General features: G+C 48.6%; 153 protein-coding genes and 1 non-coding gene across 154 annotated transcripts in view; 78 read left to right on the forward strand and 76 right to left on the reverse strand.

The window, feature by feature from the left end:
* Positions 1-563, reverse strand: part of GIQ15_02069 (leucyl aminopeptidase) — a gene marked incomplete at both ends in the record, with an annotated part of 1,191 nt that extends 628 nt beyond the window's left edge. Inside the window, 2 exons of the mRNA XM_033549486.1 lie at positions 1-368; positions 423-563. The exon at positions 1-368 is cut by the window's left edge and continues 331 nt beyond it. Of these exons, the coding sequence (XP_033406647.1) occupies positions 1-368; positions 423-563 (509 nt within the window). The remainder of the gene's footprint in view (positions 369-422) is intronic.
* Positions 564-2,032: 1,469 nt separating this feature from the next.
* Positions 2,033-2,648, reverse strand: GIQ15_02070 (histone h4; the record flags this gene model as incomplete). Its single annotated transcript, XM_033549487.1, has 3 exons — positions 2,033-2,196; positions 2,308-2,445; positions 2,639-2,648. The coding sequence occupies 3 exons, from the start codon at positions 2,646-2,648 to the stop codon at positions 2,033-2,035; spliced, it is 312 nt and encodes a 103-aa protein (XP_033406648.1).
* Positions 2,649-3,888: 1,240 nt separating this feature from the next.
* Positions 3,889-6,065, reverse strand: GIQ15_02071 (uncharacterized protein; the record flags this gene model as incomplete). Its single annotated transcript, XM_033549488.1, has 2 exons — positions 3,889-4,230; positions 4,287-6,065. The coding sequence occupies 2 exons, from the start codon at positions 6,063-6,065 to the stop codon at positions 3,889-3,891; spliced, it is 2,121 nt and encodes a 706-aa protein (XP_033406649.1).
* A 5,084-nt stretch (positions 6,066-11,149) lies between these two features.
* GIQ15_02072 (CMGC/SRPK protein kinase) lies at positions 11,150-12,315 on the forward strand (the record flags this gene model as incomplete). The annotated part of the gene is made up of 4 exons (XM_033549489.1): positions 11,150-11,411; positions 11,473-11,795; positions 11,867-12,032; positions 12,074-12,315. 4 exons carry the CDS (start codon positions 11,150-11,152, stop codon positions 12,313-12,315), a joined length of 993 nt encoding a protein of 330 aa, XP_033406650.1.
* A 2,175-nt stretch (positions 12,316-14,490) lies between these two features.
* GIQ15_02073 (uncharacterized protein) lies at positions 14,491-18,190 on the reverse strand (the record flags this gene model as incomplete). Its single annotated transcript, XM_033549490.1, has 3 exons — positions 14,491-17,403; positions 17,464-17,592; positions 18,158-18,190. The coding sequence occupies 3 exons, from the start codon at positions 18,188-18,190 to the stop codon at positions 14,491-14,493; spliced, it is 3,075 nt and encodes a 1,024-aa protein (XP_033406651.1).
* A 353-nt stretch (positions 18,191-18,543) lies between these two features.
* On the forward strand, positions 18,544-20,181 carry GIQ15_02074 (uncharacterized protein; the record flags this gene model as incomplete). Its single annotated transcript, XM_033549491.1, has 1 exon — positions 18,544-20,181. The coding sequence occupies one exon, from the start codon at positions 18,544-18,546 to the stop codon at positions 20,179-20,181; it is 1,638 nt and encodes a 545-aa protein (XP_033406652.1).
* Positions 20,182-20,775: 594 nt separating this feature from the next.
* GIQ15_02075 (uncharacterized protein) lies at positions 20,776-21,546 on the forward strand (the record flags this gene model as incomplete). The annotated part of the gene is made up of 1 exon (XM_033549492.1): positions 20,776-21,546. The coding sequence occupies one exon, from the start codon at positions 20,776-20,778 to the stop codon at positions 21,544-21,546; it is 771 nt and encodes a 256-aa protein (XP_033406653.1).
* An 809-nt stretch (positions 21,547-22,355) lies between these two features.
* GIQ15_02076 (annexin) lies at positions 22,356-23,895 on the forward strand (the record flags this gene model as incomplete). The annotated part of the gene is made up of 2 exons (XM_033549493.1): positions 22,356-22,380; positions 22,442-23,895. 2 exons carry the CDS (start codon positions 22,356-22,358, stop codon positions 23,893-23,895), a joined length of 1,479 nt encoding a protein of 492 aa, XP_033406654.1.
* Positions 23,896-24,445: 550 nt separating this feature from the next.
* On the reverse strand, positions 24,446-25,027 carry GIQ15_02077 (uncharacterized protein; the record flags this gene model as incomplete). The annotated part of the gene is made up of 1 exon (XM_033549494.1): positions 24,446-25,027. The coding sequence occupies one exon, from the start codon at positions 25,025-25,027 to the stop codon at positions 24,446-24,448; it is 582 nt and encodes a 193-aa protein (XP_033406655.1).
* Positions 25,028-26,604: 1,577 nt separating this feature from the next.
* Positions 26,605-26,943, reverse strand: GIQ15_02078 (uncharacterized protein; the record flags this gene model as incomplete). The annotated part of the gene is made up of 2 exons (XM_033549495.1): positions 26,605-26,720; positions 26,784-26,943. The coding sequence occupies 2 exons, from the start codon at positions 26,941-26,943 to the stop codon at positions 26,605-26,607; spliced, it is 276 nt and encodes a 91-aa protein (XP_033406656.1).
* A 5,298-nt stretch (positions 26,944-32,241) lies between these two features.
* GIQ15_02079 (mitochondrial 54S ribosomal protein YmL31) lies at positions 32,242-32,770 on the reverse strand (the record flags this gene model as incomplete). The annotated part of the gene is made up of 3 exons (XM_033549496.1): positions 32,242-32,294; positions 32,431-32,663; positions 32,730-32,770. 3 exons carry the CDS (start codon positions 32,768-32,770, stop codon positions 32,242-32,244), a joined length of 327 nt encoding a protein of 108 aa, XP_033406657.1.
* Positions 32,771-34,008: 1,238 nt separating this feature from the next.
* On the forward strand, positions 34,009-34,485 carry GIQ15_02080 (uncharacterized protein; the record flags this gene model as incomplete). The annotated part of the gene is made up of 1 exon (XM_033549497.1): positions 34,009-34,485. One exon carries the CDS (start codon positions 34,009-34,011, stop codon positions 34,483-34,485), a length of 477 nt encoding a protein of 158 aa, XP_033406658.1.
* Positions 34,486-34,671: 186 nt separating this feature from the next.
* Positions 34,672-36,189, forward strand: GIQ15_02081 (tafazzin; the record flags this gene model as incomplete). Its single annotated transcript, XM_033549498.1, has 1 exon — positions 34,672-36,189. One exon carries the CDS (start codon positions 34,672-34,674, stop codon positions 36,187-36,189), a length of 1,518 nt encoding a protein of 505 aa, XP_033406659.1.
* Positions 36,190-36,317: 128 nt separating this feature from the next.
* GIQ15_02082 (ATP-dependent RNA helicase DBP9) lies at positions 36,318-38,373 on the reverse strand (the record flags this gene model as incomplete). The annotated part of the gene is made up of 4 exons (XM_033549499.1): positions 36,318-37,437; positions 37,500-37,978; positions 38,036-38,112; positions 38,178-38,373. 4 exons carry the CDS (start codon positions 38,371-38,373, stop codon positions 36,318-36,320), a joined length of 1,872 nt encoding a protein of 623 aa, XP_033406660.1.
* Positions 38,374-42,958: 4,585 nt separating this feature from the next.
* On the forward strand, positions 42,959-44,422 carry GIQ15_02083 (uncharacterized protein; the record flags this gene model as incomplete). The annotated part of the gene is made up of 1 exon (XM_033549500.1): positions 42,959-44,422. One exon carries the CDS (start codon positions 42,959-42,961, stop codon positions 44,420-44,422), a length of 1,464 nt encoding a protein of 487 aa, XP_033406661.1.
* A 1,717-nt stretch (positions 44,423-46,139) lies between these two features.
* Positions 46,140-47,552, reverse strand: GIQ15_02084 (uncharacterized protein; the record flags this gene model as incomplete). Its single annotated transcript, XM_033549501.1, has 1 exon — positions 46,140-47,552. One exon carries the CDS (start codon positions 47,550-47,552, stop codon positions 46,140-46,142), a length of 1,413 nt encoding a protein of 470 aa, XP_033406662.1.
* A 1,912-nt stretch (positions 47,553-49,464) lies between these two features.
* GIQ15_02085 (uncharacterized protein) lies at positions 49,465-51,852 on the reverse strand (the record flags this gene model as incomplete). Its single annotated transcript, XM_033549502.1, has 1 exon — positions 49,465-51,852. The coding sequence occupies one exon, from the start codon at positions 51,850-51,852 to the stop codon at positions 49,465-49,467; it is 2,388 nt and encodes a 795-aa protein (XP_033406663.1).
* Positions 51,853-54,788: 2,936 nt separating this feature from the next.
* On the reverse strand, positions 54,789-57,038 carry GIQ15_02086 (arginyl-tRNA synthetase; the record flags this gene model as incomplete). The annotated part of the gene is made up of 4 exons (XM_033549503.1): positions 54,789-54,795; positions 54,853-55,266; positions 55,442-56,739; positions 56,817-57,038. 4 exons carry the CDS (start codon positions 57,036-57,038, stop codon positions 54,789-54,791), a joined length of 1,941 nt encoding a protein of 646 aa, XP_033406664.1.
* A 730-nt stretch (positions 57,039-57,768) lies between these two features.
* GIQ15_02087 (WD repeat protein) lies at positions 57,769-61,002 on the reverse strand (the record flags this gene model as incomplete). Its single annotated transcript, XM_033549504.1, has 1 exon — positions 57,769-61,002. The coding sequence occupies one exon, from the start codon at positions 61,000-61,002 to the stop codon at positions 57,769-57,771; it is 3,234 nt and encodes a 1,077-aa protein (XP_033406665.1).
* Positions 61,003-61,753: 751 nt separating this feature from the next.
* GIQ15_02088 (NADH-cytochrome b5 reductase 1) lies at positions 61,754-62,932 on the reverse strand (the record flags this gene model as incomplete). Its single annotated transcript, XM_033549505.1, has 4 exons — positions 61,754-61,903; positions 61,977-62,602; positions 62,696-62,841; positions 62,928-62,932. 4 exons carry the CDS (start codon positions 62,930-62,932, stop codon positions 61,754-61,756), a joined length of 927 nt encoding a protein of 308 aa, XP_033406666.1.
* A 306-nt stretch (positions 62,933-63,238) lies between these two features.
* Positions 63,239-64,012, forward strand: GIQ15_02089 (uncharacterized protein; the record flags this gene model as incomplete). The annotated part of the gene is made up of 2 exons (XM_033549506.1): positions 63,239-63,350; positions 63,477-64,012. 2 exons carry the CDS (start codon positions 63,239-63,241, stop codon positions 64,010-64,012), a joined length of 648 nt encoding a protein of 215 aa, XP_033406667.1.
* Positions 64,013-64,248: 236 nt separating this feature from the next.
* Positions 64,249-68,097, reverse strand: GIQ15_02090 (chromosome segregation protein sudA; the record flags this gene model as incomplete). The annotated part of the gene is made up of 5 exons (XM_033549507.1): positions 64,249-64,541; positions 64,612-66,509; positions 66,564-67,774; positions 67,831-67,990; positions 68,060-68,097. 5 exons carry the CDS (start codon positions 68,095-68,097, stop codon positions 64,249-64,251), a joined length of 3,600 nt encoding a protein of 1,199 aa, XP_033406668.1.
* Positions 68,098-68,488: 391 nt separating this feature from the next.
* On the forward strand, positions 68,489-70,192 carry GIQ15_02091 (serine/threonine-protein kinase RIO1; the record flags this gene model as incomplete). Its single annotated transcript, XM_033549508.1, has 1 exon — positions 68,489-70,192. The coding sequence occupies one exon, from the start codon at positions 68,489-68,491 to the stop codon at positions 70,190-70,192; it is 1,704 nt and encodes a 567-aa protein (XP_033406669.1).
* A 468-nt stretch (positions 70,193-70,660) lies between these two features.
* On the reverse strand, positions 70,661-71,443 carry GIQ15_02092 (uncharacterized protein; the record flags this gene model as incomplete). The annotated part of the gene is made up of 1 exon (XM_033549509.1): positions 70,661-71,443. One exon carries the CDS (start codon positions 71,441-71,443, stop codon positions 70,661-70,663), a length of 783 nt encoding a protein of 260 aa, XP_033406670.1.
* Positions 71,444-72,767: 1,324 nt separating this feature from the next.
* On the reverse strand, positions 72,768-73,058 carry GIQ15_02093 (uncharacterized protein; the record flags this gene model as incomplete). Its single annotated transcript, XM_033549510.1, has 1 exon — positions 72,768-73,058. One exon carries the CDS (start codon positions 73,056-73,058, stop codon positions 72,768-72,770), a length of 291 nt encoding a protein of 96 aa, XP_033406671.1.
* A 7,489-nt stretch (positions 73,059-80,547) lies between these two features.
* Positions 80,548-82,572, reverse strand: GIQ15_02094 (sulfur metabolite repression control protein; the record flags this gene model as incomplete). Its single annotated transcript, XM_033549511.1, has 2 exons — positions 80,548-82,101; positions 82,153-82,572. The coding sequence occupies 2 exons, from the start codon at positions 82,570-82,572 to the stop codon at positions 80,548-80,550; spliced, it is 1,974 nt and encodes a 657-aa protein (XP_033406672.1).
* A 718-nt stretch (positions 82,573-83,290) lies between these two features.
* On the forward strand, positions 83,291-84,988 carry GIQ15_02095 (uncharacterized protein; the record flags this gene model as incomplete). Its single annotated transcript, XM_033549512.1, has 1 exon — positions 83,291-84,988. One exon carries the CDS (start codon positions 83,291-83,293, stop codon positions 84,986-84,988), a length of 1,698 nt encoding a protein of 565 aa, XP_033406673.1.
* Positions 84,989-87,872: 2,884 nt separating this feature from the next.
* GIQ15_02096 (uncharacterized protein) lies at positions 87,873-89,162 on the forward strand (the record flags this gene model as incomplete). Its single annotated transcript, XM_033549513.1, has 5 exons — positions 87,873-87,959; positions 88,027-88,384; positions 88,455-88,546; positions 88,604-88,717; positions 88,773-89,162. The coding sequence occupies 5 exons, from the start codon at positions 87,873-87,875 to the stop codon at positions 89,160-89,162; spliced, it is 1,041 nt and encodes a 346-aa protein (XP_033406674.1).
* Positions 89,163-90,277: 1,115 nt separating this feature from the next.
* On the reverse strand, positions 90,278-91,087 carry GIQ15_02097 (uncharacterized protein; the record flags this gene model as incomplete). Its single annotated transcript, XM_033549514.1, has 1 exon — positions 90,278-91,087. The coding sequence occupies one exon, from the start codon at positions 91,085-91,087 to the stop codon at positions 90,278-90,280; it is 810 nt and encodes a 269-aa protein (XP_033406675.1).
* A 914-nt stretch (positions 91,088-92,001) lies between these two features.
* Positions 92,002-93,629, reverse strand: GIQ15_02098 (peptidase M28; the record flags this gene model as incomplete). The annotated part of the gene is made up of 2 exons (XM_033549515.1): positions 92,002-92,920; positions 93,046-93,629. The coding sequence occupies 2 exons, from the start codon at positions 93,627-93,629 to the stop codon at positions 92,002-92,004; spliced, it is 1,503 nt and encodes a 500-aa protein (XP_033406676.1).
* Positions 93,630-94,680: 1,051 nt separating this feature from the next.
* Positions 94,681-98,050, reverse strand: GIQ15_02099 (GPI inositol-deacylase; the record flags this gene model as incomplete). The annotated part of the gene is made up of 8 exons (XM_033549516.1): positions 94,681-94,912; positions 95,006-95,183; positions 95,288-95,310; positions 95,355-95,453; positions 95,523-95,883; positions 95,942-96,946; positions 96,999-97,848; positions 97,928-98,050. The coding sequence occupies 8 exons, from the start codon at positions 98,048-98,050 to the stop codon at positions 94,681-94,683; spliced, it is 2,871 nt and encodes a 956-aa protein (XP_033406677.1).
* Positions 98,051-101,156: 3,106 nt separating this feature from the next.
* On the forward strand, positions 101,157-102,092 carry GIQ15_02100 (uncharacterized protein; the record flags this gene model as incomplete). Its single annotated transcript, XM_033549517.1, has 1 exon — positions 101,157-102,092. One exon carries the CDS (start codon positions 101,157-101,159, stop codon positions 102,090-102,092), a length of 936 nt encoding a protein of 311 aa, XP_033406678.1.
* Positions 102,093-103,121: 1,029 nt separating this feature from the next.
* Positions 103,122-104,714, reverse strand: GIQ15_02101 (DEAD box family helicase; the record flags this gene model as incomplete). Its single annotated transcript, XM_033549518.1, has 1 exon — positions 103,122-104,714. The coding sequence occupies one exon, from the start codon at positions 104,712-104,714 to the stop codon at positions 103,122-103,124; it is 1,593 nt and encodes a 530-aa protein (XP_033406679.1).
* A 743-nt stretch (positions 104,715-105,457) lies between these two features.
* On the forward strand, positions 105,458-107,167 carry GIQ15_02102 (uncharacterized protein; the record flags this gene model as incomplete). The annotated part of the gene is made up of 1 exon (XM_033549519.1): positions 105,458-107,167. One exon carries the CDS (start codon positions 105,458-105,460, stop codon positions 107,165-107,167), a length of 1,710 nt encoding a protein of 569 aa, XP_033406680.1.
* Positions 107,168-107,702: 535 nt separating this feature from the next.
* GIQ15_02103 (RSC complex subunit RSC8) lies at positions 107,703-110,048 on the reverse strand (the record flags this gene model as incomplete). The annotated part of the gene is made up of 3 exons (XM_033549520.1): positions 107,703-109,217; positions 109,280-109,836; positions 109,940-110,048. 3 exons carry the CDS (start codon positions 110,046-110,048, stop codon positions 107,703-107,705), a joined length of 2,181 nt encoding a protein of 726 aa, XP_033406681.1.
* A 448-nt stretch (positions 110,049-110,496) lies between these two features.
* Positions 110,497-113,353, forward strand: GIQ15_02104 (chromosome transmission fidelity protein 18; the record flags this gene model as incomplete). The annotated part of the gene is made up of 2 exons (XM_033549521.1): positions 110,497-112,832; positions 112,891-113,353. The coding sequence occupies 2 exons, from the start codon at positions 110,497-110,499 to the stop codon at positions 113,351-113,353; spliced, it is 2,799 nt and encodes a 932-aa protein (XP_033406682.1).
* Positions 113,354-118,153: 4,800 nt separating this feature from the next.
* Positions 118,154-119,326, reverse strand: GIQ15_02105 (electron transfer flavoprotein alpha-subunit; the record flags this gene model as incomplete). Its single annotated transcript, XM_033549522.1, has 3 exons — positions 118,154-118,728; positions 118,790-118,958; positions 119,027-119,326. The coding sequence occupies 3 exons, from the start codon at positions 119,324-119,326 to the stop codon at positions 118,154-118,156; spliced, it is 1,044 nt and encodes a 347-aa protein (XP_033406683.1).
* Positions 119,327-119,727: 401 nt separating this feature from the next.
* On the reverse strand, positions 119,728-121,046 carry GIQ15_02106 (uncharacterized protein; the record flags this gene model as incomplete). The annotated part of the gene is made up of 2 exons (XM_033549523.1): positions 119,728-120,918; positions 120,975-121,046. 2 exons carry the CDS (start codon positions 121,044-121,046, stop codon positions 119,728-119,730), a joined length of 1,263 nt encoding a protein of 420 aa, XP_033406684.1.
* A 1,432-nt stretch (positions 121,047-122,478) lies between these two features.
* On the forward strand, positions 122,479-123,849 carry GIQ15_02107 (UTH1; the record flags this gene model as incomplete). The annotated part of the gene is made up of 2 exons (XM_033549524.1): positions 122,479-123,711; positions 123,805-123,849. The coding sequence occupies 2 exons, from the start codon at positions 122,479-122,481 to the stop codon at positions 123,847-123,849; spliced, it is 1,278 nt and encodes a 425-aa protein (XP_033406685.1).
* A 936-nt stretch (positions 123,850-124,785) lies between these two features.
* Positions 124,786-125,301, forward strand: GIQ15_02108 (uncharacterized protein; the record flags this gene model as incomplete). Its single annotated transcript, XM_033549525.1, has 4 exons — positions 124,786-124,860; positions 124,925-125,010; positions 125,084-125,125; positions 125,175-125,301. 4 exons carry the CDS (start codon positions 124,786-124,788, stop codon positions 125,299-125,301), a joined length of 330 nt encoding a protein of 109 aa, XP_033406686.1.
* Positions 125,302-125,934: 633 nt separating this feature from the next.
* Positions 125,935-126,466, forward strand: GIQ15_02109 (uncharacterized protein; the record flags this gene model as incomplete). The annotated part of the gene is made up of 4 exons (XM_033549526.1): positions 125,935-126,003; positions 126,061-126,146; positions 126,225-126,269; positions 126,346-126,466. 4 exons carry the CDS (start codon positions 125,935-125,937, stop codon positions 126,464-126,466), a joined length of 321 nt encoding a protein of 106 aa, XP_033406687.1.
* Positions 126,467-131,322: 4,856 nt separating this feature from the next.
* GIQ15_02110 (uncharacterized protein) lies at positions 131,323-132,863 on the forward strand (the record flags this gene model as incomplete). The annotated part of the gene is made up of 2 exons (XM_033549527.1): positions 131,323-132,777; positions 132,831-132,863. 2 exons carry the CDS (start codon positions 131,323-131,325, stop codon positions 132,861-132,863), a joined length of 1,488 nt encoding a protein of 495 aa, XP_033406688.1.
* Positions 132,864-133,524: 661 nt separating this feature from the next.
* On the reverse strand, positions 133,525-135,198 carry GIQ15_02111 (endochitinase; the record flags this gene model as incomplete). The annotated part of the gene is made up of 4 exons (XM_033549528.1): positions 133,525-134,581; positions 134,638-134,674; positions 134,730-134,793; positions 134,857-135,198. The coding sequence occupies 4 exons, from the start codon at positions 135,196-135,198 to the stop codon at positions 133,525-133,527; spliced, it is 1,500 nt and encodes a 499-aa protein (XP_033406689.1).
* A 568-nt stretch (positions 135,199-135,766) lies between these two features.
* On the forward strand, positions 135,767-137,723 carry GIQ15_02112 (putative Flavin-binding monooxygenase; the record flags this gene model as incomplete). Its single annotated transcript, XM_033549529.1, has 5 exons — positions 135,767-135,854; positions 135,909-136,028; positions 136,088-136,167; positions 136,235-136,553; positions 136,612-137,723. 5 exons carry the CDS (start codon positions 135,767-135,769, stop codon positions 137,721-137,723), a joined length of 1,719 nt encoding a protein of 572 aa, XP_033406690.1.
* A 3,491-nt stretch (positions 137,724-141,214) lies between these two features.
* Positions 141,215-145,249, forward strand: GIQ15_02113 (nonsense-mediated mRNA decay protein 2; the record flags this gene model as incomplete). Its single annotated transcript, XM_033549530.1, has 8 exons — positions 141,215-141,233; positions 141,309-141,353; positions 141,458-143,598; positions 143,655-143,946; positions 144,005-144,075; positions 144,244-144,495; positions 144,546-144,854; positions 144,920-145,249. 8 exons carry the CDS (start codon positions 141,215-141,217, stop codon positions 145,247-145,249), a joined length of 3,459 nt encoding a protein of 1,152 aa, XP_033406691.1.
* A 2,705-nt stretch (positions 145,250-147,954) lies between these two features.
* On the forward strand, positions 147,955-148,988 carry GIQ15_02114 (uncharacterized protein; the record flags this gene model as incomplete). The annotated part of the gene is made up of 3 exons (XM_033549531.1): positions 147,955-148,162; positions 148,235-148,688; positions 148,736-148,988. 3 exons carry the CDS (start codon positions 147,955-147,957, stop codon positions 148,986-148,988), a joined length of 915 nt encoding a protein of 304 aa, XP_033406692.1.
* A 1,127-nt stretch (positions 148,989-150,115) lies between these two features.
* On the reverse strand, positions 150,116-151,334 carry GIQ15_02115 (uncharacterized protein; the record flags this gene model as incomplete). The annotated part of the gene is made up of 3 exons (XM_033549532.1): positions 150,116-150,875; positions 150,946-151,185; positions 151,255-151,334. The coding sequence occupies 3 exons, from the start codon at positions 151,332-151,334 to the stop codon at positions 150,116-150,118; spliced, it is 1,080 nt and encodes a 359-aa protein (XP_033406693.1).
* A 486-nt stretch (positions 151,335-151,820) lies between these two features.
* Positions 151,821-153,272, reverse strand: GIQ15_02116 (solute carrier family 25 member 38; the record flags this gene model as incomplete). The annotated part of the gene is made up of 3 exons (XM_033549533.1): positions 151,821-152,608; positions 152,729-152,969; positions 153,066-153,272. The coding sequence occupies 3 exons, from the start codon at positions 153,270-153,272 to the stop codon at positions 151,821-151,823; spliced, it is 1,236 nt and encodes a 411-aa protein (XP_033406694.1).
* A 1,130-nt stretch (positions 153,273-154,402) lies between these two features.
* GIQ15_02117 (endoplasmic reticulum protein) lies at positions 154,403-155,565 on the reverse strand (the record flags this gene model as incomplete). Its single annotated transcript, XM_033549534.1, has 4 exons — positions 154,403-154,965; positions 155,026-155,249; positions 155,406-155,423; positions 155,498-155,565. The coding sequence occupies 4 exons, from the start codon at positions 155,563-155,565 to the stop codon at positions 154,403-154,405; spliced, it is 873 nt and encodes a 290-aa protein (XP_033406695.1).
* Positions 155,566-155,874: 309 nt separating this feature from the next.
* On the reverse strand, positions 155,875-156,648 carry GIQ15_02118 (uncharacterized protein; the record flags this gene model as incomplete). The annotated part of the gene is made up of 1 exon (XM_033549535.1): positions 155,875-156,648. One exon carries the CDS (start codon positions 156,646-156,648, stop codon positions 155,875-155,877), a length of 774 nt encoding a protein of 257 aa, XP_033406696.1.
* Positions 156,649-157,757: 1,109 nt separating this feature from the next.
* Positions 157,758-159,434, reverse strand: GIQ15_02119 (uncharacterized protein; the record flags this gene model as incomplete). Its single annotated transcript, XM_033549536.1, has 3 exons — positions 157,758-158,393; positions 158,454-158,920; positions 158,972-159,434. The coding sequence occupies 3 exons, from the start codon at positions 159,432-159,434 to the stop codon at positions 157,758-157,760; spliced, it is 1,566 nt and encodes a 521-aa protein (XP_033406697.1).
* A 2,144-nt stretch (positions 159,435-161,578) lies between these two features.
* On the forward strand, positions 161,579-163,411 carry GIQ15_02120 (uncharacterized protein; the record flags this gene model as incomplete). Its single annotated transcript, XM_033549537.1, has 2 exons — positions 161,579-161,749; positions 162,035-163,411. 2 exons carry the CDS (start codon positions 161,579-161,581, stop codon positions 163,409-163,411), a joined length of 1,548 nt encoding a protein of 515 aa, XP_033406698.1.
* Positions 163,412-163,855: 444 nt separating this feature from the next.
* On the reverse strand, positions 163,856-167,286 carry GIQ15_02121 (replication factor C subunit 1; the record flags this gene model as incomplete). The annotated part of the gene is made up of 5 exons (XM_033549538.1): positions 163,856-164,499; positions 164,561-166,896; positions 166,962-167,046; positions 167,101-167,125; positions 167,197-167,286. The coding sequence occupies 5 exons, from the start codon at positions 167,284-167,286 to the stop codon at positions 163,856-163,858; spliced, it is 3,180 nt and encodes a 1,059-aa protein (XP_033406699.1).
* Positions 167,287-167,792: 506 nt separating this feature from the next.
* GIQ15_02122 (ribosomal protein L16) lies at positions 167,793-168,361 on the forward strand (the record flags this gene model as incomplete). The annotated part of the gene is made up of 2 exons (XM_033549539.1): positions 167,793-168,135; positions 168,204-168,361. 2 exons carry the CDS (start codon positions 167,793-167,795, stop codon positions 168,359-168,361), a joined length of 501 nt encoding a protein of 166 aa, XP_033406700.1.
* Positions 168,362-168,652: 291 nt separating this feature from the next.
* On the reverse strand, positions 168,653-170,050 carry GIQ15_02123 (replication factor C subunit 5; the record flags this gene model as incomplete). Its single annotated transcript, XM_033549540.1, has 6 exons — positions 168,653-168,677; positions 168,737-168,792; positions 168,869-168,967; positions 169,103-169,211; positions 169,283-169,905; positions 169,964-170,050. 6 exons carry the CDS (start codon positions 170,048-170,050, stop codon positions 168,653-168,655), a joined length of 999 nt encoding a protein of 332 aa, XP_033406701.1.
* A 3,657-nt stretch (positions 170,051-173,707) lies between these two features.
* Positions 173,708-174,636, reverse strand: GIQ15_02124 (uncharacterized protein; the record flags this gene model as incomplete). The annotated part of the gene is made up of 3 exons (XM_033549541.1): positions 173,708-173,763; positions 173,838-174,205; positions 174,263-174,636. 3 exons carry the CDS (start codon positions 174,634-174,636, stop codon positions 173,708-173,710), a joined length of 798 nt encoding a protein of 265 aa, XP_033406702.1.
* A 6,495-nt stretch (positions 174,637-181,131) lies between these two features.
* GIQ15_02125 (metalloproteinase) lies at positions 181,132-182,336 on the forward strand (the record flags this gene model as incomplete). The annotated part of the gene is made up of 3 exons (XM_033549542.1): positions 181,132-181,279; positions 181,426-182,262; positions 182,317-182,336. 3 exons carry the CDS (start codon positions 181,132-181,134, stop codon positions 182,334-182,336), a joined length of 1,005 nt encoding a protein of 334 aa, XP_033406703.1.
* Positions 182,337-183,278: 942 nt separating this feature from the next.
* Positions 183,279-183,394, reverse strand: GIQ15_r0013. Its single transcript, XR_004500582.1, has one exon. It is a non-coding gene; the product is annotated as a 5S ribosomal RNA (ribosomal RNA).
* Positions 183,395-189,186: 5,792 nt separating this feature from the next.
* On the reverse strand, positions 189,187-190,447 carry GIQ15_02126 (uncharacterized protein; the record flags this gene model as incomplete). Its single annotated transcript, XM_033549543.1, has 4 exons — positions 189,187-189,238; positions 189,288-190,114; positions 190,197-190,308; positions 190,392-190,447. The coding sequence occupies 4 exons, from the start codon at positions 190,445-190,447 to the stop codon at positions 189,187-189,189; spliced, it is 1,047 nt and encodes a 348-aa protein (XP_033406704.1).
* A 1,844-nt stretch (positions 190,448-192,291) lies between these two features.
* On the reverse strand, positions 192,292-193,745 carry GIQ15_02127 (uncharacterized protein; the record flags this gene model as incomplete). The annotated part of the gene is made up of 2 exons (XM_033549544.1): positions 192,292-193,649; positions 193,706-193,745. 2 exons carry the CDS (start codon positions 193,743-193,745, stop codon positions 192,292-192,294), a joined length of 1,398 nt encoding a protein of 465 aa, XP_033406705.1.
* A 6,205-nt stretch (positions 193,746-199,950) lies between these two features.
* On the reverse strand, positions 199,951-200,790 carry GIQ15_02128 (uncharacterized protein; the record flags this gene model as incomplete). The annotated part of the gene is made up of 1 exon (XM_033549545.1): positions 199,951-200,790. One exon carries the CDS (start codon positions 200,788-200,790, stop codon positions 199,951-199,953), a length of 840 nt encoding a protein of 279 aa, XP_033406706.1.
* Positions 200,791-202,977: 2,187 nt separating this feature from the next.
* GIQ15_02129 (ABC multidrug transporter Mdr1) lies at positions 202,978-207,124 on the forward strand (the record flags this gene model as incomplete). Its single annotated transcript, XM_033549546.1, has 4 exons — positions 202,978-203,262; positions 203,316-206,527; positions 206,588-206,865; positions 206,985-207,124. 4 exons carry the CDS (start codon positions 202,978-202,980, stop codon positions 207,122-207,124), a joined length of 3,915 nt encoding a protein of 1,304 aa, XP_033406707.1.
* Positions 207,125-207,884: 760 nt separating this feature from the next.
* On the forward strand, positions 207,885-208,319 carry GIQ15_02130 (uncharacterized protein; the record flags this gene model as incomplete). The annotated part of the gene is made up of 1 exon (XM_033549547.1): positions 207,885-208,319. The coding sequence occupies one exon, from the start codon at positions 207,885-207,887 to the stop codon at positions 208,317-208,319; it is 435 nt and encodes a 144-aa protein (XP_033406708.1).
* A 636-nt stretch (positions 208,320-208,955) lies between these two features.
* On the reverse strand, positions 208,956-211,248 carry GIQ15_02131 (uncharacterized protein; the record flags this gene model as incomplete). The annotated part of the gene is made up of 5 exons (XM_033549548.1): positions 208,956-209,156; positions 209,215-210,002; positions 210,064-210,304; positions 210,710-210,732; positions 211,020-211,248. The coding sequence occupies 5 exons, from the start codon at positions 211,246-211,248 to the stop codon at positions 208,956-208,958; spliced, it is 1,482 nt and encodes a 493-aa protein (XP_033406709.1).
* A 1,157-nt stretch (positions 211,249-212,405) lies between these two features.
* Positions 212,406-213,376, reverse strand: GIQ15_02132 (uncharacterized protein; the record flags this gene model as incomplete). The annotated part of the gene is made up of 4 exons (XM_033549549.1): positions 212,406-212,552; positions 212,623-212,724; positions 212,783-212,947; positions 212,996-213,376. The coding sequence occupies 4 exons, from the start codon at positions 213,374-213,376 to the stop codon at positions 212,406-212,408; spliced, it is 795 nt and encodes a 264-aa protein (XP_033406710.1).
* A 3,438-nt stretch (positions 213,377-216,814) lies between these two features.
* Positions 216,815-220,912, forward strand: GIQ15_02133 (uncharacterized protein; the record flags this gene model as incomplete). Its single annotated transcript, XM_033549550.1, has 12 exons — positions 216,815-216,914; positions 216,968-217,102; positions 217,353-217,458; positions 217,508-218,297; positions 218,348-218,467; positions 218,688-218,874; positions 218,928-219,039; positions 219,088-219,159; positions 219,213-219,263; positions 219,325-219,389; positions 219,939-220,636; positions 220,775-220,912. 12 exons carry the CDS (start codon positions 216,815-216,817, stop codon positions 220,910-220,912), a joined length of 2,574 nt encoding a protein of 857 aa, XP_033406711.1.
* Positions 220,913-227,174: 6,262 nt separating this feature from the next.
* On the reverse strand, positions 227,175-229,290 carry GIQ15_02134 (WD repeat protein; the record flags this gene model as incomplete). The annotated part of the gene is made up of 2 exons (XM_033549551.1): positions 227,175-228,669; positions 228,854-229,290. The coding sequence occupies 2 exons, from the start codon at positions 229,288-229,290 to the stop codon at positions 227,175-227,177; spliced, it is 1,932 nt and encodes a 643-aa protein (XP_033406712.1).
* A 709-nt stretch (positions 229,291-229,999) lies between these two features.
* Positions 230,000-230,689, reverse strand: GIQ15_02135 (WD repeat protein; the record flags this gene model as incomplete). The annotated part of the gene is made up of 1 exon (XM_033549552.1): positions 230,000-230,689. One exon carries the CDS (start codon positions 230,687-230,689, stop codon positions 230,000-230,002), a length of 690 nt encoding a protein of 229 aa, XP_033406713.1.
* Positions 230,690-232,221: 1,532 nt separating this feature from the next.
* Positions 232,222-233,722, forward strand: GIQ15_02136 (uncharacterized protein; the record flags this gene model as incomplete). Its single annotated transcript, XM_033549553.1, has 2 exons — positions 232,222-232,314; positions 232,370-233,722. 2 exons carry the CDS (start codon positions 232,222-232,224, stop codon positions 233,720-233,722), a joined length of 1,446 nt encoding a protein of 481 aa, XP_033406714.1.
* A 1,295-nt stretch (positions 233,723-235,017) lies between these two features.
* Positions 235,018-235,404, forward strand: GIQ15_02137 (uncharacterized protein; the record flags this gene model as incomplete). The annotated part of the gene is made up of 1 exon (XM_033549554.1): positions 235,018-235,404. One exon carries the CDS (start codon positions 235,018-235,020, stop codon positions 235,402-235,404), a length of 387 nt encoding a protein of 128 aa, XP_033406715.1.
* Positions 235,405-235,738: 334 nt separating this feature from the next.
* GIQ15_02138 (uncharacterized protein) lies at positions 235,739-239,113 on the reverse strand (the record flags this gene model as incomplete). Its single annotated transcript, XM_033549555.1, has 4 exons — positions 235,739-238,713; positions 238,768-238,854; positions 238,926-239,022; positions 239,081-239,113. The coding sequence occupies 4 exons, from the start codon at positions 239,111-239,113 to the stop codon at positions 235,739-235,741; spliced, it is 3,192 nt and encodes a 1,063-aa protein (XP_033406716.1).
* Positions 239,114-239,467: 354 nt separating this feature from the next.
* Positions 239,468-241,100, reverse strand: GIQ15_02139 (uncharacterized protein; the record flags this gene model as incomplete). The annotated part of the gene is made up of 4 exons (XM_033549556.1): positions 239,468-240,190; positions 240,249-240,837; positions 240,907-240,986; positions 241,050-241,100. 4 exons carry the CDS (start codon positions 241,098-241,100, stop codon positions 239,468-239,470), a joined length of 1,443 nt encoding a protein of 480 aa, XP_033406717.1.
* A 711-nt stretch (positions 241,101-241,811) lies between these two features.
* GIQ15_02140 (uncharacterized protein) lies at positions 241,812-243,879 on the forward strand (the record flags this gene model as incomplete). Its single annotated transcript, XM_033549557.1, has 7 exons — positions 241,812-241,892; positions 241,981-242,052; positions 242,120-242,252; positions 242,312-242,416; positions 242,475-243,069; positions 243,126-243,141; positions 243,202-243,879. The coding sequence occupies 7 exons, from the start codon at positions 241,812-241,814 to the stop codon at positions 243,877-243,879; spliced, it is 1,680 nt and encodes a 559-aa protein (XP_033406718.1).
* A 1,082-nt stretch (positions 243,880-244,961) lies between these two features.
* Positions 244,962-247,075, reverse strand: GIQ15_02141 (GATA transcription factor; the record flags this gene model as incomplete). The annotated part of the gene is made up of 5 exons (XM_033549558.1): positions 244,962-245,555; positions 245,613-245,864; positions 246,167-246,275; positions 246,405-246,684; positions 247,006-247,075. The coding sequence occupies 5 exons, from the start codon at positions 247,073-247,075 to the stop codon at positions 244,962-244,964; spliced, it is 1,305 nt and encodes a 434-aa protein (XP_033406719.1).
* Positions 247,076-247,257: 182 nt separating this feature from the next.
* Positions 247,258-249,665, forward strand: GIQ15_02142 (phosphatidylinositol 4-kinase LSB6; the record flags this gene model as incomplete). Its single annotated transcript, XM_033549559.1, has 2 exons — positions 247,258-248,733; positions 248,790-249,665. The coding sequence occupies 2 exons, from the start codon at positions 247,258-247,260 to the stop codon at positions 249,663-249,665; spliced, it is 2,352 nt and encodes a 783-aa protein (XP_033406720.1).
* Positions 249,666-250,631: 966 nt separating this feature from the next.
* Positions 250,632-254,204, forward strand: GIQ15_02143 (transcription termination factor 2; the record flags this gene model as incomplete). Its single annotated transcript, XM_033549560.1, has 4 exons — positions 250,632-251,394; positions 251,452-251,519; positions 251,566-251,581; positions 251,698-254,204. The coding sequence occupies 4 exons, from the start codon at positions 250,632-250,634 to the stop codon at positions 254,202-254,204; spliced, it is 3,354 nt and encodes a 1,117-aa protein (XP_033406721.1).
* A 736-nt stretch (positions 254,205-254,940) lies between these two features.
* Positions 254,941-255,572, reverse strand: GIQ15_02144 (uncharacterized protein; the record flags this gene model as incomplete). The annotated part of the gene is made up of 2 exons (XM_033549561.1): positions 254,941-255,456; positions 255,531-255,572. 2 exons carry the CDS (start codon positions 255,570-255,572, stop codon positions 254,941-254,943), a joined length of 558 nt encoding a protein of 185 aa, XP_033406722.1.
* A 259-nt stretch (positions 255,573-255,831) lies between these two features.
* GIQ15_02145 (uncharacterized protein) lies at positions 255,832-256,527 on the forward strand (the record flags this gene model as incomplete). Its single annotated transcript, XM_033549562.1, has 1 exon — positions 255,832-256,527. The coding sequence occupies one exon, from the start codon at positions 255,832-255,834 to the stop codon at positions 256,525-256,527; it is 696 nt and encodes a 231-aa protein (XP_033406723.1).
* A 488-nt stretch (positions 256,528-257,015) lies between these two features.
* Positions 257,016-259,358, reverse strand: GIQ15_02146 (uncharacterized protein; the record flags this gene model as incomplete). The annotated part of the gene is made up of 7 exons (XM_033549563.1): positions 257,016-257,215; positions 257,279-257,638; positions 257,937-258,136; positions 258,569-258,601; positions 258,653-258,820; positions 258,882-259,279; positions 259,332-259,358. The coding sequence occupies 7 exons, from the start codon at positions 259,356-259,358 to the stop codon at positions 257,016-257,018; spliced, it is 1,386 nt and encodes a 461-aa protein (XP_033406724.1).
* A 433-nt stretch (positions 259,359-259,791) lies between these two features.
* GIQ15_02147 (mitochondria fission 1 protein) lies at positions 259,792-260,282 on the forward strand (the record flags this gene model as incomplete). Its single annotated transcript, XM_033549564.1, has 2 exons — positions 259,792-259,893; positions 259,953-260,282. 2 exons carry the CDS (start codon positions 259,792-259,794, stop codon positions 260,280-260,282), a joined length of 432 nt encoding a protein of 143 aa, XP_033406725.1.
* An 849-nt stretch (positions 260,283-261,131) lies between these two features.
* GIQ15_02148 (ring finger protein 126) lies at positions 261,132-262,315 on the forward strand (the record flags this gene model as incomplete). The annotated part of the gene is made up of 4 exons (XM_033549565.1): positions 261,132-261,245; positions 261,309-261,847; positions 261,906-262,189; positions 262,257-262,315. 4 exons carry the CDS (start codon positions 261,132-261,134, stop codon positions 262,313-262,315), a joined length of 996 nt encoding a protein of 331 aa, XP_033406726.1.
* Positions 262,316-263,173: 858 nt separating this feature from the next.
* Positions 263,174-264,731, reverse strand: GIQ15_02149 (uncharacterized protein; the record flags this gene model as incomplete). The annotated part of the gene is made up of 3 exons (XM_033549566.1): positions 263,174-263,927; positions 263,987-264,578; positions 264,644-264,731. The coding sequence occupies 3 exons, from the start codon at positions 264,729-264,731 to the stop codon at positions 263,174-263,176; spliced, it is 1,434 nt and encodes a 477-aa protein (XP_033406727.1).
* Positions 264,732-265,516: 785 nt separating this feature from the next.
* Positions 265,517-270,417, reverse strand: GIQ15_02150 (GYF domain-containing protein; the record flags this gene model as incomplete). Its single annotated transcript, XM_033549567.1, has 5 exons — positions 265,517-265,836; positions 265,897-268,173; positions 268,229-269,705; positions 269,768-270,197; positions 270,317-270,417. 5 exons carry the CDS (start codon positions 270,415-270,417, stop codon positions 265,517-265,519), a joined length of 4,605 nt encoding a protein of 1,534 aa, XP_033406728.1.
* A 2,413-nt stretch (positions 270,418-272,830) lies between these two features.
* GIQ15_02151 (uncharacterized protein) lies at positions 272,831-276,775 on the reverse strand (the record flags this gene model as incomplete). Its single annotated transcript, XM_033549568.1, has 10 exons — positions 272,831-273,738; positions 273,797-274,184; positions 274,245-274,396; positions 274,459-274,562; positions 275,275-275,353; positions 275,416-275,614; positions 275,681-275,840; positions 275,902-275,938; positions 275,995-276,439; positions 276,503-276,775. 10 exons carry the CDS (start codon positions 276,773-276,775, stop codon positions 272,831-272,833), a joined length of 2,745 nt encoding a protein of 914 aa, XP_033406729.1.
* Positions 276,776-277,753: 978 nt separating this feature from the next.
* Positions 277,754-278,991, forward strand: GIQ15_02152 (uncharacterized protein; the record flags this gene model as incomplete). Its single annotated transcript, XM_033549569.1, has 7 exons — positions 277,754-277,930; positions 278,001-278,069; positions 278,126-278,198; positions 278,264-278,550; positions 278,605-278,668; positions 278,728-278,865; positions 278,924-278,991. 7 exons carry the CDS (start codon positions 277,754-277,756, stop codon positions 278,989-278,991), a joined length of 876 nt encoding a protein of 291 aa, XP_033406730.1.
* Positions 278,992-281,456: 2,465 nt separating this feature from the next.
* Positions 281,457-284,124, forward strand: GIQ15_02153 (uncharacterized protein; the record flags this gene model as incomplete). The annotated part of the gene is made up of 5 exons (XM_033549570.1): positions 281,457-281,576; positions 281,628-282,597; positions 282,668-283,447; positions 283,516-283,547; positions 283,615-284,124. The coding sequence occupies 5 exons, from the start codon at positions 281,457-281,459 to the stop codon at positions 284,122-284,124; spliced, it is 2,412 nt and encodes an 803-aa protein (XP_033406731.1).
* A 1,246-nt stretch (positions 284,125-285,370) lies between these two features.
* GIQ15_02154 (uncharacterized protein) lies at positions 285,371-286,876 on the forward strand (the record flags this gene model as incomplete). The annotated part of the gene is made up of 6 exons (XM_033549571.1): positions 285,371-285,652; positions 285,705-286,149; positions 286,207-286,246; positions 286,303-286,465; positions 286,525-286,726; positions 286,788-286,876. The coding sequence occupies 6 exons, from the start codon at positions 285,371-285,373 to the stop codon at positions 286,874-286,876; spliced, it is 1,221 nt and encodes a 406-aa protein (XP_033406732.1).
* A 3,045-nt stretch (positions 286,877-289,921) lies between these two features.
* Positions 289,922-293,585, forward strand: GIQ15_02155 (phosphotransferase family protein; the record flags this gene model as incomplete). The annotated part of the gene is made up of 5 exons (XM_033549572.1): positions 289,922-290,424; positions 290,475-290,990; positions 291,947-292,536; positions 292,587-292,820; positions 292,879-293,585. 5 exons carry the CDS (start codon positions 289,922-289,924, stop codon positions 293,583-293,585), a joined length of 2,550 nt encoding a protein of 849 aa, XP_033406733.1.
* Positions 293,586-295,251: 1,666 nt separating this feature from the next.
* On the forward strand, positions 295,252-296,634 carry GIQ15_02156 (oxidoreductase; the record flags this gene model as incomplete). Its single annotated transcript, XM_033549573.1, has 2 exons — positions 295,252-296,058; positions 296,341-296,634. The coding sequence occupies 2 exons, from the start codon at positions 295,252-295,254 to the stop codon at positions 296,632-296,634; spliced, it is 1,101 nt and encodes a 366-aa protein (XP_033406734.1).
* A 5,073-nt stretch (positions 296,635-301,707) lies between these two features.
* On the forward strand, positions 301,708-303,905 carry GIQ15_02157 (transcriptional regulator Medusa; the record flags this gene model as incomplete). Its single annotated transcript, XM_033549574.1, has 3 exons — positions 301,708-301,731; positions 301,870-302,029; positions 302,083-303,905. The coding sequence occupies 3 exons, from the start codon at positions 301,708-301,710 to the stop codon at positions 303,903-303,905; spliced, it is 2,007 nt and encodes a 668-aa protein (XP_033406735.1).
* Positions 303,906-305,487: 1,582 nt separating this feature from the next.
* GIQ15_02158 (tryptophan synthase) lies at positions 305,488-307,705 on the forward strand (the record flags this gene model as incomplete). Its single annotated transcript, XM_033549575.1, has 3 exons — positions 305,488-305,623; positions 305,685-305,988; positions 306,061-307,705. 3 exons carry the CDS (start codon positions 305,488-305,490, stop codon positions 307,703-307,705), a joined length of 2,085 nt encoding a protein of 694 aa, XP_033406736.1.
* A 296-nt stretch (positions 307,706-308,001) lies between these two features.
* Positions 308,002-308,436, reverse strand: GIQ15_02159 (uncharacterized protein; the record flags this gene model as incomplete). Its single annotated transcript, XM_033549576.1, has 1 exon — positions 308,002-308,436. One exon carries the CDS (start codon positions 308,434-308,436, stop codon positions 308,002-308,004), a length of 435 nt encoding a protein of 144 aa, XP_033406737.1.
* Positions 308,437-309,804: 1,368 nt separating this feature from the next.
* On the forward strand, positions 309,805-311,849 carry GIQ15_02160 (vacuolar ATP synthase subunit B; the record flags this gene model as incomplete). Its single annotated transcript, XM_033549577.1, has 6 exons — positions 309,805-309,906; positions 310,311-310,472; positions 310,533-310,849; positions 310,912-311,186; positions 311,249-311,467; positions 311,539-311,849. 6 exons carry the CDS (start codon positions 309,805-309,807, stop codon positions 311,847-311,849), a joined length of 1,386 nt encoding a protein of 461 aa, XP_033406738.1.
* Positions 311,850-312,232: 383 nt separating this feature from the next.
* On the reverse strand, positions 312,233-314,421 carry GIQ15_02161 (carboxypeptidase S1; the record flags this gene model as incomplete). Its single annotated transcript, XM_033549578.1, has 2 exons — positions 312,233-314,362; positions 314,419-314,421. 2 exons carry the CDS (start codon positions 314,419-314,421, stop codon positions 312,233-312,235), a joined length of 2,133 nt encoding a protein of 710 aa, XP_033406739.1.
* Positions 314,422-315,717: 1,296 nt separating this feature from the next.
* On the forward strand, positions 315,718-318,789 carry GIQ15_02162 (uncharacterized protein; the record flags this gene model as incomplete). The annotated part of the gene is made up of 4 exons (XM_033549579.1): positions 315,718-316,336; positions 316,552-316,676; positions 316,718-316,900; positions 316,969-318,789. The coding sequence occupies 4 exons, from the start codon at positions 315,718-315,720 to the stop codon at positions 318,787-318,789; spliced, it is 2,748 nt and encodes a 915-aa protein (XP_033406740.1).
* A 293-nt stretch (positions 318,790-319,082) lies between these two features.
* Positions 319,083-320,377, forward strand: GIQ15_02163 (uncharacterized protein; the record flags this gene model as incomplete). Its single annotated transcript, XM_033549580.1, has 3 exons — positions 319,083-319,271; positions 319,327-319,380; positions 319,442-320,377. 3 exons carry the CDS (start codon positions 319,083-319,085, stop codon positions 320,375-320,377), a joined length of 1,179 nt encoding a protein of 392 aa, XP_033406741.1.
* Positions 320,378-322,183: 1,806 nt separating this feature from the next.
* On the reverse strand, positions 322,184-322,622 carry GIQ15_02164 (stress responsive A/B barrel domain-containing protein; the record flags this gene model as incomplete). Its single annotated transcript, XM_033549581.1, has 2 exons — positions 322,184-322,405; positions 322,524-322,622. 2 exons carry the CDS (start codon positions 322,620-322,622, stop codon positions 322,184-322,186), a joined length of 321 nt encoding a protein of 106 aa, XP_033406742.1.
* Positions 322,623-323,248: 626 nt separating this feature from the next.
* Positions 323,249-324,310, forward strand: GIQ15_02165 (uncharacterized protein; the record flags this gene model as incomplete). Its single annotated transcript, XM_033549582.1, has 1 exon — positions 323,249-324,310. The coding sequence occupies one exon, from the start codon at positions 323,249-323,251 to the stop codon at positions 324,308-324,310; it is 1,062 nt and encodes a 353-aa protein (XP_033406743.1).
* Positions 324,311-324,499: 189 nt separating this feature from the next.
* Positions 324,500-325,889, reverse strand: GIQ15_02166 (aminotransferase, class III; the record flags this gene model as incomplete). Its single annotated transcript, XM_033549583.1, has 3 exons — positions 324,500-324,706; positions 324,767-325,348; positions 325,407-325,889. The coding sequence occupies 3 exons, from the start codon at positions 325,887-325,889 to the stop codon at positions 324,500-324,502; spliced, it is 1,272 nt and encodes a 423-aa protein (XP_033406744.1).
* Positions 325,890-326,852: 963 nt separating this feature from the next.
* Positions 326,853-328,222, reverse strand: GIQ15_02167 (uncharacterized protein; the record flags this gene model as incomplete). The annotated part of the gene is made up of 6 exons (XM_033549584.1): positions 326,853-326,885; positions 326,946-327,077; positions 327,135-327,696; positions 327,787-327,930; positions 327,993-328,028; positions 328,188-328,222. 6 exons carry the CDS (start codon positions 328,220-328,222, stop codon positions 326,853-326,855), a joined length of 942 nt encoding a protein of 313 aa, XP_033406745.1.
* Positions 328,223-328,785: 563 nt separating this feature from the next.
* On the reverse strand, positions 328,786-330,179 carry GIQ15_02168 (uncharacterized protein; the record flags this gene model as incomplete). The annotated part of the gene is made up of 4 exons (XM_033549585.1): positions 328,786-328,832; positions 328,888-329,253; positions 329,307-329,391; positions 329,445-330,179. 4 exons carry the CDS (start codon positions 330,177-330,179, stop codon positions 328,786-328,788), a joined length of 1,233 nt encoding a protein of 410 aa, XP_033406746.1.
* A 1,503-nt stretch (positions 330,180-331,682) lies between these two features.
* Positions 331,683-333,471, reverse strand: GIQ15_02169 (1,3-beta-glucanosyltransferase; the record flags this gene model as incomplete). The annotated part of the gene is made up of 5 exons (XM_033549586.1): positions 331,683-332,326; positions 332,392-333,135; positions 333,207-333,232; positions 333,288-333,325; positions 333,379-333,471. The coding sequence occupies 5 exons, from the start codon at positions 333,469-333,471 to the stop codon at positions 331,683-331,685; spliced, it is 1,545 nt and encodes a 514-aa protein (XP_033406747.1).
* A 2,460-nt stretch (positions 333,472-335,931) lies between these two features.
* GIQ15_02170 (6-phosphogluconate dehydrogenase family protein) lies at positions 335,932-336,810 on the forward strand (the record flags this gene model as incomplete). Its single annotated transcript, XM_033549587.1, has 1 exon — positions 335,932-336,810. The coding sequence occupies one exon, from the start codon at positions 335,932-335,934 to the stop codon at positions 336,808-336,810; it is 879 nt and encodes a 292-aa protein (XP_033406748.1).
* Positions 336,811-336,904: 94 nt separating this feature from the next.
* Positions 336,905-338,158, reverse strand: GIQ15_02171 (F-box domain protein; the record flags this gene model as incomplete). Its single annotated transcript, XM_033549588.1, has 3 exons — positions 336,905-337,014; positions 337,092-338,004; positions 338,099-338,158. The coding sequence occupies 3 exons, from the start codon at positions 338,156-338,158 to the stop codon at positions 336,905-336,907; spliced, it is 1,083 nt and encodes a 360-aa protein (XP_033406749.1).
* A 682-nt stretch (positions 338,159-338,840) lies between these two features.
* Positions 338,841-339,743, forward strand: GIQ15_02172 (alpha/beta hydrolase fold protein; the record flags this gene model as incomplete). Its single annotated transcript, XM_033549589.1, has 1 exon — positions 338,841-339,743. One exon carries the CDS (start codon positions 338,841-338,843, stop codon positions 339,741-339,743), a length of 903 nt encoding a protein of 300 aa, XP_033406750.1.
* Positions 339,744-340,101: 358 nt separating this feature from the next.
* Positions 340,102-341,598, forward strand: GIQ15_02173 (rRNA processing protein RRP8; the record flags this gene model as incomplete). The annotated part of the gene is made up of 1 exon (XM_033549590.1): positions 340,102-341,598. The coding sequence occupies one exon, from the start codon at positions 340,102-340,104 to the stop codon at positions 341,596-341,598; it is 1,497 nt and encodes a 498-aa protein (XP_033406751.1).
* Positions 341,599-343,293: 1,695 nt separating this feature from the next.
* On the forward strand, positions 343,294-345,973 carry GIQ15_02174 (spindle pole body component; the record flags this gene model as incomplete). Its single annotated transcript, XM_033549591.1, has 6 exons — positions 343,294-343,525; positions 343,580-343,760; positions 343,914-345,253; positions 345,380-345,567; positions 345,624-345,832; positions 345,892-345,973. The coding sequence occupies 6 exons, from the start codon at positions 343,294-343,296 to the stop codon at positions 345,971-345,973; spliced, it is 2,232 nt and encodes a 743-aa protein (XP_033406752.1).
* Positions 345,974-346,490: 517 nt separating this feature from the next.
* On the reverse strand, positions 346,491-347,664 carry GIQ15_02175 (uncharacterized protein; the record flags this gene model as incomplete). The annotated part of the gene is made up of 3 exons (XM_033549592.1): positions 346,491-347,207; positions 347,263-347,535; positions 347,605-347,664. 3 exons carry the CDS (start codon positions 347,662-347,664, stop codon positions 346,491-346,493), a joined length of 1,050 nt encoding a protein of 349 aa, XP_033406753.1.
* A 6,426-nt stretch (positions 347,665-354,090) lies between these two features.
* Positions 354,091-355,222, reverse strand: GIQ15_02176 (estradiol 17-beta-dehydrogenase 12; the record flags this gene model as incomplete). Its single annotated transcript, XM_033549593.1, has 2 exons — positions 354,091-354,954; positions 355,055-355,222. 2 exons carry the CDS (start codon positions 355,220-355,222, stop codon positions 354,091-354,093), a joined length of 1,032 nt encoding a protein of 343 aa, XP_033406754.1.
* Positions 355,223-355,447: 225 nt separating this feature from the next.
* Positions 355,448-355,928, forward strand: GIQ15_02177 (ergosterol biosynthesis protein; the record flags this gene model as incomplete). Its single annotated transcript, XM_033549594.1, has 2 exons — positions 355,448-355,510; positions 355,584-355,928. 2 exons carry the CDS (start codon positions 355,448-355,450, stop codon positions 355,926-355,928), a joined length of 408 nt encoding a protein of 135 aa, XP_033406755.1.
* A 226-nt stretch (positions 355,929-356,154) lies between these two features.
* On the reverse strand, positions 356,155-357,363 carry GIQ15_02178 (galactose-1-phosphate uridylyltransferase; the record flags this gene model as incomplete). The annotated part of the gene is made up of 3 exons (XM_033549595.1): positions 356,155-356,254; positions 356,314-357,082; positions 357,162-357,363. The coding sequence occupies 3 exons, from the start codon at positions 357,361-357,363 to the stop codon at positions 356,155-356,157; spliced, it is 1,071 nt and encodes a 356-aa protein (XP_033406756.1).
* A 5,578-nt stretch (positions 357,364-362,941) lies between these two features.
* On the forward strand, positions 362,942-366,229 carry GIQ15_02179 (uncharacterized protein; the record flags this gene model as incomplete). The annotated part of the gene is made up of 5 exons (XM_033549596.1): positions 362,942-363,068; positions 363,120-363,724; positions 363,807-363,849; positions 363,906-365,010; positions 365,074-366,229. The coding sequence occupies 5 exons, from the start codon at positions 362,942-362,944 to the stop codon at positions 366,227-366,229; spliced, it is 3,036 nt and encodes a 1,011-aa protein (XP_033406757.1).
* A 449-nt stretch (positions 366,230-366,678) lies between these two features.
* Positions 366,679-368,715, reverse strand: GIQ15_02180 (DNA damage-inducible protein 1; the record flags this gene model as incomplete). The annotated part of the gene is made up of 4 exons (XM_033549597.1): positions 366,679-367,415; positions 367,473-368,143; positions 368,207-368,246; positions 368,658-368,715. 4 exons carry the CDS (start codon positions 368,713-368,715, stop codon positions 366,679-366,681), a joined length of 1,506 nt encoding a protein of 501 aa, XP_033406758.1.
* A 1,467-nt stretch (positions 368,716-370,182) lies between these two features.
* On the forward strand, positions 370,183-371,265 carry GIQ15_02181 (uncharacterized protein; the record flags this gene model as incomplete). Its single annotated transcript, XM_033549598.1, has 3 exons — positions 370,183-370,662; positions 370,718-371,179; positions 371,239-371,265. 3 exons carry the CDS (start codon positions 370,183-370,185, stop codon positions 371,263-371,265), a joined length of 969 nt encoding a protein of 322 aa, XP_033406759.1.
* A 686-nt stretch (positions 371,266-371,951) lies between these two features.
* Positions 371,952-374,244, forward strand: GIQ15_02182 (nucleolar GTP-binding protein 1; the record flags this gene model as incomplete). The annotated part of the gene is made up of 5 exons (XM_033549599.1): positions 371,952-371,972; positions 372,072-372,180; positions 372,262-372,363; positions 372,457-374,144; positions 374,203-374,244. The coding sequence occupies 5 exons, from the start codon at positions 371,952-371,954 to the stop codon at positions 374,242-374,244; spliced, it is 1,962 nt and encodes a 653-aa protein (XP_033406760.1).
* A 545-nt stretch (positions 374,245-374,789) lies between these two features.
* On the forward strand, positions 374,790-375,475 carry GIQ15_02183 (phosphatidylglycerol/phosphatidylinositol transfer protein; the record flags this gene model as incomplete). Its single annotated transcript, XM_033549600.1, has 3 exons — positions 374,790-375,007; positions 375,104-375,320; positions 375,383-375,475. The coding sequence occupies 3 exons, from the start codon at positions 374,790-374,792 to the stop codon at positions 375,473-375,475; spliced, it is 528 nt and encodes a 175-aa protein (XP_033406761.1).
* A 676-nt stretch (positions 375,476-376,151) lies between these two features.
* Positions 376,152-376,871, reverse strand: GIQ15_02184 (vacuolar ATP synthase subunit F; the record flags this gene model as incomplete). Its single annotated transcript, XM_033549601.1, has 5 exons — positions 376,152-376,292; positions 376,373-376,510; positions 376,608-376,641; positions 376,729-376,763; positions 376,854-376,871. The coding sequence occupies 5 exons, from the start codon at positions 376,869-376,871 to the stop codon at positions 376,152-376,154; spliced, it is 366 nt and encodes a 121-aa protein (XP_033406762.1).
* A 5,602-nt stretch (positions 376,872-382,473) lies between these two features.
* Positions 382,474-384,472, reverse strand: GIQ15_02185 (methylenetetrahydrofolate reductase 1; the record flags this gene model as incomplete). The annotated part of the gene is made up of 3 exons (XM_033549602.1): positions 382,474-382,649; positions 382,718-383,589; positions 383,649-384,472. The coding sequence occupies 3 exons, from the start codon at positions 384,470-384,472 to the stop codon at positions 382,474-382,476; spliced, it is 1,872 nt and encodes a 623-aa protein (XP_033406763.1).
* Positions 384,473-386,089: 1,617 nt separating this feature from the next.
* On the forward strand, positions 386,090-386,827 carry GIQ15_02186 (uncharacterized protein; the record flags this gene model as incomplete). Its single annotated transcript, XM_033549603.1, has 1 exon — positions 386,090-386,827. The coding sequence occupies one exon, from the start codon at positions 386,090-386,092 to the stop codon at positions 386,825-386,827; it is 738 nt and encodes a 245-aa protein (XP_033406764.1).
* A 281-nt stretch (positions 386,828-387,108) lies between these two features.
* GIQ15_02187 (3-isopropylmalate dehydratase) lies at positions 387,109-389,608 on the reverse strand (the record flags this gene model as incomplete). Its single annotated transcript, XM_033549604.1, has 4 exons — positions 387,109-389,214; positions 389,273-389,347; positions 389,410-389,441; positions 389,509-389,608. The coding sequence occupies 4 exons, from the start codon at positions 389,606-389,608 to the stop codon at positions 387,109-387,111; spliced, it is 2,313 nt and encodes a 770-aa protein (XP_033406765.1).
* Positions 389,609-389,975: 367 nt separating this feature from the next.
* Positions 389,976-391,487, reverse strand: GIQ15_02188 (UDP-N-acetylglucosamine-1-P transferase; the record flags this gene model as incomplete). Its single annotated transcript, XM_033549605.1, has 3 exons — positions 389,976-390,956; positions 391,018-391,198; positions 391,252-391,487. 3 exons carry the CDS (start codon positions 391,485-391,487, stop codon positions 389,976-389,978), a joined length of 1,398 nt encoding a protein of 465 aa, XP_033406766.1.
* A 313-nt stretch (positions 391,488-391,800) lies between these two features.
* Positions 391,801-393,053, forward strand: GIQ15_02189 (nucleoporin seh1; the record flags this gene model as incomplete). The annotated part of the gene is made up of 3 exons (XM_033549606.1): positions 391,801-391,983; positions 392,054-392,876; positions 392,947-393,053. 3 exons carry the CDS (start codon positions 391,801-391,803, stop codon positions 393,051-393,053), a joined length of 1,113 nt encoding a protein of 370 aa, XP_033406767.1.
* Positions 393,054-398,746: 5,693 nt separating this feature from the next.
* Positions 398,747-400,378, reverse strand: GIQ15_02190 (uncharacterized protein; the record flags this gene model as incomplete). Its single annotated transcript, XM_033549607.1, has 2 exons — positions 398,747-400,219; positions 400,286-400,378. 2 exons carry the CDS (start codon positions 400,376-400,378, stop codon positions 398,747-398,749), a joined length of 1,566 nt encoding a protein of 521 aa, XP_033406768.1.
* Positions 400,379-401,229: 851 nt separating this feature from the next.
* GIQ15_02191 (serine/threonine-protein kinase gad8) lies at positions 401,230-403,476 on the forward strand (the record flags this gene model as incomplete). The annotated part of the gene is made up of 6 exons (XM_033549608.1): positions 401,230-401,251; positions 401,325-401,474; positions 401,534-402,296; positions 402,372-402,787; positions 402,864-403,210; positions 403,279-403,476. The coding sequence occupies 6 exons, from the start codon at positions 401,230-401,232 to the stop codon at positions 403,474-403,476; spliced, it is 1,896 nt and encodes a 631-aa protein (XP_033406769.1).
* Positions 403,477-404,463: 987 nt separating this feature from the next.
* GIQ15_02192 (uncharacterized protein) lies at positions 404,464-407,341 on the reverse strand (the record flags this gene model as incomplete). The annotated part of the gene is made up of 6 exons (XM_033549609.1): positions 404,464-405,624; positions 405,683-406,951; positions 407,013-407,044; positions 407,111-407,132; positions 407,193-407,255; positions 407,324-407,341. The coding sequence occupies 6 exons, from the start codon at positions 407,339-407,341 to the stop codon at positions 404,464-404,466; spliced, it is 2,565 nt and encodes an 854-aa protein (XP_033406770.1).
* A 693-nt stretch (positions 407,342-408,034) lies between these two features.
* On the reverse strand, positions 408,035-408,861 carry GIQ15_02193 (NADH-ubiquinone oxidoreductase kDa subunit; the record flags this gene model as incomplete). The annotated part of the gene is made up of 3 exons (XM_033549610.1): positions 408,035-408,110; positions 408,172-408,276; positions 408,335-408,861. The coding sequence occupies 3 exons, from the start codon at positions 408,859-408,861 to the stop codon at positions 408,035-408,037; spliced, it is 708 nt and encodes a 235-aa protein (XP_033406771.1).
* Positions 408,862-409,365: 504 nt separating this feature from the next.
* GIQ15_02194 (disulfide-isomerase) lies at positions 409,366-411,845 on the forward strand (the record flags this gene model as incomplete). Its single annotated transcript, XM_033549611.1, has 3 exons — positions 409,366-409,580; positions 410,064-411,402; positions 411,468-411,845. The coding sequence occupies 3 exons, from the start codon at positions 409,366-409,368 to the stop codon at positions 411,843-411,845; spliced, it is 1,932 nt and encodes a 643-aa protein (XP_033406772.1).
* Positions 411,846-412,269: 424 nt separating this feature from the next.
* GIQ15_02195 (fructosyl amine:oxygen oxidoreductase) lies at positions 412,270-413,656 on the reverse strand (the record flags this gene model as incomplete). Its single annotated transcript, XM_033549612.1, has 2 exons — positions 412,270-412,586; positions 412,654-413,656. The coding sequence occupies 2 exons, from the start codon at positions 413,654-413,656 to the stop codon at positions 412,270-412,272; spliced, it is 1,320 nt and encodes a 439-aa protein (XP_033406773.1).
* A 1,439-nt stretch (positions 413,657-415,095) lies between these two features.
* Positions 415,096-416,522, forward strand: GIQ15_02196 (calcium/proton exchanger; the record flags this gene model as incomplete). The annotated part of the gene is made up of 3 exons (XM_033549613.1): positions 415,096-415,476; positions 415,545-416,371; positions 416,426-416,522. 3 exons carry the CDS (start codon positions 415,096-415,098, stop codon positions 416,520-416,522), a joined length of 1,305 nt encoding a protein of 434 aa, XP_033406774.1.
* A 1,148-nt stretch (positions 416,523-417,670) lies between these two features.
* Positions 417,671-418,817, forward strand: GIQ15_02197 (uncharacterized protein; the record flags this gene model as incomplete). The annotated part of the gene is made up of 3 exons (XM_033549614.1): positions 417,671-417,865; positions 417,941-418,309; positions 418,377-418,817. 3 exons carry the CDS (start codon positions 417,671-417,673, stop codon positions 418,815-418,817), a joined length of 1,005 nt encoding a protein of 334 aa, XP_033406775.1.
* Positions 418,818-420,580: 1,763 nt separating this feature from the next.
* Positions 420,581-422,672, forward strand: GIQ15_02198 (uncharacterized protein; the record flags this gene model as incomplete). The annotated part of the gene is made up of 7 exons (XM_033549615.1): positions 420,581-420,670; positions 420,744-420,960; positions 421,049-421,323; positions 421,398-422,011; positions 422,087-422,385; positions 422,442-422,549; positions 422,638-422,672. The coding sequence occupies 7 exons, from the start codon at positions 420,581-420,583 to the stop codon at positions 422,670-422,672; spliced, it is 1,638 nt and encodes a 545-aa protein (XP_033406776.1).
* An 864-nt stretch (positions 422,673-423,536) lies between these two features.
* Positions 423,537-424,431, forward strand: GIQ15_02199 (uncharacterized protein; the record flags this gene model as incomplete). The annotated part of the gene is made up of 4 exons (XM_033549616.1): positions 423,537-423,720; positions 423,775-423,870; positions 423,925-423,977; positions 424,093-424,431. 4 exons carry the CDS (start codon positions 423,537-423,539, stop codon positions 424,429-424,431), a joined length of 672 nt encoding a protein of 223 aa, XP_033406777.1.
* Positions 424,432-424,922: 491 nt separating this feature from the next.
* Positions 424,923-426,674, forward strand: GIQ15_02200 (uncharacterized protein; the record flags this gene model as incomplete). Its single annotated transcript, XM_033549617.1, has 1 exon — positions 424,923-426,674. One exon carries the CDS (start codon positions 424,923-424,925, stop codon positions 426,672-426,674), a length of 1,752 nt encoding a protein of 583 aa, XP_033406778.1.
* Positions 426,675-427,209: 535 nt separating this feature from the next.
* GIQ15_02201 (extracellular serine carboxypeptidase) lies at positions 427,210-431,072 on the forward strand (the record flags this gene model as incomplete). Its single annotated transcript, XM_033549618.1, has 7 exons — positions 427,210-427,245; positions 427,328-427,467; positions 427,660-427,688; positions 427,793-428,372; positions 428,438-430,007; positions 430,074-430,851; positions 430,927-431,072. 7 exons carry the CDS (start codon positions 427,210-427,212, stop codon positions 431,070-431,072), a joined length of 3,279 nt encoding a protein of 1,092 aa, XP_033406779.1.
* A 615-nt stretch (positions 431,073-431,687) lies between these two features.
* On the forward strand, positions 431,688-433,115 carry GIQ15_02202 (ribonuclease T2-like protein; the record flags this gene model as incomplete). Its single annotated transcript, XM_033549619.1, has 5 exons — positions 431,688-431,923; positions 431,988-432,282; positions 432,345-432,537; positions 432,602-432,927; positions 432,981-433,115. 5 exons carry the CDS (start codon positions 431,688-431,690, stop codon positions 433,113-433,115), a joined length of 1,185 nt encoding a protein of 394 aa, XP_033406780.1.
* A 721-nt stretch (positions 433,116-433,836) lies between these two features.
* Positions 433,837-434,536, forward strand: GIQ15_02203 (40S ribosomal protein S8; the record flags this gene model as incomplete). Its single annotated transcript, XM_033549620.1, has 2 exons — positions 433,837-433,910; positions 434,005-434,536. 2 exons carry the CDS (start codon positions 433,837-433,839, stop codon positions 434,534-434,536), a joined length of 606 nt encoding a protein of 201 aa, XP_033406781.1.
* Positions 434,537-435,043: 507 nt separating this feature from the next.
* GIQ15_02204 (uncharacterized protein) lies at positions 435,044-436,219 on the reverse strand (the record flags this gene model as incomplete). The annotated part of the gene is made up of 4 exons (XM_033549621.1): positions 435,044-435,186; positions 435,243-435,359; positions 435,418-435,604; positions 435,665-436,219. The coding sequence occupies 4 exons, from the start codon at positions 436,217-436,219 to the stop codon at positions 435,044-435,046; spliced, it is 1,002 nt and encodes a 333-aa protein (XP_033406782.1).
* A 1,286-nt stretch (positions 436,220-437,505) lies between these two features.
* GIQ15_02205 (uncharacterized protein) lies at positions 437,506-438,465 on the forward strand (the record flags this gene model as incomplete). The annotated part of the gene is made up of 1 exon (XM_033549622.1): positions 437,506-438,465. One exon carries the CDS (start codon positions 437,506-437,508, stop codon positions 438,463-438,465), a length of 960 nt encoding a protein of 319 aa, XP_033406783.1.
* Positions 438,466-439,544: 1,079 nt separating this feature from the next.
* GIQ15_02206 (isoflavone reductase family protein) lies at positions 439,545-440,558 on the forward strand (the record flags this gene model as incomplete). Its single annotated transcript, XM_033549623.1, has 1 exon — positions 439,545-440,558. One exon carries the CDS (start codon positions 439,545-439,547, stop codon positions 440,556-440,558), a length of 1,014 nt encoding a protein of 337 aa, XP_033406784.1.
* Positions 440,559-441,669: 1,111 nt separating this feature from the next.
* Positions 441,670-443,466, forward strand: GIQ15_02207 (beta-hexosaminidase; the record flags this gene model as incomplete). The annotated part of the gene is made up of 1 exon (XM_033549624.1): positions 441,670-443,466. The coding sequence occupies one exon, from the start codon at positions 441,670-441,672 to the stop codon at positions 443,464-443,466; it is 1,797 nt and encodes a 598-aa protein (XP_033406785.1).
* Positions 443,467-444,299: 833 nt separating this feature from the next.
* Positions 444,300-450,716, reverse strand: GIQ15_02208 (uncharacterized protein; the record flags this gene model as incomplete). Its single annotated transcript, XM_033549625.1, has 1 exon — positions 444,300-450,716. The coding sequence occupies one exon, from the start codon at positions 450,714-450,716 to the stop codon at positions 444,300-444,302; it is 6,417 nt and encodes a 2,138-aa protein (XP_033406786.1).
* A 1,291-nt stretch (positions 450,717-452,007) lies between these two features.
* GIQ15_02209 (vegetative cell wall protein gp1) lies at positions 452,008-454,769 on the reverse strand (the record flags this gene model as incomplete). The annotated part of the gene is made up of 3 exons (XM_033549626.1): positions 452,008-452,133; positions 452,214-454,399; positions 454,577-454,769. 3 exons carry the CDS (start codon positions 454,767-454,769, stop codon positions 452,008-452,010), a joined length of 2,505 nt encoding a protein of 834 aa, XP_033406787.1.
* A 618-nt stretch (positions 454,770-455,387) lies between these two features.
* Positions 455,388-456,753, forward strand: GIQ15_02210 (SRP40; the record flags this gene model as incomplete). The annotated part of the gene is made up of 2 exons (XM_033549627.1): positions 455,388-455,465; positions 455,536-456,753. The coding sequence occupies 2 exons, from the start codon at positions 455,388-455,390 to the stop codon at positions 456,751-456,753; spliced, it is 1,296 nt and encodes a 431-aa protein (XP_033406788.1).
* A 1,238-nt stretch (positions 456,754-457,991) lies between these two features.
* On the reverse strand, positions 457,992-459,149 carry GIQ15_02211 (F-box domain-containing protein; the record flags this gene model as incomplete). The annotated part of the gene is made up of 1 exon (XM_033549628.1): positions 457,992-459,149. One exon carries the CDS (start codon positions 459,147-459,149, stop codon positions 457,992-457,994), a length of 1,158 nt encoding a protein of 385 aa, XP_033406789.1.
* An 806-nt stretch (positions 459,150-459,955) lies between these two features.
* GIQ15_02212 (cytochrome P450 3A6) lies at positions 459,956-461,477 on the forward strand (the record flags this gene model as incomplete). The annotated part of the gene is made up of 3 exons (XM_033549629.1): positions 459,956-460,089; positions 460,148-461,253; positions 461,341-461,477. The coding sequence occupies 3 exons, from the start codon at positions 459,956-459,958 to the stop codon at positions 461,475-461,477; spliced, it is 1,377 nt and encodes a 458-aa protein (XP_033406790.1).
* Positions 461,478-462,948: 1,471 nt separating this feature from the next.
* GIQ15_02213 (uncharacterized protein) lies at positions 462,949-464,345 on the forward strand (the record flags this gene model as incomplete). Its single annotated transcript, XM_033549630.1, has 2 exons — positions 462,949-463,107; positions 463,173-464,345. The coding sequence occupies 2 exons, from the start codon at positions 462,949-462,951 to the stop codon at positions 464,343-464,345; spliced, it is 1,332 nt and encodes a 443-aa protein (XP_033406791.1).
* A 115-nt stretch (positions 464,346-464,460) lies between these two features.
* GIQ15_02214 (uncharacterized protein) lies at positions 464,461-465,279 on the reverse strand (the record flags this gene model as incomplete). Its single annotated transcript, XM_033549631.1, has 1 exon — positions 464,461-465,279. The coding sequence occupies one exon, from the start codon at positions 465,277-465,279 to the stop codon at positions 464,461-464,463; it is 819 nt and encodes a 272-aa protein (XP_033406792.1).
* Positions 465,280-466,339: 1,060 nt separating this feature from the next.
* On the forward strand, positions 466,340-467,860 carry GIQ15_02215 (uncharacterized protein; the record flags this gene model as incomplete). Its single annotated transcript, XM_033549632.1, has 1 exon — positions 466,340-467,860. The coding sequence occupies one exon, from the start codon at positions 466,340-466,342 to the stop codon at positions 467,858-467,860; it is 1,521 nt and encodes a 506-aa protein (XP_033406793.1).
* A 504-nt stretch (positions 467,861-468,364) lies between these two features.
* On the forward strand, positions 468,365-469,663 carry GIQ15_02216 (PP-loop ATPase superfamily protein; the record flags this gene model as incomplete). Its single annotated transcript, XM_033549633.1, has 1 exon — positions 468,365-469,663. The coding sequence occupies one exon, from the start codon at positions 468,365-468,367 to the stop codon at positions 469,661-469,663; it is 1,299 nt and encodes a 432-aa protein (XP_033406794.1).
* A 643-nt stretch (positions 469,664-470,306) lies between these two features.
* On the reverse strand, positions 470,307-471,050 carry GIQ15_02217 (uncharacterized protein; the record flags this gene model as incomplete). Its single annotated transcript, XM_033549634.1, has 1 exon — positions 470,307-471,050. One exon carries the CDS (start codon positions 471,048-471,050, stop codon positions 470,307-470,309), a length of 744 nt encoding a protein of 247 aa, XP_033406795.1.
* Positions 471,051-471,662: 612 nt separating this feature from the next.
* Positions 471,663-472,958, forward strand: GIQ15_02218 (uncharacterized protein; the record flags this gene model as incomplete). The annotated part of the gene is made up of 1 exon (XM_033549635.1): positions 471,663-472,958. One exon carries the CDS (start codon positions 471,663-471,665, stop codon positions 472,956-472,958), a length of 1,296 nt encoding a protein of 431 aa, XP_033406796.1.
* Positions 472,959-473,978: 1,020 nt separating this feature from the next.
* GIQ15_02219 (uncharacterized protein) lies at positions 473,979-474,911 on the forward strand (the record flags this gene model as incomplete). Its single annotated transcript, XM_033549636.1, has 1 exon — positions 473,979-474,911. One exon carries the CDS (start codon positions 473,979-473,981, stop codon positions 474,909-474,911), a length of 933 nt encoding a protein of 310 aa, XP_033406797.1.
* A 1,279-nt stretch (positions 474,912-476,190) lies between these two features.
* Positions 476,191-477,390, reverse strand: GIQ15_02220 (PHO85 cyclin-1; the record flags this gene model as incomplete). The annotated part of the gene is made up of 1 exon (XM_033549637.1): positions 476,191-477,390. One exon carries the CDS (start codon positions 477,388-477,390, stop codon positions 476,191-476,193), a length of 1,200 nt encoding a protein of 399 aa, XP_033406798.1.
* A 6,775-nt stretch (positions 477,391-484,165) lies between these two features.
* GIQ15_02221 (uncharacterized protein) lies at positions 484,166-485,479 on the forward strand (the record flags this gene model as incomplete). Its single annotated transcript, XM_033549638.1, has 3 exons — positions 484,166-484,575; positions 484,682-485,000; positions 485,069-485,479. 3 exons carry the CDS (start codon positions 484,166-484,168, stop codon positions 485,477-485,479), a joined length of 1,140 nt encoding a protein of 379 aa, XP_033406799.1.
* Positions 485,480-487,587: the final 2,108 nt, after the last annotated feature.

The raw sequence follows: 487,587 nt of genomic DNA on the forward strand, positions 1-487,587 counted from the left end.
CTGTCCTGGTGAGCACCGACGACGACAATCTTCTCGGATTTACCGGGGATGATGGCACGGATGGAAGGCTGCTTCCACTTGTGCTCGACCTTCTCGGCAGTGGCGCCCTTCACGTTGCCGATGACCTCCTGGACACGAGAGAGGATCCATTCGGCAGACTCGACACCAGAGTCAGCCTGGTAGTAGCGGTTGGGGAACTTGGAGAATTCCTCGAGGTTGGCCTTCATGTGGTCTCCGGAGAGCTTCTCAAGAAGTGGTTTGACCTCGGCCTGGTGGCTGACGTTTCCGGGGAAAGCGTAGGACTTTGGCTTGGAGGCAACACGGGCGGAGGTTGGGTTGTCGGTGATATCGAAGAAACCAATGTCGGCCTAAACATGTTAGATCAGGTCCGTCGAAAGTCGTGACGTAGATAATGGACATACCATGGTCAATTCGAGCTTCTCAGCGTCGGTGACCCAGCGCGTCTCCTGGGGACCGGTCTGAATGAGGGACATGCCTGGCATGGGAGGAGTGGGTTTGGCCATGGCCAGGGCGCTCAGCGCGAGGGCAGCAAGGACCTTCATCTTGAATGATAGTAGTACTGACGGAATAGAGGATGGAAAAAAAGGATGTAGAGGGTATAGGAATAATGGCTGGTACGGGGGAGGATGGTTTCAGAAATCCTTCACGAGGAGAGAAAGGTCAGCGTCAAGAAGGGCGGACGGCGCCAGCTATATATACACCTCCCTATCTCCGTCCTGGCCTTACCATAGGGTAGCAACGGGTGATGGACATCGTGCCCGTCCTCACCCGCCCGGGCCCTGATTTCCAGAACATGTCACTCAGGACCGGTAGAGCATTCCCCGCGAAATGTCAGACAGAATCCGCTCCCCATCTGCAGGGCCCCGCAGATAGGGTTGTGTATAGTGGATTCACTCAGGCGCGCACGACCGGAAAGGAAGCTAGGCGCATACGGAGTAGATATTACATATTTCTATAGTATGTAATACCCATCAGTACCCGTATAGCTACCATACAGAGTAACTGTAGGAGCAGTGTAATATGTACGGCCACATAACTGCATGGGGACACGAGTCAAGCGTCCAGGATTCCCCAAATCTCCCCCTGGAGCAGGTCGAATGAAGAAGGCGTTTCAGGCAGGGCAAATGTAAAGCAAACAAGGCGGCTCGTAGACCCTCAACGGCTCTATCACCTCTTGGCCCAGCTTCAGACTTGTCAACTTGGGGTATATAATCAGCATTGCCCCCTGGTAGTAGCAGATATGGAACTCCGTGCGTCCGGTGTCTTTTGGGCTGCCATTCGTCGCTCCTCGCTCGCTCTATCAGACTTCGGTTCCGGCCGGGATGAAGTTGCAGAGAGCAGCACGACGATCACTCCTACACGGACGACGATCAGTATCCCAGTGGCCGAAGAGAACTGCTTGATCCGTATATTATGCTCCGTAGTGGGTGGACATCGCGAAATTGCTGCGGACAGCGTTCCCCCCCACAAACGACAAAGAGTCCCATCTTTGACGTCGTTTGTAGTGGAATGTTTGCTAGGGATGGCGTCTCTCGCATAGGAGGCTTGTTTGTTCTTGGTCAGGCTCCAAGGCCGGAGGTATTGACCCATGGTGCGCGTTATTGGCCGGGTTTTCTCCGTCCGGTGCCTTGTCCATGTCGCTTTTCTTTCTCTGACTTCTTCGTGTTTTAGGGTTGGTGGTTGCTTTTTCTTTTCCTTCCTTGTTTGGGATCGTGTTTTGGGATGGCTTGGCGGTTTCCACATCGGGTTAGGGTCCGGGGTAACATGACGTTAGCCAAGACTTCGGCCCTTCTTTTGTACGACTTACTAATAACCTCGGCACATTTACAGGAAGATAAAGGTAGAAGATAGAAGAGAGAGAAAGACAACCAGACTCCATTGCCTAAACCTCAAGTAATTCATTGTAACCAGCCAGACCAGGCCCTATTTCCGTCCATCCAACCGCAAAGAAAGCCCACTGATAAAAGAAATGGAAAGAAAAAAAAGCAAAGAGAAAAGAACACGCCATTGTCTATCCACCGAAACCGTACAGGGTGCGGCCCTGTCGCTTGAGGGCATACACAACGTCCAGCGAAGTCACGGTCTTGCGCTTAGCATGCTCGGTATAGGTAACGGCATCGCGAATGACGGACTCGAGGAAAGACTTGAGCACGTTGCGGGTTTCGCCGTAGATCACTGACATGCAAGTTAGTACATCAGTGGGTATATAAATGGGGTGATGGATATGATGGATGTATATGGGCGATGTATAGATGGAGCGATGGATATGGGTGATGGAGAACATACTGGCAGAGATACGCTTGACACCGCCACGACGAGCGAGACGACGGATGGCAGGCTTGGTGATGCCGTGGATGTTGTCGCGAAGAATCTTACGATGACGCTTGGCACCGCCCTTGCCGAGTCCCTTGCCTCCTTTGCCGCCTATAAGAGAGTCGAGTTAGCCATGAGGAACGACGACGTGCTGGAGACGGTGCATCGGTGGTGAGCGATACTCGACGCATCCACCATACAACCGCGAAGTATATGTAGACCGCCAAGCATCACCATCGCCAAACCCAGAAACCATCACCAAAACCACCAGACGACGACCAAGAGCAGAGAAAGGCCAACTTACGTCCAGTCATGATTGCAGAGAACTAGTAAACCGTGTGTACAAGTAGAAGAGTACGTGTATAAACACTGAAAGTAGCGAGGAAGATGGAAAAAGACGCGTGGTGGATGAAATTTGATGATCGCGATAACACTGCGTTGTGTGCTGGGAGAGAGAAAAGGAGGGAAAAAAAATCGTTGCTGGTTTTGGGGGGGGGAAGGCTTAATATAAGGGAAAAAGGAGCAAGGCCAGATCAACAGGCAGAAAAGTTGATCTGGTTGATTTCACTTGCGCTAGGCTGATTAGTCAGGGGGGTTGGTTGATGAGGCGCGAGATCAGGTGAGAAGGAGAGTGTTGATTTGATCTGGGCAAAGAAAAACGCAGGCGAAAGTCAGGCTTAAGTCGCGCTGGAAAGGAGCGTCTTTTGCGGCTGCTTCTTAGGCGCTTTTTTCTTAGGGCCAGAGCAAAGGGAAGGTCTTACAGTTATGCTTATGTAAGGGCTTATGTAAGAGTCACGTTTTACCCCATCACTTTTCTACCACCACATAAAGATAAAGACATGACACGATAGATAGATGTAGAGACACGATAGATATAAAGATAGAGAGATAGAGGCAGTTTCATTATCATGATGCGTAGTTTAGCCCTCACATTAGAGGAGGGAAACTACAGAGCAGAAAAACAGCCATAGTAAAGTAACACAGGAAGAAAAGAAAAGATAGAACACTTTTCCAGCCTCCGAACCATATCAACTCCGGAACCGATGAGGATGGAAGAAACTCCCTAAAGACGACAAGAAAGAAACGCTGAGAAAGATGAACGCGAGAAGAACAGACAGAAGAACGAAGCCGCGCCGAACCCATGCGCCAGACAAACGTACATACATACATAACGCGTCACAACGACGACGAAGAGATTTTTTTGTGTCTCGGCCATAGAAGGCGGACGGAAGGCAGAGAGGGAGAAAGCAGTCTGGTCTGCAGATGGGAAAGAAGAAGAACAGAAAAAAAAGTGAAACGAGAAAAGAGAAAACCGCCTGCTTGCTAGGTGCAAGAAAGAACACGAATTAAAATAATACCAATCAATCGAGTGGAGAGTCCATGTCTAGGAGACGATGGAAAGGAAAGAAAGGAAAAAATTGATAAAAACAAGCCCCCCTGGCATTCGTCGCTGTTTCAACGATGCTCAAACTCAAAGGTCGATGGGGGTGTGGATGATGTTCAAGGGTGACCAGCTGCTCTCCCCTTTAATATTTCAGTGTATGGTTGAGTGATTCATCCCAATATCGCTGTTGGGGCAGGAGAGGCGGGCATCCCTCTCTCTCGCGGGAACGGGAAGGGAAGAATCCCCGTCGATGGCGATGGGGTGGTCACACCCTCCGTGTCGGATGTGGAGGCAGAGGTAGATGTAGATGTGTTCTGTGGGGGAGGAGATAAGCGTCGGGGTAGATGCATATGCATGGACTGCATTGTGGGTGTGGATGACTGGTCTGGTGATGAAGATGATGATGTGTCGATATCTCCCTCTGCATCGAGTTCTAGCTCAAGCTCTGTGCCGTCGTTGGAAGAGACACGCGAGTTGCCTTTCTGCTGGGTATTTCCCTTCGTTGAACCGAACTAGTTTTATCGTTAGAGTTGATTCTATAGAGTATGAAGATAAAGAGTTAACTTACGAAACAATACCTATCCACCAACTCCTTGTAGACCTGGGACTGGTGGTTGGGTCTATCGGACAGAAAATCCGATAGTCTCTTCGCATTCACGCCCCTGGTCGAGTCGTCCGAGTCGCTGTTCCCTTCACTCTGGATACGGGCTTGGACCTGACTCTCAACCTGGGCCTGCTGGCTATGAGGGATGTTGTCCAAAGCCTGCATTCGGGTGCTGGACAAGGAAGTCGAAAAATCATATCGGTCGCCAAACACGTTGGTGCGTATCTTGTTTCGTCTCGTCGGGGAGTCCGGGTCCGGGAACCAGCTTTCCTTCTCAGAGTCGACGTCAACATCAACGACTTCGTGGTGCTCAGACTTGATTTCGAACTGCGTCTCTTTCACAGTCATGCTCATTCCCATTCCCGAGTTCGTGCTCGTGCTCGTGCTCATGGCAACCATGGACAGCGGTCGAGGTCGAGACTTGGATCCCGGCCCCTTTCCAGCCCGCGCCATACGCAGCCGGTAAAGCGGATCTCTGGCACATCCTCCGGCCGCGGCAGGTGTCATGGCCTGTGTACCAAAGACGATCTGGTAGTTCATATCGTCGTTATTATCCCAGAACTCGTTTCCGCCGACGTTATACCGCAAGCACAGGAAGAGAGTCTTATTCTCCATCCCGTGTCTCAGCTGGTCTGCTAACTCGATGGAGAACGAAAAGGTATCGAATCCTACTCGTTCCTCACGGTCGACATCGGTTTTGTTGTATGGTACAAACTCACCGGTGACTTCCGAGACGGTCTTCCAGTTATCCAGCGTGAAGCGGGCGGTAACATGTTTCGAGTATGCGAGGTTCGCCACCGCCACGGTTCCGAGGAGGGCGTGTGTGGTCGGGCAGAGATGGACACGGCGTAGACGGACGGGCATATTGAGCCTTGCGTCGTCAAGAATGGACGGGAAGTTCGTCACTCTTGCCTCCCAGTGGTTTCTGTCCCTGTCTCTGTCTCTTGTTGTCGAGGTGCTGCCGAAGGGGAACTCGGTGTCTCCATCGTATTCCTCCACGGGCGAGGAGCCAGCACTGACAGCCAGCGGCCTGTCAAGCTGCATGAAGTGACGGACCTCTTCCAGCTGGGCTCCAAAATGCACAGCCTTTGAGAACGTAGGAGTACCCGGCATGCTCAGCGGCCGGCCCCGTCGTAGTCTGATAGCCGGCCTGACCAGCTCGCCGGACTTTTTCCGTAGCATGGGTGGCTTTTTGGCCATCTCGTCTTCGTCCTGGTCACTCTGGTCTGGGGTCTGGGTTGCCTGTTCGGGGACGGCGTAGACTATTATACCTCCCCCCGTCGAAGCAGACTCTTCTGTGTTGTGTTGTTGCTGATGGTGGTGCTTGTCAATGGATATCATGGCCTCCTTTAGGCCGTCAAGCATCTCTCTCGTCTTCTGCTGCTGTTTCCCTTCCTCCTCGTCTCCGGAGTTATTCCTCGACTCTGGCGGAGACAAGACTAAGGTTCCCCTCCCGCCCGTCCAGACATCCTGCGCCTGTGCCTGCGTCTGCCCCTGGTGGTGATGGTGCTGCTGTCCCTCCAACTGTTGCAACCTGGAAACCGGCGCACAGATGGTAGGACTCCGCCTGTGTCTATGCAAGTAGGACGAGCTGGACAGTCTCTGGAAGCTCACGGCTGGCTCGAAGCTGTGGCGTCCATGGCGACGGGTGGCAGGACCGGCTGCCACGTTCAAGGTCGTAGATGGTGCAGGCGTAGTCGCAGTTGGGGAGGAGGGCGCTGATGAGGGTGGAATGTAGGGCATCCGGCCTGTTCTCGTCTATATAGCTTCTGAGCTAAGTGTCTATATCTGTTAGTATACGGAAGTGGACATCAAGATGGACGAACCCACCTCGTCAAGCCGCAATCAAGACGACCTTAAGACGACCTCAAGACGACCTTAACAAGATCGCTTATATCAAGACCGATCACTGCATCTGGTGAATAATAGCGAAGACAAGCAAAGGTCTGGTGTAGGTGATGGACCGGAGCGAGCGTGACAGATCCACCAGACAGAGGAGACGAAGCAAAGAAGCACAGCAAAACAAAGACAGCACAATGCAGCAGAGAAAGGACTCGACAATTAATGGAGCAAAGGAGAGATGGAGAAGAGCCAGGGAGAGACGTTGATAAAGGGCCAAAGCAGGGGAGAAGCTGGCGAGGGTGCAGATTTCTTGCCGTCAACCTGGTCGCCACTGGTAGCGCAAGGCAGGGATAGGACAAGGCCAGGGCGATAAGGGAGGGGAGGGGGAAGCTAGTAAAAAGCATCTAGACTTGCGAGGCGAAGTAGTGATACTTCTCTCTCTCTCTTTCTTGATGCTCTCTTCTTTATCATATCCCGATGCCGGACGCTGCCTCGCCATCGACGTAACAGTGCATCCAACGTCACCATCTCTCCCTTTCTCCGTCTATCCGTCTCTCCGTCTATCTATCCTAATGCCATTTATCCTTCTCCTCTACCTTCTCCCGCAGAGTGTGGATCGGTCCACTCGCCGCTGCCGAAAATCTCTGCTCCAGAAAAACTTACCAGCCGAGATATTAGTGGTATATTAGTGGTATATTAGTGGCATGGTTAGTGGGATATTAGTTATAGAGTTGACCAAGTACCAGGTACCTCGAGAGCTCCTTATCTGCCCCGCCGCTTGGGGAGGAAGATGGGCAGGTTCCGGGGACGCGATTGGCGTAGATATCAAGTACCATGTACAGCCTTATCCAGACAAAGACTACTCTTTGCTCGTTGCTCTTCTTAAAAGGTGCTCGTATTCGAGACAGATGGACTCCTGTCGCACCATGGACGAACTCTGGTCCAGGGATCCTCGATGGCGGAGGGTTCGGAGATGGACTCCTGACTCGCTACCTCCTGGCTACCATCTCGTTACTCCTCTAGCAGTTCTCTCTCCGTTCTTATTGTTTCTGTGCGACCATTGGCGCCGGTTATAGACAGATAAACAAAACACTCTGCCAGATGCGTCGTGCTTTACCTATACATACATGCAAGCCACGCCCGATGCCTTGGTTTCTTCTCTCTGCTTTGGCCAGTGGGCTATGTCATATCACGCCATGCGACGCCAATCAAGGAGTGCTGCGATCAGCCACGGCTCCCTAGGCGCGGAGTAGGTTTGTTCTTCTGTATAGGACAGTGTAGCTCCGACTGCCGGACCGGTCTCTATCGAGTGGTAGAGGGGAGTGCGATAGCCGACCTCTACCTGTGTATGTACATCTTGCTCAGGTAGCGGTGAGCGGTGAGAGAGGTCGAAGGTTTGATGCCTGCATAAGATAAAGCAACGCCTGACCAGCTGCATCGTCGTATAGATATGACGGATGGTAACCTGTATAAGGCTGTCTCTTCCGTTTGTGCGGTCTATAAACGACCAATGTTTAGCGCATCGTCCCATCGTCCCATCGGTCCATCGTCTCATCGTCGTCATCGTCGTCATCGTCGTCGTGTCTTATCTTCCCGTGCGACGGCGGATTTCTACCAATCTTCGCCTATGTCGCTTGTCGGCGCTCGTCGGTACTCGCCAGTGCTCGCTTGGCTCCGATCATCGCCAATTACCATGTCCATGATCACCACGGAGTACGGAGAACAGGGAGAAAGTACCCCGTACTCCATACGTATCATGATAGAGTTGCCAGTTGCTTTGCTGTTGGCTGATATCCAATCGCCCTCTCACGCACGTATATCTAGTACCACCAACAAGGATGAAACATGCAAGTCATCGGCAGCTTCCTGGTAATTGCAATCAAGGCTAAACGTCCGTGAGTGTTCATGTACGCGGCAGCAAATTAGTTAGTTAACTGCAGCTGGGGGGTGGTTGCAAAAGCCATCAACAGAAAAAAAGAATGGAAAAAGCAATTATGGGGCTCGACTTCACTTGTGTCTCGGCCATGCAGAGAGATTGTCCCGTCCACTCTCCCTCCCCATCGCTAAGAGAGAAGTTGGAGGTGGAAAGGGTTAACATGGTGGCAAAGGGCATGGAAGGTTGTTCCATTTACATTTCCTTCTTCCCGTCCTCGACGAGGGGCCCTGGCGGGTAGGGATAGCTTCAATCCAGTGCGACGGACAGAGACGAACAGAGACGAAACAGACACGGAACCAAATTCGATAGACGAGTAGTTTATCGTATGATTCGGTGCGACGTCAATGTAGCGAGGGTTTTCGTACCACCAGCTCTAATATCCTTGATCCTTATCGTAGGCTGATATTAAACTGCTCGACTGTATCCCGAAAAATGTCCGCCCGGTCCGAAGATTCCTCTCATCTTCTCTTCCTCTCTTCCTGCCAGCGCCGAGAAGCTTCTACCTCATACCATATCCTGCAAACCCTCCTGCCAACCCAGCTCCAAGACGGCCTAGCACTCAATCCTTCGTCTTAGTCTTCTTCTCATTCTCCTCGCTCGCTGCCGACTGAGGCGCGGGAAGTCGAGGTGGCTAGAATTCTAGCACGGCCTGATAAGCAAGAAGTTTATTTTTATCCCAGCCGCTGCTGGGTCAGTAACAGGCCAGGGATGAGGTGCATTGCATTGCATCTGCATATCTGTGCTGCGTATCAAGGCCGACCGGAGCGAACGGCAGGTCTGCATTGGCCGCTACCTCCACCCTGCCCACGCCTCCAGTACTGGTTATTGGCATGGCGGCGCCTATCCAAGACTGCTGCGGAGTATATGTTCTTGTCGTAAGGTGCTATATATAACTGTACATGTACTGCGATGCACGGCCGCGTTATCAACTTCTTCTCGTCGCCATAGCGCTGAACATCGAACCTTGTGGTGAACGTTCTGGCCTTGGACGCTAGAAGTCGCCATATAAAAAAAAAATCCTTTTGCGGAGGGCTCCGGGCTCCGTACGCGGGGATATCGCCGATATTCGAGTTGTATGTTCGGACTGTGGGTGCAGTCTTGCCTTCATATTTTAACGAGTACAAGAGTTTCTCCCTTTCCTCGGTTACCACTTTACCGCCATTTAATTCTTTGCTTTGGCTCTGTAATTTCTCGCGTTCCATGGTAGATCTCGCGTGTTTGACCTCGCCATCTTCTAGGATTCGTTGTGTCGACTACTTCGATAGTTCCATCGTTAAGGTGTGCCACACGACACGATGTCTGGGAGTGCTAGTGACTTTGAGTGTAACAAAGTTGCGAACTTCCTCCTTATCGGTGTTTGGTGGTAGCGCTGTATGCAAGGGATGTAACTACCAGCCATTGACCCGCAAATAGAACAGTTTGTCTGCCTTACCTGGGGAGCTTGATCGCCCTGAAAAGAAACTTGACCCGTAGATAGTTGATGGATGCTTCATGAGCTTGGGTAAACCTACATATTAGGGTTCTGCCCCTCGGCGACGGCCATAATATGGTTCCTGAACACTCCATCGGTAACCTGCAGCAACTCCCGCGTGGCACCGGAAAATTTATTGATAGTTGACATCGTAGATATGATTAAGAACTTGTATGCTGTGGCAACGTCAGGAAGGACAGATGAGGTAATATCGGAACATGTCAAGGTCTGGATGTGATAAATATATAGTGAATGTAATTGTTTAAAGAATATCAAGCGAGAGTATACACACCTTCAAACTATCCCACCTTAAGCCTGGGTACTTTCGGAGAATTTCATACTCTCTGGGGCGCCTCCACATCCTGCTCTGCCATATTCTGCGGTCAACGCGGCTAGCATTAATAAGTATGACGCCATATATTAGTACTTGGGGTGGAACTTGCAGGCCACCAATAGCCCCGTGGGTGGAATTATGAAGCAGAGCAGGGTCAAAGAATGGATCCCGGTTCATTTCCTGGAAATGCGAAGCCAACAGAGAGTACATAAAAACGATATTCCTCGTAACCATGGAGATCGAGGAAGGGTAGAGGGAAATGCGTATGGCCGGACTCAACTTGTTGGAAAGAGTTGGGCTGGCCTAAATGGAGTTCGTGGGAGACGCCGCCGCTAGTTGAAGTCGCAATGACGATGCAGCCAATACCTTGCTCAGCATCAAGAACATTGCCGTATAGCCTGCATATACCCGGTCGCCCGGTTCTCTGGCCGAGCAATCGGAAAAATCACTGCATTACTTGTCTCTCCCAATGCTAGGGAATATATGCAGGGCTAATCGCCGTTCCCATAGAACGCTCATATCCTTGTCTGTTTCTGCGGCTGTTGACAACAGATTATCCCCTGTCTGGTGTGCTCTATAGCCGACCATACCAGCTTGGGTCTTTCCTAGCAAGTATAATCACTGGAATGCTGAACATCGCTATTTGCTCTCTACATGGTAAAAAAGATGAGATGGATGAAAATAAAAAAGATAAACATGGCGGCAACTTAAACCTTAACTAGCGGCGGCTAACTAGATATCACGTGACTGAGATCGTGTTTGACGCGACTTGACAACCAGCTTGATATTTATCCTACTAATTGCGAAGAAGAGTAGCATAGGGCGGAAGATGGCTGTTTTAAAAACACGTCTTATAACACCATCTTTCCTATTATCATCTATTATCCGACAATGTTATCGTCCTCCACTTTCCTTTCAACGCCGATGGGCTCACGATATGGCACAGCACGTACCGATTGAAGAACAGACTCTGCCATTTTATCGTAAAAAGAAATATTACCCAGTTCAAATTAGCCAAATATTCAACGATCGATATCGGATAATCTCCAAACTTGGATATGGCGCGTACTCGACTGTGTGGCTCGCGAGCGATGAGAGGTGTTTGTCTTTCCTCCGAACCCCTATACATATATATCTTCTTTGCTGACTTCGAATGTAGAACGAAAGAATATACAACACTAAAAATCACTGTACAGACCGACAACTCCTTGTCCTCGATACCTCCTGTCATCAATGAGGTGAACATGCTCCGACGCCTAAAGTCGTTTGCTAGCGAGGACCATCCGGGGCTAGACTTTACACGCCTGGCAGATGACATCTTTGAGACCAAAGGCCCAACCGGCCAGCACTATTGTATTGTATCTAAGCCCCAAGGCACCAGTGTCCGCACATTGCAGGAGCTATGTCCAGACGCCAAGTTTCCAAAGCTTCTGGTTAAGTCATTAGTATACCACTTGTTGTTTTCATTGAATTGGCTACATACAACCTGCGGTGTTGTACATACAGGTAGGTTATCTGCTGGAAATATTTCCTTTAGTTGTCTGCTATACTCACACTGAGTCGATAGATATTTCACCTCAGAACATTTTGATGAGCCTTCTTGGTGACACCACCAGCCTTAAGGATCTTGAGGAGCAGGAGTCCAGGGACCCTAGCGTGCCTGTAATCACAAAGGACAGTAATGGGGCTGTTTCAAGCGTTGTCTACGAGACTCGGCCTCCCAAGCTGGGTTACTCCGGTCACCCCATTCTTACGGATTTTGGCCAAATGCGACAATTTGATGAATGCGTGCATAAGGACTGGTGGATGTCCGATCTATATCGTGCCCCAGAGGTACTCATGAAACTCCCCTGGAGTTTCCCCATTGATATATGGTCGATCGGTGTCCTGGTGAGTCCAGTGCATGTCTAAGCGCGATAACACACAATATTGGGGATACTTACTGAATATGTTGGATCCAGACACTCGAACTCATGGAAGGCAGAAACCTTTTTGACCCCGTAGATCGTGTCAACAACCAATACGTTATTCCATTGGCTCTGGCACAGTACATAGGATATCTTGGTGAACCTCCAAGAGCGATGCTTGCACAGAGTCCACGTCTCTATGCCTACTTTGATGAAGATGGTACGCCGGCTACTTCTCCCTACTCCCTACCTAATTACCAGTTTATACTCACACAAGCGAAACGACAACAGGGGAGTATATAGGCGGGGCTCCGATACCACAAACGAGTCTGGAAGAATTTGTCACGGTCATACCGCCTGGAGATGAGAAGGATAAATTCCTTCAGTTCATACGCAAGATGTTGACATGGGACCCAGAAGAGAGGAAACCATCTATCGAACTCTTGACGGATGAATGGCTTACAACGCCGGGTACGGAGGCTGACTTGGATGAACTGAGATAATGTAGATGGCTAGGAAAGCATTCACAAACCCAAATCAACCTTATGTATTTGTACAAACAATTCACTCAATTTTCAGAATAAGATTTGGGTATGTAGATCTAAGGGCGTATCTACATTGGTCCTACCAAAGTCAAAGATTACCCTTAACTTACCTTTAGATTACCCTTATAACTTGCCTTAAACTTGCCGCTGAAAAAAGGAATAAATATAGGGACTCCGTAAGCCAGCAAGCCTGGACAATCGCCAGGGCAGGCATTGGAGGTTAACTGTTGCTTCTAAAGGAGGTTGCAGAGTCGATCTCTCCGATCCAGGGAAGATTCTACCATGCGGCCAGATTCAGGCTATTGCTACATAAAAAACCAGGGAGGGGGTCAAAGTCCTGGAACTTCCTACATTAACTTCTCTTTTTCCTTTTTCCAGCATCCCAGTCGCAGCGGGCAGATGGAGAGCTTACATGGATCAAGACGCTGTGCTCGCACCGATCGACCATCCAACTGTCAATCAGCGTACTTACTTTTGATCGTGCTTGGACGGCTTTTCCCCCTGTTATCATGCATGAGCAAGGAGAAATGCCGCCCCCAGGGCAGACTCCCCCCCTATCCAGAAGTCTCGTCCTATATAAAAAGATTAGCAGGCGGGGGTGGCTGCATAAGTTCATGGAAGAGAGAGACTTCGTCTTCATACTTCAAAAGGACATTGATGATATTATTATTAATGGGACAAATAGTGTGTACCTCTCGTGTACGACGTGATGGTTGACTTCTGATATACATACGATCTACTTTCCAGTCTATTGCCGACAGTTGTCCTCCTCAAAGGCCGATGAGTAGACAAGCTCGCTACTTTCCAGGGACTTTACACGACGTATGCTGCAATGTTCCACCTCCTCCGTCCCTCGTTCACCCCTGAACGCCTGCTTTGCACGGCTAGCTCCCGTCCATGGTTGCAGTGAAGCTGGACTCATCTCGACCGACTTTTCAGACCTCGAGTTAGTTTTTAACTCTACACGATATCAGGTTATGGTGCATAGCCTGGTTGCTTCGTTGGCTTCGAGACGTGGACGGGAAGGCAGATCTCTCGCTAGGTCGAGGTATGATTTACTATTTCCCCCTCTTGTGCCACTGTCTCTGGCCGCATACACGACGATTAGACGTACGATGGCACGGATGAATATGCAGCGTCAGTGAGCCCGAGCGACCAACGCAGCCAGCGTAGCCAGCAGTAAGCGTTTAGCGACAGATGAAACAATATCGAATAGACCGCCTTACAGAGACACAGACACAGATCATCGATGCCGTATAACTCGAATCTGGGGTAAATAGCCTCCCGCAGAAGCATCAAGGCATCATCAAGGCATCATCTGCCATGTCTGGCCCCCTCCTCGACCAAGCTGGCAATCCGACCTACCCCCCCGATATAGACATCCCAGGACGCCCGATTCGCTTTGGTGAACTATATCGTTCCCGTTATCTCTGGACCTAATCTGGGGGTAAAGGCTATCTGTATATGTGCGGTAAGTATAGGAATACGGACCCCTCAAACTTAACAGTCGATGGTATACCTGCTTCGTCGGCGTTTGATAGAGGAAATACGAGACTATCATATGGCGGTGCAGTGTCGGATGTCCGCGCAACCGTTTCGTCCGTCCATATCCTTCTTCGTCACACAGTGGGCTAAGTGACTAGCTAGCCAGCTAACCAGCTGCTGAGGCTAAGCTATTGGCTTCCCTTATCTATAATTTTTCGGCTTTGCTAGACCCGGAGGTAGGATCCTTGCATGGAAAGTCGGGACTACGCGGGTGCGCTGTTTGATGATCGTTGTAGATATACATTCTACAAGTTGCCTCTGATAGAAGACTAGCTCAGCTTGAGAAAAGAACGACAGGATGCCATAAGGCGGTCGGCATTGGGCAAGCTCTTAAGTTCTACGCCGATGTCGGGGGGCTTTTGTTATGCTGAAATGGTGGGTAAAGCTGCCTCAGGCGAAATGCTTGTTTCACACGTAGGATCATAGATAAAGGATCATCTATCTCCAAATCAATATTCTCGTTATAAGTCATTTCTAGCCAGTATATAAGCCGTGTATATAATGTCGTATCGTAAGTATATGCATCCATAAATAGTGCATCAAGTAAAAAGGAATGCAAAGGAATGCGTATGTATATAAAACGGTTTTTCATCGAGGCCCATCTGCCCCAATATCCTCAATGACAAGAACATACCCGCCAGGCAAAAACCCTTTCTGTCCAGCATAGCACCCCCAAAGCCAGTCATCATTGATATTTTCTGCCTCTGTGATCTCTGCTCCGCGGGGAAACAATATTTCATCGTTTTCTCCAGGTTCAGGATAATGTGACCATTTGGCGATGAGACGTAGCCCTATACCGCCAGATGGCGGGAAGCGGGTAGTGGGGAACGGGGACGACGAAGCGCTATCCGACGGGCTATCTTGCCCGGATGTCAAGTGTTGTCTGGCTCGATTAAGCCTGCGTCTATGACGGAAGCTACCGTCGCTGGATTCGGCCGGTTCGGTCCATGTCCATCGGCCGGAATCCTGTCGCTTGAGCTGTAGAGTACCTCCGTTGATTTCGGAGGCGGGGCTAGATGGACTTGTGGCCGCAGCAGCGGTGGCGGCGGTGTCTTTCTTAGAAGTTGATGCAGAGGCCGGAATGTGTTCGTCCTTCCAGGCGTGGCCGCCCACAAGGCCCTGAACAATCACCCTCATCTGTCCGACTCGATGGTCCTGGAAGCCGACGATTATCATCCGATGCCCCTGTAGACATCTCCGCCAGCCATTTCGGCCATTCTCTTTACTAATTTTCCCCGATGCACCTAGTTTCAGGTAACAGTTGGTACACATGTCATAGTCCCCATCGTTGCACTGACTGCAGTGGAATCGCGTCGTTGACGGGGGAATGGGATAGGTGCAGACGTTGCATTGCGTAGAGAAAGTGAGAGGTCGATATTCAGCTTCTATCGATGGAGAAGGAGGTGTTGTTGTAGTTGTTGTAACTGCTGCTGGTGTTGGTGTAGTTTGCTGGGAGTTTTGTGCTTCGGTCCTGGGCTTACTCTTTACGCGAGTAATAGGTAATAGAGGATGAGTGCAACATTTGTCCTGGTTAACGCATTTGTTACAAAATCCCCATTCCCCATCATTGCACTCTCTGCATTTCCAGAAACACTCGTCCGAAAACCGCTCGCACATATCGCAGAACATGCCTGTCTGCACTCGTTTGGAAGGCAGCGTGTAGCCTGGTCGCGAGCTTTGGGATGACCGTTCTTCCGATGGCCGTAAATATTTTCGCCAGTACAGCTTGTGGGGAGGTTCTCGCTCTTCTGGCGGTTTACTTGAAGATGACATCTTCTTTTCGAAAAAGTATTGTGCCGCTTGCCCGAATCCAAACCAGTGTTGACAACCACGGCCTAGACGATAGCAACGCACACAGAGGGAGTAATTGCCAGATTTGCAATGCTTGCAGTATTTATGTAGTTCATATTGTATATTGTTCTTTTTGCATCGTTCGCATGATATGGACGGCTCAGGAGGTGTCTGCACTGGAGGTTGAGAAGACGGTAGAGAAACAGGATTTGATACCCGTCTGGTTGGCCCTGTTGGAGGGCTGGCTGTACTGGGCGTATTGGTAGCAGCTGTAGCAGTGGCAGGAGTAGTTGGTTGTGACTGTGAAATCTGGGGCCTGTTTGATGGGCGGGAGGCAGTGATTGCGCTTGCAATGGAGGCCGGGGGAGGCTGCTGAGGCTCAGATGTGGCATTTCTTAGACTTGGTGAAGCAGGACTCGGCCTCCGCTGCCTCTCTCCAGGTGATGAAGGGCGTCTTGGAGGGTTGATATGAAACGGCGGGGTGACCTGATGGCGAAGTGAAGGGGATGGAAGAGAGCTATTTGAGGCTCGTCTGCGAGACGGTCCTGACCCAGTGCCAGTAACAGTGCCAGCAGCTACATTGGTTGTATGGGCGGCAGGCTGTGCCAGTGCATCGGACGAGAGTGAAGAGCCAGTAGGCGGAGTTGGCGATGTGCGTCGTCGTCGTGTCCCTGTGCCCTGCTCCGAGGTGCTTCGACGATGATTTGAAGCGCGGTTTGCAGTGCTGGGGTCTAGGAGACGTGGGCGTGAAGCTGGAGGAGCTCTTCGAGCAGGCTCTCGAGTAGGCTCTCGAGTCCGAGGAGGCGTGGAGGCTGAAGCACTGGGTGATCTCTCCTGTTGTCTATCCTGTGATACCTGGCGTTGAAGCGTCGGTTCACTGTCACTTTGCCGGGCACTGTCACTCTGTCTGGAACTGTCGCTTTGCCGGGAATCGCGAGTAGGGGAGGGAACCCTGTGCCGTCGTCTAAAGGCTTGCGCGATACGCTCTGTCAACTCGTCCTCCTGCGTGGGTGTCAGGCTATGAAGGTCGATCCCATCTAGCAATCCCTCCTCGGCAATCTGGCGAAGAATCTCATCTTCAATGGCAGATTCGCCCGTTGATCCGATGAGGGATCGTAAACTGGACTGGTGTTCAACCCTTCTTGAATCCGGACTCGTATCTCTCGAGTCGCGCATGGCCGGTGATGCATTCATTCGTCTCTCCGTGCGTCTTCTCCGCCGGGCATCTTCCAGTCGCTGTTCCCTCGCCTGCGCTACCGGGCTGCGATCCGATCTTCCTCGCGAACGAGACACCGCCAGCGGACTACGATGTCGACGCCCACTTGTGCCCTGAACATCCCGCAAGCTCATATCTCTGACCTCAGCCAGGATCCTGTCATCCTCATCGTCACTGGCAGACCGCACCGCTTGCTCAACCTCAGGCAGCACCGAATCCCCAGGCTTGTAGTCCGCCGCAATCTCCTCCTTCTCCTCGGCCGACTTGGCCTGGCCCGGGTTCGATTGCAAGAAGAGGTCGAGTAAGGTGGTGACCTTTGCATCGTGTCGAGTGTCTCGGACAGCAGCCCGACATGAGGGACAGGTAAACCGCGGTCGACTGACGTCTGCCGGATTCGACGCCTGCCACGAGAACCAGCTTTTCAGACACGATCCGCAGAACGTATGTAGACAGTCGAGCAACGTCAAGGGCTGGTAGAGGATCTCCGTACATATCTATCTCAAAAGTCCGAGTTAGTGCTGGCCAGACGAGAGGAACGGGTACGTCATATTCACCGAACAGGTCAACTCTTTGCCCAAGTCTACCAACGTAGAGCTGCCGTCCTTGGAGTTTCCCATCTCCCGGCCAGTTGGAGGGGAGGGGAGGAGGATATAAAGATAAATAGACGGACCGAAGGTGTGTGCCTATCGCGGGTCAGCGTCGAGCATGGCGTCGAGATGCCAGCTCGCTACGCACTGTCGAGGATGGTCTGAAGTCCTCGCTAGCACTGGCAAATCATCGTGCTGGTCCTTTCGTTCGCTGGGCTGGAGGATGTGCAGACTCGTTATTCTTGTTTTCTCTTCGCTTGAGACATGAGAAAATGTCATCCTGTACACCCCACGCTAAACGCCGACGTGACCTTCTTGCCTGACATCGACATCTACGCATCCTTGTCTTATGTTCATCGTTATTGCAGGCCATCATAACCCTGATATCTGATCATGATACCTCCTGATGATGCATTAAGTCTCTGATACCCGCCTGTGATGGCATAAGGTCTTACCTGGCCTGCCTCTACAGCATCAGGTTACTTCTATGGCCTAGGTCAGGTATCGCCTTAAGCACAAGGTTAGCTCTCCTTAAGCTACGGCTGTTAGGCTATGTTATACCTTACTTTAGGGCTGATAGTTATATCCTTTGCTAAGGGATGCCGGAGATACGATCTTAAGTCTAAGGATAGGCTTAGGAGATACAAGGCCAGCATGTTACCAGTTGCACGTCTGCCTTGCTCTCCTTTATCATCTTGTCTTGGTTGTCTGTGGAAGATGTCGACTGCAGAGATAGCAGACAGTTCTCACCTCTCTTGCTTTGCTTTCACCTTGATATCAATTCCCTTCTTTGTATGGGATCTCAGCTCAGTTTCTACCTGCACAGTGAGAAGTTTCACTACTTATCTACTATTAATCTACAATTAATCTACTGCATGCTACTCATCTAGTATTAATCTACAATTATCTACTGCTCACCAACTGCATGCTCATCTACGCTTTGGCTGATCTAGTGTTTGAACAAGAACTCTATGATTGATCTCTCTTCTACATTAGCCAGGCTTCCTCTTTCATCTACTTCACCAGCTTCGAGCTCCAGATCTAATCATGCATCTCTTCAATATTACGCCTAGAAACCGGGTTCGGAAGCCATGGCAGCACCAACCTCGCCCTTCTACCTCAATTGCTGGTCGTCAAATTGGTCGTTTATCAATCAGTCAATATACGGCAAGATCTAGCTACACGCAGAGACCCCCTGAAGCTCCCTCTCACCAACGAAATAACGGCGGACAGCCGCTTTTTCGACCCCCTGCCGCATTAAATCATATATTTGAACCAGAGGTTGATGAGAATGAATCAAAAGAATACGATGACAGTTCTGAAAACGGTGGCATCGAAGAAGGTAATAGCGGCGAGAGTAACTACCAAGATCCAGTCAATTTGACCGGCGGGAGTCTCCCAGCTGCAGATATTATAGGCGTCACCACCCTTCCCAAGGATGGCGCTCGAGGATTCGGCACCAGAATAAACCCACCAAGCGGAAATACAGGCAAAGCGAGCCAATCCTCCCAATCATCGCAATCTTCTACTATTTCTAGCCAAAAGTCTATGAGTGACATTGAGGCCGAATCATGGCTACAGCTGCGTCTTGCCCAAGAAGAAGCAAAGAAGAAACGCACTGTATATGCGCCGTTTCCGCCGACTTCCGCTCAACCACGCCAACCTCCATCACCGGCGTCACCCACGCCAATTAGGCCACCAAACCCTTGGTGTGTCTATAAACCGATCGACCGTAAACAATCGGCAAGTCTCCAGCGACTGGAGACATTAGAACAAGCCTTCAACAGGCTGGAACAACGGGGCCAAATGACCGAACGTTCCGAGGTGGAGAAGATGGAGTTTGAGAATTTCAAAGCCAAGGCCGACAGAGATATTACTCTATCAGCAACAGAGAGGAAGAGGATTAGTGACATTCTACGGAACATCGAGCGCAGAGAGTATAACTGGTCTGTTGGGCAGTTATATCAGCGGAAAAACGGTGCCAAAAGGAAAGGTGAGCAGGCTACTCGTGGAGATGGAACTAACCAAGCCGCTGAGGGGGTTAATGCTGTGAAGCCGAAGGCGAAGGCCAAATCCTCCCTTAATATCCCTTCTTCTCGTGTGGATGAAGCTGAGCCGGCCTCTTTCAACATAAACCCTGCTACTAGTAACGGGCCCGTACAACCAGAAATCGCGGAGGAAGATGAACTACCAGACGCAGAAGTCGAATTGAGCAGTGATGAAGATGAGCATGAGGACGACGATGTTCAAGGGGATGCTGCACCCGAGCTTGTCTGGGTCTACAACGTATACAGGACTGATATCGACCCAACTGATCCAGATCCTACGACCGTCCACATATCCTCGCACATGAATAAACTCCGCGCTGAAGACGTTATGCGTGATCAGATACGATCCTGCTACGGCAGCCTGAAAGATCGTACTCGTCTAGAATTCCACGCTACGATTCAAGAGGACTCTACCGAACAATCAGTTGAGTTTGCAACTGGTCGTACAGTGGTTGTCAAAGTTGAACGAGAGCTTTTTCAGGAGCCTGTTAAACGCAAGAAGCGGACAAGACTTGAACATATACCCACCAAGATCTACACCATTGTTGAGCAGATCACTACTACCGTTGCTGCTAATGATGAACCTGAGAATGGTCTTTCCACTACAGCTGACAAAGACAGTATTTACATGAACTAGACGAGGGAGAGCGACTTTATGACAAGAAAGAAGTCATGCCAGCTACATCAGACGGGATGAGAAAGGAAGTATACATTCGTGTCTTGGAGCATCTTGTCAGGGGGCCGAGGAATTAGGCAATTGAACAATGCAACTTGATATACCATAGTATGTCCTAGCTAATCTATGCTCATCATGGACTTTCACTTTCTACTTCTCATCATCATCATAATAATAATAATATCTCTTCTCTTCTCTTCTTCTTCTTCTCTTCTTCTTTTACTTCGTTTAAAGTTAAGGTTGTACCTGCTTAATAAGCCGTTCCTGGGGCTGAATATCACGTGATATTATAATTACATCAGGAAGACAAAGCGAAGGAAGACAAACAGAGACGAAGAGACGAATGGAAGGGGAGAAGAAGACAGATATACGAGACAAAGACGCAATTGGAAGGGAAGAAGAGATCCAGAGCAGGAGAAGGCGGAACTGCTGCCTCGACGACGGATCAGTGAAAACCGCTATTTGGAAAGGCATCCAACCATCGCAAGGCTGATAGCCTGATATTGCTCTTCGACCGAACCAGGAGAGAATAAGATATACACGACGACCGTCAAAATGTCGACGTCTACTTCCGCCGTTCCAGCATTTACAGCTGATCTCCCGACCCTCCTCTCCCTTGCAGCCGCCCTCTCGCTGATGCCCCTTGCCTTCGTCCTCGGCACCAGTCTCATCCCCTCCAGCCAACTACGCAACCGCCTCCTTTTCTTCTGGCACGCCTACGATGCATGCACTCACCTCTTCATCGAAGGTACCTTCTTATACCACTGCTTCTTCAGCTACAAGCAGCTCCAACCAGGTGAAACGGCACCACTAGTCCATGGCCCACCATACTTCCTCAACCGGCCCGATAGAGCTTACGGACCCGCGTACGGCGTTGGAGCTTCTGCACGCATGTGGCAGGAATACGGCAAGGCAGACGCACGCTGGCTGGGAGCCGATCTGGGTGTGGTGTGTCTTGAGATATTGACCGTGTTTATCGGAGGTCCGTTGGCGGTGTATATTTGCTACTTGTTGACCAAGGCTTCGTCGACGAGTACCCCGGCCGTGTCCAAGGCAAAGTATTCTGGTCGGTTGTGGTTTTTGTGTATCAGCTTGGCCGTGGCAGAGTTGTATGGAGGGTTCATGACGTTTGGACCTGAGTGGTTTTCTGGAAACTCTGCCCTGGAGACCAATGATCCGGTATACCTGTGGCTGTATCTGGTCTATTTCAATATTCTGTGGGTTTTCGTGCCGCTCTGGGTGCTCTATGTTGCCTGGGGGGAGATGAGGACGGCGTTTACGGTTGCTGCTGCTGCTGGTGAGCGCAGTACCAAGAAGCTCAACTGATTGACCAAACCAACTTCATTTCGTGACTCTGGTATATATCTTGCCTGTTTTAGGCCGAGGTCATCTTTCCTTGTCATTCAAGGCCTATTCTATACGATACATTCGGGTGAATTTCTACCAATATCATGTTCATAAAACATTTTAATATCCGCATTGTCAGACATCATATAACTAATCCTTAAAAGCGCATTACTATCTCTCATCCATAGACAGGGTATTGCTCTTCCTATCTTTATTCCAGTTCTATCTCGGTGATAGGGGTAGGTTCATAGAATATCGACTTTAGAGCAGTTGAATAGCGAAACATCGTCATTATCACTTCTGTCAACAAGGCAGACCGTATCATGAGCAGCAACACTTCTCATCCTATACTACATCGTCGCCCCTTCATATATCATAGCCTATATCTGTTATCCCTGTCTGTCAGCTATCGAGGCTCAAGACATCCCCACAGCCACAACAGGCGCAAACTTATGCTTAACCATAACAATCCTGTGCCACAGCGAATAGTCGGCAAAAGACAAGGAAACGGCACTGCCACAGCTCGTATTGCTGGGTAAGTAGAAACACGAGAAAAAGCGGGCTTGATGGTTCTACTCTTGGTGAAAGCGCGGCGCGGGGGCTGAAGGATGCTGCTATTTAACCATGGTCAACCCCTCCGCCAGCTCCCGTTGAACGACTTTCTTGCTCTGAATACAAACCTGAATACAATATATATACGAACGGTCTAATAGTCTACTCGACATCAATTCGACAGGTTATAGCGGATTATCAATTCTACGGCGGGGGTTGCTCATTAATACTCCATCATGGCTGGATATCCACCACCAGGGCGTATGTTGCGATTTCCATCTGATCCGGTATATAGGACTCATACTGACTTGCTATCTCACAGAGTACGCCTATCCACCGCAAGGCGGCGCGCCTCCTCAGGGCTATCCTCCTCAAAGCTACCCTCCTCAGGGCCAACCTCCCCAGGGCCAACCGCCGCATGGCCAGTATCCCCCACAGGGCCAGTACCCGCCGCAACATGGACAGTATCCTCCTCAGGGGCAGCATGGAGCGCCGCCACCACAGGGACAGTATCCGCCGCATGGCCAGTATCCTCCACCGGGCGGTGCGCAAGCACAATACTACGCACCCCAGGGACAGCCGCCGCAGGGCCAGTATCCTCCTCAGGGCGGCCATCCGCCTCCTCAGGGACAGTACGGCGCACCTCCACCAGGAGGAGCTCCGGGTTACGGATACCAGCAAGGCCCTCCGCAGGGACAGTACCCTCCCGCCCAAGGCTATCCTCCTCCTCAGCAGGGCTATCCACCACAGGGCTACCCTCCACAGGGATATGCTCCCCAGCCAGGATACGGTGCACCTCCTGCCGGACCTCCCGCTCAGCCGTCTCCTGGATATGTGCCCGGTCAGATGGCCCATGGTGACGCAGGCAGAGAAGCTGATGCCCTCCGCAAGGCCATGAAGGGCTTCGGAACCGACGAGCTCACTCTGATCGAAGTTCTCGCGAAACCTGACGCCCTTCAAATGGCGCTGATCTCGCATACCTTCAACACCCGCCACAAGCGTGACCTGGAGAAGGACATCGAAAAGGAGTGTGGCGGTAAATTCGAATATGTCATGCTGGCTCTTGTCCGCGGGCCCCTGATGCAAGACGTACGCGCAGTGAACAAGGCTATCAAGGGCGCCGGAACGAACGAAAAGCTCCTCAACGATGTCCTTGTATCCCGATCCAACGCTGACATGAACGCCATAAAAGCCGCGTATAAGAAGACCTTTGGCAAAACCATGGAGTCTGATGTGCGTGACGATTTATCTATGCAAACGGAACAGCTCTTCAACCTCATAATGGCTGCCACCCGTGCTGAAGAGTCCGCTCCCCCAAACCAATACCAGCTCGACCAGGATATCGCATCTCTCTACGGTGCGATGGGCGGAAACACAGGCATTCCAAAGAATACCGTCTGGCAGATAATCACACAGAGATCAGACAACCAAATACGCGCATTGAGCGATGCATTTAATAAGAAACATAGCCCATCGCTGAGCGTCCAGGTAACGAGTCACTTCTCAGGCCATGTCAGAGATGTATTGATACACATGATAAGCAAGGCCGTGAGGCCGGCTTTACATGATGCTCTCGCGCTCGAAGATACCATGGCCGGTTTGGGTACGAACGAATGCCTGTTGATCGAGAGAATTGTACGTATGCACTGGAACAAGCCCCATATGGAGCAGGTTAAGGATGCATATATGAAGAAGTATGGCAAGCCATTGCGGACGCGCGTCGCCGGCGAGACGAGTGGGGATCTGGAGAAGGCTCTTCTTGCCATTCTACAGTGATTTAATACGGCCTACACATATCATTTACGTTTTAATTTGTTACGAACCAACTGTTATGAATATGATGGATGGATACCACTTTCTTTAAAACTTTCTCCTTGACGTTGTAGTGATTTCTGTCTCGTAATAGAGATTTAAAAATAGCTGAATAGTGTAGATAGAAAATGTGCAAGTTAGACATGGTGCTAAGACGTGATAAAGGAAGAGTAGTGTAAATAGAATGGTATTATCTCGATTTATGGCTATGTTTCCAAGTCTTGGATCTTGGTGTCATTTAAGATGAAATGGGAAATTGGGAGTAAATATGTACGCAAGCATAATATTCCACCCAGAGCAAAAAATTTGTGCGCGACAAGCAATCATTGGAATTAAACAAAATGCCACACACAAAAAGCAGAAACAGGGATAATCCCGATTCCATAAAACAAGCTGCTTCATTTCGGGCATGAGGTCATCACTTCGTAGCTAGTAGCCAAAAAGAAAGTAAAACGGAAAGAAAGAGAGAAACATATGAGGAAAACCCTCGCTGAGGGCTTCGGCTACCTGTGCCTTAGCGATCTTCTTTCTCATTGTCCAACAACTTGCCAACATGGTCCCTCACACTAAATCCATTGAACAGCCAATCATTTCCGTGTCTACCAACCTGCGTCATCGTGCTGCTGCGTCGCTTATGGTTTGAGCTGCTGCTCTTGCGAGAATGGCGTTTCTTCTTCTGGCATTCCTCAGCGGCAGAATCAGGCGAGGTGATTTCCGGGCTCATGAGAGTTGGCGAAGTGGTTCGCTGACCGGAGTGAGCAAGCTGCGACGCATTGGTATCAATTGGAGCTGGGGCGGGAGACTTTGCGCGGGACCGAGAGTTGGACCGAGAGTGGGAGAATGAACCGAAGAAATAGCCCCGGGAAGGCGATGTGGGCGGTTCCAAGCTCGAGGTTGGATGCGGAGAAGCCGTTCCACCAATGCTAGACCCTCTGCTATGGCGGTGGAAGAACTGTGGGAAAGAAGAGGCGTGAGGCGTCTTTACTGTATCGCTGGCCCCGGATTGGGTGGTTGCAGATGTAGATAAGCTTGGAACAGACGAGGACGTCGAAGCTTGAGTCGTCGTTTGAGCCATGTACGGTGCGCGGTCAGGCATTGTGGCGATTCCTGCTCTGGTTTGGAGAATATTATGCCTGTAATTTGCTCGAGAGGATATGTCCAGAGCGTGAAGCTGTTGCAAATCAATTGCAGAAATTCGGTCGGTGTAGTAAATGTTAGAATATATATCTGTCGCCCGGTGAGAATAAGTCAAGCTAAGCTGCAGTGTAGTCAGACGCTTGCGTCATCGACTAAGACAGAAAATAAATGATCGTGTATATATCGGTGAAAGAGTGCCAACGCCCCGCGTCGTTAGGTAGGCAGTTATTTAGGGCGGCAAGTGTAAGAGCTCTTGTCAATACGCGATGTCAAAAAGTAAGGCGAAAAAAGCGAGGGAATCTAGACGTATTTATATGCCCCCCAGCGCCGAAGCGAGGATGATTACCGCGTGCGATAAGAGTCGTTCGATGACTCCCTGTGTATGGCCTGCTAGACGAGGCTTGAGACATCCACACAACCGGTCATTGGCTGTGACGTAGAGTTCCGGAAACTCCCAACCTCTTCACACAGCCGATCACCGCTGCGGAGATGTAGTTGCAGCAAGTAGTCCACGGCCTCGTCTGATGGCCTCAGGGAGTTCCATAGCAATGTTGTCGTCATCTGTGTCTGGGATCGGGCGCGCCCGTAGATACACAAGTTAATGCCTCAGTCCGTTTTTTGAGCCGCAAGTCCGCTGTATCACCTGGCCCCTACCGTCGAAGTAACTCCACGGTGCATGTAATATATGCGGGTTTGAGTTCATCCAACAATTGCTGGCCAAGCTGGAACGAATGCGAGAATGCCACCTAACCATCGCGCGTGACGTTTGGACTTCCGGCATTCACTGGCATCGGCTATCTCGAATGTTGGCAGAGAGGCTCTGGCAATCTCGGCACTTCAGCCCTACAGCTAGGCACGACAGGATCCGTTCTTCCCCGGCAATCGACATGACGCACTGGGAGGATCCTCAGGCATTGACATAAAACGGGTTTGACTGGCCGGAAGGAGAGCCGATTCTTCCTCGGAGATCGCACTTCGTTTTTCTAGCTGCCTTCTCGAAGACAGTTCTCGTCCTCGCCGTGATAGCCGTGGTCGGGCAGTAGAAGGATGCGGAGTGGACCGATAACTGTGATCTTCATCAGCCGGTGGCTCGTATCCAGGGATAGTTATCTTGGGCGCTCCATGTCCGAGGAGCCGCATCCGAGGCCTGATGGTCGACCCGGCCTCAGGCATATTGAACGCTGTCTGCGTGTTAACTATGAGTAATCTGCTGACGCTTTATGTCTCTGTATCAACGTGTAGTCGGTAGATGTGCCTGTAGATGTAGATGGTGTATGTTTTGTATGTTTAGAGGGCTGAGATAGGCCCCGATGACTAAGCCGTATACCTGTCTCTCCTTTGGACTCAGCTTCAGTTTACTACAAGTCAGGAAGAAGTTGTAAGGCCTATATTAATTGTATTGAGTGTACGTGATGCGTGTTGAACCCACCACAGTATACTGCTAATTAATTACTGACATCATGATATCACACATTCAATCTGGTTGACCTCCATCACAAGAAGAAACAGGGTGTCCTAACATCCATGAATGATTCCCTATCCACAACGGGCACAGGGTCCCTTGCAGCCACTGTTGCAATGTTCCAGGCGTCTGGCGCTGGTTGGTGATATGCAGTCGTAAAGGCCCTGGCGATCAGGGACATTCTCCCAGCCTATACACCGAGTTAGAGGCTTCTTTGTAAACATAGCTAGGCGTCATTCTAGATGTGATTTACCTAAGCCGTCGGCAAGATACCAGCCACAGTAGTTATAGCCAATATTGCAGTTTCGGGCTGCAACTAATCCATTGCCGTTGCCCGCCGTGGCCTCCTCTTGGAGTGTCGCGCCGTTCGCAATGGCGCCGAGGGCAAAGGTGATGAGGGAGCTGAGACGCATGTTGGCTGGTTGGTTTATATCTAGTTGCTAGTGAGGCTTTGGGACTTTAGGGTTGTAGATCGGCTTTTGGAGTGTATGGAGATCTTGAGGGCCTTGGGGTTGATGGAGATAGTCTCCCTAGGCTGGCGGACGACCCTCTATTTATACCCCGTGGAAGCTGTCAAGCCGCCGAAAATGGTGGGCGAAAGGCTAGCAGGTTATGGCATACCTCTGAAGCACTGCTTATGGCTGCACCCTGCACATTTTGAGCAATATAGACCGAAGTCACTCGTACCCGTCGTGATCAGGATGCATATACGAGTCGCTGGAATCTGGACTTTAGCAGCTGCATCGTCTGTATTTTCATAAGAAGTCACCCACTGGCCCAATATGGCAGATATTGGGTATATATTTAGGCCACAACTATGGTTGCTACCTACTATTCCCGTAACCACATGGCCTGGACGTTAGAAGATATCATGAAAGGGGACAAATAGCTGGTACAACGGGGAAGGTGAGATGATAGTGCAAGGTTGGTGTCAAGTAAAACACGAAGAATAGATGACAAGACAAGCCTGGCCGGAAATATGTGATACTGTGACCTCGGATTGTCTAGCTATAGCTATAGCTGCGAGGCTATGTAATCCCATCTCATGGATTTTTCTGGGTGGTCTTTCAATATATATAGCACCCGTACTCCGTAATTGTGAAGGAAGAAAGTCAATAGGCGAGCTCATCTATGCCCTATTGGATAATTATATAGATCTGTATGGTATATGTAGCATTGCTCGCCTGAATGATAACCTTTGCAGGTTTGATGTAGCGAAGCTAACATGCAGTGATGACATCCCGCAGAGGGGCCGTATAAGTAAAGAAGTATACTTAATTTAGCCCCGCTGCTTGTTGAATTATAAGGCTTATTGGACGAACTAATACCGGTGTCTAGATGTTATGTCAATTTTTATATTGGCCCATCTTGTTCGTTCTGTCGCCCAATATGCGCCCTAGAATAGGGAAGGATGCATACTAGCATTTCGATCAGCCATTGTACCGCCACAGCCTTCATATTGGTATCGTAAACCTCATTGCTGCCGCTTCTGTGATGGCTAGGGAGAAGGCTGGATCGCTTGAAGCGGATGGCTCGGGAATATTCTTATGTAGCAGGGTTCAATTTAATTTTCTCCGGCAGCTATATTATCCTTGTCCGTCAATGCCTGCCAGTCGCCCTTCGAGGCCCGTCGACTGCACCTAGGCGGCTGGATGTAAGTTGAGAGTGAAGGCAAGGATGCTAGCAGGGGAATTATTTCCGGTCACAACATTTCCATGAAAAAAGAAAACAAACGCGAAGGTGGAAAATAACCTCACGTGATATCCCCGGAATTGTCTATGGGGGGGACCTCAGCGTAATATCGTCCGTCAATAATAGTCCAAAGCAGATATAACCCAAGGATGTATTTCCAACTCCTCGGAGACCTGGACATCGGGGAGAAATATGGCCGTTTATTCGTGCAGGAGACGGGTGTCTAGGCTGATTGACAGTCAACGTCGCCTTAATTTTGCAAGGATGGCTGTTTCACTTCCAGCTCGAGCAGCCCAACTTGTCCAGCCATGACGAAAGGTACGGATTTACCAGCAAGATGACCGGCCATGAAGTCGGGATAACATATGACGAGAATCAAGCTGTAGAGAAGGTAGGTGGGCTAGAAAGCTATTCTTAGCACCATTCTATTGAAATTATGGCTCACTTGGCTCCCATGGTATGGAAGACATACCGGGAAATGTGGCGTCCAGCCTGAATTGATGAAATGTTTCCAGAATACGAAGAGACGACATGATAGTCAGTGTGTTGTAGTGCATTTAGATGCTGATGCCTGGTGACCACCGACCTGAGGAACAAGATACACAAAAAGAAATCTACCACAACCAACGTCAGGAGTGCAAGATTGCGGTTATTTTGATATCACGGCCCGGAGATATGACAATCTGCTGGCTAATCACTAGAAAAAGCTGAGAGTAGGTACCTTGAGAACAAGACAAGAGAGTGTTAGTTGAGAGCACCACTTTGAGGTTATGGATGGACCTCACCTTATCCGACCCTATGTCCAAGACAAGCTCGAGCAAGCCTAGAAGAAACCCAAAGAGATAGCCAAAGAGATACCCAAAGAGAAGCACAAGGAGAAGCCCAAAGAGAAGGGATGCCTCAGGGAAGTACGAATAGTGGTCATTGGAAAGCGCCACTATGAGACAACTGCGACTGCCGCCACGGACACTACGAGGTCAGATATCCAATATCACGATGAATGAATCGGATGAAGATATACCTTATCATATACCACTGTTCGACGTGTCTTCTCGCTATCATTTAACTTATATCGTCTTATTGCCATTCGGTTATACCGGTGACGTTTCACTCATTTTCCTTCGACTCCCGCACCTCCACCACTGGTATGCATGGATAAGAATGATTTTACCATCCTCGCGGGAGCGTGTCTTGCTGCATGGATCTTGATCGTTGGTTTTGTTTTAGCTACCTGGAAGGCGGCGGACAGGTTTACTAGGAATATTACCGACGTTGAATATCCGCAGGTCGAACCTGATACAACAACGTCCGCTCACAGAGCCAAACACGTTCGTTTTGCTCCCACTGTCGAATTCATCTAACTGAGGCTGGATATACGGATACTACCTCTTTCGTTGCTTTTGGTACCACTGTGGCTGATTTTCGCATCAAAAAGCGATCCGACTTCTACACCATAATTCATGGCTCCTGTTTATATGGTGTTGCTTCAACGTAGGGAGGTCATCCAACCCCCCAGGCACCCAAATGGCCCAGGCGACGCCATACCAGTCGATGAACGTATAAGCCTGAAAACATTCATTTTGCTATTCGTCGGAACCGTGTGCATATTTATAGTGGGTGTCTTTTACTGGAAGCTTGGGACGTTTCTGCGGTCGTTCACACGCTCAAGGGTAACTGGGGGAGGGAGGAGTGCTGCTTCACATCACGTTAGAGCCTGGTATGGATGGGTACCTGTCATGGATTATAATGAGCAGAAAGAGCGGTGGAAAAAGGAATTTAACTGGGCTCGGAGGCTGATGGTTTGGAAATCTTCGCATGCAGATTATAGCAGGGTCTGGTGGGATCCAGGGGGCGAAAGATCCAAGCAGCGTGCCGAAGATGAGGGACAGTTACGGCGCATTCCCCTGAGACTGATGAGATATGCAACCAACGGGTTAAGACCTGGATCGCAGCTACCTGTCAACTCAGAGAAAAGTGCCGTGAGAGCTGACAAACCTATACCTCAACCCAACCCGTTATATCGCCCTCGAAGATCACGATACTTCAACACCGAATTTGAAGATGTCCGCTTACCGCGCATTCCGATGCATGACCCTTCATTCATAATTCCCCCAAAGACACGATCTAAATCCTTTGATGACAGCCACACTCGGGTAGCTTTCACCTCGCGACAGGCCCCTACCGCACGAAGAGCTGTCTCTGACGGCAATCAGAATGAAGCCCTCCATATATGGTTCCAGTGTCCCACCGACCAACGACTGCCTGCTAGGAGGAGGGTCGGTCAAAGTAGCCTCTTTAGTTACGAAAACTCCTTGGACGACATTCCAGCTGTGAAATCTCTTTCTTGGAAATATCGAGCGTGGGGAGCAAGGATGCAGTGTCAAACTTTTGGCAACACTCCCCGAGTTCTCAGAGGTCATGCTGGCCGACCAGGAACAGCAATGTCGTTCGCCATAAGAAGCATGATGTCATCAGGCTCTGGCGGCAGTGCTGAAATATATCAATCGCTCTCGGGGAATAACAGACAGTACCAGACCACTTCGTCTACTAATCCATGTGCTCCTACGAATTTATACAGCTGTGACCCACCGCCCGGAGGCCCTCCTTATAGGGTTAAGGAAATGAGCCCGTACCATATACCTCATGTAAACTCCCCAAGCTCACAGCATTTCACCATTGCATCGGATGCTAGCTTTTCCTCCCGATTGCGATACCCTCCATTAACGAAGAGGAGCAGACCTGGTCCACGTTGCAAACCTGGAGAAGACGCGCTTAGAGTCAGAAAACATCGGGGCTTCCGTGGTCGGCCGCCTCTTCCAAATTGTCTAAGTGGCCCTGAAGTCCGACTGGTTGATAACTTGGATAGGAAGCTGGAGTGGCTGTCAAGTGAGACAGACCCAGGCAGAAAATCTTTTGCATTCCTGCTTCTTCATAATCACTGGCTCAACAGGGCTACCTGGGTTGTAATGGACCCTTCGTCAAGAATCAGCGTCCAAAAAAAACGAGCCCAAGGTGACCCCAGAGTCAATACCGTAGCGTTCGGCGGGACGGGGAAAGCCGCCATGTCAAGCGACTCTCCAAGGCTACGGCACAGGGTGAATACTCCACGACTAGATTCTTGGAGACTAGCAGTCAATCAGGCAAGGGTATCGTCTGGGGCTAAAGAAATACAGAAGGTCGCAGAGTTATTTGAAGGCTCCGCTGATGAGGCTGCTGATAACAATGTTGATCCAGCAAGTTGGATCCTCAAAAAGCCGCCACAGGGAAACGGAATGTCCAACAAGCAGAAAGAGACCTATTTCGAAGGCCCCGGAGGCTGGAGTGAGAAGCTCGACTATTGGCAGCATGTTCCTCGGTTTTACAGAGTGCGCAGGGTGGTTTTTCAAGGGAAAGCCAATCGCCGATGTGTTGTTAGAGCTGGCAAAGATATACGCGGTGGTGTCGGAAAGGCTGCTCGGAAAGCAAAGCAGGTTGGGGTCAAGCAATATTCCAAGATCAAGCACCATGCTCCAGGTCCAGGGCATCCTCCCAGGCCGTCAAGGCGTGCGATAAACTCGCAAGTGGCTGTAGAAGAATCAACCCATGCCCTACAAAACGCACTCTTGACCACCGACCAGTTGACTCGGGCCCAGGAGCGAGACGACGGTTAGCCAAGCAGTAGGTGGTAAGAACACTATTATTACCTTTGAGAACTAATTTAATTAGTTGATCTTTCATTTTGCATACGGGGAGAAGAGGCGGTTATAATGTCAGCGTTATGCTTATATGCCAAAGAGGAAAAACAGGTCACTCTCTGCATTCAGGATAGCCATATGATCATACAATCACGAATAAAATCGAAAAGATTCCCAGTAATGTATACACATAGATTCAGTGTAGGTCTAACCGCAGAGAACCAGCCAAAAGACTCCGTACATGCCCACAGATTTCAAGAGAAGGAAAAGGTATTTATACAAAGCGAGGAACGATATTCCGTATAGAGCGCAGGGACGAGAGATATAACGATAGACTCCATAGGTTTAGAAACCGGGCGGGTTAACTCTCTGGCTGATACGGGTCCATTTTGGGAGTTCTGTTCGGAAAGAGACATCTTGTTAGCAGATATCCATACATCATTTCGTCCTGTCGTGCTTCATCCGTCCATATGGTACAGGGGATAGCTCAAATGGCAAGGAAGAACGTGAACAAGTCACAGGGATAGGACATACTATGTATTCCCTTGCGATATTTCTTCTCCTTGCGGTCGAAAATCGTATATTTATCCTTCGGCAGCATTTCCTCCTCTCTGGGCATCTCGCGGTACCATCGTTCAACGGGCTTCGTTGCTCCAACGCCGTTTCTTTCGAGGGCAGCATACACGGTATCGACGACGGTATCGACTGCTCGTAAACGTTTACGTTGTCTGGCCTTCTGCGGGCTTGAGAGCCGCCAGGGAATCTTCCTGCACAGAGCAACAGGTTAGCGATGGTCGTTGGAACCGGTAGCCTCAATGGCACGGATTGCGCACCATAATAAACCACTCAGCAGTGGGGAGGTCGGCTTGAACATCGTGCGTCGTTGTTGGAGAGGATTGGAGGCGGGAAATGGCTGCTCTCGTCGTTCGTCGTGCAAGTTCAGACTCGAAGCTGCGACTTTTCCCTTTGGTTGGAAAGAAAAAAATGAGGCGCTGGATGTTGGTCCGTGCGCATAACTTCAAGATGCGATGATGAAGCTCGACGTTTGTTACTTCGGATTCCACCGGCCGGCTTTCTGTTTTATTATATTCTATTTCTTTTTGTGTACATTATAGAGAATGGCAACCGGATTCCCGTCGTTCTTTAGGGCCCGATGAATTGATCTAGCGGCGTTACTTCCACCTCGTCCCGTTTGAGCTCGCTCTCTCTTCCCCCCGATATCCCGATGCAGCTTCACGACGGGACGCTGGAGCAGCCGTCCTCCGTCTGGAGGTTTTGGTCCTCTACAACTACGCTGGGCATCGCGGCACTATGTCGTGCGTTTCTATATTCGGTTAATACCACCGAAGTCAATGGGCTCGAGAGGTTCTTGCAGCTGCTTGAGTCGCGACAGGATGACGGCTCGAGGACACGCGGGTTAATAACAGGTGAGCTAGTCCCTAGAATTATGCTCAGCCAGTTACTTGAATGATGGTAGCTAATTTTCCTTGACTCTATTCACAGTTTCAAACCATATAAGTGTGTATGTAGACTCACAGCGTCCCCTTCTCGACATATGCGTATCCGATAGGAACACTGGACTGAGACTCTTCGGATTCGTACTGTAGCATGGACGACCCGTTGATGTGGGGGGTAATACCGTTGCGCAACCATTGGGGGTTTCAACCATGCAACCGTAGATGGGCTCTTGGAAGCCATGATATTTGTTTTAAGAATAGGTGCGACCCCATCTTTAGACCCCAACAAGGGTATCTGTGGGACTTTCTAACCCATTTATATAGATTTATGTCGGCATTTTTTACATTTGGGCAGGTTCTCCCAGCACATAGGCTCTTCCATTCTCCCCGCGGAGGTCTCTTCCAACCAAGCATCACCCAAGCAGTCCGGTTGCTATCCAAGGGGCCATTCTCTTCAGCGCCTCATAGTGCTCCCATGGGCAAGCAACGATGGAGCACAAGCAATACCTGTGTCGACCCCTTTTCTGAGGTACCGACAGCATTCACTACGACCGGAGAGGATGCATATCTCGCTCCGTCAGCTTATGCGTGCAATTCATACTCCTGGATCCATATTTTCCCTGAAGGAATGATACATCAATCATCGCATAAAACAATGCGATACTTCAAATGGGGCGTATCGCGCTTGATATTAGAGCCTGCATCGTGTCCCGATATCGTCCCTATGTGGATTGAAGGTACGGACGGCGTCATGCACGAGGATCGCTTATTCCCACGTTTCCTGCCACGCATAAATCAGAGAATCAACGTTACTTTTGGTGAAAAGGTGGATACTGAGGCTATATTCGGGGAGCTGAGGAGCAAGTGGCAGAAGCTCAAGCAAGAATCAGAGCGAGAAGCCACCAAGCCTCTAGCAGTCGGGATCTTGAACGACAAACTCATGTACGGAGAAGAAGCTACGGAGCTACGTTTGGAATGTACGAGGAAAGTTCGCGACCTGGTCCTTGAAGTCCGGCGTTCAAGGGGCTTGCCGGACGAAGACCCGAAGGCCAGCATGGCAGACACATGGCTGAGAGAAGGCCCGAAGAGAGAAGGGAAGATGGACGACGGCTCCTTGGTCAAAGACATTTAAAACCTAGATACGTGGCCATATTCAATACTATGGTGAATGTAAATATTATTTGTTAAATATAGCTGAGGCTGAAAGCTGCCAAGAACCGTATTTCAGCCGCCACTTTGGATATAAAAAGAGTCAGAGAGCTACAACAACCCCTCCAGAGCTCTTTGACCAGACTAGAAATACTCTCGCCCGTTCTCTATGCCCAAAAAACACAAGGCTCCATCCATAAAACCGAAACCTGCCGCCCATCCTTCGCTCGAGTCGTCCAGGTCTTCCGGCCATGGCAAGGCTACAGATCAACAGTCCGTCAACGACATCCTACAGCAGATGCGAAATGCATCGTCGCTGTCCAAGGGCGCAGGCTGGCAAACGAGACTGGCTCCTCGGTCGGTCCATCCTTCGCTGAGGAATATCCTTGAGCTCCCCGAGACACCACCTCCTCGCCCTCGACCTACGGCCGCTCGCCAGGCGATAGGACAGCGAAGACTGCGCAGAACCCCGGGTCCGCCACCTCCTCTTAGTTGGGTAACACCTAACCCGGGATCGAGTAGGGGATCGGACAGCGGGGATAGGAATATATTGAGGAATCGCAGTGTCAAGTTTGCCCGTCGGCTAAATCGTCTTCCTGGAGCAACAGTCCCGTCGCAAGGTAGCTTGCTACATACCACTCTACGAACTATGGCCACTCACTGGGATTGGCATCTACTTTATGACGGGACCTTCCTATCGACATTACCAATGCATATACGACAGCTCCTGCTGACATATATCTCTGTCTATACGGATCACCCATCCATGGGTGTAAGTATGAAGGGTTTGGAGCCCTTATTCACGACTCATGATCAGGAATCTAGCTCTAACGACCGCGCGGAGGTGACCCGATTAGATCTTGGGTTTTCCCTCGGCTACTGGCTTAATATAAAGCAGCTCTCAAGGGAGCTCAAAGGTAATATTCCAATGGATAAGGAGAAAGCCCCAGTTCCGGCCTCGTGGGAGGAGGAGGCAGACCTGGAGACAACAACTCCCGCGCCAGGTCAGCTTGATTTCGCTGCCATGAATAATCTAAGATACCTCTCTCTGGCATCCCCAGCCCCGGATGCAGCGAGCTGGGTCTCTCTTCTTAAATTGCTTCCCCATCTGCCAACCTTAACTCATCTCTCCCTTGCCTATTGGCCGGTCCCAACACTAAAACCCAACTCACTCACGGCAAGCGTGAGCCATGCGAAGCATAAACAACTTACTTTTCAGTATGGAGGCTCGGATACCTACTCATCTTATGAGAATAACTGGGTCGAGGCATCGATTGTCCTTGCGAAACTGTCAAGAACAACTTATAGTCTCAGATGGCTTGACCTGGAAGGCTGCCTTGAGTGGATCCCCGCGTTATGCTGGGATGGAGTTGATATTTATGGAAAGACTCACGAAGTCACAGGCCCGGAGTGGAACGGGTCGTGGAGAGGGGTAGAATGGATAGAACTCGGTCCCGGCTGGGGGCCTGAGAGCTCAGCGCAGGACAATATCACTGTCAAAAGTGGTGGCGAGGATACTGAACCTCAACAACATGATCCACAAAAAGAGCTGGAGTTACTTGAGGACGCTTCCGAGAGAATAAAAGCTGTCGGAAAGCGTATACAAATGATAAGGAGGGAAGGGCGTGGGAAATGGATACATTATTCTGACGGATCAGAGAGACGGGACACGGCCCAATACACATAAAGCGGTTAAGCGCTTCCTTGTAGGCAAGAAGCTTCCTTTCAGTTTGTATATAGGTGTGTTACCATAATGATATAAAGCGTGATGGCTATATTATATTCTCTGCATTGGGTATTCTCATACAGCTCCGTCTATTTTGATTTGAACGACTTCAACGGGTCAACCTTTCTCCCCGAACTACCCTTCCTTGCAACTCTTCCCTTAGTCCGGTTCTTCTGTCTGGCTTGTCGAATCCTGTTCTCCTTCGGCTTGCGTAGCCCAACGAAACCAATATCCTCACTCGTTAATGAACTCTTCCCCTTTGTTGGCATTAGATAATCCGGGACATTCTTCAAATGGCCCTGTACTCTCACAGATCCTAGTTCACCATCGTGCCTTAACTGGCGTAGCTCTTGGGGGTTCTCTTCGAAATGTCTTTTCAATTTCTCACTCTTGACAAGCTCCTGCCTAATCTCCTTTGACCTGGCTTCCTGAACCGCTACCCTAGTGACCGCACGGAGGGCATCTGTCATTCGGTACCTGAATACCTCAATTTGTTTCTTGTCGAAATGGTATGGCTTGACTTCCCGTCCTAACTTGGCCTGACGTTTTTCTATTTTGGCAAGGACTGATTCGTCGTTCTTCGCTGATGGGAGAATGGTAGGTTTATGTTTCCCATATAGTTCGGATGGAACAACAAATGAAAGGGCCATACCAGTTTTACCGGCTCGACCCGTTCGACCAATACGGTGGGTATATGATTTGGCGGTTGTTGGAAGGTCAAAGTTGATCACACAAGCGACATCTTGGAAATCTATTCCACGAGAAATACCGTAATCCTTTTCCTTGCCCGATTTTTTCCGCTTCTTATTTTTATTAGATGGTGCCGGTTTTTCTTCCTCTTCAGGCTCGCTAAGCTCCTGGTCTTCTTCAGTGCCCGTTTTCGCGATGGGTACATCTGCTGTTTTGCTTGATTCCTGGTTCTCGCTCTCAATCGTCTCCTTCTTGGATGCAGCTTTGCCTAGGACTTCTTGGTCATCGGCGGCAATGATGATGTCGTATACGCCCTTGTTGAATTCCTGGACGGCATGTATTCGGGAATTCGCTGGCAACTCGGAGTTAAGAATGCAGCTCTTGATACCAAACTGTTCCAGGAACAGTTTGAGGCGATAGCATCGATCAACATCTCCAACAAATACTATGCATTTGCCCTTCACAAGCTGTAGTTTAAATATGACGTATGTAAGCAAGAACTTTTCATCTTCCGCGCATCTATGGAGTAATGTGTTAGCAGGTCAAGATAAAGTGATGGAATGATTTCGGCAACAACATACTTGACAGCAAATTGACTTATTCCCGCGCCTTCATCCTCTGCTTCCTCGAGCTTCAAGATGACCGGGCTTCTACAGAATAATCCCTTCAAGGTGTCGACCTCAGATGTGAGTGTAGCACTCATTAAGAAAGTCTGGACACCACGCGGAATTGCTTTCGCCAAGCTCTGCATATCTTGCTCATATCCGTATGAGAGGACCAGATCTGCCTCATCGATAACCACTTGGCAAATATCGTCAAGTGCAAGCGCGGAATTATTCACATTGACAATCGCGCGAGCGGGAGTAGAAATAACGATATCAGGCAGATCGGCGAGGAGCGCACGTTGAACGGCATCAGAGACCTTTTGAGTGAGATTCCCCGATCGTATATCCTTGGAGCAAAATTCCGAAAAGGCAGTGACTGTTTTATGTACTTGTTGGGCGAGTTCTCTCGTCGGGACTAGAATCAACGCCGATATCGATTTGTGTGCGGGGTCAGCCTAATAATTGCGATTAGTATAAGATCGGCCTCAAGCAATACGCGCCAGAGCACTTACAGCTTTCTTCTGTAAAATCTTCTGCAGTATTGGAAGTAGATATGCTGCCGTCTTTCCGGATCCAGTTTTTGCCCTTGCTAGAGTCGACGTAACGTTAGCCGGCCGAACATCATTGCAACATATAAACGGATATATAACGTACCCAGGATATCCTTCCCACTGAGTGCTAGAGGAATTGCCTCCGCCTGGACTAACGTGGGCTTCGAAAATTTTTGCAGTGTTAAGGCCTGAAGTAATCGAGGATCGAGGCCAAAATCCTCGAAACATTTGGCGGGTTTTTTGCTTTCCGCCGGGTCCGCCGACGTAGGGACATCGTTCTCGTCTAGCTTTCGCTTCATGATTAAGAGAATAGCACTCAAACGGCCGGCAAAGCAGTATACTAGAATGTTTCTTCTATCTACAGACAAGCAAGTTCGCAGGCCTTTTAGAAAATCTAAGATAAATTATGCTTACCTAAGATTTTTTTTTTACTCCGCGCGGTTAAATATTTCTCCGGAAGTTTCTTTTTTCTCCCGAAACTTCGCAGCAAATGTTCAACTTAGTACTTCGAGTATCGAAGCAGGGAAGATATGCCCCTCAAAGGCCTTCGAAGAGACCTCTATAGCCTTGTTAATTTATTTACTGTTAAATTGCTATTGGCGTGGTTATGCAATTAGCTAGTTAACTAGTTATCCATTGGCGGGCGGAAATTACGAGATATCACCATTAACCCAGACTATTTTTCACCAACCATATAGCCTCACACACAGTCAACGTAAGATTGTTTAGAATCCAGAACCTCAGTTGGTTACTGCTATGCTCTCAAAGGGACAAAGGATAAGCTTGTTTATCGCTTTTATATCCCTTTGCACTATTTCATTACTTCTCAATCGCTTCATCCCTTCCCCGTCATCCAATATATCCGTCAATATGCCAGTCACCCATGTTGTCCTATTCCAGTTCAAAGCGGGAGTCCAGGCTGAGGCTGTACGTGATGTAAGTCTACGGGTGTCTTATGAAAACTTCACTTTGCGCAACGTTCCGATAGTAATTTTCCTATTCCTAGGTTTGCACCCGCATGCTAGGCTTGAAAGATAAATGTCTCCATCCACTTTCTCGGAAGCCGTATATACTTTCGTCATCTGGCGGGATAGACAACTCGATAGAAGGAATCCAGGTAAGCGAATTCATTGCTTCTCCTACCTTGTATGGGGAGGGCGCAAGACCATGTTTGTAAGATATATGCTGATTCTTTTACTTTCTCCGGTATGAAGGGTGGGATGACACATGCATTTGTTGTCAACTTTGCGAGCAAGGAAGATCGAGACTACTATGTTCAGAAGGATCAGATGCATCAGGAGTTTGTACGAAGCGCTGGCGAAGTCCTTGAAAAGGCGCAAGTTGTAGATTTTAGCAATGGGGAACTATAGGAGAGTGAGTGGGATCGAGTACTATACCGCAATCATCCTTTTATTAGTAACTTATTCTGAATACAATGCCATATACTGAAACTCAAATGGTCGCAATATTTCAATTTGGTGATACTAAGATATAAAACGTATATTGGGATGTAGTAACCCATCACTCTCAATCCACTTGCTTTTCGCCGAGAGAAACCATGATTCCGCTGTAGAGCGGGAAGCCGTAGAATGAAAGGGGAACGGGTACACGTAAAAGTAAATGGAGTATAAAAAATATAACAAATCGTTGTGCTGTTGAAGGACGTTGTTAGATAATGGTAGGAAAATGGTAGCATTGAAAATGAGGCAATAGATTCGCTCCACGAATCCAATGTCAGCTTTGGTATTCCAAATAAATGGAATAAAACCAAGGGGTCAAGAATGAAGAATGCGTGGAGGACTATGCGTTTAACTGTGCCTCAAAATGTTGAATTATTATTAACTGGGAGATCAGAAAATGTTGGAAAAGATTGGATACTGCACAAATAGCAGCAGGATGGGGAGAGAAAGAACGTATTTGCAAGGACATCAAGATATCCAAAGGACCAAGTAGTCCACTGTGTAGATCGTGTGCTTTAGTGATGTAAGGCAGTATTGTGTGTATCGTATGGCTCATCTCTCTCGACAAACCACGTCCAGGAGCGGCGGAACTCCCTTATAGACTCGTTGCTAACCTGTCCAATAGGCTTTACCTTGATGTTATGATCAACGGTATATACTTTCCCAAAATTTAGGAAAGATTGCCTATGGAGATGCTCTTCTGGGCTGTAGGGGTTTACCATGATAGGAGCTACCCGTGTTCCCCCTGATGAGTCGTTGGGAGGTAAAGTACCCCTCATATATATGGCCGCATGAGTGGTAGGGTCAATTCCCGGCTTTGATAATCCCCTTCCCTGGTAAGTATTGATGGCCCTTAAAAGCAGTGAGCTATTAATCCACCACAATTTTGACGTATTGGACAAGAGTTTCATACAAACACCAAGAGCACCCACGTTGCTTCTTCACAACAACCATTCTACGAATATTTGCATGAACCTCTTGGTCGAATCTTGCAGGGTAGTTGAACCGATTACCAGCACCGTGTGGGGCCGACGTAGTACCAGCGGGCTGTGACCAGTAGACTGAAAGTACCTATTGTCATTTATCAGCAATCTAATAATGTACGCAAGCTAATGCACGGGGAAAGACATCATACTCTGCCAATGGAGAAAAACTCCCTTGTTTGAAGTCTGTAATCTTTTTAGGAGGTTTAGCTTTCCATATTGACTATATGGTTGACTTGGGTTGAGATCTGCCCACCTCTGTTAAACACAAAATTTTCATTGTTCCGGTGATGATTCCACGGCCCTAGAAGCTTAGTTAGACATTATCTTTATTCTCTAATTTGCTAGGCGTATACATCGGCAGAGTAAACTGACTTACCATCATGGGGATCCCCGAGGCTGCCGAAATTAATTCCTTCCGTTTGGTAACTAACATGCGAGGGTATCGGCGCGGAGTTGCTGTTGGCCATGGGAGAAAGCCAGCAAAAAAGTCAGCATTTAGATTAGTGAAACAAAACAGAAATTGTACAAGCCAAGTAAATGCAATGTTGTAGGGACATAGCGGTGCGGGTTTTAGGTAGTCTCGTGTTAGAGACGCCATAAATTCCCTACCTTGAGCTCAGCTCATAGTTATGGTCTTGGTATCCGTGGCTTGAAGACCTTCTGTTCATATCCGCATAGTTTTGCGGGGCATCATAACCGTCAGGGGTTAAGGATGATGGTGTGTATTGATTCCTTGAACGTGGTGGTTGACCCCAGCCTGAGGGTTGAACTGGATCTCCGGTGGGATGGTTAGCGAAGCCTACCGTGGCACTATTATAATCGGGGCTGTCAGTCAGGGTGCGTCAGTCATGGGCTATGAACTGTCCATCCTTCTCTCTCCTACTGATTATGCTGAAAAGCATTAAAATCGAGGCAAAGAAGAATGAAAGCAATCAAAGTCAGCCCAAGTGTCACGGTAGCCCATGATACTTGTGCAAAAGGCCCGACAGACCATATGAGTAGCAGGCAGACCTACTCATGGTGGCTGGCGGGAGGATAGTTCAAAATATCCCTTCCCTGTGGCACTCCGTGTCCGTATGGCGTCTGTGCTGCCCAAGAAGTCAGTAATATGTCGTGTCTTGTCAATTTGCATCCATACAGTAATAATCCTCCTGGTCGTCTGGAGGAGGGTATTCAGCGCGGCGCTGTCGTGGCGTACTATTTGAGGGGCGTTGAGGCATGCTGGCTGGCGACAATATTTGGATCAAAGCAGATGAACCTAACAAGATTGATGCATCACCAGACAGAGCTGAGGGGGTGTCACCCTTTTGGTCTATCTTCTTGGACTCTAAACCTCAGGACACTGCTCTGGCATTTTATATGCCTGATGATGCCCCTTGAGGGATGCGGCTGTTCGGCCTCTCCACACCGCCAACCTTTTAGAGCCGCATTTGGCAAGCATATACACTTTCTCTAGGATAATACTATCCATTGCGAGTCGTCTCATGGTTGGTAAGTCGTGGCATGCTCAGGTGTCAGAGAGCATGGAGGGCATGCAGCAGACGGCTTTCCCGACAGTTCCATTGTCACCAAGAGGCTGGAACGGTCTTGGCCGAACCGATGTGGAAAATGTTCTGCATGGAGAGATTGGCCGGCATCGGGTATCTTTCTGAGAAATTGTGCATGGGGGAGAAAACAATGGGCTACCAGAGATGCAAGTCCGACGTGCTCTACGTCTGAATGGTAGACTGGTCCGATAGCTATCTCAGGTGATTCGGCCAGCCCTGATGCTGGATCCCTGCTGCCGATGGGACGACATATATATATTTCATGCAAGTGGCTCTTGAGTCAATGACCTATCTCCGTGGCCTGTCGTTTAATCGTGTCGAGGTTGTCGCGTTTTGAAGCCAGGGATGCCAACTTGTAGCTAGTTAGTCAATAGTTTACGCCTTGTATCGTGGATGTTTTTACCAATACATCGACGTCTCAATACGGGCAAATACGAAGGCCAGCTATCCAAGGAGATCCAACTCTGCCCGTCTACGCCTCATTTTCGTCCGCTTCCTTGTTCAACATTGCTGCGTTTGCTTGCAAGCCCCGGAATATGCCATTAACCGCCTCGCTCGAAGTAATAGGTATATCAAGGACAATCTCGGAGAAGGTCGACAATGGTGTTGGCATGCTCTGGCAGCCATGACATCAAATTATTCCTCCGTTTTTGCGGATACAGCTGGAGAAGAGACTGAGGTGAGAGCGCTCTGCTACGATTAATATATTCTAAACTGTTCTGTCTTGACCCCTAACGAGAGTGTTTGAAGCTGGTAGCTCATCTTATCAGCGAATTTGTGCCTGACAGCTTAGACTCCCGTTACGATTTTACCTCCCTATCAAGCTTAAATACCAAGTATACCGACATTGCCGAACAATTGGACAAGCCGCATAGACGTGATGGTTCGAAAATGGAAAATAATATCCCTATGATGCGCTCATTCCCCTTGAGCTCTCCGCCGACTTCGGTGTCTTTTCCAGATATCACACCGAACCTTACCCCGAATGGCTCTCGAGTTCCGGACCAGTCTTCAATAAGCGGTTCAGACTGGGAAATACTGAAGTCACAGCTGTTACGGCTAGTGAGGGATCACGGAAACGTCGCTTCAGACCGGTTTTCTATTCAAAAAAGGCGTGCAAATTTACGGCAGAAAAGAGCTACATCAACAGGCCTGGGGATCACTTTGATGAGTGAATTAAACGCACATTTTTCAAAGGAGGAACCGCATCCAACGTCTCCTTCGCCTCTCTTCACCCTGTTTGAACAATACCAAAAATCATGGACGGAGTACCTGGTCCTAGAGAACGAATATAACGACCAAGAGGATAGGCTGGATGACAGAGAGTTTCAACTCGAAGAGGTCCAAGAGAAACTGAAAAAGGCTGTTGAACGATGTGATACCGACAAAGATGCCATCGCCGATCTCGTGTCTATAGAGGACCAGGAGAACTTGGTACCCAGTTTACCTTTCGAGTCAGGAGAATATCACCCCCTGATGGCTGAATATCTTTCACGCCGTGGCACTCTTAAGCTTGTCGAAGAAAGGCTGTGGGACCTTCAGATGGAACACAAAGAAGCATACGAAGTCTATAAGATGGGAAGAGGGCCAAGGTCATCACAACCGAACGGAGACGATATTGATCTGCTCAACAACTTTAAAAAATACGAAGACGAAATACTCCGTGAGCGTGAGGTGTTGGAAACGGAAGTTGAGCAGCTCAAGGCACAATGCGACAAACAAGGTCTCTCCGAAGATCTATCTATTCCTCAAATATCAGATAGCGACTCAGAAGCTCCGATATCAAATCCCCTACAGTCACTACCGGCGTATAAACACGTACTCTGGGGGAGAGACAGTCCCCGGTTTTTTGAAAGTGCTATGCCACAAGACTCTGTCGACACCGGATCATATATCAACAAGTGGATTTTCCATCAGCTATGCCAGTCTTCATTGGAGGTCCTCCAGCTAAAGCAGAGCCTTGGTTCGCAAAATCTGGAGGTTGGTAGTGACGAAGAGCTTCGCGATCTAGCTATGAGGTATTGGAAGTTTGATGCTGCTGCGAAGCCAGTTTTTCGACCTATTTCAGATGCGTGCTCTAACGATTCTGGCGATTCTCATGTACCGCCCGCCAATGCAAAGGCTACTGGTGATGTTGAGACAAAGATAATCGACAATATTGAGACAATGGCTATCGACAGGATCGAGAGGAAGGCTGTCGACAATAACGAGATTCTTCCACGTACCAGGCCCAATCTTCCCAAACGTCGTTATTCCAGCTTGATCGACTACAATAAACAGCGGCCGAGTCCTAGTCGACGCCAAGCCTTTTCAGCAATTTTTTATTACGATAAGCCTTTTCTTGGTATCACATGAAGGACAGTTGGATACTGGCTTCGTTCGTTGTTTTCTCATTTCTCTTTCCTCTTTTCTCTTCCTACCTTTCTTTTTCGACTGAAGCAAGGGTAGTGAAACTCTATTTACGGGCTTTTGCAGCACAGCGTCTTTTGCTATCAGCCAATACGTGGACTACGTCCACGTATCTCCTTCACATTATACTATAAATTTCGATATATGGAGTACCCACTTGATAATTCCTGAGTTTGAGCATGTGGCGATGTAATATTAGTAGCTAGGCTTTCAATTTTGTGTCCTGAGTTATCACCTTGGTTAATGCGAATACTACTCTTCTACCCTCGGACTAGTCAAGCTGGGCTGAAAAAAAGGGGTAGTATGCTATTGCTAAAATAACATCAACGGAGGGTGACTTCCAAATCTTCCCCTAACCGGATAGAAATTTTGGAGGTTTCTAACAAGGTACCTATTCATGTTCAAGTCAAACAGGAAAAGGACTCTCTCTGGACACCTATGATCAAGCGATTGGTCACTACTTATCAAGTTCAAGCTGGAAAAGACGCCTGTATTCCTCCCTTAGCCGTCCACACTATGCCACAACAACCTTCTAGTGGCCCATCAATAATACAGCAATAACGAGGCCCCAATCATAGTTTGCGTTACACTCGTTAACTAGATCCATCTCGGCATGCAGGCTGCCGAGGGTTGGGATTCCTAGGGCCCTGCAGGGAGGCTACTCAGGTGACAAGCTCAGCATGGCGACGTCCAATGTAGTATTAAATGCGTGGAAGGAGAAATACCGGAACGATGGAAAGAAATACCAAGACAAGACGAGGTATCCGGTTTACCTGGTTTTATAACGTACTACGACTCCTTAATTTCTCTCGACGAGTCAGCTCCCATTGCCTTCTTTTCCGAATGCTTCCGGCGGCTGTCACATATTGCGATGATCCCCTAGAAACCATCAACCTGTTCGAATAGGTTTTTCGCTCTACTTCTTGTATATTTCGGGCATGAAGCAATAAGTCCTCATGTTCCCCAACATTGTAATATATACCATTTACTTTTGGTGGCTGTTTATCCATGCTAGCAGGCCCACCTTGGCCCTGATGGAGATGCATTTATGTGCGTGATTGTGGAGAGTGCATTCTACGTTAACTAGTACCCGGCTTGGCATATGGTTCCTTTGTGTCGGAGAGAATCACTCTGACTCTGGTTTTGACCGATTGTTCAACAAGATCGGGATGATATCTTCTACCACCCCCTTAAGAAACGTCCTAGTAACCCACCCTCGGATCTGGTGATAAGTTATTCAAAGCCGGCTTAAATATTCCAGTACCAGGAATCCTCTTTACGTGTTTCCTGACAGAGTTATATCGCCTATACCTCAGGCATCCCATTGAGGCCGCCGAATATTCCTCTAGTTAATTTAAGCTCGCGCTCCATTATAAGCTTAATCCAGGTATTGTGGGGCGGCCCCATCCAGTTCCTGGTGGATTGGACCAGGAAAAGTAAAAGAAGATGGTTTTGCAAAGATTGATAAGATTCTTAGGCTAGCTACTACATAGAGGGGGCATGTCTTCGTCCACACAATTTGTACATGACAACAAGGGATATACAACATTAATAAACATGCAAATTGTCCAAACTCCACATCCATGAAAGGCAAACGACTAATAAAACGCGAGAGGCCAAAAAAAATATATACCCACTGCCTTACGCCACCCAGCGTCTTAACTCATGACCGACGACTCTCATAATCCTCTCCATCACTATCGCTCAAACTATCTCTGCGCCTTCCACGACCAGTACGGCGGTACCCTTTGCTTAGTGCGGGGATAGGCTGGTGGTAACTCATGTTGCCAGTTCCAATGTCGGAGCCATCAATATGTTGATATGAGTACTCAGACATATTGAGTGGCTCAGTATATCCACCAGGCATTGAAGGGCGTTTACGAGGACTAGATTGTCGAGAATTGTTGGCGCTTGATCGGGGACCGCGGGGACGTTGGGACTTTCGAGCTCGGTGGGAGCGACGCTCAGTATCAGATTGAGTGGCCTCAGACCGGCTAACCTCAGACCGGCGTTCCTCGTCGCGGTGCCGACGCGGTGGCGACGGTTCACGAAGAGGCTTCTGTTCCTCCGTTATCTGAGTGGCCGCATCATCAGCTCCTGCAACGAAGGAGAAGCCTGATACATTTCTGCCTCGCGAGATATCCATTTCCTCGTATTGATTCGTCTGCCCAGCCTGGCTCTGAGTCCACTCGGTCTTCTCATCGTATGTATTTGTCTGTGTATACCCCGCTTCGCTCTGAGTCCACTCGGTTTTTTCATCGTAAGCATTTGTCTGTGTATACCCGGCTTCACTCTGAGTCCATTCACTTCGGTCTTCGTGTGTGTTTGTGTGTGTGTTCGTGTTTGTAACGGTGAAGTCGGAGCCATGATATGTTCCGTCTGCTTCGCGGTTCATCCCACCAACTTCCGCTGGCTTCTCGTGACGGTATGCTCGCATATCATTATCATGTCCGCCTTCCCATGTTTCCTCTCTCTGTCGACGCAACAGTTTTTCCTTTGCCATGGCTCTAAGCCCCTTTCTTCTTGGTTTCTCGCTCGTTGCCACTGTTTCCGTATCCATATTGGTGGTTGCATCGTCGTAGTCGCGATATTCCCTTGCAACAATACTTCCACCGCCTAGGGCGGTACTCCTTGTAGCATTCGATAGAGTACGGCCGTCAGGGCCCTTCCGTCGCAATACCGTGGATTTGTAGTCATCCCAGTCAGTCTCTCGCCATACGAACCCTCCGTTCTTCGCCCAGAAGAAGAACCAGATTGATGCAATAACGAAGGCTGCCCCGAGAAGTGCAAATAGGGCCATTAAACCCTGCATGTTGATACTGTGCGGATCGACGGCTCCCTGGCCGTAGACAGGTAATGGTGTTGTAGGTTCTTTCTCGCGAGCTGCAAGGACTTTCGTAGCTTCCATGGACACTTCCAATGATCTTGTCGGATGAGCGTGAGGGAGGGAGAGTTTCCTCATATTTGCAGGTGTTGTGTTGCGTTTCAGCGACTCAAGGAACCCGGCGACGATAGAGGACGATTCTTCAGAGAGGACTGATCCCTCGGTCGTCGAAAAAGCGTAGGTTGGAGCCATGATGGTGTATGCTGGCTTGACACCCGCTGGCTACGCAAGGAATGCGCCCAACCCCGAGATGGGGACTCAACGAGCTGCTCTAGGTTTTATATCCAGGGTGTCACCGGTATTGCACTAGAAAGGTGGAAGTAAGATGAACGCCTGCAAGCAGGTAGCAATGACAAAACGGTTCAACGGTTAGATAACTGTGACAAAAGAGCTGACTCTAAAAAGTTGACACTCCACGAAGGAGTCAAGAAAGAGAGAGACGAGGTGAAGATGTCGGTGAAATCGCCGTGGCGGGAGTGGAAAATGATGAGGCTGGGCCTTTGTTTACGTGGTTGGTCGCCACGGGCAACCACAGCTTATGTCATCAACGTTGATACCACGTGATTATAAATGCCAAGGCTGAAGCGGGAGCTAAACTTTATTCCATTTTAAGCCATGGCCAAAAGAGGACGCGGCGAAGGGAACGTTATTTGCATACGGACATATTAACCACGGGGCTATATATCTCTGTCTGTCCAACCAGGTAAGCAAATTAGCATCGTCCACGTGTTTTAAGAAACTATAAACACTAACAATTGTCGGGGAGTCATAAAATCACTAACTATGTAGAAGTTTGAACCAAGTTCTTCACGCGAAGTAAAGTGGAAGTAACGTATATGAAGAGAAGGCCACCGTCGGTGTACATGGTTACGTACGATTGGAAGAGCAAAGGCTATATCAAAGAAGAAAAGGCTGGCAAAGAAGAAGCGCTGGCTGAAAGGAGGAGGCTCGCTATAACGGGAAAAACGTATCGTTGGGTCAGAAAGAAGGTATCGTCGAGTTAAGCATCAAGTCGATTGAAGCCAGGGCAGCAGAAGAGGTAGGGCGTTGCAGTATTCAGATTGTACATTTTACAGGTCGATTCCGGCAAGAACGAATAATAAAGGTGAAGTTTCGCATCAAACTGCGAGAAGAAGGAAGACGAAGGATGCTCATAGTATCAGGCAAAACGAGCCCACATAGTGATGAGTCGAACATCGGCAAATTAAGTAGCGGAGTGCAATATTAAAGAAGAAGTTGGAGGCGGACAAGGGATTAGTCAAGTCAAGTCAACGTCGGGTGTGGTTAATGCAGAATAAGTTGGGTATGAAAATGGGAATAATTAACTGTATAGAAAGGAGTAAAGTATAAAAAGAAAAAAAATAAGATAAAAAAGCGATGCATACGTTTGTTGAGTGACACGCATGCAAAAGAAAGGTGGAATGAACAAATGGTAGATACATATTGAATCCAAGGTGAAATGTAAAATGCAGGAAGAAGGGGGGAGGGTAAGGGGAAGGGGAATCGCGAATAAATGCCTCAGAATTATCATAACCACATCAGATCGTCGACAATCGTACAAATCATAACCAGGAGCGCGTGTATAGTAGCGTGAAACAAGAGGACAGGTAGGCAGGCGAAATTACTAGGCAATTGAAGGCGAATGCGAAAGGGCTAAGGCAAAGGGGGAAATAACAGTTGAGGTATCTTGAACACGTCCATGCAAGCAAAATGAATCATCGATAGAAGGCATAAAACTAGGGAAGAGGGGAAATGTGAGAGAGGACAATGAAATAAACCAGCAAATCAAGGAAGAAGAAAAAAAGGAATAAGGGTGAAGAAGAAAAAGGTAATGCCCCATCCAAAAAACCAAAACTAACTCTTTTGTAGAACTTTTGTTGTATCCCGTCGATTTTTTTCTCTTTCCCTATCCGTGCATTCTTTTATTGTTCCTGTCAGAAAAAAATCAAAAAATCAAACGGCCTCCCAAAAGTAGTAGATTAGAACAAAGTCATGCGGTCGGGACAGGTGGCTCCCGAGATTTTGGATATATATTCTCTTTTAAGTGTTCTCCATACCCCTTTGCAGCAAAAGTGGGCCTCAGATTTGAAGAGGAACGGGCACACTATTCTAGTAGACCTCGCCCACTGTATCCTGACCGACTGGAGCGTCTGCTATCGCGTTCGGCCCTGTGGTCTTCACGCAGGCGTCTGATGTCGTCAGCCTCCCTACGGCTGCTCGTGCTGGCGGTGTCAGACCGAGGCAAGAAATACCGATCCCGTCTTGGTCCGCCAATGTTTAACTCGACACCTCCCTCCTCGCCGGAACGTAGGTTGATTGTTTTCCCATCGATAGCGTCGCTAGACAGGCCGATTTTAACTCCTCGGATGATCATGGTGATGCTATCATCGTCCACGCGGGAGCCAGTAGCACTTCCGTTTTTGGTGTTGACATCACTTGTATCATCTTCCGAGTCGCTGCTTTCAGATGAAGAATCGTCATCTTCGATTGCGTCTTCATCGTCGTCGTCCTCATCGCTTTCGGTTTCGCTGCGAGGTATTGGGGGCGGCCTGCGGGAAGCCGCTTTACGAAGCATCTCGCTTGTGAGTGATGGCGCGGGTGGTGGCTGCTGTTGTTGCTGGTGGTGCTGCTGTTGTTGTCGAGGTTGCTGTCGAGGCTGCTGTCGAGAGACCCGGGACACCGGGTAGACTTGTATCACCTGCTCTTCCTCCTCCTCCTCTTCCTCCTCTTCCTCTTCCTCTTCCTCTTCGCTTTCAGTGTCAGTGTCAGTCTCACTTGGGCTTTCGATTTCCGGTTCACGTTGTGGGTCAGGCTGACGTTGGTGTACGGTTCGAGCCTTTGGAGGCGCACGACGGGAAGCCTTTCGGACCATGTCGGTGGTGAGCGTTTGCTGCTTAGGGACACGAGCGGCTTGGTATTCTTCCACTTCACGTTGCTTCTGCTCCAAGAGGTTCTCCTGCTCGATGCCGTAGGTGGACACGCGGCGTGGGCGGCGGGGAGCTTCAACGGTTACTCGGGCGGGTCTGGCTGCATCGTAGTACGTTGCTGTTCGGCGTGACCTAGAGTTGGCGGGTGCCTGAGTAGGTCTTCGCTCTGGCGATTGCTCGCGAGCAATACTTCGGCTCATCCGCCGTTGGGATTGCTGTGGCTGGTGCTGATACTGATGCACTCTCGGTGGGGGCAGTGCATCGCGCATTTCGCTCATGTCGAATGACGGAGGTCGGTGGACTACAGTTGGAGCTGTAGGGGTAGTACTAGACTTTCTAGGAGTAGGGCGCTTCGTAATTGGGATTACCTGGACCGGGGGCTGTGCTTGGATAGGTTTTGGTGCTGGAAGTCGAGGCGGAGGCATGCGGTAGGAATCCTCGTCATAGTAGGTGCGTGACTGGCGACGTGCACGTCGTTCTCGGGACGGCGGACGTTCCAAGTTTGGCATATGACTGGGCGTAGGAGGGGTATTTTCGACTACTGGAGGGCCATATATCGAGCCTCTCCTGGGTCGCTCAGACGAGGGCCTGGATATAGATGCTGTGCGGGGTCGCTCGTATTGCAGCAGCTGAGAAGAGTTTTCGTAAGACGAGCCCATGATTGGAGAGGGCTGGGTGTAAGATGGTTCATTGTTGATGAAAGGGGATCCCATGTATGAGTTTGTAAAGGCCGAGGCAGAGAGGGGTGGTCCGCCGTGGCTGCCGTATGGCGCCGAAGGGCCGCCGCCCATGTACATCATGTTCATATCAGGCACTATTCCCCGGGGGAAGCTGACTGGGCGACTTTGTTGGTGGTAGGAGGAAGAGTTGGATCGACGGGGGTGCGATATGGCCGGGGTTATCGACATCCCCATATCCATTGGTTGGTAGCGAGGAGTTTGAGGCGACGGTGGCACGTCGTACCCGGGCATTGGATTAAAGTACGACGATGCGTCCATACTTCGCGGGTCCATCATGTTCGGCATCATTGCCTGATGGTGGTATCCGAGGCGATCACACTCCGCGCACATTCCTGGAGGGTGTCTGCCGGCCGACATCGACTCGCGTCGCCGGGCCTTCGCCGGTGCGTGCTGCAGGGAAGTCGGGCGATTCGAGCCTCGAGATGACGGCGGTTTCATGCCCTCATGCTGCATCACTTCCATTTCTTTCTGCTCCTTCTCCTTCACTTTCCGAGTATGTTGCTTTTCTCTATCCATAGCATCTCCTCGCGACCTCATTCGAGGTATATCTCGTCCGGCCATGGCGCCGTTCAGCGAAACGACGTATGAGCCGCTGGCACCGCTGGCAAGCGATTCTCCGCTGCTCCCAATCGTCGCTGCAGTGCGGCTCGAATAGCCAGAATCGCTGGCTCCGTCTGTGTTGATTATCACAGGGTGAAGGTCCGGTTTGGAACGTTTGGCGGAAACGTTGGCAACCCGTCTCGTCTCGGGGATGGCTACATTAGCATCTTCATCAAATTCTTCGCAGAAGGCGGCGTACGATTGTTGTGAGCTGATGAAAGACATGACGCGATTCAAAGAATACGCGGTGGGGTTGGATCGCCTATTTAGGTTCGGAAGGGAGCCGTGGATTCGACAACTTCAGACCAAAACAAACTCGCGGGTACCTTGTTTTTGATATCGCCTTCGTGTCGTCGTTGTTCGTTGGTCGGCCAAATTCTCGATTCGATGGCCGGGTTAATTCTCGTTGTCCACCCCCTTTTTAGTCTCCACGGTAGTTTTGCTCCCAGAAAGCGTGGTCTGGCAGCCGAGGTCTGCGTTTCACCTGTATACAGTTGCTCTGAGTTCTAATTCCAGTATAGATTCCAAAGAACAAAGCAAGTGCTCCATCGAAGAGTGCAGGAGTGAAGTTGAAAGATGGAACGTAGTGGCTGCTGTCGTAGCGTGTGGGGAAACCGAGAACTATTATTTTAGTTATCTCGTTCAGCGCGGAAGGGGTAATGTTCCGGTTATATAGATAGCGAGTGGAGCGAAGTATATCGATAGGGGTAAATAAACAAAAAAATAAAAAATAAAAATAAAAAATGGGCAGTGATATGCGACGGAAGTATATATTCGTCGATTCTCGTAGTCGCGAGGGCTAGGAACTGGGATTGTAGCCCCGGAAACCGTAGTAACGGAGAGATATCTGGGTGCTGCTCTGTAAGCCGGGAGTTTCTCGCTACTCCGCGAGCCAGATGATTATCGTGGCGTTGGCGGGGGTGATGAATCTTCGACGAGGTCTGAAACCGGGGGCTGTTTCTAAGCCAGGGTGTGAAGTTCGAGAATGTCGAGTGGAAGGACAGAGCAGGACGAGCAGGTCGACAATAACAAGCGAGATGAGAGGGGATCTGGGAGCTGGTTGACCGGAAAATATGGGATGGGAGAGTGATGGGATGGGAGGGCGCAAGACCGGTACGGCTGGCTCAGCTGAGAGAGGGTCAACGACGGCGAGGAAAACTGGGATACGAGACACGGAAGGTTTTGGTTTCTGGTCTAAAGGCTGGTAGGGTTGTATACTGTATCCTCGGTAGTATCTGGAGTTGGATGACGGTTGCACACAGGTAGCCGTCTCGTTGTCGGGGGAGGAGGAGGTGGAGGTTTGGGCAGAGAGAGCGATGTGACCCGACGATCAGTTATATGGCCGAAGATAACGGAGCCCTATGCCGTATAGTAACGCTGTCGAGGTGAGGTTGTTGTTGTTGTTGTTGTTGTTGTAGTAGTTGTGAGGTTGTAGTTGTTGTGTGAGGATGTCGAGGTTAAGAGAAGGGTTTGAGTGCGAAGTTTTCAGTCGAGCTGTGCTGTTTTCACCCGCAGAGAGTCATCCTGCGCCTGGCGACTTTCTTTCTTTTCTTCTTCTGCGGTGGATCCGGATGCTTTCTTCGCTGGATACAGGCCCGATTGCATTACAGCCTTCATCACGGCCGCTCGCTTCGATACAACAGCGTTCGCCTCTGGAGCAGACAGTCCGGACAGCTGGGAGAGAGTGAGAGGAAGCGAGAGAGTGGGAAAGACGCAGACAGATTTTTTACTCTGCTTCATCCCCCTACGATCGGTATGCGGAAAAAAAAGTTTCTACTGCATATCCGTATACATATGGTACTAATATGTAAGTAATTAATACGGCTAGGATGAGCAGGAGAAGCATGCAAAAAAGAAAAACGCCTCTGCTGCTTGTTTTTTCTCTCTGTTCTTTTTATTTTCTTTTAAATAAGACGCCTATCGAGCCGGGTTGTGGGTTGTTCCTCGTTGTTACATCTGACGTTGAGCTGGCTCTTGGATTGAGATACAGACTGAGAATCAGGGAGAAGAAGATGAAAAGCCACCGCCTAACACGCTGGATACAGACAAGTCTGCTACAGACGTCTGACACGAAGAGACCCTTCCCCTGTCCTGCGTCTCTTCCCTATCTCTATCCCTGCAACAGGCCGAGAGACGAGCAGACAGAGACAGACGATGGAGGGGCAGGACGACGACTTCGGCCATGATGACATCGAAAGGAAGAGAGAGGCGGCAGTGGGTCTAGTTAAGTGATTAGCCGTCGTCTGGAAAACTTCTCTTGATCCACCGATACTGATATCGTACAGGGCACAGCTGGACAGACGGGGCCACCAATATCTACACGCTGTCAACGTCGACGAGACAGCCAGCAGGAGAGACAAAAATAGGCCTCAACGCTCTCAACAAGCTTATCGACATGTCAGCCCATCCTGCTGTCCCCCCACGAATGGACGCGGACCGGGAGAAGCCTGAATATGGAGGCCTAGAGTTACTAATATCAGTATGTAACGAATACGCAGATACGTTTTCAAGGCCCCAAAGAAAAAAACCCTTCGCGGTCACTTGGCTGAGAGGAAGGGAAAAGAAAAGAAGAGCACTACGCCATGATCCGACTTCTGCCACGATTGGGCTGCAAGATTTAGGCTTTCACTCTCGCACCCAAGGAGCCATTGGGCAGCAAAAAGACACGATCAGTGCCCCCAAGGCTGCCCCCCTGAACGTTTCCCGAGGCGACAGTGCCAGTTTCTGCTTCCCTGGGCTTCTACTCCTGTCCGTGAGTCATCATACATACACATACCAGTACAGTCGACGGACAAAAGGCCGCAGTCATATACACGAAGCCTGAAACTTGTCGAAAGTCGGTGGTAGGGTTGCTGAGATAAGCATCCGCCGCATCCTGGTGCATAGCCGGGTAAGTATATAAAACGACATGCGCTAGGCAAGGGATGCTCAGCGTCGACGTCATAGGCTGGTTGGGGCATTTCGTTTACATATTTACGTGTGGCTTTGGTATATTTAGTATATGAGCAGAGTAGGTTGTTTGTTTGGCCAAGATGAGTTTTATGCTTTTTATCTACCACGGCTTATTTTCTGGTCACCTGAACTTGAGGCACAGAGACGCCGAAGTAAGGAAACAAAGAGGTAGCAAGGGTTGAAGGATAGAAGTGAGCGATAAGAGGGGATCACATCCTGGAGTCAAGAATTAGCTTCAAGTTAATGGGTGTATGGTGTAAGAAGGAAACGCACCGTTGGACCGGGTTCAGACCCAGCAATCTCATGCCGTTATGCAGAACCTGTCGAGCAGACTCATAAAGCGCCATTCTCGCCATCTTCAGCTCTGGCTCGCTGCCCACGACCTTCAACACATCATAGCCCGAGCTCAGCGTGTGCGTCATTCGGAACAGATATGTCAATATCGTACACGGCTCCAGCGTCTTTGAAGCGTTGAACACCACGTCCGGCCACTGGGCAAGCAGCCGGATGAGGTCGATGGCATGCGACTCAGTAAGTAAGCTCAGGTCGGCACCACCCAGCTCTTCGGGTTTAATCTCAGCCTTCCTGGTCACAGAGCAGACACGCGCGTGTGCGTATTGCAGGTATGGGCCTGTGTCACCCTCGAACGAGGTCATGTTGTCCAGGTTGAACTCGTAACCGTTGATCCTATCCGGTTCAAGTCAGTTAGGCGAGTTTGCTTAATTGATCCGGCGGGAAAGAAAAAGAGAAAGCAGGAAAGAAAAAGAAACGAAAAGATAGGGATAGAATCATCCACAATGGTTAATTGTCCGATGCGCCCATACAAATCCACGTGTGGGGAGAGAGTCCGGGTCATACATACCGTTTACCACTCATATCTTGGACCATCACGGATGTGATACCGAGCACATCGGCAGTTGCCACTGGGTCTTGGATCTGCTCATATTTGGCAGGGTTCTTCTGCATAACTTCGTGCATCTTTTCTCCAACGTCCTTCAGGATATCGTTCAAGAACTTGACGGTGCCCTTTCGCGTGCTCATCCCTCTGACCATGCCGAAGCTGACGTGCTCGCATCGGCTTGCTAGGTCCTTCTTTCCCACTAGCTCCGTGGCCTTGAACAGCTGAGCAAGATGGAGTTCCTGCTGCGCCGCAACAACATATATCATCTTATCAAAGTGATATTTGTCATCTCGTTCGACGATCGCGGCGATGTCACGAGTGAGGTAAAGCGGTGTTCCGTCTTTTCGGATCACGATGGCTTTACCAAGTTTCTTTGCGCCGTGTTTCGTAAAGTCGATGATGACAGCGCCCTCTGAGCTTTCCGATACACCTGCGCTTTCCATGGCCTTGTAAGACGCCTTCAAGCTTTCTTCCTTGACCTGAGATTCTCCAGAGTAGACGTCAAATTCGATATTCAGCCGAGCGTACGTTTGCTTGTACTTCTCTATACTGAGGTCGCGGAATCGTTTCCAGAGCGCGAGCGCCTTTTCATCTCCGTCTTCCATGCTCTTGAAGTAACGACGGGCCTTTTCATCATAGCTTACATCGACCAGTGGCGCAAGTTCCTTCTCTAGCTCTTCCACATCTTCGTTCTTCTCTTTCTTCGCCTTGATCTGCTCCTTGAGCGCCTTTATAGGTCCTTCCTGCGCCGCCACGTCCTGGTTGATCTTCACATATACCTCGAAGAGATGGTTGATCGGATCCTTGAGAAGCTCCTCCTCGCTGCCATATTTCTCATATCCGTTGGCAAGCAGTCCGTACTGCTTTCCCCAGTCTCCAAGATAGTTGGCCTTGAGCACATCCCACCCTAGAACAGTATATAGATTCGAGATGAAACCACCGATGATGGTACTTCGGAGATGGCCGGCGTGGAAGGGCTTCGCAATGTTGGGAGACGAGAACTCGACAACTACTTTCTTCCGCCCCTTGCTAGGGTCTTTTTGATCTCGCAGGCCGACGTTTGCGTTCGATCCGTAGGCGTCTTTGTTCTCCAAAATGGACCGGATGACATATTGAGTCAACGGCTTATGGCTGTAAAAGAACTGTAAATGCGCGCCTACCACGACCGGTGGCTCGATTAAGTCCGACTTGGGGAATTTTGAGGCAATCTCCGCCGCAAGTTCCTGTGGTTTCTTGCCCTTTATCTGAAGCGCTGGTACCTATTTTGCGTACAAACATCCAACATGATTTAGTGAACCTGTAAACCATCTCAAGCTCTAACCCCAACCATACGTACAGGTAAAATCAAATCACCCTTCTCCAGCATATTCGTCCATTGGATTCTAGGATAGACAAACGCGGCTTCCAGGCCTGTGGCTTCCGCGACCAACTCCGCGACATGCGCGCGGTACTTGTCGATTGGGTTGAAGGCGGGATAGCAATTGGGGTAATTCGATACCTCCGTGCTAACAGACTGAATAGACAGCCCCGCGACGGTGGGCATAGCGTCCGAAGCCATGGTTAATCTTGGACGAGGGACGGTTGGCAATAGATTTGCCCTTCTCCGAGTGTATGGCGGGGTCAGGCCCAGAGTCTGGCGTGACGACGGTCTGCAGTAGCTGGAGAAATTCGCACTGATCCGAGGTTTGAATATACCGGGCGAGAAATATAGCGAGTTTCTAAGGAGTTGCTGGTGCATCCAGAAGGGAGTTATCCTGGAGTGAGATGTAAGAAAAAAAAGGTTTGTGAGTCAAAAATTTGGTGGATAGAAAAAGGATGGACTTTTTGGCGTTGCCCCACGTGAGAGTTTTGGTATAGAGTCAGCTCGACAAAACAGATGTACAAGATAGATATTTCGATGAAGCAGATGTAGATGATAGAACGAAGAGACGGAGGTGATGGTTGTGATGCGATGGCTACAGCTATCGGGTTTATCTATTCCCCTTTGAGCATGGTCTTATCGATATCGAGCCGATACAAGAAACATTTCATATCTATGAGTTCATTTCATCTCGACGTGGAAGACATAATCATATACATGCGAGTTGACCTTCATAACCCCAGAACATAGAACCCCCATAAGTGTCGCCGGATGCAGCCCTGTAAATGCCAAACATGAGAACACCACGCCCGAACGCTCGCCTAGAAAACTACAAATAACAGGAGTCAAGGGCTCCAGAGAGATCGGATATTCTTAATACCCTTGTCTAAGCAATCCGTGCTAGACCTCGTCATCCTCGACAAGCTTGCTAGTATGTTTGGGAAGACGGTGGAGTATCGCGGAACGATCTTTTGTTTCGAAATTTAGCAAGCCAAATCTGAGCCCTAACATGATCGCGGGTAGCATCGTCGAGGCCAGGACGCTTGTTGACTGGAGGCCCATACAGCTGCCGAGTTTGCACCCGCAGTGATAATCGCGTATTGGATAACTGGTCGGCTGGGGTGTCTGGTGGACGAGCCCAGGCAGCATAAGGCCCGCTGTAGTTAGGACCCTTTCCAGGGCCGTATTTGGAATGGAGGACCACTTGACCCGTCTCAATCAATTCGTTTGCAGCTCTGATACCACTGTCCGGGTCGTCTATTTTCTGCTCTTCGGCATGCTGGAAGCTCATGCTCTTATCGTCGTTGGACGGGCTAGAAGTCGAAAGCACATGGATTCCGCCACTGGTGTCACCAACAAGCATGTTCGTCTTATCAGGGGACAAGGCTCCAGACATGATGTTGCGGCCAAGATCCGCAATGTCTTTGGTGAATACGTCTTCTGTGGCAGCCATGATGTTCCAGCTCTTTACGCATCCATCTGAAGATCCGGTGTAAAACTGGGTTGGTTCATTACCCCAGAGCGCAAGACGTACGCCTGTGTCTGCCTGGGATCGCGTGAGCTGGGGATCAAGTTCACCGATCGGCGGGCCATGTGGAAGTTTATGAAGAATCTTGTCAGGATTCCTAAAATCCCAGACGAAGGTTGTGCCATCTGTACAACTTGCAGAAACATAGTTCTCATTAAAAGGACAGAACGTCACATCGTTTATGTCGAGGCCAGGGCAGTCATAACTGACAATATCCCTCCTGCTTCTTAGTGGTTCGTATATCATGACCATTGATCGAATATCAGAGCCTAGACCACGGGAACGCCCGCAGGCCGCAATTCCAGCAGCGAAAAGTGGCGAAGATGGGTGCCAGGCAATATCAAAAACATTCTGAGCGTTGGGTAGAATGTTTAGCTCAGTGGCACCGGCCTCCTCCAGTTGCCAAAGTGCAAGACGGCCGCCGCTTGGAGGGTCGCCACGCGTAGTGGTATTATCGGAGAAAGATAAACCAGCGGCAAGCAGATTTTTCGTATAAGAAGTTGGCCCCCAAGCTAGAGATGTTGGTGTCATGGTCTTAGTGTGGCGCAAAGCCATCTCCAGTGGTGAGGAAAGCACAAAGCCGTTCTCTTGGACCTGCCATAGCCGAAAACTAGAATCAGAATCGCATCCCGTAGCCAGCCGATGGTTATCAAGGCTCGAGAGAGCCATAACATGGACTTTCCCAGGGTGTCGAAGAGTGCCAATGCATTTCGTATCGCAGTGGCTCCTAGTATCCCAAATCTTCACAGTGTGGTCATAACTCGAGCTATACATGCGGTCCCCGTCGTTTGACCACGCTACCGCGCTTATACTCGTGTAGAGATGCGGTTCGCTTGCTGTATTTCTACCGCTCAACTGACTAGTATCAATTAAGGCTCGTGGCACCCGGTGATCAGGCAGCTCCTTCAGGCCGTTAATTGACAGATCTCCTATTATCAGGTTGTTCCCTCGGTTATACATCATATTTCGCGGGTCGCAGCAGGTCGCAGCTCCAGCCGCAAAGCGTGTGCCATCAGGAGACCAACCAAGCACCACGACATCATGAGAAGCACCCTTCCAGGACTTCCAGTGTTGCCAGTTTCCGTTCACTGATTTGGTCAGCGTTCGGTTTATGGATGACCGTGCTCGGTATAGCTGGTATCCAAGTTCGCGTGACCTGAGGTGAGCTGAGGCACTCTGAAGGTCATATCGTATATGCTCCTGGTCGAATTGAGGCGGATAGGCACGTAAAGAGATGGGCGATGTGGACAATGTACCACTCTTTGCATCCATTAGAAATGCTTGTAGCTCTTGAGAAGATCGGTGTTTTAAGGTACTAGCTTGACTGATATCCTTTGCTAGCATCTTCAGCTTCACCTCGTCTGCTCTTCGAAGCAAAGCTTCGAGGTGTGCCTGAAGATTGCTGTCATGTACCGGAGCCCAGACGTTAAGCTCGTGTTTCAAAAGGGTACATATGGTGACCATATGAATATCACTTTCGATGTCCACGATTACCCCTCCGCTTCTATAGCCAAGAAAGAAACCTGTCAAGTTGGAAGTGTAATTTGACATCAGCCTGTTAAAGTCGTTGAGGTGTTCCAGTCTGGACGCAAGGGATGCGATTCCTTCCTTGGTAAGGTGAGTTTGCTGAACACACTTGACAATTAGATCCTGGACGATAATCTCGCTTTCTGGCTTCCTCCTATCTGATAGAAAGTAGTATATTGCATCCATCTCACTAATATCAAGATCAGTGTGGATCAACACCCCCTCCGGCTTCATGCTGGCTTGTCCCTGTTTGATCCAAAGGGTATCACAGTCTATCCTATCCTCCCAAGGATGATATAGTGCACGTTTATCCTCAGTTGCCGAGCCTACGGGCTCCTTCACTACCGTAAGAGTAGCTGAATGATAGTACACATGGTGATACCTGACAGGGGCCTGGCACCTTGGGGGCGAAGGAGAGGGCAGCGGTGGCGCTTTGCAGACTGTGGTACTTCTCTTAGTTACCTTCCTACCACTTTTGAATCCAGGTGGAGTTGAATAATAGTTCGTGGAGCGCTTATTTCGTTTTGAGGAGCGTGCTTGAGTGTGTCTAAGGGGCTCGGTGTGCTTCGGGATAGGGGTCGATGACCTTCGGGGTATATCCTCTCTCTCTGTCATTTTCCTTTTAACGCGCATTAACTTCGTGGCCGGCTGGGTATCTGGCTTCTCCATAGCCTGTGATTTTGCTATCTCCAACTGACTACCACTCACAACCGATGGCTTGTTTTGAGAAAGTAGCAAAGGCGGCATGCTAGACAACATCGATTTCATTGAATACCAATCCACCGGGTGTCGTAGGCTAGTTGTATCCCCATTCGATTCACTCCCATTGCTTGTAAAAGATGTGGTTGGCGTCACAACGTCATCGGTCGTTCGTTTTGCGGGGACCACAGACGAGCTTCGAGAGTCACTTGCGGTGGAATTTTTCTCATTTCGATCGCTGAAAGCGAGGAAATGTCCTAGAAGATCGCTCGCTTTCTCGTTTATGCGATCAATATCCGAGTCGCTATCTGAGAACACGCAAGGTGAATCGGCATTTGTTGAACTCGGAGCGCACGACTTCTTGTATTTTCGAGTAGCGGTACTCCGAAGCCTCCTTTGGCGCTCCATTATTCCATCGCAGGTGAATATCTCTTGCGCGCCCCAGCGTTGCCATGTAGTTCCCTTTCAGAGCGGGCTCAAGTAACCACTAGATATAGACATGGGTTAGCAATTCTTGAGCGCGTGTTCTCGGATGAAGGGTGGCTAACAATACACTCTTCTGCTTCACTAGTAAACTAGCTTCGTTAACGGCGCGACGGGGAGGCAGGTTCTGTAACTTGGGCCCATTATTCGTAGTGTTCTGTGTCCTGGTAGTGAAGGTGAGCTTGATATCAATATGTCATCGGCCTCGAGATTCGAGGTCTTGGCGCGCTGTTGCAAGATAAACTACTTACTAGCGTGGCCAGGCTTTATTTATAGTCGGGATTATGGAGAATGTAATAGACAGTCGAATAAGACCAATAGGTCAGACTTGGAAGAATCCCTGTCGTCTTTATGAAGTGAAAGAAACCAAAGGCAAGCAAGTGATGATAATAAAATTATGTAGACAGTGGTGTTTCCTTTTACTATATTTTCAATTAATATTCGCGACAATCAAGCAACGAATAACCAAAGTCATGACGACGTGAACCAAATAATGATTAAGATTAGACCGAATTCGATATAGATACCCATGCTAAGCCGCCATACCGCTCTATACGTATCCATGATGCACCGCTATCCATGAAGTACTGGTTTCGAATACATACTTTCCACCGGGGGCTTTTCACCTATATTTTAATTCGACCCATCACGACAAGTAGAGGCGACACGCAAGTATCTAGAAGCAGAAAACTTGATCCTCTAGCTTGCTGACGAGGTTGGCCTTCTTGTAGCCCAAGGACTCCGTGGCTTTCTTCATGGCGCTGACCATGGGCGGGGGTCCGCAGATCATGATCTTGATATCATCTGCAGGGGCAGGGAGGTGGGCCTGAGAAGAGAAATTGGAATTTAATAAAGGACTCAATACACAATGAGAAAAATGGAACAATGGAACAACTGACCTTGATCATGTTTGGAGTAACAAAGCCAACGCCACCTTGCCACGTCTCTGGCGGGTTGTTCAAAACGTAGTGAACACGGAAGCCCTTGTCGGTTTCGGCTAGCTCATCAAGCTCTTCCTTCAAGAGGATGTCTTCCACATTGACGTTGGCGAAGATGAGGTCGACTTGAGTAGTGTCGTTTCCTCCGTTGCTTGGTCTACCCTTGATGATTGCCTTGATAACTTGAAGCATCGGCGTGATACCCGTACCACCGGCAATCATACCAATATGTCGGGCCATGTTTGGAGTGTAGACCATAGCACCCTTTGGACCGCGGACTTTCATAGAGTCGCCGATTTTCAGAGTCGTCAGGTGCTTGGAGATGTTACCCTGGGGGTACGACTTGATAAGTAGATCAAAATATCCAGGATTGTCGTCCGAAGAAATTGGAGTGTACGATCGAACGATCTCCTTTGCCTGGCCTTCGACAAGAGCGGCAAGGGAGATGTGCTGGCCAATTGGCAAGCCGAGGATGTCGGTAGGGCGTGGGAGGGCAAAGCGATAAATGGCGACATTGTGTGAGACAATCGTCTTCTCCTTGAGCACGAACTTTTGGAATTCGCCGGCCTTGAGAACCTTTCGTTGTCCTATGAGCGTTTATGTCAGTATTGTAGCTCGACGGAATAAACCGATGGGAGAATAGGAGAATGGTAAGGGGCGCGGGGGGGGGGTATTATTACTGTTGCTGAAGATCTTATATGCGCCGAGGATGACAGCCAACGCCGTCGCGTAGATAATCCAGTCGAACTTCATGATCGCAGTGCCAACAACTAGCAGGCCAGCAGGAATATAAACACCGTCAAAGTACTGGCGAGAAGCCCATGAACTATCCCACACAGTCAACAATAACCCAAGGGCGTCACGCTAGGGGGCCGTCTGGAGCTTCACTCCATGCGATTGCTGGGGACTAACCTCATTCTTAAGCACCCAAAGCTGAACAGGCAGACGCTCGACCAGAGGGGCGAAGTGGTTTCGACTGAGGGATCTGTTTCGGCGTGAATTGGCGGAATCCGGGGAGTCGAGGACCGATCTACTCCATCCAGGGAAAACAGTTGGGATCTTTCGCTGGTGGAAAAATCACTGTGGCGTCACTATTGCTTATATAATCCCGCCTCTTTACGTGCGCCTTGTTGACATCTGGCTCAAACACGCATAACTACGACCTTAGGACACAGGCAAGACATACGGAGTACTACATAAAAGGACAGGAAAAAGGCAGTGACATGGCTTCTTTGTCGGCTGCTTTTAACCTGAGCGAGAGTGACCGCCGGGTGCTGGCTCAGACAGACGAAGAGTTTATCTACCACGACTGGGAAGACCTCAAAGACATCATAGGTTCAACAGCCCACCAACTCGACTCGTTTACTCTCTTTTTCTCACTCTAAACGAACCTGTCTTAAAGATACATGTATAGCCATTAACATAAGGGGAGGGTTTGAGACTAATCTTGCATTTGAATAGCAAATAATAAGCTAGAGCTACTCAAACGCAAACCCTCCGACTTGCGCCGATATGCAGAATGGAGCACCAGCATCAAAGACCACTACGGATCTGTAACAAATTTTATATGCCGAGAGCGTCTTCACTGGCCTGCGGGCACGGATCCGCAGACGCAATGTGAAAATTCGACACCGTTCGCGGATCCGAGGGATTACAAGATCCTTCGGAACGACTGGCCTTATGGTCTAACCCCTGATATCACTCATCTTTGTGTTTGGATCAAGAACAAGATAGATGCAAAGCCCGAGAATGGGGATGTAACCGAGGAGTCACGGGCTTTGATCGAAGGTTTTGTGAATAGAACCTTTACAGCTCGATTGAAGGAATTCCCTGATGCAGACGATAAGGTTCAGTGGTTTAAGAATTGGACAGCCCTGCAAAGTGTGCGATCGTTGGAACATATTCATGTCCTTGTGAGGGATGTTCCGGATGATATTATCGTGGAATGGACCGGAGAGGAGGCCAGGGACCTCTCTCAGGCGAGTTGGACCGTTTGAAATAGATTTAGATAGAAGAACGGTGCATATCAACTGACGAATATCATGAATTTGAATGGTAAATTTCAGGAAAATACACTAACATTCACGTAAATGCACGTGTCCACGAACTCCGGCGCAAGTATAACTCCATCCCACCGGCATAGAATAGTGTATTGAGGCGACAGCAAAGGAGGAGGGAATTAATGGATAAATGTGACGAGGATATAGAGCAAGAGGCAAAGATAGTTGATTGTTCAAGCCTTCTGCTCGTCAACAAACTTCAACGCCTCCTCGCGCGAAACGACGTCAATGGTACTGGCCTTGCTACGGAAGCTCACACCATAGCACTTCTCAGCAACGTGGAGCATCTCAGGTCGGAATGTTGTACAGATGAATTGGCCGTTGGTCTCTTCCGAGATAGACTGGAGCATCTGGGCCACAGCCGTTCGGTATTGTGCGTCGAGGTTGGCATCAATCTCATCAAACAGGTAAAACGGAGCAGGGTCACAAGCTTGGATAGCAAAAACAAGAGCAAGAGCACACAAACCTAGAAAAATGTTAGCACGCGTTATTTGACATGGTATGCCATCATAAGTATGAGGATGGGCGGTACATACTCTTTTGCCCACCACTGAGCTGTTGGATCCTTTGCTGGTCATCGTGCTTGCTGTTGAAACTGACACTAATACCGACACCGATATAGTTCTCTACACTGCGGCGAGCTTCCTCTTCGTCTGAATCTATATCATCCTGTTGCCGGTTGGCCGCATCAGTTTTCCTCTGGATTATCAGTCGCCCTCGGCCAGCAGGAGCAAGTTTCTCGAATACTCTGGCAAACTCCCTAGACACCTGCTTGAAAGTTCGTTCAATTGCCTCATCCTTTCTCTGATCTAAGATCATAATCAGTTCATCAATTGATTTATGTGATGCATCAAGTTCTTCACGTCGTTTTGTCAGCGTCTCCCTCTGTTTGGTGAAGCTGTTGTATTGCTCGAATGCTTTCTTGTTCACGTGGGAATATTTCTTGAGGGCTTCGTTGGCTTTGTGTAACTTCTTGACGATGGTGTTTGAATCGGTGTTTTTGAATTTCGTAAACGCCTCGTCAGGGAGCACGCCCAAGTCACGAATGTTCGCACTGCATTCCAAAGCTTGTGCCGTCAAAGCTGCCTTTTTCTGCATGCTCTTCTCCATACGGCGCTGGTGCCTTTCAATGGATTTCGAAAATTCCTCTAGCTCACGTTTTATATCCGCCCGACGTTGTTCAAGCTGGGTCGCTTCGTTATTCTGCTGTTCTATAGTGTTCTCCAATTTCTCCAACTTTTGGCTGAGCTTTTCGAGTGCCTTGCTTTGTTTCTTTACTTCCCTTTCACTTTCCTTCAGGTTCCCCTGAGCAGTGTCTTCGCCAGCATCAAGGCCCTGGCCAGATAAATGATCCAGTTGCGGGTAAAGGTTTTCTCGTAATTCAACCTCCAGGACAGATTTCCTCGTTTCTAGCTCACTACGGCTGCTGGATAACGCAGCGTGTTCTCGCCGAAGGTCCTGAACCGCAGAATTAAGGCTTTCCAGGCGTGCTTCCTCGCTGCTGGAAAGGGCCTTTTCAAATGGTGTGGCAAGTTCTTCTTCGTGAGCAGTTATTTGGTCGGTGAGCGAGGCGATGTTGGCTTCAATGTTCTTAAAGGCACGTCGTTTTGCCTCAAGAGCGTCTGTCTTGTTATGCAGCAGATCCCGCTTGCTTTTAATCTCCTGGCGTAGTGGGCCGTTGCTGGATTGAAGTTGTTGTCTCTTTTGCTCTGCTTTCTGGAGATATCCTACTGCCTGCGTGATCAGCTGGTCCATCCTTTCCAATTCTCTACGAATCTCTCCCCCACGAGCTTTCTTTGCGTCGAATTCATCTCTCCATTTGGCAACATTCTTCGTTGCATCAAGGCGTGACTTCCGAGAATCATGAAAACCTCCTGTCAAAGCACCACGCTTGTCGGATCTGTCACCTTCGGGGGTGATGGCGTTAACTCCATGACTGCGGGCATATTGAGACGCAATCTGGAGGTTGGGGCAAATAATCGTTCGGCCAAATATTTGCTGGAAGGCCGGCTCATACTTTGCGTCATATTGTAGCTTTTCAATCATCGGGATTGTATCGCTGGCCCGTGGAATATTGCCAGCTCTAGGTTTAAGTCTGTTCAATGGCATGAACGTAACTCGTCCAGACTTCTCCTTTTGCAAAATCTCGAGTACCTTAGTGGCTGTCTCATCGGTGTCGACAATGTAATGGAAGAGACTCTGGCCGGCAGTGACTTCAACAGCAGTACGATATCGGTCGCTGACTTCGAATAGTTCTGCAAGTGTTCCATAAACGCCGTCAAGATTATGTTGTCGTTTTATGCGGCGAACAGCGGCAAGACCTCTGCTAGTGTTGTGGTCCATCATATGCGAAAGTGCCCGTTCAGCTCGTTCCACTTCATGGGTCGCATTAGTGAGAATTGAGTCCAGTTTAGCCTCTTCTCTCCAGAGTTCTCTATGATTGAACATTAGATACTGTCCCGACGGTAATATTTATAGGGGCCCTTACTTTCGTTGATCAATTAACATATCTCGCTCATCCTTAGCCGTTTGGACCTCCTGATCAATGGATTGAAGATTATCTCCCCAGCCATCAGCATGCTTTCGAAGCCTTTCAACCTCTGGCTCAAGTAATGCGATGTCATTCTCGAGCCCCGCAATCTCCTCAGTGGTCTGCATCCGAACGGCCTTGACGGTTGACACTTGCGTATAGGTATTCTGTATTTCACCTTGCAGCCAGCTATCACGCTCTCCTTTATTTCTGAACCTAGAGATTCGCCCTTGCTTTGCGTATAACCTTTGTCTGCCCGTTTCCGCTTCGTTCAGTTTAGACTTGGCCTCATCTTCCTTTGCCTTCATTTCATTGAATTGTGGGACTAGCATGCTCAGCTCTTCCTCACGCTCCTTAATCGCAGAATTCACTCGTTCAAGGTTTGCGTCATGGTTAGCTTTTGACTGTTGAGCAGCACTTTGCCCTTCTAACAAAGATTTACGTTGTAGCTCTGCTTGAGCGAGGGCGCGGGACGCATCACGCCTATCGTCTTCTAGCTGACTTTTCTCCAACTTTAGGAGTTCCATTTGCTGCCGAAGCTCCGCCGTTTGTGTCTCAATTTGAGCAATGTCATTTTCACCTTGAATAAGTCGATTCCGGTTAGCATCCGTGTCCTCCACACCTGCTTGTCGCTGGTCGTCTATGCTTTCAAGAGCGCCTGAAATTTCTGCTTGTTCTCGAGAATAAATCGTGTATTCAAGGCAGCGTCTCTCTCTCTCCTTCTCCTGAAAGTTTCTAAGTTCATCTTTTTCTTCCTCAAGCTCGCCAAGTCTCTCGTTGATATAATCAAGCAGCTCGTCGATTTTCGCACGTTTATTGTTTGTCTCATTCATTATCTTTAATGATTCCGTGCGACGCGCTTCGTAAACCTGTGTTCCCGCTACTTCCTTCAGGAGGACCAGCCGCTCAGAATCTTTCATGTTCGTCAAGGTTGTGACACGGCCTTGCGGCACAATATAGTATGGATTGGATCTTGAGAAGCCAGCAGATTCAAGCAAATTCATTACATCGGCTTTTGTGGCATTTTTGCGGTCCAGGGTGTATTCGTCCTTTTTCAAGCCAATTGTGCGGCGTAGGATAAGCTCGTCTTTGCCAGTCGGAAATCGCTCGTCGGAGTTATCGAATATAATTTCAACGTAGGCAGACATCACAGCGGAGCCCGAGCCCTCCTATTTAATATTAGCTTTATTCTATCGAAATGCGCAATTTGGCCTTTAATCCATACGTGTAACAGCGCCTGGCGCTCTTCCCTCCCCATATGCGTGTAGGCATCGCTAAGGACGAACCGAATGGCTGCGAAGAAGTTACTTTTGCCAGAGCCATTGCGACCAACTATCACATTGTGTTTTGGAGAAAACGGCTCGATAACGGTTTGATCCTTATAGCTATAATAAAAACGAAAAGATCATTAGATGAATTCAGTAGCTCGAAATGCTCCCGTTCCCCTCACTAACCTCTTGAAGCCTTGGATGATGATTTGCTTAATGAACATTTTTGCGGCGATAGACAGATATTGCGGTATTACAGTCAGAAAACCATTATCCGAGTGCGCAACTGACAGGTGAAATGCCGCGTCTCCAGCTAGGCGTAAAGAGCAGTCAACCCCTGGTGATGAAGCAACAAAAGATCGAAGCTACGCGTTGTAAATTGACCGACGAGCGCGTTCTGCCTTAAAGCGGCGTTAGGGCAGCCGGCCTCGGGGAAATAATTAAGCGACGATAAGAAATATTATATAATCTCTTATCGCGGCCCCCACCAAAAAGAGTAAAAAAAAGAGTCAAAAAAAATATCAAAAGCATTGTCGTGTGAAGTTTCATAAACGACGAGCGAAGAACCTCAAAATAATAGATTATTCTCACTGGAGTTACTTGCAGACCTTGATAATGACGGGCGGTATAAAATTGGAGGAAGCTCCTGAAAGAAAATTAGACGAGAATACCAACCAACCAAGTGGTGACCCCACCAGCCAAACAGCCGAGGATTATGAAGGAGTTGAGGAGGAAGAAGAAGATGATGAATACTACGATGATATTTTCGACGATGAGCTGGATGAGGTAGATTTTGGCGCCTCTAACCCAGCGGACTTCACAAAGACCTATAATAGGCAGCGGAAACTGAACGAAGTCGCTGCCGACTCGAACGCACCCCTTTCATCCTATCCGAAAAGCAACCCCCAAAAGCCTACCGTCAATACATATGCAAAGGTTGATGATCAGATCTCGACCTTAGCACGACATGCTGGTAGGATTCGGCTAGACGATGCTCAATCTGGGCTCAAATCGAAGGGCGGAAGAGGAGCAGATAAGAGTGACAGGGCTACATCTGAACAGGTCTTGGATCCACGAACGCGCATGATATTACTTCAGATGATCAACAGGAATGTTATCTCAGAGGTAAATGGCTGTTTGTCTACGGGTAAGGAAGCAAATGTCTACCACGCAATTTCCCAACCAGATGAAGACTCCGATGGTCTACACCGTGCGATAAAGGTTTACAAGACTAGCATTTTGGTATTCAAGGACAGAGACAAGTATGTCACAGGCGAATACAGGTTTAAGCAGGGATACAACAAATCAAATAACCGCTCAATGGTCAAAGTGTGGGCAGAAAAGGAGATGCGAAACCTCAAACGCTTGCACTCTGCTGGCATTCCTTGCCCCGAGCTATTATATCTCCGCCTACACGTTCTAGTCATGGGTTTCCTCGGGAACTCAAAGGGAATTCCAGCTCCACGATTGAAGGATGTACAGCTTCAAGACGAGGACCTGGAAGCAAGATGGGGAAGCTTGTACATGGAGCTAGCGGCGCATATGAGAACCATGTACCATGACTGTCGCTTGGTCCACGCCGATCTTAGCGAGTACAATATCTTATATCACAACCATAAGCTCTATATCATTGATGTAAGTCAGAGTGTCGAGCAAGATCACCCTAGGAGTTTAGAATTCCTACGCATGGACATCAAGAATGTTAGCGACTTCTTCCGTCGAAAGGGCGTCGATACACTCCCTGAGCGAACATTATTTGAATTCATCACTTCAGTCAGCGGGCCGCGTGCTGTTTCAGGCGACCTTGGGGAAATGACGGCAGCTCTAGAAAAGCTTTTTGCCTCAAGAGCCGACCGCCAGGCTGAAGAAGGTGAACAGCCGGAAGGTTCGAGGAATGACGAGCTCGATGCTGCTGTTTTTCGACAACAGTATATTCCTCAGACACTCGAACAAGTTTACGATATAGAGCGGGATGTTGAGAAGCTCCGAATAGGCAAGGGGGATGAGCTAGTTTACCGCGAGCTATTGGCCTCAGCCCCTGACGCGAACAAACCAAAAGAAAAAGACGAGGATAACGACAATGAAGAGGGCTCGGATGCTTCAGGAGGGGTATCTCTATCAGATAATGGCTCTCAGTCAGGCGACGCTGATGAGACCGACCCATTTGCAAAGAAACCACCACGAGGCAAGCGATTTGAGGACAAAGATGCCAAACGTGATCATAAGAAACTCGTTAAGGAAGAAAAGCGAGAACAGCGTTCCAAGAAGATACCAAAACATATCAAGAAGAAGCTCATCAGTGCATCAAAGCGCAAGTGACCCTTAGACTTATTTCTGCTTCATTTGAGATCCAATCGCACAATAATCTATATAACCCCTTCAAGGTACTTATAGACGCGAAATTACTTGTTTCCCTTGCGTTAGCAAAATTAGCATGAGATGAATGAATTCTTTTAACTAACGTCTACAAATTTCCAATCCTCTTCCTCCCGGGCTTAGAAGGATACACGACTATTCTTCCATGCATGTTAACCGAATAAGTCAAAAGCGCGATGTAATCCAATAATGGATGACCATTGATGGTTTTATGCTATTAATCTCCCCAGCAGCTATAATAACTAACTAGTTAATTAACTAGTTATACCTAAGGAGTGACTCCATCCCTTCCACAATGGGAGCAAAATACAGCAACGGATAATATATACAGACGATACAACGAGTTCTTTGCGCAAAAATCAAACTCAAACGAAATGTACCTTTCCCCATCTTCTGGTCTTACTCACTTCCTCATTGAATGCAGTCCCAATAAAAGCTCACGTCAAGGGGCAGCTGGATATCCCACCTCCGCGAGTATTGGTTAATTTGCTGTTCAACATCCTCGAGATCTGCCCAAGTTTGCAGTAACCATCTTTGAAATTGACGACGGATGCAATCGTCTTCTGCCTGGCTTGTGGAATTTTCCGCGGCTTGTTGAGTAGCTGCGATGGAAGCAGAAACCCATTCCGCTATAATTTCAAGGTCGGTTATTAGCAGCCGAACGCCATCTCTGTCATCCCTGGACGGCATGCAGTTGCGAATTTGTGCTATGAAAACTAGAATCGCCATAAAACATCTCAATGTCAAAGCGTCCTGCTGCAGAAGAGTAGTTGGGAACCCCACGGTATATTCAGGCCTCTCTCTTGAGAATTGATGGATTTCTGCCTTTGCTTCCACCAATTTGTCCAGCACTCGACACATTCGATCCATCGCATCCTCGTACTTCCAGTTGATCTCTAATGAGCGAGGCGGTGGCTTAATCTGGACAGTGAATACCACATGGCTGCCATCATCACGTTCAGCAATTTCTCCTTCTGGGACAGCTATCTTCGAGGCCAGGACCCGCATTTTGGTGGAAGTTGATTGGATTAATGTGCTGCATTCATCGGCTTCAGAACTATCCGTCCTAGAATGCTTGCCTAGGCTTTGGTTCAAGGCTAGACCCGTGGATGAGCCTGGGTATGAAGCCTCCTCCTTGTCCGAGGGCTTTTCTTCGCTTTGCTCTCTAAATATTGCTTGCATGGCCTCCATCATTATGTCGGAGTAATCAATGCTAGGGCCGGTACACTTGTGTTGGCACCCTGGCCGTGAAATTCCTGGCGGAATTTTAGGTCTCAAAGCGAGAGTATATGATCCTGTCGCAATGGCCATTGATGGGCCTCCTGGAGCTCCTACGGTACCTGGATCTCTGCCAGCCGAACCGTTACCGATGCAATAGTTGTCAATAGCTGCACGGTATGAGTCATCTGCAAATATAGTTGGATTAGAGAATATATCATAGATTAGGCCAGGGGTAGGAGGATGTTCGCCTGGTAGATGACGGGGGGTTTACCAGCTAATTTATGATTTCGGCAGCAGTTTTCAACGCACTCTAGGCAACCCTTAGCCATATCTTTTAGTGAGTGAACGACCCGTATCCTAGCAATACTCGAAACGGAAGCCTCAGCCCTGCCTGACCCTCTTTTGCGTACGATGATGCTTGGCTAGATCGTATAATAGTGGAAGCGAGAAAGGATATAGTTCTCAGGAGATCAGAAAGGCCTTGGTTTCGCGATGGTGGGCTTGGAAGACAAAGGAGCTCGAAAGAAACAAACAAGTGCGATATATTGTTAAAGAGCGAGTGAAGAATGGAATACGCATGTAGAAGGATATATATGCAAGAAGCGAGTGACTAAAGGGGTTCGAAATGTGGTATTTGATATAAACGACCAGCTAGAACGAATGTGGTGAGGAGAGAAAAGAGAGAACAGGAGGCGGAAGGAAAAGGAGAAAGTGTTTCTTTTAAATGGCCGCCAGCATCCTACTTTGGGTCATGACTCTCATAGAAGGGACGACTGTTATGTTTATTTGTTTACTTGTCTATATAAATCCCCCGGGGAAGTCATGGTCAAGATACCTTTTTTTGGTCTATCTTTCCAGTAAGTAAATCATAGGAAGGAGGTACACTTTAAAAGGGATTTTTATATGTTCTGGCAAATCCAACTATTTCTCTCTACATCTCATTTATACAAACTACTAGCAAGGTCAGGAGGATGCATGAGCACCCAGCAGTTCAACTACTTGATAGAAGCAAGCCTGCAGCAACGAGAAGTTGGGAAGGAGGGTACGGAAGGGTAATGGACAAGTCTAATTTTGAACTGTTCTTCAGATGACCAAATGACATAATATTATCGACATGCGAATAGGTAACTAAGTACAGGAACTAACGTAATATGCCAACCACTTCCTCTTGGTAATGCCAGATATAAACCAGCCATACAAAAACCCTTTACAGCCTATGACGTACAGACAGGGCGAGACGCGTATAATCAACACATCGCCATAGAAGGAGGCGGATGTGGGAAGAACCCCGAAAACATTATTGTCTGCAGGCCTCCTTTTTTGTCTTCTGTGTTCCCTTGGTGGTGGTTGGTTGCTTCAAGAGGGGGAATATGTCGAAGAACATGGAAGCCTTAGTCCTTTTCTGGACTTTGGGCCGAGAGACAGCTGTTGACCTCGCTGTCTTTGCTGGCGCGAGCTTTGCTGGCTTTGCCATCTTCTTTGCAAGATTGACGGCTTCGTATCTGCCGGTCTTGTGGTTGTAGATGGCAATCGCCTTTTTGAAAGGAAGGCGGTAGTCCCTTTCCTTAGGCCTGCTGGCGGCACCCATTTTGACTTGACTGTAAGTTTTGGTGTACAACCTTAAGCACGTACTTGCATATCAGCGAACTGAACTGTAATGAGATGCTTAGGGGTAGTTATATAATGCCAACGTACCTTAATAGTCTAGAGGGAGAGTGTATATATAGGTTGTGTATATGTGGAGGGTATGCACAATATATGATATAGCGGTAGCAGTATATCGAGACTGTGTGTGAAGGATGAGGATGAGGAAGAAATGAAGGTGGAGGAAAGGGCTGTGTCTGGCAAAATATATAGGGGTAGTCATGCCAAAATCCTGACATCATGATGATATCTGAAGGAAACCACGGTTTGGTTTCCTTGGGTCGACCCAAGGAAAAAAAATGGTCGATTCCATAAACACACGAGTATGGTTGACTCAACCATGACGCCCGATATTGAGATTGACATGCCAACCAAGGGCCTCAGAAAACGCAGGAGCGTGCTGAGGGTCAGATTCAAAAGGTAATAAGGTTTAAACAGTTAAATCCTTATGACTGAGGGTTTAAAGACTCTAGCAGCATAGCTCTATCAACCTTAGGTAAAATGGACAGGAGAACCCATTTTACACAACCGCATCAACGAAGCTGTTACCAGTTCTCAAATTTCTGCGCTAGAACCCAACAAGGACTCAACTATTCCACCAATGAAGGCAAGATAGATCCCCCCCCCAAAGTTGATAGAAAGGCAGCGGGATATAGAACTGACAGGCACACTCGAATGTAAGGTTGGCCATGGCGGAAGGGGCTAGGTGAGTATCTCCTGACTATACTATCACACCCGATTTAATCCCCTGCAAAAATCCAAGTTTAGTAGAGAGCAATATCATTAGAACTTCATATAAAACCCAATAGATTACTAACTCAAGTTTTTGTTTCATTAAAATTAGAATAAAAGACAAGACTTGCACATATAACTAGGGCAGTGTGGTCTTGTGTTTATCATCATGAGAGAACTATTCTTATGGTTTTGATACTTATGGTTTAGCATAAAAAACCATAATAGTGTTGATATCTTGGTATATAATAATATATATATGCGTGTGAATATATATTTTGTGTGCGAAGTGAGGTTACTTGGAAGGTAAAATTCCCGTCCCCTGCCGCGGTAGATTCTCACGTGATATGGTCGAACTGAAGGTCAATTTACTTCGTGTAGAAATAAACAAGGAAACATTCAGACACTTGTAGAGTGATGTAACAGCTTTTGGCAATTTAATTGAGATGGCTTAAGAGCTATCTATTTATGGATATCTCCATTTGCCCAAAATTGGCATGGTTACATGTTTTTCTACAATATTCTCTAAGTTCCAGCCTAAGAATATCGAGTAGAATCCAGGGAAAGCATTGACTTTGATTGTTTTTGAAAGGGAGATGCATTCATTCTCATTACTCCCATGCACCTGTGCCTCCAAGAAACAGTTGGAGGTAGGAAAAAGATATATGAACTAGTTCCGTGGACCCAAGGGTAACTTGTGGGCAGTGGTACCATAAGGATAGCATCATATATCCGTACTCCGTAGAGCTGCACTGGCTCCTTGGGGTCTGCCATTTTGAAATGAACTGCCGACAGGGTTACCGAAACAGTCGAATGCTGCGCCGCACTTTAAAGGAGTATAATATTCCAGGATTCAGTACTATTGGTACCCAGCTTTAAATAGCCGCTTAGTGCCGCTATAGTTTCATTTTCACATATAATGACATAGCCATTGGGTATTATTAGAGGGTTATAGAAAGGGGTTCCATTATGACGCCGGTCCGCAAAGCAGGGAGGTCCAACAGGTTCACGCGGAACAGGACGATCAGCCAATCTTATTATAGAACGTTAGGACATCATTTTATATTCCTGAAATGGAATGCCCTTGTTGACACCGCGTCAAAGCTCGTCAAGCTCGTAAAAAAAGGTTGGACACTAACGCCGCCGGTTCGTGCCGTCGGTAACTAGTGCTGGTTATGAGATCTGTTTGGTAGAGTAACCATCTCACCCTGTCCACCATGTGTTGGAATGGGACATTTGTAGTTTCCACTCGGGTTGGGCGGAACGTGGTCAATATATGGCCGATATACCCTTGAAGGCTGTGCGATTTGTCAAATGCCTCCCACGCTAGCTATTAAATCTGCGTGACTAGGACATAGCCGCCAGACTCCGCTATAAGGCTAGACCAGGGTGGTGTTTGAGAGGTTTGATTGGCCAACGAATAAGTAAGGATATAGGATATCGGCGTAGGTACAGGGCACTCCGTACTAAAATCTGGCTGCGCTGACGCCGCCGTGGTTCGAGATCAGTAAACAAGTCATTATCGACACCGCGGAACAAATACATTTTGGGGCAGTCGATAAACGTTCCAGTGGCGTGCCTCTGCGCCTGTCCGTCGCACCACACACCCCGGAGCGGCGATCGCCAGCGATGACGGGCATCCCGGCCCTGGCGATGCAAGTCTTCCTTGCTGCGAACAAGAGACGAGGTCGAAGTTACCTCGAAAATTAAAGAATGGGCCGACCACGTGATACGAACTAAAAATAGGTTCAACGGCCAAGGCTTGGCGTTTCTTCTTCCTCTTTTGGCGCTTTCTTCGTTCCATCTTCTATAAAAACTTCGACATATCACTGGATAGGGGAAGTCCACTGCTCTGTACTGTTTCAACTATTCTCCGTGCATGCAGAGTGCTCCGTACTAGCGTTGACAGCAAAGAGACAACGACGACATGGGGCAAGAAATGCTCTAAGCGCTGGGATCCATGTGACGGGATGGTGGCACGGCGCGTATCCACCTGCATGGAGAACGATATCCCTGGCATTGCGTTATATCAGATAGCAGCATGGGGGTGGTTGGTCCATTCACCACCCTTGCTTGGGTGCTATCCATGCACTGCTCCCCTGACAATCACGTCCCTCGGCCAGTCAGCTTGCATGAACCGACCAAGAGCCTTGCACGGCTCGCTTCGTTAGAGTTCGGATTCTTCAGGCTCCCTACGCGCCGATTCGCTTAGACAATTTTCAATGCAGGATCACTAAACCATGAGTGACCTGGGTCGACATCAATCAGTGGGCAAATGCCTACGGTCACAGCACCTGCGGCCACATCATTGGCAGTATCGGCCATGTCTATTGCCTCCACTCATGCATGCATTGACGGGGCACTTTACTTAGCCCGTACATAGCCTTTTATATTTAATTCGGACATGGCGCCACCCGGGATTTTCTCTTGGAGATATCTACCAATCTATACCCATTTGCATTTCGATTCCTTCTTCAGACTCCTTTACCTTTCACGTTCTACGGATTTACTGGCGTTAGGGAGAATTTAACCGAGCCGATTTCACACGTTTTCGCAGTTTGCTGGCACATGGTACCTACTTACGGCCGTCTCGATCCCTTGAAAACAACCTGGTCTAGCTTCTGAACCCTTGCTCTCGTGCTTCCTCCATCTCTCCATCTCCTCGTCTTACGCAGATTCAATCTCTTGAGATGAACACACAAATCGCAGCCTCTGTTCAACAACCATCACATCCATCGCTTCTTGCGGCGAATCTCGAGTAACCTTGGTCCAAGGGGTTGTCGATACTCTCGCACAACCTAGGGCACCGGCTGTTTGCCTCCCATCTCGTCGTCAACGCCGCTGGACGGTGTCTGACGACCCTGCGATCATCGAACGTGGCTTTTCTCTGTTCCGATCTCTGATATTCTTTCTTTAATTGATACCCTCAACGATGCCGGCCGTCGCTATAATCTTAATTTGGCTTTGCGCTTTTGCACTCCTATCACCGTCAGCGGCATACAACATACCGAGAGATTTGTCACTTCGGCGGCCCTCCAGTCCAAATGTGCTAAACCATTTCAGCCCACTAAAGTCATTAGCTAGCTCCTTCAGCTGGCAATCTAAAGCACCCCGAATTTCTCCCGCTGCGTTTATGAAAAGATCAGCGATAATTCCACGACATGATTCTAAATACACCTTCGATGAAGCGCAGTTCAATACGACCAGTGTATCTACTTGTCAAGATGCCATTGTTGGACTAAAAGCCGTCACAAACCCCTCCGGACTGGCTGCCTGCTTCAACATAGCATTCATAAACGAAGATACCAACGTGTTCGGTGCCGACATCAAGCTTTATCTTGTTTCCGAGGCAAATGGGGAGTTTAAGGATTCCCGATGGGAAGATTATGATCTAAAATTGAACTCTCGACTGATAGCCTTTTCGGGGTTGAAGCGTGTATTTCAAAATTCGACCTCTAATTCAAAAGCAAACTCACCTCGCCAAGTGATGGGATGGCAGTATAGCGGCAACATAAACGAACTTATCAAACTGAAGAAGTTGACACTGTAAGTTTTCCTTACCCACAACTTCGCCATTTTCAAGTCTTGATCTTCTAACCCTCTTGATTATAGTGACGAACACCGCAACTTCTTCCTACCAAACATAAGCATCACAACACAATCTCCTAGCAAGCCCGGCACGCTCATACTAGCAGACATTTCATCCGATACCCTTTCCTACACCGCCGGTTGCTTAGCTAATGACACACATCTACCATACAACGTCAGCATCACCGAAGCCCGAAAGAAATTAGGGCCCATAATATTTGAATCTCTAGCATATGAACTACCTGGTACAAGCCTAGGTATATTCCCCATGGGTCTTATAGTGACCGGGGCATGGGCAGGGCTATTCCTAGTCATAGTTGGCTACGGAACATTTGAGCGAAGACAGTATCGCGATTTTCATGAACGAAGGTTGAAATATGCTGCCTCTATAAGAGGTTATGGCCGTCAACCTATTGTACCCTAGACATATTTATTTTTATTAATGAAAAAAAATTCAAAAATTTTACAAAGTCACACAGTCTATCTAACATTCAACTCTGTCAAAAATCCTATTGCCTTTGCTATGGGACAATAGAACGGTGGTTTACTGGTATACAAGAATATAGAGGCCAGTTTATAACTATCTTAGCTGACTGCGTACTAAATACTCAACGATATAAGATAGAAGCTGCTTCGAGATACGTAAATTCATCAAGGACACCCTAACAATGTTCATCAAAGAATAAGTGTATTTTCTCCCGGCTAACACGAACAGTTCTAACTAATAAATTGCAAGGATGTCGAGTAAATTATACATGAAGATAGTATAAGCTATACATATGCCCACATTAGGAAACGGTAGGACTATCTTTCCCATATAGAAACAAGAATGCTTTCTTTGTCCGAAAGTAATATTGTCGTGAAAAGGTGGTGTCATTATTCTTCTGTCGAAGGTCTGAAGTATGCGGTGATGAATCCCAGTGAGGATATTCTGTTCTCCGGGCCATACCTGCAAATAGATCGTCGGGATGGTATCGGTTCCCATGGTATAAATATAGAAGCCGAAAAGGTGGTTAATTGGTATAATGAGAGTTATAGGATATCCATTTCGATTAGTTAGTGTTTGGTTCCAAAATAGACTCCTAGAGCCACCGCGATGCTCACGATAGCAGCAACCACAATCCACCAACAGACACACTTTTTATCGGAGCCTCCCCAGATATTCCTACCACCGCCGCTAGGTACGAGTCCAACTCCTTGACTTCCACCCCATGCTGGCTGACCTAGGGGTTGGCCATGGCGGCTGAGGATCCCGGGAGGTGGTTGCCATCGTGGAATTCTCTGGCCTAATGGCACGCTGGGTGAGCTGAGGCTAATAGGCTGACTAGGGCCACCGTGAACTGGAAATGGAGAAATAAAAGTATGATGGTCTTCGGGTGTGCTGCGTCTAATTCGATGGCCGCCTCGAAAATGGGGCCTCCTATACGACCGTGAAGGCCGTATCGGCATCATCTCTATATCGCCAAGGCTAGACTCTCGGTCTGAATGTCCTCTTATATCTGCTCCTCTATCTTCCGTTGATTGGCTGTGACTTCCAGACAGCCCTGTCTCGGAATCGAGTGATAAGGGAGAACTATGACGACGTCTGGATTTCCTGGATTGTCTGCTTCCAATCCAACCTGAATGACTTTCAGGCCCCATCCTTATACTGTATAAGGTTTATTATCAGTATATTCCCCCCCCTTCTTAGCTTCTTCGCAGTGTCCAATCCGCCGAAATATGGTAGCAACGGAATCTGGTATAGTTGTAAAGCGGAAGATATAGGGACTCTGTCCAAGCGAATAGCACGTAGAGTCGAAGCGTAGTTCGTACTCTTTGTATACCTGCAGACCTGAATATAACCTCTTCGAATGTAACAGATGCAACGAAGGTAAGGGATGCTCGGGAGGCGGCCGGGCGGGTTATATCCAGGTACAGTAGCGAAAATGGGCAGTTATTTGCGGGCGAGTGCCAGGATCGATCTCGGGTCGGGGATCCAAAATGTATAGATAATCTGAGTAGATGGGCTAGGATGCTCAGTTATATATCTTTCTCATCACCGAGATACTGATGCAGTGCAGTGAACCAGGCCTGGATCGGCTAGCCAAATTCACGAAACCAAAATCAGTGGGCGAGAGCGATGGCCGCACATTATAGTGAAATAACAAATTATCTGAACGACTCCCTTGTATGTTATATGATGGCATAAGGTGGTAGCAGATGGTTCTCGTGTGATGAGGAGTGAACTGTGGCAGAAGACGATAGGTAGTTCCGTCACCGGCCATGTTCACGGTGGAATGGGTGAGTTTATATGTTCGGAAGCGTTCGAGGTGTAAAACAGATATATAAAACGAATCGGATACACAATATCTAGCTGCCTATGAAACCGGGCAGAGAATACCGTGGTATAGTAGGAGCTGCAGAAGATGGGGTGTAGTATATAATGTTTGGATGATGGCCTGGATATCGCTCGGAGTAAGGGGAAGGAAAGGAATTTATAGCCGGATAATAATCTGGTCCTTTCATAGTGACGGAGTTTGCCTCGTGGATCTATTGCTAGGAGAGTGGAATCGGGGTTTGTTTGCCAAAGCGCGGCTATGCCATGCTAAGAGTCAAGTATTTGTTAGTGATGAAGTTTGGCTGTTATGAGGACAAACAAGTTCACTAGTGTAGATATAGCGGTCGACTTACCGGTGGTTTGAAGATATAGTCACCATTATACCCCCGAATCCTTCAATTATGCTAAGCCATATAGTAAATGTATCTGATGAATCTTGAAAAGCGTAAAGGGGGGATAGGGTATATTGAATCAAAGGAATATAAAGTCATTATGTATCATTCTAGCCAGTTCGAAATATAACAAGTGAACAGCCCCAGCCAGCCCATGTCAACCATACCACCAAACACCAAACCAAACCAGATCAGACCGTGCCGGGTATATTCAATACGTCAACATAGCATACAAACAGACATCCACCTTTCGTCAACGAAAGTTTGGAAGACACAACCCACCGATGCAATGCCGGGTATAAACGAGTCAAATGCAGAATAAGCAATTTGTTTGTGCAAGGCATATATGAACAAACCAGAGAGAAAGAAGAAAAAAGAAATAGAAAACAAAAGAATAAATAGCATCAAGCTCTGAAACTGTACATGCGAACTTCGGAGTCTTCGCTTCCGGTTGCCATGCGGCTATCGCTCAGGGAGACACAGGTAACCGGTCCTCTATGGCCGGTGAACGTCCTATCGCAGGTTCCCGTCCGTGGATCCCAGACCTTTGTCATATGGTCTTGCGCACCAGAGACGAGACGGAGGGTATCGGCCGCGAGACCCCAGACGCCCTCGATATGGCCGAAGAAGGTGCGCAGGCAGCGACCGGTAGGTACCTCCCATAGGCGAAGGGTGTTATCCAGCGCTGCAGTAAGCATGTAGCGCGGTGGAGCCGGTCTGTCTTCGGTGAACAGAGCCTCTAATAGGGGAGACATTGGCTGCGTTGGGGGCGCCGAAGTGTTGGGCTGATCGGGCTGGTTATTTTGCTGGGCGCGAACATCAGGGGACTCAGATCCGGAGAGACGATCGCTCGTATCGTCATCACAGTCGACCGTGTGTTTGAGTTCAAACTCTCGTGGAAGGGGTAGCACCTGTTGGACTTGACCTACATGGCCTGCATAGGTGTGGATGCATTTGCCGGTGTCCAGGTCCCAAATGCGAACGGTGAGGTCATCAGATGCAGAGAAAACAGTACGAGACGCGGTATCGAGCTTGACCGAGTTCACCCAGTCGGTATGGCCGCGTAGAATCTGGGTCGATTTATCCTGGAAGTTCCATATTTTAATCGTGTTGTCCTTTGACCCAGATGCGAGAGTTGTGGAGTCGAAATGAAGACAAAGCACTCCGCCCTGGTGGCCGGTGTAAGTCGAAATACACTCGCCAGAGCGCCAGTTCCAAACCTTGATAGTTCGGTCTAGACTTCCACTGATCAACTTGGTGTCGTCGAACTGCAAACAGCGAATGGTCGACTCGTGTCCACGAAGCGTACGTATCTCCTTTCCGGTGTCAACATCCCAGATCTTTATCGTGCAATCGTATGACCCCGTAGCAAGGATATTATCATCAAACTGTAGACACATAACTCCGTTGGTATGGCCTCTGAATATCGTCGTCACGCATCGACCGTATTTCCAGTTCGTCCCAACCTTGAATCGGTCCATATAGACTGCTTTCCAAGGCCGCTGTTGCTGTCCGGTCTTCTTCTCCACAACCTCCTTGCCCGCAGCCCGCAGCTGCACCTGGCGTTTAGTATCTTTCAGCCTCTTCCGGTCTAGAATGGGGAGGCCCCATCCGCACTTCTCACATTTGCGATCAATATGCTGTTCGCACATGCGGTGCCAAACAACGTCATCGTCTGCGAGATGACGCCAGTTGTGCGAGACCTGTGCTGCATTGCATAACGAAGCAGTGTCCAGGTAAGACATGATCTTGAAAGAGATCTCTGGCGGTAGCGCAGTTACAAAGTCGATCCGAATCAGGTCTCGGACACTTGCGGATAAGAAGGAAAGCTGCGGGAAGCAACACTGGGCCACGATTCCCTGCAGCATGAGATTGCGGTGCTTCGAAGGCGCGGCAGAAAACAAGGACCAGAAATGCGCGATACTCTGCTGATCACTTTGGGAGAGAGTAGAAAGATCCTAGCAACAGTTAGTATAAAGCGATATACATCAGCGTAAGTAGGTACCTACCCGTTGCATCTGGTCGACGGTGGGCTCGTCAGCCTGGCGCCGACACTTCAGGTCAGGTCGATGACGGTAGCAGTATTTCGAGTCTGCCTTCTGTCTGGGCAAGGACGAGCCTGCCGGGGCGAATCTGTTTCTTGAAGCATGCTGGTCCCGAATGTGTTTGGCCAGGAACGGCGCAATGCTGTTGCTTTCAGCCGAATTGAAGAGAGACTTGGGTTCCGAGTCAGCCGTATCTGGTGTCTCCGGCGCATTCCCCTGCCCGCCTGGCGTTCCGTATGCTTCTGACTCCGTGAGCTCTGGCTCTAGAGAAGCCGAGAGCCGTCTCCGCTTCCGCGGAGATATCTGAAGATCCCGGTCGAAATTGTCAATCGCAGTGGCCGGCGCGTGTGGCAGCTGGGAGAGGGTATTCCTCGCCATGACCATAGAACGTGACGGTTATCTGATGCCTGTCACTGGGGGAGGATATGCCGGCCGTCGGGGTGAGGAGCGAGATGTGATGTGTGATATGTGATATACACCCTGCGGGACTAGGTTCACCAAGGACAAGCGAGCCAGAGGTGTCGAGAGAGGACGGAGGGTGCAGTCTCTACCAACACGCAGCATCGCGGAGAGCAGCAACAGTGAAAGAGAGGAAGACGAAGCTGTTCTATATACCTCTATATCGGTGGCGTGAGGTCCCCCTGGTCCCTTCGTTTCTCTCTTTTTTCGCCGTTGGAGAAACTTGCCAAGACATAGCTGACTTGATCACCACCGGCCTTGGCGTCATCTCACCGCCCAAGGTACTGGTCACGTGGACTCCGCTCCGAGGACGACATTCTGCCCAGACATCACGCCTTCTCTTCTTCTTCTATCTCTATCTCTATCTATCTTCAACTTCAACTTCCACTTCTCCTTCCACTCCCTGTCCCTGTCGTGCCTTTATAAGGACGGAGCTTATGAGACGGGGATTGCATCATGGGCGCTCCCTGGTTATAAGCAACTAGCTAGTCAATACTCTACGTCTCGGAAAGGCAAATGCCGATATCTGTCCCGCATATTTACTCCTCTATGCGCATCTATCTGGGGCGCCGGAGGGTCGTTCTGCTGCTAGTGCCCTTATTATACCCATCATAAAACTATCCCTGTCGGAGACACGCGCAAGATGATGTCGTCAGCGGCAACGTCTGCATCCTCCATGCACAGCGGCCGGTCAGAGGATATCGAGGCGAGCCGCCTGTCTCATGTGCAGCCTGATCTGGATACCCTGGTGTCGCACCTTGCGGCCGCCAAGCGATCCCTATCTTCGATCCACCATGTCTGGAGGGCCAACGAGATAGTGACTTCCGCCCGTACCGCGCTGGAGGAGAGCGTCGTCGTCTCGGCCCGAACCGGCTTCCTGCGCCGAAGCCTGGACGAGCAGATCCGGCTCCTCTACAAGGTAAGGACCGAAGTAGAAGACGTAGCTCATCGTGGTCGGGCCGACTTTGCAGGGGCAATCAAGGACCTAGATGCTGTCGACAGCGAATTGCAGCGGACCCTTGACAGCCTGCGTGAGACCACGCTCGAGCCCGCGTTTCGTCCCGAGCAGGAGGTATCCAAGACCCTGCACGACTTTATCGACGAGCATGCAGTGGACGACATCCAATCTCTGCTCAAGGACGCAATCGACAATGTTACCTCGGCCCAGTCCGATCTGGACGTGTCAAACCGGGCGTTTGACAACGATCTCCAGTCGATTCAGCAGGCGCTCGATAAATATAGATTGTCTATGAAACGAGGCTCTGTGTCTTCCCTCAGTCTATCTGCCTCTTCTTCAGCGTCACGGGTTAAGATGCCAACCCCTGCCGTAATACCTGAATTTCTGCACTCCCTCGAGCTAAATGCACAAGAAATGGCAGATCTGCTCGAATCATTGGTCCGTCATTTCGATCTATGTGTGACCGCTGTCAAGCACACGGAAGGAGGCGGGGTTGTTGCACGGAACATCACCGGCGACCTCCCCACTGATGTTGGAGCTGGGATACGGGCCGGCGGTGATGTATACAGCGACAATGATGATATCAACAACCCAAACCCGCAACTTGAACCTCTTACCGACTCTGACTACCGCGATATGATCGGCGTAATCGCCAAGGACGCCGCAGAAGCAGAGGACGTTGTCCTCGAAATCCAAGACCGCATCGCAGAGATGGAATCAACCTTAGACAGGGTGCTCGAGCAACGAGATTCCTTGATTGCCGCCTCCGTGTCTACCACCGCCGTGTTTCGCCGGTTATCTGAGTTCGAGGCAACTCGTCTGCCAGAATATGTCGCGCAGTCACATAGTTTTGAGCAAACATGGAAAACAGAACATGAACGCATGCAGTCGGGGATGACTGATTTGAATGACTTGCGAGGCTTATACATGGGATTTCTAGACGCATATGATGGGTTGATACTTGAAGTTGCGCGTCGTATGAGCGCGAAAAGGGCAGCCGAGGACATCCTAAACGATGCACGCGCGAGGCTGGATGCATTATACGAAGAAGATGTTCAGGCTCGAGAAGCGTTCCGGATAGACCAAGGCGATTACCTGCCCTCGGATATCTGGCCAGGTCTAAGTACTGGGCCAAGCAGAGTGGTGTTCCAGAGGGTACATGCAGATAAAACAGGTACAGCTATTCAAGCTGAAAGGACTACGCCATTAGATAAGGGACTGGGCCAGAATGACGCTGACATACCCACAGGAGGAGACGACAGGGTTACAGCTAACGAGGACAAACCAGAGTATATCGGTGAGAGTATCCCCAATTTGCCCAGGCACGTCATCGACCAGGCATTCGCACGCCTAAACTCCAGAGGGTCTCAGCTCCCTTCATAACCGCCCTTGTGTGTACCATATACTCCGCCATGTATTCCTAATATAATAACTATCTAATCCCCCTTAAAAACCAGACGAGTGAAGTCCATCCCCCAGACACATATCCCCAAACACCCATCAGAGCTCTCTTTGATCCTCACATCTTCTTTCCATGTATGATACACCAAGCCTCTCCTTCCATCAAACAGCACCTCAACATCACTCAGCTTCACCCCCGAGGTTGAATTCCCCAACAGGTTCCAGCTCCCTACATCTTCCCTGCAGCAGAGGGAGAGTATGAAGCGTGTGTACATGCCAGGTTGTCCACGCCGGAGATAAGCCTTCGTGACGGAGCTGTCGAGAAAGAGAGGCTCGATCGTACACTCACGGACGAGCAGTAGGATATTTATCCGTGTAAGATAAATTATGTGGTTTTCATCATATGGGTGAGGAAGGGGTGTTTGTGTCTGCTTGGGCGTTTCTTGGGCTTGTTGCTAGGAAAGGCGAAATCAAAGTCACCAGGGCATTTCTTGAATTCCTTTTAAGACGCTGCATACGTCATATGCGTGCTTTGTGCCGTGAATCGTGGCGTATACTCGATACATCGTCCCTATTAACCGTAAGCAAAGTGTCCCCAGCATATGGAAGACTCCGTACATGAGCGCAAGCCTGGTGCTTCTCCTGCATAGAATATTCCCACCAACTCCATTCGAGCAGCAAGGAGGCCTATTTTAGGGCCATTTTAGGGCCAGTTCAAGGCCAAATTAAAACGATGACCACCGTCGGCCTCTGCCCTAGGCCTATGCACCATCGTGGTGGCGGCTTAGAAAGTAGACGCCGTCTCAACCATGCGCCCAACCCTCCATCCATTCCGTCCGTTGTGTCATCTCCGTGATCTCCTTCTGAGAACGAGCTCGGGGGCGCGGTAGACTTGGGATCAGGTTGTACGGACACACCACTAGTATCTTCTTCTCGCTTGAAATCGCCGCCCCAAAGTCGCAGCCGCTCAACGCGGGCGACCTAAGGCTCTCGTGTTCTTGATCAGGAGTTATTAAAATTTGTCCCGTCAACAGTCCGCGTCGGCGATGGGTGTCAAGATGGCTATGATATCGTACTATCCTCAATATTAAACATGATGTGCAGGCGTTAATCCTCTGTATTTCGTTAGGTTGGTCGGCAAGAAAACGTTCGTCGCGTATAATTTCGATGCGACCAGGATGCTTCGATGCATATTTGGCCATGGCACTGGGATATGTTTGGTCGGTGGCTCGCCTTGCTTCCAATAGCCTGTGAGCGGAGGAAACCTTCACGGTTATTGTTATATCTACTGGTTCAAAGAAACGTTTGTTATTTGGAGTTGGAGTCTAGTGACAGCAAGAAATCCCTACTTCGCCCCTTAGCTTCTTGACCACTTGATGCTAACATCGCCAACCTGGACACTGACACTGAACAGTGAGAGGCTGACAGGGTGAAATGGCCCTCATCAGCTCTAGGACCGGGTTCATCTCCTCGAATTCGATGTGTATGATATCTCGGTGGAGAAACGGCTTCAACCCCGGTGTTTCATGTCGAAGCGCGTCGACCATGCCTGTGAGCATTGTGAGCTGTGTATCAAGCAAGTTGACTGACGGTCGACAGAGTTTCATGCGACAAGATGCTGGAGGTCCCTTGCAGACATGGTTGGCTCACTATGGCGGTGGCGGATCTCCGAAGTACCGCACACTTGCGTCAAGGACTAACTAAACCATCCTGTATACAACACCTCCAATTATGAACCACTCCCTGAAGAAATGGCGCACTGTACCATCGGCTGCGATGAGAAGACGGCTTGATCGGTGGCTCAGGGCGCGATATACGGGCTACGAAGGTTGGCGGATTGCCAACGGAGGATTATAGCCTGCCTGACTAGCTTTGGCTGCTCGGCGTGCCGAATGCTCCAGTAGCAGCGCTGGATATATGGCCCATTTTCTCTCCTGGCGGCGCCAGGGCCTCGAGCTTAATACCGCTAGATCAAGGCACCAATGCAAGACGCTGGGGAAAGGGAGAGAGCGCCTTGATCGGGGGAGATTCCAAACTGAACTACCCCATTCAATGGTTTTTCTCGCTGGCTGACCGACTCAAGGATGTGCTCTTCTCAGTCTTTGACTCGGGGTTTCCCTTGCCCGGCCGGAGGTGGCTCTGTGTCATATTGACCCCTTCCCACATTATGTTAAGTGTCACTTTTCCTCCTGCATATACTCCGTACATCTCTTGACATGTTAGACATGTCTAGACATGTGAAGGGCCAACCATATCATGGGCCACTCGCTGCAAGGTATACAATACAATATGAGGACGGCGAGAAAATCCTAGAAAACCGTGCATAGGGAAAGTCGATGGCAACTTGTCTCCCCGAAGTAGCACAAGAGCACGACTCTAAGACTTTTGGTCCTTTCGGTTTAGCATAACTACTAATGAAAAAGTCTTCGCTCGAATAAGCAATGAATGACTAGGGCGGTGGTGCGGGAAACTCCAGAAAAGATCTTCAGTACTTGACGCCCGCTAGACCCGAGTACGGGAAACGGGTGATAGTGAAGCCACAAATATCGAGTTAAGGTATGCTGATGGGTCTTACCACAGGAGTCTAAGCACCACATATCCAATTCAGATTAACGCAGTGGATGATATTCGTATAAAGCCCCGGGACATAGACCCTCCCAGATGGCTGGTCCTGAGTTGGTCCGCGGTCTTCAAACGACATCATTCTCCCATGACGCTGCCTCTTTAAACAGAACTGAACCTGGAAAGCTTCAACATTCCCTCCTTTATCCGTACGCTTCTCACATTATTTCCCTGGCTTCTGTAAGCTATGGATTTGACGCCAGTCTTGGTTGAGACATGGACGCTCTACTCAATAGGATCTTTAATGATCGGGGCAAGGGTTTTTGTTCGAACAAGACTAGTTGGGGTTCAAGGATACGGCCCTGATGACTATCTCGTCTGGTTTACTTGGGTGAGAAAGCGCCTTTAACTCAAAAAACGCCAACCATCGCTAACAATGAACCTGATACCTAAACCAGCTGGCATACACCACCGTCACAATCATAGCCCATGTTTTCTTAGTCCAAGCGGGGGGGAAGCATACCTCCGTGCTGACCGACGAGCAGCGGGCGACTCTGCCGGTGGAACAGCGGAAAGATTGGGTCTATGGCTCGAAGCTCTTCACATTCGGTTTCTTTAGCTATGCCACCATTGTTTGGAGCTTGAAATTCAACATGCTCTTTTTCTACCGGCGGCTTGTGAGAGGTCTGCGGATAGAGCGGTTTATCATCCCAGCCTTCGGATTCGTGGCCGCTGCGGGCGTTGCTGCGCTCCTCACTTTTTGCTTAGCATGTGTTCCTTTCACAAAGCTATGGCAGGTGTATCCAAACCCAGGAGGTCAGTCCTTTCAATCCTACCGGCAATGAAATGAAATGAAACTCCAATCGCTGACACAAGACAAATACAGGTCAATGCTACCCGCAAAACCCAGTGACCTTTTATACAGTTGCTGTTTTGAACGTTATTACGGATATGTGTATAATTGCGATTCCTATTCCGGTAAGCATCACTTATATCTCACTCTCGTTTACCTTTGCTGAATATAAACTCTTCTAGATGGTTGTGCGCGTCCAAGCTAGTGTTATGCGCAAAATTGGTCTATGCATGCTCTTTGGACTCGGCCTGTTCTGTATGATTGCAGCGGTGGTCCGTGTCGTGCTCATTTTCAAGGTATGTTTCATCCTAATATATCGTGGCTCAAGATTCGGGCACTAATTCCTGGTAGTTGAAACGCCACGGTGATGGAGCGCTTTGGTCAATCCGCGAAGACTTCGTTGCCGTTATTGTCGGCCAAGCACCAATGGTCTACCCAATTACCAAACCCAGGTTCTGGAAGAGCGTCTTCGGCGGTGAGGGATACCAGCCGGGAAACGGGACCGAAGGCGGCCACAAATACCACAGTGGTGGGTCGTCGAAGCGGAAGGTCAAAGATCCATACTCTATTACCCAGACGGAGCTCACCATGGTCGACAAGACCGAGAGCCACGAGGAGCTTAACAAGATCGAGGATAAGTCGAGTGGAATATTAGTACAGCGAACATACGATGTTGACGTCGAAAGTTCGAGGACTCAGTCGGGCCATGACGACAAGGGATACCAGGGCCAGGCGTTTTAAGGAATATTTTTATCAGGACTGTTTAACTATGGGGATGGGAGGGATGGGGAGTGTTTCGGCTGTCAAATATTTACTTCGTCATTCTGTATAGTTTAGTTTCCCCCACCACTTGGGTTCACAACGTTACTACGGAGTAACTGCGGAGTTTCTACGGAGTTTCTACTGAGTGCAAATCAAATTATCCCACTTGCGGCGCCTTCTAAGTAGATTGCATGCGCTAAGTATGTGCATGCACGGGGTAAATTTAGTAAAGTTTTGGACTTATCATCCGTTCGTATAAGCGCGGGACGACGATGGGTCTATCCGCCACCCTGAGTGCCACCAAAGCCGTCCTGTGGATAAAATACTCACTGAAGAATCGCAAAAGCGGCCTTTCAGCGTTGACATGACTCTGTTGAATTTGTACTCGACTTCTCGTCGGAATCCGTCTGGGACCCCTTGTTATAAGCATAAAGCATTTAGGCTATGTGGAGAAAACTTTATATTAACAATTCGCCGACCATGTAAACTCGGCAGGGCAAAAAGAAAGTGCGCCGTCCATGGGCCAAAGCTGTCCAGGGGTACGGCATCTCGATAACTACCGAGACCAACAGAATATTCGGCCTTGCACATGTGAGAATGCGAAAGAAAAGATCTTCAATTTTATGCAGGGGATGGTGATGCTTGAAAATAGCCGTTCCTTCCGAATTTCTACACCTAAAGTCTTCGTCAAGCCTATTCTTGAGAAGTGTCTGGAGAGTCATAATAAACACCTTGAAGCGGTTTCTTCATATCAGAGCATCGGTTTAAAGGTATAGATGCGGCTATTGTCTCATCTTCGGTTTTCTTAGTCCAAGGGTCGGTTGATGGGTATAGATTCTGCATGACGTCTCTTCATGCCTTAGACATGCATACTGCGACCTGGAACATTGGCAAATGTGAGATAATAACTAGCTTCATAGAATTATAAACATATGCAAAGCTTCACGGTATCTAGATACATAACTCATTAAAATTAGACTCTTCATAATCATAGATGCGGGTGGCGGATAAAGGTATTAGTTTTTGATAATCTGCAGGGAATAATAGAAAAAAAAAAGACATCAGACAGCCGCTCGAATATCATCACCACGCAATCAGCTGCTTAAAGAAACCTTTTGATTCATGTAGTTTTCCCCCCGGTTCACAACCACCTCGTGGTACATCCATTCTCCGACATCAGCACGCTGAATGGTATATCCCACTGCAGGCTTATCATCGGTGCCCACCTTGAGGGTCTTCCACCCCTTCCCAGTGGCAATGTTATAATCACCAGTCAAAAGTGATGGCCGAACAGCCATGACTCCTCTAAACGCACGGGCAGTAGGTGTGGGATCAGCCACGCAGCGGAACAAAGATTCTTCCATCTTCAGCTTATCCTTGTGAGGGACTGCGAGGAAGTAGTGGTATAGCGCTCTGAAAGCGAAAGGAACGTCTTCAGTCTTGCTGATTCCGGTGGTAGAAACGACGGTGACGAATGGTTGGATTTTGGGCTTTCCAGCCTTCTCAGCGACTGATTGCACCTCGCGTACGGCAGAAATGATATTGTTGGTAGCCTTTTCACATGTATTTGGGTCGTTCAGGGTGACTGGCTGCATGATTGAGGCTTGCAATTTGGGCGTTGAGCCGATACCAGAGATGATGGTTTGGACGAGTGTGCCATCGTTACTCTCCGGAGCCACGGTCCGTTTGACGGCTTCGATATCGTAGACGTCTCCCTGGACGACGGTGAGCTGGCTATCGATGACAGACTGTTCGATGCCTTGGACTTTAAGCTGCTCTGTCAACTTTGCAGGCGTTCGTGCAAGCGCAATGACTTTATAACCTCCCTTGAGAGAATGGGCTAGACAAGAGTTGGCACAGCCGCCGGTTGAACCGATGAAGGCGACAGGACTAAGATTGGCCATTGTAAAGGGTATCACTGGAGGAGAGAGATAAAGATGATTCGAGATGGTATGAACTTTTATCGTATGGTAAGTAGTTGTTTGGTAACGAGGAGAGATATCGCAGGCCTCTTGCGGGAAGGCTGGGGCTTTTTAAACAAGATCTATTAATCTTCCGTTCGCTGGCGGATGAAGGCTCTACATAGTTAGCCGTACATGAAGAGTACTCCGTATACCGCCTATGGAGTACTTTGAAACAGAGTAAGTCCGTCCGAGCCACTGAACGACATCATCTACCATCGTCGTGGCTGTTCATTCACCTCCGCCAGTATGAAGGATGGCTCAAAGTCCGACCGAACAAGCGAGCTAACGGAGGCTCTGCTGCGCTTCTCTGCCTGGACGGGCCAAAATCACGCCGACTTCAAGGGCGAAGCCTTCGCCTAGTGACAGGCAGCCGCATATAAGTATAAGCAACGCAGGGGTGTCCTTTAGCGTTGGAGCGACAAATCCTTCTGCGCAGCGATGTTGTTCCGCGACGACGTCACAAAGGGGCGCATTCTCTGTCGCATCTGTAGAGACATCATGGTACAGCCGTGATGTAGCCTTTGATGAGAGCTATCTGTGTTCTATCTCCGTGTCCCAACAGACAGCGGAGAGTCGCAGTTTGATGCTGATGTTTGCGAAATATCAGACGTGGTTCCTCGACTGCCATGGCTTCGATCTCCGTTCGTCTATTATTGGTTATTGGGCATCTACACAGCTTTCCTATCACACAAAACTGTTTTATTATCATATTTTTATTATATATCACTATTGATGAATAGGTATAGTTAGAGACATCCCACCATTGGAAATTGCACCAAGAAACGATCATCTAGTGTTTAGACATTACTAGACATTCCCTTGGCTTGCCCCTTGGACTTGTCCTATATCAATAATCAAGGAAAGGGGAGAACCGCAACACCCCTCTCGCCATTTTTACCGCGGGCCCGAATCCCAAAAATAACATTATCCTTGCTGAGGTCTATTGTTGCTTCCTGAACCATCCCTACATCCATTTTGTGAGTCCAGAAGGGTGCAATTGTGCTACGCCAGACGATCTCGTAACCGCCAATACCTGCGTTCCCACCGGCTGGAGGTTCCCAGGTAAATTTGCTATCGTTGGTCAGCCCACTCGTGATGACACGGACATTGCGAGGCATGCCAGGAGAAATCGCCAGACTCCAAAGGGCGGCAGCGTTAACTTTTCCAACTCGTGAGATGAAGTCAAAGTCGCAGAATTCAGGCAAGTCCCCGTATTGTATATCTTTGCCCGTTTTGGGGTCCTTATCGATGCGAACGTTCTGATGCTGGTGTGCGAAGTTCTCATTTGGCTCAGTGAATCGTGCCGCCGGGTATCCAGCCTCGAGAAACGGGCGATGGTCACCACCACGTAGATATCTATCCAACCTATAGATGACTGACACTTGCATGTCGGTATATCTGTTTTCCGCTGTTTCCTTGACAAAGCGCGCCAATTGACGTGCTGGGGTATCATTGTCTCCCCCTATCATGATGCGTCTCTCACGCATCTTTTCATCTTCGACATTGAGCGCTGGTATTCCCTGAGCAAAGAGGCGGATGACATGTGGATCCTTCGTACCGTCGTCGGCCGTGGATGAGCCAACGATGTCGTTGGTAAACATTCCTTCTACGTTGGTGGAACTATTGCGGTACGTTTGGGCAAGGAAATTAGATCCGTAAAGGCCCTGTTCTTCTCCTGCCACAGCTGCGAAAACGATAGTTGCCCTTGGGCGTGGGACGTTACGCTGTGACATGACACGAGCGAGTTCAAGAGAGACAGCAACCCCAGACGCGCTATAGTAGGTATCATTAGCTTTACAGTCAATAATGGTGAATTGAGTCCCCAAGATTTCCAAGTATATATTTTATTGTCTTCAGAGGTCAGAGCCACTATAGAACGCAAAAGAACGTAAACATACTCATCGTTTGCTCCAGGGGCATCAGTCTTATAGTCAATTGGGCTACTAGGGATGGAATCGTAGTGACCAGAAACCACGTAGACTCTTTCAGGTTCTTGATCTCCCTTGAGTGTTGCAACCACATCGCTAATGCGAACTGGGAACAGGATCCGTTTCCCGTCTGGCTGCTGATCGTATCCAATCACCTCAACGGTCAACCGGCCATCACTGGCATTCGCGTACCGCTGGAATTCAGACGCAATCCAGTTCCTTGCAGCTCCAATGCCGTATGTTGCGTTAGTTTGAGTGGAAAGCGTGTGACGAGTGCCGAACGAGACCAGTTTCCGTATCGTAGCCTCAATTCTTTTTGGTGAAATCTGGGATAGGATTTTCTGAAGATCCTTTGAGGGTTCTTGGGGTTCGTTGGGGGACCCTATCTTGGTACGCGGCCATGATGCTGCAGGGCAGTAGAATAGGGACTCATGGAATGGATCACTCAGTCCACGGGCACAAACGGAGCCTTCTTGACGCTGGTATACCACAAATGCATTGCAAGAGACTAATAGCAATAGACCAGCAAGCAGACTTTTCATTAAGGCATGCATCCTGGGAGACTGTTAGTGTGACGTAGGCATTGATCACTGGTACTTAGATGCTGGGAACAGCCAAATAAATAGAGAGGGGTTGTTGAGCAATAAGTGGCCGTTTTTATCTCGACTTGGTAGCAACTTGGCACATTCTCGAACCGCTGGAAACCGAAATTATCAACCTTCGAGATATGCCGAGCAGGGATGTTATATTTAATATACACAAACCACCTCGAGCCTTAAACCATCGGCGTTCAACCGTGATGCTTGCAGCTGCAGATAGCTGGCCGCTTTCCGGGCTACCTCCCCTGGCTGGCCCGCGCACACATTACGAGCCAGACAATAGCCCTCAGGGTACGTGTTTGCCGAACGAGCCGAGCCACGCCAGCAGAGTCAGCAGAAAATACACCAAACAGATGTAGAAGTTGTTATTAAAAGAGCATTGAAGCTTGATAAATAGTGTGATTCTTTGCCCCTCAGACCAGGAGAATCCGGGGTAAAAAGTTCCAAGGCTTTGGTAAGTGCCGAGGTAAAGTGGACCACGGCAAAGGAACATTCTTATCCCGATTGTCACCTGATTTGTGATTATATAAGCAAGTTATTTTCCGAGACTAGATTAGGAAGGAGGAAATCTTTCTGATTTGGAAGGTACGTACTGAATGAAACTATTTATAAAGCAATCTTAATTAGCACCTTCTTAATGTATATTTGGTGATTAACTAACTGCAAAAGGAGGACTCCATTACTAATAAACTGCCTCCAAGACGAAAAGGTAGGGGCGGAGGGAAAGCAAGGCGGGGATCTAAGATATAGAATGACAGATGCACACAATTGGCACCTTTTCCTCCAGAGGAAAATGGACGGTAAAAAAAGAAAAGAACATAATATCAAACAATTCATTAAAAGAACCTATGCCTTAAATAAAGGAGGCAGTTGAGAATGGGACCTGAAGCAGATGCAAAGGCTTCTATATATGCGATGCTGTGTTCTCATAAATAAATGGACTGTCATATGTACGTCACCACGTATGCTAAAGGCGCTCAAGAAGTAATGTGGGTTGTGGGTGTTTTCAAGGCAGCTTCTTGATGTGGCCATTCGAAAAGTCGGGTTCGGCGAAGTCTGGCAGGCGAGTTATTCGATCAAGGGTCGGCATTGAGAATCCGTTCCCGAAGAAATACACTACTACCAGCCAGGTGACGACGAAGTTGGCAATGTGGTGTAGTAAGTATGCATATGTAACGCCGTATAGCGCAGCGTAAACAGCAAGGAAGAAGAATAGGGCGGACGTGACATGTTTAAAACTGTAAGCGTGGTTAGATCCATATTCGACAAACTGGTCGGATACTATAAAACAGGGCGTGTTGAAAAAAAAAAAAAAAGGCTGGCCCACTTACTTCGATGTGATCCGGGGTATCATAGCTCCGGTAGTCAACGTTTCGACGAGAAGTATAAAGGGCATTATTGATAATACATTATGGTGGGATGAAAAGGGCGTGAACCAGTGTACCGCCAGGTTATGTCCCCAAACTATAAGGACGGGAATGTTGATCGGGAGAATCCAAAGCATAAGCACTAGAATCGAATGTGCAAAATTGCTCAGGTTGGAATGAGAGCCCGATCGCTTGGTCCCTGTCAGCAAGGCATGCTTGGATCCAGAAGAAGAAGGTGGCACGTACCGTTTCTCGAGCATGGGAGGATGCTTGCACACATGTTATCAACTGAACAATGCATGCTACTACGTACGCGAATTGGTACGGAATAAAAGTGGCCACAAGGAAAAGTAGGACGACTGCATTCACTACCCGGTGTTTTACGGATAGGTTCCACAGCAATGGTCCGATTCTGCAAAGTGTTGGTAAGTACTCGTACAAATGCCTTCATGCAAAGAGTAGAGAGCAATGATCAACTTACCTTCCATCCTCATGTTTGATGTAGCCCTGTCGAGCGGCCACTGTCGAGCGAAGAAGGCCAAGAAGATAGACGATAGCAATGGCGGCATAATTAACGACAACACATGCGCCAACGCTAATGATACCGAAAAGAGGAACCAAAAACCAGAAGAACGTGTCTTGAGAACCTAGTAAGAGGTCGTTTTTCCCGTAGTCTATTGGCGTCTCCGTTGCATTCGACTGCCAGTTAGATGGTACACCTTTGGTCACCACGGATTTGGATGTGGCCAAAGTGGTAGCCAAAATAGAGAAGCCAAGGAAAGTGAGAGGTAAAGAGGAGCGAATACAAAGCTCTAAACTTTCAGAGAAGTTGATGAAAATACCTAGTAGAAAACAAATAAGTTAGTATATGGCATATATCGGGTATTTGGTAAACCTCACCTGTTTGATCGTAGACTCTGAACTGCTTGCGAAGAACCATAGCAACAATCACTAGGGGAAACGCAGCAAAAACAGTCCGATATCTCATTGCCAGCCTGCCAAGACTTCCAAGCACATCAACTTGTAGGGATATTTGAAGAGGCGTGTTACAGCTGTGGTCTGACCAAAGCTGGAAGGACACACCGCTTGCCGCCGGATTGTCTCGAATATGCGGCGGCATATATGGTGCAACACCATGAAGATTGACATCAACCTCTTTCACGTTGACGAAAAACTTCGATTCGTACGGGTCGGATATGTATTGGCGGACAATCGGTGCAAATAGTGTAGAGCTAGCTTTACACTCTTGGCTGTCGAGTTTAAGTTTATAGGCTAATAAGCTCGATTGCAAGGCGGGAACTTTGATGTCTGTCACCATGGGCCTGTCAGCGGGAAGCAAGATGGTCAAACCAGCACTAAGCAGCCGGCCAAGGCTGACCCTGGTTGGTATAACTGAATCCGAACTGTCAGAGAACTCCGCCGCTAGGAAGCCAGGGGCAGCTTTCTCAAACTTGTCAACAACAGCCACAAACTGATACTCCGTCAAATCCTCCAGGCCATATTGAAAGTATGAATACGGAGGTGTGTCGTCGAAGGCGGACTTTGAAGACGAAGTTGATGCTGGAACGTGTATGACATCCTCATAGCTACTTTTGCAGACCAACCTAGGGGAACCAGCGTTTCCTCCAGATAGGTCAAGATTCAAGGAAAGCAAGGTAGCAGACTGCCCAGCACGAGAAGGTGGGTCGCTGCAAAACAAAATTTCGAGCTTGCCTGCTCCTGAAGCTTGAACTCTTTGATCCGTCAAAAGGGTAAATTTCTTTCCAGGAACGCCTCCCCTTGGGGGGACTGGGATGAGATAGGCTTTCGGGCCTTCGTGCTGACCGAATCCGCGCAAAACTAATCGCTCGCCTTGCTTTAGCATGGAATTAGTGTTTTCTTCGAGAGTCAAAAGCGTAGTCGGTTCTAACGCTGTGTTAGCAAGTGCTGTTCAATGTATATGGAAGGTGAATGTTACCGTTATTTGGCAGAGTCTTCTCCGCAGTCGGTTCGATGCCAGTGAGAAACCACTTCCTAAAGATGCTCATGCGCTCGGCCCTTTGCTTCGTTTGAGTAGCTCGTCTAACATCAATTACGTCGAAAATGGATCGAACAACCGCTTTCCGAAATGAGTCGCACCAAGCTATCGAGAGATGATCAACTCCCGTCCAGACATTGGGTATAGTGCTCGTAAAAACGGTGAAGCCATGGGTATCAGGGACCAAAGATGAGAGACTGGTATAGTCTGAGGGCACAATGGTGTCACCGCCACCACCAGCAATAGAAATAAGCGTCACATGCCATAGTGGGTTGTTGTTGGCCCATCTTTCCGAATAGGCGTCGCGCCAATAGGTGTTTATCTGTTTATATGTACGCATCAAATCAGAGTCAAAGGATACAGGTGGCCTCGCATGCGGTGTTGACATTGTAATGACGGAATTCACAGAGTTTGCCTGGTAATTTGCCATGGTTAGGACCGTCCTGGCTACGATTCCGCCCATCGAATGTCCTATCAGTATGACGGAGACTGGGTCCGGTAGATCCGTGTCCCTCCTGACTCGATGAGGATCATGGTAGAGTGATAATATGTAAGATAGGGCGTCGTTTATATATTCCGCTTGGTCGAGTATGGTTTGACCGTGGAAAGCAGCCATATCTTCGTTAAAGTCCGCCATGAAAAAATCCAGGCTCCGTGTCCCGGCTTTAATCCGATCCTGATCGTGCTGCAGCACATTGTGAAAGTACAAGGAAGCCTCGGAGGCAAGCGACCTCCCCTGTCGGTAGCTCCCTGCGTTCCCTGGAAGGAAGAGGACAGGAACACCCTTAAGCTAAATTTAATCAACGTACCCCAGGTCAGCTTCTAATCAATTGATGGTAGAATATAGGGAGGACAGGGGAGAAACGTACTCCAATGTCTTCTTCGCTGTAATCATCCACACCCCGCTCTCGATACAAGTAAAGGTTGTACTTGCTCGCAAATCGGGTATGTTCCGTATCAAACCCAACCAGTTTAATATAGGTGGGCAGCATGCTTGGAGTTTTGCAGCCTTGAGGGTCAATCTGAAGGGTCAGGTACGATTGTACAATACCAAAAACCACAAGCAGACCAAGTACTGCGACTATTATAGTTGATACAGGACATGACCAGGCACTCCGCGACCGAGGCCGCCGCAGCCGTTGCGACTCGATCGAGTTATCCATATGTGACTCCTAATATCCAGGTCTCGGCAACCAGCCCCTCGACACCCTGCTCACTGGCTTTTAACGGTCGTAGAATCGAAGCAAATATCGCTACGTTGCACAGTAGCCAGTCCTGAGAGGGTATGTATCCAGGGTCCGTACGTCCGCCCCAGCTCCTCGCGCCTAGTATTTCGGTTCCTCTCGAGCTACCTCCAAAAGAATCGCGTGAAGTAGCTTTTCGTCGTTAATTCCATTGCCATTTAAGCTGCTAAAAGTAGTGATTAGAGGCGCATTGAGCCCAGTCGGCCGGTATCCTTGCGAGCTGCGATTCGAGGGGTGGAAGAGTCCGGGTGTGTGACGTGAACGTTTCCTCTTCCCTCGACAGGGCTCTCGCGGTTCAAAAGACGGGGCGAGGGGAGCTGTGAGAAGCCCTGTACGCGCGACGAGACTCCAGCGCAAGACTATGGCTGCTCGTGTAGTGCTCGAAGGTCCAAAAGGGGGATGCAGGAATGCGAAGGCCCCAAATGACGCGGAATGCGAGAAATAATTTGATATGCTGAGTCAGCGAGATAGCTTCACCCCTGTAGGTCCACGAGAGAAGCTAGGGCAAAGAAGGAGACTGTCTTTTGCTCCGACTGGGCGCTGAAACAAAGAACATCTACGGAGTAAACGGTCGCAGGACAGAGAAAGGAGACGGCTGTTTCTTTTACCGCAGGATCATTGGGCGGGCCATTCTCTGGTGATGATCATGCAGCCATTGAATCCGTTTAGTGCTACGGCCAGAGCACAGATACAAGGCGAGGCGTCCCCAAGATCATCGCTGGTCTGGTATTCGACACGGCTACGACTATCGATATATCCTTCACCTCGTTTCTCAGCTTCAACCCTCCTCAGACACCGTTTACTTCCGATTTCCAGGAAAAGGGATACTACAACAAAGTTATATGTGGAAGAAGGTTTGGTGCTCTGAAGCTTCCGGCCTGCCAAAGCCTAGCGTGTGTGCCTGCCAGAGGCCCAGAGGCGCTTGTGGCTGTTGATATACGAAGTACATGCGGAGGACGGGGTGAAAAGAGTCGCCGTGGTGACGGCCTCCTGGAGGGGTCACCAACCACTCTATATGAACAGCGACATCCATAGCATCATTCTGTTCTACAGGACAGAGTAACGTTGGCAGCTCTAGCATGTGGGCTACAGGGGATGGTGATGAGAGTGGCAATGTCATAATCAAATGCATGGTCATCCTAGCAGGAGAAAGAAAAAGAAAGGAGAGCAAAAAAAGGAAATAGGAGAAAAGACATATCTCTGGGTCTGCGGCTAATATTTGATCTTAGTTACGGAGGCAACTATCATCCCACATCTCGTCTGATAAAGCAGACCGCCTCTCCTAACCAAGCAGCCCATCAAGATGCTCATCCTCTATATCCTCTATATCTTCTTCCCCTGTGTATATTCCCCGTATATATAACTGGACATATTTTTCTTGGCACCATCACGTGTGTATATGGAATAATATTTCTCCATTCCGTCATATCACGTGTTGTTTTAAAAATATGGTCGGTGCTTATATAATGTCCCGTTAGGAGTTAACGTTATATCCGTTCGTATGTAGGATGAAGCCTTTATAAAGAGCTTCCAGGACCGATAATAGTTATACAAGATGGCAAAGTTCCTCTTACGAATCTCGATATCCGTCGGCCGTGGTGGTCTAAGGTAAATATCTCCCTTCTCCTTAAATATCTATCCGTCCCCCTCTAGTTATTGAATCAGCAGCTCGCACACCACACGATATACAATCGATACTATAATCAATATATTAATAGTCTTCGACACAGATCTGATCGCTTTGGCCATTCCTCTAACCTATAAGGGGTTCGGCTCGTACGTCTTAATGTCGACGGTTCGTGGGCAAATCCAGCGGCAGCATATTATAGGACGATGGGAAATATCTGTCCAGATTTACAGACCCCAAGGAGCGATAGAAAGCGATCGCTACCATGAATGCAACCACAAGGGTAGGCGTCATTACCAAGCCCGTCCTTGACGCCCACTAAGCGAAGAATTAGAGACATTGTTCTCCAAGGAATCTTAATGCGGAGTATAAGCACAAGCAACCTATCTCCGTGATCGAAGGCCTGCAAAAGTCATGCCCCTGGTAGGTTCTAGCCCATCGGAACGCACCCTGCAGGGGAGGATGTAAGTACGTACAATGCGCGACAGACTGCGACTTTAAACAAATTCCATAGCATCCTGCCCCAACCATGCAGCGGGCATGTAACGTTCAATCGGCCATCAGAAACTGGCTTGATGTGGATAAATTGAACGGATCGTCTCAGAATAAGGAAAAACGGCGGCGCCACCATCTTCAACTGCGTGGCCAAGGTAAGCGCCATGCCCACCAACAAGAGAAATGAGATAAAAGCCCTTGGATGAAACTCCTGCGAGTGCCGTAATCTGCTCCAGAAGTAATAGTGGCGCCGTATCTGATAATAGCTCAACAACCTGAGTCGATATCGCCGTGCTTCGTACTCCGTAACATATCAAGATTCCTGTCCCTGGAGACGGTGGAGAACGGGCATATCCCGAGCTAGCAGGGACGCGCAAACTCGAACTAGCAAACGGTAGAGAACGGGTCAGTTATGGAGTATTCCAACCTTCCCTGCAAGCCCGCCGCTGTTGCTTCTATGGAGTACAACGAGGGACAAGGGGGCCCAGGGAAGGCATCGAGGGCCCGGGATGACATCAGTCGCCCCCTGAAATCTTTGTTAGGGCGTCCATCGAGAGAAAAAAAATACTGGCGGCTTGTTTTCCTTCTCTTTCATTTCAAAGGAGCACCGTTGCAATGGTCAAGTCGCGTGTGTGTTCGGCCACAGGTCGCAACGGTCGCCTAAAAAATGGAGTCTGTTTATTATGCATTGCCGGGGTTATATTTGCATTTGTTTTCTCTCTCTGGTTTGGAATGAATTCAGACAAGGACAATGTCCCTCCGTTGCTCACCCAGCTCATCCCGGCCGGCCACTGTACATGCCAAACATCGACTACATTTAACTGCTCACATTCGCTGGCGTCGATAAACTCAGAGCCATCTTCCCCAGCGGCCCCGTCGTCGCGCTGGAGGTTCGAATACGACCGTGATAAGATAAATGTGAGTCTCAGTCCGTCACAATGCAAGGCGGCATTCCCGGGATTATTCGAGGATTCGAACCGGGCAGCAGCCTTCTGGGGTTCCCAGGGCGGCGTCTCTATGAAACATCTAGATAATATCAAACTCAACAACGGGATGTCTCGAGTGATCATACATAACGGGGAGTTATATGTTGTCGCCGCCAGAGCAGCTCAGGAGGACCATCGAAAGAAGATACTGGCGGTGCTAAGCTCTATGCATCATGCCCTTTCCGGAGCAGTTGGGAATTGGACACAGCCTAGCATCGAGTTTATATTTTCCGTCGAAGACAGGGTCGATGATGTCGCTGCACCGGGTCATCCTCTCTGGGCATTGGCTAGAAAGGCGACTGAGGAGTCCGTATGGCTGATTCCTGACTTTGGGTTCTGGGCTTGGGACAATGCAGCAAATGCAATTGGTCCCTATAACCAGGTTGTTGACCGTATACAACGGCAAGAGGTCACTGTACCTTGGTCATCCAAGGCTGACAAGCTCGTCTGGAGGGGGAAGCTAAGTTTTGCGCCAAAGCTGAGACGGAATCTGCTCGACGTCGCCCGGGACCAGCCTTGGGGTGATGTCAAGGAAATCGTCTGGACTGAGAAGCAGAACTTCATTAGCATGGACGACCATTGCAAGTACAAGTTCATCGCCCATGTTGAAGGTAAATCCAGCATCTATACCTCAAAACACTCGTTGGCAAACGCCGCTAACCTTTTGTTTGTTCCCATCTAGGTCGAGCATACTCCTCCTCTCTTAAATATCGACAGGCGTGTCGATCCGTTGTTGTAGCTCATGAACTACAATATATCCAGCATCACCACTATCTTCTCCAGTCTTCGGGTCCGAACCAGAATTATGTCAAAGTAAAGCGTGATTTTTCGGATTTGCCAGCAAAGGTAGAAGCTTTACTGGCAGATAAAGAGCTCGCCAAACGGATCGCCGACAATAGCGTCAAAATATTTAGAGAACGCTATCTGACGAAAGCTGCCGAGGCGTGTTACTGGCGAGAGCTTTGGGCTAACTGGGCAAATGTATTGGACATTGTCGAAGCCGATACGTTTGCCGATAGAGGGTTAAGATTCGAGTCTTTTCTCCTCCTGGAAAGCCAAAAGATGATGGCTTTTTCGCATATTGACACGCATAATGTCTAAGTATATAGATAATAATGTTCTAATGTAAATATTTTTCAATGTTGCGGTTGGCAGGTTATCTTGGTTGACTACATAGGATCAAGAAATATAGAGGGTATCACAAGATTAATTATTATAACGTTGCATAAAAGCAATAATATGTATTTGAAGGTACACAGAACGAATTCTCAGTTTCCGGGGCTACTACCTCGCTCGTTATATACTGTCGATTTCAGGGTCTCCTCGGCCATCCGGCGTTTCCGGATAATACGAGTCTCGGCTGACGGGACATCCAATCATCCTACAAATAAAAATAATGCACTTTGAATCCCACGGCATCCGCTCTAGCATAAATCTTATAACGTTTGCTTCACACTACTTCCTTCAGCTGTTGTTGAGAATAACACTTAGAGTTATCGCTTAAGAGAAGCACGCGGGGCGGGCCGTGTATGTAGTTTAACTATAAAGCTTAAGTTGGAGTGGCGAAGGTTGAAAACGGCTTTATCCTCGCAGATTCTATTATTATAATAGTAATACCTACAAATACATAAATCGAAGTAGCATATGCTAATAATGATCGTACAGGGGTATCATAAATAGATAATAAGGTACGCCGTGCAGCGTCTTGTGTTCATCCAAGAGGCCCAACTTTCACCTCCTGGCTGGCTACCAAGTTATCCCATTTAGCCACCTTCTCGCGTTCGCGATTTATCCGCCGCTTAGCCGACAATATATCCTTAAATTGGCCCTTAGCTCCGTGCTTAATCTTGGTAATCATATCCGCCGCTTCGCCCTTCGAAATAACTCCGCCCACCTCCTGACCAAGCTGCTTCCTCAGATATCCTATTTGACCAGGGCTTGCCCGTTTCTTTCTCCACGGTTGCCACGACGCAATAAACGTCGGGCCCCCAAACACGCGGTTGGCAAGAGTGTCTGCAGCATGAACTGCCTGGACTAGCTCAACAGATGACGCCACCTCTCGAGGACGGCTGAATGGGCTTTTCGATTTACCCGATGGTCCTAAGCTAATAATATGATGGACTGAAAACAGGCCAGAGTCATCTTTGGATATTGTTAATCTCCCGGCCGGGGCGCCGAGGATGTAACGATCTGGACCAACCTGCACCCACGCATTATCGCTGATGGAACGTATATGTTCTTCACTGGATGTGTCCTGCACGAGGTCATGGACAGAGTCGTAATCTGTAAAATCAACAACAACGTTCTCTTGCTTAGGTGACGGTTTTTCTTCGCCCTCCTGCAGCGTGCCGTTCTCAAAATCCTCTCTCCTCTTCTTAAAATCCTTAGCTGGGGTCTCGTCTAAGCCTTCATCAGGATGAAGTCCAAATAAAGTGGGTGTTGTCAAGACTCCATGATCCAGGGAGGCAACCATATCAATGATATGACAGTTCGTTTTTCCTGGATGTAGCCGTAACCCTCTCCCTATCATCTGGATGAGAAGATTTTTAGACCTCGTCGGCCTCGCGAGTAGGACGCAGTCAATATTCGGGATATCAGTGCCCTCTGTAAATAGTCCGCAGTTAATCAAAACAGGAAACTCATAGTTCCTGAAGGCTTCTAGCTCTTTCGTTCGGACATCTTTGGCAGATTGGCCGGTGATATACCTAGCATCAACTCCAAATTCGCGAAATTTCGCTGTCAGGCACTTTACATGCTCAATATCCACACAAAACACGAGTGTTGATTTCCTCTCCTGCGCTCTAGCACGCCATGCCGACACAGTAATATCATTGACCGTCTCAGTATTGACAGCAAGCGAAAGCTGGCGGGTGTGAAAATCCCCGTTCGGGGCATCATCCACTTGTGAGAGGTCGACGTGCGATTTTACGGTCGTGAAAAGGGCATCGGCAAGCCAGTTCTCCCCAATCATATCAACGTAGTCCTTGTGATACACTATATGGTCGATGGCTGCACCTAGTTTCAGCCCATCAAATCGCGAAAAAGTTGCAGAGACTCCAACCAATGCGGGAGAGTTTGCAGTATGTTCGCCCAGGCCGAAATGGGCAAGGGCCTCACGATATGTAGGCGCAACGATATGATGTGCTTCATCTACCAGTACCAGCTTGAACCTCTTCGGGTCATATTTCTCTATCCGGTTTTTCGAAAGGAGGCTGCGGATGGACGCAATCGTAATGTCTGCAGTACCGGTCGCATGACTATTTGCCATCTCAATCTCTATGGTCTTATCTGGATACGCACGCATGCAGTGTTTTGCAGCCTGCTCGACAAGCTCTTTCCGGTGAACTAGGATAAGCGATTGGGTCCTATCTTCACAGCGGGATTGTACACGGTCAATCAACTGTGTAAAGATAACCTATTGAAACATGACATCATCAGTACAGATAATATTCAGATTTTGGCGGCGAATCTCACAGTCTTCCCACTGCCTGTAGCCAAAGATATTCCTAGTCTTTTGTGACCCTTGTCCAAATACGACAGGACAGACTGAATACATTCTTCTTGATAGTCCCGTAAACGGATCTCGGAGTTCGGTATTGGAGCTGAATCAGAGGGTTGAACGGACGCGGTTGAAGAGAGGAGACGAGCTCCGATTTGGGGAACGGTACGGCCCCGGCAACATATTCTCGCAAAGCTCAACCATCTCGCGCAACGAGATATCTTCTGCATCTTCCATGCTTGCTTGTCCTTCGTCTTTACGTTTATTGGCGTCAAATATCTAATATCCTAGATGCAAACAGACCAAACATTCAAACTATGCAAACACAGTATAACTACCTTGTCGATAAGAAAAAGAAAAAGTTGAAGGTGAACTTCCACCATAACAACAGCCGGTGGACGGGTAAATCTGCAGCTGAAAGAATAAATACCCTGCCTATCTACGGGTATACATGATATGTGTTCGTTACTATCGTCCGCTCTAAGCTGCTCGAGCTCTGTTACCTGGAATTGGAAGTTTGGATCGAACCTTCGGTCCTAATAGCTAGCATGTCAAGCAGCAGCTACGAGCTCCAGGGTGATGCCCCTGATTCTAGTGTGATAGAGGAACCGTGGACATCTATTTATGGTTCTTCAGAAATCGGACCCTCTTCTCCTCAAATACAAGATCTGACACTCGTATCCTCTCCCCCGCCCATACAACGGAAGAGGAAACGGGTAGAGCCATGGGCATGGAACAAAAGAGAAAACCATTTACGGCGTGCCAATGCGCAACCTATAATGTCCTACTGGAAGATACTTGAGGAAACAGTTGATGCATTCATCAAGGAGCCTAACCGTGGAGCAGTTATACATGGCTCTCGGTTCGGTATGATTACATGGAGCTCAGAGGAGAAACTCGCGCTGTTTGCAGCCCTGGGCAGGAAAGGCAAAAGCGCGATTTCCGAGATCGCCTCTATAATCGGCACCAAAAGCCGGCTAGAGGTTCAAGAATACCTCTTTGAACTTCAACAGGCTTTGCAAGAGAAGCACATGACAGAGAAAACAGTTCGAGGAGTAACGTTGTCAGACATACATGCGGCTGCCGAAATAAGTGAAGAGTGCTGTCTCGCTTTGGAAAATGTGGCCAATTCACTGTCTGTTCGGGAAGAGCAAGCACATAACATTTCGGGGCGACGAAAGTACCAAAATATGTGGCTTGTAGACCGTACCGCTGCGCTGTACTTGGAAGAAAAGGTTAAAACCAAAGAAATCAGTGACGTCGACCCAAGTGCACACCATATGTTAGCTACAGCACAGTTATTTAACATATTGAACTGGGTCAACCTCTCAAGAAATGTCTTTATGAATTTCGGAGGTCGTCGTATAGAAGATAACTGGACCAAAATCTGTTTTCACGACGAGACTCCTGCCATTACTTGTGACAGTTTTACGGATTTTTATACGCTCGCAGTTAGCTTGACGCGACGGCTAGTGCAGTCGTCTATATTCTTTGCTCTTTCCAGAATTCGCACAATGGAAGAAAGGGGTTGGAATCGACATAGATTTGTACGAAAGGATGATGTGCAGGCTGCCTTGAAGACTTTGAACGTACAAGCTAATTCCCGTGAGTTCTGGGTTAATGCTGCACGACGATGTTCGCTGGATGTTCGCGAGTATGTGAGCAAGGGAAGCTCTAAGACGATGTTACTTTCTTACGACGAGGTAGAGAGACGGCTATCTTCCTCCCATCTAGAACTACCAGAGCTCCCAGAGGTAGAAGATCATGCAGAGAATCCGATACATGATGCCAATATACCATCTAAACAGAGCCAAGAACGAGACATCTTGGAAGATTCCACCTCTCTCTTCGAGGGATCCGATTCGGACACATCAATGGATGAATCAGCGCCTGTGATATCAGATGACGAGTTCCTATCTGGCGAGGAAGATCGCTATGCTTCGACTCTTGATAAAGAAACCAGTCACGAAGAGGAAAAACGGTTGTGGGAGATATTAAACCAGGCCGCTAAGACTAAATCCGCTCCACCAGCTGTCGATATAAAAATGGAAAGCGATGATGAGGAGAAACTTTCACCTTCCCATAGGAGAGTTAAACCGCCAGCAAAAAGAAAAACGGCCCAAGAACTTCGAGACTGGAGGGACTATTGCCTACCAATGGCCGAATGGGAGTTATTTGGATCTAAAACGGTCCACATTAACGAAGAGATACGTGAGAATCACTGCATCAAGCGACGGAAGATTGGAGACGACGGGTAATTGGAAGGCCCTACATAGGTTTTAGACCTAGCCTTGGGTTTTCTGTTAAAGACCGGTTGCTGTGTATATACCCACGGGGCATAGTGCTTGTGTTGTACCACATCAGGGGTGAACGGAGTTTGTCTAGGGCTTTTTACGAAGCCAGTCATCTGGCAGTGTACTATAAAAATAATGTCTAAAATGCATCTAAGGAGTAAAAAGGAGATAGATAGAGCACGAGGAACTATTATTTTGACTAGCTCGGCACTCCCAATTGGAACTGCTTTACATAGAGTAAGAAAACATGCACCCCGTGAAAGACAGGCTATTAGAAGCGAGAGAAATATAAGGCACAAACAAAGGATAACTCCAAAATCAAACGCCGCCATACTACACTTGTCCCAACGAATATATGAGAAGAAAGAAAGGAATCCTTAAATCTCCCCACCCGATACTCCTCCTGCCATTCGCAGACAGAGGTTTCTAACAGATTAAACTCATACACATGTCAGTCGAAAGCTACAATCTTTTCTAAGTCGATTCCGTAGCCACCTTCTCATATCTCATATGACTTGTATTCCGCGCCACCGCCAGCACTGTACGGGTGGACGGCATTAGCGCTATTGTCTACGCCGGTCTGTTGGAAGGAGTAGCTCTCGCCGAGTCCGATGGTTTGGGCTTGACTAGCCACTGCAGCACCAGCCTCGTTTCCTTCTAAGCTGGCAGCCCTGAAAGCTTCTTCGACCTCTTTGATTCTTCTCTTGAGTCCTAGGCGATCAAGGAACAGTTGTTGTCTGGCTTGTTCTAGGTCTCGTCGTTCTGCTTCAACAATGGCTTCAAGTTCTGAGAATTGGGCGAGTTTCAATTCAAGTTTCTGCAGTGTGATGTTCACAGCAGCACCTACGAGGCGTGTCATTTCTCGTTCCTCGTGTGATGCCAGGGCTCCAGCACGGGCAGCGGATGTTGCGAGGGCGATGGATGCGAGCGAGGGTTGAGTTGTCTTCTCCTGCGATGAAGACGAGACAATAGCCACCTCTTGACCTTCAGTTGCGGTAGTATCAATTTCCATTGAGTCCTCGGCCTTCATAGACTCTGTTGCTTTACCTTTACCGCTGTCTTTCTCTTTCTCTGCTGACCCTTTCTCTTTGGCTGCAGTAGCCGTTCGTTTATCAAGCTGCTTCTGTAATTCGCGACGCATTTCTTCAACTGATCGGCCCGCAGCAGCGGCAGTGACGGTAGGCTCGGCCATTTGTGCCAAATAAGCCACAACTGACAAGACAGGAGTCTCTAGCTGACCGACGGGTTCCCGTCCACCCATAGCACCCAACATAGAAGAGGCACCATCGACAGGGTCTTCTAGATATTTATCTTCGATCTCTAGCTGAAGGAATTTCATAACACATTCTTCTGGCGTTCGCGAACCAACATGTCGCGAAATCTGATGCCAGTTGTCGTCGAAATTCTCAAGGGCCTCGAGGAGAAGGAGAAGTTCCGAGTTTGACCATGGCTTCTCGCGATCCTGTATGGAGGTGTACTGCGTGTCTTCTAGCTTGACGAAATCCGAGGCCTGGTGCGATGATGGCATCCTTCCTTGGAGGTAACAATTCGGGCATAGGTCGTACTTGAGCTCTGATGGATTTGCCGTAGTTGACACAGGCGCTGATTTTGAATAGTGGAATCGAAGTCGCGTACAGTCAATACCACAGGCGTAACAGTTCAAAGCCTTTTTAGTCACTTTTGCGGATGCCTCCATAGCTTTCGTGCTAGACTCAGCGGGGGTGCCATTTGTAACGGCATCTTCACCATTCGTTTCCTTGTCCTTGGCATCAGACGGCGTGATCTCTTTGCCTTTATCATCATAGATATTGCGCCGAATTTCCAGGTTTAGGTCAGATTTCGACAGTGGAGTTGCAGCCGCTGCCCTATCCGTTGATGGGTGAGGCTTGCCTGGGGTGACCATTGTGTTTGGACCCGGCTGGAATGGCTGTAAGCCTCGGGGGGTATCTGCAGTAATTCTAAAATGACCAGTAAATGGTGGACCGATATTAGAGGGACGTGATTGTGGGTCAACCTATAATTTGAAATTGGTATTAGTTTAAATGCTCCTTGCTCCTGGCATCCTCGTGTGCCTACCTGGTAGTTAATCAAACCCCAATGCTCTAAAAAGGCGTGAGTTCGCATAATGGCGCAAACGTCACCTGCCAAATTCCTCCTGCAGGCTGTAACTGTAAGGTATTCGACGGGGTTCACGCGATATGTGTTGATCATGAAGTCACGATAGTCCTTGTAGACTGCTGGAGTCTTACTGCGGTTTCGGCTATTGAAGAACTCCGGGAGAGCCTTTTTCTCAACAGAGTGTATGGTGTTCATGTCGAACCAGCTGGTGTAGCTAGGCAGGATAATTGCATGAGTTTGCGCAATCAGGTTCGAACGAGCTGACGCTTCCGTTGCAATCTTGCTCTGGTCTGAGGTGCCGTCCGCAGTACCGTCGACCTGGTTCTGAATCGTAGAGGTATCTGCATCGCCGTCTACCGCGTCATTTTCGCCCTTGGCATCTTGTGTGCCACCCATCTCCTCATCCTCCGGCTCCTCATTTTGCGCTTTTGGTGAAGGCGGGGCATCCAGTAGGTTGTCTGATGGAGTCGGGTTAGAAGTAGCCTTTTCAGGTGAGCCAGCACCAGATTGAGAGCCTACACAAAAGATATCGCACGGTTAGTATCAAATCCCGGCGAAGGACGTCGCCTCACCCGGCCGCGTCGCATATCGAGCAGACTGGAGGCGGAGATAACATACCGGTAGGGCGACTAGGAGAGGCCATCGTCTCGTCAGCTCCGGACTGCGCGTCTAAACTAGTAGCAGTGGGTTTGTTCTCGTTTCCTAAATCTTCTGTCCAATCTTCCATCGCATATGGGGGTGACCCAAGCTAGGAGGCGCTGTTATTCCGGTGGCACTTCGAGGCAGGCGACGACCAGCGCGAGGAGAGGGATGTCCTATATGGCAAACGAGGCAGGCTGGAATGCTACCTGTTCGCTAAGAAGAATTGGTGTTTGATGCGATATCGAGCCGACGGTGCACCTCAGGATGCGTGGTGAAGAGTAAAGAATCGCGATAAAGCAAAAGAAAGAAGGCTTGGGACTCAAAAGCTTGACCCTGCTAGCCGCTTCGGGACGGCCATGTCGCTGCTTTTAGAGTGTATTATGTAAGCTACATGAACGCGTTCGAGACGCGATTAAACACGACCATTTTATATTACTTCTGAACACTTCGAAGAAACAAGTCCCTGATCAGGTCTCTGTGCTAAGATGGCATTGTCATGTTCCCCCCGGCCACTATTCCAGGAGCTGCCGACGATGTCTCCTACCGACCACGCAAAGAGGAAGTTCGACGGAGGCCCTGCGACTGAGATACCGAAGCGCGTTAAGACCGGCCCTTTCGTTATGGACGACGACGACGATGAGGATGGGGAAGACAATGGCGTATTCCAGAGTGATTCTAAACCTGACCTTCTCTTCCAGGGCCTGAACGATGAAGCTCAGCCGCAATCTCGACTCGAAACGTTCAATAACATTTGGAAGAGTAACGCAGGGCTTCCCAACGACACTTCTACGAATTTACCAAAGGTTACCGAGCAGTATACATCTGTTCCGATCAAGACCTGCTCTGGGAAAATTAAATATGTACGACGAAGAACGAGACAAGAAAATATCTCCTACGAGAGATTGATCGCCGAAAGATCCGCCACAGCCCCAGGCAAAGCAACTAGAAGTTATTACGGAATTGACATCCACAAACTTATCGACGAGGCGAAGGTACTAGCACCATCAGCACCAACTGTCGTACCGTCAATCGAAACTCCAGTTCTTGCTCCAGGAGCTACAAGGGCCGCCCATCGACTGTGGACAGAGAAATACCGAGCCAGGAGTTTTAAAGATCTTATTGGAGATGACCGAACACACCGCACTGTGCTCCGTTGGCTAAAGGCCTGGGACCCCATCGTCTTTCCGGGGTTGACAAAGCCAAAGGCCAAAAAGGGGTCTCTCGCAAACGAGCCGGAAGAACGAACACATCGCAAAATTCTTCTACTCACGGGCCCTCCGGGACTAGGAAAGACGACATTAGCCCACGTGTGTGCAAAGCAAGTGGGATATGAAGTTCTCGAGATAAATGCTAGTGATGAAAGAAGCCGAACTGTGGTGACAGGGAGAATTAAAGATGCCGTCGGTACTGAGAACGTTAAAGGCGTTACCGTTATTGAAGACGGCAGGGTTGTCAGAAAACCAGGCAAACCCGTCTGCGTTATCATTGACGAGGTTGATGGCGTTGTCAGTGGCTCCGGTGGAGGAGGCGAGGGAGGCTTCATGAAAGCTCTCATTGATTTAGTCCAACTAGATCAAAAAAATTCGGCAAAATCAAACGCAGATGGGCATGTGGCAGCGAAAAAGAACAAAAAGAAAGGAGACAAATTCCGTCTGCTACGTCCTCTCATTCTAATATGCAATGACGTTTACCACCCCAGTCTTCGACCTCTGCGCCAGGCTTCAATTGCAGAAATTATCCATGTTCGTCGTGTGCCATTCGACCAAGTTGTACAGCGCACGAAAAACATATTTGAAAAGGAGGGCATTCAATGTGACGGAGACGGCGTCAGAAAACTATGCGAGGTCACCTGGGGGGTGAGCGGTGCCAGAAACCAGGCCCTTAGCCGGGGCACGGGTGAGGGTGATATCAGAGGTATTCTGGTTGAAGCCGAGTGGGTAGCACACAAGCTCCGATACGATGGCTTTACCTCTTCTACAAGATTAACTAAACTATGGCTGGAACGACACATCCTGAGCGAACATTCAGGGAACGGATTATCCCGTGGTCTTGGCCGCGGTGGAGCGAAGGAAATCGTCAGCAGGGTCTTTCTTGATGGAGCTGGTTTCCCGCATGATCGACAGGATAACCAGGGGTTTCAAGACCCGTCCTCGAAAGAGAAGAGCAAGGCGCCTGTGGGGGTAGCAGAGCTCCGTAAGCGCGCAGCGATCAACCGACTGAGGGAAATGATCGATGCTTCAGGCGAATATGATCGCTGTGCTACGGAGTGTTTTCTTACATACCCTAACCAAACCTTCCAGGATGATACCCTTCTCTCCAAACCGAATGCCGCATATGACTGGCTCTGCTTCCATGACCTGATATCCTCCAAGGTCTTCTCGAACCAAGACTGGGAACTAAATCCCTACCTGAGCCAAGCCACAATTGCTTTCCACCACCTCTTCGCTTCGTCACACAAGTCTGGAGATGGGTCAAAGATGGACATCGATAATGACGGGGAAGACGAACATCCATTTGCCGGCCCGCGAGCAGATTTCGCTGCGTTTGAGGCCGAGAAACAGAACCGCGCCATCCTCGTAGAATTTCAATCATCCTTATCTGCTCCCCTGAACCGGACGTTCCACTCTGCCGAAACTGTCGTTACGGAGCTAGTTCCGAGTTTAACACGCATGTTGGCACCGGACATCAAACCCACTCTCGTTGGAAACTCTGGCGGGCAAGGTGCTGTTGCCAGCGTGCGCAAAGACAGTGAACGGACCTTGCTTAAGGCAGCTGTTGGCATAATGCATGCTCTAGGCGTGACGTTCGAGAAAACGAAGCTTGAGACGGAAGCTGGTGGGCATGGTGGTTTTATCTATAGGATGGAACCGTACGTCTTTCTTTCTGCCTACTATTCATCGTGCATAGCACTAACAAAACTACAACAGGTCACTCGATTCTCTCAATAGCTATTCAAAGGTAAAGGGCACCGCCTTCGCATCGGGCAGCACGTCAGCCCCTGTTCGATATGCAGTCCGCCAAGCACTTGACCAAGAATACCGCAAGAGCCTGATCAGAAAGCAATCAGAAGCTCAGCATTCTCGCGTCGGTGGGCCACCACGCTCGGCGAGAAGTAGTAACGACATGGATGGTGCAAAGGACAGTAAAGACATGCAAGCCAAAGCCGGCCGATCTACAGGACCAAAGCGTGATTTCTTCGGAAGAGTAATCCCTGAGAGACCAGCAGGGCGGCCCTCGGATACAGGGAAAGCAGGTCAAGGGACAGGCAGAAATGCAAACTCTGGTGATGCGGGTAAGAAGTCGAAGACGGCCTGGATCAGTTACCATGAAGGCTTTTCGAACGCGGTCAGGAAGAAGATCACGATGGCTGAACTGTTATCTGGGCTGTAACGGCGTATACTTATGACTTTCTAAGTGCAGGCGTTTAATGAGCGGGTTGTCTATTTAGCGTGTACCTGGGTATATCATAGGGCATTTATGGTTTTTGTTTCCTATTTCCTTCCGTTGCACGATGTCTAGAAATAAATACTCGGGGTAGGAGGCCAGGCCCTGAAATCCACCCCCAGCAAACACCATATATAATATCACGATCGTCACTATCCAACCAGACTTCTCCGCGTATCATTAGCAGTCATCAGTGAGGTATGGGGCATACGCGTACCTCATTCTCGCAAATCAGCGCTATCCATGCTATATACAGATGCCTACACATGACCTTTCTCTGGTGCTCGGTGTGGAGTACAGACAAGGATGTATGGCCAAGTATCGGAGTCTCCATCTCTCAGGGTCGGAGAGCCCTTGGAGGAAAAGGCTCCAGTATTAATGCTAGACCATGCGCCTGCCGATATCCGTGAAGTTTAAGGCTGTAACTGCTATTCTCTAATAAACGGCGGCTGGGGACCCTGGGAAGAGTTTGTCGGGATAAGTGCTCCAAGGCAATCGCATTACGTGTGCTTCGTGATGTAGCGCAGCCATTGTCGATTTGGTTACATTACATTGGCATGGAAAGCTAGTAAATTGGACCGTATATCAAGTTTCAAATAAGTCGGCTTTTATATCGTTGGAGCTATGAAGATAGTATATATAAGCATGTGAATTCAAACAGGCATTATCAAATTATTAATATCAGTGAACTTTGTAATCAAGTAAAGAAAACATATCAACAGAAAATCGACAAACAAAGGAGAAACAAATGAAATGTCAAATTGTATCAGCCCCCCATAAACGCCATTCCAGCTCTTTTTTCAGCCTTATAGTCCTGTCAATCGGTCAAGCCGATCTACGCCCGATGCGCAAAGTAACTAGCTCTGGCTGATTGAGCTGTGGTGGGCGATACACACATCGTTTCCCTCGTTGATGGACTGCAAGAGTTCAGCTTCGATGGCTTGGCTGTCTTCGAGCGACGGAAGGCATCCTTGATTGCTGTTATGCTGGAGACGGAGGAAGAGCTCATGATCGAGCTAGCGGAGGAAGTGACCTTTGTATCGTCGGCCTTGAACAGGCTGCTGTTTCGCTTGGAGAAGATGGTCATTCTGGGAGTGGTGGCAGAGGCGCTCGACATGGTTGTAGATGTTGTTGTTATGGTGTTTGATTGCTTTGTGGAAGGGATTTTAGTTATCTGAGCTGGTATCTTTGGTAGAGGCCGGTCGTTCAGAATCGAGGTTGGTTCGAGGGTATATCCGTTACATATATGGCAATGGGTTATAACTGGAGTGTGAGAGAGTTGCCAGTTGTCAGTCAAGTGATGAAGACCCGAGTTATGATATATTCAAGAAGATATTGATATTGAGAAGATATCGATATTGAAGTAGAACCTGATGTAGAACTGTGATGAAGAAAAGGGGAAGAAGGAGAGGACACCAGCTCCTTCTTATAGATAGATGACCGGATCAGCATCTCTCGGTATACGAAAAAAGCACCCCCATTCTCGGAATACCAGGACTGCAAGACATCGTCATACGCCAATCTGCGTTACAGATCCAGGCCAGAACTGCGAACCAAAACTTTGATAGACACTCCGGTGAGCATGACGCTGACCTATCCCGGATTCTCGCCATGTAAGCCTCATAGGCGCGGTGGAGCTGTGTCTTATTCCGATGCATACGCCCTCTTAGCTCTCAGCTTTGAGGCTGCGCTAGCAGTTGGTTGGAACCGTGGTGGTTGGTAAGAACGAGGCCATACGCCCTTGATCACTCAGGCCGTCTCTATTGAATGCTTTGATTGCAATGGCAAACTAGACATCATAGTCATCGTCATCGACATTAACGTGGACTGTTTGATTGACCTCTGTTTGTATCGAGTCTCCATCCTATACTCCATCATTCTTACTATCCATGTTCTCCGTGTTCTCCATGATGTTCTAAGGAGGTCGGAGTAGATCTCGGAATGGATGACACATCACTCGGAATAGAACCCTTACTAAGCATCCCGAACCTCGATATAAAATCTTACTGGCTCTATGACGCTCTATGACATCCCCGTTGATATCGTGTTAGGCCTGAATATACGAGCCTTAACTCAATTGAAGAGTCATCATCGACCATTTTCCGTTCTGGACCACGCGTTAAACGACGGAATCGGACTCCGCGACAGTGCAAACACGGAACTGCTTCCCTCGCGCAAGTCTGAGCCATCCAGAGTGGTCGATCGCTGCATGAGACACCCGATATACTTTGCATATTGACTAATTATGTGTCTAGATTTTGGCTACAGGGTGGTTGTCACTTATACTGCTGCCTCCAGCTTCAGCCTCGGAGCCTTGCATACTGTGCTGATGTTTAGGCAGCAACACGGGGTGAAATTAGTCATATGCAGATATATACTTAAAGAGGCTGGCATCATCAGACATTCCTACGCTCGGGGAAGAAGTTCCGGCGTTGGATGAGGCTGCCTATGTACGGAGTATGGGTTCACATGCCTACACCTCATATTAATGGATAGAGACGTCAAGGAAGCCGGTTGGACAGGGTATCTTGCATAAAGATGAATATGGACTGTCAAAGTCTCTACTAAGCCCGACTCCACCTATATCAACAATGCCCTAAGTACACTGACAGCGAGAAGGCTGATACATATAGCACTTGGGCCTGCTCTCAGGGCACCATTTGGAGCATCGCCGGAACCCGACCCTGAACCCGAACCACCGCTGCCTGAAGTTGGAGCAGTACCAGTTGTGGTGACTGTCGCAGTAGTCGTAGGTAAAGCAGTACAATATCCATTTGAACCACATCTCTCATCCGCATCGCAACATTCCTTCTCACAGCAGCTACCGGAGCCAGGACACGCGCCGCTCTCGCAACACTTCTCGCTCTCGGGACGATAGCAGCTCTTTGAAGCAGCACAGCAGGACTCCCCTTTGCTACACGACCATGCATCGTCACCGTTTGTGCAGCAGATGGAGAAGATCGGATCGTAGCATTTGCCTTGGCCACACGAGCGTTTATAGTCGGGACAGCATCCTCCGTCTTTATGGCAGGTGCTGGATTTAGGACAGTGTCCGCCATCGGGGCAACATACGTCTTTCTTGGGGTCGTAGCAATGGTCGTCACCGCAGGATTTCTTGCCCGTCGGACAACAGCCCGATGGTTCGACGCAGTCGTAACCTTTATCGCAGCTCGTTCCGCGAGATTCACAGCACGTCTCCGTAGAGGGATCGTAGCATCCGTCTGCTCCACAGCCTATATCGGGCTTCTTGCAGCAGCCATTCTGGGTACAGTTCTGGGTCGTCTTGCAGCAGCCAGTGCCGATTGTGCACTCATCTATAAAATCGTGTCAGCTACCCTTAACATAATCTATCACTCGGTGGCTTCTCATACAGTATCCCGCGGAACATGACCGCGCGAATAGCTTAGCACCAGAAAACCCTTCGAAGCCAGTCAGAGTACTGTTCACAGAGCGTTGAGGTCGGAAATCTCCTGCCAGCCGAGACGCAGGTTTCGCATCCACCAACGATTGGCCTGCAAGCCTCGGAGTGCTGGCAAACACAGAGCTTGAAGCCGCCAGTAGGCCGAAAACCAGATATCTCATGATTATTGGTATATCTCGCTAATTTTTGGTTAGAATCCGGTTTCTTTTTTAGAGAGAAAGTTGTGCGATGGCGCAAGCAGTCTCTTAAGACTTGTTGATGGGCCCATCTCCAAGAAGATCGGCTCACAGACGGCTTGTCAAGCAACGGTTTGCCCGCAGTTTGACATGGTGACTTCACATAGTACCTCTTGGTAGCGGCCTATGTTGGTAAAAATCTCTTGGTATCATAAAGAAGAGGAGGTCCTTGCCCCATCACGCTCGCTAGGAAATACGAGAATTCCGTATCTAGCGGCGACAAGAGAGCAAAAAAGCGGTTTAATACCTCGGCCATCTTCTATATTTAGGAGATACACCGCGGAGGCTTGGTATGAAGGTGCCGCCGGTTGGTCTGATATTTTCCGGCCAAGAGTCGCGAGTCATGGGAAGGTCGACATAAATGATCGAGTGGCTCAAACACAGCACATGCAGTCTATAAAAAGCCAGTTATTATAGCACAAACTAACATTAGTTTGTATACGCACGGCTTGTGAAAAGTCAACTTGAACCTCCGATTGACAAACATCACGTCGCCCATTCTTATCCATGGCGATTAATAATGGACGCGATTAATAATTCCAGCCTCTAGCCGACGTATGACGACACAGGATGATATTTCGCTTGGATATCGGAAAGACATAGGGTTAGTAAGGGGAGACGGATGAAGTTGGTGCTTTCTTTCTTCCCCGCTCGGCATATTTCCGAGGCGGGTTGGATACTTATGGAAACAGAGCATGTTTATAAATCTGTGAAAGGAGGAATATCTAGAGATGTCGAGGGATTCAGGCAAGCATTACTTTAATATTATCTTATCTGATGTTGAGTATCCATGGTATCACCCCAGACCAGGGTTATGTTAATTTCTATCCCTGCAAGTATGGGTACGGTATACGTATGCAATGGCTTAACCCCAAGCTCTCAGGTATACTAGAGTATGAACAGAAATGAAAGTCAGATGGCTGAGTACATCTATATATAAAAGCCAACAACGTAAAAAGACAAATATACATATATACAAAGAGAGCCAAAAGGGAAAAAGGCCAGCGCATGGTATAACTCAACACCATCCATTTATGCATATGGGCATCGCCATCCCCCTGATTTTTCATACATCAACACTCCTATTGTCTATTTCTTCAGCTTCTCCGTCAACTCAGGCACCTTCTCAAACAAGTCTCCTACAAGTCCGACATCCGCAACCTGGAAGATAGGCGCATCAGGATCCTTGTTAATCGCCGCAATCACTTTGCTATCTTTCATACCAGCCAAATGCTGGATCGCTCCCGAGATACCAGCACATAGGTAAAGTTGAGGTGCAACATTTTTACCCGTCTGGCCGACCTGTAGCGAGTTATCGGCCATCTTTTCATCGACGGCAGCGCGGGAGGCGCCGATAGCAGCTCCGAGTGCGTCGGCTAGGGGTGTCATGATGCGGTCGAATTCTTCTTTTGACTTTAGGCCTCGTCCACCGGAGACGACACGCTCGGCAGTGGAAAGGTCAGGGCGCTCGGAGGTGGTTAGGTCTTCTGATAGCCAGGATGTGGCGGAGGGGGCGGATGGGTCGACACCGTCGGTTATCTGGGCGGTACCGCCTGTTGATGGGCCGGGCTGGAAAGCTGTGCCGCGTACTGTGAAGAATTTGATGGGGTCCGTGGATTGGACGGTTAGGATGGCGTTGCCGGCGAAGATGAGACGGATGAATGCTGAGAAGATGTTAGTATAACTTGGTACATGTAGATGGGTAGGGATGGAAGTAAGACTTACTGTCCTCGCCCTCGATGCCAGTAACGTCCGAAACGGGTTGAGCATCCATCATAGCCGCAACGCGAGGCAAGACGTTCTTTCCAAATGCCGAGTGGCTTGCAACAACATGGGTGAAGCCTCCCTTCTTGATATTCTCAACTAATAGCGGTCCGTAGTTTTCTGGCAGACCCTACACCGTAGTCAGTCATACATGTACATCCAGGATATACAGTCTCACACCCAGCAGTATGCACGCACCTTATCATATGCCTCATTCTCAACGGCCAACACACTCTCTACACCCTGTACTTTCGCAACCTCGGCCGCAACACCGCCCTTGACACCCTTGCCGGCAACAAACCCGGTCACGGATCCACCAAGCTTTATCGCAGCGGCAAGAGCAGACAGCGAAGAGCCTGCAATCTGACCGTCTCTGTGTTCCAGGATAGCCAGGGTGGAAAGTAGGCGGGACAGAGACGACCGCGAGAACGGGCTGGTTGTGGAGGGGTATAGGTGTCTGGTGGCCCGGAGGATGGACGGGCGGGCGAGAGAGTTCATCGTGGCGGTAGCTGCTCCTTTGCCGACGGTGCTGGACTATGGTTTTGCGTGGTAATGGGTGTATATCCGCCTCAATTGAGTGAGTGAGATGGGAGTTCGCGGTGGTGGAAGCGAAGTTGGAGAAAGTTGAAGCTTTGAGGAAGCGTCGGTCGTTCCTCGGCGCCGATAGCCGGAGATGACTAAGCGATCGGAAATTTTACCACGTCTAGTAGATATAAGAAGTAGAATAGTAAATGAAGAAATGTAGATGAAGTAGATGAAGTAGAAGAGCTAGATGATTGATTAAGCAAGTAGATAAAGGAGCGCTTTTATTGCACCAACAAGTCCCAGAATCTAGGGGTAACGTAACATCGCATGCGCCGTACACCAACATATGAATAACCCTTTTAAACAAGACATCATCACGCTTTAGATTTCTTCGCCAGCTTCGTTCTCGGTTTCTTGATATCCGCCTTAGTCTTCGCGGCAGGCAGAGCAGGTACATCCCCGCCATCAACCTGAGCAACGGCCTTGGCCTTCTGGGCCTGCAACTTCGCCTTCCTTGCGGCTTTCAGCTCATCTTCCTCTGCCCGTTCGCCTTCCTTCTTCCCATCGGTGACGAGCTTCGACCGCTTGGCTGTCTTCTTGGGCTTGTCTCCCTCCGTCTCTCCCTCTCCCTCGGCAATGCTCTTCCGCTTCTTGCCCTTGACGGCTTTCTCTTCCCCTTCCTTGTTTTCCTTCACATCCCCATCTTCCACCCACAGCTCGTTGGCCAGCCATACGGGCATGGCAGCCGTATTTGCGCCCTTGACATGCACGGCCTTGAGGTTACGCCATCCTCTCGACACGTATTTGTCAAGCATACCATCCACCACCGCGGCGATGTTATCTGCAACCTTCTCGGCCGGCCAGTTCGACCACCCCACCCTCAGAGCGGCCGTGGCAGCCGGCGCCAAGTTGACAGGAACACACGATATGGCCTTCTCGATCTCCTTAGCGACTATGGCCGGCGAAGCAACAGATGCGGCCTTTTCGTCTGTCGGCGGTCTCTTCTTGTCGGCGGCCTTGACTCGCTTGCCGTCAACCTTTTGAATCTCGTCAATCCGTATGGGGATAGGCCGTTTGGTAGATTTAAAGAATATCTTCCCCAGCGTGTTTACAAGGCGCAGTATGATGCGGTCGTCGGCCAGGAATATGTCGTGTTCAGACAACAGCTGTCTCCTGCTCTCAAACGACTTGTATCTGTCCTTGAGCTTCGAGAAACCGATGATCTTTGTGACCTTGCCGGCTAGCTCCTGTGGGAAGTGGGGGTCTGCAATGGTATCTTTGACTGCTCGTTGAGGGTCGGCCGTTATCAGGCAGATGCTGAGATTTGACGAGGGGTTGAGGGAGTGAGGGACGGCGATTTTGCCTGGCTTGAGCCTGTTCTTGTCCACGAGATGCTTCTTGGTGGTCAGGATGAGCCAGATGGGGGATTTGTCTGTGAACTCATCCTCTCCTTCTTCGTCCTCGTCGTCGTCGCCCAGCGGCAGTTTCTTGACCGTCGAGTCCGCCGCCTTGCGCTGGTCTTCGGCCTTTATGTGCGAGAGGAGGGCAGTAGATGCGCGGAGGACCTATACACACCATGTCAGATCGAGAGTGTATATAACTGTAAAAGCGCACGACTTACCTGGCTAGTATCTAATTGATGGTGCGACCCCGCGGCGGGCGCCTTGACGAGGGCATCTGGAGACACGGCCATCTTGTCGCTCTGTAAAAGAAAAGTACCTACAACCGCTCTTCTCGTCGAGCTTTTTCCTTCACACCGAGAGGGAAAAAAAGATAAAAATCGATTGGCCGGCGAGTGGGACCGGAGTATCTTTATCCCGTGATGACTACGTTCTTACTAATGGCTTATATAAGTATCTACGTAAGCATTCTCCACGTGCTCTCACGTGCCTGTACCTGCAGCCAAGTTTCGAACCTTACTAAGCCACATAAAAGTCAGGAAAATAAGGTGAAGCAAGGAAAAAGAAAGCAAGGAAGAGGAAGAAGAAAAGAAAACGAGGATGGAAGAAAAGCCAGCGAGGGGGCGCCTTGACGTGGTGCACCCTGTTAGGCACCACGTTAGCCGTTACCACCAGCACCACCAGCGTACCGAACACCCGAGCACAGCGACGGCCAGCGGTCGAAGCCACACGAGATGGGGAGATGAGATGAGGAGATGAGATGGGGACGAAGCCACTGGAGGCCAGCCAACAGGCCAACGTAGGCCAACGGAGAAGCGAAGGACAGGGAGGAACGGAAGGACGATCTAGCCCTTGCGGTTGGCGTGCCCCTGAAGGCTGAACCTGCCCCTGCCTCGTCCGCCACTGACATCGACATCTCTCTCTATCTGTCTCTGTCCCTCTCTGTATATATCTATCTCTCTATATCTACGGAGTATATATCTTCTATATCGCTATATATATCTTCATCTATATTTACTCTGTATCTTCATCTACATCGCTATATCATCTACATCATCTATGTTGTATCGTCGTAACGGTGGGCCTGCGTGTCCCCTTTTGGCTCCTCTTCTAGCGCCACGCCCTGTATCCTCTGGCCACGCACGTCCCTTGCTGTTTCTGCAGTCTGGTTGGCGGTGTGCCTGACCTCCCGCCCAACCGCCCTACGCCCACGTTATTGGCGTCCTTAACCCCACGCTCTACCTGTTTTTTTCCTTTTTCTGCCATCCTTTTCTCCCGCTTTCGTCTTCCCCTTGTTATTTATCATCTTCCTCCCATCTCCATCTCTTCATCTTCATCTCTCTCTCTCTTCCATCACTCTTTTCATCTCTTCACCCTTTGTCACTCCTTCAGTCGTCTCACGCGCTCTCTCTGCGTGCCGATCTCTGCCCGGAAGTCACTCTCTTCCTCACGCTCTTTACAGAAATAACATTGCGTCGCCAGTCGCTGTCCATAGCCTGGTATGTCATCACACAATAACCATGGTTCATCAGATATAGCATCAGATATATTATCAGATATATCGTCATGGACTCATCAAGAGAGCCATGGTTGACTGTTTCCCTTTTTATGGTTATTTGGTCATGAATATGTCATGGACTCGCGCTGATATGAAAGCTCTAGACCATATAACTCGCCTGCCCTGCCACTTGACGTCGGCATCGCATTCACGTACATACCATCAAGATGAAGTTCACTTCTACCACCGTCCTGACGCTGGCCGTTGCCGGCTCCGTCTCTGCTTCCAGACACGCTCACGGCCATCACCACGCCCACCTCGACAAGCGCGTTGTCACCCAGGTCGTGCCTGTCCCCGGCCCTACCGTCATCGCCTATGTGCTCGACGGAAAGCCTATCCCCAAGGAGGAGGCCTGCTCTGGTGTCAAGAGCGGCAAGTACTCTTGGGGTGATGGCAGCAGCCACGACGATGTCTGCGGTGCTCCAGCTGGCCCTGTCCCAGCTCCTCCAGCTGGCAACCAGTTCTACGAGGCACCATCCAGCTCTGTTGCTCCTCCACCAAAGCCAACCCCTCAGCCAAAGTCCTACGGCGAGTCCGTGCCAAAGCCAGAGAAGCCAGAAAAGCCTGAGCACCCAGAAAAGCCAGAGGAGCCAGAGTCTCCATCCGGCGGTGAGGGTGTCGACCTGGAGTTCCCAGACGGCAAGGTCGACTGTAGTGACTTCCCATCCAAGTACGGTGCCCTCTCTCTCGACTACCTAGGCCTCGGCGGTTACTCTGGCATCCAGCACGTCACTCCCCTCGGAAACGCATTCGGCACCATCCGTACCGCCATCTCTGGTGAGTCTTGCGTTGACGGAGCCATGTGCTCCTACGCCTGTCCCCCTGGCTACCAGAAGTCCCAGTGGCCAACCCGCCAGGGTTCCACCGGTGAATCCGTCGGTGGTCTCGAGTGCTCCAACGGTAAACTCCACCTCACCAACCCTGGCTTGTCCAAGAAGCTCTGTATCCCTGGTGTTGGAGGTGTCAAGGTCAAGAACACCCTTGGCCAGAACGTCGCCGTCTGCCGAACTGACTACCCCGGAACCGAGTCTGAAGTCGTCCCTCTCAACGCCATGCCTGGATCCACCACTCCTCTTACCTGCCCCAAGGCCGAGTCCTACTATGCCTGGAAGGGTATGCCCACCTCCGCTCAGTACTACGTTAACCCAGCTGGTGTTCCCCCATCCAAGGCTTGCCAGTGGGGTGAGGCCGGCGGTAACATCGGTAACTGGGCTCCTATCAACTTGGGTGTTGGCGAGAAGGCCGGTGCCAAGTGGCTGTCCATCATTCCTAACCGCCCAACCACCAACGCCATCTTGGACTACACCGTTGAGATCGTTGGCGACAACCTCGGTGGTACCTGCAAGTACCAGGGAGGAAAGTTCCACTCCCTCACCGGTGTCAACGAAGATGGATGCACGGTATGTACCTTAATCTTAACCTTATTCTCACACCTTATTCCTTTGCGTCACCAGCAGCAGAACAAGAAGAAATGCTAATGCTTCACTCAATAGGTCCAAGTCATGTCTGGTGACGCCACCTTCGTCTTCTCTGAATAGATTTCTCACGATCACATGTCACTTCCTCAGTCTAGTTCTTAGTTGATGAAAGCCACATTACATTAACCTGACCTCTTCCTCATACCTGACTCTGCTTTCCTGCTAGTACTTTATCTGCGTATCCCCCCACCCCCTGCCCTGCTCTGATTCCCTTTCTTCCCTTCTTACACTGTCCATTTTAGTCACCTTGTAGTTACAACGTTTTACTCTTCTTCTCTTCCAACCTCTTTTCTCTTTTGTCTTTATCTTGTCGTTAAAATGTCCTGCTTGTTAAGTATTGTTTATTAGATGAATTATATTCTTTACCTACTTTCCTGTGTCCTGATTTCCAACAAAAGATAATGTCTGATGATAGTAGGTAGGTGGTTCTGCTGAGTGGTGAAGGTTACATTGACAGGGGGATGGACAGCTATATATCTCCCACTCGCTTGCGCTTCTCTCGCTTCAAAGATCAAAGCCCATCTCAGCCAGCCACGGTTACACTGCTCATTTCTCCGATTCCCCTAGTTGGCCAACCTAAGCAGGGAACCAAGCTTCCCAGTCAGCCACACGCTTTCAGAATCTCAACTTTCCCGCCGCCATCTATATACGTGGACCAGCTGGCTTTTAAAAAGCGGTATGGTTAATGTAAAGGGATGAGCTCCCTCTATCCCACCGAGCTTGCAGATCTGGTTATCGAGGGAAAGAGATTGGCGGGTTATGATACTTTCTTTTTCCACCCGTCAGCGCCTGATCCCAACAAAGAGACGCCTCAATTTTGAGTATCAATGCAAGTAGTCATGACGTGGACTACAGCATCATTCAAGGAGGCAGGTTATATACTTGCCGGAAGCCTCTAGTCCCGCGAGCGTAGATAGCAACTTCAACCTTCAGAAATACCCTTAACATACGCCTTTATTGCTGAAACGTATACCTCTTTATATCCATCTCGTCAACATGCGTTTCTTCAAGACAGTTCTTATCCTTGCTGCCGCTGCAGCCCGTGTGTTGGCTGCGCCCGATGACCCCATTGTAAGTTTTCCAATATCCGTCTCAATACCCAATATACAGAGTCCATCTAACTCGAAAGAAATAGGGCGAGATTTTCGATAGCAACACCTGCGAAGGCGAGATTGTTACGCAGTTTTTCAGCCAGGATTGCAACTCCTTGAACATTAGCCAGTATGTTAACTCGTCAATGTTTTATTCAGTTCCAGTTAATTTGCTTAATGGGAACCTGCTAATACCACGATAGGTCTATTATTACTACCATAGATGTCACCTGCAAAATACATAAGTACGTCTTCTTTCTCTATCCGAGACCCCTAGATACTAACGGCGTGCAGGGACCGTCGTTGTGACGATGAGGAGTCATCTACTCAGAAGGCCAATGCGCAAGCCTGTGCGGACCTAGGACTCTGGAATAACCAAGATGACGGGGAAGCGTATTTCCAGTGTAGCTCGAGCAGTTAGGGTGGCTATTTTGGTGGCTTATTGCTAGTTCTATTTTTCATACCCTTTCTTGCCATCCTATCAAACAATATACAAAGTCTAGCAATTGATATAAATGTTTCCAGCTGTCTCTGATAGAGAAATACTGTCAATGGCTCTCCTGATAACTTCGGGTTGGTTTGATAGGGTTCTCGCCCTGAATACCACTGTAGAAGCCATGTTGGAAGAAGGGACCAAGCAACACATATGAAGGATACCTTCCATATAGAGCTTAACTGACAACCTCATAAAGGTACTTTGTATGGGATCATGGATTCCCTGTTAAACCGTGTCTATAACTGCTGGGTAGCTATCCTTTTGACACGTCTAGCGGGAAAAAGAAACAACAAAGTGGCTTGCGTTATTCCGTAGTAAAAGCTCTTAGATCACCCACGGTTCCTTTTAGCTATTTACGAGTGCCCAATCAAGCAGAGACTTGATTTTGGATACTTTGGTGACACTGCATGACTTAAATTTGGGCCGCCTCGGGAGTGTCATCCAGGTGTCTATATGAAGGTCCTACGACGCACCGTACAACTTCTTCAACCAAGTTAACAATCTAACCAGTATTCTCTTACTTTATCATACAAACGTCCTCCAAATACTCCACACAAGATGCGTTTCTTCATCACTGCCTTGGTCCTGGCTGCATCCTGCGCCTTTGCTGACCCAGGTGCTACAATTGTAAGTTCCACTGTCCCCAAGGTATCCTGTAATGCCATCTCTCTAATACAATCATAGGGTGACCTCTACGATAATGAGGGATGTCAAAACGAAGCCCTTGGCCCTCTCATTGATAACCAGTGCACCAATATCACCGATGTCACGTATGTGTTACACCCTACAGGATACAGCTTGATTCAACCCCCTTATATGTCAAGAAAACCAGCTAATACAGTTAAAAGAGCTATCAATTTTTCTGCGGCTAATGCCGTCTGTTATCTGTTCAAGTATGTCAGCCCTTTTTTCATTAAACACCTAGTGGATTTTAAGGTATAAAATGAAAACGAAGCTGATAATATGCAGTTCCGACGATTGTTCAGGAGAGCCTATATTTAACGATACGTTGACAGATGGTTGCCAGCCGGTGAAAGATTGGGCGGATGGCAAGAGCTTCATCAGTTGCTTTGGCCAAACGAGTGCTTAAGGTCTACGAAATAATGGCAATTCTTTTAGTGGATGGACTGGGGTTGATTGCTTTGAGGCTCCGTCTCCTCCAGATATGATGTTTTAAGGGGGCTGTGTAGTGCATATGTACTCTTAACCACCTATCGCTTTTATCTGTCCCTAGTCGAGGTTGTATAGACCAATGCAGTCTTAAATAGAGAACATTGTCTATACAAAGTATCATTCAAGCATCAATATCCATACATTAACCGTCCTGGAATCTAAACAGTAACCCAAATGGATAATTCACCGATAGCAGAATAATTATTGAAAGGCTTTTGGTATAATGCAAGAATATCGACACCAATAAGTTCGCACGCTTTGGATAGCTATAGGACATGTAAATATAACGCATGGGTGAGACTGCTTTGCCTGGGGAATCATGGGTTTAATCATCGAATGGCCAGAGCAGCTCGAAGACCGCCGTATCCCATCCAGGATGGGCCTTGTACTCGTCAATGAGTTCTCCCTTCACACGCCGAAGCGCTAATTTCGCTTCATCATAGTTCTCATGCTCCACAATTCCTTTCTCGGGCCAGAGATCCCCAAGCCGCTGCTCAATCGACTTCATAATTCTGACACCTAACTCAGCTCGCTCCACATCTGCTTCCATTACGGCAACCTGTGCATCAGAGAACTCGAACGGGAACCCTGGAATGCCGGTATTTGCCCACTCATCTCGTAGATCCAGCAGAAGTGCACAGAAATGGGGTTCGCCCATCTCAAATATCCGACGGGAGAAATGAAGTAGATTGCCGCTTGTTGACTGCTGAAACTTGATAGCACGATATTGAGCTGGGATTTTATCGCGAACAAGGCTGCGCCAGGCAATCATGACCATTTTGTTGATATACTGCTTTATGGCCGCAGATTTTTCTTCACCCTGGAGAGACTTAATCTCACTTGGTATCTCGAGTTTTTCAAGGTTATCACCTACGTCGGGGCCCTCGTAGTCTAGGAAAGAAGGGTCCAAACAATGGTCAGTTAGAGGGGTAATTTGCAGGGATTGCCAGTCAATTATTCCTTGGATTTCGAGATTGTCTGGATTGACGAATATATTTTCGTGATGCAAATCATTATGCCAAAGATGGCCGGTTGTAAGGGACGGATCTTCTGGCAACAATATTTGCTGAATTTGAGAGTAATACCGCAACGCCTCTAGCTTTTTATCCGATGTAGGCTGATATAATGGTTCTGGGCCGTAAAGCATTGCCAGGTGCTTCGGTATATGTTTGAGCGTCTTGACAGCCATTACCTCGCGGTCTCCAATCGCTCTTCGGTAATCTGTGACCGAGCTCCCTGAACAGAAGGAAAAGGAAACCGTATATAAGTGACATCCTAGTAAAGATTGTTTAGAATCGGGGGAGCCGCTTACATGGACCTCTATCACACTGGATAGCTTGTCGCCCCTCATCGGTCCATTCACGATTGGTGCTGGGACCAATAGTAAACCGAGAATCCGTAATGGGATTACCTTCTTCGAAGTAGAGGGGCTCATTGGACGGTGTATCTATGTTTTCCGTATAATAGAGGCTTCCAAGCCTGCTAAAGCTTACATTTGCCCACTTCTTCATGTAGCGGATGATCTGAAAAAGGACCTTGAGCTTTTGGTTGGGTTGTAGACTCCACCATATGTCTGATAGCTGGACGCCCGGGATCTTTTCCATTATGATATATTCGGCTTCGACGGGGTTGCTCTTTACATCAGTAGAAGCATTCCATGCGTACACCTCTGGTACTGGAGTATGAAGCACGTTACGAGCAAAATCCATGGTTGCAACCTCGCTGGCGGTTGTGCGGCAGGGAAAACCAGCGTTGGGGTTGGGTAATTTTGCAATAACTTCTTTGCCATTGTCCATCGTAAGGATCAACGCCTTATTGTAGAGGCCATCAGGGCATTTCTTGATGTCAGTGCACCTCATGGCACCGACAGCTTTCGCCGCCGTGGCCGCAAGCTCCTGCACATTAAACCGCACGCGACGTTTGGCCACTTGTTCATTCTCACTAAGTATAAAGCGACCACGAGTGTAGTCGAAAAGGTCATTGCCAGGGACTATGTAGCTTTATTAGCTAACCTGTACTTCTGGTAACCTGCCCGCTATCGAGTACAAACCGGCTGCAATTGTTGTAAGAGGCCGCTGACATATGAATGGAAAATTTGCTTTGATGGGTTGGATAAGTCGTTTCATGTTTGCTCATTGGACATTGTTCATCCCTCGACAATAAATCTAAAGCAGGAGGTATGGTGTATCATCTTCCAGCTTTACGTGTGGCACAGATAGAATCGCGCCCAAACCGCGATGAATTCCATTCGTTGGGGCGCGTCGTTTCTATCGTCGTTCCTGGGACCAAGGGACTAGTTACGTGAGCAATGCAAGCCGATACAACCCAAGCCGCCCTGCCCGCTCGCGTTATCCCCCTATAAGATATCGAGAGTACGAGAGTCGCGGCCGTGATGGATACGGTACGCGACGGATACGCTGACGACGAGGCTGTCCCAGAATTTTGTGGCGTTTGGCGCGTGCCGGGGAATGGGAGACTTTTGAGACATCCGTTTCATCGGAGTTTGCATTCCAGAGGGCTATACTCCGTATAGCCTAGACCTTATCAAAGTCCAATAACACAATAACGGAAATATGTACCCACACGGTCTCTCCTGGGAGTTCTCAAAGAAGAACTTTTCCGCCTTAACGAATGTATTTGGCATGGGCAATAAAACCCACATTGAGACAATAGGAATTACTTCTGTGTCAATTCAAAACCCATCGACTAGACATCTGGCTTTCTCCAGTTCTAACCGTTCGTCGTTTGCCTTCCACCACCAGTCGTTTGTCTCATATAACTCAGAATTTGCTTTAACGCACTCCCCTTCGCCGCCAGCCACCCCTTCTTTATCCCACGGTTTGGGGCTCAGCAAATAATGAATGTTCTTCACATGATCATCTCTCCAAATTTGCTGGTGGATACCCTGCCACCGCATAGGCTTGAGAGCGTTGTAGGTATATGGAAGGGAAACCCAACGGCGCGGATACAGGTCCGAGAGAAGGGACTGGTCTGCAAAGGCATACTGTGTCGTGGCTGTCGGGTCTTGGAGCTGGCAGAGAATATCACTATAGATACTCTCTGACGGGTTAAGCACCAGAAGGCCGCCATTCAATATGGAAAGTCCCGCTGTTGGTGGAGCGCCTTGGAGCTGTGCTTGCTCGGGGGTATCATGTTGGCTTGTATATGCGCAGTTCTTAGGAGTCCTAACAGTAAAGGAATAAGTATGGACCTTCAACATTGGAATAAGCAACGTACCAATTACTCGGATAATGTGGTTTGTTCATCGGGTTACAAACGCAAGCATGGCACGCAGCAAACACCCGCTGACCCTGGCCACCCATGGTAGTATCATCCAACTCGAGATCCATCAACTCGTCCATATTCTGCAACACTAGCATGTCACTATCCAGCTGTACGACACGGTCATACTCGACCAGCGAAAAAGAGGCCAGCTTACTCCAACAGTCGTAAAAACGGGTATCCTTGCTATAGTCTTTTTGGACCGAGGGAAGCAGCCCGGGGATATGTCGTGTGGGTATACTTCTGGCGGCTAGGGCTGCAAGGCCTTCAGAAGGGAATGCATCTGTGTATAGCGCTACGAGGGGATATTTTGATCCGGATCGTTTAAGGGAATAGTCGAGTGTGAGCAGGCCCGTCAGGTAGCTCGTATTAGTGACCAGCGCAGTCCATACTATATCGAAGGCAGGAAGGTCAATCAACTGGGGAGTATTCTAGGGTAGTCAGAGCAAACCTCTTTTCTCCCCTATCCCTACCACGCTTTTCGAGCCCATCTAGGACAGACACCTGGCTACCTCTGGATGGTCACTCAAAAGTATCACGATATAGATCTAGATCGACAACGGAGCTAAGGCGCATATCCCTGTCATGATTTTAACCTGGGCTGCAGTAGTGTGAACCCTAACCTGGCAAAGCAGGGATGGGCTTCAACCGTCGAGACTGGATATTACCGTTACTGCTGTTGACTGCACTTGTATCTCGTTATCGAGCAAAGTACTCCGTAGCCTGTTGGATGTTTATATTGATATATTGACGTTCATTGATACGTGTGGTCCACTGTGTGCATCTGGGGAAGTGACGTTCGATATTACATAATCATAGATCGATAAGATAAGATCCACCATCACGTGGTCCGTGTCATCCTTACATAAGCCGTGTATCTCTTACCTAAACATATCACGTGCTCTCCCTCTTCGTGGCCCAAAAAAGCGCGTCTTCCAACGTCGCTCGACGTCGAGACGCCCGATCTATACACAATTGTCGCTGAGACGGGCTTCTTTCGCAGACTTCCCTGATTCTGCTGCATTGTTGGAGGGTCTACGCTGCATCCAGACGTCGTGTGGTGTTTCACCTCTGCTTTCGCGTGGTATTACCGTCACGGTTTGTCCGTCCAGCCACCAAACGCGTCGCCTCCACTGCAGCGTGTATACGTTTAATGACAGGCATCCTCCGGCCCTTGACCGTGACCCTTTTCCCACACAACCCTTTTTTGCTCCTTTTCCTGTCTCACGGCCACCGGGCGGCTCTGTTCTAACCACCGATCAACTCCAATTTTTAATATTCCCCCGTGTTTACTCTTTCAATCCTACTCTTTTGCGTTCCCGCGGTGCTTAGTTTTCATCTTGTGTAATAAATTAATTACTTGATATTCGGCTGCTGCCTCCTCAACTACGCACGCGTGAGACTCAAACTCATATGAACGGACCACGCAAGTGAAGGATAATAGGGTGGCCTCGAGTTGGTGGGAATTGGACTCCTATTTTACTCTCCAGAATGGACTCGTCTCCCCCGAGAAAGGTCTCCCAGGGGCAGCCCGTCGCGGGAGTGAAGCGTGCAGCATTGTTGCCGCCGTTTGAACCATGCTCTTCACCACCGCTCCCTCGACCAACGAAGCGAAGGGTTCTCAAAGGCGAGGACTCGTTCTCGACCTACCCAACGCCTGTACCGACTTCTTCGACCGCCATCCTGAGCTCGTCACCCTCCCGAATACCGCCTGCACTTCAACGTACGCAGTCAGTCACCTCGGAACGCGCCCCTCTCTCCGCCGTACCGTGTGTGATGCTCGAGGAAAACGGTGAGCCGATTACGATGGGTCGATCGAGCGCGTCGTGCTCATATCAACTCTCGCCCAACCGTTTGATATCGAGAGTTCACGTCAAGGCTTTCTTCAAACCTGCCGGCCACCCGTTTGATAGGGATAAGATTGAGATTCTATGTACGGGGTGGAATGGTATCAAGTTGCATTGTCAGGGAAAAACGTATGAGTTGGCCAAGGGAAAGACGTTCACGTCGGATATCAGGGATGCGGACGTGATGATCGATGCTCAAGACTCGCGTGTTCTTGTTCAGTGGCCACGTCCAGAACGAAAAGATTCCACGTCAGATCATACATGGGACGAGTCGTCACCTATCCGAAACGCAGAATCTCGTTCTCGTCACGGATTTTCGGAGAGTCCCCTCAAGTCTAGGGAGAGACTGATGTCGCCCGTCTCTCCATCTCCTGCTGTTCAAGCTCTCAGCTCTTCCAACCGCCTAACGCCGAGCCGCTCCATACCCAGTGCCGTTGTCGTGTATGAAGACGAGCCTTCCCCCGTAAGGCCCAGAAATACCACCCCTGAGCCGAATTCCACCTCCCAAATCACTCAGCTAGCCTCCTCCACCTCTCAGGATGATAATGTTCGAAATTCGTTGTCGAGCATACTCACAAAAGCTGATGAGCTATCTGAACATGATGAAGAGAACGACCCAATTGTCTTTTCGTTCGGTCCATATGGAGAGAATATTCTACCTCGCATGGCTGCCGTTCACGCTGCAGACTCACCATTCACCTCACCGCAGCAGAAGCCCGCGAAGCGTGCTCAGGCGTCCCGCACCTTATCGATGACCAGTGCATCCCGCTCTGCAATCCAGAATCACATCGTAAACCAGCTGGCTTTTTCGCGTCTCTCATCTACCCCATTCTCCACGATAGTCAGCAACCTCCCCTCTGACCTGGTTGGAACCGGTTCATCGAAGAAGCCTAGGGTGGCTAATGCTGATATCAGAACAATCATCGAAGAGACAAGATGTATAGGTACAGTGAGCCGCAAGGGCAAAGATGCTGCAGGGAAACAATTGGAATGCGAGTACTACTATACACCTGACTTTGATACGGATGAGATGAGGAAGCAGGCGGTCGTCAACGATTTACGGAAGCCTGGCCTACGGAACTGCAGAAAACAGCACAAGGTAATATCTCTGATTTCAATCTATTTAGACACCGCTGTTCTAACTCTATATAGCAATATTTCTGGAAACGACCAAAGACGCCTTAGGATATATGTGTACGCTTCAACCTGCAGTCCTCTTTATCGCGCCAACCATCATGTCGAGTTATTCTCAAGCCAACCACCCGAAATCAAAAAAGTATATCCCGTTTCTTCCATTTTCCGCGTCGTTTTCTTATGTGTAGCATCCGCATAATAATGTGATGGTGTTTCGCACTGTCTGGGTTCACGGTGGATGACATATGACATCCTTCCCCCTCATACCCCTTCCTGATTGTATTATGTTTAGTCAAGTTCGATTTTCCTTTGTCTCACCTCCCCTTTCCCGGCTATCCCAGTCCACCCTAGATATTAGACATACCCGTTGGCACTTGCCACTATTCTCACTTAAGCCCTTGACGCCAACAAATACCCAGCACACTGTTAAAGTTGATCTTTTGTCTGCTCTGCAGAACGGCCTTTTATAAGGCTTATATTGTTAACGACCTGTTTCATCCCTATCCCCCTTACGCTCCCCCCAACCATCCAACCTCCCCCAAATGTATGTTTCTAGTCCTTAGCAAATATCCAATTTTTGATACCTTTCATTCTCTCATGCTTATCTGCGCGTTTCGGCGGTGTCTAGTCTAGCCCCTGTGTGTTTGGTATATTCGACACGAGTTCATTATTGCATGGCTATGTAACCTGATGGTCTACCTAAGAACTACGCTCACGCAAATCCATTCCTCAAGTTATCATACTCACTCGTGGGGTAGTGTAGGTTGTTCTCCCTCATCTCCAACGCATCAGTACCACCGAACCCATCGACAACTGCCTTGATCAAGCTCCTCTCATGATCAATGGGATGATCACCACTTAGCTCCCACCACATCGCTCCACCCAGCCCAGTGCCCCTGATATACTCGACCTTCTTCCTCGTGATTACAGGCGTATCGTAACTGACCACCTTCCTCGCGCTGGCAGAGTAACTCCAACTAGCTATCAAATTCTCGTCGTTATGTTCCTCCGCCCCATCCTTTGGAAGAGCCTTATAATCCCACGTTCCATTCTCCCATGACCCCTCACCAACACCCTGGAACGGCTTACCAGGCCCATCAGTCTGCTCAAAAGCACGACCGTACAACGGTAAACCACAGATGATCTTCGCGGGATGTACACCGCGCGCCATGTATGCACGAAGTGCACTATCGACGTTAAATGGGGTTGAGGCTGGGTTATCTGCTGATGGATAAACGTTCGCTTGATGTCCGGCGGTGGTGTCCCAGCTACCTGCGAAATCATAACACATCATGTTCCAAAAGTCCAGATAACGATCCATTTCCTCCATGCGGAGTACAGAGTAATGCGATCCACCGCACGGCGCGGCAACAGTCAACAACATCTTACCTCCATCAGCACGCTTGACGACCTCCGTAGAGAACTTGTCCAGTTCATTCCGTGTAGCTTCAAGGAGGAGTACGAAATTTTGTGCCTCAGTGTCGTCCTTGGGGTATTCCCAGTCGATATCTATACCGTCGAATCCTAGGTTGGCGACCAGCTTGACAGCAGAGCGTGCAAATGTCTCGCGGCCCTGGGGTGTGGATGCTGGACCGGCGAAGTTGGCAGAGTATGTCCATCCGCCGATGGAGAGGAGGGTGTGGAAATGGCGATGTTGTTTTTTAAGGAGGAAGAGTTGTTTGATGCATCCGTAGGCGTCGTTACCGGTGTCGTTCCAGGAGTCCTGGGGATAGTGCTTTTCTAGATCGGAGTAGGTGTCTGATAGATAGCTGTAGAGCCAGTCAGCGAGTGTATTTATATTGCTTGATAGGACGATCATGCATACACTTCACCTGTCTCGGGGCGGACATTCGCAAACGAGTCTGAAGAAGGCTGTTAGCAGTGCTCATTGAGTAACAAAGGCCAATTGACCCTTACAGAGGATATGAGTTAGGTGGTTTGCTGGAATGTCTGCGGGCTGGTAGTTGCGTCCGTAGATTCCCTATACAAACATTAGCATCTCTACTCCAACCATATAATCAGAATAACATGCAGAGGAACCCACCCAGTTCGTGAAATATCCCACTGTCTTCAGGCCTGGTCTCCCGCCCGCTGGAAAGGCCGTGGCCACGGCGGAAGCAATGCTGACCCCGCGATCCCCCTCCACTGGCGGAGCGGGGGCGGGGGCGGGCACAGCGGGCACAGCGGACAAAGCAGACACGGCGGGCGGAGGGGCGGGAGTTCCGCCAGCAGGAACAGGCAGGTTGAGGACCTGGAGATACTGGATCACTCCAGGATCTGTAACCTGTGGGTTGGCTGCGATGAGGGCGTCCAGCGAGATGCCATGGTCGTTGGCTATCTTCCACATGGAGTCGCCCTGCTGGACGGTATATGTTGGGCTTGCCATGGTATTACCTGACGAGTGGTGCTCTGCAAGTTGATTGTATGATTTATATCTGATATCTGATAATTTAAATTACTTTCTTGAACAAGATTCTATGTCTAGGAGATATATAACGACTGTCCCAAGGCGCAGTCCTTAGCGCTCCACCATGTTAGTTATATAGCTAACTACAGGGTCCAAGATGACGACAACCTGCCGCAGTCACAGTTGGAGAGTACATAACATGTTGCCCACTGCGCATGAATCCAACAAGTGACGCCTTGCCGTCCTATATCGACCTTTTGGCGATGGATCGGACAGAAGGTTGGGCCGAGTCGACTTCACAAGGTCCGGCTTGCAAACCTCGGCCCATGTCGAACTGATGGGATGGTCCACTTCGCGCTCTTTGGAGTGAACGCTGGGGTTGATCTGGGGATGGCAACGAAGGAAAACAGCACTCGATGTGTCGGCCGAGCGCGCGAGAAGGCGAAGAGAATGGTATATATTCGACTGATCTCTCGTCGGTGATGCTCTCGTCTACTTCGCTCGTTAGTTACCACGCAGTTTTAGGCCGGATAAATCAGAATTCGCGATGGCTTCAACAGTGTCATGGCAGTCGCCAGCCGGCAATAAAGGCTTTACGGATACTGGAATCGTAATCATTGGTGGTGGGATCTCTGGTGAGTCGCTCGTCCGGCGCTGGCTTGGTTGCATGGACTGACAGGGCTTCATAGGAATGTGTATGGCCATCAGCCTGCTCAAGAACAACATCCGCAACTTTGTGATCCTAGAGAAGAGCGCTGGGTTGGGTGGGACATGGAGGGATAACAAGTATCCCGGCTGCTGCTGCGATGGTATGTCCATTTTATAGTTGACTTGTTGTTTGCTGTGGCATACGCTGACGCTTCTTTAGTCTTCTCTCATCTGTATAGCTTCTCGTTTGCGCAGAACCCGAACTGGACCAGGCTGTATCCTTCCCAGGAGGAGATACTGGTACGGCACACAAGTCTTACTCCCTTGCGCAAATGGACGGACCGCTAATTGAATATACGTATGGCAGAATTACCTGAACGATGTTGGTGATAAATACGGATTACACAGATATATCCGTTTCAGCTCCATGGTAGAGGAGTCTCGCTGGGACGAGGTCGAGAAGAAATGGAAAACCGCAGTTCACGTTGAAGGTGCCAAAGATTCTGAGTTTGCAGAACGATATACCATCTCGTCTGATTTTCTCTTATCTGCTGTCGGACAGCTAAACTACCCTCACTACCCTTCCATCCCTGGGATCGATGACTTCAAAGGCAAGATCATGCATTCCGCCAGGTGGGACTGGAGCTATGACATCAAGGGGAAGAAGGTTGGCATTATTGGAAACGGTGAGCGTCCCATTATACCTATATATGTCAAGACTTCATATTAATTGGTGATATTTAGGTGCCACGGCGTCACAGATCATCCCAGACATTGCCCCCGAAGTATCACACCTCACCGTCTTCCAGCGAACCCCAAACTGGGTTGCGCCTCGCTATGATATGTCAATGTGGTTCCCCGCAAGAGCCATATTCAAATATATCCCCGGTGTTTTGGCCAAGTTCCGCGCTATAATAATGGACGTCCGTGAAAGTGTCTTCGCTTCCATCCTCAAACCCGAATCCAAGATGTCTGACTTCCTTAAAAGGATCAGCCAGGACATGATGAAACGACAACTTGCAAACAAACCTGAACTCTGGGAGAAGTTAACTCCAGACTACCCTCCAGGCTGCAAACGTATCATTACCAGTGATGACTACTACCCTGCCCTAGCCCGGGACAACGTGAGCCTGGAAACAGGCCGTATTGACAAGATCTCCGAATCTGGTATCGTGGTTGACGGCACTGAACAGCAGTTTGACCTGATAATCCTTGCCACCGGTTTCCGCACAGTTGAATTCATGCATCCCATCAAAATCTACGGCGAACATGGCCGCTCACTCTCCGATATCTGGAAAAACGGCGCCCGTGCGTTGTATGGTATAACCATCGAATCTCTACCTAACTTCGCCATGCTCTACGGCCCCAACACCAATCTAGGCCATAGTTCTATAATCCTCATGGTCGAAGCGCAGACACGCTACATCATTACACTGCTGTCTGCCGTCCTCCGTTCAAAGAAGCGCGGACAGACTCTTAGGATAACACCAAAGACTGACCGCATAGACGACTTTAACGTCTCTCTGCAGAAGGATTTATCCAAGTCTGCCTTTGCTCATCCAAGTTGTACCAGCTGGTATAAAAATGAAGAGGGCCTTATCACCAACAACTGGTCCGGTAATGTGGTAGACTACCAAAAGCTATTGTCCAAGGTTAACTGGACCGATTTCAACATGTCCGGAGATGATTCTATGAAGGACAAATCCACCACTCGCATTGGGCGTGTTAGGGAGGAGTCACTGATTGGGCTTCAGACAATATCTATTGCTGCCGTTGGCGCCGCCGTCATTGGAGGAGTGGCGTGGAGGTCGCCCGATTTCTTCCCTCGATTGCTTAAATCGCTTTCCCTTTTATGAGATTGGTTTGGATATTGTATGATTTTGATTTTGAAATTTTTTTGGTATTTTGGAAGAGTTGTGTTATTTAGACGGCCGTATCGTCCCATTTAACGTGGACAGGGCGACCGAGGTTATATTTGTACATATATCGTTGGTGGGAATGAATCAATATTGTGATGGCTTGGTTTAACCCCTTCCCTCGTTCCTTTTTTTCTCTTTGCTTTTCTTTTCCTTTTCTTTGGTTTTTTTTTTTTTTTTTTTTCGGAATAGTCGATCGTCAGCGATTTGATAATCCCCTTCTTTCTTCGGGGACGAGCTTTGGTTTATGACAATTTTAGCTGAAAAATAACGACGATAACTTTTGAGAGCTGCCTCGATATATCCTGCCTCCCCATGCTCGATCGCTTCGTGCTAACGGCCATCACGTTCCGTAAAGCCTGTTTCTTTTCCTTTCTCCAGCCCAGTCAATCTGCTTTGCAGCTTGTGCTTCTGTTCCTGGGCGTTGAAGCTGTACTGACGACGCTTAAGTGGTGGAGGCTTCCAGTGAGGATCCTCCCTTTGAACCAGCCGCGGGCTTGATTCGGTGGATGGGGGTGATGAAGAACCGTCATGATTGTGATGATGGTGGTCAGGTTCGGTTCGGGTTTGGACGTTGTCCATTTTCGGCTCTTGACTGACTTGCTTCGTTTGAGTCTTGGTGTTCATTGATTTGGAATGATGGTTGGTGGTTTGATAATTGTATGTTGGATGTGATGCTTCTTTTCCCAAACCGGAGGCAGAGACACAGCTACTTATAGGCAAAATGTCTGGTGAAATCTCTGGAGATTCATATTCATTTTTTTATGAGATCATATCCTGCCCGCGGTAGCACAGGAAGCTGCAAGCTAGCACAAGAAGCTGCAGGCAGAACCTGATGTGAAAGCATATGCCGCTGTACCGGTACTTACAGGGAGTTTCTTCCCCTCTCCGCCTAATACAAGCGGGTTTGATTATCGCATTGTTTTCGAACTGCAAAACCATACGCCAAACGGGGTTAATATTGGCGAGAAAACTTGCTTTGATCATGTACGGTTTCTACACGCCACCTTATGAATGGGTATGTTCAGGGGTTATTTAGCCTGCGGGAAAACAACAACTTTAACCGCTCCGGGTTCTTTTCTTCCGGTTGAATTATAGGCACGGAATAACGACATATCTGATACATTTTTTAACCTGTTTTTTTATATTCACAGGCAAGAGTCGCTACATAGTGTCAATCTACAGAAACATCGAGATTACATGTCACTGATTCATCAGCTCGCATCTGGCGTACCGTGTACCTCTGGATGCTTCTAGGATGTTTGTACTCGGGCCTTGAAGTGTTCTTGCAAGACATCAAGCTTGGCAGCCTCTATCAACCCTGGCCACTTCGAGATAACCGACCTCATTAGAGTTTCTTTCTCCGATACGGAGTACTCCGTAAGCTATTCCTCGCTATGTCATAAACTGATCACCAGGGCAGGGGTATAGCTATCGGTTTACTATAGCTCTCGAGATTTCTAAGAAAAGTCAATGTCTTCTATTACCGACGGCGAAGCTGAACTGAGAAAGGGCATGGAGTTGGAGTCACCGCTTGAACTGGACTCTGAACTGGAGCTGGACTCTGAACTGGGCTCTGAATCGGGCTCTGAATTGGGGCTAGAGTAAAAGATTGATGCCGGATCGAGTGCCTTTGTTTTTGCGGAAGGGGGAATATTTCTTTCCTTCTGGTGCTGGCAGGATTGGTTCTTGTTTAGTTCCGCGGCATAGCTTGGAGGAGGAGGAACAAAAACACCGATCATCACCTCTATCCGAGGTTTCTGAATAGGACGCCTTGATGACCGAACAATGGCAGCTCTACGAGCTTGTTCAGCCCCCTTGGCCCCCAGAGATGTCATCAGTTTACCACGGGCTGCTTTTAGGCGTGCGTGTACCTCAGGAACCTCATCTCCAAGTTGAAAGTGTGCATACACGGCCACACGTAACCACATAAATTCGCGCAACTCGTTTGACTCTGGAATCTTTATATGACATTAGTGATGAGCTACAATATAGAGGAGGATCACATACTGGTACACATTTTCTGTGGCCTTTGGCACAACGATCACACCTCACACGACCCACAGTAACACATATACCATCTATATCTCCATATGTTCGCACACAACGCACACAAGGCGCATAACTACGCCCCGTAGTTAGCATTCAGGAAGGCCAGGGTATATCCAGTAATCCAGATACGCAGGCTACGCTGAAAATAGCAAGTACGGGCATGCCGCTAGATATATAATCTAGGAATATGCTCGCGGCAATATAATGCAGCAGCACCCAATGCACAATATATTGCTATTCCCGTAGACCACAACGCAATGAAGTGTAGGATATCGAGCATGGTATCAAAGAAACACATAACTGTGGTGGAATGATACCTGAAATATCAACATAAACTTACCGGAGAGCAGCTGGGAGTTGCATCTTGGTCTATCGAAATACAACAAAACGGAGTTGAGAGTACTGGCAGCTAACCAGTGAAAACGTGCCGTTGCTAGAGATAGCGTTCTCCTTGCTCAGGATAGCAGCGAGAGACGCTTTTCTACCGTTATTCGGCTGTTGGCGGTAGCATCATGTTTGATATGTGAAGGATGAACGAGAACTTCAACAGTGTTGTTGTTGGTTGAGTACTTCCCTTTTGGGAACACAAAGCTAATGCATGCCGCTTTTATAATACATTACAAGCTATATAACGGCACTGGTTATATGCTGGAATAATACATGTATTATATATATATTAGCATACTATTGGCTGGGGTTGCAGGTATTGGTATATAGCAGTAATAATATGACTCAGCTAATTTATAATAAATGCTATTCCTAATCAGGAAATTTACTGCTTAGTCATATGAGATAAGTCACGGGAGATCAATATAATAAGCTACCTATAGATCATGTGCTTCATTGCTAAGTAATAACCAATAAGAGACGAGAATCTTTATCACGTAATCAAAGTGCAAACAGTCCAAACTTTAAAAAAAATATGATATTACATAAGCCTGCATGGCCTGCGATTTAAATGTCACGAAACAAAATGCTTCAATTATCGGCGTTTTGGCGGGTGTTTTCCCATAGATAAAGCTGGAATTGGCCCGGATTCACTCTAAATAGCTGCTCTAGGGTTTGATCCAATTTAATTCTACGTAGCCTTGAGGAAGCGCTGTATTTCTATTCCGTAGCCGGGAGGGGGGGACCTTACCAAGGTATTGCCCCAACTAGTAAACTCGTTGGAGGTACGCTCCGCCCGGCGAGTTCCTGTATCCTCCAACACACTCTATACTCGCAGTTATCTTCCTCTCAGATTGTTCTTCGCCCTTGTCTCTTTGCCTAATGTGGCACATAACTCTCACGTTCCGTTTCCTTCCATATATCTTTGAAGAGCCGGGGAACCTTATTGGGCCTGTATCTGGACGGGATCTAAGCGTCTGTGGGAGTGGAACATGGAGCGCGCAAGGAAGAGTACGTGATATTCTGACATTTTTAACGCTGTGCTTATGGATGACTGTGCTGGATAGGGGCTAATGTGTGCAATAGGAGAGCTCCGGGATTTGAACGCAGCCGTATGGGCGGGAGAGACAGGTATCGTCATATTCTAGCTTGACCATGCAATGACTAGCATGAGCGCTTCTTCCTCTAAGATTACGCGAAATACTGATTCAAGAATTGTCTTTTCTTCCACACAGATGTCTTCGAAGTTAGCAAATCCTTGGATTCTTCTCTAAAGAAGAACACCGCCTTCATCAAACGTCTCCGCACTGGAATCACAGCTTCGGCTCTCTCCACGTTTATCACCGACGTTCGTTCGCTTTCCCTACATAAATATCTCTCGGAAATCATTTCGGCGCTCTATGAAGGCCTTTGCAAGCTGAAGACGCCAGGGGAAATAGCGGCTGGCGTAGAAATAGCCAGTGCGATTCACCAGCGTTTTGGCCCTGACGAATTTACGAAGCGACTGGCATGGAACCTGGGCCGTGGCCTGACGTCACCAGATAAAGCGCAACTTAAAGCCTGGACTCAAGATGTTCGTGAGCGGGAAGAGAAGGAACGTCTGTCCCGGCATCGAGTTCTACTCCGTGTTGTGACGGAATTCTGGCTCGTTGGACTCCTTCGAAGCTTGGATGATGTAGAGAGGCCAGATGATTCCGCCGGAAAGGGCAAAGATTCTGGACCAACTATAGGTGGAAAGGGACCTGATGGAAACGCCAAACCTCGACAGTTGCAATCATCCTCCAAGCCAAATCAGGACAAGGACGAGGAACCGTTCCCCCTTGAAGTTTTAAAGGATCTACTTGGCTATGATAGAGAGCATATTAATTTACCGTTAGCTCTGCTCTTTGCGAGAACATATAGCTGGGATATACTGGGAGTCAAGGCTCTTGAGGAGGGGAGAAAAACAGTTGAGGCAAATGGTGCAACTACAGAAGGCTCCAAGGAAGGACATGGAGCTGCGTCCGGTGACGAATCTCCGACAAACGCATATCAAACAGACGACCCACCTCTGATCTCTGATAAGCTTCAGATACGTTTCAAGAATGTGTTGAACAGGTATCTCGAGGACGTGAAGAAGCATGTCAGCCGAGACCAAAAGGCGCTTGCTAACCAGAGTCGTCGAAACGCGGAGGCATACGTGAAAAGTGGTGAGATCCTTGAAGACCGCCAGTCGAATTTCGAGAAGCAGACAAAGACACATGAAAAACTAGTGTCAAATACGCAGTCTCTATGCGAGATCCTAGGCTCAGAAATGCCCGACTTAGCCGAAAAGGAAGCCTCAGACGGTGCAGTGAGTGGAAGTATTGGGCTTGTGAAGACAGGCGAGTACCTACGCGGGCAAGGCGAAGGAGCAGGCATTTGGGAGGACGAGGAAGAAAGGCGTTTCTATGAAAATCTAGCCGATTTCAAAGGAAAGGTCCCTGCAGTTCTTCTCGAAGATGGGAAAAAGAAGAAGCCAGACGGTGATGACCAGGCCAAAGGCAAAACGGAGAATGAAGCGCAAAATGGTGTTGCTCCCGGATCTAATGGAGCCAGCAAAGTTGATGCTCCAGCGGCCGATTCCGGCATCAAAGAATCCGAAGAACCAGCTACCGCCATAGCCAACAAGTCAGTCGGTGCACAAGTCGACGCATTGCTCTCAAAGCTCCCTGAGTTAGCGAATAAGGATGCCGTCGATCAACTGGCCCTGGATTTCTGTTTCTTGAATTCGAAGGCATCTCGTAATCGCCTGGTCAAAGCTATCCAAGAAGTGCCAAAGGGTCGTTCTGACCTTCTGCCATTATATGCACGCCTTGTAGCTACACTTGGCCAATACCTTCCGGACGTACCTCAGGGACTAATCACATACCTCGACGAGGAGTTCCGCAGCCTTCAGCGCCGGAAGCAGAAAGAATTTCTGGGCCAGGTTCGCACAAGTAACATCAGATACCTGGCTGAACTCACGAAATTCGGCGTTGTCCCAGAACATGTTATCTTCCACTGCTTCAAAGTGAGCCTCGACGAGTTTTCCCGAATGAACATCGAAATCATGGGTAATCTGCTGGAGAACTGCGGAAGATATCTGTTAAGGAATCCTGAGACTGCTCCCAGAATGGCATCCTTCTTGGAGACCCTTGGGCGAAAGAAATCTGCGCAGCACCTTGGGCAGCAGGAGAGGATGATTATTGAAAACGCAATGTACTACGTTGACCCTCCGCCTAGACCAGCTATTCAGCAGAAGGAACGCACACCGATGGAGCTGTTCATTCGAAAGTTGATGTATTTGGATATGAATAAGCGAAATTATACCAAGGTTCTGAAATCCATTCGCAAGCTACACTGGGAAGAACCAGAGGTAAGCATGTATCTTGCTACGTTTATCTTATACATCGTTCGCTAACTCAATCTCAGGTGGTCGGTATTCTTGAGCGTATATTCAGCAAGCCAGGTAAAATCAAGTATGGAAACATTCACCTTCTTGCAATCCTTATCAGTGCGCTATACCGTTACCACCAGGCCTTTGTGATTGGTGTCATCGACAATGTCCTTGAGAGAATCACCATTGGCCTCGAGCACAACGATTTCAAATTCAATCAGGAGCGTATTTCAGACGTCAAATATCTGGGAGAACTTTATAACTACAAGATGGTCGACTCGCCGGTGATTTTTGACACGCTTTACCGCATTGTCACTTACGGACACGGTAAGCTATTCAATAGGTGAAATTTCCTCTTTCGCGCTTTACTAACACCTCCAATCAGATGGTGGCACACCTTCTCCTGGTAAAATAAATCCACTGGACATGCCAGATGATTACTTCCGTATTCGTTTGGTTTGTACCATTCTAGACACATGCGGTGTCTGTTTTGATCGTGGCAGCGCAAAGAAGAAACTCGACTTTTTCTTAACCTTTTTCCAGGTATATATATGCAAGATATTTAGGCCTCTATAACCAAGCCTCTACTAACGAACGGAATTTAAGTACTATCTACATACCAAGGATCCCATTCCTATGGATGTCGACTTTGTCATCCAAGACACATTCGCTCTAACCCGTCCCCAGTGGAAGTTTGCTGCAGACTTTACAGAGGCTACCAAGCTCTTTGCTGAAGCAGTCGCACAAAACTATCAGGTTCAAGAAGCTGACAAAGTACCAGACCCTGAAGATGAAGCAGAGAGCTCCTCCTCCTCTGACGATATCGAGGATGACGGAGCTCCTGATGTCGATGAAGAGTCCACCGATGAAGCAGAGGTATGTTCAATCCCTCGCTACCACCGAAACTGTTACCAACCTCTCACTAGGTCACGGCCAACGAACCGGATAATGACAACGAATCCGAATCAGAGGAAGAGCAGATCTTCGTTTCTCGACAGGAAGAAGAGCGTGACCCTCAAGCCGAAGCTGAGTTTGACAGAGCCTTCGAAAAGATGATTTCAGAGAGTGTAGAATCCCGAAAATTCGAACGTAAAACGATGTTCGACGTTCCGCTGCCCATGAAGCGTGCAAACCCCCGTGATACGGCAGCTGTAGAAGAGCCCAAAGAGTCCACCCCGATACCTTCCAATACAATGCCATTTTCTCTTATGACCAAGCGGGGAAATCGCCAGCAGGTGAGCTACTATATTATGATATATCTTTCATAACATGGAAGTGTCGCTAATTTTTATGTGCTCAGACGCGCACTATCGATCTCCCTTCCGACTCTAGCTTTGCGGTTGCGATGAAGTCACAACAACAAGCGGAGCGCGAAGAACAGCAACGTATCAAAAATCTAGTACTGAACTATGATCTTGGTGACGACAATGACAGCAATGACGGTGATACCAACATTTCCTCAACCCAGTTATTCATACTACAAAAGAACCCCAATACTAAAGGCTCAGTCAAAGGTTCCGAAAAGCGAACTTCCCACCGCGACCCGAGAAACGATAAAGCGGCCCGCAGTGGATTCCGTGCTCGTAAATTACAACTGAGCGATGTTGACTGGTACGGAAAACAATTTTAATGCTCACACCATCTAGATCAGATAGATCGAGACATCCCAGTTCAGAAATGATATACTCAGACACTCAACAATGATTTTTGGCCGAGGACATTTGCTAATTATTTCCCCAACTTGTGCGTTGGGCCTGGAGAGGCTCTTCGTGCAATGGAATTTCGCTTTAGGACCTGAAATTTTTCCCTGGTAACCGTTAATTAGCCTAATACCTCCTCATAGATACCCTGGAAATCGACCCTGGGGTCTTGTTAACATAACTCCTCGCTTTATTACACATGCCCAACCTCGGTACGATCGAACATCACGCGCGTCGACGAATATATCGGATCCAACCTTGGAATAAATAGAGGAGTGACGTTGTACGGGCCCTGGCCTCAGCCGAATGGGCCTCGGAATACGAAAACTGCTCCAGAGACGTGTCCAGGCCCAGAGGTCTACTCCAGTTAACCCATCGTCTAGATCGCAAGTCCACCTGCCGCTACTGGTGACCATTTAAAAGGAGCGTTTTGAAGGAGTGTTTAGGTGGGAAGTTGTTAACGAGTGGATGAGGAAGCGAGTGCTATTGTGGTAACGCTATGACGGAGCAACGCTATCAATTACCCTCCTTCACCTATTTCTTATATTCCGTTTCTTACTTCTCAACTTTCCCTGTGGTTCATCAGCATCTGACCTCAAGAACGCGACTCTTACGTTGCCACCAGATGTGAAAGGGCTCGTTTTGAAGAGAGTTGTTGTAATGCGACTTGTATCAGAAATTCTAGAGAATATTCAAAACAAAATTCTTCATACGTAGTAGAATGATAACTTGACTAAAACTTCTCATCTAATCACACCTTTTTAACACAATCTAGCAAATCCAGAAAATTGTATGTATGAGGGTAGAAAAAGATTATTTAATATATGGCTCGGCTCCAGCCCCAGCTATAGTAAACCCGAGCGAGAGATGGGGCATGAATGCATACAAATTGGCATCACCACTCTGACTATGACAGTGGAGCAAGTGAAGGGAAATCCACAACACATCTATCCATTCTTCCATTCGAAGTTTGAATAATTAAACGCACCCGCTTGAATATTTCGAGGCAGGAAGCTGGAATAAACCCGCCAATAACAGCATTTGTTGTCCAGTAACGACGACGACAACTTATGGTACTCATACCAAAAATGTAAAGGGCGGCAACAACTAGTCACCGCACTGGAATGTCGTGTTTGGAATTGGGAAGCCCCGTTTGTACAGTCGTTCATCGATACTATCAGAGAAGATGCTCCTTAAAATACCCCAATGCGTTAAAAACCCCTATATCGAAACGCTTGACGTCTCACGCTTCAATCTAGGCGCTAGCTCCACCGTAAAAAGTACTGGAGTTGAGGTCTCAATCTGAACCACATCAGCTCTTATATGGTTACTCGTGCTTAACTGGCCCCCAAAATCCGTCTTCCAGTTATGCACATCCCATTCTAAACCTTGGGTAGTTATCAGGGACGGACCACCAATGGGTATAATCCCTATATTTTCCGAGAAACACAAATGGATGGCTGTATTGCTGCTATCCAAATTCCCACATTTATTGACACCCGTGGCCTTTTCGAGAGATGACCCTCCAGGGGTAAGTATTGTGTTCTCACCCTGGTGTAGAAAAAATGAGATGCTTTCTTCAGATATAAGATATATCTTCCCATTCGGCCTTGTAATCTGCACAGAGGCGGGAGGGGTGGCGCAGAAGAGGTGGTGGATCTGAGCGAATCCCTGGTCAACACGCCCACCTAAGCCCCCAAATACGATCACATCCAACTGTTCACTCTCTTTTTGAGAGCCGGAGCCCTGACTATCATGCCCTCTCTGCGGCGCAGAGCTAAGTATATCCGCACAATTATCTGCAAGATAACTAAGACATTTCATAAAATCTGTAGAATATTGGTCTGGATTCTCGATTATCGTTACGTCATGGCTCTCATAGTGCCTTCGAACATCGACATGGATGGAATCGAGGTCTCCAACAATGGCATCGGGAAGCTAATCTTCAAGTCAGATACTAGCACATTGAGCATTTCTGATATATACGCTAGAGCATATTACTAGAGCATTGCATACCTCAGTGCTCTCTAGGCCAATACTCTTCGCTAGGCTATAATATCGATTAGCCCCGCCATCAGCACATATTATGAAACATGCTGTTGAAGTTAGTTAGTCGTCATCAAGGAACAAACTACATCTAGGCCTTATAGGGCTGTAGAGCTTCAAGGGTATCAGTATGTTGCCGTCGCACCGTGTCTTTTGAGTAGTTTAAATGCATTCTGATTGATAGGCTGGTTAAGAACTAGCAAGGCAAATGGGACGGATGGAGGATCATCGGAAAAGAACTGAGCGGGGTGCCACTGCATCTTGTATCCACTGGTTTTATCACCTCGCAGCTAGAGAAATATCAGAAGTCGAGTCTCTTGATGCTTTTTGTTCGTCTTCCATCCTGTCCGACGTTTGATATTTCCCAAACGGGATCTCGGGTTCTTCGGCGAATATTTATCCGGATGATGCTTACATAATCTCCAATTTTCTCCGTGATTAACAATCGAGGTCGGGAGAAGAGACAGAAAGATATCCAATCGCCCATTCAGTCCAGTCATTCACTTTTTTAAACCCAATGAATTTGATTCGTTGTTGATCTTGTCGTTCTAAGCTTTTATATTAATTTTCCTTCTTTTCTCCTTTCATCATGTTCCGATCCGCGTCGAGATCATTGCTCCGTGGTACGCCAGCTACACAACAACTTCGATTTGCGCAAAGTCGGAGATGGATTAGCGATGCACCATCGCCAGTACAGAAGAAACAGGGATGGAGAAGTACAGTAGTGAGATGGGGCCTTGCCGCGGGTGCCGTTTACTATTATAACACAAGCCCTATATTCGCTGAAGAGCCCCCTCGTAAGTACAGCTACAGCAGTCGTCTAAATTATCCACTGGTGGTAACTGAACTGACCTTGCCGGAACTATAAGTCGTAAATAACGCCGGATATTCCTCGAAATCGCAAGACGCAGCCGCTTCGCCTACAATTGAGTCGTTAGCGGCCGCAAAGAAGCCGAAAGCGCAGCCAACTCCTCAACCCTCGAAACCCAAACAGTCACCATCCGATGAGCCGTCAATAGCTGCTTCGGCTGAGACGGGGGCTCCAGCTGTGGGAAGCGAACAGCCACCGGTGTCTGCGGGTGATCTCGAGAAGGAAGCAGGTCAAGAGGGTGCATTCAACCCAGAAACTGGAGAAATTAATTGGGATTGCCCTTGCTTAGGTGGCATGGCACATGGGCCCTGTGGAGAGGAATTCAGAGCTGCGTTTTCCTGTTTCGTATTCTCCGAGGAAGAACCAAAGGGAATGGATTGCATTGAGAAATTCAAGTTCGTATCCCTATCCCGCTTATCCCCCTACAGCTCATACAAGGTAGAGGGTTCAACGTTTGTATTAGAATATTATACTAACGGGTCCTCACTTTATTTTTTAGGGGCATGCAAGATTGTTTCCGACAACACCCTGAAATTTACGGCAACGAGCTTGACGATGAAGAAGTGGATGCCCAATTAGAAGAGCATATCGCCTCTGAACGGGAAGCCGAACAAAAATCGTCCGTAGAAGGATTAGATGCTGTACCAGCTGCTACCAAGGAACAAGCTGAAGCCGAGCCGGCCAAGGACAAACTACATGAAGCGATCTCGAAGGAGCTAAATAGCATTGAATCAACGGTTTCAAAGAACTAGGCTGCCTTTATAGACGATATACGGCAGACACAGGAAAATACAAGCCTATCGAAGTTACCGAACATGCAAGACCGTCTCAGTATTTTGGCCTGCCAGATATATGCTACATGTCCCTTTTGGTGAAAGCGTGGGGAGTACTGGGTGAGAGCTGTCCTTGATTTTCTTATCTAGATGGAGAAAGACCAACGAAGTTGTAAAAAAAACAACCTGTACAACTAGATATATAAAAGAGCGGAGACGAATAGAATTTCATGTATTATATTTATTCTCTATTTACTTATTCAAAGTTCGCTTGTATAGACTCGGGGTGGGTTGGGAGACGTAGAGCAATGATATCAGTACCTATAGTCATTCAAGGGTATCGTGTAGAGTAATGACCAGCTAGCAATTAAGACTAACACCGGGCCATATAGTTCATACGCCAATCTAAACGAAGGCTCGTTGATGAAAAGGGAATCCATATACAGCACGGTTAAACAAGCCATGTGAGCATGATGGGAAGTGTAAACAACAAGAACGGACTAAGGAACTTCAAGGGACACGTTATAGAGGGCTCTACCTATTGTTCTCACAAGTTATCCCCCTTTTTGTATCTGTAGATAGCAGATAGCGAAGGATAACGTTGACTTCTAGAGACAATGAGAAAAGGGAAAGGGAAAAGGGAAAATAGGAACTAACACCGAACCAAACCAGTGATCAAAACGTAGCCAATACATAAACCAGCCTATAAAGTAAGATAGGGAAATAGGAGAGGGCGCAGAACAGGGGAGGCATTATATATATATAACAATAGCCCAGTCGTTCTCTACCAGAGGAGAGGCAACGGGGTGAGTAGTGAGTTCGAGGGATAGGGACAATGGGGGAGTGGACAAAAGCAGAAAAAGAGAACCGATTCAACCACTAACGATGAAAGCCGTTTCCAGCATGTAAAAATCAAAAAAAATAAGGACACGATAACCAGTACCAGCATAAACGCGTCGTGAGTAAACCAAGATGATCCAAGAATTGCATTCATCGTATCTCTAGCGATTGTCGTAAGGGCGGCCGGGCCACCCTGAGATTTTACCAGAAATCCAATCGGTTCGATGATGCATCAGGGTGAAAGTGTCTCAACACTTCAGATTTGCTTACTTCCTCAAGATAGCCTCATAGAGGCTTCCTAGCGTGCAAAGAGCTGAGCCCGTCAGCAGGCCGGTTACGCCTCCTGGAACTGCACCAGATACTCTCTGGAGAGACATGGCACTGAACAGGTCCCAGAAGTTGAAACCCTGGCCATAGACAAGAGCGGCCACCAACGCCTTCGATACGTTGAATACCAACGGGTCGCCGCAGGCCTTGCACTTATCCTGCGCCGAGGAGGCAGCCGTTCGACGCGCACTGGCGGAGTGACCGGCAGACTGGCTCATCTTCAGGTTGATGTTGACAAAATACGCGACAATCGATGGCAAGGCGATGCTGGTGGTGACCCAGAGCAAAAATGGAGACCAGAAAGACGCGGTCAAAAGGACAAACAGATCTGGGATCTTGATCGCAATCTCAGGCAGGTTCAAGCTCTCCGTCGCAGGGATGGTGGTTAGGTACTTCCATGGCATGACCTCGTTTAATACGCCGAACAGTTCGAAAGCGGTGATCAGAGTTTGGATGGCGTTCACGCTACTTAGCCATGAACGAAGCGTGTAGGTACGCTCGGTCATACCAGACTGGTCCCATGCTTCTGATACGGATTTGCGGACTCTAGTGGTCTGTCTATCAATTGCGTCCGTAACCACGGCTGGAGATGGTGGTAGCGAAGGGAACTTGAGTGCTGGACGCGCCGGGGTCTGAATCACAGCTGGAGCTGCATCAGGCGGTGGGGAGGATTTGTCCGAAGCCTCATCGGAATAGTCTCTACATGCGCCAGTTAGTAACTACATCTAAGGATAACGGACACGCTGGGTATGCCTGGCGAGACGCGTACGTTGCTTCGACTTCTTCCTTGGGCTTGATAGATCGCCGTGTACGTGTTGACCGCTTCACCGAGCCGTCGAGCGAGGAGACCTCTGCTTTTGGTTCCCTCTTGATAGGCGATCCACGCGGCGGCTGCGCCAGTCGTCTGTAGTATTCGCTCAGCTTTGGCTGGTGAGACAGGCTGGATCGGTTCTCGGTGAGATGGGTGTCGAGCGCGACGGCGAGCTCGTTCTTCTTGAGGTCGGCGAAACTAGCAGGACGACGACGTTAGAGGACACCATTCTAGACAAATAACGATCGTACACGGGCTAAAACGCACTCGTTCAGGTCTGCTTCTTCGGCCAAATCGACAAGGTCGCTCTTTTTGAGCGCGCGAAGATACGGTAGAACAGCCGACATGGTGTAGCGATGGTGGTATAGACTGGATCGCGGGAGGTAAGCGACACGTTCTAGCGTAGTTATGAAGATGCGTGGGCTATATATAAAGCAATAGAGGCAGGGTGGAATACGCAGGGTGGTGTTCGCGGGCGTGTAAGAGAGAAGTATGTTGTTCCGTGGGGTGGCCGGGCGACTTTTTATTGTTTGACGTTGTTGTTTACATTTCTGTTTACTAGCGTGTTTCCCTCCCCCAGTTCCCGATCGGGACATTCTTTGTCCATCCACGAGTAGAAGAAAGACGGCGATGATAGAGATGTCTTCGGACATTAATTAGTAGTGTATCGTACAGCGTTCTCTCAAAATATACAATCAGCAAGATGCAACCAGGCATTAGATCTATTCTAAAAGCCCCCCATAAAACGCCGGTCCCTCGGACGCCCGCCCGCCTCCCTTCAAGTGGGCATTCGTTTTGATAATACTGTGCATGCAAAAGGTGGATGGTCTGTTTCATATCAACGCGCTTCGGAGCTCGCTCAGCTCTTGATATGATTCCAGTTGCTTGAGGAAGTACTGGTAGAGGACCAGCATGGTTCCGCTCTGTATGCTGGTCCAGAGGAATCGTGGCCCGACTCCCCTGAACCAACCAGCAACGCCTTCTGTCTTATATATCAGTTTTAGCCCCGTTAATATCGATGAGGTGTGCAGGATTGCTGCACCGGGTTTGACAGTTGATGTCGACGGAGATGAAGTAGAGATGAATCGTGTTTGTGACGAGGGTGGTGTGGTCGAGGTTGAGGTCGAGGTTGAGGCCGTGGCCGTGGCCGCGGCCTGCAAGCGGGCCGATTTATGCGCGTCGCCGGCTGTGCTTGATATGGCTGGCCGGGCTGAAGGCAAGGCGTCTGGATTTTGCTGCGTCTGTATTCGGGTTTTGACGACATCAAGGGGACAGGTGATGACACCCGCCATACCACCAGCCGTTGCGGCAGTTAGTACTTCCAGGGAGAAACCAATATCTCTTTGTCCAACCCAGCGTTTGGCCAGTTGCTGCTCTTGTTCATAAAATGCAAATTGTAAAGCGGAGAATGGCATGTCACGGAAAAGGGTGGCCTTGAAGCCGGAGTAGAGTGCAAAGAAGCCTTCTTGTCGAACGATGGTCCGAAATGCATCGGCGGTAGATCTATAGTTGTAGCCAGACTTGAAGAATGGATTGTTATATCTCCCTTGGAGCTGCAGCCTTGTTTTTAATACTTCGGATGGCACATAGACGAACGATGCAGCAAAATCGGCAATAAATCCTACCACGAAGAGTTCATTTTAGCCCTTATCAACGCAAAACCGTAGAAGATAGGGTAGCTTACCTCCAGCCAAATATGCCAATGACGGATTTATACCCAAATCTAACATCCACCTCTTACTATACTCGTATGTGCCGAAAAATATGACTGTCCCTGGAAATGATCCACAAAGAGCCGGTGTGACACCACCATATAGGCCTCTTCGGATTCCTTCTTGTCGAAATATAGTTGCGTATGATGAGGACATGGACGAGTATTTGGGCGGGATATGCGGATCGCCTTGTTGCCTCGTTTTAACCGTATCCAGGGAATGCATCAGCATATCACCACTCGTGCCACCAATACCACCTGCAATCATACACTAACATGGAAAGACATCGTTAGCAAAGTAATTAGCAATATTAGGCCGTAGCCATCCCTCAACGCTGCACCAGCAGCCTTTCTAGGGGCAACCCACATGTAGATACGGCGGCCGAACGTCCTTTTCTTCATGCTGAGTATGTATCCTCTCCTCTCTCCTCAATATGCTATCCGCTTTCAAACCCCCCAAACCCATACCGCCATCACCCAACGTGGATCCCCCAGAAGACGACGACGACGCCGCGGCGAGGGTCGATGAGTCTGAGGTCGCGAAAAAGTCTGACATCCGCGACACCAGACTCATCGCCGCCCAGGAAGTGGTAGTTGGATAAACAGCGTTCCTGCGTTCCGGTATAATCAGATATGGGTGGCTTCTATCAGCTAGATTCGGTCAGGAGGAGCTTCCAATTGCTGGTTTTCCGCGAGGGTTTCTGGGTCGTGCGTGGGTAGACAGGAATAAACAGCAAACGTCTATTAAAGAATCTATACAGAAAAGACAGAAGAACGGCGTATCTACGTAGTTCACGCCCGAACGGAAGATATCGAATTGCTCAGTCTTTTTTTTCAACCTTTTTCGTCTTTTGCCCAAAATCCGACGGAACAGGAACATGTCTTTATCCGGCTGAATAAGTGGGTTATAGCCAATGAGAATGCGAGTTTCAAGGATATAAATTACATAATCAGCTTTTTCGAGTAAAAAAAGTGCAAAAGGAAGAAACATTGTTGACTTTGATATCTCGGCTTTGGCGGAAGTGCTAGAGAAGTCGGAGATAAAAGCAGCTGAGACCTGGTTTCTCCGTCGGGCGAGTGCTGTCGACTGTGTATCCGCGCTGCATGGGCGGAGTATATGTATCAGGACGGAGAAAGGTTACGGATAAGGATAACATGCAAAGTTGTTGATTTTTCCTATATTGATATAACAAAAGATTTTCACAAGCGGTAACAGGAAACAATTTAAACGAAAAGAGCTCATAACACCTCTTCATTAGCATTAGGTACACAGGTATGTCCATGTTCTTTTTTGTCATTTTGAGGCGAGCATAAAACCGGGGCTGGATGTATTTGCAAAAGAAGATACACGCCATTCCGTGCCTTCTTTGGGGGTGTAGAATCACGAGTAAACCTATACTCCATGCTTAGAATGATATCCTCCCTTCAATCGTCTGTTTACTTCTTCTTCTTCGTCTTCTTTCAGTAGGCCCAATAGGCCAGCCAGGCCAGGTTAGGGGTATAATTCACGTAACGTCGTTGGTAGTAGGTTGAATAATATTGGGGAGTTCAGCAGGGTGGATGGGGTGGGATAAAAATATAGCGATGTTGCTATATTCGTGTGGTGAAGGTCTCACTAGCCAGGAACTATGATTGTTTTTGCTTGTTTGGTGCTAATCCCTCACTCATCCAATGCCGAGACCCCCCATCGAGTTGGCATTTTATTTACTGTGGCTTTTTGCCAGGTGTTTGCTGCTGGAAGCGCGCAAGATATGGCTTCAGGTCCGTGACATTGTACAGCTGTCGAACAGAGTTCTTGACGACCTCCCATCCTTGGCGGACAGCTGGTGGGGTACTCTGGTGGGAGAGGGTGGCGTCGATTCTGGCCGTCGAGTGGGCGACGACAGCCTGCACGAACGAGCTCTGGGTGTAGCGGGAGCGGAAGAACCAGAAGTAAATGACGAGCAGAACCCAGCTGCCGCTTGAAAAAGTGAGAGCGGTGAAAATCAGGCGGATCAGGAGGGACAGCTCGAGGGCCGCTACCATGGCCATGCTGGTGTCATAGTAGGTCTTGACGAAGCGGCCGATCTTGTCGGCCAGAGGAGATGCCTTACCGGCGGCTGGTCTGCCGGATGGAGAGGCAGGGCCAGCTTCGCCGGCGGGGGCAGGCTGGAAGGTAGGAATCAGGTAAGTTCGGGTATACGTGGCGACGTGGAAGAAGGAGTAGATGGCGAATGGAAGCAGGGCGAAGAGAATCTGTCGCGAACATAGCCATACAAGGGCCATCCCTACTCCCGGGTTAGTTAAAATTTGAACAAGGCTGCAGTATAAAAGATTGATAAACTTACCCAAGTACTGTACGTTCTCGTCTCCAGCAAGCTTTATGATAACGCTTGGAATGCTTCCTCCCAGACGTCCACGGGCCACGTATCCCTTGTACACGACAATTCCATAGGTAGCGGCCGCGGCAACGAAAGCGAAACGGTACGATCCTTGGGCAACGGTGGTGTAGGTGCTGAACGTGATGCACGATAGGAGGTACCGGAACACAGCAAGAATTAGAGTAAAGTGGCTATCACCCACAGTTAGCTTAATAGAACATATATTTCTCGGCAAGCAATAATATATCTCTTCGGGGAGGGTAAAGATAAGTGCGGTGTGCGATCCCCAGCCTCAAGACCGTAGAAGTGGAAGCAAGCTGCAATGGCGAAAATCAGGATCAACGTACCCTATAAACCAAGCGAATCTATCAAGCAGGTTAGCGTCTATCTCGTCAAGCATCTCGCCGTGGGTTTGGAAGCAGGGAGGGTGGTCGCATACTGTAGTGTCTGGGCCAGCATCTTGAGCCGCTCTGCCAGCGGCAGTGTTGCGGGGGGAGGAGGAGCCATTTAAGCAGCAAGAGGAGCGTAATTAACGATAGCTGGAGAGAAGACGAGTGCAGCAAGAGAATCCAGTGGTGAGGGCGGCCAGATTCTCGCAGTATGGAAGAGTTGATGTCGAGGTTCAAAGGTCGAGGAGTTGTTCAAAGTTGATCGAAGTTGTTCTAAGGTGGCTTCGCTGATGTGTTTGCATAGTGTGGGCATGTTTGACTCCAGGTACTAGTACCTCTTTAGTATAGAAAGTACCTCTATTCACTATCTATTTATATAGGATACTAAGTATCTCAAGTACAGGTACATGTAACTGGTAAACAACATTTAGGGCTTCATCCCACATTTTTCATCTATCTTCTCAGCATCTTTGGACAATATCAGCAACAAGGGAGGTTTGCGCCTCGCCAGCCCGCGGTGGGCAAGTTCACGGACGAGAGAAGCCCGCCGTCGACAGTCGGGACATGCGATCGTGCTCGTTTCGCAGCTGAGAGGCAGCTGTTCCCACCGTCGCCACGAAAAGACCGTATCTTCACGGAGAGTGCTGGACGATGACGATGATGTTTCATCTTCTATAGCCTGTTCCTCGTCGTCTTGACCGTCTCCACCGCCACCGCCCTGGCACGCTTGATAGATATCTCTGGGCCCGGATATGCCATGAACAACCTCGGAGACACGGTAGATACGTCCGTCGCCAGCTACAGGCAAACACGGCGAGAAGCAACTCTGCAGCTCATCGGGCCTCATATACACCTGCTGATGACCGCAGGAATACATCTTGATCGTCCCCACGGCCTTCTCATGCATTGTCCACCGTCCACTACCTCGCTCCCGTATCTCGTTGAGCCGCTTGAACAGCCGTCTTCTGCGCCCCCTCTCCTCGACACAGGCAGGACAGGACCCGAACATGTCTATGGTGGCAGTCACCCAGCTTTCTTCAGAACAGGTCCAGCTCGGTATCCTGTCGGGCTCGCGCTTTGGGTCTGGGTTGCGGAAACGGATGCCGTTGGGCGCATGGCAGCGTTGTACTGGGTGTCTGAGGTGGCAGGGTACTATGTGGCTGCAGGCGAGGTAGTGTTCGTTCGATATTAAGCGGCACATTGAGAAAAAGTACTGTACCGGAGGTATGTATATGGGTGTACATGAACGGGTAGCTGACCGTTATTCTTATTTTTTTTTTTACATGGAATGCAGCCGCTACAGCCGCTATATCCAGGGATATATATAGAGTAGATGTCCAAGATCTTGGATTAAGCGGTGAATCTCGAACAGGAGAAAGACATCTCGATATATATTCCCTGTATGCGACAGAAACAGAACTATGAGCATCTACAAAGGCAAGCAGCTATAAAAGGGTATAGAATCAATTTATTGACTAGACGTAGAGAGTGTGAGGGACCAGGTGTCTAACTTATCTCACCAGCATACACAACTTAGGCTTAATACATGACAAGAAAGTAAGTGAAAGTTGGAGGAGAGTAGTTTCGGTTGGAGGGATATAAAGTAACAAAGCAAAAACAAAAAGCAGGCAGGGCAGGAGGGCGTACATTGGCTTAAAACCAAGGGACATAAAGAATTAATTAATCTGTTTGAGGAAACAAAAATGAGATATAAGAAAAAGAGAGAGAGACGAAGGGATCGTGATCTGCCTTCTCAACCGTGCTATCCTATCATACCCAATCCGTCCAGTTGTTCCTGATCCTGATCCTGCTCCCAATCGCCACCGTAAGGATCATTTTCAATTTTTTTGGACTTTTGGCAAGTTTCCTCCCCTTCCAGACCAGAACCGTTGCATTGTGTAGCACAGGCGCAGTGTGATGTAATGGCGAGGCGAGGTTAGTAAGTGTGTTAGACTCGGGGTAACGGATATTGAATTCATTAAATAAAACAGAAGTACGGGTACTGAGAAATACAAGAAAAGAAAATAACAAAAAAAAGCAATAATAAAGTAAAGGGGGAATTGAATGAATGTGAAGTAAGGTGGTGGTTATGATGGAGAAGGGGTTATTGGCGTAGTTGTTCCGGACGCAAGTGAAAATATCTCAGAGAGCGCTAGATCCATTAGTCGAGTAGGCGGTTGGAAGGTGAAAGGAAGAGAGAGAGAGAGCGAGAGAGCGAGAGAGGATAGTAAAAACACTGGGTCTGGACTGATACGTAGCGAAGGAGCCAAGAAAGGAAGAAAGAGAAGGGAAAGAGAACAAGGTAGAGGTTTAACGAAGAGAGAACCCCTTTCTCTTTATCTTGTCTTCCAGCGGCCGACCGCTTTCCAGACGGGCTTTCTTCTCCTCTAATTCCTGGCGTTGCCTGTCGAGCTGCTCCTTCATCTCGCGATGTCTGGCGAATAGCTCGTCCTCGGACTGTTTGAGCTTGCTCTCTTTCTCCTGCACCTTCTGCTGGAAGACCATCTTCATCTCGGACTCCATCTTGGCGAGTTTCTGCTCGTGCAGGGCACGCTCTTCCTCCTGCTTGACAGCTGGGTTGACCTCCTTGAACACGCTTGGGTCCTGGGTGACGCCCATCTGGGTAAGCTTGTCGGAACGGTAGTTCTCGTACAAGGTGTTGTTGGTGTGCTCCTTGAGCTCCTCCATGTGTGTGCGGATCAGCATCTGGCGGAGCTTGACGAAGTCGCAGTGCTCTTCGTTGTCGACTTCGATGACACCCCATGGGTAGCGACGGCCACGGACCTTGCGGCCTTCGTTGTTGGTGACCTCAGAGTTGGCGCCAACAACGGCGAAGGGAACCTTGGACATGATCTCCTTGTTCTCTGCGATGGTCTCTTCATCATCGAGCTCGTAGCGGGGACCCTCGAAGATCTGGATGGAGTGGTGTTGGATATCCGAAAGGATCTAGGCCGTAATTAGCATATTTGCAGAAAACAAATCAAAGAAAGGAGGAATAATGCATACTCTCTGCTTGAAGAGGGCAATCTCTTCGTCGGTAAGGGTGTCGGCCTTGGCGATGACTGGGATCAAGTTGACCTTGGTGTGCAGGCGGCGCATGACTTCGATGTCCAAAGGCTTCAAGGAGTGGCCAGTTGGCTGGATGAAGTAGACGCAAGCATGGACGCGGTTGTCAACAATGTTCATGCGGTTGACCTTGTTCTCAGCATCGAGGTAGGCGTCGAATCTCTGCTCAATGTTCTCAACAATTGGGCGCCAGGAGTCGTCGTTGTTGACGAAGTCACCGAATCCGGGGGTATCGACAACGGTAAGGCGCAGGCGGACACCGTTCTCTTCGATGTCTGCGCTGATGGACTCGACGGAGACGGTCTTGGGGATGATATCGAGGCTTGGGCCGGTGCGTTCCCGTGGTGGATATAGGGATGTGTTGAAAAGGGTGTTGACGAGGGTAGACTTTCCAAGACCAGATTCGCCTACGCCATTGTTAATACTGTATATATATGCGAAATATGCAGTCTACTTACCAACGACCATGACATTAAAGTTGAATCCCTTTCGTACACTCTTGCGGTGCCACTGGTTAGGCAGGTTCGCGAAACCAACGTAGCCGGCCAGTTTTCGGCGGACGACGTTCTTCATGTCACTGGCAGCCTGGGCAGCGGCCTTGGGGTCCTTTGAACTAACGGTCTGAGCCGCTCCCTGGCCCATGGGGTTGCTGCGTTCGACATGTGGAGAGACATGGGGAGAAGGGGGAGCAGGCGAAGGTCGAGTAGGGGTGGGGATACCGTTAGACGTAGCTGGTTCGATGGGAGAATCATTGTCAGTTTCACGGTCATAGTCAGATTCAGAGTCAGGAGTAATTTCGTAAAGAACTCCGGGAGATATAGGTTTATCTGCGTCTAGCAAAATCTCATGAACAGTAACGGCCTGCACATTCGTGCCCACGATATGGGCATTGATGGCAGCCTCGTCGTCCATCTTGATCATTCCAGACCTTCTTGTATTTTACAAGTTTTTATTCTGCTAGGATACGTTCTATCCAGCCTGAACAAAGGAAAGAGAACGAGTGATGGAAAGGGAAAATGTGATGGCCGATTTGTTCAAGAATCAACTGTCCAGCGTCGCACAGGAACACCTCTAGCGCATCGAAAAAGAATCTCCAACCGGTCGACCAGATCAGAATGCAAAGTCAGGGGGGAAAGGCTCGAGGCTTACCCATCGTGAAGGAGTATTTATCTCGACGGCGAGAGGGAATGCGAAGAACGCTTTTTGTGGTAGTCGGAGAAGGTGAGACCTAGAAGATACGCAGTCAGCAACGCAAAAGCAGCAGCGAGGAAGGAGAAAAATAGAGACAGCGAGAAGGGAGAAAGCTCGAGGCCGGCGTACGTTGCTTCAATATCCAATTGCGACTGCAAGACGGTCGAGGTGAGCGTGTGAGAGAGAGCAAGGATGGTCCTGTTGGGTGGTGGCCGAAGAAAAAAAAGGGTTAAAGCTATGAAGCCACGAAAGACAAGGGTGGTCAATGAACGAGAGACGGAGAATGAAACAGGCGAAGCACCGCAGGACAGCGAGTGCAGAAGTGAAGGCGAGGGCAAACGGAGTCGAGCAAGGGGAAGAGAGGAAGAGAGAGAGAGAGGTTGGAGATAGGAGCGACGACGAGGTGAAATTGTTGTTCTCAGGAGAAAGGGGGTTGGCGGTTGGTGGCCCGCCGGGGCGATCGCGGGCCCCTTTTTTTCCACCTGTAATCTGCTTTCCATACCACCACCACAATCCTGCATGCTTACACGACCTACACTACTTAGACGCTACTTTATATACCGCTATAGACGGGGTACATGGCCGGGTTATACAGCTAGACGGCGGTTGGACACATCCGTTGGCGTCCTTGGATACATTCGAGATACATCCCGTTTGTGTCAGCGAAAACGGGCGCCCCTGGACTCCTGGTTGGCCGTCGCTTGTCCATTTCGTCCGCCTCGGCCTGCTGATTGGGCTGTGAAGGGATGCGAGCGTAAGTTATTTACCATCGGTACGTGACAGCCGCGTTGTGACAGGTACTGAAACATGGACGATGCGATAGACCTGAGGACTCTGTAGCAGATGGAGATGGATGACTCTGTAGGAGATGATGGAGAGATGATGAGATAAAAGATGGAGAGAGACGTCGTGGCAGACGACGTGGTAGATGCTCCGTATGTCTTCTGGCGAGAACAAATGTATGAAGTATTCTGTAATGAAATAAATGTACTTCGTAGACGAAGAGAAGGCATCCTGCATCGTCAGGAGTTCAGCTCGACCATGGCTGCGTCTCTTGTCTTAGACATCACGGAACATTCTCACCGGCATGGCAGCGTTTCTTTTGAAGACACGGAGTAGAAACGTTTCTTTTAGGATTCTTCACCTCGCTGTGCCTCGGTCGATCGATCGATCTCGCCAGCTCCCTTGCTCATGGCATCCGATATCGTACTCCGTAGCTCCCTTGTTATCAGATCTGGGACCGTTGATGGTTGAGGATGAAGCTTGGGTCCTGGAACGGCCGCCGCAAGGTTCGAGGTACGCCCGTAACTATCGTCTCGGGTTCGTCCATCTATCCGTCTCTGTAGAGTACGGCGAGACGCATATCCCTGCTGTCTGCGTCATGATAGATACTCGCATTTCATGCCCGGATTTTTCATTCCTGGAGATCCGACTTGCCACTCCTCGCAGCGAGCTCTTTCGCTATTACGGACTCGTTAACTGATCATCCAGCAAGCCACACTATGGGAAAAACTTACTTATGGAATCAACGGCGCCAAGGATGCTAATTCTTCGCTCCCCTGACCGTCCTTGACGAGCGGAGATTCGCTTTGACCAACCACCCGCCCGCACGGAGTATACCTACGTACCACGCATATAAATAATTTATATATAGAGTAACTCCGTGGTCGTCCATCGTTCCTTGTCGACCGTTCCGTCATCTGCTGTCCTTTTCGATCGCCATCGGTTCTCGTCCGGGCAAATTTCGTTCTTTCGCCTAATATCATTCGACGGCCCCGTCTATACTCAGGACATACCCGGGACATCCAGCTATATAATCGCATTTAACACAGGTGCCCATTCGCGACCCATCTTCGTCAGGGTGCAGGTTACACATGTCGGGAAGTACGAATCCCAATCAACGCGCAGACAATGGCAGCGGTAGTGATGCATCGCGCACATCGATAGCGGTCATCGGCAGCGGTATGGCGGGTCTGGTGACTGCGTACCTGCTGCAGCGCGATGAGAACCATAGCCGGAAATTTGATATTGAAGTCTTTGAATCGGTATGTATAATGGCCTGATCGTTCCGCTCCAGATACCCGGCTCTTGCCATACCATTCCCTCCATTGAGTGCAACTCGATATGTCCGAAATGACCCAATTCGATTTATTTGCGCTGCTTCTGGCCTGGATCGAAAGCCGGTGTTTCTCGCTTAATCATGTTGGGCATCGGGCCGGGCTGGTATGGTGTGACTATCACTCGTGTGTGACCAGTTGTTTCGGATGCACAGTCTTTCTCTCAAGGCGACACAGGCACAGGCACGGGAAGCTAACAGCCACGATCTGTAGCAAGAAACATTATCTCTAGACTCGGCGTCTGTGACCATTGAATCAAAGGATGGAGGGGCCGCACAGCACATCAATCAGCCTATGCGCGACTTCGATGAAGGCTTCTATCCGAACCTGAAGCGCATGTATGATTATCTCGGCATCCAATGTGATCCGAAGAAGTTCCTCTTCAGCTTCTCATATATGCCCAAGGCGGACCCGGGGGACCCATCTGCGCAAGACCACGAAGAAGCAGCTGCTCAGGCCAAAGTGTCATTCGTCCATTCTTCAAATAATCACCAGCTCCCTCCCATCCGCCCAGAAGGGTTAAGCTTATGGTCATGGATTGGAGAGATAATATATCTCGCCTTCTTTTTCGCATGGTTCATCGTCGCTTGTTTCTGGATAAACCCAGGTAAAGGACATCGGAAACCCTCGACTATGGATCAGGATTACCCGGAATCACTAGAGGAGTACTTCCGCCGCATCCATCTTCCAACATACTTTGTAGACCGATACATCATACCCTCGTTTTCCAGCATGTCAACATGCTCGCACCGTGAGATGCTCTCCTTTCCAGCCAATGACATAGTGCAGTACATCCGGCGCACCTACGGCGCACCGCATTATCTTGTACGCGCTGGAATTCGAGAAGTCGAACGCACCCTCTCCAAGGGTCTAAACATCCGGCTCGGAGCACGAGTCACCTCTGTCCGTCAGGCTGGTACTTCAGTCATGGTATGCTGGGAATCGACGTCTTCCGCGTCTGAGCTGGCAGGTGAGAAAATCCCGCCCATGTCAAGCTGCCAGAGGACATTTGACCACGTAATTCTCGCTATACCGCCAAATGCAGTGGGAGCAATCTTCGAACCTCTCCGCGCAGAAACATCCGTAATACCCACGACATCCGTTGAGGCATTCATCCACACCGACTATTCTACCATTCCATGTATCCGCTCGTCACCATCACCATCAGCAGAAGTAGGAACGGCTTCAAACGCAGAAAGCCAATGGATCCATCTTCGGTCCACGCCTGAATCAACAGAATCCATCCATCAACATCCTTCGTCATACATAATAACAAACTCTCCCCTGACACCTATTGAGCCTGGCAAGATCGTCCATCGCGCGTATTTCACACGAACGCTACGCACACCACAGAGTAGAGACATAGTTAATCGTATCTTTGATAAGACAAGCTCCATCTCTGAGGAGGAGAAATCGGGGGAACACGAATCACGGAAGAAACAGCCTGTTCAATGGCGGAACGGGGATGGGAACGTGTGGCTCGTCGGTAGTTGGTGCTGGGATGGGATGGTCCTATTAGAGGGTTGCATTGTATCCGCCATGCGTGTTGCCGATGAATTTGGTGTCATGGTTCCCTGGGCTAAAAGCTGAGTGTCACCCGTGGTGTTGTGGCTGTGGTTGTTTAGAATGTATACCCTGTACTAATTGCCATTTTGGGCTGCTCATATAGATGAGAAATTTTTTTTTTGGCAATTGTAGTGATTCTCCCGGCTTCCAATTATACCAAGATAGTAGTTATACATGCGCTCAAAAATTAAATGTGTAGGCGATATGTGTTAATTACGCTAATAGATGCTTCGGTTGCATATTTAAATCATGTCAGAAACCCCCTTATCCCGGCTTATAGAGGTCGTAGTCCATGCGTCCAAATCATGATGCTCCAAGTAAAAAAAGGGAAACAAAATTGTAGGTAAAGATTCCGTAGTGGTATGGTAGAATGTACAAACTGGAATAGTGTAACACTGGTGATAGACGCCGCCAAGTCGGGTAGAAAGCTCACAAGATAAACCCAGAAAGAAAGATCATAGAGCTGCCTTACGCGTTACCTTTTACCTTTGGTTTCCGGCCTCTCTTTTTCGGGGCCTCGTCTTGGGATATATCAATATCATCATCTGAATTGGCAGCCTTTTTGGGCTTCTTGAGCTTCGCTTTCGCCGCGCCGGCCTTCTTCGCGCCAGCTCCAGCCTTCTTCGCTTTTGCGGCTTTCACATACTTGTCCTTCTTTAAATCTAGGTCGCTTTCTTCGTCCTTGACCTCTTCTTCACCCAGGATTTCTTCGGCATCGTCTGATTCGTCAATTGCATCTTCCAAGTCTGGTTTTACTTTGGGTAGCTTCTTTGTCGATACAACACTGGACGCTTTCATGAACGGCAAAGGGTGGGAGCGTTGATTGTATAGACGTGTGAAGGTTGCCTTTGTTTGGGAGTGGATGTTGATATTCTTCTCATTCATAGGACCAAGGCCGAGCTCAGTGATAGAATCATAGTCGTCTCGGGTTAAGAAGTAGCTGTCCATGAAGTCGATGACTTCATCGACAGCCTCCTTGCCATCAATCTCCATTCTCCTGACGGTCTTATTCCAGATTGCGGGTAGGTATTGCTGGCGAACATCATGTCGGTCGCCTGAGGCACGCAGACGCATGTGCCCCTGAATTTCCTTGACTTGTCTTGCCATTTTGCCTAGAGGAAGAAAATGTGAGTATTAGGCATATCCGAAGGTACGGGGTATATGGTTTCTTACCTTGTTTACTATTATTACCCAACCAACTAGTAAAACCAACCCTATCCATCATATTTCCAGCCATAAAACTAGCGGGCCTCACAAAACTGAACGCTGCGTGCGTTGGCATCAGACTCCATTGCTGTTGCGAGCCATGGATCATTCTATCCACTAAGTCGCCATCGCTGATGCTCTCTGCAGCTTTATCAGCTAGCTCCAGTAATTTGTACTGCCTCTCCTTGCCACTATAAGTGCTGGCAGCCATAGGGTTTGTTTTTAAATAATTTTCTTGCAGCATGAGGTAACTGAACTCATGGTCGTTGAAATACAGTTCAATCTTTTCGTTGAGAGTCGACTTTGAGCTTGCAGCAAACATTTGCGCACTCAGGATCTTTCCAGCGATATCCCAGGGCTTCAGGATAACATGTTTCTCCCATGCTTTCGACATTTCCTTGCCTTGATCATAATCGAGGTTACTGGTGCTGAGTTTTATCGTTGATAGCATGTTAATTACTTGTCGAATATCGGCGTGGGTTCCTTCAATTAGGCCATCAAGTACCTGCGGCGGTATCTTTATGCCTTCTCGGTAACATATGGTAAACAATCGTGCACGAATTTGCTCTGCCGTTGGTCGTCTGAATGGCAACTCGAATGTGACGTGGTTGAAAGGCTTCATTTTGGGTAGTCTTCGTTCATTGCAAATGAGGATTATTGGAATCCTTGTTTTCTTTGCAATAGCAGCCACAGCACCAACACCACCTCGATCGCCGGCAGACATTCCGTCAACTTCATCCATAATCATAACTAAATTCTTCTTGCCAGGTTCTACTTTCTTCCCCTCGCCCGAAAAGTATCCTTGTAGAGATGTAGTATCAAGGACTCCGCGTAATGATGTTTCAAGTAGTTTTTTGCTTCGAGTGTCGCTGGCGTTTGTCTCGACAATATCAAAGTTCTCAAGCTTCGCAACTAGATGAGCAGCTGTCGTCTTCCCAATGCCTGGAGGGCCGTGTATCATAACGGTACGATAAGTCCCAGATCCGTCTTTACCAGGCTTTTTGAAACCAGCTCTAGCGTTCGAATGCCAGGTACGGAGCCAATGTTGAAGTTTTTCCACTGTGCCTTTGTTTCCACAGATCATATTAAGGGAAGTAGGAGCGTATTTAGTGGTCCAGAGTCGATCGTCAACAGCTTCATTTTTATCCCCAATGCTCTTAGACTTAGAGCTCTGACTTAAAACGCTGGGGGCTGGAGCCTTCGATACCGTACGTTTCTTTTCCTCACGATCTATCTCGGCCGCCATTTCTTTGATTTTTTGCTCCTCGGCCTTTTTCTTTTCGGCATACTGAATAGCTGCCTTTCCATCCCCCCCGTTTGCAGGAAGTTTCCTAATCAACTCGAATAGACCCTCCTCATTGATTGTCTTGAGTTTGTACTTTTGGATGGTCTCAAGCTTCTTCGGACCAGCATCGCTACCTAGCACGACATAGCTCGTTTTCGAGCTGGGAGCAGTCATACTTTTGCCTCCATATTTTTTCACCAAAGTCTGCCCTTGCTCTCGACCAAGGGTCTGGAGAATGCCTGTGAAGACAAATGAAAGGCCGGCGAGACAGTTTGGCTCTCCAACGGGTAAATCTGCATTATCAATGGCACCATTGGATTGAGCTCGCTGAGCAGCTGCGGCGAAATTAAATTTCTTCGTCTCTGTTGGTGGTGAAGGTGCTTTAACTTCAGGAATACTATTAAGTATGTCCTGTATTTCTTTGCTTTCCGGTTGATCCACCTTGTTTGCCCTTGGTTTCTTTGGGGTAGACTTGGATGCTGTTTTCGAGGCCCGCGCACGGGGAGTTTTCTTCTTCTTTTCACCATCGTCCTCACTCGCCCCCTCGTCTTCGCTCAGGGCAGCTGACTTTCTCTTCTGCACTTTTCGGTTAGGTTGAAGTGCTGGACTTGACTTCTCCGTCTTTGATGTATCTACCGCAGTTGGAGGCTTCACAACCATATCATCGAAATCCGACCCTTCATCTTCCTCATAGTCATCATCGGCCTTTCCGGATGTCTGAAATTCGGAGGCAAAAATATCGTCTCCTCCCAGATGTTCCTCCGCGTCGACGATCCGCTCTACTTTAGAGGGCTTCTTTACTTCTTCTTTTGCGACTGGTGGAGGTTCATGGATTTCAACTGAAGGAACATTTTTGGCAGCTTTCCGTGGGCTCTCTCGTGTGACTAAGGCGGTCTTTTCCAAGTTGGGTGTCTTCGACTGCTTAATATCAGTAGATGTGCTCGGTTTGCGGCTCTTCTTGCTTGAGCTAAAGTATTCCGATGTCGTGGTAGGCTCAGCCTTTGGCTCTTCGGGTTTTCTATGGAGGTTGATGTCAATTTTTCGAGTCATGTGTTGTGAATATCCTGGATTATGGGGTCTCACTGTTTTTTCTTTGGCTGGGGCTTCGGGGGAGCTTTAATAGGCGTGTCATCGTCATCGTCGCTATCATCCACGACTTTTCTACTTCCTAACCGATAGTTAGTATAGAGTTCTTAAGTATAGATCGTAGCAATAAACATACTCCTTTTTCGAGGATTTGATTTGTCCTATAACAGTTAAAATTTGCCATCATTAGCAATAAAATCCCAATATTAAATCCGTTGCTTGCGTGGTATACCTCTGATGGCTTGGGTGCTGGCTTAGCAGGCTTTGGTGCTGCACCCTGGCCTCCTTTTGGGCCAAAAAAGTTTCTGATGTCTGGTGCCATGTTGTCTATCACAACAGTAGACGATAACTGCCCCAGATATTCAGCTTTGGTGTTCAATGTTCGTGCTCCAAAAGTCCCATTTACCAGCAAGAGTGAGAAACACGTCCACTTTGGGTTGGCGTTTCCCAAAGACGCGCCAAAGCACGTGATTATATTAATATTAGATTAGGTAATCTATGGATGTGCTTAGGTAATTCACTGCGATGGATGCAACTTTTGAAGGGAAAGCTTGATACGCAGGGAAGAGCCAGCATTCCACGCCATTGTCTAGCTCTCATACACCATGGGCCCGTCATCGAGGGCATTCACCCCGTCTGGGATGTTCTCAATTCCATCGAGAAGTTAGTCTGACCTTATCCCGCCCCTGCAACTCTCTGGCTAACTCTTTCTCAGTATCTTCGATAACTACCTCCACTGCACGATGTTTTTCCACGACCTCCCCAGCATCCAGTTGGCTGGTCCCCAAGCTGGCAGAGAAGAGTAAATCGCAAAAGGGACGACCGCACATGGCCACCGGTGGATCTTCTCGCGGCACAACGGTGGTTTGGGGCGATTACGGCCTTCGAATGGTTGATCACGACCGAAGAATGCCCGCATCAGCGCTGAAGATTGGTTATGAAACGATTCAGAAGCGACTAAGAGGAATGAACTATAAAATTTTCCCTCGAGTCAGTGCCAATATCGGTGTTTATACGAGTGGTAACGAAATGCGAATGGGAAAAGGAAAGGGTAAATTTGATTATTGGGCAGCGAGGGTCGGAGTCAGTCGAGTCATTTTCGAACTGAAGGGAGATGTACACGAAAAGGTTGCCAGAGACGCGTTTAGGTTGGCCGCTCACAAGATGCCTGGTAAGTCAATGTGTTGGAATATTGGGTGGGTTTGCTACCTATAACATAATACTAACAGTAACGTTTAGGAGTGTATGAATTCGTAAAGAAAGGCGACCCGCCCGTTGTTGGTATTACCAAACTGAAAGACGGTGTTACTCTGGAATCACTCAAAAGGCCGCGAAGGGCAGTTCCTCTCAACTCGAAACCCGAGGCTGTATCAACAACACCGGCACCCCCTTCCTAAGGCGAGGCATTGATATTCTGGGAATTACGGCGTTGGATGTACATTAGTTGTAATTTAAACTTATGTCAAATATAGAGCTTTTTATCCTCTTCAATTTTTGGTATAATATATGGCTGAAGTTCGGCTCGATAACAGGCAGAGGATTGAAAGTAATAACAGTCAAAATGTTAAAATATATTGTATATCTAAATCTCCCTTGTCGTGATATGATGGAGAAGGTGCAGACTAAATAATCTAGCAACAGTGGCCCCAATGCTAATAGTTAACAATGCTGTTCGTTCAACCTTCCTCTCAAAAATCGAGCCCCATCAAATAACTATCTAGAATTAGTATCATAAAAATTGTAGGGACTGAATTATCACCAGCGAGACATACCTTTCAAGAATCCTCATAAACTTCGCGACAAAGGCTTCAAGGTGGAAAATAACTTTCTAAGCGGCGACTGTATGTTAGTGCGGTCCTCGATTTGTTAAAAAAAAAAAAGGAATTGACAAATTGCACACGTACACTTCCAAGCTTTATCCTATGTTCGTAGAAGGCTGACCATTTAATGACTTCAGGCTTCAGAGCATCATCAATTTTCGGTATTAGTTTGAATGTGAGGGTCTGTTGCAACAATGTTTAGTGACTGATCCATATCTCCAAGAGAAGGTTTCTACGTTTCAGCGTTTCACATATTACCTTTAGAATAGTTGTGGGCGGTATACAATGGGTTAGTAGGTCATATAGTCGGGCTCTCACTTGAAGTATCCTAGCAGGAGACCGCTCTGCCATGATTTCTTCGGCTACCACAGAGATCAGCGCCTCCCAGTCTGGTGGAGGGATTGGCGTATCGTCCGCTACTTTCTCACTAAAGTAACGGTCAGCATTGCATCAAGCCATTTTCTGAGTGGTAGTCGTAGTAAAGAAGAACGAGCTCACTTTTGCGCATGAACTGCCTCAAACATGAGAAGGGCCCGGCGTAAATTCCTCCCACTCTCCTTGGCTAACCGTTTATTGAGCGCTGGACAATCATTCCAACCCTCTTTCTTTCCAGCAAGCTTTAGAGCCTGGCAAATGTCATCCTCCGTTGGCGCAGCAACTCGGACCAGCAGCGTTCTCGATCGGATCGGGGCAATAATGTTGGCGGTAGTGTTGGCAAGTAATATTAATCGCATGTTGGGACTGTATTTCTCCATCGTTCTCCTGAGTGCCGCCTGCGCATCTCTGGAAAGATGGTCTGCTTCATTGATAACAACAACCTTGAATCGCTGTTTAGCGGATTGATCTACCTGCTGTGTCTGTGCAATTTCTTTTAAAAGTTCCTGGACCACAACCCGATCGTAGTTGCCCACATCCGACGGTGTGAGTTCAAGGTGATATATAGAAGAAACAATGTTGAATTCTAGCTTCCGGTTACTGCTTGTCTGAAAGACGCGGGCATCAATCTTAATTTTCTCAACACCGGGTCCATATAGCTCCTTCAAAGTAGCAATAATTCTGGTTTTCTTGCCTGCACCGGATGGTCCATAGACAAGAAGATGAGGGAAATCGCCGCTTTGTGCCTAGAAGGTGTCTCAATGTTAGCCTTGCGAACATAAGGAAGTCCGAACAGGGCCATACCAGAGCTTTAAGGCGAGCTGAAAGATCATGATGATACGTAAGCGCATCGAGGGTCTTCGGTCGTAATCTGTCAACAAGGAGTGCCATTGTATCTGTTGAATGATCAATTGGGGGGGCTATTTTTTTGAGCTGTGGTGTTTTTGATGGTGAGGGCAAGCTCCAGGCGCGTCAGGGACGCGATTCTATTTAGCAGCCGGTTTGCGGCTGAGTCAGCCGTCCTCCATCAACGACAATCTTTAATATAATGTTAACGAGTCCGAAATATAACCTCCAGTAGTACGGAGTGCGGTTTGGCCAGATCGAGCCTTCGGGATACTTAAATATTCTGGGGGGATGTGGGGTGGAGGAATGGGTAGCTGTTATGCTCAATGGTGGCAGCAGATATGCCTATCTTCCTTACCGTAGAGTATTACTTTTGTTCGATGGATAGTTCTGGTTTCAACATCTATATATGATTATGGCCGGGGCTATCAAGCTGCCTGTTGCTTCATAATGCAAGATGCACCAGTTGAGGCTAAGAATAGCTAATGTCACTGTACCTATAAATATATCTAATATCTAAATATACACACCCAATTCTGGGATTTTTTTACACCATGAGGGGAGACCCTGTATCCAAACGCCAAAAATGCAAAATAACGGTGCAGGTTGTTTTGGATCGCGGAGTATCTTCATATCCTAGAGGCAATTTTAGTCGTGGCCTTGCGGTATAAATTTTTGGAGTTAAACGTCGCGTAAGTTATAACGAGGAGTATGGAACTAAGGCATTGCCCGTAAAACACCGTCTTTATCATATCGAGCTTCTGTGAACGGGGGTATTTATTAGTAGACAATTCCACAATGGGCCGAAGGAGCCAAGTATAAGTGAAAGGAACGTACTGAAAAAGGTATATGATAGCGTAATCGTATCAATTCCCCTCATGGCAGGATCTTTGGCGAAATCCGGGTCAATAAAGAAGAATACAGGCATATCCACCGTCTCTCCAGCATTCAGTCTCTGTTCTTCAAAACAAAAACACTGAATCTTGCTGAAATAAGGTGAAACCTGAGCTGGAGTCACACTATATGTTGCAACACCAATTATGTCCTTGTCACCTTTGTTCGATGCAGTATAAAATGCCAATGCGGTTTCTCCGGGAAGGACGCGCACTTCACGCTGTTGTGGAGTAAATTTCCAAGGCAACACATCGGACACGGAAGCATTGAACGTTATGCGAAGACGGCGGGAATCTGTGAGCGGTATGAGGCGGGAGGAAGTATCAGTGTTTGTGAGATGTGTTGAAACGGGCTGGCCGTTCCAGCCAGTTTGTTGACATATCTGCAAATTTGAGCCTTGTAAGCTTCAACTCAAAACGAACGGCTACAACAAAGCAAGCGAAGGCTATCAAACCATTTTGTACATTGGCACGGAGCCATATGAAACCGCGACAGTTCCGATGATAATGCTGATCGTATAGTACCTAAGAAAGTGTAGACCATTAACAACGCGGCCTTTGAATAGGCGCAGCTGTGAACTCACATTGTCGACGTATTTTTGTTATCCCATCTTAAGCTGCGCTTCGCATTTGAAGCTGATTGCTGTCTCAGCGGAGTTTGGCTTGCAAACCCTCGGGTCGGTATTCGGCATCTTGTGTTGCTGAATGTCCTAATTGCGGTTGAGATCCGTAAACCCGTGGCCGGCTGGGCCCATAGTGATATTAACCGCTCCATTGTGGTTTTTCTGAATGATCCCGAGATTCGCGTCGAGAAACGTCGTATGAGAAGCAATTAGAGGTATGGTCTTAGCGCCGCGCCAATATATTATCACGTGATATATAAGCGGCGTCTAAATAACTTCAGGTTAGCGATGTCTTGGCAGGTACTCTTTATGAGGAGAAGGTACGGAGTAATAACAACCAACAAACAACATCGGGATACATTGCTCTTTGTACAGACCCCATAATGAGATTTAAAAGAGTTGGAGATATCAAGAACTATCCTAGTATACATCGGGGGCCATTGGAACATGGCCTTTTATTCCTTTGGTTGAATATATGCTGGCTCGGATTCATGGCTCCTATTCATCCTGACCCTCGATATCCTAGCACAGGCTCTAAGATGGCATCCAAGCCGTTTTCAAAGGTAATTCGGCCATTGGCTTTTTTTCTGACCCAAAACTAGTCCGTACTACCCGTGGTGGAACCTACCCCGATCTGGCTGCCGAGAATCGTGGGAAACCGTGTTCTTATGGAGAAACAGCTGTTATCTCTTAAATTTCCAGCAAATAAGAATCTATATTTTTGCCATCCCATTTCATAATCACCGTGTGTAGTACTCGACAAAGATGTTGATCTGTTCAGTTTATTTGCGTTTGGCCTGCGATCGATAGTGCATGCTTGGATGGTCGGCCCAACAATGGGCATAAAGCCCCAAGATATGATACTTGACCCTGTAAGTTTCTATAGTGTCTGGTGCTTTTAACCACTTGTCTTAACCCTTATCTAGGGATTGGTTTCCACGCTTTTGTAGACACCTCTGCCAATCGCAGCTTGGACAGGGGATCCCTTTCGAAGGCCCTGCTCTCAATGTGCAAACCTCTAACCCATGGCAGCCCGCCCTCCCAAAAGTCAGTGCTTGAAGCCACCATGCAAATTCAGTTTTGAAACATCCGACCCTGGTCATAACTTCCACACCTCTATAAGTAAAAGCGGATCTACCCGTGGGGAGTACCTTCGTGACAGAACTAGGGGCTGTAGCAATCCCTGGCATTACTAGTTCACATTCAATTATTGTTTCCTTGAAGTTCATGCAGGCACGGTGACCTACATCTTTTTGAGCTACTAGGTGCATACTCCTGTGGATTAATACATTCCCAGTCACTATCCGGGCTCCAACCGATGGATGCTAAAGAATAAAAGTTTGCTATGATAGTTGTCACGAGCAGAACTACCTCGCTAAGACCTATGAAATTTGCAGGTCTGGGCAAAATGTCCATATATATACTCCGTACTTCATCGGTGGGTCCACCATCTCTGAAGGAAGGATATACTCGTTGTGGGGAGATATCGGCTGATTGGATCTTCCCACTCCATTCCTGCCTAGCGGGACTATACCAGCATTGGCTAGATTTTGGTTTCACAGCACCTTGCCCCTTACACTACACGAAGGATTAGCTGTCACACTACTCCGTACAGTGAAGGGCTTACGAGCTAAGGGGAATGTAATACATTTGGAGAAAAGATTAAAAAGGCGTTGGACACCGATGCAGACGGCTGGATATCCCAGTATCTGACCGAGAGAGGAGGGCAGAAGAACAAAAGCCAAAAGTTATGCCAATTATATACACAGAAAGTGTAGGCAGAGGATGAAACATAATTATATACGCAGAAAGCGTAGCCGTAGGATAAAACAATGGAGGAGCGAACGAAAGATGGCTATTTCCTATCAAGCTGTAGGAAACATGCACCATACCAATTAAATATCAAATTTCCCCATTATCCCGTTCCTGTTGACACACATCTCGATCCGCAGCCAACGTCATTACCATCTGCTTCCCAAACAACAGCCCATTATGATTCCGGTCATAATTCCGGGAGCTTGGTTGTGAAAAGATTATTTTCAAGAACACAAGACATTAGTAGAGGCCAACACAAGTGTTAGAGTCTATTCTGTCTGCTTTTTGCTGCGATGAGGCACAGCCTCCTCGGACATCACCCCTTGTGATTGCTCTCATCTCTGAGCAATCTTGCTTAGGGAGAAGTTTGTTTACTTCCGGTACCAGTTTTCTTGTGGGTCTCCCAAGCACTCTCCAATGGTAACCGCTATATGACCAGAGGTTAGCCAGGTATTCAACAAGTAATAATAAACCTAAAATGGGAATTATTGGATAACATACCCTTCAAGCCTCTCTTCTTCACCTCATCCAACAGTTGCTGCATCAGAATCTGAACCGTCGTCTGATGGACATCATGGCACAATACAATTGATCCACCGGCATCCAATCCAGTCTGGAAGTTTTTAAAGCTGATTGGTACGCCTTGAGGTGTGGCGTTCTCATAGTCCTTGGTGTCGACGTTCGCGTCGAGCATGTGATATTGGAGTTCGGCCATGGTCTTCAAGACAACGTCGCTGTACGCGAAGTAGGGTGCACGCATGTAGGTTGGTTTATAGCCATTGATAAGGGGGGAGAGGACGTTTTCGAGTTTTGTCATTTCGGTGATGATTCCGGTACGGTTGAGCATGGATAGATCCGCATGAGAATACCTGGGAATTTGTTAGTCCTTTAGCTACAAAACGCAAAGCCTTTGAGTAAATACTCACGTGTGTGATCCAAGCTGATGGCCCCCATTGAAAGCACGGAGCATCACGGCAGCGTAGTCCTGAATGCTGCCAAAGTTCATCGCGTTGACGAAGAATGTCCCCTTAGCGCCATTCTTCTCGAGGATATCCAAAAGCTCGTTGGTATAGTCGAACGGACCGTCGTCAAAGCTGATAGCTATGGTGCCAGGAACAGTGCAGTTCGAGAGTACTTGGCCATAAGGAATTGAGGAGTTGCCAGGTGTCGTGGGTGGCATGGTCGGCATGCCGGTTGGGACCACTGTCGGAGAAGCGGTGGGTGTGGGGATAGTTGAAGTTGGGACTGGCTCAGTAGGGGTTGGCTGATCCGTGGATGAAGGAACAGGAACAGGCTCCATCGATGTTGGCACTGGATAATGCGGAATTGGGAAATGCGGAATTGGGAAATGCGGAATTGGGCGATGCGGACGGGGGGGCCAATGGCTATTGCCTGGAAAAGGCCACCAGGGGTATCGAGGTTTTCCAATTGCTCGTGTCTGTCCCTGGTGCAATGGGCCGGCTGCAATGCAGCAAGCAAGCACAGCAGCGATAACGAGTATGTAGAGTCGGCTCAACATGATGCCGATGCAAATATGTACAGTAACTGAAAGTTGTAAAGAGTGTGCTGTATATCGAAACGAATGTAAATGCTGTAAAGAGCGTGTGGCATACACAGGCAAATGGCAATGCTATAAAGAGCGTAATGAATATATGTATATAAACGAATGTATATAGACGGCGAGAGGGCGGTCTATTGTGGTATTAATGCATTTTGGATAGAGAAAGCATCCATGGATGGGAGGTGGAGAGTCAGGGAGCTTTATATCTCAGACTGGCCCTGGACCTTGCCCTTGAATGCATGGCGAGGCTTGAATACTGAGAATGTCAGAGATAGAGAGACCTCTGTGTTTGTCTGGATCGATCGGCTAAGCTCGAAACCATCCACTTTCGTACAAACGCCAGGGGAATGCTGGTCGAAATCTCGGAAATGAGCATTTTTGGTAAGTGTACGGAGCACCTCTCCAGCTGCTTGGCCGGCACCCATTAGATGGCCACCACACAGGATTTTTAGCAATCGTGGATAGGTAGATCACACCTTGGGCGAGTGCCTCTCGTACTCGGTACCAAGCCATCTAGCCTTCCGCAGCCTATGCAACTGGCCTTACAGGTGATGATAGGGGTATAAGCATCACATCACCGGAAATAGAACCTAATTGTGTTCTATAGACCAGTCTCTTGGGGTGTGGATGATTGAATGGGCTCAATCTTTGCGATCCAGATGGAAGATCTCGGCCGGACGAACAGAAGGGCAGGCCACCGACGATCCTCCTGGTCGATCTGATGGGAGAAAAAATCGGTTCCTGGGCCACAATGCGACATCGCGAGTCAGGGCCAGGGTAACTCGAGAATACAGCAAGGTTGCCACCAAATTACTCTACCCGAGGCATGCCACGGTATGGGGTATTCGTGTTTTGAGCTGTCTTGGTGTGAGAATCGTGACTATTCCAAGAGTTGAGAGTAGAGTTTAGTGCGCGACGTTTCATAAACCGAGCTACTATGGGCCCTTGACATCATGGCAGGGGTAGTTGATGGAAGAACTTTTACCCACAGATAGTGTACCTGACTAGGTCCCGCCGCCATCCAGGTCCCTGGCCACCCAGCCAAAACTTCAAACAAGATCCCATATTTTTAGTTGGGTGGCCAGGGACATTTGATCGCGGGCAGGATGCCGGGCAGGGGCCTTGGTGAGAGACACACCTCCCGGAACGGGGTGGCGGCATCTCAACATTGCTGGCGACTCAACGAGTGACAACCTGATGAAACGTCGCCGGGCAAATCGTTGCATTAGACGATAGATAATCCGGCCCCGGCGCTGGAGTTTTGTCGTTCTTACTTTCCTCTTTTGATCCAGCTTCATGGAAAGCTTGTCGGTTAGACACCATCATGGTGCTCCGTACTCCGTAAAGCATGGCAAGATGGACAACGGAGCCCTGTACCTAAGTTTAACTGTGGGCGGAGGTTGCAGATTCCTGGAAACGGACCTACACAAAGAGGAATGCCAGTCTTAAGACGAGGCTACTATGGTTCTCGCGCTTGTCAAGGTTATCAAGCTATGACAATGGCAAGTGCTTGCATAAATTGGTTATGCCAGCCATAACTTCGACCATTATACCCACGAAAAATTCCGGTTTCCGTGTGGAAGCAAGATTGTTGTAAGCGATGTGGATCGGGCCTTGGCAGGGACGGGGGAATTCCGTCTGTGATCCAACATTATTCAATGTAGCCTTCTATCTGCCCTGGAAGAGCCTCGAATTTGTCAGGATTGACGCATGGTTGCGATTGAGAGACCGTCTAGCCTTGCACTGAGACGTTCCTCCACAGCTGCATGAGCAGCTTCAGCTTTCCGATTATCATCGTGTCGGGATTGGCGATCTCGTAGTGTGAAACTGGTAGCCATTGTCCTTGAGGATCTTCGTGTCTGCGGACGCAGCCCTCGATATCGACAGAGTGAAGAAAGTCCGCTAGATTATTATCCCTGACGGACAGCCACGATATTCCCAGTGACAGAGGGAGTTGACATCCCCTGGCACGAGCTTTCTTTTCGCTACTTGGTTATAAATAGAAATATATATCTAGCTTCATTTGCTCGGCAACCTCTTTCAGGTACAAATCTATTATTTAGTTCTCTCAGAAAATGCAGCATCTCTGATCTTACCTGAGATAACAACTCCGTGGATAGATATGGTAATATTCTGCATAATATATGTGGGGCATGGACACGATGTTTGATCAACTTAGTGGTTGCTTCTTCTTCGTCGTCTGTTACTCGCATTGGAGAATCGTCATTCTGGAAAAGTCGGCAACGGCGGCGAAGAAGAAGAAGAAACGAGTAAATCCTCGGAGACAGCCACAAACTCTGCTGTATCTCCGTCACTAATAATTGCGCCTCGCCCTGCGGCTCACACGCGTCAGGTAGATGGTGTCAAAAAGGCTTGCATCGATGATCTTCAGGAGGATCTCTGTGGGTATGTCGTGCATCTGGAAGGCGATTCCTCGGTCTTACTTCCGTTGTAGAAGCCGAAAAACGATCTCAACCGAATGTCTGGAAAGGGGTCACTGAGTAGCCTTTCAACAAAGAACCTCATACTCCGTAGCTTGTTCAGACACCTCGCAGCTATCCTCTTCAAGATGGTAAATATAGTGACCAGGAGGTGAAGGTGCAAAAGCTTCAAAAGCTTACAAAAGGGGAAATTTCAAGCCCCCTTTCCACGTGATGTATAGCATGGTCATGTGATTCTTCGGAATCGGTTAAATTAATTGCCGATATCGATCACGAGACTAGCCCAAGCTTGGCGCATGAAGGGCCGAATATAAAGACATATACCAAGCGCTGTTTTACAATCTCGTACTTGGGTTCCTCCTCCTCTCTCAGTTCGTGATACCCATAGGAATTTAGTGCTCCTTTGCCACTATTCTGTCCTCTGATATTTCCCGCAATTATCCGAGGAGCCCCGTTCGAATCATGAAACGCGCCGCGTGCTTTTTGCCATCCGTGGACCGCCTGGCATGAATCTGATGCCTGATGCTGTTGGTCCTCGCAATCTCTTCCCCAGACTTGCATCCGAGGTATGGAGTTTCAAGTCTTTCCGGTCTGGCGGTCTGAGTACATATAGTTCGGCCAGTGACTCGATGGCCTCCATGATGATGCACAGATTTCCGGACTTCCGACTATTCTGCCGCTTCGTTTCGCTCTTTGACCTTTACGCGGCTTATTAGGGTCGAATGACCATGAATGAGACTGGGAATTACAACTATCGCCAGGCAGACCTCTCCTAAGCGACCACTCCTGAATCCCATGATGTTCCAGAGAGCGCTGTCTCAGAGTATTGATTGCCGGATGGTCCCCTTTCTCGAATGTACTGGATGCGTGACCGCTGCCGTTGATCTACTGTCGTCTCTGCGTATCTTACCTGAACATTCGCGAAGGACTGGGAGGCCAAGTTTGGTAATTCGAGTGCTCCCTTGTAAGGGGAATCGGTTTGTACATGTTCATGTCGAACATCGAGACATGCCTGTTGGACAACCATTTGACAATGTTTACAAGCCTCTGGCAGCTTTCTTTCGTGAAAGAGCTATGCATCTATTCTCGCATTTAGTCATGCCTCTGGCGTTTCTCCCAGTATCATCGAAGAGACCGGCATTATCACGGAGGTAGAGAATAGGGGGCATTCGCGAGCCTTACGGAATACCACGTTTGGGAAGAGATTTCCAGTTGTGTGATCTCAGCTCTGAGCTTCGTACCCTGTATCTGCCCAACTTGCCTTTTTGCCTGAAATTTTTCTTCGTGCATTTCAGCCGCTTAACTAGCCACCACCGGCGGCAACTCAGCGAGAGAAGGGACGGGAGCAGAGGAAAAGGAGGGGATTAGTTCTTCATACGGGGTTCGCTCTTCGTAACATCTCGTTCACCTTCACCCTTAAAACTGTCAATTCCTCGCGTTTCGTCGGAATTTCGCCTGCAATCAACAGTCCTACTCGAATAAAGACTTCCTTAACCCTCGAGTTTTATTACGATACTATGGGAGTATAGATATGACACGCGCTGCAGCTCAGCCCAACGGCCTCCAGAGGCCACGCAAGCAATTTCATCCCTGCTCCCCACATTCTTCAAACCATACGTATATCAGCAAGTGGGCCTTCGGGATAGCCGTGATGGAACGCTTAACTCTCTGTTCCTTGAATACCGAGTGTATATATAGCACGCTGTGAAGGTGGAGTGATACCGCGGCCTCAAGAAAGCACATTGGTTGGACCTCACGCGTGGTTGGGGTATCCTGTGTTCTGGCTCCTTTACCGAGTGCTACCTTCCTACTCAACATAGGCAGCGATGGACCCAGGGTGGAGGTATATGTGTTTCATTTAGCTACCCCGGGCAGTGTCAGCGGGTACCAGTTGTCTGCAGAAAGTAGAACCGACGCACCGGCTACCTACAGACTTGCAGCACCACTCGGAAATACTCCGTCCACACTTCCATTCTCCTACCTAATTAGGTTCTTTGATCAGTTTATGCATCTTCGCATGCCAGCACACATAGGATATATCCCTGCCTATGACTTGCTACGCTCCAGCCAAAATATAACATGTTTATACATGTTTCACCCGTCTTAACAGAGTGTTTGAGCTAGTTCATGCTTGCACTAACTACGGAACATATATCAAACCTTTGAAAGCGGAAGAAACATTCCGACGCTGCTCTCCCGTGTCTTAGAATAAACGGTGAACCTACATACTTACACCTCGCGACACTATGACGAAGACGGGGTAGAAATACGGAGTACAATGCATGCATTGTCATTTGCTAGCCCCAAACTTGGCCTCGGGTGTCGTGCCGGCACCTATGCAGAGTTACGTCGAATTAACCAAGTGTCCTACAATACTAGGGCAAGGTTGAATAAAAAAATGTATACTTGTGCCTGCGTGCTTTCTACGTTCTAAATGAACACTCCTGGAATCGATCAGATATTACAGTCTATATTATCTGTGAATTGGCTAGCATAGATAGCAAACACTTGAAATTCGACGGAAAATAGTCGCGGGAGATGGCATGCATTGCAATTCCCCGCGATTTCATCTATTCCCTACCTCTTGTCATTAAGGGCGTGGGATTTATCAAAGCAAGTATCCGGGCTAAGTATGGTTAGCCTACTCCTTTTATAGTACCGATATTTGAGTTAGTTATTCCGCTAACGTGGCTTAACCCCAACCCTATATATCTACGCACATATATATGACTTCGGTGATGCGGAGAGCCCAACTAACTCGTTGCAGGATGATGCTAACTTACGCTATGGAGAGTTAACTACCGCTGCTAGTTAAGTTCTAGATATGAAAACGTGCTACTACTTATCATGCAATGCAACCCCATCCTTGGAACCCGGACAAAGGAGGAGAGACGCCGGCGTCTCGAGTCCAGGTGGGTTTAGGAGGAAAAAGGGGGCTCTTAAGGGGCCGGTTTACTATTCTCCGACGGTATATTTTTGCTCCAGTTCAGGTCGTCGTGCTCTCTCACTGGCAGCTGACTGGAATGAGTTGCAATGAGTCGAGGGGATCATCACCTGCGGCTCCATTATTTTGCTGTTGCGCTGCTACGACCGTTCATCCACTTGAGAAACTTGCTCGACATTATGGGTTGCACCTACAAGGAATATTTATCTGTACGGGGTAGTTCCTGTTATGTGCTAGTTGCTATCATAAGTTCGTGGAAGCATCGGACCTATGCGTTTAATGCCGGCCCTCCTAAATACCCCCAGTCCCGTCTGTGGCAGTTCATTCCAGAACGAGACCATCCCTCGTGGCTTCGAGGCTAAATATGGAGAACTGACATTCCCTCGCGGCGTTTGCTTATCATAGGTAAGCCTTTTTCTCGTGAACTTTAATAACCTCCCGGCGAAGTTGTAGAAATGTGGATCATCAACCATACATCTTTATGGAACCGTTGAGAGGCGAATATACCCTAGAAGCCATATTACTCCATTTCAATTACGTGCCATATAGCACTTCAAATATGATATTATTACAGGGCCCATTACTGGCCCTGATACAAGCGTTAGTCTAAATGTACCTGGCTCTATCAGGTACGTACTCGCCAGACTACAACCGAATGCCGGCATTTTGTGCTGCTCGAGAAAGTATATAAACCAGGCGCAAACCACCATCTTGAAGCTCTTTTAGACAGCCTAAACAGCCAGCCTTTCCATTCCTTCACTTTCACATTCATTCTCTCATTTCCACAAATTCCCACGCTCCCTTTATTTCTTTCTGTTCCTCATCAATCTTCAGTCTTTTCAACTTAAGATGCAACTCATTACCTTTCTCGCCGCAATCGGTGCCCCCATGGCCCTTGCCGCTACCATCCCAAGCGTTCCCATGAACCATTCCATGATCGATATTCAACTATCCGCCTCTGGCAACTCCATGATCAAGGCTGTCATTACCAATCAGGGTGATCGTGCCTTGAACTTGTTGCGACATAACACTATCATGGATGAGAACCCAACCCGTAAGGTTATGGTTTACCAAAACGGTAAGTCAGCCATGGTTTTTAGAATCGCCTCCTTGTTGTGCGGCATTATTCTGACATGGTAATAGGCGCTGAGGTCCCATTCACTGGAATGCTCCCCCGCTATAAGACCTCTGATCTTGCTCCTGAATCCTTCATTAGCCTCGGCCCCAAAGCCAGCATCGAGCATTCGTTCGATCTCGCTACCACCCATGACTTGAGCCGTGGTGGGAAGATCACCGTTGTAGCCCATGGCACTGTCCCTACCGCTGAGGAGAATGGCACTACCATTACTGGACATACTGTGTATGAATCTAACGAGGTCACTATGGAAGTTGATGGAAAGAAGGCTGCTGCTATTGAGCAGGCCATGGGAATGATCAAACCATCCGGGTCTATTGACAAACGCACCAACATTGATACTTCTAGTTGCCAAGGAGAACAACTTAACGTCTTGGAAACCGCTCTCGCTAATTCTGCTCGTCTTTCACAAGCCGCCGCTAGCGCTGCTCAGATGGATATGCAAAAGGTCCAGGAATACTTCAAGGCCACTGATAGCCGTACCGTTCAGACAATCGTCTCCCGTTTTGAGTCAGTTGCCCGCGAATCTAGCTCTCAGACGTCCGGTGGTACCACTTATTACTGCAACGATAGCATGGGTGGCTGCAAGCACGGCGTCCTCGCATACACTCTTCCATCTCAGAACATCGTTATCAACTGCCCAATCTACTATTCCGATCTCCCAGCACTTGCCAATTCTTGCCATGCTCAGGATCAGGCTACCACTACACTCCATGAGTTTACCCATAACCCAGCTGTCGTCTCTCCTTACACCAAAGATCTTGGCTATGGCTATCAGCGCGCCTCTGCTCTCCCAGCGTCCAAGGCCATCCAGAATGCTGATACTTATGCTCTATTTGCCAACGGTATGTTACACATTTTGCTATAACTCGATATTCCGAGCTAACTTTATTCGATAGCTGTCTACGTTGGCTGCTAAACAGTCGATTGATCGTATCTTCGCGATGAACTTCAATAACTATTCGGGACGATAAAATTTCTTTCTTTACCTTCAGTGAATCAGTTCAGTTAATCAGTTCAGTGTGACTGCAGGATCTTTAGGCCGTTTTATCATAAATATATTTCTACTTTTGTATATACACTCGTTTTTACTTGGTAAAAGCAATATATGGACATATTTTCTACAACTGTTTTTATTTTTCTTTTTTTTATACAAAAAATGGCGGAGCTCTCAGCTTGGTTCAACAGCTACAACTTATAAGGACAATCCGAAGAGTTAGCCAGAGAAGAAATATAAGAATATATGTAAAGATATGTGCGAAATATAACGCTGAGTAAGAAAAATTCTTAAGAGCGTAGTCACTTTTGGCTCGGGGTTATGCGTAGAGATAAATTTGGTAGAAGAAGAAGAAGGAGAAAAAGAAAAAGAAGACCACCTCGCTGGGTATCACTGCCTCTATATAAAGGCGGCTTGTTGCGTTGAAGCTCCATGAATTAACAACAGCCGCAAATTTGATTCTTGCCAGACAGCTCAAATGTTCGGGCTAAAAAAGTACATGATCCAGAGCGCGCACAAGGGTTTGTTTTGCTCGATCTTCATTGATAGTAGCATTCACGCTATCTCTGTATTTTGGGAAGTAAATACATCTACTAGCAGAATGATATATTTCAGATCTCTTGATATATGTATGGGCCACTCTTAATTTCCTGCCCGACTTCTATTTGCATGTTCTTAGGTTACTAGAAAACGTAATACTGAGAATAATACGTTCAACCGCCAAGCATTCTTGCAGACTCCTCCATATGCCCTTGGAATACCAGGATACTTTAAAGCACAAGACCGTCAGCTATAAGAAAAAAAAAAGCCTTACCATTCATTACTCAGAACTAACCTCTTTGGCAAAGAGGCAAAAAATACAAAAACATACGACAGTCGGGATTCGCTGGTGGTCACCCACCCAACTACTAACCGACCGGCAAGTGGCTTAAGTACAGCTGAGCGGACGGGAAGCTCTGTTTTCCACTTCCTGTGGTCGTATGTAGTCGTTAAGAAGAGGAGTGGGATTTTATGGTCCCGGTAGCTGCAAAATGCAGACCTCCGGAGGTGTTTACTGCGCCAGGGTGGCCTTGACATAACTATATAAAACGGACTTTGTTCATCGGAACAAATTCCGGATATACCTGAAGAGATAATTAACCCATTACGAGCTTGTAGAGTCAAGTTTCTGAGTGTTTGACCCAAACAGAGCCTGTTAATGGGAAGGAGTAGGTTGTAACGGAGGAATGTGTCAGTAGCAAGGCATATATTTAACTAGATGCTCGTCAAGAACTACAACAGCTGTAGTTTGTAAAACACAGCAAGCCAATAACGCCCTTTTCAGCCCATCAACAGCATTCTCGTTCATTTCATGGAGTTGGGCTCTGAAAGTGTTATAACCACTTCTGGAATTTGGCAATCCACCATTTGAAACCCTTCTTACACTCTGTGCCGCATTGCCATTGAGACTTTGGGAGGGATCGATACACTAAGTGGACATATTGAACGCAGTCAATATGCTGAAGTCGAGTTGGATTTGTACCCCGACCCCCCACATAACTGAATTAACAGTTATATCCACAATTCAAGGGTAGAGTTGGCCTATAGTAAGTTAAGGCCAGAAAAAAGACATATGATGGAGTATTCAGATATGTTCTGCCTTATCATGGGGTATAGATAGGATGCTGAGCCTTGCCTATCGTATGGTAACTCAGTATAACCTCCTCTTCCTCCCACCAACCAGGCCAAGGCTGTTTCCTCCTCCTAGAAAGCATCATAAAACACGCGAGAGGATAAGTGTCCCTCCACGCCATCTTTCAAACTCCGGCACAAGCCTACAGAGTACTGTTTGCAAGTGTCTTGAAAACAGATTGGTATCCTTGCGCTTTGGCTGGTAAGACAACTCCTTCAATCAATCGACCGGCTAATGCTTCGTATCATGGAACATTTCGTTAAGCGTGAAGCATGATAGGGTTGAATTCTCAGGCTCTCACGTTGCAGGTTCATATGTGTTGTCCCATCTGTCAGCTATTGCAGGGATTCTGGGACCGCACTTGGTGGAGGACGGGTAATATCAGGAGGTTCTAACGGGTATATGGCACTCTGACATGTTTGGACCTGTTAGTTTCCCACATAAATAAACGTACGCCATCGATCTTAGTATCTCAAAACGGATATCTCCACGGCTTGAATCCCAAAATCTCACCGTACATCGCCAAGTCGATATATCTACATCTTGCCAAGATTAACGTATTCCACCAGTCAACGATCATCACCACTTAATGAACACACCCCAAAAACTCTGCATCCACCAAAACAACCACCTTCCAACAGCCATAAAATGGTCAATGAGGCAGCAATTGCTGCTGCGATTGAAGATTTAAAATCGCAAAAGACTCCTAATTACTCACAAATCGCTAAAAAGTTTAAAATTAACCGAATAACGCTGGCGCGGTGGTATTAAGGTGCTATAGTCTTAAAAGCTAAAGCAATATCTATCTATCGCAAAAAGTTAACAAATACACAAGAAGAAGTGCTCCTACAGCATATAAATTGATTATCAGAGAGAGGCCTATCACCTACGCCTCAGGTACTGCGAAATCTCGTATACGAACTCACTAAACAGGCTATTAGCATTAACTGGGTGGCTCAGTTCTATAGCCGGCACAAGGATCGCATTAAGAGTCTCTATCTCCGCACCATTGATCAATCCAGGCATATTACTAATAATTCTAAGCATTTTGAACACTTTTATGAGCTTGCAAGTACTTGTTTATTAGTAGTTAGCTATTAAATATTGATATTAACCTCTTCTTTAGCTTAGGGAAGCAATAAATAAGTATAATATTACTCCAGATAATATTTACAACTTTAATAAGAAAGGCTTCCTTATTGGCCTAGGATATGCTATTAAATAGGTGGTTCCTGTTTATGCGCTTAAAAATAGAAGGATAATAGCTATATAAGATAGAAGTCGTGAGTTTATCTCTCTACTCGCTGCTATCTCTACAGATAGAGAATGGATTCCTCCTACACTTATTTATAAGGGAGAAGGTGATCTACAAGACACCTGGGTGGACGAATTTGACCCTCAGAGAGAAATAGCATATTTTGTAGTATCTCTAAATGGCTGGAGCAATAATAACTTTGGCAAGGAATGGCTTCAAATATTCGATAAGCATACAAAGGCAAAGGCTGGCCAGGGAAGAAGGCTTCTTATTCTAGATGGCCACTCATCTTATATCAATATGGGATTCATCAAATATATAGATAAAAACCGTATCTTGCTAGTTATCTTACCTCCACATTCAACACACCGTCTGCAGCCATTAGATGTTGGGATATTTGGGCCATTAGCCAGTGCATATTCCCAGGAAGTTGATAATCTCTTACGCAGCGGATATGGGTATCTATTAATGTCAAAGCGAGACTTTTGGAGACTCTTCTACACTGCATGGAAAAGAGCTCTTACACTAGCAAATATTAAGTCTGGATTTGCAAGTACAGGGATATATCCTATTATGCCTCAATGTCAAATGAAATACTTCGATAAGAGACCTCTAACACCTCCGAATATCGATATCGAGCCTCCTACCCCTATTACTGTACGGGGTCTCCGCCACGCGGTTAAGAAAGTGTAGCTCCGGCAGTCATTAACTGCAACGGTTTAATCAATCTGATATTACTATCTAATTGGCAACACAAGCGAAGATACAAAAGTGAAGAAGAAAAGGAAAAGGTGCAAATGGCTCCGATCTGCCTGCTTTGTTGATAAAGGCCTCCTGCAAGACATCGACCTTTCCTGATCGGGTAGGGTCTCCGGCAGGTGTCAGCTTCTTTGATGCAGGCAGTCGGTTGATGCCGAACGGCCGTTTGATACGGGCCGTTGAGAAAGACATGCAGCTCAGACATACAGCGATCGTTCAACCGGTCCGATCAAGCTCCCGATTAACCACTCGTGACCATCACATTAATCAGCCTTTATATATCAAAGATCATCCACGCTAGTGAGAGGCTAGTCTTTGATAAAGAGATCTTACTATATAAAAATAAGTCTCTTATAGCTATACTTATATAAGAGAAGAAGAAAAGGAAGCGAGGCAAGGGCTTAGGCCTATTTAAAAAGGATAAAGCAGGCTAAGCGCAGATATTCTCTCTATCTAAGGTTAAAGCAGCAAGGCAGTGAGCTATCAAGGTAGAGACTAAAAAACAAGATAAGATAGCTTAGGCAGAGGAAATAAAGCTTTAGTAATTGATTTACCGTGATAATAAGACTCAAGAGGCTATAGAGAAGAAGGCTTAAAGGCTTGTAGATCAACAGCAACATAAGGAGGCTCTTAAGAAGGCCCGCGAGGAGACTGCAGCATAGCACGCAGAGGCAGCGATTGAATAGAAGCGTAAAGCTAGTGAATTGGAAGCTGAGTGAATGGCTAAGAAGGCCAAAAAGGCTTAAAACAACGTCTTAAGCCCTATCTCACCTTCCCAATTAGGAAAGAAGAAGACTTCACCTTCTAAGGTTGCTCCTATCGATCCTATTGCTCTAATACCCAATTTCCTATCCCAACCACGGGGAACCTGTTCCGGGCAAGTTATCAAGCCCAACACTCGTTTCTTTTCTTAATCTATCTAATTTATATGTAAACTAGAACCCTACTATCGTTATTTAATAGTCAATTTTATTTGTTATTTACGTTGTGTTGAGATATCTCGATATTTACACGCATGTTTGGACGTAAGGAGCATTTGGAGGTGGTGATCGTTGACTGGTGAGATACGTTAAGGCGAGATACAGATAATTCAATAGTCCAAAATAAAAAAGCAATCCACGTGGCTTCCTCGTATGTCTGTTGATCATGTCTCTCGCGTAACCATGGTGCACGTATAAGAGCATGTTGCATCTCGGATCTCAAAAGTATATCTTAACATTCCGCATATACTTGGATGAGCTGAGTATATACGGGGTAAAGTGCCTTTTTAGATAATAGCCGATCGGCTATTTGTCCCGTCCCCTATCCTTGCTCGTTAAAAGTAGGGGATGAATATTCTTTGCAGAAAAATTTCAGTGTGTTCCCTGTAAGGCGATCTTTCTCGAAAAGCCCGCTTCCAGGTACCCTGTTCGAATGATGGCAGGGATATATAACCCAACGGCTCTATCCTTGTCGGGAGCTGGCTAGAATGAATTTTATCCGTGCCCACACCGGTGATTAAGAGGTATTAAGTAACCGTTCCTTGACCGTTGCAAAATGTCTGTCCATAAGTACTCCGTACTGAGTAGCTTGATTTCTAACCCCACCGTCACCAAAAGGGGAGCTGGCATTTTCCACATCTGTAAAGACCCGTTAAAGTCTATTCCCCCTTTCAGGCTTGCGACAGGGGTAGTATAGGGCGTATCGAGCGTCATCGGTCAACAACGTACTAACTGGACAAGCAGACTGGATAATTTGCTCGCTTCCACAGATCTTACCCACATACAAACGCCGGATCCCGCATGATACGAACGTAGATATGCTACCGATGTAAAGTGTGACGGTGCAAAGATGCTATGACAGCAGTAGAGTTTTGAAGCGTGTATGATATTTCGATATTGAAGCCTGATCGGCGGGTAGTCAAGATCTTAGCCCTATAAGGCGTTTGCTCAGTAGATCTGCAATCGCTATACCACGGCAAAACATATAGTGTGGGCATGCTCTTTTTGGGGATTGGACTGCCTAGCTGATCGCCATTATCGCACGAGGTCGGTTATTTTAAAATTCAACCTCGTGGCAGCACAGCATGCACGAACGGCCTAACTAAGCCCCTTAAACGAGAGCACGGCAAGGTAGCTTTGCCCCCTTGAGCAGATCATTCACCCTTATTGAGAGGGCTTGCATGCAGGATTTTTCTTGCGTGTAAACGAATCGGGCGAGAAGCGTCGTGTTCGTGTTCGTACGGAGTATACTGAGACCGCTGAGACTGAGGCGCAGCACCATTGCTCTTGTTCAGCCGAAGCTGCTATATTTATATGGGAACAACAACCTGGCTCCCTGTTTACTTTTCTCCTTTTTAGGGATTTTCTGCAGGGGTCAAATTAAGGTTGTACCTGAATCACGTGGAGAAGATCTAAGTGGATACGTATTATGTAATGTGGTTCAAAATCCACTGCACCGGGCCTACCTATATACATCAAAGATTCGGTATCGTTAACTAAAGGGGAGATGGCACGATGACGTTTCGATGGACGGGTCGGAGTGGAATGTACGGAGTAGTAAGACATCTATTATGTATATGTATATTAAATGACGTAAATATAATGATACAAAGATCGAATGTAGGATCAAGATAGGCAAGCATTTCATGCGAATACGCGAGTTAGGAACTTGCCGAATACGCCCCGGACCATCTTTGGGTTTTCTTGTATACATGCCACGAGGATTGCGGTGCTGAGAGAGAACGCCAGCCTCTCCCTCCATTGGTACTGCGGATAACATTAGCATCAACAGGTATCAAACAGTAAGATCAAAGGAGCGGCAGGGACTCCATACCTTTCTGTTATACTCCCGCGGCAACACCGTCGCGAGAGCTCTCGGCGCAACAAATAGGCTGATCTCTTGCCTTCTGCCCGCTGACTCAACAAAGATGCTCCATCCACACATCACACACCCCGCTGCAACACAGAGACCGGAATCCCACATCATCGGTGTAACTGTCTTGGCACTAAACAGCCTAGGCCCTATCCTCGTTCGCGCCAAACAAACCGAATAATAAAAAAGACTAACGAACAGGCCCAAGAAGGCCGAGGAGCGTAGTGCAGACTTTACTGCGTGGATGTATGTCCGGATTTTTCGCGATCGACATCGAACCGCGATCTGGAGAGGAATGTAAGTGGCGCAAGCAAACTTGAATGCTCTGGCGAACCGCCAGATGGCAGTCTTTTCGCAGTTGGGGCCACAACCCATGTGTACGATTTCGCAGGGGATGGGGACAGTTTTTTCTGGGCAGCCCCATTCGGTTGGCCAGCCGTAGTCGGCACACATGGATTCGAGGACGACTTGGTCGCCGTTGTCGCGGCCGTAGATCCAGTCGCCTCTCCGGGCGGTGCGGAGAGCGTCGAGGATACGGTCATCTAGCTGGGCGGCCTCGCTGATCCATTTGCCGTAGGAGTAAGGTAGACGTTCGGGGAGGTAGAACCAAGCCCACATCACGATTGCGGAGCTGATGGCGAATACACCGGTGTCCGCTAGTTTGGGGACGAGTGACTGTATCCGTCGTCCTGTCTTGCCGGTGCCATTGGCATGGACACGGCGGGAATCCTTCCACCGCGCCCAGAGCACATTGACCAGAGCATCTGTAGCTCTAGTTGCGGCAAAGAGAGTCAGGTCTAGGGTCCTGCCGGCGAGGTCGGGCTTGTCTTCAGCCCTGACCTCTGTATTGCTGCCGCCCTTGGCTTGATGGCCAGACGCATCGGAGGAATCATGTTTCTTAGTCTCCGGCCGCCTGCCGTGCGGATGTTTTGCTGTACGATTAAGGATGGGAAAACAGATCAAGGCAGACAGGAAGGCCGCCAGGAACCGCAACAGCTTCTCTGACGAAAGTGGAATGGACAGGGGTCGATACCCACTGGAGGCGAATCTTAATCTGACAGCTACGAGGGCCGCAGGGAGGATGGAGGAACCACCGGCCAGCAGGGCACAGAATGCTGGGAAACGGTCCCATTTGAACCCACAATGCAAGATGCGGATAAGCTTCACCCACGGTTAGTTTGAGCCTGTCTTAACACTCTTACACCCAAGGAATGATAGGCGAGAGAAAGGGGGTTGAACGAACACGCTGCAGCTTCTCTGCCGTCCCCAGATCTCGTCTCTGCAGAGTTTTCAGGAAAGAGATAAGTTTCGGCAAGGTGGTGGTCAGGTATCCAAGCGCAAACGCCCGAGCAACCCTGTCCAGTCGATAGTTAGCGAAAACGAGCGGTTCACGGCTGGCGAGCGCGATGACAATAATAGACCAGGTTTGGGCACACACGGTTTTAGGACGTGAAGACGATCAAGCCGACGCAGCTCCCTCTCCATCTTCGACATCGTCCCAGTCTCAGTCCGAGTCTCAGTCCGAGTCCTAGTCCGAGTCTTGGCCGGGGCTCTGAGGGACGGACGGTGGTTGACGCGTGAGGGGACACCCCCATGAAGGAGCCGACGCGCTAAGAGGGTACCAGGACCTCTAGAGAGGTGGTCGATCTGGTCCTGGAAGCCGGAATGTGTCCGTCTGCGGGGCAAGATCGCATTGAGCGTGTCGGGTGCAGCTACAGTCAGTAAGCAGAGTATTCTGGTGGTGATAATGGTCGATGTTCGCGATGTTGACAAGTTCGAGGTGTCGTTGGACGTTGTCTTGGGAGGTACAACAGAGGTACAAGCACGTGAAGGGTGAGCCGCGGTTAACTTGTAGCCGCCCAGCCGAGAGCCCAAGTCACTTCCCTGTACTTGCTTTTGGCCCTGACCTTGTCCCTTTCCTCTGCTTTCTCCTAAAGGGGGAGAGAGAAGGGAAGGGAGAAGGGAAAACCTCCGAAGTTGACCACCGGCCAGGGATCAGGGAAGACCGCTTCTGCTCCCGTTACTCAGCAATAGCTCGAGCTCTGATGGTAAACTATAACCAGCGCCCGCACGACCTCCCACGGCTCCCACGACTCCCACGACCTTCCACTCCGCCACCACCGCCATCACCGCCAGTACACCCCGTATCGGCATCAAGACAACTGCTTTGTAACGACGATCAAGGAACCCGTCCGAGCCTGCATCTGTCCTCGCATCTCGCCCGCCCAGCTAACCGGTTCTAGTCATTGCGGGTCGCTAATTTTAAAATTAAGGGTTTGGGTTGCGCAAATGCTGGGGAAAAGAAAAGAAAAAAAGCCATATGGCGATGACGCCTTAACCCCCGTACTAGACGATAGCTAACTGGACCTTGACCAGGACGGACAGCAGCTAAACTGCATAAAGCACAGCATAAACAGTTTTCAGTTCCACTTGCGGGCTGCTAGACAAGACAGAGAGCTGAAACAGTGGTAGGAGTGGACATCTTCATCCCACAGACCACTTCCATTCATCCGTGCCTCTTGGACTGAAACGTAAAAAGCAAAGGCAAAGGGAAAAAAAAACGATGAAGGGCAAAGAAAAGAATAAAAACCGGGGCCGAACCGTCGGGATGTTTTCCCTTTAGGTAAATTCCCCGATAAGCTTCGCATGTACCTCTGCTTATTTCGATGCGCTCGATGCGCTCTTTTTTCGGCTTGGCTGCTTTTTACTCGCTGTTTTTCGTGCCTCCTCATCGCTTTGCCTGGCTGTGGGTGTGTATGCACCGTGGCTGCAGGCGTGTGGGCGGTGGCTGCTTAGTAAGGGGCGGGCGAAGGGTGGAGGGAGGCCAAAGGGAGGCCAAAAGGGGGGGTGGAACGAACAGGGCGAGTTATGCTGGAAAGTGGGCAGAGTTTTTGCCTTGGGGAGCTGGGGTTGGACATCCACAGCTATATCCATATTCCAGATGTCTAAAGTCTGGGGGTGGCACACGTGTCGGGGAGGCCGTGATGATCTCGAATATGGTCGAATGGTACGGAGGAGATGTTATATTAGAGGTGATTATTATAGGTGGAGGACTAATATGCTAAGAGGTGGTAGATCATGGGTGTGACCCGATGTAGATGCCGTGCTGATGCCGTGCTGATGGGTAGAGAAGCGAGGAGGAGAGAAAACATGAGTGTCATCAGTAGATAGGTAATATGTGTGAAGGCTGTACAGAAAGGCAAGACATGGTATGGTATATCAACGATCCAAACAAACAAAAGACATTGGCCAAGTAAACACGAATCCGTCCGCCCAACACCGTCCGACCGTCCTCCCATTCCAGCCGTGATGGTAGTATATATGTTGTTCATCGTCTGTCATCCCCCCCTAGCCTTGAGGTCCGCCAACTGCGCTTTCAGAAGCTCGTTGCCAGCCAGTAGATCCGCCAACCAGTCGCCCGCCTGTGTCAGCATGGTGCTCTTGCTATACCCTCCTCCCTTCAGCTCCGGCACCAACGAACACAAATCATCAAACCCTTGCTTGATAAGGTTACGTCGTTTCTGTTCAGAGAGGATGTGGTTGGTTCGCTTCTGCTCTTCGGACAAGTTTTCTCGGCTGGCTTTGATGGTGGTGCCGTTGCCGTTGCCGCCGTTGGGGGATATGCCTTTTGACTTGCGACTTGACGACGGGCGAGCGAATGTGGAAGATGTCGTGGTAGCTGTAGAGGGGTATTTAGAGGTTGATAGAGCGCTGACAAGTTCTGTGTCTTCTTCTTTTATCTTGTTGTTGCTCTTCCGTCGCTTTTTGGGCCTGTCTTCGTATGCGGACGAGTTCGGGTTGCGAGGTGCAGCGAAGGATGAATCTGGCCCATGTCTATCTGATAATTTTCGCACAGGAGATGACGGGCGGGTGTTTGCAGCGCTGGACTGCGCTTCTAGGCACTCTAGGTTGTGTAGTAGATTTTCTGTCGTTTCTTCAGCAGTAGGTTGGCCAGGTGGCAGGCGGTAGCCCTGGTGAGCAAAGCCAGAGTCGGATCCCCACTGTAGCATGCTGCTACCCAGTTTCATACTGCTGGCTGCCGCACCGGGACCGGTCTGGTGGTCGCTGGCCGGTGTGCGGTTTACGGCGTGATCGAATATCATCGTGCTGGTGTGTATGCCCTTTGGAATGACAAAGTCCTTTTGTAGCGCGTCTCCATTGTACCGGCCAAAGTGGGCGCGTTTTGCATCTAGTTGGTGATGATGTTGTTGCTGCTGTTGATGTTGTCCGTGGAGGCTGTGGTAGCTGCTGTGAGCGTGGTGGTGATCCAGTAGACCGTGGTCGGTGTATATCTGGCTATTCAGTGCAGAGAGGTGGTCGTGTCCATTTTGGTAGAGCATCTGCGCCGCTGCGAGAACGTCTGAGCTGAGCGTCCCCGATCTATCAGGCGCGGCCATCTCCCTTGACTGCTTGGATGAGTGAATGTGGTGTGACTGCTGCGTTGGCAAGGTGGTGGTAGACCCCTCGAAGGTGGGCGGTAGATCAGGCCAGCTGAAATTACTGCCAGTGCCGGGCTCAGCATTGTCACCCTGGTCGCCGAGCGAGAGCCAGAAGTCGTTGCTGTCGAACTGGCTCGCGTTTAGCGATGTGAAAAGGTTGTCTAGCATGTTGGATTCGCTGTCGTCGAGCAGCGCGGGGCCCGGCGGACGTTCGGGTGCGGAGTCGAACGGCGTATCTTGCGGCGATATCAGGGCGTCTGCCATCGTTAGTTTCTTCTCGTCTCTTGTTTCTATCTACGGGGAGGAGACGTACAGCCAAAGGGCCCTGGGGGAGGGGTCGTTGCACCCTTCATGTGATGGACAGGCTCGGAGAGACCCAGCTCCATGCTACATGCAAGCACGCTGCTCAGATGCGAGGACTCGGTGGAGGTTGGTTTGGCGAAGAGGGACGGCCTAAACGGCGATACCGTCTGGGTCATGCAAGAAACCATCAATCACTGAGCAATCAATATACCACAGCAGAACTGTGGCAGATATCTTGATATAGCGCGCGGCGAGGTAGGTCGTGTGCTTGTGCGGGGACGTCGAGGGAAGCGAGCAGACGTAGAGCGAAGGCGAGTGTCGACAGACGTAGAGAGTGTATGCGAGTGAGTTGGCGTAGATAAAGGTGTTGATGTAGTGAAGGTGTGGTGAAGGTGTGGTGTAGTATAGAAGGTGTAGTAGAGTAAGAGTTGGCAGGAAGCCACTTTATGTCTATCACATGCGACCGCAGCAGAAAAAAGGCGGCGGCCCGTCCTGGGCGTGTGATCGCTGGATGAGGTAAGCAGATGAACTTTCAGCCAATCAGAAGAAGCCGGAATAACGTCGCCCCGGGTTGCCCTTTTCGTCCCAACTCCGATGGAGAAAAGAGGATATATGGAGATATATATGGAGAAGAGAAATAAGGGATATGGGGATGGTAATAAGACGATGGATATGGGATGTGGCCTGCTAAGACACCGACACTGCGTTCACCGGGCTGCCCTCCCCGATCCCATCCCTACAGCCATCCCTGGTATCCCGATTGGGCGTCGCCCCAGTTAATTCGCTCCTCTAGCGCTGAGGCTATTGCAAATGGTTTCCAGAAGCGTAGAGGACTCCGTTACTTGCGCGGCTCTCAACTCTGGCTCAACTCTGGTTGCTGGCTCGGTCGCATGGCGGTATTGCCTGATCGATCACGTCGGGCCGAAATTGTACCTCATGGGACGCAGGAAAAAGTAAACCCCATACCAAGAGGAAAAAGAAAGGCCGGACGAGAACGGCATATCAGGCGTGTCTCGATCGATCTTCGTTCGGTTCTGAACCTGTCCTGCAGATCGTTCACTCGCACTTTTTACTTTCTTCGCTTTCACTCGTAGGCCTGACTCTGCAGGACGAGCAAGGGTGTCTTACCTGCATACGGCGTACGAGCTGCTGTGATCCTGGACAGTCTCTTCCCCAGGCCTGTTTCACGTCTCGCTGCCTAGTTTAGTTATACTTCCGTCCTGGTTCTGCGTTTCAGCGTCAGGAGAACGGTTGATCTGTGGTTTCGAGACGGTTCGCGGTCTGGATGGCGGTTCACGGTCCTGGTCCTGGTCCTGGTCCTAGTCCTGCTTTTTGAGCCGCTATGGGTAGCTCGAGTAGAGTTCGCGTGGAGTTCGGTTCGGGTTCGAGTTCGAGTTCGGGGTCGATGTTCCTGAGTTTGGGTGGCGGGCGATATCGGCCGGTATAGGCGGAGAATGGGCGGATATCGAGTGCGTACGTATGTTGCTGGCCAAAACGTGAGGATCTTGTTTTGATCCGCATTGGCTGCGTAGCTCGGGATGTTTCGTCTCGTCTTGTCTTGTCTTGTCTTATCGTCGACGAAGGAGCAACGCTTGGGTCATGTGATCTGAAACGTCTGCGATGATTTCTGCCTCCAACTCCTACTTTGACGTCGAGGTAGCAGACTAGGGAATCGTGGTCTTTGCTGCAAACCTGGCTGATATGTCACGCCCTCAGTTTTCTAATTCTCTGATATCATAGCCGCCGTTTACCTTGATTGGCGAATATACCCGAGCGAAATACTGGGCTGGTACGCAAGGTAACTGTACTTTGGCACTCCAATCAATGTTGGCATCGGACAGTTGGAGGCTAGATGTTAGAGATAGGGAATTAGGAGCAAAACTGGTTACACAACCTATGCAAGGCATGATCTGTGGGCATATCACTTGCAGTCGCCGCCATGAACTATGGAGCTATCAAGTGCAACGGCCCACTTTGATACTGACTTTATTGTGAATATCAATGTCTAATACTACTCCACGATTGAGTACCTGTCACCAACCATGCTCAGTTTGATACCTGCACCTTTGCTTTCCCCTCTTCTGCCCTGTCGGTGTTCTTAATGAGGGGTGTATTTCTCATGAACCACATGGGGATCAGGGGAATGGCTGCAAGGCTAATTGCAGCAATACCCAACAGGCCCTGGAACTCGCGGTGGGCTTGGTTGATAGCAATGCACCGTGGTGTGGCGAGGGCATATTCATGCACTTTTCCGGGAATATCGCACCTGAGATAATGTGTCATGCACGGTTCGACGGAGAACAACTGATATACCTTTATTGGCCAGACTATATTTTGCAGCTCGCCTCTGAATTATGACCATCGTGAAGACCAATGGCAAGGCTGTAGGCTGGAGAATGGTTGCCCCCATACCCTATCCACAACTCCAGGTCGAGTGGGGTAGTACCCCATCCCCAATAAGAGTTCCAAGTATGATGGATGGGATACTCGTGAGGGGTTCAGGGAGAATTACCAGAAAGCACAATCAACCAGGCCGGTCACATCTGTGACAAATACTTACTAATGTTGGCATTCCAATGGAAAACGTGGACATCTCCGCGCGACCAATTGCATCACTCAGCTTGGCAAATGATCGGGTAGGCGCAAACTTGAGTAATGTTACCAATCACAGGTTCAGCGCTCAACATTGAACGTTGACAAAGTGAGCTAGTGGTCATACACGATTTTAGCGGTGATCAATAGCGGTGGTTAGCTGCAACTATGGCTTGTGTGGTTGTGTGGAATACGTACCCAGAAAATGCAGCTAGTAGGGGTTACTTCAACCAACCTTTCCATAGCAGTTCTGTCTTTGCAGCACCTGGCTGCTGCAATCCAGAGTGGGAGTAGCGTAACACATAATCGTTGCAGGAATTTCCCTTGTCACGAGACGCTCCGTTTACTCAGTAAACAGACTTCTCTGCGTCCAGTGGCATAGCCCTGGCTATCTCACGAGGCTTGCTAAGGGTATAGTACAAGAGAAAGGAACCCATCCTTTGAACCTGCCCTTACGATGTTGGTTCGCGTGGAAACTTCCAAGTTGGGGCATCGCGCTTCTCATATGATTGATATGATTGATAAGATTAGATCCTATCCATTCAAGCTACTCGCTGTATCATTGGTTCGCTTAACGTATCTCACCAGTCAACGATCACCACCAGTCAACGATCACCACCTCCAAATGCTCCTTACGTCCAAACATGCGTGTAAATATCGAGATATCTCAACACAACGTAAATAACAAATAAAATTGACTATTAAATAACGATAGTAGGGTTCTAGTTTACATATAAATTAGATAGATTAAGAAAAGAAACGAGTGTTGGGCTTGATAACTTGCCCGGAACAGGTTCCCCGTGGTTGGGATAGGAAATTGGGTATTAGAGCAATAGGATCGATAGGAGCAACCTTAGAAGGTGAAGTCTTCTTCTTTCCTAATTGGGAAGGTGAGATAGGGCTTAAGACGTTGTTTTAAGCCTTTTTGGCCTTCTTAGCCATTCACTCAGCTTCCAATTCACTAGCTTTACGCTTCTATTCAATCGCTGCCTCTGCGTGCTATGCTGCAGTCTCCTCGCGGGCCTTCTTAAGAGCCTCCTTATGTTGCTGTTGATCTACAAGCCTTTAAGCCTTCTTCTCTATAGCCTCTTGAGTCTTATTATCACGGTAAATCAATTACTAAAGCTTTATTTCCTCTGCCTAAGCTATCTTATCTTGTTTTTTAGTCTCTACCTTGATAGCTCACTGCCTTGCTGCTTTAACCTTAGATAGAGAGAATATCTGCGCTTAGCCTGCTTTATCCTTTTTAAATAGGCCTAAGCCCTTGCCTCGCTTCCTTTTCTTCTTCTCTTATATAAGTATAGCTATAAGAGACTTATTTTTATATAGTAAGATCTCTTTATCAAAGACTAGCCTCTCACTAGCGTGGATGATCTTTGATATATAAAGGCTGATTAATGTGATGGTCACGAGTGGTTAATCGGGAGCTTGATCGGACCGGTTGAACGATCGCTGTATGTCTGAGCTGCATGTCTTTCTCAACGGCCCGTATCAAACGGCCGTTCGGCATCAACCGACTGCCTGCATCAAAGAAGCTGACACCTGCCGGAGACCCTACCCGATCAGGAAAGGTCGATGTCTTGCAGGAGGCCTTTATCAACAAAGCAGGCAGATCGGAGCCATTTGCACCTTTTCCTTTTCTTCTTCACTTTTGTATCTTCGCTTGTGTTGCCAATTAGATAGTAATATCAGATTGATTAAACCGTTGCAGTTAATGACTGCCGGAGCTACACTTTCTTAACCGCGTGGCGGAGACCCCGTACAGTAATAGGGGTAGGAGGCTCGATATCGATATTCGGAGGTGTTAGAGGTCTCTTATCGAAGTATTTCATTTGACATTGAGGCATAATAGGATATATCCCTGTACTTGCAAATCCAGACTTAATATTTGCTAGTGTAAGAGCTCTTTTCCATGCAGTGTAGAAGAGTCTCCAAAAGTCTCGCTTTGACATTAATAGATACCCATATCCGCTGCGTAAGAGATTATCAACTTCCTGGGAATATGCACTGGCTAATGGCCCAAATATCCCAACATCTAATGGCTGCAGACGGTGTGTTGAATGTGGAGGTAAGATAACTAGCAAGATACGGTTTTTATCTATATATTTGATGAATCCCATATTGATATAAGATGAGTGGCCATCTAGAATAAGAAGCCTTCTTCCCTGGCCAGCCTTTGCCTTTGTATGCTTATCGAATATTTGAAGCCATTCCTTGCCAAAGTTATTATTGCTCCAGCCATTTAGAGATACTACAAAATATGCTATTTCTCTCTGAGGGTCAAATTCGTCCACCCAGGTGTCTTGTAGATCACCTTCTCCCTTATAAATAAGTGTAGGAGGAATCCATTCTCTATCTGTAGAGATAGCAGCGAGTAGAGAGATAAACTCACGACTTCTATCTTATATAGCTATTATCCTTCTATTTTTAAGCGCATAAACAGGAACCACCTATTTAATAGCATATCCTAGGCCAATAAGGAAGCCTTTCTTATTAAAGTTGTAAATATTATCTGGAGTAATATTATACTTATTTATTGCTTCCCTAAGCTAAAGAAGAGGTTAATATCAATATTTAATAGCTAACTACTAATAAACAAGTACTTGCAAGCTCATAAAAGTGTTCAAAATGCTTAGAATTATTAGTAATATGCCTGGATTGATCAATGGTGCGGAGATAGAGACTCTTAATGCGATCCTTGTGCCGGCTATAGAACCGAGCCACCCAGTTAATGCCAACAGCCTGTTTAGTGAGTTCGTATACGAGATTTCGCAGTACCTGGGGCGTAGGTGATAGGCCTCTCTCTGATAATCAATTTATATACTATAGGAGCACTTCTTCTTGTGCATTTGTCAACTTTTTGCGATAGATAGATGTTACTTCAGCTCTTGAGACTATAGCACCTTAATACCACCGCGCTAGTATTATTCGGTTAATTTTGAACTTTTTAGCGATTTATGAGTAATTAGGAGTCTTTTGTGATTTTAAATCTTTAATCGCAGCAGCAATTGCTGCCTTATTGACCATTTTGTGGCTGTTGGAAGGTGGTTGTTTTGGTGGATGCAGAGTTTTTGGGGTGTGTTCATTAAGTGGTGATGATCGTTGACTGGTGGAATACGTTAGAGGAGGAAAGCAAACAACGCAAAAGGCCAAAGGCATCAACAAGCTTCATTTAACTACGGGAGGAATACAATAACATTATTAACATATCCTCTATACATAGATATCGTCCACTCCTACTGTCCATGCTTGAATAGCTATAAAACAATATACTATCCCATGCTGGACGACATATTCTACTCTGCTATGCCGACGGCTCCATATATGCCGAGAACGGCGGCGGCCAGCATCTACCCCCAGGAATACCCGTCATATCCTCAGGGATCTTGATGTTCTGGACTTGCCCAAAGCCTCGGGTTCTGCTTTTTTGCCCCTGGCCAGATCGAAGACAAGGCTGCCGGGTAATTAATCAACTTAAATGTGCTTAAATCGGTCCTGCAGAATGAGGGGAAGAGCACCACAAATTCCCGACGAGCGATCTGGAGCTCATTGTTCATATAAAAGAATGTATTTAGTAACAAGTATGAGTTTCCCACACCTCCACATTGGCATTTTCACACCAATAACAGTCTAACTAGGCACATTGATTCCGTGAGTTTCATCTTACTCTTTGACAAAGATGGCGGCAAACTTTTCTCCTCCATCAAGATACCCGGCCACTACCGTTGGTCTAAATCCCTTCTTTTTATACTCATCATATACATCCTGGTATTCCGCAGACGTCATTCCATATCGCGTATATGGCTTCTCCTCCCGACCATCCATCTTCTCAAATATTCCCGCGAAATAGACCTTTCCACCAACTGTATATGGGCAGATCTGCACAGTGTAGTATCCGTCTTTCTTCAGCTCGTCGAATTTGGCCTGGTACTGGGTGGTTGTCAAGCCAGCATACGCCTTCCACGGGACACTGGTTTTCTTCTCCCACACGCCAGCGAACTGCTGGTCATCGCCAAAGGAGTACCCGCTGATGGATCTTAGCCTATAACCCTTTTCGATGAACTCGGTGAACCACTTTGTGAAGTCATCGCCCGATATGTTTGTGCGTTCCGACCATGCGATATTGGACGTATTTTTCTCCCAGATACTTGCATAGCGACGTTCGCCACCGGCATTGTAGCCCTGAACTAGGAGAGGTCGGAATCCGTCATCCTTTAGTTCGTTGAAGGCTTTGTTGTATGCCTCGCGTGAATAGCCATAATTCGTACGCCATGCTGGTCCAGACTGGGGTTTCTCGAAGATGGCATTGTATCTCGCCTCACCACGGGAGGTGGAGTAGCCAGAAATATAGTAAGGGCGGTAGCCATCGCTGGTCATGGCGCGGAGCTTGTCACCATACTCAGAGCTGGTGAGACCATGGAGGGCTCTCCAGGGGTTAGCTCCTTGGGCAACAGTGAGGAGAGAGGCTGCTGAAGCCAACAGAGCTGTGAAGGAGACCTTCATTGTGTCAGGAAGAGGGCAGTGGCTTTGCTAGAGGGTCTGGTAACTAGAGAATTGGATGAGCGTATCCGTCTGGATATGAGGGATCTATTGCCATCCTTATATACCATGACTTTGCCTCATAACGCAGTGGCGATAGTAATGTAGCCTATTTGGAATATCCTTCCCCGCCATCGAATTGATCTGATGCATCGTGCGGAGTATATCAAGCACAGAAGAGGCCTGTGCAATATATTGCTGTATGTAGGGGCTTATCCTGGCTGCAACTCAGGGGTTACGTCCACGGTATATAAGGAGATATATATTATATGCCCTCTTGATGGCTGTCTACCCCAGCTATTGTCCTGTGGGGGTGGGATGGTGTTCGGACTCTATGACAGCAGAAAAGCAAGATTATTTCGTATATCGGCGATAAAGTATTCAGCATGCGGTATACTCGCAAGCTTATAATCTGACAATTGACATGGCTAAGCGAAATAGACGGCGGACCTTCCTCATTCTCTATATGCGGCATGGATCACTAAAGTGACATATGTAATAGCAAGCGTACTATTAATATATTGCAATGCCGTGGGGAGTTGGAATCCCAGCAGATAGGGTTAGAAAACACGAAATAAACCTTAACCCAACTACAATCTTGTCCTTGGCGCCTAGGAGAATATTAAGGGCAGGGATCTCTTGTTCTATTCGCGATCGGATCGGAGCTTGGATCTCCAGGTGATACTATCCAAGAAGACGAAATCTCCCTGCTTGAAGAATACCGGCCGATAAAAATAACCCGCTATTAACACTCTATACCTACAATGGTAAACGCATGCTCTGCTGTAATCCTCTCGCTCTACAACGTAAGACTAGTCTACGTATTTTGTTGAACGGAGATTCGGTGTAATACTGCCTGATCGTACGAAACACGTTAGTCAACTACGCCGTTTCATTAAATATCAGTGTCAGCTCTCCATCATCGAACAAATGCTACGCCCGGCGTTTTAACGCCTGTTTCAGCTGTAGCTGGCATCTCCGCGATGGCAAGATACATGGCCGTATGAGGAACATAAATAGGAGCTCAATATCGTGTATTTAGATGATCAGTGCTTGATAGATTGAAATCTCATAGATTGCTCCAGACCCACCTGACCAATCAAATCAATCAAATATCTCGTATCTCAGATATTTGCCTCAACGTATACCTAGCAGTCCAGCATCAGAGGCCTACCACGGCAAATAGATAGAGCTTATACCTTAAAGATAGGCTATATAATGTGGCAAACCTAAAGGGCAGTCTGTAGGAACATATGTAGTTAAGAAGCAAGTAGGCCGCGAGAGAATACTTAAATGGATCCGAATTTATAGAACAACTCTTGCGAGCAAGACAAGCCTTATAAGAGATAACTCCCTTCGCACTAATTAGATGTAAGTTCTTGAGAAATGAATTCTTTTGACTTGGAGCATGCAGCGCACAGAGCATATCTCAAGGGCGGAAAAATACTAGGTATATTCTCCATTTAGTTAATGGGCCTAGAGTGGCTATGAGAGTTTTCCACCAGTCTAGAGACTGGTGATATTAAGGATTATACCAGGGAATTACCTAATAGGAGATAACCTCCTCAGTGATCCATGGATTCCACCCGGAGAGCCCTGTATAGAGATCGATAAGATTGTAAGATCAGATTAGATAAGATTTCATTAGAATCCACCTAAAAAACACTAGTTAAATGCTCAATGGCTCGTTCAGCTGACTAAGTAGATCAGGTACCGGATACGGTTAGGAGGACCCATCCAGAAAAAGACTTCCAAGCGACAACACCTAAACATCATACGGAGTAGCTGGATGTCGTATCCCTTCGTCATCCCTAACTCGATAACGAGAGGTTATGTTATCACGAGCCATGGAAATGACATTCATATATACTGAGTACGGAGTACTCATACACCTCTGGCCTCAAAATATGGTGCCGGAAGGATGTGCGAGGAAAATATTTGAGCCGCGTTAGTGGGATAAACTATTGATGAAAGGATATCATCATTGGCCGGCTTAAGGAATACAAATTAGTACGTTGGCTGATGTGTTCAGCCACTGTATCACCTAACTAAAACCTCCAAGGAGCCTTGACGCATCTGCAGAAATATTTCTGAGACTTGCAGCACTATCGTGCATACAGAGCACTCCGTACCCTACGAGCATGAACGAGAATGAAGGAGGGTGATACGACTCAACGAATGGACTGCGGTCAACAAGTCACACGAAAAGGGGGGATTAACGCCGGGGTTGTTTCCGAGAAAGATATATCTAGCCTCAAAGAGTCAGACAGCAGAAAGGAATCGATAGCGGAGATTCTACAGCAACAGCTAGACTTAGTGGAATGCAAAGTGTCATATTGGCAGTTGTATCGCTATGCATCAACAGGAGATTTTGTGGTCCTTGCGATTAGCGCCTTGTGTGCCATTACTGCAGGTGCTATGGTTCCATTTTTCTGGGTAAACTTCCCTTTAAACGCAGTGACTAAATCATCGCTTAACATGAGCAATAGGTAATCTTCGGCAATATAGCCCAGCTATTCCAAGATGTTACCCTCCGCCAAATCTCGCAAGACTCTTTCAGCCGCGAGCTTTCCGCGAGATCCCTATTTCTAGTTGTCTTCGGAGTCGGTGTCTTTTTTGCGACATATATTTCTATCGTGGGATATATATTTGTGGGGGATCGTGTGACACGGAAGATACGTGAAGAATATCTACGGGCTTTGATGCGTCAGAATATCGCGTTCTTCGAAACCAACGGACCCGGTGCCCTCACCTCAAAGCTATCATACGACTGTGGCCTGATCCAGGATGGCATTTCTGAAAAAGCCGCCTTCACACTAAGTGCAATAGCAACGTTATTTTCGGCTTTCATCATCGGCTTTATCAAATATTGGAAGTTAACCCTAATTGCCTCCTCTGTTTTGTTTGCCATAATTCTCTTGACAAGTATCTGTTCAAAATTCATTGTGGCCTTTACCAGCAAATCATTGGGCCACTACTCCTCCGCAAGTACTGTGGCAGAGGAAGTGCTAAATTCGGTTCGCGTTGCTGCGGCATTTGGCACTCGGGACAAGTTTTCTCGGCGATATGAGGCTCATCTGAAAGATGGGCAATACTGGGGAGTGAGACAACAGATAGTTGTCGCGCTAATGATGGCATTCCTGATGTCCGTGACATTTTTCAGTCATAGCCTGACATTTTATATGGGATCTCGCTTCATTACTAATGGAGAAGCTACTCTTGGAGAAGTACTTACGATCGCCCTGGCGATTCTCGTGGGTGCCTTTTCTTTAGGACATGTATCGCCACATATTGGAACCTTCGGTGATGCGCTGAGTGCAGCCAAGAAGGTCTATGCTATTATTGATCGACATTCGCCTCTTGACTATTCAGTGGAGGCTGGCAGGTCGTTTGAGCAAGTTGAAGGAAATATTGAGTTCAAAAATATTACCCATATATATCCTTCGCGGCCGGAACAAGTTGTCTTGGACGATCTTAGCCTAAAAATCCCAGCGGGAAAAGTAACCGCCATCATTGGCCCGTCTGGCTCTGGCAAAAGCACCATAATATCCCTAATTGAGCGCTTCTACCCGCCAGTTGGCGGAACCGTCTTCCTAGATGGACATGATATAAAAGATTTGAATATCCGATGGTACCGCCAGCAGTTGTCATTGGTTAGCCAGGAACCCGTCTTGTTTGGTACTACGATATACCAAAATATTGCGTACGGTTCTATTAAACCGAGTGATTATGATGCATCGGTAAAGGCTCGAGTTGAGGAGGCCGCGAAGCTATCGAATGCCCATGGATTCATTATGGCATTACCGGATGGATATCAAACTAATGTCGGCATGGGTGGAACTAAGCTTTCGGGGGGGCAAAAGCAGCGTATTGCTATCGCTCGGGCTCTCATGAGGAATAGCAAAATCTTACTGCTTGATGAGGCCACCTCTGCGCTCGATGGAGAGTCCGAAGGATTGGTGCAAGAGGCTCTGGATAGAGTCTGTACCGGGCGCACCGTGATCATTGTTGCACATCGACTATCTACTATTCGAGCAGCAGATGTTGTGGTAGTTCTCGCCAATGGGCGTGTTGCCGAACAAGGATCTCATGAAGATCTGATGTCTCAGAAGGGCTTGTATTATGAAATGGTTGACGCCCAAAAAATCGTGGATAAAAAGCCTACGGTGGTTCAGCCTAGCAAGTCGTTGGAGAACCAAGATCCCATCCCAAGCCCCACGGAGTATAAGCACTTTAAAGAGGATCACGAGCCTCTCCCAGTCTCTATCGCCAACAAGTCCGGCACAAAACGCTCGACCTGGATACTTATTTCATTGATTGCAAGCCTTAATCGACCTGAAACACGATATATGTTGGTGGGTCTCATGTTCTCCGTCCTTGCTGGTGGAGGCCACCCAGCACTTGCTATAATTTTTGCAAAAGCCATTCAGAATCTCTCCTCCCCGAAAACGATGTATTATGAAATTCGGGAGAATGGACAGTATTGGGCGCTGATCATGTTTCTCCTTGGTCTTGCGCATCTCGTCAATCTGTCAGTTCAGGGGATTTCATTCGCCTATTGTTCAGAGAAACTGGTAACTCGAGCTAGAAGCCAGGCATTTCGGACAATTCTACAACAGGATATCTCATTCTTTGACCGCGACGAGAATAGTACGGGTGCTTTGGCGGTTGTTCTTGCTAACGAGGCTAAGAATCTATCTGGAGCGAGCGGCTCTACGCTTGGGACTATCCTCCTGACCGTAGCGTCATTAGGTGCCGCTATCGTCATTTCCTTTGCAGTTGGATGGAAACTGGCCCTAGTCTGCATCGCAACAGTCCCTGTGGAGCTTGCTTGCGGATTTTATCGAGTTTCTATGATTGAATCGTTCGAGCAAACAGCAAGGAATGCGTATATAAGCTCGTCTAGCTTTGCTAGTGAAGCCGTCTCGTCCTTACGGACGGTAGCATCGCTGGGCATTGAAAGGGATATCACAACTGCATATCATGACCAGCTTGTCCTTCAAGAAAAACGAAATTTATTGACTACAATAAAATCGTCTATTCCCTATGCAGCATCTCAATCGTGCAGCTTCTTCTGCGTCGCGCTGGCATTTTGGTATGGGGGCAACCGCGTCGGGGATGGTGAATACTCGATCTTCCAGTTTTTCTTGTGTTTTGCACAAATCATCTTTGGCGCCCAAGAAGCTGGTCATGTCTTTGCATTCTCCACAGACATTGCCAAAGCAAAAAAAGCGGCAACAGTATTGAAAGGCCTCTTGAGTAACAAGCCTCAGATTGAGCGCGAAGACGGGTCATCCGAATATCTTGAGAAAGGGGGCATAATCGAAATCCAAGATGTGCATTTCCAGTACCCCACTCGACCCCAACCAGTGCTTTGTGGATTAACAATGACCGTTCAACCAGGCCAATATGTTGCTCTAGTCGGATCTAGTGGAAGTGGGAAAAGCACCGCACTCGCGCTCTTGGAACGATTTTACGATCCTACTTCAGGTAAAATCACATTTGATGGGCAAGATATCCGAGATCTGAATGTGAGTGAATACCGGAAGCGGCTGTCTCTTGTTAGCCAGGAGCCGTCGTTATTTCAAGGAACCATTCGGGAAAATATCTTGTTCGCCACAGAGGAAGAGACTGTGCCAGAAGAAAGGATCATACAGGCATGCAAGGACGCCAATGTATACGATTTCATCCTTTCGCTCCCGTAAGTGTTCCCTCTAGCTATGTTGACCACTCAAAGTCTCTGCTGATACCAGTGATGTAGTGAGGGCTTCTCGACCATGGTAGGCAGTAAGGGCATGATGCTATCTGGCGGCCAAAAGCAACGATTGGCTATTGCTCGTGCATTAATACGGAACCCAAGGATTCTGCTGTTGGATGAAGCCACCTCTGCACTAGATTCAGAGTCGGAACAAGTCGTTCAGAAGGCCCTAGATGTTGCTTCCCGGGGCCGGACCACCGTTGCTATCGCACATCGTCTCAGTACGATTCAAAATGCAGATATAATCTACGTGCTCCACGAAGGCAGGGTTGTCGAGCAAGGTACACACCAAGAATTATACCAACGCCGTGGACGTTACTATCGACTGGCAGTGCTTCAGTCAGTCGGTGGTCCTTAGGTGCTGGCATTAAGAGGATCGAATTTGATTCATAATCACTAGTCAACCCTTCGTCTACGATCCTAGGCGTGATAGGCAAGTGTCTGAGCCTCCTTAACTGGTCTCTTTGGGGGAAGCTGCTCGAAAACATCACCTCTGGGTTGAATTTTCAAGACGAAAATCACCCGCAAGCTCAAAAGTGATTACCTTTAGACTTTAACCGCCGGCGCTAGTCAAATAGTTAAATGTTGGAGCTTAACCTAAAAATATATTTTAAACCTTCTATCACTAAAAGCCGACGTCAGCTTACACGGAAAGATTTATAGATCTGTCTCCAGGTGGTCTTAAGAGCTCTCTTATAATCAAGGAGAGATAATTGTCTTACCACTTTACCTGTTGATGCTAGCCCTAGATTAGCATCAGATCCTTACATACGACTCTAATGACCCCGAGTCTGCGAGAAGGAATAATACCCCTGCCATGTTTAGTTATCTGAGTACGTGTCCCAATGTAACCTCAGGTATACCACATCCTTCGACTGGAAGTTACGTATGGCTGTGGAGTCTAGCGATCAGGTCGTAAGAAACGATCGCACTTCTCCACGATTTCGATGTGTTGCGCTTTACTAAACAGTTGCATGGATAGCAGTCAATACAACATACTCAAGGGTTACATTTGTCTCAAGTATATGTTGGCGTTGGATAAGCCCAGGGAAAGGATATTTATGTCACTTTTGGCCCCTTCAGCACTCCTAAATACAAATATCCTCCGATATACTCCGTATTGCTTTAGCTTGCGGTCCAGCCGCGCGGCGTAATGCGTCATGATTATGGTCTCTCAAATGAGAGGCTTCTAAGTGCAAAGAGATATATATACTACTCCATACAAGAGGCCCCTGCAACGGTCGTCTTGAGATAAAAAACTTCTCACTCACACTCCTGGAACATATCAAACCTATAGACGATGCATCCCATGCCCATTGTTACCCTGGGATTGCTCCTGGAGCTGCTCATTATTGGTGTAGCCCATGGCGGCGAGGTTACGGATGGCACTGTAGCTGCCGCCAACCCGGGGGATACATGCGAATCCTTTGCGAAGCAATGGCATATTTCCATCGAGACGTTTAAAATGTTGAACCCCGATGCCACCTGTCCTAACCTTGTATGGGATGATTCTTACTACATTTCCGGTACCTATCAGTCAGACACAGATACGACTTCTTCCACATCAATCACCCTACGAAATAACATATCTTCTCCCACGTCTTCATCTATAGCCACCCCGTCCACTACGAAGCCAGGCCACGCGAAGGAAAGCGATAGGTCGCCTCAAGGATCGTCCGGTAACAGATTGCGGCAACCTCTGGCTGGTCTGCTACGTCTGCGTTCACACTCCTAGCCCTGAGACGTTGATTACCACTTCCACCTTCATCTCAAGGACCAGCAATTATGAATGAATGCTGTTAGGAATAGGCAAAAGAAATCCCATAGGACACCGATCATACCATTTTGGGGGCTCTGGGCTCTTGCTATGAACTATTCTAGCTCTGATTATAGAAGAAGCGAATAACACGAGTTGCACCGATTTATAACTAAATCGTTATTGCCCATCTGATCCGAAGGAAGGAAAGGGAGGAACCGGAAGATGTTGCCACCGTGCCATCTTTTTCACGCCCTAAACAGTGTAATAGGCCCATTGCCAAACATAAATCAAAGAAAAACAAGTTGAACCCACTGGCCGTCAGCGTCCATATCTCTCCAGCATACAGGTATATGCATACATAACGCCTCGAGCGCGAAAACGAGAAGAAGAACAATAAGAAAAAAGGTCCATTCGAAAAACGCGAATGGCGATGGGTATTTAAAAATATTTACACTGAAAAAAAAAGGGAAACGAGCGGGAGGGGATAATAGGTGTATCCTATCGATGAACATCTACGCGCTTTGTCGGCAAGAAGTTCCCTACAATCAAGGAGGGACTTGAAAAGGAACATCCGTTAGTAACTTGTGTAGTAAATAATAGAAGACGAAGAGCTTACATGTTATGGTTGTCTCGGCGGATGGTGAAGGAGAAACAGCATGGTATATTCTGTTTGGGGCTGTTCGGATCAGGGCTTTTCAGCGTACAGCTTGTAAGCATTGCCTTTTGCGAGCTGTCGAATGCAATAGCGCCGAATTTCTCCCAGTAACTAACAAGCTGGTCTTCAACGACTATTTCATGAATAGCAAGTTTACCCTGTAGATAGATTCATTGTTAGAGAAGATGGTTGGATAAATGAGTTGGTGAGACCTACATCTCTCAAAGAATCCATTGGCACATCGATTAGTTGTGCCATCTCTTGGTTGCCTCTGAAGATCTGGCCCGTACGTCGCCATAGACAGGCTGGTATGGCCATACTAGCAAATACACGATCATACTCCATTAAACTTCGCTCAAACCACATCTCAACTAATACCAGCTCGATATCGGTAAGAGCATGCATACGTTCTCTGAACGTAGGTCGGAATTTATCCAGCTGGCGGAGAATCTTCTGTCGCGAACTAGGCTGCAGGTGCTCTTCCATGTATTTGTTCAATCGAGCATAGCCGTTTACATAGTTGAATGGCTTCAGTAAGCCGGCATCATATTTAGCCTTGAGTAGCTTGTTCATGCGCTCTTCCGGGGGGTCGGTTCCAGAAGGGTCAGCGGCTGTCAGGTAATATGTTTCTTTAGCTTTGTCGTTTCCGACAGTGCTGTTGGGTCGTTGTATGGCGCCTCCCTGGGGAGCCTGTGATGGGCTGACGAATTGTGAAGGAGATATTGTGGATTGCTGCGGTTGTTGCTGGGGGTAACCTTCATTATTGCGGGATAGGTTTGTGGCCATGGAGTTTAGAAGCGACATATCGGAGTAGAGACCCCTTACCTCGTCGTTGGGATACATTGATCCGTCGTCTAGAAGGCTTGTGCTGAGAAAGTCGTTGAGGAGATTATACTCGTTGGTGAATTCGGGTGCATTAAACATGTAAGACGGGTGGAATGTATGGATATCTTGAAACTGGTTGTTTTGACCACCAAGTCGCCATTCGTTGTTATACCCCATTACTGTGAAGGAGTCAGTATAACTATGAGACAAGCAGGTGGTATTCGTATGGTCATCTCTTACAACTCTGCTGGTTAACGTCAATACTCGGGCCGGAAGCGGCTATATCCTGCGGAGGAGCGCTCTGGGAGGAGGTCAGGGAGGGCGGTTGCATAGAAAGGGCCGTATCTGGCAGTATCTGGTCGTCTAGGGTTTCACGTCCCTCGATAGTCTGCGACATGCCTTGATTACTTTCAAAGTCATTGTTCGCAGCGGGACTTTCGCCAGCGGCAGGAGCGGCGGCAACGGCGTCCTCCGAGTCGTTCTTTACGCGTTTGGTCGGTTCGCGAGGTTTGTCATGACACAGATGACCGATATTGCGTTTTATACAGCGGCTACATGGTCGACCCTAAGAAGCACAAAGCCGGATGTCCCCGTCAGCAAGGCACAGCCATGTAGGTCGACGTGTCATGGGATGAAAGGGACTAGAGGGAAATTTGGTTGAGAGATTGTCGTACCGAATCGCAAGTCATATGCTGTTCAACGTCATCACGGAAAAGAGCGATTATAGTCAGTAAACTCCTGCAACTGATACAGACAAAATGGAATGACGGCAGTTGTTATGCATCGTAGCGGTACCGCTAAGGTCTTGGAGACATGGAAGTGGGATGGAAGGTGGGTGCGATAAGAATTGAAAACACGATGATGAAAGAGGAGATCTGTAGCTCACCGATCGACGGCAGTAGACGCATGCTGTAGAGCGAATGAATGGTCAGCGGTTTTACTTCCGACGGCGCGCCATGGATAAAAAAGCAAATAAAAAATAAAAGAAAAAGGGCAACGGAAGCATGCGTTGCATATATAAGGGAGAAACAATAAAAAAAAAAAGGTTGAGACTCTGAGCCCTGCAGGCCTGATTTCCAATGTGGACCCCCCTTTCGTACATCCATACAGGCGGTCAAAATGCACTGAGGGAATAAGAAGAAGAAAGATGCGGGCCTTTCACGCGATCTCATGCGGCTGCTCGAGCTTCTACTCACCATGGTTGACCTTCCGTCTCTTCTTTGGGCTGGAACCCGTTGTTGGCGGCGCCTTGTCTGCAGCTCCTGCAGCTGTTTGACTATCCCCAGTGCTCATCATCGCCATCGCCGGCTTGGCCGTTGCGGTGTCCTGCTCAGCTGAATTAGCAGACGCTGGCTCTGTGGCACCATTGCTACGTTTGTCTTCCTCCAGCGCTCCCGTCGCGGTCTCGGCAGCCTCACCACCCATTGCGCCTGCGCCCAATCGCTGGAATGGCTACGGCCGGTTCTCTGGCGAGAGTATATAAGGGGGGAAGAGGGTTCCGGTCTGTCGTTTGTCAACGTTCCACACAAGCCTGGGCGATGGCCTGTCCCATCAGGTACCACTGCAGAAGCTCGACGGGGGTTCGTCCAGAGGAACGTCGAAGGTTGAGGGATGGCGGAACGGCGGAACGGCGGAACAGCGGAGGTCGAGGCAGCTTAATGGACGAATTCCTGGCGTTCCCGGTGGTAATTAAGGCGGTATATGCGTGCGCTGGCGGAAGGTCTGGGGGTTAGGCCTGGCGTATGGCCGTCGAGGACGTATCTAGTAGAACACGCAATGTTGGGATCGCGCGTTTCAAATTCTGGGTTTGTCGGCGAACAAAAAGGCCATCGCAAGAAGTGTGAGCGAGCAGTCTCCTCCAATAGATCCCTTAACCGACGCACACTCGAGATGGAGAAACATGGATGAGCTCTTATCTGCGTTGCTGGGCGCATGGGGGGGTTGGAGAAGGGTGAGTTGGGTGACCGAAGAAAAAAACGCCACATATTAGTAGCATCAAGGGCGCCAAAGTCTAACAACACCGAGCAAGAAGCCCAGATCCAGCCACGCCGCGAACAGGAAACAGATCCAATAGCGGTGCTGGGATGGCTGGAGAGTCGCTCTCGGAGGCGTACGATACTGCGCAGTGTTTTCATGTTTTTATCAGGTTTCATTTTACGGCTTGTGCATGTCGAGATTCCATCACATGCAGTGCCGAGCATGATACAATCAATAGTTATGTCTGGAGCTACTTGGCAGCATAAGATGAGTTGTTAGGATGATCCCTGGATGCATCTCTCTCTCTCTCTGTCTCTTTCTGTGTGTGTCCTCGAGGCATCGCCAGTTCGCTGGAGCCGTGTCAAACGGCCGGATGTGCCTGTCGATACACCGCTCTCTGCCTGCTGCAAGAGTATCGCCTTGAGAAGCTTCCATAGCGTCGACACGCACGCCCTCTATACTGTGCATAAACCTCCGTCATGGAAGTGTGCCAAAGTGACGTATCATCCATGCCGAGGCCACTTTATCTGTGTACCTTGTTCGTGCAGGAACAGCGAGTCGAGTCCGTGTTAATTTCTTTTCCTCTCCAGCCAAGGGAAGTCTTTTCAGCCTAGCGGGAGCATGTCTAGTGCCGACTTCGCTTGGGCGATGGCGTGGCCGATTCCCCGTACCTGCGCTGCGTTGCCTTGCATGGACTCGAGGTGGTTGCGTAGCTGCTTGATGGTTGGAAGGAGTGCTGGATCTGCGTCGAGCTAGATGGTTAAAGTACGTGTCAGCACCGATACCGTTCCGTTAGAGCTGCATAGATGATGTGATCCGTACTTCACTTAGGACGGTCTCGTCGTCTTTCAGCGTAAAGTCCGCAACACCACTGCCGGCTTCGTTCATGCTCGATTCGTCAAGCTGTTTCAAAACAGGGTGAACCTAAGTCAGGTATCAGTATCATCATATACCCTGCTTCACCTGTAAGTACGAGACCTACGTTCTTGCTCAACCTCTTCCTCTCAGACTCCGCTGCCTTTGCATTCCGCTCCAGCTCCTCGAGTTTCAATCTATCCTTGGCCAACTCTGCTTCTTCCCGTTTGATCTCAGCCTGTAACAGTCGGATAGAACTTGTAGTCGTCGCCAATTGACCTTCCAGCGCTCGCTATAGATGTAAGCTTCAATCCCACCAAAAAGCCGAGGGTAAACATACACTCTCTCCCAGAGCACCCTCATAATCAAAACTCCCGTCCCTCGTGCCCGCTGGAAACGGCATCTTTGGCAACCGCTTGCCCAGGTTCTTGCGCACGGTTGCAAGCGCAGACTGTGCTTCGACGCGCTTCTTTTCGTCCCGGTGTCGTGTTATAACTGGCAGCTCGACAGACAAGAAGAGCTGTTTCACCTTCTCCTGCGTAGAATCCGATAGGGTTGTCCATTTGGATTTTATCGTTTCTTCGTTGATATGTCGGATGCGAGGCTTGAGGGCGGCGAAGGGAGGGTTGTTGGGCTTGCTGCGTTTTGCTTTCGCGGGAGGAGAGGAGGGGCCATCGGCATCTGCTTCTGCCTGCGTAGTATGCTTGCGCTTTGGAGCCATGCTTATTATCTCGCAGCTTGTAACGTCGGTTATATCGTAGCTTCAGGAGCTTGTCGCTTTTTTTATATTGAAGCTCTGCTACCTTTCCCTTATCGGGCTATCGCGATCTAAACAATTACTAATCCACATAACTATTATTGTAGTCATGTGACATATTATCAGATACAAGTCAGCTGACACCTCTATATGCATGAATATCTTTCTAACTCCCAGTTTATTCTGTTGGAGGATGGCAGCTTTGCAAGGCTATTTAAAACGATGGTATATCTCACGAAAGGCATCGAGCTCATTTCTAGGAGATCGAGGCTTCAGGGAGCTCAGTGGTTATTTCTCGAGATTGAGCCATGTGTTACATTTTGATACCCCTTCGTTGTCTATTCGATATATAGGAGGGCAAGTCCCATGATAGCATGAAGTTCTCTGATATCTAGCTCAAATTGAACCTAGCATATGCAGCAGCATGATGCGGAGATCCTTCGATCCTTTTGCAGATATTACATACCCAAGGTCTACGCCGACATGGAAATAAGTCAACTATGGCGTTAGCTATGGGCGCATCCTGTGGGATCCCATAAAAATAAGCTCTAAAGTTGTAGTTATAGGATCTAGTGACGGTGTCATTGGGATCAAAATATTCAACTTTTGTCCCAATCGTTACGTTCGCTCCCCAATTGTCAAACCGAATTCTTTAACTAACTAGTCAAGGTTCTTAGTGTGCGGATTCCACTTGGTTGTTTGAGAACCCCAGCTACCCTATATCATCCCAATGTATGGAATCTGATTCTTCTCGTTTTACACTGGATGAAAAGCCAACCTCCCGGTCGGAAGGTTCATGATCCTTATAAAGCGATTCCTCGGTACCTTTCGCTCTAGATAACATGTTTACTAATATGTTGCCCATACAGAACGGAATTACGTGATTACCATAGATATGTACAATGAGATGAACGTGCAGTACAGATACCCGGGAAGAGAAATTTGATAAATGGGTAATATCTCACGCTTCCAGTAAGGGGCAGCAGTCTATGACTCGATGTGGGAGGAAGTAAGTGGAGAAAGAGGACGAGAGAGATGTTAGTTAACGAGTGGAGAGAAGCAGGAGTGAGAAGGAGAGACGAAAGGATAGACGATTTTCCTGTACAATATGGAAGTTATTGGTGGTCAGCCTCTGGTTACGACGTTCAAACTGTTTTTTTCAAGGATGCATAGTTGTACATACTATAGACCTAATGAACAAACATTAAAAAAGGAACAGAAGGGCGCTATCAAGAGTAACATGGTCACTTGGCCAAAAAGATATAAATATATATGTACTGCTACAAGGAAACCGAGAGCAAGAAAAAAAAAACGATCGTTAAAATAGAACATTCATTTCCATCCCACGGAGGTCGGCGTCTATATCAGCGATACACTAGTGCACAAGATCAATGGCCGACTCAAAGCTGCTGTCCACCAGGTCACCGCACCCGTTTCTCTTAAGGACAAGAAGGCAGGGGTTCTTCCTGAGCGGTACACTATCGCCCTGTTTGCCAAGGCAGACCGCGATGCACATGTCGGTCCTCTGCCCCAATTTGTCACCCCTGAAACTCCCCAGCGCTTCCCTCATCTCACTGCTTTAGAGCTGCATAACAAGCGGGTTGGCCAGTTGTACGATGCGAGGCCTAGGACCACTATGTCTTAATCTAAGCATGAGAGTGCCTATGTTAGTTAGATACTACCCCCTTTCTATCCTTGAATTTAGAGAGATAGCTCTCCTTCCCGTCCTTTATATGTTATAGGCTATCTGCGTCGTAGCCACGGATTATTTACTTATCAGACAAATGTGCGGAACTGAATAACCAAGAGATTCTAATTGCCAAAGTAATAAATACATATACTTGCTCTTGTTCGTGGGTCGCTCGCACAGTCTGACCCCCGATATTAAAAGGCCATTTGCCCCTCGGTTAACTAGTTATCGCCAGGGTATAACTAGTGTGGAATGGCTCCACTCTCTAAGGAATTAGGTGCAAAAGTCAACCAGGCAGAAATGAGCGTCGTAACAGCCACAAAATTACATATATCTATATATGGAGCTCCCTCTTTCAAGTACCTGAGAATGTCTAAATAAGAATTCGAGCAGATGATTTGTCCTTCAAGACTTGACCAGACGCCACTGTGTATGCGAATGCACACTTCTCACGCTACATACGAATATAGCCTACCTGTCATTTCCAGGCATCAATCCATTGTTATATGCTGTCCTCCATGGCGAGTGTTAGTGGTGATTGTTCAGACCATGGATTCGGCCCGGGGAGCTGCCAAAGATTCGATTTCACTCTATTGTTTGAGCAAAGCATTCTATCTATCCTGCCATCAGCGATTATGATTCTCCTGGCGCTTGCGCGGCTATACTTTCTACATGGAAAGAAGGTTAAAGTTCTGCCACACCCGATGCTTAAGTCTAAAATGGTGGGTACTGGATCTACAAGCCTTGCCTTGACGTCCTTCTTTATAACCAACAGTTAATATGAGCCCTTCTGATATACTAGGTCGTGGGCACGATATCCATTGGCCTTCAACTAGCGCTTGTGGTCCTATGGGCTTCAAACCATACAATTCGAAATAGGGTGACTGTTCCGTCCGCTGTCCTCTCGCTTATTGACTCACTTCTAGTCGTGCTCCTATCCTCTGCAGAGCACTGGAGATCATGCAAGCCTTCATCTTTACTGCTTATCTTTCTCCTTCTATCTAGTCTTTTTAGCGCTGTCCAGATTCGAACTCTCTTTCTGATACACGAATCTTCCATCTCTGCGGTTTTGACAGTTGCTCTGGCTGCCAAGCTTGTGCTGTTCTTCCTTGAAGCGCAACCCAAAGTTGGCTATCTTAAAGAACCCTACAGCTCTTACTCTCCGGAATCAACCAGTGGCGTCCTCAGCTGGAGCTTTCTTTGGTGGCTCAATAAACTTTTCATTACTGGCTTTAGAAGGGTCATGACGTACGAAGATCTATTCAAAATTGATGAACGAATCGACTCTCGAGCCCTAGAGGAAAAGATAGGAACGGCCTGGGGAGCCCACAGTATGGGTACACCCAATCCGTGAATATGGAATTTTCACTAACCAGTCTTAAAGAGCATTCAAAGGGAGATAATGTTTTAGCAATTGCAGCAGCATTCTGCTTGTCATCAGAATGGCTTTTGACAATAGTCCCGCGCCTTGCATTAGTTGGATTTAATTATACACAGCCCTTCTTGATCAGTCGCTCTATCAACTTACTCAGTCATCCAGACTCCGAACAGTCCCGGAACTACGGATATGGCTTAATTGGTGCGACATTTCTAGTATATGTTGGAAAATCTGTTAAGTCAAACCCTGAAGGCCAGCAATTCTAACATACGCTAATACCTTCTCGCAGTTGGCCATTGTACATTATAGGCAGCGTATTTTTCGAATAACCACTATGTTCCGTGGGGCAATGGTTACTCTTATCTATAATCATACTATAGAAATCCAGGACGGGCTGCAATTTGAAGGTGCTGCTTTGACCTTGATGTCGACAGGTAGTATAACAGGTTGAATGATTTATTTGCCGTTTACTGACTGACTACGACAGACATTGAAAATATTGTGGACTCCCTTGAGTCAATCAATGAGATATGGGGCAGCACAATCGAAATGGCAATCGGGATATGGCTTTTAGAAAAGAAATTGGGAGCAAACTGTGTAGTGCCTACAGTTCTCACCCTGAGTAAGTACCCTTCTACCCTCCAACTCTATGCTTCAAAGCTAAGCATAGGGCTATCAGTTTGTACTTTCGGTCAAGCTTTTGTCGCTAGGCATATTGGTAGGAAGCGGCAAATGTGGACTCAAGCGATCCAGGAACGGGTATCTACGACAGCATCCGCGCTTAATTCGGTCAAAACTATAAAATCAATGGGTCGGCCAAATCAGTGACCCCTATCTGAAGTTTAGGATACTGATTAATTTCTTACAAACAGGCCTTGAGAAGAGTCTGGAGGTAACATTACAGAAGCTGCGGGTGCATGAGCTACGCCTTTCAGGTGGATTTATGTGGCTCATTATTCTCTTGAATGTCCTCGGTGCGTAAGCTCCAAAATATTGGTTCGGACCAACCATGACTATAGTTAGCTAGTTACTTACAGTCTGGACTAGCGACCCTCCCGGCTATCTGGTCGCCAGCTATAGCATTCATCGCGTTTACTGTCCAAGCAAAGATTCAGCACTCGAATCTGCTTTCAACTGAACAAGCCTTCACTTCACTGGCCCTTATCTCACTAGTGACGATTCCAGCGGAAAGTTTCATGGATGCGATTCCCCATGCTGGTGCTTGCCTGGGTTCCTTCACACGCGTCCAAAACTATCTCCGCCTCCCTTGTCGGGTCGACTACCGCAATGGCTCTCTACCCCCGTTAGAGAAGGCATCATTATCGCCTTCTAATATTCCTTCATTGCACGTTGTTGAGCTAGAACAACTGAGCTCAAAATCAACCAATTTGGACGCCCAGAATGTGATCAGTTTGCAAGGGGTGACTGTTTGTCCCTCAGTAGCGGCTCCCCCTGCACTGAAGGATATTACCCTAAATATTCCAGCCGCATCGCTGACTATGGTTGTGGGGCCTGTTGGCGCTGGGAAAACGACTCTAATAAGGGCCATTCTAGGCGAACTCGTCTGCGAAAGTGGATTGATAACTGTCACATCAACACAATTAGCTTATTGCCACCAGAAGCCATGGTTAACCAACACGTCTATTCTTCAGTCAATTTGTGGGTTCCATGAGGATCTGGCAGTTGATGAAAGTTGGTATAAAGCAGTTGTATACGCTTGTTGCTTAGAGGAGGACATCAAATTGTGGCCTGGCGGTAGTTATACAAAAATTGGTAACAACGGGCTAATCCTAAGCGGAGGCCAGAGGCAAAGATTGGTGCGTAAAAATTACTCCAAACCAGGTGGAGCACACTAATTTTAATATAGGCTCTGGCTCGAGCCTTTTATGCTCGAAAAAAGGTTATGCTCCTTGATGACGTATTCAGCGCCCTTGATGCCACGACGATGGATACAATATTTACCAGGCTTTTTGGGAAAAATGGCCTGGTACAGAGGCTCAATAGCACCGTAGTGCTTGTCACACATTCAAGTATATCCACAATGCTTAGGTTGTTCATCACCCCTGTCTCTAATTGTTTTCTACCTAGTTAAACACCTTCATTTCGCAGATAGAGTCGTTGTCCTTGATAAAGGGCGCATTGTCCAAGATGGGCCAGGCGACACTATAGACTCTAGAACGGAAGCACTAAGTGATACCATTTCGCAGCCCTTTGAAACAGAAAGAATCCGAGAAGCAAAGGAGTCCTTTAGTTTACTAACAGACGAGCAAGACTTAGCGCGGCGGACTGGTGATATTGAGGTTTACAAGTACTATGCCAATTCAATTGGATGGAAGTATGCAACTTTATTTGTTATTGCTAATATTGGATATGCTTTTGCAATCGCATTTCCTAGTGAGTAACTTAATGCAGCCTTAGTACTCAGGAGTCACTAACCGCAATTCCAGGGGCATGGTTAGCACTATGGGTTGGAGCTGGTGGCGATCAACTTCACATTTATATCCCCGTGTATGTGATGTTGTGCATCATGGCAGACGTCTTTCTCGCCGGAAATCTGTGGTAGGGGAGGCTACTTCTATATTCAAAATGAAAGTCTAACCGTGTTAGGGTCACCTTCATCAAGATTTTACAAAAATCGTCGGCCCGACTCCATCAAGGTCTACTCGAATCTGTCATGAGGTACGATATCTTCTGGAGACTGCGATTTTTCAAAAGGCTAATAAATAGTCAAGAGCGCCGCAATGCTTTTTTGCGAACACCGATACAGGCGTTACCCTAAATAGGTACGGTCTAATTAGATCCAAGGAATGCGTAACTAAATGATACTTATGCAGACTTCGATAGATTTAGTCAAGATATGTCTCTCATCGACAACGCCCTGCCTATAGCGTTTAATCAAACAGCAACTGGTTTGTGTTCTCCCAAAACCAAAATATAGATGAAAAAGACATCTTGAGGTCGCCAACTAACGGGGAACTGAGCAGAATTCTGCAATTGCGTCGCTCAAGCTATACTGGTCTGCACAGGATCTAGCTACATGGCTCTTACGGTTCCATTTACACTTCCCGTTATTTACCTAATCCAGGGTGTCTACTTGAGAACATCCCGCCAGCTTCGACATATGGATCTAGAGGCAAAAAGTCCGATATACTCGCACTTTCTGGAAACTTTACATGGACTCTCGACTATCCGAGCATTCGGGTGGCAGCAATCATTGAAAAAAATCAACTTACACCGCCTTGATGTTTCACAGAAGCCCTATTATCTTCTGTTTTCTGCTCAGCGCTGGTTAAACTTGGTTTTGGATCTTCTCGTGGCCGCGCTAGCAACAATTCTTGTTTCTCTCGCCTTCACCCTGAGACATAGTACCAATCCCGCTCTCCTCGGGGCGGCATTAAACACCATTTTAGTTTTAAATCAGTCACTGTAGAAGCTCATTACTTCTTGGACATCGCTAGAGACGTCCTTGGGAGCTATAGCTCGAGTCAAATCACTCATTGCTTCGACTCCAACTGAAAACCAGCCCGGAGAGGACGGGAAGCCACCTGCGGTATGGCCAAATAGGGGTGAAATTCAATTCGAGTCAGTGTCAGCCTCATATGATGGGGTATGCATGGCGTTAAGCAGCATCACGATGCGGATAAACCCTGGTGAAAAGATTAGCATCTGTGGGCGGACCGGCAGTGGGAAGAGTTCTCTGATTCTTGCTCTTCTCCGCCTACTCGATATATCGGCGGGTCGTATTATCATTGACGGCGTGGATCTGTCTACACTTCCGCGACACGAAGTCCGATCCCAAATAATCACAATTCCGCAGGATCAGTTCACACTCGCAGGCTCCGTCCGTCTTAATGCCGATCCTTCGGGGACAATATCTGATGACTGTATTCAGAATGCACTAAAAAAGGTGCACCTTTGGTCTTTGATTGAGTCGCGTGGTGGCCTAGATGGGAAGATGGACGCCGGCTCCCTCTCCGCAGGGGAGCAGCAGCTCTTCCGACTCGCCCAGGCCATACTTAGAAAAGATGGCCGCAAAATTCTTATTCTCGACGAAGCAACCAGTAATAGTAATGTCGATAGTAACACGGACCTTCTGATGCAAAGACTTGTCCAGGAAGAGTTCAAAGATTTTACCATATTGACCATTGCACATCGAGTGAGTTGCATTAATCCGCTGAAGCGTTACCGTTGTACTCGGTTTCACTCGAAAGATATTCCTTGCCTTCTATTGCACACTCCGTTCGAGCTTTTAAAAGTGGCTCTGGTATTTCTGATGCTAATGCTTTTATGTTAGGTGAACACAATACTCAATTATGACAAGGTGGGTGTCTTCGATGAAGGAAAATTAGTGGAATTTGACCGGCCGCAGAACCTTCTAAGGACGAATGGTAGCCTCCTTGGGACCTTATACAGGGCAAAGAAGGCAGATTGAACCGTATGAAATTTTGTTGCCCCTAACTATGACTCGTGAAGAGACCAAGTATTGGGCGTTGAGGTTGAAGTTGTATCGGCAGCAGGAGTGAGGTAAACATCTGCGATAGGCAGGCCAAGTTACAAGTTGAATTTTAATCAAAGTACCTTTAATAGCGCACCTGGAGGTAAAGACTCTTGGTTATTAAGAGAGAATTATAGCATTAACCTTGCACAGCTTCTTATGGCTTATTTTTGTATTCAGCTTTGAGGAATAGTAGCCAAAACGTCAGGATAGCCTACTAAAATTTCATACGCATGCCTTAAACATATCCAGGAATCCAGGGAAATCTCCAACCATGTATCACACAACATATTTTTAGTTGCATTCGCAGCATAAAGAGGCCCACATCATGGATTTCACTCAATATAATTTGTGCTCCAGGGTTGTTCTTTCAGCTATTAAGCTATCTACGTTCATTTTTATGGGGGAAGCTTCAATATATGTGTCTAGTTACATTTCTGCAAAGACACCTTTTTCTTGACCACACTCGTGGCAGGACCTTTTACCGCTGCTCACTTTTGAGATTGATTGGATTCGATCGTTCAATTAGTTAAACCGGACCAAATTTCAGGTAACTATATACATGCGCGGCTCAACGCCCAGAACGCCAGGATTTCATCATAACAGGTGAACAGGTAAACCACGCCACAACTTTGCTGGGACTAGCTATATCGACTAGCCGATAAACATTCCATGTCCCATTCAGAGCGGCAATATTGAAGTTGATATCGTGGGCAAAGGCTTTGCTAAGTAGGTTCGGAGGAGTGAAGTGTAAGTCCTTAACATGATCCGATATAACTAGCACTACGCCAGGTATTATGCAGGTCACCGAAGCTGACATCTCCCGACGAGACGGTGAACTGAGAATGGAAAGTGGGAGAAGATGGTATCGATATAGACCCTCCCATTTTCAAAGATGGGAGGTTCGTACGTACATATTAAAGACAACACAGCAAATAAGGCCTAAGAGCAAACCAGATAAGTCGGCTCTCCGAGCGCCGATTGAAGTAAAGAGCCAAGGTCTGAAGCCCAGGTCATTACGCTGGGACAACTATCCACAAAGTAAGGAGTAACTAGCTAAACCTGAGAGGCGATGGACATCCATGCATATCATTCGGCCTGCGTTGACCTCACTAATGGGATATTATCAGAATCGGCAAACACAAATTGGAGCAAGCACGAGAGATCGATATTCGCTTCTAGCAGTAGAAGGAGTAATAATAATAATAATAATAAAATCCCAACAAACGGCTGGTACCAATTAAGCCGACGCGGCCGCCACCATCTCGACTGCTCTCCGCCGTTGTCAAGAAACGTCTGAATACCAATCCCCCGAGCCTCTATTAGCAAAGACTGGCATTCCCGCGACGTCAGGAAATATATGAATCTGATCAGAGAAACTCTCCTTTTCAGCCTCATAGGATCCTAGATAGTTGGACCAAGATCCATCAATCGTGATACAGGGCCGTAGCTAGGATCCGATGATGACATTAGCTTTGGTGATAGTATATATCATCAAAATACAAGTCACTTTCAAGGCACAGTAATGTTAAGATGCATGTTTTGGACTTCGTTTCTTCATATTTGCGCCTTCAGATGATATGCTGCGTTTATATTACCCGATCGGGACAGTGCACGGTTGCCTTTCTCTTTTATCTTTTCTTCCCCGCGACCAACGTCAACTTCTACACAACATCAACATCACCTCGAGGTTCCAATGTCAAGAGCCGTAACGACTCGGCAGGATGGCTGAGAGTGAGGTAACCAAGATATGCGGTTAGTTCATTTCCCCTTATTCTGTCTATCAATAACGACATACCTGACGCGCCTCTAGTGTTTGCAACCAGATTATGCAGCGAAGTCCAATCATCATCAGTGGCCCTACAAGTAACTACAGGCAAATTAAACGAGTATATCTACAAACCATTCCCACTTGATACCACCAGCTTAAGCCAAGATGTACGACGAACCTTGGATGACGCCGCTGTGGGAGTATGGAATGCATGTAACTTGTTATTTACACAAGATGAGAGCGCACAAAATAGGCGTGACACTTGGTCGATGCGAGAAGAGGGGATGATGGAGAGGATGACGGAAAGGATGGCGGGTCTATGTAAAGGTTTGTTCAATCGTTGCGCGTGGAAGCGCATTCCCTAATTCTCTTGAGATAGCGAAGGTATTTGCGTTCCTTTTACTTGCGTGTGTGATGGGGGATAAGAACGAGGATCACGGTAAGTGACCTACTTTGAAAGTGATGCAGCGGATTATTGCTCTCAATTAACGGCACTTTTAAGACTATATCCGGCTTCTGAAGCCTGGTTTGAAGACAGCTAAAAGGGCGATAGGTTAGTACCCTCACTCCTATTGGGTGTATGCGGTTTTTTTAACAGCTGGAGGATAGTCTTGGGCTATCTAGATCTAAGTATAAAGGTCCTTCAAAAGCTGGCTGATTACGAGGCGAGAGTATCCCAAATTGGATCCAATGAGGCCAATATATTACTGGCTGAATGTCTATCCCAACTTTCTATCCTTGTGAGTTTGATTGAATAGCACTACGCCGTGACATTAACTAATGGATGAATAGCGATGGAGGGATCCAACGAGTCAATCATTCAGTGGCCTGATTTCGCTCTCTATTCAGAAGGACCCTGAGTTTGCAACCAAAGCAGCTGACATTCTCTACTATATTGGCGACGAGATGATTAGACGGGGTGAGTATCCCGAGGCTGCCATATGGTTACAGCAATGCTACGACATTATACAAGAGCTAGATAGTTCGAGCAAGTCATCCAAAGAATTTCGACAATGTGTTCTGCATAAAACTAGTATGCCACCAATTGATCATGTCTTATGCGTCGTCTAATATCATTAATCGCCTTAGTTCAAGTTCGCCTGGAGCTAAAGGACATTGGTGAGGAGAAGACTACGCTAAAGTTACTGGAGGATTTAGATCGTGTACGCAGCCCATCGGCCAGTAACTCTTTTGCTCACTAACGAGTAGGATAGGATTATCACTCCCACCCTAGTACTTTGTACCTAGGGGTTGAAGTTTTTAATAGAATAGGGCCGCGTATAGAAAATGGGGAATTGCAATGCCATAACCGTGAGTGCTCCCTCACGGTTATCTAGCATTAAAACTAACGCTACCGCTAAAAACAGGCCTCGCTTTAATCACGAATGAAGTGGTGATTAATAAACCTAACCTAGATATGTAAGTCGGCTCTAGGTGTCCGTGGTTACAAGAAGGTATCCGTCTAACATATTTCAAGGATACTGCACTGCATTCATCAGTTCTGGCTATGGAAGTATAGTGATCCCCTTATAGTCTCAATTGAATGAAACTAATAGCTAGTGGATAGTCCTAATTCCGCGTGTCGAATTCACAAAGCTTTGATAATTTACAGGCTTCAACTCACCGAAAAACACCAGGTTGAATTATTAGAGAAGGCAATATTAACATATTTCTGGCTCTGTGTGTATAATCCGAAGACATTTGAAAGCCTAACGCAGATGCAGGAATTCGTATCATTGCTAAATATAGGCAACCCGCGAACGTTAACCTTCGGTGTTGATGCTTCCCAGGTGGCACAAATAGTATACTATGCTCCTCCGCTTTTGGAGGCCTATAAACTGACTCTTAGTCTAGTTGTTTTCAAAGAAGGTGCATCTCTGTATCCAGGCAGGGGAATTTAAGGACGCAATGGAATGGTGCAAGTTAGCTCAGCACCCCCTTCTTGCAGAGGGCAACCAAATTATAATCCAGAGGTAAGATGCCTTTCTTAAGTTTGAGTCTAATATATATTCCATATTTTCTTATCTTTATGCCATAGGAAGCTATTATTCTGCGCATTACACCTGGACCGCGATACAGCCTCTGGTATTATGGACGAAATTAAGGGGCATGGCAAATCATCACCTTCTATACAATTTCTACAATTCAAACTTGCATTAAGGTTTGATAACTTTGACTTAGGTCTACCACTTTACCCTTAACATTTACAGCTATATTTAGCTAACCTTTATGATCACGGTAGTAACAGAAAGCTTAGATAATTTGGTTCTTTGTCAAAGCAGCTACGGACATATGCTTGCTTGCATATCTGATGCTAAATCACTTGGGAAATCATTTATGCTACGGCCAGTCTTCATGAAATTGCTCAAAAAATATGATTCCTGCCCTGACCAACAACTAATCATACGTATTCCCGTCTTTCTTAAGTAAGTGTTAATTCACGGCTCGACAACCGTTCCTGGCTGCAGGATTAATGCATTCATTCTGTTAGATGCTACGTCCGCCTTATGGCCGATATATCATTGTCCAGTGGCCAAAATACAGCTGAAACCCCGCTTATCGAACAAGTCTGTCTAATATTTGAGAAGTGTAAGACTCGTTGTTCTGCGGTTAAAAACTGTGGCTAACCATGTGGCATTCTTCTAATAGTCAGTGAGAATGTTTCTCAATGCGTACTGCCAGGACAGGCACTACTCAGCAATCTCGAATGGTTTTCCCGCAATTGTTATAACTTAGCAACCATATACTATTCACAGTGGCCTGCACTATATTCGCAGCGACTCATAAACTCATGCATAAAGGTTTGACCTACCAGACCTCTACACCATATGGCATAAAATCTGATAAAATCTCCAGATGATAGGCTTGTATCCAGATGGTCTGGGCTCTGGTGCCTTATTTAACATCCAGGAGCGTAAATTTAGGTGCAATGTTATGGCAGCTACGGTGTGCGTGGCCTTAGCAAGAGAAAATGCTGATTCTGCCTTTCAAGTAAGTATTCTATTTATCAATATCCCTTCCGCGAATGTAGCTGGGACCACTACCACTAAATTCCGTACTAGGTTTTACATTACCGTAGTGCAAGGGAACATATACAACAGTGCCGAGAATACATCAAAGCTCGTGTTCCAAAGGATTCACAGAAAATTCCGCTTACTTACGCTAATATCTACCATTCATTGGCTGTATTTGACTTCGAATCTGCTATTTTTTCGGGACAGGTAGAGGCTCTCCAAGAAATCCTAAACGATCTCGTGGATATAGAACCAAATACGAGCTGCATCCTTGCGGGTCTGGTTATTTCCTCCAGGCGGACGGACCTCGTAACTTATGAGGTATTCCGAGTAAGCTGCTTTCACCACCTACCCTATAATCCCTATGATACTAACGTTCTGTAGCGAGTTTTAGAAACTGTTTTAAATTCGCACTATGCACGCAGCATTTTAGAACAGTTCCGCTGGCTTCACTGTCTCTACCGACTGGGTGTCATCTGTGAGGTTGACTGTGCGGAATATATCACGCGTACAACACTGGAGCTGGCCGGTAAGGCTAGTATTTGTAGAGATACAATGGCCGATATCGAAAAAGTTAACATCTGCGAAGAAATGGAGAGGTTGGGACTCTCAATGTGGAACCAGTCGCTAGAATATTACAAAGCTGGAGACGAGAATTTGAGCCGCAAGTGGTGTACGGAGGCACTGAAACTAGCTGAGGGAGTGGAACTTGCAGGTTGGTATGTGATGTCTCTCTTTGAACGATTGACCGTAGGGTCTAGTTACTTGAAGTGGGATTGTTTTTTTGAACCTACCAAACCCTAATAATGGTGCTGGTAAAAAGACTGCGAGTCCTAAAAGCTCTTATTTTATTGGCAAACTAAATAAAAACACAGCTTATTTTTATTTGAGCAGACGACTAGGGTAGTAATTGTGAGTTGTATTATATCTAGGGCCACATTTAATTGTCCTGATAAAATAAAAAAAGACCCCAAGAATTTATGGTAGGCATATCCGTCGGGCCCTTGCTGAGAAAGAAAGGAAACTCCAAACAAATGAGAGAAAGATGACAAAGGTTTATATGAGCTCTTAATACGAGCCATGTAAACAATAAATGCTAGCCAATAAGTGGAAGGGAATGTCAAACAAATGACCCTGGTATCATAGAAGAGAAGCAAAAAAAGAGCAAGTAGGGTACTGAGAAATGAAACTGCTTAATCAAAAGCGGGAGACTCCATCCAAACCGTATTATGCCGACCAACCGCCCACACACAATTTACGCAAAGAAAGAAAACTGGCTTTATCACAAATAGAGTAGAGAAAAATATCGAGATGTCGGAATAAAGGAAATGAAGGAGGCAAGTAAATGTATCAGGAGGTCGTGGTATGAAAGACATAGAAGATTTATATCAAAAGTGGCAAAAAGAGGTAAATACTACCCCTCCCCATCCGCGTCAAGAGAATTGGTTCTATGGCCTTTCCCATTCCGCGCGTGGCCTAAATTAGGCGTTGATGGTATTCGACGTGCAAGTCGGGCTGGTTTAGGGGGTAATGGTGACAGATCTTTATTTCTGCAGGTAGTGGGTGTATTCCCGTTTGAATTGGGATCATTCTTCGCCCCATTCATCTGTGACTTTTTCATCTTGTCGCCCAGCGAACGAGCAGTTAGATCAAGTTCCCGCTCGAGTTCGCTTGCTCCTTGGAGGTTAAATTTATCGGGCGAGACGTTTAGCTTTTTGCGATAAGCTCGTAGTGTCCGACAGACTTGTTCAGTAGACATGTTTAGACTGCCAAATTCGCTGGGCGAGTTACCGTTGGTAGGCGAATTCCAATTGGATTTGCTAGATGTGCGAGTGCGGATTTCAAGCATAGATGGGCGTCGAAGACTACCGCTGGTTCGAAGACTACTACTGCTAGTCTTGTTGCTCACTGTCCTAGACAAATGTCTGGGGCTTGGAGGGGAAGGAGATCGATTGGCCTGATTCCTATCGGAATGTGGTGTGGTGGGAGATCGGCGAGGTGGAGGCAGGGGGGGCGTGGATATTGCAGATATGCCATTGACGCCGTTCTTGAAGCCTCCCCCTAGAGTGTATCTAGACGTTTTCTTGCGGATACGGGGGGGAGAATCGCGGACTGGAGTTGGGGTTGTCATGACATTATCTGACTTTTGAAATCCAGCCAATTCGGTTTTTGAGAGGATGCGCCGGAGAGGTGGTTTAACTGCCGTAAGCTCTTTTGTAGGAGTCTCCTCCTCTGGGTGGACGACAAGGTGTGGGCTTTCTTGCAAGTATTGCTGTTGAGTAGAGAGGTTCCACACCATGATAACTCCATCCAAGCCAGTACTGATGAGTGTTCTCTTTATTACACCTGACGGGTTCGGTTCGTTGTTTTCAAGAAGCACAACGTCACTAACTCCTTCGGTGTGGCCAAATTCTCTGGTCAGAAGTGTGTCCTTTTCTGAGTCGTACACCCTTATGGACTTATCCGTCGTCGATACACCAATAAGTAGTCTCGGGCCGTATTCGGGATAATCCCTTTCAATGGTGAGGGAGCTCATGACTGCCGTATCGCCACTCTCTGGGTCAACCACCCGAAATGAATGAACTTGCCGGCTAGATGGTATATGGTATCTCTGAATAAGTCTATCTATCGTAGATAAGATCAGTGTGTCTGGGTCACCAGGCGGGCATATCATTGAAACGGGCGAGGCTTTCAGCGTGATGACTTTTGAGAGAATAAAGGCAACCGTAGAGACGCCGTCGTCATCCCGAGTCATCCGTTCGCGAATGATAATCGTTCTGTCTGCCGAGGAGGAGAGTAATCGTTTACCATCCTTTGTGAATATTAGTTGCCCAACAGCGCCAACATGCTCATCCATCGTTTGTATTACATCGATTGAGTAGTCGGAACTCTTGAATAGCTGGACCATTCTATCCCGCCCGCAGCTTGCAATTAAAGTTGTCTCCGGATCTGAATAGATTGCAATATCAGTTACTTCAGCCCCGTGAGCTCTAACTTCATTTTGACACTCCCATGTTTCCCCATTAATTGTTCTTAAAAAAGAGTTAATGACCCAGTAATGTATAAGTATTTATTTATAGTGGGGGCACTCACCTTATTACCCCATATCTATCCCCGGAAACAAACATTTTTATGCCGCCTGTAGCTCGTAAAACCTTTAACTCATTGGCGTCATCGTCATCATCTGAAAGTTGTTCCAAGTCGACCTTGTATGTATCACAGCAGGTTCCTTTAACATTCCAGAATCTGACAGTCCCACCACAGGACCAGGTGAAAAATTCCGCAGACCTAGTATTAGGTGTCTCGACGGTGCTGATCCCTAGCACAGAATCTCGGTGCGCAGATACGGAGACATCCGCCACAGTTTCGATATTGTCCTTGCTCAGGGGGTCAAGTGGGCATATGCGTAGCGTCCTGGTCGAGTCCACGGTTATCATATGGGTATCAATGATTCCCATGGAGACGATTGCCGCCTTTTTCGGCATAGAACACGCTTGGGCATCAATATTCGCGGAAGTTGGTGAGAGCATGGGCGATGATCTCATTGCGTCTATTGAGCATTTCTCTAGCAGTCTACCGCGACCACCAAACCAAATATTGGCAGAGTTACAATCTATAACAACGGAAGAAACACCAATATCGAATCTCTTGACGTATTGGAGCTTTTGCTGGCCGTTGGAGTCATCCAGGAAACATACCACCCCCGAATCAGAGCATATAATTGCTTCATGGTCGGAGATGCTGGATACACATGTGAATGTGCTGTGATGCAAATTGCCTAGTAGACAATTCCTCCCAGACAAGGCTATTGGGAGTGGACTCGTAGAGGTATTTGGGGAGTCAACACTGGGTCGCTGCTTTAATGGAGAATTCGGCCTGCCGGCGTCTCCGAGCCTCCAAACCTTGATGTGTCTTATACCGACTCTGAGCATAGGATTAGCATCGCTTTATAATTGCAAACATGGGCTAATGACATACGTAATTAGGTTATTTCCCATCCAGCACATATCTCGAACAAAGGATGTGCACTTATTCGTTGAATGGAGTTTTGCAGAGCCATTTCTGAGATTTATTTGCCAAATATAAAGGAACCCGTCGTTAATATCGCCCAAGCTTGCCAAAAATTGCGAATTAGGGCTGAACGCGAGGCTTCGGACACCGAAAGTGTGTTCGGTGATGATTGAGAGGGGAACGTCCGCGGGAGAGTCCTTAGCCGTAGCAAATATCAGGATACGAGGGTTATATCCAGTCTATGGTAAGGGAAGGGGAATAGTTAGCATGGTCGTATTCCGTAGTGATGTAGAATTGGTTTGAACATGCCTCTCCAGCCGCCAGCAACCTGCCATTAGGGCTTAACGAGACGCTTGTGACTGCTTTTATCCTCTCTCGCGATGTCCACGATTTTGGCCCATTGCTCTCTGCCCACTCCCCACCATTTGGGGAATTGGTATAAAGCTGCGAACTGCCCGATATCGACGCTCGCAGCGAAGCCTGGGGTGGTCTGAGTCGCGATTCTGGGGTCGTCGGGGGTCCTGGGGGGTTGTAGAAAGAAAGAATGGGATTGACGCCGGTCGCCGCCGGCCGTGCTCGAAAGAATCGCTGGGAGACGGACAGGTCCTCGTCTAGCTCTGCGAGGACAGCGGCGGAACCCGCACACAAGGCGAAGGAGCGAGTGGGTTCATGGTACGAGAAGCCATTGGGGTTTGAGGTCGTTGTGCCAATAACGGTTTGGAGAGAAAGGGTGGTCTGGTAGCTAGCTGATTTGTAGGGAGTTCTCGAGTTCGAAGCTGGCTTGAAAATAGGAGAGTTTGCGGGCGTGATCTTCAATGACGAGTGGGTTGCTGATGATATCTTGCTCTTGAAGCTGAGAGAATTGCTGGTGTCGGTACCGGTGCTAATGTTAGAACCGCTGCTGCTGTAATTTGCCATCTCCCCCTGCTCCAGACGCAAAGCTCTCTGTCCGGTCCAGGCGTGCTATCATTTCAGCTCCGGGCTGCATTGGGCTTTTCCGACGAACGAAGCGGCCTCTGCCCACGGAGAAACACGCCTATCTGTGAGGATTTACGTGGTAGAATTGGTTTGTATGCTAAAACAATGCATTCATGAGCAAAGATGTCAGGGAAGATGTGCAGCTGCGCCAAAAATTAAGCGGCGGCAGGGTTCTTCACCTGTGATGGAGCGATGTGGTTGGAGGACGAGGTCGAGGTGTGTCGCCTTGCCGTGTGTAAACAAAGGCATTCATTCACTGGATACGGATACTCCCTGCTAGAATTCGTGTTAGCATGTTGAATGGAAACTTGAGCTCCGGTCGATTCCTACTTGGCCTTGCAGAATCTAATAATCCTGTTTGCTACCCTCTGTCCCGATGTTATTCACGGAGTTCAGCTGTGGCTAGCTAACTTTGCGGGGAGTGGTAATTGTGGTTACAAGCCGCAGCAAGCTGCCAATTCATTCAGGCTCGTCACAATACCGAGTGAGCAGCCATAGTCTGTACTATATATGGATTAAATACTATCAAGTATATGGATGTCTTTTAATATCGAGAGATGATGTTTTCTTCCTTTTCTTCCTTCACTTTATTTACTTCAACTTTCCTAACCGGGTAAGGCGTGCTTATATAAGATAGGAATGCTTATATAATCAGTTTCTTCCCTTTTTCTTGCGTTTTGAACATCGCGAAGAGACTCGATATCTACACAAAAGAACGAAAGATGCATAGGAGTTGATGATGCATGACTGGATAGGCCTCTACGAGCCAGACGCTCGGTCATAGCATTTGGTTCTTGCTTCTTGAGCTGGAGTGGGTGAGCAGAGAGGTTGAGCCATGCTATATAACTAACCAGAGGACAGCTTTAAGCGTTCAACTACAATATACTAACTCCAAACTAGAATGTGTCTTATGTTTCGTATAGGCACGATCAGACGCTTACAGAGTACTTCATACACAGTTTCTTGATAGAACAGCACTGATATTCGCTTGACTCGCATCGAAGAAATATATATCCGGCTAGCTCCATCACGACCACCTGAGGAACCCTGGTCAAATATAGCTCGCTCATACTCGAATTTGAAACTTCTGGCGCTGATTCAGCGATAGAGAGCGATTTGAAAGAATTATTAATGTTGACAAAGCTTCGTTTTCGGCATGAAAACCAACCAGCGAGTCGGGCTCGCCCCCGCATCACCAGCCGACCACTTTTGCCGGTTCAAATAGCCAGAATATAGCATATTTTATGGGTACTTTGATCAACGACAGCCGAGGGATTGGTGGGAATAGCAGTTAGATGGTGATCCGGGGCGGAAATATGGAGGTAATGCCTTACAGGCGGGAGGTTCCCGCCTGTTCAATTCTCCTATCACCCTCATCTATATAACTCCATCCCGTAGACCTTCAGAAGCCACAGCTGCAATGCAAACATTGCTATCAAGCAATCAAAGTCAGAAGACTAAGGCTCTGGCAAATGGGTCCCTTTAACTCAACAAAGCTGGGAGAAGAGGCTCAACATAGTGAGTTATCCTCTGACCCAGAGCAAACAGCTCAGGATTTACCCATAGTAAGTTCTATTCAGTCAGTGGAACTAGAACTTGATTTGACCGTTATAACCCCAGAATTGGTCATGGCTTCGCAAACACCTTATTTTGCTGCAATGTGGCTTTCATGCTGCCGGCCCAGGATTTACCAGTGCTGTCCTTATCCCTGGAGTCCATGAGATGGCTGAACAATACGACGTTTCTCCTCAAATGGCGACGTACCTCATAGGCGTCCACGTCCTCTTTCTGGGTGTGGGCCCTTTCCTTTGGAACCCATTGATGAGTATGTATGGACGTCGACCGGTGCTGATTGCGAGTATGTTGTTATCATGCCTTGCCGCTCTGGGCGGGGGATTCGCGAAGACCTACGGTACATTGATGACGGCGAGAGTGTTTCAGTCTATTGGTATTTCGTCCGGTTTTGTCGTGCCTGGGGTCATTGTCGTCGAACTTTTCAGCCCCGAAGAACGAGGGAGTAAGAACGGTATTTGGACGCAAATGGTGGCCATAGGAGCACCCTTGGGCGGAATAATAGGCGGACCTGTGGTCTACTATCTGGGTTGGCAGTGGACGATGTGGCTCATTGCTATCATCAACGGTTCCCAGTTTCTCGGCTTCATGCTCACCTGTCCGGAGACCTCGTACCGGCATCGACAGAACTCTGGGTTTGACACATACCGACCTTCGGAGCTGGTGTGTCTCCCGAAACGGCTCCCCAACCAGCTGAGCATAAGAACACTCATCGAGCCCATCCTTCTCCTACAAAGCCCGCACTTGGCTCTGATTGCCCTGGCCTACGGGGTCACGTTTGCAATAACGTCTCCTGGTATTTCCGTTATCCTACCCCTTGCGTTGAAGGAGCTTTATGGATTCGGTGCGATCGCACAGGGACTATTCTTCATTGGGCCCCTAGTCGGAGTATTGTTGGGTGAGCGGCTGGGTGGTCCTGGGTGTGACTGGGCCATGAACCGGGAACGTCGCCGGGCTGCCACCCATAACGACCGAGAGCGTCTGGAATCTCGCCTCTTTGTGGGATTGCCGGGTTATGTGATGGTCATCATCGGCGTGGTGGTTTTTGGCGTTACGCTGCAGAACCGCACCCATTGGATCGCGCCTTGCATTGGGTTCGCCGTTTCTAATTTTGGATTGCAGCTGGTTACAACACCTCTGAAAACTTACTGTGTCGACTGCTACCCGTCCCATTCGCCATCAGTGCTCCAGCTGATCAATATCATCCGCCAGACTGTGTCCTTCACTGTGCCTTTCTGGAGCCCGAACCTAAATGAGACTGTTGGTTACGGACTAGGCTTTGGGGTCGAGGCCCTCATTCTAGTGTTTTTTTATCTGTGCAGCTTGTTGGTCCTTTGGAAAGGTGCAGTCTGGAGACAGTCAGTCCAAGTGAAAGGGCTGAATGACGACGGGCAGTCTTAGTATCGGTATTAGGCTCCTCTATATCCAACCTGCGATTCGGTCAAATTAACCCGCCATCGTTCCCGTCTAGCCTGTTGAAATCGTATAATCCCAGTCCTCCAACATAAACACGGGATAGAACTTGCCATGGGTCGGGCAGGTTAGCTGAAAAGAACATCAGAAGAGACCTTTTTAAGCTGTGGCTCAGCTATTTTCATAACTAGTGGGTATATTCTGACCGTTCATTGATACTTTGCCTACGGAGTATGGCCCATCCGAAGAATATAGGGGTCCCAGGCTTCAGCCACTGGCTCTAGCTACGAGATCGCTACGTAACCTCTCCTTAAACATACTCTAGCCAGTTAATCCCGTCTTAAATAGATAGCCTGCTTAACAGCACAACCTGATCGTATCCCTTATATGTCTTCTACCCCTGCCCCTTTTCTACTAGCTATCCTAACTTTTTACAAGTAGTCACCGAGAACGGCCCTAGGGCATGTAGAGGCGTACGCTGCGGAATCAACGAGGATTCGAGGTATACATCCTAGCCAGGGAATGTCAATGCTATGCGTTACTGAAAACCATGTCACACATATATATGATAGCCCTGGAACCAATATGAAAAAAAGTCCAATGCGTCATATTGGAATCTCTATTTTCGTCATTGACTTCGCCCTTAAAATATTAAAATCCCATCGCTCACACCGAGTATTAGGGATGCGGTCGTAAAGCTAATACGACTTTTTCCAAGACAACACGGCCCATCCATATAGGAAATACAGGAGGAAGCAGGGAAGGTAGCCTGAGGATTATGGATTCGGGACGTGGAAGTGAGTGACCTGCGAACTGATGCTTCTCAGGGGCTTAATACGCGTGACGAAGCGGACAACTATTCCTAAATGCTGCAGTATTTCTGTTTGAGCCTTTTCACTGTTTATCAGATGCATGTCTTTCTGCAGAGCCTGGTGTTTTTGGGTACGGCCGTGGATAGACCTACAACTCAAGAAGACGATGTCGTGAAGCCGATCACCAGCTAGCAGAAGTCTGACTAGTGAGCTGCTGCAGGGAACATCTACAAGATGCGGGGTATTCAATGGTTGTTTGAGCTGTGATATCATTTGAGCAAGTGAACGCCAGCGTACTTGATCTAGGACCCGAAGTTGCCAGCCGTTGCTCCCTATAGTTATTTAAATAACGACGACTATATTTATACTCCGCACACGCTCGCGTTAATCAGACTGCATAACATACTATACCTGCACGAAATCAAAAACAACCGATACACATTATCATAAAGTGACGCAAAAAGCAAAGAAATGCCAACAGAGGAATCGCGCTCAAATGCAACGGCGGAAGCCCGCGCAGCATTCACTGCCTCCCTGACATCGGTTGGCACCAACCTGGATGCCGACCTGCGTACTCGAGCAGGAACACTCCATGACAACGCCGCGGTCATAGAGAAGCAGCAAGAAGACTTGAAGCGGACGACCCAGGAGGTTTCCAAGCAGAGTAAAGAGCTGGAGAAACTGCTGGACCAGGGCCAGACTGGCCTAAAGGAAGTTGGCGATTTGCAGAATTTTGCAGAGGTGATGGAGAGAGATCTGCTGGTCCTTGAGGAGACGCTGAGGTTGGCTGAAGAGGAGGATCAGAGAGAAGGAAGAGTCGAGAAGCCGGCGCAGGGCTGGCTGAAGAAGTGGTTTTAAAGGGAGGCCGTCATCAGTGAGGCGATTGAACACCTTTGGTTAACTGTACGGGGTGATATCTTTGGTTGATTCCTTTTATTCATGTTTATTTTATTATTTTATTTGTTCGTTGATATCTCAAACATGGTGTTACTTTACGGCAGCGCAGTGATGGCTGGAAGAGATACCAAACTCGCACGGAAACCAGACTCCAAGGTTAGGGAAGTTCGAGATCTGGGTTATGTTAGTTAATATGGGAGCTATATTCAGCGAGGTATATCCAAATTATGAACTGATGATATCAAGTTTTCAAATCATATTATAAAACCAAAAAGGCCCTCGGGTATCACCTCCCTCACGAGCTGTAATCTTCGACAAACTCCTCCCATATATGTTTTATGCTCCTTGGTCGCTTCCCAGCTATAGACCGACGCTCTGCGTGGCTATTCCATTCGCTCCATTCATTCCACTGTCCTAGGCTCACTAGATGTCTCATGGTAGGCCGCCCATGCGGACAGTTCCATGGCTTATCGATCATTCCCATGTGTTTCACCACATTCTCCATCTGTCGATGAGTAAGGTTCTTTCCAATCATGATACTCGATCGACAGGCCCTCATTGCAAACATTTTCCTCACTTTGCTAGGGCGTGGAACGAGGTGGTCAGAGAATGGAGACGAGACAGCAGCCGAACCTCCAACACCTTCGGCATCACTATCAAATTCGTTCCTTAACCGTTTCGCTGGAGTACCCTGTGAATGCTGTGGCGACTCAGCAAGCAAGACAATCAACTCTTCCAAGTCACGGGTATTGAAAACGACTTCTTTGCTTAGCGGTAGACTGATAAGCTTGCATCGCCTACCGATGGGCTCGTCACCGCTTGTATCAACTTCAACGATAAATCCATTCTTCTCCAATGCTGCAAGATTATCGATAATGGTTTCTTCTTCCACGGCAGTCAGGTCGAGTAACTTTGGCTGAACAAGCCTCTGATTTTGCACAGTTGTTTCAGCCTGGAGTCGTTCAAAGTTATATTTCTCATCAGAGGCATGTTGGTCAATGATGAACAGCTCGTCTTGCTCGGCTGAAGTCCCTATACAAGCAGGGTCGTCATTTCTTTTGGTACCTGGTCTTGTCGCCAGGATAAAGCCGAGATTAAATTGTCCGATTATACGCATTTTAGCAAAATCTTTTTTAGATACTGCCAGAGACAACTTCGTTTCAGGCGCAATCTGCTGGTCACCATCATCCGCCTCATCTTGGCCGTGAGCCACATGTTCATTTTTGAAAGATTGGATACTTTCATAAAGCGTTTTGATCTGGGTCTCAATGTTCGCAATGGAAGTATCCACATTGCATATCAATTCATGCGTAGAATCTTTCTTCCGAGGTTTTCGAACTATTCTCTCTGCACGTTCGATATTCCTCTCTGACGGGACGGCTGATGCGCTTTCCGCGGCTTTTATTAGCTCATCAACCTTTGCGTCTTCCCGGTGCTTTCTTTCATCATCATCAATGTAGCTTTCATCGGAGTCCGAGGTAGGAGAGTCACCGCGTTTTAATCTGGATTCTCGACTGTGCTGAAGCGTTTGAACCTCATGTCGTTCTTCATGCTCCTCGTGCTCCTCATGCTCATTGGCATTGTCTTCCTCGTCATCGTCATCCCCTTCTGGAGCTTCATCCTGAACTTCCTCTTCCCCTTCGGTATTTGAACCATCTAACCCTGCTATGCTGACATCCTTCTCGTCCTCCTCACCATTCTCGTCCTCGATGGCGTCGTCGCTCAGATCACCTTCGTTGGGTTGGGTACCTGGGGCGGTAAAAGCCTGAAGGCTTCGGCTTAACTTACTCCTGTTTATAGTTATAGCTCTGGTCTTCGAGGCTGGCGAGTGCATATGCAATCCTGGATAACTCTCTAATCTCCGTTTTACAGGATCTCTGCCGATAGTCGATTGGTAGGTCTTGTTCCCTATCGTGATAGTTGCCATTTCTGCAGCAGGCCTATTAATTCGCATTCGGTCAAAGGCATTCTGAACCACCCCGGGCTTGTGGGTCGGGGTTCCATAGGAGGGGCTACTTGAGATGTGATGTTCCTGCGTTGATTGTGTCTGGGATAATCCTTTATCACTCTCCGTAGTTTTGTTATCAGAAGGATTTCCGGGTGTGGTATATACGCCGCTAGACTCGGGAATAACAGGGTCGTGTTCGATTGTCTGTTCAGGAGTTTGAGTGTCTTTGCTGCCACTGCCGAACATTTGGAGCGCTTCCTTCATCGATGATTGAGGCGTCTGAGCAGTCTCCCGGTCATCATGTTCCACAACATCGTTCTGCCCTAACCCCTGGCTATAACCTGCAATAGCAGATGGCTCCTCCAAATCCTGCGTTGCATCAACCGAAGTTGGCGGTGTCCTTTCCTTTCTCGGCCTTATCTCATTTTGCTTGCTAGACGCAAGCTGCGAAACTGGAACTGTCTGGTCTTGATTTTCAAATAGCTCAGTAAGAGATGCCTTTAAAGATTCGATTAGAGCGCCGGCATCATGCAGTAAAATGGTTCGCTTATCAGGTGAGACGTTAACATCGTATGCACCAGTGTCCATTTCAAAGTTCGCAAAAATAAACGGCGATTGGGATAAATTGAACGATTTGTAGACCTCGTTAAAGGCCTTCGCGATCTGGGGTAGTCCACATGGCCGAGAATTCGCAAAGAACATTTGGCGATCAGGTGTTTGCCTTCCCTCCCCAAATATTGGTTTAGATATGTGGCCATGAACAAATATATTGTTAGTGGATTTTCCTCCTGTGCCTTGGAACCGTTTAGCCGCTGAACTCGGCTCAAACTCTAGGTCTAAGTCAAGGGGCATCAAGGCAAGAAGCGTCTTCGCGCCATAAACATTCGAAATATTCTCCCTCGTTGTGGGGTTAGATTTCGTGGCAAAGACCACCGCGCTTTTCCCTTTTGACATCTGATTTTTAACGTTAAAACGGACGCCGGTACTTATACATGCATAAGCATGTAATAAGGCTAAGACCTTTCCATATTCTCTTTTGATATTTTTCTCCAATTCGCGCCGCCGAACCGGCAGAGGTTTGAATAGGTTTTCAACAGAAATGGTAGTCCCTTTCTGACCAGCAACCACTTGCGTACTCTTGAGCTTTCCAGAAAATTCAAAATCCAGCTTTGAGGCTCTGGGAGCTTGGTGTGCTTCGGCTGTAACAACCTTGAGAGTTGAAACGGCGCATAGTGATGATAGGGCTTCGCCGCGGAAGCCGAAGGTTTGGAGGGAGGTGAGGTCAGCGAAGGTGGATAGTTTGGAAGTGTAATGTTTCAATGCTGTGTATTAAATTAATTAGAGTAATCAATTTGGAGGAGAGCGCTTCATTTTACCCAGAGACTCGTAGTTATCGGGGGAGATTCCGTGACCATTATCTTGGATTTCTATCAAATCGAGGCCGTTGTTTTTGAATCGCACGTCTATGGTTGTAAAGATTTGATATTAGCCACAGCGATAGCAGGTAAGATCATAGATCATATATATATAATACCGATAGAGGTAGCTCCAGCATCTAGACTATTCTCAACTAACTCCTTTACCACAGAACAGAGGTCAACGATGACTTGACCCGACTGGATTTGATGTACCTACGGAGCAACGTTAGAGATGTAGAAAGCAGTACGAAATTTTAACGCATCAACTTACCGACCGAGCCTCGATAGGCTTAATTGTTGCCATCTTCAGGTCATGGTGACGGAGTTGAATAGTCGAGAAGTCCGACTACTGCCTGGCTTTACGAATTATTATTGATGGTTTGCGCGTCGCGTAGGGATAATTTTAACTTTTGTTCCTTCCTGACGTCATCGTTTTTTCTACGTGTTTTTTTTAAACCAACGAGCTCTTTTACGTGATTTGAAGAACTATCAAGACGGAACGAAATATATATTCCTAATCATCTTTACAAAATACAATAGACGGTTGTAAAAGGAAAACATGCTCTGAGTGAATGACATGACAGCTGACAGGGTATGTAAACAGTTGAATTCAAAATGAACGCCGGGAGAAAGGATGAAATTATCGAATGCTGGGGGATTATGCGCCAAATCGATCTGGTAGGACAATAGGAGCCACCAGTGTCCATAGATATATAGCGTAGCACACCCAAGCACTGATAATCTTCACCCAACTCGCCCAGTATGTCCTGCCAACGGGCGCGAGGTCGTCTTCGGCATCCATTTCGAGGGGCTGTGTTAATAGCGTGGCTACCCACATTGTTGCTAACAAGAAGATGAAGTGGAATAGAGAGTAGGTGTACTGTGTAGAGTTCCGCTCGTCGTCTTTCGAATCATTGCCATCATCCGACTCGTCATCGCTATCGTCTAGCGCACTAGCAGGCAAACTGCCACTGTTGACAGCAGCACGGAGCGCTTCGGCCCGCATTTCACGCCGACTGAGTCCTGGCTGCTGGGTCACGAGATCATGTTCCATATCATTTTGGTTGATGCTAGCATAGTTATTTTGGGCAGCGCTGGATCCCATTGCGAACCCTTGTGTTGCGGCACGGGTTGTGGTATAGGCAATTGTCAACATTGTAACGATGGCGCCAATGACGACCGATGCGGTCCTTGTACCGTTGGCTCGAAGGAGAGGGTTGCAATTATTGTCATCTGGCTCCATGGACACGGCGGACATTGTTAGATACGTGCAGTAGACGGTGACCATGGCCGCTTGGGCCAATCCGGCGCGGGGATTGGATTCTTGAACCGCTGGTTGTACGGATATGAAGGAGATAATGAGAAAGACGATCAAGTTAACCTACGCAGCGTTAGTAAGTGTGTCCTCAAATAGGGCGCTGTATTGTTTAAAAACTTACGGTGATTGCTACCTTGTTCATAGCACAGTTATGGCCGACGAAAAAGATGTACATGAGGACAGTCATGGCAATGGATGCAATATACATCCCGAGTGTCGAGCCAATCAACAGGCCCTTCCACATTCGTGACCCATTGTCTTCAATCTTTTGCAGGCATAACTCTGCCCAGTTATGCGCCAGGTCGACCAGGAGAACGAGGCCGAGTAATAGGAAGAGCATAGCTCCCGTAAAGGCAATGTAGCTCCCCCACACGATGAAGAAGCTTTCCGGGATGAAGAACGACAAGACAATAAATGCCAGCCAGACGATAACCTTGGGACCCCAGAATCCATTCTGTAACTTGGCTCGTTCATCTTTTGTGGATCGGACACCGAGAAGGAGAATAGCAAGTATTATATGGAAAAGACTGAGGGCGAAGTTGATTCGATGAACGGCAACCCAGCCATGACACTTTTGGCCGTCGCATGTTATCGGTAAGAAATCGAATGTGAGGTGTTCCAGCTTGTTAAGCGCCCACCGTGTGAGCATGACCCAGGATAGGATCGAGTTAATTAGAAGTATGAAGGCGTATGCGATTCGGGTGGCCATGCTAAATCGGCAGTCAGTATTCTGGTAGCCTTGAGGGCAGGGTAATAGAAGGTATGGACATCTTGCGTACCTGCTCTGGAACTTCCCACATACGCTGCATATAGCAGAGCACGTCGCAGCACCGCAACATGATGCGCCGAACGTCAATAACTGCGTCTAGTTAGTTACCTACTCGAAGTCTGTTAGGAAGATGGCGGGTAGTGACAAACATACCGTTCCGACGCTTGGGATCGCCATCAAAGGCAGAGATAGAAGCGCGCCCATCTTGAGGGACTCGTCAGGATGCGCTCTATGAACGACAGGCAGACGGAAAAGAGTGAAAGGTGAACTGGATGTAGCTGTAGGAGTGTGAACCGCGAAGAAACCATAGTCGACGCTGAGAGTTGCCTCTTTGGGGGTGCCATCTACACGTGACCTTAAAATACTTGGCATTCTTACGTCATACTTACCTAAGTGAATATTATGTCATCATTTTGCATATCAGTGCTAAATTTAGATCTCGCTTATATAATCCTATTCTGCTTAGCTCATCTTGCCGCCGATGTTGGCTCGGTAAAAAGGGAAAAAAGGGCTGAGGCGAGCGAACTTCGGCATTTTCATAACTAGACGCCGGCGCCCTCTTTTCTCTTTTTCATATTAAGGAGTTGAAGACCTTGCCGTGTCCTTTTACGCGCCGTATGGCTGCTTCATGTCACTGAGTAGGACTTCCACCGTTTCATACCATCGTACGTACGCAAACGCCATCAAAACCTGGTGCTATCTTTAGCCCATCACAAGAGGGTCCCTGATGATGCGTCGCGGGTTGGGATATAAATCCAAGCGGATATATCCTCCACACCACCTCCTTTTTCTTCAGATTCTACTCCTTCGGTCTTTACTCCGTACTGATTTTTCTTTCAGTAGCTCACCCTATGACCCGGTAGCACGTCGATATCAGGTTCTGACGGTGCTCTTGCGCCTACCGTGGCGGCTCCAATGCCGTACATATCTCTCGCCACGTACCGGTTTATAACCGTGGTCGCTGCAACCCTTGTCGCGCTGGCAAGCGGAACTAATGTAGGTTGATCGAATTGGCGCAGAAACAGTTACAGATAGAGAGAGCTTGTTACTTCTTGGATTCTTGGCGGCTAACCCTCTGTTCAAGTATGTATATTCAGCATGGGCACCACAGTTCGCCGACCGCCTGAAGCTCACCTCGACAGAAGGGAATCTAATTGTAAGTGTGGAGCTGTCGTCCTCGTATATATACACCGCAATGATCGTGGTTCACTGATTGTTCATAGGGCGCTGCTGGAAATGTGGGTTTATATGCAGTTGGAATCCCCATTGGATATATGGTGGACACCAGAGGAACTAGACCTGGTACCCTCATTGGAGCTATTGCTTTATTCTGCGGTTATTTTCCAATTCATAGAGGTGAGTCTCATATGCATTTCATTTATTCCTACGGAGATTATGTTCTAACATTTGTTTAGCCTACGCTGCTGGCGCCGGGTCCATGAACGTTGCGCTATTATGCTTCTTCTCCTTCCTTTCGGGCATGGGAAGTTGTGCAGCGTTCTCAGCAGCAATAAAAACAGGTACGATATCATTAACCGTGGTAAATGTGTCGACGATTCTCACCAACGATTCCAACAGCTGCAAGCAACTTCCCCGACCATCGAGGCTCGGCAACTGCTTTCCCACTCGCAGCGTTTGGTCTTAGTGCATTTGGCTTCTCAGCAGTGTCAGCCATGGCGTTCAAAGACGATACCTCTCAGTTTCTTTTATTACTTGCCGTCGGCCCTTCGTCATTGATACTGGCCTGCGCGTATTTCCTACAAATACTTCCCCCACCGCCATCATACTCTGCAGTTGCGAATGGTGAATATCCCGAGTCAAATGTATTGCAAAGTATCCAACCTGCTGAAAATATACAAGTGGCTTCTGAAACCGATTCGAACCGTGCGATTGCCTCCTCCTCCTCTGCGCAGGTTACCGCACCGCTACCTGCAGAATGTCCGGCTGTTCCAAATGCTTCTGACGCAGAAGCCGACGAGACCTCATCCCTGATGAGCAGGGCTAGGTCGCTGAGTGATAGTGGCAGCTACCTTCAACCTCAATCTTCTAAGCCTAGCGGCACCGACCATGCTAGCACCGATATACGGGGAATGCGCCTTCTCCCTACGCCACAGTTTTGGCAATTATTTTTACTGCTCGGTATTTCTACAGGAGTTGGATTGATGACTATTAAGTTAGTACTCACCGCATGGTCCATTACCTACGAGTAATAGCTAACATTCTTCTTAGTAATATTGGTAACGACGTGAGATACCCCTTTACATTAGGCGAGGTTTATGGTCTCTTTATTAACATTATTTTCTAGGTCATGGCCTTATGGAGGTACCGCAAACCCAATGTCAGCCCCCATTTTCTTCGGGAAAGACAAGCCGTACATGTTTCGATCTTCTCTGTGATCAGCTTTGTAGGACGTCTTTTAAGTGGTATATCTCTCTCAATATCCTACACTTTAATCAACAAAGACACTCTAACATTTCCCTTGTCAGGTATTGGATCGGACTTCGTCGTTAAACGCCTCCACATGTCACGATTCTGGTGTCTTTTCGCCGCCAGCATCCTATTCTGCATCTCCCAATTTGGGGGTAGCACGATTTCCAACCCACGCCACCTCCTATTCGTTTCGTCTCTGACCGGCCTAGCATACGGTATGCTCTTCGGTGTTTACCCGGCCATCGTCTCCCATACATTCGGTATATCCGGTTTCTCCCAAAATTGGGGCGTCATGACCCTTGCAGCCGCTATTTTTGGTCACATTTTCAATTACATTTATGGTGCTATATATGATAGCCACTCGAAGCTATCACCGGATGGCAAACGTCAATGTAATATGGGCTTAGAGTGCTATGCAACGGCGTATTTGGTGGCCTTTTACGCTTCCATATTCTGCGCTGTATTGACATTATTGGGGATGTTCCTCGAGAGGCGAGGAGTTCCCCGCGGTATGGATGCTGACGAAGACGAGGTTGATGAACGAATTGCATGATTTCTCTTATATCCCTTGCATTGATTTGGTTATAATTTCGAATTTAGCGATACCATTTATGCGCAAGTCGAATTATCTAGCCCACTTACTTCCTAGATGTAAGGAGGCTATACACTGCCCATGTTTCTCTTTACTTTCATTCTAATATATACTTTTGGGCACTTTTGTTTCAACTTCTCTCTTTCTCCTCGAATTTATGCGAACTAGTCCATTGGGCCATACTCATCAGGCTTGGGTATCGATATCTCAGCTCGTTTAGACAAAAATAGATTTGTTTTGCAACTCTTGAATTTTGGATACTCCAATTAAAAACGAACCAAGATATTAAAATTTGCTAAAGAATCTATTCCCTATTCTCACGTGTTGAATCGCCTCCTTTTTGCGCTTTTTGGTTCGGTTTCTGTCTATATTACAACAACTAAAAGTAAAAGCAACCATCGCCTCCCATTCCACGAAATAAATTATAAGAAACCTCACCACTAAACCAAAAAGAAGTAGAGGAATGAAAAAAAAGAAAAAAAAAAGATTATACCTCTCTAGAAAAGTAGAGAGGCTAGAAGATTCGAGACACATAACTCCGACTATAGGGGCGCGCAAAGAGAGATGAAGTGATTTTATAGTAAAGACAGGTGAGAAGTGAAAAGGGTAATAAAACATGCAATCACAAGAAAAGAGTGTAATGAAACGGAAAGCAGTTAGGATGTCCGAGGATATGCTGCATGGGTAGGGAAGAGTGGCAGTAAAAAGTACCGAGCACAAAGATTCTATCCACAGCTTGTGTGGAAAGGCGATTAACTAATGATATGATATGAAAAGAAGGATAAACGCCACAGCGTTGGAACGCTGGTGACAAATATGGATAAAGGCATATAGAGTACAGAGTTCCGGGATTTTATAGAACGAAAAATAGGCTTGAGAGGTAAGAAACGAGCAAGGCATTGACGCCAAGAGGACATCAACTTCCGGAGGCAGAAAATGGGGAGGCTTAGTGAGAGTATAGACGAAACGAAGGATAAGAACTAGCAGATAAGGTTGCCGCATTGTGTGCCAACTGAAGGTCAATACAAGAAAGAACCGACGTCCTAGACGTCTGCAGAAGGTTTGCTGTCAAGGTCAACCTTCTCTGAAGAATCAGAAAGTCGACATCTCTTAGCATGAGGTTCTGCGGGCTCATCCTTCGACTGGCCCTGTTCTTGCTCAGATAAGCGACCCTGAAGTTCGCTTATCCTACGTTTTAGATCCTCTTCTCGCTTCTGTGCTTCTTTGAGGGACTGTCGTAGACGCGATTCAGAGTCCTGAAAGAGGTCGTTTATCAGTTCCAGCTCATTGACTCTAGTTTTTAGAGATGTGTTTGCAGCAGCCAAGCTTTCGTAAGTCGGGGGAGCGTCCAGATGGCGTTCGTTAGAAGACGTTGACCCCGGGGATGGATGTTGGAGCTGTAATGAGGCAAAGTTTGCAGATGGGTTGAAGTTGGGATCGGATAGGCCAACGTTGTCAAACATATTGTGAGGAGGGATACTGGATGAGCTATGATAGTTGGGCGTATCCGTCCGTGAGACGGGAGAGTTTGAGCCATCTGAACGACCAGGTGACAGCTTCCTTGAAGCACGAGCATACCCGTATGGCGTAGTGCCATCCGATCTTGGGGCAGAATGGTTGTTCGCATCGGTATTGGCCTACACCAGGAGGTAATTAGACTCTTAGTCCATTAACGTGACTAAACATTCAAGTACCTTTCTCTTTGGGCCCTGGCCTGAAGTTTTGACCCGATTACGGCTTTTTATCACGTCCGTCTTCAGGTTCATGGGTCGGGGCCGTCCGTGAAGCTTGAGGAAGAGACCGCAGGCGTTACAGAGCACCGAGCCCATCTCATCACGGCGCCATAGTGGAGTCTTGGAAGTTCCGCAATTCTGGCAAACGGACTGCAATTGAATATGACTTTGGTCAGCTAACGCAGTCGCCATAATAAATTGGATGTAGGGTCTCTGTGACGCGTTGTGTATATCATATAGCTTCCAGGGTGAAGATAGAAAAGGGTTATATCGCTATCTGGAAGCTATCCTGATGACGGTGCTAGATAAGGAGAAGGTTGACGGATTTGGCGATAAGAAAGAAAAAACAGTTTAAATGGATGCCAAGCCTTCTGCTTAGCTATGCCTAAATAGGAGAGCATTTCATTGCAAACGGCAGGGAAATCCAGCAGGATAGCGCGTGCGCGATCAAGGGCAGAAGACTGGGATATAAACGGAGGTGGATATTGCGTGACTGAGTTTCACTATATGCTTACCGTAGTGCTACCTTGTCCTCCGTTAGTCGCGGTTGCAGCAGAGGTCGCATAGTTCACGCTCTGGCTAGCATTATGGTTATTGCTCGAGTTATCCGCGTTATCGTAGGCCCTATAACGGATTAGAGGTTAGCATGTTTGCATTATATCGATCTGGTCCAGGCATTGATCATGATGTATTCCTAGGACCAATCCACGGCCGAATGGCCGCTCCTTATCGGGGCTTTCTCATCAAACGTACCGTAGATATGAAGTCTGATCAGAGGCGGCAGATGCCAAAGCAGAGAGACCTGTAGCCGAAGGGGCGTATTCAGCCGTTGAGGTCTCTGGATATTCGGTATTTGGAGGAAAGGAGTTGGAAGGCGAAGCTGTTGTGTTGGTAGTATGGTAGGCCTGGGAGGGCTCTGCAGGCTCAAATTTCATCGAAGAAGACCCGTCGCCTTCCTGAGGCGACGTGAAGTCGGGAATGTCTCGAACTTGCGAGGATGAAGAGCGTAATGCCGGGTCAATGGCGGATGTCCCTAGGGACAGGGAAGCTACTGCGGAAGCCGTGGTGAAGGATGGATTGAGGCACCGGAGGCCTCAATTATCTATAAAGGGGTAGGAAGAAGGGAGAAGGAGGATGTTTCGGAGCGGAATAGAGTACGGGAACAGAGGATATCGATGGCTGAATGGTGATGCTGGAGACGGCGAGAGTCGAGAAAATAAGCTGGAGAAACGAGATAAAGGAACTCGCGATAAAAGTGTTATCAGGGCGATAAGTTGCTTATGTCATCTATCAATTTAATATAGTCACATGATAATATATTACTAAGCTGACGTAACCCAATTGTTTAATTTACTGTTGTCCAGATCACCCGAAAGGGGCTTTGCAAGGCAAACGGATTTTTCCTTTTTATCACCCAGAGCCATATCACTCGCACCGTGTAGGTTGCAAATGTTGCCTTGCGTCCCTGCTCTACAGAAAAGAAACGATGCTCTAGACCCTGTGTTTGTTGCATCGGCGTCTTGAGTTTCAAATATCCTTGGGCAAATGCTTGTCAAACGCGCCTATTCTCCTTTTGCCTACTGCTAGCCATCCGATCATCACGGCCATGGCGCCAAAACACCGTCCAGCAACTTCGGGTTACGCCCGTCTTTCCCAGGCAGATGCCCATGACTATCTCGACGAATCTGATGATGAGAACCGGCGCCCTTTTCCTCCGATAGCCTCGAATTCAGCTCCTCGATTCGCCCCGATTCAATCCAATAGCCAGAGACACGATACCTCAGACGTATACTATCGCCGTCAGCATGGAGGCCGGAACCGAGCTCGAAGTAACTCCTCCGGGGTCGATATTAAGGCCATTAACATGCGATTGGAGAAATGGGCGGAAGAAATCGCTTCCAAATTTAAGATTAATCGGGTTCGCGGGAAGACCTCCGAGGAAGAGGAGCTTGAAATCCACCACTCTGTCTTTCAGGCCTTGGATGGCGTCCGACCAGTCACGGCAGCCTCTCTAGAGTCTGAGAATAGCGGGGACCGAATGACAAAGGCCGAATTTGAGCATGTTGTGGATAGTGTCAGGACGGCTATTGAACTCGGTGTCCACCCGAAAATGATCTCGCAGGGAAGCTCTGGTAGTTACTTTGCGAGAAATGCCCAAGGAAAAGTCGTTGGAGTATTCAAGCCCAAGGATGAGGAACCGTATGCTTCGCGAAACCCGAAATGGACCAAATGGATACATCGAAATCTGTTCCCATGCTGTTTTGGCCGCGCCTGTCTTATTCCCAACCTTTCATATGTCTCCGAAGCTGCTGCATACGTCCTTGATAGCCAGTTACGAACAAACCTCGTTCCTTATACCGATATCGTCTACCTCTCATCAAAATCCTTCCATTACGATTTCTGGGACCGACGGAAAGCATGGTATGGTAGGAGGCCCTTGCCTCCGAAGGTAGGCAGCTTCCAGGTCTTCCTCAAAGGCTTTAAAGATGCGAACATATTCCTTCGAGAGCATCCTTGGCCTGATCAACCAAGCACCGGGTTCCGCGCCGAGGACGCTCCTCGCAGGAAAAAGAGGGCATGGAATGAAACTTGCGCGCCCTCTGGTGCTCAATCGGACGACGAAGACGGGGATGAAAACCAACGGATGCTCGGAGCAAACACTCCTCAAGAAGCCTCCGGTCATCATAAGTTCCACTGGACGGAAAATTTGAAGCAGGGTTTCCGGGAAGAGCTTGAAAAGCTCGTTATTCTAGACTACATTATGCGAAATACGGATCGTGGTCTTGATAATTGGATGATTAAGATCAACTGGCATACTGAGGAGGTTGCAATTGTGTCAGAACCCGTCAGAATGAATGGAACAGACCATTTGGGCGACGATGACCAAATGCCCCCGGCTCGTCCAGTTTCTGTAAATTCCCAAGGGAAGAATTCCCGTACCGCTCCATATAGACGCCAGGATGCTATGACAGCGACTAGCCGTGCCGGAACGCCATCAAACGCAGCCGAGCTAGCTCAAGCAACCCTTTCAATTGGAGCTATCGATAACAGTTTATCCTGGCCCTGGAAACATCCTGATGCTGTAAGTGAACCTCGTTCAACTTCTTCAGTTTTGAGTATACTAATAATATCTTATAGTGGCGTAGTTTTCCATTCGGCTGGCTGTTCCTACCCGTTTCTCTTATCGGCCAACCCTTCTCGCAAAAAACTCGCGACCATTTCTTACCACTTCTCACATCTACCGCATGGTGGACTGAAACACAGACCGCGCTTAGAGCGATATTCAGCCAAGACTCGGATTTTAAAGAAAGCATGTTTGCCAGACAAATCGCCGTGATGAAAGGGCAAGCGTGGAATGTTGTTGAGACATTGAAGCAACGTGACCATGGACCACTTGAGCTTACGCGGAGAACCCGAGTATGTGTCTGGGACGACCTAGTAAACGTACCCGTGGCGATTCCACTCCGGGCTCCTTCGACCGATGCACATATGTACCGAGCCAACGGCAGAGATCAACTCCACGAGGAAATGGATATTGGAGCTGCTATTACCCCAGAGCCCCGTGGCCACCGAGATCTCTTGAGCTTTGGCTCACCTACAAGTGAACTACCCAATCCTAATCGTTTCGAGCTCTCTCGCGACCGGCCTTCCCTAGATTCTAGTGCAGCGGATGGGCTAATGAGTCCGATGTCGCTTGATTCTTCCCGCCTCCGCAACGTTGAAAATTTTGAGGAAGGCGGCCGAAAACTTGCCGGGAGCTGGGCGTCCACGGCCCCTCGGCAAACTGATCACCATTCCAGACGCAGATCGCATCTCAATGGAAAATTACCATCACACAAGAAACGTAACTCGATATCACAACGACGAGACAGTGCGTTTGACTTCGGTGGCGACGACCTTGAAGGTGACCTGGGTTATGCTGCAGCAGAGGAAATGGACGGACACGAACGCAAGGTGATTGTGGAGAGACTTGAAACCGTCAAAAGCAAAAATCCAGTGTTCACCTGGTGGTGACCCCCTCTTCCTTCTAACATACCTTTTTCCTTGTTCTACAAAGTTCAGTTTTTTTAATGCCAATTCCAGGAACGTATACAACTCTCGATCTATTATTCCCCCCTTCTATATTTCATATTCATGCTTTCTTATCACAGCCCGTTCTATGCTACGTTTTCCTCATTTTTTTTCTCCACCATTTATACCTCTTATAAAAAGATCGAAATTGCTCTTTAATGATATGTGCATGCGGAGTTTAGCGCTGTTGGCCGTTGATTGACACTCTGATGGCATATATATTCGCCTCTAATATGGGACCCATAATGTTTCCTCGTTGTATCATTTCATTTTCGTGGTGTTGACCATAGAAGCGATTCTTTTGGTTTCGTGGGGCGGGCCATTTACTCTTTTGAATGCTTTCAGCAACTTGTACATTAATCATGACCTCTAGATATACCTCCATATATCTATCTCTCCGTTTTCCTCACTTCCTTGTCTCTTGCCTTCTGATAGCCCCTTTACTGATTAAGTAAGCCCTATCATCACATGACATTTTTTGCCGCTTGGTTTTATCCGCCGTAGCCGCCAAGCCCGCCTTTTATCTTATCTCACTTCGAGCCTCGATCTCGCATGCGTCACTCTTCACTCGTCACTCGCCAGCATCAATCGAGCCCACCACGTCCATCACTGAGTGAGCCCACCGTGAAGGCAGGACGGGCGCTTGTAGCGGGTGCTTCTGACCTTTTTCACTTACCTTTCATCCCTCGCGCTCGCTGTCATCTACCGCCTTCTACATCACCCTGCAGCACAGCTCTCTCGACTGCGCTCTGTGCCTCGCCCGATGGAACAACCCAAGATATAACCAAGATCGGCTCGTCGATATTTCGGCCATTAGATCCTTCAATAAATTTCTACCTTGTAATAACCACACTCCCTCTCTCGGACCTTTTCGCTTCGTGAGTTCATCAAGGACCGCGATACGCGACGATGAGCTACCCTTCCGCGGCTCTCCTGTTGGACCCCAAGGCATATAAGAGACAGAATACGACTGGTAATACCTCACCTTTCACCCCTATTTTTGAGCACAGATGCGCAACAGGCGGTGATCAAAGAATGAAACCTCGATACTTGAGTGAACCGCCAGATTACATGCCTGTTGCATCCCCTTCCTCCCTTCCTCAGAAGCGCCAATGCATAGACGACTTTGACCCCTTCAAAAAAACAGAAACTCACTCTCATTTCAAAGGTCGATCAACCACCGGCAATAACAATAGACCCCCTGATACCCAGAGACCCAGTGCAACTGGAGCTCCCCCAGGAACCTCGTTTGATCCCAGACAGCTACTCAATCCTCGACAGTACAAGGTTCCGGCCAGGCCTTCCCCGAACGCCCCGAACGCGAATAACCCACAAGACTCGAATAGCCCCAACTATAACCATAATGGAGCCAAGTCCACTACAGATACCCTTTCGGGTGGAGCAGGAAGTGAAAATATACAGCCAGGGGCTGACGGGTCGTCCACAGCCACGCATCGAAATATGATTGAGGACATGTACGGAGTTGAGAGGAGGGAGAACCAGCCACAGAAACGAGTCAAGATTGACAACGGACCGCCTGCAAATAGTGGTAGAAAGAGTCAAGGAAAATTTTCGAGCGCTGGTGCCTCAGTCCTGGGAGGGTTTATGAAAGAAAAGGCGGATAATATGAAACAGCCAGCTATAGCTGCCAATACTATCGATCTTACGGCAGGTGAGTATAAATCGGTCTCAATCGATAATTATGGTGACTAAGCGGACGGCATTATAGACAAAGACGACGACAAAAATGATGACGATGTGATATTCGTTGCTAATAAGGATAAGGGTGCGGAAGAAGTATGCTATGGTAAAATAGAAGGGGCGACAGTACATGCGCATATAGTTCCAGCGCCTCCTAGGTCAGTATTTGGTGGAACTGCACCAGACTGGCCTTCTATTAGGTGTCAACTATTACGACAACGGAGCCAAAACATAACAATTGAGGTCCGGGATGTGTCTGGCCGATCATTTGGAGTTCTTGACTCTCACGTCTCCGCTGCCCTGGCGCCCCTTCTTGATATGACCTTCGACCTGCGAACGCAAGCCCGCCTCGACGTCCGCAGAAAGAAGCCGAACGAATGGCCTGGCCAGGCATGTTCCGAGTTATTCCGAATCTCTATAAACCTCTACGGTCCTAGACGCATTGCCGATAATATTGGTCGCGTTTTAAGCCAAAAGAACATTTGGCTAGGCATTCCGAATGCAGTTGAAGCTGGTATCTCGACCTACAATCCTCATGCCGAGAGGCGCCGTCTACTGATAGCTGCCGCGCAGCAGCAGCAGCAACCACAGCAAAATCCTAGGTTTGCAGTTCAATCGGAAGTCCGTACTGCTGAGGAGGTTAGCAGTGCTGTTACGAAGATGTTCGATCAGCTTCAAGGCGCTCAAAACCTTCCGGAGATAGAAACACCAGAATTGCTAAAGACCCAACTCCTACCCCATCAAAAGCAGGCTCTTGGATTTATGTTAGAGAAGGAGAAACCACGCAAACTCGGTCCCAATGAGGCAGACAACAACTCGTTATGGAGGGTTGAACAAAATGCCAACGGTCAGAGAGTCTATCGTGAAATTATCAGCGGTGTGACGATGGTCACAGAACCGCCTCAGATCCTAGGCGGATTATTGGCTGATATGATGGGACTGGGTAAAACCTTGAGCATTTTATCACTTGTATGCTCAACTTTTCCCGAGGCAGCAGCTTGGGCAAACGAGAAACCGGTGAACCCGTCCACAATCAATGCAAAAACAACTCTGCTTGTATCCCCTCTTAGTGCCGTCGGTAACTGGGTGAGCCAAATCAAGGAACACGTTAAGACGGATGCCCTCTCTTATTACGTTTTCCATGGACCAAATCGAACTGAGGACCCTAAGGAATTGGCGAAATACGATATCGTTATTACCACCTACACAACCATTTTGAGCGACATTTCAGGGAAAAGCTCTAAGAGAGGCACAAGCCCGCTTGTGCGTATTAACATGTTCCGCATCGTTCTAGATGAAGCGCATATAATCCGAGAGCAAAATGCCGCCCAGAGTCAAGCTATATTCCAACTAAACGCACGAAGACGATGGTCCGTCACCGGGACTCCTATCCAGAACAGACTTGAGGACCTTGGAGCGGTACTGAAGTTTCTGAGGCTTTCCCCATATGACGAACGAGGTCGATTTTCTGCGCACATAGTTTCACCTTTCAAGTGTGAAAGTCCTACTGCCATTACAAACTTGCGTGTGCTGGTAGACTCATTTACCCTTCGCCGTGTTAAGGATCGCATCAACCTACCGCCACGGCATGACAAGACCGTTATGCTTACCTTTTCTGAACAAGAGAAGAAACTTCATGATTTCTTCAAGAAAGAATCTAACTTTATGATGAATGTCGTCGCTTCAGAAACTCGCGAAAAAGTCAGCGGCAAAATGTATCATATAGTCTTGAAGGCTATGATGGTTTTAAGGCAAATCTGCGCACATGGCAAGGAGCTGTTGGATAAGGAAGATCGTGAACGGTTCCGAGGACTTACTGCAAACGATGCTATTGACGTGGAAGAACTTGATGACGATCACTCTACAAATGCTGCCAGCCGAAAAGCGTATGAAATGCTAGCATTGATGAAAGAATCATCCGCTGATGCTTGTGTCCGATGCGGAAACTACATAACCCTCCAATCCGACGATAGCCCGGGAGATAAAAATGCAATGGTAGCCGCCATTCTCCCCTGCTATGACATTTTGTGTGTCGACTGCTTTACGCCCATTGGGCCTAAATTGGACGAAATTGCTGGCACACCCGTGCAAGTCTCTTGTGCATTTTGCAAGAGTGTGATCACCCCGACATACTCCGTCATAACAACCACCGGCTTCGAAGGTTATCTAGCCTCACTTCTTGAAAATAAAAAGAACCGCAAACAAGCCAAAGCATTTGGGCTTTACGAAGGTCCTCATACAAAAACAAAAGCTCTGGTTTCAAATCTTCTAGATACAGCTGAGGAAAATAAAAAATCTTCACATCAACCTCCAATCAAGAGTGTTGTTTTCTCAGCTTGGACATCGCATCTCGATCTAATCGAAATAGCCCTGGAAGACAATGGCCTAACCGGCTACACTCGCCTTGACGGCACCATGTCACTAAAGCAACGGAATACAGCGATTGAAACCTTCTCCACAGATGACAGCATTACAATTCTTCTCGTGACAATAGGAGCCGGCGGAGTTGGCCTCAACCTCACAGCTGGGTCGAAGGTTTATATCATGGAACCGCAATATAACCCTGCAGCTGTTGCTCAAGCTGTGGATCGTGTTCATCGTATCGGCCAAACGAGAGAAGTCACCACAATTCAGTTTATTATGAACGATAGCATTGAAGAAAAGATCACCGAACTGGCGAAGCGGAAGCAGAGACTAGCTGATATGAGCTTGAATCGAAAGATGGATAGACGGGAGATGCAGCAGGAGAGACTTCAGGAATATAGAAGCTTATTCAAGTGAAAGCTTTTCCCCTATCTTGGTCATTGGCATTTTCTTCACTCATGCCACAATCAATGGCCGCTCTTTTTATTTTCTTTTGTTTATTCTTCTGCTACACTTTGACGACCGGCACTGATGTCAACTTCGGCATTTCCGGAATTTACGACTCCAATTTACGACTGGGAAAAAAATGGTATTAGGGACTGGAGTTAAGACGGGTAGAATGACCATGTTTTAAAATCTGGGTGTGTTTTCCCCAGTGTTTTTCCTTAAAGACAGTGATGAAACCTGCTCTAATATTCCCTTCATTTCCCCCTTTTTATTTTCACTCGTGCCTTTCTTGATACCCTTCGTCTTAAATACGATCCCATTCTATATCTTATGTCAATACTTCTACTTCCCACACCCCCTGCTTTATATTAAATTCTGCTCTTCACATGAACCCCAGCCCCTTTTCACTCGTTTATTGTCTACTCGAGGCCGCACCAATAAGCTGCTGCAGGAAACCGATTTCTAGAATATAGATTACTTCATAGAGCCCAAAATGCCACGTTGGATCTGCTCTCCATTTAGCTTTAGTCGTACGCCGATAAGTAATTGTGCATGTAGATATGTTATGTATTGCCACTAGGTCGCTCTTCATAGCCCATCAAAGTATAGAGAAATCAGTTGTTTTAAAAGACATGGGTATCATCAAAAATTCGCAAAGAGTATCGAAACAGAACCGCTCACTAACCATTTCACGCGCCTGATCTAGTTATACTCCCCTGCTGACAGCTTCCAGCAGCCCATCAACCTTCTCGGCCAGCTTCTTCATCTGTCTCCGTTTCCGTCTGCGTACTTTTTCCGCTTCCCGTAACTCGTCCGCCAGGTGCCGTATCCTAGCTTCTTGTTCTGCTTCGCTGCTCCCGATCCCTGGAAGCACACTGATAAGATATTCAATTTGCTGTTCTTTGATGATTAAGTCCCTAGCCAGTTCTCTCTGCCGTTGGGCAAAAGTATTCGGCGAATCAGGCCGTGGTGGGAGGTCTCGCCGTTCTTCCTCCGCTCCCGGGCCTGCAGCATCACCCTGCTGCTGTTGCTGCTGCGGGGTTTGATCTTGGCCTTGTGCTTGCGCGGAAGCAGGTTGGGCACCGGGAGTGTTCGGCGACGCGTTTTTCGGTATCTTCTTTAGTTGTGGGATTGCAGTCGGTACGTTTGGTGGAGGGATGGCGGGTGAATGGTCATGATATGTTGTAAGATAGCAGAGTGTAGCATAGAATTGGGTTGCCAGCTAGATATTAAGATTAGCATCGTATTTTCTTTCATAATAATGTGCCCGATTTGCATAAGACCGTTCTATCGTACCTGATCTAGGCATGTTTGAAGCTGCGTGAGGATGTCCGCCATGTCAGAGAGCGAGCTTTCAGCTGCAGTCGCAAGACTTCAGCCGGAGAGATGAAATCGCAAGGCGAGCTATATCGAATTATCTAGAGCTGCCCGTCCCGTATATTAATATGAAGAGAGCAAGAAGGGCAGGATTAGATGTTTTGGGTGAAGCGCATCTTGTAGCTATGAAGGCGAGAGAGAAGGAGGAGAACAAAAGTTTGGGGAAGAAACTGAACCCAAAAATGCTTCAAAACGGCCAAACAAAAGCTTCATACCAACGATGATATACAGAAGAACAGCTGCACAACTCTACAGGACAAGCTCCTACAGCTCTAAACATAGCTTTGCAAGGCTCTTCTCTACCGAGAGTCCCTCGCTGCCAGTTCCACCTGCATCGCCGACGTCTCACCACCATGACCTGCAGTCATTCCTCGACTATGCAAAGAGGACATCTCTCTCTACACAAAGCACAACCTATGTAGGCACACTATACGAATACACAGTGCTACAGAGTCTACAGAAGCATTTTATCAACGCCACTCGCATCGGCGGTCGTGCAGACTCCGGCATCGATCTCGTCGGGACTTGGTCTCTACCACCCTCATCCTCAGCCCATCCGCTACGGCTACTAGTACAATGCAAGGCAGTCAAGGCGAAAGTTGGGCCAAATCTGATACGAGAGCTTGAAGGGACGTTCTCGGGGGCACCCGTTGGCTGGAGAGGCGAAGGCATATTGGGGATGCTGGTTAGTACACGGGAGGCTACAAAGGGAGTCCGAGATGCGCTCATCAAGAGTCGATACCCGTTGATATGGGTTCTAGCTGATCTGGATGGGCCTATACGGCAGTTCTTATGGAACAGGAGGGCTGCTGAGGTCGGGTTGGAAGGATTGGGGGTTGAAGTCAGGCATGGAGGCGAGGCGGATCCCATGAAGAAGACTGTTGTCTTCACATGGAACGGAGAAGAATTGGGATAAATAGCCAAAAAGAAGCCGTGGGAAGATTTGGGATATACATTACTAGACCTCGAGAGTTGGGTGCGACACGCTTCATTATATATATTCCTGCCATTCCTCGAACAAGGCATCCATACCGTCGGTCGTCATTTCATATGAGCCGCAGCTATGATACTCGTCATTAGGGGCTACCGTCATATTTGCAGCCAGATTCCCTATGCCATGAAGCAGACACACCTGGTACAGGGCTATACATGGAGATCTGATCATAAGAAATGACCCATTCCGCCTGTTTCCAACTTGGCCACCCACATCCCAATATCTGCTGTCAGGTCGCCGAAAGAGACAGCATATACTTGGCGGAAACGAAAGTGAATTGCAGGATATCCCACGGCCAGCTAATTCGTTCATCCTAGGATCATAACGTCCATACATTCTCTGTGAGGCAAACAATACGTCAACTGCGTGGGGCCTTCAAGTGAAGGACCCGGATGAATGTCGTATCCCGTTCATGTATTCCACCCTGGAGTTGGCCATCCATCTTTACCTCCACCTTTTTCCGGCCAGCCGTCAGGGACAGCAGCATATGTAGGCAGGATATATTGTTTCTCACACCGAGCGGCTGTGCATTTCAGGCCACAGAGGCCAAACGTGAAACAGTAACATTCCCCAGCAGGCGGGCAATAAACCGGTTTCTTTTGCATAATTACTATTACCATAGTTAGCATAGACGCTCAATGGGCGAGAAACCGTTAGTAAAGCAGGTACATACTGTGCCACATGTACTCCATGATTCTCCCGCTAATATCGTCTGGAAGCTCCGTCTCCATGAGCCATTTTCGAATACGTTCATAGTCAGTCTTGGGCCTCAGCATGACCTGTTCTCGCGTGGCAGCAAACTGGGATGAACATGTTGCACCCACTTCCGCTGGGACTTCGGTGCCTGGGAATATAGTCCTGAAGACCGTTGCGAATGCAAGTTCAGTCTGCTTGCGAACTATCGGGCCTTCGTCAATGGGATTCAAGGGGTGCAGTTCTACTGGACAGCCTGGGACCCAGCTGCATCTCAGAGGCGCGTAGCCTGCCTTGGAAACGGATTGGAGACGAAGTTTGCTGATAATCGAGGCCCCGTCTAGGTGGTGCAGTTAGCATTTTTTTATGTCATTTCTGTGAGTATCATATATCTAGGGGTTACATGCCATATATTGGATCGTCATTATGCCATTGATATCGTTGGCCATGCATAAAAATCATAAAGTCTGGCAGCTTGTCATAGCGATCTATGATATACCTGGGATCGGGTGTATAAATCTCAGCCCAAGTCAAATTCCTGCACCAGGACGATGCACTCTCAGTATCAGGGCGTCCTCACGTTAGATAGACCATGGCCTCTCTCCCCTTGTTCACAGGGATAGATAACCCCGATTTACTCTCCCCGTCGCCAGCGCCAACGCCGGCATCAGCGATGTAAACATTCGGAGTCCAACCAGACAATTGCTCCTGTATCCAGGATGTATTGTCGGACGTCACACTTGCGACGACCAGCTCCTTTGAAGCTGCTGCTAGCTTCTTGGAGTCCGGCTCAGGCTGATGTTGAATGCTGGATATGGCATGGCTTCCAGGCGCTGGTCTGAAGAGAAGGAAGTAGAGCGTGAAGACGACGGAGATCGATATAAAGATGAACAGATGGTTTATGCGTTGGGCCTGGCGAGGGCGATAGACAGGCATTATTTGTGTCTTTCAGGTATTATCAGAGGCGGTTCTTCATTGGAATGACGTCCTGAACATGACGACGTTGTTTCTTTGCTGTTGATGCTGATTTGTTGCGGAAGATCGCCATCTCGACTCTTAAACATGGTGATGCCAATAGTAAACACGCAGCAAATCAATACAGACCACCACCCGTATGTAGTAGGCGTAGTCATATACTTGCGGATAATGGCTGGTAGTCAAATAATATATTGATACGATGCTACTCGGGATACTAGAACTCATAAACATGCATATTCGGGTGCTAATATATAAATACAAATCTGCCTCTGAACTCCTTCAAATATCATACCGGGTATCAAAAACGAGGCCCCAACTCCATGTCCTAGGAGAAATTTAAGTGTATCCAGCTATTCCTGCGCGAGACAATCCCTACATTGCCTGCCAGAAATAATTCGCATAAAAGAACCGTGAGAATTTGGGATCGATATTCACGACGTGGACGTCTCCTTTTCGCCTGTTCCGGATAATGGCTTTGTTATAATTGCCAGCCTCGTCGGTGTCAACATCAATGCCTAGTGATCGATAGATTTTAAGCCGTAGTCTAGTCGCAACAATGATTAGTATTACAAGCCTACCATAGCAGCACGCAAAGGACACCTTACATAGTCGCATCGTCGGCCTCTCTCTCTCTTCTCGTAAGCTCGTCTCCCTCGAGGCCCTGCTCGTCTAACTCTGCTTGTCTGGCTTTCAACGCTTCCAGCTCGGCCTCTAACCGTTCACTCTCAATCTCCAGCTCGGACGCGGCCTTCGCAATCCGGAACTTTTCTGTGTCTAGCTCCACGATGGACGCGGCCTGGCGAGCGGGATCATGCGACTCGACGGTCTCCTTGTGCTGGGCGTTGAGCGTGTTTAGCTGGCGCGAGAGTTTGCGGAGGGAGTTTTCGACTTCCTGGAAGCGCAGGTCTCGAGACTGCTGGAGGGAAGAGAGAGAGTCGTTTATGCGCGAGAGAGCGGCCTTGTCTGGCTGGATGTTGAAGTTGGTTATTGTATGGTGGATGAGCTGTAGAATAGTTAGACATACATCGTGAATATATATTAGGGAGAGACATTACCGTAGCAGGATCTTCTTCGAGGAGCATCTTGGATAGCTTCTACCGCTTCTATAGCCAGTGTTTGCTGGTTGATGTTGTTGATGTTTTTGTTGTTGCAGCAACTCGAAGAAGCGCGGCTTGATCCCCGCAACGCCACAGGCAAAGCCAGCATCAAAACTTCTTCTCCGGCTTCATCTTGCACCTTTTCGTCGTTTTAAGCGGTCAACAAAAGAAGAACACTCGTTTCAGGAGCTTGCAAAGGCGTGTCTATCTTTGCGCAAACATCCGAGATAGCTTTTCCCCGTACCTATGGCTTCTCTACCTTGTAAGTGGCTATGCAAGAGAGCTTGCAGCCCCCAGGCTTCCGCATTAACAGCTTACGACTAACATGGACGGGTTTATTATTTAAAGATGCCGCGGACGCTGAAAGGTCAGTTCCATATGTCCTTGTATACAGACTCACAGACTGACGAAAACAACGATGGACAGCCCCTTGAAACCAGCAGAACTCCAGGTCCTTCGGGCACAGTACGAGAAAGAGGGCGACTACGTCGGCGTCCAGACCAAATTCAACTATGCCTGGGTATATATTACGCTCCGCCTCCTACGGTCCTTTATCGGAAGCTAACTGTTTAAACAAAGGGCTTAATAAAATCGAACGCCCGGCCTGAGCAGCAAGAAGGAACCCGACTGCTCTCTGAGATATTCAGAACAGCTCCCGAGCGGCGACGAGAATGCCTCTACTATCTTGCCCTGGGCAACTTCAAGCTGGGAAACTACGGCGAGGCCAGGAGATACAACGACCTCCTCCTAGAACACGAGCCGAATAACCTGCAGTCCGCGAGTCTGCGGACGTTGATCGATGACAAGGTCGCCAAAGAAGGGCTTGTAGGAGCTGCTATCATCGGTGGTGTCGCCGTGGCCGCGGGCCTGATCGGAGGGCTCATCATGAGGGGAGCCAGGAAGCGATGAGCGAGAGACAAGCAAGCGATGGCTTCTTTCTGGTCTACCTGTCTATTACGATGTAATATCTTTTTGAGTATCTACTTATGCCCTCTTGTATATTCTTCCCTTCTTTTTGGCGAGCATTTTTGGCTGGGCGTTCCGTTGGCTTTTTGAAGAGGCAGTTCCCCATTGTTCCTCTCTCTCTCTCTCTCTCTCTCCTCTTGGTCCAGCGTACCTGATAATGAATCTCTGACTTCACCTTCATTCTTCCTCCGACTTCGACTTTCTTCACCATAAAAAAGATGATGACTAAGCATCACCAACGTCATCTTGCTTTCCAGCTTCCTCGCGCAAAGGAAGAAGTTGAACAACAAGCAAAGAAAAGAAAAGAAAAGAAAGAGCAGATGGGCGAGCGAAGCTTCGCGAAAGCCCAGGACCCTCTGCAGCCTTGTCGATAGATACTTTTCTCTCCCGCGGTCAACTGGATGTTTGTCTAGCGCATCAAACTCCCGCCTGGCCACCGAGCCCAGCGACAACTAAGGAACAGCCCCCAGCTCAACTTATCTCCGACACCGTTGACAGCAATAATACTCCCATACGTACCTACAAGCCGGACGAGTTTCTCCGCCACTGGCTGCACGAACAAACCCCCCTCGTTCGCGATATCGTTACAAACTTCTGGACCACAAAGTCGCGGGGCCGTCTTTTATTTACCTGCAGCGCCTGCCCCGCCGAGCATCGTTCATTCATTATTATGTTTTCATTGTCCGACAGTCAAAGATATAAATATTGATCCTTCAACAAGCGCATTTAAAAAAGAGGGACTCGTTCCCAAACCTCTCATCGTCTCCCGGCTGTTCTTAACCCTCTGCAAACATGGCCGAACGGGTGACGGGTGACCAAGTCTTCTGCCACGAGTGCGAACACCAATGGCCTAGGAGCGAGCATGGGCTCACCTGCCCATACTGTCAGTCGGAGTTTGTCGAAATAGTAAGTATTTTATATCAAGATGCGCTCCGGGCTGAACACTCCAGCTAATAATTCATACAATAGCTTGAGGAGGATAACGAACAGAGCGAAGATACCCACTCCGAACCCCGACTTCAACAGCAACAGCAGCAGCAGCAGCAGCAGCAACCGTATAACCCTGGCCCGACCATGTTCTCTGGCTTCAACAATTTTTTACCCAATCACCAAACGTTCCACGAAAACAACGCAAATGGGCACGTCACCCGCCATCACTACCACTCCAACGATGGTAGATTTCAATTTACAAGTACCACTATTCGGTCTCCAAGAAGCGGAGGAGGTATCAGACTGGCGATGAACGGAAATGCAGGACATCCAGGTGCCGCCGAAGACCCCCTTGTACCCATATTTCGCAACTTCAACGCCATCCTACAAGGCATAGCAGAAACACAGCCCAACAGAGGTGGAATACCGCCCGGCTATGGATATCAAAACCAAAACCAGCCACGCAATAATAACTATCGAGACACGGACCCCCCAGAGATATTAGGTGGAGGGCTATGGCCACAGGATGCAAATCACCCACAGGGGAACAACCCCCAGCCACTGCATAACTTCAACGAGTGAGTAGCTCTCTAGCATTATCTTCTATTTTATTGCGATATTCTAATACCTCTATAGTATTCTAGGTTTCTTACAGGGCGCTCCTCCCCCAGCTTACAATGGCGGTGGATTTGTATTAGGCAACCCTCTCGCCGTCATCGCCCAGGCTCTCGGGATGCACCGACATGGTGACGCCGTCTATTCCCAAGAAGAACTAGACCGCGTAATATCTGAACTTGTGGACCAGAACATGAATGGTGGTGCACCCGCTCCAGCCTCTGACGATGCCATTCGAGCTCTACCAAAGAAGAAAGTCGATAAAGCTATGCTAGGCAGTGAGGGCAAGGCTGAATGCTCCATATGTATGGATAGCGTTGATTTAGGCACAGAAGTTACCATGCTGCCATGCAACCACTGGTTTCACGATAGCTGCATTTCAGCGTGGTTGCATGAGCATGATACATGCCCACATTGTCGACAGGGAATAATGGCAGCACATCAACAGACGCAACAGCAGCAAAATCAAGGCCTGCCAGGTTCTGCAGCTGGCCCACCTGGTAGCGCTGGAAATCCGTTTATTATTCCCTCAAGCCCTCCATCAGAACAACCGCCTAACATCCCCAATAATACCCGACCGCAGGAAGGAAACCAACAACCGTCAGAGCGGTCAGCACCCGAATCTCACAGTACAAATACTGGAAGTGACTCACCGCAGCCTGGCGGTTTAGCTGGGTGGATGAGATATCATTTTGGAGGAGGCAGTAGTACCTAGTACATACATACCGCAACCCCAAACGTTTCTCGACATCTACATCGAACGTCTTACTTACTCCAAACGTCCGAGAAGCCTTTTCACGAATTCAACGCCCCATTTTTCTTTTTTTTTCTCAACTGCATAAAAACTCGGACTTGGTTTGGGGTTATAGGTGACGGGCTGGAGCCTTTGATTTCATTTTATTGATTTGGATCTTATTAGCTCTTGGGCATTATGGGGCGACGCAGGCGTTTTATTCTTTTTGCCCCATCTGCCTTCACTTGTATTCCGTTTTATTCTAGTGGCGGCGTTCCTTTTTTGATGTCCCCTTTTTAAAGATAGCGAACGTAATCATTTGGTCTTCCTCATATACATTTTAATGTCCTTTTCCCCTGATCTAATAACTAAAATGGCCTTGTATCGTCAAAGATAAGTAAACAGTATTTCATTCGATGTGACTGGGTACTCATTGCGTATACATGCAGCCATGTCCATTTGCATGACATTATGAAGCTACATTATTGCTATTTCATGGATCCAAAGTCCTCCCTCCCAAAAGACACCTTCAGGGAAATCTACAAGTTACAATTCCCTAATTCTTTATATCCAAGGCAGCCATAGCATCCTCGACAGCCAGCCTCTCGAACAGTCCCTTAAAGACGCCAGCCAACCACTCGAAATCACTCACCTCTAGGTAAATCTGTGCACTAAGTCTAGTCCAAATTGAGCCAGCATGCACATAGCAAGGAGACATCGTATGATGCTTCTGAATCAGTTGACGCTCCATCCATCGGCATGTAGATGTTGCATCACTGGCCTTCACGACAAGCCATTCGGGCCGTGATAGCTTACCCAGAGTAGCCTTCTGGTCGTCTACAAGGGTAATTGGCAATCGTACATTTGCAAATGCACATTTACGGAACTCGCTCTCCTTTTCTTTGGCTGGGTCGAATGCGCCAGACGAGCAGAATTCACCCAGAACATCCGTTCCAAACATCTGGGCCACACGATTTCCAGCCTCAAAGGCTAGGTTGTTGCAGTAGTTCATGATCTTCTCTTCACCGCCGCATACTTCCTTGCGGTACTTGACGGATTCAGGAACACAGAGGAACGGGATGTCATCGTTTGTGCCGGTCCATTCGAATTGGAGTTCAAAGTTCGATTGGTTGCAGAGGATGTCGAATGGTTGGGAGTAAGGGTCATCTTGCTCACCCTCTTCGGAGCCGGTTTTCAGAACTCCAGGAACGGGGAGAAAACCATGGGATGTTGGCATGGTGGTGCGAATGAGATGTTGGTTGCGCATCGGGACGTAGAATACTGCACATCCACGAGGGGTGAAGAGCCATCTTAAGGGAATGATTAGCATCAGTTATGATAGGAGGGTGCTCTGAGATGATAAACGTACTTGTGACAGTTACTGACAAAAAAGTCCGGGTCTATTTTGGTTAAATCGAGAGGAATCTGTCCGACACCATGTGCACCATCGATGCAGCTCATGATCCCTTCTTTCTTGCATATCTCCGTGAGTCTCTCGAAGGGCAGCCTGACTCCAGGTTGACTGACAACGGTATCAAACACGGCGACCTTGACGTTCAGCCCTTCGCCCCTTGCCTTATGTATAACCGTCAAGAACTTCTCCACCATCTGATCATGCGTGATAGGGAACTCATATTTGACCTTGCGTCCGCGGACTGGGGTTGTCTCTGCCAGTGATGCAATGGTCTTCTCAACCGCTCCATATACAGTAGAGAAGTAGACAATGATATCCCCTGGCTGGTAGACAAGATTACGTAGCGCAGTATTAACGCCTGTTGTAGCGTTCTTGACAAATACGATCGTGTTCGTAGGAGCATTGAGCATGGTACCTAACGCTTTGCGGGACTCGAGAAGATAGTGTGCCAGATCATAGCGGAGGAATTGATCAGGGCTACCCTCAAACTTGTCCTGGATTTCGCGGAACCTGTTCAACACGGCGATCGGATATGTACCGAACGAACCTGAAGGATATCAATCAGCATTGGCTCATTTTATATAAGGGGGATAATGTCGTTTGTCTCTTTACCATGGTTAAGATTCCTGAAGGTCGGTTCCAATGGAAACTCTTTGAGAAGGGAATTGCCGAAGGAGGCAGCAGGCTGATATGAACCCATGCTGGATGGAATATTAAACACCGTAACTAATGATAACTATCCAGCTGTGTAGCTCTTTCAATTTGCACAGGTCAGGACGAGATATCCAAGCCTTTATATAGACAGCCCTCTATAAAAAAATAATAATCTCCTCTGTGACTCGAATATACGGGAGACAAAGCGAAAGTTGCTCCCCGCCATGTTTAGTTCACCTCGGCGCAATTCTGGGTTAACTCTATACATTGCATTACATAACGTCAACGGCCCGAAGAGGCAAAGAGTACGAAGGCCCGGGAGGTTTATCCATAGCTGGGGTGAAGCTAAGCTTGCCATCGGTCGATCGTGGGCCGACGCTGTTGGTGATGTTGCTGATGGTGATGGCATATCCGATTCGATCGATCGATGCCAGGTATTATGCAGGGTGTCAGCAGATTCCAAGAGATGCCATGTCATACATAGGGCGTGTTCGCTAAAGTAACGGGTGTCACAGCGGGAGAAAGGAATGGCGGAGATCGAATCAAGATTGGAAAGCCTAGCTAGTATGGTTTCATAGAGTACACAAGACATAGACGCAAAAGGCAGACGAAAATATCAGGGCAGAGAGGCGGGATAGCAAGCTATGAAATACAGGGAGGAAGAATATGATATGCTCTGTATGGAAACGCCGTCTATCCAATTCTTCCCTTTTTTGGAACCATCTTGCCATATCGTATCATTGTCACGCACGCAAGCAAACATTTGGAATTAAAATAGCAAAGGACCACACCCTGTCAAGTAATCATTTAAGAGATTGGCGTAGATGGCATTCACCGCTTGCCCTTCTTCTTAGACACCACCTTGAAGGCAGCATTGCTGGCTGTCGTGTCTTCACGACTAGCAGCCGCGTTCCCCTTCTTGGCGACCTCGTTCCAGCCGTCGGATGCATTCTTGGATTCAGCTGGTGACCCGAAGGCGCCTGCTCCGGAAGAAGCAGGGTCAACGATGCCCTTATCTGCCAGCTTACGGCGTCTGATGAATTCTTCGGCGAAGCGGCGGCCATCAAGGGTTTGGGAGTTGGCATAGACGGAGTCTGAGATGATTTCCGACTCTGGGGGTAGGAAGAGGAGCTGTTGTACAAAGTCGTCCACTGTGTAGATATGTTAGATTTACGTAGCACAAGGCTGGTAGAATGTGGTTCTTGACTTACCATTAATAGAACTATTAAGTCCCTTCTCCAGGGCTAGTTTCGCCCATTTCGCCAGCTCTTCGGCTGGACGATTGGCCGAAGCAGCTGCGGAATTACCAATGCTTACGGTTCGAGACATGATGGATTTGGGCTTCGTAGCTGGCGTCGGGCTGGGGGTCAAACCAGGGACGTTTCTTGAGTTGACAGCAGTAGTAACAGGCAATGCCTTGGCCTTGCCGCTAGCTCCCACGGTAGTCCAGGCGCCGCTCGCAGCAGCAGGTGATGCGGGCTGCTGGGCAGTCATTTTGCTAGCAAGCTCAGCATAGCGCTTTCCAGCTGCAGTTCCCAAGGAGTTAGCAGCAGATGCAGCGGCAGCGGCCGCGGCAGCAGTACGCTGTTTACGGGCTTCCTCCTCCTTCTGGATCTGCGCCAGTGTCTTCTTTGGCGCGGTAGTGGTGGGGGTTGCCTGGTTCTTACCGCCTACCGATTTCGACCATGCTGAAGCTGCATCTGTTGTTGGGGTGGACGCAGATCCGCTTCGGGCCCAGTTGGCGGTTGACGGGAGGCCCGGCGCAGGGGCAGGCGGTGGATTGGCGCGCTCCTGTTCGGCTATGGCTCGGCGTGTGGCGGCAGCAAGTTCTTCTAGCTTTGCAGCCTTACGAGCTTCAGCTTCTTGAATTTCACGAAGAGAGGGCCCTTTGGCGGCTTCAGAGTGTTCCTTGGCCCATGGTGCGACAGATGTGGCATGTACTTCATTAGGGGTTTGGGTCTCGGAACGGGTCTCCGCTGCAAGGTTGTCTGCTACGTGCTGGCGGTTGCGCTGTGCAGCTGGAGCTGGAAGTGGTGACTGTGAAGGTGGTGGTGGGAATGGCTGTGGCAGCCCATTATCGATCTTTGCCCATGGAGATTCAACTTCCGCTGGGGGAGCCTGAATGTTAAACTGCTGCTGCTGCTGTTGTTGTTGGTGAAGCCGTTGTGCCGAAGCAGCATTTTGCACCTTTTGAGTTAGGGTAAGTTCCTGCTCATCACCTTGATTGAAGTGGTTCTGGTCGTTTGGGACAGGAGATTCTTCTTGTGATCGTTGTTCCTGGTTAGCTTCTCGGTGGCTGCTCGGCTCCTCGGTGCGTCGAACAGGGATGTCCTCATCGGCAATTCTGAGAGCATGAAATTGACGAACCCGCTCATCTCTCGCTTGCTGGTCAAAGATAGACTCAGGATGGGCTTTGGTAAAGTTCTCCTGCTCCTGCTGAAGACGGCTGCGGTCCTGCAACATGGTGGAAACAGCCTGGTTGTGCGCTTGGTTCTCTTGGTGTCCTGGTGGGAAAGAACCAGCATTATTGAACCCAAATTGACCCGCTCCCCTATTGACGTTTATCCTATCCATCAAGATAGGCATTTCATCGTGGCCAACGCCGAATTCCGGTGCTCCGGCCTGGGAGCCTGGAGGTCCAGTGTTCTGTCTCATAGGGCCCTCGAAGAAAGCAGGCACGGAATGAGGTGGTTGGATAGGGCCTTGCATCGGTGTAGGCTGGAAAGCTGCAGGTGAAGTGATGCTACCGAAGCTAGGCTGACTCTGGAGACTATGGGCGCTAGAATGATGCTGCAGCTGTTGCGGGTTGATAGGATGAGCAGGGCCCTGGATCTGTTGCATCTTCATTAACGCCTGTTGCTGTGCAAGGTGTTCCTTCTGCCTCGCCATGAGGTATTGTTCTTCCTGCTTTCGGCGCTCCAATGCATTCTGCTGCTCAGCCGTAAGAGTAGTGCCGAAGCTAGGGAAGCTGCTTGCGAACGGGGGCTGAACAGCTCCGGCCTGTGACGGTGGTGCTGCCCCCCATGGTCCTGGCTGGCTCATTGGCGCACCGTGAGGGACACCAATTTGCGGAACTAGGAACGGTTCGCGGGAGTTGCCGATACGTCGAACAAGTTGAGCGAGAGGCTCATACTCTACATCTTCAAGTTTCTTGACTTGTAGTTCCGCAGTGAAGAAACCGGCTTTGAACCAATCGTGCATTTCTAAACCAGACCAGGGTCCTTGAGTGTTACCCTGTGGGTCACGGTAGATCCAGCGCATACGATCAGGCATAACCATCTGTCGCTGTTGCGCGGGAGGGAGCTGGCTGGATGAAGAACCGCCGAATTGGCCTGCGTTCTGGCTCTGAGGCATATTCCCGTCCAAGAGTGATTGGGCCGAAGGGTTGGTGACTGCTCCACCGCCAGAAGTACCTACAGGGGTGTGAGACGTAGTTGACGTTGGATGGGTTAACATTGCACTAGATTTATCATGAGACATAAAGGGATCTATCAAGATGTTAGACTCGTGTCAATCTTCATATAGCAATATAGATGTATTTACCTTGTGGTTTTCCAGGCTCTTCGTTTGAGTGTGACTGCTCATTGCGCATTTGGTCCTGCATGGCAGGCGGGAAGAGAGAGCCCAATTTACTGGGACGTGAGGTAGCTCCCATATTTGAGAGGCTGGTTTGCGAACCAAAGATGCCAGCTCCTCCCAGACCAGATGCGCCAGGCGATTGTAAGTCAGACATTGGTCCGAATATTGGATCACCAAAACCAAACGCAGGTCTCTCTCGAGTTGGCGTGCCTGTGGCGCTACTTGTCGGCCATCCGCCGGAGTTCCCGAGAGAACCTAAGCCGCCCAATCCTCCCAAGCTGGGGAACCCACGATTGGCGCCTACGCTCGATGTCTGACTGCGATCAGCGGCAGGAATATCGGAAATGATTCCTGAGCGAGACATGGCGCTGAACGAGCCATGGCCTGAATCGTCGCGCAGATCGCTGATGTTAGGCAGACGAGCGTGTTGCTGGATATCAGAGCCTTCATTATCGGGATCTCCAAGACCGACGTCGTTGTTTCGATCGCCACGCGGACTCTGGTAAGGGTTAGTATGCGTTGGGCTCATGGGTTCATGGTGCGTATGGTTAGGGGGTTGAGATGACGCAACTAGATCACGTAGAGCGGATGTGCCTCCCGGCATCCCGAACGAGGAGAGACCGAACTGATCGATCCCTCCTATCCCGGACGTGCCTATCTCCTGGCCTCCAAGTGCAGCACTTCCACTACGGCGTTCATCGACAAAGGGATTAGTTTCGCTACGAGACGGGCGGTTCCTAAAGGCTTCCTCGGTCGTTTCCCTGGGCATGTCGTCCTCAGTTTCGGCAAGCCGGTCAAGACCAATTGCAGACGACTTGTCCTTGTTGCTACCGGACATGTCTTCGGAGCTGCCCTTGGAGAGTAGATTTTTAAACCGACTTTCACCGCGTAAGCTTCCAAAGCCCGGTTTCTTTTCCGTAGCGCTCTGCGGTGCAACGCTGCCCATGGCGAAATTTCCAAAGGCTCCAACTCCCATTGAACCGAACGCCGAGCCCTGATTTGACGACCATGGAGAATTGGAGCCAAGGGCACCCGCGCTGACGGGGTTCGTAGCACTTCGTTTAAGAGAGCCGAATGGCGAGCTAATGTCGAATGAGGGGTCCCGTTCGGCAAAGCTCTTCTCCTTCTCCTCCCATTTGGAGTCAACGGCGGATTCCTTAATGTCGGTTTTCCGGCGTAGGATGGACGGAGGCGGAGTCGCAACGTTTGATTCATCGCGGAAGAAGCGGGAACTGGTAGGTGACAGCGGATTCCCCGAGTCACCGGTCCCCCGCCTCCGAGGGACGGTGCGTGTGGAGGCCGGTGAAGTTGAATTAAATGCATTCATATGACCATGAGAGACCGACAATTTGCGGCCAAGCGTACTGCCGGTCGAAGCTCCATCCTTGTTGGTATTTTGGGGTGGAGGTTTGAGAGGTGAGTTGACGGAGGTAGAAAACAGCTATGACCACTTATCAGCACAGAGTCCTTTTTTTTTGAGATCCAAAAGAGAGTCACACGCACTTCTTTCTCCTCCTCGTTCATATCCATTAAGCCTAGTGGTTCGCTTTGGCCTTTATGATCCCAGCAGACTTCCGGGCCTGCGGCATTATAGTCTTTGGAGTCGTCCTGCTTGCCCCAACTTCCGTTGGTTGGTGGGCGTTCACTGCGAGGGTTCCAGTCGCCCATAAAATATCCAGAAATCGACTTCCCCCAGTCCTTTGATCCCCGCTGGTTTTTATAAAGACTGAGTAGCTGCTCCTTGGAATAGCTACTGTCCCCGTTACGCGACGATTGATAATTGGAGCTGAGGTGGGGTGGGATATACGCAGCACTGGTAGGATTGGAGGTGTTGGCCACGGCCGCCGGCGCGTTCTCTCGGCTGTGGGAAGGATTGGTGGCAACAGAAGGGCGGCGGAACGTCTGTGTAGCTCCGTTCATGCGATTTCGAGACCTATATAAAAATAGTCAGCCTGGACCTAGAAACCGGTCTTTCTCCACGACGACGGCCGGTACGGACAGCCCGATCAACGAGGCAGGTCTCCTGGACCAGAGAGCACGGAGGATCCCTACCATTCACCGCTATTCATGACCTCTCTCCTCGACCCAGCGGCCGATTCTTGTGTGTTTCCAGCAGCCGCGGAGGCAAACGTAGATGGCAGAGGCGAAGACATGGTGTGGTCGATAAGCTGGAGAGGCTGATCAGCAACCGTGAGAACAGGAAAGAGACGAAAATAAGATCAAGGGTGGCCGTGTCGTCTTCACTTTTCGGTACACGGTGGTGAAGAAAACTTGGACACACGACAAACTTGCTTACCACAGCGGACTTGGAGTCAGGCGCGCCAGAAAGAAAAAAGTGAGCAGGAGAGGAAGGGCGAGAGGTGACGATATCGAGGGCTTGGACGGTGCGAGACGGAGTGGTGAGAAGTCGCTAAAGATCGAGCAGCAAAGATCAAAGGACGGCGATCGATGAAGAAGGTCCTGAAGAAGTTCCTGCAACCTGACGGGCTCGCGGAGGCTGGAGTGGGAAAAGGGAAAAAACCGAGAAGGCGCAGGACAAATCACGGGACAGCGTGGCAATACTTGTCTCAGGGTGGAAGTGGTCACGTGTGGGAGACCGGACAGTAGAAGAAACTTAGCACCACGGGGATCCCTAAGTCCACGCACCATCTTTAAACGAGGCAAAAGTCGAGTTTGACGTTCAACTTCACAGTCTTGCTTGATAGACTCTTGATAGAGCCAACTATGGATGATTACGACATCTAGTGTTCGAGGCTCGTCTGGTTACTTGTCTGGTACACTTGTCCGGTATACTCTGGCAGACTACGAGCAGCAAAGACAGTCTGTGGCCGGCATACAAGACACGTATAGACCCCTGACGGTAGCTCGCTTCTACTCCACAAGCGAGTCAACAGTGCTAATATCGTGTTGAAGACAGACATCGCCGTTTCACTGTGGAAGTCTAACGGAGAACGCCGTTTCACCGGCAAAGAAGCTCTATCGGAGCGTTGGTGGCGGTCTCTGGATGGCGGTACAGAGCATATACTCTCCAGTAGGAGGTATGCGGGTTCCCAGTTATCCTATAGAATAGCCGTCAAGTGCCAGCTTCGGCCCAGAAGCTGGTATCAACGTCATCACTTCTTGTCTGGGTACGAGCCGGACCAGGCGACGATTCGAGCTTAACCGTTCGTCTCTCCGGGCTTTCCAGAGAGATACAGAGTACTTAGCTGTGGCGATGTTTGCATCGAAAGTGTTTGCTAACCGTCAGATATTTCGGGGACTCAGTCTAATTGTTGCCCGACTGCATCAAACAGCAGGACATTCTCTCGATAAGCCCTGTGACCGATGGAATGCTGCACGGCAAGCAAACATGCTCTTCCTGTACATCTGTGGCATCGTTGCAGCTATGCTGTTGCATATAAATATGGAGTATTTCTTCAGCAGATCCTCCTAGGCCTATTCACCTTTGGCTACTTAGATATAGCCATGATTAGCTCTTTAGATATCTGAAGGATAATACATATCCGGATCATATCTATGATGCCTTCATTCCCACTCAGGCGTCAAGGCGGCAACCACAGAGGACCCCTAGATAGCTCGGGCATCCAACCTGGCCGAACTATGGCCTCGGTGGTTGGTCGGCGTCGTTTCCCATACATTCACGCACCCGGCCCTGGATTCAGGAGTGCAGAACATCTCATCAGACAGTCACCACATGCAATACAAGCTAGTGCACCTGCTCACGAACAAGTTCACCCTATACAGACCCATCACAGTTTATTTTACGGGGCCCCGAACCGCCACCATCACCAGCAAGTCCAACCGCGCGCTCAGGGTCGTGTTTATTCTCACCAGCTTGCGCCCCAGGAAGAGGTGCTAGTAGTTCCCCCACGACGTAGCGCTTTTGATGGTGGCCATAGAAGCTACCAGCCTACTTACATGTCTGCACCAATGTGTGGCCACCGTCGCTATGCCCAACCTAGAGAACTCATCAACTTACCAACGGGGCTCCCCATATCTATACACCCTCGACCTCCCGATGCTAGACATCATGGCCGCTCCTGTCCTCGTCATCACAGACGAAGGCACTTTCTCGATGGCGAGCCAGATATAGTCCATGACAGGGATCATGGAGAACTGCATGACGAATCAGACTGGTCATCCGATGACGAGTCCCTATTAGGTGTCCCTTCTTTCCTCAGGGAAGAACATGATCGCAGACGACGAAGATGGAAAGGGCGAAGACGAGATCGTTCACTTGATGATTCATCCTCTCTTGAGTTTCCTATTGTCTTTGATGACGAGTATGATGATCCGCGGCTGTTAGATCGCTATTGGGATGACTCGCACTCTTTTGTTAGAAAACGGCCTGAGGATATGCATTGGTGGTTTGGCAGTTATGATGGTTGACTCTCGATCGCTGTTCGAGCCACGCATTCACTCCTCTATGTAACGATATGCCCATCATCCTATAGCAGATGAATAGCATGGCGTTGAATAATTAACACCTGGATATGGTGTCTGGTACTTCCCAGAAATTTAGGGCCCCACATTTATATCTCAAACACGGCTAGAATACTGCATATATTACATTTCTCCATCCTGGTAGGGCCATATGCGTTTATATAGCTCCTTGTCAGTCTCGTTATCCGCACTTTCGAAGAAGGCATCTCTGCGCTCCGCGACCGCCGCCTTCACTCGCTCGAAATCAGCTGGATGCACCATTCCATCTGGCGGTAGTCCCCACCCATCTCGAAAGAGGGTCAGTATTTCGGCGACGCTGCTCGAAATCTCTTCTTCAGCGGAGCGTAGTTCCAATTCTCGTTTACCGATGGTTACGGGACATGTACCGGATTCTGGACAAAGATCCTGCCACCGCTCCACGATGGAATTCAGTGCACGCCGGAGGAAAAAGACAGCTTGATCTTCCCATACGTTCACGACGAGCCGGGAAGGATCTATTCGGACGTCAAGATTCCTGAGCTGAAGCGCGGCTAAATGGCTTGGGTTTTTTGCCCCTGTTTCAACCTCGTAATACCTATGGCAGGTCATGCTCTTTCGATCATTCTCAAACTTTTCCTTCTCTTCCTGGTCTAAGCTGTCATAGTTATCAGGGAGCGCTAGGGTCCAGTCATGGGGTACGCCGCCAGGATGCTCAAACATCCTTGGAATGCCACATTGATAGTAGAAGGGCATAACGGTAGCAGACTGCCAATCAATTATGCGCGTTATTTTGTTCAATTCGGGGTCAATGAATACATTGTCAAGATGCAGGTCAGGATGCCAAAGCGTTGGCGAATGTGTATCATCCACCTCCACTGGTGGAATCATAGCGGGAGATAACTTAAGATATCGATTCAAAAGTTCCAGAAGCTCGTCTGGAGACTGAGGTTCCGTAGATGACCGGTGGTAATTCATGCGAGGACGGGCATGTTTTTTAGTGAATAGGATTTCGTTCTTCGCCATAGCTTCTACAAATTCTAGCGGCCCGTCGACTGCATGTCTTAGTAAGAGTGAGATTGATTTTAGGGTCTTCGGGGAGCGCAGCCTTACATGGTCCACGGTTCATGTTCATGCTAGCCCTATCTCCACGCCACATATTACTTGACACGAGTGGTCCCAATGTAAAGCGCTCGAGTATTGAAGTAGGCAAGGATGAGCCGGTTGCCAGAATTCCATTGCTGCATAAATCGTCTGGGACATCCCCCTTGAAGTAGATGCAACCGCTTTTTGAAAACTTCGTAGATGCAAGCTGCTGTTCTATCTGCACAATCTGTTTTATTATTTCAAGCCTGCGCATCATCGGCCATTGGTACCAAAGCATTCCCAGTGGCTTTCCTGGTGCTTTTTCTTCCAAAATATACTCCGCCCCAACGGGATTACTCCGATCAGCAGACCAGGCAATGATGCGAGGAGTAGGAATTTTCAGAATATCACGCAGCTATTGAAACTGTCTATTAGATATCAGTCCCCAGGTATATTGTATCGCAAAAGTACCTACGAACTCTCGAGTCGCTACTTCAGATGCCGTTGTATAATAAGCAGGACCAGCGACTGGATTTGGAAGCTTTGCGATGACTTCTATGCCATTATCCATGGTCAGAATAAAGACCTTATTGTTTAGCCCTTCGCGGCATTCGAAGACGTTAGTACCTGGATAATGAATTAGCAGAGGTGTACCAGGTAGTAGGTAGTAAGTAACTTGGGGGCGGTACAATATCGAGCACCTTCGCCAGAGACTGCAGTAACGGCAGCTTTCAGAAGCTGTTGAGGATCAAATTTGAGATATCCCAACGATAGGTGTAAAGATTCGTTATATCTACACCGAGTCAGTGAAAGTGTCATAGGCCACGACGGGGCACCTCAAAACATGCATCCAGCGGTTCCTAGTATACTTAAACAGTTCCTCTTCTGAAATATCCTCCACTACAAATATAAGCATCATAGTAGGTGTGGAGATACGGAGCACATACAGGCTCCGTTAGGGCCTTCTCTAGTAAGACGAGGCATCTTCGTTCCATGATAAGCTCGCTGGATGGATATCCAACCTAACGGTAAGGTTGTTGTGATGACTCGCGACCAGGCACAGCGATGAGACAAAGTATGCTTGAGTAATCGATGATATAAAGAGTATGTTCGGGATATTAAAGGCATCACCACTTGGGGACATTGGAATAATTAGCATTTAAAGCAAATTATATCAAGAGACGAGTACGCTTGCTCTTATATTCAACGAAGTTGGTGTAGTTGACGGTGGTCAAAGAAAGGGACAAGTGTCTGTCCAATAGGAACGAACCCATGGCTATTTTGAACCTGTCCTTCCCAACCAATTCCTCCTACGATTACTATATATTTTACTAGAATTATATACCAATAGTGGCCCCGAATAATATCCGAAAACGATACCGAAATTAGAAACCAAGGTTGATGTATCAACTATGACCAAATAAGAGCTGTTTATCACAGGATTATGGAGCCGGAGTATACTTAAGAGTTGGCCAGCTCCTCCCACTCGACACAATTGAGCTTACTGGTCAATTTCCTTAGACCATTCACCAATCATCATTGGTGTAGGCTCCGTGGTGTAAATGGATTTACGGTACTCATCCACTACGAAAGTAAGTGGTTAGTGATGAATTGTTTATGCAGAATTAAGGGCACAGTATAATTACCATGTTTTCCTAGTTCATTCCAGCTGTCGACTACTTTTTGTATCTGCTCCTTCGTATACGTGATATCGGGAATCTCGTTCGATTTGACTGAGGCATAGAGATGTTGGAGGTCGCTGTCTATCTTCTTCCAGCAAGCCTCTAAGGCTTTTAGGAGCTCAATAACAGGCCCAACGTAACCCTTGAAGGCGTCGGCTTCTCCCTAAAAGAAATATTAGTTAGGTTTACGCAAGTAAAACCAGAAAGTGACATATCTCTTGGGACTTACGCTCAATCGCTGAACATCGGCACCGACCATGAGACCGCATTTCAATGCCCCGTCATACGGCTTTAGCTCTCCCTCGATCGCTTCAATGATGTTTTTAATGGATAAAGCTTGAGGGCCATATGCTGACAACTTTGTGGATGGAAGGACACCAAATAAGGTACTGGGCTTATTAGCTATCTACACCAAAAGAGCGAAGAATAGGAAATATCAAGTCCACTCACCACACTGCGTACAATGGGATTGTAGCGGCAATCGCATCTATATGAACGTATATTAGAGATCCGTGTGCATGTACGCCATTCAAATAAACATACTGTAAGTGTACTCCTCTCCCTGGTGCGACAAAACCTGCTGGAGGGACTCGACCGTGAGTTCTAGATGTCTTTGTTCCGGCGGGTCCAGTAATTTTTTCATGGCAGCTAAGTTTCCGTGCAATGCCTCCTGATGCTTCTGAACGATGGATCCGAAGTCATTGATTCCCTTTGAAACTTTACCATATCCGGACTCTTGCTGGGCAGTATGCTTGACCAACATCTCCGCGAATTCTTGAATACTCGCCTTTGCTTCTGCCATCGCAGCTTGATCTGGGGGAGACTTATGTTTCGCAGTATGGTAATCGTTAATTGACTGCATCAGGTTGCCATAGTATGAACTGGTAGTAGTGCCGCCGGCAAGCTTTGTGAAATTGTAGATATCATCAGAGCATTGGATCAAGGCTTTCCAGGCCCCATCTCGGAAACCCTTGTTGGCTGATTGGATCTATATAGCTTGTAAGTGTCCATTCTATTTCCCTTTCGATATAGTGCATAGACCATTACATACCGATTCATAGGTTTTGACCAGATTATTAACCTCGGATGCAACAGCAGGGGCTTTGGAAAGATCAATACCCATTCGTTTGGCATAGTCTTCAGGGGTTATGGCGAGGAAGCAGCCGGTCCAGACATATTTCATGAAGGAAAACAACTGAGGGCTAAAATGCGCAAACACCTGACGTTCTTTCAGCTTGCCGTTCCATCTGCCCTTGACGGCCACCATGAAGGCCGGGTTCGGGGACCAGATGTCGTCCAAAGCGGACCCAGGTTTAGAAGCCATGTTCCTAGATCGAGGTGAAGTTATATTAGTGCAAAGAAACAAACGGTAGAGGAGTGAGGGAGATGAGTCCACCCCATTTATGCTCTGATTTCTGGCCGTGGGCAAGGAGTCACTTCTGTCGACCACGTCAAGTGCTAGTATCGCTCACGGGGACGAATTAGTATACTGTAAGATATTCTTCAGATTGATATTTTGTCCACTTATGCATTTGTAGATGGCTCGGGGAAGTCCTGCAACTCACTACATATCCTCTTCAATATTGACTGCATAAAACAAGGACTAGCCTGTCTTGTTTCAGCCCGTCAGCCCGCCTCTTTTCAGTTCCTAGAACTACTGCGTAGTAAAAGCTTCTATGGAACACGGATTTCATTTTTTCTTTTTGTTCTTCTCGGTTCTTTTTTCCCTTCTTTTCTTCTTTTGGACCTTTTCTTTTTTTTTGGCTTTCTTTTTCTTTTCTCTTCTTTTCTTTGCTTTTTTCTTATATTGAGTTTACTCGAAGGATATAGATCTGATAGAGGGCATTGAACAGTTAGTTACTCCGCAGGAACTAACTGTGAGCAAAGGAATATGTAAACACTTCTATGAAGTAAGTTTTGCTGCAGTCAATATCAGAATCCAAATTTGAAGGAAGCAAACCAGCAAATCGTGCACTGCGTACCTTATGCCTTTTTAGGGTAATAGTATTCCAAGGAGCATATGAATATCCTAGAAAGGAAGATGCTTGTGAAAATTCATTGAAATAGGCTGACGTGTAAAGACCCAGGCAAGAGATCAACAATCCAGGTGATCTTGAACTTAGTGTCGACATCATAACATAACGAATGGGCAGGAATTCAAAGTGACCTTGGCCCTCTATATTTGAATAAATATTTAACACCAGGCTCTCACCTTTGTTCCCATCCCTTCAATACCAAATTTTGACGAAAGGAACTATAATACCTCATCCCCTCAAGCCAGGCATTTATTGGAATTAGCACCATGACCGTTGACAAGAATTTCCTTTCCCCTCGAGATATTGTTCACGATGGTCAAGTATGTCTCAATGGGCCCCGCATCATGAATGGCACCAAGTTTGCCATAGCATGCTTGAACCTGCCGCAGTCCGTTTCGGGAATACGTGAGCGTGCTCATATTGACGATAAAACATATAACCATGTAAGTATATTAACCAATTACTCGAGCGCCCCATAACTTTTTCGTTTCATTAGGCTAACTTTTTAATAAGTACGCCGATATCCTCCTAAAGCTCTTGAAGGTCTTTGTGAGGATGTTCGAAATTGCCGATGACTTTAGAGTGAGTCCTTTTAAACCCACCCTAAACTGGCAAACGCATTTTAATCGGATATCTAGAACACTGTAAACGTGCTAAACACCGCGTGCTCGAACACCCAAGATTTTGCAAAATTAGCCGAATCCACTTTCCGTAAGCGTGTCTTCCAAAAATCTGTCTCAATTCCTCATGTGAGTTGTGCTAATTGGCATCTTTAGCCGAGTTATTTGATTGCTTCAGCAAGTACCGTAAAAGCCCAACGACTGAGATGCATGATAAGATCAATAAAATCAACATGGAATGCATTGTATCGGCTAACATTGCCACTCGCAATGCCGGTTTGATTGGTATCGGGGGATTGGTACGAGACTGGCAGAGCGAACAGCAAGACTTGCAGAACGTCTACCGGGAACTGATTGAAAGAATGAAAGCAGCCGAATTCATGCAAATAATTGAGAAGCTCTTTGGTATCAGTGGTGGTATATCCGGTTTAGAAAACCTGAAGGTAAGCCATGCTTTAATCTGACTGAACCCTGACATCTACTAACATGGCCGGCAGACATGGGTTGAGGAGCTCGATACAGAAGCTGGCAGTGCCATTAACGATCTAAAAGCTTTTGAAGGTCAGTAAATCGACGTAGATGTTGACGATGCGAACATATGAAGTACTCACTATTTCAAGGTTCCTGGCATGCTATCGACAGTGACTCTATTGCCCTGCAGGAATTGCTCCAGGACCCTCACAGCAAGGACACGGACAGGCTCTTGCAAGTGGAGCTTGCACATTTGCTAGAGGGATGGAAGACTGTCAAAAGTAAAGGTGAGCAGCTATAAACTTTGCTTAGTAGGATGGACTTTGTTAACGCTTGTGGTTTTAGTTGAAGAATTGCAGCAGGAGTTCATTCAGAAGGCGCTGGATATGCTAAACAGTGCTCCCCACCGCTGATATACTGTACTCTGGTCAGCTGGGTAATCTATGTCAAGTATCACGCAAAGAGGCCCCGAAACGTGAACTATCTCCAGTACACTAGATACCTATAAAGGTGGAAGGGGATGTCCTCTAGTAGCAACTAGAAGGCGCTCTGAGAAACTGTCAATGTTTTGTTAATCCAAGTTGAAATCTGAACTGTTGAGGGTCTTTCGTATCTTAGCTGTCCCATACTTATCGAGACACCCCATGTCCAGTAAATTGTAGCTTGTAGACCATCCGGCTCTGATCCAATGACACTGCTTGATATTAAAACTGAGACGTCCATCTCTCTATCCTGGAGAAGAAAACAAAGGGCGTCGTGTGTACACGTGACTTTTACCTCGGTACCTAACTACTTACGGTCACGTGTCACTGACTAAGGAAGTTTTATTCCTGTCGTATTCAAGCGGATTACGGTGTTGATATATTGTTCTAATTTGCTGGACAAGGAGTACTTCAATGTGTTTTATTACTCAATATTCCAGCGGGCGTGTTATTAAGCACAAAGGGGTCGAAGTTTTCTAAGGGGTCTTCTCCATATATTCGCTCCGTCTGTCGCTTCCTCCGCGCTTTTTACCTATTCCCTAGTTTAGGGGCCTTTGCCATTGTGCTCCTCGATCCATCGACTCTCTCACTCTACTATAAAGATGGAAACTACCTTTGCTAGTGGCATTTGTTATTAGCCTGCGGAAACACGCTAGAACTACAGCTGTGTCTAGCCATGATAACCTCATAGCTCGGGTGGTATGATGGCGATATTGACCTAGAATGCGAAAACACTCTGAAGTTATTCGGCGTCACCTAAGCTACTCACCAAATGGAACCCTTTCGTTAATCTTGACCGCAAGCCTTGGAGGTATAAATCCCGCTCCACTAACCTGGAAGTTCAGCTATCACTTCCGATCCAGGAATTATACCCACCACCACAGGACTATCTCCAGCCGCGTGGACTGCTTTGGTCCGTTATTTGCACGAATTCAAAGTGCCGGTCTTTGGAAAGCGCATAATTGAGGGGGCGGGCGACGGCGCATTGTCGATCCCTATGCTAGACTTCTTATCTCGAAAGCTTTAAATTTCAGGTGCCGTGGAGGGCAATGAGTACTGGTGCAACCACTATGTCATAGGCGAGCTGGCCAGGGATAAGGCGGAGTGTAATCTGTTCCGCAGGGTCACATTGATGTCATTGGGCCTGTTTCTTGGGGAAATGGACTAGGGCAGTCAGACCTGCCACTTTGTCGACTGAATCCGGAGACCGAACTACTACGGTCATGCCAAATAACCCTGCTAATCTAGGCAACATGGAAATTTTAGGTAATTGTAAGTATTTCTCCACTGTTATTGGGTTATGCGGGCAACGTATCGATGGGAAGCACACACGGCTGAGTGATTCTCAGGGTGTCCAAAGAAAATAAGGAGAAGTTCCCTACGGAGAAGCCGTGGGCTTTAGCAGAAAGTTATACATTCTTGTAACTAATACTAGTCCTTAGATTAAACTATGAGACCCTTTCGAAGACCAGGCCTTAAGCTTCCCTACTAGGTTATCTTTCGAAGGCTCAACACTACTTTGCAAACTGATGTACGTCATATGGAATACATGTCCATCAAAATGATCAAACTCGTCGATAATGATCTAACCGTGGAAGTTCAGTTTCCTTGATTCATATTTCAGCTCTCGTCTCGTCTGTATCGGGTCAATGGTCTAAAATGACGAATGTTTATTTGCATTCGGACTGGATGGGCCAATGCAAACCTGAGATCTTCAAATTACCTGCCTGCAAAGGGTTAAAAATGGACCGTGCGCTTTACAGCCATCTAGAATACGATGTGCTTCACGAAGAAGAAAGGAAATGGATGTTCGGTAACATGCATATAGTTTAATTCCATGCATTCACGGTCTTGGTTGGAATGGAAAATTAGGCAGCCATGCATTACCCAGGGAGAGTTTTTTTTTTTTTTTTTTTTTTTTTTGATTCTACAATGCTATATGCAAAGTCGCGTGTTACTCAGAGTAAGAACGAATTTAGGCCGATTTTAAAGCTGACGGGTGTTGCGGTGATCTTATAGGCACGGCTTTACCGAGATACCCCAAGGCATTTGCTGCATCTATTGCGAATAAGGGAAGACATGACTGTTGGTTCTCCTGTCATGCGGATACGGGGTGTGGCATTTACAGCGCTGAGGTTATAGTCTGAATGATAATTGATGCAGGTATTCATCGGCTCCAATCCTTTGAAACTCGCGCTTCCCAGTTTATGCTAGCCACGTATACCTTGGAGGTCGAAGTTGACTGCACGTCGATGAAAGTTCCCCGTCGGTGACTTAACTGGCATACGATCCATATCTAATCTCACTGAAACAGATAGTAACTATCTTCGAGCCCACGAGTTGTGCTACTGTGTATGAAAACTTTTGATTCTGGATAATTGAAAGGATAGGAAAAGATGCCTATCTCTCTGCGCGATCCGCAACCTTCGTCGCCAGATGGATGGAAAAAATACTCCGAGGCTGTGGGAATAAAGGAAATTCCCATGCAGACGTATGAGCTGCTGGAAAAAGAAGCCGTGAGTCTCTATTTGTTGGTCTATAGTGAGAAATAACTAAATATTTGGTAGAGAAGATGGACAAAACGAAGCATTTATTGGGAGTATCCAAAGACTCCTATTCCTGAAGTGGACTTTGTAAGAGTTGTTGCCGATGTGATATGCTTTCAAGGGGAGGTTTTGGTCGATCTGTCGAAATCTAAGATCTCTCTGCTTCATGCAAGAGTGGTGACTGCTACCTCGAAAATCAATCTCAGATTCAAACCCGACACGGAGCATGCCTGTATCTTCGTCATTTATGCCTCAGCCCTTGATAAGCCAATATCCTTTTCCGTTGAAGGGGAAGATGGGACAGAGGACCTTCAATTGGGACCTCAATTTTCTCCGCATGTGGGCGTTGAGATATCATTCAAAAAAGGGTCGGCAAAGCCTGAGGTGCATTACGTCGAAGATTATACCGGAATTGAACCGTCTGACCAGTTTCAGAGCAACCTGGAAACTCAACTGCGTATCGCATCAGTGTTATTCTGGAAATACTCAACCATTGCACTCTCGCAGGCCGCATATGTTGCGCAAGCAACATCACAAACTAAATCTCAGGCGTTTCTAAATCTCCAAGCCGCATCCATTGGTCAACAACTAGCCGCAAAAGAAGTTACTGGGCCTGACATGAGCTATGCACCCGTTTTAAGCTTCGACTTGTACTACAAAACAACAGAAGCTCTGATAAATGCCGCGGACGGGTTCGAGCAGCAATACCAACTTGTTCAGAATAAGGCAGAAGAAATTGAAGACCGCCTGAAGGCGTGGGATTTGGCCGCTAAACATGCGGAAAACGTAGCAGATATGCGTCGCACGTTTGTGCAGGCAGCGCTAGAGAAATACAATCAATCTGCAAAGATTGTCGATACTCTCAAAGGACAATTCGAAGATGACAAGTTTACCCTCCGTAATGCGAGATCAGCCTTTGTTCTTGGAATTGAAGAGTGGAAAGATGCGATGAAATTCAAAGCGGCCTTTGCGTTAATCACGGCGGTTATCGGTAGGTGGCTGCCCCTCTTTTTCGGACAGTGCTAGCTTGTTTGACTGAAGAAATGGCTAACATGTATTAGATTTTGCTGTAGCCATTGGAACGATATGTAGCGGAGCCGGTTCACCAGCAGGTGATGTGAAAAAAACAGTCGAAGCTGTTGAAGAAGCTGAAAAAGACATAAAAGCCGTTGGCAGCTTGCTGAAATCCAATACCCTCAAAGACCTGTTCAAAGCCTTGGGCCCGATATTTAAACTATTTCCCACCGTCAAAACGGCAATAACTTCAATTGAAGAGCTCATCAAGAACCCAAAAGCTGGCGTCGACGAGATTAGTGATGTCATCGGAGGAGCCGCAGATGCATCGGCTATCATTTCTTTGGGAGCGTGGGACAAATGGACGCTTGAATCCGACGCACAGCTAGCTTTTGCTGTGGAACAGGATATTAAGGGTGCAGCAGCATACCGGCTAGAACTTCGAAAGCACGCCGTTAATGGGAAGCAGCTCGTTCAAGCTCAGGCGGAGACCATTAAAGCCGGCCAGGAGTATATTCATTTACAACTTGAGTTGAATCTTTGTAAACGCGATATTGAGGATCTGAAAAAGTTCCGAGAGGAATTTGAGAAGAAAAAGGCGCTCGAAGAGGAAGCTATGGCCAAATTTTATGACCGATTCATGTCCATACGGACTAGCATTACACTGGTCATGCGCAGTCTCATGTGGGCCTACAAGTATGCGGCATTGGGGAACAGCTCTGTCGAGCTAGATTGCCTCAAGGATACTAACGAATACAAGACTGATCTTGCTACGCTCCAGCTAGAACTTACTCGCTATAAAGAAAAGTACCCGGGGGGCTTTGAAAGTAAGTTCCTACTTACAAGGTTGAATTTCTACCTTAGAAAGAGACATAGACTAACAATTAGATTCTAGAACTGACACCCATATCTAAAGCTACTGTGGATGTGAGTCCTAGTATATTGAGATTCCAACAACAATACCTCATGGCTACTAATATAAGTCAAATCTTAGCTTCCTCCGCCTTTTTCAGCGCAGATTGTCGCGTCACTGAAAACCGCACCGTATTCCGCTAGTTTCACTCTGGCACCATGCAAATCTGATACCCCTGAAAGTCAGAGTCTCGCTGGGCCGTTCGACGATGCATCTCACTTCAGAATTACTGGCCTCCATGTTTTCCTCGTTGGGGCTAAGCCCAAGGTAATCAGCATGGGAGATAATCACTCGCAGTACGAGCTTCGTATCTCAACTTCCGGTGTATACGCCGATATTGAAAACGACAAGATATTCCAATTCACTAGCCCTCCTCTACTCAATAAGCCGTTCGACTATAGTGACGCTCCGGGGGGGAGGTATCATATCGAAAGGGACTCGATTGTAGAGTCAGATGAATATAGCCAACCCACCCCATTTACTAAGTGGACAATCACGATAAAGAACCCGGACTCACTGGATTTAACCGGACTGACCGACGTTCGCTTGGAATGGAGTGCTAAGGCATACACACAATCTGCCGCGAAATAAGCCGACGACTCGCATTCGTGGAAATTTCGGGTTCCCCTCATTCATTGACAAGTTGATTTTCATCTCTAATAACAAGCAATTTACTTAAGTATTAGTTGAATAAATAAAAATTCCTAGATGCCGATCTTATTAAGCAAGAATGCTAAGATTTAGTTGTTTGTCCTAAACAGGGTATTCGTGAGATAACTAGTAGGTACGTCGTCTGGTCCAATTTGCCATCCATGACTTGAAGCTAGTATGCATCTCCCCGCATTACTTGTTATGAGCGGGGTGATGCAGTCGCTTGGATACCCCGCTCTTATTTGAAATTGGCCTACAGCTGAAGCATCCCTAACCTCTACTGTCGTGGAAGGTTCCCAAGGTATCGAATATAAAGTTATTGCCAGAAAACCTTAAGCCTCGGCGATGTTAAGCTTTGCGCTAGTTGCGGGAAGCTCCACACTGCTTATTTTTGCGACGACATTGGCAACCCACCCACACGCGCATCCAGCTGCGTAAACCACAATGCAGACATATGGTGAGGCTGGCTGAATGACCTCATGGAGCTAACAAATAGCATCTAACCTTTGCCCTATTTAGTCTAGAACTGCATATACAGCCTCGTATTCCACTACTCACGGCGTCCTAGGAGCCATTTGCCTCGTCAACTCAATTGCAAAAATGAGCAAGTAACACATCTTATAGGAAATAAAGTTAACACTATCGGAAGCTGAGCAAACACCGCACTTATTTCGGTTAATTCATAATTCCAACTACATTCGGATTTGTTAGTAAGGCGAACAAACATTGGAATTGGTCAAAGATAATATCCACTGGAGGCATCCGATAGGAGTGCTTTTTCAGCAGTCTATATATAGACTAGTAACTCTATACCCATGGTGGGTTGGGCATCTTAACATATCAATCTTTTAGTATCCAAACTGTAAATGAGTTCTGTGGATTGCAGCTTCATAGATCAACCTAATTTTAGATATTGACAAAATGAGTAATGGTGGAGAGTGGAGAGTGGGGGAATCCCCAGAAAACACCATTGTAACTATGGCCCGCCAAGTCCTCTATTATCTTTTACTGATCAAGACCTATAGGAATATATGTGACGTTTTTGCCCCTCTTTTACTCTTCAGGATAAATATGGGCTAACTACCTGATGTTCCTCTATCCGATTCTCCCATGACAGACGCATTTCTTCAATTTTACAAGCAGTTAGATCCTGTCCTGTGAATTAATTGGCTTTCAATCTATAACCATGGCACCTAACGATATTTTAAGTGGCATGTGGTTCCCTAGTGATAACTTCAAACAGAAAGTTACTGGAAAGCTCACGGTGGACGGCGTGGAAAAGCCGGTAACCAAGGACGTCCTCCTTCTTTCGCACCCTGATGTCATCAACCTGATGAAATATGTTTGGGCTGGCAGTTTCCTTCCTACCTCACAGCAGGAATATGGTGAACGTATGCAAATCGATCTTAAAACGCTCCCAAAAAAGATTAGCACTGAGATGGACAAGCTGGTTGGGGAGTATTCAAAAGTATGTCTCTGGGATTTTTTAGATTACACACTCACTAACAGTAGACGATTAGATCAAAAAAGATAACTCTACATTCCGTGATACCACTTGGAGAGGGATAAACAATTTATCAGATGACATTGTCAATTACGCCAAGCTTGCTGGGGGTGACATGAAAAGCTCCTTTTATGCTAACCTTGTTCAGGCAATTGGCGACTACTTTTTAGCCAAGGAGAAGGGGGATAAAGGGGCGATGGCCGAAGCAAAAGAGTCCGTCGTCCAATTTGCCGAAAAGCTGCTTGCGGCGGTCGGCGACCTTGCACAACGGGCTCGAAAAGTTCGCGATGAAATTGACGACTTCAAGAACGTTACGACGAGCCACCAAGTGAGTTTGACTACAACCCAGGTATCCATCAAGTCTTTGCTCGAAGGGGAAAAGGGGGAGATCCAAAAGTTGGAGAAGGATATCAAGGAACAACAGGACATTTTGAGGAAGGAGAACGACGAGCTAGAGCACGGTACGTTAGAGCATCAAACTGGCGAGGCTGCAAGACATTGACTCGGGGTTTGCATAGATAAACTTGTTGCAGAGACCACACCGTCATATGCGTGGTGGTGAGTGCCCTTCTTCTATTTGCACACTAGGTCGAGCTTCCAGCTAATGCATTCAGTGGGGTCTTTGGATTCATTGCGGCTGTTTCCGTGGCTAGTGTTTATGGGATGAAGATCAAACAAATGAAGGATGCCATTGATGAAACCGAAAAAAATATCAAAACAGACCAGGAAGAGCTGCTCACTTGCCGTACGATTAACGCTGACGCCCAACGAATGACGGTAAGACTATGAATATCTGAAATAGGCGAAGTACATAGACTGATTTACTGCGTTTGAAGGAGGATCTTAACAAGTTTCTGCCCTTATTCGCGCCTGCCATCAAAACACTCGAGATTCTAGAAGGTATCTGGCAGAAGATAGGGGGTGATCTCAAAGGAATTCATGATCTTTTCAAAGTTCCTGGCGAAGTCCCAACCGTCAGGGTCGAGCAGGTCGAGTTACAAAACATGATGGATCGCTGGAATGAGATGGAAAAATATGGTATGTGCCATATTCCCAGTCTTTACATGCGGTTAACCCTCCTCTAACGAGCACTTTACAGTGGATGAATATCGCCAGAAGGTGCACCTCAGTGACCCAGAGATCATGACTCTTGAGCAGTGGAAAAAGGCAATCGAGAAAAAACCTTAGTACCGATGGTCATGGATATTTCATTTGGCACTCTACACTTCGTGAACTGCAACACGAAACAGAGGACCATATTTTCGGGACATTAGTTAATAATCTCAAAAGATACTGTGCATTTGACCTGATATTCTCCCCTTTTGGTATTTCAAGGATGATGAGCCACTAAAGACAGTAATATTTAAGTATATGATCTAGATGTGGAATCGAATAGATGCCCTAGTCTAGGCAATATCAACAATGGCTAGTCCTAAGGGCTTTCGATATATAGCTATTCAAATCAAACAAAGAGGAATACCTAATTGATAGCATTTGCAATGCTTTTCCTTTCGTATCTTAGAATAAAAGTGGTCAGCCTTTGGATCCGTTATTAGCTATTTAATTACTCTTGAAAACTCATGTAACCTAATATTTCATTTTGAAATCGTGCTGCAGGGTTAAGATAAGCCTCTTCCTCCTTCGATGCAGAAAAAAGAGGCGCCGTTTTAGCTCTAAACAAGGCGTTGGGGTTCATATAAATAGGCACCAACTTTCCTCTCTCGGGCCACCTGACGACTCAAATACTCTTCGAATCCCTCTCGCTCGAAGGTAGCAAATAAATATTTTGGGTGCACGCAATGGTCTGGGTGTCTTTCTACCCAAAATCAAACGATGTGGTTGATACGGCTTTGATATCGCCAACCTGAATGGGCTGCCGGAGATAGGCAACAAGATCAGATTCTGTCCAAGCTCGATCGGTGTTGTCGTAGTTTCGGTTCCCAGGAACTAGCCCAAAATTGAAGATCTGCAACGCGCCATTCAACATCAACGCACCTGTTGTGCCTTTGGAATGGCTAGTAAAATACTTCTGGATAATAGCAGATTATTTTTGTCATTCAGGATAGTGGACGTGCCATGAAAGCAGACAACATCAAGGTCATCGACAGATAGACCCTATGTGCCTAAGTATCAGCAATAGGGACACCCTTTTAACGTACATAGTGTCACGGCCATAACTAAAGCTTTCCCAGCCGGCCCGGACCAAGATATTTCTACGGATCTTAGGCTCAGTAACCTTTCTCGCCCTAAGGTCCTGCAATCCACCTAGCCGAATCCCTTTTATGTTCTCCAATATTGTTGAAGGTGTCTGGGCCTGATCTTGGGTAACTTCAAGCCGCCGTCGTTAAAGCTCTCCCATAGTTTCAGCAACACAGACGCCAGAAAATGCGCAAACTATAATACAAAATACTCCAAGTTAACATTGACTATTTCCATATTTGATACTGGGGGCTCACCAACAAAGTTACTTGCAAGAGCAATAGCCGCAACCCCGAGTTGCCCTTATAATACCCAAAGGGCAAGCGCAATGATGTCAATATGACTATCCCATAGCTCGTGGAGATATCTTAACACCGAGCTGATACGCTCAATATCCACACTCATTAGAGTGAGCGCTGCTCAATTGCGTGCGTCTGAGACATCCACCATATAGTTTGAGCAGAGCATGAACTGCATCTAGCCGTAGAGAGAACTCCATGGAAATTGCTAGCACGATGGAAGGTCGCGATGATCGATTAGGCTGCCAATACCGAAGAACGATGATGGAAATATAGGTTCCTGCGATAATAGAGACGGTCGCAAAGGTTGTGTGGGTCTTTGATACAAGCCCTGGCGCAAGAGCGAGAAGAAAAAGCGCAGTCTTAACGCATGTAGAAATAAGATGCGCAACCTAAGGAGGTAGAATAAAGCAAAAGCGAAGCAGACATGGCTCGTTAGCCATAAAATTCCGTGTGTTTGTATAGACTTATCCACTAATTTCGAGTAGAAAAGGGGTCCTGTCACTGAATATCTCGGCTGCTTAGATAGGCGAGATAGCTGTACTGGCAGGGAGAGCAAGACGAGACCGCAAACTCCAATGAGGGAAAAGGATTCCTCGAACAGTTGAGTAAAATTGAACCGATTATGAAATTATGGTGCCGCCGTGTGGCCAAACACGTCCCCAACAGCAATAGAGCACATTTGAAATCAGTAATCATGGCACTACGAGGCCATGTTTCCGCTTTCGATTTTCTTTTTCGTCCTTTACGTGATGCGGACAGGGGGGAAAAATTCAACAGCGGCAGGCGTGTTCAGACGTCAGTCTCTCTGCGGGAGGACTCCATCTCATGCATCTTAATTGGTTACTATGACCGATATGTCGGCCATAGTAGCGTTGATAAAACATTGTCGAACTGGGGTATGGAGCATCGCGGGTGGCAGAGCGGAAAACAAACAGTCGGGGATCAATCGCCATAGGCTTCTAGCTAGTAGACGTAACACACCCGTGCAGGTCGGTAACGAATAGACTAGATGTAAACAGAACGCACAAGACGGGAGGCTGAGCCAGATAGCTCTGGTAGGCTCAATGGTTGGTGGTTGAAGACAAAAGCCCGACATCAAAGAGTCGCGTCCCGTGACCCGCACTTCCATCTCAACGTCAATGTCAACATCAAGGTCAAGGTCGACGCAATATCCAACATGAAACCTCAAGGAAGCTCCGCCAGGACGCAGGAACCCTACGGACATGCGTACTCGTGGGAAGGATATGGAGCCAGTTGGTCTACCGGATCTATTTATATGGCAGATACATACGTCTGCCCCTGTCCGTCCTGCGCCCCAATCACCGGCATTTAAGCAGGGTTCGCATGTTAGCATGCAGATGAAATCACAGCGGATTCAAGGGGAACTCCAGGAGATGATGGACAATCAATAGAAGATGGCTAGCGATTGCTGTCGTACGCATGAAAGGCCATATATCTTCCAAACCGCACTCCTTTCCGTCGATATAGCAGAACGACTGTCTTTTCTGCCTTCTTTTGCCATTTAGTTACTGTCATTCTTTTATACCAGCCCCTCCAGGGCCAATTTCACTCGCTTGTTCATTGCGATTGACAGCACCGTTATCAAGTTTACTTGTTGCTCTTTGTGCTTCCCTATACTTCGATCATAGATACGGCAATCCAGGTGAAACAAGGGAAAAGATCGATAAGGGAGACTTGAACCATTCAAAACGACTATAGCCCATTGGAAAGAATGTGGACGGCTGTGCCGCTACTCTTGCTCCTGACGTCCGCCGTTAGTGCCCTCGCCACACCGGCAAAAACCGTACCACCACAAGTGGTTGCGCACTTCGCTATAGAGACCCCAACTCCAACGACTACAACGCCAGTCCGTGAAATACGCCGTGAATTCTCGATCTCTATTCCTCCAGTTTCCATACCTCCGGTGTCTATACCTCCAGTCTCTATCCCAAGCAGAACGAAATATTCGCATGTGAACACATGCACGCCGACGATCGCCCCCGACAAGAACGGCTGGGTACCACCATCAGAATGCAATTCACTCTACAACTATTACCCTTCATTTGCCGCCGCAATTGCATTTGCTGTCCTGTTTGGTGTGATAATGGTGACACATTTTGTCCAGGCTACTATTTATAAAGCTGGATTCGTCTGGGTTGTCCTGATGGGAGCTACTTGGGAATGTGCGGGATTCGTGACACGGTCGCTTGGTACACGCGACCAGCAGAGCTCTGGGTTGGCAATAACATCCCAATTGGCGGTTCTACTCTCTCCGTTATGTATAGTCCTCCGTCCTCAAGGATCCCTTTATGCTACAAGACATTCTCTGACCACCATCATACAATAGGGGTTAATGCCTTTGACTATATGGTCCTTGCCCGCATGATTCATTTCTTCCTTCCAAGTCGGTCTATTGGTATCTTCAAGCCAGCCCTACTGGCGAAAATTTTTGTGGTTCTGGATTTTGGGGCCTTCGTCATTCAGCTTGTCGGTGGCGGCATGGCCGGTCCTGGCCAAAACCCTGAGGCAGCTATGAGAGGCATCCATATCTATATGGGCGGTATTGGGATCCAGGAATTTTTCATCCTTCTTTTCCTCGTCCTTGCCATCCAGTTCCATCGCCAAATGCTCCACCTCGAGCGTACTAGAAGGTTGTCAGGCATGAAACTGAAGTGGAGACCTCTCCTGTACTCGCTATACATCAGTCTTCTCTTCATCACTATTCGTATCGTTTACCGGCTAGTGGAATTCTCATCTGGACATACTGCATCCAACCCTATTCCATACCACGAATGGTATATGTACGTTTTTGACGCAGCGCCAATGTTGGTGGCTATCGGGGTCTGGAATATCGTCCACCCAGGGAAGATCCTTCAGGGTCCTGAAGCTAAGATGCCTTCTAGCGGCATTGGCAAGCTTTTTTGTTGCGCATGTTGCACCTGCTGTGGCAGGCGCAAGTCTACGAATATGCAAAAAATACTCAGCTCAGAGCCAGCAGCTGGGGATGAGATGCTGCCGTTTCGTCGTGCGGCGGCTCCTTTGCCATACCGATAGTATTTCTTCATTCCGTACGGTATGTATCCGAACAGATATATTTTTTTTGGGCTTCCCCTTTCCGAAGTCTACACCAATTGGTTCCTTCCGAACCTATTTTGACCCGGCCCTAAGCATTGGGTGTAGCTAGTGAGTTAAATTTTGTGACTAAATATCTGTCCTCCTATCGGACCTCCTCTTTTGACAAACCCTCGAGGCAATAAAAGGTCGTCTAAGTTTCGTTTTCGGTATTTTGTATTATACTCCAGCAAGCCTAACCAGCATGATAATATGATAATTTGATTTCTGCGTATTAACATATATTGGAAAGATATGAGTTTTTTCCATGGTCCGCCATAACTACCTTAGCGCTAAATAAGGAATTGTTATTCGCCTATTCCATAATTTAGTCACTTCATATTTACACCATGGTAAGTCGTGTCTTTTCATTCTGACAGTACCCTATATACAGAGTATATATATAAGAATCAATCATGCTTCCAGCTGGACGAGCCGCGCGTATGCAATCTCAATGCTACAATTGTCTCTTTACTCTTACATCTAGCTCGCAGCACCTCCTCTACCCCAAACTACCGCGGCAACTTGTCTCTACTCCAGTTTTCGCGTCGAAACGATATCACTCGACAGTGATAGCTGAACGTGACCTGTTCACATATACGTCTGGGCGTTATCTTTATAATGAAAAAATTCGACTTGCCTAAAGATACGTCGAGTTCGATGTGGATGCATTGAAAGTCATTGCTGCAAAGGCGGTTGACCGCCAGTCGACCATAAGTATCAAAAAGCTGGCAGAAGGAGGGTTCAATAGAGTGTTCATTCTTACTATGGATGATGGATTTGAAGTCATTGTGAAAATCCCATATTTATTAACCGTCCCGCAAAAACTCACCACCGAAAGCGAGGTTGCAACTTTGGACTTCTTACGCGAAACTGGCATCCCTGTTCCTAAGGTATACTCCTGGTCATCGGACAAGGAGAATGACGTTGGTACCGAGTATATCATCATGGAAAAGGCTACGGGGAAGCCCTTGACGGATCGCTGGTTTGATTTAACGCCTAAGGAGAGGTTGAAGCTAGTGACCAGCTACGTTGATATTGAGAAGAAGCTGTTCTCCTTTCCCTTTGGCGCCCACGGAAGCCTGTACTACAAAGATGCGTTGACGCAAAATCTCAAAGCTAGGTTATACCCTCCCAGTGAATCAGAGAATGATAGCCGCTTCTGTATTGGGCCTATTACGGATTACATGTTTTGGCGTGGCCGACGTGCTGGATTTGATTTAGATCGAGGGCCTTGTCAGTATTCCTCATAGAAAATTTGGTCCTAACAAACTAACTATGCATAGGGAGAGATCACTGTCAATACTTGCAAAGTATTGGTCGGCGGGAGCTAGAATGGACAGAAAAATTTGGGAAACCCATGATGAATGATTTCCCTCACAATGCACTCGAGGGCATGCCAATGGAGATCCCACACGATATCTACATCGATTTGCTCAAAAAATATCTCTCGTTGGCACCTTATATATTGCCGGAGGATCCTGCAGACCCCGTAAATAAGCCAACATTGCGACACCCAGGTATACTACGCCATATTATTTCAATTGTATTGCTCATAGCTAACGCCAACCGAGGTAGACCTTAACCCAAGCAACATATTTGTTTCTGAAGAAGGCGAGATATCTTGTCTTATTGATTGGCAATACAGTACGATCCTCCCACTCCTCCTAGTGGCAGGAAATCCATCGATGTTTGACAATCCTGACTCCGAGCCTCCAAAAAATTTCGAGCAACCATCTCTACCACCAGACTATGACACCTTGGACGCAGAAGGAAAATCACACGCCGATGATCTTCATCGACGAAGGATGTTGTTCTGGCTATATATGGTCTTCAACGGAAGGGACAACAAGCCTCATCTTAAGGCAATCCAGTATCCGATGCTAATGCCACGCCAGCATCTAGCCGAGAGAGCAGGGCTTCAATGGACAGGAAACTTCATCACCTTAAAAGGCGCAATCCTCAGGGTCATTCTCAACTGGGACATGATTCTAGGGAAACGGGCTGGAACCGTCAAGTGTCCTGCCCGCTTTAGCAAGGAGGAGGAGGAACAGTTTTATGCGCTAGAAGAGCAGTGGTTCCAATTCAACATTTTAACCGAGCACTGGCACTCGAATCTAGACGATCTAGGCCAGGACGGGTGGGTTAGAAATGAATCGTACGATAAAGTTGTCGCCTTGAACAATGAATATAAGGAGGAATGGCTGGCTAGGGGAGAGGATGACGATGACCGACTCCTGGTTGAGAAGGGTTGGCCGTTCCAAGACCACGAGGAGGCGGACTAAAAGCAAGGCTCAACGGATAGTGACCATGTAAAGGAGATCCAACGGCCGGGTAGAGATAAACACACACCCCCCAGGGCTAAATGTACACCCTTTCTCAACGCTAAGCCTATTTAAGTAACCACTATACCTGATTAGGAAATAAAATGGTTAAATCTACACCCCTGCTTAGTCATAGAAAATATCTCTTAGGCGTGTTTGGATATCCTATATGTTTACCAGCAAATATCAAGCAAATATCAAGCAAATATCCAGCCAAATATCAGGCCAATATCAGGCCAATATCAAGCTAATATCAAGCTAATATCAAGCTAGTATCAGGCCTATTTTTCAGCTGTTTAACAGCACTTTTTGGGCTCGTTCTGGAGCTTATTTACCTACTTGTTCGCCTGTTTATTCGCCTGTTTGTTCGCCTGTTTGTTTATCTACACCACGGCCAGCACCGCCCCTACCGCGGCCCCTCCCAGGGGCCCTTATATTTGCTGCGTTACGTGGTGGCAGCGCCGGTGTTGGTGATGAGTATGAAATATCTACATAGAGTACGGAATAAATATTTGACGAGGTTGATGACTAAGTAGGGGTGTTCATTTAACCATTTTATTTCCTAATCAGGTATAGTGGTTACTTAAATAGGCTTAGCGCCTCCAAGGGGTGTTCATTAGCCCTGGGGGGGGTGTGTATTTATCACTACCCCCAACGGCCTTTGCAGTGGATGATACATCACCGAGAACTCTCGACACTGGGGCTTTAGCTCTGCCTAGAGGTATCCAATCAACAGGATGAAGCATCACATTGTTGTGGCGCGGTGTCTCCTCACTCGTGGTATCATCCGGTAACTCCATTCCTCAGGTCCAGTATCCTGTAATAATCAATATATGATACATACACAGGGTCTTATTCGCGGCTTTTGTTGCTATTGGTATATTGTTGTTGTTGTTGCTGTTGCTGTTGTTTTCTTGTCGATGTTGTTGTTGTTGTTGGAAGGCTGAGAATTGCTTATATAATCACAGTTATAGCCGAACTTTATCCGAGCAGCCCGCAGTTGAACCTCGGCAAATCTTGGAGTTGGCTACGCAACATCTGCATATACCAGCTTGATTTATACAACACAGCCTCTCAATCTTCTATATTGCACTACATTAGAGGGGGTATTTATGCTCATATGTTGTCCAGTTTAAGCCAACAAGAGTCTTTGAATTCTTCTAACTCTCATAATGCCTGCTGGAAAACGATACCGTGTTAATTCGCCTGCAATGCTCTAAACGTGGGGTGACGACATAACTACTCCGTACTCCACGTTGAAAAGGAATGAACGCTTGTGATTACAAACCACCTGTCAGGTTAATACATCTTGGTTAATAGCTTCCCGGTATCGATCCTCAAACCAATTGACCTTGTGTCGAAAACAAAGTCTTGATTTCGAGCAGTTTACCACTCGCCAAGGTAACTAAGGCTAATAATTAAACCCCAGCGTTGAGAGGCACCCAATTCCCGCTGGTATTAACCGAGCTGAATTGTAGATACGCCTTAACTACGTCGATCTTATTTACTAACATTGCTTAATAGGAATCAAGCTCAGCGATCAGGAGCCATTATATCCCTATATCATAGGGTCTATACGTTGTGCCGTGATTGAGAATAATAGATTTCTTCTCGGATTTCAGCAACCATGCATGCAATCACCATTACGAGTCTGGACGGCAAGTTTGAAAAGCCTGGTCAAGTCTATTATCCACTGTCGCTCCGTTCTGTACCAGTACCTTCACCCAAGGGGAGTGAGCTGCTCATCAAACTCACCGCAGCTTCACTGAACCACCGTGACCTCTTTCTCCGTCAACATCTTTACCCAGGGGTATGCTTTGAAACCCCCCTATTGAGCGACGGGGTCGGATCCGTGATTTCTACGGGGCCGGATGTGCCCCATGCTCAATCCTGGATGGACAAACGGGTCATCTTGAACCCGGCAACGGGCTGGAAGGATGCACCCGATGCGCCTGAGCCACCTGGTGAATTCAAGATAATGGGCGGCACCAGTTTCTATAACAAAGGAACGTTGCAGGAATACATCACTCTAGATGTGAGCGAGGTTGAGGAGGCACCGAGGCATTTATCGGATGCTGAGGCAGCAGCGTTGCCATTGACCGGGCTAACGGCCTGGAGGGCTCTCGTGACCAAAGCCGGTGAAGCCAATTCTGGGCCCGGAGCTGCAGTCTTGATCACCGGTATTGGCGGAGGAGTCGCATTGATGGCATTGCGGTTTGCGGCGGCCAGGGGCGCGGATGTGTATGTTACAAGCTCCAGCGAGGAGAAAATTAAGCAGGCAGTCGAGCTGGGTGCTCGAGGCGGGGTGAACTATAAGGAGGCTGGATGGGAGAAGAAGCTGCTGGGTATGTTACCAAAGGGGAAGGCCAAATTCGACGCCATCATTGACGGCGCAGGAGGAGAGGTCGTTGAAAAAGGGGTGAAGCTGCTAAAGGTATGTTTGTGTCCACTTCTTCTACGGGTAGACTCCACACTATCATTCTGCCTTACCATAGCACGCATGTTTTCACGCCTTTTCTATATCATAATCTCGATATCATATATGCACCCCGAAAGTCTAATATCGTGGTCAACCGCGGAGTGGACATAGCACCAAAGCGCGTTGACCGTCCCCCTTCCCTGCTTCTGATAGGCAGGATATTACCTTCGTTTCTTAAGTGGCTCCATACGAGTTCCAATTAAGGCCCATCACTAACGTTTCACGGCCCCCTTTTAGGACGGTGGAATAATCTCCATTTACGGAATGACGGTTGGCCCCAAGATGTCATGGTTGATACAAGCAGTTCTTAAAAACATTGACCTCAGAGGTACAACGATGGGTTCACGAAAGGAGTTCAAGGATATGGTGGATTTCGTCAAGGAGAAGGAGATTAAACCGATCGTTTGGAAGGTGATTCAGGGACTTGACAACATCGAGGCCATTGATGGATTGTTCGATGATATGAAGAAGGGAAGCCAATTCGGTAAATTGGTGATCGAATTTGGCGATTCGAGCGGGAGTAAACTGTAAACAGGCCCCCGTGAAAAAAAAGGGGAATACTCCGTCTGGCGATAGGAAAAACGACAGCACCAGCCACAGCTATAACAGAGCAATTAATTAAACGATTGATTTCATTTCCACCTTTTCTTTTTCTCTCTCTCGGCCAGTGAGCTACACTGTTCTAGCCCCCCAGAAATCAGAAAAGCAAGCTGCAGGACGCGTTTGTTCCCGAGCGTGGAGAAAGCTCAGAAATGAAACGCATATCAAAGGACTTGTATAGGCCAGGGATAACTCTACCTTACCCCTAACGTTTTCCAAGCTTTTCCACATCCACCGCATAACCATCAACGCAACTCCGCATCGTCAGTGATAATCAATAATCTCCGAATAAACTAATTTACCAGTTTTTCCTCTTATTACGAGGAGCTAGAGCTGATTCTCGCAATATCAAACGGCTGATATACCGTCCGTGCGGCTAGTTAGGATATCCTAACTCGCCCGAACGAAGCCCGGCAACGCCTGTGCTGTGCCCACCAGACGTCCCTTTGGCCCGTATCTTTCATTTAATTTATGTCCATTGCTCAATGCACACTGTGGGAGGTAGATCATTGGACATCTGATACGCCGGAAGTAGATCTTGACAGGACGCGTCAAGCCAAGGCAGGGTTGCCCTGGGAAGATGAAAGGACGGAACCGCGAACTGCAGGAGAAGCAACGCCGGACAAGATCTGTGTAGATCCTAGAAGGGGAGGCCAGCCCACTGGAGCCGTTGCCATCTGTGAGAGCTTACGGCTCAAAGCTCGGCGGGCAGCGGCTTTCCGTTTGCTCCCCTGCCTCGTGCAGAAAAAACAAAAGCAGGAAGCCGACAAGCAGCCGATCTGGCGTCGAGATGAGATGTTCCCTAGATATTCTACGGACGGCAGCATGCAGAAAAGTATACACCAAGTATACACCAAGTGCGTACCGACGGGAAGGACGGTGACGCGAAAAGATGCAGCACATCGCGCGCCTTGAGATCCCAATTGAGCAAGCAAGAGAGCTAATGCGGGCATGATATGCAAAGCACATCGAGTATCCGTTTCCCCCAAGGTCAACTATTATGCACACACCCCCATTTAACCAAGGATACCACTTGGGACCCTGCAGATTGATCATAATCGCGCAGTTAAGCGAACGGAACGGGGTCACGACAGCATTGATTAATCACAAGGGCCACCTTGAGAGCCTTTGAAGCTGTCTCTCCCCCCGTCCGACAGCTCTCTCGCCCACGCCGGCCTTCTTATACTTGGCGTTAAGTAACGGAAATGGACAACGTCTGTTTCAGCACGACGCATGCTTCTGGCACTGATCTACTTGCAGGGTAAGGGTAGAGCCATGGACGTGGGAGGTGGACGTGGATGTGGACGTGGCCGCCAGCATGGAACAGAATTCTATGGCCCTTTCCAATCAGCCCTGGCGTAGGTGGTAAGTCTGGTAACCATGGAGGGAACAGGAAGGGTAAGGAGATCGCAGGGTGGTGTTGGGTGCTTTGAAGCTGAAACGCCAATTTCCAGAAGAACAAGGGGAATCCACAGGGTATGGAGAGGGAGGAGAAAGGATACGGCGAACAAATGCACGACTGGCTCGGAGGACATCGTGCGCTCCGGAGTACGGAGTATATGCTGAATGTGCATAGTATACCTACGGAGGATGGCTATGGCTACTTTGTATACACCGTATGCAACGGTAAAGGGGGGGGGAGGATGCGCTTACCTCGCCTGTTAGTCCGTTCTCCGTACGGAGTACATGAGTTGGGAGATCAGAACGGGATGATTAATCTTAATTGCAGATGGATGAAGGCTGAGTTGACAGGATGAGATCCGATCTGGGTTTCATCTTTATTCGGGAATACACTCTCTGCCGACCACGTTGATCGATAGGAACACCTTCAACCCTTGGAACCACTCATCCTCCAGCCAAGTCTACGGAAGTCAATAAATATAGAAAAGATGTCTGACCTTGCACCGCGGCAGTCCCAAATCCTCACTGACGATGAGTAGACGATTGGCCGATACAGCCGTTGAGAGACTCCATCTCAAAACCCACAGTGTCATCATAGGTCGTATCCTGCGCCTGTAGGGCAGAACGCAGGGCCCAAGACGTGGAAGTAGGAAGAAAAGAAAAAACCGTAAAATAAAACGCCAAAAATGCTACCTACTCCGGCGGTTCATGGGAGGGTTCCATCCGATATTTAAAGTTGGACCACCGAAAAAGGAGAAGGGGAGGGCGAGGTGGGTGAAGTGGCCGTCCATCCGCATCGCATCAGGGCTGTGCAAGTGTATATTTATGCTGTGGTGTGAAAGATTTTGCTGCGAGAGGAAGAGGCTATTAATAGAAACACAGCCTAAAAATAACCCCTTTCCTATTTTATATGCACCAAAGAGAAGAACGAGCTATCAGAACCCGCAACCGGAGAGGTGGGATAATTACCGTAATGATGGGTGTTTTCCTTGACAACGGCGAGTGTCTTCTCGGCTACTCTTGACCAGGCCAGGCAAAAGAGAAGAGAAGGGAAGAGAAGGGAAGAAGAAGGATGCAGGGCGTCGTTTATGTCAGCAGGCAGGGAGCTATGCTTCATCCTATGTATGAGATGCACGCATGTACGACGTCGACGCGATCACACTGTAACGGTCGGCCACCACCCTATGCTTGCTTCGATCATATATCCAGCCAGTACGGAGATAAACAGCGAGGCATGGTTCATCCTGCTGAATCCATCTTCACAAGTACCCTGTACCTCCCTACTCCTATACTCCTATACTCGTACCGTAATCGATGGCGTAGAGGCTGCGACTGGCGTGGGATAGCAGACGGTCAGACGGTCAGGCGTCCAGCCCGGTGATTCTTCTTTTGCTTCTGTGGCTGCAAGCAAGGTCGAAGATGGTGGATACAGCGCCATGCACGAAATGCTCCATGCACCAACAGACAGACCATGATATCCGGCAGGGATGGGGGAGCCACACACGCTGATCCCTGGAGCGACTCCTCCATCTCCATGGCTCCTGTCCACGTCCTGCTCCGGCTTCCGTGGCCCCGTAATCTCTTCTTCCCTCATCTTTTCATCTTATATCAAAGCACTTTTATAGAGCAAAAGAAGCGAAACGCCGGCGGTGTTACTAGCGTGCGACCATGCCCAATACGCATCCTTACAGCCAATACCTAAAATACCGGCGTGACGTGGGGATGCCGCCTGCTGATTGGCCGGCGGAGCTGCCTCATGTGACCTTCCTCTGTCCCTGTTGTCTGCCCTGCCCATACCATTCTTACCATCCTTACACACCAAAGACGCTCGTGTATCGTGTATGGCCTTGTACCGGACAGGGCATGTGTACGGCGGAGGACCCACTAATCGCCGCTTCGGGAAGGGGGCATGTCGCTTCGTGGACCCGCGCGCTAGTCCCCATCGGGCGTCGGCGGGGGAGCGAGCGCCGGTAAGTTTCGTATCTTTCGTCACGCTTGATACACGACCAAGGAAAAGCCTCGTCTTTCTTCTTCTTCCTCTCTTATCACACTTCATCTTCTCTCTTCTTCTACTTCTTCTACTTCTTCCCTCCTCTCTCTGCTCTCCTCTCTCTCCCCTCGCTTGATATCTTCTACCATCGTTTTTCCTTCGTTTACCCAGTTCTCCCTCCCAGATATAACAACCCTCCCCCCACACACTCGCTCTTCTCACGAAGTTACGCTCGCTTCCCGGTTGTCCTCGTCGTCCGTTGCCTTGTCCGGTTCTATCAACGTCCCGCGCCCTAATCAGTTTTCTTGCTCGTCATTGTTCATTGTTTTCTTCTTCGTCTGCTTTTGGGGACTGTTCTTTCGCTGTTCTCGTTGTTTTCCATCCCGTAATATCTCGCTGCTCGTTAATTATCCGCCGCATACTCCGATTTCCGCTCCCGGGTAGTCCTGCCTACCGTTCGATCGCTTCCCACCCGACGCTCCAAACCGAACAACGCCAGCACTCATCCACAAAAAATATATACTCCGGATATATATATATATTGTCTATATATAATTGCAAGCGAGAAGCAGACGGATTGGACCAGACTCAGCACCCCGGTCAATTACGTCGTTGCTACTAGGCAGATATCAGGCCACCCTCGGCTAATATATAAACGTCACCTCATCACCATCATCACCACCATCATCAACAACAACATCATCGACATCATCATCGAGGTCTCGCTGTTCGGAAGAGACCATATAGCCCAAACGAATTCCACAACGGTATTCATATGAAGAGCAGAATCTTTATCGGACAATCTATAATCAAGGTCAGCGCCAGACATATACGCCCGCCTTTGTTGCGTTCCCATCATCATTTTCATCTACTCAATGCATTATCCTTCCTGTCTGTGTCGTGTCGGAGTCTAACACATCCACAGATATCCTGATTCTCCTTCATCAGTGTGTGCAGCACTTGTTTAAAATTCATTGGAACGACAGTGGCTTTTTAAAAGCCATCTAGCTGTTTTCCTTTATTCTCTCGGTGGGTTTCCCTTGTCCATCCACTGCAACTAGCCGAGACCCTTTCCAAACCGCATCACTTTTTCCTCTCTCCTTCTTCCTTTTTTCCTTCTTCCTTTTTTCCGTCCCACAATTTATCAACGCATACTAACCGTGAAGCAGCTTAGTTTATTGCTTGATTTTCTTTCACGGCAGATTTGATCTACCGCTAGTTGCTGAGACAAGATCCCCAAGGCCCCGTTAATCAACGCCGAAAAAGAAACCAGACCTGGTCGCCTATTCGATCTCAACACTTGCCTTGTTCTGTGCCACTTTTCCGTCCTAGCCTGAACGAACCCACGAACTCCGGGTCCTGCCAATCCTCATTCGTTCACCTTTGATCGGAAATTTTTTAAATGATTTTTTAATTTTAAAAAATCACCCACGTCACTCGTTTATTGTCTCGGAGAACTGCGTATCTTCTTACCAGATACATCGTTCTTCAATCTGTTTTATTTTTTGAGATCTAGTCTCAGTCACTCGCTTTAAAACCAAAACCCTGTTCCCGCTGCATAATCTCTGCAATACCGCCAATCTGGCTTACTCAAAGACTCAGGGAGCTCCGGTATGTACCCCTTTCCTGATACTTTGGTTTTGGATATATCTGTGCATTTCCGACCTGCTTGAGTCGTGTCTTTTCTTTCATTCAGCTTTTGCCTCCTTACCTGCCTGCCTGCCTCTGCCTGAAGATTTCGGCTTCCAGTTTGACTAACTTCATCATTGTTACAGTTCGAGCTCCAGTCCCCATTGATCTTTGACGAGTCTCTTGACTTCTCTGATCCAGAGGAGTCTCGGTTCGCTGGGGCCTATTCGGACAGCCTGCTGGCTAAACCTGGTAATCTCCTGTCCATGTCTGCTCTCGACAAGGCTCAAAAGATTGATTACCTAGGTAAGTTCATCCTGAGCCTTTTTCTCTCCCCGTATGATTCTAACATTGTATAGACTCGGACGAGACTTCCAACGCGCTGCGTGAAACATCAACTCTGCTTGCGTGCCCACCAGGATCCTACGGAACTTCCATGTACAACCCAATGCTGGATGGTAGCTTCATTTCTGACGACGACAGTGCTCACTACATGTCGAACAGCGCCTATGCCGGTTCCCCATTCGACATCCGTCGCTCGCCCAGTCTGGAATCAAACTGCAACCCTGCTCCCGAAGTGACCTCCTTCTCGCCTTCCATTGGGTACGAAGGCACCAAGTTGACCATCTACGTTGAGTCATTTTACGATCTGCTCAACCCTCCTACCTGGACGTTCTCTGTCGTCTTTGGGTCCGCCCATTGCGACTGTACGATTACCTCATTGGGCCTGGAAGATTCCAAATTCCAATACGCGCTCACTGTCACCGTTCCAGCATTCGTATCCACTGCTTGTTCTGCACTTTGCGTCGCTCTCCAAGTCGTCCTCAACGACCAGGAATCGTCAACTCAGCATATTGCACGCATTGGTTCGTTCACATACGACCAGGAGGCAAGACAGATGTCTCCCCGCAAGAGAAGAATGTCTTCCGCTTCAGATGGCACTTCTGCTTCTGCCAACTCTAGCTCTGTGAAGCAGATGCGCATCAATGATGGTACCAAGGTCGAGCGCCTGTCTGCATCCCCTTACTCGCCTTATCTGCCAACGCCCAGCTCGATGGGTAGCTATTCCGGACAGTATCAACAGGTTCTCCCCGCGGGACAATACGAGCATCAAATTCAGCTCAGAGCCACTGCTCCCTCGCCGCTCGCTTCCTCCTGGAGCCCATGCGTTTCTAACGCGACCGCAACGTCTTGCAGTCCTCCCATGTCCGTGACTCCCATTGCTCAGGAACCCGAGATGAACCGCGCAAACCCAACTCTGGTCCGTACCTCGACCATCCAGCAGGCCCTCGCGGGTGCCCCAAGCCCGAATGCCCCATTCAACCCATACGCGATGTACCCAAGCAAAGCCGTGCTCAAGCTGAACGGCGACCTTGATGCGATGGCTCTCAACTGGAAGCCCGAGGAATGCGAAGCCCAACGCCGCCTGGTTCAATTCACTCGTCGTCAGGAAGGAAGCACTATCCACGCTGACTTCAAGCCCGTGGCTCCTGCTGACCGTGTCCCTAACAGCATCTGCATTAGCTGCATTCAATGGGCTGGCAAGAAGGAATGTTATGTCACCAGCGTTGACACAATCTACTTGCTTGAATCTCTCGTCGGCGTCCGCTTCACCGTGGAAGAGAAGAACCGTATCCGCCGCAACCTGGAAGGTTTCCGTCCCATGACCGTCTCAAAGGCTAAACCAGACAGCGAAGATTTCTTCAAGGTGATCATGGGTTTTCCAAATCCCAAACCACGCAACATCGAAAAGGACGTCAAGGTTTTCCCATGGAAGATCCTCACCCATGCCCTCAAGAAGATCATCGGGAAATATTCCGCCAGTTACTCGTCTACGGCCGCAGCGTTGCCTGCTCCCCTTCGATCCAACTACGCTGGTAGCCCTAACATGTCGAGTTCCGGTATTGTGGATGTTCGTTCCGGTTCGCCCGCGGGACACCAGGCTAACTCCATGGCCAATGCGCTCCCACCTCACACGGCCTCTCACTTGTCCTCGTCCAGCTATATGCCTGTCATGGTCACCAGTGCCGCATCGCACCCTAGCCTAACCGCCGCATATAGCTATTCCAGCCTCCCCCATCGACACATCCAGCCATCTCCCATCATCGTCCCTAGCCAGGCAACATTCGATTTCAGCGCATATGTTGGCCACAACCAAATGCCGACCTACCAAAGCTCCTAATCGCGCTACCAATCTCACCTCAACCTCGAGTTCATTAATTCGTCGATTCCGCTTCTCCTACTTTCCTCGTTCCTGCCTGCATAGCGAGTTCCTGCTCTATTTCCTCCTTGTTTTCGCTCTGCGCATTCCCTGTTCAGCATTTTTCGAGAGTTTGGGTCCCGTCAGTCACTCCTTACATACCCCGATGCCACCAGTTATTGAGCAGTTGTGTTGGTTGAAAAGCAACTGTCTACGAATTTCCTTCCGTCACTCCTTAACGACCTTTATCAGAAACAAGCGTGGTGTTGGTTGCATTTATCGTTGTTTATTTGATTTTTTGGTGGCTCCGCTTATAAGTCGAGTCCTGTAATATTGTGTTATTATTTCTTTCCTTTTCCGCGCTTTGCGTCTGCGCCCGTTGGTCATGTCTCTCCTTCATCCTCCTAATGACGCACCTAATCCTAATACTGTCCTTCCCTCACAACCTCACCACCACCGCCACAATCACACTAATACCGCTCCGCTCCGCCCACCTCGACATCTTCCTCTCACACCATCACCCCGACTCTCCTTACCACATTGTACAGACGTGCTTGTTTCTGCCTGAGGCCGCACAACATCACAGAACACACCAGCATTTTTTCCGCATCTTGCATAAAAAAGACTCCGAGTTGGGCTGGTTTCACTCCTTTTAGCATTGACTGTTAATGCGCTTTTTTTGCCAGCGTTGAATTATTATTCCGCATGGGTTACACTCCTTTTTTTGTTATCGGTTATAGAAAGAGCATTTGCATCGGATATGGGTACGGGACTACAGAACTGGTTCTAACTGTCGTCTGTTTTTTTGTTTTCTGCTTTTTTTTCCCTCGCGTGTTTAAAAAAGGGAATTTGCGTTTTGTTTTGCTTTGCTTTCTACTTGCGTTGTTTCTAATAATTTATTTTTGCCTATTTTGAGCTTGCTAGCAGAATTGTAATCTTCTTGGATTTTTTGTTCGTTTACTTACTTTTTGGTCGCCTTCTGCGAGCCTGCTGGGATGGAAGAAATTGGAGTTCAATTTTAATAACATATACTACTTCGCTACCAACATGATTCTCTCCGTACTTCTTGTACTCTGTACAAACTTGATATATCGACGACAACCGACAACCGACATTCCCCGTATACATGGCTGGGATGTTCTATAAATACACGGACCGACTTCGGCTCTTCTGGTCTGGTCTACGTGGGGCGAATCTTAATTCTATCGGCGGAAAACTTTTGAGGCAACAAAACGGCCACTGAGTCACCCCCAAGTTTCCATGCTGAGGCCAAACGGGCTTTGTTCGACTATCATTTCTGGCTCAAGCGAAGCTCGCACGCCCGTATACGCAGCAGCATCTTCCCTGTCAATTGATGCCACCTCGTATCGCAAGGTCCTATCCAGTCGTTGACTTAATTTTGGCACCTGCTGCCCCACTACAGCTAAGTGCGCTGGTCTCGCCAGGCGTGCATACATATCTGCCACTCCGTCAGCTGAACCGGTGGCTGCTTATTTCCTTGCAACAACCTACAACACCAGACAGAAAGGATAGTTCTCGCGATTGAGAAGCTGGTATATTCGCAATGGAGCAGATAAAGCAGACGTTCGCAAAATGCAAGGAGGAGAAAAGGTCTGCGCTCGTGGCGTATGTCACCGCGGGGTACCCGGAGGCCAGCGAGACGGTTGATATCATTCTTGGGATGGAAGAGGGTGGTGCAGGTGAGTTGTTTTCGTTGTATGGGTGGGATGAGATAGAATTGTGCCTAATACTCCTTCACAGACATAATTGAGCTTGGAGTCCCCTTCACAGACCCCATTGCCGATGGCCCTACCATTCAACGAGCAAACACTCAGGCCCTCAAGAATGGCGTCACAGTCACATCTGTCCTTGAGATGGTTAGAACCGCCAGACGAAAGGGCCTCAAATCCCCCGTGCTGATGATGGGTTACTACAACCCTTTGCTACAATATGGTGAAGAGAGGATGTTGAAGGATGCCAAAGCTGCAGGTGTGAATGGCTTCATTATGGTTGACTTGCCACCAGAAGAAGCCGTCAGGTTCAGAGACTTGTGCAAGAAGGAAGGGTGAGTGAAATCTCAAGCGGATACTTTCGCTCTCGAGTCATAGAATAGACGCTAATTTTGCAACTTTGAAAGATTATCCTATGTTCCGCTGATTGCACCAGCTACTTCAGAGGCTCGTATGAAGCTACTTTGCGGAATCGCTGACTCCTTCATCTATGTTGTGTCAAGAATGGGCGTCACTGGCGCCACTGGTACTTTGAGTACCGGGTTACCAGAGCTCCTGAAGCGAGTACACTCATACTCCGGAAACGTCCCCGCGGCTCTAGGCTTCGGTGTTAGCACAAGAGAACATTTCTTGGAAGTTCAGGGTATCGCTGAGGGCGTCGTTATTGGTAGTCAGATGGTCACTGTCCTCGGTGAAGCGGCTCCAGGAGAGCGTGCTCAGAAGATCAAAGAATACTGCTCAAGCATTACTGGCCGAACTGTTGAACGAGGCCCTGTTCCTGAGTCATCTGCTGAAGCACCCGGTTTGGTAGATCAGCTCGAGGCTCTCAATGTCACCAAGAACCCTGCTGCTATTCCGGCACAATTCGGAGAATTCGGAGGGCAGTTCGTTCCTGAATCGTTGATGGACTGTCTCGCCGAACTCGAGGCTGGATTCAACGAGGCCAACAAGGACCCCAAGTTCTGGGAAGAGTTCCGCTCGTATTACCCATACATGAGTCGTCCAAGCAGTCTGCATCTCGCAGAGCGCTTGACTGAACATGCCGGCGGAGCTAACATCTACCTCAAGCGAGAGGACCTTAACCACACTGGCAGTCACAAGATTAACAATGCCTTGGGTCAAGTCCTCCTTGCACGCCGCCTTGGAAAGAAGCGAATCATCGCTGAAACTGGAGCCGGACAGCACGGTGTCGCTACCGCTACTGTCTGTGCCAAATTCGGCATGGAGTGTGTCATTTACATGGGTGCAGAGGATGTTCGCCGTCAAGCCCTTAATGTGTTTAGGATAAAACTCCTCGGCGCATCAGTCATTCCTGTTGAAGCTGGATCGCGCACTCTCCGCGATGCAGTCAACGAAGCTCTGCGCGCTTGGGTCGTCCATCTCGACACGACTCACTATGTCATCGGTTCTGCCATCGGAGCTCACCCATTCCCAACCATCGTCCGAACTTTCCAATCCGTCATCGGTGAGGAAACAAAGGCCCAGATGAAGGAACTCACTGGCCGTTTGCCAGATGCCGTCGTCGCCTGTGTCGGCGGTGGAAGCAATGCGGTTGGCATGTTCTACCCCTTCTCCAATGATCCGAGCGTCAAGCTCCTCGGTGTTGAGGCTGGTGGTGACGGCATTGACACCCAGCGCCACTCCGCTACCCTTACTGGTGGATCAAAGGGTGTGCTTCACGGAGTCCGAACATATGTTCTCCAAAATGAACATGGCCAGATCTCCGATACTCACTCCATCTCTGCCGGATTGGATTATCCCGGCGTTGGTCCCGAGTTGAGTAACTGGAAAGATTCCTCCAGGGCTCGTTTCATTGCTGCTACCGACGCAGAGGCCCTGTTGGGATTCAAGACCATCTCTCAGCTTGAAGGTATTATTCCAGCTCTTGAATCTTCACATGCTGTCTACGGTGCACTCGAATTGGCCAAGACGATGAAGAAGGGCGAAAATATTGTACTCAATTTGAGCGGACGAGGTGACAAGGATGTGCAGAGCGTCGCTGATGCTTTGCCTGAACTTGGACCTAAGATTGGTTGGGATTTGAGGTTCTAGATTATTGACTGGCATATAGGCGCCATTAAGGAATAATGGACTCACTTATATAAACGAAAAAAGATTTCGGGACATACTTTCCGTAAATTTAGAGACACATTAGCCATATTCTAAGAAAATATTACGTTCAAGTGAATATGGCTCTTTCGAAACGTAACCAGTTATTAATTTAAATCAGTATTAAACCTCTGATAGTAAAACTCGCGCATCGCCATTCCCAGTAATTCCAAGACTCAGTTGCAACTCCCATCCCATCCCATCCCTAGTCCCAATATTCCTCCCAATATCCATACATATTATTTTAAATCTGTCTCCTTGACCTCGACCGGTGATGCATCAAGCTCCACAGGCGAGGTAATGGGAGTTGAATCCAGTTCCCGAGCTCGGTTCATAGCAATGTTCCCGTCAAGCTTCTTCTCTTCACTGTCTAGTTCGCTCACGACGTTCTTCTTTGGAGCACGCGCAATGACTCCTGCAGAGTCTGGCATTTCTGGAATCCCGCTATCAGATGTATCTGGCTTCTCCTCCGCTCGTACCGCTGTTTTTCGCCGTCTAAAGAAGTATACAGCTCCGATTGCGAGTAAGAGCGCAAACACGGCGCATCCAGCAGCTATACCGCCAATTTGGCCTCCGCTTAAGCCATGTTCAGATGGCACGCTCGACGAGGTAGCGGTGGATGAACTCGGTGACGTGCTTTGCGTTTGATTGGAAGTTGGCGAAGTCATAGACATTGACGAAGACGCCGTGCTGGTGGCATTATTGAAATCGGCAAATTTGACACAACACTTTATATCATCAGGGCCTGGGCATGGCCATGGCTACAGAGATGAAGTTAGCTTTTGTTCAACATCAGAATTGTCCGCTTTATGCTATGACTGCAGTTCATAAATGGCTTCGATAGTACGTACTTTGCCAGTACCAGCAAAGAACTTGCCATTATCGCATCCGTTATTTGCAACGCTTCTGCATACGCCTTGACCCTCTTTCACATTGCAAATATGGACAAGACAGCACTATCCAAGGAGCTCGTCATTAGTCGTTAAGTCCATCATGTGGCACTGGATGGATAGTAATGCGGAGCACCTCGATATCATCGCCTTCAGGAGCACATATCCCCTTTGTAGACACACCCCGACCTACCAAACATATTGCACGTTAGACACCATCATTGATGATTCCACCTGAAGATAAAGAAGATGAGTGCTCATACAGCTCCCTTTTGGCATGCATTCTCCAACGCCTTCGTTGGTACTGCAAGTATTGTTGTTATTGCCTTGATTTGATTGCCGCAAGGCAAGTCGAGCCCCAGCCCCTGAGCTGAAGAGCCGCATTTTCGTTGACTTATTCAACCAGCCTAAAGCCGTCAGGTACGGAGCACAGCGTTCACTGGCGGCCGCTCGGCCACGGGAAACTCCAGATTTATATATAAGAAGGAAAGATGTGCTTTCAAGAAGGCTGGTTCTACTCCGTACATCGTCGAGGGAGATCTCCCCTATCCACAAGACCATCTGCTCTTCGTATTTATATAACCATCCGGGTCCGCAACTGGCGGGAACCGCTTCCGGTTATAGAGTGGGCTGAAGGTCAAAAGTCGTTTCACTTCGTGCAACCAGAGACATCAGCCAATAAATTGAGTCTATACACAGGGATGCGGGTTGATTGGCGTCGTATTTCCCGCCCTTTGGCTGACGATCATCTCGCTGAGCCTTGTTGTCGAGTCCAGCTCACCTCGCAGAGCCGCACCAAAGTTTCCATGTGAATATGCTCCAGCATATCCAACGAGTAGAACACTCCCCTGTCGTCTTTTATGCAGTTTCATCGTCTCTTGACGTGAAGAGAGAAGCTGAAGTAGGTAAAAAGGAACGGCGGACGCAACTAGATATGGTCACGTGATCACTTATTAAGCAATAGAGGGCCTCAACCCGTGATTGGCTGAAACGGGAAGCTGGGAACTACCTCCAGGTCGAAGCCCGCGGTCGATGTTGACGATGCTTGATGACGCCCGGAGCTGCTGGTAGATATAACTGCCCGCCTCGCCTCTTGAACCAGCCCATACACCGTCACTTGGATATCGTCGGGGTCGTCTCGTTCACGCAACCATGGCTCCAGGCTTAGAAGACCGCCGGATGGCTTCCGTCCAACCTCGCCTCAAATACAACACCGTTGGAGGTGTCAACGGACCCCTGGTCATCCTCGAAAATGTGAGCTTCCAGGCATTCGCTTTCCCTGGTATACTGGATGTCAAATGTGCTGACGGTTGAGGGGGGGGGCCTTTATAGGTTAAATTCCCCAGATACAACGAGATTGTGTCCCTTACGCTGCCAGATGGAACTGAACGATCCGGTCAAGTGTTGGAGGCTAGAGGTAGGTGCAGCTGTTCCATTTAGCTACCATTCCAAACGCTTCAGCTAATATCTTTATTTAATTCAGGAAGCAGAGCTGTCGTCCAGGTCCGCACATCGACCACTGCCTCGGTATAACGAATGCTGACTTAGATTGGTTGTTGATTCGCAGGTATTCGAAGGTACAACAGGTGTTGATGTCAAAAAGGTGCGGGGAACAAATTGAATCATACGCGAGCACCAGACACTGACTTGATAAAAAGACCAAAGTCGAATTCTCCGGCCACAGTATGAAGCTAGGTGTCTCGGAAGACATGTTGGGTCGAGTGTTCGATGGATCCGGACGTGCAATTGATAAGGGACCCAAGGTCCTTGCCGAAGAATATCTTGACATCAACGGCAGTCCTATAAATCCTTATTCGCGAGTGAGTTTCTCCAAGGCGATAGTCCCCAGGAACCACCAGGCTAAAACATTATCCTCATAGACCTACCCTGAAGAGATGATTTCCACTGGAATTTCTGCAATCGATACCATGAACTCAATTGCTCGAGGACAAAAAATTCCTATTTTCTCTGCTGCCGGTCTTCCTCACAACGAAATTGCTGCCCAAATTTGTCGCCAGGCTGGTTTGGTGAAGGGACCAAGCAAGGGAGTACATGATGACCACGAGGAGAACTTCTCCATCGTTTTCGCCGCCATGGGTGTTAACATGGAGACCAGTCGATTCTTTACCCGAGACTTCGAAGAAAACGGCAGTATGGAGCGTGTCACTCTCTTCCTTAACCTTGCTAATGATCCCACGTAAGATCCTACTTCATCCGAGACTCGTATGAGATCTAATTGAGCTAACGAAATTGATGCAGAATTGAGCGTATCATCACTCCTCGTCTAGCACTGACCACTGCAGAGTACTACGCTTACCAGCTAGAGAAACACGTTCTTGTCATTTTGACCGATCTTTCAGCTTACTGTGACGCTCTTCGAGAGGTCTCTGCGGCCAGAGAAGAAGTTCCGGGACGACGTGGTTACCCCGGTTATATGTACACTGATTTGTCCACCATTTATGAGCGCGCTGGTCGAGTTGAGGGACGAAACGGCTCTATCACTCAAATCCCCATCTTGACTATGCCCAACGACGGTAGGTATTCCACGCTCGCTTATCATTCTCCCGAAACTCCGGCGCTAATGGGTGAACTTTAGATATCACTCACCCAATTCCTGATTTGACTGGTTATATTACCGAGGGCCAAATTTTCATTGACCGTCAACTTGACAATAAGGGTATCTACCCACCAATCAACGTGCTTCCATCTCTCTCCCGATTGATGAAATCTGCCATTGGTGAGGGCCGTACCCGTAAAGATCACGGTGACGTTTCCAACCAGCTGTATGCAAAGTACGCCATTGGTCGTGATGCCGGTAAGTTTTCACCTATGGACTCTTGTCCCCCTTACGGTGGTAGACAAGGTTATCTAACAATGAAACCACAGCCGCTATGAGAGCAGTCGTTGGTGAAGAGGCTTTGTCTGCCGAAGACAAGCTGTCGCTTGAATTCCTGGACAAATTCGAGCGTACCTTTATTTCTCAGTCTCCATACGAATCTCGAAGTATCCACGAGTCGTTGGATCTCGCCTGGAACCTTCTCCGAATTTACCCTAAGGATCTACTCAACCGTATCCCCAAGAAGGTTATCGACGAATTCTACCAACGATCAGGCAAGGGACGAGCTCGTCCAACCAAGGATACGCGGGACACCACCGAGCCCGCTGCTCCCGCTGAAAACAATCTCATAGACGCTTGAGAAACACATCCTTGACCTGGAATGTGTAATATGTTGGCAAGAACAGGGGTTAGACCGTGTTATTAATCTATTTTTTCTCGGTATTGTATCTAAGCATCTGATATTTATTCGCTCATAGCTTTCATTCTCCACGGCAACAATGGTCTTTGAGGATAATCACCGGTCCATATTGGGTAAAACATTTCGTAATACACTTCTAATTTGACATCCATACTAGAAGTAGTTGCCCTGAAGTTTGACGTACTCTCTAACGGGGAACCTCATTATTCACAAGCATCCAAGCATCGTCTTAGCACCAATTATATATAAAGCATTTCTTTGCTCCTTACGAGCTTAAGAATCAATATCAACAGCAAGGTTTATGATATATGTTCCAAGTACATCTAGGCTCTCAATATAATCACGCTTACACCTATGAGTATTCCATATAGCCACCAACGTGGTACGATCCTTGCAGCATCCGATTTCTTGTCATGCGAAGAATTTACTGAACGCTGCCCGACCATCGACGGCGTGGTGATAGCAATAAACGCATGCGCTACAGTCCCATCTCGTACGGTTTTAGAAGCATCCTGTTGCCAGCCTTTCTTGGTAGCGGGTGGTTTCTTCCAATCAGACTCGGACTCATACCACACTCCATTTACAACAGCTCCTTCACCTCGTGCCAATTTCGCTATCTGCTCTGGTGAGCAGGTGTCTTTGACCTTTCGAACGTAGCATGTTGGCTTGGCCATTGGTGGTGCGGAATTAGTTGCTGTGGAGTTCGCATCGCCCTTGGTGCCGAAAGAAGTTATATCTACTGGTTGGCCAGTCGATATATCAGTGTGTCCTTGGATAATGCGAGAGAAGATCGTGAACAGTGTCTCCGGCTGGTAAGCGGGTATCAAGTGGCCAGCGTCGTAAATTCGAGTGAACGATAAGTTACCGAATTGTCGAACCATACCGCCAATGTATGTATCGTTGGTAATTAGGGGTGCATAGCCTGCGGCGTTAAAACCGCTCAGGTATGAGGATGGCGAAGAAGATGACGCTGCAATCGAGAATGAAGCAGCCTGGCCGCCCATCCAGTTACACAGATAGTCTCTGTCTCCGTATATGAGGGCAATCCGTATCCCGCTGTCCAGAAGCTTGGCTAGATCCGAGATATAATCCCCTCGATCAAAGTCTGCTGTATTGAGAAATGCCGAAGAAATTATTGAGCTGTAATCTGTAATATTCATTGAGACGCCAATGGACTTCTGCACTTGGTCTGAATTGAGGTACTCAAGGTATGTGTGAGGAGGAAATGGATCGAGGTTGCTCTGTGTGATGTCGTGCCCACTTCGCCCTATCTTTGTATATAAATTAGGGGTCTCAGCCAAACAACTTGAAAGTGCGTCAAGGCACTTTTGATTAACAACTCCCACACCGCCGGTATTTTCTGGGTCGGAGGTTTGAATCTCTTCGCGGCAAGCGATGGTTTTATCTCGGCAGCCGCCTGCTCTGGAAAAATTCTCAAGAAAGGCATTCTTATCTTCTGAGCTTGTAGCGTTGATCCCATAGCTATTATTATATGCAAAAGCCGGATAATAGGGATTTTGAACCAGATCATCGATGCAACCTTGCATAATCCCAATAGACCTAACGTTTATTTCCAGTGTTTCTGAGGCTGATATTTCTCCTCGCCTTCTGCGCCTATTCTGCTCCTCAAAGTGGGTGACAAAACTAGGAGCGTATTTGCCTCCGTAGCTCTCTGCAAATAAATTAATTGAAGCCGATTGAGGTTTTCTCCTGCGGGTCAATTTCTGGGTGCCTATGTAATACTGAGGGAATTCTGTCAAGATAGACTGTAGAACATGCCACATAGCTTTGGCTGCCGTTGAAGTGGTATTCGTTGTAACTTGCACGTCATTTGAGCTAGTTACCACCTTCAGCCAAGTATCCCTAGGCTGTCCCTGCGGCGGATCGGAAGGAGGGAAAGTATATGACGAGTCGATCAAATTCAGAGAGCCCTCCCGTAGCGAGTCAAAGGAGAAACCTGACTGAACAGGCTGATCAATGTATAGCATGTTAGAGCCCCTATCCCAACCCCATTCTCTTGCACGGGTTCCAAGTCTATCCTTTGCAATTTCAATGACCTCGCATGGCCCAGTCTCTTGAAACAATCCGACTAGACTCGTGCTCCCAGGTCCACCATTAAGATAGACTGTGAGCGGTGCTTTTTCAGGATTGATCCTTGACTCCACAAGCCAGAAGAACGTGTTGATAGAGCAATTTTGCTTGATCAAGCCCAGTGTTGACGGGGGGAGGCTTACATAGCCGGTATATTGTTTTTGGTCTTCGAAAGCGGTTTCACACGTCCCAGGAAGTGGGGTTTTGTATTTTATGGAAATCCCATCGGGGCTGGAAGCTGAGACGGTACTGCCGGTGGTTGCGCTCGAAAACCCTGTGTACGATGTCGATTTCGCAAGTGCTTGAATCCCCAAAGCGGAAATCGTGGCCAACACGACAATTAAGTGGCTCGACGTCTGTGCCTGGCTGTATCAGCATGAACCATGCAGGAGATTGTATCAATAGGCAGCCTCCTTACCATCTGTCATAGATCAGTTTCGGTGACAGAACTGCCAAAATTATCTTGTCCGTGCGTATTGAATTGAACGAATTGTAATATCAGATATAAAGACAATGGCAAATCATATTTAGCCATGCAAGTTGTGCAACCCCCCAGGATATATCTGGCTGATCTGAAGCCAACAACAACCTTCGGATTTGAAGGACAAACGCCCGTCAACGGGAACAAACGAAACAAGGAGCTAAAATCTGAAGAAAACCTGAAGGGACATATATTTGGCGTCGAAGGACCAGGGTATAAACGACGTTTTTCTCCCCCTATCTCAGGGTCTCCCCCTCCCGGGATACTAACGAGACAGCTCCGCATTCGCAAGAGTGTTCCGTTCCCCAGCAGCCACCCCAGAGGAGACCAACATGATCCGCATAATCCAAGGGCTACCGATCGTTTGACAAACGCGACAAGCATGCGGCAGCCCCATCCTGTCCGACCTGTGGCGCTCCAATCAGCCGATGGATCAAACAAACGAAACAAAGAAATGCATCAAATGAATTGTTGGTCTGCAGATTATTGAAATTACCCGGGTGTAGTTGTTTTTGTTGATGGTCATATTTCTATCACGCTGAGACGTTACCGTTTGTAGACAGAAGCTCTGGTGTCTACCGCGTTTTCTGGGTAAACATCGCCGGCCTTTTATGTGGTGTATGCCAAAGTAGTTAGTAGTTCTATGCATCTTGATAGCCTGGATCCGAAGACTGATCAGAGTGATAAACTTGTGGTAGATGTGAAGTCGGAATGTGCAAAATATTTCTGCCCCTGTGAGGAACCTTAAATAGGCAATTGCAACAACATGGGAAAAAACAAACGAAGCGATGAATCTTCCTTGCTAAAATTTCTCCTTGCGAAAACATCTAGCTGACTGCAGGCTGCCTACATTCGTCATGGTGCCTCGAGACGCACTCTCAGTGACGGTAGCACGCATCGCAAGGCTGGATTCTTGCGAACAAACACGGCCACGCATACGAGTAGGCTCAAGGCAGCGGAGTTTTAGGATTATCAAGTAATTATCAGGGGAATACCTACTCCGGATTATACGAGAGGCTCTCCGTTATACTGATCACATCAAGGCTACAGGATTCCAACCCTGGTTGTTCCCAGTATAGAAGGGAATATACAAGAGGCATGGGGAAGTATGCAAGGGTAAAGTGTTGGATACAACCATAGAAATGGCCGCTTCCCAATACTCATTATATTTCATCTGCTTTAGCCTATGCCCTTCTTTGGCGCACTACTACTTCAACGGAGCGAAAACTCGAAGCAATGGGCGGAGTGTCTTCTACTACCCGGTCCCAGGATGCCATGGACTTCCCAAACGGCAACGGAAATGGAGATACAATCAGCTCCTGTGGAGTTTCATACGACTACTTAATGGAAGTAAACAAAAGCACCAAACGCTATAATGCATTTGGACTGCATGGTTATGACGTCTATGGCTACCCATCCAGGGGCCCGAACGGTCGTCCAAGCAAGTATTCAGTTATAGTGAAGCCGAACGCAGATATCGTCGACACGGCCTTCCTTGGGTGGAACAAGTTTGCGCCACCAAAGCACCGCTTTACAGACCAGAGCGTGGAAGACAGATTTTGCTCCCTCCTCAGCAAGTCTGGGGGGAGGCTCTGGCCTAGCAATGTCCATCATTTCGAGAGCACCGTGGACCCAACGACGGCAGATCCCGGGGATGGGCTACAGTGGTTTTTTGCATGGCCTGGCATCGAGGAACATCCAAGTGCGAGGAACCTGACATCCGGCGAGGAAGAGTTTGTGGAGGAGGGCGGTGTTTGGGCATTGGAATACAAGTACGATTCCGATCATGGAGAGCATGGGAAGCTGAGGATGTGCATCACGATGGCAGAGAAGGTCGAGGTGATGAAGGAGCTAGGTGCGATTTTCTATCAAGACCCGCGAGACTGTCCGCCACTGCGAGATCTATATCCTAGCGTATAAATATACGAATAGCGGTGCCATAGTTAAAACTTTGGCGTAGTGCGTCACAGTCCGGCCCTCGCCTTATCTGATCGTGATGTCAGCCTCAGAAATAATTAAACGACGCACAGCTTCAGCCCCTCTTCCTCTTCGTCTGGTTAACATGTTCAGTCCCGGGGAAAGTCGGTCTATCTACGTATATTCCAGTGGCATGGTACGATGAGTCGAAAGGCAGCGTTGCAGTCCCGGCTGCTGCTCCGTCAGGTAAGCTACAGACCCTTGTTCACCGCTGGACGGTACGAAGCCGAAGAGCTGACAAGCTGCAAACAACCTCCAGCACGACCACCTACGATGTCAAGCCTACAACTGCCTCCCGCCCTTGAAGCGACGATGCTTCTCTCGCCCTGCAACGGCGCTTTCTCACCCGTCTCCCTTCCACCGAAACCATGAGAGCGTTGCTCATCCCGCCGAGTTCGCAGCCCATATCGGCCATAAAGCAAAGGAGAAGGAAGAAGACAAGGTCAGTACGCCAGGGGGCTTTGGCTTATTGCGATGATATATTCTTACTTCCGGGTCCCGTTATCGCAGGAATTCTTCCTCGACCTCTTAAGTTCCGCAACTACCAAACGAGAAGCAAAGTCATATCTCTCCCGGTTTACAGCCCCCCCAAAACCACTTCCTGCCGATATACACTCGAATGAGGAGAATACGGCTGGGTCTCAGGCTGTCAATGCAAAAGATAAACCCGCGGTGGCCTCGGTTAAGTCTTCGACCAAATCCGTGGCTTTCGATTTACCGAACTCCAAGGCCACAGTTCAGGAAAGCCTACATGTTGCTTTGGTTAAGATCAAAAACCCGCATATGCTGGATGATGCATGTCTTCATGGCATTTCCAAGACCCTCTCGCAGCTTAGCAGGCTTGCTATGAGCTGCTGCATTGTAGTAGACGTTGATACCCCTGGGAATAATGCAGATTACCGGAGACTAGCATCCGACCAGGCAAGCCGCTTTGCTGCTGGAATCGATAAAGTCCATAGCTTGGGTGCACGGCGATTGGACTCGGTGATGTCCCTGGATGGACCCGCACGCACGCCTTCCGTTTTGTCTAGAAAGTCGCTACTTTCTCCTCTATATCGCGGTCAGATCGTGGTAGTTGACCCTGTCGGCTATACAAGTGATACCTCGGAGGCGTTTCCGATATCAGCAGATGAGCTGATATTAGCGTTGACAAGAGAGCTAGCCGGCCTAACATGCAAACCTACGTTGGATGAAAGTGCGAAGGAAGCAGCACGGAAAGTTAAAGAGCGGCAGCAGGAGGTGTCTCTAGAGAGGCTCATTGTTCTAGATCCATTGGGCGGTATTCCATCGTTGGGACATGGGCGACATAAATCTCATGTTTTTGTTAACCTTGAACAAGAATACGAGGATATCCGGAGCGAGATAACCCAGGCCACCAGATCCAATCCACGGCGTGTACAAGAATCCGACGCACCTGGGCTGCAAAATGGACTGGAAGGACACCTAGCTAACCTGACATTACTCCAAAAAACACTGGCAATTCTTCCACCATCCTCTTCAGGCCTCATTACAACCCCACACGACGCCACAAACTTAGCAAACAGCCGTCGCGGCTCATCGGGGACTCCTATGGTGGGCACTCGCCAGCGACGGAACCCCTTGATCCATAATCTCCTTACAGATAAGCCTGTCCTTTCTGCGTCCCTACCCGCCCGCCGGCGCGGCGAGGAGAATGGCGACCAGACCCCAAACAACACCCAGCTACGCCATTCAACTTTTGTGAAGCGTGGGATGCCGCTGACCATGCTGCCTGATCCGAGAATTAAGTGCTGGACTGCAGCGAATAGCGGAGCGCCCCGAATAAACTTGACCGATACAGCAATTGACCTACCACGGCTAGTTCACTTGATTGATGACTCTTTCAATAGAAAATTGGATGTTAAACACTACTTGGATCGGGTAAACAATCGACTTGCAGGCCTGATCATTGCCGGTGAATACGAAGGCGGCGCGATTTTAACCTGGGAAACGCCTCCCGGTGTCCCAGACGACGGGAGCCCCGAGAGTATAGTGCGAATGGTTCCCTACCTGGACAAGTTTGCCGTTCTAAAGAGAAGCCAAGGCACAGGCGGCGTTGCTGATATTGTTTTCAACGCGATGGTCCGAACCTGTTTCCCCAGAGGAGTCTGCTGGCGAAGCAGGAAGGACAACCCGGTTAATAAGTGGTACTTTGAAAGATCAAGGGGGACGTGGAAGCTCCCAGACTCGAATTGGACGATGTTCTGGACCACAGACAACGTACCAGAGAACGAACAGCTTTTCGAGGACTATGAAGGCGTCTGCCGTTCGATCCAGCCCAGTTGGGCCGACGGCAAGAAGGAGATCGACTGAATACGCGGATCTACGATCTATCTAACAGAAAATACGCGGATCTACCTAGCAGACATCTGGTCTATATACTCCGTGTACTCCGTAGAGCTTTTTCTATCTTTTCTACATGGAAGTAAAGCTTAACCAATTTAAACATTTTTGATGTGGCACGGACCACCTTTCTATCCTTTTTCTTTTTAATCCAACGAAGTTTTTGCCTCCAAAACAACGGCGAAGAGAAAGAAGAGAGAAACCGAGAGCCGGACGTGAGCTACTTGTACCATGCTTGCTGAAGATGAAGAGTTGAAACAACAATGCCAATATGCATAGAGTGCTGTTACCCCGTTTCCCACCTTTACACGTCCTACAGCAAGGCGGATGATCGCGCCTTGGGCAAGGGAGTGCGTCTGACGCAATGCCCGCGATGTCAGCGATTTGCGGATAAATACGTTGAACATGACTTCGTTGTGCTCTTCATCGATCTTGTTCTTATTAAGCCGCAGGTACGGCCTTATCGTGTATCCCTATTGCCGTGGTTCGTTGCGCTGATTCTACTAGGTTTACAGACACCTGCTCTTCAACAGGCTTGGGAGGGACGATGACAAGTTCGACGTAAGGACCTCAAATTTCACACAAGACGATAGATGTACTGACCTTCTGGGCTTCGTTGCAGCGCTCGATTATCCGTCTCGGGATCCTTATTCTCCTTTTCGACGTATACCTCTCCTGGGCACGAATCGAAAAGTCCTCCGCTATCGCTGCATCGTCACTTGGGAATACTCCGATAATAGTTCAATATGTCTTCTTCCTCACGCTGAACGCCCTCGCAACCCTCGCACACCACATGGCCGTTCGTTTCCTGGCTACCGTACTCGTTCTGAAACCAGCGGCGCAATCTCAGAAGGCCCATGACTTGGCGCATCGAGTGAACACCCCCCTACCTCTGCCATCTGACGTTAACGCGGCCGGGAATGGCATGGCTACTCAATCCACACCGAACCCCAATACAGTATGCGGGCCAAGCCCTACAATTCTAAGCCGTTCATCGTCTGGTAGCGATACAGTCGGCGCCTGTCCTCAGCAAGCTACTTCTTCTACCACTTTACCAATGTTGACCGTGGAACCAGAATTTCCACCTCCCCTCCGAAGGGCATCCACGGCCCCTCCGCAGATACGGCCGATCCCTCCTCCGGCACTCGCCAGTCGAAATGCGATAAGCACAGCTCTCCTAGTTAGCAGTTGCACAAAGCTGTTCCCAATACTCCTGGTTATATGGGGAACAGACGCATCAGGCGCGAATTCGGCTGATTCCGATACCTTGTTTCCGCCGGGTGGTAGCGAGGAGTCTGCCTTCCCTGCTCTACCCTCCGTGTCATGGTCTTCACAATCCCTTGACTCGATTTTCCGGTCTGCGTTATCTGCTGTCTCGCAGCCTTGGTCATCGCTGCTTCTATCAGTCACGAATACCCACCTTGTGCTGTTGAATAATATTGAAGCTCTGCTTATTCTTTTAGATTGTGGTTATGCCTACGCCATTGCGCTGACTCTTGGCGGTCAGTTGGCGAGATGGGTGGTGGAGAGATCTCTCCTAAGCCTTGTAGGGCTATGATATATGATGTACCCCCGAGCTAGACTACCTAAAAATCAAAAGAACATGTAAAACGAAGCAGCAAGGTGTCTGAGATATGAACTCTAACCATTCATGACTGGGTTTATCGTGTTCAAATAATATAGAGATACCCATGAAAGGAAATGATATTACCCAGTGATATATAATGCTACAGATCCCCGTCTGATAGGAAGGTTTGTGGAAGTATGTGAGAAGTATAAGCGCTGAAAGAAACCCCAAGTAATAGAAAATAATATCAACAACTCGCCAACCGCGTTTGTTCGTCGTTCAATTGGCATGGTGTGGTCTCCTATCGCTGCTCTTCGGTCCGAATAATGGATGTAGTTGTGCAAGGAACGTTACCGCTATACGTAAACGAAACATTAGTCTTTATACGATCGTAGATATCGAGTTCATAAGAGAAACAACATACCCCACATGAGATAGCAGAATGTGAATCCGAGAATCAGCGAGCTTCGCCATACCCTAGAGGTCAACCATAAACGTTAGCCGGGCTATTCAAGGTCGAGAAGGGGATATAACTGTTGCCTGGCCAAGATAGTCCCTAGCTTTTGCCAGTGGGCGTTTGCAATGGGAGGGGTCTTCGCCGGGCGACGGATATAGATTCGGAGGAAACGGGGAGTAAGCGACTAACGGTCTAGTTTCTCCCTTTGGACTGAATACCCATGCCAATGAGTTTGCAAGGACGACGAAGACAAGCCCGATAATTATGGTCCAACTACTCAGACAAGTTGTAAAGTCAGCGCGTGAGTCTCGTAAGATATAGATATGATGCTCCTTACCCGCTAGCCATGTTTTCCTATTGTATATTTCTTAATCTCAATTCATCCGTCTTCGGTTCGAGATGCTCCTGGCGTCAGGATAGAGCGAAAGTTGGTCGGAGGCGTGCCGTGGGAGGCGGAAGCGAGGACTCTGAAGTTGCGACTAGAAACGAGGACCCGTGTCTATATGTCTGAAGATAGATTCCGTGTGAAATGAGCGTATAGACAGCGATGTTTCCTCGATGCTTGACGCCTTCAGCGAGTTGAACCTCCAAGGTGAAGCTACGGATGATGTAAGCATATCACGGTCACGTGGATATGCCAGCCTCCCGCCTTGATATAGAACATTGACACAATCTACAAGGACGTAGCAGCATCACTCGCTGGTTAACTAGCTGGTTACTTGAAGTTATTTGACCGCGTGGACTATCTCTGAGCACTCTAGCGTTGGCGGTTGGCATCCCCATATCCATTGTGAATAGTCCTAGAGACACGCAGCTAATGGTGAGATTTCAGGATCAAAGATGAATTCAAGTCTTATAAATGACTGATGTAAGAATCTTCAGGCTACTCTGGGATGGTTATGGGCAGCATTATGGGCAGCCAGAGATGGCTGATCCGAAATGCATGTCGTGCGAGGTCTTCGGCGACCGCAATCCCATTATTCTATCGTCTGTTCAACGTGCAGAGGGTTATCGATCCCGTCAACAGCAAGTTAGACTGGTATATAGTTACAATAGAACTTACGACAGTTACATACGGCGGAGCTTTTATGTCTTGATACTGGTTGGCGCGGCTGCTCATACATGTCACAGCAGGGGCGGGATAATAACCGTTAGTTATGAATGACATAGCACTTTATAGTACAAGATATATAGCCAAAGGTATCCCAGCTTGATGACCCAGATTGATAAATCTTCTAATACAGCTGACATCGTCGACCAGATTGCGGAAGAAGGCGGTTCATACAGGCAACCCCTGAATCAACAGTCTCCATCTGAGCATATGTGGCACCTCTGATCGCCTAGCTGGATGTTTCGATTGGCTCAAAGTATGTCATCATGATGCCCTCCAGCAACGGCTTCGCAACGGTCTTCAGGGCGGCATGGGCCTTGCACTCGTTGTCGTAGAACTTCATGTCGTCCTCGGAAGCAAACTCGGAAACGACGGCGAGGTTGTAGCCCTGACGGCGCTGGTCCTCGAAGGTCGATCCGGCCTTCACCGAGAGGATATATGGGGCACCATCCTAGCAACATTCGGACTTAGTTAGCCGTCGCTATTACTTATCGTCATTCGCGAGTGCGATCTCGCTCGTCCAATTCCAGCGGGAGATCCGTAGGCCGTCGGCAGTTTTATCGGCTTACCTTCTGGGCGTCCTTCTGCATCGTGCGGTACAGAGCAAGGACGGACTTGCGGTCCTCCTCCTTGGGGATCTTGAACAGAGTTACGCGGCAAATCGTCATGGTGATGGGTATGCTCCGTAAGGTCTATGGCTGGGAAGATAGCAAAATGTTTGGCCGTCAATGCTGGTCACCAGCGCCTCGCCCCCTATATATGTAGAATCCAGTATATGCCCCGCCGGCAAGAGTCCGATAGCCGCTTATTAACGGTGCTCGTTTTCAGCTTGATCGAAAGCTATCAAATGGTATACGGCGGGCGAAGGGCGTGCATCCTATCACCGATGAACATATCATGAACATATCTGATGAACAACGGTGTCTCCAGTGGCTATACGATATCGCCTCGGTCTATACTTCGCATCGTTCCATGGGACAACCTGGCAGATAACTAGTTAGCATGCTAGCTAATTGGTTAAGCTTCAACGCCGCGAGCGATGACGTCTATCAAAAAACTTCAAACGCCCTTGTCTTTCATCTCCAAGGGTTGATAGGACCGTCCCTACGACAAACAACTTCGCGCTCCCTTCAATTGAAATAGCTGCTTCCCCCTTTACCGTTTACCGTTTCAGCTATTAAATCCCAGATATACCCCGGATTATTCTCTCGCTCATGCTCTCCTGCTTCACTCTCGTCGACCGCTCCCATAGTACATACTACATGCTTCTCCGGCCCTGGCTCCCCAGCTCTGGATGTCCTCATATATCAACAATGGCGCCTCCACTCCTCTTGTCGTCAATGACATCGGTCCTGGGGATTTCCGCAACCGTACCCAGGCCGTCCGCACGCTCTTTACGGCGATACTCGCTATAGCTATGTACAACTGCCTGGAGCTCTTCGTGCTTATCTTCCTGACTTTCAAAAAATTCGAGGGCCTCTACTTCTGGAGTCTTGTCCTGGCGACAGCGGGCGCCTTGACTGAATCGGTATTCCTGGTGTTATTTTACTATATGGAAATACTGCCTGTGATAGCCTTCACGTTTGCCAGCATCGGTTGGTGTTTCATGATTACCGGACAGGCCCTCGTCCTATATTCGCGACTCCACATGGTCCTACATAGCCGACTAGGCCTACGACTCGTTCTAGCAATGATAATCCTTACAGCAATTCTCTTTCACATCCCGGATATTGTCACCGGGTATGGATCTGTGATTAGAAATAGAGCACTGCCCATGTTCACCAAAGCGTTTCATGTAATGGAGAAGATACAGTTGACAGGCTTTTCGGTGCAGCAATTCATCCTCTCCGGGCTCTACCTGTACCTCGCGGCAGGGCTCCTGGGCTTCGTGTCCGCAAAAGCTCGTCGAAGGGAGCTATACCGCCTTATCGCGATGAACATTGTCATCATCATCATGGACATGACCCTTGTGACCTTTGTGTATCTGAATTGGTGGGTGGCGCACGAGTCGCTAAAGCCGTTCGTCTACAGCATCAAGTTGAAACTGGAGTTTGCAGTTCTGCGCACATTGGTTTCCATGTCGAAATCCGCTTCCAACGAATTGCCGGATTTCGTGGACCCGGATCAGATCGATAGAGACTTCAGGTATGCACAAGCTATACCGATGACGGGAGCACGCCAACGGCGAACCGGCTCCATGATATCTGAAGAGGTAGGCTGGGACCAAACGAGTACAGCGCGTACAAGTGACTCCAGCTTAGCGCAAGCAAATGGTCAAGAGACCGTGGGGTCTATAGCTCCGTCTCAACCTGTCAGTATGACTACCTACAAGAAACGCACAAAAACATATCCTTGAAGGTCCTAACGCAAAAACTTGTATTTGTTTGGGATTCAATCGACATATACAATTTTTTGGCCCTTCGTTCGGTAGCGTTTCTAATCAAAAACTACAGGCTTCCCCTGACGCTCACGGCAGGGCATAATCTCACATTCCATGCTGAGCCTTTCACACGAGCATTGAATAGATGCACTTCCTGATCGGCCGTTAGCTATGGTACAGCGGGTTTGAACCATCTGTGGTCCTAAATGCCTCCTCGAGGATATTCAACCCTTCCTCTAGCTGCTCCTCTGTGATCACAATTGGTGGTGCAATTCTCAGACACCCATAGAAGCTACCCTGCGAGGATAGCATGGCAGAGACACCTAGTTCAAAAGCATGCTCCGAAAGACGTTTACCCAAGCCAGTGTCTGCCTGTTTAGTGTTACGGTCCGAAACGATTTCAACTCCGGCCATTAGCCCACGTCCACGCACCATACCAATGCAGCCGTATCGAGACATTAGACGGTTCAAGCCCGCATGCAGAACCTTTCCTAGCATGGCTGCTCTTGCGACGAGGTTGTCCCGCTGGACAATTTGGAGCACTTTGAGGCCAACAGCAGCGGGGAGGGGATCATTGACGTGGGTGGTATAAAATAGGAAGCCTGCCTTGTCTGCCTCAGCTGAGATCCGGTTGCTGGTTATCGTCGCCGCGAGCGGGAGACCATTGCCCAAGGTCTTGCTCAGGGTCAGAATGTCCGGAACAACTCCGTCATGGTTTGAGGCTATGAGATCCCCACAGCGTCCCATGCCGGTTTGCGCTTCATCGATAATCAGAAGCATTTTTCGCGCCTCACAATGCGCTTTCATGGCTTTCATATAGCCTTCTGGCAATGTCATCATACCTCCAGAGGAGAGAATCGGTTCCATGATCACGGCAGCCAGGGATCCGCAGGATTGCTTATCAACTAGTGACCAGCCGTAATCCAACTCCGTTTTCCAATCATATGAGCCGTCTGGAAAACGGAATATGGAACGATAGTCATCTGGTGCGGGCAACATGAGATTCCCTGGCATCTATATCCCCTTGGTCGTTAGAGGATGTTTGATAGGGGGTAAAGGCATGGTAACTAACCGTTGGCCCATAACCAGCTCGACCATTCCAATATTGAGCACCATTCGAACCAAATGTCATACCATGCCAACTTGCGGCTAATCCCACAATCTCAAACTTCCCGGTTACCACCTTCGCCAACTTGATAGCGCACTCGTTGCTCTCGCTTCCAGTGCTTAGAAATATAGCCTTATCCAACCCAGCTGGCAAGGCGCTTGTCAACTGTTTCCCCAATTCGATCACAGGCGGAGATACCATGCTGCTATACACATGGTCAAGCCCGGTGGCATGTTTGGTGATTGTTTCGACGATTTCGGGATGGCCATGTCCGATCAGACAGGACATTTGCCCGGATGTCCAGTCCAGCACCCTTTTACCGGACGCTGTCCAGAAATATATGTTTTCCGTTCGCGTAACCACCTCGGGCAGGAATTCAGAGCCATACTTTAGCAGGCAGGCATCCGCATCCTTGAGGAGGGAGGCGTTGTCTGCCTTGTCGTACATATCTAAATATTTATAAAAATAATTTAATTGATGTTAAGAAACCAAGAGGTTTATCGGAGGAGAGTGGTTCACTGCGATCTGAATGGGATACATTATTTCTCAACGTCCAGCACTGCGTATTTATATCAAGTGTATAGCATCGAGTCTTCATCGACAGAGCAAAACGTGTGGAGAAACTAAACGGGACGCAATCACTACATCCATCTCAGAAGGAAGCCTATACCGAAGTACCTGCATATACTTTTGGCCTTTCACTAGGTTGGTCTAGCATCGTCCGTATATTCTGGGTCCTGATTACACCTCGTCTTCCCCTCGATACGGAGTTACTGGAACAGCCGCAGACGGCCGGGGTACAATCATATTCTAGACCTTGTTTAAGGGTACCTTTCATGAAATGTAACAGATAAAGGATGCTACACTATAATCAACGTAATACGGATATGGCGGAAAGGGGCGAACGACCGCCGGTTATACGGAGAACCTCTGCCGAGTGCTATAAGTAAACATTCACTAACCCTTGTACATGTCTGGTGTCTGCATAGAACAATTACTGTTCATTTAGCTAGAATGAGGCTTGGAGCAGTTAATACAAATATAATGATAAGAATAAAAGTAGCCAAGAATGAAACTGGGATCGAAACAGGGGCAGTAATGGCCAGAGCAACGTACAGCACGCATGTATACAGGCAGAGAGAGAGCTACGATTCCACGCAGGGATAACAGAGAGTACCCCGTAATATCAAACTAGGGACAACAGACAAGGGGTTGTAGCAATTATCTAACCAATTGGTTTGGGGAAGTGGATAACATGAAGATAAAGATTAAAGAGTGCCTCCGCATTTGATTGAAGGTGAGTGCCTGGCGCTGTTCCCGCTATAGAACCATTTGTGTCTGCCGCATAGGGCAACGGGTCTGGCGAAGGCGATTCTGGCAGGGCGTAAACGGTGGGTGTTGTAGACATTTTTACGCGCCTTCTCGACTCTTGCGGTAGTTTGCCTATTTGCCAATTTAAGTATATTGTTACATAGATACGGGTCGCGGAATATAAGGTCATACCTCTTGCTCGACCTGCAGGCCGTCAACGATGGGGCCAAGCTCACTAAGGATCTCGTAGGCCTTCTTGTGATATTCAAGCTGGGCAGCGATCAAATCTGCCAGGTTGCGCAGTGGCTCGGGGGTATCGATGACCTGTACCTGAAGTTAGACAGCGAGATTCGTGAATTGCGGGGTGATGCTGTCACTTACATTCTTCATTACACCGACGGCTTCCTCGGTCTGTCCAACGAATTCATCTTCTGCCTGCTCAATCTCAGCACGAGCATCCTCGCTCAAATGGTCCATGTCCTTGGTGGCTCCCTTGGCCGCCTTGGTCGAGTCAAGCATAAGTCTCGAGTTCTCCACATTCCTTCTGGCCTTGGTAGCGAACATGAGGTTTGTGTTGAGGGTAGTGTTCCAGCCTGCAAGGAAGCGAGACTGGATCTGAGCATCCTGAGCCAACCGTGCCTCTCCGATCTTTTCAGATGCGAGAGCAAACTTCTCTAGACCGATAGCCAATTGGTCCTCGGTGCCGGGAGTGTTGGCTTCGACGATGACATGAGAACTGGCGAGGGCGGCGCGGGCAACGGCATGACTAAACGTCTTTGGCTGAGGTTTCGCGGAAGGTGGTGCGGTCAGAGCAGATTGTGCCTCTCCCGGGGAAGAAGCCTGAGAGAGGAGCTGAACTTTCTCGCTAATGGTGCGGCCCAGGTCGTTGAATGATTCGCGAATGTTTGGTGGGTAATCATAGGCTTCATTCGAGTATTGCGAGCTGAAGAATGGGGGAGCCGAGCTCGGTTAGCTTGCTGAACACATGGTGTATTGCACGGGATATATGGCAAGTCATATGCTCAAAACATACGTGACCTGGAGGAGCTTCTGGTGGACAGTCTTTAGAGCATCGACTCGCTTCTCAAGCTCGAGGTAGTCATTTGGAAGTTGAGTCTGGATATGAAACGGCGACGCGCCGACATAATAGATCAGTATAGTTCTTATAGGACTCCCCCTGTGTAGACGGTGCGATGTACTACCCTCTCATCAGCCTGGCCAAGCTGCTCCTTTACATACTGCTGTGTCCGCGCGGCGAAGGGGGTGAAGGTGGCACTGTGTAGTCCATTGAATTAGCTATTTGAATACATCACAAAGCAGGATAGACGTCTCGTTTGGTCATGGCGATGGTGCGCCAGGTTGCGTTGCTGAGCTGATGGTACAACTCTAGGGCTATGGGCAGATGGGGGCCAGTTCTGATAGAGGCGTACATACGTGAAGTTCTTCCCAAAAGCTTGGACTTTATCCATGGCTGCGACGTTCTCCAACTGTGCTGTATCTCTTATCGAGCAAGGGGTAATCTGCAGATAGCCAGATGAAACGGTGATGAGCAGCTGTTTTGTTCGTGAAGACGCTCAACTCGAGGGTTCCAAGTCCATCGCTCTAACAAAACAGCTCGCGCATGCGTCAGCAAGGGAAGCTGACTAAGCGGTCCTCACTTTGATGAAGATGAAGATGAAGATGAAGATGAAGATGAAGATGAAGATGAAGATGTAGGATGTTAAGGTCACGATGAAGATGTTACGATGCACGTTTGATCATTATCGTATTATTTAGATCAGGTCATTATACAGTCTATTTTACGTTGACACGAACCTGACTCGCCACTCCTATTTGCAAACCACCATCACCCTTGACTCCAGAACCACAACAGAGAACATAGGAAAGATATAGGAACGAGTGTTGAATATACCAGATGCATGAGATGGTAAGAAATAGTGAGAGATGACAAGATAACGAACAGGCCAACTTCTGGCTGACCTTGAGCGCCGCCGGGGCCTCTGTCGTGAATGGGGAGATGCTGTATAGAGCATTAAGTCAAAGTTGCCATCATGGCACGGAGCAGGCGAGGAGTTGGGGCTAAACAGAATGTTAGCTGTATGAATCCATGTTAGGCACACCAGTTGATACATACCTTTATGGTCTCGCCTGACAACGACCTCTGCTGGAGGTCCTTCAATGGCCGCCATCACCCTCATCTGCTCTCTTAGTTCACGCTCAGACGGGCGGTTGCGGTAAGGGACCAGGAGCCGTTCCGGGTGGTCGTCTTCTACCTCTAGAACGCGGATGGGAGACGATCGTCGACGGACGTGTCTGGGTCTGGGTCGTGGGCGTGGAGATGGAGAATACGCTCTCACCGGCCGCAAGACTTCCATGGGCGGAGAGGGTGTTCTGGCTCTCCGTCGTGATACAGACCGACGCCGTTCGACAGCAAGGGGGGAATCTTTGGCGCCGATGATCACTGTCTCCTTCTCCTTGGTCCGCTTGGCTGTTGTAGGTACTATGAGATGTCAGTTAATCTTTCTCTAGCCTCTAAAGAATAACGGTACGTACCTCCCTGACGCATCACTTTGCTATATTCGACTAGCTCATGGATGCGTTCGTCCGTAAGGACCTTGGATATCATGATATCCTCCTCCTAAGACGCCAAGTTAGCTCTTGCATATTGATATACACATAGAGTCGGCTTACATATTCTTCAAACTCGTAGCCGAGGTCGTCGAGGGCGCGGGGAGCAACCATATGCTTGGGTATACGGGTCGTCCCCGGCCTTGGACTCGGCCGTCTAGACTTCTCGCGGGGAGCATCCGGTCTGACGCTCGAAGACCTCCTCCCCCGCGGGGTTGCGCTTCTATTGCGTCCACTCATGCTCCTCCGAGCGATATCATCACCGAGGTGAGTCTCTGAGATGCGCAGCTTTTCAAATTTAAGGTCGGAGAGCCTATTGGGGCTTCGTTTCCTGGGCGTAATGGGCGGTCCGTAGTCATCCCTATCGTACCGTCGATAGTCATGGGAGCGCTTCGTAGTCGCGAGGTCAAACCTGTCCAGCGAGGACTGACGACGGAGCAGCGTTGGGCGCCGAAAATCACGGTCGTCGCTAGCGCCTCGAGCCGGGGATGCGTCTGGTCGCCTCCTCGAGGGAGTTCCAGACTCTAGATGCTTGTCGTTGTACTCTCGGTCGGCTCGTCTGGCTGGGACGAGGTGGTGGTTCTGCGTCTCGGCGGGCTGGAGGTAGTCCTGGACGCTGCTGAAGAGCGACCGCCTGTCCGTACGATGCTCTCGCTCGTCCTCTACCGACGGCGGACCCCTCCGCGGCCGCATCTCGCGGTATGGCGCTGGCTCCTGTCGTGCATCACGCTCTTTCGTAAAGCGCTCTGCATCCCAGCGGTATCCGCCTGCTGCAGAGTTCCCTGTCGCGCCTGACATGTGGACCAATGTGTGTGTTTCCTGGCCGCTGCCGCACTGCAAGAGACCCGACTAACAGACGCGGGTCTGATCTGGCTGTGATCCGTGGTAGAAGCGTACGGCTCGTTCCGTGACTCTCCCGTGGATCGATCACTTGGTCAGTTGTCGACGGATGATTCAAACTGATAGAACCCGCAATATCAGGTAGTCGTAGTATCAGGTAGTCGTAGTATCAGGTAGGCCGTAATTCAGGTGGTCTCCGTATTTCAGGTGGTCTCCGTAATTCAGGTGGTCTCCGTAATTCAGGTCACCGATGCTTGTCGATGCTTGTAGACGATGGTAGATGCTTGTAGGAGATGGTAGGAGAGGGATAAGATATAGAAGTGGGAGCCTTGCTATGATGACATCTAGTCCTCTTCAAAGCTGAAAGTCAAAAGTGCAACAGGGATTCGCAGACTCGGTTAAATAAGTTATATGTCATATTCTCAGCAAGCAGCAGTGCTCTTATATAGCTGTAGCTATCACCAGCCATGCTGCCGGTCCAGCGCCTAACCAGCTGCCATTTGCTGCCACTTACCTGCATGGATGCACTCCCCAGAAAGGAAGAAGAACAGCCCGTTAGCTAACTAGTTAGTTTAACCGCCGAAGAGCAGGGACCCGGTTGTTTCATCATGGTTATAAAAAGAACATCTCAGTTATTTCATGCGCTTACCCAGCCATCTGCACTCCTTTCTGGCCCCAGAAGTGCATTTCAGTTCCTGATAGCCAATTGTTTCGCCCTTTCTGGTCTCTCTTCAGACAGGCCGTGCTTACAGTCCGTCCTGGCTACAGACAATGCCAATAATAGCCTTTGTTAAGGGATGTACATCGACAGGTACAAAAGGCGAAAAGCCGGAGATATGGAGATGATAGCTTCACACGTTTCAGCTGCTCATTCACTGCTCTCTTCAACGCCCGGCAGGTAGACAAGTAAGCTGTCTCCTAGCCCTGGATCGACTTCCATTGGGCATGCAAGTGGATGGGATGGCTTATGGCGATAGGTTTATTGGCCAGGTTCAAGCCAAACCCTGGAAAAAGAATGGCCCCTGGCATCATCTTGCTGCTCTTCTTCCACTTACGGATGGCCTGCCACATTGCATATTTGCCCGGCCTGCGCTGTGCTGCTGGTCTCCCGGTCGTTCGGGGTTCGGGGGGGATGCTCGGGCAGGGATCGATGAGATCATATCGCCCCAACTGCAGCCAGTACGGTGATGGAGACACTACTTTGCTCCTGCACTTGCGCGGAATATGTGCAAACACAAGAGACAAGACAGGTGATCTCTGCTCTGGTTAGGTAGACATCGACGAGGCTTCTTGGGTGCTACTGATGGACATCCACGTCTAGATATGTCGGCGATGCCTCGGGAATGCCCAAGTGGACGGAGAATTGTCAAAGTGATACAGTTTTATTTTCCTTACGACGTAATCCCTCCCTTGTCACAGGATAGTTATACTGGATAAGTGATATGAGGACTCAGCCCAACTCTACAACAAAAGCATCCCCAATCCGGCAACGATAGCACATCCCAAGTATACACCGCCAAACGCCGAGCCAGAGACTTCCCAGATACTAGCATTCAACCACGTCACCGCATCGCTCTGGGATACCTTTATAGACACATGTGGTTTGACGGTGCAGACGGGCTTCTTGACCGGTGTCTGCGTGGCTGCAGCACCGCCAAAATGACAGGCCGTATCCCCGTGGCCCTTCTTGACCTGCTCCTCATAGTAGGCATTGAACGCCCAAGAGAGCTGGTCGATGGGATTACACATTCCGTATGTTCCATAGATACCCCCGGTTGCATTAGAGGCGATCCCATCACAGGCGCTAGGTGAAAGACCGCAGACTGTTGAAAATAGCCTTGACAGGTCTTCGTCGCGTACGGAGGATTTGGCTCGGCAGGTGATAGATCTAGTCATGCAGTCACATAGCTCCTTGTCTGGAGTTGGAGGCAGCCTGGACGAGGCTTCCCAGTCACTACTAATAGTAGGACATGGGGCATTGTCGGTATGCACTGGGGTGTAAGCAGCCATTTTTGGCCCCTTGGGTGTGACCTTCGCCATCTGGCTGGCAAGGGCCGTGAAGTCTTCGAGTTTCTCAACGCTGGAGCCGGATACATCGACCAGGCCTGGAAGACTGATTTAGCGATGTTGGCCCCCCTCGCGCAAGCGTTTCAAGGAGATATGTGCTTACCGTAGTTATTCTGTTCCTGGAAATACATGTAGACGATCCCTCCAGACCAGATAGACGTCATCTTGGGGCCATAAATGGCCTGCACCTCACTAAACTTCCGGGGCGAAACGGTATTGCATCCATATTCGGCGAAAAACACGGGAACATTATATTTGGCAAACTCCTTCGTGCGGTCTGCATATCCAGAGGTTTCAAAGGTAGAATCTCCACACCACTCGTAGATGTTATATCCCCAGAAATCAATACGCTCGTCATCCGTGCCGCAGTCGAAATAAGCAGCGAGGTTTAGCCGAATATCTGCGTCATCATCAGTTGCGTACCCAATGCCCATCGGCCGATATCCCTTCTCATATATGTAGGCCTTCATGTCTCGTACTGCAGCCTTTACAAAAGCACTGGCGTCGGTGTTGGCCCTATCATTCGCAACTTCATTCCCCGCAAAGAAACCGATGACGTTGGTATATTTTGCCAAAGAATCAATCACAGACGTATAACGAGCATACAGATTAATGTCCCATTCGGGCGAGTTACGGTCGATTGACTGGGACGGCTCGGCCAAGTCAGCAAGAACGTAGATACCGGCATCGGCGAGCAAACGCATGCATTCGTCGTGGTTCTTTTCAGGGTGAACGGCGTATACGCGAACTACGTTAGTCTGTAGCTCCTTGAGGAAAGGGATATCTCTTCTGCATCCGGCGGGGTTTGCGAGGGGGTCCGAGTACGATTCGACCGAATTGTCGCCATCTGTGGTAAGAAAGCGGCTTGCGTTTAGCTTACTGCTGATTCCGTATACTGATTTGAGTATGAGTTAATACCTTGATATGCGACTCCTTTGATAAAGCTATGGAGAGGTTAGTTCTGAGAACGAAGTCACTCCAAGGGACGAGTATACGAACAACTGCTGTCCGCTGGTTTTGTAAAAGAAGCGAGAACCCTAGTACTATGTTAGTTATATGGGCTTCCTAACTAGGGGGGCCTCCAGCGTACTTTGATCACGATGGGGTCAAGTTCAGCGGCATAAGCAGGGAGAGCACAACATGCTGCTAGCACGATAGATAAAATAGTTGCCAGAGGCGCCATGGTGAGTGTAAAAGAAATATTCCAGAAGGAAATTAGATATCTTATACGTCTGTCCAACAGAAAACGGGTATAAAGTGATGGCTGTGGGATGGTTGTATGGATGAATAGCGTCCCTCACGCTGCTCATATTGGTTTATTGACTGTATATACACATGGTAGGAGCCCCAGTCGATAAGCATCCTTCCTATACTGTTCATATAGACATGTTGCCACAGGAAATTCCCAAAATACTACCACATTTCCTTGGTCGTGCTTGCCTGGTTATGAGCTTGATCGTGATATAGGCAGGAGGAAGGCAGGAGAAAGATTGGAAGAGCGTAGTTTGATCATTCTCGACATATTCAGTCATATACAAGAAATAGATGCTGAAGCTGGCAAGTCAGGGGTATATCTTAGTGTTGAACGGAGATTCGGTGTAATACTGCCTGATCGTACGAAACACGTTAGTCAACTACGCCGTTTCATTAAATATCAGTGTCAGCTCTCCATCATCGAACAAATGCTACGCCCGGCGTTTTAACGCCTGTTTCAGCTGTAGCTGGCATCTCCGCGATGGCAAGATACATGGCCGTATGAGGAACATAAATAGGAGCTCAATATCGTGTATTTAGATGATCAGTGCTTGATAGATTGAAATCTCATAGATTGCTCCAGACCCACCTGACCAATCAAATCAATCAAATATCTCGTATCTCAGACTTAGAGTGGTCATGAAAGGCAACATAGAGCCAGCTATGTATTATCAAGGAGTGCTAGGGGACGATAGAAGTGGCACTTGTACAAGATATCATTCTTGGGTATATATATAGAGCTCCAACGCCAGAGTACGGCCCAACATCTCATATACGGTGCCTGATGCCCAACCTCTGCCAGCGAAGAGCAGTGTATATGGCCCTTTGAGAGGAGATAATCACGTGCTAACTGCCAAGAATAAGAAAGTACCTGGTTGAAAAAACCACCGAAACCACACGCCTTAAACCACTCGGCCAAAACACAAAGTGCACAAGAGGTTTTCTGCTCTTGGCAATGGCATGACATAAGCGTACCTGACCTCGCTTTTGAGCACATTTTTCAACTTGGTCCTTTCTTGCTCTTGGCAGCTGGATATCTCGATCCTGATAGGATAGATTTGCTTATTAATCAGTCACCATAGCTCAACTGACCTCTGAACCTTAATCTTTTCTCAGCGAGGTCAGATGAGCTCACGGGGGGCAGGTCAGGTGAACTTTTCACTTTGGTCCTTTCGTGCTCTTGGCAAAGGTCCACGGAACACGGAGGAACTTAGCTCCAGGTAGTCAAGGCTCTCGACCTTAACGGCTTAGATAATACACTGCGGGAATATTTCGGAAGCTCTCGGCAGTCGGCAAAGTTATATACGACGTCGCATGTATAAGAAGCAAGATATGCCAGCCTTCATACCCTGTTGAGTCAAGTAGCTGCTTGAATTGATGGCCTGTTTGTGTCTATACTTCCCCATTAGAGCTATAATCTAAAAGAATTTTCCATTTAAAAGACATTTCCCAAGGGTTTACGAATATCCTGACTTGAGTCCTCAAAGAGTGCATTTCTATTACTATCTCTATCCATTACTACTGGTCCCTATCAGCTTGAGACAAGAGCCTGATAACATATCCCGTCCCTCTTATTAAAATGGGAGAAGATCAGGTTGCATGGATTGGGCTGGGGAACATGGGAAGGGTATGGCAGACTCTCTCTTATAGCGAAGATTACATCTACAATACCCATACCCAGTCTCTGCTTGCTACTATCCTTGCATATTCCGTTTACTCCTCAGCTTGTTTGCCCTTGAACTCACATGATATATACAATATCACTGCCTAGTGCAGCTTAGGAGGCTGGGCGGCATCTTCCCCTGAGTGAATAACACATCTGGGGCCCCTTAAGTATTAGGTCAAGCCAGAGTAATATAACCAGGAAGGGAGCGTGGCGCAGCGGTATACTGACTCAGATACCAATGCGATAACCCCACGAACTCATGCCCTCAAGTGCAGTGCTTGCATAAGCCTCGGATTCTCCTGCATCCTGAACCATCTACGGACTTGTCTGTCTGTCCAAGGACATACGGGTGAAGCTACTAGCGCACGAGCGGTTGAACATAGCTTCATCTAGTCTGAACGGCACCAGACTTGCGTAATGAGAGGCTTGCGAATCGTGCCCGCTGAGTCTCGAACCCCTTTTTTTTTGCGTTCTGCATAGCTTCACATATCAACTTGGGATAGACGTGATAGGGCTGAGGTGGACGCCAAACGTGCCCGCCGACGCCCTGGGTTTGAACCTCGCTACTCTCTCTTTTTCTTTTTTGGTTTATTTTATTTTTATTTACCCTCCCTTTGAGCCCTGCATATACAATATATCTATAACCTACCCATACTACACAGTCCCTACAGCACATTTATATCAAAATGCACGCTTGACTCAGACTAACCTATTCTCTAGGCAATGGTCAAAAATATCACGGAAAAAGGCTCACTATCAAAGCCACTTATAGTTTATAATCGTACAGAGTCCCGAGCTATCGATCTTGCAAAGACGCTGTCCCAGCAAATCATCCCAGTCTCAACAGTCAAAGAAGCAGTTGAAAAGTCTACAATAATATTCATCTGCCTGGGCGACGATGCTGCTGTCGAAAGCACAGTTGATGCTGTATTGAAATCTACAGACGTGGCAGGTAAATTATTCGTGGACTGCTCTACCATCCACCCAGACACAACTCGTCGTCTGGCACAGCTCCTCGAATCCTCAGGCGCATCCTTCGCTGCTTGCCCTGTCTTCGGCACCCCGTTGATGGCAGACGCTGGGAAGTTACTATGTGTTCTTGCCGGACGCAAAGAATGTGTTGACCGCGTCACACCATATTGCACCGGTGTGATGGGACATGCCGTAATCGATCTATCGACCAAGTCAGAGAATCCTGGAATGGCTTCTATGCTAAAAGTGATGGGAAACACTATGATATCTCAAATGGTTTCTGCCATCTCTGAAAGTCTGGTCGTCGCTGAAAAGTCCGGACTGGGCGTCGATGCGTTGCACAGCTTCCTTGAGGTGATCTTCCCGGGACCATACGTGGATTGCTCCAAGAGGATGATATCTGGAGATTACCACCAGCGTAAGGAACCACTTTTCGCAGTTGACCTTGCCAGGAAGGACGCAAGACATGCAATGGAGATGGCGAAGGCGGTGGATGCTAGGATGAAAGGGGTGGAGAGGGTGGATGAAATGTTACAGGCTGTCAAGTCGCATTCAGGCGAGAAGGGAGACCTTACTTGTATCTACGGCGTCGCAAGAGAAGCGGCGGGGATGAAGTTTGAGAATAATTAAAATGGACAGCGGTTGAGGCCATGATTAAATTAATTAACTAATTAGGATTTACGGTGTCTAGCCAGCCAGGTCTATGTAGGGATCTATCTACGGACTAATGAGGACGGAATGCTCTTAAGACTACCGTCTGTTGCGATCCTGTCGCTTCTATCTCCTCGGCCTCTTCCATAGCAAAGAGCAGTCGACTGGATCGTATCACAAATTCTAGTAGTAGAACAGGTCAGCGCTCGCTATCTCGCTCTTGCACTAACGTTGAAGGAGGGGGTGAAGCGTCTACTTACCATCGATCTCAATCGTGTAGTACACGATGGTATCTGTCAAATCGCTGACTCCACGCAGGAACCCACAGCTTGTCACCTCCTGAGTACTGCCGATATGCAGACTTAGTCCAGAGTCCATTTTGGGGTCCACCCACTTCACATCTTCTTCTGTTAACGAGTGATCTACCTCGTCGGCCAGGTGCGAGTGGGTGTCCGAATCAGAATCTCCTTCGTACGGGTCGGTAAAATGTCGTGGTGACGTTAAAACAGGCTGTTGGGCCAGCCAGTCCCTCCAGAGTCGTACAACCCCCTTGGAGACTATAACGCCATCCGGTAGACTGTCACCGAGCAGCTTGGCGTAGACACAGACTTGGGAGAATGGCTCGGCAGAATCGACGAGAATTCGAAAAGGGGCTACTCGACTGTTTCTCGATGATGTGTTCTGACCGCCCAGAGAGTTTTTGCGGCCTGCCATGAAGCCTCCATTGTTGACTTTACTCCCGCCGAAGATTCCTCCTATCCCTTCCGAGCCTTCATTTTGGTCGTCTATGGTGAACACCTTCCAATCAGGCGAAAACATCGACTCGAAATGCTGCATTACCTTAAACCGAGTGTATTGTTCCCTCAGCACCCCTAGGTCGCCAATAGAGAATACATGTTCTAGCGATAACAGTCCCTCCAACTCTTCGGGGTGTTCGCTGGGATCATGGGGTAGTGTCCTGGTGTCGAGGTATGTTCCTATCGTGCGTCCCTGCGAGGCCACCCTGGAGGGCAGATGGCAGTCCAGCCGAAGAGTATATTGGCCCTTCAACTGCCTTATGGCCGCGAGCCTGTGGCTCAAGATGTGGCAGATAATGTTGTAGAACCGAGACGAGACATTCGTCCACTGCAGAAGCTCACGTGAGGGGAAAACTTCGAGGATGGTGATGAGAAGCTACATAGATGCAAGATTTAGGTTAGTCGGTTCAACAGCCAGCTACAGCTCTAGATCCACAGACAGTTGCGTCCTTTCAAGTGTGATGGCTAACCTCGTAGGGAAGAGAATAAAGGGGCGGCGAGCTGCCTCTGGTGCACTCCATGTCTCTCATATTGTGTGCAAAAACTCGATAGCAGGACAGTTCTCGACCAGGCAGCGCTAGACAAGACTAAAAACGGGAATAAGCATGAAGAAGGAAAAGAAAAGAAAGACGCGGACGATCGACGCCGTTAAATAGAGAGACGGTGCCGCCCCTGGTGTGTGTTTTGGTCTCCAAACTCCCCTTGGCCTTGCGATGCATCTTTCTTCGCGCTCTCCACAACTTCCCGCCAAGAGCCAAGTCTAAGCGCCAGTAGAATTTCAGTTGCGGAGGATTAGTCATCCGTTTCTTGTAAACACTTAGAAACGCTTAACAAACACTTATCTCGACCTCATCATGACTATCAGACTGTTGTGTGTGGTATCCCGGTCGATACGAAGGCTTACTTATTAGATCTACAGATCTCCCCTGAATATGGATAATGGCGGAGACACGGCAGCTATCTTGACTCCAGGAGGAAGGGCTGCTCAGATGACCAACCAGGCCCTGGCTAGATATCCAACCCATGCCCGCCATGTGTCAGCTGTCGAGATCGAAACTCCTTTTACACTGAAGTAGCTACGGACGTGATTTGCTGAGTTTATGTGTTAGACTATTCTAGCCCAACTTTAAGCTCGTTACCTGCAATTTCGTAGCCGTGAGGCTTCAGCCCGTCGGTATGGAGTTAGCTTCAAGAGATAAAACGGTTTCATCCATGGTCGACATTGGAACACATCACCTCTTCATATCTATCAGCGGGCCCCCGCGTTCTGACCGGGATCCCATTGCCATCATACTTGCCGGCGCCGGGGATGTCACTTCGTCGTACGTCGCGGTCGAGAGGCTGGTAGCATCGTTCTGCCGCATTGCCATCTATGACCGGTCTGGGCTCGGGCACAGCGAAGATGGGCCACAGAGACACACGGCTACCATTGCTGCCACTGAATTACATGCACTACTGAAGAATGCACAAATCGAACCGCCCCTTGTATTAGTTGGTCACTCGTACGGCGGAATCGTGGCGCGCGAGTACTTCCACCTATACCCTGGTGACGTTGCAGGCATGGTTCTCCCAGACGCTGCTACGGAAAGAATGAGCGAATATTTCAGGGTACCCGACCCAAACATCAACGCAGTGATGGGCACTCTTAAATATTCGCAGATTACAGGGCTACGTGATGACTCGAAGCTATCACGAGAAGAATGGAGGACACGAGCAGCAGACATATCTAGGGGTGTGATAGCCACTCAAGCCGAAGCAGCGGCGTTTATAGAAGTTTGTGAGACCCTGGGGGAAAAGGATCAGTATAAAATCTGTGCGATGGGTGACAGACCGTTAAGCGTTATTCGCTGTAATAGCGCAAGGGACTATCAGCGTATCTACGAGAAGGGTGTCGAAGCAGGAAATGGGACTGAAGAACAGCAGTGCGCGTTTCGTCAGCTGTTGGACCGATGGGACGATATCGACCGCTCGTTAAAAGAAGATCAACTCCAGTTGTCGTCCAATAGTCGCCTGGTTCACGTCCCTGATGGCGGACATCATGTTCATTTGATCAGACCAGATATTGTTGCAGAAGAGATTCAATGGGTCAGGGACATGATTTTGTCGGGACCCTAGCCGCATTCTAACGTATATCTATCGTTTCAGGTTACGATTACTTTTGTCTATCCATGAAGGGGTGTCTTACAAGAAGGGATACTCAAGAATTTTGTTCTACTAACCGATTACTGTTAGTTAGCCCGTTAAGTCGGACTTTGATAAATCGTAGTAGATCCGTAGATACCTATATTTTGTTACCTTGAAGCTCAAATAAACTTCTTATCTAAGCGTTTACATAATCGTTATGTATTACGTCAGCGTTGGTGTGTAACTTGAACCTTATTTGGAAAGCTTACTCGGAAGTTTTTTTGCATCATGAACAATTTATCGAAAAATATACCACGGGCGTGGAATAACGACTGATTTGGAAGCAGCCATGTTCGCAGTACCAGGGTGGTCCGTCTCGTCTTCTGAGCTAAAGCTCCAGAAAGAGACGCCCACAGCAAAAGATGTGTCTACACCCAAGACCCAAGAAATTGGAGGCTCATATAAGAAGCGGAAGAGAGAGCGTGGAGCGGATACTGATGGCGGAAAGGTCACAAAATCAAACGTGAATGAGATGTGGAAAAGATACATTGAAGGGGAGGCGCCAAAACAGAAGAAAGCACGACCAGAAAAGGTAGAAGCTCAACGTGAGCGGGCAGACGGGAAGGAATCGAATGCGAAGGGAAATACCGAATCACATAAGCCAGCACCAAAGGCCAATAAAAAGGCTAAAAAGGGAAAGGCAGAGAAGCTCTCCAAGAAAGATCAAACGACTGGCAGCAATATGACACCTCTAGGAGCTCGTGAGCCTGTGGTGACGGCCGACAATACTACTCCGTCCCTCCCACCTCCACCTCCAGCGAATTCAAATTTAACACCACTTCAGCAATCAATGCGACAAAAGCTATTGTCTGCTAGATTTCGTCATCTCAATGAGACGTTATACACAACTCCTTCTACGGAGGCAATGGAGTTGTTTACAAGCAACCCTGAAATGTTCGCAGAGTACCATGCTGGCTTCTCGCGCCAGGTTAAAGAATCATGGCCATCCAATCCAGTTGATGGATACATTGAATCCGTTCAAACTCGAGGAGCCGTCCGACCTCAACATAGGGGACAGGGAAAGAAGCCAGCCCCGAGCAGCTCAAGCCTCCAACCACTTCCAAGAAGACTTCAGGGACTTTGCACCATCGCCGATATGGGGTGCGGTGATGCACAATTCGCCCGCGCTCTTGCTGCCTCGAAGAAGCAATTGAAACTTAAGATACATAGTTTTGATCTACACGCCCCAGACTCCGTGATTACTAAGGCTGATATTGCCAATTTACCGCTTGAAGACGGGAAAGTAGACATTACCATCTTTTGTCTCAGCCTTATGGGGACTAACTGGGTCTCGTTCGTCGAGGAGGCGTGGCGTGTACTCAGAAGTGACGGTAAAGGCGAATGCTGGGTCAGTGAGGTCAAAAGTCGGTTTGGGAAAGCAACTAAACATAAATCCGCAAGAGGTTCAATTGGTCAAGTCAAGAAAGACAAAGGGAAGAAGAAGAAAGGCGAAGATGGAGAGGAAGATATTGGGGAGGAGATATTCGCTGAAGATCAACATAAAGGAATGGATGATGATCAAACGGACATCTCGGCTTTTGTGGAAGTCTTTTCTTCCCGTGGGTTCGTTTTGAAGCAGGAAACTGTTGATAAGTCGAACAAGATGTTTGTGAAGATGGAATTTATGAAGCATGGAGTGCCGAAGAAGGGGAAGTGGGCAAATGCGAATGGCCCGATTGAACCGAAGAAGGCATTTAAGAAATGGGGTTCTGTACCCGAGGATACGGGGCTAACTCCTGAACAAGAAAGCAAGGTGCTGAAGCCGTGTGTTTATAAGCTGAGATAGATATATAGATTCTTGATATCCAGGACTCTCAAATGCAATTAGCTTCATAGCGGTCATCACCGTATTCAGTTTGCTTACAGCTAGTTACTAGGCAACTTCGAAATTTGGATAACCGACAAGGTCTTCCAATTAAGTCTATGAAGCGTTCTTGCTATGGGCAGGATTCAGCCCAGAGTGATTTAACTCCTAACTCCACGCTAATTTCCTCCTAATGTAGATACAACTCGGCCCATGTCCTCGTCGCTATAGATCTGGAAACCTTTCTCTTTCGTGACGCTGGCCAGCTGAACGTTCTTCTCGTCGAGCTTCTCCTCCATCACTTGTTTCAGGGTCTTGAGAACTAGAGTCTCGGCTTCAGCCAGCGTCAAAGACCGGTGATATTCATTTTGTAGTTCAGCCTGTGCACCCTCGCTTCCAGATCCTATAGCCTTCGCATCGTAGCGATAAAATGTTCCAGATGGTTCCGCATGGTACCTATAGCATTAGAATTCCGTCAGCAACTGAAAGTGTATGTCCCGTAGTCGGATAAAGAGGGAACTGTACAGTTGCGGGCCATCCTCATCGTGTCCTGCAATCAACAACGCTACTCCGAATGGTCTACTCATCACGCTCTCCTCGCCATCAGCTCCCTCTCCGAACCGTAGAGCAAGATCACATATCGCCTGGGTACAGCTTTCGACTCTAAGAGGCTCTGAATAATGGAATCGATGATTCTGGGTCTCCACTCGTGCGTGTTCCACCATTGATCTGGCATCAGCCTGCAGACCAGACATTGCACATCCTATGTGTTGATCTATCTCAACGATCTTCTCGACTGACGACGTTTCAAGCAGGGTGGAGGTAACTCGCTTCTCGACACCGAGGACAACACCCTCGGAAGTGGCAACCTACATGGCGAAAAGCAATATACGTTAGAGAGATCCTCCGAGGCTGCTTCATTAACAAAAAATAGAGAATATCACTTACTCCGATAGCAGTGGAGCCCAACTTTATAGCTTCGAGGGAGTACTCTACTTGGAAAAGACGGCCCTCCGGGGAGAAGGTGCTGTAGGGCAACTGTATAAGCAACTCTGCGACTCAATACACCACCATAGGGGGGCAGTATATGCTTACTTGATTCCACGATCTAGAGAGCAGTCAGTATAGGCGCCATGTTGGAGGGACTATGCAGAGGTACTTACCATACTCGGACCGGGCGATGAACATGTTGAAATAGTGAAGGAGAGGGTGCGTTTTTCAGCAGATACCTATGATAGCTCGTATATGTGTCGGAGGATGCTGTATCGTCGTCCCTGAAGCAGCTTTATGGAGTCCTGGTCGAAAGCTGTCCTGGCGGTGGAAGCTCCCTCTTTGGTCCACGCAAACAGACAAGTGCCTGGGCAGAACACGCTAAACCCAAAGGGGAGCTGCGTAATCATCACGCCGGACGCGGTTCTATCACACTTGCGATCTGCCCTAGATAGCTATCAAGTCCGGGGAAAACGAAGGGACAAAGACAGGTTTCACGCCGGGTTTAACGCTTTTAAATGATTTATGATTATGAATTCCCCTTCTACCGCGAAGTCCAGGGCGGCACATGAGCGCGCAGCGAGCTACAACACCGTAAACGGCAGGCCAGGGGTCCCCTCCTCCGCCCGCGTCCATGGGAGGACAGCTTCCAGACACGAGTCGCCCTTCTCGCGAGAGACTACTCCGATGGCCGAGGGACGGCCTGCCGCAAAGCCGATAAATAAGAGCCATATCACGACGAGTGAGGTGCGCTCAGAGCGGACGAATGTGATTACCAGGGAGAAGATCCAGACCAAACGACCAGGCAAGGAGAACGTTACGCCTGGTAGTCCGAGAGACTGGGATAAGTCTCGCATGAAGAAGGACCATCACAGAAGCGGTTCGGTAGCAATGGCGTCAGATAAGCCTCAAGTTGAAGGTCAATTGTTCATTGCGCCCAAAAAACTACTTAAAGTACTAACATATCAAATAGTACCATGGAACCCAACAGTGTCACTTGTTCCTCACTCCGCCGCGCCCCTTGCCTGCCGGGTTTCCGTTCCGCCACTATTTTCAGAGGTACCGCAGTCGTTACGCCCCGGATCTCTGCGAGATATGTCCCTAGACGGCCAAGAAGCCGCAATTCTACAAGACCTACTATTTGTGTTTATGGGGTACGAGGGCCAGTATATACACTACGCAAATACATATAACCCTTCTGTAGAAACAGACCGTCTAGTGGGGCCCTCTTTTCAGATCATGCCGGGTCTAGATCCAAGCTTAAGGGACCTGACGATGTCTATGTTAAAAATGGCTACACACTACAGCGCAATGGAAGCATTTGTAGAAGTGCAGAGCAGATCGGAACTTGGCGCAGTCAACCATGCTCTATGTGCAGCAATACGGAAGCTTCTAAAGGATTATCTGATTATGGTTGCCCAATTGGAGACCCAGTATATCAACAACCCGAATTTTACACTACACGTCATGCACCTCCATACGATGCCTACGAGCCAGACGCTAGCCCAGCTTTATTCCCTAGGACAGGAACTTTTAAAGAAAAACTCGCTATTGGCGCAAGATCCGGATGAGTCAATCGACGATTTCGATGATGTTGATAATATCCTAGAACAATTACGAGAGGGAGGGGAATTGGCTCCTGGGAGTATGTCTAGCAAGAAGCTCTGCAAGGGTGGAAATGTGCTGGGCCTTATCAGCCAACGTCTCGCAACATTTTCAGGTGATCCCGCAACGGGAGTACTGCTGCAAACCTTGCTACGGGAGGCCAGTCGACCTTATATGACCATGTTGAATGAGTGGCTACACCACGGTGGGATTAGAGATCCGCACGCCGAGTTTCTTATCAAGGAGCAAAAGGGTATCAAACGTGATAAGCTTGAGGAAGACTATACCGACGAGTACTGGGAAAAACGATACACAATTCGTGATAACGAGGTCCCTCCACAGCTGGATGCCGTTAGAGACAAGGTCCTATTGGCAGGCAAATACCTAAACGTTGTCAGAGAGTGCGGAGGTGTTGACATTAGCAAGGAGGTGAAAGACGTTCCCAAAACGTTTGATGATCCTCGTTTCCTCGACAACATAAATGGAGCGTATGCGCACGCAAATGCATCCCTTTTGAACCTTCTATTAACCAAGAATTCTCTTACCACCCGATTCCGCTCGTTAAAACATTACTTCTTCCTTGACCGCTCCGATTTCTTTTCATACTTCCTTGAACTTGGTACCTCCGAACTTCGGAAGCCAGCCAAACATGTCAACGAAGGGAAGCTCCAATCTCTTCTTGATATAGTGTTGCGACAACCTGGCAGCATTGCCGCTCAGGACCCCTTCAAGGAAGACGTGAAGGTTAGAATGAATCAAATGGGGCTGACAAAATGGCTGATGCGTGTTGTGAGTGTTTCCGGAATTGACCAGGATAACCCTGACGGGGGCGTGGAAAAATATCAAACTCCTGCGCCTCAGACTTCTGAGAACGATAAAGATATTATTGGATTCGATGCCCTCGAGCTTGATTACCTAGTACCGTTTCCGCTCTCGCTTGTGATCAGCCGCAAAACAGTCCTCCGCTATCAGCTGGTGTTCCGACACCTTTTATCCTTACGCCATCTCGAGACGCTACTCGTTAACTCGTGGCAAGACCACAGTAAGTCTACCAGCTGGAAACACAGATCATCTGAGCGGAAAGTCGAGCTTTGGAAAAGAAGGGCATGGACTCTTCGCGCTAAGATGCTCGTTTTTGTTCAACAGCTACTTTACTTTTGTACTGCAGAGGTCATGGAGCCCAACTGGCAGATATTAATGAACAGAGTAAATGGTGATGGCACAGAGGCGACGGAAGTGACAGTAAATGGAACGAAGCAAGTCAACAGGACTGTGGATGAATTAATGCAAGACCACGTCGATTTTCTCGACACCTGTCTTAAGGAGTGTATGCTCACACAGGGAAAACTCTTGAAGGTAATATCATAGCTTCCACTATACAGGACCTAAACACTAACCCACTGTTGTCTTAGATCCACTCTAAACTTATGACATGCTGTACGATGTTTGCATCCTGGTCTGCGTCGTCGTTGTCTCGCAGTCTCGCATCGGCGGACCCAGATTTGTCTGGCCCTATGGATTCCTCGAAGAGCTACGATCCTCTCAGACTTGCCAAGCTTGAAGACACTCTCAAACGATACGAGGATCACTTCAGCCGACACTTGAGGATTCTAATGGATAGGTAAGGATCATAGCCGCATTCCCGCTCACCTAGGAGATATAAACTAACCTTTGCATCAGTCTTAACTATTTTGCTGCCACAGAAAGTGTAGTGTTATTGAAACTAGCACACTCATTGAGCGCAATTGGGAAGGAGGAATGATAATATATCTTACGACATACGTATAATTCCTTTCAGTATATCAAGAGCCGTGTCGAGGCCGCTGGTTGCTTCAAGAAAAAGAATTACGGGCTACATATAAGTCTGTCAGTCGAATACAGCGAGACGCGCACACCCAACAATCAGTTAGCTGATGATTAGCTTTCAGTCCCGGCTGAAACTGGGGTATTATGGGCAAACGTGGCTCGATCAAGCTGGAAAGGGGCAAGATAGGGAGAAAACCATTCTGCCCCTAAACCAATCACGCCCACGGGAGGTAATATATCCTCGCCTCCGATATTATTGGCAGGGTGGGGGATTGCTATCATGATTCACAGCCGTCCTGCGGGGGAGAGGAGGGACCATGAGGCACCGATTGAATTATTGATAATTCGCGATAGACTAAGCCGCTAAACCACAGGATATCAAAGAAGTTTATACCGTAAAATACACAATAAACGCCCGACCCCGATGAGAAACGATAAAGAGGGAAGAAAACCCCTTCAATGTCACTTTCAAATCATGCCTTTTCCTTTTTAGAGCTCTTTTTGTGCTTGACTTTCTTCTCAGCCTCTTCTCCATTCCGCGTATCTTCCCCCTCATCCTCTAGCCGCTTCCGCTTCTTCTTTTTCTTTTCCCCCGTATCTTCCTTTGGCGGGATAAAGTCTTTCTCCTGTTCTTTCATTTTCTCCGCTCTCTTCTCCCTCTGCTGCTCCATGACATCCTCCTTCCGAGCCCGTTCTTTAGCCTGCTTGCTAAGGAAATATTCACCACTCTCGATCTGCAGATCAACCTTACTCCTCTCCTGAGCAGGCGGGAACGGCGTGTAGACCTTCTTCGCTTTATCTGTAACCTTGAATGGTTTCCGTCTCTTGCTAAGCGTCTGTTTCTTCAGCTGTGGAAGGAATCTATCCCACGACTCCTCTGCGAGCTGAGGATCCTTGGCGAGCTCTCGTTTAATCATTAATTCTTTAATATGATAGATTGGATGGATATTGTTCATGCAGTCCTCGACGATTCGGCGGACTTCTTTCAATCCTTTGAACGGACCCATGGCAGCAACCGTATTTCCTTGAACGAGCAGGTAGGTACTTGTAAGCAATTCGAGGGCCTTTAACGTCGAGCCAGATGGTCCAAGGATGCGCTGTCGTCGCTTAACGAATCGCTCTTTATTTCGAACCAGGTTACGAATCTTGATAATATCGCACGCGACGTCATCCTCGAGGATCTTCAATGCCTATACAACAATATTAGTATATATATATCCTTGGAAGGAGCTCAGCCATGCTCACCTGTGGCGCCGGTACACTTCTGGCAAGCAGCTTAATCAGATCTCTCGCTTTCAGGATAGCAGCAGGGTCGAATGTCTTTCGGGTAGTCTTGACAGTCATGCTACCCTCCACCAAATCCAGTGTACATGCAATGCCACTCTTCTCGAGCGCCTTGGTTACTAACGGCCATACCTCCCTTAGGTAAACCTCTCGGTATTTAGGAAACAGGCTGACGAAGGAGGATTCTTCTGTAAAAGTCCCGCCTACGTTATCGGAAGGCTTGAACTCATCAATCTATCCAAGGAAAAAAAAAATAACGGTTAAGCTAGAGTCGCATGCAGGAGGATGGCGGGCACAACAAACCTTCCACTTATCAATGTCATCTGTGTCCCAGGGCTTATCCCTTTTATACGTCGACGGCATCTTTCCTTATCGCGCGCTCCTCTGGTCGTCTTCACCAAAAGCTCTCTTGCTATCGACGAAAAAAGCTGCAAGAACCGAAAAATGCATAAGGACGGCCGCATCGGGCAAGCGAGCCGAGCGCTAAGCGTGTACCTTAAAAAGAAGGGAAGGTCTGCCGAGATACCACGTGACTATGTGTATGTTATATCCCTGTCACGTGTCAAAAGTGCCAAGAAAGAGGGAGCTTCCCGCGCTAACCGTAAGCTGAAACTAGCGTGGCCCAGCTATTTTAAGCGACCGCGTTTGGGCCAAGCGCTATCCAGACCTCGGCTTGACTTTTCTTTGGCGCCGGGATGTATTATCTTTACATGGGAGACAGCTTCAGTTCGTGGCAGAGAGTAAGAAACCCCTTCTCCTTCGGCCACTTAGCTCTACCAGGGCTCATGGTGCTGGCTGGGGGGGCGCTTTATACTTCTCCATGGCGGGTGGGTTTTTTTTTGGGCGGCGATCCACACCTGACCATAGCGTTTCCTGGCCCACTGCGCAGAGAAAGATAAATGGGGACGCCCTTTTGACGGCAGAATATGTATATAGTTGGCCGTGGCTGAAGTGCAAGGTGTTGGGATCCAGCCATCCCAGGACGATATAAAACAATGGTTTCGACGCCTCCTGAACCCGAAGCCCACTCCGTATATGATATTCGAGTCTACCCTGAGTTTGTGGGAAGGTTTTGCCGCCACTGATTAGGTTGGCTGCGAACTCTAGTCAAGGACACTGAGTTGCACCCCAAGTCTCAAAAGCATTTTTTCATGGTTAGATATCCATATTTATAGGTTAGTTTAGAAGGACGTGAAGGAGTCACCTGGATAGGATACGAACCAGAGGCCGGCCTACGGGTGTATGTTCTGGTTCAGGGGGGTGTTGGGACAAACGGGCTACTCTGCGGCCCATTTTCGCAGATGAGACTGGCGGTAAAGGGGCTCGAAAGGCTATAATCTCTTGGAAAGAAACATCCCTGGCTTCCATCTACCATGTATCAGTTTGATAACGAGTAGTCTATATGCACAATCCTCAATGCCGAAATGCAGCTTGTACCTGGTAGCGTCGATTAGGTACACCGTACAAAGTATAATACGTGCCAGGACCTTGGGAGGCGCTTCAGGTACGTCCCGGTGGCCATCCGCATGAACCTCCAGAGTCCCTCGATCAGCTCTGTTCGTCCTCGGTCGTCTGCTCAGTTCTTCTGTCGGGGCCTGTCTCGATATCCGACGGTCTGTATTCCCGGCTGACAATCCCCAGTTCAGCTCCTTTGTTCGTGGCCACTTCCATCTCTGCTATCTGGCCTGAAGATCCAGCCGGAATCACCGCCACCAACATCCTTCGTCTCCTGGATTCCAAATCTTTGATGTGAGACTCTGAAGGTCACGAAGGGTACTCGATTCGAACGGCGATGTTCATTCCTCGCCTTCATCAGGACGACGGTGCTATAGCTAGCTCGACCTCCTCGGCTACTTATATAGGCCTTCTCTTTCACCCGTCGTTGATGCTAAACTCCAGTCAGAGGCTGTCCAGCTTGGAGTTATGTCGTCGTCTTCCCTTTCTTTAGGATAGAACGGTCTATCCTACCGCATAAGAGGTTTCGACGTACCCCCGCCTAGCCTACCACGACGATTCAGCAACCCTCATCTACCTTGCACGATCTTGTCCAACCGGTCAAACAAGACAATATCTCAGCTCTCGTGGTCGAACTGTTGGTCGTTCTAATAATCAAACACCCGGAATAAACGGTCATTGACTCCTGTCGACTTCCTAATGTATCCATTCAAGTAAACAAATACTTGAAGCAGGCGAGCGAGCACGATCCCGAATCCGAGTCTAAGAACGACCTTTCAATAATAGACGGTTTCTAACAACTGGTGAGAATAGGTAAGGGTCTGTTTATTTTTTCTTTCTTAAACTGATTTCGGCTTTCGACATAAGGTATTTACAGGATTGGCAAAGCTAAAAAGTGGGAGGAGCGGAAGTCTGCCTGCCGTCCCCTGAAATAGAGGTCAAGGCTTCCGTCCGATGCAAACATATCTATCAAGTCAGATTCGGCTATTTCAACAAGTCAAGGGGTCTCACTCACAGGGGGATATACGCTTTGATCAATGGATCATCTACCTCCTGTCTAGCACCGGCCAAAATCTCCTGAAAGTCAGCCTCAGACATACCAAGTCGGTGCATCAACGGATATAGCCCAAGAGATTCGAGGAGTAAGTGACAATTTTCTCTGTTCGCCTCTCCGATAGCTCTCATCCTTGGATCTAGCCTCTGATTAGCGGGATGCATCAACTAGTTACGAGGGCTGCCGCGATATGTGGGTCTTACCCGTTGACCATCCGGATAATGGCAGGGGTATCATCTTCGATTCGATATCAACCAAGCCAGCCGAGGACATGAGGTTGGCCAGCTTCATTCCAGCTCGAAGGTCTTTGACATCATCTAGAGCGGCAATATAGTTCGTGCTCCATCGCCGTAGAGCATGGTTTTCAGTCAGAGCCCCGCTGTCCGACTGGACGTTGAAGTATACTTCTACCATTTGTGCCCAACCACCGCGCTTTAAACACCTGATGATATCATGGCCTGGTCAGAGACCATCCATATATAATGCGCAAAAAACAAGGTATCTACCGGCGTTACCTTGAGGCAAATGCCGGCGATTACCCCTATACCAAATTTCAGCGATCCAAGAGACGCTGTTCGACTCACCTAGCAATGTCTCGGAGATATCGTGGCCATCTTTCCTTGTTAAGGCCAGAGGCAACTAGCCGCGAGTGAATAAGGTCGAATTGATTTGAACGGAAGGTAAACGTGCGGTTTAAGTCGTCAACCTAGCCGTCCCTCAATTAACACACGATGTTAATTGACATTTAAATTCCCTCAGGATGAGCAAAGGTCATTTACCTGGAACCACAGGTTATGCGGCGTATCGTCTGGCTTCATATGCGGAGAAACGTCGATTCCTATAACCTTTTGTGTTTTGCGTGAATTAGAGATAATTCTTCCACAGCATGTATGCTAGTGCGACATACTGCACAGTTTGGATACTGCTCAGCGACCTCTACTGCCCAGGCCCCTGAACCATAACCGCAATCTAAGACTTCCCTCAGCTGCTGAACCGGTGGGAATATAATCCTATAGTCGAAGACCCTGTTGAAAACCTGCTGCTGAAGCTCCAGCCTTTCGATCTCTTCCTAGATATGAGGGATGAGCAAGATAGTGCTGGTTTTCATTGTCGAGGAGAGGAACCACACACATCATCGATAGGAACGAAATATATTTGATTGTCGAGTGCATATTTCTGATAGTCACGCCCCTGGAAGGTGATGATCTCTGAATGCGCATTATCCAGGGCTGTGGTACCGAAATGAGGGTCACTATGAGGCCTGGCCGTTAGTCACTAATACCAGGCTATGAATAAGGGAACTAGAGGGCAACACTACTTCATTTTGACGGCGTGAACTGTTCAGATGTTTACTGAGAAGATGTGGGATTCTTTGATGGTGAACCAGTGCGAGGGTTTATTCGACAGGCTGTCTCTGAAATATCAGCCCGATAGTTCGTCCAGGGGAGGCCCGGGCGGCCATTTACCGTTGGAAATCAAAGACGGGGGTTCGAGCTTTGGGAGTAACGCACTGCCGGTCAATATGGCACCCTCACCTTTTTCCAGCATGTCACGAGAGGGCGTAGTTAATGGGACATCGAATCACCGTCCTGCTGACTGGCGTCCACGATACCAAATCCTTGCTCAGCCTGAGTCGTGGGCATGCCCAATACCCCAGGTAGACCCGGTCACTCGTTCTGCACCCTAAGACCGTTTACAGCAGCCCCTGGATAAATTTATTTCTTGCAGACAAGACTTCAATACGCCAGGACCGCAAACCCCTCCAATTTTATGCGCAATGGAAAAAAATTTATCTTTTGGTTGGGAACCGAGAATGCAAGTGAGAATGCAAGTCATCGGACTACTGGCGGAATTGAGGCTAGGGCCATTGATCTTTGTATGAACGTGGATATCCACTGCGGAGGCCGCCGTGAACAATTCCTCTTATTCCCCGCTTGTGGGAAGGTTCAGATTATCACCCATATAGCGGTGAAACGTTAGGTCACCTGCCTACGGAATCGATGCAAAAAAGGGACCTACTCGTGGGGGTGTGCAAGTCATTATTCCCACGGTCAATCTACTCCTCCCAGTTCTGCAGCCATTTGCACGGTTATAGGCATTACAAGGGTGTTGCTGGATATAAGTACGAATGGCTAAATTATGCCGTAGGCTGAGCTACCTGGGTTGGCCCGTCTGGGTTGACGTATGGCTGAAAATATCCTAGCAAAAGGTGAGGAATGATGACGAAGTGGAACCGGAATGAACCCATTATAACGTTCCACGTATCTCAAGCAAGGGCGGCTAGGAATAGTGAGTTCTTCCAAATACCCCCCCAGCATTCTCCGCGATTCAAAACTCAATCAAATCTAGCGGCCATATCTCGAATTTCCCAGTGACATGGACTTGGGTCACTCAGGCTACAGTCCCTCTCTCCGTTATCTAGGGGTCCGGGAGGCTGCATTCTATGTCCGTTACAGCCACCGGGTTGCGTGCTGGCCTGTATGGTATACATTCGCATCTACCAAGTAACCTGTCATGGCCAGATCATAAATCGCATGTTTACTCTAATTCAGGAAATATAAGCAATAGTTACATACGCCACGCCATTACTGACGGCTATTGCTCCTGGCCGACAAACTATATTCAAAGCAAGCTAACGCGGGAGCTGGCGCAGAGCATGATCTTGGTCGTGGGGATGATCCTTCTCTTCACTGCCGTATCTGGTGCATGCTGGTAAAAATGTATATTACATATACTACATATCCGCAGGGTTCAGCAATATCAAGCAAGCACAAGCTTAAAATATACATATTATATTCAAAAGGCATGGGGGCGGGTAACTACCAACACTACAAGCCATCCAGGCGCATCCAATTCGAAAGGAGGCTGGCTGCTCACACACAAACCAGAAACCTACCTCTTGATACAATTTATTCAATCCAGCTGCCATCCTGGCAAAGACTTCGGCCTCTCAGCAAGAAAATTCTCGTCTAGGTTCGTCTCATGTTACGACATTGGTCGCAAGGGCAGGTGGATCTTGCATACAGTGTAACATGCACTCCTGAAAAAAAGGGAGGATTATGCGCCATGATTATGCAGAGAATCGGTTGTTATGGAACATGCGCAATGGCCAATGAAGCGAGGCCCCTTATATCTTACGCTAACACCAACAGCCAACATTTGGGATATGTGATGTGGGAGGGTGACGGTACTCTCTCTGCCTCCAGCGAACGGTGAAAACGATAAAGATGTCCAACATACGGAGTACGGAGTCCTTGCTAGCCCAATGAAGCCAATGGATCCATGGAGATCTCCTAACCGGAACTATATCAACCAACAAATACCCAACCTTGGACGTGTCTGCGTTTTTCTGAAATATTATATATCCCCTGGAAGGTTATGCACCTCACCAATCAGATGAAGATCGATGCATGATATATGCAGCAAGGATCAAAATACTAAACGAATGCGACAACAGGATCGAAGTGCGTTGCCGTCCTCCCTATCCCATGTTTGTGCCTGGTTACATATCTCTGTTTGCACACGCTGTGTAATAGCAGCTGCAAACATGGCCAACCTAGCTGATACAGCCGACTTCCACTGGGATTCCCTACATATGGTCATGGCTGCATATGCACACCCCGGCGCCAGAGACATGCAGCTCGGGGAAAGCGGCCGGCTCCTATTTTTGCGACTAAAAATCAATACCCTTATATCCCCAAGGCAAAACAGATTTCATGCATAGCTGTAAGGCGCATCCTTCTAACCGAAGTGGACATGCATCCCAAATCGAGATGTCATCCCGAGCTGAAATTCTATTCGTGCTTGGTATAATTCTTTTTTATATTACTATGGAGCAAATAACTGTTGGTTATATGGGAACGATATGCTCACACCAGAGACATTGATCGCCAGATAAGTATCGTCGTTGCCACCTCTGTTCACCCAACGACTACTTACATATGAAGATTACCCTGACGGTTTTACTTTTGAGCATTCGGCACTATACTGGCCTCGCATGGGTCGCTTTGTTGGCAATTATTTATTATTAGGATTTATTATTTTGGCTTGCGTTTTTCTAGACATGTGTCTCTCCTACCATAACAATAGTAATAGTCGATTCTCGTCAAAACATCAATTCATGCCTCGAATTCTGAACCGCGTCCATCTGTGGCATACCAGCTAAGAACGATAGCAGTATAGGCTAATTAACGACAGGAACGCTGAGTGTAGAAGGTCACCATAGAGCAATCAAGCCTTCAGCACAGTGAGGGGCCAGACGGCGAGGAGATAGTGCGAAATCACAACGCTTTCTTCCCGGCTTCCCTCTCCATCTTTCGAAGGGCACGCTTGCGAATGGACTCATGCATTGTCTTGTTGAATCCTATCACAATCTTACTCAACGGCCCAAGGAAGGTGACTATGCTCCATGCCATCAAACCGTGACTCCAGTATGGCGCGGAGGTGTAGGCATAAGAGAACATCCCGCCGCTGCGTCCAATATGGCTGAGAGTAGCGCGGACGAAGTCTCTTGGATTTGGGATGGTCATGCTGGACTTCCTGATCTTAGACATAGCGGAGGTGACGAGATAGCTTTGCGTGAGTTGAACAGTAATTCCATAGGGTTCCAATTCAGATCCCAACGCACTCGACCATTGCTGCAAGAACGCCTTGCTTCCAGAGTATGTCGCTAGGAGAGGGGTGGGGAAAAGGCCACCGAACGATCCCATGGTCAGAATCAATCCACGCTTTCGCTCCATCATGCCGGGTGCCACGATCTGGGTAACACGAAGAGTACCGAGACAGTTGATGGTGATGATATCCTCCATTTCTTCCGCATCGGTAAGGACGAATGGGACAGGAATGGCATGGCTGAGTCCGACGTTGTTGATGAGAACGGAGATATCTAGTCCCTTGACCATCTTCTTTAACTTCTCATAATCGTCATCGTCGTTATGAGAGAAGTCCATGGCAAAGGTCTTGGTTTGAACAGTAGCATTCTTCTCACAGATATCTCCAGCCACGGCAGCGAGCTTGTCAGCCGATCGCGAGACGAGGAAGATATTAAAACCGGCGCGTGCGAGCTGGTGAGCGTATTCCTTTCCAATTCCATCAGATGCGCCAGTGACGAGGGCCCAGCTTCCCTTGGGACCGAAGGAGCGCAACTGTCAACGCAGAAACGGGGATATTGTTAGCAAATAAAGTAACGGCGGTTTAACACAGCTCTGCAGAGGTCAGTATAATATAGCATAGAGGGTCTCGTACCGGTATTCCTGGAAGAAGGAAGATGCTGAAGAGAGCTCGAACGACGCTGAACACCTTCGAGGCGAGGAACAGACCCCCAACAGCAGCAACGAACGTGGTCCCAATTGACGCCCATCCGGCCGGTGGTTCGACGCGGAACTGATGGACGGCCTCACAGAGTGAATTCATCTTGCTTGTCGTTATGCTCTCCACTGCTGCTCCAAGGTGGGTTGTTATCAGGGTATACAGCTTCTGTTGACTTGGAAGTTCGTAAATATTTGTTTGCCAAGGCCACGCCCAAAAGCTCAACCAGCAACCCCTTTATTTATTTATCCTCGCTTCATCAGAGAATATTCACAGAAGAGCTGAGATCAGTATCGCCGGCCTCTTGATCACCTTGGACCTCTAGATACCATGGACGCAATTATCTCCTATCTGCCTCAGCATGAGGGACTGCTCCCCAAATGGCTCCTCTTTGTACTGTCCCCTTCTACCTTAATCTAGGTCGCAGTCAAAGAATACAAGCTAATATGTACTATGATGTATACAGGTTTCGGTCGTTTCCTCTCTAAACACATTCCAGGCATTCGCCAGCCCTGCTTATACCGGTCAGCTCTACTCTGAAACCCCGATGACGCCTCTCTCCTCTCGCAAATTCGGGACCTGGACTTTCCTCTCCTCTGTCATTCGCATGTACGCTGCCTACTACGTGTCCAACCCACAAATATACGATCTCGCTATATGGACATACGGAATTGCACTGGCGCACTTTGCCAGCGAGTGGTTGATATTCAGCTCCGCGAAGGCCCAGGGGAGATTTATCAGTCCTCTGGTCGTGGCTAGCTGCAGTTTGACGTGGATGGTCACTCAGAGAAGCTGGTATCTGGGCCTGTAGGGCTGGTGTCTGAATATATAACGGGTGTCGGGGCGTTTGAATACAAAATGGTATGATGGAATGGCATATGATGTTGCCCATGTGTTGACTGTATCTAACCTGGGCTTGGGACGCCAGATATTTGGAATATAAAATGCATTCCTACACAAATTATGACTATATACGGCTCAATTGGACATGAAACCGCTCTATTTGCGTCTACCATAGCCCAAGAGTTGGAAAACCCCTACAGCTGCTTTCTATATAGCTCTCCTCCGCAGCTCCTTAGCCTTGCTGCAGCCTGCTCCGGAGTTATGTCACGCTGTGGTTCTGCGAGCAGCTCATACCTAAAGAAAGGAAAGTTAGCTTGGGATCGAAAGCAAAATGACGGCACTAATATGCTCACCCAACTAAGAACTTCTTCACGGTAGCGCTCCTCAATAGCGGCGGGTAGAAATGGAGGTGGAGGTATGAGCATGCCATCTCTTCGTCTGATCCGTCTAGGGGGGCCTGGTGAATGCCCATGCTATATGGGAAATTGGTTTGGAAGAGGTTATCATATCGACGAGTTAATTCTGCCATTGCCCCAGCCAGGTCCTCCTTCTCTTCCTGTGTCAGGTCCACCAGTGCTCTTTTGTGCCGTTTGCTAGTTATCATCGTCTCAAACGGCCAGACAGCCCACCAGGGACACAGGACTAGGAAAGTGTCGTTTTCAAACACGATTCTCTCCTTCTTTTCCAGCTCCAAGGTAGCATAGTCTTCGAGCATATGACTACCATTATGATCCTTGCAGTATTTCATCATCTGCGAAAGCTCCTTTGACGGCTCTTCAGGCAAGGAGCTTGTTGTCCAAATTTGGCCGTGTGGATGGGGATTCGAACACCCCATCGTTGCCCCCTTGTTCTCGAATATTTGCATATAGCGATATTGTTCCATTGGGTTCGATATTTGCCGAGCTGGAGAGTTCTCGGGAACGCTAGTCGCGGGATACGCCGTACATAGGCTCGATTTTGGCGAGACGTGCAGCGCGTATATGTCGGCCCAGACATTGATTATAGGGACAATCTCTTGCGGCGAGAGGTCTGCAAGCGTAAGGTTGTGTTTGGCGGAAAAGGTCAAGACATAGCATCTGCCCTTGACCGGTTGAGCTTGGAGGAATCGTGCAGATAGGGACGCTTTCGATGTGTTAGCCTGACTCTATACACTGAATCAATGCAGTAATCATCAAGATAAGAGTATCAGCTTTAAACCAACATTTTTCATCGGGTTCATAGTCTGCCTGGCTCTCCTTGACGGCACTGTAGTCGTTGACAAACACAAAGACCTTGTCGTACTGCGGGTTTCGATCGCCTTGCGCGCGTTTGTTTCCGGGACATAGATAGCAACTTTCATCGTAGGCCGAAAGGTAGGACTTTGTCGGCGCTTCTTCTTGTCCTCTATCAATAATCAGTTCCATGTATCTGATATCGTCGTTTCAGGGTATACGCTTACTGCCATGGTCTTTTTGTCCGATGCGGCGAGACAAGGACGTGTGAGCCCGTAAGCGGGTTATACCTCCGGTGCGATATATCGTCTAAAACCTGATTGACCATCTCGTCTATTCTATATACTATTATACGTCGTTTACAAGAGAAAAAGCTAACGTGGGGTTGAGATATCGAAGCTTCCCCGCTGAGATAACGTCATAGTTCTGCAGTTATAAAACAGAGCATCTTTCTACGATATAATTAAGACGCGACTTCAACTATTACCCTATGGGTTATATCCAGGCTTCATGTCAATGAAGGCTCTACTGTGATAAAGAGACTCGAGCTGTTATCAACCGTGATAGCAGCGACTTGTTTAGCGGTGCTATCAATCCGGCTTACCCGGCTCTCGAGGACTCTCCTATACTCCATCAGAGGATGCAAGACTGCTTGTTTGTTGATATCCGCTTCCTCCGCCCATGGACACGGTGATACGGGCCAACTGGCAGGGCGGCAGGCTGAATCGACCAGGAACATGGGCTGAGGCAGGATCTAAATTTGTTTCCTTGCTACGAATGTTGGCACCAGCCGTTCCTCTAGAGCGGGCGACGTATCCAAGTCCAGTCCAAGCAAGAGCTGATCAATCAAGGGCTCTCGAAAGCAGATTACTCAACGGGCTGGACGGTTGATCGTTGACCTCTCAGATATACACACCTACCCCAGCCCGATAGCACCATCCATGCAGTAAATCATGGGTATCGCTGCAGGACAGCCTACGAGAATGTGCATCGACAAAGTTATGCAGTGACACGAGCTGGATGCTGTGCATGCAGTCTGCCCCATGGGTAACCTATGGTTGCATTGATATAGCTTGGTGGTTCATGCCAGCTGTCGTGGTTTAATCTGTTCGATCTCAGCGCAACCTTTGGATGGCAGCTGGAGACACTACACTACCTCGACCCCTATTAATAGACAAGCAGGCTGCATAAATCGATGTCTACCTCACTATTGGACCCAAGAAGGAGAATATTAAGCGACTCCCGTACGTAATTATCCAAAGTCAATTACCTTCTTTTGCCTATAGATGCTGGAGCTGTTAGTTTTAGCTACTGGTCAATGCCAGAAAACAAGCAACCATGGCCTCCCCAGCAACAGATATGTTAAGCGAAGAATAGGGAGCTTATCAAGGCTCATCTATGCAGCCCATCTATACTAACTATATGATTGTCAACGCAAATAGAACTCGCCGGTTCATACACAGACATAAAATAGAAAACGGCCGTAAAGGCACCATCCCCGGTCGACAGACCATGTCAGCTACGCATCCGCATCCTGGCATAACGTGCTTTTAATGCTCTACCCCTGCCAGATCCCATATAAGGAATATGCACTGAGTAGTTTGATTCGACGACTTACAGAATCACGGTGCAACAACACGAACGGCCATATATCCATCTCGTCGGCCGCTGCTATAGACTTGCTATAGACTTGCTATAGACTATGGCTGTATAGACCTATGTGGCGAGCGTGCTTTGCCCCAGCCTGGGTCTGCCTGCTGTAGGCATAGGCGTAGGCGTAACGACAGACCTCGAAGCGAGCATGCAAGGCATAGGCATGACCCAGACAGGCAAAAGGACCTGCAAACTGGTCTATTGAGATCTAGTCTTGAGGCGAGGGCCGCTGGCACCGTCCCCCGATCTCGTGATGATGAAGTCTCTGGCCTCCTTTTCCAACGTATATATTTTATACGCGCGAATGACAGGCCGCAGCTTCGCCTCCATGTGCATGTCATTGAACTAAATGTTACGGAACGAGGAAATAGGGTTCAGCCTTGCCCATCAGCTTTTCTAAAAAAAGGCCGGGACCGACCTTTCAGCACTATATATTCGATAGTCTATGGGATGGAAACACTGTGCTGCATGCATGCATGCATAGGTTTATACACGTCGAAGCTCGCTGCTGGTGACGAAGCTCCCTTCCCGCCCAATAGCTCGACCGTTAGTTGCCTGCTGGGACGGCGAAGTTGCCTACAGCTACCTAATATAGGTAAATGGACTGCTTTGAGCCCCATCCAGCGAACCGAGATCCAGCGAACCGAGAGAAACGCAAAAGCAAAACCGGACAGTATGCGGCTATTTCCAGCTGGAGTAGACCTGGGTCCTTTTTGCAGTTCGAACGGGCCGTCAAGAATCGTCACCGAGTCCTTGGATCGCGCATCGCGCGGGGACTCCGAACACCTCGCTTATACGACGAGGAGACCCTTGATATATGTACGCGGTCAGCAGAAGACCCTGGCAAACACATGGACCGTGATCGATATCACCACTTCAGTCACCGACAGTACGATGCTCATCACATCTGTGTTCAAAGGGAAAGGCAAGGATGGAACCCTGCGACTATTGTTCCGAATTCTATTTTTACGTCGCTAGCGACTTGACCTGAGCACAACTGGGATATTTCGTGTCCGTCCGCCTGTAAATGTCCGACACCGACGAGAACAACCAGCGAGCGACTGTTCCACCGCATCGATGTGATATATGCGAATAGCTGAACCCTTTCCCCCCTTTCTTTTTCCCACCAGACAAATAACCTTGATCGGAAGACAGACAGAGTTCCGGCGTATACTCGGTGATGTTTGGCTTTGTTGGGATAATTCAGCCACCTACCCTTATTCCAAACTGTCGCAGAGAGGGAGAAAGATGGCGGGGAAAGACCACTATCTACGGAGTGAGACTATCTGGTGTTCTCATCCTTGTCCCTCTGCGGGAATCTCCCCATCTTTCTTTGCTTTTTATCCTCTTGTAGTGAGCATGCATCGATCACGGTAGGGATAAGATGGATAACTGCATTGGGGGGAGTTCAGGCAAGCATCCAGAACGGAGACGGGCCTATCGGGTGCGCGAGAACTGGGGATATCTTCTCGTATTGGCAAGTTACGCAAGGAATGGATTTGCCCATGTGGACGAAGGCAGTCCCCTGCATCCGCATGCCCTTGTGCAGCGTGGACATGACATGTGGAAGCAACATGCGTATATGTATGAGGGCGAGGCATGGAAAAAGAATAAACGGGCGAATGAGAGACACAAGGTTGGAGTTAGTTCGAGTCTCATAGCCCGTCTCCGTATACTCACTCCATACAGGTCTACAGGTCTACGGTGAGGCTCTCCAGAGGACGCAAGTGATGCATCCCAGCAAATCCCGAAACGCCGGGAGTGTTATATGGTTTGCGGCAGGCATAGAGACCTGTACATCCTCAATTTCCCCAATCGAGATAGGGCTACGACTTGTGCATACGCCCAGTAAGGCTTTTGCTCCGACCTCCGCTGAAAGAAAAAAAAAAACAACCAGAGCCAGGGGGGGTGCGAGGATCCAATAGAGGCCGGCCGACCCCCTGGCAGCCATGAGCTGGGCGGTGGGAAAAGTTAGCTTGTCTTACCCTTGCGCGCCCCATGCCTATTTCTGGACGAAAGCAAAGAGGACATGCAAGTCATCAGCTGATGTGATGATGCCATTTATACTGGGATGAAGGAGGAAAAGTCAAGATAAGGGACGGGGTTCGCCACTGGGCGTGGACAGCAGAGCCGGCCAGAACTAGGTAGTTCTAGACGCCGACGCTCTTCTACAGATTTACAAAAGAGAAAGAAAAGCAAAGAGAAGCAAGAGGGAGAAAAAGCAAGGGCACGAAAATGGACGGGGAAAAAAGCAAGGATATCGCGCATGGCAAGAGAAGAAAAGAGGAAACAGAAAAAAGAAAAGAAAGGAGCCGGCGAAAGAGAGGGAGGCAGTGACATGAGGTCTGGACCTGCTGGTAGACGCCGTTTACATCCTCCTGATGCAGACCGGGTAAACTCAAGGCTCGTCCAATGGCCCTCGGTGGCTTCGTCCGCTGGCATCCCCCAGCCCATGTCCATGTCCATATCTCCCATGGCCGCAGGGGGATACACCGCGACTAGTCGGTTCAGGAAGGTTGAAAGGCTGCTGATCTGGACCCGACGAGTTGGGTGCTGGCGTGCAAAAGCTTGAGCACCCACGGCTATCAACTCTATCATATCACTCTACAGCTACAACTACAAGTCTATAACTATAGGAACGACAAGGCTATGACGACAAGACTACGACGACAAGACTATCACCATAGGAAGAAGTAGTACTCTACGGCAGCGTGGGACGACTGAAGAGATTCCTTTTGAGAACCGTTTCGGCCACGTTGGTACTAAAAAAAGGCCATCCAGTCACTGTCCAGCGCCGGGCCAAGATCGGAAACCTTGTCTCCCTTTCTCCGACTGAAAGTGAAAGTGAAAAAGTGAAAGTAACAAGGGTAACCGATGTCTCATGGCAATCTTATCGCTCAGACGCAGAACAACGCAGAGACAGAGAGGCAGGGCAGCGGTGGCGGCGGCTGGGAGGGACGTTCATCGAGCTGTCAGAATGTATATTCGATATGCTCAGTCTGGTGACGGGGGAGGCCGGCAGTCTGGATCAAAATCACCGTCCTCCGTACAGACAGGACGACTATGTCGCAGCCCCGGTAATATTACAAGCCAGCACCCTGAGGAGGCAGGCTAACAACTTAGCATGACCCTTAGCATGACGCTGGTATAGTGAGATTATTACCAGGGCCAACCACCGGGGCGGTCGAGTTTGATATCTTCACGCCAGCTAGTTGAACCCGCAGAACTTAATCTACACTAAGTCTGCATTCATTTTAGCAAAGAAGAGTCAGGAATGAAATGAAAAAAGCAGAGGCAAGGTTCGATGGTGCCTTCTCTCCAGCTTCGTCGATACATACGATGTCTATATCGGTCTATATGATCCTATGTTGATACAGAATATACGTCTATGTCGATACTATGTCGATACTATGTGATACGCCCGTACGTGGCTGTCATATCTATGGTAAGTCTCGCGTGCTATATCTAACTCTATGCGTCCCAAACAAGGGGTCTGCTTCGTTGCTTTTTCCTCCTCTCGGACTCTCTCGACGCTCTGCAGAGTTGCTAGTTGCTTATTCCCTCTAGGTTTGCCTGGATTTGCCTCAATCCTCTGCGTATCCGCCGGACAATTCGTCCCCTCGGTATAAGCCCGACCCAGCAGGGAGGGAGGACCGAATGCTCCCCACCAACTATAAAGCAAGAGAGATTAACCATCGTGCTTAGAGTTGGCAGAAGAAACCATCTTACCGGGGCCGACAGGACGGTCGGGATCTTCCAGACGTTAACTTCACCTCGACGACCGCTTGACAGCTAGCCTTGTTCTCGTCTCGTCTCTCTGCCTCACTGTTCCTTTTTATCTTCCCTGTTTGGGCGGCGTTTCATGGGATTCTTCATTGGCCCGCCAAGATAGGCTTCACCTTCACTAGCATCAAGCTTGTTATATATATATATATACCTCTGCATCCCCGCTGTCGGATATTCATTGATACCACCACCACATCTACCTATCTATACATGTCTCTGCTTTAAATCAGCATCAGCATTACTATCAGCAGCATCAGCATCACCAGCATAGCATCCTCAGCATAGCATCATCATCACCAGCACCATCACATCACATCACATCACATCTACCATGGACATGGACCAATCCTGCTTAAAAGGCTTGGAGAGCCCTCCACAGTCGGCAGAAGAGAAACCTTCCAAGGACTCGTCGCAAAAAGCCAAAGGCCCAAGAAAACGAACAAAGACTGGCTGTCTGAGTGAGTGTTGAGTTGCCTTCCATCCTCTCTCCCATACTAACGTTGACCTAGCCTGCCGCAAACGACGCATCAAGTGCGGCGAAGAAAAACCGAGATGCAACAACTGCATCAAGTCCAAGCGTGAGTGCGAAGGGTACGGACAGCGAGTTGTCTTCAGACATCCTGTCGGCCCAATTCCTCACCTTGGACCTATCCGCCAGATCCAGGGCATGGGCGGGATGGCCGCCATGCCCATGATGGCCAGCTCGTTTGCGCATTCCATGCAACATCTCGACAGCTCCTCGTCTCGACCCGCCCTTCTACCCATCGCTCCCCGTCCAACCTACCACCACGCACACCCTGAAGACGGCTCAAGGCATCACCACTCCTATTCAGCTGGCTCCGATCCATACGCCTCCTCGCATCATCACTCCGCCATCAGTCCGGACCAGCCACCCTACACTTGGGAGTCCGTCTCCTACAGCGATGGCTCCTATGTCCCCTCTACCTCCGCTCAACAATATACGACCTCCACCACCTCCGCCAGCTATGTGACTGCCGATGCCCCTTATCCCAACCAGGAGTATGGCTATGAAGATTCCGCCGCCTGGCAGGATACCAGCCAACTCCAACCCTATGAAGCTGCGGCTGTCTATCAAGCTCAGCTTTCACTCCAAGTAGGATTGCCCGCTCCCCTTACCACCACCACTACCACCACCCACCAACCCGAAATAGTGAGCAATCTAGCTAACGGCATAGGGATTCCATCCTCCTCCGTCGATAGTCACGCCAACACCCGAATGTATGGGCACATACCGATTCATAGTAATGTAGCACTGACTAAAGGTTTACGTGCAGATGTTCGACAAGATAATGTTTCTACAGTGATGCCCAAGTTGGAGTCGAAGGAGACCTTGCTTTTTCCTGATGACCTGAAACAGCATAACGTGGTGATGCACGATATTGGTGAGGAGAGTGATGACTATTATGATGTCGAAACGGATGGGGAGCTAGAAGATCCGTATCCTGTTCCTCCTTCTTCTGCTTACTATGGGGTAGAAGGTGGCTCGGCGTACCATTCTGCACTTGCAGTATCTAATCCGCCATTCGCGACTTATATGAATTATGATAATTTATTGGCCACATACCGTCCGTCTCCATTAACATCCCCCCTTATCGACCCAGAGGTCGCCAAACTATTCTCCCACTTCATAGTCTCTGTTGGCACTGTCATCTCGATCTTCGAGCGCAAAAATGGCATGGCGCCGCTCATTTCTTCCCCCGTGCCAACAGAGCAGCAGAGCCTGTTCAGCTATACCTTGCCCACCATGGCGTTGGAAAACCACGGCCTGCTGCACTCGATACTAGCCCTGAGCAGTGCCCATCTCGCCAACACTACCGGCCAATCGTCCTCCGCTGCCTTCAGACATTATCACTTTGCCCTGCGACGAATCAGCAAGGCCGTCGGCCTCCCGCATAAGAGAAAACAAATATCTACCCTCGCCGCGACCCTGCTGCTGGGCTTCTTCGAGGTCATGGCCTCCGAGCACTCGAAATGGGGTAGCCACGTTGCAGGCGCATCTCAACTGATACAGGAGATTGACTTTGTGGGTATGACGAGGCGCATTCGTGCGATGAGAGCTCTGGCGAGGAAGCAGAAATCGGTCTCGGGCGCGAAATCCTGGTTTCGGGCTGATGATTTTCGGCTGGAGACGTTCTTCGACAATGACGTCTACGCACCGATGGAGAACGAGGTGGACGTAGACCTGGTCAGCACGATTATGGGGAGAGAGGCGAACTACGACGGCGTGGCCGGTCAGGTACAAGGCGAAGATGCAACGCCGGAGACTCAGCAGAGTTTGACTCCCAAGGATATAGAAGAGTACAGGATCAAGACGGATCTCTGCTGGCATTACTGCAAGCAAGACCTATTCCACAGCCTGATCAGTGGCAATCCTCTTCTGTACGTATACATCTTTTTCATCAATTGAGTGTATCGAAGAGAGAACGAGAACTAACTGTTTAGATTACCGTACGACAAATGGGCCCAAACTCCGCCACGCTCCCCTGTTGGAAAGATACAGGCCATCTACGGATCCATGGACCACCTGCTGCTCCTCCTTGCTCGGATATCCGCCTTTGGCGTAAGGGACCGGAAGCGAAAACTCAAGGTGATGGAAGAAAACGGCGGAGAATGGCGGCCGCCTCCCAATATGTTCCCCTCTGGCCGGCGAGGAGGCCCTTCACCAGGCGGTCCGCCGCCCCGGACAGTCCCCGGCGGCCCGTCCAGCCATGCCCCGGGCGTGGATAGGGAGAAGAGCCCGCCGATGTATGGGATGCTGCCCGCGAAGCCAGTGCGACTGCTCTCCGGCTTTGCGGGACAGCCCAACGGCGCATCCGCACCCTCGCCTACCAGTACCGAGGGGACAGATCTAGACGCTCGCACTGCAGAGGCGGAGGCCGAGTGGCAAGAAATCGCAACGGCATGCGAGCGCTTTGAACAGGCCATGGGCCCGTCCTTTGCCCCGTTGCCCCCGGACGGAGCGCCCTTGATCACGAGTCCCTTTGGGCCAGCATTGCAGTATCGGACACACATCATAGGCTGCATCTGGGGTCTCTACTATGCAGGCCGCATCATCCTCCATCGATTCCACCCGTCCATGCCGCCGGCCGCGACCAAGGCTGCAGGCGCTGCGGCCCCGCGAACGGCCCAATATGCCCAAACCATCGGCCGCATCGTTGCCGGAATCCCCTACGACCAGCAGCATTTCACCTCCGCCAGCACCAATCTAAACGTTACCATCGCCGGGGTCCTGAACGAGCTTACCGTCAGCCTGTTCTTTGCAGGGGTGCAGTATGTCGACCCTGCGCAACGGGCCTGGACCGTGGCAACGCTGCGTGACATGTCAAGCATAACGGGCAGCAAATCTCCAACCGCCATCGCGCATGGTTGCGAGACGTCGTGGATTAAGGCCTTTGAAGCTGGCCGAGGTCCGCCGTACGAACGGCTCGTGTTCGACTATGACCCGAGCCTCAACCATCGCGAAGGAACCGTTGCAGAACGCAGTAGCGATAATCGCTGGGTTACCGTTCATCGCGGGAGCTCTATATCCTGGGCCATGGGCTTGTTGTCGCTGGATAGTGATTTTACTACTTCGGATGGCAGTCCTCCCAAGTCGTAGATTCCACATGTTTACTCCTATTCTCTTACTTTTCCCTTCCCCTTCCCCTTACCCCTTGCCCCTTGCCCCTTGCCCCTACCATTTCACCCCTACAGCCCCCACCATTCCTACCATGATGACGACGTGATGATGATTAATGAATTTAACGTGCAAAGGATCTGGAGTATATTTTCCTTTTCTCGCCATGTACTATGTAAACATAAAGGGTGCATTTTCAAACCTTGCATATCTATTCTCTCCACTATTTTTCTTTCCTATCCCAATATTTCGGTAGTAAGAGTGTTAATTTCATCGTTCGAGTTTCGGGATTATTTTTCAAACTATATTATAATGGAAAGTTTTGCATACGTCCTATCACATTTCATTTCATTGAACCGTAACTGCGTTGAAGGTAACTTGAATTACATTTTTCTTCCAATTCACTTTTAATTGGCCTTGAGTTCCCGTTCCTAGATAAGATATCCAATTGCACCGTCGAGATTACCATTTGCAGCATCTAGAGCCTGGATGGCCTCATCTCGCGTAAATCCTAGATCTGTTATTTTTGCAATCGAGTCAGCTGGCCAGCGTGAGGCTCGCTGCTGTGTGTTAGCGGCTGAAGGGCCTACGGGAGCTGAGCCGGTGCCAGCAGCAGCAGCAGAGGAAGATGCAGGCGGGTGCAGTGATGAAGAGGGCGGTGCTGTTGGTCGCTGGATGCCCATTCCTCCAGCTGGCTGCTGCACGGCGCCCGTTCTCCCTCCGACAACAGCTCCATCGCGGCCCATCACCATTGGCTCGTCTTCAAACTCATCCTGATGCTTGGGTATATCAGCTTCGTGTAAGAACGGGACGGTTTCATTGCGGATTTTCAATACGCCTTCTTTCAAGTCGATGCATGCTTGGTGCCGTTTAAGCATATCTAACCCTAGTAAAAGGTCTATGTGCTTGCCGTCCATCACCGTAAAGGAGCAAGGGAGGAACATGTCGCCGATCTTGATTTCGGCGCAGTGGACACGGCCCAGGATGTCGGCGGTGCCAACGCCCTTTGCGATACCTCCGTATCGTCTATCGATTAACCGCATGATGTTGCAGGCTGAGGCACACTCCGGTGACATTATAGTGACCTGTGCCCCGGAGTCGACGAATGCTTTCACCTTGTGCCCGTTTACTTCTACTGGGATATACAGCATAGATACTCGACCGAACGCTAATACAGTTAATATAGAAAGTATATAAAAAATTGTTTGGAAACAAAAAGACATACCTTCAGGAGTGTGTTCCATGGCCGTGTGTAGGTTTTCTGTAACTGCATTCTGACGAATGATCTCCTCGATCTCTCGCTGCGCAGCGAGATTGAACGGATCCGCATTCAACATGGCTATTCTTGCTTCCTTCGCTGCCTCTGCCTGCGCCTCCGCACGGCGATGGGAGAGCATTATGTCTCTAAACCGCTGCGGATCATCTACTGCTGCCGCCAGCTGTGGATTCTGCTGCCTGACAGCCGACAGCACCCTCGGGTCTCCCAGCATATGCAGACGTATCGTCTCTGGGTCTGGTATCGCCTGCTGCCGGCGCGAGGACTCGCCTTGCTGCGGAGGGCCTCCAGCTCCTCCTCCTCCTCCTGCTGCTGCTGATGCCCGCGAGGGGTTACCCTGGCCTGAGCCCGAGCCCGAAGCCGAACCGGAGCCTGGGGCTGGGACTCGGACTTGCATACCCAGCATGTCACCTTCGCGTATGCCTATCTGACCCAGCGGCTTTGTATCATCTGAGAGGAGCTGGTTGTTGTGAAAGAGGTACTGTGACTGCGGGGGGATCTGGATCTCGCTCTGTATGACGGCCTTGAGGTCTGCCAGAGTCATGTCTTCGCCGACATCGAGCGAGACGATATCCGAGCTGATAGCGACATTGGACGCGACAACAGAGACCGTGATGCGCCTTTGACTCTGGTTAATATGGGGTAACCCTGCAAGCTCCGGAGGAGGAGGTAGAGCGACTTACATCTTGCACCAGTCGCAGTCGCAGCAAATAGATAAAAAGGCTGTTTATATTAAAGCGTGTGTGCGGAACCCGGGAGCTTGTATCTTGTTCCTGAGTATGGCCCTGGTGATGGGGGGAAAAGGCGTGAGGGACAGATGATGTCCAGGCTCCAAGCAATGACGCAGGCGGCTCTTCCGCACCACTTGGCCTTCGACAGACGTCTTCGAGGAGATGGACGAAGTATTGGAGAGCACAAGACAGAAGGTTAGAGCTGCAGCTAATATGGAGAAGAAACAACCAGGGAGGATGTTATTTATACACCTAAAATGCTAACTCTATCGAAACCAGGTCGGACGAAGGACTGAGAGCGGACAATCCACCGAAGCACCGGGAAGGAAGCAGAAAGAAAGAAAAAGAGCGCCATGAATTAGTAACAGTCGCCAATCCATGCAGACTGATTCATATTGATTACCTCCTGCGTCTGCGGCGCTGCAAGGACGCGCCCTCTTCTCCGGCTGCTGCTGCTCCATCCCTCGAACAAGCCAGATACAAACGCAGGCGGGTGGGTGTTATTGGCCGGGGGAGGTGAAACTCGACAAGTACGCACCCGTTCTATATCCACGATGAAAGCCTTGGAGTAACCACTGCCAGATACAGGACAGATGCATTCTCTTCTCGTGCAGGAGGCCCGAGATGTTGCATATGGACTACGGGATACGACGCGCCTCCCGTCTTGTCTGGAGAGGGACGACAGGGATAGACGGGATGTTCCTCTGCAGGTGAACAGATATCTCACCATGCTGCGCGGCATCGTGTGTCACATATATCACGACTTACACGGCTATCACCTGGCAACGAGAGAGAGACAGAGGATAGACGAATAAGACGGGACAGAGGATAGACAGGAGAGGAACAAAACGAGAGAAGAGAGAGGCATCCCTTGTAACTACCCAGGCTTATCCAGCTTCCCTGTACATAAGCTCCCGGTGTCTTCATCCCTCGATCATCCTGAGCGCCAGGAGGAGTTTGTCCCAGGTCCAGGCATCTGCAGGGGGCTGTTTGTTCCATGACGTCCAGCTCGTAACTCCCGTTGCTGTCTCGAGATTGCCGGTTTATCGTCCGTTTGTTCTATCGTTTGTCCGTTCTGTCTGTCTGTCTGTCTGTCTGTCCGTCTGTCTGTAGATGCAACGGCCCGGCCATGGGCTTGAAGATACTCCCGTGCTACTAGTATCGCCAGCCAGAAACTGCGTGAAGAGCATGTATCTCCCATGTACCACCAGCCAAGTACCGTGACCAGCGCGGGTGAAAACTTAGGATGCAGAACTTCGACTTCAACCAGCATACACCACCAGCATACAAACGACGACGACGACGACGACGACGACGACCACGGACAGGACGAACACGGACAGCCTCGCGGATAGACACAGGACGGACAGACACGAACGCCTCGCGCAATCCCTTTTCGACGGCTTCCAGCTGTTCCACAGCTAGACGCAGCCTAGGACGCCACAGTCTGCCAACAGTCGATCGCCCCTCAATTCTCTGCCAGCTCGCACGCCAGAACAGTTTGGTGGGATAATATTTCAAAGGTAGAAACTCCTTGCGCTGCTATCTCGGCCCTGGTCTCCCCTGGTGCCTCTGCGGCCTCTTCGTGGTGAGGCGGGGTGCTCTTCCTACGGTGCTTGCCTGAGGCCTGCCCCTCCTCCTTGCGCAGAGCAGAGCCTGGTGATATGGCGGCTTCATACCCTGTACCCAGTACAGTGCGGTTCAAGCACCGGTGCTGTAAAGGGAGAAAGAAATACGTTAGATGTGGTGTTCGTCTCTTTGTTTTATTGCTGTTCTTTTTGCTAGCCTTACAATATACACGCTGTTATACTGCCTCTTCAACCCTTGCTAACGGCCTTAAAAAACTAGTTCCTGCAGACTGTAACGCGAATATCTAGCGGAACCCTGAAATAGGTGATACTATACCTACCCTGTCTGGGCCCGCTGTCATGGCAGAAGGCACTTCCATATCCGCGACCCCGGTCGACGAAACACACGATACCAGCCCCCCTGCCTTTCACGCCGTTCATCTTAACGACGTCTCAGGGCTCGCGGGTCGACCGTCTGCGCTCTCGCCGAAACTATGGGCTAAACCCCGGTCTGAGCTCCCCAACGGCGCCAGCGCTAAGGGACTAGAAGCGGAGGACGACGAGGATGAGGATGACGACGACGATGATGACGAGGATGTTGAGGAGGTATATGCGGCCACAGGTGGTGCCTTTGGAGGCACAGAAGAAGACGACTTTGTAGCCGTAGACCATTCGGATGCGTCTGACTACCCTTGGTATATGCGGTCCCGCGCACCAGCAAGGAAGTCGGAGCTAGATCGTCTCCACCCATATGTTCAGCTACTCTCGGTGTCGGATGCTGAGGCCTGTGAGAAAGTTGAAGCTGCCTTCCCTGAGAATCAGAGGTGCTCTAAAGAACATGTATGTCTCTCCCTCCAACACGCTTTATCGAGCCCGTCTAACCCGGAATAACCAGATAACCTACCGTCTCTCGAAATGCCCCGAACTGTCTCTTGGAATTTTCTCCATCCCCCCAGCTACGGCGGATAAGCCTAAACCCAAACCAGAGCTCATTGCACACGTCCTATCTACCAGAACAACGTCATCCGTAATCACCAATGCGACAATGGGAGTTCCAAAGGACTGGAGAAGTAAAAAGTCAACCTTACCCGCCCCAGGCGATGACGAGCCTATTGGCCACCAGGACCAGGGGTCAACTATCGCCATTCACTCACTCGCTGTTCTCCCAGAGCACCAGGACAAGGGTCTCGGCAAAATGCTAATAAAGTCATACATCCAGCGGATCCAGGACGCGAAAATCGCGGATCGTGTCGTCCTGTTAGCCCACGACCATCTCCTAGCATTTTATACTAGCCTAGGATTTGAGAATGTTGGACGTAGTAAATGCACTTTTGGCGGCGGTGGCTGGAATGATTTGGTATGTCTTTGAATTACCCTTTACCGTTACCGTCAGCAGTGCTAATATCATTCGAATAGGTCCTCGAGCTCAACAAGGCTAACTGAGTGTTCATGCGTTGAACTCTTTACGTTGGAACTACCCTCCATCTCTATTTTCCTTCTTGTCGATAGTTATTCTTTGTGGCGGAGTATATGTGGCTCCTTCTGCATGCGGGCTTTTGTGTGATATTTGGAATGGCAGTCGGTGGTGTGAGTACGTCGTATCTACATGAGCTCTATAATCCTGGCAGCGGGTGTCCCAGGAACGGTGGAAAAGCATTGTTACGCATTATGAACATGACGGACGCGGTGGCAGGTAGGCGGGCTGGGGCAGGAGAAGGACAGAGCAGGGCAGGGCAGGGCAGGACAGGGCACGGAGGGAGGTATATCGAGATGAAAAGGACGAAACTGTACTATAGCAATAGCAATATCACTGTATGTATCTTTTGCTCCCGGAATCGTCCCTTTTGCCCTTTTTGGGAAACTTCGACCTCTGTGATTAGGTAATATATATACTCGGAATATTTATTAATCCGATATCTCTATATACTCACGTGATAGCTTATAATTTCCACTTTAACCTGCCAAGACCCCGGGAAAAGCTTCCGTTTATGGCCAGAAATCTCAGAAATCAAAAAAGTTTCCCACCTTTTGATAAAGTCCGGAATTTTTGATTTGGAGGAAGAAACAAATCGTCTTTGTTGAGCTTCGACCCTACGTTAAAAAGCAAGGGACGATAACTCGAGCTCATCATGAAGACCACTTGGAAGGATGTAAGTTTTATTCCCTTTCCCCGTTTAACGGCCTCTGTGTGGCTGCAATTCGCTTGACAGGTCGAGTAGAGCGGTGTCTAACTGTGTGCGCTCGACTAGATCCAACCGGTGCCGACGCACCAGGAGTTCCTTGATATTGTCCTGAGTCGGACACAAAGACGATTGCCCACGCAGATCCGTGCTGGGTTCAAGATCAGTCGAATCAGAGGTATGCTCTCTTGAGCTTATTCTCTAGAACCGAGACGAAGGACGAAGGGACCGGTTGGCTAATGAAATATCAAACGTGTAGCCTTCTATACGCGAAAGGTCAAATTCACCTCTGAGACTTTCTGTGAGAAATTCTCGGCGATTCTTGATGGATTCCCAAGACTGCAGGATATTCATCCATTTCGTAAGAATCTCTTACCTTGAAAAAAAGCGGGGGATATGAACGTCCCTATAAGGGAAATTTTCTCGGACTGACCGAATTTTTTTTCTCTTTTAGACAAGGATTTGTTGAACACGCTGTACGATGCCGACCATTTCAGAATTGCGCTCGGTCAATTGTCGACTGCGAAGCGCCTGGTCGAGACGGTTTCTCGCGATTACGTACGCTTGCTTAAATATGCACAGTCGCTGTTCCAGTGCAAGCAGCTGAAGAGAGCTGCCCTTGGACGTATGGCAACGATATGCAAGCGTCTAAAAGATCCGCTCCTCTATCTCGAGCAGGTCCGTCAGCATTTGGGCCGTCTTCCAGCGATCGACCCCAACACTCGAACCCTACTTATCTGCGGATATCCAAATGTTGGTAAATCAAGTTTCCTGAAGAGCGTCACCAAGGCGGATGTCGATGTTCAGCCATACGCTTTCACTACGAAGAGTTTGTTCGTTGGACATTTCGACTATAAGTATCTCCGATTCCAGGCCATCGACACCCCGGGAATTCTAGACCACCCGCTCGAGGAGATGAACACCATCGAGATGCAGTCGATCACGGCAATTGCGCATTTGAGATCGGCCATTCTCTACTTTATGGATCTCTCTGAACAGTGTGGCTACTCGGTTATCGACCAGATCAAGCTATTCAACAGTATCAAACCGCTTTTCTCGAATAAGCTCGTTTTCATCGTTATCAACAAGATCGACGTGATGCGCCCAGAGAACCTTGACCCTGAGACCCAGGAGCAACTGCAGGCTGTCCTTAAATCATCTGGTGTGGAGATGCTGCAGCTTTCATGCACTACGACCGAAGGAGTGACTGCGGTGAAAAATGCGGCTTGCGACAGACTGATCGCCGAGCGAGTTGCACAGAAGTTGAACACGGGTGCCAATAGCTCAGGCGCTCCTACAGGACGACTGGGCGACGTTTTGGCTCGTATTCATGTAGCTCAACCTTTGGGTGGAGTGCGTGAAACGTTCATCCCGGAGGCCGTCAAGACGCTCAAGAAATACGATAAGAATGACCCCGAGAGACGCAAACTGGCAAGGGATATCGAAGAAGAGAATGGTGGCGCTGGTGTTTACAGCTTTGATCTCAAGGAGGGCTACCTCCTCGCCGATGACGATTGGAAGCACGATAAGATGCCTGAGGTCTGGGAAGGAAAGAACATCTACGACTTTGTCGATCCTGATATTGAGGAGAAATTGGCACAGCTGGAAGAGGAGGAAGAGAAGTTGGAGGAAGAAGGATACTACGACTCTGACGAATCCGTTGAAGATGCTGACGAGGCTGAGATTCGCATGAAAGCTGATCTGATCAGAGAGAAGCGGGCACTGATCATGAATGACTCGAAGATGAGGAAATCCCTGAAGAACCGCGCGCTGATTCCACGAAGCTCAAGGAGCAAGAAACTGTCTGATATGGAGAAACATCTCGATTCGATCGGTTACAAGGCAACTGCCTCTTCTTCGCGTGCCAGAGCTCAGCCTCAATCCCGTGGCCGAACCGCCACTAGAGATGAGCCAGATGCCATGGACGTTGATACCCCAGAGTCGCAACACGATGCACTCCGACGAGCCGTCAGCCGTGCACGAAACCAGGCAGCTACCAACCGTCGCGTGGACGGTGTGACCAACTTGTCAAGCAGGTCCAACGCAGAGCGACTCATGAAACTCGGCCAGAAGACCATGAACCGTATGGCCAGACAGGGTGAAGCAGACAGACACACTCCTGCCTCTCTACCCAAACATTTGGTATGTCACTCACTTATCTTCCAGTCGTTTACTCTGTTACTAACCCTCAACCTTTCAGTTCTCTGGCAAGCGTTCTATCGGCAAGACCCAACGACGTTAAGGAAATTCAAGTTGATACCATTTCAGGGTTTATACTTTTATCATTTAATGCTTTTTCCTATGACGAAATGACGTTCCCTGTTTTCTTGAGACCCTTGGAGTTCGCGGTGTTATGGCTCGATTCCCTATACTTATAGAAGGTTAATGAGTGCTCTTGTCGGAAAAGTTACCTTAGCCTCAGTTGCAAATACAATATCAGTCAAATTAATCCTGTCCTGTCTTCTCCCTTAGTATAGCTGTATAGTTGTATAGCTGTTCTATGCATGTAAAGCTCAAAATTGAGCCAGGTTATTTATTGAGTTTGGCTGACCAACCACAGCTTTGGCCGCATGACATAACTTCTCGCCGAGCCCCAACTCAACTCTCCAACTCCAACTGCAACTCCAGCTCAACGCATCAACTACTCCTCACAGACAGACTTGTATCTACTTAGTGCACTCTCGTTATTCTATCTAGCTGGCAAGAAACAGCTGAATTTATCTCTCCATATCCTTTACCGCGCCGCTCCAGGCAGTCACTCGAAGCACCCAGAGGGATATCGTCATCATGCAGTTCCCTTCGACCGCTCTCCTCGCTCTCCTGATCTCTCCACTCGCCCTAGCCGCTCCCTCCTCGCCTTTCCTCGATAGCTTCTCGCAGACGCCGATAAAGATAGAGGATGATATCAGCGTACCCGGCGTTAACCCGCTAACTTACTGTACCGACCCGACGGGGAACATTCTTACCATCGAACGGGTAGACCTGTCTCCAAATCCACCTATTCCGTAAGTCACTGCATGAAAATACCCTAGATCTAGGCAGAAATATGCCTTTGTTCGCATATATACTGGTATCCAGGACTAACGCTTGAGATACCGCAGTGGCAAACCCCTCCAGATCAAAGCCTCGGGTGTCTTTTCAAAGCAGGTCGACAAGGGCGCCACGGTCCAGCTGCAGGTCAAATATGGCTTCCTTCAGCTAATAAACCAGGAAATGGATCTATGTGAACAAACTGGGAACGTTGGTCTGAAATGTCCCCTTGAAAAGGGCAAGATGGTGTTCAGCAAGAGCGTCGATATTCCCGCGGAGGTTCCTCCGGTGAGCAGCCTTGTTTATCTCCCAGGCATATGTACATGACTAATTCGAATCCTTTTTAATAGGGTAAATATACTGTCAAGGCGGACGTTCAGACTGCTGGCGGAGAGCCAGTCACCTGTCTGGATGCTTCTGTTACATTCGAGATCAAAATTTAAAGCAATATCGCCTCGATACGTCGCCGCAGTCCGTCGAACACTATGTGAACTGTCACAATCCATACTTGAGCTCCTTCAATTGCCCAGTCATTTTCGAACGGATGGCCGAGGATCTGATTTGATGACCTTGGTACGGACCAACATGAAATGATACGATATGGTTATGGATCGAGTGGTGACTTTTTGGATACTCTTATGCTCATACGAGCAGGCTTGCGTTGTTTTACCTCATCCTCTGGACGAGACCAGGTGTAGCATCCTGACCTCCACGCATTAGTCTCACACACGCCCTCTCTCGAGGAACATACGCTCACGTCAGTGCCTGTTATGCTATATTTTTGGGTTTTTTCTTACTTTGGCTGTTTTGGCTGTATATCCACGTCGTTCTAGCGTGTTTTGTTCCATCTGCTTTACTGTTTCTCTGTTCGATGTTTCATTAATTCGGTTTTTCTTTTCAATGATAAATAGACGACAATAATATGCGATATATCACGGATGTAATTTCTTTCAGTCTTATGCCAGTCGAGCCCCATGTCTCGTAGTGATTATGTATTGAAGACTAAGGGAGTCATTATAAATAGAAATGTTCAGCTTTCGGCTCTATATTATCGTGAAACATCACCGAAATATATATAAATATATCAAAGTACCGCATCTTTCTTCGTGCAAAACATAACTACTCGCCAAACAGCCTTCTCACTCGTCGTAATACACTATCCTTCTCGGGGTCGTAAGGATGGTCCTTGCTTGGAATCTCAAGCACGGCTGGGAAGGCATCAGTGAAGGTGTCTACGCTATTGCGTATCCTCTCAGCCACCTATTTTACCGAATCACGGTTAGTGGGACATCCCTGACATTTATGGCTGAAGATGGAAAGGGGAATATTTGTGTACGTACGTGCTGGTTTATGAGTAGGACACCAATGTCTTTTCTCTCCTGTGTAAAATTTCGGAACGCCTTCTCGATGGCGCTGGTCTCAGTCTTGGAGTCAACCACGAGAAAGTTGCGCTGGGAGTCTGGAGGATCCGTTACATGCTGGTTACCGCAAGTTAGATCCGAGTATCAATATTTGGCATTTCGTTATTTCTCCCTGAATGGAGGGGCTCAGGATTAGGCTCGTTGGTATACTCACGCCTACGCCAGCAAGGAGGAGGCCAGTGACTGAGCTGTATCAAAGATCATATGTTAGTGAAGTACTCCCCACATTCACATTTATTTAAGTCAATGCAAGGTAGGATTTCGGGAATACTTACTCCTCATCGCCGATAACAGCAAGGAATTGCCTATCCTATATATAAGACACATGGTATCAGTATATGCGAGCTCGTCAATCCGCGATATATGACAATCAGATTCGATGTATGATGCGGCACTGTACCTTGGAGCCTGAAGTCATAGTGCTTTCGATTCACCGGCCAGAGAGGAGAGGTTCAGCGAATTAGTCCAGCGGGAACCAACTCGGATAACAAACGGGTGATTCTTTCAGAGGCAGCACAATCCCTTGCAGAGGAAGAGTAAACGGCCAACTTCGTCGCTGGTGGAAGCTGTTTGACCGTGAAGCTGCTTATCAGATGCACATGATCTCATAGTGCTTATGTAATACATACATTCCTCACCTCGTCGCGATGGATTCATTCAGTAGTAGTAATAACATATCAAGGAGACTGCTTCTGGCCTTAACAAGACAAAGCATCTTATTGTTTACAAAGCTTCTAACAAACCTCATCGTGCAGTTGTTTTGTTAACTGACCAGGAGTATAGGCCATATCACGTGATAGAGAGCTACCTCAGCAACAACGCTCAGTTTAGTAAACAAATATTTTGATACAGCGACGAGAGCAGCAGACCTCGAACACCACTCCCCAGGGTCTAGGTGTTGCGCGTTTGGGACCTTGTTGGATTCTTGGATCGGAAATCGATAGAGAACTGAACCGGAAAAGCTTTGGAGAGATCATGTGTCGGAGTTAAGAAGCACCAATAACCAACAGCCGCCTACTCCTTTCCAGCATCGACAGCCATATCGCTGAATCCTCACGCCCTACCACCCGCGATGCCTCCTCTCATCCGACGAAGACCGCTCCTAGAGCGTATTAAAGCCTACTTGAACCCTCTTGACTTCCTACTATGGCTGTCAGAGGAGCTTGATTCCAGTGATTGGGAGCAGTGGGAGAAAGAGTGGGCGTTACCTGTTGGAATTGGCATGAATGTTCTCTTCCTCGTTGCGCGTGCGAACAGCCAGAAAGGAAGTCGAGCTCATGATGATGTTTTTGGGGATGAGGGAGGTGTGAGCTATATTGCTTGGCTGGTACGTTGATGCTCTAGGAGGAATACATGGTGCAATTTTTTTTAACTGACCGTATATTGGGACTTGACAGGCTTCGTTTATGGTTCACGCTTTAGCGCTTCTTTCTATTTCGAATGCGCTCTACGCGTTTAGCCGGAAACGGCCTTATCGACTATTCGAAGTGCCTATTGATAACGTGCCTTCAACGCCCTCCGCTCGGCGAGTTCAGGTGAACTCTTCGCCGATGGCGTCCTCGCCTCTACGCTTAATATCCAGTGTCCTGTCTGTTGGCTCGGCGGAGCAGAGGGCGCATCCTGATGCGCAGCGTGATGTATGGCAAGTTTCGGTCTGGGATCCGCATCCCCTCGCCATTCGGCTGTTCTGTCTGTTTAGCCCTGGCCACATCCTGGTTTATTGGCTATTCCTCCCTACCCTTTCTACGGACCCCAGGCCTAGCGTGACGATAGTGACGACTATATTCGTGGCCATACTTTTGACTGCACAGATGTCAACCCTTTCAGCTTCGTACTCACAGCAGGCTAAGGACTCGGCCTTAGTTCACAAGGAGGTTCTCAACGAATATGACACGAAATTTGTCCACCCTAGAACAGAACCAGGGATGCGCAGCGTTGCAACACAATTTTCAGAGGCAGATTCATATATCCAGCATAAAGATGAAAAGTACAATGTGGTGGAGGCTCAGACACCAGTCGTTACACAGCACGCCTTTAAAACTCGCCCAAATCCCAATTATATTCATCATGTCGATCCTGATTATCGTGTTAAACGACAACAGGCAACTCCTCGGGCGTCTCTATCGACGCCTAGAATATCATCAACTGGTTCAATACAGCGACCATCTGATACCCAAACACCTTCATATTCTATAGATCCATTTTCACCAAGCACTACACAAAGCGGAGCAATCCGCCAACCCCAATTTCGGCCCATATCAGGGACAGGAGATGGTGGGAGCCTTGGGGTGTATTCCCACGCCCAATCACCTTTGCGCAAGTCTTCAACTCCCCTTTTTGACCGAGGGCGGAAAAGTACTACCTTCCGAGATTCCGATGGCATACAGAGCCCCAGAAATATACCAAGCAGCCCTCTCAAGAGATCCAGTGTTGCGGGTGATATGAGTTCAATGTTATCATCCCATAGACGAGCCCGGCTAGCGAACGATGTCACTCCTAGGAGGGAAAGCGGGAGGTTTTGATTATTGTCCCTCTCTTTTTATACGTCTTAACATACCTACAAAGAAGTCAGATTTGTACAACAGCCCCTTTTAGCCTTGCAGTTTTAAATTCAGCCGATGATACGATTATATGATCTTTACCTTGCTGCTCCTTTCCGCATACTCCATGGCTCCTTCTACTAACCCATTTTTATCTTTTCTTGTTTGTTTATTTATCCTATCCATCGCTATTTCTTAGAATCAGGGTAAGCAACTGCCAAATGGGGGCCAATATCCTCTTTGGTCTTAATGTTGATGCTTCATAAAAGCTTCATTTTGCTAACGAGGAACACATCGCAAGACTATCGTTTCAACAGCAGCATATAATATCCCACTCTCTCTTGGACTTGATGCTTTATTTTGCGAGATATTCTTACTCTTAAGTGACCACCCACTTCAAGTTCTTCTTCACTGCAATGCCTATATTAACACCGTCTACCTCGGGTTCCAGCGCTGCTTCATCAACTGTGGCTGCTCGTGGAGGTAAATTGGATAAAACGGGCCCAAAGAAACAGCCACGCTCATCCTCTTGGTCGGCATGGCTTTCAGCCTCCGTATTTCGTGCCCCTGAGGCACAGAGTCATCCTACTTTTACTGGTCATGATGGGCAAAACGACAACGATCCTGGGGTCGATGCCAAACCAGAGGATGAGGCAGATATCGGCAAAAAAGGAAACCTTCGCAAGCCCGGTCAGAGTGATGAACATAAGAAATGTGTTACCATCGAAGAACCCCCCGAAGACGCAGGCAATGATGCAGAAATTGATGTGCACAGTGATGCAGGGACCGTCAGGAGACCCGCGATACCCGGCAGCAATACAACACCTAGTTTTTTTCTATCACCACCACTGCCTGATGGCCATCAAGCCTCATCTGCCGAAGCTACTGATCGCTTGTCAGGAGAGCGTCAACATATGAGAACCACCCTTTCTCACCCTGAGCGTCAATGGAGTGAAGACCACGCTCAACACCCAGCTGGTCGAAGAAGGACTTCCCGAACAGTCAGTCGAGACGATTGTCTGACGGCTCGCGGTGCAAACCCACGTACTGGAGTCGTTAGCCCCAGTGCAACGGACGAAAGCCATTCAGATGACCTATGCCCTCAGGTAGAGAACCCAAGTGGCACGGTAAACCAGAAATGGCGTCTCAAAGGAGATCAATGGATTAGCTTAGATGCTTCGGAGAGGACACCATTGCCTACACCTTCTACTGACGATGATACGCATAATTCGCATTTCATTGATCCTCAAGGTCAAGCACAAGCTCGTATGCCCCATTCTTCAGGTGTTGGCGAGAGACTCAGAAACTATCGAGACCGCTTTATCGTCAACGCACCATCCGCAAGGGAGTCATGTCCTCCAACTATGACTCCGCAGCAAGCTACAGACTTCCAGCGTGCTTATAACCGACTTCTTCGCCATGAGAACGATATGATGGACCCCGAAAGGGCGCCGAGTCCCAGAAGTATGACTGCTGAAGGGCCTAGCACCCCTCCAAGAAAATTGTTAAAGGTTCGCGATGCACCCCCTTACAGTGCAGGGCCTCCAAGGAGGGAACATAGGGGAGACCGACCTCCAGTACCTTATAAACCCCATCATGAAAGTGGATCACCGCAATGGAGGCGTAGCTCTGCTCCTTCTAACGGCCAACAACCACGGAACGGGTGGAGGGAACAGACCAACAAATGTTTTTTAGAAGATGGGCAAGCATATGGAGGAGAAGAAAGGGCCCTGCGGATGCGGAACCCGCACGCAGTCGACCCCCAGCAGAGGACGTGGCGACGCCCTTCAGAGATGCCTCCGTACAGACCGCCTGGTCAGTACATCCAACGCAGCCCCCAGGATGCACAGTATGGAAACCGCCGTTACCCCAGCATGCCAAAATACCCCCAGGAACCCCATCCATATTACCGGAAAGAACTCATCGAAAGAGACAGCCCCGACAGCATCCAAGAGAGAAGGTTATCCAGGACCTTTCACATCGAACCCCGTGGCCACGCAAGTCAGACGCTTCAGCTTGGGATCCCAGCGGCGGACGACGTACTCGCTACCATTACCACTACCACTACCACGTCCACAGTCACACCCATTCGACTCAACACCACCGAGGTGGACAATTACTTTACCAAGGACGAAGTCATGGACAAGACAAGCTCCTCCGGACAATCTCACAGGGCATCCGGAGAAAGCGTCGCCACCACTGGCACGAAGACAGGGAGTTCAGGAAGTGCAGGAAGTGCGGAGAATGTCGAAGATTTAGGAGGCAGGGGCCAGACAGCAGCATTTCACGTCATCGGGTTTGGGAAAAATACCCAGGGGGTGGATGGGCCCATCACTATCTTAGGGATCCAAGATGGCGAAACAAAAGATATAAATGAGGCTAGTCTAACCCAGCTGATCGTCCGAGGTTTATTCTTCATCAAAATGGCATTCGATCGTTCACTATCGATTGTGATATGCTGTTTAACTCTTACCGCAGCGACATGTAAGGGGTATTATCAGTATGTGGTGTCAAGAGTGCCACTTAAACTAAGAACAAGACCGGGCTTAGGGTCAACGGGGGCGGTAGGTGGTGTTTTACTTGTAGCCATCGCTGTGTCTCTTATTCTGAACGTTTCAGCAGGGGAATTCCCCTTTAGGAGCTCCCAGAATACAACACAAGCTACACGAGGCCATTATGTCGCTTATTGATGCCCTACACTCGTTCAGATAGAAAGCGTTTCTTTTACTACCCTCTCTAGTGTTGTTCTACGTATTAGACAATGAAATCATTACTAGCCAATCGTCGTGGTTCTGTTACACCTTCATTTAAAAGTGAGAATAAGAGTTCAAAGTACATTCGTTTTATCGAAAAAAATCCATAGAATTCTTTTTGAATATTAGCATATGAAAATTACAAAATGCTCTAGAAAAAAAGTAACCTAATCGCTGGTTTATTCATGTTGAAATAATGTTGAAAAAGTCATCACCCGTTGCATCATCACAATCATCAAGGTAGTACTTTGTTGAAATCTTCCTTTTGGTTGCGCGCCTCCCGCCCTTTCGCCCGCCATGATATAATTGGATAAAATGATGCATCTCAGGCTCTTTTGTTTCCTCTTCTCCCTGTTCCTCTAGACGCCGCTTTCCCATGCATTGAGTTGAGTCTAGCCCCGGCTGTCTTCCTTAGACCACAAGTTCTCCCTTTTTTTGGCGTTCACCTTTGTATTCTTCTATTGAAACGCCGATAGTGCAAGGGTCGAGAGGAATTAGAGGTGAGGTCATAGAGAGATAACGAAACGAAAAATAAAAACAAAAACGAAAAAATCAAAATGATATGCTTTAGAACGAAACACGAATGTTGAATGGGGTATTTGACGAAGGTAAGTTGAAATGGAACCAAAAAAAGAGGGTTTAAAGTGGTGGTGGTGGTAAATTGCGAGTTAGAGAGAGTGTGTGTTGGGGGATGGCAGTTGCAATAGAGACATGGTGTGGATTAGCTCTAGTTTGCTGTAACAGCTAGTTTCTCAGCCTTTGAGACCAGCGCTTCTGATGATGTTCCGTTCTGCTCTGGTGCAGCAGCTTGTTGAGTGCCGCTGACTTCAGTCTCGAGGTCCTTTACGACGAGACCCTTGAATAGGTCGAAAATGTCGTGTGTCTTGTGGAAGTCATTGTTTACTAAAGTTATGCATTAGTAGATACTCTTATGAACCTGAAGGAATATACGTGTTAGAGTGATGACTTACCGATGTTGAAAAGATACCAGTTATCCATCGTGTTTTGGATCAGCTTCCTGCTGGGGCTTGCAGCGTCGTGGCATTTGGCCCAGTCATCGCCCAGTCTGTATGCCTCGTCCTTCCAAGCTAGGAAACTGACTGTCTCTACGATTGTAGGTTGAATCACTTCCTTGGAAGCGAAGATACCCCAGGTGACGGCATTGGGTGTATCGCTGGTGTTTGTCTTCAGCTCGCCGTTCTTGTTGATACAATGGTACGTCAGGTCAGAATTGGTCTCGATGCGTCTAATAACCTCATCGATCAAGGTAGGAGAGACGAGTAGCTCGAGATACGCCTTTTGGTACACGTAACCATTCTTAGGTCCCCATCCATAGACTGGATGCGAGGATTGCGCTCCGTTGATCGCCGGCTGGGAGTTGATGGTCAGGAATCCCCTGTTGTTGAGTTCTATCAGGTCATCCTTGATGATATCCGACTCTTGCGTGATGGCGCTTTCACTCCATGGAAGTCTGTCGAGTTTCCCTTCCAGGAAGCGGATGAAGATATTCGATAGGTCTTTGATAGACTTGGGCTCACCCCATAGCTTAACGTTTTGCTCGTTGGTGCCCTTGAGTCCGATACCGTAAACGTCAAGTTCTCCGAATGCGGGGGACCGGGAGTCGGTCCAGCGGCCGTTGGGGAACTCATCCCAGGACTGGGTGCGTGCGACGTATGATTGATGTCTGTGTCTCCAGAAAATAGGTCGAACGTCTTCCTCTCTCCTTCCAAGACCCAAAGACTTTCTCCATGGCAATGGCTTCTGGAGAGGGGTCTCGGAGGACGGCTTCAAGTTTAATTCCTCCAAAACCATGGAGGTTGACTGTGCAAGATTCATAGTATAGCTGTACATAATTTGGTCAGTCAGGGGCCTTGAAGGAAAGAAGAATGGAAGGGAACATACAAGTGCAGATGGTGAATGCCACCATCGAGTAGTTTTCTACACATTTCGGACACAAGAGCCTTTCCGATCTGCTTGACGGCGGCGTCATCGTTTTTGACAGGCTCGAGAGCCTCAAGCCAGCCCTTGGGGATCTTGCACTTGACCCAGTTCGTTCGACGAATGAAGGCCGCATAGGTCGAGATGGGCATGATACCGGGTATGATGGGTACGGCGATGCCAGCCTCCCGGCACTTCTTGACCCAGTCCAGGAAATGTTCGGCATCGTAAAACATCTGGGTGATGATAAATGTACTACCCATATCGACCTTCTCCTTCAGGTACTTCATCAAGAGCTCAGGGTCTTCCTCGTCCTCGCACCCTTCTGGGTAACCGGCAACGCCGATATCGAAGTGGTTACCATACTTCTCCCTGATATACTGGACAAGATCCCTCGCATACCGGAATCCGCCTTCGGTCTGCTCCCACGCCTCTTTCTCTCGCGGCGGGTCTCCTCGCAGAGCTAGGATGTTGGTGCATCCGGCCTTGAAGGCACTCTGGAGAGCTTCGTCGACCCTCTCCCTGGGCATATCCGTACAGGTGAGATGCATGCAGGTCTCCAGTCCATAGACGGACTGGGCTACATGGACCATCTCACATGTAAGCTCTGCCAGCCGGCCTCCCGCACCCCATGTTATATCGATAAAAGCTGGTCCAAGTCCATGCATACGGTCCATACGATCGTACAGGTTCTGCACACCTTGCGCCGTCTTTGGAGGGAAGAATTCGAAGGAGATTCCGGGCCGTCCAGTGGCCTCTGCCAGGGCCAATTTGTCTTTGATATGCATCTTGGGTTAAGCTATTGAGCCGTAACGTTAGCCACGCAGCACAGCACACAGCACAAGGATGCCACTTTTAGCTCCGAAGCAAGCAATATGAACGCGGAGGAAAGGGAGATTAAAACAGAATCGTCGATAGACCATAGGTAGGTGTTTTGGTGGTCGGTGCAATTCACGCCAGGTTTATGGGTTTTCCCTCCGAGGTCGGTTTCACCCCTCTATGAGGATAGACAAAGAGCCGTTCCACCGACAACAAGACAGAAGGGATGAAGGGAGCAAAAAAGAGTATGAAATCGCCCTCAGCCAGCCTCGAGACGTACCTGTCTACCGCTTACAGCGATCAATTAGAGATAAATAAGCCGAAGTAGCAGGTCGAGAAAAAAGTCAAGAAAAAAAGCCTCCGAGCTGGCCCAGGGGTCTAAGGTCCGATCCTTCTACCTGCTATCTTTTCCGACTGGGAGGACTTTCAACCGAAGTAACGTTTGCGTGCCCACCTGTCTGCCAGTATGCGCAACATATAGTGTTAAGATGGCGATTTATCTCATGGGGCGGGCGGTTGGAGCTGTAGAGGAAGTTGGATGAGCTCTGGAGAGCGGCGGCGATAGTGAGAAGCTGCAGTCAGAGAGCCCGAGCAGAGATATAGCAGAGATAGAGCAGATGATGTAGTAGCAGTCCGGAGTAATAGATGTAGATAGAGAAGTGAAAGTAGAGAGAGAAGTAGAGAGGAAAAGGAAGAGGAAGAGGAGGGATGTCAGATATTTAAGAAAAGGAGTTTGCCCGTTTCTGCGCGATTCCACAGTTCAATGGCGTTTCTTTCTTTTCCCAACTCCTTTTCCCAGACTTTCAACTACGAAGGGATGATAATAACTATTTATGTCTGCTCTACTCTGCCTTTACCCCTCCACTATCACTTGCTCGTCCCGTATTCACCCCTGTGCAGAGAACTGGCGATCGGCTTTCCTGTCCCTTGCGCCCTTGTCCAGCTCGTCCTGTCCCTTGCGCCCTTGTCCAGCTCGTCCTGTCACCCTGGCTGACCGGAAGGCATACGGCATCAGCATCGCGATAGGATACAGGCTCCCTGATGCCTTCGGAAGGCGGACAGGCTCACCGGCTTCCACGCTGGCAGGGATTGGTCTGTACGATATTGATATTCAGCCCGGCGCATCGTGAAGTGTCCAGCAAGGATCTCGCTGCTCTCAAGTAACGCAGCGTGATATTCAGTATTTCAAAGACGACTGCGTGCTGTGACCTCACGTGTAGACTGAGTATCGTGTATCATATTGTAGATGTCGGTGTATGTAGATATATGGTATGTAGATGTAGATGTAGATGTTATGTATGTGTAGGTGTATCGTAGCGAACTGGTGGAGAGCGGGGGACCATGAACAGAAGACGAAGAAGAAGAAGAAGAAGAAGAGAAGAGAAGTTATAGACACAACTCACTGCTCCGACTTCCATCATCCTCGACGCGATAGAGACGCCTGTCACATCGACTGAACATCGAAGAAAAGGCCAATTGCTCTCTCCGAACGATCCTGAAGCTCATCGCAAGTTATACCCCGCCTCGCAGGAAAAAAAATCTACATCTCTTCACGATAATTATATACTGTCCAGCGTCAACTCGCCATGTCAAACCAGGACTCCTCCAGCGGCAGCAAGTCGCCAGACTACAAGTCGAACCTCCTCTCCATCCTCATCTCGAGCAAAGTCCTCTCGTTCGGCTCCTACGTCCTCAAATCAGGCCGGAACTCGCCCTACTTCTTCACCACCACCCTACTGCACACCGCACCGCTACTGCACGCCACAGCCTCTGCCTGCGCGACTGTACTGTCCAGTCCGCCATTTGCTACAGCTCAGGATAACGGACAGGCCGCCGTTCCTAACTTTGATATCATTTTCGGCCCTGCTTATAAGGGAATACCGCTCTGCACGGCTGTGTTGAACGAGCTCGGAGTCCGGGATACCCAGGGCGTATGGGATAATGTGAGCTACTCGTTTAATAGGAAAGAGGCCAAGAGTCACGGCGAGGGAGGGAGTATCGTCGGTGCGTCCCTGAAGGGCAAACGGATAGTCATCATAGACGATGTTATCACGGCTGGCACGGCGTTGAGGGAAGCTGTTGGCATCATCGAGAAAGAAGGCGGTATCGTGGTTGGTGTGCTCGTTCTCTTGGACAGACAGGAGAGAGTCAATGATACGGAAACCAAGAGCGCCGTTGGAGCTGCACAGAGGGACCTGGGGGAGTCGGTTCCTGTTCGTGCGGTGCTGGGTTTGAACGATATTATTGAGAAGCTGGGAGACGATATCGGGAAGGAGAATCTGAAGAATCTCCTTGAATACAGAGCCAAATATGGCGCCGAGTAGTTGAGGAGCTGGATGGAAGTTCTAGATCAAATGATAAATCTGACAGTGTATATGACTAGGCATTCTTAATGAAAACTAACGGACAGAAGATGCTCAATTTCATATGATGCTATGATGTTAAACACGCAAGAGCCTCCTTTTTTCAAAGACATATACACAGGTACAATATCGCCCGAAAACATGATGCAGTTATGTAGGTATTATGACGCCACGCGTAATGTCGACAGTGTATGAACATGGGGGAATACAATAGGCTCTGTTAACTTTTTTTCTTTCCTCTCTCACCATTCCAGTGGTTCACCCTTGACCTCGCCCCTGTTTGTCTTGGGAACGGGAGCAGCTTCTACCATGACAGGCCCTGTTTGCCCGTTTTTCCGCTTCAGGTATCCGCTTCCATCCAACCAGGGGGTGTCGCGTGTCCGCTGACCCTCGAACTTGCGGATCATGCCTTCCATCTGCATGGTTAAGCCGATGTCATCGAGGCCGTTGACTAGGCAGTGTTTTCGGAACTCCTCGACTTCGAACTCTGCAAGCTTGTTGCCGGCAGCGTCATTGATGCGTTGGTTGACCAGGTCGACTTCCAATTCGTGACCGGCATCGGCCTCAGCAGCTAGTTTCTTGAGGATTTTCTCATCGGGGATAGCGATGGGGAGCATCCCGTTCTTGAATGTGTTGTTGAAGAAAATGTCTGCAAATGATGGTGCAATTATACACTTTATGCCAAAATCAAGCAGGGCCCAGGGGGCATGTTCACGAGAACTCCCACATCCAAAGTTCTCGCCGCTGACGAGGATCTTAGCGTTGCGGTATGGCTCCTTGTTAAGGACAAAGTTGGGGTTTTCTGATTCGTCTTCGTTATATCGGAGAGGATGGAACAGGGCACTTCCAAGGCCAGTGCGCTTGATTGTCTTGAGGAACTGTTTGGGGATGATGGCATCGGTGTCAACGTTCGCCCGGTCCAGGAATGCGGTGATTCCCTTGAGGGTGGTAAACTTGGGTAGCCCGGCCGATGTCTTCTCCGCAGTAGTGTTGGTATGAGGCTCATTATCTTCGGGGTAGTCAAGAATCCGGTCGAGCTCGTCCTCATCGTCCACGTCGGCATGAATTTCGAGTTTCGGCGAGGACTTCTTTTGTGTCGTTGGGATTGTTGATGCAATCTTGCGTACATCAGCGAGCTTTCCGACTATAGCGGCGGCGGCTGCCATGGCAGGGGACATCAGATGTGTTCGGCCAGCGGCTCCCTGTCGGCCTTCGAAGTTTCTGTTCGATGTACTGGCGCATCTTTCTCTAGGCGAGAGGATATCCGGGTTCATACCGAGACACATGGAGCATCCCGCTTCCCTCCACTCGAATCCAGCATCAAGAAATATCTTGTCAAGACCTTCGGATTCAGCCTGTCGCTTGACCAAGCCGGATCCAGGAACAATCATTGCACGCATGATATTTGAGACAATTTTCTTGCCTTCCACAATATGAGCAGCAACCCGAAGATCCTCAATTCGTGCATTCGTGCAGGAACCAATAAAGACCTTGTCGACTGGGATATCCTCCATTCGTGTACCGGCGGTGAGACCCATATACTCCAGGGCCCGACGGCAGCTTGCTTTCTTGACCTCGTCCGTGAAATCATCGGGGCCAGGGACGACACCGGTGATTGGAACAACGTCCTGAGGCGACGTGCCCCAAGATATCGTTGGCACGATATCCTTTGCATCAATGACGACCTCCCTATCGTAAACAGCACCGTCGTCTGATTTCAAGCTTGACCAGTAGGCTACTGCCTTCTTCCATTCTGGGCTGTCGTACTTTGGCGCGAGAGGTCTGCCCTTTAAGTACTCGAATGTGATTTCATCAGGCGCAATCATACCAGCTCTGGCACCGGCTTCGATAGACATATTGCAGATTGACATGCGTGCTTCCATGCTGAGTCCTCGTATAGCAGATCCACAGAACTCGATGACAGCTCCATTACCGCCCGCAGTTCCGATCACACCGATCACGTACAGGACTATGTCCTTACTGCTGACGCCTGGTGGAAGCTCCCCATCTACCTGTACACGCATGTTCTTACTTCTCTTGGTGATCAAGGTCTGAGTTGCAAGAACATGTTCGACCTCGCTGGTGCCGATACCGAACGCCAATGCGCCGAATGCTCCATGGGTAGAGGTATGGCTGTCACCACAGACAACGGTGGTACCAGGTAGAGTGAACCCTTGTTCGGGGCCAATGATGTGAACGATGCCTTGTCTCTTGTCTCCCAACCCAAAGTAGGTGATGCCGAAGTCCTTGATGTTGTCTTCCAGCGTCATGCATTGTATCCGAGAATCGGCCTCTTGCACGAATCCTGCAACATTCTTGTATGTTTCGCGGGAGGTCGTAGGGATGTTCTATAAAACATTATGGTCAGCCACCGGTCCGCCTAAGAGTGTAGATATGTGTTCTTACGTGATCAACTGTTGCCAATGTGCAGTCTGGCCTCCTAACCTTCCGTCCAGCGTTCTTCAGGCCTTCAAAAGCTTGCTGTGGGGTAGCGCGTTAGCATTTGCAGCTATGGAGCAGGGGTCAAGCTGTACACGACTTACTGGCGACGTAACCTCATGCACAAGATGTCTATCTGCAAGTTCAAGCTTATATTAGCATGCGAGATCCTATAGCAGGGGGGCCGGTGAAAAGGTACGTACCTATATACAACAGGATTGTGCCATCTTTCTGTTCGTTGACGATATGATCCCTGAAGACCTTGTCGTACAGCGTCTTTGGCGTTTTATCTAGAGCCGGCATTGTTGCGAGTCTTGTAACGAGCCACGCCTGGCAGAGAGGAAGAGGGAGAGAATGTGAGAGTGAGGAAGTTGAAGTTGTAGTTGTCAATTGGGATCCTGGAGCTTTCCTTCTCGTCCATATATAGTGAAGCTTGGAGCTGGCGGGGAGCGGCCGGTATCGGCGGTCATCAGCTTATGACGTACTCCGATTGGCCAAGAAGCGCCAAGACGCGGGTATTAGTCATGTCGTGGCATCGGGCCGAGGTCGCCGCTTTCGGACTCTTTCTATAGAAGTATAAGTATGAATATAAGTATGAATATAAGTAAGATATTATGAATATATAGATATAAGTATATATGTATGAATGTATGTGAAGTATGAATGTCTATTAGTATACAAATCCCGGCCCGCGGTTATCTTCCCTGAAGACGAGCAAGGCAAGTTTGTGTCGAACCAGGAGCGCCCCCACGCCGCAGAGCAGCTGGACGCCGACAATGTGAATGGCAAGCCTGTCCTCCCGCAGCGGCCCAAACCAGAGCAGCCACAGATTGAGCAGGGTTAGGTTCGTCGTCTCGACGATTTCCCCGTCTTCGTTCTTCTTGACCCGCAGAAGATACAGGGCGTCCAGAAGATCGAGGCCCATTGCGATTATCCTGTGAGGAGGGCGCGCCCATTCGGTGACTGATGGCTCCATTAGCCCTGTTCGCGGATTGAACTTGGGCAGCCGGTGTCGTGGACAGGGGATCACATGAAATAGCTGTGGTGTCGAGTATAGGAAATTAAAAATCTGGGGTACAAACAACAGCAACAGCGTTTTGCTGAAATGACCCAGTATCCCCACAACGGCAAAGACCATGCCGGCAAAGTAGCAGTAGGTATCTCCCACAAAGACTTTCGATGGGTACCAGTTATGCCACCATAACGCTAGCGATACGGCGATGAAGGGCAGTAGCAGGTATATGGAGAAGAGATGGGAGTCCGTGGCCGGGTGTGGGTACGGCGTAAATGGTGACAAAAACAGTGCGTCGTTTGCTATCAACAAGCAGGCTATGGCTATCGACTGCGAAACCTCGATCCCGTTGATCCCAGCTAACATGTTGATGCTGTTGGGGCAAAATATGGCAACCGCTGCCATATATACGTAGTACATCCAGCCAAGATCAATGGACGGGCCCAGATACTCTTGGAGAGGGACGGGTACGATGACGTGTGTCACTCCAAAGTCGACAAAGTAAACGATGAGCATCGGAACTGCGGCAAACGCAGGAATAAAAAACTTATGCCGCCATCGAATATCCAAGAGGTCGTCACCGATGCCAAGTATGACGATTGACTGCAACGAGAGTAATCCAGAGAGATAGGTCGCGAGCTATATATCATTGAGTAAATAGATGGTTCACCCGTACGGAACTATACAGCCAGAGAAATACCTTATTGTGAGGGAACTTATGCAAAAAGCGCCCAGTCTCAACGTGGTGGACTGGTAAAGGTATATCACGATTCCCTCCTCCAGATGTTGCTGCAACGAGTTCCTTGTAGAAAGGAAATGGAATAAATATGATAAGAATCAGAATATAAACAACTGCAACAACGGCGCCCATAGTTTCCGGTCTAGAATATGCATTAGCGGATGCCTTTTAATAATAACGGGCGGCAAGACATACATCTCTATCTTCTTCAGCTTCGACATGTCTTTCCCTTTCAGCCCAGCTTTCATGAATACATCCCCTAGCCATCGAATGAGGCTAAAGGACGCCGCAAAGGCGATCCCGGACAACGCCAGTGAAGCAACCAGAGGCTCTCCATCGCCCTGAATCGCGTTCTTCGCGAGGACAGCCGAACAGGCTATCACCAGCGCAAGTAGACTCCATGTCTCTCTGCTAGTGAGAGTTACCGCCATCGTATCATGCACATCCTGTGAAGCCACCGTACAGTTAGTCAAAGGCAAAAAACAGTTAAAGAGAAATGTCCGGCGCTTAAATTGTACTATTTACATCGCGCAAGTTGTCCTTTTGTTTTTCGCGTCAATCAAAGTTAGGCGCCGCGTCTAAGTCACGTGGACGACCCGACAGAGCGCAACTACAACCCGCGCAACCAAGAGCAAGTAAGTAATCAAACCCGCGACAGGGCCAGCTTGCGCAGTCATTCTCTCATGCAGGAACCCAACCCCTGTTCTAGGCAGCGATGAGGTACTGCGCGCGCCTACCGATGAGATGACAGCCTTCACCGAGTTCGAAGCCGGCCATCGGGACTTGGTGACTGTGACCAAGTTCAACTTCTACGGCAATCGCATCTTGACAGCCTCTGCGGATCACCGAATTAAAGTGTGGGATCAAAAGGACGATGGCTGGGAGCTTACAGATACTTGGCGAGCGCATGACGCGGAGATTCGTGATGTAAGTCAGGGGAGATGCGTTTGTTGTGATCTCGTTTGAACCCCACGCTCACACCTTCTGCGCCAAAAAGGCAGCATGGAATGGACCATTTACTGGCCAGCATATCGGCACCGTTGGGGAGGACATGAAATTTAAACTATGGCAAGAAGACGTTACGCAATCCCGCAATTCTGGGCGACGCTTCCGGAACATCTTCCGCCTTACTTCGCCCATTCGTACGCCCTACGTCTCGCTGGACTTTCGAAACATTGATCTAGAATCTTGGCTTGCTCTAATCACGCGCGATGGCCTTCTTACCGTCCTAGAACCTGTTGGTGCGGATAACCTCTCGGAGTGGCAGCAGCTGGACCAATTTCGCGTTTGCTCGGAGCCCTCGAGAGGTGATGAGACAAGCTTCAAGGTCCAGTTCCATCATGACCCTATGGACATGACACATATGATTATGCCTTCTTGGGACAGTAAGAGCTTGTCCCTTGTGGTTGCAGCGATGAATACCGTTAAGGTGTATCGAATGGCTGCGAGTAGGAAATTCTACCACGCCATAGAGTTAACCGGCCACACAGGTCTCGTGCGAGATATCGCATGGGCGAACGGTTCTGTCCGTGGATTCGATATAATCGGCAGTGGATCAAAGGATGGCACTATCAAGATATTTGAGATATACACGTCTGTTACAAATGGCGGGAATAATAGCCAGAATGGGTCTACAAATAACAACGCATCTCGGACCCCGACACACTCCGGCATTGGAACTGCGCTTGCGAGCCAAACAACCACGGCGCTTGTAGATTCGAGAAAGAACAGCGAGAGTCCGTTTAAACATACGTTTAGAGAGGTCGCTTCGATTGATAGTAAACACCTTGATGTTTGGCAGGTTCAGTTTTCTCATGCAGGTTCGTGACACCCCACATGAACTCTTGAATGCACCGCACTGCGCACCCTTTACTTACCGTCCGCATTTAGGTGATTGCCTGCTCTCCTCTGGAGACGATGGTTCTCTCCGGTTCTGGAAACGAGCTACCTCGGGAGACTGGTTAGAGTTCGCAGAAACCTCAATGGACAACAACTAGGTCCTTTTTCAGTCTTACGGGCAACATGCCTCTAGTCGAGCCGATTCGGCTCATAGCCCTATTAATCACCGCCTCTATGTTTTAGTAGCTTGCAGCCCTAACATCCTGCAGCCTGGACACAGTTAACAACGTCACCACAAATTCTTGCATATGGCCATATATTAAGTCTATATACCCACATCACCAATGTGTACACGCTTTATGTATATGACATGCAATGAGAGTATAATCTCATTATAAGGCATTTTACTTCCAGCCTACTCCGTTTCTATCCGTGAAACTAGCTTAGATTATCAATATTCGGGCATCAGTTCTTTTGCCGCCCTGGTGTATACCCGAAATCTTCCTTGTATAAATAAGAGTATACATCGTGGTCTATATGGCTACAGCCTGTCTCTCTGTAATGCCAGCGCAGGCAGAGTACAATTTAAGCCAGCCATAGAACAGCAATATCGCAAGAACAGTATGAGTAAATAGATGTCATAACTGCAGGTGACGCCAAAACCTATGGAGAAGTAGGTTACAGTGCCATTAGATACCCTTCATTATATTCCTCTAGTGCGCAATCTGACCTGGCCATCCTATGGGGTTAAGGAAATTGGAGGTTGATTATATGCGTTCACATGAAATATAAATATTTCAAAAAGTGTGAAGAAGGAAAGAAGAAAAGAAGGAGAGAAGGGCGAAAATGCGAGTTTGATATAAAAAAATGCAGTCCTCGCCATCAGTCACGTGGTGCTCTCGGATTAAAGTAAAGGCGGATCCGACGGCCACTCAAAAGGGAAAAAAAAATCAACGCTTCAACTTCTCTCTTGCTCCTTCAAACATCAACCAGCCAGAAAGCTCGAAATTTCCGTCTGTGGGATAAATATCTCTTCATCATATGGATGGCAATCATGTAACTGCCTTACCATAATGACTGAGCTGCCAGATGGAACAAGTCCTGGACTCTTGTCGAGGAAACTCGATATTATAGCTCGTTTATTTCATTTCTTCGCTTGTGTTATCACACTGATCACACTGATATTGTGTAAGGGAAAACAGACTCCAGGCTTGGAGTTCACAGCTGCTTATGATGGTTTTTGAGTCTCTTATGTGAGACAGTTACTAACATTACCTGAACCACAACTTTGCCAACATCTTGTGCCTCTTTTCTCAATGGTCAAGATGTATACTTCGTTTAAAGGTCTAGTGGAAGATCAATCCTATACAGTTTTTTAGCAGAGACTGCGCTTTCTCCACCCTGCCACTTGGTCAATAGTCGAGTATGCGGGACTAATACGAAGCGAACATCACTCTATATAGTTTTACTTGAATATTCAATCCGTTACTTTAGCTCCTATCTGTCTATTTATTCGGTATCCTGGGATTGGTAGTCCTATCACGTAGGGAGCACACTGCTTACGAGAAGTAGCTACGATCAGTCTTCTTCCAATGATACGATCTCACCAATAATTTCGATTTCTTATCACGAGCATAAACCCATAGTTATTGTTTCATACAAGCGTAGCTAGGAGGACAATCAGCGAGCATACGGGCGATGGGATTTGTAATTGAGAGTGGGCCATTGATTCTTAATACTAAGTGCATAAATCTTCCATTAACTATTTAATTAACGACAGGTGGTATTGGTGCTTACATGCTCAACATGGCATGATCTCAAAAGCATCCAATGCTTCAAAACACAAGGCAGGGAAAGACAGACAGGATTTCGTGTCCCCCTGTTGTAAAATCGATCACACTTTGGTCCTTTTTTGGGGGGTTTCTTTCGCTTTCCAGAAAGAGAATGATGGTTTCTTTATATTATCTTACCTTGGTAAGGATCAAGGCGCTGCGGCGTTTTCGATAGAAACGATAAGAAAATGGTGGGAATAGATAAGGAATCTTCGTATCTTCCTGCTCGCCCGCTCATCCTGCTCCTCCCGAATCTAGGAGCCTTCTCCTCAATAACTATACTATTCATTTTCTTATCACTCAAAAAAAGAGCTGAGATCTGAAGATGAAGATAGCGAGGCGCTAGCACTGGGCTCAGCGGATGCAGCGGATGCGTCAGATGCTGATGGGGAGGCAGATGCGGATGGGGAAGCAGATGGAGAAGCAGAGGCAGCGGCGGAGGCAGAGGCAGACGGAGATGCAGACGCAGATGCGGCCGTGGGTTGCTGACTAGAAGCAGAAGCAGAGGGAGTTAGGCTTGCGGAGGCCTTTGATGGCTTCTTCTTTTTCTTCTTTTGTTCCTCCTCCTCTTTCTTCTCCGCCTTCTCGCCCAAGCCAAAGAGATCCATGACTGAGGGGCGGGGAGGTGTGGCCGTTGGTTTCTCTGCAGCTGAAGCAGCAGAGGGCGTGGCCGTTGCAGTCATAGATTGGCTTACGGATGACACCCTTCCTGTTTGAGCCCCGGAAGGCCGTGGGCGACGCCCTGACATGTTAGATGGGCGCGGGCGGGCATTGCTGGCAATGGTCTCTGCGCTTGTGGTTGGCATGGGAGCACTTTCACCTTGAGTTTCAGGCATGGATTGTGTCCCACCGCCCATGGTCTGGGGCTGTCTCGTCTGTCCTTCCATGGTTTTGCTTTGTCTTTGCTCGCTGCCCATAGTCTGGGATTGCTCCTCACCCATAGTATGGCCATGTTCTTCAGAGCCCATTCCTTGAGACTCATCCGTGCGATGGCCGCTTGCTGACATCGATGGCATCGCCTGAGAGGCAGACTGGCTTGCCTCTGGTGAATTTGGCATAGGCTGGCTTTCTGGTGTAGGTGATGGCACTGGCGTTGCGCTCTCCTCTGGCTCGTTTTCGGCTGTAGCAGATGCAGGGGCTGTAGCGGAGGCGGCGGAGGTAGCGGAGGCAGCAGAGGCTGTAGCACTAGAACTTGCACTAGGAGAAGCGGTCGCCTCTGTGCTCGCGGCTGTTTCACTCGCAATGCCGGTAGGACTTGGGTTCTCGTCATCGCCATCCTCCATCATGCCGAGGCCTCCTGCTCCAATATTAGGGGTTGGCGGTTTACCTCCAAGGTTACCCAACCCCCCGAGTATACCCAAAAGGCCATCCAATTGTGGCTGTCGGCGATGGTTCACATGGGTATTTCCGCCAAAGTTTCGACGATCTATAACATACATATCAGCATATCGAACAGGGTGAAGCTGTTTGTAATTGGAAATCCGTACCAATTGCTGCGGAAGCAGCAAGTCCAACGAAGGACATAAAAACCAAGGAATCAAAACGCATATTGGCTGTTGGAAAGGATATCCTTCTTTTAAGATGAATGTCACCTATTAGTATGAACGTCTTCAGTATTCAAATGATTCACTAGCAAGATGCATACCTGAATCAAAGTCAAGTAGCTAGGATGTCTCTGGTTCCAGACCTTTGAATTTAGCTGGCTGCTTGCACGATTGTTCCTTTGAAATCAAGAAAGAGTTCCTTGATACCCATTTAAATACACCTATCCATCTGTATGGCGAGATCATAGGTGTGGGATAAGGCGGGGTCTCAAAGACCACGATTAACAAATTCCTGATTTTCAGGTTATCCAGACACAGGCACAGGCTGTGGACTGGAGAACTGAATGTTGTCCCTGAGGCACGTTGCACACACTTCTAGATATACTTACATGGTGCTGGCTGAGGGATCTTCAAGCTCGATCTTCCAACCGTGGTGGAACATCCATGTATCTTTTAGAAAGATAAGCTCACATAGGAACATTTTAAAGCTTTAAAGTGACACGGCGTGGGGTTAGAAGTTTGGACCCATGGCTCCGGGCAAGAATACCTCAGACATTCGTCTCTTCCCAGAGCTTGAAGGTGCTGAATTAGGGGGCTCCGTTAGGGGTTCTGATAATTCATGTTGCTAGATCTCCACACTCAGTATGAGAACTATTAGGTGAGTATTCAACCCTTTCATAACATATCTATATCATGAGCCTCGGATATAAAAAGATCTGATATAGGACTAACATTGCGATAAGGACGGCTGATCGGCTCTGGCAGGAAACATTCGTCACCTAGAGATATGAGGGGAGATAGGCGGGTGTGACTATGGCTTTAGAGAACGACAATAGAGTCTAGGTATGCCAATTCATGCTTGCTCGAACACAACATGAACACGCAATCCGTCACATCACCGGACGAGATATTCGGTGTAAATTCCAGTTCTAGATGAAATCCCAGCAAGGATCGATTCTCCTCTTCGGAAACCAAGTCACCGGGGCTTGATCACAATGGATTTTGGTTCGGGATCGGCTCCCAAAAGGCGCCGGGTGCGCCTCAACTTTGAGGTTTCCAATAGCGCTCCAAGGGTTATAGAAATGTTTAAGAAAGATCGGCATAGTTGCCGGTGAAGTCCTTGAAACTGCAGCCTCAACAATGCCATGCAACTAACCAACGAGGGGAATCTCCGCTATGGCGAAGAAGCGATGACTCTGGAGAGCTAGGACAAATCGGAATATAGCCCGAAACGGAAACCGAGCAGCATAGATCATGTACCTCAGAGCGTTAGGCCCGTTGAGCTGCCGGACTTATGTGGCAGCTGGGATGGTAGGGCCTGCGGGTGGACGGGGGACACAGGGCTGGTGCCTCTCCGTGGCCGGCCATGGATATCGAATGGAACTGCGCGGAAGTTCATGTGTGACAGCCGATTTTGCTTGTTCCCTTCTGTGATGCCCTTACCCCTCTCTCATTTGTCAATGGTTCATCTTCCGCTGCCGCCAGGCCGAAAGCTCTTGTAGTGTCGAGTTGACAGCTGCCTCCAGATCACGTCGAAGTAATCCATGTGTCTGAGCCTAATTGGCCTGGTCGGGTATTGTCAAGGCTATCATATCGCTGTTGACAAGCGAATCTTCCCCTCATCATAGATTGACCGTTCTTCAGGTCTGCAGTGCTCCGTAAGACGTTCCGCGTAAATTATCAGTTCGACTGAAGGCCTATCGACCGTGGAACTTGCGGCATATATTGTATCTCAACTCGATCGTCACTCTTCCCACGTAGCTAAGTTGAGAGAATGTAAGTCTATGGTCGAGAAAGATGCGGATTGACAGCTAACGTCTTGTTAATCTCAATTTGATGGTTGTAGTCTCAGAACGTCCACTTAATAAGCAACCCTCCTATGGCATCGTGCAATGCGGAGGTGGCTGTCGATTTCGAGTCGAGTATAGCGTACAGTGGTATGTCCTACAGTGAACATGGGGGCGTAGAGAATGGATGGTCCTGTTGCTCCCCCGAAGATAGCACAGAGGGGTAAAGGTGAAGCGTAGGATGAGGGGCTATACCTCAAGTTGTACGGCCCGAACCAAACTTCAAATTCTGGTAGAAACATCATTCTGGTTATAGAACCATCCCAAGGCATAGTGACCTAGTGGCGTTGCTGATGGAAAGATCGGAGCTGCCCACGCATAATTTGAGGTATGTCGTAATCCGTATTCCATCGCGATACAGAGCAGAAATCAACTACACCGAGCAAAACACAAATCATCAAAGTAATTAACCCAAAGGCGAGCTATTTACAGGCAAAGGTTGCAAAGACAAAACATAGCTAAGACATGCGGGATAAGTTGAGAACCGGAAGGCTAAGGGGAATAGTTTAAAAATTTCGTATAGTCGTCATATGCAATGTCATGCCTTTGAAATCCATCCACTGTGGACCATAAAATCATATATGCGGCTTGATTTTTGGGCATCAATCTAAGGGGAAACGCCACATGGTTAGCGAGCATGATCGTCAAAAGGGTAAGGAACAAAGGTTGAATAAGTTTTATGAAGAAGCAAAGGAGGGGATCTCACCTTGCACATCGATTTGACGTCCTTTTTCTTCAGGTTACCACCCTGTTTCATCGCTTCTTTGAGCAAATGTTCCTTGATAGCCAGATAAGGCTTGGGATTCAAATGTAAGATATTGCAGAGCTCAGCTTCGTCTTTCGTCAAAAGGTGCAGGTCCGGAGAATTATCATTTTCAACTTTCCAGGGGACTAACCCAGTGATAAGTGGTATTGTGTATTTAGTTTTCACTGGTTGAGGGGTAGGAGTGCCTGCTAGACTGTTGCTCGCAAAAGCCTTGTCAAAATCATTGAGAGGCGGTGGCTCCGAAGCGTTGGCCTTGGAGGAACCAGGTCGCTGTAACCGAAGTGGAAGCTCTGGTAGTGTCAATTGAGAAGCCGCAGACGGCCCCTCCGAGACAGCTGGGGGCTTCGGCCTGGTAGTGCTAAAGCGGTCAAAGGAACCCTGCGGCACAGAGCGCTGGGCCCTTTGTAGTTTCTCCTGCTCATACTTCTCACCGCTCTTGAGGTCACCGATCCCCATCGTCCTCCACTCCTGGAGCTGTGCAATAGCAAGCCTAAGATTATGTTCGTATTCTAAGCCCTTTGTGAATTCCTCGAAGTCGTCATGGTTCATCATCCGGGCGAATGGCTTGGCTTTGTTAAGGAGTTCCCGTTCCTCCTTCGTTCGCTTCTTCTCCTGTGCCGCATTCTTACGGTAGTCGAGCAAATTATGCTCGAAGACGATTTTCTTCCGTTCTGTTCTAGCGGTTAATCGAGAGTTATAGATATCCTTCACAGTCATCTTCAACTCCATTTCTGGATCCATCTCGCCGTTTGCGTTGAGACCATTTCCAGGCTCGAACTGCATATGCTGTACCGCCTCTTCAGCATCGTTGGCAAACTCAGTTTCAAATTCGAGTCGACCTGGCATGTATCCTTGAACCTCATGACAAGCTGGGACTGAGGCGGTTGGTTTTTGTTTAGGCGTTGCAGGCGGTGCAGCTTTGGCGGCATCCTTACGCGCTTGTATTCGTCGCTTCTTTCGTGCTTGAAACTCTTCCTTTGGTATCTGCACCTGTAACGTTTTGTCATGGGGGTCGGCAAGATCAGGGAGCGGGAAATTCGACCCTCCAAGGTAGGTTTTGATATAATGGTCCCTGACTTCATCCTTCGTCCGGTACCCTCCAATATGATCCGCAATATCAGCCCATGACCCAAGTCCGTATATCTCCGCTCCTTCTAGAAGAAGAAGCTCCTCGTCGGCGCCCCAGTCGGGGTCATATATGGGGACCGAGTTCTGTTCGACGACAGAGTACGGGTGGGTGCGAGGATCGTGGGATTTGACTGCGGCTCCTCGCGCAAAGCAGGGGACACACATATCATACTCGGGGCAAGCACTGTGGGCGCATGATATCCGGACCTGATATCACTCATTGTCAGTTCTGATATCATTGACTTGTCCTCTACCCTGCAAATGGGATCTCACCGTGGAGGTGATGTCAATCGAGCAGACATCACAGTGGTATTTGGTTCCGCCATCCGTGCCACGCGCCGCGGTCTTCTTCCTTATAACACCCATAGATGTGGTTGTCTGCGCATCGTCTGGCAAGGTGTATATGTTGACCAAATCCCCCCTACAGCCAGTATCGAGCAGTCAAGGCCGTCTCTTCGACGCAGGACTATCCTTTCCTCTGGTCTCTATCTTCGAGTTGGCAGGTTGAGATACTTTTGAGGTTGAAAGCTCAATGACGGAAGGAGCCGCCCTTGCCCCGATCTGGTTTAGTGCATTTCTACACGTGACTAAAGTGGCTGTGTTTTTAAGGTTGGTGACTAAGCATGTTACATGGATTATGTAACCCGGGATAATAAAAGTCCATGGTCCGGAGTTTATTTCCCAAAAGATACATTAAGGAAATACAGAGGATGAATATAGGATGAATATAGGATAAAGTACAAGGGTAGCTTTGGATAGATATAAGGAAGGCTGAGGACAAATATCAGGACAATACAAGACAAGTCTAACAACACTAAGAGAAGCTGAAGAAAATGAGATGACTGTAAGTCGCATCAAGGTTGTTCCGGCTGTGGCTTGCTGAGTCAGGCCTGGAGTACGTTGCAGCGAAGATAGTGAAGACAGTGAAAGATGGTAGATATCACCATGCCATCCACAGTCACTGCCGGCCTGTTCGCCTTGCCCTTAAATTGGTGAGCAAGAGGTCTTCTTGTCCTGTTCCCTTTGTCCTCTTACACCTTTCTTTCCGCCGACATAGCCTTCTGTTCAGGGCTCTTTTTTACCAGCTGAACAGCCCCCACACTCTTGCTACTCTACCGCAGCACCACTTAGTAGGGGATTTTTAGATATATGCCGACGACACTGCTGGCAAGCCGTGCAGCCTAATAGATTTGTCTATTGCTGAAATTCCCGTCAACATGTCGTGGAAGCTGACCAAAAGTATGCAGATACCTTGATATCCTGTCTATATCAGTTCACAATCTCTAGATACTGACCCAAGACGCGTTCACAGAGCTCAAGGAGACGCACCTGGCGCCTCTGGCAAATACTTTCAGCCGGTCCTCTACCGCGTCTGCTCCCAAGGCAGATGTCCCAGCTGAAGATGGTGCCCCTCTTAGCAAAACTCCAACCGCATCTTCCTCCACAAGTTCAAATGGCATAGGTGAGCTACTATCCATCATGGCGTCTTTTTAAATCTGATCAATACTAATCTTCCTGTAGCTGCTTCAGAGACAGCTGCTGCTGCAACTCCTGATCCCTTGAAACCTGGAATCCTCATCGTGACCCTCCACGAAGGCCAGGGCTTCTCACTCTCCCCTCACTACGAACAAATCTTCAACTCCCACTACCAAGGCTCCGGCCCATACTCCGGTTCAATGAGACCAAGCTCCTCCCACGCATCACATATCCCGAACTCGTTCTCTCAGTCTATGAGACCACAATCTACAAGTGGTGGCATCAACGCTGCTCCGACAAACCATGGACGCTACTCGGCAAAGCACTTGCCATATGCTTTGCTAGACTTTGATAAGCTTCAAGTCTTTGTCGACTCGGTTTCGGGTACTCCGGAAAACCCACTGTGGGCAGGCGACAACACCTCCTTCAAATTCGACGTTTCTCGAGTTACGGACTTGAACGTTCAGGTCTACATTCGGAACCCCGCGGCACGCCCCGGAAGTGGACGCAGTGACGACATATTCCTGGGAGCTTGCAAGATCAATCCTCGCTTTGAAGAACGCCGTCGATTCGTCGAAGACCCTAAAGCCAGCAAAAAGGAGCGTGAGAAAGCCGCCGCAGCTTTTGCCCAAAAAGAGAAACAGCTTGGCCAGATGGGCTCCGAGTGGATTGACCTGCAGTTTGGCACCGGAACAATTAAAATCGGAGTTTCGTTTGTGGAGAACCGTCAGCGAAGTCTCACAATGGCTGACTTCGAGCTGCTCAAGGTTGTTGGAAAGGGCAGCTTCGGAAAGGTTATGCAAGTCATGTAAGTGATAGTAACTTTCATCCGACATATCATCATACCCTACACTTTGAGCGTTGACTAACGATGCCTTGCTAGGAAACGCGACACCGGCCGAATTTATGCGATGAAAACCATCCGAAAGGCCCATATCATCTCGCGCTCAGAAGTAGAGCATACTTTGGCCGAAAGATCTGTCCTCTCACAGATTAGCAACCCATTCATTGTTCCGCTGAAGTTTTCTTTCCAGTCTCCAGAAAAATTGTATCTCGTTCTAGCATTCGTGAACGGTGGTGAGCTTTTCCATCACCTTCAACGGGAACAACGGTTCGACATCAACAGGGCTCGATTTTACACGGCGGAATTGCTATGCGCCTTGGAGTGTTTACACGGCTTTAAGGTGATCTACAGGGATCTTAAACCCGAAAATATCCTACTAGATTATAGTGGTCACATCGCCCTATGCGACTTTGGGCTTTGTAAGCTTGGCATGAAGGATGAAGATCGCACCAACAGTATGCACATCAACCCCGTTTCTTATTGTCCTCCTTACTAACAAAGTCGTTTTTCAAGCATTCTGTGGTACCCCAGAGTATCTCGCGCCAGAACTTCTCCTTGGTCATGGTTACACCAAGGCCGTTGACTGGTGGACTCTGGGAGTTCTTCTATACGAGATGTTAACTGGTCTTCCCCCTTTCTACGACGAGGACACGAACGAAATGTATCGAAAGATCTTGCATGACCCTCTCACCTTCCCAAGTCAAGAAATTGTCCCCGGTGCTGCGAGAGACCTTCTTTCACGCCTCCTTGAGCGCGACCCCCAGCGTCGTCTCGGTGTTGGCGGCGCTGCCGAGATCAAAGGTCATCACTTCTTTGCAAATATTGACTGGCGCAAGTTGCTACAGCGTAAATATGAGCCCAGCTTCCGTCCCAATGTGGTATGTCTCCCTGCTTTGGTATCCTTTTATACATCCCCTATTTTTTACACCTGCTTACCGATACTTAGGCGGACGCCCGTGATACTGCAAACTTTGATATTGAATTCACATCAGAGGTCCCAGTCGACTCCTTCGAGGAAGGATCCGGACTTTCACGAACCATGCAAAGACCATTTGAAGGATGGTCGTACAATCGTCCAATTGCTGGCCTGAACGATGGAGGCGGTAGTGTCAGAGACCCTGCCTTTGGAAGCATCCCTGAATAAGGGACCTGAAAATAAAGCATCAAATCCTCCATTCTTCTACAATGGACTGCACAACCACATTAAACTCATTACACCACTTGATCCCATATTCCGATACCTTCTTTTCTACGACTTCTCATGCATACCTGAACCACAGCAACGAATTTCTTTACCCAGAGGTTAAACTTCTTTAAGAGGCAATGATGGCAACGATTACACATTAAACATTACACTGATGCTCTCACCGTTTCCTCATGATTTCCTTTTTTCCCTCTAGCTTTCTTTCAATTTGCTTGCTAGTTTGTTTTTCATTACAACACTCATCGGTGGGCGGACGGAGCTTTTTATGTTTATTTCTGCATATCATATTGGTTTTTCTCATCACTGAGCATTAACCTCCCCAGGCACTAGCACCATGCACTCGTTCTTTCACTGTTTTAAGAAATGGAACTCCCGTCTGTTTTCCCCTTCCCTATGGATGTCCATGATCAAAAACACATTCATGGGCTTGGGTTGATCTCTTCTTTCTCTTCTTTGTCTTTATTGCCTTTCAATTTTTCTTTTCTTTTCTTTAAATTTCCTAAGGGGTGGGACAGCAGGTAAACCATTCTGGACTGACTCGGATGCCACACGGGCGTTTGTGCCAGCCTAGCTTTCTCTTTTGCTTTTCAATCCCCATCAACCCCGAGGCTTTGTTTCCTTTATGAATTGTGCTCTTTCTAGCTACGGCGAACCGGAAATGGACCTTTCTTTTAAGTTTCTCCTTTAGCTACCTTCACACAATACAAGTTCAGTAAAATAGTCCACCACTACTTCGATAAATGGACTAAGAAACCCTCCATCCTACCTAGTTCAATACGATGTGGATGTACAATTCTATTTATGAAACGTAAGAGCTGTTCATTCGTAGAAACTGTTCTCATAATCTAAAGTCTCAAACAACATTTTCCTCTTTCCCGTCTTCCAACACTTCAAGCTGCAGTCCAAAGTAAAAATCCGTCATAAAAATTATTCAGAAGCACCATTTGCCGGTTCCTCTACGGGCTGCTCTGTGGCCGTCTCATCACCATTAACATCAGCATCAACATCAGCATCAACATCAATCAAATTCGCGGTCTTTATACCACCTTCTGCCTCCAACTTCAAATAGCTGTCCCACTCAGGGAACAAGTCATCATCGGCATTTTCAACACCTGGCGGAACACTGATGATACGAGCAACTTTGGATTTGCCACTCTTTTCGAGGCTCTGTTTCCACTGAATGGCCAGCTCCGGGGTACGGCTAGGCTTGTATGTCTGGGCGAAAAAGACAGCTTCCGCAAGACGGTTCGTTTGAACAAGGAGGTCAATACAAGCGTCTATATCGGCCAATTGCCACAGAGCTGAGAATGCGATGTTATGCGAGCCGACCTGCTTTGCTTGTTCAGCCAATTTTTGAAGGCCCTTGGTGCTGCGGCTTGACGAATGTAGCAAGAGCAGGGATCCTAAATCTTTGGCATTTGTAAAGCATTCTTCAGCCAGGGAGAGGTCCCAGGCCGTCAGAGCTGCATCACCGACTGTCTTCCACCTGTGTTCAACGTCTGTTATTTTGGCAATTTCAAGGGCAATGTCAAGTTTTCCGAGACCGAGAGCAAGGTCAAAGCGATGTTCTTGGTCGGTGGCGACCTCGAGGGCAAGGTCCTTATAGCCCTGGCCTTCCAAGAATCGGGCAATCTTGTTCATCTGGTCCTGGGGGATATCCTCTAGTAGCTCGGTCGCGGAGTCCATGTCACCTCGCAACACTAGAGTTTGGTACTCGACGACAGAAAGTGAGAGGGCAAACGAGACAGTAGCGAGATCTTTGTCTGCAAGGTAAATTCGTCCATCGCGTGGGAGGTATCCAAGGAGATACATGGGCTGGTCGAAGTGTGAAATGGTGTAAGTCTGATCTCCGACCAAGTAGTTCAGTCGGTTGGTCGAGTTTGTATAAATAAAACAGTCCCCAACCCATTCACCGGTGCGGACGGTTTCGTTAACATCGGTAACAACTTCAAAAGCAGCTTCAACTCCATCCTCGTCAGCCTCTCCGGCATTGAGGCCTGCAATGTAATTCTCTCGTGAGAAGCGAAGCACATAGAAGATATCATCACATGCAAGGGTGACCAGTTCTCCTGATTCTGACCAGTATACCTAATAAATGGGTCAGTAACTGAGGTATAGGCTAGGAATTTAGTAGTGGATTACTAACCGCTCTAGGATCGACTTCTATCCGTCGAACAAGGTTACCGGTCTCCCAGTCAAACATTCCGATACCACCTTGACCCTTGACCCCAAGGAGGACACCAGAGCTCAGACCCTCAGCCTGGAAGCCAACATCGAGCCCGCCACTCTTTTCTTTGAAATTTCGGAATATTTTAACGCTTGTAGATGACTCTCGAATGGCATAGTCATTGCTGTTGTCCTTGGAGCCCCATGCGAAATCCAATGCCTGACCAAAAGCCTTGTTCCTCCAGGCAAGGGCGGTATAGATGATATATTCACCATCCCCACAAACGGAAACAAATCTTCCATTCGGCGAATGGGCCAAGGTCTGTGGGTATATTTCACAGGACCCAAGATCCTTTGTGGGCAGGGAAAGAGGCGCACCGTCTTTCAGACTTGAGTCACCGCCCTTGATAACAGTAGAAACGACTTCGTTGTGTCTAGCCAAGACGATCTTGCCAGAGCCATCCATAGATACGGCAGGCTCTTCCCTACCCATTTTAACAACCACAGCTCCATCGTCAAAACCCATTGCAATACCCTGTTTGCCACGTTGATAGCTGACACACCATGCCCTCTCCAGGCCATAACTAAGAGACTGTTCGAGCCTGTAGGTATTCGCATGCCAGAGCTTAATTGTTCCATCTTCAGAACCGGAAATAATGATCGGGAGTTCTGGGTGGTAACAGGCAAACGATACGTTGCTGGTATGGCCCTCCAGGGTAGCAATCAATGCCTTTGTGGTGTAATCCCAGATTTTCACAGTCTTGTCGTCAGAGGTCGTGAGAAGATATGGCTTATCGGCCTGTGGGTAGTACTCGACATGGTTTACACCCTTGGTCTCGTGTGCTTCAAGAGTATAGTTTGGAGTAGGTGAGCCCAGACTCCATATCTTGACAGTCCTGTCAAGACAGGCCGAAGCAAATGTGTTGGTATGCTTTGGATTGATGGCGAGACCCATCACATAGTGGCTGTGACCCTCAAAAACCTGTACGCACTTCCATGATTTGTCCCAATCCCACAACTTAATGGTCATATCATCGGATGCGGTCAACACAAACGGGTGTGTTGGGTGAACGGCGATCGATCGAATGTAATCGGGATGTGCCTCAAAAGATATAATCTTCTCCGAGGTATTGTAGTTGTATACCCGCAGTTGGAAGTCATCCGAGCCACAAACAATCCAGTTCTTCCGCGCAATGAATCGACCGGCTCGTACGGGGACATCGGTAAGCTCAAAGGTTTTGATAATCGACTAAAGACACCAGTATCAGTTACCTGAGTATAGTCAGTGGCGCGTGATGAGGAGTACTTACCTGAGTCTCGTAGGACCAGATATAGACATGGCCTAGGAATGGAAAATTAACAACACAAATCCTCTAACTGATAGCACCAGAAAACAGGCATAGCATACCGCTATATAACGTTGTCAAGATCTATAGCAATCGTTAGAAAGGAGTCTTCCCGAACTAGTATATGATTGTATGCAAGCTTACCCATGGCTCTGTGGGGTGAAAGTCAATCCCCTTGACTCGCTCGGAGCGAGCAAAGAGTTGTCGCTATTAAGAAGTGTCAGATAGGTTTCAAACCCTTAAGCGATCCGAGATAGCGATGTAGACAGGCTTACCTTGACGTCGAACCGCATTTTGGTGGGTGAACGGGGGGGAAGGGATGGCGGCTCAGGGCCGCAAAAGTGGCAGCTCTTGACGAATAATTATGTATATTAAAATCGGCCGTTAAGAGAAATAGGTATTCCCCTGTGTCCAGCGCAGACAGATGTAATCAATTGGCTGTTTGCGTGAATCCGGCCATCAAGCAACCTGTCCACATAATCGCTATCGGAGGCGTGTCTAATATTAAACGGACAGTGTTTCCACCAGCTGTCCCAATCCGGTTAGCCTGGAACCCCAAGTACTTTGTACCTCGACAGATATAAACCATCTCGACGGAGTATACAGCCACGATATTAACCAGCTGTCTGTTCTCAGTGTCTTGCTAGGTATCTAGAGGGATATATATTACATCCTCTACCTGGACTGCTAGCTGGAACAGCTGGAACCGCACCCGATCTCGATCTCGATGCCTAGAGACGAGTCTACAACTACTCCACGACAACAGATAAAACGTCTGGATAATTCGACCAGCGGGCCTCTATTGACTTGGTTTGATATTTGTGCAAAGCATGAGTCGCAATATCACGATGGTATATAGTATACAAAGTTGGGGGGAAAATCACAGGCTGGATAATTGGAGAACTCTCCACGCCATCTCATAAAGTACCCAGAGCGTGCAGTCTCCATCGAGGGTGACAGCGTAGAATCACAGCGGCATTGATTTATTATGAACTGGGCTCCTCGGTCCTCTCAAAGTAGGTCCATTGGCCTGGCTTGGGTTTTTCCACAAGTTCCTCCCAGCTAAATTGCAATCGTTAGCGCGAGTCATCGAGCGTGTAGGGTCATCATCTCAAGGACTTACACTTTGCTCTTAACCATCTCATCCACGAGCTTCAGTTCACCCTCAGCAACCTGGATGACCTCCTCTATCAATCCAGCGCCAATTTTGTTTTCAATCTCGGAGATCCTAGGTGTGACATTAGAATGCTGCAAATCACCAGTTTCGACAAAGGGACAGGACATACTGTGCAGCCTCGAGTGGAGGTTCGGACTCCCAATGGATATCGGGCGTAGCACATTTGGCGGCCTCGGCCTCCGCTTCCTTCATGCGCGCTTCCATCTGCTCTTCGCTCAGATATGCGCCCTCCTGTTGCTCCGAGGACGTATCTCCACCCCAGAGCTCATCTCCCTTTGGGGTGGTATCTTCTCCCAGTTGGAATGCAGCGTAGGAACCGTCAGGCCGTAGAGCGGCCTTATATTTCTCTGGGTTCTCGGCGACAAGGGCTTTTACTCGCTCGAGCCAAGCGTCGAACCCGGGTGGCTTCGTGGACTTGACAACATCCAATCGGTGTTTTGTGAGGGCCTCTGTCGATTTGCGATATACAGAGGACTCCGGGATCGTCTTTAGTTTCTCAAGCGTTGTGGTGTAGAGGTAGATGAGGGTTGGTCGCGGGCTAGGGTGGGTTGAAAGGCCGGTAAGACCAGTCGGGGTGAAGGGTTCCAGATACCTGGCCGGCTTAACATTAGCCAGGAGCCGTAGTGTCGCCCTCATGATGTGCTAAAAAGCGAGACCTGCGAGCACTGCGATTCAATTGCTGCGTTGAGACGATGGCAAGAGAGCCCGATGCTGTCGTTCTAACTCGCTCGCCGTGGACTTGACTTGCCGCTTATGGAAGCCGGACCTGGATAAACATAAACACCGAGAAAACCAGAGCTTACCTAAGCAGACGTCCAGAACGAACTCTCGGGAAGCATAAGGGGAAAAGCAAGGAGAGGCGCTGACGACGAAGCAGATTCAGGCCATCCACGACGCTTCATGTTTCATGATAACAGGACGACCTGGCAGGAAGCAGCACGCATTACGAGGAGATTCAGCCCAGGAATATAGAAACCGCGAAACCAGCAGCCAACGAAACTGTTCCCCCAAAGAAGAAGCGAATCGTTTGCGTCTTGGACTGGTGCCAGGAGCCTCGAAATATCCCCGGCCCTGCGCCTTTGAGTCGAATTTGGGCGTTATCGTCGATATTGGCCTCTGCGGCCCGATCAGCAGCTCAATATGAAGACATTCCCTTTCCTCTTGTCCCTCCTTGCGACGACGATATCTCCCGTGTTCGGCCTACCGAGTGATCAGGCTATAGAAAGACGAGATGAGTCCGAGAAGATAACCACGGGCCCTGATCCTCTGTCGACTGTATTCAATGGAGTTACGGTACCGCCCATGAAGGAGCTTACAGCGTCGGATTTCGAAGAGAGTATAAAGGAGGACTATTGGTATGTCTCTCTGGGTGCGTTTCGCCTGCCAGGAAATACATCGCTAACCAACGGCCGTGGGATTCCAAATATAGGTTTGTAAAGCATTATCACCCTGATTGCATACACTGCAAGGCCGTTGCGCCCATCTGGCAGACTCTATATGAATTTTATTACGTTCGTATCACTCCCCGCGTGCCTCTTTGCATAATATTAACAAATGGGCTAGACTTCCAATCCGTTATTGTCATCTACGGCGAAGCAAGCGGCCGATTCTGAAAAGTCCTTAAATTCGTTCCACGGTTTCTATAACTTCCACTTTGCATCGATGAACTGTGCTGCGTACGCCGATAAGTGCCAGCAGCTCGGTATAGCCGGCTTCCCGAGATTCGTTCTATACTACAAAGGGAAGCCAGACGAGACATTCTCGAATGAGAAAAAGGGCATGGCGGAGCTTAGCAGCTTTGTTGAAGGGAAACTGGAATTGATCCGACCTGGCTCCAGGCCACATGGAGGGGTCGACCTTCCCGAGCCTGGTGCTAAAGAGGGCAAGATGGTACTGCCAGATGACAAAGAAAAAACCGACACGAAGCCCGCACCTGAGAAATCCGAGAAACCTAAGGACGAAAGCAAGGATTCAAAGGACCCAAATAAGCCAAAGGACTCGAAAGATTCTAAGGATTCTAAAGACACCAAGGACACTAAGGACACCGAGGCCCCCAAAGATCAGAAATCCCCGCCTAGGCCCCAAGTGCCCACCCCCAAAAAAGAGGTCAAGGAGAAGAAGTACAATCTCTCGGGTTCATCTGTCTCTTTGACGGCAGAATCTTTCCTAAAACTTGTGACTGCAACTCAGGATCCATGGTTTATCAAGTTCTATGTCCCATGGTGCAGCCACTGTCAGGCTCTCGCCCCCGTGTGGCAGCAAATGGCAAAGGACATGAAAGGAAAGCTCAATATCGGTGAAGTCAACTGCGAAGCGGAAAGGCGTCTCTGCAAGGACGCCCGCGTTTCCTCTTATCCAACAATGCATTTCTTCCGCGGTGGCGAGAAGGTCCAGTATGAAGGTCTACGTGGACTTGGCGACCTGGTAAACTATGCTACCAAGGCTACTGACGTGGTTGGTGTTGGTGTTCAATACGTTGACGCCGAGGCATTCAAGAAGTTGGAGGAAACAGAGGAAGTTGTATTCCTGTACTTCTTCGATCAGGCAACGACTTCAGAAGATTTCGCTGCGCTTGACCGACTCACCCTGAGCTTGGTGGGCCATGCCCGATTGGTGAAAACCGATAGCAAAGAACTTGCCCAGCGGTTCAGGATCTCTACCTGGCCACGCCTCCTCGTTGCTAGGGACGGAACGGCGAAGTATTACACCGCACTGGCGCCAAAGGATATGAGAGATTTCCGTGCCGTTTTGTCCTGGATGCAGAGCGTTTGGCTCCCAATTGTCCCCGAATTAACTGCCACCAATGCGCGTGATATTATGGATGGGAAATACGTTGTCCTTGGAATATTAAACAGACAGCATACGGAGGACTTTATCCAAAACAAGCGTGAGCTTAAGAATGCTGCTCTCGAATGGATGGAGAAACAGACCAGGTTATTCCAGCTAGAACGCCAGGAACTGCGTGATGCCAAAGATCTTCGCATAGAGGAAGCAGATGATCGTAATGACCAGCGAGCTCTCCGGGCTGCAAAGAGCATGCGCATCACCATTCGTGAGGATGACAAGAAACAAGTCGGATTCGCTTGGGTTGACGGCATTTTCTGGGACCGATGGGTCCGAACTACCTTTGGCGTTGATGTGAAGAATGGAGATCGAGTGATAATTCATGATGAGTCGGTAAGTAAATTAATTTCACAAGACGATGTGGTGTATAATCATGATGCTAACTTTCAACGCGACAGAACCGACGCTTCTGGGATTCATCACCAAACGGAGTCGATATCATGCCCAGCCGCACTTCCATCCTCGAGACACTCACCCACATTATCTCTTCGTCGCCAAAACTCAAGTCTAAATCCACCATCGGCTTCCTCGAGCACGTCTTCTTCAGCATTCGCACTTCCATCAGCTCTCACCCTTTCATCACCCTAGCTCTATGCATAGTCACCATCGCCATCGCCTCGCTCTGGGCCAAGCGCCAAATCCGCCGAGCAAGAAACACCACTGGAAAGCTTGGTGTCTCTGGAAGCTCTTCCATGGGCTTCTTCCACCTCGACGGAAAGGAGAAGGGCCTATTTGGAGCTGCTGGATCTGGTCCAAGTAACGGAAAAGTCGACTAAATAGGCGTTTCTATAGACTTTTCTCCTTCCCACGCCATCATCCCTGGACCTTTCAATTTGACAAATAATATTGTTCTTGTTTTTAATGTTCTTTGGCCTCCCTGGGTTTGAATGTTCGCTGATTTCTTCTTTTGCCCTTTTTTTTTCTACTATGGGTGTTTTTTCCTTCTAATTGCTATCATATCATATTTATATACCTGGCTAGCCCACTTTCTTCTCTTAGCGGGTTATTATATTTACGTATCTTCATAAGAAACGAACCAAAAAGGCGTTAGTATTAATATAAACAGGTTCATAGATAGTCAGGCAATCCCGTAACGAGGTATGATACTTCCGGAATCAAGGTATATCCTGAGGCAATTAACGTATGACTTCAACAAGTGTTGGCTTCACTCTCAGAGTTCATAGACGGCACGATTAACGTCTAGACCCTCGTCTGATCTAATCCGATAGTCGTCCACCCGTCCTCATTGATATCCTGGAAGTTCATCACACGGTTACTCCCATCAGGCCCATAGCGGTCCTGCAATGCCCCCCAGTCCCGTCCAACCGCTGTCGCCGGTCGCCATCTGAATGCCTCCGCCAGCTTCGGATCCAGCTTCATCTCCATTGCATCTGCGATGAACGAGCCAACGGATGGAATATGGGCAAATCCATGACCTGAACCGCCCACACCCAGCACCAGGTCTTTATGCTCTGGATGTGTGCCGATGAGAAACTTGCGGTCTGGAGTATCGGCGCCTGCAGAAGAGTCAACATGATATGAAGCGTCAACATGATATGATAGAAGTAGTAGTAAGTAACTTACACCAGCATATCCGGGCGAAACTAAACGGCCTGTTAGCCAGGTATGGCATCGTCTCCCTGAGGAACTGACGCACTCGCCGCTCAGACTCTATGGGAATCTGCTCCTTTGCGAACGGCTTGCTCCTGAGTTTCCCTCCCTCCATGACCCAATTGCAGTATCCAGGATGCTCATCACATATCTTCAGTTCGTGCTTATCTTCGTCTGGCTCCATGAAGAACCCTCGCTCGACATTGAACAAAACTGGTAGGTCTTTGTAGAGCTTCACCTCCTCCGGCGTCATCTTGATATGTGCCAGCGTCCATGCCGTGGGTCTCAATTGATCTTTCATGTCCAGCAGACTCTCCGCCGCAGCCCCGGCGCATAGAATGGTCTTTACACCCATATGGACATGGCCATCCGCAGTGCGAACCCCCCTTACGGCCCCATCCTCGTCCTCCGCGTAGACAAGCTCAGTGACTCTCCCCGCGAGTCCAGAAATGAACGTAACTCCCAACCTGGCCGCCTCTCTCGCAGCACTCTCCATGCTCTTGCGAGCTGCCACCCAGCCGGCTCCGTCTTTCTTCCACCAGCCTTTCCAGCCAGGGAAGTCCCCCGTCAACACACCCTCGGGCATCGTGTCACGGAACTCCTGTGCCGTCGACAGTGGTATCCAGCCATTAGCAGCCGTCATGCCGCCGCCGGACGTAATATACTCCCTTGCACCCACCGAGGTGGCTGCGATGATGGCACCAGTCTCATGGAAGTAAGGCTGGAAGACTGGATCGTTCCACCCGCTGACCGCCGCCTTTGCGAGGGTGGTAGAGACGTAGTTTGTCTCCGGGCTGTCGGCAAGCTCGAGGATCTTGTTCACATCGTTCCCGGCAGAGATGGGCGAGGGGACCGGGTAAGGATCGAGCACTTTGATAGCCGTATATCCTCTGCGGGCGAGATGGAGGGCGGTGCTGATGCCCCAGGTTCCTGCACCGACGATGATGATGGGCGAGTTCTTTGCTGGTTCAGACATTGGGAGCGGTATTAATTGGTTATCGCCTGTCCTCAGCCATGGACAGTATACACCTCCCATGCAGAATACTGTAAGTCCATCACGATCATAATATATAGCCAACCCTGGTCAAGGACCGGCGAGGTACATAAACCCTGCGATGCGGGGAACATATATCTGGAATGAAGAGTTAGGCATGAATATATCGACGGCGAAACGGATGGAGGCTCTATCAGCTTTGTGCTCTATGAATGAGTTTTGATATATTGACGATGCGCCGACCTTGACGGACTTTTTGATGGTGAGCCATCACCCTTGGAGCAGATCTATACTGATGGAGTAGTCGAGAGAAGTCCGGCAGCTGTTTCTACCTGTAAGCCTAGATATTATATCTACCAGTTGAATGTATCCTGTCACTCTCAGGTTTTCCTAACTACCAGCTCATCTACACCACTGTATTCCATACAACGCAGTGGATGGTCAATCTGGCATCAACGAGCTCATCCTTCCTATCCACAGTGGGTATTGTATCCTGGATAAGCAAACCTATCCCATAACATCGTGAATATAACTACGTCATGGACCTGTAGATCATGCAGCTCAAACAAACACTGGAGCCACTCTGCCAGTTGTAATACGAAGCTCTGATCCTTAGTCTAGTTATTGTAATTGAATAGTCTACAGGGGGCTATACATCGGAAAGACTGCCTCTATACTTGGCTGCGGTAGAGCCCATATCAATTGGCGTTAAACTCCTCTACTGCCGTGCACAACACGGCGTTACTCCTCTACGTCTATCCATATCGTAAAGATGAGCAAAGACCAATCACCAGCTACTAGAGCTGGGCAAGATGGAGCAGGAAAAAGAAACCTGCCTATCAGGTCGATACATGCCTGCTCAAGGGGCTGAGGAGTGGCGAGCATGCCAGGTCGCATCTCCGATATCCTTCGACTTCCTCGCTGGGATGAGACGAGTCCGACCTGGTTTTACAGCTTCATGCCGTGCGGGTCAGCGAGATCTCAACCCAAAACACGCCACTGATCAAGCTATAAGGACTTAAGGCCGTCCGTCTTCTTCTTCTCTCGTCTTGCTATCCAACCGCCAAGGTGCACTGCCACGATCGAGACACACCTCCTCATCCTCGTCCTTCCAGCGAGAAGTGTGTACCCTGCCGAGGTAGCTCCCATAACGCTGTAACGAGCTAGAGAAACGGCGGATCGCGGTTCATTATTCATCGATCGTTTGACTTCTCTTGGCTGGGAGATAGTATAGTATGGGTACGTCCCCTTCTGCACCGCCCGATCCGCGCCACATATAGACAGTGAAGACAGAAGTTGAAGTGAACTTGACGTTGTGTTAAGTGTTTGATAAAGTGAGAGAGAGAGTGCTAATAATTGTAGCTCCGACGACTATCAAGTCGCAGTTCCACCGCGTTGGATCATCGTTCTCCTCCCGCGCCATGCCCAACGACGCTGAAGACGTCGGCAACGGGAACGCAGACGAGCGTACGGGCTTGCTGAATGGAAACAGTCGCTACGGCAGCCAGCGCTGGTCTCGTCGCGATGAGAGACTCTGGGTGAGGGCGCCCTTCGAGGTCTGCCACTTGACCTATGCCACGCTGGCGAGCAACTATATCAACGTCCTCCTCGTCTTCGTGCCTCTCGGCCTCCTCTCCGGCTTCCTGCACTGGTCGCCCACGGCCACCTTCGTGCTCAACTTCATCGCCATCATGCCATTGGCGTCCCTGCTGAGCTTTGCGACGGAGGAGCTGGCCGCGACCCTGGGAGAGACGCTCGGAGGACTGCTCAATGCGACCTTTGGAAACGCCGTCGAGCTTATCGTATGTACTCTGAATCTCGATGTAGTTGAACCTCGTTGAAGTGGATGGAGCTAATAGAACATATACAGGTCAGCATCGTTGCTCTGTCCAAGAATGAGATCCGCATCGTGCAGTCCAGCATGTTGGGCAGTGTCCTGTCCAACATCCTCCTCGTTCTCGGCTGTTGCTTCTTCTTCGGTGGTCTGAACTACCACGAGCAGCTGTTCAACAGCACGGCGGCTTCCACCATGTCCTCCATGATGACTGTAGCTTCTGCCTCGCTCATCATCCCATCCACGCTCTATGCCTCCCTCTCCTCCTCCAAGGCAGACTCCAGAGAGAACATCCTCTTCCTCTCCCACGGAACCGCCATTATTCTACTCATCGTGTACATCATGTACCTTTACTTTCAACTAAGCTCCCACTCGGACCTCTTTGAAGGCGCCAGCGAAGAGAGCGGAGAGCTGGGTGAATCAGGTGAAGAGGAAGAACGCACCCTCAACCCGTATGCGGCCTCTGTTCTCCTGCTCATCATCACCCTGCTCGTCGCCGGATGTGCCGAGTATCTCGTTGGAAGCATCGACAGCATCGTCGAAGCAACTAGCATCAGCAGGACCTTTATTGGTCTTATATTAATCCCCATCGTCGGAAACGCTGCAGAACACGTCACCGCCGTCGTAGTCGCATGCAAGAATAAGATGGACCTCGCCATCGGCGTCGCTATTGGAAGCAGTCTGCAGATCGCCCTTTTTGTCACACCTTTCCTGGTCATCCTCGGCTGGATCATGGATAAGGATATGACCCTGCACTTCCAGACCTTTGAGACCGTCGCTTTCTTCCTTTCCGGGCTGGTCGTCACCATCTTGATCCAGGACGGTAAATCAAACTACCTCGAGGGCGGTCTTTGCCTTGGAATGTAAGTTCTCCCCACACACTCTCTCTATAAAGTGACAGAAACTGACCATAATAGGTATATAATCATTGCTCTCGGATTCTATGTCTACCCCGATGACGCAAAGGGTATCGGAGCCGTTGCTGCCCAGCTCGCCAGCCGCTTCTCCCTTTAGTTGACATGTTAACATGGTCTTTCACAGTTTAGCGCACCGTTGGCCGAATCTCTTCAGTCAATGGCTGCCACCAGTAAATTGCAGACCGCTTTTCCCTCTTTGTTGTTTCCTATGCTCTTCTTGCAAAGACACGTTTATCGTAACCGACCAACGGCCATTTGTATTATCCTCGGAATAGTAACGGCCATCTGTTCTCTACAATCTCACTTGACGTGCTCAGTCTTATATGTATCGTGGTGTATCTTCTGTTGCTCAAGGGACGCGCGTTTCTGTTTCTCTTTTTTATATTGGGTGCAACACCTGCAGGCGCTTTCACTTTCAGCCCTGAACTGTGGACATTTTAACACTCTATTATACAGGCTAGAGACCCAATAATATTTAATCACCGCCAAACTATCCAATGGTTGATTTCTTTTCGCTTTCTCCAACAAGCTGAACAGCTGGAGCTCTATGTAAACGATTAGTAATCAGATATAGATCACGTGTCAAGATTACACGTGATATACACACGTGACCACAACCAGCTTCGAGTTGGAATATTGGAGGTCTCTTTATACCTCTTCAAGACAGATAAAGAAAGTCGTAGCTTGAAGATTTATGTCTAACCTATTGATTTGCATACAATTGTCATATATCTCAGATTGTATGTCTGGGCTGCGTTCTGTGAAGACAAAATGATATATCACGTGATATAAGTTTTAACTTGAAGCTATTTTTTTCCATCCAAGTCGAAGGCCAACAACTTCAAGGTCGAATCGAAAGCAGCCGCAGCCATTGGAATCGAGCGGTTGCATTGCTGCCGTCATACGAGAAGGCGGACATACAAACACTCAAGTCGACCCGTCAGCCTGTGACCGTCAACCACCCGCTAAGTCGCCAGCAGGGCGAAGTTAAGAGATTATCACTCAGAAACGAAAAAAATACCACCGATCATGCCTCCCCGAATTCCTATCCTACCGACTCGGTCGACGCTCTCCCTTATCCGCTCCACACAATGCAGTTCCGCAAGCTCGATATCTGCCACTGCACACCCGATCACCGATTCTCTAAACCAGACCACTCGCCAGTTTAGAAGTATAAGTTTACTTGCTCCAAGATGCAATTCTGCTTCGCCATATAGGGCACAGCGCGGAGCTTATTCCTACCGCATGAGCTCTACCTCGTCTGGTGGTAGTGGTAGTGGGAGGAATAATGATGGTGGAAATGTGGAGAAGCCATTGGGCCCGAATCAGGATCAATTGCCGCATGTGAGTGAAGAGGCTGCAGCGACGGCTAAGATTTTGGATAAGAAATGTGGTGAAGTTGGTGGACCTGAGTTGGAGCAAGGGACGCCAGTGGCAGACGTATGGCCCTCGAGTTGCTCGTGGTATTTTCTTATATTTGATTACTTTGCTAACGCTGGTTTGGTTCTGTGTTAGATCCTTAAACGAGACAAGGATGCTCTTAAGAATATGCCAAAGGTTCTACGCGATGAACTTGCTTCGAGCCAGAGTGGAAGCGGCTCTAAACGATCGTTCTCAACCTCCTCCAGGCGCCAGGATGAACAGAAGGAGGTTAAGGATATGTCGTCAACTGATCCTTCGGTCGCCACTGTTGCTAATATGCTTGCGGCATCAAACCGAGGGGAATCCGTTGAAGTTGGACAAGGAATTCCAGAAGGCTTCAAGTTCGAACCGCCGACTCTGCCTCTTCCACCAAATGAGCGTGTCAATCGCCGATACGAGCCATTGGTGGAACAGTTTACCAAGCTAATGATGAAGGATGGCAAGCTGTCTCTTGCTCAGAAGGTTGGTTGGCCTGTCATTTCACTTTTACCTGGTTGGTGTCTGACTTATCTAACCCTGATTTCTATAGCACATGGCCAGAATTCTAGAGCATCTCCGAACCGCTTCTGCGCCACACGTCGACCCATCAAAGCCATTCCTCCCCGGTCCTCCTGCACCACAGCTCCCCCTGAACCCCGTCCTATATCTAACTCTTGCCGTTGACTCGGTTGCTCCCCTTTTCCGAATCCGAATGATAAGGGGTATCACTGGTGGTGGTACAGCACTTCCTATCCCAAACCCATTGGCTCAACGCCAACGTCGTCGAGAGGCAATCTCATGGATCCTTGAAGCTGCCGACAAGCGACGTGACAACAAACTTTCTCTCCGCGTGGCAAACGAAATTATCTCAATCGCCGAGGGAAAGAGCAGTGTCTGGCTTAAGCGTGCAGCAATCCATAAGCAGGCAGCGATGTCCCGTGCAAACATCCGCAGGTCGAATCAGAGACAGAAGATCAAGAGGTCGCTTTAATCCATCCCAGGTAAGCGGAATGACATATCAGGAGAGGGGAAAAGTCTTGTTACTCTTTCTTTTTCTAGTGGGGGGTTAACTGGCATTGAGTGTGTAACATATTCCAGCTGCAGCCGAACTTTTTCTCTTGTATAACTAGCTTTTTTTTATGTACCTTAACCCCCTTGGAATTATATATGTAATCTGAGCTTTCGGGGCCGTCCTCTCCATTTGTGGTAGCCATTGGCGCCCTCCACCGGCCTATAGACCAGTTCAGCCAGTTCTCGAACCACTAGGGTCTGATTCCAGTTGAAGATTCTACTCCGTATGCCGAGTCGAACCTCCTTATCAGTGACATCATATAAGAAAGTGTAAATATATGCAAACCTGACAATTGTAACAAGTATAAGTTCAAGGTGATGTGAAATGGTCGGAGTGGTGAGATGTTGATTGTTGACCCAAAGCGGAAATGTTAACGTTGGCAGCTTTCTTACTACAACATCACCACAACCTCGTCTCTCCCACCATCCATTTCACTTCCTTCCAGCCACCTTGGTCTATATATTTTACTTTCCAGCAGATATTAGCCAAGCTGGTATTCGCCTAACCAGCCATGGCCAGCAAACAGGCATTCAGGCATCCTTGTTGGACTCTGATGGGGTGAATACGGACCATATGGCTAAATGTTTCTAGCAGCGGGAGAGCGACTTCGCACCAAGAGGCTTGGAGCTTCTTTTTTAGCACGTCTTGCGGCATCGTGCAGGTGAGTTAATATCGACGTATCGCCTTCGGGAAACTCGTTTGCCAACCTGATCCCCAGATCCCAGTCCTTATGCAAAATTGGCGTTCTCCAAGACTGCATACTCGGCCGTGAATGGCGCATTTTCCTCTCGACCTTCCAGACTGGGGGGAAGAGGCAGCCTGCAGAGAACCTGTTTGCAAGGCCGATGGCTCTCATAGATTACCGATATTCGACCTTGCGATCAAACTTCGTCCGAACGAAGTCTCGTATTTCGATGTTACATGCAATCTTCCTCTAAATCCCATCATGCACCTTGCGGGGGACGACTACGCCTGAGTGCAGCAAACCGCCAGGACGTACGGAGTAGCCACCACGCGGGCTCCGATAGGCGACCAGAAGGCGTTATCAGTTGCTCCCTCCCGCCCGTGGGGAGTGATTGGGCGGGCTTGTGCCGAAAATCAATGCCATTTAACTATCGAACAATTTAACGTTACACTGGCGCGACTGGCGGTCGCGTTGGGAGGCATTCTGTATGCTCGTTTGTTCACCGAACCGCCTGCACAGAGACGAGATGCCTGAGATCTGCAGGCAAGTCTCCGAGTCACATCATGCAGCCTAACAACACCATGGCGAGGAAAATTTCAACATACCTGCCTGAGATGGCCGACGGAAGAGGTCGGCTCCTACAGACCGTCCCCTCATTCTGCATTCTGTTAATCTGGGGATAAACACCCAATTTTTCGCAGGGGTACCTGGATTAGGATCTCTGCAACCCCATAACACGCGAGCGGGGCCTTCGTATGCCATCTCACCAGTAGCAAGGGTACCGACATTACAGCTCCGTTGGTAACCTGGCTGGCGGCATGAGTCTTGCCTAGGCTGTGAAGCGTCAAAAATATACGACGAGAAGCCGGGTATTAATGACGAAATAGTATTTCTATTAGAAGGGCAGGGAAACCCACCTGGTTTCCTTCGATCGTTCTTCTGTGGTGCAGATTGCCTCGTGGAACTACAGATCACATTTTTCCTCCCCCATAGCACCATGGTCAAGCTCGCGGCCTGTCTGTTGCTGCTTGCAGCTGCAGTACAAGCAAAACTCCCAGTCACTCCAATCAGCCAGCTCCGTGCCCAGGTATCTTGACACCAACTGCATTACCTTCCCCAGTCCTATTCAAAAAGCACCCAACATGGCTAACAATCACTAGGCCCTTCGTAACAACGAACTTGCTGCACGTAGCGATGATCTGAATGCTCAGTATCCAGCTTATCAAATTCAGATTCCCATCGACCATTTCCCAAAGAGCAGCAGATATGAACCTCACTCCACGGATAAGTTCAACCTGCGATACTGGTTCGATGCTAGCCATTACAAGCAAGGTGGCCCCGTGATCATTTTGCATGGTGGAGAGACCGACGGCGCAGGTTCGTGATGCTATAGCGGCCATCTTTGATGCCGCGGTTGCTAGATATCCAATTCCCAGGAAGAGTGCTTACGAGAATGCTGCTATAGGCCGTCTTCCATTCCTCCAAAAGGGTATGCTTGCTCAGCTTGCACAGGCTACCAATGGTATTGGTGTTGTTATGGAGCACCGATACTATGGAGCATCGCTTCCAACCAAGGATTTCTCTAACAAGAGCTTGCGATTCCTGACGACCGAACAGGCGCTTGCTGATACCGCTTACTTCTCGAAGAACATCAAGTTCCCTGGTCTTGAGAAGTACAACCTGACTGCCCCTGGTACCGCACATATCTTGTACGGTGGTTCATACGCTGGTGGACAAGTTGTAAGTTAGCCTTATTAATTATCGCCTTACCTTATGTGCTGCACCGGCGTCCTCATACTAACAATGTCAATTAGGCCTTCCTCCGTACTCAATACCCCGATATCTTCTGGGGAGCCATTTCTTCCTCTGGTGTTACCAAGGCCATCTATGAATACTGGCAATACTTTGAGCCCATCCGTGAACATGCTCCACAAGACTGTGTTCATGTTACTCAAAACTTTGTCGATATTGTCGACAACATCATCCTCCGTGGCAAGAACGCCAACACGACCAAGGAGCTGAAGGATTTGTTTGGCCTAGGCCGTCTCCGCGACGCTGACTTTGCCAACACCCTTTCATCCGGTATCACTGGCTGGCAGTCAACCAACTGGGACCCAGCTATCAGCGGTAAGAGCTTCTACAAGTACTGCGCTGATATCACCAGCGACCGCTACCTCTACCCAGCGACTGAGGCACAGAAGGCTTCTGCCAAGCGTATCATCGAAGCCGGTGGACACGGTCGTGAATCACCCGAAATTCTGCCTCAGCTGCTTAACTTCGTTGGATGGCTCAACAAGAACACCGTGGCCGAGTGTACTGAGAAGGGCCAGACTGTTGAGGAGTGCTTCAACTCTTATGACGAGAACTTCTACCAGCAGGATAGCGCTGACCAGAGCTGGCGAGCATGGCCCTGGCAATTCTGCAACGAGTGAGTATTCTCCGCCAGGTTTTGTATGAGTAAACTGAACGAGAATGTGTGTGTTAACCGTGTTATTTTTTTCAGATGGGGATACCTACAAACTGGAAGCGGTACCCCTAAGAACATCCGCCCCGTCGTCTCCCGCTTGATCGATCTACCATACACCTCCAACATCTGCAAGCAATCCTTTGGCATCACCAAGCCATCCAACGTCGATCTTGTCAACAAGTATGGCTCTCTCGACATCGAATATGAACGCCTTGCACTTATCGATGGAGAGGCCGACCCATGGAAGGAGGCCGGTGTTCACGCTTCCGCTGCTAGAAAGCGAAGCACATCTACCAACAAGCCATATATCCTGATCGCCGACGCCGTCCACCACTGTAAGTGAATCTCCGAATCTATGAATCTCTTTCAGCTTACTCACTCTGTATGCTAGGGGATGAAAACGGACTCCTGCCAAACGAGACCACCGCCGAGCTCCCACCACAGAGAATCAAGGAGGTCCAGGCCGAGGAAGTTCGCTTCGTTAAGGAATGGATGAAGGGTAAGCGATTCTTCCCATTATCCCCTCTTTCGATCTAGAAAGTTCAAACTTTAGCCGTGACCTCATGCTAACATGTTCTCCCCCGCAGATTGGAAGCGCAAGCACTTCCACCATGGCGTCTAGTGGAGGGGATGTACCCTGTAACATTTAGAATATATATGTTTTGGTCATCAGACTTCCTGCAATATGGGTACATCGTTGATGAATACACCATGTCTGGCTCTTTCGTATCGTCTGTAGTAAATTATGCCTCAGTATAGCTGCGACATCGTATCTCATGGATCTCATGGACAGCGGCACCTGATATGAATATCACATGGAGTACGTACTCCGTACCGTTGGACCTCACCAAATTACCTGATCCGGTATAGCGTTCCAGGTCGGGAGCGGCCCCCGCCGCTTTAACCTTGTTTTTGACTCTTTTCCATCCAGGAAATATGTTAGATATGTTATATTCATATATGGGATATTGGTAGGGCAGGAGAATGGAGACAGGATATTGTTTGAGCGCAGTAGCCTTTGAAACCATCCCCCAGAGTCAAATGGATATCCAGATTCATCTAGTATGAGAACATAGCTGCTTTTATAAGGCATCCCAACCTCAAATACAGCTTCAAGTTGTTCAATGCCTCCAAGGGGCGTAGCAGTTGCAGCAACCGCTAGCCCAACATGGAGTTCCACTGTCACAAAAGGGAATACGTTACTTGATAGCTACGAGACATCCGTGGCATCATGTCGTCCCCTCTCCGTGCGTTAGCCCGAGGCTCGATGTTGGTCGGTAAACATGGTCAACGCTACGTTTTGCTCGATCCGCTCATTCAGCGCAAAGGAAAACTGTGCAATGTCTGGAGCGCTGCAAAGCAGGGTGACCCGATGCACCAGTTCGTCCTCAAGCAACCGGACGATGAAGATGGCCCCGGGTAGCCCGATTTCACCAAGGAGATGGAAATGCAGAAGCTGTTGTATAAATCTGGTTATATCCGTCAGATGGTGGATGTCATCCCGCCTCCTTCTGATACCGAGCCTCCAATTATGGTTCTTGAGGCGTTTGAGAAGTCACTGTGGACTGCACGGTTACGGCGTCCCTTTTCTTTGGGGGAGATTCGATCTGTTATGAGATCTATCGCGATTGGACTGAGTACTATACATCACAATAATGTTGTGTATACGGGTTTGTCTCCAAGAGCAGGTCTTAGGATATCAACGGACGCTAACTACGTGACAGACTTGAAGATGGAGAACGTCCTAGTCAGTGGGTTCAACAATGAGACTGCAGGCTCCGGCGAACATCTGGTGACGAAGATCGCCGATCTTGGGATGGGTATGTTGTTTCAATATGCCTTGCCGCCGCGAATACTCGACTGATTGGGACCAGTACGGCCGCCCTCCAAGGGCTCCATATCCGCACTCACATATCGTAGCCCTGAGGTGTATTTCAACAAACCCTGGACAACTGCAACAGATATATGGTCTTGGGCATAGTTGTAGGCCATTCCATACCCATGACGCTCTCGTGGTGAACTAAATTAACGCATCTATGCAGTACCTACACCTGCTTCAAGCCCATGCCTATTTTGAGGAACCTGGAATGTTTGACTCCTTGAAGGTCGAAGGGACGTTGACAGACAAGGAGAATACTATCCGGGCGGTTATGGCGCAAGAGTTCGACCTTCACGCGATCGACTATTACAACTCGGACCCAGATACGCGACAGCTGTTGCCACCAAAGGATGAGACGAGGACCGAGCTTGATCATTGGGTGGTAAAGCTCATCGATAAGGATATCCCGGAAAAGGATCTTGAGACAGTGCATGTCGCGCTCAATCCTGTTCCGGAGCTACGCCCCAGTGCACTTCAGCTTCTGGAGTATGGATATATTTAGGGCGAAGAAGAGATAGTGATTGTCAAACCCCTATTACATTGATGGAGCTCATGACTGACTCTTGTAACTTGACTTTCCACATTACTCCAACATCTTGCTAGTTTAGTTCTTGATTAGATAGATAACGTTAGTATTACCACTGATATCAGTGTTTTGTTGATGTTATTTATGGATGGATGGCCAAGGGCTTGGTGTAGAACGAACCTACCGCAGCACTGTTGGCTTGAACACTGCCAGCACAGCACAGCCTCTAATGTCCAGTAACATTAGTAGTTAAGCGATAGAATTAAAAAGGACTTAGTCTAATTAGCTGGTTCAAGGCAGACTAAAGTCGAGGGCAAGACATAGGCAATTTTGCGGCTGAGTCTCCCTCTGTAGCTGGCTCGTGTGAGCTTCAAATAGCTGGCCGAAAGATTTGCTGAGTAGAATATCGGCGTAAAGACATTGCTCGATTATTTCACTCTCTGAAGCTGCAGTTGAATCTACTCATCATGATAATTAAAGTGATTAATGCGGTCAAAACCGCCCTTGCGCCTAAAAACATCCCGTTTTGCATGGTCAATGAAGCTGCGTTGAAGTACTACAATGTTCCCCGAGCTATCCTGGTATGTCGGCTCCCAAGAGCAATACGGAGTTTTCAGATGCTTACAGTAGAACCTAAGGCTATCGAAATTTGTGTTCCGGAATGTCACATTGCGACGGCAGCATCGCAGCTTGCTCTATATGCTGATGTCTTTCGATCGCATCCATGGCCAGACGAATCAAACTCCACCCCAGACTACCTAAAACCCTACCGCCGATTCCAGGCTTTTATTGAAGGTCAATCCTTCGATGTGATAGTTCTCCCGGACACGTTTTACCATCTGGAACCGCTTCGCAGCAACATTGTTCGTATTCGTGGCTATACTCCAGACCAGATCAGGTTCAGCCGGCAGCTCGATTTTTCGAAAGATTTGAATGCTCTTTCGGCTATCCCTGTGCCCCGCCTGGCGACTCTCCTCCAAGGGGTAGCTCAGAGATACCTTGAATCAAAAGAGTCTACCATAGCAGCATGTGTAGAGGAGTTGGTGGACGGCATGAACTTGGATGAAGCCTGGTGTCTGGACCACCTTGATACCACGAAAACTAAGGCGATGGAATGCATCCTCAACCGTATAGCAACCAAAGCATCACGTATACCCGAGTCTCAGCCTGGGAATATCACCCGCTTCGTCGAAACGGAAGCGGAAGCACGAACGCTGTGCATGATTCCGGGGTATAATGAACTCAGCTGGAGCCGAGAACAGCAGACTCAACCAACGGAAAAGCAGGACTCCGACCTACCTCCAGCGTCAAGTTGGCTTCAATCAGCGGTTATCTTCCTCAATAGGGTGACGGTGAACCTCAAATCTGCAGTATTCCACCAGCCGCCCTCACATCCGGTTAAATTTCAATATATATCAGACCTCCACCTGGAGGATGGCCAGCGTTATGAAACGTTTGTTGTCCCAAGAACGGCGCCTTACCTGATCCTAGCAGGAGACATCGGATGCTTCTGCAACTACAAAGAATATGTTGCCTTCCTTGCCATACAATGCAGCCAGTTTGACCATGTTTTCCTGGTTCTGGGTAACCACGAGTTCTACTGGATCACCCACAAAGACGGGCTTCAGGCAGCAAAATCACTTGAAGATGAGCCACAGCTGGCCGGCAAACTCACTCTTCTGAATAGGAATCGAGTCGACATCAACAGAAGAGTGACTATTTTGGGTTGTACCATGTGGTCTCACATACCCGAAGACTCTAAGCTGTGGGTTAGAATGAAGGTATCAGACTGCAGCATAATCAAGGAATGGACCGTTGAGGCCCATAACACAGAACACAATCAAGACGTCCAGTGGCTGCAAAAGGAGCTCCATAATATCTCACTCGAAAAAGAGAAGCGCGATGTCATCGTTGTCACGCACCACGCCCCGAGTTTTATAAAAACCGCCGACCCAAGGCGTACATCGCAACCTTGGGGGACTGCATTTTGCTCAGACCTGGTTGAGTCTCAGGTCAGGTCCTGGCAGGGTTCCAAAGCCATTCGCCGCTGGATCTTTGGGCATACACACTGGAATACAGCATATAGGTACCGTGGCATGACTATAAGCAGCAACCAGTTTAAATATGACCCTAAGCGAGTTCAAGAGCCGGGGTTCTTTCGTTTCTGGGTCACTCCACTTGGGGAGCACTTTGATGTCACGAAAACTGCTGAAATATAATCCGCAATGCAGTTATCATCCAAGTCAGAATCCATCAGCTTCAGGCACCTAGACGTTCGCCTTCCCTCGACAAGAACCACTCTCGTAGTCTCCTATCAAATTTGAAAGAGTGATATGCCTTAATATATACCGCCGTAGGATATTGAGACGCCCAAGACACATCTCCCATCTCATCTAAACGTCGTCGATGAAGCTGAACCCGGTTTACTCGCATAAATGGATGTCATGGGAGAACCGCGTCGCTATGCATCTTATGCAGAGTGATTTGAACCCATGACCTGCGAGCCGTTCGGGATCCTGCATGACATCGTCGTCGCTTCGATCTCCGCAAACCTGTAAACTCCGTATATCAAATCGACCAACATCCCGGCCTGCAAGGAGCGTGATGTGGAGGAAGATCCAATTGCATGTACAAGGCTTACCACGAGGCTGGGTTCGTAACTTCGTAAGCTCCCTCCGGTTTTGCTTTTTCCTATATCAAAAAATTGGTCGTTCAGGAGTTGATATTTTCCACCACAGCCTCATTCTGCTATCGATGTTGTCTTGGTATCGATATCAACGGGCGAGACAGGTAGGCGTAACTAGTAAGATACTCCGTAAGAGATAAAGCACTCCATAGTGTGTAGCACTGCTGTATCACATTAAAATGATAGGAGATGGCAGCTCCCTGCAAAGATCGACCGGACAGCTTCATCTCAACTTCCGCAGCCACCGACTCGCCCGCTCCATCGCTCAAGTCTATCGCTTCATCTGACGCAGCGGCAACGAAGCCTACGACTTGGCGAGAAGACTCGTGAGTTGTGCTATCCACAGAGGAAGACCACCGCGCGACCCCAAAGCTTGCATATTGGCAACCGGTCCAACCGCCGCAAGACAAAAGTCACTCCCAGGCGATTTATCCACAGCTCTTCCACACACACCCCAGCAGGACGTCCCGCGGAAAACCACCTATTGGGCCAGCGAGACGAATGACGCCGTGGTCTAGGATCTATCGCCAGCCCGAAGTAGGACCTGGTCGGTCAGGCTGACTCTGTTGGATTCGATTCGTCTGAAACCCGTCGCCCTTTACCCGCATCGACGCCGATTACCGGGTTGGGGCTATTTATAAATATTCACAGTCAATGATATACGCTCGAGTCCGCCCGCAGGTGACTGGAAAGAATCTTCAAAGCTGCCCACCCTGGCTCAAAGAAGTCCCGGCCGGAGTTTCGAGCTCGTTGAATTCAACCGCGCTGCCAACGGGCCCTCGTCACCACCATCCTCGCCGTCTGGCCCGTCTCCCTTGCGCGCAGAGTCACGTCGACGAATACACCCCGGGAGGAAAAAAGGTCCCACTGCATTTGCATGGCTGTTTGGGTGGGGGGGAAGGAGGGGTCACCAGAATCCTATTCACAGCCAGAGCGATAGGCGAGATAGCCATAAAGAGAGTCGACAAAGGAACAGGCACGGCGCCAGATCAAAGCGGACGAGAAGTGCCGAACAGGCGAACATCGACGGAGGAGAAGAAGAGAAGCAAGACAATAACAGCAGCTATTTTGGAGAGGGAGGCCTACGGCAGCAGTTATACAAGCTTGGTCGTGGATCGCTAGCTCGTCTAGCTACAGAGGAAGAGACCATGAAGTTCTCTCATAGCATCCAGTTTAACTCCGTTCCGGACTGGAGTGACAGTTATATTGCATACAGCAATTTGAAAAAGCTGTAAGTGACAGGCTCGCATGTTGGTGAAACGATATATATGGTATACTAAGTTTTACGTTATACAGAATATACACGCTTGAAAAGCAGGTGAACCACCCGGAAGGCCACGAGAATGGAGAAGTCGAATCTGCTCCCCTCCTCGATAGGACTCTCGACACGGACGCCATCTTCCGTCGTGCGTTGGACGGGGAGCTGGAGAAGATATGTTCGTTCTACCGCTCCAAGGAGGCAGACCTGTATCGGGAGGTGGAGGAAATAAAAAAGGAGATGGAATCCTTTGCCGAAGACAGTATCGGGATCAACATGGACCCAATTGCTCAGTCCCATGTCAAATCACGAACGCTCAGCTTTGGAGGCAGAAACCGGCGCAGCGAGACGACACGCCACGCCACCCTTGCCCACCACCGATCAAGCACGATCAGTGAACCATCTGGGCCCGATGGTGAAGGTGAAGCTGACAGTGATGACTCGGAGGATAACATGGACATGGCCGAGTTCCCACAGCGAAGGATAAGGAGGCACTCGACCTCGTCTAGGGACTGGACAAAGGACCCACGGCCGCAGGGAGAGGACCTGATGAACAGCGAGCTGAATGAATCGAGACTTTGGGGGATTGCGCACGACCCAGAGCACTCGGCATTGTATGGAATCGGCGTGTCGTTGAAGAAACGTGTCATCGGCATATATGTGTCGTTGTGTGAGCTCAAGTCGTTTATCCAGCTTAACCGCACCGGATTCTCGAAGGCGTTGAAGAAGTATGACAAGACTCTCGACCGAAGCTTGAGGAGAGGGTACATGAATTCCACTGTCCTGGTGGCCTTGCCATTTACAGATCCAACCATCCTCCAGCTAGACAACACGATTGTTAGCGTTGAGAGACTGTACGCTGGCTTCGTTACAGATGGAGATCTGGCACTATCTAGACGAGAGCTTCGTCTCCATCTACGTGAACATGTTGTCTGGGAACGCAACACGGTATGGAGAGAGATGATCGGTATAGAAAGGAAAGCACAGGCTGCGAATATGGGAATACGCAGGACGCTTCTTGGAGGAGAGCAGGATATGGAAACAGCTCAACGACAAGGCGACGAGCAGGAGGCGGGTATAAAGGAATTCATCACGCCCGTAGGACGATGTCCCGTCCCTTCGTGGCTGTTGTCGTCGACGTTCGCGACCCTGGTTGTGATCCTCGTCATATTCGGCGTGATGCTGGTGGTGCCGACCATGAAGAAGCCGGAGCAGCAGAATTGCCTGGCCATGCTTGTGTTTGTCAGTTTACTCTGGGCTACGGAAGTTATACCGCTCTTCGTCACATCGATCCTTGTGCCGTTTCTCACTGTTACGTTGGGAATCATGCGGTCGGAGGAAGACCATGTCAGATTGGGTGCAAAAGCAGCTACGGCCGCGGTCTTTGCAGCCATGTGGACGCCGGTTATCATGCTTTTGCTCGGAGGGTTTACTATTGCGGCCGCCCTCTCGAAGCATGATATCGCGCGCAGGATGGCTACATTTGTGTTGAGCAAGGCCGGTACCAGACCGAGAACCGTACTGCTCACCAACATGTTTGTTGGTATGGTGCTGAGTATGTGGATTAGCAACGTTGCTGCCCCCGTGCTCTGCTTTTCTATCATTCAGGTAAATCATCTAGTCTATTCCTATAACTGTCTGAATCACCCACTAATCGTTCAATCTTTCATCTAGCCAATGCTTCGAAATCTACCGACTGATTCTCGATTCTCCAAAGCCCTCATCCTAGGCATTGCCCTGGCTTCTAACATCGGAGGTGCTGCATCGCCAATCGCATCACCGCAGAACATCATCGCATTGCAGAACATGGACCCTCCCATCAGCTGGGGAACGTGGTTCTTCATCGCACTGCCAGTCTGCATCCTCGCGATCCTAGCTATCTGGGTCCTCCTCCTGGTCACATTCAAACCAGGCCGGGGGACAACCATCGTCCCAATTCGAGCCGTTAAAGATAAGTTTACCGGTATCCAATGGTTTATCACCTTCGTCACGATGGGCACCATCTGTCTATGGTGTGTTAGCCATCAGCTTGAAAATACATTCGGAGACATGGGCGTCATCGCCATCCTCCCGCTGGTACTCTTCTTCGGCACTGGCATCTTAACGAAAGAAGACTTCAACAACTTCCTCTGGACGATCATCATCCTGGCGTCCGGTGGACTCTGCCTGGGGAAAGCAGTCACTTCCTCAGGCCTACTGCACACAATTGCCCGCTCGATAACGAGCAGCGTTGCCGGACTCAGCCTGTACGGCGTGCTCTTTGTCTTTGCGGCGTTGATTCTGGTGGTGGCGACTTTCATCTCACATACGGTGGCGGCGTTGATTCTGCTCCCCTTGGTCAGAGAGGTGGGTATGGGTATGGACGAGCCACATCCTAATCTATTAGTGATGGGCAGTGCACTGATGTGCTCCGTGGCTATGGGCCTGCCGACCAGCGGCTTCCCCAATATGAGTAAGTCCGCGCTTCAGTGCTTGTTTTTCGTGCTTGTTTGTTACCTGTCCATGCTAACCACTTTATGTCGTATAGCTGCCATCATGATGGAAGTACCCGAGACCGGCCAGCGATATCTTCGTGTCCGCCACTTCATCACACGAGGCGTTCCTGCAAGCATTCTGTCTTTCGGCCTTGTTGTAACCCTTGGATACGGACTGATGGTCGTTGCGGGGTTGTAGCCTCTTATTTGTCCCTCTCTTTCTAATATGGAGTACGCATCCCTAGCTTCTACAGGGGGTTCCCATATTTTTTCTTTTCATATCTTCCCATATGGAGTATTTTCCCTGCATTTTCCAGCCTGTACTTGTACACAGCGGGCGAGAAATATATAGAGTGTTAGATGCATGACTGGCCTGCAAGGGTCCCTGCCAGATCATTGGCCCTCGAGCCAGTTACTTTCCTCCCCTTCGCTAACTATGTAATCTCTCTCTCCATACAAAGTCCTTCCATACGCAAAAGCACGAAGCTCCAGCTTCACGTGACTAGATCAGCGCCGGGCAAGTCCGCCCCCTTTGGCCCTGGTAGAGTGTTAAAAAGAAACACATGCGGCTGGCACTGGCTGGCGAAGACAGTTGCGGGCGTCGTATGCATCTGTGGCCGTGGAGTTCATGCTTTCGTGTCGCTAGGGACGGGAGGTTGTCGGAGGAGGCTTTTGGCGGCCATGGATCAGCAGAGCATCAGCTGTATCACGGCCGATCGATATATATAAGAAGCAGCTCCCGTCGCCAGCTAACGTATACCATCGCCTTATCTACCATACTTTTATATACGGGTACTTCTAACATTACGACGCCATGCTGTCATCTACCTCTGTGGTCGCCGGTGCCCTGCTCGCGGCATCGCAGCTCTCCGGCGTCTACGCTGACGGCTTCTCCTGTCCTCCCGGCGGCGAGGTTAGCTGTCACAACTCGGGCCCTGTCCAGGATACTTGCTGCTTCAACTCGCCCGGCGGTCTTATTGCCCTTACTCAGTTCTGGGATGCTGATCCAGCCACCGGCCCCGAGGACTCGTGGACCATCCACGGCCTCTGGTGAGTGATGTTCCTCTGTACAGAGTATTGAGTAGAGTCAAGGCTGATACGGGGCGAACTGTAGGCCGGATAACTGCGATGGCACCTACGAGCAATTCTGCGATATGGGCCGTGAATACACCAACATCACCGATATCCTCAAGGCCCAGAACCGAAATGACGTCCTCGACTACATGAACATGTACTTCAAGGACTACAAGGGCAACGACGAGAGCTTCTGGGAGCACGAATGGAACAAGCACGGTACTTGCATGAGCACCTTCGAGCCATCCTGCTACATGGACTACATGCCCCAGGAGGAAGTTGGTGATTACTTCGCCAAGATCGTTGAATTGTTCAAGGGATTGAACACCTACAAGGTCCGTCTCTGTGTTCTGCTGTTGTTTAAGACAGGACCATTGTCTAATCTTTTCGCTATCAGGCTCTCGCCGATGCTGGCATCACTCCTAGCAATGACAAGACCTACGACCTCAGTGCCATGGAGGCTGCTATCAAGGCTTCCTTCGGCATGGAGATCACCCTGAACTGCAGGAACGGTGCCCTTAACGAAGCCTGGTACTTCTACAACGTCCGTGGCTCGGCCCAGACTGGAGAGTACATCCCTACCCTCCCAGGTAAGCTCTCATCGCCATCATCCAATACCCATTGCGTGTATGCATGTTTAACCAATCCCTACAGGCGGCACTCCCTCCACCTGCCCCAAGACTGGAATCAAATATGTCCCCAAGAGCGGCGGTTCCACCCCACCACCCACCACCAGCTCTCCCAGCGGCCCAGCTCCTACTGGAATCTTCGCCGGTAAGGGCTACCTCGTTGTCACTACTCGAGACAGCCAGGACGGATGCCTCATCAGCTCTGGAAACTGGTACACCACCGGAACCTGTGCCACGTACACCGCTGCCGCCTCCGGCTCTGGCTTCACCTTGACGTCCAGCAAGGGAGTCTGTGGCATGTATAACGGACAGTTCAAGTGTGGCTCCGGCGTTGCTGCCACCGTCTTCGGAGTAAGTCTTCCAGATTCTCAAGTATAAGAGTAACCTGACTAACCGTTTCCCAGTCTTCGAGCGGAAAGCTCTCTGCTAGCGGCAAGGATACCTTCTACGCCGACAAGGTCCCCAGTGGCACCACTCAAGTTCCTATCTACACTTCTCCTCACTCTGTCCCACTCACTGTTTCCTGGCAGGCGGTTTAAGAATGCCTCTGCTAGATGCTAGATGCTAGATGCGCTAGATGCGCTAGATGCAATAGATACGATGAATGAATGAACATGATATACATGATCTTGCACATACATATACAGTAGACGTATAGTAGATATAGTAGACGTATAGTAGATGTATAGTAGATATAGTAGACGTATAGTAGATGTATAGTGGTTATGCAGAGTAATGCGTCACGTGATGTTCCCTTTTGGACGCACAAGTCAGCATAAGTTCTGCTTACCAACAAAGTTCTAAGTCACGCGCTACTCCATATCCGGCCTAGCGTGGTTAAAGGTAGGGCAAAAAATGCTCGACAAGCGAAGCGACTGTGCGAAATTCAGTTTTACGACGACGACGACAAGCTCACTCAATCGCCAACATCTCCGCCCTCCGACATAAGCCCACGGCGTTGCTTTTGGTGAAGGGACTACGAAGATAACACAAGGTGAGCCCCTCGACCCGCATCCCTTGCTGCGTTCATCTCGATCTGTTCGTTTCTGTGTGTGGTGGGCGTGTTTGTGCGGGCGTTCAACGACTTTGCGCTGGGGGGAGAAATATCGACTCAACACGACCGACACAGGGAGACGGGATATAATACTGCTGTGTTCCGCATGCCCTACGCCGAATTGGTCTTGAGCTGTTTTACTTGGTCTTGACTGATTTCTAACTCGGGTCTTCTTCAATTCACAGTCCAATACATCAACCGCAATCATGGGTATCTCACGAGACTCCCGCCACAAGCGTTCGGCCACCGGTGCTAAGAGAGCTTACTATCGCAAGAAGAGGTATGGATATCTTCCGTCGTTTGGGACGTTATATACACATCCTTGGGGGAAGGAGAAAAGAGAGGCGAGACTGACAGTGGTGGGCGTTTTTCAGAGCTTTCGAGAAGGGTCGTCAGGCAGCTACCACCCGTATCGGCCCCAAGCGCATCCACACCGTCCGCGTTCGTGGTGGTAACCAGAAATTCCGTGCCCTTCGTCTCGAATCCGGTAACTTCTCCTGGGGCTCCGAAGGCCTCTCCCGCAAAGTCCGTGTGATTGCTGTCTCCTACCATCCTTCCAACAACGAACTCGTCCGTACCAACACCCTCACCAAATCTGCCGTCGTCCAAGTCGATGCTGCTCCATTCCGACAATGGTACGAGGCACACTACGGTCAATCCCTCGGCCGACGACGCCAGCAAAAGGCCGCCGCCGACACCGAGGATAAGAAGAGCAACAGCGTCGCCAAGAAGCAGGCTGCTCGTCTCGCCGTAATGGGCAAGGTTGACCCTGCTCTCGAGAAGCAGTTCGAAGCCGGTCGATTGTACGCTGTCGTTTCGTCCAGACCTGGCCAGAGTGGACGAGTGGACGGTTACATCTTGGAAGGGGAGGAACTTGCTTTCTACCAGCGCGCTATCCGAAAGTAAACCACAACAACAAGTTCAAAAAATTCTAACAAAATCTTTCTACATCTTTTTTTAAACCATCCTGCAACTGAGAAAAGATATAATTTTTTGCACCTCTTTTATGTCTCTACTTGACAGGCGGGACGTTGCTGTGCTGTGCTGTGCTGGTGCTAGTGCTGTTGTTGTATGTGGAAAGCGGCTTTGATCGGGAGTTTGTGCATTTACCCTTACGATGTGATAAACATTACCGACGCATTGATGTCTGTAGAGCTCCGGGGCTAACGTCTCGGCTTTCTACTCGGAATGAATACATTTTCCTACCCTTCTTAATCGGTCCCGGATTGCCCTCTATCACTACCCATGCGGCTAGCCTCTTAGAAGTAGAATACGCCCCATCAACCGGATAATAAATGTAATTCCATATCATATCAGTATACTTATAAGATGTAAGCTCGTGACTCGGCTTAATCATATTGTTTCTCTATACTAGTCCCATAAGATCTATCAATGATTAGACCGCATTTATATCTAGTAGACAAACTCCTGCCCAACAAGCTCTTCACTCAGCTTCCATAATCTCTCTGCCTCAACAGAGCTAGTAGCCCAAGGTTTAAGAGTATCAACCCAGGGATCCGCAACACCGCATTTCGTAAGGTATGAGCCGTTATGGGCTATATGGGCGTTAGCACATTTCGCTAATATTATAAGAATAAACATTAATACTTACTGGAAAGATCTGGATCAAAAGCAGCGAACACATAGGTTGCTGCACCTTCCTCAGGAGTAATAAGGGGTAAGGAAGTCATCTGGGCTTCTCGGTTCCCCAAGAAGCGGTCTAGCTCATCTATAGCTAATGTCAGCTTACATCTCACTTGCAAGTATAGGACTGTAGTACGACCTACTCATTAAAGGAAAGGCAGTCTTCCAGTCCAGATGAGCACCCAAGTTCGTAAGGATGACCCCTGGATGCAGACTGAATGACAAGAGCCGATTCTTGCTCCCCAGTTTCTGGGCTAGAGAGACTGCCATGAGCATGTTTGCCGTCTTTGACTGGCCGTAAGCCTGCCATTTATTATATGTCTCCCCGCCCTATACGAATGCCGGAGGTATTAGCGCGGCCCGTGGTTATATCCATGAAGGTAAACTTACCTGAAAGTTATAGTCATGGAAGCGGATTGGACAGAGTCGATGGCCATTGCTGCTGACCATGACTATACGAGGCGCTGGAGAGGCAAGAACCTTGCCCATTATGAGATTCGTAAAGAGGAATGGGCCTAAATGGTTTGTTGCAAACTGGCTCTCATGTCCCTCAGGAGATACCTTGTAATCGACAGCCATTATACCAGCATTACTAACAACCACGTCAATATGGGGGATATCTGTCCATCCATTGACTGTGTTGGCGGCATTCCGAACAGCGTCAAGAGACGAAATATCGAGCTCAAGGATGCGAATAGCCACAGGTGAATCTGAGGTTTCTGCTACCAGCGTCTGCACAGTTTCCTGTATTTTCGCAACATTGCGGCCTGCAAGGATAAGCAGCGAGGGTTCCGACTTTGCAATAGCCGTAATAAAGACAGCGCCTAGTCCTGATGGTGAGACGCCCGTAGTAAGAACAGCTTTCCCCTTGATCTGAGGAGCGTATAAGCGGGCTAGAGAGCTGGCTGTCTTGCCAAGAGGAGGATTTTTCGGATCGGAGGTCATGATTGCTCACGAGGTTCAATAAACTTGATAGAATGAATCTTTTGATGAAGGAGAATGTCGTTGGATACTGTTGAACGAAGTCGATATGTCGCTGGACCTGTTCTTATATATGTGCATCGCGCGCGGATATAAGTCGGAGATTGGAGATATAGATCAGTTCGCACCAAACGCCGGAGATACAGATATGTGAACTGCTAACTTGACGGGGGCATCCAAACGAAGGATCCCAGGGCAATGTAGAAGAAGCAGATGAACTGATTTGGGTATATTCCGGCTCTAGAGTATCTCCGTCAACGACTACTTTTAGCCTGGTTGTATCAGGTCTGCCCCTAAACACTACCCTGTCGTAGATATCCAGTCTTTTTACAACTCTTAGCTATATCCATATAGCCATGTACGTCTCAAGGAGGCTGAAATCGAGTTGGAATAACCGGTGAATTAATGAGGCGGAGTTAAGTAAATATATCGGGGTTAACGGTACGCAGTATCCATACATATACCGCCAGCAGCATATCAGAAAGTTGTGTTGACTGTTTCATAGATCGCATATGGCCCTATGTAGTATGAAGTATCAGTAAATCTGCCCTATGTAGCATTCAGCAACAGTAAATCTTTCCAATAAGCGTTGTAGCCCCTTTTGTATACTCAATATGCCCCTTATATGTATATAAAAGACATGTGTGGTTGTAGACACCCTACCTTTGGGAACAAACCATCTGTAAGACTCCTTATCATCTAAAAAGTGTTCAAATAGGCCTTGGTCGTGGGTATATCCTTAACACTTGTCCATGGGCTTGTTCCTGGGTTTGTCACTGTGCCTCGGCGCTATAAAAAGTGAGGTTGTCAACGCCTGTTCAGGAACTTTCCGCTAGGTTCAACCTCACCCTTTTCCCAACACAGGAAATCACTTCACAAAAAGGGGTGGCTGGTAGTCACGGTGTATAACACTCACACCCGATGGCCCCATCATGAAAAATCTGCTCAAAAGAGGGGAAGGAGGGAGGGAGTGGCTCGGCTTCGAGGGGGCTTGTAGAGAAGATTTTTCTGATAGTCACCCGAGTGCGTCCAGTGTGTTGTATACTCGCTCGCACAGTTCGCTAATTCACCCAGCAACACTTCGCCAGCTTCAAATTCCAGCGTCAAGTTGACTTGATATCGCACACAAATCGATTCCTCCGCCCCTTTTCCTGCTTTGCGGTCCCAGTTCACGTCTATAAGACATCTCAGTCTCTCAAAATTCAGCATACAAAGCTCATATCAACTTCAAGTCGACCCCTTTAACAGCCATGGATCACCCATCAACACCCCAAAGGCGCAGCTCGCCTGAGGATTTCCTAGGCATTACCCCGAAGAGAAAGGAGACTATGACTCCAGGACTGCAGAAGTTCGAGCTTCCACAGGTCGCCTTCACTTCCGAGTTCATCCCCCTTGAAGACCCCTTTGGGGATGAGATCCCGCCCTCGATCTCACTGGCCGAAGCAATCTGGAGCGACTACGAACGCAGTACCTGCAAAGAGATCACTTCCATCCATATCGACCGCCAATCAGCAGAACCGGGCCCTCAAATCAACTATGAGGTCCTGAATCAAATGATCGTCAACATACCCAAACGCATGCCAGACGCATACGCCGCGGCTTTTAAGGCCCTAGCCAACACTCGTGTACGCTACTTTGCAGCATACCAGGTTCTCCTAGCGGAAAAGAGAACCACCGCCGACTCCTTTGCGATGGGCAAGCTGCTCCATATGAAACAAATCCGGCTCCAGCTCGACCCTGCCACCTACGGCGGGGAGCTCGCTGCGAAGAACAAGGAAGCAGTCAAGAAGTGCTTTGAGGAATGTGTTAAGCTGAAGCAGCGTTTTGAAGTCTGCAAAGAAGGGCTGATAAGATGCATGAAGGAGTTTATCCAAATGAAAGCCGTGGTGATTCCGTACATTGCTCGACTTAGGGAAGGGTACGTCGAAATTCAACGACGCCACAACTTGCAGAAAGAGAGCGAGAGAATTGAGAGAGAGAAGCTCGAAAAGGAGAGACTTGAGAAAAAGAGAGCTGCAAGGGCGAATTTTTTGAAAGAGAAGGCCAAAAAGACGGCTGCTGCTTTGAAAGAGGATAGTGTTACCCAAGCCCGCAAGGCGTTTGAGGCACAAGCTTGGGCTGACTACCTGGCAAGAAACAAGAGGCTCCGAGAAGATGGTACAGAGGTCTGCCATGGCCGCGGTGGAAAGAGAGTCAACCTCGGACATTGATGTTAAAAAGGGGTATCATCCAGCAGATGGTACAAGAGCGCCAATGGATATTGCTGCACCAAGGCCATACAAGAAATAGATGTGGGTATTTCTCTAAGGATTTGACATCTTGAAGATCAAGAGCATTGCTGTCTCCAAATAGGTTCGAGGTATGCAGTCCTCTTTGTCTTTATTTGTCTTATTCCCATATCCCCGATGGTTCTGTTACTAACGCCCATGACGTTCGTTAGGACATCTTTGCTTGTACAAAACTCAACAGGGCTCGGATATCACGGCTCCATAGCAGCTCGGATTGTTTTGCCCCGGTGGCTATATCGAGAGAGAATACTGGTATTATGCATGGTTTGCGGCTGGGTATCAATCTCCTGGTTGGAGTTTCACGGTGGTTTCTCGAGCAAAGTCGTCCAATTTGATTCTATACAAAGGTAAAAACACAAAAAAAAAAAGCATAGGAATCTTGTTAATAGCTAGAATATGTCCACCAATGAAGATATGATCGTTAAATGTAAGAACTGCCTCCCTTTATCCCTTCTCCTTTCTCTGTTTCCTTCGATGTTTCCATAAGACGTCGTCTCTTAGGGCTTATCACGTGGTATATGGTCATGTGATATTTACTTACAGCGACTGACAGGCCTTCAATCCTTCCCGCAACATCCGAGGAACTGCATGATACGTTGCATACCGTCACTCGAATGCGGCGTTTAGACTACAATATTTCCATGGATTATTCCATGCCACCAACAGGCCTTGTTCCATTTTATACGAGAGTATCACGAAAACACGTGATTATATAAATAACCTCCGCCTCTGATTGGCTGAAGAAGGTCACATTAGTCCTAAAAAGGTAATATTGGATTCGCGTCTCCGGTTTATGACGTTTGGAAGGAGTTTTTGATCTTCGCGCCGACTTTCCTTGAGAGAATACGGGAAACGAAGGCAAAGGAAGCATTTAAACCGTCATCGCTGCCTGGCTGAGGATGTTCTCATCTTTCTTTCTGTGTGAGATTCACGATCATGTCTTGAGCCTGGTAAGAGACACGCCAAAAACGCCAACATATTAGTCTATTCATCTATCCATCATGGTCAAGGTAGCCATCGCTGGAGGCTCCAGCCCGACACTGGGACATTCAGTTGTCTCTGCCCTTCTGGCAACGAACGGTCGCCATACACCTATTATCCTGTCGCGGAAGAAAGCTGACGACGGCACGACTTCGAGCAAGGATGTCTGGCCAGTTGCCGGCTCATCGTCGTCTACGGCAGAAGTAGAGACACGATACGTCGACTATGAATCAGACGATTCGCTGGTAGCCTCCTTGCGTGATATAGATACAGTCATCAGCGTCCTCCTGATCCACGACACGGACACATTCGTCAAGACTCAGATAAGGCTTCTACACGCCGCTGAAGCTGCAGGCTGTCGGCGATTTGCACCCTCCGAGTTCGCTGGGACGTATGACATGCACTTCAAAGTCGACTTTGATAAAATGGCCAAGTTGCCCGTGTGGGAGGCTGTTCTTGCGTCAAAGATCGATGCCGCCATGTTCTCATCCGGGATGTTCATGAACTATCTTGGGATCGGCTGCCCGGAGAAAGATGGCAACCGCGCCGAGGCACTGGCAGGCTTCGCAGAGGGGCCCTTCTTGTTTAATCTTGTTGAGGGCTGGGTTGACATGCCGGTGGTGGAAGGCGATGGTGCTTCACCAGCCCTTATAACAATGACTAACATTCGTGATATTGGCCGTTTTGTCGCTGCGGCTATCGATTTGGAGCAGCCTTGGGGTAAGCGTGAACTTGGAATGGCTGGCTCAACGCTTCGGTTCGACGAGATGGTCCCTCTGATCGAAAAATATACTGGTCGTAAGATGGAGATACGCCCGTTTACAAAAAAACAGCTTCAGGAAAGGGCTGCCAATGCCTCTGAGGGAGTTGCGGGAATCATCGAGCACATGGAGTGTCAGTTGAAGACGGTCTGCTGCGAAGGTGGAATCCCCATCGAGCCAACGCTGAACCGGCTCTGTCCCGGGGTGAAGCCCATGACGGTTGAGGAGTTCTTGCGCAAGTACTGGGCAGAGCCATCTGGTATTTCTGTCTGATCGAGCATTGTTGATATTCTGTCAATATTTTGAAATCGATAACCAAAAATTTGTGAAATCTCGCCTGTTCACTTGGCATGTAACCGGCTCTACGCTCTGGCAGGAGGTAGCATCTCAGAATGCAGTGCATGCATATTCGCCTTCATATCGCATCTGCGCATGCTGCAAGCCCAGGTCTAGATTTAGAGCCCAGGAGATTAGTAACAAGTTGAGTTATCCTTGGGTTTCATATCAAGGTTAGATTCTGGGGTAAACTCCAACGGCTTCTACAGCTCGGATCAAGTGCAAGAATGGTCACATCGCCGTGAACCTGGACAAACCGGCCATGGGATGCCATCTTCCGGCCGACGAGCTTGGTGGAGCGCTTCGAGCTAGGTCGACCCCTGAGCTTCGCGCCAGCTAAGAGACACATAGCCCCGAAGGATGAAGCCCGCGAACCCAGTCAAGTCCTCAGCCAGAGCTCCTAATTGGCCCCTGGCCAACTTTTACATTGCCAACACGGCTCTTGTTCATGTGCTGGGGTTACATCCCAGCTGCAGCAGAGGCCGTCCGTCTCGATGTCACTGTCTATTCTCGCTTTCGTGAAGCTGGTGAAGGGTGGTATCTCGCTGTCTGATTATCATCTGATGGCGCTGGATGATGCTCAGGCCGGGGTCGACGAGCGTTTTGGGAGGAAAGAAGAGAGAGAGAAGCACTTCCACGCGGGTTACATCTTCGTATTTTAATTAAATAAGACCCGGTTTCTCCACCGCGAGGAGCACTGGATGCACGAAGCTGGCGATGGAGTGCTATGGATTTTCGTTCGTTCGGCCATCTGATCATCGCGATGGGAGGGTTACACGCAGAAAAAGCAACCCCCGAGGGCATCTCCCAGCTTTTTTGATCTGGCAGGCAACTTCTTGGTCACTGACACCTTTATTTACCTTCTATGGCTGGGTGAAGTGAGATCTAAGATCGTGTGTCACTTTGTCCCTGTCTGCTTAACTGGCTGGTCTTGCCGAAATTACGGGTATAAAGCTGCCCTCCTCCTTATTGACCCGGGTCTACTGCGTTCTTCTCTCGCTAACAAACTACATCGACTAGAATACACACTGCGATAAGCGCCGAAACGATGCATTTCGCCCAAGCTGTGGCTGTCGCAGCCTTGGTGCTGTCTGGAGTTAGTGATGCCGTCGCCGTCAACCCGCTACCCGCCCCAAGATCGATCAGCTGGGGAAAATCAGGTCCCCTATACCTCGCTCCCTTCGTCAGATACAGTGGAACACGCGACCAGAACCTCCAGGAAGCCTGGCGCCGTACCTTCAACACCATAGTCAAGCTTCGCTGGACGCCGGCTGTGCCTGACGTTCCATTTCCTACTTTCGATCCCTTCCCGACCCCAAAAGCTAAGCGCGATGATATCGGTTACAGAAACTCGATAGGCCAGGTTAACGTCAAAGTAGAAGATACCAAGGCAAAGCTGTCCCATGGCGTGGACGAGTCTTACACATTGGAGATCAAGGATGGATCCAGCAGTATCGATATCACTGCCAAAACAGTCTGGGGTGCCCTCCACGCATTCACAACTCTGCAGCAGATTGTCATTGCCGATGAACAGAGTGGGCGACTGTCCGTTGAACACCCCGTCATGATCAAAGATCAACCTTTGTATCCTATCCGAGGTATCATGGTTGACTCTGCTCGCAATTTCATCAGCGTGGACAAGATCAAGGAGCAACTCGATGCAATGTCCTTGTCAAAGATGAATGTCCTTCACTGGCATTTAACCGATACCCAATCTTGGCCAATCGAGATCAAGAAATATCCCCAGATGACCAAGGACGCTTACTCTCGACGAATGACCTATACTCACGGAGATGTCAAGGATGTCATTGGCTATGCACGCGCGCGCGGAATCCGTGTCATACCAGAGACTGACACTCCTGGCCACTCCTCGTCCGGCTGGAAACAGATTGACCCGGATCTTGTCTCTTGCGCTAACTCCTGGTGGTCCAACGATGACTGGCCAAAGCACACTGGTGTTGAGCCAAATCCAGGCCAACTTGATCCCGCATACGACAAGACCTATGAGGTTATCGAGAATATCTACGGAGAATTGTCCGATCTCTTTGAGGACGAGATGTATCACATTGGTGGTGATGAACTGCAGCCGAACTGCTACAACTTCAGCTCTCATGTCACTAAATGGCTCGCTGAAGATGCCTCCCGAACCTTCAACGACTTACTACAGTCATACGTCGACAGGCTGTTCCCAGCCTTGAAGAAGCGCAATGACCGCCGCCTAATCGCCTGGGAAGATATCTTCACTTCTGAGCAGATGCACGCAAAGAAAGTACCAAAGGATACCATCATGCAGTCCTGGAATAAGGGCCTCGAAAACCTCAAGCTTCTTACGTCGAACGGCTTCGATGTCATCGTCTCCTCGGCCGATTTCTTCTATCTTGACTGCGGAAACGGCGGCTGGGTCACCAACGACCCTAGATATAACATCATGGAGAACCCAGACAGCAAGACTCCAAACTTCAACTACCTCGGAGACGGCGGTTCGTGGTGCGCCCCATACAAGACCTGGCAGCGTATCTACGATTACGACTTCACCGATGGCCTCAACGACGAGGAAAAGAAACACATCCTAGGCGGCATTTCGCCTCTCTGGTCCGAACAAGTAGACGACGTTATCATCTCTTCGAAATTCTGGCCCCGTGCCGCTGCTCTCGCCGAGCTGTTTTGGTCCGGCAACAAGGACGATAAGGGTCAGAAGCGAACAACGCAAATGTCCAACCGTATCCTAAATTTCAGAGAATACCTCGTTGCCAATGGAGTTGGTGCCGCTCCTCTACAGCCTAGATATTGTCTCCAACACCCACACCATTGCGATCTCTTCTTGAACCAGACCGCTATTGTGTAAAGACAAAAAGAGAAAAAAAAAATGTGAAATAATGAGCTTAGTTAGGCTGCTGGAATTTTATTTAATCATTCCTCTTTCGGATACCCTATGTTAGCAACTTTTTTATGGGATTTACTTTAACTTTGAAACGGCCTTTGAGGACATGCGTCTCCGTTCACCCTCTTTTCAATCTACATATCCTTCGCCTCTTTAGCCATGTACATAATGATGCGCCACTAATAATTAACAGGCTTCCGTACCTTTGTAGATCCACGGCTATCATCTCGTCCCTGATGTATATTGTCTAAGCTCTTGCTACGAATGACAGCGTGTGGGGACCCAGATACGCTTTCTACAATCTAAGATCTACCTTTAAACGCCCAATTTGATAGAACATAAACTTCAAGATTAAACGTAGTAAAACAGAAGTTAAATGAAGAGCAAAATAGAAAAATATTGGCCTTGGGTATACTAGGTACACCTGCCAACAAAACGTAATTATGCAAAATATAAGGAGTAGAAGACAAATGAAAATATCCAGTATGGGGCTAAACATTGGTATCAAAAGGGGAACATTCAGAAAGTATCCAACAGGTAGAACAGAGCTCATCCAAAGAGTCATATCTTACATAAATGTAAGAGCTAATGGGGGTGTAAGTAATAGCAAACAACAACAAGAAAATAGAAGGGGGGATAGGTGGAATAGTGCCCTTTAAAGTGGCTTGGTATGACATGCACAAAATATGAAACTGCTGTCTGAGGGCAATTCATTAAATCAAACACGGGGGGACCCGGGAGTAAAGCAAGGGTTAGGAGTATATGTCCAAGACATCCTAATCTCCATAAAATTGAACTTATTCTTCCTTTAATACGCCGCCAATTCCGCTTCCATCTCGAAAGTTCGCACGGCTGGCCTTTCGACCAGATTTCAACAGGCTGAATCGCCTCATGACTGAATCACGCATCGAGGCACTCGAGTTACTGTTAGTTTCGGAGACGTCTACCGGCGAGCTAATTGGAACCTTAAGCCCGGAGCGTTCAGATATACCCGTCCGGTTGCTGCTGTTGGTCGAAGGTCGCGTCTGAGGAATGGTTGAGTAAGAGCGTTGAGTTGGCGTTCGGGCGGTTCCATTCTGTTTGCGGGCTGCCTTGGCCCTTTCGATGATGCGCTGCTGTGTTGTTCGGATATCTTCTGTCGAGGCGGCCGGCGTACCATTTGGCCCCCCATTCTCGTTACTGCCTGATACACCACCATTGTTGCTGCTGGTGGTGCTACCATTTCCGAACCAGCTTCTCCGTTTCTGTGTGCCATCTGTCTTCCCTTGAGTTGAGTGACTGCCTTTCCTCCCATTAACGTCCGTCTTGTTGCTTGCCGAGGTGGTCGCTCGGTTTGGCTCATTTACCAGGGTGCCATTAGGCGTAGCCTCTTCGCTTATCGACTGATTCCTGAGGCTATTATTGGATCTAATTGTTTCCTGGGTAATAGTCGCAACTGAATTGGAAGCACCGTGATGTGAGCGTTTAAATGGGTTGAGGCTTAATCGACGGCTCGGAGCCTCAGACACTGCATTCGAAAGAGTTCTAGTGAGCGAGGTGATGGGTTTCTGCTGTGCGGTGTCGCCCTGGGATTCCTGTGTTGGTGGCAATCCTGAAGCCTGGCTGTTTGTAAAGGGATCAAATTGATTGAACGTTGGGAGTCCATCTTCTTGATACTGTGGTCCAACGTTAGGTACAAAAGTGGCGAGTTCATGCGAGAAAATAGCCTCAAACTGTCGGACAAGGTCCAGTTGGTCAGATTGGTATGACGGTCGTAGATTGAATAACATTAGACAACGCTTTATTGCTAATGCATGTTCTATTAGAGCCGTTGCAAGGGCATTTCTGAGTGGATGATGATGATATCCAGTCGCTTCAATTTCACCGTTCTCGGTTCGAGAATCCAAGTCATCGTCTTCCTGAAGGAATTGGCGATATAGTGCAGCGCACGTCGAAGGATGGGCTTCGACGTCGACGAGTTGCCGGATAAGTTCGCTTACGGCGGTGAGGTTTGCATCCGGGTTCATCGTTGCTCTCCTTTCAAGGATCAGAAGCTCCTGGGTTTTACGCCATGTCCTTTCGACTGCAGTCTGCAAGGGGGTCAGTGCAACTTCATCAGTTGCAACGATCTCACTGCGCCTGAGGATATTTGGGAATGGCTCGGCTACGGTGTATATGGACTTCTCGACCCATTGCTTCCTAACATCGTTGCCACCCAGATGTTTCTTAGACGTGACTGAGAATTGGGCAGGTACCGAGGTCAGGAGGTGATCCCGAACGGACTGGGGAACCTTGGTGCGTTGGTAAACTGGATGGTTCATATCCCGGTGGATGCTAACAGCAGATATTCGAAGGAATTGCCCCTCTAAATCTTCAATTTCACCAGAAGTGACAAGCTGAGCTGCCGGGTATTCCTTTTGGAGTCTATCTGTAAAGCTGGCCAATCGATCTGTTGGGTGGCCCTCGAAGATGTATTGCTTATCTCTCACAGTAGTCGGGAAACCAAGGCCTTTGAAAGTAACACGGAAATATCTGGCGACCTGAATATCGTCTTTGACAATGGAATCGTAGATTCTTGCCATGGACGTTTGCGTCCTTGAAAGCTTAGCAAAGTCTAATGTCGTATGCTCGTATTGTTCTGCAAGCTCTCTATAGCATGCAAGAGCATGTGCCCAAGCCTTTCCATCTTCGAAATGTTGAATGATTTGAAAGTATAAAGCTTCTTTCCGATCAAACGAGGTCTGTTCCGGAAACCCAGGGCTTGCAACGGCAGGAAGAAGCTGGGAGGTATCCCAATGGTAGAGATCGGCATGGAACTGAAGAGCGAGACCAGCTTCTGTGAAGTTACGGGCAGAAACCTGTCCTCTTGCGAGCTCATGTACATAGCGAACGAATATATCTTCTTTATCCATGTCTTTCATGAATTCCATCAGCTTCAACGTATTCAAACTCTCCGAAATATTACCGGAGTGTGCCGCAGCCAAAAGATCGAGCAATTCGTCAACAGTAGCAACAAGCTCCTTTAGCGCAACCATGAGTTCAACATCAAGAGTCGTAGAATTTGGATCAAAGAGATCCATCAATTCATTCATAAACAGCTTTTGGGTAATACTTTCGGAAAAGTTCCTGGTTTTGAATGTCTCGTCTAGACTGGATATTATCTCTGCTTCGATCATAGCCAGATCTTCGTTTAGCTGCCACTCGCTGACAATCATCGTCTGCAAGATTTCAACGGCAACGCGTCGAGGTCCCTCGTGGACGCTTAGACAAAGTTCAATGATCGGAGGCACAAGGCTAGGGACGTATTGAACTTGATATCCTCCTAAGCTCGTTAAGCCATATCGCTCACGCTCTTCGGGACTAGTTTCCCAGCCAATGGCTTTCCAGGTTGTGCGCAGAAGCTCTGCGCCGTGCTCACGGACATCGCCAGCGATTTTCCACACAGCACGTCGTTTTTGTTCTGGGAACGTCTCCAAAGCAAGGGCGTCACTTGACACCAATTTCAAAATCGTGGCAAAGAACAATCTCCATAATTCCATATCGAAGTTATCAGCTTCGTCAACTGGTGGGAGGAAGTATTTGATTAGCATCGCAGACCAATGCTCCAAACTCTTCACCACAGACCGGTGGTGATAGATGCGCAAACTCAGCCAAGTTGCTGGATATGGAACACAATCGAGGATTGAGATATGAGTAGTGAATGCGCGAGACAGGAAGATCGCCATCTCGTCAAGCTCCATAACCAGCTCCACGGGGTTCGGAATGGCTGATAACGCTGCGGTCAAAGCGGAAAGTTCAACAAGAGCTTCGTCGAATTTTTGGTTGGTCTTTGATTGCTTAAGTTGGAATGGGAAAGATTTGCTGAATAGTAACGAAAGCCAGTTTGATTCTTCAACCCCATCAGACTCAATCGCACAATACGAAGCCACGACCTTTGGCATGTATTCGAAAAGCTCTGGTTCTGGATGTTTGAGCTGCTCTGCAAGAATAGACGAACAAAGCCTAACCTGATCTCTGTACTGGTCTGTGACTTCAGCTATTGCTCCCCAGTAAGGGTCAAGCCATTTTATGCAGCGGGTATAGAGCATTCTCCTCTCTTTTTGCCCGACAAATAATGGAAGCTGGGAGTAGTTCAGGATCAGGACAAGCTTGTAAAGAATAAGCATGCCTTTGACGTCCTTGCATGACTCCATAAAGCTCAAGGCGATGTCAATTATTTCTGCCTTGGAAAGTGCACTCGAGAGTTCTGGTAGCCAAGTATGGAAATGCTGGACGACAAGGGTCTTGCTGCCCACAAGTATTGGGGCAGGGTTTTGCATGAGGGCTTCGACCGATTTGAATATGAACGTCAAGTCACGGTTGAAAGTTGACTGAATATTGGTAATGCCGATGCCTTCTTCCTTTGCCTTCTGTTGCTCTCTTGCGTTTATTATGAACTTTAGAATATGTCTTCCAACCTTGAATGCTGCACGGAGGTTGCGAGATTGTTGTGAGTCAGGTGTTGCTTGAAGAAGGCGGCAGTAACTCCTGATTAGACATGGCGTAGCAAAAGGGAAGTTGAACTGTTCTTTCGCATATTGGTCAACCAAAGGCCCAAGGTTGAATCGTCGATCATGCAAGATGCCGAGCACAGTGACCAGGTCAGTAAACACTAGATCCTCGAACTCGTCATTTCCAGAGTGTTCAACTATTATACCGAACAATGCATCGAAAACATTGCTCAGCTGTTTGACGATCTCAATCTCCGGTACGAAGACAATTCTTCGTAGTAGCTCCAAAAGCTCGGACGCTGGCTTTTCTTTCCAATTGATAAGTCCAAGCATGACTTGATCCTGAGAATACTCCGTACTGCACAAGTCGGTCTCCACGACCAGAGTTGCGACTGGTCCGGTTACAGCCTCGTCCTTGGTCGATTCGTTTTTCCCGAGTGCGCTCCAAGGTAAGGAAAGATAGGCTCCTTTGCCATTCTCAATACTGGAAGTTGACTTATCGTATGCATGTAGCAGGAGAGAATGAAGCCCATCTCGAATAAACGCTTGTTGGTCCCAAAGCGGCATCCAACTTAGCGCAAATGGAAATTCTGGTGCGTCCGCTACACTCATGATTAAATGGGATCCAGGGACCTGATCGGCGGGGATACTCAAGCGGATTGTCTGATTCCAGGCAGAAAGTCTCTCCGTGACAGTAGTTCTCCAGGCAATTACGGGGGTAGCGTTAGATGAAGGACAGATACACTTTTCGATTCTTGCGCCGGCGCCATTGCGGACTTCTAGGGTTAGTTGTATGTTGCGGAGGCCAGTTGATTGTGGAACAGGGACTTGACCATGAACGGGGTGAGAGAGGAGAGCATCTCGTGAAATATTCGCTCGTGAGAGGGTAACATAGATATCCGACCTTGGCTTCGTTGGCGCCCCAGGGAAGCCTATCCTTCTTGTCTGGGTAACACTGTGGAGGAGAGTAGGGTTCTTTTTAACAAGGGCGTCTGCATCAGTGCCGGTAAATGGATAGAGGTGAATATGTAGCCTTGCAGCTTGGTATGCCCTAGTATACCGTCCAGTTGGGCTGTAGACTAAGGTGCGAATAATTTCGTGGAAACCATCTGTTGGGCCTTCCTCTTCGTCATTTTCGCCTAGGGGCGACCAAATGGTGAATACTTGTTCGGCGGCTTTTCCAGCCTTCATCAGGGGCCCAACTTCAAGCGCTCCTACACCGATCATACGACAGACAGGGTCCTTCTTTTTAGGCGTAACGTTTGCCTGCTTCTCCTTCTCCGCTCCATCGCTCGTTCGAGGTGGAATATTGTTTGTCTCCTTCACTGGTTCTACAGTTTGACCACCCTTAGTCTTTGGACCCCACATCATACTTCTTCTACCCCGTAAGCTGCCTTTGCCTGCTGTGTTAAACTGGGCTCCGCCTTTATTAGGTCCCGTTGCAGAGGATGACTGGGACTTTGCTGTGGGGGATGGGGCTGTTCTCGGTGGTTCCCAGCTTAGAACCCTAACGGTAAGGAAGAGCTTAGAATCCGACCCTGATATTTCTCCAATATCAGCCGCACTTAGTTCGGTGAATAGCGTCTTCAGTTTCCCGCTGATTGCAAGGGAAGAGAAGCTCTCGGCGGAGGGGACGTCCAACGAATAGGTTTCAGAAAGCGGTTTCACGTCGCCAGTCGGCGATTGTAAGCAGAGGCTTACCGCAAGGATAATCGGACTTGTATTGGCGCCCGTAACGGCGTTCAGCTCGAAGAGTAGATGATGTAGCGAAATGGTATCGGATGGATGCGTAATTTTGCCATCAAGCATACTCATTTCCGACTGAAGCTTCGTCAACTCGATGGCTGAATCGTCTCCAGTAAGAAGTCGACCACGCTCAGATGGATCGCGGACTATCACATCCCCACTAAGCATCTTGTTTCCTCGAACGAGGTTCCATACCGTTTCCTCGCGGAGCGCCTTTCTCTCCTGGGCCGTCAGTACATTATGCAGGAGCTGTCGCCGGGCAAGGTCGAGTTCCAGAACTATATTAGACATGCTCTCCAGGGTTGCGTACTGTCTCCCTAGAAGCAGCTCGTGGATGTTGGTTGAGTGCCATTCTCGTAGACACGAAGCAATTTCATCAACTAATGGTTCAGAGGCAGAAGTAGGTGTCTCATCTCCTATTTTGAGCATGGGGACAGGCGCCGATGGTTTTGCGCCGTCGGCGTCGCGGGGTGGTGGAGGCAGAGAGACAACCGAACCCGCTTTCAACGACATTCCAGATCTCCGCTTGGTCGCATCCTCTTCCATCTTGAGGACCGTGAGCTGTGATAGTTTGCGAGCGGTCTTCACTTCCGGTGCAAGGTTGCGAGAAGTCGGCTTTGGCTCGCCTGGCTGCCCATGTTCCGGAGACGAGGCGGAAATCGACCTCGAATCACCGTTAAGCAATGTACCTGTGCTGTCTCGTTGTTTCTCATTAAGCTCTTCTGCATCTCCGAGCACTTCTCGAACCTCTACGCAGTTCTTTGGAAATATGCCGGAGAAGACACGGGCTTCTAGTGTCTGCCCTCGAACGCTTGTAAGGCCAGCAAGTAGCGATGGCGGTGCAACAAGGTACCCTCGATACCATGCGCCGTTGGCACCGCCTTGTTCGATTATGTATAACTCATCTCCAAGCTCGAGAGGCAGGTCTGCAGGCGACGATGGCTGAAAAGGGTAGACCGCGACCGCAAACGCAATGCGAGGTAAAGGTTTCCAGGGCATCCTGCTGGAGGACGCGGTGCGTTCGTGCGTTCACTCTAGGGGGGAGGGAAAGGACGAATTAGTCGATCGAGACGTCGAGTATGTCCTGTCGACGTAAGATATAAAGAGTCCTGAAAAAAAAGGCGAGACGGGGATCGACCAGCTTCACAGGGGTCTGAAATGGTCCAGGGTTTGGATGTATCGCGAAAGAGCGAGGGTAACCTTCAACTAGGAATGAGAACACATATCAGCCAGCGGGCAAAGGGATAAATGGCAGCCAGAGAAAAGAGTCCGCGCAGTACTAGATATGATGCTGCACATCTGTACCGTGGACGGTCTGCTATCCTCTTGCTATCTGCTCGAAACGTCACTCACCACAGATCCTCCTCAGGGCGAGTTATCTGCAGTCAGACATCTGAGTCCAGCCAATTGCGGGTTCCTCTCTCCCTGCTCAGTCCCAATTCGCCTTCTGCTGGTTGCGAGACTGTCGTAAACGAGCGGCGTTGTGGTCAGAGGCCAGTCCGCGTCGCCAGGAGGTCGACTTTTTGGTAGGTTTTGGTTATAGTTACGGAGTCGAGGAACCGGTGCGGATAGGGTTCGACCACCCCAGAGCGCGCCCTCAGCTATTACTCCGCAGACCCGGTAAGAACAGCAGTAGAAGACAAGATATTTCGATATAGGACGAGTTTGGCGAGGAGTTATAGAAAGAAAAAAAAAAAAAAGTCCCTCGGTGGGAGAGAGAGGAAGGTCTGCCGTGTCTGCTCGCGGCGCCAATCACAGCCAGGGATCGCGCTCAAAGGCAAAGGGCACCCCACAAGCCGAATTGTGAGCGTTGAACCCCTGAATCCGATCCCGGGGAGCTGCAGACAGCGATACGAGAAGATGGACAGGGAGACGGGCAGGGGGATGTCGGGCGGTGGGACGGGTGATGTGGATGGGTGATAATACAAGATGGACGAGTGATAATACAATATGGGTTACGGAGAGATATAAAAGACATACGGAGTATATTAATCCAGTAACTATATACAAGGAGGCAAGCCGGATGGACTGCGTAAAAGAAGTATAAGGGTATCATTGCGCCATCGTCCACCCTTCTGCGATTATCTTTTTCCAAAGTAGATTATTCATTAAAAGCGTTTTTACCCAACCTATGAGAATATGTTGAAGCAGATAATTAAGGGCATTTTCTGTGTCACCGGCCCTTCCCCCCTGGGTCGCACGGCGGGAGAGATGCTGTGGCACGGCAGCTTGACACGCTCGCCCAGTTAGATCGTTAGCTAGAAGTGACGGTAAAGGCGACACCGATAGCTCATCGAGAGCCGCTGTGGGATTTGACCCTGGCCTGGATCTCGGATTGGAGGAGTCGCTGGTTGGCGAGACGGGTCTGTAGCCCCTGGCCCTGGGATTCGATGTGGTTGACGTCTTCAGAGAGAGTCTATGGGTGAACACGTCAGTAAACATGCATCTAGATAGGGGGGAAGCAAGGGAGACGGAGCGGGGGAAATGTAGACTTACATCAAGTTCATGAGAGTACAGCGTGAGCAGGCCGTCAAGTTCATCGCACTCGTCCATCGCACGGTCTAGCAGCTTAGCTAACTGGTCGACTCTTCCGTCGTGGGAGGACTGGAGCTGGCTTAGCCAACTGCTGGCTTGCACGCGGCCTATCTCTCGACGGATATCTGTCTCCAGTGCCTCGATGCCCTTGTCCTTGGTCAGTCTGCCGTCCCATCCTAGGTCTGTCAGGAGCCAGTCAAACTCCACGCCTCGACCGCCCAGGATGGCCGGATCGATTCCAAGCGCACTGCAGGACTTTTTGGTATTGTCCTCTCGCGGCGGTTGAACAGGCTTCATTTCCTTCCTCTTCAAGGACGACGACTCTGTAGTCTTGCCAAATGAAACTTCTTTCCCTGTGCTCGAATCTGTAACCTGCACCTTTGGTGGCTCCGTGGATGCTTTGTTCGTAGCCTCTGCGCTGGCGCCCCTCAGTAAAGGCGCAGGCACGACGCCGGTGATCCCGTCCGGTCCCTCCGTCTTTTCCTTCTCTTTGGCAGCCAGGAGACGCTCCGCTGCGCCGCCTGCCCTAGGTCTAAATGCGTTGTATGCATTTGCGGCTTTGCGCAGGACATTGGCCACGTCCTTTGCACCGCCCTTGCTCTTCATCATAGGACCGAGGCCAGGTCGGTGAGCTTGGGTTTCTGTCTCGGTTTCTGGAAGAGATGTGCTACTTGCAGTCGTAGCGGGGACATTTATGATCGGTGGTGGTTTAGGTTGCTCTGGAGATGACTCGGTTTTTGCCAGCGGCGCACTGGGTTCAGGGGCTCGAGCTGGACCTGTCATTTCTCTCGAATCTGGAGCAGTATCCCCGTTGATTGCATTTGATCTTGCTTTTGGTGGTTCGGGTTGTGGTATGTTCCTGGCCACGGGGGGTGGTTCAACTTTAGGGGGCTCCCGGGAGGGAGGGGGCCCTTTATACCTATCATCATCGCCGTCGTTACTTTTGATGCTCTTCTGATCGTAGCTGGGAGATCTGTCGAACGCCGGCCGCAACGATGCCGGCAACGATGCTGGCAACGATGATTCGCTGGTCGACGGCCGTGTTTGCGCCGGTTTGCTAAAGGGTGATAGCTCGCCACTATCTAGACTAGGCTGTTTGTTTTGGCCATATGCATGTGGCCTCTCTTCCGACTTGGGTGATAGTGCCGGAGCCGGCATAGGAGTATATGTTTTGTTTGGCAATAATCCCCCGTCTGACACAGGTGATAAAGCTGGTGATGGAAGAGCTTTATACGTTCTGTTTGGTAGCGTTTGTGGATGTTCAGACGTTGCCGGGGATGGCACGAGGTTTTCTGTTGAAGGAGCTTCAGCCAATTTCCTCGATAGTTGCTCTACAGGTGGTGTTTGGGGCCCAGGTCTGGCGGGTTGACTGTTATCACCCGGTATGCGTGGTAGCAAACCGGTGGGAGGCGGACCACGCGGCATTGGGTCCTGGCTCGGCTTGTTTTGTAGGAATTGCTCCCTAGACGACTGTTTCCGTGCTTCCGGTGGGCCATCTCGACTGGGAGGTAGAGTTGAATATGGAGATTGGTCACGGCTTGGTGCCGCTGAAGGTGATCGCGAGCGAGGTTTCCTGTTATCAAGGTGCATCAACCTTGGATCCTGGGCCCTCGCTGGAGGTTGGGATTGGGCCTGGGATTGAGACTGAGGTTGAGACTGGGGTTGCGGCGGAGGTTGTGAACTCGACGGCAAACTCCCAACAAGCGCTTCTTTCTCGCTCGGATCCAGCCCAATGAGGTCTGGAACCTTTCCGCCGGTATACTTTCTGTATATCTTTACAAGACTGCCAATGAAGAAGTCTCGCTCTTTGGATGTCGCTGCAGTCCAGTAATATGGTTTCGTGATGGTAACGATGAATCCCAAGTCCGCAGCCCATGACTTCTGCTGTTGTTCGGTCTGGTTTGAAGGGGTTAGGTGGTCGTATATCTGGATACGCGATAGATCATCCAGCATCCACGTCTTCCCTATCGAGAATGTGCCATCACCGTTCTCTCTCGACTTGTGCATGCGGACTCGACCCGATTTCCGCACGGAGACGATGATCGCTCTCGGTTTCTTATTTTCCGGCGGCGAGTTGACGGGAGGCGGCGCTGATGGATAGGCTGCATCCTCCGTGATACGGATATGGGTAATGTACGACTCGAGTGCTAGGTGATGGTTAGCTGTCTGCTCGTTCAAGGGGAGCTTTCAAGGAGTAATGCGGGTGGCAGTAGAGGAGTGCTGGGCTTATCGGACTTCGCGGGTTCACGATGCAGTACGCCCGCAATGTAGAGAGAGCCCTCCAGGGGAGGAGAGGCTGCGTAGGTAGAAAGGGAGCAGCTTACTCGACCCGTCGGCGTCCTTCTTCGAGAAACAGCTTTGAATTATCCTCCTCTTCTCGTCCTCGAACCTCTCTGCCCTCGAGGACCCGGACGACGGATGCATTGTGCCTGAGCCGTTGCGCATCTCTCCCCCGGCGCGGCGGTCCTGGTGTGGTGAAGCGGACGGATGTCCACGAGAGCGGTCGCGGGAGCTCATCTCGCCGGCGAGGACTGAAGTATCACGTCTGGACAGGTCGTTCAGGGCCGCACCATCTGAGCTGCTGGTCTCTGCCGTCGGGTGCTGTTCTTCTCCGTCTCGTTGTCTTCTCTTCGTCTTCGTCTTCTTCTCTTCTTATTACTTAAAGGCGAAAGTCGCATTGACATGTACTGTAACCTTGTTACAGCCGCATTTAGAAGGATTTTATTGGCGGGTGCGCTAAATCCAGCCAATCAGAGAAACAGAAGTTGCCGCTGTCAGCCAATAGGGAACAAGCTTAAATTACCATACATAATACACTCCTCCAAAGAACATGGACTCTTCATAGAACATAGAGCTCATAGCAGGCTTCATAGAACAAGGACTCTTCATAGAACATAGACTAGAACATAGAACTCATAAATATAGAACTCATACTCATACTAGATAGACATGTAGACCTCCTGTGTCTATTTACTCCGTATCACCCATGCTCCTACCCTTTCTGGACTAGCGTCCTAGCGTTGTGCGTTTAAACTTTCTTCCCGAGAAGTTTTTCCACCGAGTTCAGATTTGAAGATTTGATCCTTTTTTTTATATCACAGTCGGCGCGAGTTAACGAGCAATTGCCTGTATACGATGGCTGCAGACAAGAAGACCAAGGCCGGAAAGGCTGAGAAGAAAGCAGATGCCAAGAAACAGGCCCCCAGACAAAAGGTATAGCCGTGTGCAGTCCTCTATCACTTTGTCTGTGCTGAAAGCTAACGGTTGATAATCCCGAGTCAAGACCACCTCTGTCTCGCCGGCGTTGCTGGCGTCTATCTCGAAGTTTCTGGGAGACCATGCATTCACCAAGACCAAGGCAGCCTTTATTGCCGAGCAGCAGGAGGACTCGGTTATCGCGAAGAGCATGCGAAAGGCCAACCTGAGTGACGACGAGACTCCTTCGCTGGATGTCATTTATGAACTCTGGGAGACGAAGAGCGGTGCCGCACCAGCAGCTGATAAGGAGGAGGAAGACAGCAGCGACAGCGACAGTGCATCAGGCTCGGATTCGGATTCGGACTCAGATTCGGATTCAAGTGACGCCGGCTCAGATGTGTCGATGAAAGACGCTGCTGCCAGCAGCTCGTCTGAGAGTGAAGATAGCTCGGATGATGATAGCAGCGACGACGATGACGAGGAGGAGACGAAACCGGACCCGACTCCGGCCCCGAAGACTGCAGAGAAACCATCCCTGAAACGTAAACTCGAGTCCGACTCCGACTCGTCCTCTGATGATGACTCTGATTCTGACTCTGGTTCGGACTCCGATGAGGCCCCCTCACCAAAGAAAGCAAAGCTAGATTCGCCTGTTAAACCAGCTGCAAAGAAGGAACCGGAGCCGGATTCTGACTCGGAGTCTGACTCTGACTCTGATTCGGATTCTGCCTCTGGTTCTGGCTCTGACTCTGATTCTGATTCGGACTCGGATTCCGACTCCGACCCTGATTCAGAATCAGAATCAGATGATGCCAAAAAGACCAAAACACCGGCAGCAAAGAAGGAGGCATCCACTCTAAAGAAAGCCATCAAGACTCCGCTCCCGGAATCGGACAGTAGTGACAGCTCCGACGACGATTCATCCTCCTCCGATGATGACGACGAAGCCGACGATGAAGATGACAAGGCCAAACCCTCTGCCTCCGAAGAGCGCAAAACTGGCTCCGACTCCAGTGCTACCCTGGCAGCCACATCGGGTCAAAGCGACTCCGACTTCAAGGCAAAACCTGTCCGTAAACATACAGGGGCCAGGCCAACTCCGCTAGCTGCTGCAAGTGAACTACCTCATAACCACCCTTCCAACGAATATGTTCCATATGCGTATGCTGAGCGTGCGCATCGTGACCTGTCAGTCACCCGCGGAAAGGGGTTTACCAAGGAGAAGAACAAGAAGAAGCGTGGCTCATACCGTGGTGGTCCCATTGATATCGGACCAGGCAACAGTTTCAAGTTTGACGACTGATCAATCGGTCTGAAACCCCGTCCTTTTATCATCGGGAATATTTGTATATTCTTCTTCAACTCGTGTTGCTTAAATATTGGTGGTAGGCCCCTTCTTTAAATTTTTTTTTCTGGAGTCGATCTAGCAAGGCGTTTTCGTGTTTTGGGTCCATTTGAGACTGTTTTCTAGGTTCCAGCATGCCATCTAGATGATTAGAACCCTGTTCAAGGAAAAGGCGCCTCTTTCACGTTCTTCTCAAGGCATGGATTTGGTTAACTAAAAGGAGCAAAAGGATCAAAAAGGTTAGAAAGATAAATAGATTCGAGAAATTCCAAAAAATTCTATTATATACCAACTCCTAGCCTAAAGCGATTTTAATCTAAATGATCTTTTCGCCGTCACTAGCATATCAATCATCTATTATAATTTCTTCGCCACGGTCCCTTTATACGGCGACTTCTACTAATCCAGGGCTGGAACCAACGCTCATCCCAACCCGGAATACCATCGTCATGCTGCCCATTCGTCTTGTCAGGACCGGTTGCACGGCTCCTTGATGACTCCCAAAATGGCTTCTGCATCATTAATCGTACTCCTCTCCCTCTGTCTTCGGGCAATGGACGCTCGTAACAAGATAGCTCAAAGGGCTGATACTCGGCGGAGGCGTTTGGGTCTAACCTTGAACTTAGATTTGCCGAACACCAGTTCTCCTGAATGTTTTTATTGCCGGTTCCGAACAGGTCTTCGGTGCACGCCATGTCCAGTCTCGCCACACCGTTTACTACGCCAACATAAAGTGTCGACGACGTAGGTGATGGGAGGGACATGCCATATATCGGACCTCGGTAGCGGCGGGATTGGAGGTGTGGTTGAGCTCGGCCGTTGCTGGCAATCCCTGATACTTCATTACAGAGGAATATCGAGATATCCCTCCGAGGATATCGGATTGACTCTAGGGAATGATGATGCTGGGATGGATTGGAGTCTATGGGCCGATGGCTTGGTTTGGGCATCGATGGAGCTCCATTGTAAGCTTCAAGGTGACATTTTCCGGCCATGCGTAAGTCGAATATCTTGACGAGAGCATTGGCCCCGCTTCCTACAATCAACCGTTCATGGCCAATTGGGAGAAGGGTATATGTCGGGCTATCATCCACGGTATCACTATAAACCGCAACGCACGGTTTCGGAGACCGAAGATCATGGAGTCTATATACCAGTTAGTTAAAACTGCAATATAATTTAGCTTGACCTTGCGTCTAAAAGGGATGATACCTTGTTTTACTATCTTCCCAGCCGGATAGAAAGAGGCTCGAAGATTTCGCTCCACTGGAACGTGCGGCCGGCAGTGACACGATTGTAGTAACCCGAGGCTTTCTCGATGTGCTTTCGTCTTCATCATCTTCAATCCGAATAGTACGGTCCTTTCGAACACCCTCGAGACAAAAATTGAAGATATCAATCTTGGCGGTTTCACCATCCGCCCCGACGGCAATCTGTTGGTTCGAAAGGAGCTTCGAGCATTTACTCCTCGAAGGCCCATGTGAAATCGTTCTCAACCTAGCAAAAGGCTGCACGCTTTCACTTTCACTTTCATTTTCACTTTCCGAGTCGAGCTTGTAGAACGCAATAGATCCTCCGTCCAAAGCAACTGCAAGGACTCTATCAAGGCCAGCGCTGAGGTCTGTATATTCCAGTTTGTGTCCGTTGGTATCGAAGCGAGCTTTAACCGTGCTACGCCCTGCATTGGGCGAAATAGACAAATGGACGACTTCTCCGTTTCGACGGCCGAGAATGAGGTCCTCACGATCCTCAGAACCGGCTGAAGAGCTAGCACCAAGAAGATGTAGCCCGGCAACGTCATCCCAGCTATTCACATCATGTAAGTCGTTAAAAAAGATCCATTTTGCACCATCGTAAGAGCTGTTTCGGTTGCCGGCTCCATCTACCTCGAGCTCACTATTGCCGTGTCTGCCTAGATCCTTTATGCGCAGCACCACATCGGCGCCAGCACCCCATGCGAGGACCTCCTTTCTCGCAAACCAGTCGTTCGCATACCACGATTCATAGCTATCAATCACCGGCCGGTATCCCAAAGTAGGCCTGTCTGTCCGGATAGTCCTAGGATTCCCTATCCTGGTTGCGTTGGACGGCGTCAAAACAAACCGCCCAGTCACGGCGCGGCGATCGAAGGCGTGAGAACGCAGAGTAAGCGCATGAGCGGCATCTCGCCAGAGTGGAGGAGCGGTGATAGCAGGATACCTGCCCTGGACGAAGGCCTGGAAGATGCGGTAGTTGTCTGCTGCGACGATGTTGTAGAGGTGACGGCAGGTCTGGGCGAGACGGCTCAGAGAGCTCGCGGTAGGTAGAAAGGACGCAATGAAGTAGATAAGCTCGGATGGGAGGTGCAATAACATCACCCTGAAAAAATTTCTTGGTTGTTGAGGTCTTAGTTAGCTTTCATGTCAATCAATTGTGGTTTGTGTCTTTTTTTTCCAGTGTTCGTTCTCTGCGTCATCCAAATTTTTTGACCTTGAGGCACCAAAAACCATGAGAACCTTGGCCTCAGGTCACTTTTGCTATGGAACAGGAATATGAAACCGGCCAGTGCTACTTCACGGCTAGGTACCATCTCTGGTTCCGGCTCTCTGGGATCAATATAGGGAGTATTAATAGTCTACGCCCTGGAGCAAGCATCTATATACGCCCTTGCTCCCCATAGAGAGCAGGACCAGCGTAAAGATCCATCCTTGACCCTGTCTTCTGTCCAACGACTATTGACAGCAATGCATTAGTGAATGCGGGCCTCTCTATCCCAAGACTATTCGGCAAATATCTCCTTGTAGCGCCCAGGGGGTTGGAAATCCACGTTGAAAAGGGTTACATGATATATATTCGTTGACTCCCACCTCCGCGGGGACATCATTCGTATTTCCCGTTATATACCCGCGAGATCGCTTACAGGATGCACTTTGGAGGCGTGATACCGTTGTCAGTACATATACTCTAGAATATAATGGCTATCCTCTCCTCCGAGCTGTCCCATGTAACAGCCGTCGCCCTTCTTTTGGCATTTGGACTGTATAAATTCATCATATACCCGGCCTTCCTTTCCCCGCTGGCCAAAATCCCCAATGCCCACTTCACCTCTGCATTCTCGCCTCTCTGGATATTATGGAGGAGATATCGAATGACGGGCAACAGGACTATTCATGCCGCTCACATGAAACATGGACCTATCGTACGCCTTGGTCCGTCTGAAATATCGATCAACTGCTACGAAGGTGGCCTTCGAACGGTCTATACTGGAGGTTATGAGAAGCACGAATGGTATCCGAGGCTATTTGGTTCATTTGGGTAAGCATAGGATATATACCTGTCTATATCATATTCGATATTAAACTGCTCCCGTTAGAACAATCAGCATGTTCTCCATGGTGGGAACAAAGCAACATTCGATTCGGAAGCGCATGCTTGCAAATGTATATTCCAAGTCTTACTTGCAAGGGTCATCTCAACTCAAAGCGGTCACCCGGACTATACTCTTTGATCGAATCTTTCCAATACTCAAAGACTACGCCAGCTCAGAGTCTTCCGTTGAAGTCCACGAACTGAATAATGCGCTCGCACTGGATTTCATAACCGGATATATCTTTGGTGTGCCAGCCGGCTCTAATTTTCTGCAGGAGCCGTCACTCCGTCAGAAATGGCTATCCATCTACCACAGCCGTAAGATATTCGAGTTCTATATCCAGGAGACTCCTACGTTGCTTTCCTTGTCGGAGGCCCTGGGTATACCTCTGATCCCAAAATGGTGCACAACTGCAAATGAATATATGGAAAACTGGGGCCTGGAGGCATGCGACAAGGCAGACGAGAACATTTCCTCAACGGACCCCATGACCGAGCCGGTTGTCTATAGACAGCTCAAGCAAGCACTGGAAAAACACCTTATTGCTACTTCTGATTCAGAACCGAGCGAGAAAGATTTGGCGCAGCTACGACTCGAGGTCGCCTGTGAAACGTTCGATCATCTTACTGCTGGACATGAAACCAGTGCTCTGACTCTGACGTATCTATTCTGGGAGCTTTCTAAAAATCCAGAACTCCAGGATCAGCTTCGAAGGGAACTTCGAACACTCAGCCCTAATGTGGTACCCCCGACTTCAGGGGCCAGCCCCAAACTACCCTCTCATAAATCAATTGACGCCCTGCCCCTTTTAGATGCGGTGATTATGGAAACCCTACGCGTTCATCCACCAATTCCAGGAATCCAGCCTCGATTGACTCCTGCGGATGCTTCCCTGGCCGGATATCATAACATCCCACCCAACACACGTGTGAATGCACAAGCATACTCCCTTCATAAAAATGACGACGTTTTCCCTAATCCGGATAGTTGGCTCCCAAACCGGTGGATTGCTCCTCCAGGTTCTTCGGAGATAGATGAAATGAAGCATTGGTTCTGGGCATTTGGTAGTGGAGGCCGAATGTGCATCGGAAGCCACTTCGCTTTACAAGGTAGGCCATGTCGACGTTCCGAATTCTCTCATATTTTAAACCCCGTTAAGATATAATTGTACTAACAGCAACATAACAAACTAATAGAAATCAAGCTTGTGGTTGCGGCGCTATATACAAGCTTTACAACCTCTGTGGTAGATGACCAAGGGATGGAACCAATTGACGCATATACAACTCGCCCAACAAGTAACAAGCTAGTGCTAAAATTTGGACTCGCATGAAGACAGCCATTCAAAAAGGCTGAATATGTGAGATAATAGAGGTTGTTTTTTATTCTTGGTATATATTTAACCTTACTCGTTTTACTATGCTGCAACAGACCGTAGCTCTGCAATAGCTAATTCCTACCACAAGAAGGGTATGTGAAACATTTACAAGGAATGCACTAGTTTCGAAATAGATCTATTATACAACAGTAATAAATACAACGTTCCTTAATAAGACAAAAGATATTGTCACATATTTCCATTGTGAAAGCCCCAAACTCCATACCAATGCGAAAATTGGCTCTGAACCCCCAAAATCTCGTCCAGTCAGTTGTACATTTTCCCTTGCACCCATGGTGAGCAGTATTTTCTCCATGAAAGAACCCAAATATTGGTATCCCATGTCCGCATGAAAGTGATATTTGCGATATGTGAAAACGACCAAGGCGCATCGAGGTATAAAATTTATTCATTTCTTCTTGCGTGGGGAGATCATGCGGAACATTCGAGCAAGATGGTAGTTGATAGTGTTCTTTCGTGTAATCTTCGTAGGCTGTTTTGTAGAAAGTATGCAATCGTTAGCTATCCAGCTTCAATTCAATGCAGTATATAAACTGCTCCTTAAGCCTAACTATGGAGTATAACCGGAGGTAAACACATACGTTTGCATCTGTGCATTCTCGTAACTGCTGTTCCAAAGCTAAGCAGCCTTGGATACTATAGCCTGACGCTCCCCAGCAATCTGATCAACGGTAAAAGACAGGAAGTTAGCTAGGGTCCTCCTCAAGCTTCCGCCGCCATAATATGCGTCAGATATCAATCAATCAACCGGAGAAGCTTACTTAACAGTGCAGTCATGGCAGCGAGACATGGATTCGAGTCATATTTCATAGGACTCTTGACCTTCAGTCGTGGAATTGACTGCAGTCGGATGGTGTTCATCCGTGTTACAGACGCCTTGGGAGCCATGGCGGCGGCGTGTATAGAAAGAAATATAGGATAAAATGCCGAGGAAACCTGCCTATAACACCCTCAGATTCGCTCAGTTTGTCGTCCGGCTCGACTGGTCTTCAATCAAGATATCAATTGCACCAAAAGCGCTTTTCTCTTCGCTCTTTTCAAGGCCAAGAAAGAGTTGACGCTTAAAATTATTTCCGTTCAAAAACTGCTTACTAAGCGTTCAAAGATGAACCTGAAGGCGAGAAACCGAGCAAGGAAGACGGAGTAATAACCAGTTCAACCTTGAGTGATGGACTGTCTTTGAGGAGAGATGAGATACAAAAGAGTTGCTAGACTAAAAGTACACTGTTCGTGGGGTGGTCGATATTCGCCGTCCCTCTCACACCCAGCGGCGTCGCGACCGTTTTCATACCGCGCCTCTCTCTACAACCAGAAGCCAAATCTACAGACTCCCGACGAAAAAGATGGTGCGAATAAACAGGCGGAAAGCAATGGCGCTGGTGCCATGTCAAGGAGGCTGGCTGAAATGGCGGAAGATGCCATGACACAAGGTGGCAGCTCGACGAGGAAGAATATACAAGAAGCCGGCTTCTCCGAAGAACTGAAGCAAAGACTACAGGATAGGATTGCCGAAAGCTCTTTCAAGAATGAAAACGCTGCGGCAATCTCTTTTGCGAACCTTCCGGTAAGCGATATCCTGTCTCTATGGGCTTCAATTTCTCAGGAGGCTAATTGGGATCAATTACGAAGCGGAGCGCGGGTAAAGGAACGCGAGACATAGCTGCCGCTGCGCCATGGACAGGGGACGAGAGCATCCATGATGCCGCGCTTCGCATGCTTGACGATGCAAGCAAGCCTATGCGTGTCCCATTTCGGCCTCCGCATCCAGGAGGGCCAATTCCCGCCGTGCACAGGAAGCCCAAACGAAATGTATCCTCCGGTGGGCGATTAGCGGCAGCACGCGAGCGTACCGCAGAATACACTCTAAATCAGGATACAAATACCTCTAAAGAAGAACGGGATTCTTTCCGCAAGGAACTTCAAGAGCGCTTCGGACCCGGCGTGTATTCTTTCCCCGTCTCTATCCAGGGGCTTAGTTCGTTGGCAAACGAGCGGATAGAGGACGCAATGGCGAAGGGTCAGTTTAAGAATATCCCTAGGGGCAAGGGGGAAAACGTCAAGCGTGATCCTACTGCCGACAGCCCGTATATCGATACCACGGAGTATGTCATGAATAGAATCCTACAGAAACAAGAGGCCACTCCCGAATGGATCCAGAAACAGCACTCCATGCAATCAGAAATAAACCAGTTTCGAAGCCGCCTCAGGGAAGACTGGAGAAATCATGCTATTTTAATGATTAGAAGCCAGGGGGAAACAATGGAAACGCAAGTTCGGCGTGCACGCGCCTATGTCGCCGCGGAATCTAGACATAACAAGATATTACAAGCTCGTGCCCAGAATCAACTGAATGGTTCTGCTGATAGTCAGGGGCAGCCCTCTACTGCAGGAGGTGAAGAGATATCCTCGACTCCCAATACCGAGCCCCTAGAAGATCTTCCCTGCCTGAGGGATCCTCAGTACCTTGCCACGGAGCGAGAGTACCATGAGCTGAAAATAAAAAGGCTTAATGAATCGATCCGGTCGTATAATCTACAAGCTCCACAGGTTTCGCAGAGAGCGTATCTTAATCTCCAGCGGGAGTTGGATTCATGTTATGCTGATACTGCCCTCGGGCTTCCTGAAGAGATTAAACGGAGGGCAACGGGGAGATCCCACAACTCTGGACTTACCAATGGTCGTCAAGAGGGCCTCGGAGGGTATCAGCTATCTCCGGGCTTGGGTCATAAAGCTCGAATATATGACGAGGACAGTTCTAAGGGCTATGGCTTCAAGCAGATGTGGCGAGACTTATGGGGTTAGAATGTATGGTATCTTTTATTAAGAATGCTATGCAGACATCAATCAACTAGTTAAAGCTCATCAGTAATCCTCTAAACTCCAGCCACGAGGCTCAGCACAGCATCAAGGACAATGATTATGGTGAGCAGCCAGCTTTAAGTCGGCAGTTAATCAATACCAGGTCAATAATAACCATAAAAATTGGAAGCAAGGCAACTAAGGGTATCAAGAAATCAGCATGAGGATTCACTGCTTCGCCTGTAACCTCAGCTTTCCCATGTTCTTCGTCAAGATTCTTACCACGCCCATGATAGAGCGCATATTGGAGAAGGTGTACATAGAATACCACATCTACCAAGATCGTAAACAAGAGTTGAACAATGACCAAGTGCCGGAGGGTCCTCCTAGGGTGGTAAACCAGTTCCACGGCATCCCTTTGCTCAGTCGGGATTTTCTCCAGCGCAGGAAGACTTGACACCAGAATTTGAAATCTGGCGAGTATACCACATGCACTGACATGGCATAGCAATGTTGCACTTCTCCTCAAGTTCTCTTTAACAATTGACTGTTCTTTCAAATGAGCCAGGTATACGATCCCTTCCATGCCAACCCGCAGGATGGTAAGGCCAACAAACAGAAGCACAATGCCTATGACAACCCACCAGGGGAAACTGGAGGCAATGTCCTTGGCTAGGGATCGCTTCGATATACCCGGAGCCGTCGCCTCTGCATCTGTGGCGTTGGTGAACATCGCGAGGAGAGGTATGACAAAGGGTCGCCAGGGGAACTTGGGATAATCGTTCTTTGGCCATCCTGCTTGCGCCATGTCCGAGTCACCAAAGGGGAGTCGTGAGATGATCTCGAGGTCGCCAACCCATATTTCGTTGACCGCGTTCCCAGGTTGGTAGAAGTTGGGGGATTTGACACCGCTGACGGCAGATATCTTATTGCCCATGGATTGAGGAATGTGTTTGTTGGTATCTAAGTGGCTCAATATCTGTTGTGCATTTCCTATCTTCTTGACATGAGATAGGTTGTTAACATTTCGACCTCTTCGTCGACAGAGACTCGGAAGATATCATTTTACATCGAAAGCACAACCAAGGACGCCAGAAGGAGCGGAAGCTGCCATCGAAGTTGAACTTGGGGTATATTCCACGGTTCCAGTTCTAAACATTCATCCTTGGTAGAGTCTTCCGGGCGAACCAAATAAACAACAACATCACTTCGTACTCGATCAGAATAACTACTGCTTATTCCCGACCACTTCTGGGACAACAGTCTCAATACTACTCTGGACACATACGAGATATGACCAGTATTTGTGCGATGTCTGGAGATTGCATTATCAAATATTGCTTTGCCTGCAGGCGAGCGGTCACATCAAATATATCAATGGGGCGATCAAACTCCTCGACCACACCTCATAAGACTCATGTCAAAGAGAGCATAAAAAGGGCAGAAATATTCAATGCATCGCCATCACCTCGCCTGCTTCGCTTCAGAGTACGAGGCGTGACGTTACTGGGAAACAGGCGAGAACTCTGCCTGGCCGTCGATATATCGGATACTCGCCTGCGATTTGCTGCCCACCACCCGTGCATGAATGAGATGAAGAAACTAAAAATGTGATGGCGCGACTCAGTGTGACGGGTGGCTGCTCTCTCTGCATGGCTAAACGGCCCGTCGACCAACCAGGCCGCTGAAGAGATGGCCGTCCCTGCAATGACTAGCGATGCATCGAGCTCATTGGGCCTATCCCTGGCATCTCGTCACGGCCTATCCCAGTGACCTGCAGGTTCGATGCGCCCAACGGCAGAGCTGGAGGCGCCTCTCCGGCTTGACGGTCACATTCCTTGCTCCACACAGAGGGCCTGCTTTTCTTTGCTGCAATGTTCTGTATCGCAGCAGGTGCCGATCCCCCCGCCGCCTACGCCTGTTGAAATATCTCGAAAAGAAGGGAACGTCCCCAGCCAGAGAAAAGGGCGAAGGCATGCCCAATATTACGCCGCAGAATGTTGGCTCCTCGATGTTCTGTTTATATGTTGAGATTTGCCTGTCTTCTGCTGTTTCTCCTGCAGCCCGTTCCCATTCGAGCTGATTCTATCTGGGGGGCTAGCATCTGGATCGATCCAGCTCCGCCGCCAGGCGAAGGACCCCCAATATCTGCATCTGCTATCAGAGATCCTACGTTACTCTGGAGAGAAGTTGTTGCCATTGTCGCAACATACATTGCCATCGTGTCTCTCCTCCTAGGTTGCCTCCTCACCGTCGGCAGACGGCTCCGTCGCGGCGCACAAGAGTCAAACAGAACACTAGAGATGGATCTCGTCAAACCATCGGGAGGAATGATGGAAGAATCACCAGCCCCAGTGGAATTCTCGACCAACAATATGTGGCCGAGTCCAATGAGTCCTACAACCCAAAACAACGTGTGGCCGAGTCCTCCTAAAGGTAAAGCTCGATCCTTCAATCTACCATGGTCGTCTTCGAATCGAGCACAGTCCGCAGCCTCAATAGCCGGGAGCGTTTCGACAATTGACGAAAACGTTGTCCAGGCGGATCGTATGAGGGCACAAGAGGAGATGGAAAGACTCTACGCTGCCGTCATGGAGCACGATGCGAGAAAGTCCGCCATGTCTCAGGACACAACAAATACTAGAGGAACTCTCCCCTCACCTCTGAGGTCGCCTGTACATCTACAACCACCCGATGGCCCTCCGGAATTCCGCCATTTAAGGCGACAGCAGCAACCAATGTCACCTGTATCCCCTTGCCCTGGATCGCCACTCTCAGCATGCCACCTACCAACGGTATCCGAGTTCGAGCCTCAGCATCACTCTAGTCTACCTTTCCAGGAAGAGCCAGCTTCTAAGGAATCACCCATTTCACCACGAACCGAACGGTTCTCCAGGCTTTCACAGCTCTCTTTCCTCAGCTCTCGATCCAAAAACTCCACGACCTCCCCAAAGAAACTGCTCGGCCGCAGTTCCGTCCGAGGCCTTCAAATCTCATCCCCAATGGGCTCCCCAGAACTCAACTCCCGCGACTTTCCCGATAAACAACCCCTCTCCCCACGCACGTACAACCCCGGCCCTCCTCCCTTAACGCCTCATGAGCAAGCGAAACTCAACTCTCCTCAAGGCAGCATGGCCCCTCCTCCAGCAATCCTTGCTTCTCCGCCCAGCAAGGAATCGCTGGATAGCCGCAAATTCCGCCCTACCCCTCCCTCGCTGAATATAAATACTGCTCATAGTACACCTCCGCTGCCGTTCCGTGTTGCGTACGACAGCCCCATGAGTGCACCCTCAACCAAGACAACCATCGTTGAACGACGGACTAGTCTTATGCACGGACCACGGACAGGGGTTCCTCGAACCCCTTACAGTCCGTATATGCCATTTACCCCCATCACTCCATTGACGCCTAGCCGCATTGTCACCCGCCAGGAGCGGAAACAAAAGCAAAGGCGGGATGGACCAAGAGTGTTGGTGGAGGAAGATTTGGTGAAGAGTGATGAAGATATGTGGTCATAGTTAATGCCTTATTCCTGTCTTTTTATGGTTTTTCCTCTACTACTTCTTCTTCTTCTTCTCTTCTTGAAAACGTTATACGCCCTTTTATTTCTTCTCCATTTAGCGTTTTTAACCCTGAGATAGTAGGTATCTATTTTTAACCCAGTTTTCCTTTTCCTTTATCTCCGAATCTTATATCTAGTTAGGAAAGTCAATAAAGACAAAGAGTACAATATAATTACCTCGAGGTTATTCGGCTTAAATATTAAAAGCTTTTCTATCCTTTTATCAAGGCGAGCTAGGGAATTGCAATGGGATTCATTTAATAGTTTCCAGTTCGAACTTGACATTGGAGGAAGGACTTGCCGAAAAGAGAGAGTAAGAAACATGACTAAGCGTTGGCTAATATCACGTGAAATCAAAATCTTATCTCGGCTTATCGATAACAATTTCTGATAATTCACCCACCTCGATAGGACGAGGAAGCAGCTAAGCTCGAACAAATCGCGAAAATAAATATCAACAATGCCTCCAACGGTATGTTTCAGTTGCAAGTCTGCCAGGGCAGTTATTATCCGGCCGAAGAACCGCCACAAGCTTTGCAAAGAATGCTTCCTTGCCATATTCGAGGCCGAAACCCACGAAACCATCAAAAACAGCTCCCTGTTCGTGCCAGGCGAGCGAGTTGCGATTGGGGCGAGCGGTGGAAAAGATAGTACGGTTCTTGCTTCTGTTTTGAAAACGCTTAATGAGCGATATGATTACGGCCTTGACCTCGTTTTGCTCTCTATCGACGAGGGCATAAAGGGATACCGGGATGATAGCCTGGAAACCGTGAAGCGAAATGCGGTCCAGTACGACATGCCTTTGGAAATAGTCAGCTACGGAGAATTATATGGTTGGACAATGGATCAGGTGGTTGCGGAGATTGGGAAAAAGGGCAACTGCACCTACTGCGGTGTATTTCGACGACAGGCTCTTGACCGTGGCGCTGCAAAGCTGGATATCAAGCATGTTGTTACCGGACATAACGCCGATGATGTTGCCGAGACTGTGATGATGAATCTACTGCGTGGTGATCTACCTCGCCTGGCTCGTTCCACGAGTATCATCACGGGCTCAGCTGCTAGCGACATTAAACGAAGCAAGCCTCTAAAATATGCATACGAGAAGGAAATTGTGCTTTACGCCCATCATAAAAAGCTTGATTACTTTAGTACTGAGTGCATCTACTCGCCTGAAGCATTTCGAGGGAGCGCTAGGACACTTATCAAAGATTTGGAGAGGATCCGGCCGAGTGCTATCCTGGATATTGTACGGAGTGGAGAAGACATGGCTAAACTAGTACCGCCAGAAGTCTGTGGAGGCCCTACTTGTTCGTCTACAAAGACGGCAACGAGGGATGGAGCTGATGAGTACTCCGCTGGTGGATGTGGAAGCCAGAATGGAAGAAGTAGTGGTGGTGAAATGGCGAACATGGAGAAGAAACTTACCGAGGATGAAGACGCCAAAGGTCGTGAGACTGAAATATCACTACCAGTCATTTCCACAAAGCCAGAAAAGGGTAACTCAAGGAAGAACCCTACCACTACAAGCCAGGGTCGTGACAAGAAACAAAAACCTATAAAGACCCAAACGATGGGACAGTGCGAGAGATGTGGCTACATGTCTAGTCAAAAGATTTGCAAAGCATGCATGCTACTCGAAGGATTGAACAGAAACCGTCCAAAAACGAGCGTTGAACTAGTTATCGGCGTCGAAGAAGAGGAAGGTAGTTCGACGTTGATGAGGCAGATGGAAGGTATTCAGTTGTCTAGCAGCTGAAGATGAAATCATGTTACAATACCAGAACACGCTCAACCCCTTTTCATGATACAGACACACGGTATGCCAACATATTCTAAGATAATATGGTTCTTAGCGCAGTTGAGATTATCTCCGGCGCAGGAGACGAAGGCCCGTCTACCACGGAAGCCCGTCCCAATTATCGAATCGGATACGTGTGATATGACATCAAGAATGGCGAGCAGCATCTCTCTGCTCCTGGAGAAACAATAGTCTGGATTTGCAACTGTTGCGACGAACTTCATTCCAATATAGTCCGGCGCCTAGAGGCTTGGGTAATGATCAAGCGAGGCTACCAAAGTCTTCTTTCTCCTAAATGCTGCAGGCCGGCATCTGGCGCTCTAGTAGTTTAGAATAGATACCAAAAGTTTAGAAATTTATTCACACAACGCTTCTAAATATCAATATCCTTCTTAGTATAGAGTTTTATTGCTCCATGCTTGTGAATGTTTTATTTCTTCTATCGAATAACCCATTTATTAACGCCAGGACTCCGCTCATGCACCTGGTACCTTATGTTTGAAAGTAAATTCATTGAATATTCTTCATAACAGGAATCATAAATCTAAGCTTCATCATACAATGCAATGCGCCATCAACGGCGTAGGGGTTGACTATCCGCTCAATAATAATCGTACCTCCGCTGTGCCCTCCTTCTTCTTTCCTTCTCAAACAGGGCAATCCCAGTTATCAAAATCATAACATCAAGTCGTTCCCCTGCAAACGCATATTCATCGGTATCGAATACTTCAATCTTCCCCTTCTTGTTCATGCTCTTTAACCCGTTGTTTGCAATAACCGCAACAATCTTACCCGTCTCCTCATCGACCAGCTTATAATTGCATGCGCTTAGCTTGGATGGCTTAGAAGATTCCACCCCCATAGAATGAGTTCTCTTCCAGACGAACGCGCGGCGTCCGAGTCCTGCTCCCGTTTGCTGATCTTGCATGAGAAGGTCCAATTCGAATCTATATGTTGAATGGTCTCGGCTTTGCCTAGTCATGTCTTCCCACGCCATATCTTCGGTGCTTGTGCTAACATGGTCGATTTTGAAAACGTCATTACTTATATAATCGTTACATCTCTTCTTGCTCTTGGTTGTTAACCCGATTTTCGAGCAGGTTGAAAATAGGACGAATTTGCAAACGGCGGCCACCGGGCCTTTCCTATCTTCGCCTAGATGTAGGCTTAGGTCAGGGGTGCCGGGAGTGAAATAGGAGTTATCGACATGGTAGAGGGGCCGTTTCTGGGAGTCTGATATCCTGTAATGTATCGGGAAGGAATTGTAGATGTGGAATATGCGGGAGGAAGTCGATGACTGCAATGATGATGAAGGTTGAGATGCTGGAGACATCGGCCACGACATAATTGCTGAGTATTGGTCTGGGAGATAGGAAAATGTGCGAAAGGCGCAGTATTAACTGATATTTCCGAAGTTAATAACTGCTGGAACCATGAATCGCCCTCACTCTTTTATATCTTTTCTGTCCAGGCCCATCGCTCCATCTCCATCTCCATCTCCACACCCTCCACACCAAGGTACAGCCGCCGAACCACAGAGATGGGACGTTTTTCAGGGCTAAGTTTAAATCAGCCTTGGCCACGAGGAATACGAGGAGATGCCAGATAGGGAGAAGGCTCGGAACACTCACCGGAGGGAGGGATGGCATCTCATCGTATTCCGCTCAGCTTGTTTCCGTGGTGGATGGTGGTTCTTATGAGGATAACTAGCCTTGGACGGCACAAGAACTCAGCCATGTTGGCCGTGTGCTCGCCAGCGAAGGCTATGGCTAAAGGATACCCTCCCAGCGAACCTGTGGCCTCCCTATGGATGGATATATCGAACAGCCTGAGAAAGTCTTCCGTGGCGCGGTTGTACAGCCAAAGCTACTTAGTCACCATGACGTCCGTCTGGTTCATCTTCATCGACTGAGCATGGAGAATTCTGCTTCTCAAAGTGCGTCTACACTGACACAAGATGCCGTTAACAGTTCTCAATGGCCCTGATGTTCGGTCCCTGCTTCTGTCGTTGACCCGGCAAGAGGTCCGGGAAATACAGGATAAGGTGGCCAGCGTGCTACGGGAATATTCCAGAGGAGCTCAAGACGAGTTGGGCCAAGTACAGCAGCATATGGTAATTCGACAACAAGATGGACTAGATTCGATTCTAATGCCCCTACACTCGGGAGGTGATGCAGGGTTTGAGGTGATGAATGTTCTTGAGGGAAGCGGACAACAGAGAAGACAGAGTCAACCGGCGTCAATACCCTCCCCAAGGAGGACTTCAAATCCGGGGGATAATCAAGGATCGATCGCATCTGTGCCACCGGAAATAGAGAGCTCTCCCTCTGTGCCCTCACAGAGAACGATAGAAGAGCATCCTTCCACGGCTAATTTCGACAAGACCGCCAACACGGAGAGTGCTCGAGATTTCCGATCTGGCTATCTTACAATATCCGACTCTTTTGGAATGCCAGCCGCCCTAATTAATACGCAAGATGTTATCCCATTTCGCTCCGCCTTATGCTCCTCTCTGGTATTTGCGAGGCGAGAGAAAGTAGAGGCCATCACTATCTTTGGCGCTGGCCGTGTTGCCTTCTGGCACATCCGTCTTGCTCTTCTACTCCGGGGCAGCCAAATCAAAAAAGTCGATATTTTCAACCGTTCGTTTGACCGTGCAAGCAAACTCCTACGTGATATCTACTCGCCTGAACAGATGCAATGGCGATCCGGCGTTAAATTCGCAGCTGTCAGCCCTAGTTTTATAGACTACGATCGAGACTTGAAGCACAGTGTGACAAACGCGGACGTTATATTCTGCTGCACATCCTCGAAGGAGCCACTCTTCCCAGCAGATTATCTGATTATGCCTCCTACAAGCCAGAAGGGCCAACTTATCAGTGCTGTTGGGTCATGCCGGCCAGATACGGCGGAGTTAGATCCCCTTCTTCTCAAGCATGCTACGGAGGGCCACCGGCACTACCGCGGCGGTACGGTCGTGGTGGATACCCTGGATTCTTGTCTCCAGCAGGCAGGAGAATTAGTCCAGGCTGGGCTTGACCCTCTTCGCCTGGTGGAGGTTGGAGAACTTCTCATGGTGAACGATTTCGCTCAGCGTGGCAAATCACCTGATGAGAAGCTTTTGGACTGGATACAGGATGGCGATGTCATATATAAAAGTGTTGGCCTGGGGATGTTAGATCTAGTCCTCGGTAAGGAAATATGGCATCGTGCAATGCAAAAGGGGATTGGTATCACAGTCCCCCAGCTTTAGCAGACGATCTCGCGTTTGAATAAATGCTGGCGAATACCTACATGGCCCTCATCAACGGAAAAACTTCAATCTATTTTAGAATTTTATGATATCCTTCATAGCAACCCCTGACTTGATATGACAAGGCCCGGGCGTCTAATATGCTAATTTTATCACCTTCATATCCGATAGAGATGAACTCCTGGCAACTCATCTCAAATGAACCGAGGATGGAAAGTTTATAGGTGAGCCTCTTGCATCATCACAATCAAACTTTCGACATTGATGTCATCAGATGCCGAAGTCAAAATTGTCTTGAGGCAATATGAATATATAAATGGATGAAGGGTAGAGCAATGCTCTCAAAGGAACCAAGGCGGCGATTCATTGATTTCCCAATGGCATTTATATACGTCCTCCTGCAGGATTGCGATCCTTGAAAGCACCAGTTCCTCGCTTCTTCTTGCAGCAATAGCTCCTCAACTCGAGATTGATTGATTCTTCCTCCCGACGATGGTCTGCACTATCTATCTCCCCGATGGCTATTCTCTTACGGTGACTCCGGTTTTTGGAGGTTTTTCCTTCAAAACCGGTGGCCTTAAACCAGGTACTAGCAGCCTTTTACCCGCAGGCTGGTCAATCGTTATAAATTCTTTACGTGACCCTGACGTTTCCCGCGCGGAGGCAAGTCCTAGTACTGAACTTGAGGATGTACAGCGAAGAGGGCGGGATAACCCGTTTGAATGGGAATCAAGTCGATACTCCAAGCCGACCTTGAATAGTGACTATTTCTTCATATCATCAATTACGCTCACTTCAAGCAAAACTGTCGTGCCAAAGTCCATCTCAACTTGTCAGATTGCGCTGATTCTTTGGTCGACTTTATACTGGTACTTCCATCAAAACGCACCAAATACACGCCTCACGACGAAGAGTTCGGCGATGGTTCCAGAGATTGCACGGCCAAGGGGGGAATGGATAGTGCATGTTCGGCACGAAGGAGTCCTCAAAGGCAGGAACTTATTACTCAAGCTTGAGAGAATGGGATTGGTTACCACCGAGGAATCTATTGTTGGGCTGGAAGACCCTAATCGCCCCCTGATCAAACCGAAGATGTTCGTCAGCCGTAGGAGTTTCTGGCAAATCGATCCACACATTTTCCTATTCTCCCTTGCTCCCGATATGACCCCGAAGCCAACTTCGCCTTCTCGTTCTGGATCTAATTCGCCTTCCCGCGGTGTTAGAAGCCCCAATAACGTGGTGACAGCCGCACCAATTCCCGGCGGCTCATTTTATTCAAGTGGCCATGTACCGTCCTATTTCCCTCCACCGCCAGCCCAATGGGTCCTGCTTGACGGATGGCTCCGGCACCCGATTCGCCAGAAGCCGCCTCGTCAGGGCGAGACGTTTTATATCCGCTACATCCCAAGTCTACAGAAAACGTTATCATTCCGTGTCCCAATCCTAGCTATAAATTCATCAGAAAATAGTGAAGATGCTTTAGGCCGATATCATAGAGCACTATGTATCGGCATTAAGACCCTCGGAAACGACGATGGTACCAGACCCATTTTATCTGAAGGTCCAGGATCAGACCTTGAACTCCTACACAAATGGATGAACAGCTCCAAGGCGAAAGAGATTTGGGACGCATCTGGTCCCCTTCATATCCAAGAGCAATTCCTCAAGGGTCGCCTTACGTCAAGATATCTATTTCCTGCAATAGGCTGTTGGGACGGTAAACCGTTCGGCTATTTCGAAATATTCTGGGTCAAAGAGGGCTCGGTACAGCGGCCCTTACCAATACTTGTCGATGATTTTGATCGCGGCCTTCGTTGTCTAGTTTATGATCACGAAGACAGAAAGCCACATCAAACCCAAGTGTGGCTCAATGCTCTGATCCATTACTGCTTGTTGGCGGACAATCGGACCCAGGCTATCGCAATAGGGCCAAGAGTTGATGACGAGGAGTAAGCAGCGTCCCCGATCTATAAATATTACCCTCCTTTTTTTGCAGGCTATCATATGAGAGGAAAGTAGACCACTGACATATCAAATATAGATACATTTCTAGCCTTATAGCCGCGGGCTTCTATAAGGAGGGCGAATTCACGTTACCGCAGAAACAATGCGCTATCATGAGACTTAAACGAGACAACTGGGAGGCTCCAACCCTGTAATACTATACTCTGTCAATAGAGAATTAATCTCACTAACTTGTAGTTGTGGTAATTATTAAAAAATAGACATTGATTTAGACCTTTAATTTTCGAGTCTACCACTATCGAGTCATTAGGGATAGGGCTGTTTTTGTTTAACCAGACTCGCACACCTGATCATGTCTTCCAGAAGGATGAAATTCTATGGAATCTGACTCGCGGTGGAAGGTATAAGCGATTAATGTTTGGTTGACGATAACTTCCAATCAAATAGTGCAAGTCGTTTTCTCGATACTGGCAAAGATTAACTCTGGGGCAGGTTCGTGTGCTAAATATTCTTCTGTTGCCGTGCTACCAGTGACAAAACCAACACGACTCGCTACTGAAGTAGATACGGAATGCAGTTGACGTAATTCGGCCGCCCTCAACCGCATAATATCATTGCCTAGTCCTGGTAAAGCACTAATTAGCATGCATAAGTCTACAACGACGTGTAAGAACAAGGAAGGGCCTGCAGAACGTAATATATCATCTCAAACCTGGTGGCTGCGTTATAGAACTTCATACGGAGTATTCTTAAAGGGATAAAATGGTTAAGAGTATATTTTGTTGATAAATACTATATATGACTTCGTTTCTCCCAAAATATAACAAATATAACGCCGCTGCCATGCAATCGATTAATCGGATGAGAACATGAAACGAGGACAACCAAAAGCATGAGAGGTCATATCACTTCATGTAATGCAGATCTCCTCTAGTAATCCACCGAAAGTGCAAAGAGAGAGTGATGCTAGGCATGTATGAAAAACAGGGAAAGCGAGTGTTGCTTTAGAGACAGAGGAAAACAAAATGCAAAAACCGCAAAACTCCTTTTAGATGCAAATGTTGTCAGGGTACATTAAAACGCGGGAAAAAAATAAAAACGGAAATTTCTGTGTTCTGTGTTCACGCCAAGGGGGTAACTGGGAGTTTGATAGCGAGTCCAGCTCGAGATATTGTGGTGACTGTGGACTCTGGATGGGGAAAGGGGAAGGAAGGAAGCTAGGTATGACGGACTCTTTCGACAAAGGAAAATATTCTATATTTCAGGCCTATGCCGTGGGGCGGGCCTTGCGCTTCTCCATGTAGGAACCTGCGGCGGATCCGAAGAATCTAGAAATGATACCTCCGGTACCAGCGCCTGCGGTCTTTGCACGCTTTTGTGGCTGCAGTTCGTTTTGGAAGTTAATGGCGTGGCCCTTTGCCTTTGGGCGCATCAGCTGGATGTCCACATAGCTGTACGCCAAGTGAGAGGGAGTTGGGCTGGTGCTGCCGTCGGCTACGGCTACTTCATGGAAAGACGAGGCGGTGCTGATACTGGCAGGGGTTCCTCGAGAACTTGGCGCTAAACTGGATGATCGGGACGACGAGCCGTGGTTGGAGTCGGCATGGCCTAGCGCAGGAAGATCCAAGACGGAAGGCGGGGAGATAGAACGGCCTGATCGCTGCAAGGATTGACGACGTTTATGACGAGCTGTACGATCACCAGAATTGTCCGCGATCGAGCGGGGTGAGTTGTACATGTCACACTGCATGCCGTAGCCGCTTGGAAGACGAGCAGGACTTTGGTCACGAGAAGCCTGGGCCAGAGCTGTGCGCACGGCAAGTTCACGTTCGCGTTCACGCTCCATCTCCATGTCGCATTGGGCTTGGAGATGGCTGCGGATTGGGGCGAGGAATGGCTCGAAGTGGATGAAGAGGTCTTCCACGTTGACACGAGTGTCCCAGTCAAGCAAGTAGAGAAGTTGACGTTCCATCAAGTTGACTTCTGGCAGAGAGAAGCCGAAGCCTTCGTAGCCCTTGACAAGCGTATATCGGGACCAATGCTTGTTCTTTGGGCTAGAGTCGTTGAGGTTTTTGGCAGCTAGGATGAGCGCAGCCAAGAAGATGCGATGAGAAGTGCATCGCATACCCTTAGCAACTGGTGGGAGCTTGTTCTTGAGGCGTGCAAGGAACACAAGAGACGACATGAGAGTAGGAACCTCAACGTGGGATCGGGTAACAAGCGAGAAAATAAACGCCTCCAGCGGTGGCAGCGGCGGAAGATGAGACTCGTCCGCGGGCTTGAGCTCGGGTGACGCTGGTGGTGTGATGGTACCCTGTTGCGCGACAGCGCCTCGAATGGCACGATCTTCACAGCGAATAACCATGGACGACTGTCTGGCGAGGTACGAGATCATCTCGCATGAAACTGGCATGGAGATGAACTCGTTCAGAGCCGCACGGTTGAGAGTAGAGCTTGACTTGGCCATGATGGTAGTAGTTGATGGGTCGTAAGATATGTCTTTGGGGGTGAGAAATCAGTCCGGTCCGGTGAGATGCAGAGAGCAGGTATAGAGTAGTTTGTCGGTGTGTTGAATAAAGATAATGTCGTAGATTAAAGCAGCGTAACTGTCTCTCTAGATCCGACCAGCGGAATAAAACAGACAAAAGAAAAAGGCAACCCGTAGAGAGTCGCGGTGTAAAAAAAAAGGTAGTAAGAAAAGGCGGATCGATGATGTTATTCTGTTGCATTATGTTAGATATGCCGGCGCTCAAAGGATGAATGAGAATGCATGCAAGAAGAAGCGGTATGATCCCCGCCAGCCACAGGGGTAGCTTGGGGGTCAACTGGGGAAACGGAGCGCAAACGTTAAAAGGGTCGGTATTACTTACTCAGAGATCCAGACAGGATATGCGATGTCTGTAGAGCAAGGGAGTCGTTGGCTTATTCAGATATCCAAAAAGTGTAACCGACAGCCGGCGGAGTATTCCAGATACAGCACGAAAAAGATAAATCCAAGGCAAATAATGCAAAAAAAGTGTCTATGGGGGTATGGGGAAATGCGGTCTAATAAATATGATGGGGAAAAAAGAGACTCGTGAGACGTATCAAACGCCTTCTGATGCAATATTAGGTATGGGGGAAAAGATGGAGGGAAAGGTTTAGATGGCGATAGGCATGTGGCTAGTTCCCGTGAAGAACAGTAACCAAGGAGAGAGGTGAAAACGAAAATACAAAGCAGCTTAGTGAAGAGCAGCGATCAGGAGATGAGAGAGAGTGCATAATATATACCACGCAGCCTCCAGGAAAGACAGCATGAACCTTCGAGCAGGAGGCCCCTGGTCCGGCGGTTGCTGATGCGTCAGTGGTCCCGCCCTCGACCTCGAAATAGATGCGTGTGTTGATCCATGATTGGCGGTTAGCTGCCAGAATCCTCTCACGGCCAGTCGTTTGTCATGGGCGACATCAAGACCGGACGTGGATGAACCTCTTGCATTCGAGCATACGCGCTCACATCTGCGATTATGTTACAAGGGCCCCTGACAAGAATAGCAGCATCTTCGTCTTCAGTACGCGCCGGGGGGCCCGCAGCCGGCCAAGGAAAGCCAAACAAGGCGGCCATATCCATGTTTTAGTGCACCTGAGGGCGCCAGTCTGATATGCAGGCCTTGCGGGAGAGATCATTCGTCGACCGTCAGCCCAGGAGGACAGATGCAGGCCCAATCATAGCGTCGGATGGGCGGGCGTCAAGTGTTTCATGCAACGTTTGAGACCATGATTTTCTTTTTTTCTCCGTCTACTCCACTGTATCTCTTCGTAGCCTTAATGCCTTGATGCGGTGGTTGGGAGATGGTTTCTTCCCTTCTGCTGCTTGCTGTAGAACCGGCTGGATATCCATGCCAGAGTCCACCAGAGTCCGCCAGAGTCCACGACAGAGTCCGCCAGAGTCCACGACAGAGTCCGCCAGAGTCACGACAAGGAGTCTGTATAACTAACTCGGACGGAGTAAACTGCTATGCTCCGGGATTCCTCCATCAGGCGTCAACCCAGTGTGACTATTTTGACTTTCGTAAAATTCCGTTCTCGTCCGTTCTCTCTGGCTGTCTGTATCCCTGCCAGGACGAGCAGCCAATACCCTGGCATACGTCTGTTTGTGTCCTTCATTCTGCGACAGCAACGCTCCACTGCGACAGTCCGACACGGGGGAAAAGGCCGGTGTGGTTGGTGGCATGCATGGAAGATTTACTGATGCAATCTGAGCATCGGGCATGAACCAACACGCTCACGCTCGCACTCTTGTAAAGGAGACGGGCGACGTGGACGTGGCCGAGTCGAGAGAATCCTCGTCCTCGCGCCGTGTTTTATCATGTGTTTCATCACGGGTCTCGCCCGTCCTGTTGCGTTGTTGCGTTGTTGCTTCTCTCCTGACGTTGGCTTGTCATGGGAGCGAGATGCGTGATTGATGGAGGAGGAGGCCGAGTTGGTCGCTTTCTCCAGCCTTGCATGCAGACATAATCGTAGATGCTCGTCTATTACTCACGGCATATAATCACTTTAGAAGCTGCATACAATCGCTTTAGAAGACCTCTTCGACCCTTGTGAGCTGCGGTTTCTACTGATTACCTGCGATGACCAAATTTGGGGCTATACCGGAACATTGTTACTCACCTACCAACAACGCCGAACCCCCCAGACTTAGTAATCGTCAACAGGCCAAAAGAGAACAAGCGAGGGCGATTTATTATTATCTTCCTTAACTGTTGGGTCTGGGATGTCGGATTGTCGGATGCCCTGACCGGATCGCCGCTTGGAAAATTGTTCCTTCAGCGAATTCTAGTTCCGCCTGGGCGCTAAACAGAAATAGAACAAATTTCATGCATCCTCGCGCCCATGCCAATATAACATGCGATATAACAGTTTCCAGATCCCAGGAGGACCACCTATTGGCCTGTTTCAGTGCCCTATTCATATATCTATCGGGGAGGATGCTTTCAAACTCTGACTGTCGAACTCCGTATATGGGTTTCTCTTGCCGCCCGTGTTTCTTTGAAGGGTCCAGGACCCAACATGGCAACATGATTTATTCTTATCCCAAGAGTTGCATGCATGGGCAACGGATTTGGATTTGGATTTGTTTCTTCAGGAAGGGAGCCTAGGGGTTAAAAATAGGCTCGACCGGTCCAACTCTTTGCACAAAAGAGCCGTTTACACTGCAGCGTTGAGTGTTGTAGATGCCGTGGTGGTATCTCTACACTGGTCATTTCCCTGATCGGTTACCTTGTCAGTCTCTGGTCTCAATTATCTTGATGGATCCGTCAAATATCCAAGTCGGTCCGTGCCAGGTTCTTGCATCCTAAATTACATAGGGGTTCTGATGTTGGGATGTCCGTCGTGTGGAATCTCAAATTTGAGTCTTTGACTGCCACCAGTAACAGTTTGTTGGAAGCCGACATAATCTTCATCTCCGCAGGCGAGACAGAGCCCGATCACCAAGCCTATCGTCGCCGGTATTCTCAACTATGGTGATTGGCAGTGGGCCAAGATGATAACCTGGACGTCCTCAGCAGTGGCACCCTGATTAAACTTGCGATAGGCCGTGATAAACCAATATTACCGCCATGGACCTGATGATGCTAACCCAAATATAATACTTCCAAGATGACCGAATATCGGTGACAGCCTTCTGTCCTGCCCTTCAAGCAGAAATATCTCAACCGGAAGACTATGCAGTTTCGTGGAACGTACCCCTGATAATCCTTGAAATGTCCAACGCTCAAATGCACAACGGTGAACCGCCCAGGCGTTTTGCTGTCTTACGTGTTCTCGCACTTGCGATGTTTATATTCCCCGACTGCGATCATATCCGCGGTCCATCTATGATTCGAGAAAAGGCCAGAAGACGGTGACCTTGCTCGTGCCTCCACAGCAGCCCAACCTTTCCGTCTGGGGGTCACACCTGCAGCATCCGCTCACTCTAGGTAGATGATCTCCTAGGCATATTCTCCGTACAGCACACTAGTTTGCTAGGAGCTAGACGCTTCTTGCAGCGACGATGCAGAAGGCCTACATACATGTCTGTGGACTACTTTATTCCTAATATTTTACTCTTCTAGGAACCGTTAGTGTGGCTTTTGTGGTGAACTCTCGTTCGCGGGAACTAACTTATCTCAGTCACCATCGTCGTTCTATGATGCTGTGTTACTCTGGATATGGTGATCTACCTCGCGCCCGTCCTTGCATACGGGTTAATCATTCTTTTTTACTTGCAACTCCAGATAATGGAACGCGTGTGACTGCGAATATGCTCCGTGTTGTCTATCACAATTTAATAAAGTCAATAGCTAAAGCTAACACGATGTACAGAGTACATAGGTCCTATGAGAAAGCCGTTTGGGGAATGAACACCCGATCAGAGAACTTTCTTCCATGATGTTTCTCTGGCTGGGAATATCTGCGCTCGACGAGGGTAATCCGAGCGTCATTGACGTATATTGATAACACGACCGAGGCGTTACGGCTGGATGACCTTGAAATGGTTATCACGCCTACATACCTATTCCCTGAAACTAAGGTCGATCATGCAGGCAGGTATTAATATCACAACCAAACAAATCGTTAAGATGGTACAAGCACTTGACCTGGCGTCTCGGAATATTAACCAAACCAGATCTCATGGATAGGGAAGCGGAGATGCTCGCAGTCGAGATTGTTAGCGGGAAAGAACCAGGGAATAGGATACATCGGAGTGTCATGCGTAACCTGGGGTAGGAAATATTTACTCAATTACAATAACTCTGGGTCGGCTTTTGAAAACAAAAAATAAAATAAAAAAATGGTTTCCTTGGGATACTTCGGAAAAATAACGAGTTGGCGTTGCCAATAGCCATGGATCGTCTCGTGGCTGGTGCCAAAACGAAGATGCCAGGGTTCAGTGGACGCAAAGACGGCGCCACACGACGTGACCAAGTGCACCGGCAAGCCACGGCCAAGGGTTTGCCTTGGGTGCTTAAACGAAGCCGGAACACCGATCGTGCTCCCGCGGCGGAGCTAGACGAAGTAGATGCTTCTATACGGACTTCGCCCTCCCGATCGGAGGAGACTATGCGGAGAATGGTCGCAGCAAGCGACGCCTGCACGAACTCTCTTTGTGACATCCTCTTTTTTCCCAGGGTAGGCTCTGGACGAGGTACCAAACATGCCATGGAAGCGGCTCAAAGGGATATTCATGTCAAAGCTGAGAGATCATTGCAGAAGATAGACGGCTGCAAGCCTCAATGCCTTGAAATCGCATGGCACTCAACGTGATAGTGTGGAGAAACAGCAAACATTCTTCACTAAGTCGTTTCAAAGGTGGTACAAAGGTGGTACATAGTTTGTGGTGATCACCAACTATGTGATGTTCAGTCTTCTTGACCACACGCCACAGTCGTAAGGGGCGATGTGTTTCGTGGTCGACCGTCCCAAGGCGATAGTTAAGGCGCTGATTGGCTTTCTCCCCGAGCACTTTTCTTATTCGATGAAAGTAGATCGGCAAGAGAAGTAGCGGCGAAAGATGCACCTCTGCCGGTCTCACTAGAAAATATGAACATTCTACTCCGTATGCGGCACGGAGTTGGCAACTACCCTGGGGCGAAAAAAGGAATGGACCAAGGGGAAAAGAGGTCAAAGAGCAGGAACAGAATGTCGAGAAAATGTTTGTCTGCGCACGTACTCCGTATTCCACGTTCCTGCGTGTTAGAGGAAACAGGCGTTCGGCTGGATTGTCTAGTAGACTATATTCTGTACATGTTATTGCCATATATCGAGCACTCCGTAAGAGTACCCATATCATAGACATGAATGTGCTGTTTACTCTGGTCAGGTGGCCGGCTTAGCACTCCGTACGTATCCTCATACTAGTTTATATCATTTAGCCTCATGGCATGAACTTGGCATCTTATCCCAGGAGATCACTAAAGCAACCACTCTCTCGGCTACGGAGGCGACAAGCTAACTGTGACGGTTTCCGCCTCAGCTTTCGTTTAAAAAAAAGAATTATCACCTCCCAAGGAACCGAAGAACGTTCTACGTTGGTCAGAACGCGTCACGAGAGACTGGCTACCCCTTTTTCCTTGAATGCCTTAAAGGCGCTGCCCTAGAGATAGTGCAGCCATGTTTTCGGGGAAATACTGGCCTGATGCCAAATTGTCATAGCTTCTGCACGCCATTTGGTCCCTCGACAAGGAAAGGAAACAATAGTTCTCGCATAGAAGCGAGTATGGTACGCAATACTCCGTACGCTCCTTTTGAACCCCACCAGACAGCGGTACTATCGGCAGTGCCTGCGTGGCAGTGGAGAGCACTACTTTTCAGGGTCCTATCGGGCGGCTGAATTCTTCTTCGCGTGAAGCTCTATCCACTGCCCGTGTGATCCGAGATATCAGAGTCGCTAAGCTAAGCTGCACTGTCCGATTTGAGGTAGACGCCTACTACTCGCCTGATGAGACTAGGTTAGCAAGTGAAGGAAGAACGAGCTTCCTGTGGTAAGTCGGCTTTTCTACGTATGGAGTCTTGGAGTACGGAGGAGACGGAGCACTGGCATGCCCAAAACGCAACCACCATCATATACTCCGTACTGCACGCCAATTTCAGTCCTCCAGGCTGGATCTTCAAACTGTCAACCTTAACACGTTTCTGCGAATCCTGCGTGGGGTACCTTGCACATCTGATCTATTGAAGATCGCCACGATTATATGTGCTGGCTGCGGTTGCAGTGGCTGGCAGGTTGGCCTAACGGTCGCAGAGATGTGCGGAATTGAAAAAAAGAACGCCAGCCAGCCTGAAACCGTGTTCGAGGGGAAGAGTTGTAAATCATCCTGACGCTAAGGCTGCCTCCTTTGACGCTACTCCTGCATACCGATCTCCTGCGCTCTGACTCCCAAACATTTCCACGACTCAGAGCCGCTATCTGGGCGAAGTCATGTATCACTTCACAGTCCGGTGTTTATTGGTGTCGTAGATCGACTCGTGTTGCAGTTCGAGATCTCGTATAGTAGTTCGAGATCTCGTGCTATCTCTTGCTCCTCTGATGCATACATATACCCAGTAGCGTCCGCTGTCATGCAATGAGATTACGTTCCTCCTCCTCCTTCCCCTCCAAATCCGTCAGACGAGTGCTAGACTGGCACAGCAATATGCAGCTCCCTCCAGCCTCAGTGTTGGCTTCGTGGCCGAAGCCCAACTACAAAAATCCACCAGAAGTTCACGGGCCAGCCATAATAATAATGACAGCAATCTTTATGCCCTTGATGCTGTCGATTATCGGAATACGAATATTCACCCGCGTTCGGATCTTACGGAGTTTTGGCTGGGACGATATTTTCATTATTGCAGCTGCGGTTCCTACCCTTGGATGTGGAATCATCACCACCACTGCCGCCATTACCTTGGGCTGGAATCGCCATATCTACGATGTTCCGTTCTCGCAGCTTATCTTGGGATTAAAATTGACGATGCTGTTGGAGTGCCTCTTTGCAACTGGTTGCACCCTCACCAAGCTCTCACTGCTATTCTTTACCCGGAAGATCATGAAGGGCAGCGGGACCCCATTTCTGCAATGGCTTGTCATCGCGAATATTTGGATTGTCGGTATAGAACTGATCATCTTTCTCTTGGTGGTTATTTTTACTTGCCGGTACGTTATGTCCATCTTCCAGGTTTCCATATATATATATATATATATCATCTTGCACAAGCACTCCCGCTCGATCCAAGTCACTTTACTAATGCATTTTGTTTAGACCTGTCTCGCTTTACTGGACTCTGTCGTCTTTTCCTCAAGAGTGTATCAATGAAAGTGCACATCTACTCGCCAGTGGAGCAATTAACACCGCCACTGATATCGCCGTTATTATCCTGCCAATTCCTAGCGTTTTATCGCTTAGCTTACCTACCCGGCAACGCGTTGTTCTTGTCCTCCTTTTCGGCGCTGGATTTGGAGTCTGCATCGCCGGTGGGGTACGTGCCTATTATACCTATCGACTGAATATCGCGTACGACAAGACATGGGAAGCCTACTACCTCTGGATCTCTGGCACGGTCGAGCTCTACGTCGGTGTCGTAAGTATTCACCAAAACCCTCGCCGAGTGGCACATATATATAAAAGGTTAAAACTAACACCCTCCAGATTGGGGCCTCACTGGCATCGCTCAGGCCCTTCTTCGCACGATACTTCCCAACAATCTTCGGCAACCAGCGCGAGCGGCGCTCTTATGCATTCTCAACCTCAATGGCACGACGTTATGGCTTCCGCCGCTCAAACCGCGGTAAGCCAAAGCCTCAGAAGCCGAAAGAAATCAGTCAGGCCACTACAATAACTATGAATGGTGACTTCGACTTCACCGACCTTGGTACCTACAAGAGCGAGATAGGGAGAGAGGAGAGGGAAGAGAGGGGGGATGTGGAAGAGGCCGGGGGGAGAGGACAGAGAGGGCATAGAGAGAGCCGCGAAATAGGGGCCCTGCCACCTATACCGTCCACGTTCGCAGGATTTCCAGGGGATCGAGATGGATCCGAAGTCAGTTTTCATTCTGCATAAACGGCGTCTGAGTTGGGTTTCAAGACAAAGGCGAAATAATGGGGTTAATGGGTATCAGGCGTTTGGCATGAGGCTGCTTCTATAAACGAATTTTTTTGTAATAATATAATGACGGACAAGACCATATAGTCACTTCCTAATCAAGCATGCAAATGAGCACGGTCTAATAGATCCACTTGGTTGACAGGCATATCAACGAGGTTACCCCTCGACGGTGACGTTGGATCTGTACAATGTTTCTTCTTTGATCCTTGGATGTTTTAAAGATGTAGTTCAGGCCATGGCGCGCTTTACCCAAATAAGAAGGCCTTGTCGACGAATGGGACTTTGTATTACGTAATACACGATCTGGCTGTGCGGCGGATACAGAGTAAATATATATCATTTCACACGATATGAACAAGAGTACTTCATCTATTCTAGTTTCCTATCTCTGCCATTGTTGTACGGAATAGCGGATGCTTCGTGGAACCAAAGCAGCATCCGTACCTCACAGCGCTTTCCAGCTACGGAGTTCAGGATGCATATCGGCACCACTATGAAACATTCCCTCCACATCCCTGTCGCTCATTTTCATACACCTACGGCCATAACACAAGATGTAGCAAGTCAAGATTTGACCTCGTTGAATGTTTTCTGACCTCATTAAATGTGGAAATCCTGATCAAGTATGGGAAGATTCCGGGTGACACATCATATTTCTCGAGCCATGAGAAACGAGCCCCAACTGATGAATGCGCACTGCCTGGTCCTTCATCTAATGTATGCCCTAATGCACCTGGGCCTTGGACGGCATATCGTACGTGTCCATCCCGGTGGATGTCATGGTGGTGATGAGGAAACAGAGGGGCCACTGGCCTTTTTAGCCCAGGGACAACTCATTAAGCGTCAGATATGGTCATTTCCATGAGGTCTCGACAGGGAAAAACGCGTTGTGCCTGCAAAAATCAAGGAAACCGCTAAGCATGTGCATAACAGCTGCGTTGGTTGTTGTACAACCCCAGACAACAAATTGCTTTATGAGGTATTCCATCCCGTCTAGTGTATGGACATCCAACCCCAGGCAATATCGACCGCTAGCTAGGCAATGGGTATTTACTCTTTCACTAGGAGAACAGCAGAGGTGGGCGATGAGCTACGTCACCTAATTACACCGAATATGAGATTTACCCAATGAATGGAGTCCATGTGCATAGACTCAAATCGTTATTGACGGTTATAGCGCGATATAACTCCCGGATCATGTTCTCAGGCACGCTTTATCCCGTTGGTCCCGTGTACAGCGTGTTCGCCCCTTTACCGTTCAACGAATGGACTTTAACGATGCCGTAAATAGGAGGAAACCGATGCAGATACCCGGCATAACCCTGTTTTTTAAAGCCATGCCGCCGTTACACATTTTCAAATGGCCTAGTGAGACGTCTCACAGAAAACAGCAGATCCGTTTAGAGTAGTGTTTGGAACCCCAAATTAATTGGACACTGCGCGTGAGGGCTCCAAAATAGTCATGTAATCGGTCAGATTACTTGAAGAGAGCACGGTTCATATGTTGTACGGCATATCTAGTCGAGCACATCTTTGCACGACACGGATCCAGGGGTAATATCACCAGCTCAATCAAACGATTTAGCTTAAATAGAGCCGTTTGGCTCTGCTCTCTAGCCCTCGAAACTACACACTCATTCATCTTTACAGTCTTTTCTTCACTACCATCAAGTCCATTCATTCTTTAAAACTCCAACCCTTCATTTTATCTTAAAGTGAGATTGAAAATCGCTATCCTAAATCTAAATCAAAGTGCATTGACTAACAGACCTAGAACCCATTTCAAAATGAAATTCCAAGCCGTCCTTATTTTCTTCGCCAGTGCCTTGGCTATGGCTGCTCCTATCACCGAGGAGAAGCGAGACCTCCCTGTACGTTTTCTCCATTTACATACTATCGTGAATTTATCCTGGCTAACAATTTGAATCTAGGGTTTGGGGTCTCTTGGAGTAAGTGCTTTTACCAATTGGACAAACGGCCCCAGTATATTGAGGTGGCTACAAGACGAGAGTCAAGTTTACTTACTAACCCTATGTTTTTAACCATCTAGACCGTTGCAAAGC

The sequence above is a fragment of the Arthroderma uncinatum genome, assembly GCF_011692745.1.
Source record: "Arthroderma uncinatum strain CBS 119779 chromosome Unknown scaffold2, whole genome shotgun sequence".
Classification (NCBI taxonomy): domain Eukaryota; kingdom Fungi; phylum Ascomycota; class Eurotiomycetes; order Onygenales; family Arthrodermataceae; genus Arthroderma; species Arthroderma uncinatum.